This window comes from Manduca sexta, chromosome 15 (assembly GCF_014839805.1).
Source record: "Manduca sexta isolate Smith_Timp_Sample1 chromosome 15, JHU_Msex_v1.0, whole genome shotgun sequence".
NCBI classification, from domain to species: Eukaryota; Metazoa; Arthropoda; class Insecta; order Lepidoptera; family Sphingidae; genus Manduca; species Manduca sexta.
In genome coordinates, this window is record NC_051129.1 from 10,036,219 (window position 1) to 10,612,934 (window position 576,716).

Here is a 576,716-nt window from a genome sequence, read left to right on the forward strand (position 1 = left end):
CTAGTATATAATATATATTTTTTTATGTCGTATCGTCGTGTATAGTCGGTAAAACGACTATGAATATTTTTTATCTATCATGTATTTAAGATAAAATTCAGCTATAGGCATCGATTTAATTCCATTTCTAGTATATTGTTTAGAACACTATATACTAGAAATGGAATTGACTTCTTTTTTTGACATTTTTGGTGTACAAAAAAGTTTTAAATAAATAAATAAACACTTTCGTCTTATATTTATGTGTATGTACTCAGTGGAAGTGTTATCCGCAGTGGCGTCGCCCGAGGCGAGTGTGTCGGGCGGGCGCGGACGGCGCGCGTCGTTCACGCGTGCATGCGAAGCGCTGCACACGCCCAAGGGACGCCGCGCCTCCACAGACGCCAGGGTAACACATTTGTACTATTGACTTATTATAACAACACTAGGGTAACACATTTGTACTATTGACTTATAACGAAGCCTAGGGTAGCACATTTGTAGTATTGACTTATTATAACGAAGCCAGGGTAACATTTGCACTATACACTACATCATATAATGGTATTTGACCAAACACATTAAAATCTATAATTATAGAGCGGCAGCAGGGCCAAATTTATGCTCCAAAAGTTAAAATTTGGTAATAAGTCGTCGTCTTATTTAAAATGTCCGTGTGACAAGATGTCTGTATCCTTAGATATTAATACAAAAATAACATATATATAGAAAATATACTAATATGTGTTTTAAAAACGTGCATATCACGACATGGAAAAAGTATAAAGTATTTTACATTACTGTTTAGCTATTTCACGGTAGATTGAGTTATCATCGCATGAGCGCATGATTTTTATATGTCTAGCTACTCAATGTCCGCTCTATATAATCTAGAACTATTTGTGATTGTTCGTGAAATCAGAGCAAGTATTTCCTTTTATAAGCGTAAAACATTGTCAGTCTACTTTTTAGTTTAATATCAGAGAAATTATTGTTTGCTTATTAATATGAATAAATAATATGTACACAGAAGGGTGATGAGGAGAGCACTCCGGAGTCGCCGGCGCTATCCCCCGCGCCTTCTCCTGCGCGCCGCCCGCGCCGCGGCTCCACGCATTCCAACACCAGCAACACCAGTCTCACTAAGTTGGATACTAAGAGGTAAGTAAAAAGTATGCTGATTGATGCACCCCTAAATTAGATATTATATTTAACCATATGTTCGCTCGGTACACAATATACAAGGCGTCAAACTAACCAACTAGCCCTTGTAAGTGCATCGCGTTCCGGAATCAAACTGTATACCCGGTTCAAAACAGGCCGGCATAATTGCGTCGACTGGCAAAGGATTATCGTCTCGTTTCTTGATACTATCTGTAACATTATCATCAGGTGCTGTAGGTTCATTTTGTCGTGCCTATAAAATATATATTAATGTGGGATATGTATGTGGATATATTGCCGAGACAAAAAAACACTGTCTTCAAAATATTCACTTTAATTAAATCTAAGTTCAACTTAAACGACGTCTTATAAAAATCACCACGTCTTACTCCCCTCACTACGCACACGCCATCTTAATTTCCTACCCCTTTCCCCTTCTTTCCCATACATCCCTCTCACTCCCACAATCACGTTCCGTTTCCCACATTAATGTATCAGGGCCCTTATTCTGTATGATAGTGTAAACGCGTAACGCGGCCGTGTCATGTTATCTCCGAGAAATGTGCGTGGAATGGTATTCTGTAAGCCAAATTTCTATAGTCCTAAACATGACGCGTTGTGTTACGTGCTTGTTACGCACTGTTAAAATAACGTGCGGGATAGAGAATAAGGCCCCTGAACGATGTAAAAGGAAGGAACACACAGAACGCCTTGTTTTATGATGTTGTTTACATTCTGGTGACGTATTTCAGTAAAGGTTCTTAAAATTGAAATTAATGGACGATGTGACGCCATCGGTGGCGTAGTTGTATTGAATACGTGGCTCGGCACAGCTCTGGGCTTCAACCCTGTGTCGGGCAATTTTGTGATCTTGTTCCTTTGCTTATCTATCGGGGATAAAAACTATGTGTGTTCTAGGCCCCCAGAATTGTCAAATTAGTTGTAATATTTGTAATTTTTTAAAAAATATGTTCATATTTTTGTTTCAGGTCAAAGAAAATGCCCCCATTAGAGGAAGAAGATAAGGATAGCGAGAAAAAATAGTTTAAAAATTAAGTTATTATTTTATTTTTAATGTTATGGGTTGTATTTTTTTCTAATATAAAATGTGTACCAATAATGTGTTTTATTAATTTCATTTTATTTAAATCATTAATTTATTGGGGTTAGAGTTCATTAAGAAAAACAATATGTTAATTAAAATATATTTATTTTACACATAATCAGTCAACAAGTATTTCAATCACACTAATTTATATTACGTAGTATTTGAAATAGAGGTACAGTTAGCAGCATATCAATGTATACAAAAAGCAAACATTCCACATCATTTCCATAATTATTACACCCACGTTATAAAATAATCTATACTAATATATATATCTGAAAAGTTTGTTTGTTTGAAAGCGCTAATCTTGGGAACTAATGAATGAATACTTTCACTAATTGAAAGCTGCGTTACTCCTGAGTGCTTATAGGCGTTTTATTCAGGGAAAATATAAACCGGTAATTTTATTCCAGAAAAACTTTTGCACGCGAGCGGAGCCGCGAGCAAATGCTAATAATAAATAAAGAAGAAAACACTTGACACCAAATACATTTAAAACAGAAACTTAAATATTATTAACATATATCCCATATGTGTGATATTTTGAAACACTATTATCATGATCTATATTGGAGTATTATTATACCTACTATAAGTTCTAATAATGTAAAAAATACATTTATATTTTAGCCCTCTTGTAACCTTAGACGTACCCGACAGACAACACCTGTTGCTTACAATAATTTTGGAGTGCAATAAATTGAACTTTAAATAATTGCATTGTAATACAATTAGTCTTCATCCGCGTATACATTAATTTGGAGCTGACTGTACATTGAGATGATCTACTACACGTTACACAGAAGCCTCTGAAAGTTATACTGTAAAATATATTTCATAGAGAAAAAGATATACACAGAGAAAAGAATGGCTAGCACGCGGCGACTTCTTGCAGCGATGCCCAACTTCGGGACAGGGATCAATGTGAACTCAACAGTTGCAAGATGAATCCATCGTGACAACATTGTTAACGATGCCTTGTTGCTTGTTTGTGGGTTTTTGTATTAATACAACAATAGTAGCAATCTTTCATGCGTTTGTATAATTGCAAACGCAAACTCGCGGTAGTAGCAATACAGAAGCGAAACGCGTGACAACATCGATGCAAAAATTCGCAATGGACGCTATATCCTTACGTTCAAGCTTCAACTTCTAATTGCAAAAATAATAAGGATTAACCCAAATTACAAAGATTGTAAAGCTAACTATAAAAATACAATGTTGCTATATAAAATGTAAATAAGGTCATTATTTCACGGGTCATAGCTTTGGTGGGGGCTAGCGAATTATGATTGATTGTGATCAAATTTAATGGGCAACTATGATGTGAAAACAAGTAATGGAAATAAATTAGTTAACGGTCTACTAAACTCAACTATAAAACATTGCCCCAAAGGATTTATTTGAAAAATAAACCTAATAAATGCATATGTGATTTGACCAAAAAATTTAATAGTATTATTTTTACCAACTGGCGAAATTACATGATAATAAATAGGTAATTAATGAAAAAGAGAATACTTCTTGAATGATTTCAAATAATTAATGCCGTAAGTAAACTCGCACACATTAAACGTCTAACCGCGTGACCGATGGCTGCCATTTTCTATGTTCTTCGGTGATTTACAACTGACAATAGCGGTTATTTATATTTAAAATACCCACGATGATGATATAAATCCATCTATACAGCAGTGACGAAGAGTGAAATTTTTCAAAAGGTAACCCGAGGCAAAAATTTGCCTTAGTTAATATCGCGGGCAATTTAACAAAAAATAAAAACGAAGCCAAACATCCATAAACCTAAAAGGGAAGCCGGTAGGAATCGGATTGTATGGACGCCTCGCCACTGCTATACAAATACTACATGATTTATTGTCTAACATGTACGAATTACCTTTCTACGCACGCAAATAAAATTGACAAAAACGATTAAATTAGTCCACTCCATAAAAGTTTAATACTACATACAATGGAGTATTCAATGTGATGACGTTTCGTAATAAATTAACTTAAAAATTGCTCACACTGATACGATCTTAATTTTTTAAGCTATTATCAAAACTATACATATCTTAACACATAAAATTCTATGCAAATGCGTTAAAGTTTTATGTCTTATTCTATATCTTATTCCATGACTTATATACTGAGGTAGTATTCAATCAAATAAGATCATTTTATCTCATACACATTTCTATGCGAAATGGTATGAATAAAAAAATAGACCCAGCAATGCGAATTATAGAAATAAGGTTAGAAAATTGCCTTGTGAAATATACATTCTTCGCGATTCCATCTATACAAGTGTAAGCAATTTCTAGGAAACTTCACAAAAATGCACAAAAATATACCAAACATTTTTTTATCTCTTCTTATCCATTTCGTTGTACATCTTTAGAGATCTGACAATGTGATGCATTAGACTCGGGTCAACTGGTTGTCTTTTTAATGCGCCGTTAAAGTCCACTGGCGGTAATATATCTTCAGAATTCTTTAATTTATTGTCAATCACGTTCCTATAAATTTCTTTGACTTTAACCTTTTTCGGACAATCTTCTATGTCTCTCTTTTGCCTGGAGTGTAAATCGTTCTGAACATTTGGTTGAATATTACCACCGATATTGGCATTCGAATCTGGTTTATTTTTCGCACTTGCTTCTGGCTTTTTCAGAATCTTTCCATTCTGAACCTCATTCCTAACATTTATATCGTTATTAACTGGCGGTAAAACCAAATTTTGAAGACTGGGTTTACTGTCTATTTTCTGCGAGTCTTCACCTTGTTTGTACGACTGTGGTTCGTCAGGGGAATGCGAATGAGCCTTTACGCTTGGCTGATTTAATAATTTTGGTTTTTTGTTTATGACATTATTATTTTGTATGTCCTTATCGATTCTTGCATCTTGTTGTAAATCCGCAATGGCATGCTTTTCTATATTAGGATGCAGGCCACTCAATGATTTAGTTTTAACCGGTTTATTCATATTTAAATTTTGTTGTTGAACATTATGTGTTTTGCTTTCAACATCGCCATTAATTTCGGCTCTGTTTTGAGTATCTAATTGTTTTATATTAACAGCAGCCTGTTCCTTTTTATTAGGCATTGTTTCACTTTGTTTTAAGTTAGAATTAGATCCAAGTTCAGGCTTTACTTCAGAAGCTTCGATGTCATGCTTTTCGGCTTTCATAATCTCTAAATTAATTTCTTGTTCTACAGAAGGTACTCGATTTTGTTCGTTAGCGATAACGTCTTGTAATTTTGGATTTATATTTTCTTCTTTTATTTGGGACTCTGCAATATTTGGTACTGGATCATCTTTTATAACGTCGCCATTTTCTACATTTCCTTGACTGTTCATGGAATTTTGTATAATATTTAAAATAGGTATTTCGTTGATAGGATTACCGGGACCTTTAGCTGGATTGGCAGCTGGATCACTGCGTTTGTCCTCAATTTCCTGTATAGCTTCTGCTGCCTTTTTAGCTATTTCGAGTACTGCATTGTTTGTTAATTTTCCTAACCCTTCTGATTTTTGAACCTCTTCAGCTGGGCCATCTGGTTTTTCTGACACACCACCGATACTCTTTATAGCCATGTTAGCAATCTGCTTAATGCTCTCCACCGCTATCTTTTTAGCTTCGGCGCTGCCAACCTCATCCCTATTTTCTTGTAGCTCTTTCTTGGTTTTAAGAATTTCGTCTACAATTTCTTTCTTTTCTTTTATTAATTCCTGTTGTTCTTCGCCGTGTTGTTTGATTTTTTCTATAAGCTCCTGTTGTTTTAACATGTGGATTTTATCATCATTAGGAGGTTTAGCATTATTGACTTCTTTAGGTTTTTCTTCCTTATTTTCTTCGTGACTATTACCGTTCTGCAATAGCGCTTCATTCAATTTTGCTTTCACATCTTTCGGGTGTAATTCTGATAATTTCTCGGCACTTGTTTTTATAACTTCATGTTTTTCTTTGAGTTCTTTAATAGGATTGTTCGGCACTTTTTCGTTTGACATATCCGGCGGAACTGGATTTGGCGGCTGGACTTCTGAATCTTTTATTATATTATTGTCTATAATGATTGGATCTGGTGGATTTGGTACACTTTCTGCCAAAGGCTTCACTTTGATTTCTGAAATTAATATCAAAATTTTAATACATTTCCCAACATGCCAATAAAGAAACAATAAGTTATAAAATAAATCAATACTTATACCTAGAGCATTCATTAAATCAGAATCATTAATATAACAATTATTTAAAGCCAGGGAACATCGCATACCTTCCAATTTCCCTCGTTTCTCAAAGAAATCTTCAACGATCTTGTCGATCCGTTCTTGCGTTATGTATTTATCGTCGTATCTGTCTAGCTGCGTCTCAGCGGCTTGTAAATTAGCGTACGTGCCGAGAACCATTATAATTAGACCCAGCAGGAGTATAGCCTGAAAGCAAATGATAGATCTATAGTCGGTTGCTAGTTCGACAGTAGGTACTGTTGTCTCACAAAATGGGTGTGAAGTCGGTTATCTGTAACACTGGCTAGTCGAGATTATGGGATATCTATGAAACAGCTCAGGGTCCAAATTCAAGAATTTTGCTAAAAAGTATCTAAATTCTTGCTCATAACTTTGAGTAAATAACATAAAATTTACTTATTTTTACTTATTATTTATTTTTTACTCAGCTTAGCCCTTAGCCAAACTAAGCAAAAAAAATTACCTTCGCCAAAACTCTTTCGTTGGTATTCTTGAACGTGACGTTGACGAAGCAAGCCGCTGGGAACACCACGCAAATGAGCACTCCTATAGTGGACCCCACCAGGCCGAGTACCAGTTCTATGTTGGGAATCAGCAGACTGATGAACAGGGCCACTGCAATGATAGCCACCGTGATACAGCGGAATGACCTCTCCGGTATCGAATGGTTCACCATGTGATCGTGGTGGGACGAGTGTACCTGGAATGGTGAAGTCATTGACGTATATTCTATAGACACGAACGTCCATATAAACTATTTGTTCAAAATCTGAACTAAAATGGCAACCAAAACGTCACTGTTATAACCTATTTATTCACTTGAACTACAAATAATTTTACTTATTTGACTAATATTTTTTATTCACATCCAGGTTTACACTTAGACTCGAGTTCTCGAGTCTCTCTCGAGTAGACACTCCGCACACGACCATAAGCTGTCAATATTGACACCATAGTTGTACGGATTGCAGTTCAATTCAGTTCGACACAGTGATTGTTCAGATCGCCAATTCTAGTACGTAGTACATAATATATTATATCGATGAGTGAAGTATAATCAAGTTATACGCCATCACTTTGGAGAGGTATGCGGAAGTTTTATAATAACAAGTATAACATTTTGGAAGGTTTGTAAATAAGACGAATGTCTTGAAAGCCAAAATTGTTGCTAGGAGTTTTGATTTTGTATAAATATCTTTTTCAAAGTATTAGAAGATAGGTAAGAAAAAAGAAGCTATTAGAAGATATTTTTATTATAGAATAGCAGCCATTTACAGATTACTTTTCTTACTTTTTTTTTCATTGGTACTTAAATTTAAAAAAAAATATTTGCGTAGTTTTATAAAAATAGACTTTTTTACAAACAAGTATTAAAAATATTTAAAACATCAATCTTACCTTTTTATAGAGGAAAGAATAAAGACTCGCTCTGCAGGGGAAGATGATGAGCGGAAAACTGAACGCCAGAGACATCACGAAACCCAGTTTGATGACGTCACTGGTCATAGTAGGACTGAGACTCATGAGAATATTGCCTAAAAGTATAATTTTTTTTTAGCATTACATAATCATTACTTATTTTTTCTTCGACTTCGCCCGGCTAGAGGTCCTTTTTCTCAGTATAAAAAGTTCACTATGCACTTTTCCCACACCAAAAACACCCACGCACTTTTCGCCATATGTATTCAGTCCCGTGATGTGATGGAATGAGTATGGACACGTCAGAAAATTCCAGATTCCAGGCTGTTACTAAGAAGACAAAATCATAAATAAGTAGTCACACTGCGCACGAAATACAACTACGCCACCGAATAAGTCATTCATATAATAATTGAGCTGATTCCGATTTATATTGTTATGTCAAAACTTTGATTTAAATCTTGTTAGTATCACCTGGACCTAAGAGTATTTATGAAACAATTTTCTGAATCTGAGCTGTAATTCCAGATACTAACTACCACCACCTTTAATAAAAATTAAAAAAAAAAAACAACTTTATAATATTAGTGTAGTAAATCAATTACCAGATATCTCTTGTGAACAGAATGCGATGTATCCGAACAGGCCGAGTGTGAAATATACACCCGTACATATATTTATTGCGTTTTTAGTGACCAGGTTCATTTTTTCCAAAGACAATGATGGGAGAGATTCGAAAATTTCAAATAGTTGTCTGAAACAGAAATAATCAATATTGTGTTTAAACTATAAAAAATCGGTAGAATTAAATCAAATAATTAACAGATAATACTAAGAAATAAAATATTTTACTGAACATCCTGCTCGAAGGACCAAAATAACCAATAACCACAAAGTAGTAACTTTAACGCCTCGAAGCCTGGTAAGCATGCAGTTTATCGTTAAAACTAAGCTAAATCCTTTTTGTAACATGTTTAAAACAAGTATTTCACGAATCTCAAATTATACTGGGATGCAAAGAGTTGCTACTCTTTATAAGCGTGGCAACTATAATCGAAGGCTCGTCTCATTAATAAATACTAGACGTGTAAGTGCACGTTAGTTGCCCTGGCCGACATTGTTATTGTACACATTATGACAACTATACTAATACTATTTGTGTTTGCACCTAAATCAATATTTGTTTAACACGAGTTAAGTTTAAAAACACCGTAACATATTCTATTTACATTTAAATTTATAAAAAAGGTGAGGACGTCCACATTATCTAAGACATTTTATGAAGATTGAATTGGTCGGTCATAAACACTAAACCACATTGTTTGCACAAACATAATAAAAAAAGGTGACGTGAACACCACAATGAAGTGGGATAAGGGCTGGTGGAAAAAGAAATATTTTTATAATATAAATAATAATAATATATAATAGAGAAGACGTTTTCACTAAACTACACTAAGTCTAAATTTACGATCTACGCCGAGAATAAATCACTCAAAATAAGTCATCTATAAGCATGTCAATGTTTTTTTCGCCATGGATCAAAAAAGCGAATGGGATCGTTTATTAAAATCGTCGGTAAGTTATTTTGCGCTGGGCTGAATCCCTTAGAGGGCAAGAGTTAAGCAGCGGGTGAGTCGTAAAAAGCGATCCAAATTGTTAATACAACATGCTTGTAGAAAAGTGTTGTTCTAAACCTGTAGTGTATTCAGATAGGGCCTGGTGAAAAACGAAAAATTTTATAACACCCCTATTTTATTTAAAAATTGTTTATCACTCACGTTTGACAAAACAACGCCATAGAGAAGATAGGCACGCATTGCAGGAAACCTGACGGCTTCCACATCTCCATACGAGTGTGCCACTCGCCGGTTAATAGCTGTGATGCTGCCTCGGCTATAACCTATCGTACATTCGCTGTGTTTAATGGCATGATCACTTTTTTCTATTACTAGAGTTTTAGAAAAGAAGTGTTATCTTTCATAGAACAAATATATTTAAATATTTTTTTTATTAATGTTGATATAATCTCATCTCAATTCAACATTGTACACAACAAAATATTCTATATTTATTGATCTTAACATACCCAATCCCATCCCATTTAATAAAATTAAATAATAATGATTTGGAAAAAGGATAACATATATTTATTAAATTTTGATTTAAAAAAAATATTATTTTGTTGATTATATTTTAAACTAACCTTCATAACAAGACAGAAATAGAAACCAATAGTGGCTGCACTGACATTGCTCAAACTGTCTACATTTCTGAGCAAACCCAGTGGCAGCACACAAACTAGTGAAACTATAACCATTATTGATGTCCTGAAATAAAAATACCAATTATAATCTGACAATGATATAATTTTTATAGAAAATACTAGGCGACTCTTTTATTTGAATACTGTTAGCATTTGTATTTTGCTGTTTCCATTTGATTTATAGCCAATCTTCTTAATTAATTTGCATGTATAATAGCAAATATCTTTATTTTTATTTAGATTTAATTTAGCTTGATATTACACTGAATCGAATATTAAAGACATTGCAATTCTCAAATTGTTTCAAGGCAATCTGGTGTACAAAAAATATGCTGTCCAAAACTCACCTCAAAATATCACTTTGGTTGATATTCAGCATTTTGGCTATGATCTGTGGACCCAGATCACCCACCACCACAAAGTAAGCAATACATGTGCCCATCAGAAACCCAATTATACCCACTTCTACTGCCATTTTACCAGCAGGGCCAAATACATGGAATGCTGAAAACATTACCACAAGATATAATATATAAAAAAGTTTTAAAAAAATCAGTAATGATATAATTTGTATGGTAGATAAATATGTATATTTTTTCATGGTATATTAAACTACTTTAACATTTCAAACTAATTTAATATTTCAAAATTTAAATATTTTAATAACATTATTATATTTATTTGATTTGATGGATAATCACTCTCTCGTCTTGATATGTTAATGCACTGGTATCAACTTATATGTACAAAATAATTGAAAAATCATACCCAAAAACTCAAAATTCCTTCTCCTGGCTAGAAGTGCTGATTTGAGTAAAAAATAACAGCACAATCTTGATACTAATCCCATTGATAAAAGAATTAATGTAGCTAGCACCACACCACACTGAAAACATCATAGTTAGGTTAAAATTATTTATTTTTCCAGGGAAAAATAGTTAATAATGTGATCACCATCCATGTAAATTACAAAAAAATTATTCCCTTTTAAATTTGTGTGATAGATAATAAGAAAAACGTAAAAATAATTAATAATCATGGATATTTCTGCCTTTAAAATTTCGTCATATTAAATTTTAAAGGCCGAAATATCCATGATTATTAATTATTTTTACGTTTTTCTTTCAACTGCGAGAACTAATCACTAACTAGACGTGAATTTAAATTCTTTACTTGCCAATACTTGTTTAGTTACCCAGATTAAAGGTGAAACAAAATATATGAAAATGGACCTTGAGGTATCGCCTTAAGTATAAAAAAATACATTAATTCAAATTAGTAGAAATTGATTATAGGTAGGCCTAGTAAATTAAGACATCAAATTGATATTCAATTTTTATTAGTGCTCTATATCATTGGGTATATTAATTGCACCATTCAAATTCAAAATAATGCTTATGTTCATAGTGATAAGGTATAAGTCCACATGGCACGTAAACATATCGGTAATGAACATATCAGTGGGGGGATTAAGAAAAGTAAAGTCCATGCAAATTGAGATAATAAATGTCACAAGAGTATTTTCATAAATACTTATATGATAACTGAATATATGTAAAAGGTAATGTCTATAGTAACTCTATTCCTGAACTAGGAATTCAGATTTTTTTGGAACTCTGAGAGCATTAAGTTCATGAACATAACTAAGGAGGGGCAGCCTCGAAAAGCCCTTGCGCTTACAAGGGGGTGCGCCTATATGTCTTTCATTGTATTTAGTAATCATTTTTCCTTCCTCCCACCAACTGCCCTACCTAGAGAAAATCCTACACCATGAATAAATTGTTTATTACCCATTATGAAATTATGTTGTTTAGCGCATTGTGAAATTAATTGATAGAAATATAGGTATGTCTCGAATACATCAATTCTCTTTAGGTTAAAGTGTTGTAAATACTATGACTTGCATGCCAACTCATGGCAATTGTTAATGTTCAAATGACATTTGTTTAGCATCCTTAGTATTGTATATCTTGGTTATAATATATTATTATATTTTACACAATGGTCAGTGTTGAGTATTTACAATTGGTTTACGTAGCACTATTGAAGTCAACTTTGACGATTTAGCCATTAGTAAGTTTTCATTTTAATATTTTAATTTAACTATTTTATAACCAAAAAGGGGGCAGATAATAAATATAAAATATGTATGTTTTAGTAAAAGTCTATGAATCTGGTTGAGTAGGTCTAGAGTATATTAAAACAAATGCTACGAATGTTCAACTAAAAAGGAATGGTACCAGTTTTTCAATAAATAGAAAGTAGGTAAACTGTACTTACTTTTTGGAAACAAAAAGGCATAGCCAGAATTCCCACGCCGATAATACTATTGGCCAGCGTGATGGACTGACCGGCAGTCCCCATTTTGGTGAAGAAAACGCAACACTTATTTCTAATGTAACTCTTTTTAAACAAATTTATTACACCTCAAGTCTTCGTCCACCTCATACGTTGTTTTGTTTTATGTTCATATTTTTCTAAAGAATGTCAACTAAGTTGAAAGTGAGATGGCATGATACTGTGCAATATATGTGTGACAAGAAGCAACAAACATAGATGCTTGATTTTCACTTGAATGTGTCACGGAACATTTCAGGCCCTGGTTTGACGTTGTCATGTGTCAATGTTGTCACAAGAGCAGTGTTGCCAGAAGGTTACATTTCTTACATTTTTCGTTACTTTTGACTCCCTCGCGTAACATGTAAGTAATTTTTATATTTAAGGCAATTTTCGTAACTTTTGAGAACAACGATATTTGTAATACAAAATTTTTATTGTAAACAGGTTTAGGAACGCATTTCTATTCAACGCATCCAAATTGAACGCACCTAAAACTGGCGGGTCTAAAAAGTATTTCACTCCATACAGGGTCGTAGCTAGACTTGAATTTTAAGGTAAGGCAGCTGTAATTACAAGCAGGGCGGAAATAAAAATGTTACTAAATCTGATCTGCTCAATCGATTTTTGGTTTCCTTGACTCCGGTAACGTGAGCAAAAAACAGTTTAATGCTTAAGTAATTGTTAAGGTAATATACAGATTTAGACAAAATTCCCATAAATCTCGAAGGAGACTTATTTCACCCATCAATACGAATAACTATTACTATGGGACCAACTTCCAAATCGTAAAATAAAAAAACCGCTGCTCCATATATTTTCATTCAGTAGTAATGTACAATTTTGTTAATTATTAAGGTCGGGCATTACTATTTTAAGGTAGGACATTAGTATTTTAAGGTAGGGCATTGCCCCACAATGCCCACCCCTAGCTACGGCCCTGACTCCATTTCACACTTAGAGATGGCTCGCCATGACAAAATGGAACGTATATTGCATATATTAAAACTTGATTTTGCTTGAGTGCGCGTGCGCACATTTCCTACTTCGCGAGTCCCCGCGGTTTCGTAGCTACAGAAACGCTTGCCCAAAAACGCGTAAATAAAAAAAAAATGTAACTTTTGCAGCAAAAATGTAACATTTCAGGAAACGAAACGTAACTTACGACTCAAGGGCCCTGGCAACACTGCACAAGAGCTCTGAAAAAGTTATACGTGTACAAATACGTAAAGATTACAAGTCTTTTTGCCATCGATTTGCTTTTTATTTTAGCACTGGGTCATCTCAATATTTTACTTCTCTAATTACATACCAATAGCATAATTCTTTTTTTAAAACATAACTAAGGGCACCAAAGACATGTAGGTATGTATATTTTGTGGGTACTGCTGGATCGACGAACTATTTCCTGCCCATGATGTTATCGTGATAGGAAATAAAGACATAAATTCTATTAACCTACATATATTTTATATAACAAAATATCATGCTCTTTTACTGTGAAAGGGTGCAGTATCTGCACTCTTGAGGCAGGATACTGTTGACATCCAGCTTGTCAACTGCAGAGGTCGGTAAGAGTAAGTTGAAAAATCAAGTGAAAAGGAGGAAAGAAGTTTCTCAGGAGGGGACGAAAGTATAAATAATGTTCAACGCACTCTTTCATATGTGAATAAATACTATGAGATCTAGATATTCTACCCTAGCTTGTATAAAATGGTCACTCGTGCACGAGTGCGTGCAATGTGCATTCGTTCGCTGTGGGACCGAGCTAGCAAAAATCACTTCGGAAATGGAAATTGTAATGTTCTCTAATAAAATTTTTTTTTACGCCCTTTTGAAGATCTGATGAAAGATCACATCTGTACCAGTATCCCTAGCAAGAATTTATGCATTATAGTAAACACTTAATGAAACCATTACGTTAACGATACTATAACGCATAAAATCGTGCTAGGTGTATAAGTAAATAGACAGTATAAAAAGACTTTCGTCAGTCTAAACCTTCTGCTGATGAGAATCATATCGTATGCAGTATATTAACTTCGAGTCCCATTAAATTAAACAACAAAAATAGACGAAATATTTTATTAATTGAATTTATTCTTTGGTACTTCCGGCCAGTATTTGAACAGCAATAATTTAATACAATACCAATTTAAGCAGCTAGAATAATCAAATACTGACCTTAAGTTAAATACACACGTTACATTTAATTATAATCTAAGGTGGGGTATGGTTATCTTCGGTTTAGTAGCCACTAGACACACTAGTTACAATTTGGTGTAGAAAAAATATATTTTTCTAGGAACATAATGACAACTCCACCACGATAATTTAATAAAAGAAAATATTTTAATATACCTTACTTATTAAAATATGAGGTCGATGTCTTTTTAGTAATTTTGTATCATACTCACATGAATCAACAATTAATGGCACAATGGTTTATTAGAATGGAATCTGAATTTTAAGACATGGAATTAGGTATATCGTTTTTTATCATCATAAATATTAAAAACATACAACCAAATATGCGATACGTAATAATTTTGAAACAAAATTATGGTATTTTAAGTTTTTATATCTATGATAAAAAAAATGTTCACATAAATCTTCTAAAGAGAAAATTTTACAAAAATCTAAAAAGATATAACGTGCACAGCACCCGTAATAAACTGAAGAATTGCGTTCCATCGTATGATCAGTCGAACATACATACTTATAATGATATGTGAAAATTCAAATCCAAAAACTTACATAACAATAAAATAATAATTATTACAATAAAAATAAAACAACCAAACAACCGAATGGCACATTCATTCTGAATATATCGGAATGCGAATATATTACTATTATTTCCTAATATATAATCTAACATAAATAAATTATTGTAAAATGCAATGTGTTACAACTATTCTCTTTGGCCTAATCACTTTTGAATTTAATGGCAAGTTTCGGTCCATATTATAATAAGTTGTTGCAGATTCCCTTTGCTCGAAAAATTGCGCGTATTATTGACACACAGAACGGAATAAGTCATTACAAATTGTCCGCTTTGTACAAAGAGACAATGAGACCGCGCGGCCAATACCCTATATCTTTTCTATAAGTCTGGCATTCGTTTATTTAAAATGTGGCTAATATTTACCAATACATGCGAAAATTACACTTAAGATGCCGATATAGCCGTATGTTACGGCGTCTGAAAATATTATCATTTAAAAAATTAAACTTTTACTGTTAAGTTGGTTCCTCTCAGAGGGCAAGAAATCTGCAACACACCCATATTGTAATTTTAATAATTATGACACCTTAACTATTTTTTATTATAAAAATAGCAACAATGAACAATACTCTTGATTTTTAATAATTTTGTACGCACAACAAACCGACCAACAGTTTTTTAAACATTACAATATGTTTGTTAATTTGTATGACAATGTTTGTTTCACAACTTGTGAATTCACTAAATGACTTATTCTAATTGTAAATCTACATTATGATTTTTGGACAACCTTCACATATTGTATTCAAAACACTTAAATATTATATATTTTCAATGACACTAAACACTTGTCTACATTAATAACTCATAGATGAAACTAGATACCTTCAAATCCCGCACTCAATCTTTTTTAAGCTATGGGATTATGATGATCAGGCTAAAGCATGAAAAGTATTCAGCCTATACAGTAATATCTTTTTGGTAAATTACGACTAAACGGGAATTAATTAGGTACAGTGCTGTATAAAGACCTTAAGACTCATTAGAGGCGTAGGTATTGGCCTAGAAAATAAAATTTATAACCATTCTATTTTTTTATGCAGTTTCGTAAAAAAATTTGTACACATTTATAAAGTGCCAGGTTTCTCTTACGTGTATCACCACATTGTCTATGTTATGCAGGAAAACCGCAGTATGCAAGCATTATCTTCCGGTATGAAGGACAATGTGGCCAGTATAATTACTACAACATCGAATGTCACAGAATGAGCGCAGTGCGGTAACTTTGTGGCGCAAGCCATTAGCGGAATGACTTGTTATCTCTTTATTAAATAAAGCCTCATTTACACCAGGCAGTTATTGCTAGCAATAGTGGTTTTGTGAATATCTGCCAAGACTCGTATAAGTCAACGCGGGTGAGAATTGATCGTGTTCAGACGGGGTAATGTTTAAAGCAATAACTGGGTAATATCATCAATAGTAATAAATGATCTCAGTCTTCTTGATTCTCGGAATCGGATTGAAGATGAATTTCAATCTTCGATCCGATTCTGAAAATGAACTAATCAAAATAACTCATTTGTAAGCATGTCAAAAAATACTGCTCTGATTGGTCCATTTTTGAGATAGTACGAAAAAAAAGATTGGCATCGTTTATTATAAATGGCGGTAAATGAATCTTAAAAAAATGTCCATCGATTTTAATACAGTAAGAAGAAAGCTGTCAGTTAAGTAAGTTTAGAAAAATATATGGTAGAAAATTTAATTGAATGCATGGAAAACAATAACAACGCGACTGAATTACTGTCCTCAGTTAAACGTTTCATAGATAATTTATAATCACGAACGGAATACCTGATTAGCGATTTTATCATTTAATGAATGTCATAAAAATTTATGTTATTGGTGTTGCATTAAAAGGTAAAGAAAAAAATAGTTCAGATACAGATATGGACAAATACAGCCTGTTTTCATAAGTCTCAACAATCGCAATATATCCTCGTACAATTATTCCTAATTTTAATTATCTATAGAGCGGTTGAAGGCGCTAAGGCATTAAAATCATTCATCCAACACAAGACCAGCATAAATTGATAATTTACCGCATTGCGCTACTATTATGACGTTATCTGATACTCGTGTAGACAATAGACATTACTACAAAGTTTGTATTTATTCATGCGAATAATAAAATAAATAAAACATTCGCTTCTATAAATTGATTCAAAATAACTTCTACTTTTTTTTTATTGATTTAAATGACGAGACGAGCTTGCCGTTCGCCTGATGGTAAGCGATACGACCGCCCATAAACAGTAGAAACACCAACACCTTGAATTACAAAGTATTGTTTGGTATCCACTACACTCGCCATCCTAAGATACAAGATGTCCAGTAGTTACATCGGCTACAATGTCAGATAATCGCATTTTAGAATGACACAATGTTTGCGAATGTTTATCAAACGTGTTCAAATATTCTTGAACGTATTAGGTTATATACGCCTACAACGATGATGCATTGTCGACAAAGATATAGCTTATCGTTATAAACGTAGTTCCTAGAAAAACGTGATTATAAATTTATCTCGTAATTGGTTGGGTTTATGATATAGTATTAAATCGGAATCAGAGGCCTTGGAGCGTTTTAAAACTAAGCAAAGTTTGAGATTGGCAAGTCAATAATTTCGCATGCAATTTTTAGTATGTAAACAATCACGAAAAGCCGACTTTTGCCTTTAAAGCTTGCAGAATCTGCGGCAAGTCGCATATGTATCGATCTATTGTGTAACTAATATTGCTAGTGTAAACTCATCTGGAAGTTGTCGCGCAATATATTGCCGCGAGAATTAGCTAGTCTAAACTGAGCAATAAAATTTACGATACACTGATTATGTAGCTTGTATACTTTAATTGAATTCAAATAAATAGAGGAGGTTCTCAATTCGATGTGTAGTTTTTTTAAGTTTACTCGGAACTCATTCATTCTTTAGATAGGTAGGCAATGAGTCCATCAACGCCTACATAAACAGAAGTATACCTTATCGAACTTTGCAGAGGAAACAACCTACAACCTCGCAGTGTACAGCCCAGTAATGAAAACGCAATATAATAATGATTTCCTCAAATATTTCACACCGATTTCGCATAAAAACTATTTGCGTACATGAAAATTAAACGAATTTTCACAATTCTCGTGTAAATAATCATCAGAAGGTTTATCTAGTTACGCCTAGGAATTATTTTTTTTAAGCTACGGTGTCCCGGAGTTTACCAATATTCAGCATCCTATAGCCGACAATATACAGTATTGTTATTTACTTGCATACAGTGGCGGCCCTAACCGATACGAGGTCCCAGGCAAAAGAAAAAAAAGCGACGCGAAGCCCCGGAGAAAAGGTACCCGGTTTAAATAGTTTCGTCAGTAAAATCATAAACAAAGGTTCTCCAAACAGCCCCGAACGTTTGCCTGATTTGTCTCGCTAAGTCAGCCTCTGCTTGCATAGTAAACGAATTGTCGATATCTGTAAATTAACATACACACTATGCCTTTATTTCCAAAGGGGAAGGCAGAGCTGCAACTAACGCGCCCACTTTTCCCCGATAGTTATATCCCAATGTAATAAGGGCGAGCCTATAACATATCGGACACAATTTCTTCGAGTCACTACTGAGATAACCGAATATCAAATTTCTCGACCCGGGATTCGAAGAGATCTCAGAACGGAACCTCGTACTGAGCAAAACATTGTGCCACTGTAACAGTCATAAATCTAAATTTACAAGATTTTAAATTGACAATATCAGTTCAGTGTAATAGGTGCATGATATTTTATGCAAGTGTAACTTAATAATATAGGCTAACTAGCTTTTGCTCGCGGCTTCCTTCCTTTCTTCCCAAGTTATTAAACTTTCATAGCAAATTTCATAGAAATGCGTTCAGTAGATTTTGAGAAAATCGATAACATACAAATAGAAAAGGGAACTTTGAATTATAATATGTATAGATATCTTTGACAGAAAATAATAAACTGCGCAGACGCACCGAATATTATTGAATGCGGCATAAAATAAACTACGATATATTTCAATGGTGGAGTATTATACCGTGTTTTCGACCATCATTAGTGGTCATTACCTGGTATGGCACAAAATATATCAGGGACTTCCTCCACCACCAAAAACTATACCTAGTACCAACAGATCTCCGAGACACCAGCTACAACTACCAAAATGAGAATCTACGAATAAATAGGTTCACTACGCTTAAACTAAACAACTTTTATAACTTACAATACCATACCAGCCTCACGACAGCCGGTTTACTTTTTATCGTCGTTCTTCTTATCATCCGTCAAGAGTTCCAGCACTTCTTCAGTCGTCTTATTCTCCTTCTTAAACATTTCGTATTGTTCCTTTGGTACGGTGCAGTTCAACAACTTGTCGATGTTGGCTTGTAGTCGTTTGTAAGGCGAGAGGGACATGTCCACACACGGGATTTGAGCCATCGCTTCCAACGACTCCGTCAGTACGTCATCAATCAGACGCTTGTTGAAACCTGACAAAAAACACCTCTATTTACATATATACATGACACAAAATACCTATATACAAGCTGCAAGGATTTATAATTAAATCAACCGCCACCCTAATACTCAAAAAGGTACCTAAACGTTAAAACTATAAAGACCATTAACCATAAACCGCGTCCACCTTCACCGGCCCAACACCAAAAATAATTAACAACACAATGGCAAATGAACTCACTCATTACAATACCCATGTACTCTCGATGGTTCGGCTCTCGACACAATGACATATGTTCGCTAGAATAAAAACCGTGATGTAAGCTATGCGATGACACCGTGCGAGACAGACACACACACAGCACTCGTTTCGCAAGCCAGTGAAAATATCAGTTGTGCTTTGTAATGTTCGATTCGATCGCACTTGCATTTTCAATGGCACACTCAGCGTTACAATGGATACGACCTTGTTATTCCGATTAAGTCTCGGCCTTACGTAATGTTGACAGAGCAAACCCGTTGATGTCTATTGTACGGGGAAATATATTTTTTATTTGCTATTGTACACATTATAACAATTGTAATTATAAATGATCGGTATATGTAATCGCTTTTCGTGACAACCCGTTACTGGCAAACACACACTAAGCATGTACACCACGCTCGAAAACAGTGCCGAGTTGTGAGCGGTGCTACAGAATGCATGGATACGCACCTAGGTACTTGAGTTTCTCTTTGCTGGCGATCATGGTGAAGAGCAGCGCGAGCAGGAACCTCATGCGCGGCAGCGGCATCGGCGGCTCCACCTCCACCTCGTCGGCCTGCACCGATGCCTGGATCTTCTCCTCGAAGGACAGCTCTTTCACGCCGACCTTGCATACTTTATCGTGGTTCTCAATGTGGGCCTTTAACTTGAAAAACTCATTACACTTGAGACATTTGTAAGGGTTCTCGCGTTTGTGAATTTTGCGCATGTGAGCTTTCATGTGCGGCAGTTGGGAGAATGCCAGGGGGCACACTGCGCAGGGGAATGGCTTCTCCCCAGTGTGTCTGCGAATGTGCAGCATCAGGGCATTGGAGTGGGAGAAACGTCTGTCACATATTCTGCAGTGGTATGGACGGTCCCCTGTCTCATTGAGTTTAAACGGAGAAAATCTTTTCCACAGAATTGGCATATGTAATCTTTGATGTTCAGGTGACTTCTGACATGATTTGTGAGCCGGTTACGGCATTCATAAGTCATTGGGCATAGCTGCACAATGATACCTTCCATTAATCAAATGTTCTTTCTCATGAGTGCTGAGAAGCAGCTGATGTGAAAACTGTTTTGCACAGTATATGCATTTGTATACAATGTCATTGTTTATATGACAGCTGATATGCACTCCTAAATCTTCTTTTGTCTTAAATATTTTGTCACATATATGGCATATGTGCGACTCTTCAACTAGGCTTGCATGTAATTTTTTCATATGTTTCTTCATGTTTAAATAGTGACAAAACTTCTTTTGACAAAGTGGACATGTATATGGTTTCAAGCCCAAGTGGATGTACATGTGCCTGCGTATTGATGATTTTGAACTGAACATTTTGTGACATATATCACATTCATGTTCTGAGACAGTCAACACTACACCGTTGCTCAAAGTTAACTGCTTCCGGGTTTGGTTGGGTCTTTACCATTTTGTACATTTTTGGTTGTGTTTGTAGCATCCTCAGAGTTTGTGCCCGATGCTCCCAGATCAGCATCATTTTGATTAGTTATCTCCATATCATTGTTGTTGTTGGAGCTTGTATTTTTGTCATTTGGATTATTCTTATTTTTCTTATTCTTGTCACCATTCAGTTCAATCAATAGTTCACTTTTTAGGATATTATCCATAAGTTTTAAATCACTTTTGCTCTTCTTTACAATTCTTCCACTTTTAGTTATTAATCTGTCCCTCACAGAGGGTTGGGTTTTTACTTCTGCAATGACCTTTGGTGAGGGAGGCAGTGGCTTCTTTGGTAGTTTGGGTACAGTTTTGAGTACAAACTTATCCTTGAGCTGGGGTCCGTTCTCCAGCAATAATTGCACTTTATCATCAGTGGAGAGCACCGTCACATTATCAGTGAGTCTCCGTATGATTGCCTCATTGTTGTTATTATTTTTGGCCGCCTCCTTCCGACCTGCCAACGACTTGGTCTTACCAACTTTCTTTTTGTTAGCTGCACTTTTGGGTGCATTTAGTCTACTCTTGGCGTTAGCCATGGCTAGACGATTAGTAAGCTTACTATTTTTACAGCAAGCGATAGAAACCCGCCACCATTTGTGAAGTTAGTAACGTCGCTGCGCAGAAAATACCAGCGGAATATTTACTTACATGCAGTATATATAAATAATATTAGCGTATACAATAATCACCTCTAACAGTACGGGGCGTGCAGATAAGAGGCTTGTTTGCACAACGGTGCTCTAATAATGTGTGAAGGACGTTTCTTTTGTCTTTAATAATAACGATAATATTCTATTACCTTAGCGTAACACTGAACGCTAGAACTATATCCATTATGGTATTACACTTTGCACACTTGGTTCAACATATTTGCAATGAAACAATTCCTTTATTTATTTTATTATTTGAAATACGATGCAAATTAGAACTTGATTCGATCGACTATGAAAAAAATACATTCGGTCCGGTGACTTCATGTAGAATGACAAGGATAGACAATGTCTAAATTGCTGTCATAATATGGCGTTACTAGCGACATCTAGCGTATATTATTATCAACCATGACAAGTTAAGAATTTAAATTAGATGCGCATGAATAAATGAATACGTATAAAAGGTGTTACATTATTTTATGTAAGATTCATGCTTATCTAGAATGATGCGGTAAGTATTTAAAGAGATAAATTAATTTTTAGACGGCACATTAACGCTATCTCTGGGCAAATCTACCAAACTAATATTTTAAATAAAAATACACATATATTCATCTACATATATGCAACGGGTGGAGTACGGACTACACCCAAAGAGCAAAGTGAGGAAAAGACCCTCCCTTCCCGGGAGGTATAACGAAAATAATATTTCGTTATTCGCGACCACCAATCACAACACACGTTATTTATAGACGAGTCGCAAGTCGAACTGAGTCGCTCGATGTCGATCCCATTAGCTAACTGAGGATGTTATGAGACCTTCGCACTATTTTTACGATTCATTTGTTTGTTTTTTACATTGGTCGCCTGTAAAATAAGGATTATATGTAAAGTATTAGCGTGTGTTGCGACAAATATTTATTTGGTTTATTGTAAATGCTTTTCATGACTTTACTAGGCTTGTGGTAATGCGTTGATGTCTTTCATACTCGTAGGAGATTATTAGTGGAAAGATTTCAACGACTATCTTAACCAGTTTTTAGTTATTTTTTCTTGAAGATATCGGTGATTTTCCTGTCATCTATAGATGTAAATAGGAATCATTTTACACATATTAAATTATTCAATACTTGCTAAGCTTTTCTTAGCATGGCGTTAGGCTCAATGCGTTGTAATGAGCAGACTCTTTAATAGTTATTTAATTGGAGCAAAAACTAGACACGTGGGGACTTGAATGCATAAAAACTGTCGTAATTACCTTGTAGAAGTGTACCATGGTAAAAAGTACGGAATCCTAGGTTGAAACCACCAAGTCGGTTACACGATTAATACTAGTACCTACAGTAGCAAATTACTTATGTACAAATAAATAATAATATCGTTGAGTAGTTGATTATTTTAATAATTGTAAAAGTATTAATTTGTTAAATTACAACTTGTAATAAATAAATAAAAAAATATAAGCTACGGCTAACGTAATTGGCCAACATAGTGGTTGCAAACGATGATGTACTAAGAGGTATTAACTATGCCATTACCAGGGACTAAAGAATATGTATTTACAAAAAAATATTTTCAATTTGAGAAGTATTGTATACTTATAGGCACATCTAAGATGGTACCTGCGAAGTAAGCATGTATTCTCAATTCAAAATAATAATGCGATCGAATTTCGTCACAGGGGCACGACCCGGTCCCGTTCTCTAAAGAACGGAAACACTTCAGGATCATTGACCTCACTATCAAGGATGACAGACCTAGTGAAGGAATTAACTGGCACAAATTATTAAGATTCATAAGATAAATTAAAACACATTCATATACAGTTTCTACGTTTATTAATTATTTTTTTGATGTTGATGTTGATTCTTTTTATTAGGATCTATCCATATAAACACCATTCAAATTATACTTATAAGGACTAAATTATAATTCATATGATTTACAAATCATAATAATACTGGCCCTGTATTATATGCTGTCCCACTGTTGGGCACATGTCTCCTCTACTAATGAGAGGGAATTACTAATTTACGAATCATGTCTGGCATAAATAAAAATAAAATATGAGTAAATCAATTTTATTTCTCTGTATGTTATAAAGTATTTAACAATCTATTCTAATAATACAATATTATTACTAACTAAGTATTATACAATAGACAGATTGCTAGGTGAGAGTGTAAGCATGCTTGTCAATATCCTATACTTATACCTATTATTATATACATTTAAATTTGTTTAAAGTTCTACGTTTAGGTATTGATCTACTTTAACTTTTATTCAAAATGCATAATTGGATAATTAATGGTTATCTACAATATTGTCAAACAAGTTCTGGCGACATGAAAATTCACAATAAACTGATAGTGGATAAATTACATATTTATGTTCATGATAATTAAATGAACACACAAACTGTTGCGTAGGTATTGCGCTTATTTGCATTGTTTACGTAATATTGTATACTAATGACAATATGCTCGTTTTAAAAATTATGTACACGACGATTCGACGTACCTAAATTATGGAAAATCGTTCTAAAGTTGGAGCCATGAACGTTGCGGAGAAATGATGTTAAATATTGCGAGAGTACTTATTCATTCGGATCGCACCCTACCTAATAACGGATAAAATAATTACTACTTATATTTATTAACAGTGAATCAGCGTTTAGCTTCGTCATTAATTTATTTATTATTTATACATATCGACGCGTGAAAAGCAGTCTCATAAGCAATTAATGTACCGAAAATGAGTTATATAATTGTTTGGATTTGCCAGATTTTTCTGTGTTGTTTGATCTATGTTTTGTAGCTATAAAATAATTTCAATATCATTAGATATTTTTTGTTATAAAGTAAATAGTTTATTATGAATTTTCTTATTAATATGAAAACTTTAAACCGTTATACTTCAAATTTTACTGATTGTCGCTTAGATATGATTGCCTTTCAGTATCGATTTATAACACTATATCAGGCACAAAGGCAATCAGGCACTAATATGATTAATGCCTTAGTGCTTCGGTTAACAGTTCAAGTTCAACATGTAAATAAATACATACATATAAACGTAATCAAGCCTACGTTTATGTTAGCATATATGTAATGAATTAAATAATTTATTCGAACCCGTAAAATATTTATTCGATGTAGACTGTTTATATCGGTTCCTTCCTATATATTATTAAAAATACCTACATTCAAATTAATAATCACGTTATATACTATTTAATATATTTTATTTTAGTAATATTTAGTAATTAATAAATTATAAAACTGATGGACTTCTAAGTACAACAGCAACTAGACAAAATTTTAGCGTCTTTAGTTTTCCAATATGAAACTGTTGAGTTTAATGTTAAAAGCACTTAGAGCTAGTTCGGCTTTGCATAAACTAAGCACAAATCTCGGACTATTTTGTGGCCTCTATAATATTATAGGTGGACGCGGCTTTCTCCATTGTCCGCTCACAATGCCCCACAGTTTGCACCACAAACGGACGGTCTTGCTCAACAAACAGACAATGACATTGTTTATACGCCGTGTAGACAAAATTTTGACAAAAAACTTCCCGCAGGTGTCTATGACCTAATGTATGACTGACAATAAATAAAATTTTATAATACAAGCGAGTTAATTTTTGGAAAATGAGCATTACCACCGAGACATACGAATAGTTACATTGGCATAAGTATCTAATGTAAGTTTGTCAATCTTAAACTAATGAACGGACCACGGACTGAGGCCCAGCAGTGAGATTTCTGATACATTTCTTCGTACACAGGCTGTGGCGTAACAGGGTGATAGGATGGGAAAAATGTCAGGGCCCATTATAACCACGAAGCCACTCTCGATAACATGCAAATCCTGACTGGTGACGGATGCTAGTACATGTGTCAGATCACCGAGCTAAACGGTCGACCATCTCCCCCCTTCTTTCCAGGAACTAGAAGGATCTCTGTTAGCTCGATGTCAATCGCAGTAAAAAAGTTCCATCCGATTTGTCACGGGCCTCAACGACATATTTAAGCCATTGTACCTTGGTACTTATCTATAGCGTGCTTCTTGCCCCTATGATAATGAAAACAATTTATCCTTGGCAAAATATTTATTTTCAACTTGCATGGATAAGAATTTTTGGATGAGACATCAATGATTTATTTGGTCTCAAATAAGACTTTACTGCTTCAAGCTTGTTGATAATAGATCCATCGTTCAAGCCGGCAGATATATCTCTAGAAAAAATTGCAGCATAGCTCTACGGTCTACCTCACATCCCGTCACAGTATATTTTATCACAAATGCAACATCTTATGACAAACATAATTTAGACCAAGGTGCAGCCTGACTTGCGCAAAATTTCAACTATTTCATGGAATACTCTACACAATAGATTGCTGTTACACCGACTACACTTTTTTGGGACAAAGATGATTGACTTGTAACAATGGGTGGCATAGATTTTATCTGTCTGACAAAATTTTATTTTGTTTAATTTTGCACCCGCAGGCATTTACTATGATCATTATAGTATAAATGTTTCTTGTTATTATTGACAAAATATTTACATATCGTGTTAAAAGATGTTTCGTTTTAGTAATAAGCCGCTTTTTGATCTAATAATTAAAAACAAATCAATCATGGTCAAAGTTATAAAAAAATATTTAAGTAAAATATACCGAATATACCAAACTACTCTAGGAGTCATATACAACGTAAATACCAGTCTAAATATTCTAGATGCTCTCATAATTATCTAGTAGATACTAAGTATTCCAGGCCAATAATGAAACCATTTAAAGCCTCTTGAGCAATCTCATGAAATTCCAAAGGGCATTGTAAACCAAGCCTACGCTTACGTGATAACGGATGCATTCTAATCTCAGATAACATATACAAGGAAAGAGGTCAACAAACTGCACTACTTGGTCAACAAACGCACCGCCCTAATTTCCTATTATAATAACGTCACACTCTAGTAACCGGCTTCTGTTCGATGTCAACGTAGATAAAAAATAATAGGTGCGATGTACTCACGTCTTTGTTATTTAGGTGTCTGAGCTTTCACTGTTCAGCGGAAAAAAAACTGTCTCGTCTCATCATACAAAGCATTAAAAAGAAACCCTATTGCCATTTTCCCTGGTGCAGCGGATACAAATCCAATGAATGACACGCAGGTTCGATTCTTGCGCTAAGAAAATGGTGATGCGCAAATATTTGACTCGCATCTGGGTGTTGTAGGATTAAAAATTCTTTATTTATGGTATGGTGGTAAGATGGCGCAATATCGAGGAATGTCACGCGCAGGGCTGAGGTTTTTTTTTTTATAATTATGTATTCGTTTTTCTAAGGCAATGTCATACCTGCAAGGGCTGAACTGAGCAGTCTTAATTCGAATCCTGGGTCAACTAAGGAACTAGATCCCCAGAGGGACATCAGACAAGCGACCCGTCGTAAAACTACAACAATAAAAATTTTAAACATAAAAAGTAACTTATCTAACATAAATTCAATATTGTGTCAATAATGGACACCCCCATTCAGGTCCTTATTGCAATATAGTTCAACCGACAGTGCAGATGACATTTTGATTTGATTTAATATAAGTACCTACTTCATAATATATTTACTATCACACGACGGTCACATCGTGGGGACATCTCGCGTCTTCATTTCTCGCTCTAATTGTCTCCTCTCGCCAAGCCTACGCCAAGCATTTGTGGCAAAATATACCCCGCCGTACTAAGCGGGGATTGTTTTCCAAAGATGCGGTTCTTATTGTCTTTCTTTATTCTACGGCAACGTCTCGCAGCGGTTGCAAGTATTTGCAGACCGTTTTATTATTGCTCGCGACGCCAAAAATTCGCGGTCGATTCTTTTCATCGGATTTTTTAAAAATCTGGTTTCGTGTTTTATTGTGGTTAAAGAAATGAGATTCTGGTGGATGTTTGTATTATTTGCAAAAACAGCTTCGGCAAGTGATAATGAGTTGCCAACTGCAGATGGTGAAAAAGGTAATCAACAATAGTGTTCGTTACGTTTGAAATTTATGACTACAAAAATATGCTGTAGATGAAATACTTTAGTGTGTAATTTAGGAAATTTAAATTGTGCCTACAAAGACACATTTTAGAAGCGTGAATTTGGAATAGCCGACAAATATCTTTTTAATACTTGTAAGTTTATCGATTTAACTGTTTTACAATGTCCGGGTTTTGTATAATTTTAATGTTTATTGTTACTTAATCCTTTCCATTTGTAATTACAACACCAAATATGTAATTAGCACATTTCCCACGATTTCTTTTTATAATAACAATGACTAATTCCGTATTGTTTAAACTGTAAGGAAACTGACACTATATATTATATGTATATATGGTACGCAATTTAACTTCAATTATTTCCACGCGCTTGCACATCGAACAATAGAGGAGAAAACAAAGTAGTCTCCATAGAAAATTCTTAATTACAAGTTAACTTTCGATTTTATCTAGATGCGGTATTTGGACCGGACTCTAGTAATTTTTATTTTTATCTTGAGCACATTGCATATTAAAAAGCAGTGCTTGATTTCGATTCCCTTGACTGGATACTGGTCAATGTTCGTATGACAAATACTTTTCCGGGACATGAGTTTTGTTGCTGAAATTACCTATTTAATACCAAACGTGCGACACGACGTGTTTTGCTATAAGATCTAATATAGAACCTACAAAAACTAATGTAATGAAATAGGTACCATAGTTTACCTTACCATTCTTTTAGGAATATCTTGTACATATCTAATTTTTTCTGCGCAAGTTACAGATATTTAAATTTCCATTAAATTCTCGTTTTCAGAGTCACGCTTTCTGCCCCTTTTTGAAGTCAAACGATTCGACGATAGACCGGTTAGCTACGGGCCGGGCTTACCTCCCCTGACGACCGTGCCCATCGCTGGAGAACGATGCTCGGCTAGGCTGGAATCGGCTTTAGATCAACTGAAGAGGAGGAAACGGACTCAACCAAAAAATCTTGATATGCCACTGGTTAGTTGTAGATGAATAAATACGAAATATATTTCATGTACAGCCTGGATTTAAGGGGTTGATTACCTATGATCAAGTATAACTTGTTTTGCTGCTCACAGGAGCATTACGGATTTATATTTTGAAATTGTTTATCTTTTTACTTATTTGTTTGAATATGGAATGGTTTCTGTTGCTTAGTATAAAAATCACTAATGTTTCTTGTACCGTCGAAACAAATTTGAATTATCCCAGAAAAAAAAATTGGTTCAAAGGTTTGAAAATGTTACTTATTTCTTACTTTTTTCAGAGCCAAAGCTTCGAGCTAAATGGATACAGTCTGTATCAGCAAATGCGGTCTGCACCCATGGACATGTACGTGACCCGCATGCGCGTTCGCCTTCCGCAGAACTCCAACTGGGTCCGCGTAGAAAAGTGCTACTTCGACCCTCGAAATGTCTCCTTAGACACCATGCTTTTATTTCACGACTTGACCATAAGCGGCAACGTAGATTTGTATGACGCCAATGAACTTGATAGGAACTCCGCAAACAAAAGGCGTAGGAGACATTTTGCAGAATCTAGAGCACTTGACAACCATCCTGACGATCTGTACAGACTTCGCGGTAACGGCTGCAATATGATACTGAGATTGAGGAAGGCCGGTATAGGCTTTCATACAAGACCTTTGAACCAACAACCGGGCAAGTTCAACGTCAAAACTGATTCAGAATTCGTGGAGCCAGGCTTCATCAGCGTCTACGCATATGGTTGCGAGAAGTATATCAACAGATATTCAGTTAGGAACAAGGATAACTTACCTCTTCGCCGAAGAAGGAGATCTGATGAATTGACTTTCAACCTTCGACTTGATACTGCCTCGGCACCAGACAGTCGCTCCGCCGACAATACTTGGGACGTGGTCTACGAACCTCGCAATAGAATAAACTATGAACGAAGTAAGCTATTTCGGCCTGACGACGATTTGGATGAAGTCGAAGATATATCCAGAGAAATGGAGGACATATTTACCAAAGGTATAAGGACACTGCTCACAACTTACATGAAGAAAGAACTGCAGCCTGCTATCAAGGATACACTTATGAGAAATATGGGTTATGTGATATCATATGGATAGGCAGAAATAATTGCCATGATGCACAAGATCAGTTAATATTACGATTTAGAAACACTATGTAATGTTGATAGAAATTAAATAATGGCAATTAATACTACAAAGTTTTTGGGGTTGAAACTGGCAGTGTTATATTTTAATTCATTTTATAAATATATCATTAAATATATGAAGCCAGTTTCTGATTATTTTGTAATTAAAAATCTGTAAAAATTAAACATATTCAACTGTGCAAAATTTTGCTAATGAATTAGCAAGTGATCATTGGAGGTTGTTTAAATTTTGCACCTAGTTTTTATATTTCATTAACAAAATGCAGCATAAAACATTCTGAATATATAAATTTCTAACATTAAGCGATGAATCTGCAAAAGCTATGGAGAATATATAGCTGAAGCACTGAAATATGTTAAAACCTATTATGTTTGAACCTTTTCGCCACAAATTGTAATAACTCAAATGTATAAGAATAAATTTTAATAAACAATAAAATAATGATATACAAGAACACATTTAAGCATGTTAATCTTAAGAACTAACAGTGTTATCTAATATCACAGAAATTTTTTGATAACAATGCTTTTCGTAATCATCAGTAAACAGTCTCAATGATGTGCTACTTCCCATCATATTCAATTTGCTATTACAGTATTGCAAAAAAAACAACAAAAATTTGTGAACTATTCTATACAAATACAGCCCCACGAAAATAACAATTATTTGTAAATGCATAAGGTTAAATATTCCACTAAATAATGTGATATAATTATGAAGGTATCTTCAATAAAAGTACCTTCAAAGCATAAAAATTGCTAATGGCGTACAGATAATACTCAGATATCCTGCAAATTCAACATAGTGCTACAAACCATTGGACTAAGATCATTCATCATACTTACAAACAAACAGAACTTTTTGGCATTACAACAATTTAGATATAGTTTAGCTAAAAGTCATTCCACAGTCTCAATTTAAATTTGACTTAAGTCTTACAATGATTACCAATAGTACATTTATTATTCTTACATAGACATCAGTCGACATAGTTCCTGCCTTATAAAATTTATAGAATCCTAGCTCTTTTAATCAATTGGTTATTAGACCAAAAATATATCTAAACATAACCATTGGCTGATCAGAAATATTCTGTTGTGGATTTGATCCTTTTCCCTAAACTACATCTTCATTGTAACAAAACTTAGACTTAAAACATAAAATGAGCAACATTAGTTAGGAAGTTTAGATGTTATAAATTATCAATACATGCAATATTAAATTGCATTCAGATCATTCCCACCGCAAGGTCATTTGATATTCAACGCTGCATCTTCAACATTAAATGTTTAATTTCATCATACACCGCAAAATGTAATGCTGAGACTAAAACTGCTTTCAACATACTTGGCCCGTACCCTTTATAGAGTGCCAGAAATCCTTCCTCTGTTATTGTCAACTTGATACAATGTAATAAGCCATTGCAATACATTTGCTTGCCAAAGTTCTGTCTGTGCTGTTGGAAGCCTTGTATCTGTAACCTCTTCTTTACCAAGTCAAACGGATATATCATTGTTTTAGCGACAACCCCAGCTATTGAACCAGCTATCAAATTTGCCATTAATGAACATTCGGATGTACCTATTGTGTCTCTTTGGAAGTATTCTATTTGCCTTAATAAGTTGTCTGTGAACAGTTTATATACAGCAAATTGTATTCCTGCATGTGGTGCAATCTGCCCCAATGTTGGAACCAGACCTTTGAACAATGCAGATGGGCCTTCTCTTTTGGCCATAGTAGAAAATGCATGTATAAATCCCTTGTATGCTTTCCGAGTTTTCTCTTCAGCTATTAACCTTGTGCGGACTGTATCGAAAGGGAATGACGCTATTGTGGCTATGGTGGCTGCGATGGCGCCATTATTAAAATTTATCCAGTGACTGTGTGCAATGTAAAAGTCATGATCAGATTTCTGACAAAGTTGTGTTAATTTTTCAAAAGTAGAAAATTGCAGGATACCGTATGATATTGATAAAAGCTGAGCGGGCACATGACCGCTCCAAAGCGTGCAAAATCCTTCATCTTTGACAATTGCGACAATTGCCTGCATCATTGAGCTGTATTTTGACCCTTTCTTTGAGCTGATAGGTTCTATTTGAAGTTGAAACCTTATTTTTAAGACGTCCAGGGGCTGCGCCACTGCACGTGTGAAGGCTCCAGCCAAACCACCGGCAAACGCAGATTGCCATACAGATATTTTCGAATCAGAGTATTGAACTAACTGCACCATATTAATTTCTATAGAAGAACACCTCAAACATTACTCTTTCTCAAGATACTCTAAAAATTTAATGCTTTATTACGTAATTTAAAGAAAATATAGAAAAAGTAAATAATGCTGCATCCAAATATCACTGTAACGTCAAAATCCAATATTTAAAATGTCAATTATTGTCAATTATTATTAGTTTTGAAGGGAAACCAGAGTAACAATTATTGTCAATATTATTTCTTGTTACAGTTCGGAAAACTATCTCAGGCAAAACTTTTAAAAATTATAATGAAACTCTTACAAATAGGTACATATTTAATCTTGTATTTATTCGTGAAATTTGTAATAATCGTAAATAAAACAAAATCAATGATATTATAAAATAAACAAAAATCGATTTAACAGTCACAAATAGCATTTGACAAAAGCGGTAAGTAGCAACGTAACATCTTTTTTCTATCCCCTTCTTTCGTAAAAATGCCTCATCTGTTTTATTTTTTAGGCCTTTCGTTCGGTCTACATCGTTCAAAATTGACATGTATATAAAAATGTCAAGCTGCTTTCAAGTTGACAAATGACATAAGAAAATTTGCCTTCATCATTCGTTCAATAAATTGTTTGTAGGTCGTAGGTTTGTCGTCGATTTGCTGTAAATATATTTTTCAAAATGTCTTCACCCCTTGAAAATCTTGAAACTCAACTAGAAATGTTCATTGAAAATGTGCGACAGATAAGAATCATTGTCAGCGACTTTCAGCCGCAAGGTCAAAGTGTACTGAACCAAAAAATGTAAGAATTTGATGTATTTATCTATCTTCTGTATTGTAGGATGTATCATAATAATTAACATAACAATAATTTGTAAACGTTTTGCATATTTCAGCCAATCACTTGTTACTGGACTACAAGAAATAGATAAACTGAGATCGCAAGTACACGATATTCATGTTCCTACAGAGGTTTTTGAGTAAGTATTGACAAAGTTTTAATGCCATCTATTATTGTGGGGGCTCCGCCTGCAATAATCTCAATCTCTGAAGTCAGTCTCTTAACACTGGGGACTGTAGGCTACATACTGGGGAATAATGTAGCTCTTTATTAGGGACAGAATTTTCAATACCTTGGTGCATGGATGTGTTGTAACAAAATTTATAAGTTTATTTAATGGAATATACATAATATATTGTTTGTACTTATTTCAGACAAATTGTTAAGCTTGTTTTGATATGGCAGCTTTCTATTTGAAAATGTCCATGCTTCCATTTGTCTAGTAAAATCATTTGTAAAATTAACACCACAGTGCTCCACAGGGCTGAGATCAAGTTCAGTACTATTTCAACATCAAGATTCCTTCCATTTTAATATTATAGGGACAGTTAGCTGTTCTGTTTTATAGCAATTTGTCCATATGCAAACCTACTAAAACTGGTTGATAAGCTTTTCTGTAACATGACATACATACTATTTTCCTTTCTCTTAAAATATATTGCATATTGAGTTTACAAATTGTAGAATTAATAAACCATTTTTTTTTTCAGCTACATTGATCAAGGACGTAACCCACAGCTCTACACAAAAGATTGCATAGACAAGGCCCTAGCAAAGAATGAAGAGGTCAAAGGAAAAATAGATTCTTACAAGAGATTCAAAAGCCATTTACAGTCTGAATTGTCCAAAACCTTCCCCAACGAGATAGCCAAGTATAAAGCTATAAGGGGAGGTGAATAATCTATTAGTTTTATTCCAATTATTAATATAAGTAATATGTAATTGAGATTTTTTTTTAATACAGTGTGAAGCAAATAGATGTAAATTTTTATTCAAACACATATTTCTAAGACTAAATGGAATATTAACATTAATAAATTCTGTATAAGATCTTTGTTTCCAACATTTTGTTCTAAATTTAAATTTATTGGTGGTTAATTGTTTATTGAAAACAGTTGTTCTTCATAAGTCACTCTGTAGCATTATAATTATATTGTACAAGAACATAAATATCCATTTTATTTAGTAAAGCTAACATTTTCTTAGCTGGGCCAAGCCTTTTGAATTGATCTCCATTTTGTATGCCTAGAAAATTAAATCTGTAAAACCTTTTTTTAAATATTTGATCTTCAGACGTTATATAATTTATAGTATAGTATTTTTTTAAATAAGTTTTTAATAATCTGTCCTTGTATATCAATGAATTTAATAAAACAAAATTGAGAATCATTAAAAAATTTCCTTTTATTATAGAAATATTAATAAACATATAATTTCATTCAGTAAATATTAAATTTCAAAGCTGACCACATAAGCTGTTAATTTAGTAAAAAGAAAGCAATTGGAGAATATAAAAGATCAATAATTATGAAAATATAGAATTAAGAAACACTCTCATTTTCAAAAGCAGTTTCATAAATTGAGAATTTAGATTTATAGATTTCCAAGAAAATAGAAATTAAACATTGGCAATAGTCAGCCTTTCCATAAACACGGGTAATAAAAATGTTATAAAACTACAAATTATTATAAGGGCGTCTATACAATTTAAAAGGTAAATAAATAAACACAATAAGGGCATGTTTCTGACAATAAAACATTTGTAACATTCAATTAAAATACGAAAAATAATTTTAAAAGAATCAAAACACGGCCTTAAAATTCACATCTATACTAATTGTAAAAGAAACGTTTCGAGAGATATTTGTATGTTATTAACTATACAGTTAACGAAACAGTACCTCTCTAGTCGGACAAAATGTCATAAAATTTTTAAACTATTACAATTTACATGATTTACATGATATAGACCTCAGGCGTGCCAGTATCATGAAGAATCGTTTCCGATTTCGTTTGGTCCTCTATATTTTGGTTATTTTCTGTATCGCACAGTACATTTTCGTTGTCTTTGTCATTTACATGCCCTAAATCGCGTAAACATTCATCCCACATTTGATAAAATTCTTTTTTAATTGGATCTACTAATTGAGATTTGTTGGTGATGTAAACATAGTTCCAGTGGTCTGAGGAACGATCGTTGCCCCAGTTTAGTGTGCCTGTCATCAGAACTCGATCGTCAACTAAACAGAATTTGTGTTGCATCTTGAATGGCTCTGTGATTTTGTATTTTATTTCAGCTCCTAGAACAAGTTTGTCATATTTTAAGATACCAATATAACACGATTCTGATAAACTTTAAATGAACTGTTATAGTCGCGTGTATCCAACAGAACGAACTTGGAATTCCCAGTTTTTAAAGGGTTTGAAAATTATTCATTTCTGACGAAGACAGTGTTTGTAAATTTTTTCCTGCATAAAAAAAATTTAAATACAAATACTTAAATCTATACTTATCGTAAAGTCCTTACCCGCTTCCTTAAGTTCCTTTATAAAGAACTCGTTCGACTCGTTGCATCTATGCTGGTCGACTATGATGCGAATTGTGATATTTTTCTTCTTTAATATATTAATCAATCGTCCCTGAATTGCCGCGTTGTGGATACCAGGCATGCACACGTTAACGTTTGATTTAGCTGATTCTACGTAACTCATTAATTTATCAAAACAGTTGTGTGCATTATATTGCAGTTTACAAAATACCATGACTTCGTTTATTGCAGTATTCCGACTCTTGTAATAATAAGCCGCGGCGTACACAACACAAGTTATTGCAAACGCTGCCACTGACGATAGAATACGTGGATTTAATCTCATTTTAGGTGATTGAAAACATATATATTTCCGGAGACGCACTAAGACCGATCTAATAATTTTATACTTTGAAATAAAATATAGAGGTCAGTGCGTGGTGGCACCATCACCAACAGTAGTTTTTGTGTATGTTTTCCGACTACCCTCAATACGCTAAACACCTGTTAACTTGAGCATCGTAGTTAGTACATTTTAGCAATATTTCTAAATAGGTGCTAGGGCCTAGGGCCTATTTCGGAGAAAAAAATTGCGCGTAAGATTAAAAATAGATTGTAAAAATATTCTTCATAGTATGTCCTGTGAATACAATGTGTCTATGAATGAGAAATAAGTACCTATATAAGTTACTATTTCCATAACATATTTAACAACATCCATGTAGAACCACAGGAAAATAATAATTTATCATAGTGAGACTGGAATGTCCCGTCACCCGTCACCAGTGAGGTATTGTTTGGAAAACAATTTATTGTTGAGATCCGCTCAGTTACTGCAAATCTTAGCTTGTCCCGCGCTATATAGTAAAAATACTGAAAAGAACAGAGATGTACTAAGCAATTTATGAAAATAATAACTAATATTGGGCAAAATAATGGATTTAACAATAGACTTGGTCCCGAACTGAAAATTAAAAAAAAATGAAGAAATTAAAATGAAAACTTAGATTTGATCTATTTTATTACTAAGCATGGAAATAATATGAAGACTTGGCTTAGGCATAACGTATTGAATTTCATTGCAAACACTATTTTAATGACGAGGCTGTATAGGCTATAACTCTTTGCCTTCCCAATAAAAAGGGAAAATTAAAAAAAAACAATAGTTATGGCGCGAAAACAGAGAAACCATGGACAGATGTTTTTGTGGTTGTGTTTAGACCAATTTAATTTCATTATTTAAAATAATCACTGATGACGGGATTTATTAATGGTGAATAAAATTTTATTGTATTATTTAAAATAAATCTGATATAATCATGGGTATCACGGGTTTGATACCGTTTTTAGAAAAGGCATCAAGACAAGCAACTATTAGTGAATTTAGTGGTTGTACTGTAGCAATTGATTCATATTGTTGGCTACATAAGGGTGCTTTTGGATGTGCAGATAAGTTAGTGCGTGGAGAAGAAACTAACGGGTAAAGTTTACATATAAATGAGCTTCATAGTAATTCTAAGACAAAAGTATATTATCAAATATTATGTTATAAATAATACCAATTTTTTTAGGCACGTAACATATTGTTTGAAATATGTGAATATGCTTTTATCATATAATATTAAACCAATATTAGTATTTGACGGAAGGCATCTCCCTGCAAAGGCAATGACTGAATCCAAAGAAGAGAGTAAGTTATTATAATATTTATTTTTGGAATGTAATTATCTGTGAGCCTAAATATAGTGGACAATCTCAATGGAGAGCAGCCATATAAACAGCAGATGTTATATTGCACAGGAGTTTGTGTCCAAGATGCATTCTCTGTTCCTTCATTGTTATGTCTGGGGACACAGTTCAACATGGGCAAAGAGAGATCAAGCTTAGAATTGCTTTACATGCTTACCAAGGCACGGGGGTATCATACCACCAACTTTCACACCCAGAGCTGCGATTGTGTAATTTTTAAGATAGAAAAATCCTGTCGCAATTTTTTTCCCCGACCTGGGATTCAAAGCCAGGACCTCAGTGATGTCATACTCATACTATGTATTATAATTACACCACCAAGGCAGTCAAATTAGTCTTTAGATAGTATGTGGGCTTGTGTGCGGTGGTAAAATGATAATGGGGCAACCAAACACTACCCTCTTCTAGCAATTGGGCAAAGATCTCAGCAAATATGTCTCCGAAAACCTAGCATAAGTTAAAGTCACTACTGGTTGTCAGGAGATATGTGATGTCATCCTGAGTTCGATTCCTACATTAGACTTTCCTTGCAGACAGGCAAGTGATATTATCAATTTGAGATTCTAAATGTACTAAGAAAATAATACTTCAATTTAAACTCCACTAATATGACATTGTTTTATGGTACCTCCATTAATTATTAGCTAAGACAGGACATAATATAAAAACTTTAATATGCATAAATATTGTGGAATAAAGAAGCAATTAATGTAATTTTTTTCTTAATGTCTTTACAGGTCTCGTAATGGGGCAAAAAAACGTGCTGCAGAATTGTTAAGTCTTGGAAAAGTTAGTATCACTGTTACACATAAAATACATAAGTACCATAATTCCACAGTTTTTAAATATATAGTACAAGAACATTTAAACTGTATGTGTCTAGTTTTTAATTATTTCATATTTCCAAACTTAATTTATAAATATTTATAATATGCTATTTCCAGTAACTGCCTCGGTGGCGTAGTTGTACTGCATGCGCGGTACGGCAGCGCTCTGAGGTCCTGGGTTCGAATCCCAGGTCGGGCAAAAGTGATATTTGGGTTTTTCTGCACAGTATTAGCCCGGAGTCTGGAATTTGTGCCCGATATGGCGATAGGCTCGCCCCCTATCACATCATGGGACGGAACACACTTGGCGAAAAGTGGGTGCTATAGTTGCGCCTCTGCATACCCCTTCGGGGATAAAATGCGTGATGTTGTGTGCTATTTCCAGATAAGCGAAGCTCAATCATTAATAAGACGTAGCATAGATATCACTCATGCTATGGCTCTGGCACTCATCAAAGAATGTAGAAACATGAATGTCGACTGCATAGTAGCACCTTATGAAGCGGATGCACAACTTGCCTACCTCAACATCAAGAATATTGCTCAACTAGTCATTACGAAGACTCTGACTTGATATTATTTGGATGCAATAAAGTGAGTTGTTTAATCAACTTGGTTTAAAAATCTGAGGATGTGTTAGAAAAATGAAGTATAACTAAGTGAACTAATGGCCAATTTAAATAAATAAACCCAACTTTGAATGATTCCCAAGAAAAACCCAATCAAAATCTATAAACATGTCAAGTTTGCAGTATTCTGATCAGTCATATTTGCTATACATCTGAAGGTAAAATGAGGTATTATTTGAAAGTGGTTGTAATTAATTACACAAAAGAAACTCAAAAAATGTAATTTTCAGGTATTTTTCAAAATGGACCTTGAAGGCAGAGGCACACTTGTCGACACTATAAAGCTGCCATTAGTAATGAAGTGTCCAATAGAACACTACACATTTGACAAGTTTAGGAGGATGTGTATCATGTCAGGATGCGATTATTTGGCTTCTTTGCCAGGCATAGGACTTGCTAAGGCGCGTCAGTTTGTCACCACCACGCAAGATCCCAGCTTTGCCAATGTAAGTATGAAATACCATTCACATACTCTTGATATTTCAACAATAAAAAAGTCTTGTATTGTTCATTTCTCTATCTGGACCCTACACCCCACTTTATTTATCATTGCAATGAGGTCACTGACATATCCCTATAAAAAAATATAAAAAGCCATGAGAGACTAATTTTCCCAACATGCAAAGCCTATGTTTTGGTATTTCAGGCCCTTAGGAAAGTTCCCAGTTTCTTCAAGCGACCATCCCTAATAGTTACAGATGATTACCGAGAGAGTTTCTTGAAAGCAGAAGCTACATTCAAACACCAGTATGTTTACGACCCAATAGATAGAGCTATGGTGAGATTGACAGACCCTGACGATGAAGGTAATCTAGTAAAATTGGTGTCTAAAGATCTTTAAATACTTATGTGATTAAGAAATGCATTTCATCTTACTTCATATAAAAAAAATCTATTTCATTTCCACAAATTTTATTTCATATAATACATTTGAATTGTAAGATCTATGATCATACTGACAGTCTCAAATTTTCCTAATCTCCATCATCGGCTACCATCAATATAAAGTTTTCCCTAAAATGAGCAAATTTTACCTGTTAGACTATATTTTACTGACTAATATATATTTTTGCAGACATTGAAAAAGCATTATGTGTTAATGCTGGTGAATTATTAGACCCAGATATCGCTTTTCAATTGGCGTTGGGAAATTTGGACCCCTTTACCTTGGAGAAAATGGATGACTGGCATCCAGACCATCGAAGTGTGGATGTGAGTTGAATATACTATTTATTGTAGTTTACATATGAGTTAAGAAGTTAACTGGTAGGATATTGACTTTTGTGATGTTGGTATCCTCATAAGTACAAGAATATATGGTAGAAAGTTAAGCCTTTGTCTACTTGGTCAGAGTAATATTTTAATCGAAATTAGGCTTATCGTTAACAGTATATTCAAAAATTATCAGATTTATACATAATATTTATAAATTAATAATTATTATGCCTCTTATTTGTTATACACTTCTTACTAGAAATACGTTAAGTTACATTATATTTTTAAGTGTTGTTGCTGTGCCTAGGTCTCCTGGAATTACATTGTATTGTCCATTTTTAACCTAATTTATTTTTTATGTTTGTATTTTTGCATTCTGTGTTTGCTTGTGGAACTTATCCTTACCTAGCGTGTAAGTTTTATATTTTTTGTATAATTGTTACAACTGTAAGCAAACCTAAATAAATAAATAAATAATTTATCATCTTATGTAAAAAGATATGCACATAGGATGCAAAATAAAGCATTTTGTTACTACGCCAATAATTTATATTCATATTTACAGACACAATCCATAAAGACTGGCAGTTGGAAACAGAAGCTATCCAAACATCCAAGTATATGGTCAACAGAATATAGAACATATCTCGACAATCACTGCCCATGGAAGAAGAAAGTAAAGAAGCTTGAGCCGATTATAGCGAAACCCCAGACGAGGCCGCGGCAAAATGTCCATCTAGTGAGTAGGAATGTGCCGGAAACGCAGGACGAGAGGTAAATAAGGCAAACCAAATGTATCCTTGGGTTTCTATTAGAAATTTGACAGAAAGTATTATGTGGAAAAAATTGAGTGTTACCGTTTTGTAAACGGATGAAAGGCGTTCTGTTATTAACGTGCACTTCCAAATGATGGTGCTGTATTACACAGTTTTTGCAAATAATTCCATGCTATCTTTTCCTTGTACCGGAAACAGTTCCCAAGTTCCATTCAGTTAAATACAAATAGTTAAGCAGTCAGTAAAAAAGACGAATCTTATTTTTTTTTTATAGAACTTTTATGTAGAATCAACCGTTTTCCTTATGACGGCAGTAAGGCGTTGTAGGACGCCGTGTCTTTTTTATGGGCGCGGCAAAAAGATTCAATTACTCCTGATGGTAACCGTAGTGGGGTCCACTAACTCTTAGCGGGCATATACATGTAAAATATAATTATAAAGTTCCATTATTAAATTTACAACACGATTTTTGTGTGAAACAAATTATTTTTCTTCTTGTTTTTTTAGTTTATCAGTAGAAGCTTTGAGCCAAATGTACATGATACCTGCTAGCAAAAGGCAAAAACTTGATCTGAATGACGAGAATGGTATGACCCAAACAGATGACGAAATGTTACAAGAAATAACACAAAAGGAAAAATCACCGATACTTGAAAACAAGCAGAGGTCCTTTAAGAAATTTATGAGTAATGGCCTTGAAAAACGCCTTAGTAAATTCCTAAAACAATAATAGGTAATAATGTAGTTGAGAGTAAATTTTTCAACAATTCTGATAGCGGAATAGTTATCATGGAGAGCGAAGATATAGAAGATACTAGAACAACCAGAAATCCATTCAAAATAAAAATTGAATCTCAAAGTTCTGGTTTTGATACACAATGTTCCGAAATACCAGATTCGCAATTTTCTGATATGCCTGAATCTCAATTACCATTATCTCAAAAGGAAAACATAGACAATAGCCCAACAAAAAGGCCAATAAGTCCAATATTGGACCCAAGTCCACATCGCAATCCATTTAAAACATTGACAAAAATGCCCACATTTGATGTAAATACTCAGGATTCTGTGATTGAAGACACTTTTTCTGTGGGCTGTTTGGATGCTCCTATAGATTCACAGGTTGGTATGAATATAATAGATTCAAATAATTTGCATGCTAGGTAAATATTAAAGATAAAATGCTTTATGCTTATAATAATATCTATATCTCTTCAAAGAGGGGAGCGTGTCTTCCTAGAACCGCGTGACCATGTAAAGGGGATTGTTAATGTAGGTTTTGCCAATCGATTTCTATCACTCGAGAGCAGTTATTTTTGTTTGTATGAAAGGAACCATATATCCTTCTGTATTCCTGACAATCAATATACAAAATTATATGATCACCGTCTTGAGTAGTAAAAGCGTTACAAATAAACAAACTAATTTTTATATTATTAGGATACAGTGGCGAAGCGTCCATACAAGCCGATTCCTACCGGGTTACCTTTTGTAAATTAATTAAAAATAATAAAAGAAAAACATAACAGTATAACTAGAATAAAACTAGTATATTAAACAAGTCATCTTATACTTATTCCATTAAATCAATACTTCAACGATAATGGTACATAGTTCATATTATCAATTCGTTAAATCGTAACTCGTGCGCAATGCTTGCGCCTTATAGTGTTCGAAGTGAACCCGGCCGCGCATAGCTTCCTTCGCGATATTGTTGTCTCTTTCACACGCAGCGCGGTGTCTTTGTCTAATCTTTTGGAAGTGACGTAAAAATACATGTGTGCGTGCGTGTCTGTGTACTTCAGGGTAACCCGAGAATTTGCGGCTTCATGTTGAGCTATTGGCGCGAAATATATTTAATAATTTAGAATGTATAATTAGTGTTTGTGCGTTATTAATTCTTGTTGGACTCTTTTAGGTACCTATGTTCAAAATATATGATTATTTTGTAAATTCAGAGACTAGACATATATGTTAGGAGGAAATTATTAAGTATTATGATATTTTACTGATTTTAATTTATTGTGAACAGCGTATTATTATATTATGTTAACTGTAGAAAAAAATATTTTTTGAGGTTCCCTTTTGAAAATGTTCACCCTTCGCCACTGTTAGGATACTTGGTAATTCCCCTGACTTCCTCTTCCTTGCATTGAAGAGAAGGGAAGTATGAGGATTTTTACTTTACACTGCAAAGTGGTATGACAAAATATATTGGCACCCCCGATCTATATCATAAACCGGCCTTTATATATATTTTTTTTATTCGGTTCGGAAAAGTGACCCCACTGCATCTGATGGTAAGTGGAATGTCTACTCAGATGATTACCCCTCGGTAGTCGACACAATTATGACGGCCTGTTGGAACCGGATATACAGGCTGATCCCGGAACGCGACACACTTACGTGGGCCGCTATGGCGGGTTTTAACACGTTGTGTACGGTGTTTGCTATCCGAGCGGATATATAATATATCTACCAACAAATATTTACGAATACGTGATGAAAATATAAAGGACATTGTCGAAAACGGCCCCAGAACCAACAAAGGTGTGACTAGCACCATAATTATTTATGTATTTTTTTATATTATTTGCAAATATGTGTATAAAACGGACAAGCTGCTAGCTACATCCAAAATGAATATATAAAAGTATTGTAACGACTTAAAGTCAAAGTCGCCGACATGTTTACAACTAATTGTGTATAGAGATGTACCGGTTTGACAAAACGATAAATCTAATTACCGACAATTAATTATTGAAACATTTTAATATATTCGATTTGTGAGGCGATATGTTCTTTAATTATTATAATAATATTTAATCGAGCAGTGGATGCGTCTCAAATAATTAAGTAGTTAGTTTTAGGACTAAATTGATTATAGATCAAGTCGTCTATGAAAAAAGTTTTTTTTTAGTTTTTAATTCATATTGATTTACTTTGTTTATTTGGATTCTATATTAGCGACCCGCCCTGGCTTCGTACAGATAGCAGACCATAATATATTATGCGAACATTTATTTTTCTGTCGTACAAAATATTTATGAATTATACATATAAAAAGTAGTGTTCTTCTCTCTCCCTCCATCCGGGGCCTCAAACTCTCTCCATATTAAATTACTATCGGATCCGCCCGTGTGAAAGATTTTCCGGGATAAGGGTCCCGCTAAATATTTTTCCGAATAAAAATAACCCTATGTTGAATAAAATCGATTTTTGTATAAATGATCGATATAATCGATCCAGAATCTAGTCGAGTAGTATCCCTAATTCTTACTTCATTTTTCAATTAAAATTAATGTCACTCACACTTCACTCATCAGAGGCAAATAAACTAGACTCTCACTTTCCATATAATATATTATAATTCTCTGACTCTCACTATATCATTGACGATTCGGCTATTATAAAGACTCTGTGCGATTGATTACGATATCGACATACACTGGCTGTGATTTTGGACTTTGTGAACTGATGTAACAATTTACCTGGCATTGATAACGGATACGAAATGGAAATTGCTTTTTGCATTAATTGTGGCTCTGCTGGCGGATCCATGGTGTTGGAGAACGAGCAGATTCGCCATTGTATACAACAATGGACAGCGCCTCGTTTGGTACGCACATTTTCTTTAATCGTACAAGTTTAACTGCCGCCAAACTTCTAGTTCGCTCCTCAGTTCCTGTTCTTGGTAACTACGTTGAGACAGCAAACAGAGTCTGTATACTACCTACTACACACTTTAGCATGTGGCTGTGGCAACTTAAGAGCAAACTAGCAAGTATATTGTTGATTAAAAATGTGTGTCATATGCTTGAAGGTTTCTTACATTTAATTCAGCTGGATGATTTGTATACATAAATCTGCTTTCCGTGTGACACAATATTAATATATTGCCATTCTAATTTGAGCATAATGTGTTTGTTTTTTTTTTCAGGTTGTAGCCCTTGATCTTATATGTACAGCATGTTAGACCACGGCCCAAGAGCCTATACATACTTCAGCTGTAACAATGTTAGTAGAAGCTGCGTGCTCTGTAATAGAATGTTGGAACTCCGGACTCCGGTGATTGTGATTGGCAAAACTGAATTGATAAATAATACCATAACAACAACCCTCTTGCACAATACTCAGATAATATTTTATAAAACAATGTAGGTGATGATGAAATAAATAATATGAACTAAAAATATTTTTTTATTTGTTTAATTTAATCCTACATGCCCTAAAAGTCTACCAAAAGTGTGTAAAATATGCCATGCTTCTGATGAAGCGTGAATGCTCAACAGTGCGCCTCTGTCTGTCTTTTTTTCGGGGGAATACGTACGACGTACGTATATATAGAAAATACATAAAATCTGAAGGGTACTCTTAGAGGATGTAAATACTATAACTACATAATTAGGTACCTTTTTAACTTATAAAAAATTATATGAATCAAGTCTTAAAATAGCCTGATTTAAGTAAAAAATAACACCGGTCAACACGATTTTTGAGTCTGGTTCCTGAATGTGAAATTTTGGTTTCTCCTATGTTACAAATAAATAAAAAAATAACTGTTCCGATCAAAGTTTGCTTTTGTAGAACTAAAGCAATTTTACTGAGTTTCAAAAAACACATACAATTTTTTATACTTTCTCTGTAATTTTATTTAAAATAACGATAAAAAAAAGTTTTTATTGAACATCAAAGTCTTTTTTATACAAGAATTATGACTAATAATAGCAAACAAATAGAAAATAACAAAAAATCATGGTCAAAAATGTTTTTTTTTAATGGATCTTTTATGTTTGTGTGCGTATTAATCCCCAAATGTAATCTCCCATCATACTCTCGTTGTACTGCCCTTGGTAATGTCGTTTAAACTCCATCACATCTTGGTAAAAACGTTCTCCCTGCTCCTCTGAATAGGCACCTATATAATCTTTAAATTTGTCCAGGAGAGCATGTAGCATATGGAGTTTATCGGACATTCCGCAGTCCATCAATTTAAAACTTTCAAGCATAGTTTCAATGAACTCTTCATAATTGTCGACTCTGTGATTTCCAAAAAAACAATGGACTACTGCTTTCAGACGCTTCCAGGATTATTTTTCATGAGCAATAAGGAATTTTGTGAAATCATCGCTGCTCATTATTTGTTTTATTTGTAGTCCAACGAAAATACGAGTTTTAACTTTAGCTTCAGATAATTTGGGAAAAAATCTCTTTAAATATTCAATAGCTTCAGAATTATGATCTAGAGCTTACACAAATTGTTTCATTAGCCCTAACTTTATATGTAACGGTAGCATCAATATTTATTTAGGCTCTACTATTGGTGTCACTTTCACATTATATTTTCCAATTTGAAATTAACACAAGCACCGTGAGGCACCCATTTCTTATCTTGATTCCGTATTTTGAGGTTATAATAAGCGTCATAGGCTTCGCAATGCTTCAAAATCGTTGCCAAAGCAATTTTTTTGCTTCTTACTTTAATAAATTGACCGCAAATAAAACAGAATTAATCAACATCCTATTTACACTTTCTTGGTGCCATTTTCTAACCAAGCACGACATAAAAGTCGGTTGTTACAACTCGAATATACTTTATTTTAAATAGTAATAGACTAGTAAACACTAACTACTGCCGTTCAGACATAATTCACAATTTACAATTAAAATGATCAAAATGCTGCCGCCTGTGCTCATGAGAATCAATTAAAATCTTCAAAACGTACTTATCAACATAAATCAGACAAAAGCAAACTTTAAGAGTTAAAATGGATATCCGAGTATTTTTCGATGTTTGGAATCAGAATTCAAGCATTAGAACAGAAACACAAAAAAAAATTTTTTTTTGTCGACTTGTGTAATCAGACACCTACATTGTGATTAATCTTTAGGGCTTATATATATTAGATAGGTAGTTATATCAATAAAAAGCATATTTAAAGCGTAAATGATAGGACTATAAATCTACCTTGAACATTGAAAAGGTTTCAATGTTTACTATCAATTATAACCTCAAAGTCTCATCGTTTTTTTGGATTGATGCGATATCCCAGCTTGTCCGTTTTATAAATAATATGTCATGAGAATTTATTAATGATTCTAAATATTACAAACATTTTTCCATTGCTGTTGGTTCCAGGGCGAATTATGTATGGGCACAGAACAATGTCCTTTCTAATCCCAGCCACAAAATTGTATATGAATATTTTACATACATACATAACATCACGCATTTTATCCCCGAAGGGGTATGCAGAGGCGCAACTAGGGCACCCACTTTTCGCCAAGTATGTCCCATGATGTGATAGGGGGCGAGCCTATCGCCATATCGGGCACAAATTCCAGACTCCGGGCTGATACTGAGCAGAAAAACCCAAATATCACTTGGCCCGACCCGGGATTCGAACCCAGGTCCTCAGAGCGCTATTGTACCGGACGTGCAATACAACTACGCCACCGAGGCAGTGAATATTTTAAATAAAGATTATTATGTAAGAGCAAAAATTCGTATTACAAAATTATTCTTTTCATGGATATTCAAGTAGATTAACGCAGCTTAAATATGTAAAGCGTATTTTGCTAATAATTAAAACAAGTATGAGTATTATAATCATGAAAAAAATCTTATACAAGCATACAGGAGAGACACTGCGAGTAGACAATGGATATTAACGTGGTAAAATTTACCTTTATTATTTCAGACGACCTTCTGCGAATCTCCCGTAAAAAGTAGTCAAGCGACGACTAGTCAGAAATCGCCGCCTATATTTAATAGTCAACCCGCCAAATTCGGCGCCAAAACGAATGGTCTTAGAAAAACACCATTAAAAAAGACTGTATCTTTGCCGAGCAATCAACCCACATTGTTGAGCAAGTTTGGATTCCAGAAGAAGTGAGTAACCTTTACTAGACCTATACAGGGTCATTTTGACATTGCGTTACTAAATGAGACCATATACTTTAAAATTAAGTATATTACTGCTGTCTAGTGGTAGATCATCCATATTTGAGAGTCCGCCTGGATAGATATCACCGCAATGTCTATTTCTGCCTCCAAGCAGCAGTGTGTAGTCACTGTTGAGTTCTGGTTTGAAGGACATTCTAGCCAGTGTAACGACTGGACATAATGAGACTTAACATCTCACGTCTCAGGATAGCGAGCGCAGTGGAATAACAAACAATACTTTGTAATTCAAGGTTTTGGTGTTTCTACTGTTTATGGTCGGTCGTATCGCTTACCATCAGGCGAACGGCAAGCTCGTCTCGTCATACAAAGCAATAAAAAAATAAATATATAGATAATAAGATCTATCTTTGTAAATGAAAGAAAAGATTACAGCGCCTTCTTAGCTTTTTTAGATATCTTTATATTAAAAATATCAAAGAATATCATTGTTTTTTATTGTATAAAACTGAATTATAAAAGTTATTTTTTTATTTTCAGACCTGTGTTAAGAAAAAGTTGAAGAATTTTACAACGATAAAGAAGTGTGCATTATTTAAGTTTTAAGCATTTGAAGAGTACATTTATTTATATTTAATGACTAAGTAAACCATACTTGGTAATGTGTTATAATTATGATTGAATTTGTGATAGAAATAATGATGTGATATATTTTTAATGTGTTTGTTTTATTTTATTGAGGGAACTTCTAGAAAGTAGAATGCTCAGCAATGGCTCAGTATATGTTTAATACACGACCAATATTATTATTTATTAATTTATTTATTTGAACAGCCAACAAAACATACATCTTACATAGTTTTTTTTTAACTATATAACTAACTTTTATTATACTACAAATTAACTTTATTATAAATACCAAGAAGATTGGAAAATTTCAAATTATTATTCGATGGATTACTCGACGTTTATAGAAACTAGGGTGTACCTAGGGCCTTCTTAGCGGAAGCGGATGTAGAAGCGAAACTCTTCGCCTAGGCTGGGGTGGGAAGGTCAACGGACACGGAGGCGAAGGTCTAATTAGAAGTGTAAAAAGTATAAATTCATAGATTTATTAAGGTAATAGGTAGTCAAAAAGGTTTATTTCAAATACATGTAAGTTCTTATATGTATAGTACACAGCATAGCTTGCCATAGACAGGCCCTATATCTAAATTTGTTGGGGCTTCGGGCCAGTGCGAACTTTTGGGCGCCTGCTTAGTTAAATGTAGGTGCCCATACCGAGAGGGGGCCCCAAAACTCGGGGGCCCCGTATCACTGATACGGCGGTAGCTATGCCCCTGATGGTACACTTAAAGAAACTAGTAATCACTCGTAATCAAAATAAGTTATTAGTAATAAAAATTCAGAAGTCGGAATGGGCAGCATCTACCTCATATGTAAAAGTCGAACGCTATGCAGGGCTTCCATTTTTATTATTTGTTCATACAACCACTTTTAGATATGAGATATATTCTTATATTCTTGAAATACGTACTTATTTAAAATTCAATCTAAAAGAATATGAAACAAACAACAACGTCGCCCCAAGCTTCTTGTTATCAGATCGGTATCAGAACCTGTCTTTCACAACCGAGTATTCAATTTGATTCTATTCTACGAAATTGTTTAACGTAATTATTAAAATGATAATGTTGCTAGATACATATGAATTCTATCATACCTAGGTAAGTACTTGTTTTTGTGTTTTAAACCAAAAATTGCAGATAATTACGCTATTATACAAGTTAGTGTTTTTTTAAATTGAAACCGACACTTAAAACAAACAATAACTTTCTTTATATACATATTCTAAAACCGTAATGGCAAATATTACAGCTAACTATAACCATTAGTTAAAATTGTTAACTTGTAATCGAAGCTCCGTCAATATGGATCTGATTCAGAAATAGCATAGTTTTAATTTATTTACTTAAAGTTACAATTTTCATAAAACTTCAGTTTTACTTTTTCTCCTTTACGAAGTTAAAGCATTTCCATCGAGATTTCTGATTCATTCCTCCTTTAATAGCTGGTTATAACAAAGTTACAAGACACGTACACAAATTACACACATTAAAACGTCAGCGTATGCGTGTTATCGCAACATAAACCAATTTAAAATTAATCTGATAAACCGACGTCCAATAATGCGTTTTAACAAGGGTACAACATTTCTTATTGCGGGGTTATTTGTAACAAAAGATCAAGCGATAACTGCACACTTGATTACTGAATTATAATTTTAAACATTACATACAATATTGGCTGTGATTACATCTGTTATTAGATTTTTGGATAGTGATGATTTTCGTAATAAAAACAAATTGGTAGAGATAAGTCATCTTTTTATTTGAGGATGTAATTTTTTTTCTATTATTTCGTTTTGTTACAGGGTTTCACTGACCGAATGCTGGCTAAGTTGAAATTAAAGTAGAGTCTTAAAATTACAATATTATTAGTTATAATTTGATACATTTATTATTCAGAGCGCACATGACATTTCAAGCTGAAGTTAAACTAAACAGTCAGTTACATCATTAAATTGATTTTGATTGGCTATAAAAGCATTCCACATATTCAATTCCGCCATGTCCCTGCGGCACGAGCGTTCCAAGACGTCGCTAATTTAATAAAAGGACATTGTCGAAAACGGCCCCAGAACCAACAAAGGTGTGACTAGCACCATAATTATTTATGTATTTTTATACTATTTGCAAATATGTGTATAAAACGGACAAGCTGCTAGCTACATCCAAAATGAATATATAAAAGTATTGTAACGACTTAAAGTCAAAGTCGCCGACATGTTTACAACTAATTGTGTATAGAGATGTACCGGTTTGACAAAACGATAAATCTAATTACCGACAATTAATTATTGAAACATTTTAATATATTCGATTTGTGAGGCGATATGTTCTTTAATTATTATAATAATATTTAATCGAGCAGTGGATGCGTCTCAAATAATTAAGTAGTTAGTTTTAGGACTAAATTGATTATAGATCAAGTCGTCTATGAAAAAGTTTTTTTAGTTTTTAATTCATATTGATTTACTTTGTTTATTTGGATTCTATATTAGCGACCCGCCCTGGCTTCGTACAGATAGCAGACCATAATATATTATGCGAACATTTATTTTTCTGTCGTACAAAATATTTATGAATTATACATATAAAAAGTAGTGTTCTTCTCTCTCCCTCCATCCGGGGGCCTCAAACTCTCTCCATATTAAATTACTATCGGATCCGCCCGTGTGAAAGATTTTCCGGGATAAGGGTCCCGCTAAATATTTTTCCGAATAAAAATAACCCTATGTTGAATAAAATCGATTTTTGTATAAATGATCGATATAATCGATCCAGAATCTAGTCGAGTAGTATCCCTAATTCTTACTTCATTTTTCAATTCAAATTAATGTCACTCACACTTCACTCATCAGAGGCAAATAAACTAGACTCTCACTTTCCATATAATATATTATAATTCTCTGACTCTCACTATATCATTGACGATTCGGCTATTATAAAGACTCTGTGCGATTGATTACGATATCGACATACACTGGCTGTGATTTTTTGGACTTTTGTGAACTGATATAACAATTTACCTGGCATTGATAACGGATACGAAATGGAAATTGCTTTTTGCATTAATTGTGGCTCTGCTGGCGGATCCATGGTGTTGGAGAACGAGCAGATTCGCCATTGTATACAACAATGGACAGCGCCTCGTTTGGTACGCACATTTTTCTTTAATCGTACAAGTTTAACTGCCGCCAAACTTAAAAGATTGCGTCGTCGATATATTTGTTTTAGCTGTCATTAATTTATTGTTGGATCGGACGGACGTTCACAATCTTTTCGCTAGCTATTTTTGTGTTCTTGATTATTTGTTAATTTGATTCAAATTATTCTCTTTTGTAAATAAGTACAGTTTTTGTTATAAGTAATAATGACTATTTTAGTTTATGTTAATTTTTCTAATAAATAAATGTAAAAACCCTAAATTCAGAAGTGGGATTGTGCCACATTCTGACGCCATTTTCTAAGACGTGTATAAAATTAAAATTCTTTGTTTTTAATCCCTACTTTCTTGTTTGTTCGCCATGCCGAAGATTAAAATTAAAAGTGGAGCTAGGAATCGTGAACGTTCTTCCGTTTCGAGAATTGAGCAACAGCTTGAATCTGTAATTTCTAGAATAAATGCGTTTGAACAAAATGATTCCAGGATTCACAATGCAGATAAAACTAGCGTGTGCTCAGGTGACTTCGCGTGCACTGCAGCTACCCGCGTGACAAACCGCACGCTCGCTTACACCACCGATGCCGTGCGAGCCTGGAGGACCTGAAGCTGGAGGTTCACTACCAGCACCACCTTGCAATGTATCCCGCGCATGTAGCGTGGATGCGTGTATGCCGTTTTCCACCACCGAAAGTGTTATGAATGAGGTGACAAATAAGCTAGTAACAGTTATCAAGGCGCTTAACCCGGTAAGATCCAACCAAATATTTGTTTCGAATTTTGAGCCATCCTTACATGATTTTAATGTGTGGTGTAATGAGGTAGAAAATCTGCAAAATATTAACCGATGGGACGACCGTGAATGTTTAGCGCGTATAGGTCATTGTCTAAAGGGTGATGCTCGTGTCTGGCTTAATGAGTGGACAACTAATGATCGCTCTTGGTCGAATTTCAAGCGAAGTCGAAGTTGCAATCATTATGCTCGCGTCGAGTAGATATTGCAAATATTCTTTTCGATGTTCTAAAAACTGACTCAGATCAGTATTCCACATATGCCGAATATGCTAGACCTTCGTTACTACGTTTAAGATTTGTTTGGGGTTTAAGTGAGGAACTAATTTCTGCGATTATAGTGCGTGGCATAACTGAGCCTCAAATCCGGTCAGCTGTTATGAATAGGAATTTGTTACCTAGTGATATAGTTAACTTTTTATCAGTTTATATGAAACCTTATTCGAAGGCACAGATCAAAGCACGTTATAATAATAATCCTAACAATAAAAACTATTCGCACAAAAGAGATTATTCAGGTGCTAAGTCAAAATGTTTTATTTGTGGGGAGTTTGAACATAAACAGACCACTTGCTCTAAACGTTTTAAACAAATGACGAATTTGATAAAAATCAGTTGTCAACTTTGAAGCGGTTTTATACAGATAGCTCAGTATCAAGGTCTGAACCGTGTGGTTTTTGCAAAAAGATAGGTCATAAGGTCATATTGAATCACGCGGACAATCTAATGTTATTTTTATCGCGAAGCTGTAAATGAATACAAGTTTAATGATATTGCAACTGCAATGATTCAAGGGGTTCCTGTAGATATTCTTATAGACAATGGTTCTCAAATCTCTTTAATAGCGGAATCGGTAACCAAACATTTTCAGTGTACCCAAACCACTCCTTTTTGTACATTGCGTGGTATTGGAAGTGAACATATTGAGTCTAGCTTTTCTACATTTACATTAACTGTTGAATTTCCTGAGATTACACTTGATGTAGATTTCCATATGGTGCCCGATCGATATTTGAGTATTCCTGTAATACTGGTACCGATGTACTTAATAGAGAGGGTGTGGTCTATACCCGAATGCGAGGTGCTCAAAGTTTAACGCGATCCAAGACAGTTTTTGATGTACAATTGAGTGTGTATCAATTCAACATTAATACTGCTGTTATTGGTATTGAGAGAGAGCATTTGCTTTCTGTAATTAATGAATTTTCTAATTTTCTCATTACTGGTACGACCATTACTACCGTTATCACTGGATCAATGCATATTCGATTGCACAATAAAACACCCACAGTTTTTATAGACCATACAAAATGTCCTATCATGAGAAAGTACGAGTCCGAGAGATAGTTAAAGATTTGCTCGACAAAGGATAATTAGAGAACTGGAATCTGAGTTCTCTAGTCCCATTCTTCTTGTGAAGTTGATAGACGGTAGTGACAGAACGTGTGTGGACTTCCGTGAATTAAATGCAAATACTGTTAGAGATCGCTATGCGCTACCACTTATTAAAGACCGTATAGATCGTTTGGATAAGGCCGTCTATTTTACGAGCCTTATTGACATGGCTACAGGCTTTCATCAAATTAAAATGAATAGCGAATCAATTCAATATACGGGCTTCGTAACGCCTGAACGGCATTGCGAGTATCTTAAAGTGCCGTATGGACTTGCCAACGCCCCTGTCGTATACCAACGTATTATAAGTAATACTCTACGACCTAATGATTTCTTATGTTTACGCAGAATGAGCTCACAGTGTCTTGCAAGTCTAGCAGCCGGTCTTTTGGGTCCCGATTTAATTAAATGTAGAACTGGATCCCAGGCTTGTGCAAGCTTCTAACCATCTTCCCTATGGAATTCTACGACCTCTTATTGAATCTGGCAAGGTGCTTGTACATATCAATGATGTATTAGTACCAAGCATGACGGTCGAGGAAGGTTTGCAAACTCTCAGAGAGGTATTAAGGACTTTGATTACTGCAGGTTTTTCCAATAAATCTTAAGAAGTGTACTTTTATTACGAAGGAGATGGAATATTTGAGTTGTACAATAAGTTTCGGTCAGGTAAAGCCGAGCGCGTATAAAATCGAAGCTCTAGTTAAATCTTGTATACCTAACAATGTTAAGAAGGTGAGACAATTTTTAGGTCTTGCTGGAGATAAGTACATACCTGGATATTCATTGCGAACGGGAGGTATCGCTAATCTATTCCGCAAAGGTGTGCAATTGTAATGGAGGTGGAAACTGCCCATTTAACAAACACTTATATGTTTTAGGTATCATCGACAGCCCCCTTTGCAGGGAATGTCTGTCGGATGACGAAACAGCCTCCCATGTTATCCTGGAATGCGGAGGAGTAGCTGCACAGCGGGCTGAAATCCTCGCCACACCGGGGTCACTCCGAGAAGCCTGTGGAGGAACCATGAAGATCCTGCGCTTCTGGAAGGAGTGGGGCTGGCTAGACCCAGAGCCGGCATTCTGCGCACAACGGCCCGATCTACTATGCGCTAAGTGTATTTCGAGTATCCCGAGGGCTCTACTCATAGTGTAATGCATCCTGAGGGCTCTGCATTTGTGGTACGCTCCGCACCCAAGGGGCGGCGGATGTAGTACTGATAACGCACCCTGAGGGCTCTGCGTTCGTTGGGTGTACATCCCGAGGGCTCTGTACATCCATATTTACTAGTAACCTGAGGGCTCTGCTAGTGTAGTTCTGAGATATCCTGAGGGCTCTGTCTCTTACTTTGCGTTTCTTGAATTGTATATCCCGAGGGCTCTGTACATTCATACTATCTAGTAACCTGAGGGCTCTGCTAGTGTAGTTCTGAGATATCCTGAGGGCTCTGTCTCTTACTTTGCGTTTCTTGAATTGTATATCCTGAGGGCTCTGTACATTCATACTATCTAGTAACCTGAGGGCTCTGCTAGTTTAGTTCTGAGATATCCTGAGGGCTCTGTCTCTTACTTTTTAACCATTTATTAAGTGACTTTTCTAATATATAAAAATGTGTTTTAAAGGTGATGAGGATGAGATCGAAGATCACAGAACGAGTGGAAGCAACGTTGAAAGTTCGTTGCAAGAAGTTGGGTTCATGTTGACAAGTTGCAGCGGTCATCCAGCCCAAGCCACAATACGGGCGAGGACGCACCTTCTTCAGGAGAGGCCGAGTTAGCAAATTCTTCTAGAAGACCGGGAGGCGTAGTTTAGCTGCAACTATAACGTAGGATTATATCCTCTTTGGTTTAAAATGGCCAGCTCGCGCGGACCATTGCGTCGTCGATATATTTGTTTTAGCTGTCATTAATTTATTGTTGGATCGGACGGACGTTCACAATCTTTTCGCTAGCTATTTTTGTGTTCTTGATTATTTGTTAATTTGATTCAAATTATTCTCTTTTGTAAATAAGTACAGTTTTTGTTATAAGTAATAATGACTATTTTAGTTTATGTTAATTTTTCTAATAAATAAATGTAAAAACCCTAAATATATTATAATTCTCTGACTCTCACTATATCATTGACGATTCGGCTATTATAAAGACTCTGTGCGATTGATTACGATATCGACATACACTGGCTGTGATTTTTGGACTTTGTGAACTGATGTAACAATTTACCTGGCATTGATAACGGATACGAAATGGAAATTGCTTTTTGCATTAATTGTGGCTCTGCTGGCGGATCCATGGTGTTGGAGAACGAGCAGATTCGCCATTGTATACAACAATGGACAGCGCCTCGTTTGGTACGCACATTTTTCTTTAATCGTACAAGTTTAACTGCCGCCAAACTTCTAGTTCGCTCCTCAGTTCCTGTTCTTGGTAACTACGTTGAGACAGCAAACAGAGTCTGTATACTACCTACTACACACTTTAGCATGTGGCTGTGGCAACTTAAGAGCAAACTAGCAAGTATATTGTTGATTAAAAAATGTGTGTCATATGCTTGAAGGTTTCTTACATTTAATTCAGCTGGATGATTTGTATACATAAATCTGCTTTCCGTGTGACACAATATTAATATATTGCCATTCTAATTTGAGCATAATGTGTTTGTTTGTTTTTTTTTTCAGGTTGTAGCCCTTGATCTTATATGTACAGCATGTTAGACCACGGCCCAAGAGCCTATACATACTTCAGCTGTAACAATGTTAGTAGAAGCTGCGTGCTCTGTAATAGAATGTTGGAACTCCGGACTCGGTGATTGTGATTGGCAAAACTGAATTGATAAATAATACCATAACAACAACCCTCTTGCACAATACTCAGATAATATTTTATAAAACAATGTAGGTGATGATGAAATAAATAATATGAACTAAAAATATTTTTTTATTTGTTTAATTTAATCCTACATGCCCTAAAAGTCTACCAAAAGTGTGTAAAATATGCCATGCTTCTGATGAAGCGTGAATGCTCAACAGTGCGCCTCTGTCTGTCTTTTTTCGGGGAATACGTACGACGTACGTATATATAGAAAAATACATAAAATCTGAAGGGTACTCTTAGAGGATGTAAATACTATAACTACATAATTAGGTACCTTTTAACTTATAAAAATTATATGAATCAAGTCTTAAAATAGCCTGATTTAAGTAAAAAATAACACCGGTCAACACGATTTTTGAGTCTGGTTCCTGAATGTGAAATTTTGGTTTCTCCTATGTTACAAATAAATAAAAAATAACTGTTCCGATCAAAGTTTGCTTTTGTAGAACTAAAGCAATTTTACTGAGTTTCAAAAACACATACAATTTTTATACTTTCTCTGTAATTTTATTTAAAATAACGATAAAAAAGTTTTTATTGAACATCAAAGTCTTTTTATACAAGAATTATGACTAATAATAGCAAACAAATAGAAAATAACAAAAAATCATGGTCAAAAATGTTTTTTTTTTTAATGGATCTTTTATGTTTGTGTGCGTATTAATCCCCAAATGTAATCTCCCATCATACTCTCGTTGTACTGCCCTTGGTAATGTCGTTTAAACTCCATCACATCTTGGTAAAAACGTTCTCCCTGCTCCTCTGAATAGGCACCTATATAATCTTTAAATTTGTCCAGGAGAGCATGTAGCATATGGAGTTTATCGGACATTCCGCAGTCCATCAATTTAAAACTTTCAAGCATAGTTTCAATGAACTCTTCATAATTGTCGACTCTGTGATTTCCAAAAAAACAATGGACTACTGCTTTCAGACGCTTCCAGGATTATTTTTCATGAGCAATAAGGAATTTTGTGAAATCATCGCTGCTCATTATTTGTTTTATTTGTAGTCCAACGAAAATACGAGTTTTAACTTTAGCTTCAGATAATTTGGGAAAAAATCTCTTTAAATATTCAATAGCTTCAGAATTATGATCTAGAGCTTACACAAATTGTTTCATTAGCCCTAACTTTATATGTAACGGTAGCATCAATATTTATTTAGGCTCTACTATTGGTGTCACTTTCACATTATATTTTCCAATTTGAAATTAACACAAGCACCGTGAGGCACCCATTTCTTATCTTGATTCCGTATTTTGAGGTTATAATAAGCGTCATAGGCTTCGCAATGCTTCAAAATCGTTGCCAAAGCAATTTTTTTGCTTCTTACTTTAATAAATTGACCGCAAATAAAACAGAATTAATCAACATCCTATTTACACTTTCTTGGTGCCATTTTCTAACCAAGCACGACATAAAAGTCGCTTGTTACAACTCGAAGATACTTTTATTTTTAAATAGTAATAGACTAGTAAACACTAACTACTGCCGTTCAGACATAATTCACAATTTACAATTAAAATGATCAAAATGCTGCCGCCTGTGCTCATGAGAATCAATTAAAATCTTCAAAACGTACTTATCAACATAAATCAGACAAAAGCAAACTTTAAGAGTTAAAAATGGATATCCGAGTATTTTTCGATGTTTGGAATCAGAATTCAAGCATTAGAACAGAAACACAAAAAAAAAATTTTTTGTCGACTTGTGTAATCAGACACCTACATTGTGATTAATCTTTAGGGCTTATATATATTAGATAGGTAGTTATATCAATAAAAAGCATATTTAAAGCGTAAATGATAGGACTATAAATCTACCTTGAACATTGAAAAGGTTTCAATGTTTACTATCAATTATAACCTCAAAGTCTCATCGTTTTTTTGGATTGATGCGATATCCCAGCTTGTCCGTTTTATAAATAATATGTCATGAGAATTTATTAATGATTCTAAATATTACAAACATTTTTCCATTGCTGTTGGTTCCAGGGCGAATTATGTATGGGCACAGAACAATGTCCTTTCTAATCCCAGCCACAAAATTGTATATGAATATTTTACATACATACATAACATCACGCATTTTATCCCCGAAGGGGGTATGCAGAAGCGCAACTAGGGCACCCACTTTTCGCCAAGTATGTCCCATGATGTGATAGGGGCGAGCCTATCGCCATATCGGGCACAAATTCCAGACTCCGGGCTGATACTGAGCAGAAAAACCCAAATATCACTTGGCCCGACCCGGGATTCGAACCCAGGTCCTCAGAGCGCTATTGTACCGGACGTGCAATACAACTACGCCACCGAGGCAGTGAATATTTTAAATAAAGATTATTATGTAAGAGCAAAAATTCGTATTACAAAATTATTCTTTTCATGGATATTCAAGTAGATTAACGCAGCTTAAATATGTAAAGCGTATTTTGCTAATAATTAAAACAAGTATGAGTATTATAATCATGAAAAAAATCTTATACAAGCATACAGGAGAGACACTGCGAGTAGACAATGGATATTAACGTGGTAAAATTTACCTTTATTATTTCAGACGACCTTCTGCGAATCTCCCGTAAAAAGTAGTCAAGCGACGACTAGTCAGAAATCGCCGCCTATATTTAATAGTCAACCCGCCAAATTCGGCGCCAAAACGAATGGTCTTAGAAAAACACCATTAAAAAAGACTGTATCTTTGCCGAGCAATCAACCCACATTGTTGAGCAAGTTTGGATTCCAGAAGAAGTGAGTAACCTTTACTAGACCTATACAGGGTCATTTTGACATTGCGTTACTAAATGAGACCATATACTTTAAAATTAAGTATATTACTGCTGTCTAGTGGTAGATCATCCATATTTGAGAGTCCGCCTGGATAGATATCACCGCAATGTCTATTTCTGCCTCCAAGCAGCAGTGTGTAGTCACTGTTGAGTTCTGGTTTGAAGGACATTCTAGCCAGTGTAACGACTGGACATAATGAGACTTAACATCTCACGTCTCAGGATAGCGAGCGCAGTGGAATAACAAACAATACTTTGTAATTCAAGGTTTTGGTGTTTCTACTGTTTATGGTCGGTCGTATCGCTTACCATCAGGCGAACGGCAAGCTCGTCTCGTCATACAAAGCAATAAAAAAATAAATATATAGATAATAAGATCTATCTTTGTAAATGAAAGAAAAGATTACAGCGCCTTCTTAGCTTTTTTAGATATCTTTATATTAAAAATATCAAAGAATATCATTGTTTTTTTTTTATTGTATAAAACTGAATTATAAAAGTTATTTTTTTATTTTCAGACCTGTGTTAAGAAAAAGTTGAAGAATTTTACAACGATAAAGAAGTGTGCATTATTTAAGTTTTAAGCATTTGAAGAGTACATTTATTTATATTTAATGACTAAGTAAACCATACTTGGTAATGTGTTATAATTATGATTGAATTTGTGATAGAAATAATGATGTGATATATTTTTAATGTGTTTGTTTTATTTTATTGAGGGAACTTCTAGAAAGTAGAATGCTCAGCAATGGCTCAGTATATGTTTAATACACGACCAATATTATTATTTATTAATTTATTTATTTGAACAGCCAACAAAACATACATCTTACATAGTTTTTTTTTAACTATATAACTAACTTTTATTATACTACAAATTAACTTTATTATAAATACCAAGAAGATTGGAAAATTTCAAATTATTATTCGATGGATTACTCGACGTTTATAGAAACTAGGGTGTACCTAGGGCCTTCTTAGCGGAAGCGGATGTAGAAGCGAAACTCTTCGCCTAGGCTGGGGTGGGAAGGTCAACGGACACGGAGGCGAAGGTCTAATTAGAAGTGTAAAAGTATAAATTCATAGATTTATTAAGGTAATAGGTAGTCAAAAAGGTTTATTTCAAATACATGTAAGTTCTTATATGTATAGTACACAGCATAGCTTGCCATAGACAGGCCCTATATCTAAATTTGTTGGGGCTTCGGGCCAGTGCGAACTTTTGGGCGCCTGCTTAGTTAAATGTAGGTGCCCATACCGAGAGGGGCCCCAAAACTCGGGGGCCCCGTATCACTGATACGGCGGTAGCTATGCCCCTGATGGTACACTTAAAGAAACTAGTAATCACTCGTAATCAAAATAAGTTATTAGTAATAAAAATTCAGAAGTCGGAATGGGCAGCATCTACCTCATATGTAAAAGTCGAACGCTATGCAGGGCTTCCATTTTTATTATTTGTTCATACAACCACTTTTAGATATGAGATATATTCTTATATTCTTGAAATACGTACTTATTTAAAATTCAATCTAAAAGAATATGAAACAAACAACAACGTCGCCCCAAGCTTCTTGTTATCAGATCGGTATCAGAACCTGTCTTTCACAACCGAGTATTCAATTTGATTCTATTCTACGAAATTGTTTAACGTAATTATTAAAATGATAATGTTGCTAGATACATATGAATTCTATCATACCTAGGTAAGTACTTGTTTTTGTGTTTTAAACCAAAAATTGCAGATAATTACGCTATTATACAAGTTAGTGTTTTTTTAAATTGAAACCGACACTTAAAACAAACAATAACTTTCTTTATATACATATTCTAAAACCGTAATGGCAAATATTACAGCTAACTATAACCATTAGTTAAAATTGTTAACTTGTAATCGAAGCTCCGTCAATATGGATCTGATTCAGAAATAGCATAGTTTTAATTTATTTACTTAAAGTTACAATTTTCATAAAACTTCAGTTTTACTTTTTCTCCTTTACGAAGTTAAAGCATTTCCATCGAGATTTCTGATTCATTCCTCCTTTAATAGCTGGTTATAACAAAGTTACAAGACACGTACACAAATTACACACATTAAAACGTCAGCGTATGCGTGTTATCGCAACATAAACCAATTTAAAATTAATCTGATAAACCGACGTCCAATAATGCGTTTTTAACAAGGGTACAACATTTCTTATTGCGGGGTTATTTGTAACAAAAGATCAAGCGATAACTGCACACTTGATTACTGAATTATAATTTTAAACATTACATACAATATTGGCTGTGATTACATCTGTTATTAGATTTTTGGATAGTGATGATTTTCGTAATAAAAACAAATTGGTAGAGATAAGTCATCTTTTTATTTGAGGATGTAATTTTTTTTCTATTATTTCGTTTTGTTACAGGGTTTCACTGACCGAATGCTGGCTAAGTTGAAATTAAAGTAGAGTCTTAAAATTACAATATTATTAGTTATAATTTGATACATTTATTATTCAGAGCGCACATGACATTTCAAGCTGAAGTTAAACTAAACAGTCAGTTACATCATTAAATTGATTTTGATTGGCTATAAAAGCATTCCACATATTCAATTCCGCCATGTCCCTGCGGCACGAGCGTTCCAAGACGTCGCTAATTTAATAAAAGGACATTGTCGAAAACGGCCCCAGAACCAACAAAGGTGTGACTAGCACCATAATTATTTATGTATTTTTTTATATTATTTGCAAATATGTGTATAAAACGGACAAGCTGCTAGCTACATCCAAAATGAATATATAAAAGTATTGTAACGACTTAAAGTCAAAGTCGCCGACATGTTTACAACTAATTGTGTATAGAGATGTACCGGTTTGACAAAACGATAAATCTAATTACCGACAATTAATTATTGAAACATTTTAATATATTCGATTTGTGAGGCGATATGTTCTTTAATTATTATAATAATATTTAATCGAGCAGTGGATGCGTCTCAAATAATTAAGTAGTTAGTTTTAGGACTAAATTGATTATAGATCAAGTCGTCTATGAAAAAGTTTTTTTAGTTTTTAATTCATATTGATTTACTTTTGTTTATTTGGATTCTATATTAGCGACCCGCCCTGGCTTCGTACAGATAGCAGACCATAATATATTATGCGAACATTTATTTTTCTGTCGTACAAAATATTTATGAATTATACATATAAAAAGTAGTGTTCTTCTCTCTCCCTCCATCCGGGGCCTCAAACTCTCTCCATATTAAATTACTATCGGATCCGCCCGTGTGAAAGATTTTCCGGGATAAGGGTCCCGCTAAATATTTTTCCGAATAAAAATAACCCTATGTTGAATAAAATCGATTTTTGTATAAATGATCGATATAATCGATCCAGAATCTAGTCGAGTAGTATCCCTAATTCTTACTTCATTTTTCAATTCAAATTAATGTCACTCACACTTCACTCATCAGAGGCAAATAAACTAGACTCTCACTTTCCATATAATATATTATAATTCTCTGACTCTCACTATATCATTGACGATTCGGCTATTATAAAGACTCTGTGCGATTGATTACGATATCGACATACACTGGCTGTGATTTTTGGACTTTGTGAACTGATGTAACAATTTACCTGGCATTGATAACGGATACGAAATGGAAATTGCTTTTTGCATTAATTGTGGCTCTGCTGGCGGATCCATGGTGTTGGAGAACGAGCAGATTCGCCATTGTATACAACAATGGACAGCGCCTCGTTTGGTACGCACATTTTTCTTTAATCGTACAAGTTTAACTGCCGCCAAACTTCTAGTTCGCTCCTCAGTTCCTGTTCTTGGTAACTACGTTGAGACAGCAAACAGAGTCTGTATACTACCTACTACACACTTTAGCATGTGGCTGTGGCAACTTAAGAGCAAACTAGCAAGTATATTGTTGATTAAAATTGTGTGTCATATGCTTGAAGGTTTCTTACATTTAATTCAGCTGGATGATTTGTATACATAAATCTGCTTTCCGTGTGACACAATATTAATATATTGCCATTCTAATTTGAGCATAATGTGTTTGTTTTTTTTTTTTCAGGTTGTAGCCCTTGATCTTATATGTACAGCATGTTAGACCACGGCCCAAGAGCCTATACATACTTCAGCTGTAACAATGTTAGTAGAAGCTGCGTGCTCTGTAATAGAATGTTGGAACTCCGGACTCGGTGATTGTGATTGGCAAAACTGAATTGATAAATAATACCATAACAACAACCCTCTTGCACAATACTCAGATAATATTTTATAAAACAATGTAGGTGATGATGAAATAAATAATATGAACTAAAAATATTTTTTTATTTGTTTAATTTAATCCTACATGCCCTAAAAGTCTACCAAAAGTGTGTAAAATATGCCATGCTTCTGATGAAGCGTGAATGCTCAACAGTGCGCCTCTGTCTGTCTTTTCGGGGAATACGTACGACGTACGTATATATAGAAAATACATAAAATCTGAAGGGTACTCTTAGAGGATGTAAATACTATAACTACATAATTAGGTACCTTTTTAACTTATAAAAAATTATATGAATCAAGTCTTAAAATAGCCTGATTTAAGTAAAAAATAACACCGGTCAACACGATTTTTGAGTCTGGTTCCTGAATGTGAAATTTTGGTTTCTCCTATGTTACAAATAAATAAAAAAATAACTGTTCCGATCAAAGTTTGCTTTTGTAGAACTAAAGCAATTTTACTGAGTTTCAAAAAACACATACAATTTTTTATACTTTCTCTGTAATTTTTATTTTAAAAATAACGATAAAAAAGTTTTTATTGAACATCAAAAGTCTTTTTTTATACAAGAATTATGACTAATAATAGCAAACAAATAGAAAATAACAAAAAATCATGGTAAAAAATGTTTTTTTAATGGATCTTTTATGTTTGTGTGCGTATTAATCCCCAAATGTAATCTCCCATCATACTCTCGTTGTACTGCCCTTGGTAATGTCGTTTAAACTCCATCACATCTTGGTAAAAACGTTCTCCCTGCTCCTCTGAATAGGCACCTATATAATCTTTAAATTTGTCCAGGAGAGCATGTAGCATATGGAGTTTATCGGACATTCCGCAGTCCATCAATTTAAAACTTTCAAGCATAGTTTCAATGAACTCTTCATAATTGTCGACTCTGTGATTTCCAAAAAAACAATGGACTACTGCTTTCAGACGCTTCCAGGATTATTTTTCATGAGCAATAAGGAATTTTGTGAAATCATCGCTGCTCATTATTTGTTTTATTTGTAGTCCAACGAAAATACGAGTTTTAACTTTAGCTTCAGATAATTTGGGAAAAATCTCTTTAAATATTCAATAGCTTCAGAATTATGATCTAGAGCTTACACAAATTGTTTCATTAGCCCTAACTTTTATATGTAACGGTAGCATCAATATTTATTTAGGCTCTACTATTGGTGTCACTTTCACATTATATTTTCCAATTTGAAATTAACACAAGCACCGTGAGGCACCCATTTCTTATCTTGATTCCGTATTTTGAGGTTATAATAAGCGTCATAGGCTTCGCAATGCTTCAAAATCGTTGCCAAAGCAATTTTTTTGCTTCTTACTTTAATAAATTGACCGCAAATAAAACAGAATTAATCAACATCCTATTTACACTTTCTTGGTGCCATTTTCTAACCAAGCACGACATAAAAGTCGGTTGTTACAACTCGAATATACTTTATTTTTAAATAGTAATAGACTAGTAAACACTAACTACTGCCGTTCAGACATAATTCACAATTTACAATTAAAATGATCAAAATGCTGCCGCCTGTGCTCATGAGAATCAATTAAAAATCTTCAAAACGTACTTATCAACATAAATCAGACAAAAGCAAACTTTAAGAGTTAAAAATGGATATCCGAGTATTTTTCGATGTTTGGAATCAGAATTCAAGCATTAGAACAGAAACACAAAAAAAAAATTTTTTTTTGTCGACTTGTGTAATCAGACACCTACATTGTGATTAATCTTTAGGGCTTATATATATTAGATAGGTAGTTATATCAATAAAAAGCATATTTAAAGCGTAAATGATAGGACTATAAATCTACCTTGAACATTGAAAAGGTTTCAATGTTTACTATCAATTATAACCTCAAAGTCTCATCGTTTTTTTGGATTGATGCGATATCCCAGCTTGTCCGTTTTATAAATAATATGTCATGAGAATTTATTAATGATTCTAAATATTACAAACATTTTTCCATTGCTGTTGGTTCCAGGGCGAATTATGTATGGGCACAGAACAATGTCCTTTTGATGGGTATTCGGCAGGCAACCTGAGTTTGGTGCGCGCGCCAAATTAATCAATATAGGGTTTCGTTAAAACTCGTGGGTATAAAATTTTAATTATACGCCAAGTGGAAAATATTCAAATTAACCCGGAGACTAAACAATGGCAACATCCATTTGAAACCAATTCAGGGGCTCGCATGAACTCGGATTACATTTGTACAGTAAAATAAAGTGCCTATTACTTATGTAAATAAGCCTGGAAAATCGGTATCTATCTACTATCTACTACTTAGTGTCCGTACGTCACCTGGGTCATAGAAAATTAGCGCTGCAGTATCTGTCGTGCTGGTACTAGAACAAGGTGTTGAATGAGGGTGGTACCCATTACTAGTACAATGGGTATAATTTTGTTATATTACTTAATGATTTCTTCGAGACTGCCTCGGTGGCGTAGTTGTATTGCATGTCCGGTACAATAGCGCTCTGAGGTCCTGGGTTCGAATCCCGGGTCGGGCAAAGTGATATTTGGGTTTTTCTGCTCAGTATCAGCCCGGAGTCTGGAATTTGTGCCCGATATGGCGATAGGCTCGCCCCCTATCACATCATGGGACGGAACATACTTGGCGAAAAGTGGGTGCCCTAGTTGCTTGCGCCTATGCATACCCCTTCGGGGATAAATGTGTGGTGTTATGTATGTATGTATGATTTCTTCTATACTTACTTACTTATTAAGTATATTATTTTCAGTATATTACATACTCGTAATTAGTTTATCGAGAATCAGTAACACAATCTATTGCATTAAATTTACCATATTTTATCCCAAAAACATATTAAAATTTCGTCAATCTGGTTACCTTTTGTATTAACAAAAATTCGGCCCGTGTCGCTTACTGATACCTACTACCAGAGTCGACCGTTACAAGTGGTTACAAGCACTCCCTTTCCCACCCCGCGGCCCCGCACACGTCCCGCTCGTTCCCTGCGGCGGCGCGGGCGGTGTGCTTGATTTATCAATTCTAGAACACGTCCTAACAAATTAAATTCATGTTAAGGTCGGATACTTTTGTAGACACTTGAAGAATTCCCCAGCAACGGTTCCACGAGTATTTTGTATTCTCTACGTGATGGAGTTGCGTGAAAAATAATAAAAACCGTCGGAGTTGTCGAGATGTCAAGATGAAATGCGTCACAGATTAAACTACGGTATGTGACTCAATATTATTCCTGATTTCTTGGATATTAAAAAAGTCATCGAAGAGTCCTGGGTCAGCTTTCTATTAAGTTTTTAATTTTTAAGTGGGTGAAAATAATCGTCGGTCTAATACAACAATTCATGCCTTTTTATCCCAGAAAAGGTAGGCAGGGGCGTAACTAGGGCACCCACTTTTCGCACATGTCGGTACAAGTAATGTTTCATAATTAATTCTACACTTAGATATTGGATAATTTTTTTCACAGGTCTGGAAACCGTTTTTGAGCACGCTCAATTTTAAAATAAAATATATAATATCGACTATGTTTAATATATTATGTTCGTATCCAATTATAGAGAAAAAAAACGGTTATTTAAGTTTTATCAGCAGTTTTAATGACTTTTAGCATTTTTTTAAATAATCCAAGATTAATTGTAACAATAATGTCTATAATGACTACCATCGTACGGCCTTTGAATCACGTCTATAGTGTTTCAAATATGGCGTAAAATTATTGTTCCATTTCTCTCAGAAATATAATAAATCACAATTGAAAAGTTCGCATCGAGCGTTATACTTCTCAATTTCGATACCGACTCCGGGCCATTAATAATTGATAAATGGGAGTGAAAAAAGTTAGAGAGCATGATGGGTAACACGATATTTTCTCGGGGAGAGGCATCTAGTATTACTAGAGATAAGGGTACAGAATGATGTAGACAAGTAAATTTTATTCAGAATAAACAATAGGGTGTTTTGTTTTAACGAGTTATTTTGTGATGTTTTGTTTGAAGTTTTACTAATTTAATTTCTTTGGATATATTTCACCATTTATTAATGACTAGGAGTTGCTCGGGGCTTCGCCCGAACATAACGCCTTTTCCACCACAAAAGTTCTTAAGACAGAAACGATTTCTAGCGTCATCTGTACGATCAAAGCGTCACGTAGTTAAAAAATCAGATTAATCCCATTATTTCTCATGGGAATAAATTATCGGGATAAAAATTGCCTATATGTCATGGTAGGACATGGTCTATCCGTGTGCCAAATCTCATCCAAATCCGTTCAGCTGTTTCTGCGTTTATTAATCACAAACATCCAAACACTTTCGCATTTATAATATAAGTGACATATGTTATACGATATCGTCAATGGACGGGCTTCGTTTATACAAAAGTCAAAAATTCAAACCAGTGATTCAAGTGTTAAAAATTACTACTTACTTCCAATTAAATACATATGTTCGGAGAAAAGATACCTATATATTTTAGTCAAAAGTTCGTGGCCTTCGCACTTCGCTGACACACTATTCCAAAGATTTATGTTATATTTGATACGAAAATTGAATTATAAATATCAGATAATTCTAAGTATTTTTCAGTGAATATCTCCAATAATCCCGAAAGATAAGTAAATGTAAAACCATGAAGTTTTTTCAAATTTTTACCAACATGATTTTTTTTATCTCATATTTGCAATAAATTAAAAATAACTTTAAAATGAACCTATTTTTAGGATCAGCAAACTAGTTTTATTTTAATGTCTAACATTAGCGTAAACATAAAAAAATATTATAAAAAATAACTTCTTCGATGGATCTTGTAATAGGGAGCTACAAAGCTGTTAATAAGTTATGTCATGTATAGAAATATAAATTGAGGATTTTCAAGGTTTAGTCTTTCATATTAGAGATTATTGCGAGATTTTCTATTTAAAAACATGACTTGCCTAGGCTCAGAGTTTCGATATTACGGTCCACTCGCGCCATATTTAAATTGATTTTGGAGCTTTGTTACGTATCAACAGCACATTCTATATTTTCTTCAGCTGAATTTCAAACAGCGTCGAATAACCTTAGTTGATGGGCAGATACGTAACGAAGGGAGAACGAAATATAATGTTTTTGGGCTTCTTTTTAATTATACTTATATGTATATAAAGCTGAAGAGTTTGTTTATTTGAATGCAGTAATCTCAGGAACTACTAAACTGATTTTTAATTCTTCACAAATAGGAAGCTACATTTCTCTTGAGAGGAACTTTGTATACCGGAAAATATAAAGCTGTACTTTTATCCCAGAAAAAACAGTTTACGGGGCGGAGAAGCAAGCAAGCAAAAGCTAGTAGTCAGATAAAGTAAGTAGTTATTAAAATAAAATAACCTGATTGAAAATTAAAAATGAGACAATTTTTATTTATTTAATTTTTCTTTTTTAAATATTGTTCGTGTTACTTATACTTTATATCACGAATAACTCAGAAATTATTGATATCGTTTTATCTATTTTAATTAGACGTATTCACTACTAGCAAATGATTTTGTTCTTACAGGACTAGTAAACAGCCCCTGTGACCTTAGGAAATGTTTCTTTAAATTTAGTGAAATTTTTGAAGTGACTATGCTGGACTAGCCTCTATATACGGCTTGTAAAAACACATCACGCCTTTATCCTCGTCAACCACGCTAGTTTAGTGCGAATTGGTAGATTGCACTCGCTCTTAAAATTCCTATAGAGAACTACTTAGGTATGCAGGTTTTCACTCGATGTTTGCCTTCACCGTTAAAGCAAGCGATCATTCACAATGAATACACATATTTTTTTAGAAAAGTTAGAGGTGTGTGCCTTTGAACTTGCGGACATTCGTCTCAGCAGTCCGTTCCACACCCAACTAGGCTATCACCACTATATGTGTAAATAGAATTTATTTATTTATTTTCCCGTACGTGGGTTTACTTACATAAATTTTGTGACGTCACACACAACCAGGTGAAGACATACTGATGAACGTTTATAAGAGTTCCGTAATACGGCCCACGCGCCCTTCTCAATAAAAATAAGGCGGTTCAATTTCATTTACATATGGCATGAGGGATCGGGACTAAATTAATTTCAAGTTCCACCCTCTCACTTTTAACACGAGCTCTGTTCGTAGAATATAGAAAGGAACCGGATTTACGTTGATTCTATTTTTTTCATTCGTGAAAAAGACATGTAGGCGTTGTGATTTGCCGTTTAATATGGAAATAATCATAGTATAATTTTGTAAAGAACAACATAAAAAAATCTATGTTATTCGCTGATGAAACTGATGGAGTTGCGTGCAAAAATTTACGTAATCTAATAGTAGTAAAGGTGAAATTTTCCGAAAGGGAGACCCGACACCACCTACAGGTTATACGCATGACTGCGGTCTGTAAATCGTTCTCATGATAATTAGATTCTACATAAAGGCAAGCCGACAGGAATCGGGTTATACGGGCCCTTAGCCACTGCAATCTAATAACTATAATAATTCAAGTATCTAGGCATATTTGAATGTCTTTGTGTAGGGCTTAATCTACGGAGCCAATACAGATTCCGTGTTTAATACTACGACGCTTTTTGTGTATCTTCAGCATTTGCTTTTGGAGATTTTGTATGTGAACAGTGAAACACGATTTCCTAGATAGTTTTAGTTCCTTTTCAAGCGTGTAGTCGGTGACAATATAATATGGCTTCTGCGATTATACAAACCTTTAGGATTTTAATATTTTGTATTCATTATATTTGTCCATTATAATGATCTCGATGGACTGCACAGCGTGTTTAGATACCCTTATTACATCTAAGAGAATCAAAATATGATTAGTCAGTGAAGTGCCCTCTTTGACGTCGCATCGCTTGGGGTGTGATTAATATTGTGGGAAAATATCTAGCGACCTACAACGAACTAAATCCTACGCAGTAGTTTATAATTCTTGCTATTTGAGATGCTTACATTTACTCTATTTTGCCACAATGTATATGTCATTTTGACATTGCGTACACAAATGAAACCATCTGTATAAGTTATAAATAATACTTAAGCAAGAGATTTTTGTAACGAACGTCAACTTATGAATTATGTTATTAGACTAAATATACTGGTGGTATGTCTCTCATGTGAGTCCCCCTGGGTAGGTACCACCGCAATGTCTATTTCTACCGCCAAGTAGCAGTGTGTAGTTACTGTTGAGTTCCGATTTGAAGGACATTGTAGCCAGTGTAACTACTAGATATAATGAGACTTAACATCTCACGTCACAGGATGGCGGGCGCAGTGGATTACCAATCAATAATTTGTAATTCATGGTGTTGGATGGTGTTTCTGCTGTTTATGGGCGGTCGTTTGTCTCGTCATTCAAAGAAATAAAAAAAAAGAGTGTTATTTTTTCTTTTTTGATTTGGTCGAGAAATCGTTTAGTCATCGCTTAAACCATAGAAAATAATATATTGAATGTAATAGGAAGTATCGCATCCGTATAAATTCAAAATTGTACCCTTTAAAAACTCTTATAAAAATATATTATCAATTAATCAGCCTGTTGCCGTCCACTGCTGAATGTAGGCGTCCTCAAATGAAGCCAACCATCCCGGTCTACATTATATTACACCTAATGGCAATTAATTAATTTTACCTTTTTAAAAATTAAGTCTCACATAAAAGATAATTATCCCTTGAGGCCTTGGAAATTAATTAATTTGTTAATGCCATTTGTCTAGCCGCTAAGTAGTGTATCTTTAACGTATAAAATAAAATTGATACAATATTAGATTTTTCATTGAACATTACTTAAATATATTTGGACAAAATGAGGAGATACGAGGAATGAGTTATAGAATGTAAAATAATATTATTTTAATTTTTTGTCTATTGGTTTTTCTGTTAGTTCAAATGCTGGTTGGTGTATTACCTATGCCAATACCACTCGGTGGATTCGAACTCTAATAACTGAAAAACATGAAGGATTGTTTTGTGTAATGGTATTTACAGTATTAAAATCGACCAGATGAGATAGATCTAAGTCCATACAGACGAAGTTGTGTGCATAGACTGTTTTAAATTAATATGCTGGAGGCGTTACTTGGTTAAACTATTTTAAGTAAAATCAAAATAAATATACGTAGATTTTTAAAATATCAAGTGGCATGATTTTATCATTCTCGGCTAATAATTTAACGTTTTACATCTTTTACGGGAATAGACCCTGGTGTCTGTTTACTACTTTGCTTAAGTGTACCTACGTAATAAAATAATAGGTAGGCAGATATTAAATTTGTTTCCTTGTTTCTCATTACGTCACTTCATACAAATATTCATTGGTCTTTTACTGGGTTTATAAAGCCACTTGCAAACGTTGCAAACCTAATTAAGAAAAGTGAATAAATGTAATTGCCGCGGAGACACCGGCAGAAGCATTTACAGCAGCCATTATTTATTTACCTCAGCAAGGAGTTTAATAAGCACCCCAGTCTGCCAAGATGATATTGTTTATTATAAACGAAGTCATTAATCTGTCTACATTCACCAGCCAAATGAATTGGACCACTTAATAAAGATCTCTGTCGCGAGGGTGTCTGAGTTCACTAATAAATAATTTATGACTGTATTACGGCTCTCGATTTTAAGTTTTTGGTTGAGTCATGGGTATTTACTGGGCAATACAGTGTGTAATATCGTTGCTTAAGCATTAAATGTATGTGAGATTGTGTGCGTATCCAAACTGAATGAGTGACTGAGGTGAACGAATGAGGAATGAAAGAACGCGACGGCATGCGACCTTACATATAGGTAGGACGGACAGGTGTCGTTAAACGCAGAGTTTTAATGTTAAAAAATATAGAAAAGAATACACGTGTTCAATAATAAAAGAGTTCTATTTTATTCCACATGCATTTGTTAGTGTTAAATGTTTCTTGGCTTATTGATGACTACCTAAAACGAATCGACATGTGGGGGCAGTAGGTTAAGCACGTGCCTTTCTCGATATACTTAACATATGTATTTATGGAATAAGTTATCTTGTAACCATAAAGGATCTATAGAACGATTTAACTTCTTTGATTTAAACTGAATTGAGTCAACTGAGTGTAGGTCCAACAACGTTACGATAAAGTAGAACTAAAGAATAAGCCCATAACAAGCCATTTGGTTGGTAGATTATCAGTCCTTTACAACATTTACTAAGGCGAATGTGTTATGGAACTGCACGACCCAATTCCCCCATCTAATCATGGGTTAACCAGACGTACTTTATTCCCCTGTCATGTAGTGGATAAGTTTTGCGTCAGCTTTTGTTATGGACACTGGTGTAGTCTTCTAGTTTTTAAAAATGCGAATAAATAGGTTTTGTATAGTATCCTTAATGGTGTGCTGTAATTATAGAGATTATTTTCGTCCTCGTACTCGTAATTAAGAAGCAATTTATCGATTTAGTAATAGAATGTTATTAATATATAGCATGTCTATGAGCTTCTCCTAATTTATTTAAACTAAATATGAGCACATAATATATTCTTGTTATGAAAATATTTTGCATTAAGTATACAAAGTAAAGTCATTTTACGGTCTCAAAATGTTCTTGCTTTTAACAAGTCTAAATACCTAAATCACTTCTTTTTATACCATAGAGAAACGACAGTCGGTTATTTATGGCGGGATTAATACGCGGGAACGGCTTCTGGCCAATATGGCGGCCTGTCATGGCTTAGCCAATGATTTAAATACATGATGTCGAATAGCGTAAAAGCAAAACGAAATTAGTCATATTTTTAGACGATTTTGCAAATAAATTGTTCAATTTTATCATGGATTTGGGCCGGAACTAAAATTTTATATACATGTAGAGTTAAATAGAGTCTATGATATTGTCATTTAGCAACTAACTTTTATTCCAACTCCAACTTTTATCCATGCCAGTAAATAAGTTCCCAGCATACTCTATCCACTTATATTGTCTCTTTAAACAACGCGAAATAGGTAAAACTTAAAACACTTATAATTGCAAATAAATATGTATGAAATTCATTTGAATTGTTCAATTATCTAGAAATTATACACAGTACGAATCAATACATACCATAAAACCAAATGGATAAGCTAGTTGCACAACAGCATAGCAAATGACGGGCATTGGCATGTAACGTACTAGCAGGCATATGTCAAAGGTTTGATCCAACATCGATATTTGACCGGCCCGAGCAAATACCAATTGATATTCAAAATCGTCTGACTAATGGTATCAACCGAGTTGCATACTGAGCTCGACACTCAAAGGATCCAAATGTCTCGGCATCCAATACGCTTTACAATAGATCAACACGAATTCAACAAAACTAGATGTGCCTTTACTTAAATTTACGTACAATATTTATTTAATGAGAATAGTGAATATGAATAAAATCGTTTAAGCCAGTCTGTATTTGATGACGATTTTATAATCCTCGTAATTACACAGATACACCACAGTTTCATTTCCAAAGAGGTAGGGAGAGAAGTATCTGGTGCACCCATTTTCCACCGTGTGTATTCCGTCCCATGAGGTGATAGGGCGTGAGCCTTTCGTCATATCTGGCACATATGCTAGAATCCTGGGTGATACTGAGTAGAAAAATCCAATATCACTGCCCGATCCGGTGATGAACGCGAGACCTCTAGACCGAGAGCACTGCAGTTGTATAAATTTTTAGAATGTGTGTCTACGTTTTTCAGTGTATAAATTATCCTTACAAACTTACATAAATTATTAACGGAATTTCAAAATGAGTATCTAACTGCAAAACTCGCATCTTGTCACATCAAACTACGCTTCCAACTTCAAAGTATTACGGAGCGTAGTGACTCACCGTAATGTGATGCAGTACCCGTTCCAGCTATTTTAACCCGATGTTCCTAAGGCTTCCTCCACAATGGAGAGGCAATCTCACGGGGCACGTGCCTCAGATATTATAATTAACGTTCAGCAATACGTATTCATTGTGCCCATTTGCGGCCTACACAATATTTGGATAAAGGGATTAACGAACTGAAACTGTAACAATGAATGAATAGGAATGTGTTCTCGTGATTTCTTGCAGTTACGTTATTTAGTTTTACAAATTTGTTACTGCAGTTTTCGAAACGTCGGGAAAAAAATATAAAAACCGTGATAAAATCCGAAAAATAGTTTTATTTTAATGTCTAACATTCGCGTAAACATAAGAAATCATTTAAAAAATTGTTTTACACTTTGGAATATCATTAAAAAACTACAGGCATTTTATTATTTTATAAATCCACAAAAATATTTTGATGTTAATTGTTTATACATTATTTTAGGTATGAGTGAGATTACAAATATCTTATTAAATGTACTTGTTAAAATATAGTAGTGATGAAGACGGATGATTTTTGTTTTTTGATATTTAAAAATGGAAAATAATGAATTTAAAGGATCTAAGCAACAGTTGGGATGTGGAATTTTAGTATTTATTATGATATCGATTGCTTTTATCGGATTTCCGCGTCCTTACAAACTCTTCTATCGTGGTGTCGAGTTCTATAGTTTACCAATACGGTGGTTGTGAATAACTCTATAGTCTCTTAATATTGGTATTTACAGTGACAGGGTGAGGTTCTTAACAGTTTGCATATACTATAATAAAACTGTATTTAATAATCCATCTTTTCACCTTCAGTTCGCATGAGATTAAATAAAATAAATGATTATTTAGCTTTTAAAGTATATAATAATAATATCAGTTCTGTGTCATATACTGTCCCAATGCTGGGCTCGGGCTTTCTCTACTACTGAGAGGGATTAGATCTTAGTCCTTATAAAGTATATTGTAAAGTGTAATTTTAAAATATGTAGGATATTTAACAATCATATGATTGTTAATTTTCTAAGTCAAGCACAGGTCACATTACTCAAATCTTTCTTCATGGAGGCAACGAGAGAAGTATGTCAGAATCGTGCAAAGTGACAACCATAGTCTCTACCCCTATAGGATAAATACCTGATACTATGTATGTATGTATGTATGTATGTAGATAAGTGCTAGGTTTTCTCAAAGCTCATTATAAGAATAAAACGCCCAAATATGGTCTCACATAAATTTATTTCTTCATATACATATGTATAATTTGCGAATCCACTGTGCCCGAGACGCAGCGCGGGTATTTTACAAAATAAACATGATCTACCAACCTCTAGGTACACTGACGAGTCTCCCCGCCAGCCATCTTGCGTGCGCCATTTTATTTGCACTAACACATTCTTTAAAGCTACGGCCTTACACATAATGCCAATTCGTTCAAAAATGCAAATTATTTTATGATCAAAAAAGTATTTTTCGGATGGCGTACCTTTTTTTTGCATTATTACACGCTAAATGGCGTTTTATTTTGTTCATAATAAATGCTAAATTTGTTCGGTCGTGGAGTTTATATCCGTCTCGTTTGGGAAGTCTTTGAATTTCATAAAAAATCTATTTCATTTTGTGTAAAAACAATTGCTTTATATTAATTTATTGCTATTTTCAAAAATAAATTTTCTTCATTCATTTATTTGGTTGCGTCCAAAGAGTTCCCAAACAAACGGTGCGTTTCACAAAAAAATATGTAAATTACAATTAAAACTACAAACACATAATTATAGGATTACAACAAATATTACAACACATTGTTCATTCATTTATTACAATTACACAAATTTCAAATTAATTAAAAAACACATCGAAATTATTGTAAATCAGTCTTTCTTGTACGAAACGAAATTCCATGATCATAAAACGAAACATTGATTGTAGATTTAAACAACACGGTACTAACAAAACAGAACGAAGCACCTCGTTATGGCATGACAATGTTAATTACTATTGGAAACAAAACTAAAATAAATCACCTTCGATACTGGTTACGGCGTCTTTACCATTATTTATGAACGAATTAAATGAGTTTTTGAACACTCTGTATTATTATATTTTGTACTGACTGCTATTTGTACAATCGACTGATTATGGGTATACAATGGCATGATTATTATACATATAGGAATTGGGATTAAAAAAAATATTCAATAATTTAAAGATGTATTTTTATCATATAAAAACCAAAACAGCCATTTGGCCAAAATTATAAAGTACAATAGGAATATAGTTAGCTGTTTGTAGGAAAACACAATATAGGGTGTCCTTTTTATGCGAAAAATATATTTTTACATTCAGCGGCAAATTCTGCGGTTTTATAGGATAGGATAGAGGATATAAAATACAATATGGTAATGTAAGTTCGCTGTAAACAGTTCGAAAGTTAAACCTAAACCTATTACGAGTAACTGTATCAATAACTGTACAAGAGAGATCTCAGTGTGCGTTCAATATATTATTCTACACATTGGTATTCATTCCATTGCTCGGATTATTTGAACTTTAAAATGAGGGATTAGAATACCTTTTTAGTTGAATATTACAACGTCTGAAAACTTTTTTGTATTTGTATTTGATTTTTAAATAAATCGCGGGTCACAAATCGGAGGAAATCTCGAAAAAAAAAATGTAATTCATGGAATTTAATTCAATTATTTCGATAATATATTTATAACACATTAAAAAATCATAACAAGCGGCAAGACAAAATAAAACATGTAGGAATGATGTATGTTTAAAGCTTGATGTGATACACTGGCTGTTAACAAAACAAAGCTGTCCACTATCATGTATTTGCTCCTCGACAAACATGATTTATCAACGAGTATTAAATTTTCACTATAACCTCATTTTAACAATTACTCTCATTAAAATCTACGTACGTTTCGTATTATTGTTAGTAATTATTTTTTTGATTTTTTTTCAAAAGCTTCACTCGCTTGGCAGTTCGTGCGTTCCGGTCGTACGACGCGACCGAAACGAGACGCACACACAATTATAACTCTCTCTCACAAATGAGTAGTATTTAAATTGTTCGCATATCTACATGAAGACCGCGTTACACCGTATTATTCCCTAAATTTACATACAAGCTCAAAGTTTAACTTATACGTAAAAAGATTGATATAAGTTACAGGGTATATTGTATAAAACGAGTGAAAAACCTAAACTCTTATACATTCACTATGCAAGGGGTTACTGTTAAGATTAAATAACATACTACACTTAATGATAGCTTAATATAGTGTGGTAGATTCGTGGCAGTGACGTTCACATATTATAAGGAAAATATATTGTTTCGATCCGTCACAGAAGCGATAAATAGTGAACTAATAAAAAATGGCTTCCGTCAAAACACCGTTCCAGGTAACGTCTGTTTACATTTCTAACATGACACGTTAGAGTTGCGCGATTCGTCAAAATCAGTCGAATCGTTAATTGTATAATTCATTTAAAACATTACCACATCAATGAAAACATTTACTTCTACCTACACATTAGATATGTCATCGAATCACGATCATCACCTAAGCAAGCGTTGACATTACAAATTAACATACAACTAACGAAAAAAAAACTACACAAAAAAGCATTTACATTGTCTTTTTTTTGTATTGCAATTCAGATTGTCACTTGACGGCCAAGTCTTTATAACTGGCTGGTTCACAGGGCAAGACTAAAAAAACAGGGCGCTGGCAAACTAAACGTACTTCTTTAAAAAAATAAACAGTTATTTACACAACATTACCTACTACGCACAGGACTGACACAAACACACGACACAGCCGATTCGTCTAAAGAGTTTCTTTATCATATATTGCATAATGAAACGTGTTACCACAATTTACACTACTTAAACGTATATTCTTCTTTAACACCCGATATGAAAAATAAACTTCTAATTACAGCTGCAATAACTATTTATACATTTTACAATATCATGTTTGTATATATTGTATGTGACGATCAGAATTGAATAATATAACGCGTATAGTTAAGTCTCTAAGCGCACTGTTTTCATTCACTAAGTTACGTTTTGAGGAACAACTGACGTTACGAACGAACGAACGAACGAACGATCGATCGTACGAACGATTGATCATACGAACGAACGATCGGAGGAACGCTAACGCACTCGTTCGTTCGTTAAAGTGGCCGTAATGTGAATTGTACCTCCGTGCAAATCATAAACGTCGGCATAATCATTATATTGCCCGTAATATACTTCTCATAATCCTGTCGTAATATAATATTTAAATGCATCTATAAACTGTTTATATGGACTTCAACATTTCATACTGTTCCGTTTTAGATTAAAAATAGCGCGAACCACCGCCTTTTTAGTTTATATCATAAGTTAGACATAAGGATAATATTTAATTACGTTTATTACCCTTCCGACTCACAATCATGATTTTAAAAGTGGTCACATTCGTAAATATACATCATAAGTAGCTTTCTTAGGCACTCATACATGTAATAGCCTCAAATTAACATGTTTTTTACTTTCAGTCGACGTGGGCAGTACATCACTAGGGCAGGCCCCGGTTCACACCGGAACCGCACTGACTTACAACAGGGTAGGGACAACAAAACATTTCGACGTTGGGACGGTTGTTCGTTGCTTTTAAAAGCATTGAATGTTTAATATTTATGTATATTTTTTTTTGATGTTGTTAACTTTTTTTCGGTGATTTATATATTTGATTTATTTTTATAGAATTTTTGAAAATATATTATACAAATAATTATATAACGGTAAAAAAATCGTTCCATGTCTGTCTGATTTTGAACGAAAAATATTTTTTAATGAACATTATTTGTTTGCAGGACTTGTATTCGAGAATTTCTGATGCTTACACCATGTATTGGGTCTCTACAAAACATCTGCAACGAGAAATTGCACACCACACCACAAATATGATTGGCAAATATTTATTTCCTATTTTTGGTCTAGAAATGCCAGAGTAATTGTTGATATCCAGCCATATTATCATAATATCTTACTGTGAGATTTTAAATTAATTATGTAGTTTATAAGTATATCACATTTTCCACTGAAGATTTAGCCTATAGGAACGTTGTACATTGTTTTTATTTCAGATATTGCATTCGTCTAATAATGGTAGTGGTTTGCCAAATACAAGACCGCTTATTTCTTGGCTTCAGTTCAAGATATTTCGGATTGTATTGGACTATATTATTATAATACTTTGTTTTTGCTTGTTTCCATCGTCACAGAGATATTTGTTCACTATAATCTTCAAACTGAATGTTGATGTTGAATTTGTACTACGTGCAGAGAAAATTACGTTTTTTTGAACGTTCGTTCTATTTGTTCGATCGTTCGAAAATTATTCACTTCGATCATTTAAAATACAAAATGTCATAAGGATTTACGTATAATCGAGTAACAAAAAGTATAATATCTTTATATTCTTGTCACACGAACAAAACGGAAGCACACAAATATGTCCAGTCCTCGTAAAACACAAACCAACAACCGTCCCAAATCGTTATAGTGTACATACATAGTGTTAAGTACGTGCGTGCGCGTGCGCATGCGCTCAGACGAGCACGTCTCAGCGTCAGTTGGCGTAGTGGTCGAACGAGCCGAGGTACTCCAGCGCAGCGCGGTAGCAGAACTCGTATTGATCCTGCACAAATATGATAATTAATTAATATTATTTGTCATCAGTAAAATTGGTAAAAAAAAAGTATAAAATCTCTTGGTTGTAAAGTAAGCAATTGTAGGTGTATCTCATAATTGAACAGAATAGTAAAATTTGCATGTGTAACAATGATATAGATAATATTCAAATTTACAACATATCGAAGGTTGAGACTTTTAGATTGTGTATTGTATTTACGACTTTCATATCATTAATTATCATCAGCTATTGGAAGTCCACTGCTGAACATAGACCTCCCCTAAACTGCCCCTGAACCTGTAGACTGCTTCGGTGGCGTGCTGAAGTCCTGAACTGGAGGTTCGGGATCAGGTCAAAATAATTGTGACTGGGTTATTCCATCTTAAAACATTACGCAGTCGTAGCTCGGAGTCAGGAAGTTGGCTGTGTGATACCCCCTTGCTTTGGAAAGCACGTAAAGCCGTTGGTCCTGCGCCTGATCTATCTCCGGTCAGCTCGGATTGCCATCTCACCGGACTATGAAAGTGAAGGAAAAAAAAAGAGAGTGCACCTATGTATTACGCACACACTTGTGCACTATAATATGTCCTGCGTACTTGGCCGATTTCCGTCGAGATTGGCCGCCATGGCCGGAGTCTGGAACACGTCCACCACGCCTTCGTGCTGCATGCGCATGCGCTCCAGCACCGTCGACAGCAGTAGTTGTAGCTAATGTAATGTAGTTAGTGGAAGAGTATGTGAGCGCGGTGCGTACCTCGGTCTGCACCATGGCGGGGCGCTGCGTGCGGAGCGTGCGCACGGTCTGGAACACGTCCACCACGCCCTCGTACTGCATGCGCTCCAGCACCGTCGACAGCAGTAGTTGTAGCTAATGTAATGTAGTTAGTGGAAGAGTATGTGAGCGCGGTGCGTACCTCGGTCTGCACCATGGCGGGGCGCTGCGTGCGGAGCGTGCGCACGGTCTGGAACACGTCCACCACGCCCTCGTACTGCATGCGCTCCAGCACCGTCGACAGCAGTAGTTGTAGCTAATGTAATGTAGTTAGTGGAAGAGTATGTGAGCGCGGTGCGTACCTCGGTCTGCACCATGGCGGGGCGCTGCGTGCGGAGCGTGCGCACGGTCTGGAACACGTCCACCACGCCCTCGTACTGCATGCGCTCCAGCACCGTCGACAGCAGTAGTTGTAGCTAATGTAATGTAGTTAGTGGAAGAGTATGTGAGCGCGGTGCGTACCTCGGTCTGCACCATGGCGGGGCGCTGCGTGCGGAGCGTGCGCACGGTCTGGAACACGTCCACCACGCCCTCGTACTGCATGCGCTCCAGCACCGTCGACAGCAGTAGTTGTAGCTAATGTAATGTAGTTAGTGGAAGAGTATGTGAGCGCGGTGCGTACCTCGGTCTGCACCATGGCGGGGCGCTGCGTGCGGAGCGTGCGCACGGTCTGGAACACGTCCACCACGCCCTCGTACTGCATGCGCTCCAGCACCGTCGACAGCGTGATGAACACGCCCGTGCGACCCACGCCGGCGCTGCACAACATCAACATCATCATCATCACATATCTACCTGAACTGATATGTCAAAATCACTTCTTCAATTTTACTTTTTTAACAATTATGTCATTTAGAAAAGAAGGTAAGATGTGTACGACCTGATAAAAGGATATCAATAATTTGAAAATATGTAATGGGATACAATGACTGTTAATTAAAAAAAAATCTTAGTAAATAGAATAAAATATAAAAATGTTAAAGTCATTATAACCGAGAAGGGAAACGAACAAATGGGTCAGCTGATTGTAAACAATATAGTACCTGCAATGTACAGTGATGGGTCCGTCCTGTCCAAACTGTTCCTTGGTCTTGTGCACCTGGCCGAGGAAGTCGATGAAGCCCTCGCCGCTCTTGGGCACGCCCTGCTCCGGCCAATCCGTGAACTGGAACTGACGCACCGTCCGAGACGCGCCGTCGCGCGCGTCCGTTACCTACCGAATGGGGATACATTATACTCGTGTTTTTTAAAAGGTAGAAGTCACTTCTTCAATTTTGGTTTGTACAGGTGGTTATTTATACCACGGTTTGAGCGTATCGCAATGATGTTAATTTCAGTGTCGGGCAACCAAAATCTGAATGTACGACCTTAGTTCAAAGTCAAAGCGCGTTGCGAATATATTAATTCAATGATTTGGTCCTGGGCAGGAATGTTTTTCTACTGAGAGTTTACCCTCGTATTTTATTATCACTAAGGATGTTAACAGGATCTTATATTTAATTAGTTATGTGGTAAGTTACCTTGAATTCCCTCAAGATGTACTGAGGCATATTGTATTCAGCGATGGGGTCGACCACGAAGCATTGGTAGCGAACAGAACGATCCGACGGCCAATACTGATGACATTTTTCCTGCAAAGAAACCTACGTATTAAAACCAATTCCCATTTACAAAAACAATTTCAAAAGCAAAATCCACTCACCCTGCCCATCTCCTTGAGCTTGGTGAGCATCACGATGATGGTGGAGTTGTGCTCCCACAGCATGCGCCAGAAGTCATCAGTGGTGTCGGGCAGCGGGCCCTGCGTGGCGATGTACGCGGCGCGGTAGCGGTACCCGTCCACGAACGACGCGTTGATGTAGTCCGAGCCGTCACGCGGCGTGAGGCACACGCGGGTCGACTCGTACGGCAAGATGTGCACCAGCCTGTTCTTGTGTTTGTTGCACGGAAGACTGGCCGACACGAAACGGCTCGAATCCGCCTTCATGTTCGCCAACTTTTTAAACTCCAATTCCATTCCTGTTATGTTCTCGATCGAATCGATGCGCATTAGCTTTTGAATGTGCGCGTGGAGGTTGCGCGCCGGCACCTCAGTGTCGCCACAGACGACCGCCTCCAGCAACGCGTCGTGGATGAATATGTATTGATCTTCGGTTTGTACCATGTAGTTGCGTTGGGCTCGCAAACATGTCACGTGGCCGTAAATGTCGACAGTACGCTCGTGTCGTGCTCTCTCAAGCATAGAGTCGATAACGATGAAGCAGCCAGTACGACCGACGCCCGCCGAGCAATGCACTACCAAAGGACCTGCGTCAGGGGGATTCAGAGCTCGCACTCGTCTCAAGAATTGCAGGAATGGCGCTGGATGGTCCGGTACACCGTGGTCAGGCCAAGCCGTGAACTGCAATTGTTTGATTTCCCGACGTTCCGCGCCACCGTTTCTCGTCACTTGGAATGTGCGAATACAATAAGTAGAAAGCTCCTGAACCTCCGCAATGGTCACAGTCATCATGCCGTACGTTTCGCTACCGCGACTAGGCCAGTACTGGTCACACTTGATACGTGTTCTTTCCTCTAATTTAGTCATCATTACTATCGTAGACGTGCGCAGTTCCCAACACATTCTCCAGAAATCGGCGAATGTTTCCTGCAACGGACCTTGCGTCGCGACGTAAGCATTGTGTTTTCGATAGCCATCACAGTAATTTGCGTTAATATAGTCACTGCCAAGAATTCCATCAATAGGTTGCAGTATTACGCGACTGTGGTCGTAAGCAATCACATTTGCATATCGATTTTTCGGTTTGTTAACGTCCATGTTCGAATGGTCCCACGTGAATTGCTGTCCGGGTTCAATACTTTCGTATTCCTGAGAGAATTTCAAATTGTCGTTTGCTTTTAGCCTTTCGATGTGGTCACCGAGTTCGGATATAGGAATAGGAGGATGAGATATCATGGCTGGTGTTTGAAAGTTAAGTCGTCTCATTTCTACTGGATCGGATGGAGCGCCGAATCCAACATCAGCTGACATTAACGGCCGTGTCACAGCGGCCTGGTCAGGTGTCTTGCAAGGTTGTCTTCTTCTCTTCATTATAAACATTACTATTAGACACAAAGATAGCATTAAAGCGGCTATGATCGGTCCTATTACCCAAAGCATGCCAGCTTCCTTTCTATTTTCTTCGATTCGTATTTCGGGGTCTCCATTTATGTCTTTCGGATCAGGTCTGCTGGGTTCTTCACCAGGTGGTGCCTCGCGCATGTCTAAAGATAAATATTCCGAGAACGGACTGGACGTATAGAGATGCTTTTGAGGAGTATCCACGACAGCCCTCACGAACACTCGGTACCTTTTATTCAGATTCAATTTTCGATTCAAAAATCCTTCATACATTTCGTCGTTACCAAGATGGAAAGTGTATAATATATTTCTTTGTAAAAACTTCGCAGCAATATAAGGTGCATTTTCATCATCTGTTCTCATATTATTCTTTATCAAATCATCTGTTAGGAACTGATCAGGATTCTTATGATTATGAGCTTTATCATCAGGTACTACAACTAAATAATAATGCGATATGGGTCCATATTCTTCCGAAGCTTGAGGTAGAATGACGAGTATTTCGTTTTCAACAACACCGTAAAAATCAGGCTTCACCATTGGCTTCGGCGCAGCCATTTGTGTAGTGACAGTGATTTTTGTTGGCGGTCTATACGAATCGTCATTTGGTATGGCACTTACATTAACATTGTACGTTGTGAATGGCGATAGATCATTGATAGAATACGACGTCCTATCATGTTTTACTACTATTTCTCTTCTTGGAATTTCCTGCGTTTGGGTCATTCCAAGAGAATCAACAAACTCTTTTATTGCGTTATAAGATATCTTATAATTAACGGGATTTAAGCGTAATGGTGGGGACCATGACAATGTCATAGAATGCGTGGATACATCTTGGGCTCTAAGATGTAAAGGCACTTCATCGGGCTTAACTTTCACTGTGACTTTCTCCGATAACCTGCCGAGGCCATCGGCCGTCTTAGCCGCAACCGCAACTGCATACTCTGCAAACTTTTCTAAATTTTCCAAATCAGCAGAATGCGTTACGTGAACACTCTTTTGAAGCCATTCATCTAAATCTTCTACAGGTGTCATCGTATAGAAAATTACGTAGCCAATAATCTTCTTTCTGGAACGGAATGTTTCCCACCAAACTTCTACACTAGATTCCGAGGTAGCGACGGCTTTCACTGCCATGGGGGCCCTGCCTATGTCCCTTTCAGTGTGCGCCGTGAGGTCTTTGCTGTAGGGCCCGGCTCCTTGCTCCGTATACGCGCGAACTTTGAACACATAATGAGCATCTTCTTCCAACCCAGTGAATACAGCTTTTGTTAATTCTGTAGTCTTTTCTACTATTGAAGACTGATCACCCCTCTTATAAAACTGGACGTCATATTTCTTTATTTGGCCGCTTCTGTCCGCCCTGATCGGGGCTTCCCATGTAACACTAATGATATCTGGGGTTTGGAAGTGATACGTGACATTCGTAGGTGGTCCCTTCGGCGCCCCCTCTGGCGTTAACCAGTATTTAATTGACTCTTGACCGATACCGATATGATTTTTCCCTGCCACTCGGAATTCATACTGTACACCTCTCTCCAAATCATTTATCCTATGTGATGAAACTTTGGTTCCAGGGAAATTAACTTCTTCTAGCGGTTGATCTTTTATACCATATCTTAAACGGTATCCAAGCAAATCGCCGTACGTTTGGGTGGGTTTAAGCCATTCTAGTTCTATTGATACTATGGGATCTCGTTCCAAAACCCTAAAACAATATTTTTAAGAATGAGAGACTGCTTTAATGACTAAACTTTTTTGGTCTCCAATTGTTTATGCATAATCAATTTTAAATATATTCAATGCAAAATCACTTACTTGAGGTTAACATTTGGCCTATTAGGCACGCCGCCAGGCGTCTTCACCGAGACAGGGGGACTGCGGTCACCGTCCCCTTTCCTGGTGAGCGCGGCGACTTGCACGCTGTACCTGGTGTCCGGCTGGAGTCCTGACACGTTCAGCTCGAGTGTTGTGTCGTCCATCACGTTAAAGCGCATCGGGTCGTTGAGGAGACCTTTGCCCTGATAATTAAGGTATTGCTTTGTTTGAATTGAGGAGCGTGAAAAATATGTGTTGTCCATTATAGTAATCAACGTATGATATTGTTCATAGTATAATAAATCGGTTTCACCTATCGCGGTACAACACCGTTCTGAAGATCAGGGTTTTAATTCCGGGTCGGGCAATAATATTAGATTTTTCTATACATATATTATATGCTATGTATCAGCCCGGAGCCTAGAATTTGTGCCCGAGATGGCGATAGGTTTGACCCTATCAAATCATGGAACTGAAAATACTTGGCGAAAAGTCGGTGCCCTGATTGTAGCTCTGTCTATTCTTATGAGGATACAACCGGGTTTCGTTTGTATTTTTAAATCCAGTTTATGTCCAATTAACATTAACGTTACCTCTTCTCTGATCTCCTGCACGTGCACATGATAGCCTCGTATGATGCCGTTCTTTTCTTTCTCCTGCGGCGGCTTCCACGTGACGTGTATGGACGTCGAGTTGATCGCAGTCACCTTGACGTCCTGCGGCTCGCCGGGCACTGTGAGCACACACACCACGTCAAAAGCCGAGCCGGACATCGTCTTCTCGAGACCTAAATGCCCTATCAGCATCTACGGGAGCGTGCTATTTAACTACCTAAAGCGATTCTTAAAAGGGGGAGTCTAATTCGGAAGCGTCGGCGTCATAGGCTTTTCGGGAAGCACTTGTAACGAACACTGTGCGGTCGGTAGTACGCGCCGTCGGCGATGCTGATAGGGCACTCCAGTCGCAGGCGTCTGTACGCCTCTCAGCATCACGATCGGGCATTTGAATACCAACACACACTGAGTATCATATACCTTTCACATCACCATAACCAATTAAAATCCATTACCTTCCAATCCACATCGTATAGAACAACTAAAATCGTCAAGCATTTTTACAAAGAACAATTCAACACTTTAGTTCATTTAACAAATTCACCTAATGTGTCCAAAAGCAGCATTACTAAAACTATGTTCGTTATTCGACACACTGCAAGGGGTTCATGCTTCGGGGACGTCGGAGTTGCGAGTTTGTACGTTGCGGACCGGGACGAGCCAAGTATGCAGAAACTCGTCAATTCGTCGTCTACGAAGTAATACTTTACATAACGTTATAAAGTTACCGCTTGCAGTTTGTTTTATCAGGTTAGATTAATTAAAGTGCTAGGAAGACTCGGTCTACACAAAGCTTAGGCACAAGCACAAACGCACACATATACAAGCACTATAGTAATTTGTACTCACTCCTTATGGCTGTACGGGTTACCAGCGGCCCATACAAAGTCAGTGACGAGAGAAAAAAAGAGAAAAACGCATTCAAATACATTTAAGACAAATTGTGCGAACATTGCAGGGCGAACGGAACTACTAAGTGAGAGATTACGAGTAGAACGCTTGTCGGCGAAATGGGGGGCACTCTTATTTTACTTCCTCGTATATTTCGAGCTCTTTAGGAGGCGCATTCGGTTTAAGCCGCTTGGGACGCGGGCCTCGTCTAGGTCGCGTGCATTGCCTTTTTCTGTTGAGCGCGCGGAACAAAACCGACGTCAAAATTTTATTTCTTGAATACAGTGAAAATGTGCGGTGGTTTGCATGAAGATTCGTTTACGGATGAGTTAAACGATCCGATTGCACAGAAAAAGGCAAAAATGCGTCCTTTGTAGCCGTATTTGTCCCTCGGTGCAGAGAAGTCACTCACACGCACATGTATTGATTAACGCGACGGCGCCAGTGTGTGTGAGTCGCTGTGTGAGTCCGGAGTATGTGCGCTGGCGATGCCTCTGTATGTGTGGTGACTGGTGGCCGGTGTCGGCAGTCGGTAGTCAGGCGGGTCGGTGGATCAATGGTTCAGTGGTTCGGTGGCTCGTACCTTGTGTGCGCCGCTGTGATGTTAGTGACAGTGTCAGAGTGTCCGTAGTGTCCAGAGAGTCGAGTGCCTGCGTTGCTGTGCTCCTCTAGTGTGCAGTATCGGTGTACCCGCGACTCGCTAACAGGATTGAGCCGTGCCGGTAGGTCGCGTTGCGTTCATCGAACCCCGTCCCGTTCTTTGTTAACGGCGATGCGAACGTTAGCCATAATAGTATTCTGTATATGTCACAATATCTAGTGTGCATGCACGACGAAAGTCTGATAGAGATTACAGAAGAAGGAAGATAGGCGAGAGTGAAGTGGCTACTGGCAAGAAGTTGTAGCGGAGAGCGAGTGAGAAGAAGAGATAGATGTAAAGAGAGTAGCGCGTAGTCTAGCGACCGAGCGAGCGTCGGGCTACCAGGCGGGTGTGTCGGTGGCGCGGTCCCTTCGATCCCGAATGGCCAATCATGTTCAAGTGGAATTTGGCGGATCGTGGGGAGTTCGCCTCGGCCCGGTGTTCCCGCTAATAGTATACAGTAGTCAGACAGTACGACAGTACAGTGAGTAGAGAAGTAGTTGTGAGTAGTTTAGTAGCATGCGCGCGTGTCGTGTGGGGACGGTATTGGTATTCAAATGCGGCGCTCGGGCCGTGGTGCGTGTCGGGCTTTACAACCGAGCGGCGAACGGTCGAGCGGTCGAGCAGTCGAGCGGTCGAGCGGTCGAGCGGTCGAGCGGCCGAACGATCTGCGATCGAACGCTCCAGCGAGCTCGCTCTCTCACCTCGTGGCGTCGCTAGTTGTGCTGAGTGCTTCCTAAAAGTGCAGTCCGTGCCTAACGCAACGAGCGGAGTACTGCGCCATTGCGTACGGCAAGACGTGAACCTAACTTGTGCTCAGTGAAATTAACTGAACGAAAAACGGTGCTGTGTCGGTAAATAAAGCATGCAAAATTGTGTCCATCGCTAAATACTGAACAACTGTGCGCCAAAATCAATATAACGGTGCCGTCGACACTATACCAGGTGCATATAAACTTTGCATTTCAGTGAGTGCCATCTTAGCGAGTTGACAATAACACGTATCGATGAGACGCGTCATCGGAACAAATCATTACATGTGACAGTGAGTGGAAATATAGACTATATGCCGCCGTAAATAGCGGCGTCATTACTGTGACAACCAAATGTGACAATCGGTGACATGATTATAGATATACATGTAATGTTTATCGGCAAGCATAGTAAAATTTTGTTACGATATTAAACCTCCTGTTTAGTATCCTGCTATATGCTCATGAGAAAGGAACAAAAGAAAAAAATGACATTAGTATCTTGGTATTAAACGTAGTGTAGATTCATTTTCGATAGCTAACCGTCGTGGCATCTATTATATTCATTAGTATACCCACCACCAATGGTTCTATAGCATGTGTGACCAAAACAGGGACATTTCATTTAAAATTGTCAGCCCAAAATGTTTCGTACATAAAACCATTCAATAAATCATTAACTTTGTGCAGATGAGTGTATTTTCAATATATCTTGAATCTTGTGAACTGAGATTGAACATTTATTGAATGATTTTATAAATGAATAGAGATGGTATTTCATATAAAAATTTGTTAGTAACCTTTCCCATATTAAATATGTTATGTAACGAACAACTGTAATATCAGAGGATCGTGTAATATTTTCAAACAACCCGACGTTTCGGTAAAATACAAAATTAATTTGAGTTTATTTTAAAATTGCTCGTGCTTCGAACCTTTGATATTACGTAGCCAAAGAACTTTGTTAATTTGCAAGATAATTAAATTATTGATCAAATGTATAAGAAATAAGATGTTTCTTTGGCTCGGCAACGCTCCGTTCCATCGTTCCACATTTACACATCGAAAAAAATATTTGTTAAATATAAAACATTAATCTGACTTTTTTACTAAATGCGTGAAACGGAACGCGGGAACGTAGTGTCAGTGGAAGACAGGGACAGTGTGGAGGTCCAATAAGTGAGTAGACACGTACCGTCTTCGTGCGTACGCACGGTGACCGGGTAGGAGGCGGGCCCGTCGCCCACGCTGGTGCCCGCGAGCACCCACACGCGGTACTCCGTCCACCGTCTTAACTCGTCCAGAACGAACGACGTCTGGTTTAGTTTGACGACGGTCGCCTCCGAATCTCCCCTCCCGGATTCGACGCATAGCAGCTTGTAGTAAGCGATACGGCCGTTGGCTCGCTCCGCTGGCGGCGGTTGCCACGACACGCGGATGGCGGTCGGCGATATCGGCACGGCGGTCACATTCATCGGAGGGGCGCCGGGAACTAAACAAGCTCAGCGGTAAGAACACGACGGAACCGACCGGCACTACCGGACCGTTCCGACAACCTGCAACTTAACAACTCAACCGCACGCGGCGACACGTCTCCGTGCACCGACAACCAACCCTGGCCGATGCAATCACTGAATGCCATTGATGAAATGAAAACACCGTGCTCAGAACATAAATAAAATATACATAATACAATAAATAGGTAATGCGACGATCGTGTCGCCAAAAATAAATGATCGAGCATGCACATATCCCCGTTGTTTGTGTGGTGTCAATGTAGGATCCGCTCGCCCATACATCGTTATGTCTCATCTGTCACACTTTCTCCTGTTGGAACAAAACTGGGATGATTATCGTGCGCTTACGACGCGAACAATTATTTATCTTCGCGTCGCAAGCGCAAAACAAAAGAGTCCGCCGTGGCGGGGCTCGTGTTCAACTGACCTACGAACAACATAAAGCCACTACTAAGGTACTGTGTACGCACACACGTCTCGACGACGACTCGCGTTTACTTGAACGTTAGTGAGGTGTGAGCGAGTGCGGTGAGTGGCGCGACTATCGCGTACACTTTACCGTTTCGACAATTTTACAATTACAAAACACATATTGTGATATATAAAACGTGGTGCTTGTGCTTGAATTACTGGCAGCGTGCCGGGCAGGTGCTTTATGTGAAATATTACATTAGGAGTTTACCTGGAATACTCACAACAGGATTCAGTCACTCTCACATCTCCTCAAAACTCAAGGTAGGAAAGAGATTCCTTGTTCGCAAATCTCAAAGTTAATTTAAAACAAAAGAAACCGGCCGGTGATGTTTCAAACTTGAATTGAAAATTCAAATTACTTAAAACATTTCTACAAAATTGTTTTATGAATATTTTGTTACGCTAGAAGGTTCAAAGAGTCAATTTTATCTGTTCTACTTAGAAAGTTATGGTGCCAAAATACCCAAGGGATTGCATTAATAAATGATTTATGTTACTGAGTAAATATTATCTCTTTAATTTTTAAAGACCAATAAGTATGACTTTTAGCCTGATAATATTTAATTTCTATTATTTTTACAGGAACTAAAGTTGCGTCTAAGATTAAGGCGTATCATACTTCAATCATAAAATTAAAATAAAACATAAACCCTCATCACATTGGCCCCTCACTGCAAAAACTTTCAAACTATTGCCAACATTTACAAGTACTGAATCTCGTTCCTATCGCGAGTATACTACAACCACTCACAAACGAAGACGTCGTCCTAACCGGCATCGCTCGCACGAGCGTACGACGCGAATATGCGCAATTAACCACCTTACACAAAATTCTAATTCAACATCAATTAATTCACTGAACATCGTAAGTTCGTACATTCAATCGCGAGTTCGTACGTTTGTAAGTTCGTACATTTGTAAGTTCATACGTTCGATTGCGTTCGTGCGTTTCGTGCGAACGTTTGCTTTGTTGTTGGACGAAGGGCCGGTGGTAGGGGTGGCGCGCGGCCGCATACCGTATTGTTTTGTTCTGATGGCGATGGGCGGCGTTGTGGCGCCCTCGCCGCGCTGCGACCGCGCCGCTAGCCAGATGTAGTACAACGTGTTCGGGTACAGCCCGTTCAGCGTGTACGTCTCCGTGATTGGGATGCGCCTGAGCAACGAATAGGGGATTTTTTTTTTATGTATAATACGGTTGATATTTTTACACAACACACACACACACACACACACACACACAACATCACGCATTTTATCCCCGAAGGGGTATGCAGAGGCGCAACCATGGCACCCACTTTTCGCCAAGTGTGTTCCGTCCCATGATGTGATAGGGGGCGAGCCTATCGCCATATCGGGCACAAATACCAGACTCCGGGCTGATACTGAGCAGAAAAACCCAAATATCACGTTGCCCGACCTGGGATTCGAACCCAGGACCTCAGAGCGCTGCCGTACCGCGCATGCAGTACAACTACGCCACCGAGGCAGTTGATATTTTTTATGGTTGTAATTTGATTAGCGACACAACACTGCTTCTAAATTTATTGGAATCTATACAAAAGAATTATGAGGTAATCGAAGATTTCCTAAATCAGTAAGATATCAGTAATGTAATCACACGAATCATAGAGAGTATTCTCTATGGTTCGTGTGATTACATTACCGATACCTAATACCGACCTTTTTTTAAATTTAATTAAAAAACATAAATATTAGTTTTCTTTTTTCCTTGTTTGATTAATCAATCACACTACTAACATTAAACCCACTGTTGTGTATAGGTATGTTTACCCATTTTCTTGACACTTAAAAAGTGTGACTGAAGCTGGTAGAAAAAATGTCCCCGCCACTGTCAGCTACGACGCTGAATAAACGTATTCATCTACCGAAATATTGTGTTTCCTTAAACATAACATACTAATCCACTTACTTCTTATGATGCTCCTTGGCGTACGTGTCGTTCCAGTACAGTTCGTATGAGACGATGTTGTCGCCCGCGTGCGCCGGCCTGCGCCACGAGAGCGTCACCGACGTCTCTCCCGCCTCCACTGCCATCAGGTTCGACGGTTGGGAAGGCACTCCTGATCAAGGAACGGAATAATAATATTGTTAGGATATAAATATTTTTGTGAGGGTATTTGTGATATCTTTTGCTATAAAAACATAAAGCGTTTGACAGACCGAGGCAGTCGTCAGTCAGCAGCGAACAACTGTTCATTACCAGTCGTACCGATTGTTCGGTTTGTGTAGTATTTGTGAAAGTATATCTGTAGTCAGTGATATTTCTTTTTATTTTTAATAAAAATCGCTTCAGTTCCTAACAATATATTAATACGTGAAGGGAAATTTCAGATTCCTTTCCAAGAATAATTCGCCCGTGGGGCGGTGGGAGATTTGACACTGTTTTAGTTTTATATGGAGAAGTACAGAAAGCTACCGCGGAACTGCATTTTATAATACATGTGTAATTATTGTATCGTAAAGCGCGCTTATTTAATTACGTTTGTAAGTTTGATTTATCTAATTTTAACTTAACTAACTTACGTGAACGTTAATTGGCAAGAAATAAGGTCTGTTATTGTGATCTGATTATGAAGTTGTTTACGATAGCAAAATTGTCGGAAGAAACTCACGTAAATAACTTACGCATGTAAAACTTACAAATATAACGTCGGCCTAAGAAAGACACACACATTTATTCTTTTTACGTTCGACAGGACAGTCAAACAAATTCCTTTAAGAGGATAAACATTAATAGACAAATCATTCTTTGCAAGTGATTAAATTTAATTGTATGTAAATGAACATGGACGGAACTATGAGAAAAACGCTAGTATGCGATACAATTCTACACACAATTAACTTCAAAATTATATAATTAACGAGTATTATTTCACATGCAAAGTTAATTTAAAGGCGCAGAGATTTCAAGATAAAATTATGAAATGTGTCCCTTATTCCCCGAGGACTTGTGTAAGATACGAAACTGATATTACTTAATTAATCATTTCATCTTTCATGATATCAGATCTCAGCACATAAATTTCAAAAATTATAAACTTCAGCTTTATGAATTAGATTTTTAGGAGCAGCGTTAAAAAAATTAAAAAATTTTGACAATTATTTTGTACTAGCTTCCGCACGCAGCTTCGCCCGCGTGGATTTCGACTTCAAAAATGGAGGAGGTGCTCAATTTGTCGGGATGTTTTTTTAATGTATGGTGGTATGCAGGTGGTCCGATTGTCCGGTCAGGGTCTGATGATGGGATCCTGGTGTAATCGAAGGAAGCTTATAGCATGATTCAGTATTCACGCGTGATGGTTTATTATTAGCGTATTTCATGTATAACTTTGGTGTTTCTATACCGATTTCTATGATTCTTTTTTATGGAATATTTAATAATGTTAACTATTTTAATTAGAGATGACTGAGAGTGTTATAAACGTAAGAGTAGACAAATATAAAGAGAAAGCTTCGAACTGCTAAGCTATCGGGAGTTACACGTGTTATTGTGAGTCAACCATAAAAGATAGACATATGCTGTCGTGGGATATTTTTTACATAATTTTAAGGAGAACATTTCCATCATACATGATTTCTGCGTAGCTTTAACCATTAAGGTTGCACACGCGACGGAATCTTAAAAAATGGAGTAACTTCTCCCGTTTTCCCAACATTTCCCTTCACTGCTCTGCTCCTATTAATTGTAGCGTGATGAAAAGTACACTATAACCAGCACAGGAGTATGACAAATAATTGTACCAAGTTTCGTTGAAATCCGTCGAGTAGTTTTTGTTTCTATAACGGTTATACAGACAGACAGACAGACAGACAGACAGACAAAAATTTTACTAATTGCATTTTTGGCATCAGTATCGATCCCTAATCACTCCCTGATAGTTATTTTGGAAATATATTTCATGTACAGAATTGACCTCTCTACAGATTTATTATAAGTATAGATAAATAAATGATGGAACGAGCAAGTCATTCGCTTGATGGTAAGCAGCAAAACTGTCAAAGTAACAAGACAATTTTACCTGAATCCTGATTTATAAAGCACTGCGTCGTATTGGGCTGGTTCTCTCTAGAAATTTGATGTTAAGTCACACAATGGCTCAATAGGTACTAACCTACCTGTAATGTTCTTCAAACTGGACCACAATTTTCATCATTATTTGTGGTCATGGCTTGTTCCGTTAACTATTTACTAATTTATTTATAAACTGAATGAAAGTTTACAGCACTTGGCCAAAACACTTACATCTAACAAAATAATCTATAATCTAACTCTAAATTGAATAATATTAAGACAACAATAACAATAAAATAAAATTCAAACAAATAACTAAAATTGTTTCCAATACTTAACTTTCTAAGGAACATTTTAAAGCGTTTCTAGAAACAACTTAATACTATTGTAAACATGATATGGTTTGTTATAAAATATAATCAGATCTGTTTGATGAGCGAGTATAGTTTGTTCAGAAAGCGAACCGTCGTGGCCGAAAAGTGAACTAACTTTCGAATTTTACATAGCAACCCTACCCCGCCAATTACCTTTTACTGTTATTTACCCAATGTAAATGTTAAACTCATTTGTCATATCGTATTGCCTTGTTATAAACTATCTTGCTTGTTGTTTATAACGTTTTTTGTATAGAAACATATTAGAATTGAACAAAAGAGGTAATTAACAGTAGCGACCTCAAATCCCACGACGGTTCTCGTTCTGACCAGACTATACGGCTCTTAGGCACCGTTCATCGAGGCTTACGAGAGTTGCGGTGGAAGCTGTGGGAGAGAGACAGATTCTACAAAGAATGCGTACCTTGCTGCGTCTTGACCTGCACGGGCGCCGAGATGGGCCCCGGGCCGACGGACGTGAACGCCTGAACTCGTATGGTGTACACCGTGTGCGGCGTCAGCTCGCTGATCGTCGTCAGGTGGTTGTTGTCCATCTAGACGAAACAGTTTTATTGATATCTAAAGTTAATGAGTAGCGCGAATAACATTGCGAATCAGTTTTGCATTTTTAAAAATATATATATTTCTTGCTTAGAATGACGAGACTAGCTTGCCGTTCGCTTGATGGTAAGCGATACGACCGCCCATAAACAAATGAAACCCCTTCCAACACCTTGAATTACAAAGTATTGCTTGGTATTCCACTGCAAAGGCATTTCAGTAAAGGCATGCCGGTGTAGGGCGTATTTAGTAGAGACTTGGTCTCACTCGATGTCTACCAGGTTCTTCTTAGACGGGGGCTTTTTGCAGAGTGGTCGTGGTGCTGATACACAGAAAGTTGTTGTCGTTAGTCTTCTCAGCGATGTTTGCAGGTGTGCTAATGCTTCGCCATTTTTGCCGGTTAGCATAGTTTGTTTTATCGACTTACCATTTGCGAATGCCATGATTGAAGACCCTGCGACGGATCCGTGGTGTAGTACACTTTGTAGCCCTATAAAAAAATTATACCGTTATTCAGAATTCACAGATTCTATAAAATGCGACAATTAATCAGGTCAATATTATATCATTATATATTTTTTTAGTTCTTCGGTAAACAAAGAACGAAGATAAATTGCCAGAATGTGATTTGATGGTTATCGTGGGGCTATAGAGGAAATGTGGGCTATAGAGGGCTACTTTCTTTATAATCTATACTAATATTATAAAGCTGAAGAGTTTGTTTGTTTGAATGCGCTAATCTCAGGAACTACTAAACCAATAATTTTTATTTTCACGAGGAAGCTACATTACTCCTGGGTGCTATAGGTCGTTATCCCGAGAAAATATAAAGCGAGACATTTTTTTTTTTCCCGGAAAAACTTTTACGCGGACATAGTTGCGCGCAAAAGAAAGTGTACTATAAAGTTTTAATATATATATTTTTTATTGCTTTGAATGTCGAGACGAGCTTGCTTGCTTGTATTCCACTGCGCTCGTTATCCCGAGACGTGAGATGTTAAGTCTCATTATGTCCAGTACTTACACTGGCTACAATGTACTTCAAACTGTAACACAACAGCGACTACACACTGCTGCTTGGCGGCAGAAATAGACAATGCGGTGGTACCTACCCAAGCACTCTCACATATGAGACACCTACCACCAGTAAATATAATATAAATAAAAATAATTCGTATTAACATTGTTAACTCACAGTCACTTGACCATTAGGAGTCTCGGGTTCGTCCCACTGTATAACCATAGTGCTTGAGCTGAGCGGCCGTACTTGCACGTTCCTCGGGGCTGATCCGGGTTCTAGAAACAAAACGATGACGTCACGTGATGTTCTGTAGTAATATGTAAGATGGAACATGCACGTGAATTGGGGCTTAGACAATTTATTTTCCCCGATGTATTTTTATAGAGCGCAGGTATAGTTCCATTAATAGTGTATAATATTTATGATTCATTATTATAGCACCAAGCCTTTTTTTTTTCTCTTCAATGGTAGGGAAAGGTGATGTCACAACCACATTTCTATCTATCTAAACTATTAAATCGATATTAAAATATATTGGACTAAAAGTGTCCAGTCTAGAGAGAAACTGAAGACCCTATTTGAAAGTGACCAGCATTCATGATGTGATGTAGTATTAAATTGCATATTGATCATTAATCCAATCAATACCAAGCATATGATAAGAAAATTCCCAATATGTTGTGTCCCATCCGAGTAATGAAGCCTGGCCATCGCTTATTACGTCTCGAAAGCTATTCAAATATTGTACACTATTATTGATAAAGTTATTTACATTTTTTTTTACATATTCTGTTAGCACATAGACCATGAATATTGGAATATGAATTTGGGAATATAAGTGTGGAAAATGTAATAATAATATCAGCCCTGTATTATATACTGTCCCACTGCTGGGCACGGGCCTTCTCTACTACTAAGAGGGATTAGGCTTTAGTCCACCACGCTGGCCTAGTGCGAACTGGTAGACTTCACACACCCTCAAAATTCTTTTAGAGAACTTCTCAAGTATTCAGGTTTCATCACAATGTTTTCCTTCACAATTAAAGCAAGGGATAATTCACAAAGAATACACACATATTTTAGAAAAGTCAGAGGTGTGTGCCCTTGGGTTTTGAACCAGCGGACATTGATCTCGGCAGTCCGTTGCACAACCAACTAGGCTATCGCCACTTTTTTATATGTAAAAATGGTAAATGAAAATTATATTGCATCAATTCTAGTTGCCAATAGACACTTAAGTACTCGAATTATACCATACAAACTATGTGAAATATTATCTACAATTAGCACCATTAAACATTATCTACAATGAAAAAGGCTTTCTACTACTCCTTCCCCAAATATACCTTAGTACTGATTTTTCAAACATGTAAGATAGAGTACAACACAAACGAATGAAAAATATCAGTTGTAAGTATAAAGTTATCAATTCATTTCACATATATTTAGTCTGGTTATAATTTATTTGACGGATTGCTCATACAACTTCCGACATTGCTAAAAATAGTAAGAAACCAATATTCAAATATATATTAAGTGAAATACCGTTTTTTTTTGTTTGATTCGACTGTGTTGTTCATATACGAGTATGACTGTGTTATATGTTTTAAAGGCAATATTCGATACTAAACTACCCAATAAGAATATAATAATATTAACGCGTAATATAACAATGTTTAGACCGTGGTAACAAACCTTATTCTAACAGTCTTACTTATTAGAGGTAATATAGAAAAAAATTACTCTAACAGTCTTACTCATAAACTTGTTTTAGGGTTAAGAGGTGGTTAAGAATTGCTTAAATAGCTGTCAAAAACATCACCGGTTCCTAGTTTAAACCTTATTAAGAGGCAAGATGGCGGGTTTTGACTTACAGCTGATCGAGTAAATTTGTGTTTTAACTAAGCATAGCTTTGCAAATATTTTATAAGTAATACTGTAATAGCCTTACTACCCCTAATGCAAGGTAATAAAAATACTGTTCCTAACTATAAATAACGTTTAAGTGCGTAGAAGATAATTTTAGAAAATGAAAATCCGATTACGAAACTTCTTACGCAAATAGAACACTACATTATCGACCTCCTTGTAAGCTTTTGTACTGGGAAACGGACTTTTAAGTGGATGTGGAGGGCGTAAAAATTAGCCTCTAATATACTTGGAATCTTCTCGAGCAAACGGCCTTGAATACGGGCGGGTATACGGAAATATTTACGAATAAGTTCTTCGAAAAATCAATTTGGAATGTTTCTGTGATTTTAAACTATCCAAATGTTCCTTATTGTTGTGTATATAATAGTGTTGATTGCGATTTAAATGATTTGTAGTTTGGGAGATGCTAGGAAATAACAATTTTAGTGTTTATAATATTAAGGAAACATTATCTGCATTATAGAAGTTTTTAAATAATTAAACTAAAAATAATTTAATGCGAAAATATTATATAGTATTTTTTTTATATTATGTATTATACATTTTGAACAAATAATTTCTAAAAGTACGGTTAGCGCGCGGTTTTGCTTTGGGTCAGGTCTTAATAGAGAGGAACGAAATAACCTTGTTGAATCATATCGGATTCAGAGAATCTTTATACGTTTCGGTTGTACCGGGATTACATATATGGCAATACTGGATATTTAATACACGATAAGCTCAGTCTTCTATCTAAATATTGGACCGTTATCGACGTTACACGATGCTAAAATTATGTACAAATATCAATATCATGTTATAACAGTTACAATATGTTAACAGTCAAAACATTGTAAATTGTTATAAATTACCAAAATTACATTTAAAAACGACAAAAGTATAAGCCGTCAAATTAAAAACGACAAAGTTTCCTCCGTGAATAAATTATATTGCTCTTTTCATAAACCAATCATGAAAATGAATAAGGATCTCAAGTCAGCCGGGATCAAACGGCGCGAATATAAAAACTCTTTGTTGTGACATCCATTCAAACGCCCATTAGCATGAAAGTAATACGAAAACATTGCGATATCAAATTAAGCAACGGGCCGGGCTCATTTCAATTATGTACGAAATGAAAATAAAAATAATGGCCCTGGCGGCACCGACGCGAACCCCGGCCGTCTTAATAGGATTTGTAATCCTCCCGCTCTAATACGAAAAAGGGGCGTCACTCAATGAAAAATCTCCATTCTGTTTATAATGCCGACAAAGAGCAAAACAATAAAAAGTTTTCTCGCGGGGCGGTCCGATATTAAAACGTCATAATCTCGTTTGGGACAAGAGCACGGGTCGCCGGCGACACAAACTTTCCTTTATTACAAATGTAAAGGAGACGCACAGAAGCTGTGTACACATTTTCGCAGAGACGTTTTCATTACAGACTCATCAGATTTTTTCTACTCGGCAGGCGTACTGCGACGCGCCGTCAGTAATTTCGGAGGCGGGCGGCTTACCGACTCACAATTTGATAATATTACATTTTACGGGAAATTAGATGTTATAGCTTTGACATTATGTTGTGAGGAAGGAATGCGTGTGAAGAGATGAAATTCCACCTTAAACCAATTACTTTGTCATACATATATGAGTAGTACATACACGTATAAACTGTTTGGGGGAAGAGTTATATGTGAAAAGTATCCCAATGATTCCTGTATTAATGATACACAATAGATTGACCATCCATGCAAAAACCTAGCAGGAACATGCTGTATTAATGCCCAATCGTTAAGAAATCCATCTATTCGTACGATAAAAATGTGTAAAATTATTTTGTATACTTACTGGCACCTGCGTATAATGAATCCACTGCAAGCGAGCACGGAAAAAAACATATGATTAGTCGGTCAGTACAAAACGGCGCGTACACACAATATCACAAGATACAGGGCAGAAAAACGTGTGTGAGGAATCCAAAAACACATCAACAACGATATTTATACGTCGTAAGGCATACGAATCCGACGTCGATAAAAAAAATGGTGCATGAGAAAATAAACTGAATCGATCACGCACTACGTCTACATTCTACAAACGAAGATAAATGTGCAAATGAAACAAAAATAAAAATAGAACACAAGCGAACTTACATGAAGCGGCGGCGATTGTCGTACGTCGCGTTTACGCGGAGGACATGTAAAGACGATCAAAGGAAATACCTTAAAACTGAGAGCACAGCGCAACAAACGGAACGCGAACAAAAATCTTCCTCCCATTCCAATCCAAGCGAGGTAAATTAACTTCACAAATCGCATAATTTAAAGCGAGACAAGAGAAATGAAAAGAAAATAAGCGTATGGGTAAATGCGTACAAATGATTTTCTGTATTTGTATTTTAACATTCCGTACTTCGGCGTGGCATCATGTTAACTTCTTATCGCTTGGTATTCGTCTGTTTGTATGTTCGGTCAAGACCCTGAAGATTCATTGTCTCAGATATTACTTAAGATTTCCCATTACACTAATAAAACATTGATGTTCACATTATTTACGAATATAAATAAAATTTTAGTTAACTCAATTAAAAGATATGCCACTTTTAAGGTCATTTCAAATGATTGCAAAACCTATCTGTTTTTAACAGAGATCTGCATACTCCCGAAAGGCGTTGAAAAAAGCTGTTTTTTCCAAATTCAGTATATTACTAGAAAACTTACATTTGTGCTTTTTCTCTAAGAAACATCGAGGTATCAAATTAACAATATAATACAATGTTTTATTACGCGAATGCTCACAGAATAATTATCATGTATCACAAACAATATGAAATACATTACACGGCATGTAACCTTACAATTGTTTGTAACCTTTCAAAGCCGAAATTTCTACTCGCTCTTGACCGGCATTTCTTCTTTATTTCAATACCGTTGGGTTCAGTTTTACGATTAAACGTAAATATTTTGTTAGCCATCCACCTTGATTGAAAGAACAATTTTATATGCCAACGCGTGTATATTTAAGGGTCGGTCAGTATAGTATGTATCTGAAAGCTTTTGAATTGTTGTTATTCCGCCTTTCTCTTATCTAATTACAAACATTCTAAAATCATTACCTCACTCTCACTCATGAAGTTAGATGTGCTATCTACTGCGTTATATGCTATCCTTGTCACTCTATCTACGTGGTGGTACGAGTGAAAGAGACGGCTACATACCAGTTTCTCCTGTGGTGATGACGGCGGGAGTAGAAGGTGGTCCGCGTCCTATGTTGTTGACAGCTATGACGTACATTTCGTACTCCGTGTATGGCGAGAGATTCGTCACAGCATAGAACTGAGTGACTACTCCTGATATTTCACTAAAGGCCTGTAGGAAATATAAGTTAATTTAGGTTTTGAGCAGATGTTAGCGTCTGTAGAAATAAAATTAATGCAAAGTCGCGCTCGAAGGACCAATTATAAAATATACACAAAATATAGTAATGTTCTTAAGATTTTTTCATGGACTAGCGATCGGCCCCGGCTTCCCCGGCTTCGGACGCGTGGCATATCTTATCTATCGCCAGATGACTCCGATGTTCCGATCGCTAGCTAACTTTACAGGATTACCCGCTAGACCTTGCTGAAGATTACCTAAAAAATAAAATCGCTTCAACCGTTTTCGAGTCTATTGGGAACATAAATACACAGTACATACATTTCTTTTTTTATATATTTGGTTTGCACATACCTGATTAGCGTATTTAGGTTTATATTGTATGACGTAGTACTGGGGTTCCTCGGGGCCGTTGTACGTCCAAGTGAGTCGGACTGTGGTCGCAGTGATCTCCGACGGCCTGACTTCCGTGGGCGGACCGGGAAGCGCTATTAGAAATAATAAAAAAATGGTTTTAATATGAGACTTAGTATAATAATGAAGAAATTGCAAAACTGTTGGAAAAAGTTAAAAAAAACTATAAGTCTCGTCAGATAAGTCGTTTGAGGTCCTGTTTAACATGTCGCTTAGATCTTTATATTTCATCAAAATTTTCAATTACTAATAAGAATACTTTGTATTAGATTTATTTTTAATCTTAATGGATTTCAGATATATTACTTTAAAAGATCCTATCATGTAAAATTAATCGAATATCTAATAAATCATTCCTTCTACATAACTAGACACGCGAGAGGCAATTATTAGAGTAGACGGAACTGTTAATAGGACTTTAATACCCTCCTAATCTAGATCAGCATCAAATTTAACGCCGGGAACTGATCTCATCGAGTTCAAGGTCAACCCTAATTGCTGCGAGTCCGGGGAATTTAATCAAAACCCTCGATGAACATGTCCATCGGAACGCACATCGATAACTAAATTCCCAAAATTAAATTGCGCAAACATTACCTCCGCGCCGAACTAGAAATAACAATAATTAATCATTAATCAAGCTGACATTCGTTTGTCTCCAGGGTACCGAACAACTTTCCAACCCTTTCAATTATAAATTATAACACTAATTCATAATGGATGTTGCTCGACTTGCCGCAATTTATCAAATTGATTTTCGTAAATCCTTCTTTCCACCTCGGCAAAGTTATTACCATAAATTTGCAACAGTTATCCCAAGAAATTATGAGTGTAATTTGATTCAGTCAGTCTTGTGAGCGGTTTGCGCTGAGCGTGCGCGGGTTCGGATTAATTAGGGAATACCGACTGCCGCGAGAGGGTTAACTGGTGTACGCGGTCATCAATTGTCCGACGTATTAAAGTACGTTTGCAGGGTTATATTGGTAGGAATTGGACGGGACGCTGATGGATGGAAAGGTCGGTGGTAGTTTTTCATCGGATACGTCATTTTGGCGTAAGCAATATTAAGCGCAGGGAGCAGTGATGTGAGACTTATTTTTTTTTAATATAAAATTTGGTTCTCGGTTTTGATGTAACACGTAACTGAACAGATAGTCATAAGACACGAAGAGCAATAACTGTTTGGAAGGAGTTGTAGGCTGAAGATCTTCGGACCAATTCAGAAATCAATATAGTCCGAACTAGCGGTACTCATGGTTCCAATTGTCCCAAAATAAATTTCTGTTAGAAACTTTCCTATCCAACACACGAGTATTTTCCCCTGCCTAATAATTATACACCACTCACATTGCACTTTCACCTCTGCGGTAGCTTCTATGACTCCGAGCACGCTGGCCGCCTCGCATGTGTAGTTCGCAGACTCCCTAATATCTTCCAGTTTGAGATTGTTCAGTCCTAGCGGCGGATTGTCTTCGGGCGTCAGCCATTTTGTCAAGCCTGTCAAACAAAATGGCGGTTATTTTAAATGTCAAATATGATATTTATACTTAAAATTTATAATTATTTGTTTGATAGTGATTGAAGTTTGACGAATACATCGTTAATTAAGGTTTTATTTGTTCCAGTTGCTATGACGATTTTCATTAAAACTTTTCTTATTTCAATTGGAAACATTGGTGGTGGTACTCACCTTTTCTCCATTTGACGGTGGGCATCGGCGCACCGAAGGCAACGCATTTGAGGGTCAGGTTACCACCGAGCATCACTTCTGAGCGGGGAGGTGGGGGTATCGAGAACTGCGGCGCCACTCTCCTCACTGTCATCAAAAAATGTGATGAAATAAAAATAAATACTTATAAAAATTAAAAAGGATATAATAATTAACTCTTTAGTAGGGATGAATCTTTCTCCTATACAAATGTTGGTTCAACACAAAATGTTTTTCATTCGAATATAATATTAAATACAAATAGCTATAAAAACGATATAACTGATTGCCTGTTTTCGGGCAGTTAAATTTCTGTGAATTTGTCACTGGAGGAAATTAGGTGATTTGTCTCAGGCTGGATTTTGAGTCTGGTTGTTTTATTATGCTTGCTGTATTACATTATTGGAAGGGGATTCCCCGAAACGTGGTACAACAGTATTGTATGTATAAAATTCACATGGATACGACCGTAATTATATTCTATGCAAATTCATGTGCACATGACCGAAATATATATTTACACGGTATTCAAGTTCTATGAAAAAATACGCAATGTTCATGAATTTAACACCTAAATAAATAAATTCCAGCCTGTTTCATAAGCTTCAGTTGCAATGGCGCACGGCATACCATAATTAACCAAATTAAATTCAACTCACATATTTTCAAAAGTGTAAAGAATAGGGGATTTAAAAATATCCAACCAACTAAAATATATTTTAATTTGTATACATGCCTTTGTTTGCCAAAATATAGCATTTTAAAGTAGAGATAAAATGAGTTAAAAAAAAGAAAATGTTTGTGTTTCCATTACGTTAATTAATGTGAAAAGAGATCTTTATTATCGTCATTCGCTTTTACCAGTCCGTTTAGGGACGTCACAGCGTTCAAATATTTTTTAATATATTTGAATATTTTTAGAATATTTTTCTGATAGTACTTGGAGAAGCGACTAGAGAGCCCGGCACAATTTTATTATTATCAAGAGGTCAATAACTTTCTTTAATCAATTTTTTTCATGGCACTCCAGTACACTGCACTTACTATTACGGATCAGGTGACTATAACTTTAAAAAAAATATTTAGCACCTAATCAGGAACTAAGAAAAGTTCTGATTCGAATAAAATTGAGAGTTAAGTATTTTAGAAAGATGATATTGTATATCGAACCCTAGTTTTTAATAGTAAAAGCATCATGAAATGATAAATTACATAACGAAAGTCAATTTAAAAAAAAAATATAACTTTTCTCCAAATGCTGAATAAATATTGTCGTGGACATGTAATATTTTCATGCACGTAAACCAAGCTCAGTTGCCCCGCAACCAGACGTAATAATAATTTTTCATGTGTCCCGTCATTACTCACAACCCTAAAAGTGTAGTCACATGAACACATTAGGGTTGCAAGAACCTAGTTTTCTATACTAAGATAAAAATGTACTGGAGTTACGCGAGGGGATTCATTACAGTTCATTTGTGTCAGATTTTTTTTTTTTTGCATAAAATCACAATTCGACGAGAGTACATATAAATATTAATGAACTCGTGATATTTGTGTAAATGTGAACTAAACCGACTTGCTTGACGTCCATACATGGTAATATTTTTTCATTGTGTCCATCATATCTCACAACGCTCTTCAGACTACAGTAGGGTTGTGCAACGGCGGAAAATCTTGCTTCAGATTTTATTTGCTTGATTGCTTGCATTTCTTCTCATTTCTATAGTATTACTAAAGAAAAATGTAGACCACGTTAAGTAAGCGTTTGGCTTTGTTTTAAAAATATCCGTTTGCCTAAAATCAATATTATTATTAAATGGGATGTATTTGATTGCATGTAACAGACTTTTTGTAGAGATGTGGCCTTATTGTATGAACCTACTGTGACCTTAGAAATTAGCAAAGTAGAAAAGAAATATTAAAACTATTTTAAAAAAATCTACTTTATTTGAATAAAAAGATTTTACAGGACACATATTCAAATATTTTTGTTTGGAAATCTAGACGACCAAGAATTTGGATAGACCTTTTTAAAAGTCCCTACGAGACGAAAGACGTTTCAGACTAAAGAAAAATCTTAGAACGTACGAATGCCGAAGATGTAGCCGTAATACCTCGAAATATTATGATACAACATCACGTAAGCAGCAAAATTTAATAAAAATATATTGATGGTTTTTAATCAAATTGATTTAAGCAATATTTTGTTTTTCGAAAATTAAACTATATACAACTGACGCAAAAAATGCACTGATTCTTTATATGTATTATACAACTAATTAATATCGTTTATATCAATTAGCTTTTCAACTATTGATATATAACTGATATTATCTATATATATATAAAAATGAATCCCTATTTCCCTTGGTCACGCCATCACGCGTGAACGGCTAGACCAATTTCACTATTATTTTTTTTGTTGTGTTTGTTATTGTCAGGAGAAGGATCATATGAAAGAAAAATTCAATAAATTGCGCGGAAAATTAGGAAATTTAAGAAAACTTAACGAAAATATTAATTTTATATAACTGTCAATTGTTTGAAATAACTGTCAGCGAATGACAGAATGCGCGCTGCAAAATCATAGTTAATACGGGACGTCTGTCGGGTCAACTAGTTTAATATAAAACATGTATTCAACAGCAGGTAACCCTAATTAAAGCATACATTAGGGTCATACGATGGACATTCAGACGTCACATTATTCAGTACGCATTTATTGCTTTAATTGCCTTTGTTTTACAAAACATATTGTTCATAGGTACTTGTCGTGAAACAAAAGGTTTCACTAATGGCCATAATGTATTACACTTTTTGATATTGTTTTGAGTACGTACTCATACTGAAGTTTTTTTCACCTTGTTTAGTAGATTTGTACGTTTTATTTTAACCAGTTATCACAATATAGATAAGTACGAAATCAACATGGATTTCTAGTATAGTACCTAATAACTTTTGTTATTATTGCTCGCTGATTGCATTGTTATGATGAAATTAATTTTCATTACGCTCTGTCTACTATTATAAAATTTGTATCTATAATGATTACTTGTTTTATTACGTTCGATTTTTTAGTTGTCTTTTACTGGGCAGTGAAGGAATTTATGAAACAGAAAATTAATAAAAAACCTTTCAGTCACCATATTTTTAGTCTGGAATTAAATATCAAAGCAAGTTAATTGTATTTCATCGATTTTTGAACTATGATTGAATCTTCAAGTTAATTTTAAGAAGTTTATTAAAATGTACTAACCGACAGACGGACAAGAAAATTTAAATAAAAAGGTGTTAAAAACAGGGCGATCTTATTAAAGCCAAAACAAATTCTAGTCATGTAGTAAACAAGATTAAATTTTCCTAGGCGTAAATAAGTGGTGTTCCCACTTTCATTATGGCACGTAAATACATTTCAGGATGGCGGACGAAAAAAAAAATAAAGAGTCTTAAGCAACAAGGGCGGTTGGCCTCTTTAATTAAGGTGAGACACGTCCGAAAGAGAGTCGTCTTCGTGGGCCTTCGGACGATCTGCGGTGGCCATCCTTCACTGACACGTTTATTTGACTCGGGCTTAAGTTAGAGAAGGTATATTGGACCCGTACGAAGGTGTCGCTTATGTTTGAACGGGATTTTGTTGAAGAATTCATAAGAATAAATTTATTTTTAGCAAGATAATGGATTGGTTGGACTGAGTGAATCAGTGGCGTAGCTAGAAAACCAAGTGCCCAGGTGTAAAACAATCAATGTGAACTCCGGGCCAATTTCTCAAAAAAAAAGGACCTTGTTTTTAATTTTTTGCTTGAAATGCTTTCTTAATCTTTACATGGTGGTAATAGTGGTGACATTAGAAAAACATCTTGGAGCTAACTCCGCGGAGTTCCTTAGGCTTGGGGGCCCATTGCACTACGCCGCCTATCCCACTCTCCCATTACCATCACCCTGAGACCTCAAACGTCAGGTGTCACAACCGCCTATAATATAAACCGCCTAAGCGCCTTACTCTAGACACGGCCCAGCTACGGGCGAAATTATTCTTCCTTTATTCAAAACGTTTCCGGGACACGCTCGGCTACTCTGTTTTTACGATTAATTAAAATTAGTTGAACCGAGTGATGCTTTTTGGCTTCGCTTTATTTTTTAATATGTAGACGGATGTAACGCAATTGGTCCGTTTTAAGTGTGACCGGTGCGGCGATCCATTTTAATTATGCCCCGACAATAGAAAAGGCAAATGAAACTTGCTCTTTTATGGATAGAAAATATATATTTTAATTACTTTCCACGTCGGTTGGTCACGTCGAGATATTTAAATGCATTTGTTTTTTTTCTTGGTTCAGCTGGGATCATTGTGAAGATGGTATACTTCGAACATGAGCCCTTAGTTCTTGATTCATATAGTGTACGATAAAGTTGACAGTAAAAATTTAACACTTTTAAATGGTTACTCATGTAGAGAAACAAGTTCTCATAGAAATATGGCAGCAGAGTTATTATTATTAAAGCCACGAAAAAAAAAATACTGAACCAATAATTTGAGAAAGTCTTGACTAAAAAGGTGTTTATGATAAAAATAAAAATTTATTACAGAACAAAATTTTGAACGATATATAAACAGTAAAACATTAGTGAATCAACGTTTACCAATGGCGGTCTTTTGCAAAAGTTTTTACAACATAAATAAATGATCGTTTACATTGCTCAAGTTCGCAACTGAAGCACAAACTAACAAACTCTTTCGAGAAACATTTAAACGTTCCCCCGCACTTTGCATTTATAGTTCAACTGTTTATAGGTAAATGAGGAAAAGTATGCCAGAGAATTTATTTTCACCATTTTTTTTCTATAGCAAAATGCGTCCTATGTCAAATCCAGTACTTAGCGAGACCTAACAATCCCACAATGAGTCTGTATAATTGCGTCATACAAAAGTCAAGAGTAAAGAGGAATTAAAACGAATCATTTCTCAACACACAAGAGGAACAATAACACAGGCTGGATAAGCAAACGGTATGTGAAAAATATATTAAAAACGTTTAAGTGAGAATGGTAGGTAAAACAAAGAGAATGGCACTGTAAAACGACTTAAAATGTATTCACCGGCTTCGTACCAAAATTATAATAGCTTTGGCTCGCGGCTTCGTCCGCGTGAATTTTTTGTCCCAGATAAAAATCCCGCTTTATAATTTCCCAGGATAAAAAGTAGTCTATAAAACTCAGGAGGTAATGTAGCTTCCTATTAGTAAAAAAATCAAAATCAGTTCTATAATATTAGTATTACTCTTCAGCTTTATAATATTAGTATGCATAATATATACTTTTATACCCATTTTGTGTGTGTTCTGTGCGATTTTGTTTAAGCTGAAGTATGACATATTTTTCTTGGGTGTAATTTTGTGATTACCGTGACTTTAGTGTACTAAACAAAGAAAAAGAAAATTGTTATAATATTATAAAAAAAGATATACATCGGCTATATCGTTTTTATTAATCTCAATGTTGGTGTCTGGACATACAAACGTAGGGTACTTTGAAATAATAATGCACATCAGTCGAGGTGTCAAAATGCTGGTATAAATAGGGTGCCTTCTCATTGCAGTCTTAATTCAGACGTGGTGCAGTTCGGATCAGTGTTTATCTCGCCACAGAGCAAGGCTAGTCTAGTTCATTTAACTGTTAAGCGGTTGCAATGTTAGTTATGGGTTAGCTTTCAAGGTAATAAGTTACAAGGGAGTTTCTAATGAATCCTTACATAATGATTGTGCTTGGAACATTCGACTACGTAATGAGAGACCAATAAACTGGAATTCTAAGGTTACGTTCATCGTTTATTTTATAAATGTAACGTATACATGTCACAACATTTTGCGCCGATGTATATTTATATGTAGGGCTTCTTTTGTGGGGGCACAAAAATCTTAGAAAATTGCCATTAAAAATACAAGAAGGAGGGAAGTACCAAAAATTACGGACTTACAGCTTTCGAGAATTAACGTGCCCACACAAAAGAAGTGATAAAATAAAGCCTGTTTATATGTATAACCAATCGTTGCAAACATACATGTCGCTCGAACAACAAACTCTATATACGGTGGTCTCATTTATCTAAGACCTTGTTTAATTGTGTCATTTTGCCTTACGGGAAAGAAAAAGACTAACCCCAAAAATGAATTTGACAAGTAGACATTTATTTACATTTCTGACACAAGATTATTGAGTGTACTACAGTGGTGAAAGGTCCATATAACTCGATTTCTGTCGGCTTCCCTCAGTCCCGGATCTAGAGGGGGCAAGCGGGGGCCCATGTCCCGGACGGCAAATTCAAACTTGGCAGACGCATACACCACTCATCATTAAGGCAACTTTGGCTAGTGAGACGTCCAATACATTAAACAAGTAAATTATTTTCCGCGGGGCGAGAAAAGACGATGACAACAAAGGTAAAAATATAGGTGGCAATTACCAGATTTTGCCCCACCTTGAAGAAATTCAAGATTCGGGGCTGGTTTCCCTATATATAGAACCTTATTATCATTAGCAATATTTTCAAACCGCATTCATGCATACAAGTACCTATATTGTGTCGAGTTTCCTTACGGAAAACTTCACCTTTCACACTACCGCACTACACAAACATACGACGTTTAACATCAGCGTCACCGAACACTGACTCGCGGAGAGCAGTCTCGTGTAGTTTGCGTACTCTCGTGAAATGTAGTGGAGACGTCGCTCGTTGTAAAACTAGTGGAACTAGGATGCAGGGACCGAACTTCGAGTGTATATCGTTAGACGCTACGGGATATTCGGCTAGATAACTCGGCTCAGTGTGGAATGCCTTTGTTGTACTGGGAGGAAAAAATACCATGCCTTGTTAGCACGTAGGTAAAGTTTGTCAAGTTTATGATTGTAATAATAAATAAAGGTACTAATGTATACTCAATCGATCTTGGAACATTCTTGGCTGACTTTTCAGTGTCTTACGTTTTTTGGGTTTTCTGATTCTATAAAACACACGTAGGGTTGGCTAAGATTAGAATTATTGTGGTGAAATGATTGCCTCCATAACTTGATGAGATGGGAAGACACGCTGCGAAATGTGTGTGTGCAAAGGTGTGAGTGTATGTTAATTATCCAGATGCGTGTATTATTTGCGCCGAGTCGGTAATTATATGCGAGAAGCAATGCAATTGTAATGACACGGTAAAAATGATAAAAGAACCCATTAGCCACACTTTTTTCCGTTCAACTAGCCGTATACAAAAGGACGCCGCGGACACCGAATCATCGCTGTAAAACATTACAGATAAAGATTGACCTTTACGAGAGTATTTCACTGCAAATTGCAATCGAACGTCATAATGTGCTAACCACATCAAACAGACGCATTAATTAAAATCAATTTACAAATGAATTCGAAATTCAAAAAATGTGAACACCATTTTTTTTATATCTATAACATAGGTAACATAATCCGGTTCATATGTAAAGGAGCGCGAATGTACAGCCATTCGTGACAGTGACAGAGGTCCGGCACCAATATCCTAAAAAAGAGGACGTTCTGGCCTCAAAGAGACATCACGTATGTAACGTATGGAGCCTCCTGTGCGGGCGGATTAACTTTGTTAAATAAATCACGCTTTTTATACTTCTCGCATGCGCTTGTGTGTGTGTTTAATTTATAAAAGTGAACTGTTTGTGCCAGTTTCATTTTTCTTAACTTTTTTTAATTAAAGAAATATGTTACTTTCCCGCTTAGTTTGTATTGATTTGCGAATGTTTTGCTGAGCTGAAGCGAAATTTAAACTCGGAAGGGGATTATACATTGGTCAAGTTTGCGGCTCAGGACCCTGATGGTTGTAGTTACCTATTCAAAGGACTTCAGTCATTAGAACTTCACTATGAAGCCAATCGAATGTTCTGTAAACCAACGAAACCAAGCGAAATTCCATAAACAAATATTTGTTCAGTAATAACTAAACTACGCAAGTCTACCTTCAATGCTTTGGCTTTCATTATAGCCGCCGGGTTCATACTATTGTGTCAATATTTGACAACATCGTTTGTCAAAGTATCGGGCGCCTTATCGCTCGGCGTTCAGTGTCCACCGTCAAATTGTTACCGGATTTACAGATGAACTAATTAGCTCGTGTAATGAACAATCTATCTTCTTACTTGGAGATTAAGTTGAATGTTAATTTAAATTTTCTGCCAATAATACTTTAGCTATAATTTTTGGTTTGATCAAATAATTTTAGAAAAGACTTTTATACAAAGAAAACAAAACACAAACAATTGAAACATTCTAAATTTAAATCTAAAAATGCCGCTTCGAACTCATTCGTAAAATAGTAACTGGCATTTAATAAAACGCAGTTGAGGTTGCGGTGGGGTTTTATAAAAAGAAAACACAGGGTAAAAATGAGCGTGTCGGCGGGTGTGGCGCGGCGTACCCGTTCCACAGATGAAAATAATCCCGCGCCGTCCTTTTTGTCAAGTTGGAAACTAATTCAATAAGACTCAGTCACTACTACTGTAAGTTTTCAAGTTTTCTTATTCGAGCGTTTGGTTCGCGCCAGGAACTTACGCGGTTATGATTACTGTTATTTTTCATGGAGGAAAGAATTAAAATATGTCACCTCTCAAATTCCTTTATGCGTGACACTTATAATTTTGCATTTTGTTACTTTATGGACAACACCTGATGGCTGGAATTAGTTTTGGAAGGTTGTGTACCTACCGGATAATCTTATCGTATGTAATTTCAATACGAGTCGAAATTATCACGTAAGAATTGCTAGAGGATAAATATATTGGGTTCACCTATTTATGGCTTTAATACCGTACACCTGAGAGTTCATTTTCGCGAATTTAATATCACAAAGTTGTGAACGTCTACAAACTCGATACTTCGCGTGGACGCATCGGAACATTATTCCCTTTTTAAGACCAAGTAGACATAAACCACACCCAAATTTAGTCCCCAATAAGGTCTCATATATTAGGCGACGAGTCAATTTTCATTTTCTCTATACAATTATAAACTTCGGTATATTAAGCATTAGGATACCAACCGTCAAATATAATAGTCCAGTCTATGGTATTTTCTCTAAACAATTCCCAACTCTGGTTTACTAAGCATCAGCATACAAAAACTTAACTTTACACGAAGCATCGAACCCGAACACAGCAATCGCCGCTCGTAATAACGCCACTGATTTATAGGGAATATTGATCAATTAATTTCAACCAACGCCCCGAGCCCGCTAGTTCGCACACTCGCGTCACTTGCAACGCTTGCCTGTAAGCAGAACTACAACGCGGCACGTTTCGACAATTGTTCCTATTGTTTAAAATTCACTATGCATCTGATGCCGGAGAACTTAGCAACTCCTGTGTTGTCTTACAATAAAGGGTGGACGTTTTGTGACGAAATAAATTGTGCTAATTTGAAGAACAGGTTCTCTTATTGCGTAGTCTACTTTTACTGAGGAATTTTAAATAGGCGATTAATTTTTATTTTTTATTTACCGTTTTGTTAGGATAATCATAATCTTCAATTACTGGTGACATTTGCACTAGGCTCGCAGGCCTGTGTCGCAATGACCTATGAGTAGTTACATTTGAGAATTTTTTATTTCTAATAAAATTTTAGCTACATGATATACAGGATGTCCCAGAAAGTAGTGTCAAGCGAAGGTCCAGAGATAGAGCATCCGTGATTCCGTGATTTTTCATAGTTTTCGAGTTATGAATATTTTTCTAAAATTTTGAGAATTTTTGATTTAAACGATTCAATGTTTTCTTTTTAAAAAAGTAGAAGAGTTTTTCGAGATTTTTTTATTGCAACTAAATTTTCATTAGTTGTACTTTTTCGCTAAAAACAATCAGCTTCGTAACTTTAATAAAAATTATAAAAATGTTGGTGTAAAGTGAAAAACTTACGTTCCATGAATTATAATAAAAATTTTCTTCTTTAAATTAATAAAACTAAACAGGTGACTTCGTGGTTCTAAGGTAGGTCAAAAACTTCTCCAGACTCTCAACTTACACATACATTAAAAAACATGGTCCTTCATGGGGGCTATTTTGGCTAAAATCAGCTTTAAAAGATAGCAAGGTGGAAAATTCTTAAAATTTGCCGTTAGATGATAGTTTTTTTTTTTACTTCTCATCACTCCTAAGGTTAAATAGTTTGTAAACTAAGCGAAAATGACTGCAAGAAAGCTATAAGTTAAACATTTGGCATATTTTTGTGTTGAGGTTCAATTAAATTTGCATGATTCGTTCTCGTGGTTTAAAGTTAAGTACAACGGCCCGACCTACTATGGGCTAAGTGCAGAAAAAGAAGCACCTCAACATAGAACATGGAACATAGCATTTTTTAATACAATACAAACTTAATTTTAAGACAATAAATATAATACTCTAGTAACAACATTCAAAGCGAGCCCAATCGCTCTAGATCGTATCTGTACGTTCATAAGTTGCTCGTTGTCTGCGTCGGGACGGCCACCGACGCCCGACGTTATCTACGACGCGTATATATTGTTAATATTATTGTCCGTCGGTATGCATACGGTAACCTACTAACGTTCCCTCTGTTAGCATAGATAAATGTAATATCCAATGGTTGTTATGGCAGATGGTTGCGTGTTTTCATTCCTTTTATACTGTAATTTTAAGACTAGTTTTTCTTCGCGTCTCTGTCTACGTTGAACATTTCCATAGATACAATTGAGTCTATATCGTAAGTTAGACCTCTAACAATACATTGGTGAAAACTGTATTCCATTCCATGCATTCGTTTTTGCGCGATGTGCGTTTAAAAATCCAGACAATCAAAAATTCTAAAAACTATTTTTTTGGCTTCCATTGCTTTAATAAAGACCCCTTATATAATTTTTCTTCTATAACAATATGAACGGACGTTGTCCTGTTACAATTTTATTGTATATGTAAAGATTTCGCTATTTTCGTCTTTGATATTTATTTTATATGGCGTTGGCCTAGCTTTTGATTTGTATGACTGGATACTCTCCAGAAATAAATTGGTCATTATCTTCATGAAAACAATACAATCAGCCCTGTATTACATACTGCCCACTGCTGCGCACAGGGCCTTTTTTTACTGAGAGGATTCAAGTCTTACTCCTTCGCGCTAGTCTAGGGCGTGTTGGATATAACGACTTTCTATTTCTGCCTACAAAAAGCAACAAGTATTGATATAGCCCGGCATACTAAGGGTGATGTACTGGCGAGTGTCCCTTTTTGCACAGTCGCCTTGCACGCTTAAAATGTCCTAAAAACGCAACTCGTAAGTCAATGTAAAATTTTGATCATTGCGATTGATCGAGAGACCAATGCTTCAGTTATATGTTACGTCTTTCAGTCTGATTGTCTAGCATACAGAATATCATTCCACGATAATTTCACCAAGATAACACGGCCGTGTCACTTTACAATATAGAGAATGAGGACCCAGGGCCGCGTGCGGTTGTAAATAGATGATCATTAAGTAATTACACCGCAGTTTCGTCAGAGTTGCGGTCGGTCGTTGTGCTATTGGCGCTTTGATGCGGTCGGCCTGCCCATGGTTATGGTTGCAACATTCATAATACTGATGATACGAATGTTAGGGAATACGTGTTTGTGTTATGTACTATGGTTGCAGTCCTTTTCTATCACGTGAAATGAGTTGCAATTGGTATTTTTTTTATATAGGTACGTGCACAGCAAATTGATCGCACTGCATCTGATGGTAAGTGGAGTGCGGTCCGATAGAATATCGACTTATGTGAGATGGTTATCCCTCGGCAGTCAATGCAATTATGCCGGTCTATTGGAATCGGATATACACACTACACAGGCTGATTTCGGAACGCGACTCACTACGTGGGCCACTACGGCGAGTTTTAACACCTTGTGTACAGTGGTCGCTATTCGGGCGGATATAAAATATTATATATCCTACCACCAGAAAAAAGTGGTTAGTCTTGTATTACGATTATCGATAGATCGTGCGATGCAAGGTGCTAATTTTGTGCTGATCAGCCTTGATAATTATGCACAATCCGACTATGAAATTGAGAATGCAGTTTACCATCACGTCATCTCTCTGAAAGTTAATCTGCCTTAGTTGTAATAAACATGACTGCCATCGATGGAAAATAGTGAGAGCGTCATTGAAGAGACCACCTAATCTAGACGCTATAACAAATAATCGTTATAAACGAAACACTTTTTACTACATGTATTTCTCAGATCCTTGCCATTTAAATGTTAAAAATGATGTCTCTATAACAGGTTTCTACTGTCATTATAATTCATTCATATTAAATAGTTCAAAGCACTCACCTTTTACATACAGCACGGTCGGTTTGGAGAATTCCGTGCCGATAGAGTTTTCCGCAACACATTCGAACTTGCCGTTGTCTTCCTCTTCGCTCTTGACTATTTGCAACGTGCCTAGAAAGAGACAGAACATGTTATTAACCGACCGAGTGTGCTAGCATTATTCTTAACTTCGGCCTAATGAAAATTAATCGGCGGAACGGTAATCCTGAATGCGTTTGTCTGAGGATTCATTTCGTCGGCTGTATAGTTTGTTTAGTAAGGTAATTTTCCTTACTTAAGCCAACGGTTTATGCGGTGATAAAAATGTGGATTTGTTTGTACATTCGTGATTATTTAACGAAAATTATTGTTTAAGAATTATTTAGTGATGTTGTTTTTTTTTATTAGCCCGGTGTCTGGAATTTGTGCCCGATGTGGCCCTAGGCTCTCCCCATCACATCATGGGACGGAATACACGGTGACAAAGTGGTTGCACAAGTGACGTCAAAGTCTACCTCTTCGGGTATAAAAGGCCTGAGATTGTGTGTTATGAAACCTTACAAATAATATACACACTATATCGCACAGTTAATTAACAGTTTCAATGTTTATAAGAAAACTAATTACGAACGTTGCCAGTTTTTATTTTCACGAGCATTGCAAAAACCAGATTCGTCCTTTGTAACGTGTTCATCCACATGTCGGCACGGGAAACCGCGCGGCTCGATGCGACCGTCGAAAAAGTGCGAGTTGCGACCGCGAGGGTTGGCAACTTTTAAAATTGTTACAGTAAGCTTTGAGAGGCTACGAAGTTATTGCTTCAGTAGTGTCGGGTCGATGTGAATGTCGTGTTAACTTTATGCCGGTCAAATTTTGCGAAACGTTTTTTTTGAACGGTGTATCATATATGGACAAAAACAATTCTAGCACTGATCTTGCGCAGCCGTGTAGAATAGTTTTGTTCAACAATCTTTTTCAAAAAAATAAATAATTCAGAACATAGATCTCCATTAAAATTTATCTTATTAAAAATTCTGGCACTTAGAACCTATATTTTTTCTTTCTAAACATATTTTATTAGTCATTTTAGTAACTCCAGCGAAGTTCGAGGATTTAAAGAAATTACGTAAAATATAGTCTACATTATTAAGAGAAAGGGGTATCTCAATTATAATCAATTCAGAAACTTCTAACGATGATTTACCTTCTACAAACTAAAACGTTTTATTTATTTCTAATATTAATTCGGAAGTGTAGTCTCGCCTTATTCGAATACATATACTACATTTCATTTCGACTAAATATGCATAAATTTTGATCAATTGGCAACCCTAACAACGAGATACCAGACTGGTCGTAGTTAGGCGATGGTCGTGAAAAGAACAACGTCGAAAGCGAACCGGTCGACTCACAAAGAAAACGTTGTTAGCGTACAACGTGCCGGGCCAACTTCACGCTGCAAGTACACAGTAATTGGAATAGGCGCGGCGGTACGTACGTACAAAATTGAGTGGACACTGTCCAAACGAAAGTCAATTGGGCGCGGTGATCGTTCTGTTCCTTGAAATTTTCTTCTCTTTATTTATTCCCGTTTGATAGTCCATGTTTTTAGGTGAAGTTTGTTTGGCAGTTGTTCTGTTTTGAAATGCGGTGTAACTGAGCATGAAGTATTTTTGTTTTGAACTTAAAGAAATTCAAAGTTTAAATAGATTCAAGATAGTCTTCGAAAACGATACGAAGAATTCTATGCAATATGAAACCGATTGAACACGAAAAAATGTGCCTGATAGTCATTTAACGTCGGATTATACATTAAAATTAGAAAGTGTTTAGAGACAATCCTGACTTGACGAAAGAAGGGAAATCATAACAGCGGCTGTCATTCCCACGTTAGCCGGCAGAACTAGCAAAGCCCCCGAGTTCGGGGTAATCAAATAAAAATGGCGGCCGTACGTGGAGGGATCTGGGGATTTTGTGACAGCCGACGATTGGGCGGAACTATGACGAAGGTCCTGCGTCAGAACGGAGACTGCCATTTCGGATTACGGCTAGTGCTTTTTATATTAGTTGGGGATCACTCGCTTGTAACTAAAAGTTTCGACTGGATTGCGGCTTAAATATTTTTTTTTCTAAAATTTTGTATATTATTTATAACGGATGTCAAAGGATCTCTTTTAAATTTCGAATCATTTCAAATAATCTTAGTTTTGCCACGGTAAAAGACACCTACTCGTAATAGTTGTGTTTATTATTTTACTTTGGGCTAACATTTTCAACTTGTAGATCAATGGGTCTCTAGTTCACGCTTTATTTTAGCTGCTACTTTTTTCAACGCTAATGTTTATCTTTTATAGTATAATAAAAATTTAAGTAAGTTTTTCTAGCATCCATGATCGCCGTTTTGGGTACAATTTTGTCTAGAACTATAAAAAGCTGTACAGCCTCGTTATCCTCTTTTTACTTAATTTTCGCTTTACTTGCATAGAATATTAAGTAAGCAGATTATGGAAATGAAGTATAATTAACTAAAAATTCAAGGTTTCGAAAAAAAATCGTTGTGGTCTGACAAGAATTTTATTTTGATTGTACCTATCCCGTTTATTTTGTAAGTAAAATTGACTACAGCGCGTCTTTTCGTTTTAACGCAATATTGTTACGAAGTTTTTAGTGTCGTCTGCCTTTTTTTTGCTTGATTGAAGACATTCGTTCTATCAAATAATATATAGAAGGAATTTATAAGACAATAAAAAAAACAGATGAGCCAAAAAATCGTAATAACCTACGTACGTACGTTTTTAAATCGTTACGTACATATATTTCGAGAAATAATCTTGTGTAAATCGAAAAAGACCTTTACCACAGCTTGTGATGTCGTCCAAACATATTACCAAGACAATATCGCCAGCCACGAGGATATTTCGCTAACGAAACTTCAATTCATGCATTATGGACCGTCAATCCGTCTGTCAATTAAGAGTTTGTTAGCCAATACGAGAGCCTTTGTTTCACCCCACCCCTCGGCTTTCCAGCCCCCCCCCTTTTTACCTGCAGACAAAGTCAGAATAGAGACGGTAACAAAAATAAATTCACCGGCCGTTTGTATAAATCACTAGGATTTTGACATACTTGAAATTCTATGGAGCTCGCTGCGGCGGCAAGTTTTACCCAACTCACGGCAGATTTGAAATAATACCCGTCGCCTGGACTGCGAATAGGCCGGGGTCGGCTTACCTCTGGGCCGTATTTGGGTATTGTTTAACACCTGGACTAATGTGACAATGGATAAGTAGTAGTGTTAAGTTGAAGTTGTGTAATTTCATTTTTTAAAGGTCTTGTGTGTGCGAGCATGAATAGGAACTAAGGTATCAAAAGTGCAATCCGCAATAAATGTATAAACAGGTTTTTATTGCTTTAAATGATGAGACGAGGTTGCCGTTCGCCTAATGCTAAGTGATACGCACGCTCATGAACAGTAAAATACCATCCAACACCTTAAATTACAAAATATTGTTTGGTATTCCAGTTCGCTCGCCACTCTGAGACATGAGATGTTAACTCTTATTATGTCCAGTAGTTATATTGGCTACAAGGTTTTTCAAAACGAAACACAACAGTGACTACACATTGCTGCTTGGCGGCAGAAATAGACATTGCGGTGGAACTACCCAGGCGCACTCTCACATATGAGAAACCAATCATCAGTGAATATTTCCAGGTAAATTGTGTGTGTTAGTAGAGGGTAATTTTTGGAGCAATTGAATGGATAAAAAGTCTTTCACAAAAAAGCATCGTCCCTGACTAAGAAAAGCAAATTTTATTTTGACTTAATTATTTAGGTTCAAGATCTAGGCGAGCTGTGCAGTAAATAAAACCCAGTACTCACTAACCCCAAATTTCTTCGAAACAACAAGATTTTCTGCGTACGTTCATGGACTTTAACCTGAGCTTGTGAATACGCCCCTGGATTACCTAGGCTCAGTTTATAGGCGCCGTGTAGGTGACGTGACCGTGGTCTTAATGCGCCACTACATGCCTGTCGGCTTTCTACACCGTATTATTTTTATATTTAACAACCGCTATGTTCGTACTGCGCAAATTAGAGTAACACCTTTAAGGGTTTAAATTTGAATTTTAGATTCGATTCGTTGCGAAGGAAACCGTCGCTTCGTGTTAGTAGTTTCTTGAAAAATTAAATATAACAATATGAAAATTGTAATTATATTGCCTTTAATATTCGCGTATTAATTGCATGTTTGGTATAATTTATTTTTACGAAACCTTTGTTGGTAACTAAACTATTTTTTTTTACATCATTTCCAATGTTTAAATTAATCTTAATCAACAACCGCTATGTCCTGTAGGTAACGACGCGACCCGCCGACGAAATTCCATTTGCCGCCTGCCGCCCATAAAATAGCCAAAGCGATAGATAGCCCACATAGTGACGACAAAGCGCGTCGACGCCGCGAGGGGAGATCGGGGAGGGGTGGACACGTAATTAAAAGAAAAATAAGCGCCATTCATAAATGTCCGACGGAATGGCGGGGTCGACTGGTGTTACACAACCACCACCTACACTTGACCCGTGCGATGCCGTCCTCTACATTGCATCTGGACAGTTGATAGTGATTTCCACGGGTCATGCTGCGATGGCCAAATAAGCTTTATCGCGAGGTTCGTTTAATCTGGCTCTTAGGACGGCAATGGTTTAGTTTACCGCCCAGCAGACGTTGATTAAACGATATGAGGTGATCATATCCGCGCGCGACACTTATGAGATCATCTTGCGCTGTTAATTAATGGCTCGTTAAGACTATTCATTTCAAATAATGGTACAGTCTAGAGATTGTCGTTTTAGGGATCCGTACCTCTAAAGGAACCCCTATAGGATTAGTTTATTGTCTGTCTGTGATTGTGACAAGACCCTGGTTCTTGGAAACGCGTAAACGTATCAAGTGTGGTGTATTTTTGTTACGTATATCTTCGTTACAACCTAAACGTCTGCTTTGTGAGAATAACCTACCTGCCATGATCAGAGTATACTGTTGTAAGGAATTAGCTTTATCTGATTTGCGGTCATTGAGATGGCCGGCAGTCTACCATTTCAATAACCCCGCTATTTGTAAAAATTCAAAATAACCACAGTTCTAGACGTTAACGCGTCACTTACGAAGTAATTTGCTTCATCGTATCTGTCGCTCGATGGCAAGCGGCTCAAGAAATTGATATCAACTGGTACATACGGCTATATGTGCTCTCCGAAGAACGGACATATCTGGTATGATAGGGATTGAACCTTGTCAGGGTTCCAAACGATAGTATAAACTTTTTAGTGGAAGAACATATTTGATCCTAGCTCAAATCATACTGCATTCAACGCGTGAATAAAACTATAAAAGATAAAATTTTGAACAAATATAAACCAATCTCTTAGTCAAACACTTGTTGGTAAATATGGAAGCAATAATTTCTTTAAATAGTTTGTAGTGAAAAGTTCAGAAATAGTCCAAAAGTGAAGCACGCCAACAAATCCCATCGCACAAAACAGAAAGTTACGAACGCGCCGCGACGTTCAAACACAAACAACACAAGATTAACAGAAAACTTCAACCGCTGACGTATTAACTTAACGTTCAGAAACTCGGAAACGCATATTTCACGACGACGCGACGTTGTAAGACGTCCGCGGCCGAGTGTGTACCGTAAAGAGATTTGCACATGTGCATACAGAGTAATCTCGTATATTGTACGGTCGGCAAAGTTGCAACAATAAAGTGGATTTCTAGTTTCTACGGGCGTGCATCTGCCCGATACGGTACGCAAGTTTTGAGGAAACGTGAAGACAGCCGCGTGGCACGTCGTGAGATTTTAATGATTTTTTAAATAATTTACTCTTTTTTTTAGATATAATATGATGTGATAAATATCATTGCCCCTTATCCCCTGTGTCCCCAAGTTCAATTGAACATTTACATAAATGTACGGCCCACAACATTACCTACGGTTTATTATAAAGGGAACAACAAATTGCCGTAAGTTAATACTCAAATCAAAAAAGAAAAGAAACATAAGTATTCATAAACAAAATAATACATAATATGAGTAGATATTAACAAAAACAACAAATGCTTAATTCATAATTGAATGTTCATTTGCTCCTAATTTAGTTATTGTACGTTATATTACATTATGTAATATAATCGCATCACGTGTGACTATTCGTCACATAAATGTATTGTGTACAATAACCTAATTCGATTCCAAAATACAATACGCCCAAAACACCAGGTAACCGTACACAATGTGTTAAAACCCGCCATAGTCGCCCACGTACGTGTGTCGCGTTCCGGGATGAGCCTGTGTATATCCGGTTACAACAGGCCGGCATTACTGTGTCGACTGTCGACGAGTAATCATCTCTCGTTAGTCGTCAATCCATTGGACCCTATTTCACTTACGATTAGGTCCAGTGGGGTCACTTTGCTGTGTTCGTATAAAAAAACACATCCTAATAGACAAAAATACGTATAACTAGAAGCACCAGACGTACGTCGAGACAGACAAGCGACAAAATCACCTTAATATACCCCGACCGCCATTATTGTTGTTCGAATTAAGCCACGCTTTTTGCTAGAACAACAGTCAACCATAGCGTCCCATTCAAAGTTGGAAGGTCCCAGGCATTTGTATGTAAATGAAACGTAATCTCGGCTGGTGGGTCGCAATCATGCCGTGTATCTGGGTCCTTTAAGGGCGTCACAGGGGCGTGTGAGAGGCGCGAGGAGCAGGGGGGAGGTGTGCGTACTCCGAGAGGGGATCAAAGAGATAATGACGCTAGAAAGGGTGTTAAACAATGATTCCGTATGCGGCAACTTTTTCCGCGGAATTTGGTACTTGACATCGTACGGCTTCAAAATATTCGGGGGCTTTGTGATGTTCTAAATATTGAAGTCTCAATGATATATTCTTCCTTGAAGCTTACCATTGGAAATGAGGAGGATGGCAAACCGCTTGATTTAGTACATTTATATTTGAAATATCTTATTTGTCACGTACCACAACATCTCAATACGAATGTACGAATCGTAAGACATCATGCGTTACTAGAAAAAGTGACTTCACCAGATACTGGTACATATAACCCAATTCTTGCCGCCTTCCTTTTCCTAATTTATGTAAAATCTAATTATCATTAGAACGATTGACAGACCGCATTCATACATAGAAGTATATATGTTGTATCGGGTTCCCTTTCGGAGAATTTCATCCTTCGCTACTGATATCCATTCAAAACTGCTGAACGTACTAACGTAGATTATTGTGTTACACAATAAGCACAGGTTAAACTGCAACCTATTTATAAGTCGGAAGCAACAAATCCAATTACAATACCAAGTATTTTTGTAAACACGCCGGCCGGTGCGACGCGCAACTTATTGTCGAAACAAACTGTTGGGAGACAACTAAATTGGTTTTTTATTAATATCGCTCGCGCCCACTACGATCTTTATGTTTAATATCGTTCAGTTTCTCCGTACGCCGCGGTATTTCCATATTTTGAACATTATTATAATTTCCACATTTAGTAACAGCATATTTTTCGGTGGCTGCCGCGGTATAAACGATGCCTTTTGATACTATCATTTCGCGTTTGTATAACACTCGTGTAGCTTTATCAAATTTATATAAATTTATATTGGAATATTTTGAGTTTTCTTTTATGATATGGACTAGCGGCCCTGATGGACGTTATACTACCGTAACTGAGCGGTACACACAGCGCCACCTAGCTTGTCCAATTGGATGAATCTTATCCAAAAGCACAAAAATCATCAAAATAGGTCTAATGGTTTTCAGGAGTTTTAGTGATATACACACGTAAAGAAGGATTGTATTTTTTATTACATTATATTTATCTAATATAAATATAAAAATTGTCTGTTAAATTTGCATTCGTCAAACGTGAAAATAGTCGTTAAGTTTTCCGAAATTTTCCAAATTTCTTAATTTTTATTTCCGTAAGAACCAATTAAAGTAGCATTTATAGTATTTAAAAAAAAAGACGAATGAAATCGGTTAAGTCGTTCTCAAGTCATGGCGTGACCAGGATAAATAGTGATTTATTATTATATAACCAACTATAAATGGTAACATAATTATTTGTTTTAAGAAATTAATGTGTATATAAGTAGTCTAAAATCATTTTATATCGAAATATATTATTAAATTAGGTACTGCTATGTAAATAATATCATCAAATAACAATCCAAAAACTTCCTTGTAAACTAACACCTACACATAAAATCAATGCATGAATATATTACTATATAAATTAAAATGACAACAAATCATCCAGCCAACTGCGATTCCTTGTACGTCATAAGGTATAGCCGGCAGGTAACTTGCGCAGTTAATTTTACTGCGCTAAAGGATCATAACCGTCTTTGTTAGCGTAATTAAAACCTTCACTGTTATATTAAAAAGATTATTTGCCAATAAAACGGATGAGAAAATTTAACGTTCAATAAAGCTAAACAATCTACGCTCTAGCTCGGGAAAATTTTATGTGTTCGAGAGCGAAATAGAGGGAATCTCTTTCGTTGGCTTAGTTTATATTTTATAGGTTCAATATTCGCCGGTTGTCGGTGATTCGCGACGATTTGTCCCCGTCTATGCCGATGGCATTCCGTGAGATCGACTTGTAACTTGATTACATCGCCGGAATTAGATTCGTCCGTGGAATTCGTTCAATTATAACTGGTTTATTATGTATTTATTGGCTGTCGTACTGGTTCTTGCGGTAGCAATAGTATTTGTTTGCTTTGTATAAATGTAAAGTCTATACTGTAGATGTTTTAATGGCGATAAGAGCTTGCCGTTCGCTTGATGGTACGCCTACTGTTTATGGGCGGTCGTATCGCCATACGACCGCTCATAAACAGTAAAAGCACTACTCTCAAACTACATAGAACGTTGTGAGTGTTACCTAACAACACATGCTAATTATAAAATTAGCATTGGTCATAAGATATTTAAAATACATGTCAGTTCTCCATTAGGGGTATAGTTGCCATTTATCGTTAAACTGAATCGCTGGGCTTCCTCTCTATTTCATCCACATATAATGTAAGGCACAGAGGTGATAATGCATGTGTACATAGCGCGTTTGGTGTTTATCGATATGTCAATGTACTGCTCAGAAAATGGTGCGTATTGGAAATGTCATGTGGGGAGATTAAATAATCTACACTTCTATACTATTATATAAAGCTGAAGAGTTTGTTTGTTTGTTTGTTTGAACGCGCTAATCTCAGGAACTACAGGGTCAAACTGAAAAATTCTTTTTGTGTTGGATAGCCCTGTGTTCGTGGAGTGCTATAGGCTATATATCATCACGCTATGTCCAATAGGAGCGGAGCAGTAATGGCTAATCTCAGGAACTACCGGGCCAAACTGAAAAATTATTTTTGTGTTGGATAGCCCTTTGTTCCTGGAGTGCTATAGGTTATATATCATGACGCTATACCTAATAGGAGCGAAGCAGTAATGGCTGATCTCAGGAACTACCAGGTCAAACTGAAAAATTATTTTTGTGTTGGATAGCCCTTTGTTCCTGGAGTGCTATAGGTTATATATCATCACGCTATGACCAATAGGAGCGGAGCAGTAATGGCTAATCTCAGGAACTACCGGTTTGAACACAAAAATTCTTTTTGTGGTGAATAGCCCTTTGTTTGTGGAGTGCTATAGGCTATATATCATCACGCTATTACCAATAGGAGCGGAGCAGTAATGAAACATTTTGCAAAGACGGGGAAAATTTATTAGTTTTGAGAGCTTCCGTTGCGTGCGCTACGTAAACGGTTAAAGTTATGCAACAATGATGTATGACGGGATTGTTCCTCTTAAAAAGTTCTACAAAAATATATTATAAAAGAAAGTTGCATCTGTCTGCCTGAACGTATTAAACTCAAAAACTACCCAACGTATTAAGATGAAATTTGGTATGGAGACAGTTTGAGACCCTGGGAAGATCATAGGCTCCCGGGAAAATATATAGCGTGACTTTTATATAGGAAAACTTTAGCCCGAAAAACTTTATAACGCGGGCGGAGCCGCGGGCAAAAGCTAGTCATAGATAAACAATACTATACAATTATTATTTTAGCGGAAAAGCTCCAGAATACCTAAGTTACGCGGGCATTAGTCAGTAACTAATGACGATACCGCGTCACAAAGAGTACAAGTTTTCTTTTATGTCAAATCAGTGAATATTTTATTGAGTATTGTCCGCATTGACGTTATTATAAATTGACAACGAAGTAATTAAGCTGAATACACACTCAATCGAACCTTCCCACGATTATTAAATATCAATTACTCGTTGGTCACAACTCCTACGCGAACATCGGGGGGGCTAATTACCCCCCTCGAGAGCGGACTAAGTCCGCGCCTGTCCAACAGTTTAGTTAGCAGATCCCGTGTCATAGCCGGGATTATCAGCAACGTGCAAAAGCCGCGCATTGACGTTTGTGAATGATTAATTGAAAACGTTTAGAGCGTTTGATAAATCGGAGCGGGAGCGTTGCCACTAACGCGATTCGTAGTGAAATTGTATTTATGAATTTTGTTAAATAGATTTATTACTATCTGTGAAATTTGTTAAATTTATTTATGGGTTGTGTCTGCGCAATTTGTTAAATAAATTTATAAAATGTTATGATTGAATCGGTTTGTTGATTTAGTAGTAGCGAATTGGAACTATGAAGTAGACCGGGGAAATATGGCCTTCGAGGCTTATAACAGGCGATAAAAAATCCTTTAATTTTATAAATACACAACGGATACAGACGTGCGAAAAGCTCAACATTATCAGATATATTAAAATAATATGACATCTCAAGGTATCAGCCGTGGGACAATGAAAGTCGGTGCTTTCTAAATTGGTTCTGGCCAGTGCTGTTTGGAAGCACTCAAAGTGCTTTTTTTTAATCATTATTTAAGAAGCTCGGTCGTTATTTCACGACTATGTCGCTCCGTACATCCACTTTTGTGCTTTCAATTACGCAAGCAATTTACCCCAATCAGTTTATTCGTAGAAAAATATTAGAAATCTTAAACACAATTTAGACCTAATAATTACAAAACAATAAAATCTATTACGGCAAAACAAAGCATTCAAGATGTCAAAAAGATAAATAAATGTCACCATTGTCGCGGAGCACCGAAACATCGGACGCGTCGAACGATAAATAATCCGTTGGAATAAATTAAAATTAATGAGATTATAAAGAGGCCGGGCAAAGTCGCCCGCGAGCCTTGCCGAACGAATTTCAATTACTTTCCCACCTTGCGGATTCCGTAATGCTATTAAAATGTATATAATTAACGCTTAACAATAACGATTTTGATTTGTTTCGTTATCGGTTTACGGCTGTGTGTTTTGAATGGAAAATTCATTAGAAAGTATAATACGATGAGAGTGGTTTTAATTTTACGTGATTCTGATTTAAGTCTTGCACTTCGACCTCGAAAACCAAATTTTCATTATCGCCTTTACCACCCGTAGGTGAACGTCCAACGCTACGTTTGCACTGCTACTTGGCAAAAAAATTGTATAAAAGTATGGTTCAAAAGTAGGTAGAATAAATATGATTTATTCATGTGTACCGAATTTTATCCAAATCCGTTCAGCCATTTCTGTGCGTACTTCCAATAAACATATTTGCGTCCTATCGCATTTATTATACTATATGTCGCCGCAGCACTGGTGAATTTCCGGAGCGATAGTGGCGCCATCTATTATTACATCGAGGAAGTATTAGAAAAGGAGGGAGGTCGACGGTTGCCAATATAAGGACCGGCCGAACGACGAGAGCTCAGTCTTGTACCAGCCTTGTAGCAGTATTGTAGTAGTCTTCAGCAGTCTTGTTTCACGCTCGAATCGAACACATTGTGTATTCCGCTAGTGTTGCTATGCAGTAAATTGTTATTGAAGTAAAGAAGTGTTTCAATAATTGAATAACTGTCTGGAAAATAAATATAGACCGGTGAAACTTTACCGGTCATGTAAAAAAATAACCAAGTAAACAGTTTCACTCCGACATATATATTATATAAAACTGTTGCGTGTCCAACGCTGTCTTGCCACTCATTTGATATAATTAACAATTCGAAGCTCCAGTCGACTTATCGCATCGTGGACAACCGAAGTAGGCCACGAGTCGCGACTTAAACTTTCCACAAAGATTTTGCAAATTAAATTCGTCTCCGCGGGGGTGGTTTTAATAATGAGGAATATTTTACTTAATTAAACTTAATTACAGGTTGACGTTAAGCGTTGCACCGACGCGTTCTAAGTAATGCTTAATGAAAAATGAGTTTACAATGGTTATTTTAATATCATTCGAGCGGCACCGGCGCGCCGTGCATACCTGCGCAATTATTTTTAACATTCTGATAATCATATTTCATGGAAAGGTTGATTGCTTTTTTATTTCATGTAAGCGTATGTTTAATTTATGTAATTGTTCAACGGTGGAAAAATAGAGTGATTACTTTTTGTGTGTAGCGTAAATTATGCTATATTGCAATACAATACAATAACTTTTTATTACACACAAAATGATTAATTTCATTATCGTTTCAAACATTGAAAGAGATCATTGACATCCGAATTTTATTCTGGGATTACACTAACATCAAATATCTTTAATTATAATCGCAACAGTCGAAACGAAGCGTTTATTGCAACAATCTGATAGTTGCAAAGTATTTTTTATATCATATTCTCCGATAATTATGAGCGTTGATATGAAGTTTAGGGTCATCAGAGATGCAACTCAAATTTGCTCTCAAGGGCGATATCAGTTGAGATGCTGTCAAACATCAGCTTGTTAAGATTGTCGCCATTTCATAAGCAGATATTAACAGCATCTCAAGTGATATCTCAAGTCGCAGCAGGACAGATTTTTACAGTTGAGTTTTGTTTAATCAACAGCGCCGATTCAGCTGAGCCCAAGCTCCTAAATTACTGCTTAAGCTTGACTAAATAGTTCAATACATTAAATGTCTACTTGAGATCCTACTCAAGTTTGAGTATAATTTATTAATATAGCCTTTAGTACGCCGCAAACATTAAAAGCTAGAATATTTTTCGCATAAAGATTACCTTTTCATTAAATCATATACATTACATAATTAATTACTTTTTTACAACTACAGCTTCTTTTCATACACCTCACAAACTTTGCTCACAAAACCCACCCAACATATTAATTAATAACATAATTAACTATACATACGTTTGCGTAACTTTCACCTACAATATCTAAAGTTTAACATTACATTATGCCCGTTTGTGTATACAATTCACGTAAGTTCGTGAAACAATATTATTGTGTTTGCGTTAAGTTATCGAGCGGCGGTCCAATATCACGGGCAAAAACTAAGTTTCTCATCAAGCGCATAGATCCACTGTTTATGGATGCGGCATTGTTGTCGAACGGAGTTTGTTTTGTTTGGGCGATGTTAATTGGACTGACTTTTTAAACATTTGTGCATTGTTATTTGTTACAGCTGGATTTTTTATGTATGAAAAAAAATGATTGGTTTTCACAGATAATTTCTTGTTTGATATATTTATATCAGCAGAACACTAAAGTCTCACATTTAGATTAATTGCGTGGTAAATATTAATAACTTAGTCTTGAATAAATTGTTGGTTGGTACATATTGACATAAGTGAGTCCAATTACTTATTTATTAAAACATGGTTCTCAAACTGACTTAAAATGCATGGTATTAATATAAGTAATTACAGTAAGTAGTAAGTATTATAATTAAATTATTCATACTAAACATTGAATAAACGTGACAGCAGTTTAAAATATTTTTAAGAAATTATAAATATTCACAAATTATAAAGAGACACCTCATTTCGTCCCATGACCATGAAGACTGGAAAGTCTTCGAAACGTAGGGAAAAAACATAATGTAAAAACCGCGAAAATATCCGGAAAATAGTTTTATTAAAATGTCTAACATTCGCGTAAACATAAGAAATCATTAAATGAATTTATTTTCAGGGTAAATGCATGAAACTCGAAATTCTATTTGAGTTTACATTTACTGTGATTGGAATACTTCTACAAAATTACGGAAAGCTGATATATTTGGGTGATATTTTACTTTTTAGATTTATTAATTATTTGTTATTAATTATAATTTCTGTGCTAATCTGTTCGTAGTCAAACTTTCCGAGATTTCTATTAGGCTAAACCCTTGCAATTAGGGGTGCGATCGTTCGTTTAGTTCTTAGTTTTGATTCGAATTCAGATGTTTTGAGAGGGGTTGGCGGTGGAAGGGGTAGACTAGACAGGATTTAAAGAAACTAATGCAATAGTTTGTTAATTCCCTGTGTTCATTCATAAATATTTCTCATTAATAAAATTACGTGTGCCACTTCCAGACGTCAATATCACATTGTAGAGAACTCTGGGCAGGGATCTTAGCGGTATCGTCTATAACTACTGATAATCCGCAACTTCCTCCAACTAATGCAATAATTACTATTGAATTGTTTACTATCTCTGGCTTTTGTGCTGTGACATACTTTGAGCATATTACACAATACAGAATATCAAGGGCTAGTAGTATGTTGTCTGTTTGTGTGTGATATTATATTATTAAAATAAGGACTTTCAATTTGAAAGTGAATCGCTTGTATATTGAGAAAAAACGTATCGCACGTTGAAAAAAATGTGGCATTATACGAATTTTGACGGTGTAGAGTTAGAGCGACATTTGAAATCGCAATAGGTCACTTGGGGTATCACTAGACGTCACAAGTGTCTCTTCATACTTTTAAGTTTTGTGTTTGTTCGTTTAAACATAAACTCACCCTAGTCCAGTTCGTGTCCAGTCATCAGCGACAATTAATGTCGCTCTAACTGTATACCGTCAAATTTCGTATAATGCCACTTTTGTATTTAACGTGCTATATTTATTTGCCGCCCTTTCAGGCTTTGGAAGAGCTTTCCCGGACGCGTGTTCCCTCCTTTTTATAATCCTGGGTCCTTTCGCAGTTGCGTAATGAAGCATCGTAGTAGGCTGATGTGATAGTGTCAAATGGGATGAGATAAAAAAAAATATTTAGGACAGTAACAAGTATACAATATTGGACTATAGTAACCATAATAACTGCATTAGTATAAACTGTGTCGCAGTTATTAGGCCCACCACAAGACTTAATTATAAAAATAAATTTACTTGTACATAGTTCAGTTGACATAATAGCCAAAAGAGAAATAAGAATAAATACTTAAATACATAAATAGATAAAAACAAACAATGAGTCATTAAGTGGAATTTCAATAGATAATCATGTGTTACCATTCGACACTCTATCTGGACGGCTTCACGTTTACCATCAGGTGCAGTGCAGTCACTTTGTCGCGATCGTTACAAAAAAAATATATTTTAAACGAGCTAAAAATAGTTTTAATGTAGTTGGCATAAAAATGCAAGTTGAACACAAATCGGATTACGTGCCGTGATCTAGTGTCCGTGGTAGCGATACGTTTAAAAATTATATAAAAATGGGTATTGGGGACATGTAACTTTAATATTGCGTTTTTTTTTAATAATGGCTGCATAAATTAATGGAGTTCGCTTTTTTTTGCAATATAAAATGAGGAAAAAAATATATATTTGGGATTGAGATGGTGTTGTGGTAGCCCACAGTTTACGAGAAGAGCTAGAATTTTATTGCGGTTTTAATATTTTACTTTTCTCCCGACGTTCCGAAGACTTTGCAGCCTTCATGGTCACGGGGGGGACTGCATGAAGGCTGCAAAGTCTTAAAACCGCGATAAAATTCGTAAAGTAGTTTAATTTAAATGTCTAACATTCGCGTAAACTTGAGAAATCAGCGAGATAGAAGTTGACTATACATTCTGCAGCCACCATAATATGTTGTAACAAAAAGGATAAAGAATTATACCTATCGATATTTCTTTCCTCAAATAAAGTAGTTAACGTGTGATAAAAATATGCATTGCTTTTTACAAAATAAAAACATATCACGCCTTTATCCCATAAGGGTAGCTATAGGTGTAACCATGACACCAACTTTTCACCATGTTTGTTCTATCCGATGATGTAGCGGACGAGTCTATCGCCATTAGATCTATCTATAAGTACTAATGTTATAACGAGGAAAAGTTTGTAACTCTGTGTATTTGTAGGGCCTAATCTCTGGAACTACTGAACCAAATTAGAAATTTCTCTCACTTATAGGAAGCTATATTAGTCATGAGTGCTATATGCTACTTTTCATTCTAGAAAAAATGTTAAGGCTTTTTATACCGGAAAAAACGCGGGCCATAGCTAGAATTTATAAAAATATAAAACTCACCATGCATTTTGTCGTTGAGCAGTGCGTATCTGGGATTTGAAGCGACATCCAGCGGCAGCGAGTTCCAGAGCCAGCGGATCTTGGGCGAGGGAGTCCCGCTCGCCTGGCAGGGCAGTGTGGCCGTGTGCCCAACTTCCACCACCATCATCGTGGGCGGCGGCGCGATGTTCGGGAATCCGGGGGGCACTTTGTCAGCTGTGGGAAAAAATAATACATATATATGAGTACATGAGAATTTATATACTTTATTTCCAAGAGGGTATGCAGAGGTGCAACTAGCGCACCGACAAACTGCCATTTGTATTCATGGTCATCGCCAAATTTGACACAAATTCCAGAATCCGGGCTGATACTGAGCAGAAAAAATTAATATCGCTTTTCCCGACCAGGGATTCGAACACGAGACATCAGAGCGACAGTCGTACCGCACGCGCAGTACAATAAGTCCACCGAGGTATCATAAGCACATAATATAGAAAGCTAAGAAACTATTACGACTCATGGCAAAGTAGGGAATGAAGTTATTTTGGTTTTAAGCCTGGGCCTAGGTAACTTATGCTACAAAAATAATATATTGATCTGTTGAAAGATTAATTTGTGACATATCGAGTATGATTTCATTTAATTGTGTTTTGGGGCAAAATTTTGCAATCGTCAGATAAAATTTATCCATCAAATAAACTATAAATTGACTGTATAAAGTGAGAGAAATTGACAACTTTATACATACAACTGTCATTTTTAATTCATCTATGTCGTACTTCTATCTATCCTATGAATTATATTTTTATGATTGAAAAATCAGCCCTTAGTCAATTTATAATTAAAATATCGTATTTAGTATCATATTTTACACAATTCTCGAATAACAAATTAAAATAAAGTCACGTAAAATACATTCCCCATAAATCAATTGTCTATAAAATGGATAACGGAACGTAATAGAGAAGTAATCTTGTTTAATTTAATTCCGGCGAAATATACCGGACTAATCCAGGCGTCGGTGGATCGGAAAAAGCAATAATTCGCGCAAATCTCAAAGGCGGCTGTAAAATTTCAAATAGTGGGAAGATGTTAATTCACCAAATTAAATTGCGCCCCGCCCCGCGGTCCGACTGAACGAAATTTGATTAAGTTACAAGACTCACAGCTTCTGACATTATTCCTCCGGGTTATTGAACGGGGATGGATTTCGGTATTTTTGCTGGGGGGTATTTTGTTGTGGAAACTATAAATCTTTTATGGCGAATAAAGTGCGTTCCCAACATAATATATTGTGAACTCATCACACTGACATCTTTATCTATGCAGAACCGGAGCTATAGCACTAAAATTGTTGCGTCTATAATGTAATGTAAGGTGGGTTAGTGGGTTAGGAGTAAGCTCGTCCTCATATGGGACTCAAATTCAAATCCGAGTAATAATACACTGTGTGTACTGGTGGTAGGTCTCTCATATGTGAGAATCCGCCTGGGTAGGTTTCACCGCAATATCTATTTCTACCACGAGGCAGCAGTGTGTAGTTACTGTTGTGTTCCGGTTTGATGGACATCGTAGCTAGTGTAACTACTGGACATAATAAGACTTAACATCTCTTGTCTAAAATGGCGAGCGCAGTGAAATACCAAATAATACTTTGTGATTCAAGATGTCGGATGGTGTTTCTATTGATTATGGGCGGTCGTATGGCTTACCATCAGGCGAACGGCTAGCTCGTCTCTAAAGTACAACGATCGATTCAATAAACAATACAGCTTTAGCATTTGTAACTTTTTTAACGTGGTATTTTATTTTCAATCAATCTGTCAATCTGGCTTACTAATTAAATAATATACACAGCATTTAACATTAATCTATCCAAAAAATATATGTCCATTAAATAAATGCCAAGTACGGTCCTGGCTCAAAATCTCGTCTGAAAGAGTACACGAGAGATAGGAATGAAGTAGATTTGGCAAGATTGCTTTGTGAACTTTAAAACGTGGACGAAACTCATTGTCTGGTAATATTTCGGTCGATTAATAAGATAAACAGGAAGGTTCGTTAGAATTTGAAATTAAATACTGCTTTACATATAACCGAGCAAGTATTTTAGTAACAGGGCGTATGGATAATTCGGTACAGTAAATGTTTATTACTCATCGTTATATTGTTATGTTTTCTTCTTCTTTAAATATCGTCGCCTGATCTGTTGGGTTTTGGAAAGGTTACATATTTGTATAATATAATGTTTGATCTTACAGCTGTAATTGTTTAGTATAAACAAAATACTAATAATAGCTATTTTCTTTTTAGATACATAATTATTATTTGTTTTGTATTCTAAATACTGGCAACACGTACATAGTTTAGCTATGTAAAGATAATTACGTGTATTTGTCAACGTTATTTTTTTTATCGTGCATGGCACAGTGACTCCACTACACTTGGTGGTAAGTGGAGTGGGGTCCGATAGAATGTCGATTAACCCTCGACAGTCGAAATAATCATGCCGGCCTTCTAGAACCGGATAATACAATTAAAACCAAAATCCAGCAGAATCGTACCATTGAATCACTAACTCCAATCATCTCTATTAATAGACTAAATATCATCAGTATGTACTACGTTCATGCACCACCCCGTGGAGACTATCGCTTACCGCGAACATTAATTATAATTACCATGCCGAGCCGACACAAGTTCCGCGCAGATACTAACATAATTCACGGGCCTACCGGGTGTCGTAAGGCTATCGCACGGCGCATCGTTGCGACGCTTTTGGCTCGTTCGGTTCCGGATAATGGATATTGATTGGTTTTGTTTCAAACTGTTTGTATGTGGAGATTTGTTTTAATATATCGCACAATGTACACAAATCTTAAAGTTTTATTTTTCAAATTTGGAATGTCATATTATTATTTTTTAAAAAATACAATTAAAGTAATTAACACGTCATTTATACGATAGAAGTATTTAATTAATATAATTCACGTAAGTCTTGAAAAATGTTACGCCTGTGAGACATCGCCCCCACACACACCCAAATCCGCCCCTGCTAAGGCAACAGACCAAGTTACACTTGTTAAAGACATGATTTCCGACATGGAACCCATAGTGATTATTTAAATATATGCCAAAGTTACATGCTCACGGCCGCCATTTGCATAATGTTGAGTGGAGTGAAAACGATTTTATGAGCATAATTCTTTACGAATTTAATTATTTAGGGCTGCCATTTTGCGTTTTGCTCTATTCCAAGTTAATTTTTGTTAATTTTGATTTCATTTCGTGACAAAGTTGTACAATCGTATAGGTGAAAACAATATTGTTTGTTTTATATGCGTATATAAGAGACTGGTACAAATACCCGATAAAAAAAATAATTGGATTGTTTTAATTAGGTAGGACTTTTTGTATGAAATATATTTACCACCGCTTCTGGTTCTAAAATCCAATTGTGGCAGGTATAAGCGGAGCCGTGTTTGAGCCGTGACACCTGCGAACTTTTACGTTCAATCACAAAGTAGAACAATAAAGAATCTATGCGATTTTTTTAATTTTAAAATCTCACAAGTTCCACAGCTAAGGAGTCTGTATCTAATATATAGACGCAACCCCACTTTATATAACTGTTCTAAATTAGCATTGCAAACGGTGGACGCACTAATGTAATTCTGCCTAACCCCAAGACAGTGGCGTCATCCTTATAACTCTTTATTGAATCTTGAACATAATTTAATGTACGTCACAATGCCAATATTACAGAAGATTTCTCAACATTTTTTTTCCAAGTAAGACGTAAGGCCATCCTTACACGGCACATTACACGGCGTATCAATTACTTTCCCCCAGACAGGTTAACAAGGGACTACATTGTAATTAATTAACTCCTGCCGTGTGCCCAGTGTTCAGTTTAATGTCAGAATTTTCAAGCCTAAGGTAAGGTTTCCGACTCGGTGTACAAACTACATTTGTTTGTTTTCTGTTCTTTCGTTACAAAATGTATTAAAAACAAACGCTAAGTCATAAACGTGGTGTAATTTATATTGTTATTTTGTGAAATAGCTCATTTAACCATAGAAAATATTTTTCTTAAAAATTAATTCTGTCGTAGTACAGTGCCCGACAAGTTGCTGTAGCGATCGACGGTATTGCTACAGCGTAGCCTCGTAGCCGTTTCTGAAGCGTTGTGCAGTGGAATTAAAGTGGGCGTAGAAGTAGTTAGGCAAGCGCTACGGTGAATGTATCTAAGTATGACGTTTGTATTCACTACAATAAGGAAACCTGCATGACATTGTTTGGGGATATATGATGTTCTTGTGGTAGATACTACGAGTACTGTATACAGAAGCGGGGCATAGTCGAGTGCGCGCGGCCGATTTTATCGCGCAACCAATCCGATTATCGTAGATTGTTTTTGTTAGGTACAGCCAACCGCACTGCTCTAGTAACGTGTTTGGGACAAGGTGTGAGCATCGAGAGTGCTAATGACGGTGGTTTTTTAAATAAATTCCAACTATCATTTTAATTACCTTAAAAATATATTTTTTGTATTTGGATGAAATTTGGAACACAAATATGACAAGTTCTGGATGAAAATATGGAAAAAATTTAATAACAAAATCGAGCATTGAACGATTTCATATTCATTTAAAAAATATAGTATGTTATCGGTCTTAAAAATTCTCAAACCTATCAATTGTTAGTTGAACATATCTTATTTTGGGGGCTTTCAACCCCTAAAACACCGCATCTGGCTACACCCATATACATAATATACTGTGTAATGTTTTCGATGTCAGGAATCACAAAGAATATTTTCTTTTCAAACAATTCGCTCTCTATATGACACTTATGGCACGCATTGATTCGATTTCGCGGCGTGTTTCAAGACAGTGTGTCCATGCCTTATGACAAGAAGTTGTTTGCATGGCATCGTAACCTCTATGATTCCGGTTGTTTTCGTCATAAAGTCCTGTCGCCAAGCAGTATTGGCATTGTAGCCAGTATGATATTGAGCATTATGAGTCTTAACGTCTAATGTTTAAGAGTGAGCGCAGTGCAGCGGTACACAGTACTTTGTATTTTAAAGTCTTGGGTCGTGTTGCTACTGTATTTTTTTGTTATGATACCTTTAAATAGTAGATGTTACAAACAAAACTAAAAACACAATACTAGAAAAAATCCATGGAAAGTCCCACTTCAAATCTTCAAATTTAAAGTAAGGGATTAAAAATTCTCGGTTAAAAATACAGGTAACCTTCAAAAGCCGCTTGTCAGTTATTATAAAGTTCACATGTGAATTTATTTATTAAAAGATATCCTGTCGGAACTTGATTTACCCGTTTCATATAAAATTGTGCTTATTTTAAATTTTTGGCTTTCATCGTTTATTTTTTCCACACTCATAGCACTTTCCCCCACTCTATAAATCTTATCAAACAATCACACTATTATACCGATGACACACCCTGCTCGATAAATCATCGTCTGTCATTAAAAATATTTTATTATAAAAGTCCATATTTCACGGCTAATACTTCGCGCACCTTTGCATTCCACATATTTTAAAAAGTTATTCGATTCTTTCCGCCTTATTGAAAATGAACTTTATATTCAAATTTTCTTAAGGTTGAAAGTAGAACGATGTGATTTTCTGTTGTGGAAAGGATAGATTCGATATTGATTGAGTGGAGAGCAAACTACTTGTTCAGATCTTATTATGTAATTGAAGTTATTGCGGTAGTGATTTTCTTTTCCATTCATAATAATTGTGTTTCGACTATTCTGCCATAAACCATCATTTCTATAAATTGGTTTTGGAAAGAGTTTGACTTTATTGCCTGGTTTTCTATAGAGATAAATTGAAATACAAACTTGTCTTCAAACTGGTAAAAGAGTTAATACTGAGTCTAAAAAAAAAAACACCTTTTTAGATCGGTTAAAATATTCAATCATTGGAACCACATAGATTCTTGGATTAAATAGCACTAAACTGCACTATAGTCGTTCTGCTACAGGACTTCTAAAGCCTGGAGAAGAAGAAAGTTATAAGTTCGAGTCGAGCCACAGACCGCAGGCTGCAAGCGAATCTTCTGGTTTCTATAAATTTATATGAAAAATATTTTGAGCAACGTGACATTGTGGCGCGCAGCCATGGCGCGTGGCTTCGGTCGACTTTAAACGTTATTTCGAAATATCACATAAAAAAAAAAAATGATGAATTGCTAATGTAACCCACGTAATGCGAAAACCCTCGGAAACGAGTGAAATCTGCAGCCGTGGTGGCATGCAATCTATCTCAGAATAGAAAAGGCCGCGATCGTATGCAACAATGCGGTCGATCATAGCCGCACACTACAGTGCAGCCTGCTGCTGCAGTCTCAGACTTGTACCTTGAGAATAGTAACCCCATTTTACAATCCCATATCTGCAAACATAATATTAAATAGTAAATTTTCACAACGACCAGTTACAAAATTGGCTACAACCTTGAAACCGGTACACGGCGTTACTCGTAAGAAGAAATTCTTTCACACAAACAAAGTGAAACTTTACGTAAACGTTAACTCAGTTTCCGATTAGCCCGCAAGCCCGGCCGAAAATAAATACCGACCGCTAATGACTTTACGGTGTCGAACATCGCCGTGCGGCTTGTCAGGGAGCCGATGGAACGAAGTTATCCCGATTTCCGCCGGTACGGAGCGCTCGAAGGGAATCGCTTTTCGGTCAAGTTTCCGCCAACTTACGCCCCGCGTCCCCCCTCGACCATAACTTCGTTTTGTTTACTTCGATGTACGCGGAATGTTGATGTGTTCGACGCTTTCGTGATATCTATAAAATATACTTGGGGATAGCTTCAAAGAATTACTGAACCTGGGCCTCTTTACCTTCGCTTAGAGTATTTCTGCGTGGGACGGTATCGTTTCATTTACTGCTGTTATAATCAACTAACTAGTAGACAACAAGCTTCGGTAACGTAGATGAGTGCTTATCTCTTCGGGGATAAAGGCATGATATTTCTTTTTTTTTAAACAGTAAGTATAGAGTTCAGTTCAATCAGAATTTATTTATGGCATATTTTTTTCATCGGCACACCGGTACATTGAAGTTATTGGCAAAGAATTCATTATTCGGTGCTGGCTTGTACTCGGTACTGAATAAAAGCCTTTCAATTGCGGGCACTATTATAACAACATTAAATAAACGATAGTGTATACTTGTACATGCAACTTAAATTAATGAGTAGTTTTATATAATATTCACATAGCAGAGGACTTGTGGCTACTTCAATAATATAAGCAGACGTCGATGCCACCTCGACAGCGAGATTCCGGTCAGTGCAGTTCTCGGCTCTTCCATCTTAAATCTTCAGCAATCGCATTCCTCGCGGAGACAGTTGCCGGATTTTACCACAGAACTGCCGTTTTTTTCAACAACAGTGACAATCGTATTGCACCTAATCCTATGGCTATATAGAAACGTTCACACACGAAGCCGACACAAAAACGTCGGCGTTTGATATTAATACGGTCGGATTTAATTGCTTCCACCTATAAAGGAGAACGTTCATCTTTAATTAAAATTTCCAAAGCACTTTTCGACGTCGGAACAAAATTTCCCCGCGCCCAATGTTAACAATGTGAATATTATTTATGTACGCAAATTGCTTTCAATTTCGGGGCCCGGCTTAATTAATCCGTTTAATGGAATAAATAGAGTTTGATTTTTTCCTTTTTGCCGCGTGTAATAGAGCGCTCCGTCTGTTTTGTTGCTTCGTGATTGACGAGGAGTTAATTTCTTTGTGTAAAACGTACTTGGTATTGGTTATTATATTTGTGTGTCGACGTTAATATATTGTTCGTGTAATGTTGTACTGTTACAAGTCTTATGTCGTGGGTATTAAGAACTACCGAAGTTTTTATGGACCTATAATGGATACGAAAAAATATTGCAATCCACTACATTTGTATCAGTGTGTTAACTGTTAATTATATTCCCTTGGTCTTACTTTACAACCCATCCGTTGCGTTAAGTATATTGTACAACAGGAATATCAATCAAATTAGTCTTTCTCCATCCACTCCTGGGAACAGGCCTCCTCTCTATTACGTCATTCTTTTTGACTCTGTGCAAGCCTCATCCACTGCTTGCCAGCACGCATCGCGATATCATCTCACAATGGGCTGGTGGTGATGTACGAAATAATTAATAATATGCAGAAATAATTACAAGTAATATAACGTTCAAACACGCATACTTGTTGCTTGCCATGTTGCAGTAATTCAAGCTGAGATGGGACCCGACCCCTTTCGGACTCACACAGCTGTTCAATAGGTACGGTACACATTTTATGTTATACCTGGCTTTTAGTGTCTTATTGTTTTTTTTAATTACTTTATTAGGTATAAGTTTTGTTTATACTTACAATTTATGTTTAGTGTGTGTTACCGCAATAAACTTATTTACTTTCTTCTTATCTTTCGTTCTTACATACGTTTCTTATCATATCTTATTACTTTATCTATCACAGTATTTAACCTTGAAATGACTTCTTACGCCCTTAAATAAACACCTTCATTAATCTGACATCCTAACAGCTTACCTAAATGAATTATCTGAAGATTTAGTCCTTTCAAATCTGGCATCAAAAGGGTTCGTATAACGGATCGGCGCGTTGATTCTTCTCGGGTTAGGCTCGAGCGTAGAATTGTTAGGGGGTATATTTGACACTAGGGTAATGCTTTTAATCGAATTTGTAGGGCTAAGTATGCGGGTGTTTTGATAACTTATTATTTTTAAGATAATAATGAGGTATAATACAAGCGGCGATAGCCTAGTTGGGTGTGGAACGGACTGCGAAGACGAATGTCCGCAGGTTCAAATCCCAAGGGCACACACCTCTGACTTTTCTAAAATCATGTGTGTATTCTTTGTGAATTTATCGTTCTCTTTAACGGTGAAGGAAAAACATCGTGAGGAAACCTGCACATCTGAGAAGTTCTCTATAGGAATTTCGAAGGTGTGTGAAGTCTACCAATCCGCACTAGGCCAGCGTGGTGGACTAAGGCCTAATCCCTCTCAGTAGTAGAGGAGGCCCGTGCTCAGCAGTGGGCGAGTATATAATACAGGGCTGATATTATTATTATTATTATATATAATGACATACGTGAAAATTGAACTTAAATGGAGTTTGACACTAAACGGCTGAAGTGAAATGTAAACTATACTTTTTATTTGCGATGTATAGAATTATTTCGCAATTTTGCAGTAATGTGTTGACTACTCCACTAGTTTTCGGTTGGTAATGAGTTCTTATTAACTCACATAAAATACAAGCATAATTAGATTTCAAAAACAATGTTACTCCATTCAAACTCGCACAAATCCTAGCCGCGAGCCAAATGAAACTATGGCCCAGTAGCGCGGATCCACACTGAAAACGCTCGGCCAATTCCTCTGTAAAAGCCATCAGAAGCAAAGGCCGATCCTCAAAAAACAACAATTTACAACAGCACGAGCGGCACAAAAGCGCCCTCTGGTGATCCCGGGCTTGTTAACATTTGCCCGGACAAAAGAAACGTGTATCACAAATGCGACTCACCGCCGCGGCCATTACGACCCGCGCAGGGGGGGGAGGGTGCCCAAAAACGGCCGGGGCATATGTAACCCACCGTTGGAATCCTACCATTTGTTACTTATACTACTTATGCTGTGTTTGGAGAGGACATGTCGCTTGCTTGCTAGTTGGGATTGTGATTTTATAATTGTATACTGTTTGAGATTATGTTTGTTAATTATTAAATATATGACTAGGCGTTTAATAATTATTTCAGTTAAAAATATCACAAAATTTATAAACATTTTAAATATTATAGGATCTAATTAAAAATCGGTCTCATACAGATTATCCGCAGAATATTATTTGTAAACAGTGATAGCAAATGCGTATTTTTGTAATAAAACATCATCAGTAACCTAAAATAACATATCCATAAATCTTACTAATAACAGATACATAGAGATCACTTTATTAATTAATAAAAACGTCTTTTTAAACAGTACAGTGTATAAAATAGTAAAAATAAATAGCTTGGAACCTCAATCATCAATTTAATATCCACCTAAATCCATTACTAGCTTGACTCTTCATAAATTCTCATGTGTAACATCCGTCTAAACGGGTCACAATAGTAAGTAGTCGGAGGTCATTCCGCACAATGGGCACTGTGTAGTTCAAATCTCGACAATAACCTCGCGCTACGTGGAGAGCAATTTTCGGCTTCTTGTCAACTCAGGATTACAACCGGTGACGAATTTACACACTTAGCGTCGACCCGGAGGGATTTCACCTTCAAATATTACTTGTTTTTAGAGTGTTACTTAAGACGGGTTTTAGTTGGACTGTAGTGATAAAAAGTTTATAAAAGCAAACGTAAGTAATTATTGTTATGAAGCGTTGACCAGTTCGGAGTCAGATACTGATAGATAATTACTTTCAACATATAGTAACGTTTTAATGGTAAAGCTTAATATAGGCATAGTATACACACGCTGAACTGGAGTTACATCACGGTTTCACCGAAAACAACTGTGAATTAACAGATTATTGCGTTTCCTATGACGAGTAAAATTGCTCGAGGCTCAAACAAACCTATCAAACCCACTTGCTTGTTTATTTAAAAAGATAAGTCATGTAATTTTCCTACTTTAAATCATGATAATATTTGTCCAAACGCATCAGCAAAGTTCAACAATTTAATTATAAATTTATAAATTCAACACTAAATAAACACACGAGGCAATCTGTGGATCCAGTGTGTGGCAGTGGCGCTTGTTTCACGCACGCAAAATACGTAATTAAGTTTATATTAGCATACAAGACGCGCGTGAGCAGACGCCGCATAACAAAACGTGTACAGAAGGATCACTTTTGATGTAAATTGTGCGATTCAAATTACGCGCGAAATCATACTTAATTCGAGCATTATGAATGAACATAAATTATATACTTATAGTGCATTACAATGTTTAGGATTGAGTGTGTAATGAAGGCAGTTTGTTATGGATCGTAAAATTATGTCGAGCCAGCTTGTATCGTTACATAAACCATAGCATCACTAGTAATCACCAACTTCTTGAAATGTGTTGTTATTCCAGTAGTACGTAATATGAAATTCAAAAGATGATTATTCATGCTATAAACAAAACTATTTCCAGCATTCAGTTATATTGTAATAAAGAACATAGAAAATAACTTATGATTGGAAAAAAAAATAGACTTGGTAACTATAAAAACCTTCGTAAACGAATGACATTATATAAAGAATTCTCATATTGTAGGAAAACACGCTTTTTTCCCAAATATATAATAATTCGAAATGGATCAATATTAACGGACACTCTGTATTCTTTTATTTTGTGTCACATCGCACAGTATATGAACAAGATTCCTTCGAGATTAGATGGGATACGGCGATGGTTTTGTGTATGTCGTTACGTTTTCATATTACGCGTAAATACGACACTTTTACCGAAGATTCGCGCGAAGAAGCCGAAATAATAACGCCACGTGAATGCACGAAAGATTTTCGGCTTAACTGTTGAGATGAAAGCGTATTTGCCTCGTTATAATTAATTTTAACGGCGATGAGTGTAAATAAAAGATTATTATTATTATCAGTGGTTAAGATTTGATGTTTTGGTGTTGGCGCGTGGTTTACTTGAACTTTGTTACGTAGGTGATATGATTTTATGTTAGCAAGATAAGTGTTAGATCTCTTACATACATACTCTAGATTTCTGTTTGTGCCGTAAAGAGGCACTCTTCAAATAGGACGAGGACATTGTAATCTGTGTGTGAGATTTAACCTCTGAGCTAGAAGGAGTTGGATTACTCTGTAATTCATAGTTTTGTGTTCTGTTGATACTATTTATATGCTGGCGTTGCGCTCACCAGCGAGATACTTGCTCGTCTAACCATTTAGCTATATAAGAAATCCCAAAGATACTTTCTTCAGCAAGTTTATGTGACTTGAGTATCTAAAAATATTGAATCCAAAAGTAACTATGTCAAAGTGTCTTTGTACGAGTAAATGGGACAGTACATTAAGCCTCTGAAGAGCAAACGACAATGTCTACTCACTCATGTCCTTATTTCATTACAGCAAGACCAAGACAGTAACTGACACGGTGTCCTTTGAAAAGTACAAACAAATAAACAAAAAGACAAAACCAAAGATCCTAACAAGATTGCCGTCTCACACAGATTGACGTAGAAATACGTTTACACTCGTTTGTCATATCGTAAAAGGAAATATATTTAGGCGTCCGGAATGTTTTGTTACAAGGCGAAAGTAATTCAATTCTTTGAGGGCACCGATAGAGCGTCTCGTTGTCTTTGTACGTATCAAGCGGAACAAATTGGATAATGTTTCTTATAAGTTTATCTGTGCACTCGCGCCATTGGTTTAGTTTGGGCGTAGTTTGGCTGTAAAACCGAATGGGGTTGGGCGGTTCAAGCTTCAGGTGAGGTGTGACTTGTGATTAGTCTCTATGTTTGTTAGGAACCGATAAGGCGAGAGATTTGTGTAATAAAAAACACGGCTATACAAGTATTTTTTTTTATTTGCCGCAAAATGCCGCTTACTGTAACTGATGGTAAGTGGGGTGAGGTCTAATAGAATGTTGACGAACGAGAGATGATTACCTCACGATAGTCGACACAATTATGCCGGCCTTTTCGCACTGGATATAAACAGGCTTATCCTGAAACGCGACACACTTACGTGGACCAATATGGCGGGTTTTAACACCTTGTGTACCGTGGTCGCTATCCAGGCGGATATAAAATATATCCTACCACCAGTGTCCGTTATGAATAACGGTTTATTAAATAGCGACTATCTTAAGATGCTGACCTTGACCTGACAGCCTCTCAACTGATACCGCCCTTCAGAGAAAAACTGAATGATATCCATTAATACGGTTTTCAGTATTTTGATGAGCAGTAATGTGCAATTACTTGTGTGCTTGTTTTAAAGACCGTCTAGCCAGTATAATTAAACACCATAAGAAAACTTATCATGCAATACTTAAGTTGATAAGCGTGGAGTACGATGAAATGATGAGGCATTCTTTTGTATTTCAAAGATGTTATTAGAGGTGCTTCAATTTGTAATTGTGGGGTTTATTATAAAGCTAAATTTCTCATCTCATTATAAAAAAAAAAAAACCAATGATTTCGAGTGATGTGTACATTTTCGGATTATAAATCTGTTCACGTATGTGTGAGCGAGTGTTGGCTCGAGCTTTGTGGGTCGACAATTAGCCGAATATTTTTGCATTCTGACTTCGCGCAGCGCTGTCAAATTGTCACGGGACTTTGTCATTCAGATATACGGCGTTCTGTGCGGGCATTTTTTTAAATTCCGCGGGAAAACGTGTGCAATGCACTGGTAGCAAGTACAGTTAGGACCACATACCTAATATGACAGCAACGAGACATGTTATTCTTTCGATTTGTAATTATGTCCGCCTATACTGTATGTAACATAATTGACATGAAATAAAATAGCAATTAATAAAATCATTAGATGCTAATTATAGGCATTAGATTGAAACCTATGCTGATTGTAGTCTTCACGCGACTTCCATATGTTCGCTTTCATTCGAAATATTTCTTCGAACAGAAGTCTAAAACGGCCAACACAACAAAAAGGTTTATTGACACCATTCCACACGCGTAAGTAATTCCCATGTTATCCCACGCGCAGATCTTATTCGCGTAATGAAATTTTCTAAGGTGGCAAGACAACTCCCGATAGACTCGGGCGGTCGCATTGAAAGCGTATGTATGTACGCAAACAGGCTTAGCATTACCCGTCCATTTACAAAGAGATACGGGTAAAATTCGCGTACAAGTCAAAACGTATTCCAAATCTCAGATTTCACAGCGATTCAAGTATTATTGCGTGCGACGCGGCGTCTCGTTTTTGGAAAGCGTCAGCGAGGAACGTACGTCGTCTCAAGGTCTTGACGTAATCATGTTTTCTTATTTCATGGCTCCTGCTAGTTTACGTGTATTACCTAAGCGAGCAGTGTTACTATGCGCCGAGCTCGTCTTAGTACAACTTTGTAACAGAAATGACCTGAACAACATGCCTATAGTCAAATGTTATGCTAAAATATATATATTTTTTAATGGTTTAATAAATTTGTATTCATAAAACTAGACTGCGTGAAAATATCAAAGGCTTAAATAAAATATGGAGATAGATAATTAGCGAAACAAAAATGACCAAAGGCAAGGAAAATACTTGTGTTATATCAAAATAATATACATGAAAAGAAACAATCCGAAGCAGCCAATCAGCCTTTGTACGAGTGTCCAAAGGTAACAACCGTGTAAGAAGCTGGCAAAGGTTTTATGCAAACTAAACAAGAACCTAATTACAGACACAAAACATCCACAAAGGTTTGCCATCGACAAAAAAAAATACCTCGCAACAGTACGGTAGATTTTGAATTTCTCAAGATTTCCCCATAGTATTTAATTTTTTTGTTCTTTTTTTAAAAGGAAACTAAAGCAGGAAGGTAATACAAGCTTTTCTGTTATACGGAGGACACTTCCTTTCATTACCCCGGAGAGTCTTCGGCAGAGCGGTGGATGAGTACTGTCGAGCGCACAATTGTTGTTGTAAAAGCTCATTTCGATTCATAAATAATAATAGAATCGTACGGTATTGTTGGCAATATGTATGAGCCATGGATTGCTAAAGATTAATTTCACTTTTATATTATGAGAAATTCATTTATATGAAATACATATGCAGTGGAGATTATGTGGCTGATATTAATAATCATGATTACACGATAAAAATATTCCATTAGTTAATCGTCTGTTGTTAATATTGAGCCACATTACCATGACTGCCTAGGTGACGTAGTTGTATTAGTACAGTGCTAAGGTCGACCTCCGGATAGGCAAAGAGATTGAGTTTTTCTACTTAGTATCAGTCCGAAGACTGTAATTTGTGCCCGAAAAACTTGACACACAGGACGGAAAGTGGGTGCACCAGTGGCGCCTGGAAGTACTTCTTCACGGATAAAAGGCGTGAGTATATGTATTTCCGTGACTATAAAAATATCTCCACAAAACAAAATATCTACAAACTCGATCACCATAAACAAAAACAAAATAAACGGTTACATGTTGTGGCTATTCCGTCTACAGAACTAAGTCTAAATAAACGACACCCGCCTGGTTGTTCCTATGTAAAATTTATGTAATCATTCAGAGCTAGCTTAGGAAGTCCGCTGGCTCCTTGTTGTTTCAGGCTGCGTTTTCAGAAGGAATATTAATTACTCGCAAACGTTATGCAGGTTTGAACTTGAAGAGTGTGAGTTAGTTGCACTTCTGATGGTTGCTTTAGATATTTGACACGTGTCCTACAAACTTTTCGTTAGGATTGGCAAAGTAATCATTGTCATACATTAACAGTTTAAATATATTAATTTATATGTTGTTAAGATATGGAAACAACCATATAACAATCTTATTAGCAAATGCTTTCAGAATGTCATGTCATGAAAATAATACAAGTTTACAAACAAATTTTAACAACACAAAATACTACGACATAAAATTGAGAGCATTCAATGAATGCTATTTAAAATTTCACAATCCCCAAAAAAACCGTTCCAACACATACAGTTTAATACAAGAAGCGATTTAACGCGACGGTACCACGTCTGTTCCGCAAGATAGTGTTAACTAACCGGGTCTCAGACGTTCTTTTTTACAAAAATATAAAAAACGTCTACACGATTGCACCCGACTGTACTTTTCTTCAAGATAGACGGCGAATTAATTTAGAATGTTGTGTTAATTTTTAGCTGTTGTTGTTTAATTTAAAGTTGGGACAGAAATATCCATTTTAATTTTTACGATGAAGGAAAATTGGCGAAGCGTTCAGTAACAGTCTTCGTTTCTCTGCTTTTGTTCCGGGTATCTTGGTGACATCTTAAGACACTATTATTTTTTTTATACGTGCAATGCAATGTGACCTCACTGCACTTGATGGTAAGTGGAGTGGAGTCCAATAGAATGTCGACTGACGAGAGACGATTACCCATCGGCAGTCAATATGTCGGTCTGTTGGAACAGGATATACACAGGCTAATCCCGGAACGCGATACGCTTACATGGGCCACTATGGCGGGTCTTAACACCTTGTGTACGGTGGTCGCTATCCGGTTGGACATAAACTATATTCTACCACCAGCAAAAATGGATACATGTTCAGTGATGATATTTCGGATATCGAGTGCTTTTCTTTTCATACTATATAAAGTACATTTATATTCAATAAAGAATACAAATTTCGCCCTACAAGTCCCTTCTGTGGTAACAAGATACAATCTTACCTATTAATATTGTATACTAACAGTAAAAGTTTTTGAATATATTTGTATGTTTATTAAGTGCAGAAACCGCTTACCGGATTGGGATGAAATTTGTCAAACGGTAGACCAAATATTAGATTACCATAATATCGTTTTTATCCCGGTAATTTGCTCCTGTAGAAAAAATTTAAATTGTTTAAAATACATGGCACTCATTGTCAGATGGCGCTATGGATGGCTACTATAATTTGGGCAAATGCTTGTCACGCAGGCGTAACCGCGTGCAATACCGTGTATTAATGAAGTATTAAACTTCATGCAATAATTGTTATAAAACGAATACTACAATAGTATTTCTGATAAGCCAAAACATGTCCGAGAGGCCATCTGCCGTCGTCGTCTTGAAATAAAAAGGACAAGCTATTGTTTCGTTTATGTTTTCAGCGTGCATTAAAAGTTTGCCTTTTGTGCGCTAACCTTTTCAAAATATCAAAGTACAGAGCGGCGCGTCCATTGTCCGTATTTTTCTTGCACCGCATTAAATTCGACGCCTCCGACGGATTGTACGGGACTTTTGAAAAGAGCTATTATATTGTTTATTACGTTGGTAATACAGTTAGTTATTAAATGTCTTGTTATTTTTAAAAGTAGTTGATGAGAAATTGCAGACTGTTATCTTTTCGGTCTTCAGTGTAATTAGTTGGCATCGTGTCTTTATTATATAGTGACAAACGCACTGAAATGTTAAACAGTGCTCAGTAATTATTAGTTTCGGGTAATTTTACAAGTCTTAATAAGGACAAAAATATAGACTACCGTTTCAGACAATTTTGGAAGTGTGACGAGGTCGTGTACCAGCTTCCGATATAAAACAGTTGCACCACGATAGAATATGTTCATCGTCATTGCAAAATTAACAGCATCACTGGCCGCAAAATAATTCAATTCGTGACAAACTCAATTTGTGTGAAAGTTCAAAAACTCACGAAAAAACCCGTATTATTTATATAGACCGGTGTGTGCAAGGGCACACGCACCCGCGGGTTGGAGTGTTTGTAGGAGCGAGCTCATCGCGAGAGTCGAGACTGGCAGCCGAGGGCGCTCGAGAGTGCTCCACGGTGTCAATGCAGGATCGAGCTGTGTTCGCGCCAAGTAATTTGGACAAGGGTGGATTCACGCCTAGGGAAACGCGTTTTTACGGTCATGCGCTTTTGTTTTTTTTTTAATTAACAATTTTTTTATTCATGAGATATGTTATTAAAATTATAAACTATTCAAATTATTTAGGGACGAAATTCTGTCGACCTAAAACATTTTATGAGTTGTGTAAAACTTGGCATCGATGTTGTTATCATTTGAAACTAAAAAAAATATTACAGAAAAATGAATATACCAAACTGCAATTCGATTTCTTTCCTAAAATTAATTGAAAGTGTTATTCTAATGGGAGGTTATCGATGGCGGTGACATATTGTTCGTTTGGTGACTACAAAAAAAAATAGTACAAATTTATACACGTTCGTTAATTATTGATATTTCAAATTAAAATGGTAATAAAAAAACAATAATTGGACAACCCTAATTGTTTTTTTTTAATAATACGATTCGAAGGTAAATTTGTAATAAAATAATTTTATTCACCGTTAGGGCCTTCACCTTTTTGATTGAATGAGGAATTTATGCGTTAAAGATTGCTTTAAGGAGGCCATGATGAGATGCATAAAGACTCGACATTTTAAAAGTAGGGAATCCAAATTGTTAGCTTTATTTCTTTATTAAATTGAAGGGGTCTATATCACAGGCGTAAAGTGTCTTGGGTGCATCTCTGCCCATCTCTCCACGGATAAAGGCGTGATGTGTTTTTTGTGTATCACAAGTGAAAAAATATTTCTTAATTTTTAGTTATATGTACCTATTGTAGACTCACACGCAAACACACTCACTCCTTCACATGTATTAAATTTACTGTAATTGACAGGGGCTGACATAGGTATTAATTGAAAATCGTATGATTCTGTAGTTAAAATATATATAGACATTTAAATCAGTTTTAATTAATTTGTTAATAAATTATATAGTTACCCTTGTTAATGTATTACATTCGTGAAGCGAACAGCTTATGTCGACCTTTGTCTTGTACTCAGTTATTAACTGTAATATAATTAACAATTCTAAATACTGGGTAAGGTACAGTGTTTCTAAACTTTGAACTTTAAACTATAGGCCATATGGTCGCTAGTGTGGTTAGTAACAATCCCCAAGAGTATGCAAAAAAATGGTCAACAACGCGACACACAAATAAAACAGACGAAATTCGAACTAAAATACCTTCTTGATCCCGTTACACGGTGTACAACTGATCTATTTGCAATGAGACAAGCGCATTGGGGTGATTGAAGAACAGTCCCAGAGGTGTCTTGCAAGTCAATTGCATTCGCCAGGACATACTGCCCCCGCGGGACCGAAAATGTCACGGCGCAGTCACGCTCAGAGTTAAAAAATATAGAGGAACAACGATTCAAGCGGGACCACGAATTTTAGAATGCAAGACGGTCAATTATTTACTGGGCAACTGTAGGTGAAACTAGTACATAATTAAGAATTCTGTAGATATGACTATTTCATTATTAATGTTTCATACGTGAATTTCAAATACTTTTAGTACAAAACTGGATACATAATATAATTAAAGTATGACAAGGTTCTATGTTATATATATTTTTTTGCATAATTTGAGTTATACTATTCTATGTCGTTTTTATTGAAAAAAAAAACCGAATCTCCAATAATCCCGAAGAATAAATAAATGGGAGGCCTACAATTATTGTCTTCTAATTCTTAACAATGTGAAAATTTTAAATCTCATTTTTGCAACATAAAAAACATAGGACCTTGTAATAGTGAGTCAGCGAAAAGCACTAAAGTATACAACAATTAATTTATTAAGTACGCTCTCAATTAACGACCAAAGTACTTAGTAAAGAAGTGTCATACTAGACATCGTTATTAGGAATTTTACGTATCAACAAGAACAAAAACAAAATTGAAATAAGCCAAAATGGCGTACGAATATAAAGGGCGAACACAATTGAAAGCGATAAAGGTTAAAACGACACAGAAATTAAGAAGGCGTAAGTTATAACAAGAAACAAACAGCGAAGGATGCGGTCCCACTGAAGCGTAAGACATACGCTCGTGAACATATGAAGACTTCTTCGAAGCGAAGAAGTAGTATTGGAACAAAATTATAGGTCTTTTCATAGACATGGCGTATCCAATATCTCGAGCTTCTAGCTGAATTAGGCCTGAATCTATGTCGCTGTAGTAAAGCGGAGAAGATACTTATAATAAATTATTCTTTCTCGACATTTCTTCTTAAAATCGCTACGTTCTCTATTGAACATGCACCTTAAGTCAGCAATACTGATAGCGAATGAAATTACACCTCGCGCTCACTCTCGACAGAAACTGCTGTAATCACAAACAAATTCAAAGCGTAGAAGATTGCTGTGAATCGCGATATTGTAAAGGTCACGGTCGATGTGACGAGCGTGGAGCGGTTTTTATGAAATCTCTATTTTTAGGTGTTAATTTTTTTATTCTTTTATAACATTTAAGACAATTTCACTGACCAGTTTTGAAAACAGATGACGCAATAAATCATATTTATATCAGCGTTCGCTGACCTTAGATATTTCACTTAATGCAAACCTAAATCAAGACATAATGGCGAAATCAGAATGTCGAGTAGGTATCGAAGCGTAGCGGATCATTAATAATGTAATTTATTTTTTAATTTATTACATTAATTAATTTAACTGAATATCATATATTATGAAACAACTAGTCAGAATGTATGAATGAGAATGATATATGTAAACATCTTAAATTACTTCTATTTCAGTACGTTATTACTCCATTGTTTCTAATGAGAAACGCAATTTATGTTTCGCTTGTTTATTTTGATAAAACAAAAAGCAAACTTCAACTTGTGCAGTTACTCATAAACCGTGAAATCGCGACCGTCGACCGCTCATCACTTACAACATTTAACAGCTTATAAGCAAAAGCAGGGAGCACTTTAAGTGAAAATACAGATTGTGAGTTAACAAAACATGTATATTGTATACTCTGTTATACTTGGAATTCAAATGTGTCGATTATATTGCCCGAGGCGGGCCCGCTCCGTCGCGTTCCAACTTTCTTCCAATTCCAATCCCAAAGTTCATATGAAACGGTAATGCAAGGGCTCTTAATAATTAATTTATGCGAATTTGACGCATTGTTATTGGAATCGCAATCGTAATTGTATTATCGCTGAAGAATTAGTTTTAATTATCTTAAAATCAAATCATGGTATGATACGTTTATTTGATTGTGTATATATAATATATTGTATATAATTATTTGAATTTTGTTGTTATGTCAATATCGAAGACCAAAGCGGCATTCTAGCAAACACACTAATTAGCACAAACAAGTATCCATCAAAGTGATTCGGACTATTAATCAGATGACAACATTAATATTACTATTTACTGTATCGAGCTAAACTTAATTCGTATTAATTAACAATGCATATTGAACTTAATTTATTTAATATAAAATATATTTTTGAAACCGGCATACCTGAGACGTTCTTTATAAGAATTTTAAGGGTATGTGAAGTCTGCCAATGAATACTAGACCAGCGTGGTGGAACTAAGGCCTAATTCTCTCTCCACAGTAAAGGACGTCCGTGCCCAGCAGTGGGACAGTATTTGATACAGGGCCGATATTATTATTGTATAAACATTTGATAGTAAGGATTTTCCTTAATAATATGCTCAAATAAACTAAGGCAACGTACACAAACTTGTTTCATACTTTACTACGTTAGAAATTCATGCGCGCCGACCCTATGCACTTATTGTAGAGCCCAACGCGGCTCTACATTGCAGTTTTCAACAAATCGAATTTACATGTCCGCCAACACATAAACATGGTTACGATACACTTTTGCGGAATAGCATTTTCACTATTACAAATGCACCATTTATATGCGACGTAAAAATGTCCAATTGAAATATAATATCATTTTCGATTTTCCGCAAAGTGAACGTTTACGTTTTCCAATTGACGTTTTTATCTGTACAGTGTAGTGTCAGTGTATTGTGAATTATATCCGGTAAGGATTCTATTAGAGTTCTATGTACATAAGTATTTATTTATTTATGCACTTTATACATATATATTATGTATATCGGCGGACTTAATGCCATAAGCATTCTCTCTCAGTTAACCTAAGGGTGGTGTAAATAAATAAGGTAAGGCCATCAAGATTACCTGATATTTAAAGATACGAATAATCATAAATAAAAGCAAATATAGCAAATAGTAATAAAACCTATATTAAATACAAACATAAGTAATTAAACATTTAAATAAATAAAATACAAAGTATGAATACATAAATATATAAGTATGTACCAATAATATATTTTGTGAATTAAAGTGGCGACTCTTCTGCTTCGTTTAACAATGGAGAATTTAAGGCAAACTGAGAGGTGGCCGACTGATTTCGACGGGGAGTGAATATTATAAAACAATATCCATTTGATTGCATTTATAACTTAATACATCTCATGACCTTTATTTCACATCATTGAAACTTAATTATTACGTAAAATTTTAAATATTAAATAGCAACCTTAATGAAAACGAATGAATAATTAATTTCAATTTAATCCACGAAAAAACAAATACGAAAAACACATATCCTACATTCAATACGCCCAAACACCTCATTATTCACGTTGTATATTGACCGCATCGCTCGCATACTCGACCGAGTGTAAACCTTTACCCCAAAAAAAAAAAAAACTACCCTCTTGGTTCCGCACCGGCGGTCTCAAAACGAGAACGTAACGTGTCACAAAATATGTTAAGTGTTCGACAATTTGAAACAAAGTTTACCGAGGCTCAGTTGCCGATCGATAGTTGATTCCGTTCGCACACAGCGTGCCGTATCCCGCTGCCTCTACAAAGGGTTAAACTCTATCCGAGACGCTCCGGCGATCGTAGTTACGTAGTTTCACTTTGTGGATTGATTGAGCTGTGGTATTCGATAACGTTATTAATAAATACGTTACCGAAGTCGGATTCGAATCCTGGACGTGCCGGGACCGGTTTTAATGGCTGCAATCTCGGTGTACAAGTTTCGGAGTGGATGTAAAGGTATTACCAATATCTGATTACAGGATTAGTTAACTCAAGAGACTAGTTAGAGAACAATTCTAAACGATAACTAGAAAATCTCTGTTTTGTGTTAGAAGACTTTGACGAGGAATTTGGACACAGATTGTTGATAGTGTTAGATAGATAGATAATAAAATTTATTTTGGCTACAATTAACTCATAGTGTAACTTAAAATATGCATAGACAATAGAAAAGTAGATATCCATTTGTGAGATATTGCATCCGCAATCAGGCCCTAGCTCAGCAATGTTAGGGTCTGTTTGACAACTTCTGAGTAAATAATACTCGTCACATAAATATATACACCGATATATATGTAAGACGTTTTAGATCTGGCGTTCCGTACACTAATTGTGTTCGACTCAACTGTATTGCAATCCGTACACCTGACTTTAGTATGATTTCAACATTGACAGCGTGTGGTTGTGTACGGAGTGACGTTCATAATATAAGAACTCTTAGAGTAAACCTTAAATAAGTAAAATTATTTGTTGTTCAAATTAATAAATAGGCTATAACGGTGACGTTTCGGTTGCCATTTTAGTTCAAATTTTGAACAAATAGTTTATAAGGACGTTCGAGTCTATAGATATACGTCACTTGCTACTCCGTTCACACCCAGAAGCTGTCAATATTGACAATACTAAAGTTAGTTTGAATGGATTGCAGGTCAATTCAGTTGAACACAGTGAATGTACGGAACGCCAAATCTAGTACGTAGTACATATATCGATGCTATGCTCGTATGTTGAGTCAGGTTCCTTTTCGCAGAATAGGGGACCGGCCTATGTTTGATTTTGTACATTATTCTATATTTAATGGCTTAATAATACGAAAAAGAAGCACTCCTGCGAAAACTGCATAAAAATTGGTTAAAAAATGAGCGAGTAATTCATATTTAAAATATTGTAATGTGCAGAAGTGGGCGCGATGTGGGGATATCGCTTCATCTCTTTCTTTCGCACGCGTCTTAATTCCCGAGGACGTCACAAGTGGGTATTCGTCTCTTCTGTTTCTTGTTAATTACCCCTTCCATCGAAATTCAAAGACTTATAACTTGTTGATTTTTTAACGGATTTTAATAATTCCTTCTGTGTTATAATTTATATTATGTAAATATTTGATAATAGTAAAGAACAAAAATTAGTCCGGTACCCTATTCCAGCTTTCGCCACTGCAATACATACCCAATGGAGCGCAATGACAACGTTTCATTTAGATAACACTGAAACACTAGTTTTCTGTAGCTTAAAAACAATGTAGTTAAGGTATAAATTACTTAAATTTAAAAATGAAATGCTAATAATGACGTCATTAAATATAACTGTAACCGATATTGCGTAATTCGTATTCATTTCCAATGAAAGGTTTACAGAGAGTAATGTTTTTATATCGCACACAACGTATTTCTGACCGAAAATGGATTAATGCGCGGTAATGTTAAGGTTTCTGTGTCACTTAAAATTTATTTTAATAGAATGACAAGTTGAAGTGGTTTGGGAAACTGACAGGAAATATTATAGGGCTTGATGCGGAGTTAAGTGACGGAAAATTCCCACCTAAAATGGCGGCAACGTATCTCTAAGCCTCCTGGTTTTGCGAATATTCATGGGCGGCGGTGACCACTTACCTTCAGCTGAACCTTATGCTCGTTTGCCTCTATATATAAGCAAGCCTATATAAAAAGCTGCGAGTTTTGTTGCTTATCTCGGTACAATAACGATAATTAAAAAATATTGAATAAAATTTTCAAACAATAATAATTTCTACGTAACAAAATAATATTGGCTTAATTTAAGTTTTCAAACAGAACAAATTTAAGATTACGGTATTATTACTTTCTGCATGATTTAAAATTTAAAATATTACCAATACACAACTCAAACTTTACAGTATGGTAAATCTCAATATAAGCCTTTTTCACAGGCGCCAAAACCACAATGAATGAAAATAATTTGAAAAATATTGTAATTTGGCCGAATTTTACGGCGTGGCATATCGCTGTGCATTGAGGATAATCACAGTATCCAAAAACCATTCCGATGCGGCGTGTAACTCCGAATTTAGTGGCGTTTTCCACAAAAAGCTACCGGGCAAAAATATGGCACCGTTTGAGCGCGCATTACAGCGGCTCAGCGGGATATACTCCGTGCAAGCTGTGCGAGCACGGCGGAATTTTAAGTCATACTTCTACGAACCAAAATTGTATAATGTGATAACACTTTTCGAATACTAACATGTCGTTTTGAATAATGTATTATTATTATTGTGAGACGAAATGATTTTATACGAAAGGATTCAGTGACTATGCGGGGAAGTGATTACAGATTGATTTGCGGTAATCCTAGTAATTTATAAAATATACATATAGTAAATTTGCACTTATGTATACATGGAAAGCTGGGCAGTATAGGTAATTTACAAATTTGATTGCGTATTTAAATGAATTATACATTTTATTCATTTAAATAGAGTTTAATATTAAATCATAGCTCGGTACATACTACAATATCATTTAAATAAAATTAATAAAATATACCATACCCGCCATATCTCCCAACTCAAGCCACACACCAAGGCTTTGTTTCAAGTGGTCGCATTTATTCTCCCCATGTCCGAGTCCTCTTTAATTATGGATAATTTATATTGAGATTAAAGCCGGCAGGTGGGCGGGTGGCGCTGGATTCCTACCGCGCGCTCTATTGTGAGAGCGTTCACTTCGCGCCGCTGTAGATCGGTCGCGGCCGTTTATAGTTTTAACTCGTGACACTTTAATCGTTGACGTGCTATGTACGGTGTGAAATCTTTCGAATTAGGCCGGCGGTTTAAATATAGTTTGTATGTTATGAGCTGCTGAGCTGTCAGTTAACGATGTCGCCTTATGTGCCAGTAGCTGGAAAGTATTTAGCTTATTGCTATATGAGTATTAGTTACAAATCGAGTGCTTTGGTACAGGAAGAGAGAGGACGAGTAGAAAATGAAGAGAAAAAGAAATCACAACTTTAATTAATCGAATATAAATTTTAATATACCTACTTGTAATACTTGTATGAGAATAAATAAATATAAAGTAAGTATAGCTACTCTTCCGCTTACTTGTCCCGCTAGCCAGGTTTTAATGTAGCCCAAAATACGAGTAAAATAATTAAACCTTTCTATATTAAATGTTCCGAGTGTCTGGCTATTTGTATCATCCCATTTCATTACATGTCACAGCTGAAAATATTTGTTGAACGTGCCAATCGTGTTTAAGTAGCTATTTGGCAAAATAAGTAATAAAACACAAATTTACCTTTTAACTATTCCGCACTGTTGCGGAGAGATAACATAGAGATGCTTAAGCTATTTTATTATAATGACCTTTTATATTTCAGATTGCCTTAGTAGGCAAACGAGCAAGCGGTCCGCCTGATGGTGAGCGACATTCGCCGTCCATGGACTTTGCAATGCCAGGGGCACAGCCAAGCCGTTGCCTACCAGGTTTGTTTTAATTTTTCTATAGGATTTATATAGTCTGGCATATTTTAACATACTGCGTGAACGTCTCCAAATTATATTTTGCTTGATTCGCTGCGCTTAAGTCACTTTTAGTTTAAATTATGTGCATGTTGACTTTTCCTAACTTGGGCTTACATTATAGCTATTAGTTATATTTAAAATATTGTTATCGTAGTGTTAAGTCTGCTGGAAAACCTAATAAATAAATAAATAAATAAATTATATATACCGTATTTAAGAATGTCGTATTTAAGAAATGTATGAATTACCAAGTAGGAGGTTTATTTTTTATCTAGTTTGATTATATTATCATAATATTAGCCCTTTATTATATACTGTCCGACTGTTGGGCACGAGCCTCCTCTACTACTGAGAGGGATTAGGCCTTAGTCCACCACGCTGGCCTAGTGCGGATTGGTAGTCTTCACACACCCTCGAAATTCCTATGGAGAACTTCTCAGGCAAGCAGGTTTCCTCACGATGTTTTCCTTCACCGTTAAAGCCAGCGAAAATTCACAAATAAAACACACATAACTTTAGAAAAGTCAGAGGTGTTGTGCCCTTGGGATTTGAACTTGCGGACATGCGTCTCGGCAGTCCCTTCCACAACCAACTAGGCTATCGCTGCTATTGAGTTTGATCTACCATTAAAAGATTATTACGATTTGGTTCGAAAGGAAATGCAGTAAAATTATTCAGTATAAAAGGCCATAAGTAAAAATTTTAATGCACGTAGCATAGTGCGGAACTGTGAAGTACTTTGTAATTCTACGCTCTCGTCTGTGTTAACAGTCGCGGCGTTCACTATCAGACGAGCTAATTGCTAGTCGCGTTATTTTGTTATAAATCAAATAATAAACAATACCAGTATCACGTGACATTAATTAGTGTCTCCCATTTGTATATTCACATGATAATCAATTTTAAAAACCACTAGATAGACAAATGAGATAAAAAACAATATTTTCAAAACATACCATATTAATACAAAATTGAACATCAAATCAAACAGTAGTGACGTTTACCCATTAATATCAAAATATGTACATGAAGGCGAAAAGAGTTAGGGCAAGTACACCAGTGGTATGACCTGATTCCTGCCGGCATCCCTTTTCTAATAGATAAAGCAAATTATAAAATAAAATATATTTTAATAAATAAATAATAAATATTTATAGGATAGTGCGCTATAATCTAATTATAATTAGTATTGGTACAATTAGTAATAGAACCTATATTTGGTGTCGGCTTCACTTTTGGAAAATTTCACACTTCGCCACTGAAGCACATAGTAATAAAACTCAAAAGCTATCGACTTAACATACGCAACGCATAAACCAGATTCGCAATCGGTCTCGTCTGCATTCATCCGATATTCGTAATCATAATTTACAACAATGGCGGCCATAGTTTCGGATATCGATATATTAAGGTATCTAATCCTCGGCAGACTGTCGTAGTGAACTAATGAAGTTAACGCTTGGTTTATACCATTCGGGTGATTCTAGTTTGGAAACTGTACGCCACTTTTGGAATTGGAGATATTGCGAATGAGGTCACACGTTTGCCTGCTACTGTTATCGTGTCGGCAGCACACTGGCTTATTCTAATTTGTTGCCTTAACACCCGATGACATGGTACGGCCATATTCTTATATTGATGTCGAAATTATGCGAGAGTTTAGTGTAAATTAAGAAAGCGGTCAATCTACGGAGTACATCCGAATGTTTTAATAATGATAGTGCGACTTTTGATAAAAATCCGCATAGATGTAGTGTTGAATATTGTTAGGAAATAAATTGTTTATTAGAAGTTTTAAGTATAAATTGCCTCTGTGTTCGATTACATAAATTAAAAACAAAAGTGTTTTTCACTCTGTCAGTAGAGTCGGTGTTTTGTTGTTCTCTCTGTGTAATCTTATGTAACGAACGTACTGATTTCACTCCACTAATAAAATTCATAGAAATCTTACTCAATCATAATTTATTTGAAACCGTAACCCAATAAATATTATGTATTTAATGATATTACATTTGTTTTATTTTATTTATTTAAAAACTGTATAATAATAAGTACCGATTAATGCAAGGCGTAACTATCAATCTATTATAATCGTACGCTAACACTGTAGCCAATAATCGCTTAAGCGTAGTCCTTTATTCGTTTTGCCGTAGCAAATGCAACCGAAGCTTGAGCCTACGTAATAACACGTTGTGCGTAGCAGGCTAACTCTGTAGCACTAATCGTTCGTAGCCGATAAATGCTTTAATTTCGACACGGCTATTTCGTAGCATTGTAGCTTTTAACGTAGCTGAAAACAAAATGATGTATTTGTACAGTTTGCAGCATTCACTGGAATATGCTGATACCGAGTTTTATTTATTTATACCGTATCTCTAAAAGGACAAAAGAGAGAACCGTGCCCCTGTTTAATTATGCATACCTTCCTTACTTAATGCGCGTTCATTATTTATTTAATTTAATTAAGATACGCCAACAGCCAACAGAGCGGAGCGAGGACAAAAATTCGGGATGTAATGCACGGTTGCAACAGGATACTAAATAACTTTTACATGTTCAGACAAAAATTATGCATCACGTTTAGCGAGTGCAACATGTTTTATACATTAAGCTATTCACAATTTTTTTTTTTTTTTATTTGTGCCAGTGATTTGATAAAAAATCATCACTCCAGCCAACAGCGTTACGAAGACGCTGGATGCCGGAAACTTTCTCTCGTTCGTCGGCCCAGCGCAGGGTTGGCTCCATTAGTATGGCACCGACGATTGTCATTATAACTTGGCCGATAATCCGGATTAGAGCGAGTTGACGTGATCGCACCCAATCAAAACTTGTAGGCGTTGCACTTCTTGCGTACGTGATCTACAGCCGAGATGTTTCGGTTCTATATTGTGAAAGTTATTTATGCCGCAGGCGAATGCTTTAATGGCGCCGCGTCTTATGGCTCCCGATTCGAAACGCACTGGATTGTGTAACGTTATGGCTGGTGTTTTATTTTGTTTGTTTTAGTTAACGAGTTTTACGGGGTTTTGTTGGATACTTGGATATGTTATTCGAGTTGTTATTTAACTGTGTTTTTCTGTTTTTGTTACTTCTAGAATCTGTTTGTAAAAAAATAAATATGTGTACATTATGAACTTCAAAATGTCTGCAGCAATTTTAATGAATTTTTAGGTACTCTTCAGATTACTCAACAGAACATTCTTCGAATTTTGAAAGCATCGGGACCAGTAGAAGTCATCTGGGTACAGCAGTGGCGAAAGGTGAAGTTTTCCGAAAGGGATCCCAACGCAAGATATAGATACTGTTATACACATATGCGGTCTGTAAACCGTTCTAATGATACCTAGATTCTACATAAACTGGAGCGAGCAAAAATTGGGTTATATGAACCCTTTGCCACTAGGGTAGATAAATTAGTACTACCCTACCACTAGTTGTGCGAATAAATGGAAACTAGGTCGTAAACGTATTGAGAATGATAATATTGTATTTTGTGAATCGACGTGATTTCACGTTTACATTACAATAAAATTATTTCATTAATACCTACAACAATAAAACAATTGTAACATATTTGCTAAAATTAGAATACAATAGTAAGGTTTCTTTGTAAATGTCACAGTATACAAATAAATCAAAACCAATAAATACAAACTCCTCAACAACAAACTTTTATAATAGACGAAGCGAGCGTCGAACAAACCTAAAAATACATTTAGCGCAAAAAAACCGGCTAACCCGTAACGCGTAACAGAGTTGAGGCCGAGTTGTAGGTCGAGTTTTAAATTAAAACTTACATGACGTAAACAAACCTATGGGGGCCAAGTACGCGTGCACCGCGAGCCGTCGAGGCCGCAAACATCCGCCCAACACTGACGGGTTAACAACTTGGCGGTAGGCGGCCGGTAAACAAGGAAAGTATCGTATAACTTGTTCGACAAGTTTCAGTTTCAGGTGTGTAGTCGGGTCGCTTCCGAAAGGTCTTCAGTGTGCAAAGAATCAATTACCGTTTAATACTTGATATTCTATACGCATAATGTTATCTGAAGACGTATATGGACAGCGAAGCGTCGTGTATATCTTATGGCTTGTTTATTGAGCCGTATTATTGTTATACATAGAAGCTATAATAATTTAACTGAAAGACTAGTACCTAAATCAATAGCTTGAACTTGAGGTACGTACTGGCTGATTTCGAAAAAATAACTGAAATATTAGTAGAGCTTTAGTGTTAGTTACAAAGCTAGAAATAACAACCAGAATGACGTTGAGCGACCAACCATGCCATTTTCAAATCACAAGAATTCAAAAATAGATCATGTTCAAAAACCAATCACGGACATCGACATAACCAAGAAACAAATGGGTATATAAAAATATGAAACAGCAAGCCATCGGATCCAGTACTAGTATGTACGTACGTATGTATGTATGTATGTATGTGAACTGAAATTAATGAATGTTAAAGCCTTGCGCTAATGAATAATGAGACAGCTCAATGAAACGCCATTAAACGATATATTGTTTCAGATAACTGATAATAATGTATCGGCTCATTGGTTTACTGACAGCATAGTTGTGCTGTGACCTGGCGTGGTTCTGTGTTCAGTTCACAGTTCGAATAAATTAAATTTAATTCTTATATCTATGTGTTTTTTTGGATCGGAATTAGAGTTTTGTTGGTGTTAAGTTATATTTTATATCCGCTCTGATAGCGACCACCGTACACAAGGTATTAAAACTCGCCATAATGGACCATTTAAGTGTGTCGCGATTCGGGATCAGCCTATGTATATGTGGTTCCGATACGTCGGCATAACTGTGTCGACTGACGACGTGTAATCAGCTCTCGTCAGACGACATTCTATTGGACATCATTCCATTTACCATCAGGGCCCTTATTCTGTATGATAGTGTAAACGCGTAACGCGGCCGTGTCATGTTATCTTCGAGAAATGTGCGTGGAATGGTATTCTGTAAGCCAAATTTCTATAGTACTAAACATGATGCGTTGTGTTACGTGCTTGTTACGCATTGTCAAATAACGTGCGGGATAGAGAATAAGGGTGACTTTGCCGTGCTCGTGTGTAAAAAAGGGGCGATATAAAGATAGGAAAATATCGTGAAGAAATCTACATACCTGAGAGGTTCTAAGAATTTTAAATGTATCTATGGGAAGTCTACCAATCCGCACTAGGCCAGCTTGGTAAACTAAGGCACAATCCCTCTCAGTTTTAGAGAAGACTCGTGCCCAGCACTCGGATAGTATAGAATACGGGGCTGATAATATTATATTATATAAGAATAGGCTTAGCAAGCATGAGACACTGGTAGCACTTCGAGTACTCCTTCCAAGATATCAACGTCAACATATGTATGAAAATCAAAAATCGAGCTGATCCAAACCGCCTGAGTTATATTATAACCAACGTGTTAATTGCACGCAAAGCACTTTTCGAATCGTTTTTTAACTGATATTTTATAGGTCATGTGAGTCGGGAACGGCACGCGGTCACGGTAATGTCCCTACGCAATTTTACGTCGCCTCCTGAGGGACGCCGCGTGATCCGACAATCTGTTACGTGAGAGCACGGCCGCGGCATACCAACGCTGTATGGATTGATTTGAATTTTATTCAAATGTACAACAAGTTCGTGAAATGTGAAATGAAAATTCGTTTCATTTTTCAAAAATATATCTATAGTTTTGCATCGCGACATATGTAGCGGTTTGAGTAAAACTTTCCTCAATTATTTTTAGGGTGTATTGAGAAACGATCGACATTTGATAGGACCGGTCAGCTGGGTGGAGTACCGCAATAAGGACTAAAACTCTATACGTTTTTTTTATATATGAGTATTGCAATGTGACTCCATTACAATGGATGATAAGTGAAGTGGGGTCGAATAGAATGTCGACTGACGAGAGATGATTACCCCTCGGCAGTCGACACAATTATGCCAGCCTGTCAGAACAAGATGTACACAGGTTGATTCCCGAACGCGACACACTTACGGGCCACTATGGCGGGTTTTAACACCTTGTGTACTGTGGTCGCTATCTGGGCGGATATAAAATATATCCTACCACTAGCAAGTTTAACAGGTTATTTAGCATACATAAATACGTAGCGGTATCGCATACAAAATACATCCGATATTCTACTAAATCTGTTTAACAAACTGAACTAGGAACCCTAATTACACGAATACAAACGATAAAACGATTAGCGATGCGACCGGCGAACCGCATGCAAGCTTTACGCCTAATATAATAATGACATGATGGTTACAAGCGCCACGGTACTGACGACTGAGTTGAAATAAATAATACAAATTAATTTAATACGATTAAGATGGTTATTCTGAAAATACATGACAATGTATGCATATTCACACCATTATAATATTTATATAAAAATAGCTTTGGCCCGCGGCTTCACCCGCGTGATGAGTTTTTCCGGAACAAAAGTCCCGCTTCATATTTTCCCGAGATAAAAAGTAGCCTACAGCACTTACGAGTAATTTAACTTCCTATTAGTGAAAGAATTTTCAAAATCGGTTCAGTAGTTTCAGACACACACTTCTTTTATCCCCGAAGGGGTCGGCTGAGGCGCAACTTGTACACCCACTTTCAACCATGTGTATTCCCTCCCATGATTGTGATACAGGGCGAACCTATCGCTATATCGGGCACAAATTCCAGTCTCCGGGCTGATACAGAATTGAAAAATCCAATATCACTTTCCCGATCCGGGAATCGAACCCGAGACATCAGCACTGCAGTCATACCATAATATAACTACGCCACCGAAGTAGTCAACGTAAAAACACACTACTGATTGACAAAACGTGTGCTTTGCGCAAATTGTTGACGAAAAAAACATATGTCTATGGGAAATGTTTATGTTTGAAATGTTGTGATATTTTTAAAACCGACGCGTTTTTTTCTGTCCAATTACTCAGAGCGCGTGCTTGCACAGTATTGAGGGTGTTCCCGCGCGGTGCCTAAATATAAATAAACTTTGATATATTTAAAGTGAAATGTTTGATCATATTTGATTGAAGTGGCCGTTTTGGACGCCGCGCCGTTTAACGAATGAATATAAATACTTTGTAACCGTATTGTTTAATGAAAAATGTTTCGTATTGTATACGTGTTTATGTCGCTTTTCATCTGTCGTGATTGTTTTGTATACCTTCTTTATACAAATTCTATGTGATATCGATAAGTCTGTACTAACGTTAAAAAGGTTAAGTCAATGTTTTTTAATTTGTTCGGACGCGATAATCTCTCGATCTTGAGCACCTGTATTTAAGACGGTTTTCTAAAATCGTTGACGCTTATACACAACAGTAAAATGACGATAAATCTATCGCTAGTATATTTCATTCACATACATAACGTTAGCGTTAACGATTGTAAAAATGTCTTGGCTACTGTCCCTGCTCGTATTTTTAAGGTAATGGCAAGACAAGGTTCATTATGATTGAGCGATATATATGCGTGTGAAACCCGTCACAACATAAAGGTATATATATGCATAAATGCGGTCTGCAAATCGTTTTAATAATTATATTTTACGTAAATTATGAAATGAAAGCCAGCAGGAATCGGGCTATAAGGACCTTTCTGGTATATTTCATTCTGGGAACGTATTTGCCTATCCGCAAACTGAAGCCACATAATAACATAACGGTCACTCATAAAATACTGTTAAAAACAATAATAATTAAACAACGAAACCAACACAATGAAAGTCGTACGTATATACAAATAGAATTCAATTCGGATTTGCGGCCGGCAGCGCGGAGTCGGCCGCGGCTTACATCGCTGAAAAGTGTTACAGCAATTAAATTTGACCGCAGCTCAAGTGAGCGCCGCGGGCGTTGACTCCGAATTTCAACAGCCTCGCACATTGAAGGAGTCTGTCCATTGAACAGTGTTGGGACACACACACTTGTGCAGCTATGTAAGTGCACGTGCGTAGTTGTGCGAGAAAGCTGTGTCACACCATACTTCCCATGTAAAACCAACGTGCGCCTTCGTTTAGTTAGTAGGTCTTACGATTTGTTACTATTACCACCTAAGTACGCCGTTGTGTATTAAACGTACTCTGGAGTTTTAAAATACATAATATATTCAGTGCCATCTTTGGTATTTCGTTATAGCTAGAGTTGTGACTCCCATAAATTACGGACAACACACGATAAACTCTACATACAATGACCGTACTAGGAACGTGTCAGGCAAAAAAATCTTTGTATTGAAAAGTATGAGGCTGTAATAGATGACAGTGGAGACGGATCGATTTAACCCGATTCCCTTTCATAATTTATGTAAAATTTAATTATCATTAGAACAGTTGCAGATTATTTATGCATATTATAGAACCTATGAGTTGTGTCGGTTTCCCTTTCGGGAAATTTCAACTTTCGCCACTGGTGCACAATGACGGAACGGTCTAGTGGGTATAGTCCCATGTTTTTCAATACAAAACCCAAGCAGCAGTATGTAGGCACTGTTGTGTTCCGGTTTTAAGAGCATTGTGGCCAGTGTAACTATTGGACATAATGACACTTAACATCTAATATCTCAGGATGGCGAGCGCAGTGCAATACCAAAAATACTTTGTAATTCAAAGTGTTGGATGGTGTTTCTACTGTTTATGGGCGGTCGTATCGCTTATCATTAGGCGAATAGCAAGATCGTCTTGTCACAAAGCAGTAAAAAAATGTTTCTTGCTTCGTAGTGGGCCGACTTATTTAAGTGCCGCTTCCTACCGATGGCCGAGAAACTAAGGCGCAGTGAAGCGGAACAGTGTAGATTTCTATAAGTTGAAGAATGTAAGTAATTCAGTATTTCACTATCTGGTATGGCGTTCCTCAGCGGTACGATTTACAAGGAATTTTAATTTTCGTGCAAATGGTGGCAATACCCTTCGCTTACAATATTTACAATCTAATTGGATTAGTATTTGGGGAACATTAAGAAAACGATGTATTGCTGTCTCGAAGGCCGGGTACGCATCGCTGATTGCCTTGGAATTTAAATACACAAAGTAAAAAGATTTAACCCTTTTAGTTGTATAGATTTATTCCGATATGCGTATATAGTTGCGTCGATCCCACATTATAATGAAATAAGAGCAGAAGTATAAGAAGGATAATAACTTCCGAAGAAATGCGATACTTTCACCACCTTTAGTTTTGTACTATATTTCCCCACAAGGCTGTTCCCGCTCGCGTCCCGACAATGAAGCTTCTTGCCAGGACCAAGTTTAATGAAACTTCACGTAAATATACATGCAAATAAATAAATATACAATTAAACTTATACAAATATACAATTATTTATTATAAATATACAATTTAAATAGTATCATTACATATTAAGAATAGTTTTGAGAAAATGTTTATTAGATTTCAGAGGTAAGTTAATTTATAATAATTTTATAAATGCCCCACTTCACCTCACACAACAACAGAATTGACATGCCGATTTTTGCCTGTATGCTTTCTAATACAAAACATCATTCTTATAAAAATTCAACACACCATGTCTTAAAATCGGATTTGATTGTTTCTTTTTTCGCCGTGGTCTCGTAACTGGCAAGGTCCCACATAATCGTACACAAGGAAAAGACTTAATACCGAGCTGGTCACAGCTACTAGACAATAATTATATACAGTTTAACCAAAAGAATCCAATCCAAAATATACATAGTGTTATTTAATTCAGTTTTCCCGAAACATACGTAGTCAGTTAACGATAAAGAACACTATAGCATTTAGAATACATAATCAAAAAAGAATAGCAAGGCTTTCTGATATGAAACTTACTTTGGCGCCGTTTTTTCACTTTTTTTTTCTGTATTTATTGTGTCATTGATTGAGTAAATACTGCGGGAGAACAGTGAATTAAACTCCATTCTATATCTATTTTTCTATTTATATTTGTAGCCAAATAAGACATGGCTTAATTATATTAAGTGGATTTCTGAAACGCCGATGTAACTAAGTCCAACTCCACGACTTCGTAAGAGATACGGTAAGCAGCCAAGCTTAGTCCTTTGACAAGTTTGCGTATACAGGAACGTGTTCACTAATTAGCACATGTACTAATATTACTTTGGGGGAATTATTGAAATTCTATTTGTTTATTGCAAATCAGACTAATATAAAAGCTTCAAATTATACAAAAATATCTATACCTTAGTTTCTGCATCTCCTAAAGGTCGACTGGTAGAAAATGCCTTCGTCATTAAATCCGCCTTTATACTCTGCATATAAATTGTAATAAATAAAATTACTAGAAATTATTATAAACATCGCATCGTGAGTTAGACATGTGTAAGTCGCGTATACTTTTAATGGATATTTTATTTATAATTATTATTATTTATTTTCTCTTTACATTTTATTGGATACAATTATTGTGTATCCGTTATACTATATATAATATATTTTTAAATGGGGGATCTACTCAAACACATGGAGGTTTATGCGTACATGTAACTAACAAGAATATACACAAAAAAATCTCAAAACATATAAATTACAGAGTAAACCTCAAAAACAAATTTGTAAAATAGCTCCAAATCTGTGGGCACCCTTGTGCTCTAGCTATTCGTTTGATCTATCTTATTTAAGAAAATGTCTTTAAGGCGATACCTCAAGGTCCATTTTCATATATTTTGTTTCGGCTTTAATCTGGGTAACTAAACAAGTATTGGCAAGTAAAGAATTTAAATTCATGTCTAGTTAGTGATTAGTTCTCGCAGTTGAAAGAAAAACGTAAAAATAATTAATAATCATGGATATCCATGATTATTAATTATTTTTACAGATTAAAGCCGAAACAAAATGTATGAAAATGGACCTTGAGGTATCGCCTTAAGTATAAACCATTTTCCCTTAATACTTCAAACCTGTCTAAATATCTAGGTGCTAAAATTCCCGTAAAAATTATTCATAATATATTTAAATATAAGTACTTGACACGGGAATGTCCTTAAAGATTCTATACTGTTAAAATTTAATTTTTTCTTTAAGGTAATATATAAAAAATATCTCCTGCGATAAATAATTTCAATCGTTAAAACAGAAAATAAATAAACAAAAAAAGATATTACTTTTGTAAAAGACTAAATATTCATGGAACTAATGTCACCTTTATATGTCCCGTAGACACACTCAAAACTGAGCAAATGTACAAATTACTATCAAATCCTGATTCCATACCAAAGCGTATGTGAAGGTACGTAATTACGGGATCTGTGACGTTCATTAGAAGCCACAATGTGTGGCGCGAATAAATCGCGGACTTAAAATACCACCTCAATAACTCCTGGCTATTTACTTCGGAAATTGTCTTCGTATTACACCCTTAGTCCCAATTTAGATGGGGTCTTTGACATAGTATATGTTTCGGCAGCAACACAAGTCTTCGGATTAGGTGAGAATCTATTTGGTTTAGGATGTCACACTGAATTTTCGAGTGTAAAAATAGTATTAAGTAATCATATTTACTACTGATACTGAGAAAGTCTTGCAACGAACTTTATCATTAGGTATTTTTACATGAAACACACACACACACACACAAGACGCATTTATCCCCGAAAGGATATACAGAGGCGAAACCAAGTGTGTTCCGTCCCATGATATGATAGGGGGCGAGTCTATATCGGGCACAAATTCCATACCCCAGGCTGATATTGAGCTGAAAACCCCAAATATCACTTTGCCTGACCCTGGATTCGAACGCAGGACCTCAGAGCGCTACAGTAACGCGCATGCAGTACAAGTACAACGACGCCACCGAGGCAGTCATGAAACATGTAACACTATTATATTAATATAATATTCAAAGGACATTAGCGCATGAACTTCCGCATGGATTGAATAATTTATGGCGCGGCGGGCCAAAAGCTGCCTGTAAAATGAATGATCGCGAGTTCGACTCTCCCACTAATATCTACTTATGTTTCAGTGATAGATACACTGGACACGCATCGTTAATCAAAACATATTTCAAATTGCAAATAACTAATATTTCCTAATCAGTAACACCGAGTTGTCTAACTAAGTGCGTTTGAACTGTGCGCTCGTTATCGGTCGCGGACGTCGTGCGGCGGTTGGTTTTAATGCTTATTTATTGAAAGTCCAGTGTCTTGGCGAGTGGAGTAACACCCGGGCGGGATCATTGTGTCAGCGGTGGGCGGCGGGCCGGCCTTTATGTCCTCCGGGGCTAGCGCCGGACTAAGATATTCGGCCGCCCCGGGCGGAGTCTTTCTTCGGCGACCTTTTTTAAGTTCCAATTGTATTTTTGCGTTAAATAAAACATGTTGACGTTCTTGCAGCTAGGGCTTATTTACCAACCCTCCTCTCCCCAATCCTTAAACCCACAGCACCCTCCCTAAGACATGACGCTCCGGCCGGCCGAGATCCCCCCCGTCCCAAAGCCGGCACTGCCCGCAGCAGTTACGTTGAGCCCTAATGAGAACTCCCGCTTGGTGAAAAATGCATTGCCGTCTTACAGTCGAATCTTGCCTAGTTCGGAGCGAGCGGATCTATGCGGGTTATTTATTTTTTTGGCCCTGAGATTTAACCGAATCTTACTTTAATTTCAGGTTCGTTTACGACTCGTGTCGTTCAGATTTTAGTTAGTTTTAGACGGTTTTTAGTTACTGCCTTATTACTGAGTCAAAAATCAATTTAGGAAACGATGAAACTAGAGCTGAATGTTCCCTTTCTTTTTTAATAGAAACAACTTTCCGAGCTGGTGTTAGAGGACCAAAAATTTATCTATGAAACTAATCAAGACAGAAAAGTAAGGTGACAAAGAGAAGGTTCATACTCAGCAGTGGATGGATACTTGTTGATTAGACAGACGCAAATAATGTTTTATATTTATTGGTACAATAAATTTATTTTCGTTTCAAATTAAACACGCAATGTATGTATTGATTCATTAAAAAGTAACAATGTACGTCTGTCCCATTAATTATCCAACATAAATATCAGTTTATTAACACGCGCCGATACAGTTTAAATCAACGAATTAAATGTTAAATACCCCCGTCAGTTATTTACGTCGAAAGAAACAATTTCAACAGATATCATGAATCATATTCTGTCGTTTATTCATTTGTTATGCAAATTATTATTGAACAGTATCGCCGAAATCTACACAAATATTATTGTTGTTAAATTAACGATGATTAACAATCGTGTCGAGTGTCAACTGTGATTATTGCATATGTGATATTATTTTATCACTCTTTGGGTTTCAGAGAATATGATGTAATCGCAAAAAAGGCAGCAAATGCTGATGGTAGGATATATATTACATCTGCCCGGATAGCGACCACCGTACAGAACGTGGTAACACCCGCCATATCGGCTCACGTAAGTGTTCGAGATCAGCCTGTCTATATCTGGTTCTAACTGACCGGCGTAATTGTGTCGACATTCTAATTGACCCATTCCACTTACCATCAGGTACAGTGGAGTCACTTTGTCGTGGCTGTATATAAAAAGTACGACATACAAATAACTAAAAAAAACTTAATCTGTTCAGAAATGATTGCCATGAAAGTAAAATTCTATTTCAATACAACCATTGAGATTATCATTGGAGCAAAACTGTCGAACTGTACTCTGCATCTCCGCCCCACGCCTCCACCCTTACGTGACACAATAATAATATCAGCTCTGTATTATATAGGATTAGGCCTTAGTCCACCACGCTGGATTAGTGCGGATTGGTAGACTTCACACACCTTCGAAATTCCTATACAGAACTTCTCGGATGTGCAGGTTTCCTCACGATGTTTTCCTTCACCGTTAAAGCGAACGATAAATTCACAAAGAATACACACATGATTTTTTAGAAAAGTCAGAGGTGTGTGCCCTTGGGATTTGAACCTACGGACATTCGTCTTGGCAGACCGTTCCACGCCCAACTAGGCTATCGCCGCTTGACGTGACACAAGCGTTAAGATATGACTTACCTTCGAATACTGTGAGCGTTGCCACAGCCGTCACGGCGTCACCGACACCGTTCTCAGCAACACATTCGTAGGTCGCGTCGTCTCGTTGCACGCGCACGGGTTCGATTCTCAGGACGGCCCCGTTCGCGCCCGGCCCGGCGGTCGCCTCCATTCCCGACACTTGGTAGCGGGTTTGCATGCCTGTTGGGGAAAAATATGTATTTTTTTTATTTATTTAGATACGACAGAGTTATAGTATAAGTTATCTGGTGCATAGTGACGTAACCAGAGACGTTCCTTTTTTTTAATGATAGCCAGAATTATGTCGCCTATATTACGCTATTGTAACATCAGAAAACGATCAAACAGCTTTGTTTAATATGTTTATATATTCTGTCAGTTTATTTTTTATTCGGTGGCAATGTGATCACACTGCACCTTATGGTAAGTGGAGTGTGGTCCAATAGAATGTCGATTAATGAGACATGATTACCCTTCGACAGTCGACCTAATTATGCCGGCCTCTTGGAATCAGTAAGTAAGTGTAAAGTGTTAGTGTGTCGCGGTCCGGGATCACCATAGACTGACACACTTACGTTGGCCTCTATGGCGGGTTATAACACCCTGTGAACGGTGGTCGTTATCTGAGCGGATATAAAATATATCCAACCACCAGTAAATGAAATAGTTTTTTTAATTTTATTTGCCCATTTACACAATACTTCAAAGACGAAACAATCTAGTAATGTCTTAGTCAGCACTTAAACTCACAACCACAAACGCAACGGGAAAAACTTAAAAATAATTGATGTTAATGTTCCAACACTGCATCTTCGCACTTTGCATTTTTCTTGCTCAAGATTGTGGTGGTAAAACAAGTGTCCGTATACTCCGGCGAATACCAACCGTAAAGCCGAAGCGATAAGGTTTAAATCGCAAGTTTTTCGAGCCGGTCGCAAGTTAGAATATGGGTCGGTTCGTGGTGCGACAGAGCTAAATCGCCGCCAGTGGTAAGTGCCAAGAAAATGTATTCCACAACAAGTGAGAATAATCGTTGTCTTCCCGCCGTCGTAAGAGTTTAAAAGGATAAAGTTTTTTCGAGTGCACTTTACGCTCGGCGGAACAGAATCGCTCTGGTGTTGCGTCGCTTGTTAAACAAATATATGCAACTCGTTTGCGGAACGTTGACACAGTTGTAAGTGTCGCGGACGTAACAATATTGTAAATCAACCCGGTTTAGATGTTTACTGGTGCGGTTGCGTTAAAAACGTACGATGCATTTCCGTTGCTTAGATCTTTGTTTTTAAGTATAAACTGCTATGAGCTCTGTGCTCTGAGCAACTTGTGGTGTACATAATATGTGTCATTATTTGATTGGCATACAGCCATTTTCAATAAACGATTTCAATCTCAATGTTCAATCTGTATCCGAGAATGAACCAATTAAAATAACCCATTTGTAAGAAGGTAAAACAAAACGTTTATTCTAATAGTTAAATTTTTGAGATAGATTGAAAAAAGCGATTGCGAGCGTTTATTAAAAATGGCGGATTCGCTGTCAGACAATACATACTTGTATTTTTATAATTAACTAAACGACTTAGTATACTTTAATATGATATCTGAACAATAATATTTCTTAGGATTTGAATTTAATATTTGATCTGTGCCCGGCACAGATGCATATATGACGTATTTATTTATTTGCACTTCATATACTAAAAAATGTACATAGGCGGACGGTGTGCATTGTGCATATTATTTCAGGGCGTGAATCGAAGCTAACACAAATACACGTATTTGATTAAAGCTAAACACCAGTCCGCAGGCTCGAGGTTTAAGTTTGTAAGAAGTTGTGAGCATCTAAGTTGGTACCAAGTTTGTCTACACTAAACCGCTTTGAATAAAACCGAAAGTCTTAAGTCAGTGAGAGAACATTTTATGTATTTTATTATACATTTATTTTAAATATCTATTTTAATACATATTAAAATAGATAATAATAAAACTTAATTTCAAATATAGTTGAAAGTATACTTGATATTAAGGTTTGTTTGTGGTTCCGCTCGCTTAAATTCCTATTCAGGGATAAAAGATGCCCAGTACAATATTTTTGGATTAAAGTAACCTATATTATTTTAGACCAAGAATAATTGTATTTGTCTATCATAACGTTGCAACGGTTGTGTGCCATTTGCTTTTTTTTATTTTATAGCAAAGGCAGGCAATAACCGCGAGATTTAGAGACTAAAGAAAGAAGTAAGAAGTTTGGGCCATCGGAAATCTCACTCAAAATACTAAAGTCAACAGCATAATGTCAATCCACATTAATTTTCATTAACACAGAGATAAGGCCTAGTTCAGCCTACTTTCTAACACCCTATCGACTTTAGTTTTAACCAGATAAAAAACCCAATATCTTATAGATACGTAAAATAATACAGTAAACAAAATCACCCGTAGAAATCAAGCCCATAGATCGGGCTCACTCAATTTTCCAATGCTCGCAATAAAAACTGCGCCAACGGACTATGATTCATAAAAAGAAAAGCTAGCATTGAAAAAAACGACCAAGTCCTGCACAGTGTACAGTACAGTACCATGTCCGTTCATAAAAACAATTATAACCGGCGCGGCAGCCCTAGGAGGCGTGGGCCGGAGACGAGCGTCATCCATCACGGCGCGGTCGGCGGGTGCGGGCTGTAGGGGGCGCGGGAGGGGCCGCGGGGGACGGCGGCTTCAGGTCGACGCGGCGACGCGTCTACTGATTGTCAATCTAGCGTGCGACGCGACGCACTGACTTTGCACGGGTGTACGTTTTATTGCTCAGTTTGTTGGAAAGTTAGCTACGTTGGGAAATGTGAAAGGGCGTCTATTCCATTGAATTAGTTGTTGAAATGGCATAGCATGAGCGTGGGTGTTTACTCGGCAGTACGACTTTACAATCTACAGGCTGTAGATATTGATGATGATTTAGGAACTTCCTGTGAAATTACAGCTAAGCCAAGGCGCTGACAATATCACTATACTAATAACATGATAATGAAGTTACTGATACCAGAGATATATTTTGCCTTTTTTTTATGTCAGTTATGTTATCAGTTACTGCTCAGCACTAGCCCATCAATGAGAAGATGAATTATCAAGCAAGCGACTTCGTAGTCGTCATTCATAAAAAAACCTCATATAGAGTGTTAGGTTTAGAATCGCATTTTCTATCCATTCAGAGCGGTACCCAGTACCTCCCTCGAATTAATGTACGTCGAAAGCCTACGTCGCTTTCGTGATGGATCGCGAAAGCCGGCCCGCGGGACAAATCGAGAATAAGCCTGATAAGTCAGATGGAATATGAAAAGCCGTAAGTGTGATGGCGGCTATCGGTCTTTCATAGTCGACGCGCACGGCTCCGTTTCCGATGACGAATGACGCTATATTTCTCATCAGCCACCCATGAAACTATTAAGGGTCGGTTCACACGTGGCGAATTTATGTGTTGCGAGTGTATAATATCATCAAGTCTTGATTGAACGTGATCATTTTAACTTCGAATTACGTGTTTTAAAAACACACCAGTGTAAGTCACGATAAATCTATACTAATAGGTATATAAAGCTCAGGAGTTTGTTTGTTTGAACGCGCTAATCTCAGGAACTAAAACAGATTTTGATTTTTTTTCACTAATACGAAGGTACATTACACCTGAGTCCTTAGGTATATAATATAATAGGTTACTTTTTATCCCGAGGAAATATAAAACGATACTTAGATCCTAGAAAAACTAAAAGAATCCACGTGAGTAGACTTCACTAATAGTCCTAAATTTCCGCTCAACGTAAGTATGTGTATTACCTTACAGAATTTAATGCAAGCCAGGCTAAATGTGATTTAGTCTAAGTCTTAAAGAAAGACAACGGTATTGTCATCGGCTATCGGTCGCGGGGATGGGGGCTTCCCCGGGACTCTGTGTGTGCGAGTGTGCGCGCAAGGCGATCCGTTTTTCGTAGCTCATTGCCCCGCGGCTTATAGACGTCATTACCGGGCCCAGATATTTATGGCCTAAAAACGTCGGCTTTACATTTCAATCAAGAATAAAAATCGACTGCGTAACGTTCGTGCTGATTCTTGCGATTTACCAAAATATTATTTCGGGTCTCGCTGATCGACGGCGGGCACACACGATCGGTTCGCCTTTTGACGTATTTGGTAACATTTTATTACGCCGCGATGTTATACGTTTATTGTGTAAGTCGTAACTTTTATTTTGTTATGTATGTTATTTTATTGCTTATCCTGTAAGACGAAATATATTTCATCGCTAAGTTATAATAATATTTATTTACCGATTATTTGATTACTTTGTATATTTCTACTCCTAAATTCTTTTTCATCGTGTATAAACATTTGAAGAGGGGCGGTTCAAGTATTGCAAGAATTTTTGTATTTTTGATTGTGATCATACGTTTATGGATATAACCGGACCAGCAAAATAAAAAACCTACTTTGGGGTATCAAATTTTGCTTATTATAAAGTTAACATTTTCAGTATGTGAATTTATTTTCATATTTTACCACAAATCGAGGTTTTTTATTTCCGTGGTCAGGCTCTAACAATAAACATTTAGAAAACTGACCCAATGTTCAAATAACTGTCACAGCCAGGTAAAGAACTAGATAAATGTAAATAGTATTTACTTATTTATAACACTTTATCAGATGACAAAGTGACTTGTATTTTGTTGACGTATAATTGATGAATAGCATTTACAAAAACGTCGTGTAACAGGCGCTTAGGATAGTGAGGATAGCGATATTAACTTGGTATAACAAATATGCACTTACTGGAGACTTTCTTGCCGTTCTTGCGCCACTGTATGTTCGGGATCGGGTCGCCTCTCGCCGCGCAGTAGAAAGCAGCGATGCCGTTAGCACGCACTTGCATGTTTCGAGGTCGGATCGTTATCTCGGGAGGGTCTGTAACACACAAAAAAATACAAATTAGTTTTTATTCATTGTCATATAAAGTCGATTCCAATATAACATAGATAAGACTTGAGAACAAGTTGACATGTGTTAAAGAAAACTGAACACCTGATAAGTCCCGATCTTAATCAAAATGGACTGTCAAAACTTTACAGTGATGAATCCCTAATGAAACTTACGCTCAAAACTCTAGCCGGATATGCGCACTCCGTAACAGGTAAGTAATCCAATAAAAAAGTTATCCCTTCGTCCGGTATGCAAATGCGCGGTGTCCCTTACACAGCGAGTGTAACTAATACGGAACGGCCGGATAAAGTTGCTAATATGAATTATGTATGCATTAAGAGCGGCATCGGTCCACTTTTACGACCACTGGAGCATTTGTTACGGTTGTTACCGCACTCAGACCATCCGATCCGATGTTGAACTATGAATACATTACGCGGACGCAGTGGCCGAATACGGTAGCATCGCGCGCGCTAATCGGCGAATGTGAACTTAATTTCTTACCCGTGAGAGTGAAGTGGGCGGAAAAGCCGTCGAGGAAGTTTGCTGTTTCGCGTGACACACGGGGGGAATTCGGCGGAAGTGTTTTCCACCAAATTAAACAGACAGAGGACGGTGACGGCGACGCGGTACATTTTCATTACGCCACGTCGAGATTAATGGCATTATCTTGTGGAAAAATGCGCACAGCAACGAAACAATTATGCGTACGGTGCGCGAATTTCGGAGTCCGCTGCGCCACCGGCATAAACGATCCGCAACTGAAATATCTAAAGGGAACCGTTAAGAGGAGAACAGTGGACCCACGCCGCGGGAGCGTTTGATTCCTCAACTAGAAAATGAAATCCCATTTAGGTAGTTGGCGAGTGCGGACGAGCGCCGCCAGCCACCGGGGGTCAGATAGCAATCGAAGCCGCATTAATAAAAGAATTTCGCTAACGTATTTTGCCAGACTGTCACATAGGAGTTAAAATATTCATGAAACGGACACCGCTGGTCGGAGACCGGATTAGAGATACCTAAAAAAGGTAGATGGTTGATATGGGCGTCGGAAACGTGGCACAATTCATACAGCGCGGGGGATGGTATACTCCCGAGTGACAGCTTGGTTGTCACCAAGCTCGGGAGTATACCATGGTCGTGACGACCCATGATTGGGTGTCCCCAATCATGGGTCGTCACAAATAAAAACGCCATCTAAATTCGCTGGGGCACGATATCTGTTGCGGCGACTTAAAGACCGACCGCTCTATGTCTAATCACGTATTGATAGTTATCATGATAGCTACGCGGATAGTTGTTTCGAACACTCACATTCGAAATTCAAATAGAATGTAGCGTGTTAAAAAAAATATGACTGTAGGTTGATTCCCTATGCTACTCGCGATAACACACCGTAAACGCGTGTTGTCAAAACAAGCTCTAAACACAAACGCGTTTCATACACGCGCCACGATGTGTAATTGAAAAATAGGTATTGTGTATGCCATACGATAGGTTGTCTATGCTTAATATTTTTATATTACGATGTGTTAATGCGTTCAGAAATCTTTCATCCCCTCAAATCCGCAAGTATCTCTTATTTTGAAAAGGCAATTTTTTGTTTGTATTCGTGATATTAAATGATGTAACTCGAATAAATCACTGCCAAACTTTATTTAATCCCATTTTTGTATATACTTAAATGTAAGAAACATGAAAGGAATATAAAAATAATTTAAAGAAATTTCTGTAGATTGTGATTGTTTTCAAACGAAAAAATATAACTTCAAAATTATTGTCAAATGTCAATGTCATTGACTTATTTACTTGATTTGTTTACTAAAGCCACATTTTAAAAATTGAATTGAATTGATATATTGAATGCTACTGAAGATTTTACACGAATGCTGTTATATGAATAATAGTAAATGCTGTTGTGCTTATGCAGTTTATGTTAAATTGGCGCTAACAACGTATATTAATAGGAATTCTACGGACCTTCCATTATAAAATTTGTTGCAAAATCGACAAGGCATTAATTCAAATTCTTTTTTTTTTATTTAGTTAAATAATGTGACGAGGATGCCGTTTACCTGATGATAAGCGATACGACCGCCCATAAACAGTTACAATGCCATGCGGAACTTTGAATTGTAAAGCACTATGTGACGTTCCACAGTAGGTTTTCAGAATGAGACAAAGATTTTAGGTCTTATAAAGTAATTACGCTAGTAACAATTTCCTCTAAACTGGTACACATCAGTGCATGGACACAGTTTAACTTGGCTATAGAAATAGACATTGCCGTAGACACCTTATAACTATTAAGACAGACACTCACATATAACAGACTTACCAACAATAATTAAAATAAGTGTATATTGCCTATTAAACGTTATTTTTAAAAATTTATAGCTCTATTACCTAGTAACTTCTATTTGCCGCTCAACTGGCATTAATCTTTTTGGAATAAAAAGTACTCTATTCAATCCACAGCTCACTGTCTGAGTACCATATTTCATACACATTCATTTAGTTATTAAGGTGAAACTGATTAATTAACAAACATTCAAACTCATGTATAGAAATTTTACTTAAGTATATTATGTTATCTTAGACTGAACAACAAATAAAAAATAAAACAAAAATAATGTGTTGTTAAATCTGAGTATATTTTACTATTATTTATTTGGAATATCTTGCATTACATTCACTATCCTGTAAAAGAAATTATTTTATTATTACATTTGATATTATCAGTTTTGTTAACATTAGTATTCAATGTAAGATGCCTTTGGTCTCCTAAAATAAAAAGGAAGTGTTTGTACAAACAATTTTAGATTTAACATGATTACATACTTTTGTTTGTAATTGTGTAAAATTATTGGGATTACCTACATGAAATTTTTGTTTTGTTTCCCTGGATCGATATTCACATTTAGAAGATTTTGATATTTAATTTAAAGCTGGCTAAGCCCTTGATTAAGACCTCTACCAATTACTTATAACAACAATAATGTATAACTAGTAAAAATTTCTTCAATAATCTTTATTGTTATCAAACTTTATAGGTACAAAACTTTCACCACAAAGAAACTACATAGTATTAATTGTAATGTACATAATTAAGAAAACATTGTTTAAAAAGATACCTTCATTAGTGTTTTATATTTGTTTGGCCTATCTATTTACTAATAGAAATATTACATCGAAGTAATAAAAATAAACTTGATTGACCTCAATTGTTGTCAAAAGTCGGGTTGCCAGTAGTAAAGTAGCTTATTTTTCACCGCTGAGCCCATAACACAAATTTGACTATCAAGATACAAAAACATAGGTTTGAATATTAATTCGATCATTTAGGATTTATGTTTGTTTTGTTTCTGATAAGGTAGAATATTATATTTGAGTTTTCACGATGTAAAGAGGATACTATCGTCAATAGAAATTATACAGTCGTTGTATCTAAATAATTAATTTGTCTAAACGCGCATAGACGCGCTGGATTGCCGCACGTTATTTTGACAATTCGTAACATGCCCGTAAGGCGGATGTGTCACACCTCATCGTGTTCATGAAATGTCAAATTAGCATCCAGAATACTCTTACACAGTCATAACACGAAGTTAACGAAACACGCCGTGTTACAAGTTCGACATTGTCGTAGAGAATCATGCCCCTGATATGTTTATTCTTCAACGGACGCGTGGTGACCCGTCACGTTTTATGTGTACGCGGGATTGAAGCGGGTTTCGGAACGTGCCAACGCACGTACTCAACGGCAACCATTTTTTTTCAGTTCGTCATTCGCGTCAACCGCGTCGGATTAAATTACAAGCAGTCTAGACCCGGTATGTGGTTTTAAAAAATAATTTCGACTCTATTGAATGCGAGTTGAAAGCGGCACGCACGATTACTATCTCAAAGTGTTATTAATACTTTTAGTCTTATAGCATGGTTCTTATAATCAATAAGAGACGAGTGAAAATCATTTGTAAACTTGACAAGGTGATGTCGAACTGAAATAACGCCACGAAGCGAATTATAGCGATCAATTAATGTTGACTATTCATTAGTCAGCGGTGCGAAATCGTTTGGTGTCGAATCAACTGTTTCACAGTCAATGGTGTCGGCTTTGTATTTGCTATATCGGCTGTTAAATTCCAACAATAAATGAGAAATATTTACAAGTCTGTTCACACTGTTGAAAACAACAGATATTTCACGGGATCGTGAATCAATTTATCTTTGTACCTTATTGTCTGTTGAAAGAATAAATAGGCAGTTTTGTAAGAAGCTTTTTATAATTGAAAGCACTTCGAGCTTCTTACAAATGAGGAGTAAGAAAACTACATAACAAAAATACTATGTAGCGTGTCTAGTCTATTGATTACTTAGGTTAGTATAATCGAAGAAAACCCGGTTCCTAACAAGGCCCTCATGTATATTTTTGGTATTTTTGTGTTCTAGTACAAAAATATACTACGATTTTTGGTAGATATTTTATTTTAAAATTTCATAATATGCTGCAATTTAATCGAAGATTTTTTCGTGAAACAATTTTATATTTAAAAATTATTCCTTCATAATATATGAAAACGCCACTTACTAGTTTTAAACAATGCATCTGAAATTTGAACTTTGGTACATTAAAAATCTTCCGACAACTGAAACATGTGTATCAAACAATTTAGACCCTTCACACGCTCAATTAAGTTTGATAATCGATTTCCATTTTTCCCCACGAGTAGACAACGAATAACCTCTGGATATACATTTTTCATCCGATATTAATACATCCGATAATCGATTTATACAAACGTCGAATTTAATTTTATTGTTGGGGACACATTTCATTACGTTGTCCAATACAGTTAATCGAAATGTGCATACGCCGTTCGGACGTGCGCTCTATATCCGCATATCCGAATATCCGCGTATATATCCGTATAGACAATTTATGACAATAATCTGAACGTATTCGGCCGTAACCGGTTTTGTCCGCGCGCCGAATAGAAGTGTGTTGCTATTTAAACTGTACGAAATTTATTGTATCGGAAAGAGAATTTAATTTGCATAATACCGTCGGCAAATGTGGCGCGACCTAATCAGCGGGGAGCGGCGGATAAAAGGCTTTTTAATTTATTTTTGCGTATATTTACATATACGTTCAGGGATAGATTAAGACCTTTCGCTAAATTCCTGTATGTTTATTTTTGCCCGTTGCAAACGATTTAAAATGTATGAACAGTTCAAGCATTATACTGTATGGCCTATTGAAATAAATATGAACAAGTTTACATTTAAAATGTTCTTGAGTTAAATCAATGTCGCTTTAAAGTTAAGTAGCGGAGGAAATATGTAGACGTAGAATATTTGTGCACTAGAAAATGCCAGATCCACAACGAACAACAACCTGTGATACAATTACCTGGAACAGCCAAATCATCGCAACCTGCAACAGAACAACACACTGCAACTTACGTGTGAGATAACGTATGAATATGTGTCCGCTGTTATTCGCCGTAGGTTTCGCCTCCGTCACTACCTCCGGCATTTGAGGAACTTCGGAAAAATTAGGGATCTCCCCTATATCTGGTATCTCTTGTATCTCGGGTATCTCTTGCGTTTTTATGTCTGGCAGCTCCGAGAGTTCTGGCAACTCTGGCTCTTCTATTTCTGGTATCTCTGGCAGGCCAGGCACGTCTGGTATGTCAGATATGCCAGGAATGTCCGGTATCTGTGATATGTCTGGTATTTCTTGTATCTCTGGTGTGTCTGGAATCTCCGGAGGCGACTCGGTATCTTCTGTTTCTTCGTCTGATTGAAAAGAATTATCGTTTTGACGCGCGGCGGTTGTCGTATTTTTGTGTTTTTATTTTTATTGCGGTTGTGAAATGTTTGTTTTTAAAACAATATTATAAACAAATATATATAACGCTTATCCACATATACAATACACTTCACTAAAATAAAATTATAACTATTGTTTAGATTTTTTGATATACAATCGATGACAAAAGTATAAAGGCATATTCGTTCAAAATTATATACATTCAAATATGTGACTTATGTCACTTTAAAAATATTTTATTTCAAAACATTACAAATACAAGATAAAATTTAAACTATCGTCGACGGCTTAAAGCATGAAATAAGAATTATCGCATTTTCATATACTATCCGTATCGAGTAAGGTAACGTTTACGTATTTCTCGATTAGCATACATTTAAGTTTACCTTCACTATGGTTACGTTATTTACGATTCGAAGTTTACACTCGCAATGATTTTTTTTTTAATAATTATTAAAGTAGATTCGTCATACTTTTACGACAATGTGGATCCGTACACCTGCCTTTATAGGAGCTTACTCACTTTTCATGTTTTTAAAATATTTTTTAACAACACCATAACCTCTGCTGACGTAGGAGCCGACAACAAACTATTTACATTACCTACATTGATACCTAAAGTATGAGGTCCACTACGCACACAGCGTGCAATGTTCACACTGCCATAGTTCAGTTCTAAATACGCTCGCGTTGCGCTGTTCAAATTTCCATACAAAAATTTACTTAAACCATTACGTTAACGATACGATAACGCGTTAATTCGTACCGGGGGGTACAGAAATGACCAGAAGGTCGATTACATCCTAAAAAAACATGGCAAGTTAAATAAAAACGCGAAGTGCCACGTTTGCCTTCGAAAGATACAATACCTTTTATTGTATAACAGAGACGCTTGCAAATAAGGTACAGTCTTTTATTACGAGGAAACTTAAGACGTTGTCTCGGATTCCATTCCTCTCTTTCATTGTTGTGACTTCAAGACTTGTTCTGAATACAAAACTATAACAGTGTGATGTAGTTTTATTGGTTTTATGATGGCGCAGATTATAAAATCGTGAAGTATTTTATTAGATAACCAGTTTGGGAACTAAGCGAGTGTTTTGACTGAGGAAAATGTTTTGTTTGTGAGCTCTTATTATCCATATTAGGCTGAAATGGTTGGGTTTGTGTGTGGCGTGACCAAGTAGGAATTAAGTCAGCCCATTCCGCACTAAAATCCTCTGTGTGCCTCTGATATAGAAATTTCATATTCATGTTTTTCTCAAAATAAATAAAGTTCAAAATATTTACGTCTTTTTTTGTTTGTGTTAATATATTCATTCTGTCAAATAACATATAGAATTATGTATTAAGGCAAACAAAAAAAGTTTGATGGGACAAAAGTCGTATCTAAGTATATTTCGTAAAAACTATTTCGTCACGTACATTTATTTTGAGAAATACTTACTCATTTAAACTTCAATGGCAAAATGTAGTCAACCACACATCCCGTTGGAAGGTAGATATATCCGGCGTTGTTAGTGTGAGTTTTTATACGCGCCGGCTGTGGCAGTAATTATACGTTAATATTTTGCCGCTGGATATATTCTGCTTGTTACGCCACAATCACGTCAATACTGTGACGGACACGCGCGTGATGAGTTATTGTGGTTTTAAATTACTTATAATGACAGTTTTCTTCTGTTTTCGCGGGAAAGGAGGACTACTACTGACGCTCAGTGGCACGGGCTATGTCATGGTTACCTGTCTTATAACCAGCATTAAATTGCCCAGAGATGTAAAACATCCGACGAAGTCTCTAACACTATATGCGCCCTACACCGACATATTAGTTAATACTTGACTGCCTTGGTGGCTTAGTTGTAATGCGTACGCGGTACGAACACGACTATCGCGGTGAGGTTGGGACTGAATCTCGGGTCGGGGTAAAATTAATTGTGACTGTATTTTTCCATCTTAAAAATTACTCAATCGCAGCTCGAAGTCGTCGGTGTGATACCCCCGTGCCTCGAAAAGTACAGCCGTTGGTTCTGCGCTTGATCTTTGTCCAGTCATGTCGGATTACCTTCTCACTAGTCTATGAGAGTGAAAGGACAGACAGTGCCTGTGTATTGCGCACACACTTGTGAACTATAATATCTCCTACATACCTGGTTGATCTCCACTGAGATTGGCCGCTGCGGACAAAATTAGGCTAGAAGGGATTCACTAACGAAAAACCCGCAAAGTCCATTCATAAAACCTCGCCAGTCTTCAAATCTACTCCTCTAGTTTATTAAAAGTCACTCTGTATTACCAACAAACTTGCTGGTATGTACAACAAAATCCGCAGACGACATAAAAGTAGAAAAAAAGCCATTGGAAGATTAGCGAGCGAGCAATTTTCTGTTATTACACAGAAACTTAAGATCTCTTGGACGCACTTGGGCCTGTTATTGGTTTGTCTGTATTCAATGCTTATTTATGAAATAGCTTATTAAACAACAGTTATATATTTTATATGTGTTTTAAAGAACATATTAAGGTGTATGTTATGGTTGTGTTTAGCTATGGGTGGCGGACAAATGACTCGATAGCTCATTTCGACCCAGTTCTATGTGTAAAAAACACATTAATATTGTATTATGCAAGTATTAAGTGATATGATTCACTAGCAGCACATATCTAATACAAGGTTTCTTCCAAAAGAATTACCCACTACAATTGCATGTAATATTTTTTATTTGAACACACAAACAATTCTCATTATTTACATAAATCCCGTCAGCTCCTAAAATCGATTTCACATATCATTCGATATCCAACTTCGAGTAAATCGTAAAGAGATACCGTTCCGTCTCACTTCATCCGCCAACAATATGTACGATGCAATAAATCATCCACTGTTATTGCTGGCAAGAAAAAAAAATAGACGGGCCGATATCTCGATGCGGCCGGTATCGATACAATAAATAAACATCGATTATTGAAAGATTTATGTCTTAGGTCTGTCAGACGTGTGTAGTTCGGCCATTACTCATACAAAGTTATTGTGTACGCAGACACGATAAAATTGTACAATGGTTTTGTGCGTTTTTTTGTACGTATTGCTTCCGTCTGCTGCAAGGTGGGATTCCTTTTGAATTTTTATTGTAGTCCGCGCTCAAAGTGCCGTAATACGTCCATTATTCGCAGACAAGTCTCGTTTAAACTGTTACGCGAATACAGATGGGTATTTAACTGTTATATTTAAAAATGAACGTTAAAAATTTAATGGCAATACGCTTTTGACATTAGTCATTTGGTTAATGTTTTAAATGCTTTTAAGAATGAATAGTAATTATACGTAGTTATTATTCTATACTGTGGTAAAATGATTCATAATATAATAATACCACTATCGGCCCTGCATTATATGTAGCTACTGCTGGCCTCGGGCCTCCTCTAATATTAAGAGGGATTAGGCCTTAATCCACTATCTTGCTTAGAGCACATTGGCAGACTTCACATATCATAAAAATTTCTTATAGAGAACTTTTCAGGTATGTAAGTTTCATCAGGATATTCTTGTATAATTGGAAATTAAGCGATAATTCCCAAAGAATACCCACATAACTTTAGAAAAGTCAGAGGTGCGTTTGGACTTTAAACCTGCGGACATTCGCGACAGCAGTCCGTTCTACTCCCAACTAGGCTATCGCCGCCACAAAATGATTTTATGTTCATAAAATAAACAACATTATTATCTATTAAACTGCATCCCGATCTCTACAAACATCAGCACGCATCTTTCATAAAAAGTAAACCCAACTCTACCCCACGGCATACAAAAACTCTCTATAGACAAAATTTAAAGAAAACCACCTCATTCAGCCTCTAAGTCGCCTTTACAAGCGCATTTAAATGCAATCCGTCAGAGGAATAGAGCAACTTAAGACCGGCACGAGTGGCGCGGTAACCACTTACAATTTCACCCGGCGACACTCGCTTGAATGTCACTAATGAATGGCGGCGTTGCGGACAAAAAGGTTAAAAATAAACAAGGAACTTAAAAATGGGCACAAAACAAAGCTTGCTCGCTTCAAAAGAGACCGGTGTGGGAAAAAAAATAGAAAGGAAATACGAAAATCAGCCGCGCGGAGACGAAACGCAACAACACTGGATGCGGTTGTTAGCCTCTTGTTAAATGAACGGGATCGCGGGATTATACGGGATTGTAATCCCGAGATCGTAATGGGATGTATCCCATCTGGAGCGTCTAATGTCGCGTGCTGTTACTGACGGATTCATTTATGCAAATAAAACTTTTTAGATGTGCTCAGTTTTGGATTTGCCTTCTCCGTTTGTTCTTTAGTTTCATTGTTCAGATTGAAACCAATTAGTGACGGTGAGTGTTTCTTCTTAATAGTACATTTTAAAGACAAAACTCTTGTAATTAGATGGAATCCTTGCTACGTAAAAGAATATTAAAGGAATGAATTGAGTTTGCTCAATTGTAATAGTTTAATTTCGTTTTAACCCCTGTGCATTCTGCATGAAAGAATCATTATTTTACCAAAAATAATTCGAAATGAACAGAATATAGTACCTACAGTAGCCAATAAAACAATTGCATCAATAAATTATGGTGCGAAGAAAAATCTATAGGTACATAAGTACACACAGAGAGGAAAAATAACTAGTGGTATTTAGAAATAAAAAATAAACGCGTGCAAAATATGCATTATATAAAACTGATAATGCAAATTTCTAAATCACGCCTTATCACACCGTCTATAGAATATCAAAACAAAATTATACTTCCACATCACCTTCCATATTCAGGACATATTGTTACTAACCAAACCCAAAATGAGTAAAAATTCAACACGCGCACTTCAATTTACATATTAACATCCCTCACCCAAAGCCACTTGAGCGATACAATTAAAAAGATCGATGCATAATGCTTGACGTATCGCGCGCGAATAAAGCCGCGTTCACATCGACGTCAGATCGTCAGAGGAGCACGCGATAGCGATATTTCATTGAAACGTGCCGCAGCGATATGTGAATAAATCGCTTTTCTATCGCTCTTGGGAATTTATCGAGCGTTCGGCGGTTAATAGCTTACATTAAACATGATTCGCGCCCGCTCCCGCGAGCGTCATGTCTCGTTGTCTGCTTAATGCGTGAAATCACATTCGAAACACATTTGAAAAGGGTCGCATGTTTCCTTTGACCTTGAACGTAAAGAAAAAAGGTGAACTCGTAAAGTTTTGTTAAGTGTAATGAATTAGCCACTTACACGCATAAAATATACTAAACAAGGTCAATTTAAAGCATTAAAGTACAATAAAATGGTAGTTTCAAGTTTAGAAAAAAATCCGAAAGTATTGTTTTTTACTTTAAAATAATATAAAATAGGCTACAAAAAAAATGCTGTACATAAAGTGTTCTTACCTAAAACCCAAGGCAATGTTAATATGAACATTAGTTTCAAGAGCTCAAGCGAAAACCAAACACGATATATCATCCAACTCTAATACTTAGGAAAACAATAGAAACATAATATATTTTTCAATGTCCACCAGTGAAAGGAGAGCGGGGCCGAGTCGAATGGAAAAACCATCGTCGGCAGTTAATGGCCCCTAAGGAAGTCTCTATTAGTTTCATACTATCCCCAGATTTATGACTCAATCTTTCATCTCATGTATGAAACATGGCAGTTTATAGTATCCGGAATGGGATACGCTTTTCCTATACCGTACATTGTGAGCGGCTACTGAACATATTACCGCATACAATTTATATACTATGTCGACGGATATTGGCTGTATTGTAATACTATGCATAGATTGGAGATCAGTTTCAAGTAATATCGTTTTTGATTGGTGCGATATGTTAGCTTTTGATCGCGGCTTCGCTTGTGAAAAGTTATGATTCCTTGGGGTTAGCATGGAACATTCTCGTAGTAGTAATTCTAAGTACAAAAATAATATTCTCCAAAATTCCTACATTGCACATTAAAACTAACCAAATGTTTATAAAACGTTTCATCTTTCACATCTAAAATTGCGTCCACTAAATTTCTAGTTACGAACCTTTTAATTAAGGCTTACCAAAATAAATAAATGGCACACAAAAACCGCATCCACAAGCGCTAATTAAGGCATAAACGCAAGCCCGTGGATGTCTAACATTCGCCTCTCTTTGACTAAACTGCGCAGTGTACACCCGCCGTAACTACGCTACAATCTCTTAACTATTTACTGCAATTTCACTCTATCACGGTAATGATTTACTTTGAACATTCATAAAGTACGGAGCGCTCGAAAATTAACACAATATAGCGAAAGAGGAACTAACAAACTTCACTGGAAATCCTTTGATAGTTTAGTGGATAAAATGAAGGGAAAAAATGGGAACAAGCAAATGTTTATACACAACAGTGCAAAGTTAAAGAGTGAAGGTAGAATGTTGAAATTCAGTTCATTAAGTTTATAGCAGAAAGACCGAGGCTGCACTCCGGCCGAAGAGCACTCGGGGAGCGGTGGTTTTATGGGTTATAAACGTGGGTCGAGCGTGGGCCGCGTGCATTGCCACGTTAATGCACTTGCCCGTGTGATTTTGTGGGGAATTTTGATGACGTAACTCGTGAGCGCTCCGGCTCGAGAATGTTAGCACGTTATTAAAATTAAGTAAGACATGTCGGCGGCGCCCTCGCGCGATCACTGCGGACGGGAGCGTCTTTAGCATAGTTACGCAAGTTCCCCGAGAGAACTAAGTATTCGCCTATTACTCAACTTCACCTTATTTAACGTCTGAGTATACAAATGTAAGTATTTTATGCATTCTACTTCATAATGCAGAATACATTGTGCTCTCGCTTTATGAGACAGAGTTTGGATGGTAAGTAACCGCGTTAGTTTGACGTTTCTTCAGCGAAAATAATTTGCATTATAATAATAACATCGCGGCCAGGCAAGACCTTTAGATTACAACATCATATAACCTATGGGTTTATAATAATAACGTATATAAAATATTATAAATATCACATTTGACGAATATGCCTTCATTCAACCTTAACCTAAATTACACTTAAAATCTATACAATAGAAACCATCGAAACGGAACTGACGAATTCACATTTTCACGAAATATTTAACCGCCGAACGTGCGGGCAATATAACACAGTGAAAAATCTTTATGAACAAACATAAAACGTGTTTGGAAATAAATGAACGAAAGAAAAAAAACTGACTCCTTCAGGTATTCCGGTAACACATCCAACTAAAGGACTATGGCGGCAATAAAAACAATGTTATGTTCCCGAGACGAGTGATGGCGCATACAAGGTGCTCCCGCACTTTATAAACGTTACACACGGACGTGGTGGACGGACAATTGAACGACTGATTAAGAGTAGAGTCTCTTATAATTTTGAGAATTATATATAAAAACAAAGATCTCGTAAGTCAATAAAATTTATTACGAACATGCAGTTTGCTCGTTAATTAAAAATACAAGCCCTTGACCCACTTCAAAACAAGTATGGTTTCATAATTATTTTAATTTACTATATTATCAAAATGTTCATCCAAAATTACAATAATCATATCAATGTTAAATTTATTAAACATAGCTCCAATTCATTATGTCCCAAGCAAAATAAAACACATATCTATCATCTTAAAATACAATTAAAACCACGGAGAACATTTCATCCTTCAACCGTGCTAATAACATTATGTGACATCAGTACAACAGTACAAAACTTCCAAAACCGGAGACATTTAAGTTACCTTAAATATATCCAATTAGAAGTTTGGATAACCTTATTATTCCTCTCGCGGGAGTTTATTAATCATTCATTGTTCACGTAACGTTTCTGAAAAGTGTGACGTCATAATTAGAGTTGGCTCAGAAGTCGTCCAAACTTCTTACACGTGTGTATCGCGGTATGAAATTCTACGCGATATAGCACATAGACTATGAATATGCTGCACATAGCAGGCGTAAAGGCGTGACAAGATTTTCTTCTTAACATAAACAATATTACGGGGAAATCTTCTATTCAACGCGTACATTCAGAGAAAAAAGTCGCAAGTAATGATCGCGTGCGTACTCTCGGTGATTTTTAATGACACACTTATTTTTGTTATAGTACACACACCACCAGGGCAACCACTTTTCGCCAGGGTGTCCTGTACCATGATGTAATAGGGGTCGAGCTTAATGCATTGGACACAAATACAAGAAACCGGGCCGATGTTGAGTAGAATCTAATAACACAGCTAGACCGGGGTTTCGAACCCAGGACCTTACAGGGTTGTCGTACCGCGCACGGCATAAAACTCCGCCACCGATATAATATTAGGATAAATATAAAAAAAATGTGTCTGATTTTGTATATAGAGCCCTTGCTTTTGTGTATCTGTAACTCTAATAGTTATATACGTATGTCTTGTCTTTGTACCGTGACTAGATCTAGTGAAATAGGAGACAGGTGCTTTGACACTTTTCCGGTGCACGGAAACCAGGTTTCCGCTTGCAACACTGGCAGAGGGTATTTGTTGTCATATATATATACCTTTTAAAACAGCGTTTGAAAATAGAACGTGTATACTTTTATGTATGAATGTACCAAAACATTTGTACCTAATGAATAAATCTGTTAGATGTTATGGCCTTTATGTTACAAACTTCTAATTAAGTTGTTCTTATCTATATTAATATAATAAAGAAGTAAAGTTCGTGAGTTAGTTTCAGATTGTCTAGAAACCTACGCAAAATATTTTATTAGTTCATTCAATGGTATCTCTTTCACGTAGTTTGGGCCTTTATTTCTAAGAAGCTATTTCCATGCGAAAGGGTTGGAAAATCAGTCAAATACTATAGAATTTACAGCATTAAATTAGCGAAGGATATTTGATTATTGTTTCAGATTAGTATTAATCATACACTGTTCATCACGCCTTTTAACCCCCCCCCCCCCCTCCGCTAAACGGTAGGTATAGGTCCAAACACGCTGTTTACGTGTCGTGTTCCGTTCTCAAGGTGTGACAGGGAGTAAGCCTACGCCACGCCGGTGACGAATTTCAAACTTTGGACTGATGTTGAGCAGAAAAACCCAATATCATCTTGTCCGACCCGGGATCCGAACCTGGGCTTTCGGAGGGGTGTCATACCGAGTGAGGAGTAGAATTATATGGACAGTAATAGCTTTAGTACTGGTCTTTAGGTAACGTTCCAACTACATACAGCGAGTCAGTAGACTTGGCAGTTAACGTGCGGTTTATCCTTCTTGTGATTTTGGTTAAACTCAAATAAAAACCTACTTATTACACATATCACAGACGTCTCGCCTCTCTCCCCGAAAGAGTAGGCAGAGGTACCAGAGCACCCACCTTTCGCCATGTGTACTCCGACCTATGAGATGATAACGGGCGCAACCATCGTCACATCGAACACAAATGCCAGACTTACGCTTTTACAACAACTATCTAGAGTTTTACTTTCTATTCAAGACCGAATACTTATAGTATAAACGAAAATAGATTATAAAACCATTGCATAAACATTCCATCGCTTTTGCTTATGGTAATTGGGAGCAATAACAATATCCATCCATCGCTAAACAGCCTCTTGGTAAACAACACCGTTATACTTTCATAATACTTTCACAGAACTTAATACACACACATAATTATTTTCAATAAAACAAATGGTCCCACCTTTTAACCGTATTTACTGTTTAATTTAATTACACACAAAACAGGAATTAGAGTTGAATAACGGTAAAATTTTAATACTTCACATTAACCGTAATGAAATAGGCAGTTTGTTTTTATTATGATTAACCGAATTAAAACAGGGAAATGAGCTTTCCAAATCCGTATAAACGCTTATGGCATCTTGCGCAACATCACCCTGTATAACGAGATGGGATACAATTACTTGATCGATTGTTATACGTCTACGTAATAACGACCTTCCGAAGCCCACATACGGTATAAACAACGTGGGTCTTCTTACTTTAGTTTCCTTGGCCTTTTTTATAAAAAATGATGATGGAGAGCAAAGTGGGCGTAGGAGGGTGATTTGCGAATTAAGGGGGGAAAAGGCGTTCAGATGTGGACCGACTGTCTTCGTTGGATATTGCCATGCATATTGCATGCGCGGTAATAAAGTGGCAAAGTTGGAAAAGCGATGAAAATATGAGAGCTAGTATGACGGCAAAATTGCAACATGTCGACACTATTCGGATTGAATATGATCAGTTTATACTGGCTGCATTTATCATCTTTTTATCTATTTTCTAACATAGTATGGGCAGTATTGTATCGTATTTTGAAGATTGTAAACAATGATTCTTTTTTGATTACCAGAAGATAGGTAGAATAAAAGACTATCTTAGTGCTTATAGTATCTTTGTGTGAAAAAATAAAACTGTCTCGAACATAATACAGGCAATAACGTCATCTCAACTACAAAAACTTTCCCCTCGACACAATTAAGGCAGAAATTACAAAAGGGTTCACTTTCAACGTTCTACGCGAACAATTCATTTAATCACGCAATTAAACATAATAATTGTCAAACTTCCCGCCGCGCCGTCCGACACAATTCGCGAGCAATTCATCAACGAAACACCACACCGTGACGGCACTTACACGACATAAACATCCACAAACGGCGGGGTGACGGGTTCAAAACCGGCTCACTGCCGACGGGTGACAGCCACTTAACAACGCGTACTACGGCAAAAGTATCGCTTTCACACGGTCGCATTTACATAATAATATTACGTTATGAATGTTGCTCAGCTTGCCGGTCGGATCGGCGCTACATTGCTGCTCTCGCACCTGATGCCTCCAAGGTGTTTGCTTTGCGTCCGTGACGCCCGACCGAATCTAATTATGTACACGCTCCCCGGAGGGGAGGGGGAGGGGGGACGTGTGAGGGTCGTAAATCATATTTCATCATATTTCCAGACGAAGATGGTGCCATCGTTTACGCTACCACAAGGAGAAATTAGCTGGAAACTACGTTGACGGTGACGGTAGCAAACTTGGTTACGGCTTGTGGTGCATGTTGCATCAGTAACTTCAATAGAATTTGGTTGCGCTACTGAAATGTTTGAAATGACAGAATGTAAATACTAATGCGTACGATGATTGAATAAGTATTTGATATTATGAGGTAGTTGCGCGTGCATATGGGAATTCTAAATTTAAAATAGGTAATAAAGTGCCCTAAATCAAAAACTACCTCTTATTTTGTGTGTTTCTTACACTGTACCTTAGACTGATTTTGAAAAGAGCAACACTAGTCTTCGTTCTTCTTAAGGTGAGAACTGCTTTCCAAACTAGTGCTACTTGATAGAGTTAACAATAACAGAATCTAAATAAAGTTTCAACATTTTTATGGGTTCAAAATAAATGATTTAATTTGACTTGATTTCATTGCTAAGCGTAACCAGTTATATTAACTTCAACTTTTATATAGACATCTTTACTATATTACACTTAAATATGCAACCCGTAGTTTCATGATTTTATTAATATTGGATTATATGTGAAACGCAACGAATTTTAAAATTATTACATCAATAGAAAACTACACTCTGATCAATAAAGTTATAAATTATTCTGATTTAACTATCTTTTATATCACGAAAATGCTAACTCGCGTGTGATGTAAACGTACTTTGATATAAACCTGATTCAAGAATTTTTAGCGGTCCTTCGAGCCGGATACGATCGACTGACATCATACATATTGCATCGTAATAGAAACTTGTAACAGTATTGCAATATTTAATTTAATACAATCGAAGTTCAAGAGAGGGCGAGTGGCGATTCATAAAGTTTAAAAAAATGTGCATCATAAAGTTGTTGGAAAAATCTTTGATAAATTATTTAAAAAGAGTTCCATTCATCTTTAAGCAACTTTCCAAACAAGTTTCGTCTTTTTGGTAGTGAATTTTCCAAGAAAGAATCTCAAGATTTTCGCTTTCATAACTTTAACTGAAATCTGGTGCACGTTCATAATTCTGAAGTTTCTCTAATGAGGCATTAAGAGTGGCCGCAGTTTGTAACGTTATTTCTAAATAAATTAATGTTCATTGAGTATTGATTAAATTATCTCAATGCTATTAATTAATTAATGTAATTTCTTACTTATATTTATAATTTTTCATAACATTAACATGCTTATTATATATTATAAGTTGTATTTTAAACCATTATTTCATTGATTTTATAAAAAACGTTAATACGGAATTCGAACTGATGCGGTTTCATCCAAGCTTATTATGCAGAGATTTATTACCAATTAATTTAATTAATGAAGTTGAATTAATAATAAAATGAAAATGTAGTGTAAGATCATCGAATACCATGATAATACGCACTCACCATTGGGCTTTATAAATAATGAAAAATAATTAATCCAGACTATCCAACAAAATACAACGTTTCTCGTTCAACTATAAATTAAACCGCCATTAACCTGTTAAATAATGTATTCAGGGAAAAAATTTAATAGCAATCGTCCGAAACCGTTGTCGGTGGCATCAACGTATGCATAAGGCATCGATGCGCCACACAGAGAGCTGTATCGGGGTTAAATTTGAACAATAACGCGCGTAGCAGTGAGAGACCGGTGCGCCGAGGCTCCGCCGGTCAAAAGCAAAAGTGCGCGATGCAAAGTCGCCTCTTATTAATATTCAACGAGCGGGGACCTCGTCTAATGAAATTACCACAACAAAGCGTTCGCAAACCGTCGCCGCCGCGGCGCGGGATTGTTGTGCAAATATAAACATCGAATCTGCGATACCGCCACAGCCGTCGTGTAAACACCGACGCCTCAAAAATGTATAGACGATCGTATCGCGAGTGTACTGACTGTCCGAATAGACAAAACTGTAATGTATGGGCTCACGGGCTGAGTATAATGGCATACAATTGGAGGTGGACTGTTTTAGGACAAGGATTAATAAAACACATCGGTCGGCAGACAGTTCTTGCGTACTGGAGATTGAAAGTAAATCATAACTTTAATATGATGTTTATATGGAACAAGTTCCTAAAATATCAATAAACTTTCAGGGACTTTGTTTTACATTTCTTATAGTATCAATACAACGCAGACTTAATTATGAGCCGTGAAGGCATACTCTATCACTCTACCAGAATCAAGATGTCGATAGTCATGTCCACTGCATAGAATGCCGGACGGAAATAACACTATGAACCCATACACCCTTAGCGTAAAAAATACAAGACATCAGAAGATTGATAAAGCTAGATTAATGTAAGTTTAATTTTAAAGCATATTTACAAACTATTTTATACATTAACTTCGATACAACGGTGAGATGGATCCATGGTCAAGAGAATCTATCCAGGTTTCAGGTAGATTAAAGTGGAAGCACCGAGTTAGTTCTGTTGCACCCTTACATGTATAGCGCTGCGCACAATATTTTTGTTTTTTGTTCGTGTCACGTGGAAACATAAAGGTTGTGTGTACACTAAGAGCAAAACAAACAACAGCTGTATAAATATAATGTGGAAAAACTGTACAAACTTTTCTACTTTACTGTTATTCTGGAACATACGGCGCTGAACACTTTGTAGTGGATTTTCATTGTTTATCTAACGCGTATATTTCAATATTTGAACGAAACATATTCCTTTATTTACTCGAAAAATTAGACCTGGATAGTAAATTAAAAAAAAATTAACTCCAATATGACGACTTCCTATTATTTATAAAACCGATTAATCAAATAAAACATTACAATATAAAAAGCTTTCGATTTGCGTACAAAGAACCGAATACTGAAGGATAAGCTTTTGTTTAAAATCAAACGAAACGAGCCTAATGATTCGATTTTCAAGAGGGACTTGAGAAAAAAATCATTGTTTTGTAAAAAGGTCGGTTTACTTAAATATTTCGTCTAAAAACGTTTCGCGTGCCTCGGCAAGCTTCTCGATACTGACAACAAAGTGTTTCAATACGCAAATAGAAAGAACAAACGACTCGAGACAATTGAGTTCATCACGAAAAAGTTATAGACGATTTATAAAATATGCCTCGGAGGCACGTCTATTCAGGAAATATAACTGCGCCCCTCCGCTGGAATACTCAATGGAACATGGAGACGGCGCGAGAGCCCTCTAATAACACGGAAGCGTCTTCAATCAACGATAAAAATAAAGTATCCGTAGTAAAACCGGATCGAATTCGTATCACGCGCAGTTTTAATTCGAGTAAGTAAATTAAAATGTGGCCGGCCGGTAACCCGTCTGAATACAAATGGTTTATCGGAGCAAAACCGTTTCAATTCACCCCGGCTCCCCCTCTCAACTCATTAGACTGCGCTCTACCGCGCACGACTTATTTATCGACTGTGTTTTTTTTATTATCACACGGAAGGGTTTTTTTGATTGTACTCTGCGGAAGAGGACGTTGGGGAATACTGTCCGGCCACATTAATATTATATTTTTTCATATAAATCATTTTTATTCTCGCTAAACTTTTTTGCGTCTTATTTGACTCGTATTAATGTAATGTAATTTATGTTAAAGATTAATATAGGAATTGGGCTTGCATATAACAAATTCCCGAGTCAAGGCATTTATAACTTTATGCGGTAGTTTTTCAGTACAGAGTTTTCTAAACAAGTATTTTAATCCAAAGTTTTCTCCGTTTGGAACGGTTTGAAATCCGACTGTGAAAAGCTAAGTTTGAGACTCTCTACTTGCAAGTGAAGTAATTTGCATAACTACTTTTTCGCTTATAATCTAGATCTGCGATGTCGAACTATTGGCACGTGTGGTGCAAGTTGCACGTGTTTAAAATTCACGATATGGAATGCTGGAAATCCATTTATTTTTAATAAGTTACTTGTAATAAAGTATACTTCATATTTATATGAAAAATGATTTTTCAAGCTTTATATGTAATATAGACTGTTAATATAGAAGTGTTGCAGTTTTGATGCTATATAAAACTCTACTTATCTACTTTACTAGAATACTTGACAAGACTATACATTGGCCAAACCATTAAGGTTCAAAATCGATTGTACCTAGTCAGGTAGAAAATATATTACGTATCTTCCACGTTACATCAACTGAACTTAAATCAATATCCAACTAAAGAACTTTATGATATGAATTTTCAAATACGATCTTCATACAATGAACACACACACACTCACACACAGGTGAATGTACGTAATGGATGTACTACATACATACATAACGTTCTCATACGATATAACGTTACGAGCCATCTTATCGACAATGTACATGTATATTAAATATTCAGTAAGATCCCGGCATCATAATGCGCGAGAAACTTTCCACATATCCTTTGCGAAGCCTATTAACTTAACAAGCTTTTTTGTTTGTTTATTTTCTAGAGATATAAATACGTACTGTACAAAAGTATATGTGTGTATCTTAATGAAGCCATTTAGCTGCTTGAGTAATATAAAAGCGCTTAATGTGTTCAAGTTTCAACAAAAATGGGTATGTTTATATTATTAAAATGGGATTTCATCAGGTTTTTAATGATAGCTCTTGACGTCATTATGGTTTTTGAAGAAACTGTTCCAGTATATTAACTAGAATAGTATTTTTTTCTACAACAAAGAGGATATGCGCGGTAATTCTGTAAAGAAGAAATCAAGAAAACTATATCTATAAAAACACAGGTTGTTTTATCTGGCGGCTCTGCCCGCATCATAGTCTTTTCTCGGAATGTACATGGTGTTTGTTGGTCTATCAGTTTATATACGTCCATCCGAGTCAGCAAAGCGGTTTAAATGTAATAGGCTAGCAAATATCCAAAAATCTTCACATTTATAATGTTTTTAACTTAGGATTATTCCAATTATAATCTATTAGATCATGATAGATGGAAGATTTGTCTTAATCTGTATACAATTTAGATCTCTTTTATCACTTCGCTAGTATTTATTTTCGGGTGAAATCACATCAGAATTTACATCGCGATTGTTGGCCATTATCTATTAATTACTAAAGCCATACTGCCATATTAATTACTACTGACCGAACTGGCACAAATTCATCATTTAACAAAGACTTAATTTACCGACATTGGAACGTGATTATAATAATTTTCATTGTTGTCATGTTATTTAGTTTGAAAAGGTAACTTTGGATATTTTCTCACTGGGTTACCTTGTAGGGCGTCAGTGACGTCAAATAATGACGTGGCGTCACGTGATATCGTTATTTATTACTTATATCACGGCATGAATTAAAGCTTCCCTGGGGCACCATTAGGTAAGAAATAATTTTCTTACGGCAATAAAAAAAAGCGTCGCCGTTGAATTGGGCTACGTCTTTATCTAGTAATTACGTTGCCACATAATTTGTAGTGTAATTGCGTATATGAAATTTGGGGTTTTCAGTTCCAAAAATTACTCAGTTAACGGGGATGGAAATTTGTGGCTAATATAGTAATAGACTTGTCCCAATCGTTAAGTGGTCGTTTAGTTTTTCAATTGGTACGGTCATAAATATTGTTATTACATCTTATAAATAATCAATATAACCAAAGATTACATTTATGCTTGATGTCTTATTCCTATTATTTTTATCGCCAGCGACCGTACGAAAAAAAAATATCGCGGCACTTTTCTCCCCCATCTCCCCTATAATGTGACCTATTCACATAACCTCTTGATAGATGTCACGGCGAGTGACAAAATGGCGCCGCGACACCGACGCACGACACAAATGATAATGAGTTCATTCCCGGTTTATAGTTGGCAGCGAGATTGATTGGCCAATCTCATTCCGCTGGCTTATTCAATTTTTGACATATTATATGAAGGTTTTGGGGCGCGGGTGACGGGCGAAATTGCGTGCATTTTAATCAAATGCACTGATTTCATCGGTAATTTAATATTTAATAAGCTGCGTAACGGACGTGCTGATTTCTATCTGATTTAAGGACGTTAATTTTAGTAATCGAAAGTTATATAAACTTACATTTACGATATTAGTCAGAGATAGGCAGACAAGCTGGCATTGAACTTGACAAGTTCCTTACCACCATTAAGCAAACAGGCTACTGTCTGGTACATAAGTACTTATAATTATAATGTAGTATAGAAAGCAGTCGAGGGGAGTGCCACCAGGCCTGTTCTCGATCTAGCGTTCTAATAAAAATCAGTCGCGTTTTAGGTAAATTTCATTGCGCTCCATCTTACAAAATATCTTGTGAAGATATTTACGTATAAACCACTGTCAACTGATCTTGAACCTACCAACATGATGCCTCATAACTACTTCAGGACAATAAATGCACCGGGAAATAATCAAGGACAAATGAAAGAACAGCCACATCCGCACACCTGCAATCATCACACGGACCGCGACAACACCCTTGAATAAATTCGGCAAGTAAATTATCTCCGGGGGTTTAATTCCGCGGCGCCAGCGTACACCGACAATGGCGCACCCGTTTATCAAAGCCGGCAACCCTGATATTAAACTGGCGTCCATTTAGAAAAATTACTGTGTTGCCGGCAAAATTACTTGTTTGAGATGCCTTTAAAGAGCGTAAGTAACGACTGCCGTCGGTGTAATTGAAAATATGAGCATAAAAGAGTGGATGTCTAGCCTAAAAAATAAAAGTTTAAGGCGTCCAAAAGTCGAGCGTGAAGACGGAATAATGAATGTTGAATTAAAAGGTTAAAAGCAGTTGTTTGTTTACCTCCGGGGTAAATGAGAAATGTCATGTTTGCGTCGGAAGGTTTACGGAATAAATGTTTTGTTTATTTGACTTATGACCTCTATCGCGATGATCTTACGATAACTTTTCCTCTACGAGGCACAGAGCAATTTGGATCTCAGTTTCTCTCTAACTTTAAACATCTATCATGAAGACTCGTTGAAATGAAATAATAATTTCTATGTCAACGACGGAAACATGCGCTGCTCGGTCAAGAAAACGCCTTATTGTTACATAGTAGATAGATTCTTTGCCGTCAGTGTCAACTGTCAATTGACTTATTATTGTTAACAACTATGACTTCCTATAATTGCCACATTTTGAATTTTGTTCAACTACTTATATAAGTAGCTATACGTACCATGATGCATTTGTTTAGGTAGGATAGTGTAAATTTTAGATGCGACCAAACAGCACGTTAAAAATCATGGTTTAGCTATCGAACCGACTGTATATGTCAATAAGAATACATCTAATTAGATATATTAGCCAAAAACGAGGCTATTTTCTTTAAAACGATATCTACGAAATGAGCCAACTACTACAATAAATTGTAATACTGTGTGGCAAAAAAACCTCGCCGTTCTCAACGTGGGTCATTACAGAATTGCAGACTGCGCGTTCAGACACAAAATTATCGCTTGGTCTGCGAACAATTTAAAAGGTTTCGTCTGGCGATGGAACGCCGCTTTACACAAGCACTTTTTTAAAACTACGTGTTTCTTCAAATGGCAGCTCTAGAAGTCGTTTGCGAGCTAATGTGCCTTTCATCCTCGACTGCAGAAGCAATAAAAGACACATTATATTGGCATTCTGAGTGGGTAATGTTATTGAACGCAGTTTATTTTAGTTCGGCCGCTGGCCGTTCGTAATGGTCCGAGATAATCGTATGGCATTAAATGTGTATAATATACGTATATCTTAATTCAGTTCGCAAAGGTTTTTATATCTATCTATACGTGTAATAAAACAAAGTCCCCTTTTCGGTCTGTCTGTCATGGATTTTCTCAAAATGTGCTGCACGTATTTTTATGAAATTTGGTATGGAGATAGTTTAAGACTCCGGGAAGGTTATAAGGCTTTTCTATCCCGGGAAATTATGGCGGTACTTTTATCTTGGAAAACTCCTTCACGTAGGCGAAGCCGCGAGCTAAACCTTGTTCTGTATAAAATATATTTGCGAAGTGCTACTCGGCTATAAATTTTACCCATTCTTATTTCATTGATAGGGCTGTGGCTTTGACATCGATTCAAGCAAAAACATGACGACAATCCTTATTTTACATAATTGCTTCCATGAACAATTTGCACACAACCCTGCAAAAAAGTTTCACATATATAGAGTGAGTAATTTCGTCACACTAGATGTCGATAAAAATATTCCTCACGATACAGGTATCGATATACTCGTAAAAAGGTCTTAGTATATCTGTATTGGCGTAGTACGAGGGCAACCCGTTTATTTTTACTCGAAGCCTTTTGTTCGGTTACGTCGGTACACGCATCTGGGGCCCATGTATTGAGACGCAAATAGTGATTGACACAAGGTAAATTACGGCGGTTTGTTGAAATTAATTTATCGACTATCGATATATTATTTACTGATGGGATATAGGGAGCAGAAAAGTACATTGTTAATGATAAATTATTATATATTCTGTATAACGATTAAACTTAGAAATCTGTGTGTATTTTTATCAATATTCATCGAAATGGAACTTTAAAACTACACGAAAAATATTATTACGACGTCAATACATGAATAGTATAATGGAATGTACATTAAAACATATTTGAATAACTGAGGCATACAAAAACGAAATTGTATGGCTCATATCATACATGTCCTAGAGGGAGTACATTAAAATATATTAGTCTGAGAGGCCATTTAAAGAAATTACAATTATAATAACCGCTTAAATTTTTTATGCTTTTGATAAAATTTTATCGATAAGTAATGACCACAAGTAAGCATAAGTGAATAATTTCATAATAAATACGTGCATATTATATCGACATCGATACCAAACCTCTGAATGGTCGAGAAATGCCCATCACTAACGTGAAAGAGATAATACAAACACTAAAAAAGGGCCTTGCGTGCCCCACATGCGTCCCTAATGAAGTACGATCCGAATTCACGCTCCGACGGTTTCCTTTACACACTGTTTCATATCAGTTTTACGGTATCTTATGAATGTGCGCGTTGCTTTCATCGCATCGTTTTAAAAACATGCAAGTCAGATATGAATCGGTTTTTGATTGTACAAATATGACATTAGCTCACGCTTAATCGCTAAATTGCTAGGCAGAACTAGTACATCGAGATTTTTCCGAATATATGCCGTTTTGATTAAGTAATTCAAGGAGAATCTATCGACTTTTAGTCCTAATTCAAACCCCTAACAACTGTGTAATTTTAAAACATTTTTTTTGTTTGACCTAGCAATCTAACCTAGGTTTGTAGTCCAATTTCAATCAATGAATTTGTATTATACTATTTTTTGACTGAATTTAACACTTGAGTAACAGTATAAGGTAATATATTTTTCATAACATTCCATAATTTCAATAGAAAATCCAACATCCAAATTACGCGAATAAAATGAGCTCATCTATCAACGTCGGCGAGATATTAATTTAACGTAAAACAAACACGCTGTATTTGTATCTGTTTTTATAATCCTTTCATATGTTACACTACTTTGCCATTAGATGAGTGATTATTTTAATTTTCAGGGTGGAAGGTGTGGTGCGTTAATTCCTATGTAACTTTACCGTTCGTGCTCTATAATATAATATATCAAGGGTCGTAACATTGAAGTATGTCACTCACGCCAATCATATCAAGGGGCGAAAAACATTGACGCTATGGGGGTGAATTCGTTACCCTTTGCATGTTCATTCTCAGGAAATACGGACGGAAAAACGAGTAACTGTATCGCCTGGTGTTCACGGCTCCCACCCAGAAACTGTGAGCTCGTTTTGGATTTTCAAAGAAAATATTACGGTTTGAGAGGGATTCTTTAAGCCTTCGACAATCTCCGTCTTCTCTCATAAGTACATATTGTATAGAAAATTAATACACAAAATGTTATATAACAGTGAAATGATGAACCGAATAAAGCCTTAAAGTTCTATCAAAACGAAGTCCTACAAATCAATCTGTTACAATCAAATCTTTTCACTTCAATCTATCTACACATTAACGTAAAAGGTTTGAATCAGGGCTCTCTGCAAATCCAATACAGGCATCTCGCATTCCAATTTTCGCATGTATTCTGGAGCACTCGACCGCTCAGAGCTCGACGTAGATTATAAGAAGTTAGTATTTAGCCACATCAATCTTCCACGATTGTGACGACTGACGAGCTAGCGGCGGGGGTAGACGAAGGAAGCGGGTAGGTGCGGGGAGAGATGAAAAAATACTTATTATCGTTATTAGGACAGCGGCGCACGCCCTCAATCTGAATTTGAGCGGGGAAATTGGGCGTAATGTTCCGTGCGGATACGTGTGTCACTTTGTGATGTGCGTGTTGTTAGGTGCGACTAAACAGACCACCTGCGTCGCGTTTATTGCTGTGAACTGAACCAGTTCGCGAGGGTTATTTATTTGTATCTCATATATTGGTTATGTAAATTGTCAGTGCATCGCGTCTTAACGCGGGTAAAGAATAAATTTCGCAGCCATTGTACGTTGAACGTAAGCGACTAACCCATGCCGCGGTATAGATTCAATTTTGGAGGCCGATCGGAATATTTTCGTCATTGCACTAGATTGGATGTGCGTTGTACGTACTACGGCGGATACGCGAAATGAAATTTATCATACATTGCATTTGTTTCATATCGGCTGTGGCGTGTTCCATAAACGGTCACAGCTTTGCCCAGACTTGTTTATTTACTGGCAGACTACGTCGCTAAATTGTGAGTTATGTTCTGTTGAATGCATATTGCGTATGTGATGAATGATGGTGTTTAGAAACAGGTATGCCGCGGCGCAACAGTATACATGAACTAGATAGGAAAATAATGTGCAAACATAAAAACGGCATATTTTATTTAACATGAATTCTATTTAATATGCTGTATTTAATATTTATGATCATTTTGGAAATATTTTAATACATAATTTTATTCACAGTCACATCAAGACGTTAGCAAAGCGTTTATTTATCAAACAAAATAAAGATTTACATCAATCATAACCATAATACACCCGATACGTGAAACTGAAACAAAACTCTCCATTAACCAGTGAGAAACAATTAGGGGAGACCAGGAGGCGGTAATTCTGGCTTTTGAGAGTGAAAAATGGGATTCCAACGTGGTCGTTTTGTGGCACCGCGGCGCAGTCGTGTTCGCGATAAAAGCAATTTAAATTAGAACATAAAACACGTCAAGGGATTGTCAACGAAGAATGGAGTGAGCAAAGTCTGGGGACAATTCGTTTAAGACATTTAACTCCCGGTCGGACAAATGAAAAGGAAGTCTCGTAAAGGATTCCAAAATTGAAAAAAAAAACACTATCAGCTACGTGTTTTTTAAAGCTTTTTTTTTCCTTTATGCCAGTATTGTTAACGGTATGATTAAATCTGAACTCAGTTATTGTGCGGGTTTTACATGACTGACGGTAAATGTACGCTTATTTTGAGCAGAGAATTTAATACGTAGTCCCAAGGACAAAGAGACGGTTTTCCAGTAAAATGACACTAACTTATCATTTTTTAATACAAATTAAGTTTACTATTCTATTTCGAAACACTTTTTATTTTTAAATAGCTTTAGGTTAATTAAAAACAAAGAGAAAAGGCGCAAAGTTTAAAATTCTTCCTATAGTTTTGAATTAAGGTGCCTCCCCGAGCAACGGACTTGAACAGTTCAATTCATACTTGACGGCGCGCGGAAATGTATGGTTGGCCTAAATTAGGGGCCGTAGCCAAGATACGTTATAACAATCGTGAACACTAATAAAATGTATGGGAATGACATTACCTAACGACAAATCTATCGCTAATATTCCTTCCCATAAATTTTTTCGTTATGTTTTAGCGTTACCGATTGTAGAAAAGCGTCTTGTCTACGGCCTCTGGATTGGACGGTAGATCGAGACCATAATATGAAAGGATACATCTGTTCAAACTATAGTGAAAAAAAAAACAAGATTAAGTTCCTGCTACGCGCCATCCTAGACTAAAGAATACAAATAGCACCAAAACAATTGGTTCTAATTACCCGGCAGCCGCCTTAGTTTGACTTTTCACCGAAACAAATTATTTAAGACAACATCGGACAAAAAAGTAGCTCCCTCAACCGAGGCCAATAGGATCGGACGTTGATTAAAACTTGGCGATTAATGAGCGAGAGAATTAATTAGAGACATCCAAGTTTCGAGGAAAAACTTCTTTTTAAACTTTCTTGTAGGCTTTACGAGTAAATGTTGACAGCTGATTGTCGCCTAGCAAAACTCATCTTGTATGGGGACACATAAAATTTGACGTTAGCGTGCAATGTGTCGAACATGTTACATAATTATTTATTGTTCAAGGTAAAAAAAGAATTAAAAGGTAGAATAGAATTTGAAAATACGTGACAAGCAATCATTACGTAACTTGATAAAATAAAATCAATTTGTTTAATTCCGTTATATCACTCAATTAACGAGTGTTTATTTGTCTATTTCTATTAACTATATTCGTTATAGTCCATCGTCGGCACTCTCCAGATAGTCACGAATTCATTCGTCAAACTACCGAGCCGTGTGTCACGGCCCACTTCGTGTTAATAAATGGTAATGAGCTTCAACTTGTAATGAATAAACGGTTGATCGGAAATTTGTTATTCAGTACTCGCTTTGACCTTTTTGTTGACGGCTATTATCGAAATTAAGGTCGAAAGATCTGCCCGAGTTTGTATTCAATACGTTTAAAAGAAAATAACGCTTGACTTTAATGAAATTGTGCGGCTCGTCGTGAAGCTATGAGCTGTGTAGAACATTAAACATTGTTGTTTTTGTATATCGACTGATAAATATTTTCTTAACAAATGATTTTGAAAACTCTTCATATTAGGCTGAAGTGATGAAGTTTTAAGTCCGTTGGGAAATAGAAGATTATACTAACATCGGATTTAGTAAGGTGATGCAGTGTTATTGACCTCTAGCAAAATATTATTACATCATATTAAAGATGAATTCTGAACATATGGATACGGTACATAGTAGATGGCGATTATATAGATAAACAACATATTTTTAATTAGAACGGCTCTAACAAAGAATGTTTTATAACCTTTCTCAACACAGGCAATATTACTCACATAATAAAAGACTTAATAAAACCCCGGAATACATCACAATACAACCATTGAAAACGCAAAGAACGATGCGTACGTTAAGGTGTTTTCAATCAACACACATACATATATACATCCATACATACATTAATAACGCGGCGATATCGTGGGAGCGTACTCCTCGGCCCGTATTCCAAAGAGAGCCAAACAAGAAGAGCAGCGAAGCTTTTTGTACGCATTAAAACTTCCCCAGCTACTTGGCCGAGGGGCTTTTACAAACGTGAATAAAGAAAAACTTCGATAAATACGCACACAAACTAATACATAACAGCGAGCGAGAAGACCGACGTTGAAGGAAATATTCTTAGATATTCAAATAAAACGTTCATTCATTGAATGGTAAAATAAATATTTGTGGTATACGATGTAGTTTTTTAACAGTGTTAAAAAAAAGGAGGAGGTTCTCAATTCATCTACATTTTTTTTAAATATTTGTTACCTCAGAACTTTTGACTGGTTGAACCGATTTTGATGATTTTTTTTATTATTTTAGAGCTGGTGCTTCCCGTGTAGTCTCATATAAATTTTATTGTTGTTGGATCCTTGACTTCCGAGATACATTTGAGTTAGTCACCGACTCCAAAATTGGCAACCAGTATATAGGTAAATATGTTATTCTACATTATGACAGTTCCGGCTCGGGTGAGTTGATACTATTGTCTTATAACCAACGAATGGCAGCTTTGTTGTGTTTTATATGGTTAGTTATATAGTTTATAAGTACTAGGTACAGTCAACAGACAACATTTTAAACATTGGATAATGATATGCCATTATTGCGACGTTAAATTTATGCCGAGTAATGCCACAGTCATAAATTATAATCCACTGCAAAAGAATCACTCGTCAAAATTTTTTTGAACAACACAGGAGAAGTATCGTAATTTTTTATTGGTAACAAAAGGTACAGTCAGTAACAAAAGTCGAGTGCTCGAAAGTCGGAACGCTCGCGGCGCGGACGATACTTAACATGACTTTCAATTATTCCACAAAAGTAATCTCGAAGTAATAATTACAATGTGTATTTCGCAAAGTTGGTTTCCGGATGGTATTTTTGGATATTATGTATTCGACAATTTCTTCGTAGAAAGGCCAGGTTCAGCAACCATTCTTGTTGTTATAAAGTGAAAAAAAATGTTTTATGCTTGATAATAATATTTTTTCTATTTTTTATTTTATCGCACTTCATACAAATCATGTAAAGGCGGACTCAATGCTAGAGGCGTTCTCTACCCGTGACGACATGAGGTGGTGCAGAGATAAAAACATCGTAATAATAATTTAATTGTCCCACTGTTGGGAACTATATAGCAGTGGCGAAGGGTGAAATTTTTTAAAAGGTAACCCGGTGTGAAAAAATTTGCGTCAGTTAAGATATCGGGAGCAATTTATGGGAAAACAAAAACTAAGACAACGAATTAGTCTTGATTCGAAATCGACTAACGTTAACATACCTACTAAATTACCTATTATGCGTAAATAATTGAAACATTTATAAAATCGAACAATAAATGTAGATAATTCTCCTTCCATTAATCACAAATATAAGTACTTACCTATTAATTTGTTATAACAGCAACAAAAGTAAGTATTAAAATTATAACCACACTACCTCCAAATAAGTATCCGTATTTTTTTTTTCAAAATAAAACTTTAAATATAATTACCTCATATAGAAATAGGTATCACGATCGCCAAACAGACCAACAGTTTAAAGGTACTTACTTACATGATAAACGTATATAATTATCAATTTAAATAATCAAGAAAGGTTGTTCGTTAACTTTTGCTTGTATCGTTTTAAATTCAGTAAAATATAATAAGTAAGTATTTATTTTCTTCTAACACACATTTTGTGTCTAAAATCAAAAACTTTCAGATCTACTTTTAATATTTAACCATCTAAATACTAATATGTGAAATTACAGACTAATAATAAACTTACGTAAAGGTAGACATTAAACTGATCACAGGTAGTTAATTTCATTATAATACACATTTACTTGTAGTTTCTAAATAAACAAAGCGCTGGTAACTAAATATCACAAAACTATCAAAAAATAAAATGAATATGACAATTTACAAACACCGCAACTTGGTAGCATAATAAATTATGACGTTTAATGGACGTAAAAGTGACAACTATACAAAGTCGGTTAACGTGAAGCCGAAAATGCTCGGGTTCCCTTTGCCCATATCTTCCGCGCGATTCCGACAAACACTGGCATAGAAAGTCATACAAAGTGCTGCCATCTATATTAAAAACATACTACGATATTAAGCCGCTTGACAGCGGGTTACCTTAGGCCAGTGGCGTCACAATTTCACTTTGGTAACGGAATTTCTGGGGAACTAAATACAAGGTGCGCCATCTAACGTTATTTAAAATAGGTAATCGATATCGATTAAATTTACAAACAACGGGCTATTCGCCGATAGATGTCATTATTAAGTGATCATTAATTAATAAGTTAAGCTATTATAATTATTGTCCACTGTCTGGTATGTTGTAAATTTATATTTGCCTATTAAATGTTTTGTTTAGTATCACCGAAAACCTAAAAGGGAAGCCGGTGGGAATCGGCTTGTATGGACGCTTCGCCACTGCTATATAGGGTTAGTCCTTAGTCAAACGCACTGGTCTAGTGCGGGTTGGCGGACTTTATATACCTTCGAAAACTTAATGTAGAATTCTTAAGTATGTGGATTTTCTCACGATGATTTTCTTCACCGTTAAAGCCAACGATTTTATAATAAAATAAATAATACCATAAAATTGCGAAAAATCTGAGATGTGGCAGGTGGTAACGATTCTGGCATGGTGGTATTTATTGTGGTGATGACTTATTATCGGGTGACTCGATTACCGGTTTATCGCCTAGATTAAAAAAAAATCGTTAGTCATACAATTGACGTCGTTTCGACGAGATTGCGCTTGAGTGGTTGAAATGCTGATGAAGATAAAGTCTCTGATGGAATTTGTAAACTTTCCATAAAAATACCGAACTAAATATATCTACACCAACTGAAATACAATCCCTAAAGGCTCTAGGGTTCTCACGAAAAGTCGCACAACCTATAATCAAAATTCAATTACGCGGTTAATCAACGCGAAACTTACAAATAACTTTTCAACATGTGGTGTGGCAAACGGTTTTTTAATTGTTGCAACGAAAAAAAAAATCGAGAAGTGATGACCCTATTTTGTGTGAACTTCCAGTATGTAGGTTGGACCGCAGCAACCCACAATTATACTAATGAACAAACCCACTTAACAGTCTAATGTAATTGAAGTCAAAAACTTAGTGTTACTACGTACTTTGGGAAACCGTAATTATGGGTTATACGTGAAAATTGCGTTTCTTATAAAAGTTATTGGACAAGATGTCTCCTTTTAACAACAAACAGCCTTATTGATTGGTACGTAGGGTACATTTAAGATTGTCTATTTACTGAGTAATTCGGATATAAAAAGGGTCGTGGCAAAATCCGAGCCTAGAATTAACGCTGTACTGCTCAAAGTTAGCTAACGTATTCCCGATTCGCTTAATATTCCTCTTAATATACTTATTATCCAGTAACTCATTAGTACAACAAATGCCAAATATTCTGAAGATGTTCAGATGTGTGATAAAAGTAAAGAAACTACTAGCATTAAAGAAAATTATACAAATACACTGTATCCACGGGGAGGAATTAACCATTTATGAACTTTTATTTGCAACCTTTTGAGAGTAAAGTGTAGTATTACTGAGAACAATTTAAAACATAATAATTGGTACCACAAATCCTTACAAAAACAATAGAAGCTGGTGTGTCCTTTCAACGAAAAAGTAATAAAAAAGAAACAGGGTGAATAACTAAGAGAATCATAAATCAGCGATTTTAAGATTTATTTATGTCCGTTTTTCTGTTTATTTATCAGCGCACATCTCCATAACTAGGTACTTAAGGTCAGAGGTCCCTATTTCGTCTCTCGTCGAGGCTGTCCTTCGAATAGAAAGTCCGTAATTGAAAAAAGACAGACTCGTCCCTATAAACGGAAAAGGGCTCCCTGACTTTAACAGGTTCAAAGAAAAAGAAGTGCCCACTAAGCACTGGTACATGCGACAAAAGTTTAAATTTTGTTAACGTTTTATTTTACGCATTTTGCCAGTCCACTAAGTGTGCCGCCCGGTCCTTCACTACTGACCCGCGCGTACGAAGTCGCGAGCACAACTAATGAACAATAAAACTACCATAAAGAATCTCCACCTTAAATTAGTTCAAAAAGGCGATAAATCCTTTCTGAACTAATACACGTACGCGGCGGCGCGCGGCGGTGCGGTGCACGGCGACAATTCAACACGTAATGAGAGTTAGACAAAGGGTTCCGCACAACTATCCGATTTAATTAAACTACGAACGACGAACAGCCCCGCGCCGCAGATTTCAGAGTTTGTTCCGCCTGGCGCCCGATGTATATCCCCGTTTTATAACTACGTGCATTCGCGCAATCGCGTTACAATATTTCAGTGTTAACGCGGTGAAAATTTAATACAAGTAACAGCATACTCACAGTAACGGGGTGGATTAATTATGAACACTGAAAGCCGCAAGTTCTTAGTTATAACTTTGCTTTAAGTAAATAAGCGTTGGCAATTTACTTACAGTAAACGAATAATAATATTCATAAAGACTAACGCTTAGTTAATGGATTTATTAACTAAGGTTTCTAATTTTCCTTTATTTCTTTTGTACTTACCACGTCCTAAGGTAGTACGAGAATATTTACGTTGTTTTAACAGTATAATAAGCAAATGCTGCCCATCAAAGGCATTCAGCAATGTAATTTCTGAACATATCTTTTATTCCAACAACAGTAAAATAGGAAAAATAGAATTTAAAAATCATAAGTATCAATAACACATACAAAAGCAAATATGTTTATTTTAATTGTAATATAAAAAAAAATAACTACAGCCAACACGAACCAAAAAAAAAGCACAAGCCCTATCACATGAATGGAATGCTTTCACAAAATAAAGTGTCTACCAGTTTCGTTCCGCAAGACGGTAGAGCGAACGGTCCCGTAGCGCGAGTCGAGTGCGGAACGCGACAAATTCCACTAGTCACACAAAATACCTCCTTTATTTATGGTACAGTTTAAAATTAGTCGCCTTTCTAGAGCTCTGCGGCGAAATAAAATACACAGATAGTGTTAGATTTAAGCACTGAAACAATTTAGATTGTGCGCCGGTATAAAGCAATGCCGGTCATGAAAACAGAACCGTTCCTGCGCTGACGCTACAACAACAAAATGGGAATTATATTCATGAAATTTTTCGCTATTAAAAATAAAAAAACACTTGTAGTGACCATCACTAGAACACTGTTAAGTAGCGAACAGTAAAAAGTGTTATTTGTTCGAAAATAATATACGAACTAACGAGTTGTCCAAATAATAACGGAGATGAAATTTCGTATAAAGAATGTGACAAAATGATTTTCATTTTTCAACTGTATTGTGAAGTCAGTTTCGACGGATTTAATCTATTTGTTTTTATTTTGCAATCAGGCGACGACGACGGTCCGCAATTGTTTGTGGTGTTAATGCACTTTCGTGATGTTTTCATTTAATTAATTCCCTTTTCATTGTATTGTACTCGGATCATGGGATAAAATGAAATAACATCAAATTTAAGTTTATAAAACAAAGGATAACAGCGATGCATTTAAGAAGGTAAGCAACGTAATACATACTTTATTATACAGATTAATATAATTGATCGAATCTTTATTCATTTGCCAGAATTACCGCAGAACGATCTATAGAATATGTTCTCCAACGAAGAAATAAGTTTCGTGACTGGAATTGTTAACTGAACAATTAAGTAAATAAAGGAAAAAAGAAACCCGAATAAATTTATAAGAATACAAAAACACTATATCATTATATCCTCTTTCTACTGATTTTTCTCTAATTTATAACTTCACATATATACGGGTAAAAAGTAATAATCAATATTTATTTATAACTTTTTATCCATTAACTGACGAATGTGTACGAATCAAATGAAAACTAAATCGAAATGTGGCGGATAATAATTAAGTAATAATTTATGTCTGATGATTTTGTTATTTTATACCATCAACCATAAATTTCATACAATTCATTGACGAAGAAGCATTCAAGCGAATTAGAACTAAATCTAAGTGCAACGCTCACTGCAGATAAGCCACTGAATCGCAATAAAGTTAATGGCTAGAAGAAAAGTATATGCTACTTAAACATTATACGAAGACAAAGTGAACACATTATGGGCTTGGAACGGTCTCTGTACAGACGAATGGCATTGTTTTGGATATTTTATACGAATCTCCATATTTGTCTATACTTAAGATAGCTATTCTCTTAGATATATTCTTTTGATAGCTATCTTCATTGTAATGTGGTATCAAAATTAAGATGTTAATGTAAGAAGAAAGTACATAAAAATTACGATAGAATATTAAATTTATACTCACATTATACGCGCTGTACTTTAAAGGTTAGTTTAAGTCATAATCATTGTGATGATTATTCGCTTACTTATATGATTGCTAAGTTTGGGTTGATTTTTCAACACACTTATCTATTATAATTTAAGTCAATTTAGTTTATATTTGATGAACTACTAACACTATTCTACAAATTATTCCGAAGTTATATAAGTGATTTTAATTGAGTTTTTTTGGAAATAATTACAATTATTCTTATAAATTGTTTTGAGGTATCATAAGTGTAACTTTGTTCGCTTACGTGATAAGAAAAGTATTTCTTATTTACTCATTTTATTTATTCATATAACTACAGTTCAAGGATTGTATAATATTATTATGTCAAAACATTTCACTGTAAAAGGGAAACATATTAATTAATTAATGTTCTCGGTAATATCCTTCAATGAATCAGTAACAGAGTCCAACAGTTCATTAAAGCTTGTGAATGCCATGAATAAAACAACAATTTTGACCTTTACATAGGCCGTGTTTACATAAACAATACGTTTCGGAATGCGATTCCGTCACTCGGCAATGAATTCTGAGACGTTTGTCAGAACAGAACTAATCTGCGAATAAAGCTCAAAGGGTTTATTAATTAAACGTTGCGTCCGCAGTCGGCGACAGTGGGATTCCCTTTCACGTTCCCATTTCGGGAATTAGTTTACCTTTAATTTGTTTAAGTGTCGCCGCGACAAATAAACGCGACGACAAGTCGTTCCATTTCGCATTTGTATCTTTCACGATTTGACAAGGACGTCCCGTTCTCTTGGAATCGAGGTCGAACCGTTATCCGAAATCAGGTAATTCTTAAGGGTTGTTTTCATGATGAACGGGAAAAAATATAGCAAATATCGAGTTCGTAATATGTAAGTGAAACCACAAACCATTAACCAGTTCCCAGTGTACCTTACCTTATAACCAAAAAACATACCAAAACGAAGCGGTAATAATAAGGAAGGAAATATTTTCCGAGCTGCGAAACAGATATTCAGAGAGAATTGAAATATCGCCATAAACCCTACAAATCTGTGGAAGAACGAAAACAATCGTCACAATCTGATTGTAACACGAACATTAATTCAAGCGAGTAGTTAATATGTGCGACCGAACTTTAGATAGCAAAATATTACAGCAGTTATTCAACTCAATAAAACCTATCTATGTTCGAGTAATGCGATGTGTGCTTATCTTCGTGTGATATATTGCCGTACAGAGCCAGTGTGAGGGGCTACGTACATGGGATATGCTTTTATCAATATTATAAAGGAAACAGATTTTATTTGAGATATTCGCAGTCGACGAGGTCTATGCCCAGCTGTGGGACAATTCACGTGGCTGGTATTAACATTATTATTGTCCGGAGTTACGGTTAGCAGGAATAATTTTGCTAGCTATTAACGTGAATTCGAAAAGGACCCTTAAAACTGTCGAAAGTGAAATGAAACAATGGACTGATATTATATAAAATTATAACGCATAAAGTGCAAATTAAATACTGGCGATTATTTTAGTCTTGTAGAAGAAAAAAAAACAACACACAAAACGCAATGGAGGAGGCACATTAACCGCGCCAGTCAGAACAAGATGGCATTTCATTTCAATTACGCGAACTCGACTTTAGGAGCGAATTTAAATGGGGAACGAGATGGCATCGAGATGTACCCATTTACTTAATCCGCGTTTTTCTTTCTTCCCAATGTAATCCGTTTGGGAGAGACGAGCGGTATCAGATTGTCGGTGCGTAACTTCAAAGGAATCCGACGGGCGGTCGCGAATTAACCGTTTAAATAATAAATAAAGTAGCTGAAATTTTGAAAAGCGCATTTTTTGCCTCGCCCGCGTTTAATCTGTGCTCCAGTGTTTAGCTTATTCGAAGGGGATGATATTTTTTTGTGTTCGCGATATTATTGTGTTGTCGGGGAATGTTATGCCGAATTTATTTTGCTTGTAATTTTTTTGTTTTTTTTTTTTCGTTTCACAACACCATACGATTTATTAAATGTGTTTATGTTTAAAATGTTTGTCATTCGCGATACATTGTATATTGTTCATCATATTATTAGGTATTTGAGTTGGAGGTAAATTAACAAATTATCGCACATTCATTAAACCTCGACTTCCTTGAATTGACGTTACCGCGAAAGTGCGCGAATAATTAATTGTTCTCGTACTCCACAGAAAAATCTGTAAAACTCAATGCTACAATTTTTGGCAATTACAAAAATCAATAATTACTAAACGAAAGAATCGAACTTTCATAAGGGATGCATTGCCAGCAACAAAAAAAACCCACTCCATACGCGTGCGCCGTACAAAGCTTGAGGGAAATTACCTGGGCTTCCGCCCGCCGTGTTGGCTTGAATAATTAAGTAATAAATCTGCCAAAGTATAAAATCGCACAGCCAATTAGTAAACAGCGGTCCATCGGTCCATTACATGCGGTGTTGCCATGTTTTAAAATGAGAAAATTCTGCTGGAATGATAAAATTCGTTGCGAAAATAGAACGAGCTGTTTTCAACTTTATCAAATAGAAATACATACATACAGTATATAAAATCTGTATAATTTAAAACTACAAAAATAACAACATAACCACCAAACAATAGTGTTTATCATAACGAAAAATGGATCATTTATTTGGTACGGTTATAATATTGAAAAAATACAGTCGAATTGAGAACCTTCTCTTTTTTTAAAGTCGATTTAAAAAATTCGTACATGTAAAAGCGTTTAAATTTTATTTTAACATAACTAATTTATATTCAACTTCATTCCCTCAGCCATAATAAACTAGGTTATATGTACATAGTAGGTAGATATGTAGGGATCCTAATACAGGTTACCGTGTAGTAAAGTTTAGAGTTTAGTATTACGACCGGCCGCTTTCTTGACTTCTATCATGCAGTATGTGTCCTCGTACCTTAGCAGGCATTACGATCTATTAGTAGGTAGCTTTACCTACGTAAATTACTTTCATTTAGCAATAGAAACTGTAACAATGTCCGTTAATATAAAAAATATACTAAAAATAAAGGAATGAAATTTTAAAATCTATAAAAACCGGTAATATCCCACACCTGGCAACACTAATTACAGTTTACAGTTTTCCTTTACGCCCGTAGACACCATTAGGCAACCCTTTATCTTCATTAGGGCTGCAACGGTTGATCTAAAAAACCTTTTACCTGGACGCGTCAAAGTGTACACCGAATAATACATAAATTCTGGGCGGCCGTTAGCGCGGGAGAGTCGGCCACTGGGCTCTCTACCCTATTAATGCGTAACAGAGACGAGTTTCGTACAAATCTACGATGTGTGTGTGTTGTGTTTATTTCATCTTAATCGGTTGTTGGGTTAAGAAAATTTTACATTTCACAATAATGCATTTTCATCTTTCATAATCATTGCAAATTATTAAAGTTGAGCGGACGTTTCCATCGCTTTAGAATACAAATCAGAATCGATAAAAATATTTTAGACCCTAAACATATATTTATCATGGATGTATGCGCAACATGTAAGAAATCAAAACAAAACCTCCTGGACCTAAAACTAGGTTAGTCTACAACTACCTTAGAGCAACAAAAGCTAAATATACCAACAAAATAAAACAAACCGAACATGCAAAACGGCCTCAACGCAGATCACAAATCTATCGATCCAACAAGAACGGCAAAAGTCCTGGCCCAGTTCTATTTAACATTATTTACGCTTGACGAGCAATTGAAAATTTTCTGGCGATCCCCGTGGGTGCGCCAGGATCGGGCCCAGCCAGGTCGCCTTAACGAGACCGGTGGTCCTTTGGGATCGCGTTTTGAAACCAAGTAATTACGCTAATAGCCCTAACTGAGCCAGCCGTGGCACCTGAGCTCCTGTATAGTGTCAATATATACGTAGGCGTGTGTGCCATCTTGCGATTAGCTAGCCCCTACTTACATTTCTGTGGTAAGGACATGTTTCACGAAATGACTTTTTAATTATCTTGTTGATTAAGGCGAGGTTTACTTGGTAATGTAATTACGAAAGGTCGACCGGTGTGTTGTTTAAACTACGCCTCTGCGGAACTGTTTATACAAAATGTTATTCAAAATAAACTCACAAGACATTTATACCATTCATTTTGATATAATACTACCACTATAAGCAAAATAATGAGGAAAGAGACAATTGTGTGTATAATCGCGGCAAAGAAACACAGCGACATGAATAATCATTGTGAACGATTTAATTTCAATTCACGTATAATATGGGGTTATTAATTAGTTGGGCTCGCGATTACACGGTATTAATTGGGTAATCCGATGCGAATTGAACGGTGTGCGCGCCGACGAGTGCGGGCCACCGAATGCTCGATCGAACGTGAAACCGTCGCGCCGCGGCCGCCGACGGCTTTGTTTTAATAAGTTTTAATTGTATTTGTTTATGTGAAAAATTAACCACTTGTTCGGTAATATATTAGACTTTTCAGAAATGTTCGTTTTAAGTGATGGGATGACTGTATGCGAAGCTAGTGGTTATTGATAATTTCGCTTTTCTTAAAATCAAACGTAAAGTTCAACACATAAAAAACAAGGATTAGTTTCATGATCACGACTCGACAGATCAGCTGATGTGACTATATGTTTTAGAGAAAGTTCCAATAATGCCTAATCTTTTGTCATAATTCTTAAGACAATGCATGACTCCAACCAAATAGAATCAAACATATTATTATGCGGGATGAATTTTCATATTTCATCACGTACGCGGAAAATCTCTTTAGTCTTCGAACATCAAACCTCTGCGGGATTTACCACTTTTCTTCACGGAGACAACAAATTCTGAGACTGCAGCCGGATTCTTTAACTATTTAACACACAACACAGTTTTGTCTCCTCCGATATTCAACTTTAAAATAAAATCATAAGGTTCAATATGGGCTGATTGTATAGAGGATGTTCCATGTCGCCTCGCATCTTGAATATTGAGCGCGTACTCGTGGGAGTTCGGAAGTGTCACCGAGTCAAGAGTATACATTGTCACACATTGAGCATACCAAAATAGTCTTTACCTTGTACGTGAGAGTTTGCGTTCGCGACTTGCGCTGCTGCATTATATTCACTGTTTACTGTTCAGTACATGAAACGTGACGTACAAAATGAACCGGTTTGTTATAGAAACCTTAGAAATTTTTCTAAAGGGAGTAGTCGTCTTGTCGCGGCATATAAGCTTTAATTTATGGGGTTCGTTTCTCAGTAATACTATTTTCAGTTTTGGGATTAAAGAAAGTTTGTATACGAGAGTTATCACTCAGTGGAGCTCCGTAACAAAAACGCATGTCAGTACAGGTGTACTGAAATGTGTTTTTACTTAAATAGGTAGGTACTTATTTACAACCTTTGAAATTTACAATTAGCTAATGGCGAAATACTACGCTAAAAATCTGCCAAAAATTAGCTAATGGCGAAATACTACGCTAAAAATATTTAAAAGTATTGTTTACGTTAAAACAAACATATCACATAAACAATGTATTTTAAAAGCTGCTGAACATTGCACCGCAATAACAATAAATACTCCGGCCTCAGTTCTGTTAACATTGTAGGACAACAACTAGTTTTTTTAAACTAAACGTTGAATTGTGTACATCCGGTTCCAACAGGCCGGCATAATTATGTCGACTATCGAAGGGTAATCATCTCTCGTCAGTCGTCATTCTATGGGAACCTACTCCAGCTACCAACAGGTGCAGGGGGTCACTTTACCGTGCGCGTATAAAAAAAAGAATTCACTTCTTCTTCTTCTTCTTCAGCCTTCATCTACCCAATGCTGAGTAAAGGCCTCTTCCATATTTCGCCAACTAGCGCGGTCTTGGGCTTTCCGCATCCAGTCTTTCCCGGCCGTCCGAATGATGTCGTCGGTCCATCTTCGCGGCTGCCTCCCCACGTTCCTGTGCCCAGTTCTTGGCCTCCATTCTAGTACCTTCCTCCCCTATCGGCCATCTGATGTGCCATTCATGCCAAGAATTCACTACAAGTGCGCAACTTAACGGACGTACATATTTCTTTAGCGAACATTAAATAAATCTTTGTATATGGAACTATTCTTTTTTATATTTACTTTGTAGAGTTACTTGGGGCTGTCCTAATGTGATGATAAAAGCACTTAAGGAGAAACAGGGTGAATTATACTTTTGATGCGTTTCTCATGATTAGTCAAATTGCCGACGACACAACAATTACATAAGTAATGATTTCTTATGTTTACGCGAATGTTAGACATTGAAATAAAACTATTTTCCCAGATAATTTCGCAGTTTTTTATAATAATTTTTTCCCGACATTTTGAAGATTAAGTTTTCATGGTCACGGGGGGACTAAGGTGTTGGCCGTCCAAAAAGTCAAAGTTTGAATATTTACTTACAATTATTTGCACATAAATGTTGGTAATGCTGAATGCACGCAATTTTTTATAATATGGATTTTTTAATAGTCCTGATTACTTGGTGCCTATTAAATTGTTCTATATGACTGACAGTTTTAGTCCTGCCCGAAAAAAGGAGAAGTCAGTGCGTTTGCCATCAATAAGTTTACATCAAATTATCTCATATAAAAGTAGTTGGAAGTGGAACAGATTGTAAAGACGAATATCCGCAAGTTCAAAGCCCAAAGGCACGCACTTTTGATTCTTCTAAAGTTATGTGAGTATTCTTTATGAATTATGGCTTGCTTTTACGGTTAAGGAAAACATTGTGCGGAAATCATAATACTAATGCTAGTACTATAATCATAATACATAAGTACAGGCCCGATATATTAATCTCATATTTAACATGAACTATCAGTATGTCATCGTCAGCATCATCCTCATACACAGCATGTCCACTACAGAACAAATAAGCCTTTCAAAGATTTCTAGACCCAATTGTTGAAAGCAGTGTACAGTGCCTGATAATAAAATATTTAGTGGATTTCTTACACAAGTCTCTCAAAATCTATCCACTGTAACGGTAACATACAACAAGAATACATAGATAAAAGGCCGCTGGTATTCCAAGGCGAACGTCCAACGGCCTAAAACGGCCCATTCCGAATATGTATGGGTGGAATAGACTGTATTTCAATTGGTAATGTAAACAAAATGAGCACTTTTGTAAGTGATAGGACCGTGTTGGAAGCCCTTTTTTCATAAATGGACCATCTTTATTGCGTTTGTATGTTACACTACCATGGAAAAACTGGTTTGGCTCTTACAGATTGGAGCCGGTAAGAATTTTTTGCTATCGAGTGCCACCAGTGGTAAGTAGTTACCATTACCCTGGAGATCGGCAACAACAGGAGCGCAGTTAAGCCGAACGCATTGATCCTCATTGAAGACTTTCAAAGTTATTTTTCTTTACTTGCCCAGTATTCCTTTGCTATAAATCGGCCACGCACTGAAAATTCTTCTGGCATTATGGATATTTCAATGATGATGAACAGGAATACATACTACCAGGAAGGCGAGCTACGTACAAAATAGCAGACCCCCCCCCTCCTGCCAACACACCACTTGTTGAAAAGCATAAGCGTTTTTTTTTTTTTTTGCAAAAGTTTTTTTTTGCAATACATTAAACTTTTATTGAAAATTAATAAAAATATAATCTCCATAGACCAACCTGATACTTCCTTAGTATTCCGCTATAAAACATAATATTTAAACAACACATTATTCCGGTAACCAAATAAACTCAGACGTACTAGAATATTAAAAAGCATGTTTTATGTCAATGTAGCACTAACTTATGTAATAGCGAACATTTCCACGATATGTACCAGTATTAAAGCTACATCCCCACACTCTAAACTAAATAATTCAAAGATTCCGAACGCATTTTGCCGTCAGTGGGATGTGTGGATACACCGCGAGTCAGGTAAAGGCGCGCATTCGGCAAATATTTAGATAAACCCACTACGAATATCACATCGAGAGCTCGCTTGTGACGAGTTCTTAACGTACGAATTACAAGTGTTCGCCGTCGGCGTCATGTGGCTGATCAAATGTATTTATCCTCAACGAAATATGTATGGAATGTCATACAATATCAGGAAAAGATCCCACCTTTCCATTGATATCTCACGTATTATAGTTATTAAGTAATTTAGCATAAAAAAATCTTATAATTTCATTCGTGTTCATAATCAAACGCTTACAAATAAATAAATAATCTTATTAATTCCTACTTTTTAGCAGCGAAAGAAAAGAACCCAAAAATACTCGTTGAATAAATAAAAAAATTAAACTAATTAATTTCGCGGGGGCAACGGAAGCCTGTGTATCAGCTCACAAAATTAATTAATTATTTGGATTTGGTTAATGACCACGCTTGCGATACAGCCCGCCGGTAATTATTAGGCGTTTCCCGTGATACAATTAACAATATCTGCAAATAATTTTACCGATTACGCGCACAATTCGCGTTTAATGGCGACCTATGTCGATAATTATCAAACATTTCATGATACCGGGATTATCAAATAATTTTAATGGAGGATAGAAGCAAAGCATCCATATTTTATGTAAGTATATCGAGTAGGCTATAAATCAGATCGACACGTGCGCACGGCACCGGGGCTAGATGGCAAGTGACGTGAAGCGCGCGGGGGCGGGGGACGGGGCAAAAACTAAACGACCCAGAAACAAACTTTCTTTTTTTTACGTCTATACATTACGCCTCTTTCGCGCTAAGTTACGCGAAAGCCGAGAACGATGACTACTGCAACTTGTTGGTATTTAAAAAGCGATTATGTGTGTTGGATTTGGATGTAATTTGTCACACCAATTATAGACAGTTTTAAATTAACAGATAGAGAAAATCATTGCCTTTTTTACTGGAAAAATGTACAGTGGGACTTTTTTCCAAAAAAATAGATTTATACGGGCGAAGCCGCGAGTAAAAGAAAATATAATATAAACTAAATTGAACTTTGAGACACGGAGTCAGTGTAAGAACGAAGAAAATTTTCCGCGTTATTTATTAGAGTGACGGCGTGTATCGGGACCTTTTGTGCGGCATGTGCAGCATTATGGGCACGAGCCCGACGGGTCTCTCGGTATCAATAACAGAAGCAGAGGATGTAAAAGTTGAACGTTGGTCAGTTGAAACTTTGTTACGGTCGGCCATCGCGCAGATTGTCAATAAAAGTTTTCAAAGTAATTTTATCTTGGGACCATCTTGTACGTTTCTTTTTTATAAACTTGGGGTGGCGCGTCAAGAGTTTTATTGCGTTTGACATTCGAAATGAAAACGTTTAACGCAACGCAATTTCGATATCGCAGTGAAGACACCACGCGCGGCAAATCGGGGATAGTCGATCGCAAACTCCAGAGTTTGCAAACTAACGATAACAAACACCCCGCAAATCCGCCATGAAACCGCTGGAATTGGTTGAAAAATATGCTACCGCATAAGCCTGAGCTCGGCAACAAAGTAAATCGAGAATTTAGCGCGGCCACAGTGGGATTAGTCGATGAAAAGTTTCGCGAGAGCCCTGCCGGTAAACTTCTCATCTCTTGTTGATGTTGGAAAATAATAAAAAATAGCGCACTAGGGGAGAGAGGGAGACAGATATAGATAGGAAGGTACAGCCGCAAGAGACGGGGGATTAGCGCACAGAGCCGGTGGACGTGACGCAATGAATAATCGAGGTCCGCGCGAGACGATTAAAATTAATACTTTCTGAAGGTAATGTATTGCGCGAGGGACGACCGATGTCCGCAGGAAATTGGCGCGGTGCAGCTTAATAATTTTAATGCTGTCGCTCGCTTTATACATGAACGAGATGAGCAGTTTTATCACGTTGTAAAGTTTTATTTCATATTGTTTTCTATGTGATACTAACTCCTACTCACGATTTACTTTGCCTGAAATAATTTTAAGTACATTCCAAAAGATTGTTTAAGTTGTGCGTGAAAATATCGTCAGCCGTTAATTTTGCCAGTAATTTCTATAGAAGTTCATGTCATATTAAAAATTAGATATCCCTGAGTAGATAACACAGTCTAAATATGCTACACATATACATTTTCGCCATCATTCATAATCTATCTATCTTCTATCTTCTATACTTCTATACTTATAATAAATCTGTAGAGAGGTCAATTCTGTACATGAAATATATTTCCAAAATAACTATCAGGGGGTGATTAGAGATCGATACTGATGCCAAAAATGCAATTAGTAAAATTTTTGTCTGTCTGTCTGTCTGTCTGTCTTTCTGTCTGTCTGTCTGTCTGTCTGTCTGTCTGTCTGTCTGTCTGTCTGTCTGTATAACCGTTATAGAAACAAAAACGACTCGACGGATTTTAACGAAACTTGGTACAATTATTTGTCATACTCCTGTGCTGGTTATAGTATACTTTTCATCACGCTACAATTAATAGGAGCAGAGCAGTGAAGGGAAATGTTGGGAAAACGGGAGAAGTTACTCCATTTTTAAGCTTCCGTCGCGTGTGCAACCTTAATGGTTAAAGCTACGCAGAAATCATGTATGACGAAAATGTTCTCCTTAAAATTATGTAAAAATATCCCACGACAGCATATGTCTATCTTTTATGGTTGACTCACAATAACACGTGTAACTCCCGATAGCTTAGCAGTTCGAAGCTTTCTCATTATATTTGTCTACTCTTACGTTTATAACACTCTCAGTCATCCCTAATTAAAAAAAATAACATTATTAAATATTCCATAAAAAAGAATCATAGAAATCGATATAGAAACACCAAAGTTATACATGAAATACGCTAATAATAAGCCACCACGCGTGAATACTGAATCATGCTATAAGCTTCCTTCGATTTCACCAGGATCCCATCATCAGACCCTGACAGGACAATCGGACCACCTGCATACCACCATACTTAAAAAAACATCCCGACAAATTGAGCACCTCCTCCATTTTTGAAGTCCGAAATCCACGCGGGCGAAGCTGCGAGCGGAAGCTAGTAGCCAATAAAAAGCTTATTCAACTAGCCAATAAATGAAAAACAAACACAGGCAAGGAACAGCTATCAAACAGCAATTCCACTTGAAGAAGTTGCAAGTGAAACAGACGTACAGTTCGCGGAAATAGCTGTCAGCGTGGAGTATGAAGCAATAAGCGACTGTTCAACAACACTTTGCTGTACAACGAATCTGCAAAAACAAGTCCGCGCTGTATGCAAATGGCATTGGTGACTGCCGCGGCATTAAGCTTGGTGGTACACAGCTGCGCGAGATCCCTGCCGCGGTCGCACTGTGAGTTGTTATAAAACATACAAAAAACTGAGTACGTATTCACTCGCTTACTAATGAATGTTTAATCAGTGTCACCAACCACTGCATTCCATTTTCTTCTTTATGCGATATAATAACTAGAGACAAAATACTTACTGAGATTAATTAGTGATTAAAGTGACGGTTTATATCTGAAATCACTGCAATGGCCGATTTTTTGGTAATGTGAATGCATTGTACGAGCCTGCCACGTCCCGGACACTGCGCGTCAGCCTGTGCACCGCGGCTTATAGTTTTCGTTGTACAATACGCCTGGTGCTCGCCAAATAATGAGAATCCTTTTATGCGGCACTCGAATTGTGCAATTACTATGGTTCGTTTTGCATCCGCTTGTGTTTTTATGTTTATTCCTTTTATCCAAGTTTGTTTTTTTAAAGTTCGTTACGCGATGATTTGCGTTTTTCGACAGGGTGATTTTTTGTCCTGGCAAGTTAAATGATATAACCTAATGGTTAATAGAGTTTAGTTAGAAAATGTATAATATTGACTAGTGTACGATGTTTTGTCTTACTCCGACAGTTTTATTGTATGTAGGTACACCAGCTGACACCAGAATGACCCATTATTTCGGCCAAATGCCGGCAAACTGCCACGATGGCGTAGTTATATTACGGTACGAATGCTATGCTGAGGTCTTGGGTTCGAGCACAGATATGGTAAAAGTCTATTATTGGGTTTTTCTGCTCAGTATTAGCGCGGAGTCAGGAATTTGCCTCCGATATGGTTTTTTTCTTGCTTCCTATAGCTAGTGGGACTGAATATACACAGCGACAAATGGGTAGCCTAGTTACGCCTCTGTCTAACTCTTCGGGGAAAGAAATTTGTGAGTGTGGAACGTGGGTGTGTAAAGGCTGGAAAACAGGTAAGTTGTCATTTGATGTCGTGTGATGTATACTGAGTGTAACTTTTCACCATGTTTAAGGAATGAGACGGGAAAGATCAGTGTATTTATTTAAATACAAATCAAGAATTTCCATTTGCTTCGTAACAGCTTCCAAGTTGAAATAAATATTTACTCAATTTATTACTTGTAATTGTAAATCCCAGGTGAATTAAAATTCCTGGAATCTGTAAAAAAAAGACGCTTGTTCGAACAAGATTCTACGAACTACGTTAAAACTTTAAAAAAATACTAGTAGTTTGTGGAATATAGATTATTTTTTTACAGTCCTCTACGTATTTTAAACGTGAAAAAATAATGTAAAATATAATTTTAACTTGTATTATAAATTTGTAAATTAATTAAATATCTTTATAAATAGTTCTGCAAGCGCCTCCGTGAAAACCAGTTCCTGATATAAAAGTCCACGGTACGGATTATCAATATGTTTACCTATTTACTTAATATTGATGCATTTATACTTATACTGATCATATACGGTTGTAAAATGGTTTCTGAAATTGAACCGAATGCTACACATTGAAATAAAACTGTATTAAAGGATTTTGTGTCAATGAAATTTTGAGTCTCGACGTTTCGATAGCTTTTGAACCTACAGGATCATGGGCCGGTCTGGGTTGTTTGTCGTCTGAAAAATTACATTTAATACCATAGTTTTATTTTATACTAGCTTTTGCTCGCGACTTCCCCCGCGTGAAGGAGTTTTCAGGGATAAAAGTCTCGCTATATAATTTTCCGGGATAGAAAGTATTACGTACCCAGCGTCTCAAACTGTCTCCATACCAAATTTTATAAAAATCTGTTCAGTAGATTTTGAGAAAATCGATAACATACAGCTGTCTGTAACATGTAGCTCTCTGTCTGTACAGAAAAGGGAACTTTGTTTCATTTTTATGTTTGTAAAAGTTCATCTGTATGTACGCTACCCAACTCCAAACCCGCAACCCATTTACCATCCAAGTCTCAAACGGGGCAACCACCGAGCAACGCCGGAGACGCCGTACGAAAATTTGATTTATACTTGGCAGTGTGTCAAGTGGCTTATTCAGTTCGCGAATGCGGAATATTGGGGTGATAATAAAGCTTTATTTGGCTTATATTGAGCGTGCGCCCTCTTCAGTGTATGGGCGATGTTTCAACGCGGACGTCGATTATGACTTAACTTGAGTTGCTCTTTTTTAATTGTAAATTGTTATGGAATATCAACAAAAAATTTGGATTTTTTTATTTTTATTTATTTATTTACACTTTGTACAAGTGCTATACAGGCGGACTTTTTTTTATTTATTTACACTTTGTACAAGTGCTATACAGGCGGACTTTTTTTTATTTATTTACACTTTGTACAAGTGCTATACAGGCGGCCTTGTTTTTTATTTATTGACACTTTGGTCAAGTGCTATACAGGCGGACTTTTTTATTTATTTACACTTTGTACAAGTGCTATACAGGCGGACTTTTTTTATTTATTTACACTTTGTACAAGTGCTATACAGGCGGACTTTTTTTATTTATTTACACTTTGTACAAGTGCTATACAGGCGGACTTTTTTTATTTATTTACACTTTGTACAAGTGCTATACAGGCGGACTTTTTTTATTTATTTACACTTTGTACAAGTGCTATACAGGCGGACCTTTTTTTTATTTATTTACACTTTGTACAAGTGCTATACAGGCGGACTTTTTTATTTATTTACACTTTGTACAAGTGCTATACAGGCGGACTTTTTTTTATTTATTTACACTTTGTACAAGTGCTATACAGGCGGACTTTTTTTTATTTATTTACACTTTGTACAAGTGATATACAGGCGGACTTTTTTTTTATTTATTTACACTTTGTACAAGTGCTATACAGGCGGACTTTTTTTTTATTTATTTACACTTTGTACAAGTGCTATACAGGCGGACTTTTTTTTATTTATTTACACTTTGTACAAGTGCTATACAGGCGGACTTTTTTTTATTTATTTACACTTTGTACAAGTGATATACAGGCGGACTTTTTTATTTATTTACACTTTGTACAAGTGCTATACAGGCGGACTTTTTTATTTATTTACACTTTGTACAAGTGCTATACAGGCTGACTTTTTTATTTATTTACACTTTGTACAAGTGCTATACAGGCGGACTTTTTTTTATTTATTTACACTTTGTACAAGTGCTATACAGGCGGACTTTTTTTTATTTATTTACACTTTGTACAAGTGCTATACAGGCGGACTTTTTTTTATTTATTTACACTTTGTACAAGTGCTATACAGGCGGACTTTTTTTTATTTATTTACACTTTGTACAAGTGCTATACAGGCGGACTTTTTTTATTTATTTACACTTTGTACAAGTGCTATACAGGCGGACTTTTTTTATTTATTTACACTTTGTACAAGTGCTATACAGGCGGACCTTTTTTTTATTTATTTACACTTTGTACAAGTGCTATACAGGCGGACTTAATGCCATAGGCATTCTTTCTCAGTCAATCTTGGGATAGTGTAAAAAAGACGGAGGCATGTGCACAATAAAAAAGAAGAAAAACACATAATAAGAGAAATATTCAAACAAATGTATGAAATTAGATTTAGTTTTACAGAAACAAAATACAAGTTTAAGAGGTAAAGTTATGATTGGTGAATTTAAAAAAGTGTATTCTTATTTGTTTATTCTGGAAGTGATAATAAACTTTACACAAGTATTGTGTATTATACAGATCCACTCCTTTTGAAGTAACTGACTTATGCTTTTATTTCATCGATCACATAGTTTTCATTATTTTCGTTATAGTAAATAAAGTTAATTCAATATCAAACAACATCTATCCTCTAGAAATCAACAATATAACGATATGAATTCAATTAATATAAGGCTAATTACACACTAACACAAATTACAAACCTCCGGGTCGAGCGTAAAGAATTTAAACCAGAGAAAAAAAGTGCGCACAAACTTTTATCTTTTGATATACGCCGCACAGCCAACCGACGGCGAACCGTGAAAAAATAAAATTAAAACGTGTTCTAATTAGCTTAATAACAAACATTTTTTTTTTCGCGGTCGCACAATTATTCCGTCGGGAACCAAATGAGATTGTTTCAACAGTTAATTAAAAAGATATAAAATGGCACTCGTACAATCACGTATATTCTGTTACAAGCTTGGAGCGTGAGTGAGAGTTTCTAACAAGCAAGCTGGGGCCTTATTCTCTATCCCGCACGTTATTTTAACAGTGCGTAACATGCACGTAACACAACGCATCATGTTTAGGACTATAGAAATTTGGCTTACAGAATACCATTCCACGCACATTTCTCGAAGATAACATGACACGGCCGCGTTACGCGTTTACACTATCATACAGAATAAGGGCCCTGGTTTGCTATAGAGCGTGTTCACATTACGTCATTTGAACGAGCTGACGCGCAGCATACGCGATGCAGTCGAGGGTTGTACAGTTACATTTTCGTAATATTATCGTCCTGCTAAGTTAAGTTTAAACCAGCAAGTTTTCGCAGCAATATGTGCAAAAACTTCTAGATGCATTCACATTATTGGTAATATTTCAATAATTTGCAACATATATGCCTCCAAATTTTCAAAAGTCGACTTCTCGTGACTATTTACGCGATTAAATCGTATGCAGTAGATAACTTATGTGAGTTTTCTTGTTAATGTAACCCCCGCTTAAAGAAGAAGAAGCTAATCCGCGTAGAAAGCGCGCAAAACTCCATGAAAAAAGGTCGTGTGTATGTGACTTTAGATTATTATATCCCTGTTTAGGGAAAAGAATCATGTGATGTTGACTTACCGGAAAAATAAGACGAATACTTTGGATGTAGCATAATTTTGATACAACCATTTATGTGAGTTTAATCAACATTTCTTTTGCAAACAATGAAACTCTTACACAAATGTGAAATGTCCTTCATTACTCCTAAAAAGGAGGTACGGTTATAAAAAAATAAATTAGAGGTATGGCGGAAATTAAAATTAATTCTTTTGTATTTTAGAAATATCATAATGAACGAAACGGTATTGGTTAAGTATGTTTTATGTTACATCTTCCCCGTTAACCCCGCTATTTTTATAAATATAATAATCAGTTGGCAACAAAATTAATCCTCATTTTGTGCGATATGGTAGTTCGTCATATTTTTATAGATTCTTCGAACTAAAAGAGTCATGCAACTTTCAGAAATTTCAAGGAAACTATTTTTTATCATCGGTGTCGATTTTAGATAAAACGCACTCTTTGTAACCGAATGACTTTATTGATGACGATTTTAAAACTTGTGTTTTCAATTTCATGTCACAAGTTTAAAAACCGTCATAATATATTATTAATTCTGTTAATATAAATGACAATGTGTCTATCTGACTGTCATACTTTCACAACTAAACTGCTGAACCTATTTTGATAAAATTTGACACGAAAGAAGTCAGAACCAAGAAAGTATAGCCAGCATCAAAAGTACCAGAATAAATTTAAAATTGACTTTAAACTTTCGTAACCGTATCAACAATCGTTTTTTCTTCACCAAAATAAACTTCAAAGACTTTACTTAATTTTATATAATAAAAAGAATATTTCGATTGAAGTTAATATGTAGACGCGTTTTGAATTTGTTCAGCTACATTTGTGCCTGATTGTAGGTACATACTATACCTAGATATATTTTGATACATACTGATTTCGAACCGCGACCAAAAGCAAGTATTGAATGTATTGTTTACACAATGTCGAAAAGCAGCGAAGACAGACGAAGGTAAGATATACCGCGGGCGTCTGACGTGAGTTAAGAATGCGAATAAAGGAGTCATGACGGCATCATAAGTAGTGCTCCGCGGGGAATGAGCCGGGACGCTTGCCGTCCTACGTCAAAACGAGTTATGAATTCCGGAGTGGCGTGAAAAATAACGCCACGCCGCGGCGCGCATTCGTTCCTGACAACCACTGAGGGTTACCAGTGTCGAGGAACTGCCTTATTTACTGTAGTAACTTATAAACTTGGTAAATAGATGATAGAGCTATAAAATCTGGCCATCGATTTGATTAATACAGCATATAGGTAAATGGCTATGTAATTGTATTTTAATTACGAAATAAGAAACGAAAACGTGATTTGTTTCGCTAACAAAAAAATAACATTAAACTTGATTTAAATTAGTGTAATGCTGTAACGGACATAGCTCGGAAAATAAGCAAGCTGAAGTGGCAGTGGGCTGGCCATATCTGTCGTAGGACCGATGGCCGCTGGAGCAGACGAGTCCTAGAGTGGAGACCGCGTCTCGGTAAGCGTAGCGTAAGACGACCTCCGACCCGCTGGTCCGACGATATTCGTAGGATCGCCGGTGGACGCTGGATGAGGAGAGCGGAGGACCGAACAGCGTGGCGCGCTTTAGGGGAGGCCTATGTTCAGCAGTGGACAGCTGTAGGCTGATGATGATGATAATGAAAAATGCTGTAAAGTGGAATTCTTTAACTACATTTATCTCGACGGCTCTGTAATACATCCTGCTGTCCCACCGCCCACGTTGTTCCCTCTTTGACAAAACCGTTATACCAACGGCTACTACACCTCATTAAAAATGGAATAATTTTAAATTTCGAACTGTGAAGAAACAAAATTGTCCACAACCCTGGTAACTCCTGCGACGACAGCCCTATTAGCCAGCCGAAGCTGAAATGTGTGCAGGCCGTGTCAAACCGCGGGGCCATTGAAAGCGGAAATATTTCTTTGATACGGCGAGTGTTATTCATAGAGAACTGTCTGAGCGTGCGCCTTCGTGTTTCCTCACTCTGTTCACACCTATACTGACGTAACTGTTTCTTTATTATTTATTTATAAAAATATATAAAAATAATTATTTCACTTATATTTTTGTATTAAAAATGGTATTTCGCAAACTATCAACATAATCCAACATGACTTATTTCTAAGCACAAAAAACAATTCTGAAAAGACGAAGAAAAAAATGTTTATTTTTAATAAGTATAACGTATCCAGGCTAATGTCGTGAAGTTCTCAATACGCAATTTTTGTGTAACAATAAACCCAAGAGACATCTAGACGAAATTCTATGTAATACACATTGACATCATAATAAGGTTATTCTATTTAAGCATAAAATATACTAACGGACACACATATCTAATCTCCTGAGGTTCCTTTTAAATACGTCTACGTAGCCCAACTATTAGCTACATTGAAATCCCTTACAAAAACGTCAGTAACTGATTTAAATAACAATTCTTAATTTCAAAAATTATAATCTGACATGAACATATTATCACTTCTTTACCTGAATGGTACCTAATCAGCGCTACTTCTCTTAATTTATTCACATAGAAGATTATCCACATATGCCGTTTATATGACCACTAAGGTCTGCGATCGACCGTGTGATCGCATCTTTACATGCTCATTACTTTGTCCCGGCTATTTGTTGGTGTTGGAATATTTGCATCCGCCCGGATAGCGACCACTGCACACAAGGCGTAATGCCCGCCATAGTGGCTGACGTATTTATCGCGTTCCGGGATCTGCCTGTGTAGGTATATCCGGTTCCAAACAGGCCCGCATAATTATGCCGATTGGTGAGAGGTAATCATTTCTCGTCAATCAACACTATATGGACGCCTTAATTAATAATTTTAATATTAAATATTTAATAAATAAATTACCCCGATGCGCCTGATCGTAAGTGGACACTTACCATTAGGCGCAGTGGGATAATTTCCCCGAGACCGAATAAAAAAAAAATTCTCATTCTGATATCAACATTAAAACAATAGGCATCAGACTCAGTTTAAACTGTAAACAATAATATATACCGACAAAGTAATTTCATGTAATGCCTATAAAAATATAACGAGCGGCTCGTAAATGTTAAAATCGTGCCTCCTCTATCGATGTAAAGGGCCGCGTATAAACTCGTCGAACTGAGAGCCCCCAGCTTAAGCTTAGTTTAATTTTGTGAACCCATTTTTTGGACCATTACGCGAACCGTAACGGGACGGGCACTGCTTTTTAAACGACTGCCAAATCTGATGGTTTAATAAAGTTTCGTTGCTTTATTTGGAGGCCGCTAATCATAATCTTTTGAACTGTTATTGAGCCTAAAAGGATTATACGCGGGAGCGTGTTGTTACGCGACAGACCTTCGCGTTCGCTTTTGCGAGATTTCCCTTAGGTGTGGCCGTTGAGGTGATATTGCTTTTCGGGTATTTCGGGTGTATTTACATAATGATTATTTAAAAAAGCAATAACCTTAAAGTGTTGGTGCTTCAGATACATGGTTATTACTTAAGAAATTATGTAAAATTACATTCCGTTTTAGTTTATTTCGAGGGTAAACGATATTATGTTTTAAATAAAAGTTAACTTTAATATTAAACGAGCTAGAACAGCAGCACCGTTTTACAAAGGCAACGCCATAGAATTTGCGCGAAAGGCCAGAAAATCACGAATTCATACTGTTTGTTTATTACGAAGACAGTAAATCTCACCGCGCCGCCGACTCCAGAATGTAAATGCGCGAAATAAAAGCAGTTATAACCGTGAACCGGCTCGTATAAATATCTGCGTTCGGTAGGAGACTGGTCATCCATCCGGCGAAAGAATAAAAAGAAGAAATTTTATCGTTTCGTACCGACGATCGCCGGGAATTTTTATGTTTCTCATGCGGCCCGCGTAGTGCTCCGCTATGAACAGATTCGTCGCTCCGCAAACTGTCGTAAATCCCTAACATTGTTCTGATCCGCTCTCTATAGTTTAATAAAAAAAATATACACACACAAGGAAGGATATACGAGTGTTGCTTGAGACGTGATCCTTTTCAATCGTCCAGTCCCGCGTGTGTTTCTTTAACGTCTTTCGTCTGCGACAAACGGCAACGTTGTTATCAAGTTAGGTCAATAAAAATGTATTGTACATATGAAAGTGTTTTCGGGTTATGGCTGCGAGTTTATTTTTATGGTGAACGCAGTTCAGTTCAATAATTGAAAGTATTACCTGATTGATACCACAATGACTAAACAGCGTTAAGTTGTTTTAAAAAAGGGGATGTTTTGACTTATTTCATAAAACACAGTTTTTATTTATCAGAAATAATTTATTTAATAACCAACAAGCAAGCCGTAACAAACAGATCAAGTAATTAAAGTAGGACTTACAAGTCAATACACACACCATTGAAATATGAAGGGAATATATTCATTACCCATAACAAAAAAGGTTTCATTCATAACAGAAAAATACCAAACGACCCTCTCAAAACATAAGTCAAATGCGGAGCAAAAGTTTGCCAATCAATACGTCACGAGGCGACCTCGGCCGATCAGATTCACGAAACATTAGAAAAACTCACAACCCAAGCGAATGCGGCTTTAAAATCCTCCTCGCAAAGCATATTCGAAACGAACGCTCCTTAAATGAGTCCACGTACCGTCAATTCACGTCACACTGGGCTTTATAAAACAAAGATGCGAATTAATGGCTCTCATTCGGAAAGGTCTATTGTGAGAGAACGTCCCCGGGGTGTACCCTTCCATTTGGGAGAATTGGACGTGCACTAGACCAACGCAGCTTGACACACTCGTGTCTCCGGCAAATCATATTGATAAACGCTAACGAGGGCGCGCCCGCCGCCTTTCGGGGCTCACCGTACATTGGCCGCGTACCAACAAACGGAATAGATACGGCCGCCGTTTATTAGATTCGTCGCTTTCTTTCTTTACCTTTGACTGCGAGGTTAGTATTGTCTTTTCGGGCCGTACGCTTTGACGCCTACTTACCGTTTCGCGATATTGCCAATTGATCTGATAATCGAATATCGCTTCGCGTGACTTTATTGCGTTTCGATATAATGACGCATGTACACGTGTGCTCGCGAATGAGATGTTACGCGGTTGCGAAAAATGAGCCATAATGCGTAAGGGCAGGGAGGAAAGTGGCGCGCGTATGGCAAACTAATGCCGTCAAGTCGTAACGTAGAAACGCGATCGCATAAAAGCCGATCGAATGAAGTCGACCCGCGCATACCGTCTGTGTGACAGGAACACACGTCTGACACATATCGCGAGGGGGTTTACGATTTAACATAAAATATTACAATCGCTCGTAAAACGTTAAAATTCGTCCGGAATACGGTATTAGTTTGGCAAATCGTGCGTTTAAATTGCCCTCAAACGTTTCTGTATTGGTCTTTGTGTACAAAAATTGCGTAACGTAACAACTGAATTTGATTAACCGATGAAAATTCCGTGTTGCTCCATGAAATGTTGTAAAAATACGAGCAGTTTTATGTTTTATGTACTCCTAAAATGTTCAGTACATTTCTGTTGAACTTGACTGTGTAAACAAACTTAACTTGATGTTTCATTGTGAGTTTGGTTTGAATAGATTTCTATTCTTAAAAAGTGCTTATATAGTAGTCCGTCTAGCGCGTAGGCGTTAACTGCATCTAAATTAATCCGAGTACTAATATAAACAAGGTGTTTATTTGCGTAGCAGGATGCGCGTAGGTAGGCGTGTATTGTTGTTTGCAATGCATGTACTCTAGTGCCGTGGTACACAATGTTTGAACTCAACAAAGTAAACCGCAACGCGCCCGACCGCCATTCATTAGGATAATTGGCAGTCAAACGCATGCATTAACTGTCACGAATCAAGATTATTTCGTTCCGGGATTATAATAAAACATGCTGTCTGTAGCGCTATAAGCGACGATAGTCTAGTTAGGTGTGGATCGCGCTGCCGAGACGAACATCCGTAGGTTTAAAACCCAAAGGCACACATCTTTCACTTTGTTTTTAAATTATGTGTGAATATTTGTGAATTATAGCTTGCTCTAACGGTGAAGAAAAAAGACGTGAGGAACCTTGCACACCTGAGAAGTTCTCTATAGGAATTTGGTGGGATTTAAAATAAAGAATTTTAAAAGGGAAGCCGTTTGGAATCATGTTGTATGGACGCTTCGCTACTGTTGGATACAAAAAAATCTGTATTAAACCAATAAAAACATTGCAATCCGTCATAACAAAACAATTCACGGGAGCAATAATTAAACGTGACAAAAGAGAATCAAACTTTACACCGACAATTTAATTTGAAACGCCGCGTGACATCTCCGACGGGGCGTGTCTTTTTTTGAACTAACGAAGTCTCTTTGTCGTGAGCCATCAGATCTTATAAATGGGGAAATTTCACAAACATTCAATAAATAAATATCCTGTGCCCATAAACACATTTGAGCCAATACTCATCAGAAGGCACGCGGAAAGCGAAACTCGACTCGGCGCCCGTTACAGAAGACCACTCGGCAAAACCTTTTACGTCCGTAATGGATGATCTTTCAAAAACAAAAAGGGAAGTCAAATGGATATAAAACTTGATAGAACATTACTGTATAAAGTACCTAATGGATTTGAAAGGGAACAAACGTCCCATGGGCATATCTTTCTTTTAACGTAAATTGATTGGACTTGTGTCGACGGCGGGCGTTGCTTTCCCGATGTATTGTTACATATGTTGTACGAGTCGGGCCAGAATAAACAATGCGTTTAAGTGCTGTTGTGAGAATAAATTACTGTTTAAGTTATACTCAACCCTTCATCTCCCACTCCCCACGGCAATTTTTGTGCGCTCAGTTTTGCACAGAATGCACGACGCCAATGCATGGAGGATGCATGGACATTAGTCGTGGGCCGAGGTACACAGTGTAGTGCCCATACCTCGTGGTTGTATAACATGTGTAAGCCTAAAAGGGCCCGTAAATGGTTACCCTCCGCCTATCTTAGAAACTTCCCATCTTTCTCCCATTTTCTTTCCCACTCTCTATCGGGTTGCGGTTGTAAGTTGATCCTTTGCATACCATTCGCATGGTAACACCGTCAATAAGAGCAGGTTCCACCCAAAAATAAGAACTTACTCATAATCTTTTCAAGTGTCCTGCCTGTAAACAAATAAAATAATTGGACACACCTGTGTAAAATGCATTCGAAAAAACTGTTGGACTTGGACAACGTAAATACGACGTTATGCCTACAACCTACGGTCCAATTTCAGGGATTTACCATTTTTTTATTACAATTGAACACACGAACAAATGCTAATCCTACGGTAAATGCCCATTGCTATAAACACATACAACGCGATGCATATCGGATGTGTTAGCGTTCTCTGTAAACGGGAACCACTGCGACTATGGGATTTGATATGCATTGGGATTTAGTCGGGATATGCCACATACACCATGCCCTGGATTAACATATACGCAATTTTACTCCTTTGTAAATACACAACAGGACAATTTTTATTGAACAGTTTTCAAGCAGGTCGGACAGTGATCAAACCAGAACTTAAATACGAAATTATAAAGATTCATTCAAAACTATTCCCTTAGTTCTGCTATTATTAAGTATTAATCATTAAATGAAATAAATAAAATAAAATTCCATTTTCACTCTTTGCGTGCCGCGCCTAATCTGCACGTTCAATTAGCAACGTTTAGTTTCATATTACTAGAGACACATCACGCCTTCATTTCCGAAGGAATAGGCAGAGTTGTAATCAGGGTACCAACTTTTCGGCATGTGTGTTCCGTGATGTGACCGGTGAAACCTATCGCCATATCGGGAACTAATTCCAAACTCCAGACTGATATTGGACAGAAAAACCCAATCTGAGATTCGAACCCGGGACCTTCAAATGGTGTCGTACCGTGCACAAAATACAACAACGCCACCGAATCAATTCATATTTGATATTACTAACATAAATTATATTATATTTTTAATGAATGCTTTTGAAATAATATTCAATTAATAGCCAATTGATTATTATTTACTGAGCGGCCGCAATTTGTATACATGTTAAATAAATGAAATTTTGGTTTATTATCAGGATATCAATATTTTATTGAAGAAATTTTACGAAACACGTATTATATTTCCGTTTCAGTTGATACAAAATTATAAACATTTATACGCAGTTTATTAACTTTTTTTCATGTTTAATTATAATATTAGTTGGCTAATTAGATTGTTCAAACTATTAAAAAAAAATTGCGAATCTCAAACCTATGGCCGTGAAAAGTGTGTAGTACATGAGAATTGAGTTCCAGGGCCTATAATTACATACCTTTAGGTCTTAAATGTTCGTTTTATAAGTTTTTCTTTATTACATTCCCATGCAGTTATCGCTCCAACTCGTGTAAAATTGCATCTTGTACATAGTTAGAATTCTTGATTTTTGCATACACATGCCTTTTATTTCCAAGGGATAGGCAGAGGCGCAACTCATGCACCTACTTTCCGCTTTGTGTATTCCGTCCCATGATGTGATAGGGTGCGAGCCTATCGCCATATCGGACACGATTCCAGACTCCGCGCTTATACTGAGTAGGTAAATAATTTTTAATAACATTTTTTTTTATAAATATTTATATTTTTTTGTGTTAAACATAATATTACTTTGTTCGACCCGAGGTTGGTACCCGAGGCTTCGTCACTTCAGTCGCATCGTAATGTAACTAGCTACATTAAAGAAACAGTCTTAATTTTTAATGGATTGAAAAGTCTTATTTTCTCATAAATTTACTGTTTTCGCTGATTAAAATCTTAACTGCGATCGTCTTAACAACTCTTTGCTGTTTAATGCGTATTAAATTAATTCTTGAATTAATAAATATTCCATACCATAATTACGCGAATTTTGAATTCCCGGCACACTATTTCCATGAAATAATATCATCTATATTTTTATACAATTTTAATACTAATTAATATTTAATTTTATGCCATTACTGTTAGGTAAATGTACGATAGCAACTAACGACTGCGCAAATAAACGATGCCTACAAATATTTGGCACTGGCACGCGATACAATAGTTAGAAAATCAATTGCGTACGACCAGGTGAACTAGTATTTACGTATGGAAATGTAAACAAACCGCTTGATGAAGGTCGGAGGACCACGATTGGGTCGGCCAAGACAACATTTAATTTCTCATACATTTTTAATTGCCACCATAACAGAGAGGGTGTAAATTGTAGAATTAATCGTTTGGTTGCATACAGGAATAAATTGTCCTATAGTTGAAACCAATTAAATATTAACTTATAAGCCAACAATGCAATTTCACTGATAGTATTTATTCTTATAAGTTCGTACGAGACTTCTTTGTATTTTTCTGGTTTCTTACCCTTCATAGTCGAATATTTTATTAAATATGTGGTAATGCAAAAAATAATATTGATGGGGATTAAAAAAGGCAACGACGATGCTTAAGATTACAGAGTCTAAAACTCCTTTATATTTGTTTTTGTGTTCAGGATCGAATATTAATCCACATTATAAGTAACTTTTGCATGTGGCTCCGCCCGTATGAAAGAGTTTGTCGTGGATAAATATTTTCCCCAGATAAATAGTATAGTATTTAAGAATATGTAGCTTCCTATTAATAAATAAAATTATTAAAATCGGTTCACAAGTTCCTAAGATTAGCGCGTTCAAACAAACGAACTCTTAATCTTTGTAATATTAGTAAAGATTAATACGCCCAAATTTCTTCTCACGCAAAATATCTTCTCAAATACGATTGAAACAACTGCACGACACCGTATGTATCAACATGACGCCCGCAATCCGACCGGCATAGCTTCATTCCGCAGTTACATCGGATTCATTGGAAGTCTGTAAGGTAACATCGACCGGCCATTCGGCCGTCCATTCCGTTTATGGCCGGCAGTAATGTGCCACTGTGAGGAGAAAAAAAATCTCACGTATAGTCGGAGCCAGAATGAACCGTAATGGCGGCTTGGGGCTGTTTCATTAAAAACGGGAAAGAGTAAAATTGTCGAACAAATAGCTGAATTAAGTAGTGCTAAGTGGGTTGTATTTCCTTTGAGTTTGTGTGGACCGTAATGGTGAGTGTCGTCTCGTGTTTTTTTTATTTATTTATAATTTATTAATGTTTGAACAACTAATTAAAAAATATGAAAGTATTTTTAAAATAAACTACATCGTATTCATACTTGGAAGTTTATTTAATTCTAAGAAAATAATTATATTTCGAATGTCCTAAATCTTTGTACAGAGACGTAGCAGCGATAGAAATTATTTTATTTTACACATGGAAAATTAAGAAAAAAAAAATACTAACACCTTTAATAAAAATCACATTTCCTGTAATCTCACCATTTTGAAAATTTTAAAAAGGAACCCCATCTGAGTACACATATAATCGTCGTTAAGCCGCTTCATGCCACGGTTCAAACTACAGCCCCAATGCAATCGTCGATTCAAAAACGAAAACTTTGACATTCACGATTTCCCAACAGAATCAAACAGGCGAGCAACGGAGTCGGACACTGGGCCAGTATTCAGGCGAACTGACGGGGGGATACGAGACACACCTTGAACAGATTGTTAAGTGGGCCTCATTTATAAAACCGCTTTGTAATTTTTATATTTAAATTCTATAGTCTCAAGAGTTGATGAAACTTTCAACTAAATATTATCGTTAAAGGTACGGATTAAGCGAAACAAAAAAATATACTTATGAAATGTAATAAAAACATAATATTTAAAGATGTGTTAAATCTAAAGGTAAATGTGTTTCTCTATTTAGATTATTATTTAATGTTTAATTAATTTTATTCTACCTAAGAGTGTTTAAATTACAATACCAAAGAGTAAGAATTTATTTATTTGAACGCATTAATATTGTGTTTTAACAAGCCACTGGCTACCGTATAAAACGTAAACACTTCAAATCCATTCAGATAATATTAATAACCATATATGTATCCTCATTACCGTAACCTCCGAAATACGAAATGATTTAAATTCCCCATAAATACGTTCTGATTACGCGCCTGTCCTCCTAGTTGGCGTCTATTGACCAGTCGTTCGCTTTTATAGCCGATCGTAAAGGGCATCGAGATCCGAAAAAAAATCAACCCCTCAACGCTGAAGCTCAACATATGTTAATTCAATTGACCATAAGAGATTTCGGAGGAAAAATAAGCCGTAAAGCGCGATATGTTTGTAATTTCATATACGGTGAAATTAATTTGACATTTTTAAAAATTAAAATTTATTTAGATATGCAATAAAATTTTAATAGACTCATGTCTGAACTTTATAGATATTGCAGAAAAACAATATGGAAGTTCTTTGAAACTATGCAGTTTATTTTATTAAAAAAAAAATATTATTCATACGGACACAAAAGTCTTAATTCGATTTGAAATTTGAATTTTTTTTAGCTACTTTAGTGGCTGACTGTATAATATTGCTTGTTACAATAATTAAACAAAGCTGGGGTACCCCTAGTATATCGCCTACGATCGACTTCCCATCTACTACAACATATTCCCTTTTTCAACAGGCAATCAAAAGCAACGTACATTTAATTCGCATCTTATTCACTGCACGCTCTGTCCAACACAAAATACCGTACCCGAAATATAATTAAACATGAATGTCGAATCGAAAATTAAGCGAAATACCTCGCCCGTAGCGCCATCAACATGCCGATACATATTTATTTTCTCGAAAAAATAATTCTCAAACGAGAACATATTCGTTCGGATGACTGTAATTCGCCCATTAAAGGCACAATAAACGCGAATCGACGTCCGGCTGACGGCTGGCCAGTGGCTTTATAAATCTTTTATGCAATTATCCTTCGCACGATCGTCGACTTTTAGTAATTTCGTTCCGTATAATGGCCATACAATTTGCTTGTAATTGACGGGCGTTAATATGGAAAGCCGATAGATAGGGTTATGTCGCTTGTTTCGATTGATTAGAATTTTATGTTTGTTTTTTATCGTACTTATTATAATATTATACATGTTGATTGTTTTATGTGTTTCTGGTTAATTGGTGTATGGATTTGTGGAATCACATAAATACTGATTGATATTTATTCGAGCTCGTTGGTTTTACGAAGAACCGTGTCGGTGAAAATTGTTTGCACGGTATTGTATAAAAAAGACAATGTATTTATTGTATTTCACGTTCTAACACATAAGTTAAAATACTGGCGAATTGTTTGAACAAAATTACATCAATTGCATTCATTAATACCGATAAGCTAGTGTATTTATATATGCTTTGTAAAAAACCGACACAATAAATAAATAGATCATAAACATGACATTTGCCAATCGGTATTTTGTCCCTTTCACTCTGCAGCCAATTTATGTAGGTAAGAAAGTGACTTAAACCTATTAAAGATGTTTATAAGGGGGGTTAGTTTGCTTGCCGTTAAATATGACTAACTAGGCTTTATTAAAGACTGCAATCCGTGCGTAAAATATCGCATACAACACGCGAACCAAAGCCGCACGATAGAAAAGTCTCGCCAAGAAAGTCTGAAACAGCACCGAATACGTCACTGACCTATTTTTTACAAGCATATGAATTTATTTCACATCAAAACCAGTATCATAAGTCAATTTGACGTGATAGATCGACCATTTTTATGTCACGATATGAAAATACATTTTATATGGTAGAAATTTTCGTCTTGACTGAGTGCCCACTATATCCATCAGATAAAAATTGTATATAAAACGGCAACGAATCCATGACTGAAAATTGACCAATTCAACTGAGCCCCGACAATAACAATAACCATGAGGAAGCGTTACTAATAATGGTAATATAGTAACAGTAAAATGAACCGTACCCAATGGGTATCATAAAGAGATAGAACAAAACTACCTATCATAACAAACGTAAGCATGAAATGTTAATTCGCGCGGTAATCACACGGATGGTATAACATAAAAATAACATGAATGGCGCGATAAGGGCGGCCCGAACTATTGAAACCACACCACTCCATGGCAACAATAACAAAGGCGAAACGTTACACGAATTCCAGTCACGATCCACTAATCTACGATTGTTACAGATTATTAAGCAACTGTTGGCCGTACAGTACGGTAACAAAGGTAACAAAGCTCGACTAAAACCGACATGGTAACAAACAATTATACTTTTGGGAATACGCGTTCGGTTTCATGCGGCGGTCGATGTGATCGGAACAAGGGAACTATGACGCTTAATATAAACAGTATTATTAACGGGTTTGTAAACTCGATTCCGTTGTGGGTTATTGCAGTGTAAGGGTTGGCGCGCATTGTCGACTTTTAATCATTTAGAGAATTTATCATCTGCTTAAATAGTATTCGTACGTGTAATTAACACAATTTAAAAGATAGCTTTATGAAGTCTAGACAAATAGCTACCGCATTGTGCAGTTAGTGTCCTCTCAGTCAGCATTCTGTTCTATAGGAATTCTAAATGCCTTATTTAAACTATGGCTAATAGTTCGCCGAATAACTTGGCGAAAAAATATGACTATGAATTATGAACAATGAATAAACCCAAATAAGATGTTTACGCATTCGTATTCATGACTATTCTTCTGTACTCGGCAAGTATTTAAATCAGAGATAGTTATAAGTGAGTTTATAAACTCTACCTTACTCTGAAAAAAATAATGCCCAAAAATATCCATTTTCAATTCTCAACTCTTCGGAAACACGACAAATCACAACCGACGAAATTTTATTTTTCATTACCACAAACGAAACTCTTTAATTCGAAAGCCAACTCGCACTCCGCTGGCTTTATGTAATTTTTTTACGAGACAAAAAACACGCGACGGATCGGCCGCTGGTAAATATATATACGTTTGGCCACAGCTGTACACTGATATTAATTTCGAATCACGTCCTAGGTTATGAATATTTTTTGCGCGTGCCTTTGATGTTACAGTTCCTGGAAGTTATAGGGTTATTGTAGTTTCATTCTGGAATATTCGGGACGCGCATGAAGAAAATCCTCTTTTGTTAGTACCCTTTTTTAATAACTTGGATATTTTACGAAATTATTTTGTGTAAGGTAAAATCCTTTTAAAAATATAGGATGGTAAATATCAATTTGTCGACATTAAAAGGTCGCAGCTTATTTCTATTTCAAATAAAATAAAATTTGCTGAAGTTCAGAACAGATGAAAGACCATGTTCGGTCTTAATACTGAGCAAAATCATCAAATAATAACCGAATATTTTTAATCAAGACATATTTAATCACGAATTCAATTCTGTGTTTATCAATAATCATTTCTACCACAATAACCAAAGGAAAAACACAAAGAAAACAGTAACAAACTGAAATACATTAATCAGACACTCGAGTACCACTCAATGACAAAGCACACTACAACCAAGGGACCGATGCAAATCAACACGATGGCTGTATAAAATCCTTCTTCCATTCATACATGAGCGTGCCGCACGGACGTGTAACTGTTGCCTCTTTCATGTATCATCCGGGCCCCTCAATTGGTCCGGAACTTCAGACAATTAGACCCTCATTTGTAAGCGGCCCGTGTACACTCGTCTCCAGAAATCGGACACGGATGCCTCAAAACGTGTGCCGTGTTTATTCGGCAAACAAATAAACCCGAGTGTATTGGGGCTTAGTGTACAACGTTCGTAACGTCTAGAATTTGTAATTTGTGTGTAATTAAGTTCAGAACGGGGGTGAAATAATGATGAAGACGATGCTCGTGTAGCGTTGTGTTTTATTTGCGGAATGATTGGTGTATAATTTGAGTTGTTATTGTTTTACGATGTACTGACTTCGTATGAAATGCACTGCTTGTTGGTAAAGCAATTTTACATGTTTGTTAAAAATGTTTTAAGGGAAATAGAATTGATATTTTTAATACAAATTCCTTTGGCTAGATGCATATTATGTTTCATGTGAATTTCAATTTTCGCTGCATGTATATAACAACACTGAAGAGAATAAAATATAAGGACAGCAAATTGGATATAAGGATGTAGTACGGCATGTACGCAATATATTCACGAATAATGAGTGAAGCCACGAAACACGACATTCCAGAACATTCCCGGTCGTTACCCGCGCACATTACTGTACAAGAAAGCACTCAGCCAAATTGTATGCACGGAACCACGCAACTGATTTTCGCAACACCGCATGCGCTGGTTTAAAAATATTAGCATTTTGACATTTAAACTACGTCTTTTAGAATGGCTTCCATCTACTTCCCACATGAATGAGCAATAAAAAAGATTAAAGCAAGATTATATTCTGATAAAGAAAATGAAAAACCATACTAATAGTTAATGTAAAAAGTAGAAACGATGATAAGCTAAAGCAATTGTTTTGTCTTAGCGTAGCGTCACTTCTGCTTTTTGAATTTAAATCCAGGAAAGACTGTTCGTGCAGGCGTAGCGCTAAGCAGTACTTAGTTACAAATCTTACAAAATGCAGAAGTTTGGGAAATATTTGAATGTTTATAACAAGCAAACGCAGAAACAACTGAGCGCATTTGGACGAAATTTGGCACACGGGTTGAATATGTCCTGCATTAACACATCGACCACTTTCTATCCCGGTAATTTACTCTCATGGGAACTCTTGACTTTTTTAATAGCTGGCGCTAGCATCGTTCTTTATTTTAAGAACTTTTGTAACGAGAAAGACTTCTGACGCGGGTGAAGCCGCGAGCAAAACCTTGTATTTAATACACATTTGCTTTCACCTATTACTTTAATCATCCAACGTGATGCGGACGCGAAAGACGACGTCTCCCACGTCTGTGCACGTAATATACTGTACACCGTACAATATAAAGTTAATTATAACCTCCTCTATTGCATGGAACAAGACTCAGGAGGAAGCTTTGAAGTGTGTTATTAGTACGTTGTCTCTGTTTGTTTTTACTGACAATTTAAGTATTATTGTAAAAACAGTATGAGTTATATTAGTTGATATAACTCTAATTCGCTCTTAAGAGCGATATTGAGTCAGACACTGTCAAAATAAAGTCAGCATCTTAAGATTGTATTCAATATGATCTAATTCTCAGCATATGACACAGCGAATTTTGACAATTAAGTTTTTTTTATTAAACAAGGCCCAATCAGCTGTGAGCAAGCTCTTACATAAATGACAAGTTAAGCTTTGTTTATTAAATAGTTCAATACATCAAATGTCTACTTGAGATCCTACTCAATGTTGAGATTAATTTATGAATACGGCCCTAATTGCTGATTGTTGGGGCTTACAGTTGCGGCTTTAGCTAGATTGAGCGCGCTCGACTGTGTTGGTACGATTGTCACAGAAAATCCGGACTCAGAATTTTAGTCATTGATTACCAAACAATACTTTAATTGGCGGTCGTATCGCTTACCCTCAGGCGAACGGCAAGCTCGTCTCGTCATTCAAAACTAAAAAAAAACCTATGTCAGTTCCTGGCTTCCATTAGCTTTATTTATTGTAGTGAACTTAAAACGAGCAAATCCCAATATTCACTCACTATTGCAGAAAAGTGGCTCTACTCTAATTTCAATATCCAAACCAACTAACATCAAAACATAAATGGCTCCTTTGTAGTCACTACATGTTCGGATTGGGTCAGTACGGAAACAGAACATATTAATATACTTCCTTGAGATACCGAGGCAAGGTAAATTAAAAGCAAGCTGAGCGTTGAAAAGGTTTCGAAACACAATGCCGGGGATGATTAAGCGAATGTATTTTAAAGGTATGCAAACGGGGGGCTCGAATCATTCAATACAACAAATGTGTGTTAAGGAGTATACACGTAGTGATCAACACGGGAATATAACGTTATTTATTATTATTATTGTAACTTTTCTGTGGAGAATGACGGCACGAAAGTCGGCCTGTATGGAAGGCTTGCGTGGAGATACAGATCCAACACGATTATAATTAATATTCATATTTATTGTTTGTAATTCTTCCTGTTTGGAGGTATATTTAGCACGGGCTTAGTGCGATTTAATGTTATGACATGAATAGAAATTTTCTGACTATGTCGCAATTACTTATAATATTACAGCTTTTTGCAATAGGATGAAGATGTATTTCTGGATGTTGCCTGTGTTTTATTATCATGTAATTGAAATGTTACCTGTATTGCGGTGAAGTCACAGTACTACGAAATTATTACATATCATTTTTGACTAATCAAAATTCTATTTTGTGGTTTTATCTATTTTCTTCGTACATTTTTATCATTTTATATTCATACATTACGGATTATTAATAACTGTACGTTATAAAACTCGAAGAAAATCCATATTTACGAGTAATAATAGTAGAGAATTTAGCAATAAAAATAAAGTACGATTTATTAACATTTCGTATTAAGTTTAATAAGTACCAGTTTTAACCATTACCCTTATTTTAATAATTAAATTAATTCAAACAATTTTTATACTCATCTTCATTAGTTCGTCGTGTTACGTGAAACCTCGCATTCATTCAGACTTTAACATATTCACAAATAAAACGAACCTCACACTGGCCCTTAAATAAACAGAACGTGAAATGTTCGTACTATAATGAGCTGTAAGGCATTTGTATTCGTATGAATAAAGGCCGACATTTTCGATTCGTACAAAACAACGTATGATAAATTTGAACAGAATTTCACTTATACAAACTTTGCGTTGATAGGTTGCAAATTCGGCATTTATAAAATTGAATGTTGTTTCTGATATTCATTTATTTGGATATACGATTGCAAATTCCTTTTGAAATATACGATATTTTGTAATCAAATTCACGTGCGATATTAATCAATTGGAATCGTAAAGGCGATTGCCATGGTTAAATAATTTCATAAAAAATGATTATAGTTTTTAATACAAATTGTCGTCAAAGTGTAAAATACAAACTAGATCTTTACTAATAAAAAACTAGATCTTTACGTTTAATGATAAGGAGAATAACTTCGGTAGTTTTACCATAAAAAAAGCAATTGTTAACTATATCAAAATCACGCATGTGTTAAAGGAAATTAATTTTAATCGCTATAATAATAAAGTTAATAATATTATTCGAACGGGTAACCGCCGTTTGAACACTAAGACTGCGAGCATTGCAGACCAAGTTTAAACTATTACCACAATTTGGCGCCAAGTGGCAAAAGTTGTCGACTCATAGCGAACGCCAAAATGTGGCCTTAAATTTGCAAACTGCCGATAGACTTAAGCCGAGTCTCCTGCAAGCATATTTCTATCAAACATACACTAATATCTATTTCGATAGGATTTGCGCGTAATGTAAAACTGGCGTGTTATTTTGACAATTTAATGTTGGTTATTAAGTTAGGATGCAATGGCTAAGGGTCACATTATCCGAAAGAAGACCCGACACAACTACGGATAATATAGGCACTACTAATGTGCATAAATGCGCTCCGTAAATCGGATCAATGACAATTTGATTTTATATAAATCACGAAAGGGAAGCCGGCAAGAATTAGGTTATATGGACCATTCACAGTAGTGAATGGTCCATATAACCTAATTCTTGCCGGTACAACAGTAGTTACATAGTCTAAATTTCAAAGAAAGTAGACAAATTTGACAGAAAATACACATAGATAATATAACTCTTTTGATTAAGTATACAATTTTGCAATTAAAACTTGAAATAAATGGTAACTTAATTTTTTTATAAACCCGTTCTTTCTATCTCTGTCGACATAATTTTAGCGACCATCGATTAAAGCATTCTCTCATTGGTCGATAGTAGACGCTATATTTTAACGTCGACTAACGAGACATTCTGTATTCATCAGCAGTGTCAATATATTATTTGTACCTTTACAGCAGAAAATAGCAGTATTTATTGCAGAAACAAAACAAACCAAAACTCATCACTTTTGGGTTAAAAATTACACTATACGTATGATACTAAAACCTAAATGTACTACTCATTTCTTTCATCAAACCCTATGAGAAATAAATAAGATACGCATTATATACAGGTCAATAAATATAAATGATACGAGCACTTACACATATTAAACTTGTGATCAAGTTGAAAATATAATAAAAGAACATAGAACGAAGCCGGCGGCGGCGGTATCAGGCTTGAGTTGCGTAATGGAATACTGTTTTTGTAGCGAAAAATCTTGCAAGTGGGTTATTGGATGGTAGGTTAGTAAATCTGTGGTGTAGTACTCCATCTGGCTGGTTGCATTGCCTATTTCTGTCGCCAAGCAGCAGCGTATACATATTGTTGTCATTTAGTTGGATAGACCAAGCCAGTGAGACTACTGGGTCTCATGAGAAAATAGTTAATAACGACTATAAATATACCAGTATGTACGTATAATATACGAGTCTGGAGTATTTTAAGTTGTATTCTATATTGTGTTCAGATCTGTCAATAACACGGCTTTCAGAGATAATGGAAAAGGCGGGAGGGATGATATATCTACATTTTAGCTGGTGGTAGGAAATATTTAATATTCATCCGGATTGCGACTACCCTACACTAGGTGTAAACACCCGCCATAGTGGGTTCCGGGATCAGCCTGTGTATATTAGCCGGCCGGCATAATTGTGTCGACTGCCGAAAGGTAATCACCTCTCGTCAGTAGACATACTACTAGACCCCACTCCACGTACCATCAGGTGCAGTAGAGCCATTTAACCGTGGTCTTATAAAAAAATCCTCGAATACTGTCCAAGATTTTATATCTTTATAACACATTGCAGCGAATCTTGCTCCACCAGACTCAACAAGTTAATAGTAAGATTGCACTAAACGTTTCCTCAGATTATATGAAAACAGCTGGAGCGTGAAACTTAAATAAACCTCGTTGAATAAGTTAGACTAAAGCTTCTACTACACACATTGTTAAAAGTATCTTTGCGCTAAAAGATCTTAACGATGAATTATGATGCAGTGAACATTTCCTCGCGGCTCTGCGCGTGCTGATGAACTATCTCGGAATAAAAGTTCCGCTGGAAACTTTTCCAGGGAAAAAAGTAATTTAGCGCTTTATGCATTCAAAACTTATTAATATAAGTATTTTCACAACGTTTTACATGGGTGAATCATTAGAGATCAGAAATGAAAACAAATTTAGATAGCGGCAATGGATGCAAATAGCTTGTATGAAGTTGGTTTGAAAATTTGTAGGGGAGGCCTATGTTCTGCAGCGGACTTCCACAGACTAAACTAGAAAAAGAATACACTTATTGGAAATCACAAATGGAAACGTTAAAGATCGACAACTCATCGACGCTACGCCTATTATTAAAGATGTGTATGCACCGCAATGATTACCTATCATCAAATACTTACTTATCACCCCCTTATAAACACATAAGTTGTAATCACTATGCCGGCCTGCAAATATATAATGTCCTCACACTAAAGTACCAGGGGATGAGAACCGGCCGAAGCTATGTATCGCGCGTGACTTGCGCGAATAGTGCGCCGTCCACACCGGTGCAATTATGGACCGGCACGTTGCTCAGAGCAGCGCGCCTGTGTAAACACCACCCGAAGCGCGCTCCGAATGCACCAATGAATCAATTAATGCGAATCTAATGGATCAGAGCAAAAGCTACAGCGCCATAACGTACTTGACTATGTTTGAATGAGCAAATATTGTTAGTGTTTCAGTGCGTTTCCAATTGTATACAAATTGGAGAGTCTGTACTATAATTAACGTAGATACTTGTCTGCTATAAATTAGTTTAGGTTACTTAAAGGATTTTCATGTTCCACCAAGCTTTATTATATTTTCAATGAACAGTGTAAAATACGAATTATGAAACCATTAAATGCTGAAAGATATTCACAGTAATGAACACTAAACATTGAACTAACTAAGTAATAATCACGAAAATACGCCAAAATAATTTCCTGACGAAATAATTACGATGAAAGTTGATGTTTTTGAGCGGAGCACGGGGCGGCGTAGTCAACTCAATTTTCCCGCACATTTCTACATAAAACCCGGTTATCCGTGCAGATTCAACAACGCGCGACGTGCTAGAGCGAAGTTTGGCCCAGAAAGTACTGTGACAGTGTAGGGCTGCCACGCGGAGTCGTGAACCGGAACGCGTCGAGTTTATAATGTTACGTCTCGCTCGGTCGCACGACTGCATTCTTTATTCCAGGTTTGAATATTTCATTGTCTGCGAGACCGGTAAGTGCTGTTTTTCTTTTTATAGTTGTGTACAATCATGACTCGGGAGTAGGTTCAACTTGCAGTCACGACAGTGAATTTTTATTGTAGAAATAAATAAATTTATCTATTTAAGTTTCATTAATAAAGACAAATAACTCTAGCTTAAATTTTAATAATGAATACTAGAAAGTTCATAAATAGCTATATCATGAATCCCAGGGCTGTTAATTAGAATACATCGCGAAGTCTCGTCGACGGTGGTGGCGGTGGGTTGACATCTGACAGCCCTGTGATAGAGGCGAGAGCTCACAGACTCACGAGCTCGCGAACTATGCACCGTACATATACATGCGCGAGTAATATCGTTCCCAACTGTTTATGTTGTGGAGAATTGTTTTCAAAGTTATATCTCGGTGGGCAGTCACCATAGTCATAATTACTGTTCGATTAATATCGTATTAGTGATAGGTTCTTCGTACCAGAAGTCTAGGAAATTAGCACATTCAATGTTAAATAAGATAAGGTTTACAATGATTGCTGGTGCCATTTGTATGTAAAAAATAGTTTTACGATTTCGTTTTATATGATTATATATTTTTTTTTCATATTTTTAGACAGATGCGTCCCAAACCAAGCTATTAAGTTAATAGGACAAATGACAACCCTAAGTAGGCGCATTAAATACCAAAACAAGTTTATCAAATAACCTTTATATAAATATCTACTGCCGATCCTACGAGTGTCGTATACATACGTGATATATACGTGAGTGATACCTCGAGTATGTATAAATGTTTAATGAACCAAATTCACTGGTCGGATTACAAGTCGTAAATTTTTGTCTAGTTCAATTTGAATTCGATTTTCAATTGGTTTTCCAATTCTAAATCCGGTGCACGTTAACCTAATCTAACATTTACGTTACTTCATCTTTAACTTGAACAAGAGCCATGGAACGAACAAACAAAATTGTTTTCTTACAATATAAAAATCAAACAAAACCTATAGACGTCTCTATACCACGATTATAAGAAACATATTCCATCAAAACACTTGAAAACATATATCAGTATTCTTCATACACTGCAACGGATGCGAGCGTAATGAAAAATGAAACTCACACATACACGACGCGCTGCTCTCAACCGGTCGCGTCGGGGGCGTGGTATAATAATTCGGAAAAATTGTAAACTATCTCGATATAAACTGCTCGAGCGTGTTTAGTATGTCGATGTATCGATATATCGATTTATCGTGCTCGCCTCCGTTAAGTTAGTTCGCTGGGTAATGCGACGCGGTTACCTTGCGGCCTGGTTTAACCGAATATACGTTGCGACTCGCCGTACGTACGTGTCTGTCGGTGCATGCTTATGTGTGCCAGTTTAAATTGATTTATAGCTAAAGGCCTTAATAATAAAGATTGTATAATATGTCTGTTGCAATTGTACAATTTTATTGTTTTCCTCTGACGTCAAACGTTACTTGATATAGAAGATATACGAACACAAAACGCTGCATAAGTAAAATATAGTAATAAAATTATTTTTCGCATCATATCGCGGTTTTTATATTGTGATCTTCGTAACGTCGGGAGAAGTATCTTCACGATTACTAGGGTAGGTGGAGGGAGGGGGGGGGGGGGCGGTGTTGTGCTGGTCAGTTGTATATGAAATAGGAAATCTTGTTTTACACACCGTACCAAAACATTCGCATTGATTTTCTACACACCTACTACAACAGTAAGTAACTTATCCGGCCAATTCGAAAATCAAATAAAATAATTCACATCACTAACAACCGTCACGGTCGACGCACACCAGAGAAAAAAAAAACAATAAGGAAACTTCATACTCGACCTATTTCACTGTATCGCAAATCCGTAAATCGGGATAACGTCTTTCTCATGAATGTTTAACGTTAAACCGTCGCGGGACGGACAGTTCGTTCTTTGTCTTATAAATTGATACGTCAGGGAGGGCACAATCTCGCTGCTCGTACATCTATCAACCCTTCGAGGGGTAATGATTGATGACAACGATACCGCTGACCGATCCGTGGACGCGGCACTCTACGAGAATCCTGTTGAGAGACGTACGAATTGTGTTTCTCTCGTGATAGATGTGTTAATGAGCTTTTAGATCAGTGTGACGATAATTTTAAGGCCGGTAAATAAATAACTTGATGTTAAGCGATCTCTAAAATAAAGACAAATACTAGGTGAACAAGTAAGCCTCTTATAATTAACTAGCTTTTGCTTGCGGCTTCGCCCGCGTGTAGGAGTTTTCCGGGATAAAAGTCCACTGTATGATAAAAGTCTTGGTACATATTTTCCCGGTACTGATAGGTTCAAACTAATTTTATCCCCGTGGGAGTTGAACTTATCAAAATGCTTTCTTAGGGGATGCCTACGTCATAGTAGCTTTATGCATGCAAAGTCTCAGCCCAATTCGTCCAGTGGTTTAGGCTGTGCATTCATAGGTCACTATGTCAGTCAGTCACCTTTGAGTTATATATATTTAGATAATATATTTGTAAAGTTTTCAAATTTAAACTCTTGTAATATGCTTATATGGTGTAAATTAATAGAGCTGATTTAAAAAGATAAACTTTCGCAGCGGTTCATGCTAAAAATTTATTCGTTATTATAGAATATAATATTTCAGAGGTCCGCGGGTTTTACAAGCAGAGTACGTAATTCCATTTATTCAAATTATTTAATCCAACAAGGACCTAAATTAAAATATAAATTAATATTAAACAATATTATGACAAAAGAAAGCCGGAGTGGATTAGCGGAGACAATAAATAAAACAATATAAGAGCAAAGAAGCATTGACGTTGCGCGAAATAATTTATATTTTAAAATGAGACGAGAACCAACACAGGTCTACGGACCGGGGGAGAAATTAAGCTAAAATGGAATGCAAATTAAGAAAATTTATTATTATCCTGCGGTCAAAAGATGAGAAATCCCGAGAGGCGAAAACAGGACGTGATTAATACGCGGGGCACGGAAAATTTTGATATACCAGATTTTTATATTTTTAATTAAAATAAACGCCTTCACTCTGCTTACTTGTAGAGGAAGCGTGTAATTACTATAAATGAAACGTTATTACTTTAAAATAACGTATAATGATGTCGATTCACAACAGGCATCCAGAAACACTTCACTAACACCCGGTCTAGTGAAATCATTTTGCCGGCCTGTTAATAAGAAAAAATGTAAATGATAGCGTGCAGCTCGTTCAAGCGGTTAGTTTCCTCCTTTATTGGGCCGCATAACAACGCCAAGTCATTGTATAGTGTGACACTTGCCTAATTTACAAAATAACAAGCGCATTGGAAGTCGGCCAGCGATAAACACAACGGAATCAACTTTATTGCACGCTTTATATAAGAAAATAATACACTGCGGTTTTTCACCGTTAAAATGTTCATTATTTTAATGCAATTTTTTAGTATGAGGATCATGGTTATACTTTATTTTAGCAATATCCGTTTAATATACATTGAAATGTAAAGAATGTAATCCACTATAGCGCAACTTTTGTTTCACACCTAAAATATAATCAAATTAAAACTACATTATTATTCTATAATCATTCATAACGAAACAATTCAGCTGACATTTGGAATAATTTCCAACCCTAGATTCCGGTCCGCAAATGTCACAGAAAAGGCGCATACCGAACATCGAGAACGCACCGCCTAAAATGTAACAGATGAAAAACTACAATTGAATACGCATCAAAAAATATGATACTGTGCGCCGAAGCGTGCTGCCGGTAAAACACTGAGGGTTGATCAAATACCGACATAGGTATATGTTCATGTATATGCGATATTGGTTACAAAAAAAAAACAACATATTTTCGCTCCGAGTACCGATTCGACAAATTTTCGTGTTTGGTATTTTCGTCGCGCGCACACACACACACACACACATGCAAATTTTTCTGTGCGGTATTTTTTTTATTTTACATTTATTTGGAACATGAGATAGTGCGCGTCGTGTTTTCCTTTCAGTTCGTACATTTTGCTAATAATTCGGTTGGAAACGGAATTGGATTTCAGAAATGTGAGAACGATACAAGAATCTCTAGAAAGTGATATGTGGAGATCTACATTTCATGCAATTTAAATTTATTACTTGTATGGTGCGTTGTTGTTGACTTTGACAAAATGGGCCTGAAGATTTTTGTAATGCTATTTTGTACACATTTTTGTTATAAAAATAATATTATTTCACTGTAAGTGTTATCGAAACGATAGTTTTCCAACAATAAACAGACTCTTATCATCTATTCATGAATACAATTAAATGTTTTAACAATAGACTGAATTATTTGTAAATTTTTAATGTCAATATTATAATAGAATTTAAATATTATAATATTATGTAATATTGTAAGGTCCTATTTCGAAAGTACGCACACATTTGATGGACAATTGGAATTGTTCACACATCCGCCATATAAATGATCTCACTGGACGGAAAACCATTGTCAAAATATTCCACCGCACCTTAACATATATCTGATCTTGATGGTGTATAACAAGTTACCTATTTGTAAAAATATTATAAAGAGAAAAAGTTTTTGAGTTTGTTAGTAGGTTTGAAGGAGCCAATCCTTGGAACTACTTAACTGATTTTGAAAATTATTTTACTAATAGGAAGCTATATTACTCCTGAGTTCTATATTTTTACTCGGGGAATATATTTATCACGGAAAAACCTTCTAACGCGGGCGGAGGCCCGAGCTAAACCTATTTATATGTTGAACTGATCAATACGTTATGATCCATATCACATCCAAATACATAAGCCACGAATAAAAACCGTACGAGTTCCAAGTGTTTATCCTAAACCCGGGCAGCATGACCACTGGTGCAACACACAGACTCTGTTATAACAAGTTTACTTTATTTTGCCAGAGCCGGTTATCCGGGCACAAATTATCGAACGTTGGCTCCAGGTAATTTAATAACCGAACTTATGCCGCGTGCCCTAAGATACGCGAGCGAGTAACTTATTTTGATTACCGGGCTCCTAGCTATTTATTTTATTACCGCGAACATAAATTAGTTTGCAACATTACGAACGACTTCGGTATTCGCAAGAGTCTGCTTCGGATGTTTTCATTTGCGAAACGGTTAGAGTAGAAAAATTGTACTAATTAAACTTGGAAAAAAATATTTGTTGTGCATTTCTGTTATAACGGTAAAACTATGATTGCATCAAGTTTAAAACGGCGCTTTGGAATGTTTAATTAACATTATTTAGATGGTGGAAGGTTCGTCTTGTCCGTGCAGCCATTTGGATAGTTACCTTATCTTCGTCCTTAACAATCGCTAAGCAGTAGCAAACTAGAATATTTGGTACTGTCTGTGATTCCTAATCGACGGGTGAAATGCTAATTGACTTAAGCGACATTTTTGCGACACTCAGTTTCATACATATTTAACATCAGCACTATTTTCTATGTTTCTTTAAACTAGTTAAATATTTTCGAAAAAAAAATCGTCAATAACTTTTTAATAGTCGTAATGCAGGTTGCAGGCCAGCGTGGTGGACTAAGGCCTAATCCCTCTCAGTAGTAGAGGAGGCCCGTGCCCAACAGTGAGACAGTATATAATACAGGGTTGATATTATTATAGACTACAGGTTTGGTATTTATCAAAGACACAGCTGTTTTGGTACACTGTAGATATATGTCATATAATATTACTAAAGGCCCGTTATTTGTGCGTGTCGTAGTAATGTTTTATAGCTCATAAAGCAACATTAGCCTTGTGTCGAGCAGTTGGCAGTAATACGGTTGAAGCGTCCCTATTTCGCTTTATCCAAAAATAATACATACATATATAAATAAAGGCCGTCGAGTACCTATATTTAATCGATTAGCGCTGGCCCGCTGTTTGCAACTCGGTACTTAGAAGTTAATAGAAAATTTACGTATACCTATAGATGTTGAACTATAGCAAATGCCTACCTAAGATGAATAGTAAAAATATAAAATTACAAGTAAATTTATATCTTATAAAATTAATTAAGGAACGCGCGTTACGCGTGAACCATCAATAAAGATACAAGATTGATAGCGGCCACCAATCATCGCTTAATTAATTAACTAATTACTCGGCTCAATCTGAACGCTGTAATTAATTAGTATATTTTGACGTGACCGTCGATTAAAAAATATAAACTGAACAAATCCGAATAATTAATGTTCGCCGTGTGCGGGGCACGCGTTCCGGTAATTTTGTTGAAAAATCCGCGGCGCGACGTCCTCGGTCTAATTGGGACACGATTAAATATTAACGGAACGTTTTAAAATAGATTTATTGATCCTTTATTCATGAGGAACACAGTCGGATAAAACGTGTTACAAAAACTGTTTGAACAAATATTTGAAACGATTCCATCCTAATCCAAAACCGCTATACCGAAGGTGCAATAAAGCATCTAAACAGTAATACCAACTATTCAACGCAGTAGTATTAGAAACCGCATTCTACGGATTTTACGGCGCGGCAGAACATTCCGTATGACTTGTAAACCGCATCCAGGCAAGTTTTAACAATAGGTACCTAAGGTAGTGTCGCCGGCGTCTCGGAACTAAGGTTACCATTTATAAATGGTACTGTGCCTATGTAGGGTGCCTAACATGATTTTTCAAAACGCCTGTAAGAAGTAAAAAGCTCTAGGTCATAAGTAAAATACAACAGGTAATATTAAAGATAATAATTTTTTTTTTAATTGTTTTATTTTGAGACAAGGAGTGATATTTTTCATAAGTCATAATTGTTTAAATTGTTTTGTCTCATACCAACGCCGGCCGCACGCCTATAAATGCCTATCAAATGTCCTCCTGTCATATAGTTCGTTGCTACGCGGTAAAAACTCTTACCATGCGTGAGTTCGACTGAGAGAATAAATAGAACGTTTGCTAATTATAGTTCATAAGATCAGATTAGTCTGCATACGTCTAGACTGAATGCGGTGCGGATTTCGAATTAATTAATCGGATTTTAGATGCACTCTCTCTTGTTTTCGTTTGATTACTGATCAGTTATGAGTGTTATTTAAGCTATTTCTAATGCATATGTAACATAGCATCGTAGATGTTTTTGTAAATCAAGTTGGTAGAACATTTTCACATGATATTAATGATCCCAATTCTTTCTTACCTCTCTGTTGTGCAAAATCCAACCAACCCTCCTTTATCGTCATTACCAGCGGTAAAGATAAAGCTACTATCTCCCGTGAAAAAAAAAAACAACACGTGCATGTGACAGTTCAATACTATTATTATTTATTATGTACCGCGTCAGCCAGTGTTAAATAGGGCTAACGATTTGATGATGTACAATATTTAAAGTAAGTACTTGCCTAGTTACATGAATACATCCATATCAGATTTATTCCTTTTCTAATGTCACAGCGATGTTAGTGTGTTCACACTACACGCGATGTCGAGTTGGTTCGTTCGCATGTAACGTTTTTTCCGTCCCTTCGTGTATTTCCGAGCCGGGGGTGTTCGCGTCCCACTTGCGTAAAGTTCAAGTACGTCCGCCTTCAACGTGTTGCGAACAGCCGGCCGTTTTCGCGTGCCACGTGGCATACTAAAGTTTTTGTGCAACCTAAATTACAATATCAAAGCCGCTGTGGATTAACACGCTAAAAACTTTAGTGGGTTATTTTCAAATTGATTTTAAATCGTGAAACCTTTCACGACAAGTAATTGTAAAAAGAAACGTAAAAATAAAATAAATTCTTAAAGTAAAAGCTATCATTATTACTCCGGACCCTTATAAATCCAAACTATGAATAAAATTTGGCTGATGTTTGGTAAATTTAAAATGGTTTGGAAGGAAAGAATTTTAATAGAGTGCATCTTTTATAACACCTTTTTATACAGATCATATTCAACAACGATTATTTTCTATCACTTGCCTTACATAACAACACATAATTATAATGTCAGCAAATTGTCTTCAAGTAAGCCATACAAAACCTTTCTAGGCGGTACTAAGACGCCACGATTTACATTTATATTTCACTAGCTCACTATTACAAGGTTTACTTATTTATTGCACTTCATACATATATTATCGTGTAATGGCGGACGTAATGCCACAGGTATTCTATACCAGTCAACATGCGGTTGTTCTAGGAGAGGTTCTGTGTTATATTTGATGTGCAAAATGAATTAAAAATATTATTCTTCCAGTGAAAATAAAAAAAATAAATACAATAATCATAAATTATTCTCCTTTTTTTACCGTCATTTAAATTTTTAATCTCTGTTTTGCAACCCAAGTAAAAATTAACATGATGAACATTTCGTTACATCGTAAATAGTTATCACACATGTTAAACAGAGCGTATAACTTTACATCTCCCAGATAACTTGTAATGACACAGGAACGTTTGATAAACACTGGTACACTCCTGAGGGACTTCACCGAGTGCCTTTAGCATAATAACATGTCTGATGTTTAATGACGAACCCTCTACGGTTGAATATTTAGTTGATATGCGGAAATGGCATAATTGAAAAAGCGGCGATAGCCTAGTTGAGTGTGGAACGGACTGCCAAGACGAATGTCCGCAGGTACAAAACCCAAGGGCACACACCTCTGACTTTTCTAAAAAATCATGTGTGTATTCTTTGTGAATTTATCGTTCGCTTTAACGGTGAAGGAAAACATCGTGAGGAAACCTGCACATCTGAGAAGTTCTCTATAGGAATTCCGAAGTGTGAAGTCTACCAATCCGCACTAGGCCAGCGTGGTGGACTAAGGCCTAATCCCTCTCAGTAGTAGAGGAGGCCCGTGCTCAGCAGTGGGACAGTATATAATACAGGGCTGATATTATTATTATTATGCGGAAATGGAGATTTAGCCTGTTGCGAGTTGACAGACCTAACATGATTTATGATTACATTCTAATCATTGATATAATTCACTCTATGAGTTATTATAAGAAAAAAAAAATAGACTGCATCTCCATATGTAAAATTCTACAAATAAAGCTGCGGGACGTATCGACACAAGACTTCATCCCACTCGATATTAATTAATAATAAATTAATGCTTATTTAACTACTCCGAGATATAAATGTAAATGGAACCTTGGCATCTAAACTAGGCTACCCTGCGTTTCAGATGGCAATGTTTAAGTAACCAATGCAACAACTGATAATGCTAATAGCATTCCTACAGCCCGTATGATAGCACTGCAACAGCTTAAACGGACAAAAATGTTATTGATTCATCAATCAACATTCACACATTTCGTGAATCTTTTACAGTTCAACGAAAACGGCAAACAAATTTTCTCGGTTCCGCCGAATGAAATTTCAATTATTAAACAATTTCTCATTTGCGGCGGGTTGAGCGCAATTGTTCGCCGCAAACGGAGCGCGCGCGGGGGCGGCGCGGGAGCGGCGCGGGAGCGGTGCCGCGCCGCCGTGGCGACATCCTCGCGTAATTACATACATCGGTGTCACCCCGCTGCCGGCAATCACGGCAAGTACACTCTTCGCTGAGAATATGAATAAAGATGAAAATTCGTTAACAGACTCCTAAAAAAACATGCCGTACAAGATATACATATAGGTATATCCCTCGTGGCGTAGATTGCAACGGGTCTTTGTAGCCGTAGAGAACGAATTTGATTCTATATCTATCTATTCTTGGAAAATATATTCACATTAGAATGTGTTATTGGCGTATTTGTCTTAATATAACAATAGAGTAAACAAGGCTCTTAAAGAGTTCCTGAAATCGATCACGCCGGTTATTTGTGGAATATAATATGTTGTATGAATATTATATTTGTTGTTACTCATGTTATGGTGTGTGTGTTTAACAAATTATTCTAGAAATATAATCATAGAGAGTACCTGTATAGTTAATTTTAAATTAATAATGCACACTGATCCGATATCGAATACCACGCGTTACCCACTCCCGAAACTAATAACATGCATATTGTTTTCGAACACGTAAATTATAGTAATTAAACGTCTCCGCTTTCCCGCTCGGTGATTTCGGGTCGGCGCTGATCTAAAGAAGGCTCTGTGCAATTACGAATTACATTTTGAGCCTTATGCGTAATATAGTTGGGAGTATATTCAAGAAGCAATTATGCCAGTATATAAAGCCTAGACCAATTACATGCAGACCAGACCAATTAGCATGACAATATTGACAAACATACCTTATACATATTTAAAATATTATTCGCAAATTGTAATTATAATTTTTTTTATAATAAATGAATCGCTTTCAGCTGGATTCTGACCATGACAGTCAATCTCAATGGAGATCAACCAGGTACGCAGGAACTGTTTATTACGCACAAGTGTGTGTGCAATACACAGTTTCACTTTCTATTCCTTTACTCTCATGATCCGGTGAGACGGCAATCCGACATGACCGCACAGAGAAAACGCAACACCAACGGCTTTACTTGTTCTCCAAGGCACGGGGATTTCACACCACCATCTTGTCTCCGAGCTACAATTGAGTATCTAATATTTAAGATGGAAAAACTCAATCGCAACTACTTTTGGCGCGACCTGGGATTCGAATTCAGGACCACAGCGCGATAGTCGTGCTCATACCGCGTACGCATAAAAACTACGCAAACAAGGCAGTCGTTTGTACAATATACACATAAACAATGTGAAGAATCGCAGTTAAATAGTAAAATAAGAAGCATTTGCCGGTGGAACAATATTTGTATCCAAACGGATAGCATACGTAACTCTGTCTCTCGCGTTCTGGGATCAGTTGACTGTTGACTGGTTAGAGGTAATCATCAATCACCAGTCGACAACCTATTTGGACTCCACTCAGGGGCACAGAGGTGTCTTTGCGTGTGTATATAAAAAAAAAAAAAATACGCCAGATGCGCGCTGACCCTACAGCGACGCAGTTCCGAAGCCACGATTACGGCACTTTATTTGCGACACAGTCCGAGAGCAAATATCGTGTTTGTGATTCATATGAGCGTATTTGCTCTTATTTGTCATTTCAATGTTGATTGTATTCGGATTCCTCTTTGATTACGTTAGTTTGGTATGTATTTGTTTTGTTTTGTTTAAAATACATTAAAAACATTTTCTATAATGTCAATTTACAACGGTATGAAGACATTTTGGGATTATTTTAAATCTAGGTATATTTAATTATTATAAATATTAAAATCAGCCTTAAGTTATTCTAAAAACAAGCAGATCGGTGCTGCAAATAAAAAAAACTGTTGCCAAAACGAATTTCAATCTAATAAAAATATTGCAAAACACAACGTACAAAATCAATAGCAACCCCACAAAATAAACACCATTACAAATCGTTTGGCGCACAAACAAAAACATAAAGTTAAAAACAACACGCGCACTTGATCGTTTGTTTCATAAAACACCAAAAAAACTTACTATTTATTCCGCTGCGTGGAGCATGCGTATAAAATAAACCCAAAATCTATACAAAGATTAGCTAATGAATAAACTCTCACTCACACATAAGCTATTGTACAATACGTCATAGAAGATGTATCATAAATGACGTAGCTAATTGCTTGATCATTTCCCACCGAATGTTTGGGCCTATAAGCCATCGCAAACCGCAACAGCAAAGTTTTTTTTTGGTGGTCTGGTGTCACCAACGAAGTGATGTTAACAATATTCTAATTAATAAATTATTTATACGGTACTTATACTGCGTTTGGCTTTCAAAAACTGTGCATTATCGCCCACATAGATATTTTATTACTATCATAACAACTACAATATAACACGTTAAAGTCGAAGAGTATATAATCATCTTCAGTAGTATCATAAGGGACATTTTATTGAACATTCGTTTGACGACAAACTTCATCCGATGCTTACGCGAAACTAGGGCGGATTGTGGTAATTATGTAGCTCAATTTTAGCTTGCCACTAGAAGTCTGTTCATAACGGATCTACACCTTTTTATTAAAAAACAATTATGTGATGTAGACAAAAATAATTTGAAGCTGCCGCATAAAAATACTCCATGCTATAAGAACTCTACTAATTCTTTTTAAAAATAAATTTTCACGATTATCTGCGGTCTCTAAAAATACTTTTCTATGAACGTATTTTTAAAAATATCACATCTGACGCAAAGTTATTTTGTGTAATTTATATACTATAAATCATGCGGCGAAATAATGACGTCATTGGAACGTCATATGGCGAGGCTCTAAAGTCAGCGGCAGCCTTAGACAAACTAGGGTTCGTAAAATATATAATATAGGAAATGTTCATAGGTCAGCCTACTTTATTTAGATTCAAAGTTTTAAGAAGAAGAAAATGATTCTGACATTTTTTCTGACGATTTGATGCATAGTATATGTAAACATATTATGTATTATATATATATATATATATATGTATATATATATATATATATATATATATATATATATATATATATATATATGTATTTGTCTAACGTTATTTAAAGTATAATATTGTCTCAATTTAATAAATATATGATTCCTATTATGTTATTAAATATGTAATTAAGAATACAGTTACTAATTGTAGTGTTACAATGTTCTCAGTGATTTCTTTCCTGAACTTGCAATAAAATTAATCCTTATTACCAACATCACAAAAGACATCAAACGCATCGATATATAAACGGTCGAAATATAAAAATTCCAAAATTATAAAATATTTAAATTTTATGTGTAGCATATATTTTCAGCTGGACAAAAAAAATGTCGTGTTTCGCAAAAAAGGCAACGTCCGAGTAAAATTATTTCATAATTAAAGCCGGCACACACCTGCTTCTCTTACCGTCATGGAGTTAACGCGGCAGTGGGTGAAATTGCAGATATTAACTTTCATTTCGTATCATGGAAAGGACCGATTTGGAGCAAATTCTTTAATAAAAAGAAATTATCGAAAATTGTTTTCGTGTTCACTTGTTTATATCGACGGTTAAAAGGTTAATTCATTTAAGCGACATTCTTTGCGACACTAAAATTCATACATTTATATTTAAAATCAGCACTTTTTTCTATATCTTTTTAATTTAGTTCAAATTTTTCTGAAAAGCAATGTCGCTTACGTCAGTCTTTCAACCGTCGGTATATAAAAGACAGTAGTCAAAAATGTATTGAAAAGTTTTTATTGAGTATACGATATTAAAAACATATTTTTTTATATGTTCTTAATTTAAAAAATATGTACATACATCATAAAATATTAATTTGACGACAGTTTTAAACCCTTTTCACTTTTGTCGAAAACGCGATAAAAACGTTATAAAAGGGTGCAACATTAATGCTTTACGTTCATTAACACAACACCATAAACTAATAAAGTAGAAATTCAAGGAAACGGTTTTACTTTTATCACCAAAAAAACCAGCGCGTATACATACCAAAGGGTTACCGAAGTGTATATCTGCATTAGATCTAAAGCAGCAAGCTTCAAACGACAATTTGTCGCACATCCATAAATAAAGCACGAACAATTTAACAATCGACTACGATTGTTTTTCTCGAAACAAACGCCATTTTAAATGGCGTACCCTTGACCCGATGAATAATGCCTTCCACCGGCAATCCATTAATATTATATCTGTGACGTGTACACAGCTATGCTTAAGTCACGCGCGTTGGCATTTTTTTTCCTAATCTCCCCTGCTCCTCGTAAAAATAATAAAGCTTTATATACAATAATAAAAAAAAAAGCGTGCGATAAAAATATTCGCGTGGCACTCGCGATACATGCGTACACACCTAGATACAGTAAAAGAGGAGCTCGAATCGCCCGAACATTTTTCGCAACAATACGTTATTTTTTTCAATGAGTTGGGAGGGAAAATATTTATCGGGGAAAATTATACGTTTCATTGTTACGAGTGTTGTGTTCCCCTCGGGTGGAGATTGAGATGTGGAGTGAACACGAGGTCGGCATTTATTACATTCACACAAATACTTATTGATTTGTGTGTAGTATGTTAAATTGTATACAATATGACGCAGTACTGCCGATTTAGTGTACGTGTGGATTTTTCTAAATTTTGAATACGTGGATGTACATAACCTGCGGGAAGTCGCAGAAGTGACCCACAAATATATTGAAACCAACAAATAAAAGGTCACGAGATTCTATTTACGCGTAGGAACAAAGTTTTGTTTTTATAATAAAATACAGTTTCTCGTTATTCCAATTTATCATAAGCAAACGCATTTCATTCATGCGCCTGAACCCAAAACGTCATGGCGCTGCCTGGAATTAAAACTAAAAGAACTTTGCATCTCAAAAACTTAAGACGAAAAAGTAACAAATAAATAAAATTTCACAAGAAAACCACTTACAAATATCACAAACATTCAGTAGTATAACTGGTGTGGGTCATTTCCAAACTTGCGATGCATACCCGACCACGCCACACCGGGGGGCATCTGGGGGGTCCGGTGCGCAAACATCACACACCGCGACATAAATAATTACACGGCCGGTGAGCACAGGATGCGAGTTGTTGTCCCCCGACCCCCGGCGCCGACTCGGGGGCTCTTCAAAGTGGTCGTGTAAAGTTTGGTGTGCGGTGCGGATTCAACACTGTTGTGGTGTGTTTACATGTGATGTGAGAGCATGTCGTGACTTGTTGACGGTACGTGTCGTGGGATTTTGCGGATGAAGCTTGTTACCTAGGTGATAAGATAAATTGTTGGTTTGTTTGGTTTTTATTTTATATATTTCACACATAATAGATTATAATCTGGCACACATACACATAATTGCTGGTGGATGTAGGTATTTTATATCCGCCCGGATAGCGACCACAGCACATAAGGTGTTAAAACCCGCCATAGTGGCCTACGTAAGTGTACCGCGTTCCGGGATCGGCCTGTATATATTCGTATAAGGCGGCATAATTATCATCATCTCTGGTCAGTCGACATTCTATTGGACCCAACTCCACATACCATCATGCTCGTAAAAAAAAGCTTGACGTTTTTTAACATGTAGATCCCAAAAACTAATATTAAATTACATTACATTTCTCTAAGTATCTTTTAAAACAATTACCGTGTAAATGTCTATGGAGTACGACCGTTCTATAGGATTAGAGAAAATAATTACATTATTTGTCAATAAAGAAAAATAAATTATAACTTTGAACACATATATCACGTCCGAAGGTTTGTAAAAAAAATAAACACGTACAGCAATAAAACTGCCAATTGTATTTCTGATTTTTCTTAGCTTAGATTTATTTTGTATTGTAAGACAACCTACTTTTGAAGTGTAAATAAACAAATACGGGTTATTTGCTCGTTAACTGTGTCGGTTCAAATCGTTCATATCACACCTGACCTAGATGCATTCCAATATAATATTATTTTAATAAGACAGTTACAGTTTTAATTAAAATAATTATGTAAAATTATTTAATTCCTCTGTTGCTCGTGTTGTTGGTTGTTTACAAAAATATAAACTTTTATTTTTGCATCAATAGGAATTTGAAAAAGCTTAACTGACCAAGTTACATTACACAGATATTAAAGTTATTTTTTCTCTCGTATATCGCTTCATTTGGTGGAAAAAAAAAAACACAATTCTATACCCGACATATAACTGATTTCACAGCAAATATTTGACATTAAATCTTCACCGCATACAAACAACCATAAGGCTAAAAGAATCTTAAATACGTTTCCGACCTCAGGAAAGAAATGGGCATTAGTATTAAAGATTAATGTTTTTGGACTTCCCGCAATTAAAATCAAAAAAATAAGAAGGAATCCTCATTCTGATAATCTCCAGTGCATTTTGAAATCCATTTCAACGTCAAACCATCGCTTCAAAATACAAACATCACTCGTGACGTAACCGAAAACAGCCATGCGAGATATTTACTAAATTAACATCCACTGGGATACGTTTAGTTAGTTAATTCAGCTCGACTTAAATTCAAATTACATTTTCATAGAAACACATAGCTATAAGGGTTACATTCGCACGGTAATGTCCGTCTGTCGGAGTTTTAATAAACTGAATGGTGCGAAATTATCAACGGCAGGTCGCTGAAGATAACGTGTTGGCTGTCGAGTATGACGTAATTCTGGTAAAATCACCCCAACGGGCTCATTCGCCGTGACGTCAGTTAGCACGAAACAGTAAACACTTGTGAGCTTGTCGCGTCTACTTTGTACTGTGGAAGATGAATTCGTTTTGCTTTATGTGTTGCCTGTTTTGGTTTCGATGCAAATATCTAGAGATTGTGTATGTGTGATATGAATAATGTCAATGAGGTTAAGTGTAGTAAGGCCAATAGCTTATTTTGCATAAAATAAATTTCTTTAAAACTGACACACTGAACTGAGTAGTCTCATTTTATATGCGAAGTGCGTACCCGCCTATGTTATTAAAAAAGAAAATTATAATATGAAAAACTGCCCTAATCCGACGCATAATATCATGGACATTATTGACTTAAATCACGCGTACGTTTTGGCAAAAATCGCGTGCAAGTCTTTAGACATTGCGTAGAAAAAACACATAAAAAAACACTAAAATGTACAAACATTTTATGCAACATTTCCATTCACCCCGTACACACCTCAAGACAAATCGCGGACCCTAATTTGTCGTGAAATTGCAAACAATGACGACATCAAAGGGAACTTAACCAAAACTTAAACTCAATCCGCACATGAAAGGCCCGGTCCCCACACTCGAACATAAAATATAACCCCCCGACGGGTACAGGAAGTGCGTTCGGACCGAACAGAAAATTGACCGACATAAATGACCGAATGAACGGTGACCGGCGGTTACGGTCACACTATATATGCGACTTAATAAAAAAAAACCGCATGCCCGCACGGTTCAGAATCGACGGAGGCAGTTTGCGAGGTCGGTTATTGATAAAGTCGACGGTTAGATCCTTTTTCGGGGTGATTACGTTCCTAATGTTCATTGTTTTTGTTTGGCTTGGATGGAGTGAAAGGAGGGATTGTAATTGACATAATGATCGAATGGACAGTGATAGATATAATGTGGATCTGTTCATTTTTAAATACTTAGAGCTAAGTAATAAATGCTGTATACATATCATGTCATACTTATATAGTGTTTTGTCTCGGTACCTCTGACGTGAACTGCCATTCAACATGAAAAGACAACACACTACAATACCTATTATAGATGTATTCAACGTTTATTAGTTAGACCATGAAGCTAGGAATGAGCAATAGCCAGCTACATTAGGGATGAGCAATGGATTATTCCAAATTAATATACCCTTCTATCATAAAAATATAGATCTATTATATATTTTTTTTAAAACTGGTTTCCACTCCACTAATACACTAACAGCTAATCCATCCATATGATGCAGTACCAACACAACAAACTTTTTGTTAATTAATAAAACGTATTCACACAAGGATAGTCATTAAAAGCGAATCAAAAATGAAATTGAGTTTTTACGACAAAACGGAGGGGACCGCTAACCAACTGCAATTACGATCGAAGGAAGGGAGCCTCGTGGTTTTATGAACACACATAAAACACACGGCGGCACATAAGGTTAATGGAATGATTAATATTTTTCATGTCATCGTCGTACACCTGACGAGACATTGTTTGCATAATATAAAATTGATACAGAGATAACAATTGTTAATTATTTTTTTTGCAGCCGGAGGTGAAATTGTTTTTAAATGGGCTGGCATGCATATATCGTTGGCAACGTTTATTGCAGCGGCAGTTACTTTCAAATAAGGACAAATTATAATGTATTTTATAAAAAATCTTACTTATAGTCCATTGAAAAGTTACATTTGGGGTTGCGTTTTTTAGAGGACGCAATTTTATTTTTTAGAAGTGTAGGGGGGGTCAGTGTAAAGCTACAGCCAAGTTTGTGGGGTCGCCACCCTTGTCCCACGGCCGCCATCTTGGGTTGAAATGGTTTTACGATGTATCTCTTAAACTATTTATCTGATAAAAAATTATAAACATTTTTGTTGCAAATTAAATTCTCTACAACTTTGGTCCAGTAACTTTTGTCGTAGAACTATAAATAAAAAGTTATAAGCAAAATGTTAAGCAATTGCTTCATCTGTCCCAAAGCGATTCAGGATCCAAGTAATTCGCGTACAAGCCGACAACCGCGGGTTTGTGTTGTACGTATTATGAACCTTATAAACACACGTTTTGATGACGTTGCAATGGACATTGCTTAACATTGAATTTTTAACATTTTCGCTTATAACTTTTTATTTATAGTTCTACGACAAAAGTTACTAGACCAAAGTTGTACACAAATTAATTTGCAACAAAAAATGTTTATATTTTTTTTGTCAGATAAATAGTTTAAGAGATACATCGTAAAACCATTTCAAACCAAGATGGCGGCCGTGGGACAAGGGTGGCGACCCCACAAACTTGGTTTTAGCTTAACACTGACCCCCCCTACACTTCTAAAAAATAAAATTGCGTCCTCTAAAAAACGCAAGGTAAGGCCTAAAAAATGTAACATTTCAATGGACTATTAAGACTGTCGCACAAAGCACAGATCATGCTTAAACCGATAGCTCTAAAATGATGAAATTTAGCAGAAGAATTATTTTTTTAACAAAAGTGCGCCTTAAGAATTTTTGCGAATTCAACAACTAAAAAATAAATCACACAATCATAAAAACAGAGCTTAAAATGATAATATCGTAGTAAGACTCATATTCCCATATTTCCATTTTGGAAAAAAACTATATCACTTGCAAGCTACATTAATTAATGTCTTTTCATTTCGTATCGTTAAAACACCCCACCTCAATTTTGAAAAATTAAACGCAGTTTCCCTTTTACGGGCGCTATTCACACATTCGTGCTGAACACACACGCGTTGTGTACACGAAACAAAAACGCTTTTTAAACTCCACATGCATATGCATGTATTCATGCGACAAACACACCGGAGAACTCTTAAACGTTTGCGATAAGACAGCCGCTTTCAACCACTCCCCTTCCAAGTTCCATTAACTTTGGCAAGCAAACGCGACGTCTAAACTATGCAAGTATCGTGTGTACATCTCTTTTCATCGCTCGCTGCCCACGCCTCACACTAGTTAACATTCTGTCTACAACGACGTAAAGGAATGAAAAAGTCCGCTCAAAGGGTACCGGTTTACCGACAACACTCGAGATGCCATCTTTAAAGTGGCCGCGAATTCGATCTCTTTTACATTCATTGTTTTTTAAAACCTTTTCATACTGACTCTCTTTATGTAGCTGGTTTTAAACGCGCAGGTAAAAAAAAAACTAAAAATTGAATTAAATATGACAGGAGGTATCGTGAAATACGTCAGGAGCGTCCAAATTCCAAATGCCGTTTTATAATTTAAAAATAGAACTAAATTTTAAAAGAAAATTAATCATCATCTCAATAGAATGCCTTCAGAGATAGGGTTGCTATCGTCCATTAGTTAGTGGCGGGTTAATAAGGTTCTTTGTCGGCGGCACTCGACGCTTTTACAATTTCGCCTTGAATGCACCTTATCTCCGGGTTTGTTTGCTTACATCGTCCGTAAAAGACTCGCCACACAACGCTCGCCAATTTTTCTAGCGTTAGTTAGAAATTATGAACGCACGACATACCGCCCCTTGTGACAAATTTACCTCTTGTTTCACAGAAATTGTTTTCTGATGGCATCTCGTCAAGACTTTAACATCGTGAAACGGCGAACGGTTCGTCAGGTTCAAATATCAAAATTGACTTTGGGGATCCGCCGAAAGTAATTTATCAACGGTGGAGCGCGAAAGGCTTGTAAAAAATGTATAACTTAGTAATCGATTATTCACTCGACATAACACTAACTTATCGAAAATTTTGTCGTTCAAAATTCGCCGATTGAGCCTCTCAATAGTCGATTTAGGCGGAAAATGGAAAATTAATGGTACGGAAGTGAAATTCTTCGGATAAACCGAGAGACAATAGACTTTAGCGGTCGTTTTGGAGCTCAACTAAAGACATTTGGAAGCATTACTAACGCCGAAAATGTTCCGTGCGGATGTTAAAATTTTATGGTGTGAGCGAAAGAGAGCATTGGCTCTGAGGAGCCGCCTCCAAACTACTCCATATCAAGGGTAGACCTTCGGCCCTCGGACGTGCTTTATTTTAGCCTTTACGATAATGATAATCTTGTACAATCTGCCGTTTACGGTATACGTGATACTAATTTATATGTTGAAGATAAATCAGTACATTCAATTCGTGTAGTAGTAGTTTTAAAAATTTGAATATTAATATTGTTGCCCAATTGAATTTGTCAACGAATGAAATGAATTCAGACACAAAAATGTCAATGTAGGATAACCAATTATATTTTTTCGCCAACATTTCACCAGAGCGAATAAAGCCTTATACGTTTAGTTTTCCAATATCTAAAGCGCGATAAGTGCAAAAACTTCCCTCAGAACACTGCGTAACTTTTATTTTTCCATTAGGATTTCTTTCACCGTTTAAACTCAACTTGCCGCCGTTTCTTTAAGTATAAATGAGGTGCAGCGCGAAACAACAATAAAAGTGCAAACGTCTGGAACAATTTTTAAAACTACAAATAAAACTTCATCGTGTGTTGTTCAAAATCTCAAACAATGCGCGCAAGCCGAGCTGAGAAGCCGCGGCGCGCGACGGGTGTTTGAAAGTGGGCGGTCTGACTGGTCAGTGCACGCGCCGTCTCTACACAACGAGCAGTCAACAGCGGGACGCATTACGTTATTAAACTTAAATAAGGCCATCCAACGATGCAGAAACTTCCTATTACTGGCGGATCGAAAGAAAATCTCTTATCAAAAGCGATCATTGGGCCGGGATTAATATCTAACGGTGCGCCGACGAGTGGAGAAATGGGATTTTTACGCGATAAAGCTTTTGTGCTTTGCGGGATACATTCTTTTGTTTTTTGTTTGTCTCTTTTATTGGCGCAATCGGGCCGTCGAAATGTTGGATGAGTTTATATTTTTCTATATTAATTAAACTACGTGCTCTTTTCTGAATTGGAAAAAAAAGTGTCTGTTGTGCGCAGCTGTACTTATCTAATAAGGTTTTGGTTTATTTTTATATAAGTATTTCTTAAGAAAAATATCATTCCATGTGTTAGGATATAATAAGCAAGCACTGGAGTTCGATATAATAATTAAGTGCTTCTTGTCAGCCAGTATTATGTCTGACTTACAAGATGAACTCCAATAGATTTTTCACGATATTACGAACGCTGCTCGAGTATAAATATATTAACAAAGTTCTGTAAGTAATGGTACTTCCTATTATTATGTTTTAGATTTTAGTTCAATATGTTGTTAGTGGTAAATACTGTGTTCACCTATTAGTAGCACATATCAGATGCTGTACCTTATTATAATAATATATTGTTAAAACAATAATTTAAAACAATAACAATATTGTTTTTATAATATTGATTGATGTAATATGTAGTGCTGTTGGTGTATCTTATTCGAAATAAATAAATAAATGGTATTTTTGGGTTTATTTTGATCAAGTTTTTCCAAAAAAACACACAAAACTGTCACTACAGATTGCAACAGTTGTGTCACCTCGGTCTGCTATTAGATACACTATACCACACTCCTAAACGTTCCTCATGTTCCATAATAATCCATCAAACATGTACGCATAGGTTTGTTTAAATAAATTTCACATCATGTGATGCCCCCGCTCACCAAGGCATTATATCGACGAAATCAATATCGTCGGCAAAAATTCCATTACAATGGAAATTCAATTCAACGGCCGGCGGATATGATGAAAACAACATTAACGTTTGAGAACTCCACGAAAAACTCCCGTTTACGTAAGTGCGCTAGAGTATTTTCGCGGTACGGTATATTGGTTCGATTCCAATTTGTAAACGGATGTTTTTTTTTGCTATTTTCAAATCAAACTTGTACTTTGGTAATGAATTCTGGTAGTCATTTTCGCCCTTAGCCAATCACCAATACATTTCCTGCAAAATTGGCCATTCACCCGCGAATGCTTAGACGGATTTATAGTTGTGTTTACAATGGAAGCATTAGCCATTGATCATTTTGCATCATGAATATAGTATCATTAATTCATGACCTTCATACTTGGTGTACCTATTAAGGTATCGCAAACTTTCTTCTCTTTAAATACCTGCAGATAATACTCCACATCAATCCTCTTTCAAGTACAACAATCGTCTTCAAGTACAAGCGTCTAAACGCCAGTAAATAACTGACAAATCGATAGCAACAGTCGTACACAAAATAACAATATCTGTTATCTGTTAGAACTGTAGTTATGGCTCATTCATATTCATAAGACGGGAAATGTATAGCCGCCGGCGTTACAGTCTCGAGGCCCTTTATATATTTTATAGCACGAATTAGTCTTCTGTGTGGACTAATAAAAGATGATGCTGTAATTTTTATTAATGTTTAACGGTAACAAGTACATGCGAAACGTGATATTAAATGTTACGGGTCACGTATGCGAACGTCTTTGATGTCACACGAGTATACTATTGGGAGGTTATGTGGGAATCTGCGCCTTCTGTCAACGTGGCTGGTACTGTTGTAATTTTTTTATTCTATGTGCCGTGTTCCGATTTCTTAATAATCTCCTGCTTAATGCAATTGCAAATGTACCGGTATTATTGATGGTAATAGTGATTTAAGCAGCTTATCTGATGATTTATACTCACGCGCCTATTTAACATTCATGCCTTTTTATCCCTGAAAGGGTAGGCAGAGGTGCAACTAGACCGTTCGTTCTCCTTTAGCTAAGTTAACTTACATTCAAATCACAATCTCACATCCCATCTCATTAAAATACCACACTAAGAACTTCGAGACAATTAAGGATTACCACAACACCGTCGATGTGATTCATAACACCGCAAAAGGATTATACAGTAAATCATATAGCCCGCACAAGTCAATATGAACGAGTGAAACTTCAGCCGATGCGGAGTAAATGCCGCGTCAAAATACCGCCCCGTACCGTGGTTGCACTGACGCAGATATATTAGCATTTAGATTATATCCTCGGGTGCTGGGAGACACGTGGCGGCGTCGTTTGCGGCCCGGGCTCCCTGTGATTTGTTCCCAACCGTCCAAATGGATGAACCCGGAGTGTTTAATGAGAGAGGAATTCAGAATAGAGGTTCTCAGCCGGGTATAAAACAAGGCTACCCTGTAATAGGGCATGTAATCAAGCACGGAGTTTATAAATACGGGCCGGCCATGTTAATGTGCACCAGTGTTTTGGTGCAGGTGAGCAATTTAGAATTTTAGTTACGACGATGCATGGGATGGATACTGCGGGCAAATTGTTTTATGACAAACACATTTTAGGCAAGCAATTAAAGTGAAATATGGATGGACAGATATTTCGTTATCGGTTTTATGGCGTAAAACTGTGCTAGTTTCACTTCCACAAAGAATATAAATTAGATCGAATTGCTGTTTGTGGCAGGGTCAAAATACAAAATAGATATTTATGCTGAATGAAATCTAGAATATAATAATATTATTGGCATTTATGTCAAGAAATGTGGGCAGTGGAGATTTGGTTTCGAGAAAAGAGTTCGACGCAGATGGAAATGAGACCAAATTATAGTATATCACAGATAAAAATTCCACTAAGACCTTGCCATCACCAAACCAACACCACGCTACATTAATCCGAAGAACGCACGTTGCTCCCGTTGATATCAACATTAAACATAAATAAAAGGTGTTGAAGAGAGCTCTCTCCTGCGCGGCCTCGATACGTCAACTCTCATGGAGCATCGATTGTTTCAGCGTTTGAGAGCACGTCACACTCCGTGCGCCGGTGTTTACTGCACAATGCGGCTGCAGCGCGATGCATTTACTGTAACTGGCCGATATACATTCGCGGCCTATTCAAATATTGGACATTTCGGTGAGAGTACCATAAAGTTTCATTTTTTAATCAACTGCCAAAAAAGGAGGGTTCACTTTGTATGTTTGTATTTTTCTAAATCATCTTCCAGCAACTTGTTCGATAATGGCACAGAATCTTATATAATTCACTGAATTTATTGAGATAGGGGATGAGTCTATCGCCACACCGTGCACAAATACCAGACTCCGCGCTGATACTGAGCAAAAAACCACAAGTCATTTTGCCCGATCCGGGATTCGAACAGGGTATCTCAGAGCAGTGTCGTATCGCGCACGCAGTACAACTACGCCACCAAGACATTTTTTTTCAAAACTCTATTGTACATATTAAGGATATAAAAGAAGAATATACATACATAAAAATAAAAGATATAATAATTTTTGAAATTCTACTAAAAGATAAATAAATAATTTATTCCACGTAAGGGAGCTCCAGTGATCCAGAAATTAAAAGTCGCCGCGGGGAATTCCCTCGAGCCAATATAACGTCATGTCTTCAAGAGTGAAGTTGGCCATCCGTAAAGGGTCTATAGTTTTCTGTTCAGTTCGAGAGGCCTTTGGGAGTATCGGAAAGGGTCTTAAAAGGAATGCAGATTCGACACAATAAAGTATTACAAATGTAGACGAAGTAAATCATAGAATGGAAATGTATCACTGGAAATACTTTTCTTAATGTTTCGAAGTCAAGAAAGATAGAATAAATTACACTTATATTACGCATTTATCCCCGAATGGGTATGCATTTAGGCGCAACCAAGGCACCCAATTTTTGCCAAGTGTGCTCCGTCCCATGATGTGATAGGGGGCGAGCCTATCGCCATATCGAGCACAAATTCGATATGTCATTAATTTAATAGATTGATGTTTATCTATCTATTATTATTATCGTACTAGCTTTTGCTCGCGGCTTCGCCCGCGTGAAGGTGTTTTCCAGGATAAAATTCCACTGTTTGATAAAAGTCTTGCTACATATTTTCCCGGTACTTATAGGTTCAAACTAATTTTATCCCCAATCTATAATTTCAGTTCAATCAGTCGAAAATCTAAGAACATTTATACAAACTTTCATCCCCTATTTTATCCCCTTAAGGGTAGAATTTATCAAAATCCTTTCTTAGGGGATGCCTACGTCATAGTAGCTTTATGCATGTAAAGTCTTAGCCCGATCCGTCCAATGGTTTGGGCTGTTCCTTGATATATCACTGTCAGTCACCTTTGAGTTATATATTATATTAACAACTGAAGTTAGCTAAAATTGAGTTTCTCGAAGCCGACCACTATTTATGTACTATGTATTTTGAGACTATGCAATTTTGTCGCGTTCGCGATTCACTTTCACTTTTGTTGAGTTTCAGAACGCGATATTAGATCCTCCAACGCGCACGCGAATTTGAACTTTATGCAGCGGTAATAAATTACAAATTGACTCTCCATTTTATTTAGAAAACGTTTGTATGGGAAATAGAAAAATGCTGTTTTGAGGATTTTCCCGGCAATTATTCGAATTTTTCTCACCTTTTAAATCTTCCCTAGACCTCCACGAATAATTCAAGACCAAGATAAGATAAATCCGTTCAGCCGTTCTCGAGTTTTAGCGAGACTAACGAACAGCAATTCATTTTTATATATATAGATTTATCGTTTGATAAACGCATTTGCTAATTATGAAAGCTATGTCAGTCGATCAAACCAATAAGTGACATATTCAACGGATTTTAAGTATTTTTCACACATTTATAGTTTACATAATCCGAGCTTTCCAAAAGCAAAAAAAAAACTACGTTCAATATTGACACGTACATATCTATATATTTACATCACCAACAAATAAATGCCTTATGCTGTTTAGAATTTGAACGCTTCGTAAAAAAAATCCCAATTCTTCCGAACAACGAATCAATTTCAGCACACGTCTACTTGCATGATCACTTTGCACAATATGACAGGTTCGTTTCAGAGTTGTCCCCTCTGTGCATATTAAAATGCAAATCAAGCCGGCTGCCTGGCGTCGACGATTTTTTTCGGATTCCGTAAGTCAAATCGGTGTGGACCTCTTTTATGTTTGGATTTTTTTCGTATTCTTTTTTTATTTTTTATCTGTGGAACGAGGTACAATGCACGATAATGAAAGGAAAGTACACGAGTTGCGTTTTTAAATGTAGAATACAAGTGTTATTTCGAATGAATGAGGATTTTTTAAAAATTTTGCCACATTGTTACATGTTTGGATTAATGAAAGTTTTGCTATTATACTTTTTTGTTTTGTTACCATTAATATCACTTATTACATTAATAATTAATATGCATGATTATAACGTTAGAAAACATATTATCACATTATGAATTTCAGTCTTCTTGAGAATTCGTTCAGATAACGTGATGGAACCACTTATTTCAATGTAAATAGGCTATTAAGCATTACAAGGGCATAATTTAAATTAGTGTACTAGTTGCGGTCATTAAACATCGAGCCTTAACTTGCTAGTGCGGGACCGTCGTACCCCAAACCGTTCGGCCTTACCCGATTTTTTCATCGAATCGATCCGCCAGACGCAATCGAGATCGACAGATAGTCACGTATGTAATATATTTTCTGGCTGCCGTAAAGACATCTAATAAGAAATCTTTTTTACTTATTCCAACATGTCCGGACGTAAACCGGCTCTCGTTTTTTTACGATGACTGTCAATATCTTAATCGAAAACTAATATTGTTCAAATTACATGAGGTAAGATGTCAAATCGGTTATAACGCGTGTGACCTTTATACATCTTTAGGTATAGGTACGTTTAGTAACGAAGCAAGGAGCTCAATCACGTCGATTGAATTATCGTTTTTATCAATATTGGGCGTAAAATGATTGATAGTCTAGTCTGTTATTTATTTATTTATAAGGTCCTTCACAAAGGGCAATTGAAACATAATAAAAATTAAAAATGATACAGTACGCCAATTACGAAGTACACATTATTATACAAATTATTTTTCAAAAGTAGACAAACAAACAAAAACGCAACAAACATCTGATTTTATGAGGTGTGATGTATCAAGATCTTAATTGCATTTATTTATTTTTATTATATTTTATGCAGGCTGATTAGGTTAATTTTAATTGGCCAAATACAGCCGCTTCCAATAGGTCGATCTGTAAATCTTTGTGGGAGGCCCATGTTCAGCAGTGGACATCGTGCGGCTGATGATGATGAATTGGGTAAAAGGCTGCTGATGATGATGAATTGGGTAAAAGGCTTAACGCTTTGACCGTAAACTCAATCACCGAATGGTTTGATCGACATAATATATGCCGCAACATCCACCAAAATATCTTTGCATTTTCCACTTCTTAAAATCCGACATCTAAATCACAAAAATATACCAAAACACACTCAATTAACTTACAAAAACTTTTTATTTTCAAACAAGGACGACTGAAGGGTTAAAGAAAACGCAATTCCGGCCAGCCTGTATCATTGGGGTTCATTAATTGCGTTCATAAGTTCGACGTGGGTGGTTTTATCGACGTCGCAGCCGCGCCGCTCGCCGCGGACGGCGCCGACGCCTCCCAACCCGCCCAGTTATGCAAATAGAGCGCGCCGAGTGTCAGTAATGTCGACATTATAACAATTTAAGAAGTAAAACAACAATAAGTGTATCTAATATCTCTATACAGCCCGAAAAGCCCGGCGAAATCCTTACGATACCGACCGTTGTATAAATTAATGTGGACGGTATTACAGTTTTAGTACGGCGTTTGGCGTCAGATATTAAGTTTGAGCGTAATAAACATGTTCTATATGGCACAGAACATAAATTTAAAAAAAAATAATAACATGCATCGTCAGCGTTACATTGGCAACTTTGTAATTGTCCGTTGTAAAGATTTTTTTACCATCTGTTAGTTAGCACTCAACAATCCAAATTATTTCATAACCTATTTGAAATTTTGTTTGAAGAATAAACAAACATAAAAGCGGCTATTATCATCTAACATTACACTAGCCCAGCCTCTGTTAATATTAAATTCAAAATCAATCGCCCTATTACGCCAGTAGCCGCCAAAGCCGATTTCACAACTGAGCAGTCAAAATAAAAGCCGCAATAAAAAAGCCGTTAGTTATTAAACGTTTCATATGGCGTCTAAGTTAACGCACGATTAAACATTATGCAGCGATCAGCGATCGGCGCCGTTGAACCGCGTTAAACACTTGAATTCTATTAGCAATACTTGCATCTGCGCGGGACACGCAATTGTCTCGCTTTATAAAGCCCTGTTTACCCTCTACTCATAAAATTTTCATATTCCCTGGCGTGGGTGAAGAGCTGGCCGTAAGATACTGCGGGGTCGATCGAAGGTATATATTTTGTGTGATCTGAAAATGTTTGATTCCTACATTCGGCATTTTGGTACTGTCTTATATAATAAAAAGTGACAAACAAGTTCGTATATTGTTTTAGGTTACCATTAATTTTGTTTTGTTTTCTGTTGCCTTTATTTTTCCTTTCATCCTAAGTCTCAGTTTAGTTAAGTCTGTCGCTGGTAGTCCAAAATACAGGCTTTGCCTAGTTGGGGTACCCCTGGAAATTTCTTCTAGTTTTAAGGATCTCATACTTTTATATAAATTTATTTTAAGTAGAATTAAGTCTCTGTTAGTCTGTTTTTCAATAAACGATTTCATTTCATTTATAGAGAAAAGTACGTGTACATGTTTATACGCTGACTTTATACCAACAAGTCTTGTGTTTTAGCTGAATTTCTTGTTTTCTTTCTTGTATTATATTAATACATTTTGAGGTCTACAGACTTGTACTCAAGTTTTTTGAAGATCGGCAAGGGGCAATCTTAGAAAATTTTTCGAAATTGTTTTACCCGATCAAGGAATCAAATGTACTTCTAATATATTATTATACATCCAACATATATTATCATCTTTTATGTTACGCAGAAAATGTTTGTTACAGTTTTCATTCTCAATAACCTTTCTATTTTTATATTATGATATAGCTTAAAGACTGTCATTGTTTCCTATATGTAAAGCATTTAATACACTTCAATGAATATTTACTATTCTGTGCCATCACTACAGATGGATTTAGTTAAAAGCTTTTTTATTTCGCACCATTGATTCTGTCATATTCGCTTCAATGAAATATGATAAAAATATTCTCTTTCCAACGACAATATAATAGTTAAAATATATTAAACGCACTCAATCAGTTATATTAGAATCCATCTTAGAATCGACAGGTCCGTTGTTGACCTAGTTTCTGCCTGTACACTTTCGCAATTCATTGAATCTCATCTGGAAGTCAACGTTTTTATACAGAAGATTCTATATTTTCAAGTCAATAAATATTTATAATGACTTTTCTCTGTTATGCTTCATTATACGTGAGACAATCCTATTAGTGTAGGTAATAAGAAATGATTATTAAATTTAACTTATTGTTCTAAACAATCAGATTTTTATTTTTTGATAAAAAATGTGAAATATAGCTTTTAACATTTTGAGAATATTATCTACACACTTTTCGTTACTTTCTGAAATACCAATGACAATGTTAAATAAAGTTTTTTTTTTATTTAAAATTATACGATGTAGCCCATAGTGATTTTACAGCACTTCTTTTACAGGCTAACCTCTTTGTTTTATATTCCGACAGCACGAGCACATATTGCATGTCTTACATAAAACAACGACACATAAACATCAACAGAATCCTAGCGGGGACAAAGTTTAAAATACATCTCGCGTGACACAAACAAACTGAAAACATCGCGTCGCAGACGAGCACATGGCCTGAATAGCACAGTTCATGTTATGCTCGTTCCGTTTGGGGACATGTGACCGTTTTACGTCTCATTTTAATAAAGCAACGGCACATAATTATTCGGGAAGGGTTGGCCGGCCTGCTGGATGCGATTTCTGGTTTCACTTTTATGTTAATGCCAAGCCGGGCTCCTAATATGCTAATGAATGAACGTGAGAGTGCGGTATTCATAAGCGGCGGACGCAAGTTTGACTGGCACAATAAGGGCCCTCACACCGGCGCCCCTTGCGGTGAAAATTGCCTCAAACATTGTAGTGCCGCGGAGTGGTTGTTTTTGAATAAGTAAATATGACACGAGCGCGTATATTTATGCACGAATGAATATACACGTTCGTATGGAACTTTTGATGGAGTAACGAGAGTTTGGATTTGGGTAAAATAACATGTACCTACTTATATTACAAGTTCTACTGGTGGTATTTCATATGTGAGAGTCCGCCTGGGTAGATACTACCGCAATGTCTATTTCTGCCACGAAGCAACAGTGTGTAGTTACTGTTGTGTTCCGGTTTGAAGGACATTATAGCCAGTGTAACTACTGGACGTAACAAGACTTAATATCTCATGTCTCAAGATGGCAAGCGCAATGAAATACCAAACAATACCTTATAATTCAAGGTTTGATGGTGTTTCTTCTGTTTATGGGCGGTCGTATCGCTTACCATCAGGCGAACGGCAAGCTTGTCTCGATTTTGATATCAATAAAAAAAAAATGCGAAATGCAAAAATTATTTTCGGTGCAAAATTTTAGAAAGATCTTAAAACCACTCTACGACAGATATACAAAGAATATTTGAAGACCAACAAAAAAACCTTTAAGAGGGTCAACGATAGTCGGACGCAGACGTATTGATAAAAACAATCAACTTTCCTTTCATATTCATAGGCTGCCGAGACTCTACCGCCCATTTCGATTCCATTGAAGATCCGCGGGCACGACATATCCAATATTCATTGAAAGGGATACATTTGGCACACAGTAAATTGTAAACATTCATCAACTCGCGCGGAATCAATGCGGTCGTGTTTGGTTTTCGTTTATATTATTTACACAAAAAGTTTGGACTCAATTTGTAACACATCTTTACACCTGATTATGAAAATAAAAATGTATATTTGATTATTAGCAAATGTTTATTTATAAACGATTCAATTATTATTATTCAACATTTTAAATGAAAGGTATTATGTGATATAAGTATTGAACTATGCGATTATACATTTATTGTATGTATAGAAATTTCCTTATATCGCCCTAGAAACATCAGACCGTCCATTGTGCCAACTGGTAATTACATCTTTTATTATGATTGCTTGTAAGTGAACAATAAAGAACTTGATAACTTTATCTAAGCAGGTTATGGCTGGACGACACACTTACGGATTCAATCTAAATTAGAATTATATCTATTAGATACAATTATCGTGTATAAATAATAATTAAATAATTTACAGGCAAAATTCCTTGTAAATCAATAATAAAGGATTGGGCAAGTAAATGTTTCTGTTTTTCCATACTTACTGGTATTTCACGTCTAGAGATTTTTTAATTGTTATATTGCCAATCGTGAAACACATAATTACGCCTATTTTATTTCAAATTGTGAGTAGTTATTGATGGGTGACGATCGGATAGTACGAATTATTAATAATTTTCAAATAACACGTAATTAAAATTTCGAAATAATCACTTGTACACTTTTCTTTTTAACCATCTTCAATTATTGAATTGAAAGTTTATCTTTATGCGTAATTAAAACTCGACGGTTTGTCGTAAAAACGTCCGTAGAAATCAGAATAGGAGTAATGGCCTCGCGACATTTGTGCCTTTTCCACGAAATACAATTCGACTTTAAGTAATTACAGCGTGACCTTACCTTGCTACTGTTATTATTTTAATGTCGTTAATTCGTCAGTTCCGTTTTTACATCATGTTATTAAACTATGTCTTAGTTCACTTAGAATATCATGCAACGTGTGAGGCTCCCGTTTACTACGATTTTTGATACATTTATCCGACTGCTAAAAATACAGTACCAGCCAGCACAAATATGCTTTAAATTTTATTTCCATCGCCTGTTAGTCAGTCGTTAATTGCTTTACAGCATACTGATGGTGGCAGAAACGAGAGCCTGCATACGTAAAACAGCAACATGTACTCACCAGCAGCGTCGACTTGACAGTTGAGGAAGAGGAGGCAGGCAAACAGCAGAGCGACGGTGCGATGTAGCGCGCGACGTCGCTCTCGCATTTTACCGGCGCCGGGCCGCGCCTGTGCCAAACACTACGTCAGAACACCCCTCTACGGACAACATCGGCGCGGCGTGCGCGCATCCAACACCCAACAGCTACTTAGCCTCTACTTACGATACTGCTTACAAACTATACACATCACAACCGAGTTTTGCCACTTAAAAGATTTGTTTTATTCGTAACTATTATAATTTAATAATTGGATTCTTTTATCACAAAAATACGACAACCGCTTCGATGATTAAAAAATTCGAAATATATTATTATCCCTAATAAAAACACGTAGACAACGACGAAAACTTTTTGTTAGTTTAAAATTTTAAATTTCTATAATATTTAGGTAAAACGATTTATTTATAATGTTCTATGCATTTGGAATTTGTTTAATAGTTTAGTGTGCACGCGTATGTTTCACTGCGCTATATCATTTTATAAAGCACAGTCTCGAAGTCAATGCGAATGCATCTCATCCATATTCCATTGTTATATGTCACTGTTTCGTTCCTCTCAACTGCACACTCCGAGGGGCACACTGCACTGACACGTTCGCCCTTCACAATAAACACTACAATTTTTCCCAATCAAACACATTTTTTATTGTTTGCCGCCAAAATCATCAGCTCCGCTCGACTGTCTTCGCACCTGTAACCATAACGGAACGAATGTTCTAAATCGGCACGAAATATTTAAAATCATACCAATTTAAAACATTGAACACGCCAAACGGAATTGGAATGCGCACGTATTGAAACCTGAGCTCAATTGATTTGCACCAATGAAAATACGTTGACGTTAAAAGCAATTTAAATGGAGACAGTCTGGCGATACATTGACAAGGTAATCATTACAAGCGTACCGAAATATCTAGAATACTATACCTAGATGGATTCCAAAACTTGTCCTCGACACGATCGAAGAAAAGAGGGGCAGATAATATAACTTAAAAGTGGGCATTCCCGAATTTCAATAACTTAAGATGAATTCGCTACTACGTGAAAAGAACGAGACGGAAATACAAGGAACTCAATTCATGAGAGTAGGACAGACAAAGCCGAAACTAAATTTGGAATGATATAGAGGCAAACGTAGCGTGCAGCAGTTTGCACAACTTATAACTTCAATAAGACCGGACCAGGTGTGACCGTTGATGCTCCGAATAAAGCTATTTGCATGAAGCCAGCTAGAATTGGTTTCGGCGATGTAACTAACTGTTATTATAACTTATCTACACGTAAAGCAAGAACTTCGAACTGAAGACCAATATTGAATGAGTTTCTCATATTAAATGAGAACTAGAATTTATAGTTTAAAATGTGCATATTAAAATAATATTTAAGATCAAACACATTGTAAAAATTATTGTCCAACGTTTTTATAGCAGAAGAAAGCAGAAATGGAATGGGTACAACATCTGATGATTGTTAAACACCCTAATCCTTAACACACAAAGCTCAAAATGAATCCTGAAAGTGTTGGATGTATTTTAGCAATGTCAAGGAGACTGAGCCTTTGAGGTTCCGACAGTATCACCGGTCGAAGTAAACACAACAAACGCTTTGCCTCGTGTATATTCTGTGCATCAATGGTACTGCTTCGACCTATCCTTCCCCTACGTGATGTGAACTAACCTGTTATTTTATTAAGCTAAGTAAATAATTTTATCATGAACATGTCATGTCATACGTAACACAATTCCTAAAGTACATACTAACATAAATTTCTACCTAAAACGTGTCTATCATCACAAAATGATAGTAACTCTTTCATATTCTACCAACATTTTTGTTCATAATACACTCATGTAAGCGATGATCAAACACTTTACTTTTACATCCTCGTAAATATATGTTTATCGACATCGATAAACCGAAATAACGTTACCGGGCCACTTCACTCGCAATGTCAATATTAGACGCGAATTATGAAAATGGCGAACTCAATCATCCTACTTTCAAAACATTTCAAACTTCAAGTATTTAAAGCTCACTCTACTGGACTAAATATTTAACTGCAGTCAAATTTAACTATGACAAAGTTGGAAGCTTAAACGTCAGCCACTCAAAGTGACCGTCAAATTAATTTGATGTTACTGGGGCCGTTGTACATACTTCGAGCGGCCATTTTGAAGCGTAAACCAAAATTTTAGTACGTGCCGAGTACTGGTGTACTTTATCTTTGATTATTACAATAGTTTAAAAGCTTTACAGTTTCTTGAGAGACGTTGTCATTACGGCATGTTTGCTAGATAGCAAACATACCGTAGCTAGCTAGATAGCTGATCAGTGTCAAAATACCACAATAAAAATTGACAAAAATAAAAGCCCAAATTATAACACGGGTTAATTAAACACGTTTAATGATAACTACGAAATAATTTTACAAAGCAAATACTCTCCTAATCTTACGTAGACGCATAACTTAATCCTTAGAAATATGTAAAGTAAAATAATTTATATTTAATTAGTTTTCTGTGCTGGAAATACTTGTGACTTTTACAGAATCTTGCGCACATTTTACTAAGCGTCGAGTTCAGCAAACTACACAACTTAAACGACACAGTAAAGTCGGTCGCGAAGTGCAATAATCATCTATCATGTCAGCACTAGGAAATGTTTAATCAAGTCTCAATCTTAATTAACTCACTAACGATCTTATTTGCAAACTCGCTGTCTACATCCGGCGACTCCTATTTTTAACTTTTAATGGGATTTGTGACGTTTGCTTAATAACTTGATAATCTTCATGACTTATGAGAGCGTAGCGTTACGAATTGCAAGGATTTTAGTGGAAATAGAATCATGTGAAGTTTTCTTTTTATTGTAATGCCATGCGATTTTTTTTATATAATTCTAATTTCATTTTATGCAAACTTTATTAGTTTCCTACTCCTCATCCTACTTGGGGGTGTTTTGAGCCCACGTAGTACTTCGCGTATGTAAATAAAAAAGTAAATTTGGTAGTTTCTAACCTATATGGCCTACAAACCTCGTTTATAGAATGTAATAAAATAGGGATTAGACTCTTTGCTTGCGTAAGTGTACTAGCCTACTTAAATATACGAATATATAAATAACACAGCATTTCTCATCATTCTATATAAGCTCGTCGACGCGAATGACGTGGCCTTATCAACGCGCTGCGAATATGCCACACTGTTTAATCTGCCGCCTTACCGACGTGTCTAAATCGTGACTTATACTGACGTGCGAATTTATCTCAATATCTCATGAGGTAAAATAATAATATTATGATAAACTAAACCTATTTTTTTTATAATTATTTACAACACATTTTTATATATTTTGTTTGTGGTAGGTTATTTTTTTATATCTGTCTACTCTGGATAGTGATCACCATACACGAGGTGTTAAAATCCGCCATAGTGGCCCATGTAAGTATGTCACGTTGAGGGATTGGCCTGTGTACCTATATATCCGGTTCCAACAGGCCGGCATAATTTTTTCGACTGCCGAGGGGTAATCATCTCTCGTCAGTCGACATTATACTGGACACCACTCCACTTACCATCAGGTGCAGTGGGATCGGTTTGCCTTGCAAGTATAAAAACATATATTTCCGGATTTTCGGTCTCCGGGAATCTAATCCAGGCTAGAAGAGTTATGTCTACATGAAACGGCAATACCGGTGACATCATGACGGAGAAATCTCTATCCGTGACGTCATAGTATCCTTGTTTGAATCGCAACTTGCAAACCGCCAGGTAGACACCTAAAATTAGAAATTGAACCTTCTCATTTAGAAATCTTAGGTACAATTTTAGCTGAATAAAACTCTTATGTATTGCCTATTAATCAAGCTTTTCCTTCTATTAATAACACTATTCGACCCTCAAACCGATCACGTTAAATCGACGACCCCGTCTTACATAACATAGCTTACAGACAACCATCAATTCAGTCTATAGTAATAACCCATTAATGATTTTAGAGAGTTCAGTTTGATGGCCGTTTAATGGTTGTTTAGGAGAGAGTGGCACTCATTTGCGTCAAGCATATAAACACTAACTCTAGCGCGCGTTAACTGTTTATGACATTGCGTATTATGTACTATATAAAGGGTTTGTGATTAAATATTCATTTGAGTAATCACGTCACTTTACTTGTGTGTGTAATCACATTGAATTGTTCGTGGCGTAAAGAGCCGAATTGGATGAGAAACGACAGGTAGTTAATTCGATTCAAGATAAATGTTTGATCTATAAATATTTCCTTTGTATCTGGGCGTCATGAAATCGAAAGATCTTTGTTCCTGCAATACAATATAGAGTTGCAACAAATTTCGTAAGTCTATCTATGTGTGTATATGATATGAAGGACATTAGGGCAAGTAGGCGTAGTTGCTTTCATAGCGACCGACTTTGTCCTTGAATGTTTAGAAGCGGTTCGTGTAATATTGAAAAATAGAGTTGTCTGTTCGGTATATTTCGCTTTTAATATTCATCAGTTCGGTATTTTAATTGTCGGCTATGTTGCTAAAGGCCTATATTTTGATATTTACTTCAGGTATTTCTCAATACAATACGCATACAATGTACAAAGCTTAGTACTTTACAAGGCTTAGTACAATCCGCGTGGATTATAACCATGGTTGATATACTTCGGTTTATATTAAAAAAAAAAACAGCAAAATATGCATATTTACACTATTTGTAACTTTAAACGAAATACGCTCCATATATATTTTATGTGAAGGTATCGATGCTTCATTTAAACAGAATTCTAAAATAAAATCGGTACCATACTGTTATGAGTTTTAGGATCAAAAAGCTTTCATTTCGCGTACAATATCTATTAGACTATACAATATTAGACTATATTCTATACAATATCTAGATAAGTATATATAACACAGCTATATTTATTTCTTGTTTAATACTTTTGCATATTTTATATCTGATATTTTCTTATTAAAAAGCAATATGCCCATGGCTGGCACATGAGTCATACTCGTGAAAGGGTGATGCTTGTGTGGACTGGTCTGCCTAGTTTGCAAATAATATCTCAAGTACTAATAATTAATGGAACATTGAATAAAATATATACCATAAAATAATTTCATGATTCATGAGAGGGTTGTACATTCGTATGGGAATTGAAATTTTATTATTTTGCGAGTAAATTAATGGACTGCGCTAAACTTAATTATAAACTTTTTTTTTATCATATATTATACCTGCATTCTACTTTTTAACACACACACACAACTTCACGCATTTATCCCCGAAGGGGTATGCAGAGGCGCAACCAAGGCACCTACTTTTCGCCAAGTGTGTTCCGTCCCATGATGTGATAAGGTGCGAGCCTATCGCCATATCGGGCACATATTCCAGACTCCGGGCTTATACTGAGCAGAAAAACCCAAATATCAGTTTGCCCTACCCGGGATTCGAACCCAGGACCTCAGAGCGCTGTTGTACCGCGCATGCAGTACAACTACGCCACCGAGGCAGTCTACTTTTTAAGTCATTTCATAAAGAGCACACCTACTTACTCGCCCATTCTTCTGTCGTGGAAACAGGTTTCCGAACTGATGGTAGTGTGAAAATTTGACTGAATCTTAATAAAGTTTAACATTTTATGATTCAAATAAATTATTTCATTCAAACAAATTAAATTTTAAGCCTCTTTTTCATAAAAATATGAAATATATAACTAATTATTCTTATAACTGTGTTGTATTACACTTCTCTTTGATCCCAAACGTTTTGAACTACACGTCATATTTTTTTTTTAGAAGCAGATATTTGTTTCACTCAAATAGGTAGCGAAATGGACTGTGTATTTAATAAATCATACTTAAAAACTGAAAACGTTCAGTAAACCAAATAAAATATAACTAAAATGTAACTCGTTACTCAGGATTTAAATTCGATATTACTTTACATAATATTGAATCAAACAAATATTTCATATAACCTTTTGACTACGATTTTACTTAGTTACGAATGTTATCACTTTATTGTTGTAATGGTTTTTATATTTAGTTTGAACTGATAGGTCTTGGGTTCAATTCCGGAATAAATCAAATCGAAAATTAATCACAAACTAACTGAAGCGCATTAAGCTAACATAGCAGATGAGTGATCCAAACCTCCACTTAAAATTCACACATAAATAACAAAAGACGAACCTTTTCCCATTATTATGATAATAAATAAACTGGATGTCTTGTCGTCTTAAAGCTCATTTTAGTAGTCATATATTCTATACCAAAATATCAATACAAAACAAACATGGCACAAAAAAAGCGACTCAATCATACGGTTCAATTACATCTCCACAATGGAGGCAGACATAACGTGAAAACATTGACAAGTGTCCGTGACGAAGATGAGAGAATAACATAAAAATAATGACATATTACATCCATCATACACTTCTTACACAAATATATGTAATATGGTGTTCTCGTTAAGGAGAATCTACGCAAGCCGGCATAATTATAATGATCAGTGGGGGGGGGGGGGGGGTATGGCTTCGTGTAACACCAAGTTAAGTTTCTTTATCGTGGCACATATAAACGAAATAAATAAAAAATGTCGCTTATACAATCAATTGATGCAATTTAAACAGAACACAATCGTTACCGTAGAAACTCAATCGTCAAACTCGGACAAAACATTTACACAGTCAACAATCGCAGACATGGTAATTGGCAATTATCAAATACGAAGGTAACAATTGGCGTGCAAATCGAGTGGTAATCAAAATGTCGACTTGATTCAAAACAAATATACGCACGCACACGGCCGTGCGCGTAAATCGCGACATGTAGAGGCGACGCAGCACTTTTGCGCCGGTACACAGCGCGGGATGATTTGATGACCGAGCGTGATCACGCCGCGCCACCCGAATAAGCGATTGATTTACGTACAACATCCATTTAGCGGGAGTTGTGTGCGCGTGCACTATTGTCGACGGGATACGCGGTACTTAGTTTATACAACTGAATAAAATTGAACACGTTAAATATCAGTAAATGAACTGAATATATAAAAATGTAGAATTACGGCCTCAAATAAACACAACAAATAAGTATCAAGAACTAATTCACAGTTTAAATCTATAGAAAATATAGTATATGATTTATAACAAAGGCAACATCACCCACATAATTGACTTACGGAACAATTCAAATTAAAACACAGAAAAACTTGCTCAACAACTCTCCAGTTGAACAACGACGCTTCTTTTTTAAAATTTCGAATAACTTAAGTCCAAGTATTTTATAAAACTCGCGTTATTTTTAAAGTTAAAACAATAGCCGGGCCAGATTTAAATCCGTGTTAATTATAATTTAAATTATATTTATATGAGTGAAAAAAAACACACGGTTGGCTTTCCAGCGAAACCGTGGAAAAAACAAACACTGCGCAAATGCATTATTGCGCGCGCGAAGTAAACAAAATGGAAAGATTTATTTATTTTAATCGCGAAATGGAAATCAACAGAAACTAAATAACTATTAAAAATAATTACAAAATAGATTAAAAAATCCGAATGAATTCCAGTGCAATTACCGGGGCTTAACAATGCTGGAGTTTTTCACTAAGCGTTCATAGAATTCAGTGTAGATTCGTTTTAGATTTACGCTAGGTTGAGTCGAGGGTGCCACATTGATACTGCGCGCGGAGGCTGGGTCAGGTCTTCATGAGAGAATTCTCCGCGATTATTTTTCCGCAATACGCTTTCTATATAACGTGAATATAATTTATTTGTGAGTCGGTAAAAAGTTCTCCATAATAATTTTATGTTATGTTCCGGAAGAAAACAAATATTGTCGTGAACGGACGGTGACATAAACATCGGTATACATCGTAAGAGATTCAATCGCATATTTTCACGCTGGACGACTTATAATAACTTTTTAATGTATAAGATAAATTTATAATTTGCACACAAATTGTCATAAATAAAGTCTGAATTTCCGACACAAAAATGTAGCAGATCGTAGGACGTAATATTGAACTACATAATTTTAACAACTATTCATACGCGTACTTTAACTAAGTTATTATTTTAATTTTGTAACTCATGAACTAGTTTTGATCTAAAGAAAACTGTGTGGATCACTAAAGTCATGATATTTTTTCGTGATCATAAAATTTTTGTGCAATATGTTTCTCAGTTATAGCAAAAAAGATATTGTTAAAACGCACACAAAAGTTTAAATGTGATTAAAAATGTTGAATTTGTTCAGCTACTTTTATGGTTGACTGTACTCAGTCAACGACATATAATAAACCTACAAAATAAAATACGAAAAAAGAACAAATAACAACATGATTTATGAAGGAATGAATTTAACATCTAAGAAAGAGTCTGACTTATTTGATTGTTGTCATTTTAATTTTGTTTCCTAAATTTGTTTAAGGTTATAGCTTAAGGTCCATTTTTCATACATTTTGTTTCACCTTTAATCTGGGTAACTAAACAAGTATTGACAAGTAAAGAATTTAAATTAATTTAAAATTTCGTCGTATTAAATTTTAAACGCCGAATTAATTATTTTTACGTTTTTCTTTCAACTGCGAGAACTAATCACTAACTAGACGTGAATTTAAATTCTTTACTTGTCAATACTTGTTTAGTTACCCAGATTAAAGGTGAAACAAAATGTATGAAAATGGACTTTAAGCTATAACCTTAATATCATTTACTATGTTTCGGAAAACAGTGAGTTAAATTATACTGTCAACTGTGTATATTTTAAAAATATGCTTCGCTGTGATTTTTCATATTTTTAATTGCTACATACATGCTAAATTTAAAACTCGATTCCAATCACTCTAAATACACGAACAACAATTTGTCACAGTGGAAATATTAATAAAATATTTTACGATGCTCCAAATATTTTTCGAGTTTATGCTTGATCTCTGTGGAAATTTACCAGTATCATTCTAAAGTACAGTACACAGAGTAACTACAGAATATTTCAAACACAAAATAATGTTGACTGGCGTGGCAGGTGATGGACAAACAGAAAACTGCATCGAATCAATTATTGCATATGCTGTGCACCCGTCGAAACAGAGCACTAATAATTTTGGAATCTATTATCGTGGCCATCATCGATTTTCAACCGTTCATAATGTGTACCGAACAGAGACTGCTCGAACATGTTTTGAAATTTAAATGGCTGCGTAGATATTGAGTTTGATCATTCATCATAAATGAGCCTTTTTTGAAGTTAGCATTTTAGATGCCCTTTTGTAGACATGAGATGTGCGAGTAATTATTTTTATTTTTCAGAAAATTATATTCTTCGGCTATTCCATATGCATTGTACCAAAATATGTCCGTGTGTAATGTATCAATTACTTCAAACTCTTTAAGTTAATGGCACAAGATTGAAGAGTAATTGACGAAACGCAATAATAAGGGCGCCCCTAAATTTTTCGCGCTATGTACGAGCGGCACTTAGTGCCAAATCTGAAGGCGCCCTAAGGCTGCTACTACACGTCAGTTTTCGTGGTCATTATCACACATTCACTCATGCTATGACTACAGATTGATTCCGTATTACATAAAAATCTGTACATTGTTTATATTAAAACAAAAACAATATCCACCTCTTATTCGCGCATTCGAAACTGGCACGCTATCGCTAATTAACATTATTAAAAATGTACAATAAAATTTTAACACTACACATAAAAGTTTATTACTTCTCGATACGCAGCAGTATCGGACTAATATACATTAAAAGCGAAACAGTGCTCGAAATTAATGTGTAATGTACGAATTAAATTATAATGTTTTACTGATAACCGTTGTGGTTCTATAGTCGAGGATATTATGCGGCGTTCGTGTTGCAATTCCTTTATTAGCATCTACGGCCGAGCTAAATTTGGTCAAGACACGTATAATGTGTACCGCGGAGCTGGACATTTTTATTTGAACGTGTAATACCTGGAGAACTTTTTAAATACTGTGCACTGTTTTGTTTGATTGATATCTCTACGTTATGATAAAAAAATAATAATTTCATGAGAATGGTACAACTTTGCGATTGTTTTATACTGCTCGTAAATGAATTTATCACATCATACTTCACATGGATCATAAAGCAATGAAACGGGATTAGAGCCAACAAAAACGCGCACAAAATTTCCACCACAAATCTGAATGTTCGTAGCAAATGAATATAAAGTTTAAATCTCGTTAACTATGCGTCGTAAAATTACTCCGCGAGCCAGGTGGTTAGATAGTGCGATATTCTCTGTTTTATGACCGATTAGAACTAAAATCGTGGCTTTATTGGAGAGTAATTTTACTGGTCCCTGGACGTAACGAGTATATACTTATAAAACCCCATTGCTAGTTAGTTTCACTTTGTCTTAACGATCGTTAAGGCAAAAAGATGAAAAGCTACTATTTATGCAGGGTCATTATGCCATTGCAACAAGTATGTGGCTTCATTCAATAACGCAATATCAAAATATTTGTACTTTATTAAAGAATGAATGAAGTTGTATAAATTTACCAGATGATAACTGAAGCCGTTAACAAATTTGGAAATATCAGCGCATAAAATTGCTAGATAATGTTGGTAGCGAGACATTCTGTTTATTCCTCACAAATTGTCACTTACTATCAATAAAAGTTATCGCTCAACATTCTCGCCTGAAATGTTAAACAACGAACCACGCATCAATTATTACCTCGACATAAAAATCTTAACTCAAACAACCACTGTCCATACAAATACATTTAGACGCGCTCAAATCGCACTAAACGACCCGATACGCGTTTAAATCGGTCGATGCATTCATTTCCTCCCGTACAAACGTGCCCATTCTCAATGCACGTATAAATAATAAAAATACGACTTGCAACAAATGAACGGTATGAAAATTCAATATCCGCTCAAGAGACCGGTTAAATACAGTGTAAATACAACGCGACAGATCGTCATTTTACATTGTGAATGGAAAAATATTGTTTACATTGTGATTGTTATTAGTTGGGTTTGTAAACGACGCGTAATCTAATTTGTTTAGAATGTGTCTTATCGTTTCGATTGTGTTTTTTGGTTTTATACAAGCAGGTACTTTTGTCTTGATTTCTTTTCGATTTCATTGTAAAGACGTAACAAGAGTTGATTTATTAAATACATAATTAAATAATAGTTATCAATATAAGAGCGTAATTTAGTCCACGTTTATTATGAAGACATTATTATCAATTAGTTTGGCCCGAAGTAAATTTGTGATAACATATACTAATTTCAATGTAACTAATAATTTGTATTTCGCGAAAACCGTCCCTACCACAACTACACAACAAACAACAAGACCATTACGCAAACAGATTACAAACAACGTAATAGAGAATAACGTTAACGTTACGGCAAAGCCGGTCTCTCAACGCAAACCGTACTATTCGCATGCAATAATTCGAAATTAACGTTTAAACAGCTTCACGTAAATGCACTTTAGTTTCGTTCGGCACAACTCGGCGTGGCAGTGCGCCCGTGGGACCTCGTGCGATCATTGTACGACCGATGCGGATAAAACCATCATAATATCGCGTAAACGGGGGCTCTGTTTTAAACGGCATGTATTAACGTATTAGTTGGCAGTTTGCGAATTAGTTTATTGCTTGTGGTGTGTATGGCTGGTAGATTAGGCGAGAAATGATTTATAAGTTGGCACTAACATTACCAACAAATACAAGCTCTTTGTTTCCTGACTGTTGGGGCAGATGCGAGACGTAAGTGGTGTAATCATGGTTCACTGACTTTTCTTCATTGTACAATAATGAAAAAAATCCTTCGTGTGAATTTGACAGTAAATCCGAGTCATGAATATCTACTTTTATGAATGCTTACTATAGTGCTCGTAGTACTTATAATATTTTCTGTTATAAGTACTAAATTCTGTTAACATGACTGCATCATCGTTTATGCACCATTAAGTTACGCTCTAGGCAACCAATGTCTCAAGATAATATAAAAATTGCATTTCAAACATCTCGGGCTAAAGAAACTGATCAATAAAAGTACGAAGTCCGAGTATTATCCGACTCATAATATTTTCTCTGAAAACAGGAACAAATCAAGGCCCGTTCCGGTGGACGCTGGCAATCGACTTTGAGAAATATCGAAATGCAATTTCTACTCTGGTCTGGATGTAGAGTATATTTTAGCGAATCGGTCAAATTTCTGAAACGTTTCTGAACTCCGAAATGCGCACCGAAAGCGCAGTTGAGTATCGTCAATCCGAAAATGCGATACTGGCTTATGTTGCATAAATAACGGGGGAGTGCAATTTACATGTTTGATTAAGATTTGTTTTAACAAAATTTGGCGTGTTCGTAATAAGAAATGGCTGTGACATTTTTAATAAACTATCTTTGAATTAGTACGACTGTAATGCAATGCCATACTTTACTATTTGTATATAAATATAACCCTTAACTTTCGAGGTACCATCGACGTAGGGTCCATATAACCCGATTCCTCCCAGACTCTTTTTATGTAAAATTTATGTAAAATCTAATTTTCATCAAAACGATTTGCAGACCGCATTTGTGCATATTAGTACCTATATGTCGTGTCACGTTCCTTTTGCGAAAATGTTACCTTTCGCCATTGCGAAGTAACTTCTCATTCGACATTCAGATGTGTTAGTTATATCATTCAAAAATACAAACCATACCGATGTAGGACAAATATTCTCTACACGTTTATAGCTGAGTAATTACCGATATTGAAAAACACTAGATTCCATCATGAACGCACTCGTTTCAGTAACTACGCGCACTGGAGAGGGCCCTCCCGCCACAGCGCAAATTAAAAAAAATGGGTCGATGATGGATGTAAATATAATACTTGTGTTAGTAAATTGAGCTGAAAATATTAAGTGTGTTTACAGTTTCCAGCTAATTAGGATTTTCAAACAGTACTTTACAAGGCCCCGACAAAAAAACTGTTTACACAAAAAAATAAAAGCTTTGAGAATATAAATTCATTCAATATGGTTATTCAATAAGACGTGTGTATGTATAAGTAAATTTAAAAATATAATAATTGGATGACATATCTGGGGCATCGAATATTTCTTAATAACTTTAGTATACAAAAATGTACGATATACCTAAAGCAAGGTTCACACTAAACGAGTGTCACGCATGACTTATAGTCGCTATCATTCGTTCCTGAACAGGCTGGGCGTGGTTGTTCCTTGAACAAAGTTTAATCCCACATAACTCCTAAGCATCTGCCAGCTCGAAGGATTTTACGAGCTTTAGCGCTACAGAGAGCTATTGCTGCTGCAACGTGATCTAAGATAAATTTAAAATTGAAGTAAGCATTATTAATAGGCACAACGAGGTTTGACATTTAATGTATCATTGTGCGCAGAGCTTTTTAATGTAAAATAGTACCACTACTTTTTTGGGCGATTGTGATGCTCCCCACCAAGCGAGCTATTTACTCGTCCCGTCGATCATTAAAAAAATATCCAAACTCTGATACATACATAACAGAACATAAAGCAACCCATTGAACATCGCACAATTATCTACATAATTCGAAGCAAGCGTACCGATGTTTTGGTTAAATTAAAGGGCTTTTTAACCGTCGCCCGCTCATCGGCACAATTCCATCCATCCGACATAAACTCCACACCACAAGTCGAAGCAGAATAATTTAACTATTCCATCTGGATGTAAATTCGCCAACAAAGTTGCCTGAACGGCGGATGTTAATCAGTAAACACAATGATTAATTAAGTCTGCCGTAGACGAGATCTTTGTCATTGTAATGAGCGTCTCTCATTCATACGCAAACGTCTTATGTTTTAGTTTGATTTTGTTTGAAGGGCGCGTTTGTGAGTTTCCGTTGTTGTCTCTTTTTTTCTTCATTTCCTCTTTTCCTGATATTCTTTAGAAAATTGCGCAAGCATTATAATATTTTTTAATTCAGTCGTCAAAGGAAAAAATCGGATAAAAATCTACACTTGGAATCATCAAATCAAAAATCTACAATGGGAATGACAAAACTACCATTAATATCAGATTGGACATAAAGCGTTATTCATAGATATGTCTTGTCTTATAGAAAAAATATTTTCTTACCCAGAAGCTACATTAAATTATCACTAAGTCCATGCTACTTTTTTTCTAGAAACGGATATCAACGCGAGCGTAACGCTGAATCAAAATTGAATTTACAACACTAATAACATCTAACAATAGCAAATAAAACACCATATGTGAAGTCAAGTATGCGGATTCATTTTATCGTTAGAACTAGTGTACATGAACTTGAAACTAATTTAAGTTGGCGCAGTTCGGCGGTAAGTTTTTAAAGTTAAAAGCCGTAGTAACAAAACCGTAATTAGACCCGTGTGCGATTATGGAGACTAGAGGTCGCCCTTGATATTTTCCTTTCCAAGTGTCTTGGGTTAACAAACACTACAAAAAGAGGTACTCTTGTAAAGATCTTTTCCTTAACCGCAGTGTAATTAACGCATACATTACAACTTTGATGAAAATACTAAGAATACAGGTACGTATACGGTTCAATGTAAAAACTTTTTGTCATATGTAAACTTCAGTTCGAAAAGTTTAATTTTGTTCGTAAGGCTTTAAATAAACACAGATTTGACCTGAAAGGTGTAAATTTAGGCTACGTAACAGTTTCCCAACGGGAATCCGCGAAGGTTGTACACGAAACGGAATATTTAATGCTACCGAATCGGTAATAACAACTGTAAATAACATTTTCGATGTGGATCTTCGGGGAATAAAAATAACATAATATTATTTCTTTTTGCAAAACTTTACAAATAAAACGATGTCAGTATTTAAAAACACATTCGAATGAAACCCTAAACGCGCTATTTTATATAACACTCGACGAATGCTTTTAGTCATACATTTTGACTAAACGCATTCGTCGAGAGCTACATAACAAACAAAGCAAATTTTGACGCACCACCACCACCTGTCACAGAAAATGTTCCTAAAATGAAATGGTTAAATTAAATAACACTGCAATATTGGATTTTCGTCAAATATTTGTCATTCACTTACAGTATCGAGTAAAATCATTTCAATGAAATCAATATATTGTATGGGCGTTGAGTTTACTTATAACGCACTAGACCTCGTTCATCCCGTCGAGAAACAAATAGTGGGAAAAGTTAGGAAATCAGAACCTTGGCTTCATCCATTTTCTTGTAACACAAATCACATTGTTGTACTGATCAAATACCGTTTAACAGAACAGAATAGTGACCTTACAAATGGTTTACATTACAATAATATTTTAATTCAATTTATACAACTAATACTTAACAAGTTTAATTAGATTATGACGAAAAAATGATTAGATTTTTTTTGCGAGTGAGTAGATTGGACAAAATCGGCCATTACAAAAAAAAGGTGCATTAAAGTAATGATTTTTAAAAATATTACATATTACAACTAAATTTTAATAAATTACTGTGGAATAAGTTACAATTGCAACATGTTTGTTGACAGTTTCGTTAGTATATACGTAATGTGTATCGGGGTCGTATGAGCAGACCGCCCTCGACTCTCAGCGCTCAACTCTCAACTACGTTACTTATTACAATTTGTGCTTCACACGTTATGAGTGTAGTTAAATGTATTATACTTAATAATATTTCTATATATAGAAATATTCAATATACTTATATTTATATCGAAATAAAACTAGTTTCCGGATTGCGTTGCGTTTTTTTTTTGTATTTTGAAGGATCGCCTGTTAGTCCGACCCGTAACCATAAAAGCTGTAAAAGTCTTCGAAAGGTCAGGAGAAAATTAAAATCCAAAAAGAAAACGAAAACTCTTTTTATTTTGATGTCTAACATTCACGTAAATATAAGAAATTAATATTTCTACATTCAAGGCTTTAGAGCTATTTAGATCGTTAATAGTTAAAAAGTATAATAACACAAATGATTGGTAAAAACGCTGATATTGATTTAAATTTTTTCACAGTTCATTCCGCATGCGTCACAGGTTTAATTGAAAAACATTTAAGAATAGACTTTACTATTTCGCAACGTCTCCATCGACGGTGAAGGAACTCGCTTCGACTGCGCCCATTCTCCTCCGAGATAATGAGTTTAACAGAGCTATTTCTACTAATTATTCATTCTTAAAAACACAGTTTGTATAATGAATTCCGATGTCTTTAAGTGGAAGCGAACTCCGTACACTTCCTAAGCTGAATGATCATTAGCATAGTTCGGTAATAGACTAGAAGTCGGCCAGTTTCAAACAGGATTCCAGCTGTCATTACTGGAACGATCTTGAGTGTTGTTTTAATGTCTTTCACATAATGCTATTAATTCTTGTCAATAAAGTACTATAAGCGATATCCAACGTATTTCATTCATTACTTAAAAAACACTACTGTAATGAAATAAATTTTGTATTTTGATTTGTACAGTACACACTTCGTTTAAAATTGGACATTATTTCATTGATATAGGACTAAAAATAACATAGAATATCACAAACGAATGACTACAATGAGGATTGCAATCACTCATATCCTCTCCGTCGACTTAGATTCTCAACTGAATAAAAGACGAGCGAGGAGTCGCTAAAAAAACACTATAAAAACACCAACTTTCCGTCGAGAGAACTCGCAAAAATGTTTTTGCGAGCCCTTTTTATACGAAGGTGATAATTCATGAGAATTGAGGTCGACGATGCGCAGATTTCAACATAACATTTTCCTTCATCTTGGAAACGTCTTACTGAAGTGTGAGTGACGCAAGAGTTACAGCACTATATCATAGTTCTAATCTGACACCGACTTTCTGCTTTATATTCGCGAAATCGAACGTCATATTTCCTCAAACGGTACTGATTCAAGATAAATATGGAGTTTAGAAAGCGGATTAGGTCGTGTCGTATTACGCCGGAATAGTTTGTGAACGTTAAAAATACATTATCTTTAATAATTCCTTAAAAGCGGCACACAAAATGAATTAAACTTATACCTTATTGAAAGTTAATTGATTCCGGATAAATCCAGCGGCGAAGAATAAGAAAACAGGAGAAGGATCGCGCCATTCACTTCAACAAATGAGAGAATTGAGGCATTTAAAATAAACGAACGAATGGATTGATCGTTAGCTAATGAATGATGAGATTACGCCTATCTAGCGTGCATTAGCACAGACGCAGGAACGCAATTCGCTCTCTGAATTAGCACTTCGTATTAATAGGTCGGTAGTCATCCGGACCAATGAGCGTTCAACATTCCATTACCGTTTACATAAATTAACATCAATAACTTCGCCCTTATCTATGTAAATATGATAAAATATTACCACGGACGCCGAGAAGTTGCCTCCCTTTAAATCGTTATCAGTCTTTATGCGATGTAATAAAAATCAAAACCAGTTTTAATATTGTTATGTCATAAACAGACAAACGAGTAAAAATTGGAATAATTTAGCTGTATTCGTGATTTAATGAATAAAAAAATAAGGTAAGCAATGATACAGGCTCTCTAGAATGTGGCAAAATAAACACATCACGAACGTGCGCGTCGTTCGATTGTAATTGGCCGAGAGACCAGCGCGTGAGTCACGTGTCAGCCTCTCGACCAATCGCAATCGAACGACACGGACGTTAACATCATATTTGATGCCACATTTAAAGGGTGCTGGTCGGTCTTAATCCAGTGCCTACGAAATAAGCGAAGTAAAAAAAATTGAGTAAAAATGTAACCCCTGGTTGTTACCATCCAACAACCGCTCAACGTAGGCAAAAGGAAAGCAGAACATCATAACCATTAACAATATATTTGTTTAATAAATGCATCAAAATTACGATATAGAACATGATACCGCAATAAGTTTACCAACTATATCAGTTCGCAAATACACATTCATTATAGAATCAATATGAATAGTTTATGATATTTATGTATCTGTAATGACACTCCCGCCTCTGTAATACGTACAAGATTTATTTCCAATACAAATGGTGTTTCTTCGCGGGCACACGCGATAATTCACGCAACTTATTCAACACACGCTAGATATCGACGCCGGTCGCCCGGGGACCAGTTTCACAACTTTCACAATTAATGGGAAGGCAACTAGCGCGAGTTTTGACTGCGAATAACTCGGTAGGATTTTAACTTGCGACACTGGGTTATTGGATTTAAACTACATTACATCTATAAATAGTACCGAATCAGTAACAATTTTAGCCAAATCATGAGGTCGTAATCTTAACACCTCGGTTTCTTACTTTTTTATCAGTAAGGACCATCTTTTCGTGGAAAGTTTGATTTATTAACTGTATCATATACTATCTCCACATGTCATATAACATTTCGTTAAATGTTTTCATATCTTAAACAACTAACATCAGCTTCACTTACGCTCGGCGGTGTGACTTATATTTATTTTAAAACTTCGACCACGAAGCACATACGTTACAGTGCAACAGTGAGGCGGGTGGGCCGGGTGCGTTCTAACGCGAAGCTACTAAATTACAATAGTAAGGACATTCTAATTCTGCCGCAGTATAAATCAAAAACTGTGCAGATTGCAACTACGTGCCTCAGCGGGCGGTTGCCAACTGATTTACTAACATACGTGCCTTGTCTGTTTGTTCGTTAATTTAGTATTAGTGTATTCTATACCACTGCGATAACAGGCGCGTACAAATGTACCAAGTTGGGCAGTGAGCTACCGAGGACGAGACGTGTTCGCGGGATTCACCACTGGTTGAATCTATTCAATTGGACCGTACAACTCTCCAGTACTTTTAGATTTACTCATAGTACTTACGTGTGAATGTTTTAAGTAAATGAATGAATAGCCGAAAGAAAAGCAAAATGTAAGCTCATTTAATATCATCCACATAAAAGAATGAAATATCATTTTTATTCCGTTCAAATACACTATTTATTTACCGTTTAATCAACCAATTCCGAACCCGAGTTTCATAGATTTTTCCGATAGCACACTTAAAATGCTAGCGAGCGCTGGCATAATTTTACTTAGCCACACGTGACCCTCGTACGAAATTGGAGAAATCAATGAAAGGTCAAATGGAAACCATCAAAGTTTCCCATCGAACCGGCTTTGGGTTAAAATTCCATTAATACTCCAAACATCCGCACGATCCGGCAAAAACTGATACAAAACACATTAGCAAACAAAACCAAGCGAACTATAATTGAATTACAGGTAAAACTTGGTGGTGTTTCCACTCTTTCAGTTGGCGGAATTAATTGGCAACAACAAAGAGATTTTAATTAAGTTGCAACTATACGTTTTGAACTTGCATGACCTGTATGACCTGTTTTGCCACTGGGTAAATTTTAACGCTCGACAGCACGATTTGTTTCTTGCGCGTCCTCTTTGGATTAAACTCGTTACGAGTGCCGGCTGTCAGAAGCCGGTGCCGGTGCCGCGTGACTATGTTTGCACGGGGGTTAAAAGGATCAAACGACCGGGACATCCGATGTTTACGGCTTGTCATCTTAACAACGCACCTGATATCACAAACACTTTATAAAATCAACAAAGAGAGAATTTGTGAAAATTTTGGAATTATTTATACTCGGGAACAGGTAAACAAAACGTTTAGGGAAAGTGGATGAAAAACAGTGTTTATGAATATATCAGTGAACCCTTCGCAGGCGATGCGAATACAATAAAAATTTTAACGAAATTCTAAGATGATAATGCAGGATGCGGATATAACGGACAAAGGAACCGCAAGATCATAACAGTGCACACGATGCAACGACTTGCGAGTTCACAAAACGCACAACAGCGCGAAATTAAATTCAGCCGGCATTCTTCAGGTACTCATTACTTGCATAAAGCCATAACACTCAAAGCATTCGGTGGTGTGGATACGAGCCAAATTTCAACAGCGGCGCGGTTAACGCCACGCGACTATTTGTCGAGATGAAACGCTTCAGTGGCTTTATGGACGGTGGTGAGTGAAGTTTTTCATATTTGTTTTTCGATTGTTGATTCACGTTTGTTGCTGAGAATTTTCGGAATTTCGAAATTTGTGGTAATAATATTAAATAATAAAACTATTGACTAGGACATGAAAACAATCTCCGATTATTGTTGGTGAAATTATGAAGACTTCAGTTGAATAGAGCACGGTTAAAGTAAGTTTATTGTTCAATAAAAACATAAAACGGACAATTAAACAACCTTGTTTACAAGTCTTTCTAACGAATGTGAAAACATTAATCATTACAAAGGAATTATCTATCTATAATTTAGATCACCGATCATTCCGTCGATTAATGGGTAAATATATAAAAAAAAAAAAAAAAAAACAAAAGTTAATCTGATATATTTTCATAAACAAGTTTTACTACCAGTGTACCTGAGTATAATATTTTGTAATTTCAAAACATATCACCTAGACACACGGCCAATTTAAACTTATTCTTGTTGTTTGAATTCTATAGTTGTGGTGAGTTTTCAGAGCACATAATTTAAATCGTAATCATAACAAGAGGTTTTAATAATTACATAAGATTTATATTATGGCATGATTATTGTGTTATAGGTTAATGTCGAAACAAGGGAAATCATAGACGTGTCAACCTAACTATAATCGGTCTGCTATTCTATCACATCTATGCTGGTGGTAGGATATTTTTAGGTGCCCTGTTAGCGACCATTTTAAACTAGGGAAACTCGCAATGGATGCCTATGTGTGTCGCATTCTCGGAAAACCCTATATATATATATATATATCCAGTTTCAGACAGGTCGGTATAATTGTGCCACCTGGTGAAGTGCGCTCGTCTCTCATCACTCGATACTATCTAGAATCTACCTCACTTACCAACAGGTGTGCGGTCACTTTGCCGCACCTAAAAAAAAAGTCGATCTCCTTACCTTGTATATATTATTACAAGATAAATATCCCATAGGCAAAGATTTTTATTAATCGATTATACTTACTTACACAAATCAATTATATACAACGTGCAGACTAGATACAAATAGTGACGTCCATCACTAATGACATGGGGGATGACGTCACAGTCCACGTGACCTTACACACAACACCATACGCTAGTACAACTTTTATACCACAGTAATTCACTAGCGTATATAATATTCATGAACAAAGTAGTCGTGATTATTTACAACGTAGCGGTGTGTTATTTATGAATGTACCGACACGAAGCACGGACGCACTCCACCTACCGTTGCTTAAAGATGTATAATCAAATGCCTTTATATCGCTTAGATTACGAATACAAAATATGAGTTGTTCGTTATAATGGAACTGTTCTTTTTTTTAAATAAGGAGTTTAAAAGCCAGTCTCCTGATAGCATTTGATCATCGCTGCCTAATACACAATACCAAAAGATTTATCGATGCGTCGTCGGCGCAGACTGATCTTGTCCTGTAGGTGTCAAATCGTTATGATCTAGATATACCATTAGGAAAACATTATTCTAATAAGTGGACGAAAGTATATTATTCTTGTTCCGGTAAAGATTCGGCCTAAAGGCGGTATATTTTCGAGTATTGGCGGCACAGTTGCAATCGAGGACGTTTTTGCTCCCGTAAAGGAGGCATAAGGACGCAGGACATGCGCGGGGGGGGGGGATATACAGATAACGAATAAATCTAGCACTTGATAATTTAAATGTAGAAGCAGGCCACTGCTGACAGGTCCGTCTGGAAATCTGTAGGATAGGTCAGCAGTGGACTTCATGTGGCTGATGATAATTATGATGAAGTTAAATGTCTAGAATGCCTTACTGCAAATCGAGTTTAATATCTGATGTTTATAACGTATGGCTGAACGTTAAGTAATCTCCATACGTCACACAACTGTCTAATTATGACGAGATTATCTTGATTAGGGATTATTGACTGATATATGAGATAGCGTCGGTTTGTGCAATTAAATATCAACATTAATATGATAAACCACACTTCAAGCAGCTGTAAAAGAGACGAAGGCACATTTCTTTTATAAATTTATCAATAAATTTATGAAATCCTAAATACCACATTTCTAGAAAATAATACTTGGTAAAGAATACCATTCACGAAAAGCAGAAACATAGTGATTTCAAACATAGAAGCAATATATTTCATCGAGCCACTAGACGTATCATTTAATTAGTTCTTTACAGATGCGACCAACTTACTATCTGTCCAATCGCCATATTATCCATTCGAGACTTAACAACATTGTAAACTAAAGGAGTAAAATCGATCTCAATCGAGACGTACGAGAGGCAAACTACATCCGTCTCCATAAAGAATAAAGAAATACACAAACGAACTTACACGCGAGTGCATTTCAAGCAATAGCACAAACAGACCAGATGCACTACAGCAAATAGTATTAAAAGTTATTTCAAAAAGTTGCTGCCGCTTGCGAATGGAGTAGGACTCCCGCACACTATCGCCTTTGCATCAGATTGACTCAAATCCGAGTATTGAAATATGTACTTACATTGTGTGGCATACAATGCATTTTTTATTTTTTATTATGATGATTCGACAATCCGGTAACAATTAACGTATGCTAAAAGCGGACGACACGATAAAGAAGATAAAAGAGATATAAATTATAATGAATCAGTTATCATCATTATTGTATCCGATGTTAGCCGTCATACGTTGGAATTTCACCCTAATAACTTACTGATGCAAAATCTGTACGGAAATACCTATAAAGCACATAAACGATCACCAATATGAAGAAAACTGATAACCAAGGTAGCTCTTTTCATAAAAATCGAATATTGAAACGTATTGCAGGGATACATCGCGAAGAGCACACACTCAGACGGAGAAACTTGAGGCCCGTGTTTACAATAGATAAGAGTCGCGACAGAAAATGTAAAATACCAACGCTAACGTTCGAAAAGACAAACATATTACCGAACTTAAGTATCTGCAATTCAAATCGAGTGGTAAAAACCATGGCGCGTTTTGCGGAAAAGTAATGGAAGCGAAACGAATTTAAAATTCTTCGCGGGTCGCATCTATAAATCCAGGAGTTGGCCGAAGTTGTACAGGCGCCGGCGCGACTTGCCCTGAACTGAGAAATAAAAGTGGATCGCTTCAGGATTGAGATCTCCAACAATCCGTTAGCTCGATACATGATTCAAAACTACTCGGGACTTATTTACGCCGGAACTGTTTACGGGGATTTATTGTTTCCGTTCAATTGCTATTTTTGTATTTCGAACTCGATAATAGTATAATACTTAGCGGTAGATTTTTAAATGTGTTGTTCTTTATGAAACTAATACCTACAATTGTACTTGTTTTTAAAATTTCCGTCATCTTACTAAAATCAGTAAGTCCATACAACAGGCCTACGTTCAGAATCGTCACAATTATAACTTTCTCCATCAGATTATCCCTCTCTTCCTTACTTCACAGTTAAGCCACGCAACTAACTTCATCTAACCATAAAATAAATACCCAAATATCCAGTCCACTCTCAATGCGATTCCTTACATCCAGATATAGAAACCACACGGACTATTACTTATAGATATAACCAATATAAATAAAATACAGCGGGCGGCAACAGCACAGAGTAATACGGCACGATTCACGACTCGGATGTAGGTAGTACATTAAACACACGACGGGATCGTCCGAGACCGGCCGACCACTTCGCGCTCAAGGGCCCTGCGCTAGATTGGCCTCGTGTTTCTAATTACCACTGGCCGATTTTTATTTTTCTTATAAATCTTGAAAGGATATTTATTGCGCGTCTATAGGACATAAGAGCCTATAAATATATCTTAAGTTTTTCTTTTACGATTTAAAATTTTGGGTTATGTGGCGTCTGTTAGTATGAAACAAATTATAAAATGAATCCTTCATACAGTGCAATTATACCGCAAAAAAATCACAAAAATTAAACATAACACGACGCCAACGCAAAACAACACATTTTGTGAGACACGCGAAAACTTTTATGAATTGACAGCGCGGTGTAAGAGCGGCCGGGAGGCGAGAATTATAAATGTCCTCATAATTAAATTAAAACATAAGTTATGGAGTTTAAAAAGAAATTGCTATTCCGGCTCAGCGAGCAGAGTGCTTGTCACGGGCGAAACTTGAAGAAGAGAATTTAATTACGGGTATATACCGGACGAGTAGGCGACTACATCCCGACGCCTAGGGCGCGAGATTAAGAAACGCGTGGTCGACACGGATGTGGAGTTTCGAGTCTGTTTCTCCCGCTCCTTTTTAAGTCTTTTCATTTCGGTTGCTTGTATCGTGTAAACAAATACATGCATTCTCGTGATAATTGTATAAGAGAAAGAATATTACATTTATAGGTGTGTTCACTATTATATGTTATCTACCTCGTATTTATTTCGTTTCGTTAACATAGCTCGTCAAAGGATCTCGTTAAGTATACATCCCTAAAGTCATGCATAAAAACTAATCATTGCGTTATCAAAAACCAGCGAAAGAATGAATTAAGAAGCAACTAACTACGGATCCCGGCTCTGGGAAGATTTTATTAATCCAATTTAGGCCTTCGTAATAATGGGTTTAATTATTCACGATTGAGAAAGCTTTTAGGTCGGAGTTTATGGAAACTTTTGTATGGGACCGGTAATGAAAACGCCTAATGTGCTCGGGAGCCGGCGAGCGGACATCGCGTTACATTTTGATGGATATGTCTGGACTTCTTAATTGAGGACGACTCAACGACGGGATTATTCAGTATATAGTAGAGGAGAACTTCTACAATATTAGTTATTGTTTAAATTTGTATGCCCAATCGCCTAGGTCGACATCTCGCGCTGGCAAACTACACGCTGAGCTGTCAGCGCGAATGTACAGCGTGATTAAAACCAGCCATAGATAAAATTTAATACGACAAAAAATCTTGTCCCACATTTGACATCACAATTACCCACATTTTACCCCATTAAATTTATCCACACTAACACAAACACAATGGCATTTAAAAACCGCAACCAGCACCGCTCACCCGAACAAATAAAATAGTGTATCCGTCATTAACGTTGTGTAGTAACACATGTGGAGACGTACATCGGCCGTGTTTGCGCAAACTGTTTATTCGGTCAGATCTTTGTTTAAACAGCGAGTCGCCGTCACGTATCGACCTAATCTCCTAATGCACTCGGCCCGTATATACTCGTCTTTATGATTATACACACGTGTTCCGTACACCGCTAGCACATAAATTTCAATTACATTTATGGTGGCGAAATAGTGATATATAATGATATTCAAGTGTACTTTGTCGTAATTGGAAAGCATGCGTATGGATTTATTATGCAAGTGTGCCCGCAATTCGTAATTATTGCGATTGCATTCAAATATCGTGTATGATTTCGCGGAAAAGGGTGAAAATAACAAAATGGCCGCTGTTCAAATGAAATATAAAATATATATATTAATTTATACGTCTGATTGAGTTTGAAAAGGTAGTTTTTATCCTTAATGAATTATAGCTGCCTGAAAACAGAAATTATCACCCGCGAGAGACCGGTGTAATTAACAATTTATCTTATAGTGAAAACAAACTCCATCGTTCCGCATAAAACTATTTACAGATTAAAAAAGTCCGCGCTCGTCGGTACACATTTTTTTTTTACTGTAGCCAGATTATTTTACTGATAAAAACTGCAGTATTTCGTTATGTTTCCCGTTTTGAATTTAGAAATGTCGATTCTAACAATAGTATAAATCAAAACAACGACGGACATCGAACGCGAAACGAGTACTATCAATGTAAATATTCGACGTTATCAATATGTAGATAAAACTTTTTGTAGAAGTTTTTTTTTCATCAGACGTACAGAAGGCGCGTGATTGTAAGGAATCACTATTTCATTTATGAATTTCCATTATTTGTTTTCAGATTTTATGTACTACATTCAACAACTTCACCTACGAGAATCTGTGGTCAACAATGTTAAACTATTTATATTTATTCTTATATTAAACATACTTGTGAGACTGTCCATTGATCCCTAAAAAAACTTAATATTTATTTGCTAAGCTCTAATATCGGGATAACCTTTCTATATTATTGAAATAGAATATCACTATATCACGAAAATTCTTTTAAACATCAACGTCGCATTACACGACGTCGTTACATTTTCTAACCTCGGTAATTCAAACTTCAATACTTTGATATGAAAATATAAACATTCATTTCACACAACACATCACCAGATAAATAGTTATAGTTTTACATTAAGAGTCAATGTAATTAAAACTTGGAATTACTTAAGTTTTAATTGGGTCGAAAGTATCCCTTCAAAGTGATATAAAAGGGACTTCATTTCGGCCAACATTTGGATTCCATTTACATGATAATGAATATTAAAAATGTAGATGTGGCGTCCGATCGCGTAATCACAATAACCGAGTGAGTATAACGTACGCGAAAGTTTAACGATAAAACAATATTCTATTAGAAAACCGACAGTGTACGTCCAATAATTGATATTTGCCATTTGAATTCAAGCTGTGTGTGGGGTTGCGGCTTCCAGGGGAGGTTGGAGCGAATCGGGCCCGCGCGTCGGTGCGGCACGCTAAGGACCGCTCACAAAGAGCGATTCAATCGACCTCAGACTGTGTATCTTATGGCACTGACGTGAGAGTAAATATTTGCAATTGTGCGGGACACGTATCCTGCGGGACACTTACTTCGTCTGTTTGCTTCGCGTATTTATTAAGTGCTTACCTTATATACGAGTTGGTTATATCCGAAGCGAATTACCTGTGTATATTTTACTTCGTATCCACATTTAAGACTTTAAAGAATTTATTATTTGACTTCATTAGTACATTAATAGTAACAATTTACAGTATTAAATTCGATATTGTGTCACCTAGGAGGGGTTATCCCCTAGGTTTTCATTTTAGTGAAAATATAGCACATTTTAAGTTCTAATCAAAAGCCAAATTAATCATTGCACGCGTTGAAGCTAATTTCGGGAATAATTAATATAAAAGCAAGCCAGTTATATTTCCGAGTTAGCTGGGCGGCCACATTTTGGCACACTATCACGCGTCCTTCCCAATTCTATTCACATAGCCTATAAATACAGTAACGGGGGAGCCCCGGGGCGGCACCGGTACATATACGTTGTCGGGTTTAACCCACCCGCCGCTCCTCTAGTAATTGAAACTAAGAAATTCAACACGGTTTTGTACAGTGGGTTGGCAAGTCTCCTCTTCTGGTTTGAAAGCTTTATTTAGATACTAACGCGGTGCGCTGCACACTTGAGCACTTTACTTCTTACATTATTTTATTTAACCAAAGAAAGTACCTCTTTCAGATAAAATTGTATGTTAATATAAATTCAAGAGTAACTAATACTCACCACACATCTGTATATTCTAATGGGTTTAGCAAAAGGAAATGTTTGCCTGATAGGCAGTTACCATCGTCGCCTATAGACCCACCAAAGTAATTATAATTGCGTAGAATAAAATAGGGAATGACCTTCAGAAACCACAAGAAGGTCACTTCACGTCAGTTTTCGATGAGACAGTTGCACTATTATAGTCAAGCCCGTCTACATTTGTTGAAGATAACATTATCTCCAACTATAATTTTGAAAAGCACAACTATTATACAAACAGAGAATTACAATAATAATAAACATTTGGTGTGTCGGTCGACGATTCAAATCGACAAAGCGGCTAATACGAAGGAAATTACTATTGATAATACGAACAAAGAGCCCCGGGCTTTAGAACTGAGAGCTGAGCACATAATGAGATATTGATGAAACTGGATAGGAACCGCGAACGAATGTAGATATCGTGAACTAAAGCTAAATATATTTGCGTACGTGTACAATATCCTAGAACTATCCTTAATCTTGATAATAAAGGTAAGTTTACACTAACGTTATAGTCGAGACAGCTCTTTAGATAACCTTTCACGTTTTAAATAGGGTACATTAGGTAAATAAAGTTTTACAGTAAGGATATTCCCTTTGCCAACGCCCACATAGTGCCTTCCTCTATAATTTGATGTTATTGTTGAATTCATTTACATAGAACAGATTGAAATAATTTCCTTGCAGGATATTTCAGTTTACTTATAATTTATGGGCTGTTACATACACGGCAGAAGAAAAGCATCTACTATCAGTTGTACTCATTAAGATATTTTGCCATTTATTAGAAAGCACTATATTAGAAAGCATAGAGAAGAAAAAAATCGGCAAGAAGAGCCATGACTCAAGCTACCTTTCGACAAAATATAATGTTCATCCATGTCTTTGTTTCTCTCTGTGCAAAATTTATAATACCTTTCAGCATTTACGTGTTTATTTCTAAAACTCCACAATCTTCACATTTAGTAGGACTTAACTCTATTTAGCTTAACGTGTCCACAACCTGTCCGCAACTTAGTAATGTCGTTGACCCACCACGCGATCGCAACTTCGAAAGCAAAACCTAATTTAAGTTTATTGCAAGGCAGTTATTTGCGGAAAACAGGAAAATATGCAGTAATTACAGGCTATAAAATACGTTATTTATTTGCAAAAAGATGCTAACAGCGGTAGAAAAGCTATTATTAACAATGTCATTAAAGATTTTTATTCGTCTTCAAATGACTTACACTGCTTTGTAAAATGACTGGATAATTAAGTCAAAGGATTCAACAACCGTATATGATTTGGCCTATATATCTATATTTAGTCACATATACATATTTATATCCCGGAATGTGAGTTGGTGGACGTTCGTTCACCAACATGTATAAAGTATAAATCAAATGTAAGAGAACCAACGTGTCCTGAAGTCATTACACAACCAAACAAAAAACAATTTTATTGTGTGGCGGTACAGTTAGTGCATATACCGCCATCATGTCAACATCGCCGGAACTGCAAGAGGATCGATGCAGTGACACAACTGGAGTGATAATCACACAGCAATCACGATATATGGCGACATCGATCCAGAATCACGCTTGCACAATTTGCGCGACGTGCAGCATATATACCACCTCCGAATAGGAACTGTCGGAGGGGCCGCGGCCGGTCAGACGCAACATCTGCCTGACTAGGAATCTTCCCCTTCCATAGAGGAACGCAACCATCTGTTCCTCTACAGCGGTGTTTACCTTTACGCCGCTAAAATTGTGATAAAAATTATAAAAATAAAGGAACAAAATGCCGAAGTATAATAGTGTGTATTTATTTTTTGACATGTCAAGGCGATTCCAAGTTTAATGGGAACCTAAGGTCGTGAACTTGTTCATACATCGATACGATCAGTAATTTCGTTGTGATTCGGCAATATTTACATCCGCAGTGTTAAACGAACACCCTTCGTGGACGTCGTCGACTTAATAAACAAATTCATTTAATAAAGTATTGTAAAATTGTATTTGCCGTCAAAAATTTAATGTCAGTTAGAGTCTATACAACACTTGGACAATATGTACCTGTATTCAATTATAATTTGAAGACTACTATATAGATGAAATTGTCGCAGGGGCGGCTGTGGAAGTAGACTTAGACATTTCCGTCAGAGGAAGCTCACAGTCGTCCCTAATGCGCCGAAGAGGGCCACCGCGGAGTTTTAGTTGGTATGCCGTGCGTTGTATATAGGTTAGAGACTCGGCCCGGTGGTCGCCTGAAGGTCGACATCAAATCCGGGCGGCGCAATGCCGGGTCGTAAGGCACGGTGACCCCAACATAACCGCTCAGTCGCCCCCCACGAGGGCTGAGCGGTAGTCATAAGACACTTTCTCCGCGAAAACAAAAAAAAAAAAAAAGGTGTAATTGCGACTAAAATTAGTTGTTGTAGAGTTAAGTGTACAAGCTAAAATAGTTGATGAAAATCTGCCATAAATTACAAGCTATCCCGAAAAGGGCAGACAGACAGAATGGAATATTTCCGGGGTGATCCCACGCATCGAGGAAGGGATGACCTCACTTAAAGAAAAGGCCCTTTACTATTCCGTGAGCGAGATGGTTAATCTAATAAATTAAGGTTTTCTTATGCTTTTGTTTCTTTAGCTGACACTCGTGCGCCTGTTTATTAACTCGGTCCGGTTATTTAGGACGCGACTGGAAGTTGGTTTATTAGTTCTAATGAATTTCACAGTCGGCCGACTATTCGTTTCTCTTGTATTTACTTAGGTAATAGAATTTCACTAAACAATGCCCCGCTTTTAGTTCCCGACTTCCTTTTGTCCCTTGTTAAATTATAAGATCGTTATTTTTGCGCATCGTAAGTGCTAGCTGGGCTCTTCAAATAAATTATATAGCCTCCGTGATTTGTAAAAACGTCGCGTACTTTTTTAATTGCTCAAACATAATTTAACAACTTACTAAAAATATTTTTTTAAAACCTTTATATTTTATTACTACTTATTATTATTACGTCATGATTTCTTAATTGTTAATTTGCACAACAGTATGACGAGAGTGCACACTGCTTACTTGATAAACACTTCGACCACACAAACAGTAATAAAACTACCCAGAAATTTTAATAACACAAGTGTGTGCTATAGGACTGCGCTCATTATTCTGAGGTATTATATGGCAAATCTAAAAAGGCCATTGGGCCTAGTTTAAAGTAAATTCTGGTACGTGTAAGTACTCGTGTAAATCGACACTTACACTTCAAACAACTGAGTTTTTCATTACCGGCAGAAACAGACAAGACGGTGGTACATACGCAAACACACCCTCTCAAGCAATTGACCTTACGCTGAGTAATGACACCAAACACTAGCATCTCAAGAGTTAGGAAAGTATATTTAAATAAAACAACTAACATTCATGACACCTTTACGAAAAATGAAAAAAAAACACTTAAGTTAGCGTCATGATATCAGCTACTCAGCATATTTGCTTTCACCTTTCCACGTTCGGCCGGGAGCGTCATTGTTCCGTGTGTAACGTATCACAAAAGAATACAACATTTAACATTCATAAAGCTATTATACACGTTATGCATTCAAGTTACGCAGTACTATAATGTTGATGAAACGCGCGCGCAATGAGATACGCTCAACAGTGTAATTGTGTTAAACAAACGTACAACTTCGTCAGCCAGTTTAACATGTGTATTTATAATTAAAACGTTACAATACGAACGTTTTGTGAGCGTTTATACGTCACGAGTTTTTAATTTAGATTCAGCTCTACTGTGTCACTTTACAAACGCATAGTTCCCCGTTGAGTAGGTTTTATGTGTATGAGAAGACCAAAGGAAGTTTTTTAAATTACGGGAATAGGTGTGGAAAGCATTGAGGCTAATACTGTTTTAGAATGTGTCATGCTATGTAGGAGACGGAACCCTATAAACTTTTAAGAACATAAAATCTGAGAACTTAAAAGTATTTATACAATATCATACACTCCGACAGGCTTCCCCGAAGAAATAAGCAGAAGTGCAAGTTGTCCTCTTATATTACGTTGAGTTATATTATTACAATAATATTATACATTGGGGGCAAATTTATCGCAATATTGGATGCTAGGGAACTTGTGTGTCGCCTTTTAAGTCTAAAACTTTACATTAGACTGACTTCCCGAGTTTAGAATAGGACTCAGAATCAACATTCATAGAGGCGACAATCAAATAATTACATTATAAAAATCATCCGTCAATCACGTGGCTTTTTCATAAATTCATTTTTCGACATATTGATGACGCCATAATCCGCCACCACCAAAAAAAAGTTTTAAACACCGACATCAATTAAATCCGACGCGTTGTCAATCGCGGGGCGCGAGTCGGTGTCGTTGTTGGTTGAAACGGTTGAATAATATCGCCATGCGTCAGCCGTTGACGTGACGCGGCGCTATCTCGCGTCAGCCGGCCCTCGCGATTTATACCCGCCGAAGATTTCGCGACGCGACACCGATACGTCGCGTCGGTAGCACGCGTTTGTTTTTGATTAGCGCGGATGTGCGGATTTTTTCGCGATTGCGGTCAGGTACAGTCAAGATTTATATAGGTAATATATATGCTGGTGATATGTCATACATTATAGCCACTCGGATAGCGACCACCGAACATAAGGTGTTAAAACCCGCCACAGCGGCCCACGTAAGTGTGTCGCGTTCTGGGATCAGCCTGTGTATATACGGTTCCAACAGGCCGGCATTATTGTGACGACTACCAAGGGGTAACCATCTCTTGTCAGTCGAAATTCTATTGGAGCTCATTCCACTTATAATCAGATGTAGTGGGGTCACTTTGCCGTGTACGTACAAAGGTATGTATAAGCTATACAAAATAATATATGGTGCAGGTTTCCACACTAAACCTCTATGTCTGTAGATTAATTTGAAATATGTACATATGTATACTCATATTATGAAAAGCAGCAGATAAAAAGATTATCTGTTTATTATTCTATGCTTTATATACATATGACTATGGGCGGATTTCATGTGCGTTTTTCTGATGTGTCAATACCGACTAATTAAATATTACTCGAAATTTAAACAAGCGGCATCATATTTCCAATAATCCAAAATTAACGATTCATGGTAAACATAAATAGCATTCAAATGATTACATAATAAAATAGTTTTAAAGCGTCTCCCTGTCTCACTTTAGGTACTATTTTATATACATATATTTATTTTAAAATAGTTGTAAGCCCCGAGCGTTCTTAGTTTAGCTTGTGAATAAGCCGGCAAATGGTCGGGGTGAAATTGCTCGAGGCAAAAAAAGAAAACAAGAATTCAAACATTTTAGGTCCCTCGTACGCGAAGATCCGTCTGTTGTGTATTTTGTTTCTGACTGAAATATAAAACTATAGTCTCGTATCCTTGTCGTGTGTATAACATACAATATTTTACGTAGAATTATGTTCGTTGAGCCACGAGCCCATGGTACGTCAACTTATAAAGACCTTCGAACTTTGAAATCCGTAAAGTCTTGCAAGTAACTTTCTAATCTCGATAATTTAAAAATAGAACATTTTAAAAAAGGCACTACTCTATATTAATCCGATAAAACCTATTGCATTTAATTGCATCGACACGCTTCGACGAAAATGTGATTTCACGAACAAAGGTCTTGGATAAGATTTCGTTTGCCCATGTCGCGCTTATATTTTTCAGACGATGCAGGGGAATCGATCTAGTCAAAATGAGAGCGTGGAACACTTATTGTACGTCTTACATTGTATGAGTCGCAGTGTTTGCGTGGTTTTGGATGTTACAATGTATGAAGCACACAAAATGGCAAACCGAGAGGACAATATATCCCTAGCATTTGCGTATCGACAATGTGTACAATGTAGCATATTTGGAAATAGGAAAACGGGTTAAATCTAAAAACAGGGAAGCGCAAGGTACATTTAACTTAACATTAATTTGTTGTTCTTTAGTTTATTGATTATATGTCAATTTTAGGCTTTCTCTTTAAAAGAGGATAGCAGAAAGAGACGTGGACGCGATTACAGTCCAAAGCGGTTTTCTTAAAACAGTGTGATAAGACCAATTTCTAATAGTCAAGATTTTCCGAACCGTACACACAATATATGTAAGGAAAGTCGGCAGTAATTAACGCTAGTTCAAGCCTAGAACTATCATCTACGTCTCATAATCCGATATTAGAACAACTAAAATACTATAAGTTCAAAATAAACATGTCGCTCGGCACGTTACGCTGCGTCATGATAAAGTTTTTGCATTTTGAAACTAATTTACAATACAAGAGACAGCCCGCAGCCCGGGAACTGCACTAAAACATCAGTTTAATACCCTCCGATCTACGGCGTTTAATCTAACTTCACTGTGAGAGAGCTCTCCGTCGCGACAACTTGCCCCACGGACGTCTTGCATTAATTTATTAGTGGAATAGTTGCCGCTCTTCGGCTATAAGCATTGACAGGGCCCTTATTCTGTAAGATAGTGTAAACGCGTAACGCGGCCGTGTCATGTTATCTTCGAGAAATGTGCGTGGAATGGTATTCTGTAAGTAAAATTTCTATAGTCCTAAACATGATGCGTTGTGTTAAGTGCTTGTTACGCACTGTCAAAATAACGTGCGGGATAGAGAATAAGGCCCCTGATGCGCTTAAGCCACGTTCGCGTTTCCGAACTGCGTCCGACCGGGTTAACGTTCAAAAACTACCATTTATATAGTACATGTTTGGTTTGTTTGGGATGGGTTTGTAGCTGTCTATACAACTAAAACAAACCGGAGGTTAAATTTAAATGGTTTTATTTTTTATTTTGCGAAAAGTGTGTGATGCGTAAAAGATAGGCGTAAAAAAATATGTAGGTAGGTACACTTGTGAATTAATAAATGCTTATGATTCTAAATTTGAGCATTATTACAATAAATAAATATACACATTAAGTATAAACGTAATTTACCTACTCTAAACATTATCTTAAGAAAGTACTAGGTACCTATTAAAAGTTTAAAATTAACACCAAACGAACCGACAACGTGGTGTATTAAATTTTGAAATATTTCACTGTACCCACCTAATTAATTAGTTTCTAAAACTCGAAGCCGAGTGTTAACGATGATCTGGGCAATATCCAAGTTTGTGAGTTTTCAGTCCCCCCACTTCGCAGCCTAACGGATAAGTTCAGACAAATTCACTAGAAAATCCTCTACTTATACTGGTGAAACTTTCGCTAGCAGTTGTACGGTTTGTGTACACGGTAAGTAAAATTAGCAACCATTCGTCTGCCGGTAACTGATTCTCGCACATTTAATATTTATGCGCCGGCCCGCTTTGGACTCGGCACATTAGTCCAAATGGAACGTTGTTTAAAAATAAACACGAGTGTTTTTAACGCCGCTTTAAATAGTTTAAAACTGAAGAAACAGTGTCTCTCCGGAGCTAGTGTTTCAATGGCGAAGGGTGAAATTTTCCGAAAGGGAACACGACACAACATATGCGTTCTAATAATAAGCATAAATGGGGTCTGTGAATTGTTTAAATGATAATTAAATTTTACATAAATTACGAAAGGAAAGCCGACAGGACTCGGCTTATACCTTTTGACACTGTAGTGTTCTAAATTTTAAAACATACCATTATTGCATCAGTGAATATTATAAATATAATTATATTTTCTAAACCCGGAAATAATAGATGTGTTGTATCTGCGATATCCGCTGACAGGGCAGCAATATGGCTCGTAGTATATTTTATTATATAGCTGGTAGCAGCCACATGCTATTACAACACTTGGCCCCACAGCCTTGTCTTCTACTGATGTGGCGACTGCCTTGAGTAGCCCGTGTACTCCGCCACTTCCTAGCAAAATAAACACTAACAACAACAAAAAATCTACAGTGAGTACATATTTTATGAGATTATTAAAAAACCCAACCCCCGTTTCGGCTACATGCACTGGCGGATATAATCAAAATCTTGGGGGAAGTTTTGGCGAACTTTTTCAGATGTTCATGAATAACTTATGGGGTGCGACACGCCCCACTTGTTACGTTTAAAAACTTTATTTTGCCGGCCATTAAAAAGCGCGCCAGCTGACGATTTGGCGACGTCCTCGATGAATAATTACCGAGTATTTCTTGCCTGTCACGTGCTTAATGAATTTTAGAGTAAAGTGAAAAAAAACTCGGTCAAACGAGAGATTGCTTTTATGACGCAAGATCTGGTGTGATTCTTTTGGGTTTTGATTTAAAATTTGTCTTCGTGGTGTATTGTGAGTATAGCTGACTGCGATCGAGAAGCCGTAGCTTCAATTTCTGCATTGAGACAAGTAGTTATTGAATAAGTAAGTTTTTACTGTGGTAATAAATTCAGTTGGTGAATCAAACTGAATTTATTACCACAGTAAAAATAATAACAAATACTACAGAATCATTAAACATATCCGCGCAAATCCACACCCGAACTCCATCAACCAATAACAAAACAAAAAAGCAATACAAGAAAATCAACGCTAGTTTGTCCAGTAGAAATTCCGTTAATTACGCGCCCTTCAGAGATAAATAAGTCACTAAGCGCAAATTTGTCCATCCATCGTGTTTTTGTTTCGCGCCCACCCCGCCGAGTTACTTATATATTGGGCCATTTTTTTCTGCGGCACGACTACAGAGTGATTTATATCGAGCGGCTGTGTGCGTGAATACGACTGGAATAGTCCATTTTATGCTCTTTTGTGGATTGTTAAGCAGTTTTGCCAACATAAACAATGCTTCTAAATAATAACGACAGAGTTTTTGTGAACAACAGGTCCTTTTTTACGACGATGAATGATATAGACGTTTGGCCGTAAGTGCTTACGTTTAACAATGTACGCATCGGGTTGATATTAGCTGTAAATTTCTTTTCATAGTGCAACAAATTGCTTTGATCTTAAAAGATACTTTATAGGACAGATATTCTTAGAAGGAAATTGATATCTTATGTACGTTTCTATCCTTTATAGAATGTAAACTTGAGTTAAATTGGGTTTTACCAACCAAACATTCTAAAAAAGTTACCTATAAATGTATGCGTATTTTCATTGTGTTTTCCACTACTCACAACTACAATACATTGTAAAAGTTCAAATCCCCGTATATCCATTCGTGGAGGAGCGTAGATTGACGAAGATCCATTGATATGTCACCGGACAATGGCATGCAAAGGCGACCCGCTGCGCCCACGTGGCGCGTGTTATGAAAACATTGCCTCCGCACGTCATGGAAGGCAAAATGTAAGGTTTACCAGAACTATGTAAGTAAGTACCCGACATGATTTGATTCGGTGTTTGCTATCCTTTCGATGTTTACGACTGCGCTTGGTGGACCCTACTCTTATTCTTATTTCGACTTTGTTTTCTTCATTTGATTAGTATGTCGTGTTATATACGAGTGCTATGTATTTATCTGTGATAAGAAGTTTGTTATTTGAGATTATCCTATTTTAATTATGTTCAAAATAACGCTCCCGATATTGAGTCGTTGTAAATATTTTTAAATGAAATGAAAAATGAATTTTACATATAATACAGATTAATATTATTAGCAGCTTATTCAAACATCTCATAAAAACTAATCTAAACGTGTTTTTATTAAAAAATGAACTAAGTAAATCCGATATTACGATATTGTTTCGAATGCAAAACAAAATCTGATAAAAACTTCCCTTGCTATTTTAAGTATAAACTATATAAAATCACAAGCTAATTAAAGCTAATAAAACAAACATCGAAATCCACCCCGAATTATCTTATAAACCGTATGCATCGATTCAATCATATCGGACCCCGTAAATATTCCACGTATTGTTATTAAACGGCCCTCAGGCCGGTAGTTTGCCTGTGAATGGACAAGGTAACCTATATTCATCATAATAAGCTTACACGGCGGTTCGTTATAACCGCACCACTGAATATAACACTCGACATGCCTATACTATTAATGGAGTCATGAACAATGCCGTTCTTGTGTTTTTATTATTTAGACCGCGAGTGGGAGGCTCGCGTTTATCTTGATCAATATAAATAAAAATATATTCATCGTGATTAATATACGATTGAATATCGTCGATGGCACTTACTTCTGTTAACAGATAAGCAGAAACGGAACGATGTCGGTATAACTACCGTTATGAAATAAATCTCGGTGAAGATTTTTTTTAATATCTGAAATGAATAAGGACTTCTTGTCCAGTATGTATTAATAACCACCAAAATAAATCATGTATCTACTCAAAACCCAAAACTACAACCTATTATCTTTCTTATTCTAGGCAATATAAGAACCTACATTCTGGGTACTTACATAAAAGAGAGGATTCCAATAAGACGGGGTCGTGTAAGGCCAATGTTATGAAGAAGTTCGCGTACGTCACACGGACTTGACCAACGAAACAATAACGTAAAGAAATCCCTTCGTCTGGACCCTCGTTCAATTTATTCTGTGACCCACTGATCGGTATTTTTCCCCTATGTTAAGCCTTGGTCTAAGGTATGGTCTTATTACCTTTATATGAAGTCTAATAATAATCATTTCAATTATACCATACTTATACAATTAATTATAATAATTATGACAAAATATAACAATAGATAAAAAAATTACAGAATATTAAAATATAACTTTAAAATCATATTCACTCAATTTAACAAAGGTATAAGAGTTTTATAGAATTTCAATGTAAAGCCAGCCTTCAATCTACCATTCGTAAACGCGGGTAAAGTATACAATGCAGCTATTCTTTTAATTGTTAAAGCAGATCTGTTTTAAGAATAGACTGGAGTCCTAGTTCGTATTCACACAACGCAACCTCAATGGCAAAAAAACAGTTTTTGGACTCGAAAAACAACAGAAATATAGGTCAAGTAAAAAATACATACAGACATTACATTCGCCGAAATTCCATTCAAAAACGTCAACAATCGGATACACGCTCACAGTCCATGAGTCGCACCAATCCCACAAGTTCGTGTCCCCCTTTTGTCGTATTTCAACCGGGGCTGCGTAAGTAATGAAAACAACATTGTCGTTGGTTGACAAACCGCGGAGTTTTTACAAAAGCAAACAATGTAGCCCCGCTGTGTTCCGATCGGATGACATTCATCCAATGCCGCAAATAATCACGTAGTCAAGATATTTTGTTTGTGTCCGATTGTGTTACGCTACCTTTTCTCTCGGGTAATTTAAATGTATTGTACATTGTTCTGACTTGTAACGCGTTAATTTCGAATATCGTGGGCGGGCAGCCGATTCCCTTAATAAAATCAATGTATATGTTTATCTGGATGATGTTAATAGTATTATCAATACGGTAGAATTAAAAGACCCATGATGTATTCATTTTCAGTTGTATCACAGATGTTGCTATAGGGTATTATTATTTTGGCCACAGCCCACACACTACCTTACGACATATTGAACATCAACGACAACATAATAGTTATAAGGAAAAACAGATCAAGAACGGTTATAATCTTTACTAATATCGAAGCTTCACAGAATATTGTTTTCCGTAAATACACAAAAACATTATTTGTTAACTATACCACGCCTTAAGCCAAGCTACGACCGTAAAAGATATGAAATAAGAATATATGTAACATTTTATATTTGATCTTATTGGCTTCTCATATTAATATATGAATATCCGTGTGAATAATATTGTAAAGCATTTTCTTATTTTTTGCTATATTTCCGTGGAATCATCGTCTATTTACACTATCTTGCTATAAACGTTATTTTATGTGGATTGTTTGGAACTAGGAACAAACTTTTTATCGACTTGGACCTGTACAGTGTACGTCTGTATGTAGATGATTTTACTTAAACATTATTGATCTGATTTGGATGGAGTTTGCGCTCGCGTTTTAGTATATAATATATTCATAAAAATAGCAAACAAAAATTGTAAATACATATATAAATATTAAATATGTTCAAAAATTAAAACCGACTTTAAAAACCAAAAGATAATTTCACTGTATATCGTATAATAAAAATATATTGGTAGGCGGTGCCTAATTAAAATTGCTAGCTAAGCCTAGTAAAGAAACGAACAAATGGTTCGTTTCTTTACTAGGCTACGATAATAATATTCTATTTAAATTAGGCATTGACTCCAATAATAAAGTATACATACGTACCTATAAAGTTAAATATATATTTTTTTTGGTTTGGTTTATAAGTCAATTGCTTTTTTGGTTCAAAAGTTATTTCATGATTAACAAAGTTTAAGCTAATTACAAGATATAATAACATAATATTATATTTTGTTGATACGGCCGTGCGCCTCGATCTCTTCTTTATTTATCAATCTAACAGTGCCGAAAGGAAAGCCATATAGAAGAACCCATAAAAAATACAACATAATATAGGTACTACATAATATATGCATAAATGCGGTCAGCAAATCGTTCTAATGATAAATAGATTTTATATAAATGAATATATGGATGGGTTATATGGACCATTCGCCAGACTGCAGGTCTACCTATCACTGCGGCGTTAGAATCACTTAGATGGATACAATTGTAACTAATATTTATACTTCCAATATGTACTATTTAGTATCACATTTGTCAGACCCCAAAAAGGATTGACAGAGCACACACCGAGGACGTTAACAAGCGCACAAATCCGAACCAGTTCGCACAAAGTACTTATGCAATTGCTTCCATACTCGTGCACGGGGAACCATATTCCAGTATATTTCAGGGAGAAAAATCCCGCGGCGTACCCCGGGAACATCATTTGGGATTGGCTTAGCTCACTTTAGAACCTTTTCTGCACTCAGCTCCGCTCCGGTTGGTTCGGATGTGCTTCGGTAACATCTAAACGCGAGCGTACCGCGTCGCGTGGATTTTATGTCGTCCCGCCATGCGAATGCCTTGTTTTTAAAACTGTGTATTCTTTTCCAAGTAGAATTTGAAGTGGTGCTCTATCTTGTGTTTAAATTTGAAGAATTTGTGCTGATGAATTAATTTAAAATATAAATGTGGATTGAAATGTATATCTGATTTTTTAATTAAAATAACATGTGTAATAATTTTGTATCTGGCAGCTGTGTTAGCTTTGTCTTTCTCATTGGTAAATCGTACGTAGAATTCGCATGCAGCCTATTACACAGTTCTAATAGACCCGTTTCTCAAGTCCCCTGCGTATTCAGCACCTCATTATACATTGTTCACTGTATTACCATTAATACAGTGAAACAGCCGTTTCATCGCAAATTACTTGCAAACAGATCCACGTCAATCCGAAAGCCAGCATTGAACATCCTATTAAGCACGACACAGCTTCTAATTTGCCCGTAACAAGCGCTCAAACAAAAACCAATCCGAAATCGTCGCCGAAACTAAACACATCATTACTGTGTAAATTACTAAGACGGCTTTACAATTCGGGTTATTCGATCACTTTGATTCGATTTTCGAGTGTTGAAAACTTGAGATAATAAAGTGATATCAATATATATTTGAATACTTTTGGAAATGTGGACGTATCGAGCCGTGAAATCCCTCACGAGACGCGGCAACGTTGGCTCGCCGATAAATACTTCAAAAGCTGCTTTATTGCTATCGGAAACTCGCTCCATATGAAATTATACGGAGGAGAAATCGTTACTCTCATTTCCCTGTTGGATTACTTGTTTTTGCAAACACGTGAATCTCTACAAGTGCCCTGTTTCCTTGGAATTAAAACATTTCTATAACTTCACAATGCTTGGGGCTCAAAACACTTTTAAAACAAACATTATTTTACCTACTTTTGCGACTATATTGTTTACCAACTTATGTACTTATTTTCTTTTAGTAAATGAACAATAATAAATCAGTTTCAGTCATAAACAAAATAAAAAGCTCCAAGGAAACAGAGTCGCACAGAAGCAAGTACAAAACTTATCGATATAACAGTAGTATGTTGTAAAATTACTCGATATTATTCCATAGCTAATCGATTACACGCAGTATTGTTAAATTCCTTCGAAAATTACGCATAGATCCCATCGCGTTATTATCGGTAATCGTGTGCGGATCGTGAAGTGAGGCGGCCGGAGCCACGTCGACTAACCCTTCATTAGTGGCGCGGGTCTTTTTACCAGGGCCTATTTGAAAGCACCGTCCTTGAGACGGATCTAATTTGTTTCTTTTCAAGTGCGGGCTCGTTTCGTTTCGTGGCTGATTGCGGCGGGGGTTACGCGCTCATACAACAACCCTTGTCTACAATTTGTTTGCGTAAGACACGACAGGGTTTGATGATCTCCACTCCAAACTGTAGGTATGCAAGCGTTTGTTCGTCAACGTTTCGAAGAAAAACAATTGTAGCATTTTAAGCGTAATCTCATTTGCATTTTGGTCGCGGCAGCTGTTAAAGCCTCATTAAAAAGGCAAAGCGGTTTTATTACTTTGCAATTCCGTGTGTAGGGACATCTCGTCAGTCCACGCCGGGAGTATCCACCGACACGACCCGCCTTTGTTTCACAAAATGTGTCTAACGAGACTCTTTGCACTCCACGTGAGAAATAAAGGGTTGTACGCTCCGCATCTTGTTCCTATTTACTCAGTAATAGGAACAGAAGACTGGTTAGAAATTTACAACCGCATTCTGCATCCGTTATGCAAATTATACAGTCGGCTTTCGCATATTATATGAGAGATTGGTTACTACGTTTTCTCCGCTATTAACTTTGGACATTTTTCCATTTAAATTCATAGTTAATAGGTTTTTTTGGAACATCGTACCACAGCCACGAAATTTTGCATTCCGGCATTAATTTGCATTTTTGTTTACTCTTTTGAACTAAATAAATATTTTACGTTATACTTACCACTACTACTTACTATAAAGCCTTTAATTTAATGGATATTTGTTTTAAATGGAACCTTCATAATTATGTATTACAATAATGTATTACTTACGAAGCTAAACAAATTTACAAATCGACTACACGCGATTTACAACATAGAAAAATAGCGTTACAGGTTATTTCCCTTTAATCCATCACGCGCAACATTAATATTTTTCCACCGGTCAATCTAAACGACCCGACGACCTGATTCGTTCAAAATTTTGAAAATAACACATTCCATAAAGAAATTTTTATGGCACTAGTAAAAGCTGAAGTGGCACTTATGTAAAAATACTTATGGTCCATCTGTTTTAGTGATGCTAGAAGCTATCGCGACTCGGATCCATCGCGAGCGCATAAAGCGAAAACAGCGCTTTTACGACACATTCGTACAACAATTCGGTCGTAACGCTGTCCGTGTCGTTATCACTCAAGCGGAATAAAGTTAAGCACTCGGTGTCGCAATTCATTTTTCTGTTTCTTTACGTGCTTATCCGGAGGGATATCGTGTTTCTCGCTTAAGCGCTGCAGGTGACTTTCAAACGGGAAAACACATTTGGACTCCCCGACTACGGCTTTATGAATCAACTACGTATATTTACAATTGAATTTACTCGCTCGCCGGATTTTACTTGGATTTTTATGAAATGTTATCACATTTAAGATCTTGTCCCTTTTTGTAGGGAAAGTCAAACCTTTGGTTTTCAGTCCGCGATGTTATCAGGCCACAGGGGCTGTTGAAACGGATTCAGAAAAATCATTGGTGACTTTAAGCTTGTTACTAACCGGTCAACGTAGGTACAAATCGCAGTACCTCATAAATTGAACCTAATTACAGGGCCAAGCGTTGCATGTGAATAATGTGCTTACAAAACAGGTTCGCAAGAAACAGGTCGTAACACAGTAAGATTTGTTCGCACGTCATCATTTAAGCAAGCCAATGGCTTATCTGGGAGCTAAACTACCGGGACCTGCCCACAATGGGAGCACTATAACATATTTGGGTCACAGCGGGAATAAACCATGTTTACTGCGCAATAACGCTTGTTGCTTACCTACACTCGTTACAGTTTTAAAGACCGCAACTTGCTGGATTTTATCGTCTCTCGTCGTGAACTTTGACTGTCGATTTCGTATTACTCTTTCAACAGAATGTTAAGGTTATCGGTTGTCTATGTGTTGAATTTTCTTTTATTTATCTTTTAAGTCTACGAGCCGTTATTTACTCTTTAAATTAAGAATTTGATTTAAAAGCGAAACATATGTTTAAATTTGTATGAATAAAAAGCATCAAAAATGTAATTCGCTATCAAAGGCGAATCACAAATTCCATTACGAAAATGAATAAACACGGACACTAAGGTTTTAAATAAAGGCTTTCATTCATTTAAAATCTACCGCTGAGAGGTACAGCTAGTCACTTATTGCAATTTCTCAAGGCAGCCACCACTAAGGCTTTATATTTAATTTTTTAAATTGAATCAAACTGTACTTCAAAATACTTTTTCCAAAGCACTTTTTATGTAAAGATTTATAAAATATACACGTTCATAGTACGTGCTATGATCACTCTAGTAAATTATACCTTTAACGTACATTTTTAAGAAGCTTAGCGGAATAATTGTTTAGCTTTTTAATGTGATGTAAATTGAAAAGTGTGCACCCTTAGTGATTTCCCCACCTGGAATTAATTGACACGACATCACCGTGCAAAGATATGTAAATTGAGACACCATTAAGGTCCGATCGATTTTTCAAAGACATTATACAAGCAAACAGAGGTGCGGGCGACGGCCGGGCGCGTACCTAACTCCGAGTTAATTATTCAACATTGTACCCATCGGACCATTATCGCAAACTCTTCGCGGACAAGGCACGACATGCCGAAATCAATTAGCCTCCGTACACACGGACCGGTCCGAACAATTTATATGTATGCACAGTTGATGTGTGTGCAAAAGTGATTGTGTGTGAGCGCACACCGCTGTTGACAATACAGATTTTACAGCACGAATTTGCACTTTACGCTGTTTAAAAACAACATGATAGCAGAAAATGATGGTTGTTTGGTCCGCGAGGGCCGCGTAATTTATGACAACGCCTTCATTCAGTACACATGAGAAGGCTGATGGACGCAGCACTCTTGTGTTTTCGGTGTGACGTGTGTATGCTCCATATGTTGTTACTTATTTGTATGTTTTGCGCTTTTTTGCCGTAAGCCATATTGCATTATAATGTTGCTATAAACATGTATGTTTATGTGTTTGTTGTTTTCATATTTTATGACACGGATACCGGCGGGTACGCCATATTTCTCTCATTCATTTCGGGAGGATTAACGTTTCAGGACCAGACTAAGGAAAAAATACGTCACAATTCTTCAATATTCATTCTTTTTTAATCATCACTTATCATTCGATAGCTTGCTAGTTTGTCATCTACCATACAACGGCTCGGTGTCATAAATTGCAGGCCTAGCTTACAGGAGTTGTAGTGGTGGGTGTGAGGGCGGCAAAATCACACACACCATCGCGCATTTATCTCCGAAGGGGTATGCAGAGGTGCAAAACCAGGGCACTCACTTTTCGCCGAGTGACTTCTGTACCAGAATGTGATAGGGGCGAGCCTATCGCCATAGCGGGAAAATCTCTACCATACAATTAAATATTTTGATAGGGGTTATGTCAATCATAATAATTAGTACGTGACAGTAGGCCTAGAAAAGTCATAAGAGCACAACGACATTGATGTCTCGAAAAGCCAAATGTTTGATTAAGGCAAAGACGCCTTTGACGTATTTTCTCATTACGTATTCTGTCTGTCAAAGAAACTTTGAGCATGGTCTCCCTAACAACTTTAAACTCGCGCTGGCACCGCGCTCAGTAATATTCACCCTCTTTGAGAATTAGACACGATGAATAAAAGCCTAGAGGCTACATTTTAGCCCATGTGCGACTTAATCCTGTTCATTCATGCCTCCACGCAGGCTAAGAATGAATGATGTACGTTGTTACAAACTTATTACAGAATCCTTCATTGTTCTAATTGATTGTTTGAATTTCGAAGAAGTTTTGTAATTGACCGTGCTTGAGTTATTTTCCTCTGCATACGTGCTCGTCGACTGCCTGATGGCGAGCACAAAGATCGCACATAAAAACTAGCAACTCTTAAAATTTTAATAACTAATCTCTGATTCTGGGTAGTAGCGATTCCTTCTTAGAAGAATTTCGACCACAGCAGCTAATCTCAACGGAGATCAGCCAGGTACGCCGGAGAATTTTATGAAACGCAATATATTATATAGCCAACCTGATAATGGGAGAATTTTAGTCGAAGTTAGTAAAAAATCTCATACAAAATAAAACATATTTTGATTTTAGAGGGAGTATAAAAGGGATATTTATTTAGATTCTATCAAACAATTGGTTTTTTTAATGAGTGGTGCTAGCGATTTTTATTGTTTTGACTACTTTTGGAGCGGATAAGGTCTAAGCCGCGAACATTAATAAATAAAATATAATAAATTAACCATTTTTCCTTCAGACAATCATCACCCTTAACCACTGGCACTTAGTTTATTATTATTAGAGTATTAGCTCAACGCTAGTGTCAGCCAAACAAACATCTGTTAATGTTTCCTCACTCGAAAGAATAGTACGAGACCAATTAGCTAAAGAGCACCTGAATAAAGTGGCGTCGTGATAACATTATCCCGTCGTTGGCACCGCAAGAAAATGTTTTATTACGAGTATCTATAAGCCTAGTTTACTATAAAGCCACATAATTAATAATTATGAGTGAAGGGGTAAGCAGAGATGCAACTACTGGAACACTGTCTCATTTTTTTTATAATTTCATTTTCCTATGACACAAGCATGTCTTTGTATATAGCAATAAAATAAGCTCCAAATATTGCCTTAACTACTCTCTCACAATAAACATCGTTTCTAATACGCTACGCATACAAATTTCACAAAAGCGCCATCCAGTAATCCATGTAAGCGGACCCGAAAAAGGAAAGTTCAATAACGTCATTGTACGGTCCTCGGCGAATGGTTATTGAAATCGATTTATAAAGGCGCGAGTGAGTAAAATAATACGTAGAGGGTCGATAAAGAGGATTTACCATCGACCTACGAATATACACCAGATGTTTAAATCGTGTGAATAATATTTAAAGAAGGTTACGAATTATGAAGTTTTATAAAGGAAACATGCAATTTGCGACGTTATTTATTTGCTCTTGGGATGTTTAAACTTGTTTTATATCGGTGTTTAGGAAGCATGTGTTTATTTTTGTACATCGTATACACCTATTTGTAAATAAAGTCAGGTAGCTGTGATACTATGCTAACAGCAATTGTTCATGTAATTTAAATATATTTTTAAATATTGTATTGTGTATATTTCCGTAGAAGAGCAAGGAATATCAAACGTATACAGTTTTATATAGAATTAGAAACTGATAACTCAATCAATATTATTTGCAGAACACATTTAAAATTTGATTGCATCCTACCACTAATTAGATAACAAAGCCACGTACAAACGAAGCCACGGCCGCAAATCACGTTAATAACGTGATAGACAACAATCAGCCGATTGGAACGGGGCAAATTTTCCAAACGGGGGCAAATTCGCATTGTAACGTTATCCAATCCCAAAACACGGTGACAAAGTTATAGACAAATCAATGAAAGGTCCGACAAACGCCACAAAGCTTTGCCCGACGTCCGTCAGTGGGTGAACAAAGCTCGGTGATTTATTAAGAGAGTGCTCAAAGAGCCGTGATGTTGCCGGCGTAGGCCCGTCTCGCGCGAGTGATGTTTATCTCGCGGTCGCGGTTACACCTGTCCCTTCATGACGCGACGCGTGTGCGAACAGCCTTATTAACATAGCCACCAATGAGCCTGTTAAGCCCTTACTGCGCAATATCTGTGGGCGGCCTGGTGCGTCGTACACCAAAATTGAATGTGCTTTAATACCCATCCCATGATCAAAAGTATTAAGGGAAATGTGAACCTAACCGCGTAATAATAAATATATAGCATATTCAACACTTAGAATTAATGGGAATTGCGATGATGTATCGCATAAAACTTTTTATTATTTTTATTCTTCACGGCAAGTATATTTCGCTTGCCTTTTGAGAGCGAATATTTGATCACACCAAATAAAAAAAAGATGATCAAATAAATATAGAAATAGATAGAGATTCAAACGGTAAAGTATTATTAAAATTAGTCACATTAAATATAATATAAAACATGCCTTTGAGGAAATTATATCAACCTGAAAAGAAGATAAGAACATTAAATTTTAATGTTAAATAGCAACAGCGCGAGACATGTTTTACATTAACAAAAATGTTCAAAACAGGAAATGGGAAATAAAGCGATAATAAGACAATTTAAAAAAGGTTTCATCCGATTTCTCATATTTACCTACAGGCAAAATACCACAAGTAGCTTTGACAGAAATCTTTTGAAACGATTCCTTTATTTTTTGTCTAATATAATAATTCATAATACCGACACAGCGTCACTTGCGGTGATTTATTTCATAATCAATTTCAGAATAAGCACAATATATTTATTATGCTGAGATGAGATCTTGGCTTTCTTTGTTGCTTGAACTGTGCTAGAATTCTTACCCAAAAAAGCCAGAGTCTAGGTTTAATTTGAACTTTTCATCACTATCAACCAATCTGTACATCCATCGTAATCTCCCAAATGAGACGGATTTTTTTTTACCCGACCTATTTGAACTTAAACCCGGTATATTTTGTATGAGCGTAATTGCTTCTCAACCATCAATCTGGTGTGCGTCCCTCCCGTATCTCGCGTACGTCTATTAGCGCGCCCTAGAAACATTCGGGGGCACTTACCCCGTCTAATTGACGATAACAGAGCCCCGATACACATTTCCGATTGCGATTCCATTGGGGATTTTTTTTTCTTGTTAGCTAACGGAATAAATGAGGGTTAATTGTTTAATGTACCTGGGATCCGTGACTCAAGGGACTGCAGGGGAATCGGGAAGGGTATAGAATTTTAAAGAGATATCTTATATGGGATTATTGCCTTTGAAATTTCTGTACATGGGGACTTGTTATATAATTTGAATCGTAACATGTGCTGGCTGTTTCTTCACTTATTGTATGCCAAATTGGAGTCAGCGGTATCCAATGTATTTCCAGTTGAAATAATATGACGATATTAAGTTCATATCCCATATCCATCGCCGGCTGGTAGTAAAAACCAAGCCAATTTTGCAACATGTGTAACATTGCGATTATTGACCATTGAAATGAAATAAGTAATACCTATGACAATTATAAAATCGTGTGACGAATATAAATAAATCAAGAAATTCCATAACATAAATATAAATTTCTATACAAAATTATGACTATTTCTACAATAAAGCACATTATATCGTGTGTCGTCTTCGTGCATACAAACGTAAACGACTGTTTTGCGAAAGTTGGAAAACAAACTGAACATTTTGAATCTACTAATCACAAAAATTCCGATTAAAATATATTTTCATGTGCGTTAATAGTAATAATATTGCGTTAATACTTCTTTCATCATCATCAGCATCAGCCGCAAGAAGTCTACTGCTGAACACAGACCTCCTCTAAATATTTCCAGATGGACCTATCAAAAGCGCCCTGCATCCAGCGTGTTCTTGTTAACTTTATCAAGTAGGCTGTCCACCATCCAGGTGGACGTCCAGTGCTGCGCTTGGCGGTACGAGGCCTCCACGTGATCTTTTTTAATACTTTTATGCTTAAAATGCGTTTCCTGATACGTATTCTCTACCTGATTTTTTTTTAATAATTATTTTATGCATTATATAATTGTTTAAACTTCAAACATCACGAACATCTATGTCGACTAAAATCTCCCGGTCCCGAGCTCGAAGTCGGGTTGTGGGATTCGAGAGCGGGAACACATTTGCACCAGAGTCACGCGCTATCCGCGGCCGACAAAGGCCTGGGACAAAGCCGGTGTCCGCGCCGCTCCTGCCTTGTGAACAGGCACGCGACTCTTCCCCTTTGCACAACAGTTTGTCTATTATTGATGACCCAATTGGATTTGTAAGGAAATTTGTGCATTAAAATTATTACTATTAGGTCGTAATTTATTGTTCGGCTGTGCGAAATACTGTTGTATCTTCTACTCAAGGAGATGCGAAAGAATTCTGTATTTGTTCTCTATTATTATATTAATTGCAACGTACAATATACAAACAAACATCGTGATTTAAAATATATACGATGATGTTTATCATTAATCCATGTTTAACCAAACGATATGTTTACTTACACCTTTGCATAATCACATTTCATATGCAAGTAACAGGAGTTTAAAGAAACGGGTTATACTATGATTTACAATAAAAACATAAATTCAACAACAATCCAAAACGTAATACGCAATCCAACTACAATTCAAAATAAAGATAAAACTTAAAAACAGATAAAACGAAACCGGCCGACGTCGCCGCGACGAGCATCCGACCGACGCGACGGCCACACGAGCAATGCTCTCAGTGTTTTAGGAAATATATTCTATAAAACAAGTCGCCTCAAGTTTGCTTTAATTAAATTAATTGTAGTACATGTATAATACAGAGCTAGATTTCCCGCGAGGCTAAATTTTCTCCGCACGAAATGCGGTCGGCAGCGGAACCTTGGTACACTACTGCTGGGTGTAAAGTAATTAAAACAAAACGTTTATAATGTTTGTTATAATTCACAAATCACCATAATGATAGCTTTAATGCGGCGATGTAAATCAACATCCATAATACAATTTTATAATTATCTATAATCAATAATATAATCAGTAAATCGAGACTGGTGTAAGAGTACATTTATTTTAGTAAATAAATCGTATCAGGTACGTCATAAGGCTCAACTTCACATCTACGTATATTGTCTGTATAACAAGTCAATAGAGAAATAAATCATAACAAAACCCTACGTCACAAGGACATTGTCCGCTGCATTATCGTAATTGTCAGCGCATCCTACGGGAACGTCCATCCGATAACTATAGACGCTAAACCGCGCTATTAGTGTAATGGTAACAATGGTTAATTAACATTTACTACGGCCGTGAGGATTTAGACAAACGAACGGCGCCCGCCCGCGACCGCCGCGCGACCTAATCTCCCGTTTGTGGAATCAGGCCAGTTGTGGAAACGTGGCGCGACTGATCAACACCACGCCGTGTATTTTTTGGTATGTTGGTCTTATTTATTGAAAAATAAGATGGAACTCGAATTTCCCGTCGAAGCCACAACGTCAGAGTAGGTTTGCTTTAGGAGTCACTGCGACACTCATCATCAAATAGCACTGATTAAACAGAAGATGATGTTTTGATTGTTACCTTTAAGGTCCTATACCTTACTGATACATTCGTGTCCGTCACGCAGCACACAGCGAGTGGCCTTGATTGCTATTTATACATCTACTTATTCGCACCACAATCCGTTCATACATAATTCTCATTTTTTCCCAATAATATATACTAAATAACCTTTAAATTTTTGAAATATTGTGGTAGAAAACTCGAAATAATTTCTATGGAAAAATCCCAACACTAGTAATCAATCCGGTGTCACTATTTAACATCAATCAACAGTATCATCAGTTGAAACGAAATGGTACTGACGGGCGTCTAACTAATTTGCAGGCTTGTATAAATACTGATGTTTACATAACGGAAAATTTACTTTCCATTCGTTTAACTTAGCGTTATTTGAACGCTGAGAGAGCGGCGGGTATTGTTTCATAACAGAATAGTTTTCACGCTCAACTGGTTCGCTTTAAAATTTAAAATAATTAATTGAAAATGGAACCGATTTTACTGCATAATTAGAACAAGCCGTAAACTATTGTGAAGAATGGTGCTTTCATTCTTTTACTCACATTGACGCAGTGTTGAATTCAATTAAGTTAATATCGATCTATACAAAAATGTATTTAAAACATTGGTAGTCATATTCAGGTAAGGAATGTTCAGAATAAACTTACAATGGCGATACTTTTAAGTTTGAACAAGATCTTTACGTTAAACGTATTTTAAAATTTAGTTGGCATTGAACAATTTTTTACAATCCAGATTCATTAAAACACTTGCGGCCTTTATTCAAATACCGGATTTAACTTAATCGAATTCCGACAAAGAAATAAAATTGCTGTAAAAATAAATCACAAATTAGTTTGACTAGAATTTTATCTTAAACAATCTTAATGAAAACACAATAGTATACAAAGGTATACTATTATATTATGTATTTTGTTTTCTTGTATTCGATGTGTTTTTTGGATAAACATAACTAAGATTTCTGTTTACAACTTCAGCCTATTTATCAATGCTTGATGAAGATACAAAAACAAAAAGCATTTTAACATATGTTATAAAGGGAAATAGATGGCTCATACTTCATCAGAAGATATTAAATTTTTCTATACTCATCGGGGGTAAAATGTTAATCCCCATCAAATTCCCAACTATTAATAAATTTACAGATTCCATATAACAAGCTACACAAATACAAAATAAACTTACCGCACGGAAAACATAAAGACGGCCATTATAAAAATTGAAAACAAATATCGTTTGTACAGACAGAATAAATCTTGCACGCGCACACACAGACACGGCCCCGCGCGGGACTATCGGCAACACAAAAATATATTTCACAGAATTTACACTAAATCGAACTTGAAGCGAGAGCGAGCAAATTGAAAACAGTCGACTTTGGCTCGTTATGGAGCCGACTCCACCATTTATCTTCATTCGGTCTTTCAATAGAATTGTCGGCGACGTTCCCCGCAACTCAAACGGTGGAACTACTTATTATTTCGAACAGTTCGAGCTTAACGATTTGGCCTAAACCCGAGTGCACCTGTCCTGCATGCAGGGCTGAGCGTACAAATACAACATACAATTATATACACAATTGTATTGTTTTGTTGGTAAGTACAGATATGATCCACTTAACTCTCTGAAGCCCAACGTTCTCGCTTCTAGAAATACAATTATTTGTTCTAATATAGGAATGTGTACATCCATATATAAATATAACAATGACTGCATAATAAAATTTACCTTGCTTTATGTTTTTATTACATTTATCATTAGACTACGTACTTATGGCAAAGGATCCATATAATCCGACTCTTGCCTACTTCCCTTTCATATTTAATGTAAAATCGAATTATCTTTAGAACTATTTGCAGTACGCATTTATGCATATTATATACCAATATGTTATGTCAAGTTCCCTTTCGGAAATTTTCACCGTCCGCCACTACTGCGTCCGATTAAAAATATCAAAAACGCGCGTCACGAGGTTTAACACATAAAAACATGATTTTCGATCTAAAACACAATCAACTAAAAATTACCTGTACGAAGTTCCTAGTAACTCAACAGCTTAGCCAAAATTCTATTAGGCACGGGTCGATAGTAAAAGCCCGAGTAACCTGGCGCAGACTAAGGGAATTAATAGCCATCTTGGCGGCAGGCTAGTTACTTATGCACGGCGGCCCCACAGCAGATTCACTTGAGTCACTCTCATACATAAATATAATTATTATAATTGCAAGCATTCAGTAACTCAACAACTCTATAACATGAGACAAATATTGTAAAGGGCAATTTATTGCGTTAATAAATGAAACAACTTCTGTTTTTTTCATAATTTTATAGTTAAGTGCATGTTTGTGGGTGTATTTCTGAATTAAAGTATGATGTTGACACTGCAGCGAATTCCTTTAAGGGGTAGTAGTAGTAGTAGTAGCAATAGGTCGTGTAAATTAAATTATTATTTATTTTGTTCGAAACCTACAGCATTTTTATTTATACACAGTAATTTAAAGTGTTCTTGTCAAGAAGTATGTATGTGGTTCTATTTGGTAACGCAATTGCATTATGACCTTGTATAACAAAGCCGGCCCAGGCTAACTGAATTCATAACCATCTTTGTTACAGATTAGTTACTTATGCATGGCAACCCTGCGTAAGCGGATTTGACGTCACATCACTTGGCACAAAGAATATATTTAGGAACATAAACAGAAACTTTACATAAAGTGGAGACGTGTTTCTCGACGAAATGAATTGATTGCTTCGGTGGCGTACTTGTATTGTGTGCGCTAAACGACAGCGCGTAAGTCCCGGGTTCGAATCCCAGGATGAGCAAAGTGATAGTGGGTTTTTCTGCTTAGTATCAGCCCGGAGTGTAGAATATGTATCTGATATGGATATAGGCTCGTCCTCTATCACATCACGGGACGGAAAACATATGCCAAAAGTGGATGCCCTGGTTACACATCTGCCTTACCCGTAGAGGGTAGTCGTGAGATGAGCTTTTGTTTTTTTTTAACGAGCCAGCTCGTCCGTGTTACCACAACAATCACACACAGAACCGTAGTAAGACAATTTTCTGTTACGTTTCGTATGGCGAGTAAGATTTCAAGAAACAATCATTTATATTTTGTGGGCCGTGAAGAACACTTACCAGGAAGCAGCCATACATATTTTTTTTTCATTTCTTAGCTTTATTGTACACCAAAAACGAAAACATTGTACTTAAGAATAAAATAGAGAAAAGGACTTATCGATCGAGGTAACCTCTTACAGACAATATTATATTGCTCATTTCCTGAATATTGCTATAAAAAAGCAGGACACATATTTCCAGGACTCTGTCTATGAATATTGCTGCCAAATCTACTTTTGGTATGTACAATATCAAGCCCAATCTCACGGAGTTCTACAAGCTGCGTAGGAAAGCGGATTTCTCTTTCTAGTGCAGAATATTCTATAATATAAATCGGATACAGTATATCGGGAAGCCAGTAAGTCAATAGGTCTATCAAAGGAATTATAGATTTGTGTGCAGTAAACGTCTGTACCAAGTCCACATAGAATTTATTAATGCTCTATGGATAGTTATTACTTATTGCATAAGGGTCTTACGTCGCTAAGGGCACGTGCAATGTGTACGTATGATGTAAGCCGCCGCATGATTAAGTATTCTCTTATTAATTATTGACTAACATCGATATCGATTTTAAATATTAGCAACCTTGATTAAAGGACAGGATCTACCAAAACTTTATATAAAACGCACTTGAAAATATTAAACGGTCCAACCATTCAACTATATCTACTGCTTTATAAAATTCTTATTATAGACTGTAACTTCATAACGTCAATTAAATTTACTTTGCTCGCAGCCTGGTCATACCCAAAATAAATAAATAAATATACGTCACGTTCTCCAGTCTCATGGCGTCCCAGTATGTAAACATCATAAGGAAAAAGCAACTCAGGTGTAAAAACCAAGCCATAAAAACACAGACAAACTGCTCCTGCGAGACTGAGTATTCGTTTCCCTTAGAGCAACCTCAAAATATCTTCCCATGCTTAAATGTAATGCGCAATTTGAATAATTCATGCCGTTTGATAATAATACATGCCACTTATTTATTCAGTCTCGTACCACTGACGGATGTCGCTAATGACGTGTTTTATATGCACATGTGTTATTTATATTCGGATTTTGAGATATTTATTTTGATTTTGTTATTGTGTGAAGACGTAAATATCGCATAACAAGTGGGCACCCGCTGTCTGTCATCGAGTTTAAGCGCGCAGTGCACACCAATCTAGTATACGCGTATTTATAGCTTAACTGGCGGTCTATAAGCGAGTCAATTTAAATATAGAAAAATCTTTCTAAATTGTTTTTCATACAACTGTATACAATTCTCGGTTCACGCAAGAATGCACAAAAGAATGTCATGCCGCGGTCGCACAATTTGGTCAGTCCACGACGCACAACCACGTTCATCGGATAGGCGCTATTTTAATTAACTTACTCTGTGTTCCGGGTGTTTTTTTTTTCTATCGTTTCTATATAAACTAGTATCTTCAGTGTAATTTCCAAAAGTAAAACATTTTCGTGATATTTACCTCTTGACGGACATACAATACGCCTTTAAATAATTGTAAATAAGTCAAAAAAGGAACCAAGACTGAAAGTAAATAAAAAACGGAAATCAAATCACGACTCATCATCTCTCGCAACCGACACCCTTTGTCACCCACACGAATAGAACAAAGGACGAAAACGTCGTAAAAACCTAATACAAAATTGACAAAGAAATTACCGCGCGGACGGCGACACAAATCCAGCTAGGACGCGTTCGTACGTGAAATTAACTTACTCTTTAAAATTATTACCTCATTATAACCACATTTACGGCCAGGAATCTGTTATTGACGCAGGACCGTACTTAGGGGTTAGCGGGTATAACTATAAAACATGGCGTGTGACATATAATGTTAAATTCTTTATACAAATTGGAATTTCGTAAGTACTAAAATTGGACAATATTGTTTTTATATTATCATCGCAAAATTTATTGCAATATAGTACTTAAGAGCATTATTTAAGTTCTGGTTGAAAGCATGTTTAAAGTTATAATTTTTATTCTTATCGCTAGTCGCCCAGCAGCGACAAAGATGCCAACTACCGCAAACTGTGTGGAAAGGCAAGCCGGCACGACCAGCGCTCTCACAAAGTTTAACACGACGTCTCCGAGTACGGGCCTATTTATCGAAAGGTCCCGAATTTCTACCGAGCGGCGGCCGGCGCAATCTGGCCGATTAATGAACTGAAAAAGATCTTGGCGAATTGAGTAATTTCTCCTTTCGAGGGCTCGCTTTGAATCCATTTTTTAAATGAGAAATGATAATGTCATTGATTCCCAACCGGTCCGCGGCGAGCACTGTTAATTTATCGAGGGGTGGACAGTTAGGGGAATATTTTTAATTGGAATGGAGCAAAAAAAGAAATTGATAATGATTTGTGATTTACGCAAACTGCTGCGGCGAATAAAGAAAAAAATATTGATGTTTCAACTGTTTTAAAAGGGTTAAGTGGCGGTTGGATATTATAACTGCTGAGGTTTTGGAACATTTGTAGCTAATTACTGTTTAGTGGCTAATTAATGCTTTGCAATCGACTTTATTTAGCTCTAGCAATAAACAGCCGTAACCGAGGACGTCACATTAAACTATATGAACGTTTTTATACACAATCAACTACCGTTTTTTATTTTAAATCGAGATCGTGAGCTTTGTAGGCGTCATCGTGACAATTATACGTATTTAGTGATTATAATGATGACACTGTCCACATACTTTACATTACAGACCGTGTGTTATTTGTTATAATGACAAAGCATATTCTAGCGTGATGTTTTCTATAGCGTGAATAATTTACATGCGGTAAACGACTAGCGTATTCTCATCGTATAAAACGAGGTATCGTGGAAATTTCATCACGGCCAGCGTTAATTTTACGGTTGAATAGATAAATATCAGTGTCGGAGGGTAAAATTATCCCAAAGGTAATCCGACACAACATACAGGTACTAAAATGCATGAATGCGATCTGGAAATCGTACTAATAATAATTAGATTCTAAATAAATTCTAATGGGACGCCGGCAAAGTCAATCTAGTAACAGGATTCTCAAACTCAGTTCGATGACTGCTGTCTATACTACATCTATGTATGTATACTGACTAAACAAACAGATTTTCTGTTAGGTTTTTTACGGTCTATCAGATTGCTGGAGAAGTTTGAGGAAACCGTTTCTCTATTCTCTAAATAATAGACAACACGATCAAACTTCTCAGTCGCTTGTGACGATCAAAGAAAATTGCTGCAATATTAAAAGGAAGCATGTCTTTTGCAATAAAAAAATAAGCCTGCAGATCTCTAGATTAGGCTACCATTAAGAAAAACCATTTCAAAAATCAAAAGTACATTATTCAAACATAAAATGAAGTAATTTTTCTACCAAAATTAGTGCGGATTAATCTAAAACCTAGAACATAAACGCTTATCTAGTTAAAGACTAAAAAAATCGGCCTTTCACTCAGTTAGACGTTCTCGTAAACCAAACTTTTAATATAAAAAGTCAACCTTAGTAAATTACATTATATTAAAACACAGGTCAAAGGCGATGTTTAAAAGTATATATTGCGTAATTAAGTTATTTCAGCATATTAATTTGCATCAATTAAAAACTTTTGTCCGCCTGACGTTCGAGTAGTGGCAATATTTTATAACTTTATTTTGCTAGCCGCCGTGGAAAGTAATATAAGTGAATGAACATTAAACTGTTGAATCGCTTTCATTAATATAATTATAACAATCGTTTAATTTTCAATGTTATTTATAGTGTCATTTTCAGCCATGTCCAATGTCCATAATAGTGTATTAATACAAAATAGAAATACTTTTAGAATGTACAATTTCTAATGCCAATTATTTTTTTAAATAGAAAAGGTATTTTTACTAATACGTTGTTAAAATAAAATGCAAAATTATAAAAACTAATTATAAGTTTCCTCTATTGATATAAATATTACATAATATTTTAATTAGACCGTATAGAAACGGCTACCTTTTTTTTTTTGGTTTCGCGGAGAAAGTCCCTTATTACTACCGCCCAGCCTTCGTGGGGGGCGACTGAGAGGTTATGCTGGGGTAACCGTGCCTTACGGCCCGGCGTTGAGCCGCCCGGATTTGATGACGACCTTCGGGCGACCGCCGGGCCGAGTCCCTAACCCTATATACAACTTAAACCTATGCACGGCCTACCAGCTAAAACTCCGCGGTGGCCCTCTTCGGCGCATTAGGGACGGCTGCGGGCTTCCTCTGACGTTGAAGTGTCTAGTCTGCGACCGCAGCCGTCCCTGCGCGGTGCCGCCTTGCGGCCCGTCTCCTATGGGGGCTCAGAAGCCGCACCCGCGCACCTAAGGACGCCCTCGGCGTCTACGGCAACCTGAGGCCAACTACACACACTGCCGTCCAACCCGGGGTTAACCGACAAATGTGCAAAGATGCACAGAAATGCACTAGGGCGGACAGCCCCCTGCTGCCCGCTGACGACCCCCTTCGTGGCCCCTATTAGTCGCCTCTTACGACAGGCAGGGGATACCGTGGTGGAATTCTCCAAACGCCCCCATTCCACAGGGCGGATAGAAACGGCTACCTACTAATACAAATAAATATAGTTTAGTTAGAGTGTTTTTTATTTTCAGTGGCCGCGAATTTCGATATTCTAAATTAAAGCGAAATAGTTGTTGCTTGCGGCATCACCCGTAATCGGTTTGCGACCGCAGAATTGATTTTGATGAATTTTGGTTTAGTGATAGTTACAATCTTGGAAGTCAGGCCTCCTTTTTGTCGTAAAAATAAAACATTTGTATTTATAAATACAAAATACGTCCAAATAAATACTTCAAATACAATATAAAATGCTATTTTAGAAACAGTATTTAAATACTAAATAGAAACAGTTATTTTGTATCTTAAATATGTCACATTTACCTTTGATAATTAAATGTAAGCTATATTTTATATTTTTTACTTTAAAATGTGCAATCGAAAACTACCCATGTATTTATTTTTTTAGATGCTTGTAGGCTATAATCACGTACAATCTGAATCATTAAAAAAAATGTATTGTAACCCTGCAGCCTTCGGAACGTCGGTAAAAGCTCATAATATAAAAAACCACAATAAAATCCGAAGAAAAGATTTATTTCAAAAAACAATCTGGTTTAGAGAAGCAGTAGAAAAGTAACAACCAAAAAACTTCGTTACGTATCAAAGGTGAATTAAATAGAAAGTCGATATATACAAGAAACAAATAGAATGCTTTGAAATAAAATAGTGAGAAAAAGTTAATGCAAGTAGAATTGTACGAAAACTGTTATCTAACGAGGTGATTTTCTGGGAATTTTCGATGGCTTTGTTAGCTTTAATATTGTTTAAACTGTACCAACAACTATATATGTAATTATCATTTTCGCACATGACATATTACATATAAACTTGTATTTATTAGACAAATAATTACACTCGACGTGGCTCTTGGGAGCGATTACACTTCATAAAATTAGTTTATTGTTTTGTCGTACAGTAATTGTAACACTTTTTAGATAGAGTACAATTGCAAGCACTTTATTCCATTACACATACTGACTATTGACTTTAGTAAAAACAAATTTAATTTACCTACGTCATATCCGTATGGCTCAACAAAACAAAGTAGCTTGCACCGTAAATGAAAATTGGTAAAATCCAGAAAAGCAAATAAGAAGGTAACAATAAAGCGATCTCTCCACTTCGAAACCTTAACAAATAAGCCTGCTCATTAAAATACATACTTTATCTCTCATTATATTTGCACTGGAAATGAAACATGGTCTAAACTTTAAGCCGGAGTTAAAAATTTTAGTACTGACGGATCTCAACGGTAAATATATTTTTGCAGCCTTTTGTTTGGTTAGGACCGGTTTGAAATAGGCCTTCCGCCTTAGCAAATAGGACGCGGCTAATGCCTGCGTAACACTAATGCGGAGTAACAAGTGAACCATTACCGGACTCTAGGAAGCATTGTGCTTACAAGAAACTATCGAACAATTTGTGGAAATAACTGTAAAATTTAATCGGAAACTTTGAACAGTTTTAGTTGTGTCACATTTTTGTGTATTTTAAATATTTTAAAAACATTGTATATACTTATTTAGATTTAGATTATATTTTGTTATAAGCAACACGTATATTTACTACAGTCTTACCTCCAATCTACTACTTATTTGTTTTAAAGAACGCACAAAACTAACAAAAGCATACAATAATATTTTTAAAAGTATTATCAAAACATTAAATCTACATCAACCATTTCGTACCGTAACATTCTTTAACATAAAGAAAATGATAAAACACAGTGGTAATGTTTAAACAAAAATTCTAGCCTCGCGTTTCCACAGCTTATCGACGATCAAACGGAAATATTTATAGACCATATGATGGTATGATTCGTGTAATTTTATCGTAAAAAATTATGGCTAAAGTAATCGGGATGTGGTTGGGGGCGTGAAAACGGTGTACAGCACGCGAGTTTGGAAGAAACACTACACACTTTGGTTTTCCAACTATCCGAATCTGACACCGTCTTGGATTCTCAGGAATAGTATACATATTTTCATTTTGGAAAGATATAACGACGCAGCTAACACTGCGTTATATTAGTCTTTGTCGTGTTCTAAGGACGTGGAAATAGTTTACAAAGCATTTTATTTTACTTTTTTTTATCTATATATATACTGAGGCATTCGATATAACGAATATAACATACACCGAAAATCGTGTAATACAATTTATCACAACGTAACGAAAGAAAAATGACAAATGCGGACGGTGAGAGTATTGATGGCTTTTATTCTAGGTTTCTTTTTTTTCAGGCGCGTAGATAAAAGCATACAGGGAAATTATTTAAACATCGAAAAGCACTGGAAGCCAGTTGCGTCAGGTCTGAGTACTTTTTTTGACAAACCGAAATACGAGATAACGGTAAAATACAGGCGTGTACATTTTGGTTATCTACACATACAGTTTTTATGGAAAAAAAGATGAGAAATGTTTTTTGAGGAATTCCTGAAAGGTTATTTTGGAGTTATATCTCTCAGATCTCACCTATTTAATAATTTTTCTACGTCATATTTGATAGTAAATGTTACTTGATTTATTTCACATATTTAAAGTCTTACGATTAATTTCGTTATAATATATGAATCGTTTTAAACAATATTTTTGTTTTTATTTAGTTGTATCGATAAAAGATTTTGTATAATTTTTCGACAAGACATGAATATACTACCTACAAACAAAATGATTTCTTAATATTAATAAACTGCACCGTTACTAACCTATAATACAATTATTTTAAATTCGACCTACCACGAACCGCGTCACATTACGCGTTATACAAAGTTTGCAACTTCATCGTTTCTCAGTACTGAGAACAATCATGCTTATTATATTTCAACCACGTAGAATAATGATTATCTATATTTTAAATCATATTCGAACACAATGCAATAAAAAATGATGTCTGAAACCGAAATCAACTAGACCAATAAACATTGCCCAATACAAAACACGCTATGTTACTCCACCATGGTTACTGAGTTTAGTAAAAATAGTAGTTGAATAAAAAAAGGATTAAACAACTTTCCTTAGGATTTACAGCGGATGGTTTCGAGGTTCGCGTGTTAGAGCCGTATCGACCCCGCAGTGCCACTAGCTCATTTTCGCTCTAAAAATTATCGTCCGTCCCTATCTGTGAGGTCGAGTTGGACGAGGCCGAGTGATAACCGCAAAACGATGAATATCTGATTGTTCAGTAACACTAACATCAATGTCATCTTTGCTATCAAATATACGTCGCTCAGGACCTGCGATATATTTGTTTAGCTGCGATGTAATATTTTGTCATTTTACGCACACAAATTTCGTGAATAGATAAATCCCATGAATAGATTAAAAATGGTTAAAAAAAACCTCTCACAAATTTAATACTAATTTGAATTAAACGTAATCCGTTTCAATTCAAATTTTCATACATCAAACCATATTCCAGAGATTATTCATGAACAATAGTTACAATTTCGTTCAAATGTAAACCAACGAATATGTTTTACACAAACAAGTATCAACACACTTGTGGAGCGCACAAATATTTGTGTTCGTACAAGAACGAAATTTGCACCTCTTACTTTGAAATCTATTCACATATAACCTAAGATTGAAATTCTGAGAATTTATTACTATCACGTTTAACGACCCGTGTGTTTACGTTTATAATGAATGAATGATCATGAGTTTTCCGCAGTTTCAGTTTGTAGACGCGATATATTTTGTAATTTTATAAGTGAAATTATTTATAGAACAACAATATATTTAGAATAAATATGAAAAAGTACAATATAAAAGAGTTAGGCACGATTTATAGACCATTATGGAAAATTATTAGTGTAAAATTGGGGTGCAAATATTTTATAATTTACATACGTTTAAAAAAACTATCAGCCCGGAGGGTGGAATATGTGCCCAAAATGGCAATAGGCTCGCCCTCTGTCACTTTATGAGCTGGAACACATGAAAAGTGGGTACCCTGGTTACACCTCTACCTGCCCCATCCATAAAGACGTGATTTGAATGTAGGTGTGTTTAAAAAAGAATTAGCTAGGTACTACACGAATTTAATAATAGTAAAATATTGGTAACTAGGATTCTTACAAATTTCAGTAGCTTGTTTTTTTTAAAGGATTTACACATACACTAAAATCAGGTAAAATCAGGGCATATTACTCGATTCCAAAAAGAAGTGATACAGAACCAGGAAATATTAATATTGTATAATTTCTATCACACTATTTTTATCTGCAATAAACAAGACTTGGCCAAATATCATCAAGAGTAAGCGGCTTTTTACATTTTATTCCTAAATTCCCGCCTTCCTTGTAATAAATGCATAATATTACTTTAATGAACGCAAAGAATTCAGTCATCGCCTGTGAAACATTTTCAAAGGGACTGGAATGACAAGACTATTCCAAGGATATATTTAAAAGTCTTCCACTTTGCGGAGCTTGAAGAATCTTTCTGTGCCGACTTATTTCTTAGTTTCTTGCCCTCTCTTCCAAGAAACGTTCACTTCTGATAGTACAGTTTATGATAAAAGCTTGGATACTTTATTGAAAATATTTCTCGGGATCATCTTTTAGTTTTGAAGTCCATAGTCAAATAAAGACTTCGAACAAATACTACGTAAATTTTAGTCTATTTTATCTTCCGGAGAGATTTGTCGGGAGAGATAATTATAAAAGCCGATTATCAAGAGGTTTTATAGCTCTCATCCACTTGTCACTTTTAATGGAGGCAGACTACTAAGAGCACAATAGAAATTAATAGACTGTTAAAGAAATAAATCCGACGAAAAATCTTTAAGGATCATTAATTAATTTAATGATCCGGGACGATATCAAGTGAGATGTGATCACTCGTAATGGTGCTTCAAATTATTGGAGTCGATCGCAAATTATGAAACGCGATAGGTGCCTCATTGCTTTAATTATTAATTAAACATTCACTATTTGAAAAATTTCAAGACTTTTTAATCGTAAACTGAACACGATACAAAAATATGTAATTGCTTTAATGTGCCTGTCGAAATTGTAATACTTGTAATGAGAAATGTTAAAAGATTGAAACGCCATTTTCCGAACAGATGAATGGAAACGAATGATTCATATCTGTGTGACTGAGCATTGACATCTTTATGATCAAATTTGTTTATATTCCTGCCTTCACGTTTACATTTAAATATATTACAATGTTTAATGAATGGCTGGTACATGATGACTGTTGATACAGCATTTTATTACACGTAAATGAATACTTTAAAATTCATAAATAAACCATAATTTAATTTGCATGGTCCAATACAATTAAAATTAACTCTATAAATATTAAATGAGATATTCTACACTACCAATGTCCGATGAAAAATAATATATGCCTATTAATTACAGCGGCGACAAAAAACGTATATGTGCGGCTCTTAAAAACCTCCAGTTCTTCTAGTTCATTGGTGCAATACATGAATATTTTTTCCGGAGCCTACACATAAAAATTACCACTGAATGCGCATTCCAACTCCGTTACGACACATCACAATACAACACTATATTATGAAATTACATGTATGGACACGTCTCACAACACAGTGCACCTCGTAACCGTGCGCTACGGCGTAGCCCGGCAGGAGCTACGCGGCCCTACGCGCGGGCGGTCTACGCGGCGAGCGTCGTAGCACTGGCGCGGCAATGGCAGCGCGGGCGGTCATAGTACCTACGCGCACCACGATTTGGCCAAGTCGGCCGCGGGTAGGTTCGCGTTGTTTCAATTAACTGCTTTGTTGCTCTTCCGTTACGATGGACACTTACTTTTATTTTACGCACTCGATTTTATTGTCTTTCTTATTTATTCTTCATGCGTTTCAAGCCTACCTCTTGTGCATTATCAAGTTTAAAGACCTCTTTTTGGATGCGTTTAGAATGTTCTACATGTACAAATCTTTTATATTCGCTTCTTTATTAAACTTGAAACGAATGCTTTTTAGTATTTAATACTAAAAAGTCTCGTCTAGACTACAAGCGTTTAAGATGGAACAATCTTTTTTAATTAACTAAAAAAACATTATTCCTATTACACGCAAATTAATGCTTTGCTGTATATTAAAAAAGATGCATTTACCTCTTACCGTAAGAAAATGGACAAAAAACTTTAATGAATATCGCCTTTTAATTTTCCATTCAACAAGACACCCACGCAAACATTTGAATTTAACAAAATAAAACAATCACAAACTGTTAACAGAGCGCCGCAACGAAGCAGAGGGTGCTTAAACTGTCCAAAATGAAATATCTCCGGAGACAAGTTAAGAACACTCGCCGGACGAACAAAGAAACGGAGCGAGAAAAATTTATCAATAAATAGATAAATTTCGCACTCTTTAGGACCTGACGACTTAATCTGCGTGTCAATTACGCCGGTCCTGAGGAAATTCAATGCGATATCTTTACTTCAAACCGCAATAGCGAGTAATCGTAAGCAAAAAATAAACCTGCTAATTACATTGAATGACTTCACCCCAGGTCTATCAGTCCCATGAACAAGATCGATTAGAGTGGTATGACGTTCACAGTAAACTGTCAAGAAGAACATCTTTTTAGTAGTGTCATAAATTATATTTTATATGTTACTAAAGGTCCAAAAATAGCAATACCAAATATTTGCTTGAAATGTTGATAACGCACTGTAAATAATAACTATAAACGAACCCACTATCGATCATCTAAATAAAAAAACAAGATTTCTTTCTACGCTTGAATTCCGAATACTATATAGTATACTACATACTTTGACTAGTACTACGATACTACATATTCTCAAATGTGTGTTACCCAAAATTTCAATATGAATACTGCTTTTTGACCGTAAAATTCAAAGTAATCGGTAAAATTAAATGTGTAATAATGCGTACAAGTGTGCTATCTCCACCGGTCTCGTTCGGCGTTGTTAGAAAAAACACATTTTGTAAAATACCTGTGCAATTTATGCAAACTATTTCAGACCGCTGCGGTTTAGGTAATATTGGATAAATAAAAAGGTTTCAATAACAAAGCGAGGAGCTTTAAGGTTAAAGGTTCCAAATCGATGTGATCTCAATATTTTAAAATGAGAGCGTTTTCATCGAGGTAATTTAGCTTTGTATTTACATAGTATGTGAACGTAAAAAACACAAATATACATTTACATTTTTTTGAAAAATATGCTTCTTAAAATAAAACTACTATTTTTTGTCTTATCTTAATATTTACACTCCAGTAAAACCCAGGTTATAAAACATTTTGATATTGCTATACATATTTACATAATATATACTTTCTTTGTGTCATTTATTGTTACATGTCGTATTTATATACTTTTTAAAATCACTGATTGACAGAGAACATAGATCAATGCCACTAAAAACCTGAATGTTTGTAGAGTTCAATATTTCTCACATTACTGAGTAGGTACATACATACATACATAACATCACGCATTTATCCCCGAAGGGGTATGCAGAGGCGCAACTAGGGCACCCACTTTTCGCCAAGTATGTTCCGTCCCATGATGTGATAGGGGGCGAGCCTATCGCCATATCGGGCACAAATTCCAGACTCCGGGCTGATACTGAGCAGAAAAACCCAAATATCACTTTGCCCGACCCGGGATTCGAACCCAGGACCTCAGAGCGCTATTGCACCGGACGTGCAATACAACTACGCCACCGAGGCAGTCTTAGGCAGCTTTATTACCTACTGAGTAGATAATAAAGTATTTTTGCAAAGTCGTCTTTTTCTAAAAATGTATCTAAATTTTATGACGCGGGTTTGAATGCAGACAACTTTCTCTCGATGTTTCTAGTGTTGAGCTTTAAACGAAAACCGATGCTATAAACCGATACCTGAGCGTGCGCTCTTAACCTTTTTACTTCGCATCTCAGAGACATCCATCGCTTCACAAATAGTGGCACGAAATATAAAACTTAATCACTAACAGTCACCTTCAATAAACGATCGTAATCGTTTTTTTTTTATATATCTCAAAAATGTACCAATCAGAATATTATTTTATAAATTCATATAAATAATTCACTTAGATTGGTTCATTCTCGAGATCAGATAGAAGATTGGAATTGTTAATTGAAAACGACTGTAAAACAAAACAGCGCAGATTTTATTGCAACATTCTAAAACACTGTGACATTCTAATTACAGCGGATGTTACACAAATAAATGGCGAGACGTCGGAAAAATTGGATCGCTTTAAAACAATATTGTTTTTATTAATGATATATAAGAGGGAGATCAGTTACGTCACGGGGTTTTCCTTCTTTTTTCACCGAACGGTAGATTTGGCCTTAAAGCCGCTTTGCAAAAACAGATACAAGGAAACGCAGAGACAAATAAGACTCGCCGGCGAACCGTGAATTTTTTTTGGCCGCGCAAAATCCGGATGAATATTAAAAGAGGCGTTCCTTTTTCATGACCCCTCATTATTATTAGGATCTATATTAAATTAGCGAAATAATTGCCGGCACACAACTGGGCGGGAATTATTGCTGGGTTTTATGTCTTAGACTGTTATGTACTTTTATTTTTACCATTCATTCAAAATGAATGACTTAATTTCGAGATACAATTTAATTAGACAAAACCAATTTTTTACTTAAACTGTGTCAAATATTTCAAATAGTTTGAAAATAACTTATGCAGGACTTATTCATTATAAGCAAAAATTTGGTGTCGGTACAATGTACATGATAATAAATAAGGAAACGGGTGCATTTAATAAAATAAATCTACCAAAACGAGCAAAGTAAATTAATTTTGAGGGAAATTATTAATTTCGAAATCACGTTTAAGCCAAGTGTAATTTGACAATTTAATCATAATCATAACAACGTTACACAAATATGCGGTGATGAGAGTGGATGCCTCGTTTGAATCATTGCGATGAACTCTCAATTTGCCCAGTTAAATGTTTCAGTTGCATGCGCACTCACGTCCATTCATGCATAAGCATATTATAGATGATGATTATATATTTCAACTGTTAACAGACCCATATTATATTTCATAAAACACAATCCATCAATTACATCAGTTAAAACTTAAAAGCCAATAAAAATCTCACTATTAAACAAATTAAACAGTGGAGTACAACTGGCTTGCCCAAGCGCACGCCGACTCGCTCGTACAGCAGCCTTAGTCAAACAACGCACAAACTCCAGATAGGCGAATTCGTTGAACATATAATATATAGCGGCCATTTATAATTAGCCGGACCCGGTGTTGCAATTAATACGGTACAGGTGTGCGAGCTCCCGTCTCGCACTCCGCAAACGTTGGAGATCGTCTTGATTGACGAAGGCAGTCTTAAAAACCCGGTTTCGCGCGAACGCCATTTGTTTCGCAGACACGGGCGATGCATTTGTGCTAGTCGAGTTTTTGGAAACGTGAAATTTCGTACGCTTTTGTTTTGACTGTGTGAATATGGCGAGTGGAATTTTTGTTAATGTTCGTATGTTTGATATGACAGTTATTGGGTAAAAAAGACGAAACGCCGAGTAAAATATCACATAAAACCCTTATTTCTAAGAACACAAACTAAGTATACCTTAGAAAAATCTCAGCCGAGTAAGAAGTCATAATAATATTTATGAAGATGGATATTTTTTTTCATTGAGGTAATTAGATAATTACACGTACTATGTACATTACGCGTAACGTTTTAATCAAAAGACACACACGAGTCCATTTATCATTGTCCGCCGGCGGGCTCGCACAATAGGAAGACTTACGCACTCCGTTGTGATTACCATCTGTAATAAGTATGTGGCCGTCACACCGGAATCTTAATTAGCAACACTCGCCTCGTATCGTTGTGTGTAACGAGTTCAATTTTTGCGTTTTATTGTTGGCCATTATCTCCATCTTTTAGATTCAAGTATCTTAATTGGTTGTCTCACAATTAACATTAAAAGCAATGTGTTCAGAATTATGATACCTATGTTTGGACAATAGACGTTGTAATATTTAATATTATTATCAATCTATTGGGGACTGAAACTATTATAGCGAGAGCAATTCGATTATCTAATTTCATAATCGATTTTTTTTGAACCCCTACTGTATTCGATTACAGTCGATATAATTACCTTGGTAATCAGTGTGGATATGGAATAAACCCTACTGGTTGCTAGCTAATAAAAAGTAACACACAAAGTTACCGGCAACATAACACAATAAAGTTTCAATTCAAAAACGGAACTACATTTCCGTTCGAAAAGTTTAAAGCTAGCGCATCTGCCTCTAACGCCGCTAAATTCGACGGCAATAATTGATCAGCAAATCGAAGTAAACAGCCACCTGGCCGACGCTCATGATTGCCTTCAATAATGCATTGTTCGCAGCACGAAACGTATTATACGGCTGTGTGAAGGAGCCCAGAGGCTCAGTGTTAACCACTGGAGCGGCAGGACTGTTCAATTTCGCCGGTTACCACGGCATTCATAATAAGCGTGCTGGCACATAGACGGGGCAAACAAGGCTTGACTGCACACGCCATTAAGATATTCAAAGCTGATAGGGATGGCCATTGACTTGACATACTGTATTTTTTAATTATGTTTCATGTTTCACCGCGTTTTATTGGTGCACTATCTGTTATTTACAAAACAATAGTTATAGATCGTAGATAAGTTATGGTATATTTTATATTTATTATGATGGTCGTTTATTTTTACAGCAACCACCTAAAATGTTCGACCTGTACTATGCTCGACGCTTATCTTTTTTACCTATCTGTTCATGTTTTGGGCATTCAAGCGAAATTAAATTTACCGTTCACAAAATGGATTTTCATTATCTGAAGTCAGAAATCTATAGATATTTAGTTTGACAATGAAAAATGATAATCACCACGGTGCTTTATTCATTTCGACGTATTATAGTGTTTTTCAATTATCCGTTGGCAAAATGTAAAAGCTTTTAATTTATCGCTAGGGTTCGAGGCAACCTGTTCAATTAAATATTTATTAATGTTTGTGTAGATACATTAATACACATATAATTGTTTGTGATTAAATATCACGAATTCTACAAATATTTAACATTACTCCTTCGTTATATTATTATTTAAGATGATTGTTCACATTTTCAATATACTAGATGTCACTAATGGAATGATATACTTGCATATTTATCACATTATATTACTTTAATGTTTCGAGTTATTTATTAAAGTGAGTAATCGTTTTATTCACTCACTAGCTCTCGGACGCAACGTCCGCGTTGAAAAGCTGTAATCAATTACTGTATTTTGACTTGCATATTTTAAAGAAACAATTTAATTTAAAATGTCATTCTTAAATTGTAATTCTATAAGCAGTGGGCAAAGTTAAGGTGGTAGCTCAAGGTCCATTTTCATACATTTTGTTTCGGCTTTAATCTGGGTAACTAAACAAGTATTGGCAAGTAAAGAATTTAAATTCACGTCTAGTTAGTGATTAGTTCTCGCAGTTGAAAGAAAAACGTAAAAATAATTAATAATCATGGATATTTCGGCCTTTAAAATTTAATATGACGAAATTTTAAAGGCAGAAATATCCATGATTATTAATTATTTTTACATTTTTCTTTCAACTGCGAGAACTAATCACTAACTAGACGTGAATTTAAATTCTTTACTTGCCAATACTTGTTTAATTACCCAGATTAAAGCCGAAACAAAATGTATGAAAATGGACCTTGAGCTACCACCTTAAATAAAACAAAACAACGACGTCCAAAAACAAATCTTAAGTCGTCGCAAATGTTATCGTAACATGAAACTAGACAAATGAAAAACAATATACAAGTTCAGTTGCGATATTAACTAAAACTATATAAGATACGCTACATACGGCGCAGACGCAAAAATATCCGAAACATTTGAGCGAGGTGAAGTTTCGTAAAGTTGTAATGAACTATATTGAAAACGGTACTCCGTGAAGGTCTATCGTATGGCTGGATATAAAAAGGAATGCGATACTGAGAACTATTTGATTAGCTCTATAGTTCGTTCAATTATTTTTTGGGGTTAGTATTGTCATGTAGTTTTAAACACCGCGGTTATTATTTTACTTATTCGACACAGTGTTTAATGTACAAAATAATTAATATAAAACAATAATGCAAATTATTCATAAAGTTTTAAGTTAAGTCGTTTACGATTTTGCATCTCATTGAAAACTAGCGATATTGCAAAGGTTGTACTTTGGCATTTAACTGAACGGGAGGCCCATTGTTGGTGGAATAATTGCTTTTATTAAGTAATATAAGATTTGTGTTTTTGTTACCCGAATGCATTATTGTTCCAGCAACAAACATCTTTCTTTCTATAAGATAATTTATGTTTGTGGTTCATTTACTTCGAAAATTGTTTGCAAAATTTTATATCAAGTTATGATAAAAAAAATCCTTTGCACATTCAAAGTAACTTTTAAACTTAAAAACATTGAGACACAGTAACTCAATAGTTCATAGATTGTCTCAATTCAGAACACTTTCACAGTGTACATAGAACTGATCAAAAGGGTTCACGTTTCCCGGAACATCACTACTCGAGATCGCACGGACAGACAGAACGTTTTCATTCACCGGCCGACGTTTAATTGAAGATTTAATTCAGAAGGCAAACTTCTCGCCGCCACTTCCGATTTGACTTGCGGTAATAACACCATCATATTCTCTAACTAGGCAATGTGAGCGGAACTTCGACGTATATATTGAAAAGGTCGTGTTGATGGAACTTTGTTCAAGTAATGTTGTATACTACTGGTGAAATGTAAACATGAGGTTTACAAACATTTGGGAATATTATGTTGGGTACCCACCCAAACTGGTACTACCACCCGGTAGTAATAAGGTGCTTTCCCCGCGAAACCAAAAAAAGGTAGCAAAAACATGGCTACACGTGTCACCTTCAATAATCAATTCCATACGACCTCAAAGACGTGTTCAACTTCAAACACCCCCGTTTACAGCTAATAAAAACCCGACACCGCCAAACGAGTACATATCGAATCACCCATCAACGTGTCGTCAATACTAACGTCGTGTACCGGCTTGTCAAATCTTTGATGAGCCGTCAACGTTAATACATTCCATACACGTCGTGGATCTCGTAATAATTGACGAGCGAGTTAGTCTTGCTGTCACAATGACGCGGCCGGGAGCAAATTGTTTGGCTCCGATAGCTGATATCGCATAATCTACGGAGCTAAGTGGTGCTTATCGCCGTTCTGTGAGCACTCAGTTTAATGGCACAGTCTAGCGTCTTGTTACACGTTATGCCTTTTAATGTTCGTTGAAAAAACCTCTTTCATTAAACGAGTCTGCAATGAGAGCCGTGGGCGGCAGCAGTTATAAATGTATTTATATTAATTGACATTCTGCTGCTTTGTTGAACACTAACCAAACACAGATTTAACGTGGGCGAATACCTATTAAGAAAGTAATGAATCAGTGTCCAAATATGGAACATTACATATTTTCTTATCGCCGCTGGCTTTCGTTTATATTTACTAATAGATTTTATGCCGATATTTATTTCGTGATCTATACTAATATTATAAATCTTAAGAGTTTGTTTAAACGCCCTAATCTCGGGAATTACTACATCGACTTTGAAACATTTTGTACACTAATATGAAGCTACATTACTCCTGAGTGATATAGGCTGTGTTTATCTCAGGAAAATATCCAGGAAAGACTTTTTCACGTTGGCGGATCCGTAGGAAACAACTAGTGATCTTATGAACAGTAGATTTTGTAATAACATTGTAAGCATAGACCCACAGCACCTAAACGCTCAATAAGTTTCCTGCATACAAATATTGTCAGGAAGACGATACCTCACAAAAGCACTCAAAACGTAAGTCACAGTCGAACAACCAGCACGACACGAGCCATAAAGACGTTTCGACGTTATGTTGTTTATCGTTTCCGAAGTGAGCCGGCCGCGCCGTGACGAATGAGATTTGCACACAAAACCGACTATTACACGTCTTCAACATATTCCTGTTGTGCCATTTTACAGGTTATTACATTTCATACACAATGTGTAATGTAAATGGCTAGTTTCTCACACAAATATACAAACACATAAACAATGTTTTATATTTATTTTGCCATTTGAAATTGCAGCATTAATTGGCAAAGTAAAACGGGGTTTTAATTTAGTAAAAACCGTTACGAAATAGGGCTTTTCTTTAGTACTGTCAACGAGATTAAAAAAGGGCGGATAATATATTACGTTTTTTAAAATTAATACATATAGTTTATTTTACTGTCTGTGATTAGGTCCAGCGCAATAATGAGCACCACCAACGAGGGTGAAAGGGGTTTAAGTGGTAAAGTAAGGTTTCCTATTGAATTAATTCCACAGTTAAACTCACATTACTTTTATCTGATTAATAAATAAATTGCATAAAATAATATAATAGTAATAACAATTGGGTCGATTCATGTGTAATAATCATGAGACTAGTTTCATCCATATTCAGCATTACTATGGCATACCGTCATTCTTAAAGCAAAGTTGTAACATTTGAGACCAATAGACGACGCATAACTTTTATTAAAAATAAGGCCCTCAAAAGCGCAATAATAGGATCCGAGTGCCGTCTGCTTGGCAGACACAAGGCGTGGATGCACCACCATCGCGGTACATTATATTAATGTTGTATTGCCTGCAGTCTGCGGGGAGCGCAGGCGGCCGCGGCTCCGTTAATACCTAATGAGAGGTAATGGAACGCGAACGGCGCACCGACGTCGCTTTATTCGCTATGAGCGATTTATTGCTCCATAAACCTATATAATTGATGCGCAACTGTGAAATGTGATGTGATCGTTTTGATGCCGGTTTAGTTGCTATTAAAGCGGTTATAATCATAATGGCAATGTTTTGTTAATTTGGACTTATAATAAACTAATAGATTAAAGACCTGTTTAACAACTTTTGAGAACATGCTACTCTTCACATAAATGTATAAGCTGAGCAAATACAAAACGAATAGATGAGGCGATGACTTGCCATTAATCAACGTTAGACCAATTGGTACAGTGTAATGACGTCCTTACCTCCCTATTAAAATGGGGAAAGCCATCGTCCAGCAGGGAAAAAGCGGTTGTTAAACGCAAGAACAAATATCATCCAACAACCTAAAATCAATAACATACTAATATAAACAATCGCTCTTAATATTAAACGTATGTTACCAACTAGCAAAAACATTAGCCCTAAATCCATAACATACACGAAACACACTAAACAAACCCGAATATAATAAAAAAATAACACGGACCCCATAAGAACATGGCATAATGAATCGTGAACAAATAATTCGCGGTTTGAATGGGTTCATTATTACAAGATGGGTCATCCATAATGGATAGAGTTCAGCGGCGCTCCAACTCTGGGGGTAACTAAGTTGCACACCAATTAAACGTGGACTTATATCAGCGGAACACGGAGCGTGAATCGAGATATCATTTGGAGTAGGCAACCGGGGCACTCGTTAGCGTCTTTTATGTCGAACAAATGCACCTGGACGGTTACATACCGTGACAGAGTGCAGCTGATAAAATTCACTTCTTCTCCCGACTTGCAAATGCGAGATATCGAAACGTATTACTGGATTTAACTTTTATTAATACAGTTCTACTTATATTGTTACGAAAGATATCTGAATTGTAATAAAGCCTGTTTGTTTTTTACTTTTGCGTTTCGTCCAGATATTATATTATACAATAGTTTTTTTTTTTTTTGTTAAAATAGTTCGATAATTAATGTTACGGGATGCCTTGTGTGGGTTGAAATTTTGCATATATTATTCCACTACATGAATAATGTCAGGAAGTTTTCAAATCAAAAAAAGGCTAAATGAGTCATATATTATAAAAATTGTATTTTTAAGACAAAATTTCCTCTCAATCTCTCTTTCTTACACAGAATGTCAACTACGCATCAGTGTTCTTCTATTGGGTTTTTATAAGCAACAGTGACCGACCGTAAAATGACTTGCTCACTACCCTTTTCTTCTAAAAAGTAAAACGAACATTACGCTTTTATAGCTGAAGAGGTAAGCAGAGGCCCAACCAGGTCGCCTACGGTTCGCCATGTACGTTCCATAATAAATTTGGAATCCGCATTGAGTAGAGAAACCTAAAATCAATTTGGGCGACCCGGGACCCCAAGGTACCGCCGTACTACACGCTATACAACTACCCCACCATGGCAGTGGTATACTAACAAAAAATACTTACTGAAAACAAACAAAGTTCTCGCATCGGAGGGCGTGGCGCCGACATGCCGAATCCGGATTATTGCTCGCAAACGTCAACGGTGGATTATGGCGCGGATTTACGTTTCGCTAAACTAGCGACATGTCTGGATTTGATTTTTTCCGTCTATCAGTTTATTAAATGCCTATTTTGATTGGCGGTTATACGATATTTTTAAACAATTGACAACCCATTGTTTCACATCATACTACGGTTCATCTACACCGTTATTCCTGTTTATAGTTTTGCAAAACTAATCCTTAATAGTAATAGATAAAAAACAACAACCGGTATACATTTTCATAGATCGACGCAACAGCCACATATGAGCAATAGGGATATCAAAGTTTCGTTCACGTACTCTGTTCGAATATAAGTACGCAATTACAACGCTTCATACATCCGTGTAGGTCGGCTAATGATATATACGAACGCCGGCGGTTTGTCTGCTACAAACTTTCTCCCGTCGATTCCCACAATTCGTTTCTCGTCTATTCATCGCATTGATTTCGTATCCGCTGCGGGCTCTTAATGTTGGAGCCATTAAACTGTCGATGTATGCAAATTAATTCTACACAGTATACAACTGTCGATTAAAATATATTCATGCAAACATTATTTACTGTCCACATTTGTATACATACACGTACACACCTATTATCATATCGGGCGCAAATTCCAAACAACATGGTAGAAAAGCCCTTGCAAAGATTGTTCAAACAGGAAATCGAACGTAGGTACTCCCACTCGACAAAAGAAGTAATAGGAACCATATTGCAATACAAAAATATATATATAAAGACTTCTTAACTGTAAAAATCTAGGATTAAATTAATCGCGACTGAACAACGATATAATTAACTTGAAAAAACTAACTAAAACCCAAAAACATTTTTTTTTTCACACAAACGTTTTCACACGCTCGCTCCGTAGCCCCAATGGAGAGGAGTAAGGAGTGCCAGCACTAACTCAATTACAGACATCCGCCTTCGTAAGGACCAATTCACCGACTCCCAGCATTTTTCTTTTGATGTATGAAATACCACGTTTATATACATGGCGGGTCTGAATGTTTATTATTACCGTATTAATTAAACGTACTTTTAGATATTTCCTTGATTCTATTTGATATGAATAATATTAAATCATAAGTTATTAACTTGGAAAAAAGGTATCAGATAATAATATATATTAGAGCTGTGATTTTAAAACCATTGAATATCTAAAAACTCTTTACAACTACTTTTTTTTTACCTTTTTAAATGATATTCTATGAAATAAGATATTATTATTTTTCAAAAAAATAAATATTTGCTTTAGGCGGGAAAATTAAAAATAGTAAAAATTAAATCTAGTCGGACATATCTCTGTAACACCCTGTAGTTCTAAGATTTGTTATGTTATCGACAAACGAATACCGTCCCTATCATATCAGTATTCTGGCACGTATATCTTAAAAGAGATACACTGAAAAACAGTAATTGAAGCTTTATTATTCCAATAATTATTTTTATTTTTCCCAATAAAACATTGTTTATGCTGTATATAGGCCATTGGCATAGTTTTTACCATCCCGCCATGAACAAACAGTGCGCACAGTGACAAATTCCCACTACGGAATAGTTTATGAAGTGGAAATTCGATAGTGTTGAAATTTCACTGTGCAAATAGCACGGCGAGTCGTCGTTTTAACGTGTTGCTGCTCATACTTGCGATACACACGGTCGTCACGTGACGACAAATGTTTCGCGAACAATTTGACAAGCTAATCCTACCTCACAACAAGAAATTAAAATAAATTTAACACGAGAATTGTATACAACATTAAATGGTAGCGTTTATTAAAAAAATATTGAAGTCACTTTGTTTCAATAAAAAAATAAATATACCGCGACTCATTGGCACTTGCAGCGTCCAATTATTTTGTTCACTGTAATTTTAACAGAGGCATTTTTGTTCATCCGTAATCCTTACAACTCGGGACAGACGAATACTTAACCAGTACTATGATATCAATATTCGATAACAATTAAATACTTTGTATAAACTGTTTAAATCACATAAATAATGAATAGACAATTCTTACGTAGAATGTCAACAACCGATACGTTTTGTATCAGACTAAAATATCTCAATATAAACATTACCACAATTGTTAAATGCCTTTGTGATATGAAAACGTTATATCCGTGTGTATAAAAGGCAGGACATTCTCCCCACGTGAACTTGAAAGCTAACACAAGAAGCGCGTGTAGGGACAAAGTTTGCGCGACAATATTTATAGTAAGTGAATTTGATCCGTCTGGGTTTAACTCTAAAGCAAACAGGATGTGAGCCGGATACCAATCCTTTGAAAGGGAGCCGCGTTTTAGGAAATATTTTTTTTTTTATAACATATTTTGCGATAAGTGGAATTGGTATTCCGAACAAAATAAAATATGTATTTACTATTGTCTACATCAAAAAAAATATTTACGAAATGATTACATCAACACTTACTTTGTTTATCATATATAAACTATATTTAAACAATTTAAAACAACTTCAAAGAGAGCTTCATCAGATCACGGGCGTTAAACATAAAAGAAACACTCACCACAACCGCGTTAAAACACGTAATTCCGGTCTCAAAATAGTTGCGAACGCATAAAGCATTTCCGCAAATAAAATTTGTATTATATTCAGTTGCGAAATGTTTCAACTGTCACTAAGCAAAGCAGGACGTCGCGAAAGCAATTACGTAGTGGAAACTTTTTTGCCGTGTTGCCATGCAGTCATAAAAGCATTGTGCACACTCGAGTTTAAGAAAAAACCCATAATTACAAACAAAAGCGCGAGAGACTCGCTGTCCGCGAGCCGGCGACGTCCGTGCCTGCATTATATGCGTTTCACTCCTTTCATATCGCCCAGTTTACACTTTTAAATGTCGGCTGTTCATATTTTACGCTGCGACTGACAATTTGTACGCGACAATGAAATGTAATATTAAATTTAATGAATTATTATTAAATATACAAAAAACTGCGCGACTGAATGACACAATTAGTATTCAATGGACATCATCCTCTCTTCACTATCAGGTCACATACACATCCAAATAATAAAGTATGTTCAACATTCGAACACCAATCCGTGTTAAGCTGTGTGAATCGTTTCGTTTAATGGAAAAAGGATTACAAAATGAAATCTGATATTTTCATTGCTGCGATTCAATTTTAAACACCTCCGGCTCTTCGCCTTTAGAAAAGACTGTGAATTCGATTTACATATAAAAACGTTCACATCCGGCCGCTAGAGGGCGCTCTCCGGCAAAATATCAGACGCCGTAACACGATCTTATTTAAAAGTCACACCCGGTGCGATTTTATAAAAGAATAAAGTCAACGTGAGGAAGTTTTCACGCCCGTCGGGCCACAGAAAAAGTGTGATACAAGCTTAGCTCTTTTGTTTTTAAATTACGTTTGCATCGTGCGCCGGGTTACCTTTTTTGATGGTTTATAGTGGTTTGTATGCATTTTTACAAAACGCATAACGTAGCAGTCCCGCGATGATAAACGGCATGATGAATAATAGATGTAATCTGCTTAATTAAAAATGACAAAAGGTCTCTTTAGTGAAAACTGTTGCGTATTTATTTATGACGTAACCAACACAACCCGTTTTGAAATAAATAACTGCAAGTCTGGAGCTGTAACTGAATGAAACAGAAATTTAAAACGTAAACGAACTGAAGTAGCTGTGAGAAATGGATATAACGAACTTAGCAAGATTTCAAAAAATAAATTGAAATGGAACCATTAAACCTTATGAAAACTAGTGCAAACGAAGAAAGCATTTTAGTAATAAAATGCCGGATATTTGATAATACTACATTCTAAGAGCGACATCAACGCGCGATTAACTGGTTCTTTAAGTAAAGCATTGATAGATACCTATGAACATAATGTTTTAGGCAATATGGAAAATGTATGAAATATTTTTTAAAAGGCGGGAGAAACCAGATCATAAGATAATAATAATGAAAAATAGAAAATCTATTTTTTTTTTTACCTACCATAACTACATTTATCGGCGCGTACTTAAGGTATGAAATGGTAAAAAGGGAAACCATATTTCATCAAATATAATCAGCCCAATGAAGTTTTAGTAACGATCAATTCAGAGTCAATTTCAGAAAAAAAGACACGAATCATGATCATACCTAGTTAAATCAACCTTAATCAATAGCTAAAGTCTGTATTTTGTAAAATATTTGAAAGAAAGAAATGCAATTTGTCACCGATAGACACGCAGAGGTACAAACATTTGGAAAAAAAAACATAATTATATTTAAATTAAAACAAATGAATATATCTTAGACAGCACGCAGTCATGCATGTCAAGGGCCGTGACTTGTAGGTGAAAACTGACAGCTTAGCATGATGCTGTGTTGTAACGGGTCGCGGCACAAGCCCGGTTTTAAGTATTTGATCAACAGTGTCGGCGTTGGTGGTATCTTTTCACCTCGACATTAAGACGATGAGCAGGTGCTTAGGTTGTCATTTCGCGCGTGGGGTCGACTCTCGTGTAATCCGCCTAATGCCCCGCCAGTACGACTGGCTCCTTTGATCGTTAAAACGATAGCGCAGTCCGACAAATCGGTACATAGGGACGTTTCGAGACGATTGTTATCTTACGTGAGAAATATTTCCCGGTTTATACTTTAGTAAAGTAAAAAGTAAACCTTTTATATACAATAAAGCTATCGTTTATAAAGCAGAACAGTTTTCTTATTTCTGTGAACGCGCTATACTCGGAAACTATGAATCCGATTCTAAGAATTCTTTGAATTACAAGAAATTACATTATCCTTGAGATAATCCAACCATGTTTTGTTGCGGCAATGGCCATTAAAGCGCGTTCAGTTACGAAATAATATGAATTTATATTTAAGAATATTCAAACGCAACTCTATGTTAGAATGAACATATAACGTACTGCAATATAAAATTAATTAACACTACAATAAGTGAATTGTTAGTTAAACCGGACCGCGAACCAATGGTAAGGATGCAGATACATCAGTGGACGTAGTTTAAGGCTTTGTGCAAACCAAAATGGGAAATTGCTCTTCGTAGTTAATGCCAGAGTGCTGGAGAGTGGATTTTAAACATTGTGTTTTATGACGCATCCGCTGCTACGCAACTCGCTTAGCACACGTTGTGTTAGGAGTCGGAACATTCGCACTTAGACATTATCTGTTGTTGGATGTTTTGTATTTTACATAATTTTTAATATTCAGGAGAATCTGGAAGTGATCATGATTTGTTATATTTTAGGGAACGATTCAAATAATTATTATACTGCATTTGTTATAGTTACCATAGGATATGATAAGAAATGCAAGCTCATGACTTGCCCTAAAAATTATATATAATTTCATTTGTACACTAACATATTATGTATCATTTTATTCACTCTTCTATTAATCAAAACTTTACAATTAAAATAAAACCTAAAACGCAAGTCATAAGACCGCAAGTCTAATGCATTAGTACACACACTCTACCGCTGTACAATTACAGACACGTTTTTGCACCAGACGTACTCTTATAGTCACGAATTGAACGTAAAAATCTCCTTACTTTTTAAGACACAGTCGTAAGTTGTGAAAAGTTCCGCGAGTAGCTCGAGTGAAAAGCTTGTGTAATATTGAAATTGTTAATGTTCGAGCGGCGAGAGTTCGTGTGGGATGGCGGTATTTTTCTCGCGGCATTATTTACGAGTGACGTCATTATACCGCCATTATGCGAATGGATGTTGATGGCTTAATACTTGATGCAGAGATGTTGTTTTGATTTCATAAATCTTTAATAATGGTACATTTAACTTTGTCGATTGGTACATAATTTATATTTTTTTAACATATGATAGAACAATTCAAAATATTGCATTTACATAACCCCTACACATAATAAATACGTATATTACTCCACTCTAAATTTCCAATTTAAGCAAACCTCTTTAAGATAGGAGGAACTGTAATGGTTTTTATTTCCGAGCTCGTTCGCCACCACCGCCCTCCGTATCGGAGTGCAACGCGATCACAAAATTAGCCGTCAATCCGATACTCAGCGGTGCGCACCGCGATCCCGACTCACCTCGCTACAGCTGTTCAAACAGATAAAAACTTACAACTTAATGCATCATTAATAACGTTCACACTCTATACGAGGTTCATTTATATATTTAAAGCTTTGTAAAGTCGATAATAGCGTGTATTATTGACGGTTAAGTATTAAATTGTTATTCGAAAGCCATTGGAACATCTGGGTGTAGAATATGAATGTAATAAGCGGACAATATATCTTTTCTTATCTTTTCATCTATACCTTTGAGTAATAAGTTAAAAAAGACAATAATTTTGTGCATATTTAAACTCTTATAAGTTGTTGATTTTTCATAAAAAATAATATTTGGGCTATAATATATATATTTTTACTGCTTTTGAATGATTAGATGAGCATGTCGCTCGCATGATGGTAATGGATACGACCGCCCATAAACAGTAGCAACAGCATGCATGACTTTTAATGACAAAGTACTGCTGGCCATTCCACTGCGCTCGTTACTCCGACACATAAGATAATAAGTCTCATGATGCCCAGTAATTACACTGGTACAATGTCCTTCAAACCGAAACACAACAGTGCATGGATATTGGACACTGCTACTGTCAGTAGAAACAGATACTAACAATAAAGTTACTAGAAATAGATAATAACAGCTATTGCACCTTTTTTTTTACGAGCGCGGAAAGTGACCGCTATACATCTGATGGTAAGTAGAGCGGGGTCCAATCAAATCTCAACTGAAGAGAGAGACGACTCGTCAGTCGACACAACTATGCCGGCCTATTGGAACCGGATATACACAGGCTGATCCCGGGACACGACACATTTACGTGGAGCATTATGCCTAGTTTGAACACCTTGTTTACGGTGGTCTTTATCCGGGCGATATAAAATATATCTCACCAGCAAAAGTACTACCCAGCCAATCCCTCACATACGACAGATCTACCAGTAAGCTTTTAGATATTAAACACATTTGTGTCAGCACTCACAAAGTGAAGCATATGAAACTCAGTGAGACTAGCGAGATTAGGATCGGTAACCATCCGGTATCTGAAATCGCGATCGCGTCTCGCGCGAGTTTTCTCGCTCGCGGGTTGCATTTCGACACAATAAATCGACGTCTAATCTTACCGACGCAATTTCCAAATTGTAATAATATTATAAACGTAAAATTGGATTACATCTGACTGGATTTGTACTGAATTCGGCACTTAATGGACAAATTGGGACGTACAAGTCCTATTACCATTCAAGCTACTTTGTATCCCGGTGTACAGTAGGATTTTAGCACTAAAAAAAGTCTTGGACGCAAAACGTAGTTTGTAATTTGGTGTAAATTGTTTTACAGTCATCACATTAAATGCAATCAAAACTGAGAGGAAACAATTTTCCCTATTACTATTACATTAAAATGTAATTTAGAAACAAAACCGTGAAAACAAACCTTCAAACATACGATCAAAAACAATTAAAACAATCAGGTTAATGAAGCAAGCAACAGCTCGCCGTGTGTACCCCACACAACAGTAAGGTAACAATCACAGCGGCGCGCCGTGGCGTTTTCCGCGGTCCACTGTGCCTTTAAGTGGGCTTGTGACACAACTGTAATTATGAACAAAATTACACACGGGTGTCGCTCCTTACTCAACCGGCCCGGGATTAAATATTGTTTAATTACGAAGTAATTATTTGAACTAGCGTAAATAATTAATTTCACGGTAGAGCACACCATTTCCAAATAACTGACGACTAAATTAATTTAATTGTTGTATGACGTGCAAATTCTGCTCTTCTGTTGTGCTATTTTCGTTCGTGTTCAAATTTAGAAACATTGTTGTGTTTTTTTAGCTTAGTCGATACATTCACCCTCGTTTTACAACTTGACACTTTTTGGGTTATATCCAATGATGGATTTGTAAGGGATTATTTTTATACTTCTTGTGATCACTTTCTACTATATTTTTAAATATTCATAGCACATGTCTTGAAACTTGTATTAATAATAACAATACACAACTATAAACTATATGGTATTGCCCTCGTGCCCTTTGTTGGTTGGTAAACGAAAAATGTATCTAAATTTATTGAAATTGAATCAATTTGTTTACAAACGCAATAAACTCACAAGTCACTTTATTTGATCGGGAATGATGGCAATTCATCATAGTTCGTAGATATTAAAATTCACAATACACCTGCGGCGAAATAACGCAACATAACGAAATATTGTGTTACGACTTGCCAGGTCACGACGGGTCGCGTCATTGAGATTTTGACTCGTCGACTCGAATAAATTGTATACATACATACAAATATAGATTATAAATATGTATCGTTGCAGTCGTCAGTGTCAGCCGCGCCCATTCAATACTGAACTCATGTTTTTATATTGTGTAACGAACATAATTCAAAAAAAAAATCATTCAGGTAAAAAGCCAAATATACTGTATGTGTGAATACGTTCAAACATAATTTAAAACGTCGTATGGGTGTCATGTCAAGTGTACACTTGCCTATCAAAGGTATTATTTTATATGATGACGTATCAAAAAGATACCCTACGCCAAAATTATATAAAAATAATTTACTTTTCTGTTGATAAACCCACATATCAAATTACTACATATAATAATATCTAATAAGGATTACGACTTTTTGCACAACGAAATAAATAAAATGATATTTTTTTTCCTACTTTGTATGTGTAGTGTGTGTGTTACTTAATCAGTTAAAACAATCTCAACACTAGACCTTACAATAGCTATGCACTTTGTATCTAAAAGGGTCTAAAATAACCTCGCTAATCATGCGACCAAAATTATAACCATTGCAGAATTAACTTAATAAAATACAAAACTGATACTAAAATAAACTTCGCTAGACTGAAGTCCAAATAACTCCCAATAACGGCGTCAAACCGGCATCTCATACAAAATGCACCGATCAAAATAGTCACTCCAGACAGTGGACTTATATCCGCTCAGACTCGCAAATAGTAGAGTCTGGTCGATAACGAGTGCCTCTATTTTGAGAACGGCACTCGGCTTCATTCATTAGTACAGTAGTCTAATATAGTAACCGATTTATTCAACGTGTAGCGAACGACGCTTTATTACCTAGGGCGAATATAAACATAACAGACATTTTTATATAGAGCTTAAAATTAGACATGTCATAGCAGGAAACATAAATAAAGAATTTCAAATAAATAGAATTCTCAATTTTACTTCATCGAAAAACTACACATTAAATAAACGTTACACAATATAATTTAAAACGTTGTTTACATCACACCGTAACACAATGCGAGTTAATTTACCGATGGCCAAGTGGTTTGCGGTGCGCAATCGCGTCACACGCGACACGAGCGGAATATTCAATAGCGACAATATATCGGCGTTTATATGAGCCATAGACGCGCTGTATCACCGATGGAAGCCATCCAAGACAAAGGAGATGGTGTGCTTGTAACTGGATATCGTGTGTTAGATTTGGTCGCCGGCCCGCCAGCCGGTCGCTCTATGTCGTCTACAGTACGTATGGAAACGACGCAGTCTGTATGGTAATCAAGACGAGCTATTTATTACACCGACGATAAAGATTAAGATCGACGTTATTATATAAATCAAACCCAACTTAAAGCTTACACCATCGACTTTGCCTGCATTTCCAAAATCTTGGACAGGTGAATTAATAACCTATACTAGTGTCGAAGTAAAATCATTTCGAACGAGTACACTAACAAAACTTAATTTGTGTTATATCGATTTTGACTTCGTTATGTTTCCATATTGAAATAGACTTATATTAATTATAGTGTATTTAAATTTACGTTTGCTATAAAAATAGTATTTTAAAACAAATCACCACATAATAGTTTTTAAGGGGAAACCAAACATTCAAATTTCACCTCTAGACTGCTGACATACCTACTAAAAAACTTTCAGCATAAAATTCATACTCTTCCCGTACTCAATTAGTTACCATCCTAACGCCTGCCTGGTCTATCAAATCGCACTTTTAGCTTTAACTCAATTTTCCTAATTTTTGTACACCCAAAATATAGACAGCTCATGCGCATCGCGGCTGTACAGTGGGGCCGGTGGCAGTGTTGCGGAATCGATCGCCTGGGGCCGCGGTTATTTCGGCCGCGGCCGCTGCACGGCTGCAGACGGAATCAATGTCAGCCTTAATTGGAATACACGGCCGGAGACATTTTTGTTCCAGATCGATAGAATGCCTAAATCGGGAACGCGGTTGGTTTTGCTTTCCGTGCGTCGTGTGGTCGTTTGTGAATCGACGCTTTATCGGTGCATACGGCGCGCGTATCGAACGTTGCAAATTTTACATGTGATTTAAACAATATTGTAACACAATATATTAATCCCGTAGTAATTCTTTAATATTTTCAGCGGCTGGACCTACAACCGCTTAGGATTTCCTGGTCGTGTTTTGTCTTAGAGAAGCAATTTGTTGTGATTTGGCACTACTCGTCCTCAGTCAAGATCAGTCATGAACCTCCCCCAAAGATTTCCAGAGCGACCAATTGAAAGCAACTTGCATCCAATAATTTAAGTTGTTGTAATCAAGATATTTAACTAAAATTCCGTGCCAAAATCAAAAAAAAATCTTACCAAGAATACACAATACCATTTTTCAGTACAAAAATGTAGGCGCACATGTTGCGAAATAACAAAAACTATACCAATGAGCTTTAAAATCTCCCATCGCGCTTACAGGTGAAAAACCTTGCAAAATACCTGCACGAGTGTTTTAAACAAAAACCGTTTGGGTGAGAAACAGCGGAAGCAGCAAATGTTTTTAACCAACTATTGTATACATACATAGGTATTTTTTTTAAAAATATATGTATCTTCGACGCGGTCATTTGCATATCGGCAATGCCATTATTGTGTACGACATCTCGTACCGTGTGAAAGGCAACGCGTTACATTTGATAGCGGGAATTCGCAAATTTATTTCGCGTTCGGAAAAATGTAGTGATTTTTGCTCACAATTTCCTCTGTACCGATCACGAACTAACATCTACAATAACCGTTACACATTTAAATGTGTAAGCTAAATCGAAACCGTCTTTGGTACGTTTAGATCGGCATCAGTTTCAATAACAGAACTTGCCTGGTGTGCTAACTCTACGCTAAATAAAATAATATAACTTGTATTGCAAGTTTAGTAGAACTTGAGGCACGTGGCTTGTCTCCATAGCATGAACGGGCTGCCCGATCGTGGCGGTGTAAGAGCCGTATCAATAACACAATGTCATCATTGAACAAAAACTGAATTAGATATTTAAAACATTGAAATATGTTAATAAACCAAGCTTAAGCTGTTATTTAAGAGCTCGTTTTCAGCTAAGTCGGAGCCTTTTATAAGCGAAACTTAGCTATCAAAACCCGTCACGTTATTATTTCAACGTATTAGCTGATATAGCACTTCAAAGCGAAAGTGAGTTGCATTTATCAAAACAGACATAAGAAATCGAACGGGCACACACAGCTCTGGGGTGGCTTCTTAAGTGAAGATCATTCGACGCACACTATAATTTTCACAGATCTGCTACATACCATATAAACTGATTTTTTACACTCATAAATACACACACCAAAACAATGTCACACCTATCACTGCCACATAACGTACACGTAATATTCATCATTCTAAGTCATACGGATTGGAATGTTATCTCCGCGGTGGGATGTTGCGGTGTGAGTATGCAATCTGCATTCTGCTGAACAATCGTATTTACAATGAAAAGCTTTTGAATAAGAAGTGAACGTAGGAGTATATAGAACTCGGTCAGCGTTGTGTATTTGAGAGTTCATTTATACAAAAGGCGAAATAATCATAACATTGATAAAGTCGGTTATTGAAGTATATATATTTTTCGAATCTTTATTTAATATATTAATTTGGTATATATTTTATACCTTTTGCAGCAAGAGTGTAGAAGTAACGGCTATCTTCTTAGATGAAATTGTAATTCGATTATTATTAAGTTATTTTTTTCTTGCTGATCATGACTGACTATCGTAACTTTAAAACTTTCGGAGCATATATATCGTGATTCTCCGCAGTCATACAATGATAGCAACATATTTTGACGCTGACTACAACAATTTTGCAATGGCTTGATACATCCCCAAAAACAAACAATAATACTTTAACAAAATATCATTGTTAAAAAGCACTACTGGCTCACATTGTACTGTTTGTAGCGAAGATTTTGTCTCGGGCGTCGAGGAATCAAACATCACGCGGCGTATCGCAGTGTTCCGTCAGCGGAGACGAAAGCGCGGCACGGTGCAATCCTTCACAATGCATATAGATTGAACAGATAGAACACGCTCTATATTAAATACATTTTGTTGAGCTTGTGTTTTGTTTAGCTGAATACATAGAATACATACAAGTAACGTACACACTCATAATCCCACTCGTGTCGTGGTATCGGGAATTAGGGGGGATTTTCGGTTACACGATTACTAAATCCAAATAAAATATTTGTGGGACATATAAACATATTTTGATTCATTGTTAACGAACCGAAGATTTAGTATTTCGTGAGAGTAGCATGTTCAAACTCTTCAGTTTTATAATATTAGTATAGAAAATAAGAATAAATCTACTAAGCTAAGCTCTATTTAGCATAAAATATAGCAACAATAGAAACATAAACATTTCCCTATATATTTTATTGTAGAAATGAGCAATTTGAAACGACATAGCTTCTACATGATAAATAACATTTTTACACAAAACATTACGTATATACGAACACATTTAACTTCCTGCATTCGCCATCAATCTGTTCGCACAGCGCCGCCTGTTGCGAGTGTGTTCTACCAACACATAACATTAAACAAAATATATATATAACAAGGCCCACACGAGACAAGATAAAACTGCTATACTTTCCCCAGATACTTTCATCTCTTACATAGAATAAAGTACGGAAGCAAACACAGAAAGAAAACTTTCACGTCCCATCTTGCGTTATTGACTAAACGATCCGTAAACCGACTCTGAAAACTCACATTACTTTGTACATGGGTTCCTCGAAGGATTTATATCGGCTGGATGTGCCTTAATCACTCACTTGTTGTAGCAACTAGCAAATACTTCAAATACCAAGCGCACACAATCTGAGCATACTTTCAAACTAATTTATAGAGTAGTTGCCTATGACTTAAAAGCTAATTTATTTAAAATTATACAAAATATAATATTAAATAATTTTAATTGGAAATGCTGAAAAACAATACTAACAAACTAGTATATTTTAGTTTAACAAATCATAATGTTGATCAAAAAATAATTTGATTATGCACGTTTCAAGCGAACCATAAATATTAATACTGTTTGTATGAATACGATTTTATAATCTATCAAATTATTTATTATTAACTTCATTCGAAACCACATGCATAAAATAACACAACACTCACATTATTTACATTTAAATGGGCACCTGTACTTCACTACATTCATTTGCGAATTAATCGTATTTGGTCTATGTAATTGACCATTCCTGTGTGCCGAGCCGCTTCCAGTCAAATCTCTACATCGATTTCGGTAGAAGTTGGTAATTTTTCAGCTGCGAGGCCGGGCGTTGGCACCTAATTTATGGCCCCGCGGCCACCGGGAAGGAAGTGAAATTACCATACGACGTCCGCGTCTAACAAAGAAAACGAAGGGAGCTGCTCGCTTCTCAGCCAATACCACGATGACGCGGGCTGACGAGAGACGACATCGCACGAAGCAATAATTCCCCACGATTATTGGTTTAGGAGTATTCGCTTTGAGGGGAACTCAGGTAAGAGAAGTGACTCACTAGCTATAAAATATTAGACGACATAATCTTAAGGCTCACTGTCACAAGGTACTATGTTCCTTTAATTTATACTGGAAAAATGAGATTAAAAATTTGCTGGTGGTAGGATATACTTTATATCCGCCCTGATGGCGATAACCATACACAAGACGTTAAGACCCGCCATAGTGGCCCACTTAAGTGTATTGCGTTCCGGGATCTGTATATATCCGGTTCCAGGAGGCCTGCATAATTGCGTCGACTGTTGAAGGGTAATCATCTCCGTCAGTCGACATTCTATTGGACCCTACCCCACTGACCATCACTTGCAGTGGGCTCATATTGTCGTGTACATATAAAAAATATATATACTAAAAAATATATATCATTATGTGATACACATTTTATATGTATATTATAATTCAACTGGGCAAAAAATATTACATAGAACGTCGTAATAGTAAGCCAATAATATGCGTTCGAATTTTACAAAATTATGAGACAAATTCCACGAAAAATAATATTATAACTATAATACACGGACTGAAGTAATATTGTTTTCACTCATTAATACGTTATATATTTGTTACTTATTTAAATGTAAGTTTTAAATAAATGTATTATGTTCATGACATCATTTCCTCCGAAAGTAAAAAAATATGGCAACATATTAAATAAAATATATTTATTCATACTAACATGACAAACGAAACACAATACTAACATATTTGTTTTCACTTACACGACGACAAATATGCACGTCCCACAATTGCCGTCAGACAAGAGAGAAAAGTGCCAAATAAAACGGCAATTTTCATGAAGTAATGTCATTCCTTTCGCCCACTGCGCTCGAATGCAATAAACGGGCTCCGTACAGAAGCGCTGTTGCTAACTTCTTACTTCAAATTACAAGCTCACTACTGCGGCACAATTCCATATGTGCCACCTACGTGAATGTTACCTACTCTATGACTATAAAGTAAACAATTTATTTGGGAATTTAATAGGTTGGTGGCGTTGTGGCAAATAGCTAAGGTTACTTCGCTAGTGCCACTCGGCTTTGGCCCCCGGACGGGCAGTGGACATTTAGTGGTTGAAACCTAGAGTTTATGCTTGGGCGAGCACGTTAAACTGTCGCTTTCGATTGTTGTCAAATTGAGTTAATAGTTTAAACAATGTGGTTACTGTTTTGAAACTTGAGTGGTAAATTATGAACCTAAAAATTACATTTCACTGTATTGAAATAAATTACACGTACATTTTTATTTATTGTGCCCAATATGGCAAAGCTAGCCCCCTATCATATTGTGGAACGAGACGTACACAGTGAAAATTGGGTGACCCGGTTTGCACCTCTGCCTATACCTTCGAGATAAAGGCTTGACGTTTTATATAGCATGATGTATATGCTGTTTTTTAATCTTTCATGCATGTAATTATCTTTCACCTACCCCCGTTCATTAAGTCGTTTTATCCCAGCATCGAGAAAACAGAAATCATACATTGTGTTCAGTGTAAAACACAAATCAATTTTGAAACGCAAAAACCAAACGCAAGTTACATCGTCGTTATGTAAACCACAATTTGATCAAAACCTATATCAATAGATCAACAAAATGGTCACCATAATTATTGCAGTGCACCGCAGAAGTGCTCAAAGTATTACACCACATATAAATATTAATAAAGAATGATATTGCTCTGTGAAAACAGGGTGAAGCCATGAATCCAATATTTTCCAGCATAAATTTCAAATAATATTATTATAGATAAATCGAAAATATGTGGAATCAATATCGGCATTTAAGATAGTTCTATCTCTACGATTCCTAATCTAATAGATTGCCATCAATTATTAGCTAACCCGACATTTTGTAAAGAAACTGTAAATACAATAGCACGCGAACAGAATTACTACGATGCTAAACTCAATTCACCATACTTATTCAAAGGGTAGTAACGGCAAGGAAAACATCCCAAAGCCCCGATATATCTCACGTTCATAAGAATTCGCAACTTGCGAACAAAAAAAAATCATACGCCAAAAGACTAAGGCGGTACTTTATAAACATGGAATAAAAAAGGTATCCGGTTCCTTCGTCTTTTAAACTATGAAATATTGCACGTATAAAGCTCTTAGGGAACACTTCCCTGCCGAGTTTCCATAGCGAAGTTTAGTACAGTGCGTCGGCACTTTGAGCTGTATATATTTTTTAATATTCTCACTTTTATAAGCTTGTCTATAATGTATGGATTGATGGAATAGTTAACGACTCGCGTAAAGTTTCAGTGCCGCGTGCGGGACGATGGTTTTAAAACAATAACGACACTTGTCTCTAGCATCTTATTTAGGTTGTTTTAAGTATTGCACTTGTAGAGCGTGGTAGGAAAATATACGGGTGGTTAAACTTTTTATTTTCTCAGCTGATTTTTTAACATATATTGAAAACATAAACTTGAATTAATGCTGTCATTAACTCTGAGTAACATGTTTATGTAATTTCTATTTTTAGAAGAAATAGCTACATTTAATATAACTATACTCAGGAGAAAAAAATACCAATTATTATATCCTATTAAGAAAATTCCACCGCACATGATCACGTAGAGTGTAGACCTACATGAAAAATAAAGAGAAAAGAAAACACAGTTGAAATACCCACGCACGATGAAGACCTCTCGTACAAACGACAATATTATTTCAGTTAAAAGTTTCACGCTTATCCGATCCATTTCCCTCGCTCTAGAGATATTCAAATAAGATATTTTTCACCGCACTTGGCAATACCGACCGGCCTTTTATCAACTGTATTCCCGTAGACATAGGGATGATGATGCGTTCCGCGCGAGATCTTGGCAGACAGGCACGTATCTTAGTATTTGTGATTGGATTTTAAAAATAAACCCCTCTAGCACAGGCCACTTCGGAAGGCACATTGCGGAATAAATAAAAATGCGAGGTTTGTGAACAAGTTTCACGCGGAATTCAAAGGATTCATTGAATTTTATCTCAATATTGTTGTAAAATATTGGCGGAGCGACTTTATTTTTTTTGTTTTATAACTATCAATATATAATATATATCCAGATTATATATTACACATAAATTATAAGTAGTATTACATACAATTTAAGGAAGTTAAGATAAAGTACAATATCTATTGCCGGTCCGTAAGTTTCAGGTCTTTAATAAGGTTACGCTGTCAGACTAATTGAGATAGTGGAGGATTACAGAGGGTGACACTGACCCCCACAATCCCTCGTTAAATACCTGTCTGTACAAAACTTATTGTTGTTTTGCCTACGATAGGTATCTACTCCGGCTTTCTGCTATAATTACAGTTACATAATATTATGTCAACATTAGACTTCGTAAGTACTACGCATTTTATCTTGATGTCTAATTTATATTACTTTGATAAAATTAGTTAAGTTTATTATATTTGTTCCACCAATATAGTCGCGGTAGGTATTCAGATGAACATTTAGCAAAAAATGGTTTGGCACACGAAAATGGTCTACCATATAATAATAATTTAAAATGTTAAACATCTGCTCCCACGTGTAAGTGAACAGTATGTCACAACTAAATTTAAACTATCAAAGTACTTACATAATATCGCATAAATCTCCATGAACAAAATACAAAATGGCTCCCAAAACCTATAGCCAACTCTACACAGCCGCAACACCCGACAAATTACAATTAAATTGTCAACATTAAAATTTATGGTCCCTTTAAACTATTCAAGAAACGCCCTCCGGCCCCGAACAGACCAATTGTTCAGCGCATTGGCCCAGGGACAAAGCGTCGTATTTAAGTCTCGGGTAAGCCAAGGGGTAATGTTTGCGTAGAAGGCAATAATGGAGCATGTCACTAGTGACATTTGACTGGGCAAACTCTGCTCTGCTGGGCAAAGATTCAAGTTTAAATCTTACGCCATTCAATCCGCACGTGAAATGTGTGAACAGTGCCGGTTGAGCAATTTCATATTCAGAACATTCTACGTTATATTGGTTCCGTAAGGAGTTTTAATATTACGTTAGAGACACGGTCAGTTTCTTCTGTGTTACAAGAATAGAACGTTTTTACTGATTTTTCTTGTAATCCTCTCTTATAACACTTATAGAGGCTTTCAATAATGCAATAACCTTTAACCTTAGCAGACAACAAATCACAACATTTCAAGTTTACAAACACAAAGCGCGCAACATATCAAAAACCTTGCGATTTACAAACAATAATATAGTACAATTGATATACATAACCAAAAGTTATTGCTAAACTACGCAAACACCAATTAAACGCCGATCGGGCCATATACATTCCGACAATACAATTGGCCCAGTATTTTGCGTTTATCTAAAGTTCCATTCGTACAAGAACAACAAAACCGCGGCCGGCGCACAGAGCAGTTCTCAATGGTGTGGATTGTTTAGTTTTGTTCTTACTTGCAGCGTTTTAAAATGCTTAATATTTTATATGAAAACTGTTGAAACGTTTGATGATGTGATTATGGAAAAATATTTGTTAGTATTATTCATTAATATTTCTCTTTATTCCATCAATGCATATAAAATATTTAAAAAGATCACCTTCGTGGCGAGGCACAAGACCCAAAACACCGGTGACTAGGTTAGGTTAGGTTAGTTTGAACCAAAGGCCAATTGTGAGCTTCGAGAGATGTTAATGAATGTAAAAAATATTATTAACTACATATTTATCACTTATTTATCCCAGCAAGTTATTCCACTCGTCCCCTCACTTATACAAGTTATTAACATAACTTTGATGTCACCTTTGCATATCAAACATCTGTCTGCTTGATTCATCGCACCGTAATATCTTGTTAAGCCTCGTAGTCGTTTCGAACAAGTCCACAATAGATATAAAACGAATTCATTACCCTTGAAAACTCACACGACAGATGTAAATGAACTCAGCTCACATGTGTAATACATCGAATAGAAATGAAATATTAAGGCTAAAACAATTCGTACCGTTTAATAATTACGCGGTACTTCGTATTTCCAAATCCCTAAGCCTAGGTATTGTGTACGTGAATGTGTGTTCAAATATTTATAGTTTCGGATCCGCGACTTAACAAATTTCGTCCCTTATCAACATACGAGATTAAGGGCTTACATGTTTCAATTTATAATTGTAATCCATTTTTAAATATGTAAAATGGTTACGTATTGGACTTGTGCGTTGGGAAGTTGAATCGAAATTGTTTTGAGTATAAACAATAATATGGAGTCAGCAGTAGCGAAGAGTGAAGTTTTTCGAAAGTGAACCTGACACAACATATAAGGACTAATAATATACATAAATGCAGTCTGCAAATCGTTCTGATACTTAGATCTTACATCGACTACGAAAGGGAAGCCGGTAGTAATCTGGTAATATGGACCCTTAGCCACTGATAGAGCGCGCCATAAAATTTATAAACAAGCACTTGAATAACTACAGAGCGATCTACTTTATTAAAAAAAAACAATACATTCTTTCTCTACTTACCCTCTGTTTTAGCTGCACAAAGTGATCTCGGATTATCACATAACATTATAAAAACAAGCAGCGAGCCAAATGTGTCTACGGGGAGATGTTAAACTAATTCCGGGCCGTGACTATGATTCCCGTTCAACTGACACTAACTTTTAATTAAAACTAAAGATATTTCACGCAAAAAACCGTTAGCATAGTTAAACTCTTCGACCAACCGGAAAAGTACTTCGGCATTTAAAAGAAACTCGAAATTAGTTTTTACACGGTATATTTAAAAGCTGAGAACTTTTATCTCAATTTATTTCTTAATGATTTTTGTAATACATGTGTATGTATTACAAAAGTCAATCAAAATGACCCTGTATAAGTATGTACTTATACAGGGTCATTTTGACATTGCGTTACTAAATGAAACCACATACTCATCTTCACCTTTGCTCACATTGTGCCAAAAATCATCCATTAATAACGAATATTTTCACCAAAAATCCTGGTTTTAGTTTTCTAATTTAGGTATATTTCTGACTGAAAGTATGATGTTGCCATTGCAACAAATTCTCTTACAGAAGTTGTAGTGGCTTTAGGGCGCGTAAAATTAAAATTACTTTTTATTAATATTTATTTTGTTCGAAACTTACATTTTTTTATTTTAAACATACGGCTCAAGTAACTTATTGTAATGTGTTATTTCCAAGTAGATAAGTATGTGGTTTCATTTGGTAACGCGATGTCAAAATGATCCTGTATATACTTTTTCGTAACATAAATTCAATATTCCATACGCGATTACCAGTAACGGCAATTTATAAAACCGGAGGCCTAGGTAACAGAGCTATCAAAATGATTACAGGGATACAATATATAATCCTAAAACTACCTTTTTATGTTGTCGTAAAATAAAAACTAAAAAGACAAATATATCTCTATCGGATCCACATAAATGTCAAACGCAGAACTCGTTGAATTTTTTATCTTTTATCAAAGGCTACCTTTTTTCAGCCATTGGGACGCGAATAATAAGACATTACTTTTTCACATTTCTAAGAAACGGATACTGCAAAATTTATCAGTGTACGGTAAGCGTCTCATGGACCTTTATCAATATTGTCACAGCCATTTGGACTTTGGGAAATATTAACATTACGCAACATTTATACTTAACTATTTCCAGTTCGGACACAAAAGTAAGATCAATAATTTACTAAACACAGAAACGATATGGAACCGTTCGTACTTGGCAGTTGGCAGTACATTAGGCCTAAAATCGTAGACACTACGCAGTTACAATTCGCAAGCTATACGCTCTCCACGATCAAACATATCTATATTTGAGCAAATAACAAAAAGAAACGAAGCAAGCTCGTGTTAATTTTTACTCAATACTCGGCCCGAACACATTACGTTAATCCGTTTGCGGGCTCGTGCACCCAACAAACTTCGTCGTTCAAACTCACAGGTGATTATTTGCAGTGGTCTATTTTTCTAAGGCTCCTCCCGCTTCGGGCACACTTAAATAACTTGTGTATGTTTATTTTTCTAGGCAATTTACATGAAAACATTCTAAGTAATTCTACTGTTTGTCTGGATCGTGCAATATCATCTTTTCCTATCTATTACGCTACATATAATCTCTAATATAAAGATAAAGAAATATATCAAAAAATATCTAAAGCATCAAGTGTACTAAACTTAATAATAACTGCACAAAGGGATATCAAAACAGAAACATCCGTGATCACGTCAAACAAGAGGCGCCTGTAGACCGCAGACATTTAAAGTAAATAAGTGTACATTAACTTTTAACGCTTTAAACGTGGTAACGTTTCATGAAATTTTATGTGAGGTGTTGCAATTTTATTATTACAGAACGAGAACAATTCAGAGCGGGGGCCGACGGTCGGCGGCCCGACGCGCCCGATGAACGTTCCAAGTCGGTTAAACCAAGAAGTTCCCTCATAATGGATACGGTTCCTGCATTAAAAACTTCTCACTTTCTGCGTGTGTGTGTGTGTGTGTTACGTGTTTTTATATAGCTAATGCTTTGAAACATTCAAACCAAAGTTTTGCTGGATGATTCTCTGAAAAAATATGCGCACGTTTTCATATTTCGTCTTTATGTTGTTTATTCGTAAAGTTTAATTGTCCTTTTTGAAGTTGGCTGTTATTTATTTTTATTCTTTGTATTCACTAAATTACATTCTTACCTATTGTTCCTATGTTGATAAATAAATCTTTTGTACTTTCGGCTGACATATAAATAGGTATTTGAGCTCTATGCCTGATTGTATAAAGTCGAATATGTAACGTTTGTTTTGTGTGGGCTGTGTAACAACTTTGAAATTTATATGAATTTATTAAACTCAAGGCGGGTTTTATAGTATCTGTATAATACGATTTACATCATGATAATATGATCCCTTGTAAATTTGCTTATTAGCAAATGTAATGAAATATAAAAACCATAACATTTAAACATTGTTTAGTAAATACATATATACATTATACAAGAACATACAAACCTATAGAATATTCATTACTCAAATATTTCACTTTAAACAAAACAACACACTGTATTACAATATTAATTTGCCTTATCCCACATCGGCGGTTGTTTTTTCTACAATGTACACTCGCGCACGTAAACCTCCCTGCATCTACAGCGATATTAACAGAGTTCCGTTTACTCATAAACGTTCGCTATTTTCTTTCCGACTAAAGCCGGGCTATAGCCTCGAGGTGCGTTCACCCGGATTACCCGGTGTTAGACCAAAGAGCCTTGTTTAATGTTCCGTGCGGTTATTATACATTCGATGATAATTAGCATGCGGAATATTAAACAAAAAATATTTTTATACACATATTTATTCTGCATTTTTTAAAACTTTTAATCAAAATTGTATTCATGTACAGTGCAAAACAGCTCGGAATAAAACAACTTCAAAAGCGCGCTGATAAAAGAGTTTACAGTAACGCGAGTTGTCTCCAAAGAGCAGAAAGGCCTCCGCCCGCCTTTCATAAAACTAGGTTAAAATTCAAAAGACACTTAAATAAAGGAATAGTTTTACCAACGCTGGACCATTATCTATGAAATATCTTGTATTATACGCAGCTTACATCGCGCTCGCGGTGATTTTATTAGAAACGCTTCCGCGCGTCTAGACGCTTATTTCTTTTAAAAGTGCCCAAGCCTTTATCTTCTATATCGTGTGTGAATTTAAATAAAACCTGAGGGTATTTTGGCGAAACTCCGGGTGTTTACATCGAGGATTTGGTGCAGAAAAGTGGGCTCATATGGCGGCTGGCTGGAGCTTCAACTATAGGCGCTGAGACCGGCTTAAATCTCGCTACATCTCAATATGTTATATGATGTCAAAGTTAAAAAGGGAACGGAAACCGAAGCTCCACAAATAGACTAAATAGAGGCTTTCGGTGAGTCTACTCGCATGAATGCAACTTAAATACATCTACGCGACTTTAACGTTTATTTTTCTTAAAAACTGCTAGTAATCTAATTAGGGCCTGCGAATACTTTAAAAGTTACTTTAGTCTCATAAAATAAATAGAACGAAAATTAAACTTTTAAACAAAATTGAAAATAGGCTGGCAATTTTCAGATGTATAAGTATTATGCCCTTATTGTCGTATAACCATTGCTTTTAACTTTATATATAGTACTCGTAAACCACAAAGGATAATCTGAATACACTCGAAAGACGAAGCTCATCTCGCGTATAACAATTTAGACTCACACGCACATGACTCGGCTGTAATAATAATAAAGGTGACACGACAAAATGTACGTACCGTCGACTCGAACGCGCCTCATAAAAAGGACGGTGACGACGACCTAATGCCGTTTATAAATGACCTTCCACTTGATTGATGATGATTAAGTAACACCTAACCAGGACACATAACATTCGAGAAAGCGAATGCTTCCGCATTTAAAATCGGAAGGGTTAACTAAGTCAATTTCCTGCATGTATACGTAGTTGAGAATTAGCCCTCGCAATAGAGATTAATTATATTTATATGACTCGCTATCCCGAGCTGTAGTCCATAATTTGCATCTTCTTTAATTTTTTCGTATAGTTTAAGATTTTCAAATAAAAATGTTACACAATATTTAGAGCTTAAAAATGGTAGTAACATTAATCAATCTTTTGTTAAACAGTATAAAATATACAACCGAAGCGTTCAAAGAAACTGTAGTCAGACATGAAACCTTAGAATTTATATAACCAAGATGCAAACCGAACAAAACTTTAACGATATTGGATTGCATAGAATGTATAAACTGAAAACATAGGTAAGTAAACACTAATGTATATTTTAAGGGGAGATAAATATCGAATAGCAGTAAAAGTCACGAGCGAACACGGCACAGACAGTGTCGAATATCCATTTTAGATATTGGCTGGGCGAAGTGTGAGTCGCACCCACACTACTTCATAATAACGTCAAATATTGTAACGGATTATATTCTACATTCGCTATGAGGAAACTATGTTGTTGGGAATATTATTAATATTACAAATGTGATGGTTTCGTATGTTTAGATGTTTTGTAGAAGTAAATGTATAAAGTACTAGACGAATTTGGGTTATTTCGGACAAACAAAAATGTCCCAGATTAATATCAGTATAGGCTACTCTTTAACCAAGTAAAAGTCCCCAGAGCCGCGAGCTACACGTTTAATAAAATAACTCTAATTGAATACTACACAAGATTCACGAAAGTGAATCACAATTAAATAATACAAAAAACACGTAGAAAAATCTATTTTGAGGCCGCGCTAAAACGCTAGTCATTTAACTTTCCGCATTTGCCGAGTAGTCAAATTAGAACCGAAGCGGATTATTCTAATTTGTTAAAACTCCAAAATTTTGCATTTTGATGGAATATTAAACGGAGTTTTGTGTGATGATTTTTAATTAGGGGCGTTATTAATCGTTATTTTCATTCATTGCTTTGCCAAAGAAAGCAGCTTATAAAATGGTACTTAACTTCGACTTTAATTAGCTTAATGTTACGATGGTAATAATAAATCGCGATAAGTCGTTTGTTGTTGAATCCAAGTCAATAAAAAATACTATTTAAATTAATCGTCAAATATTGTTCAAAACATTAGTTCCATTAAAATCCACGGTAATAAAAAAAAGTAAAAAGGCACACATCGGGTTAATAATAAACCATTCCAATTTCACTCAGTACCTTTTTATACTCGAATGGAAAAAAATAAACTTTTCGTCTCCGGGAATCGGTAATGTCTGAGTAGCACACGATAATTTGATCAGAACAAAACGAGACATGTTGAAAAAGTTCCTAATGCAATTACCTCTACATACTCCATTACCCGAAGGTCTCCGGCCGCCTTAATGTTCCCTTCCGTGTTTAAGTTAATCGTCCACTGATGTTATACTGCAGAAATTATAAAAAAAAATACTCTAATATTTGTGCAATGAAATTATTTATTTTACCTTAATCATGCATAATGTAAGCAATAAACTATTGCTCTGGTTTCATCTACATTTGAAGAAAAATATGACAAAACTGATGAATAAAATATACACGTCATATTTTGTATTCGTTCCTGCATACTTATAGTTAGAAAATATATATTTTTTATTCATAGTTGTGTTGCGGCGAGCGCAAAGTTTCAGAGAAAGTTTCCTCTGTCCGGACTACACTTTAGAATTTTTATAAGGCGCTTTGCGGATCAATCTTTTCCTGTTTAGTCGACCTAAATTGGTCAACTGCCATGGTGAAAGGAAAGTTCGAGCAGAAGGATTTTTTATCACTGTTTTTTCTTATTTGTTTATTGCCTTTTATCGTGCGACAAACTGAAAATTATGAACCAATTAGCAGCCTTAAGTTTCTTAATCTTGGCCCTGTAATGTAAGGAACTAGAACTTCATTTGAAAATAAAACAAATGACTTGGCGCTTATATTATTTATTCTATAGTCACACCCCCTTATTCATAGACGTCATTTATCTAAGGACGGAGCATCGCTGTGATATCAAGTCTGTTTCTCAGCATTGTTTATTTGACAGCCAACTAGATTCAAGTTGTATCTCAATATTAGCCAATCACAGCGGCCCTTACGCACTGCGAAGGCTGCCATGCTGTCAGCACAGAGAAACAGACTTGTTATTGCAGCAATGCTCCGTCCTTAGATAAATAACGTCTATGAATAAGGGAGATAAATTAGTAATAATTGTTTAAAAGTAACTTAATCCTTAATCCCTCAAACATTACACAAACAACAATTCCTTAACGATACCAATGCCATTCTATCTCTAATGTTATCGCACCGTATCGTAAGCACTATCGCTGGTCGTTGAGCCTTAATCTTAACCGGCGTACAATACATTAAGGTCATGTCCGCGCTGTAGATCGGAAGCGCAGGTGCCCCATGGATGTTGCATTTAACGTGGCGCGTCCCGGCGGCCGAAACACGTGTGCCCCATCGGCTAAATTGTTGCCGCATGAACATAATGAGCGTCGCGCGACTAACATAATAATTAGGATAATCGTATAAATATTGGATAGTTTGAATTTTAATATTCACATTTTAATATAAACATGATCAATGAACTATAAAAGTTCATTGATCATGTTTATAGTAGAGTTTAAAATCTAGGATCGAAGTCAAGATGCTTTTCTATAATCTTCAACGCTAATAATAATATCAGCCCTGTATTATATTATATACCGTCCTGTTGCTGGACACGGGCCTCCTCTACTACTGAGAGGGATTAGGCTTTAGTCCACCACGCTCACTTAGTCCTAATAGAAAACCGAAAAAATGTATGGTAATGACATATCCTATAGATAAGTCTCTCGCTAGGATATTGTCATTCTATAGTACATAAAGATGGCGAAAACAATTGCAGAAAAGCAAATGCTTAAGAATAAAAATCAAATTTTTAAACGCGATTTCAAATAATTCCATTAATTAGGTAATCGCGTTCACATCACATTAATCGAAAATACAAAATAAAATCCATTCAATCTCGAACTTCTAAAATTTACAAAACAAAAACAACGCACGGAAACAATCTCACTCGAAACTGGGACAACCTTTGTCATTCGAAACCAATTTATTTATCTAATAATCGAAACAAAGAGACGCGAAAGGGAGAAACAATTACACGGGACAAAGTATTATTCAACCAATAAAGTGCGAGAAGTTCACAGATCGTATCGGGCCGAGCCCCATAGAACGAGGTGTTTTATTGGACAACGGGCCGAAGCTGGGTGTCGACGCCATCCAAAACGCTCTCGAAAGGTCCAGGTGAAAGTAAATGGGACGATAAATTAAATGGCTCATAATAAAGATTTCGTTGGTTTATTTTCATATTATTGATGGGCCGGCCACAGGTAAGTGCGGGCATCCGGTTATTTATGTGCCAAAAGGTTAATTCTTATGATATTTCGATGGAAATAAAATATTTATTGGTTAGAATATTACGCTATAAATATAAAATATACACTCTACACAAGTGTAACTAGAAATCATTAATTTATAGTAACTGAACAAGGTTTCAAAAACATTACAAATTTAAAAAATGCTACAATAATAGTTCTACTTAATTAAAAATCTATGGTGCGCCGACAAACAGAATAACATAGATCTTAAGTAGATTACCGGGTCTCTAAGTGAGAAAGGAAATAGTAACAAGGAAGGCTCGGCGCCGTCCGCACCGACTGTTTAGTTTCACTCAGACATAATTGGAATTGAAAGATTCTACCGTTCTTCATCCAGCCCTACTCGTGTTGAAACAACAGCGTGAGATTTTACACGATTATTAAATCTAGAAAAATCGTTAATAGATCTTTACATTAAACATTTCAATAAACACTTCCAAAAAATAATCAGTAAAATTATTTTTCATAATATAAAACTAAATGTATTACAGTGACAAAGGGTAACTAACATATTCAGAAAGGGAACATGACACAACATATAGCTACTGTTTGCATAAATAATGCGGTTTGCAAATCATTCCAATGATAATTAGATTTTACATAAGTTACAAAAGAGAAGCCGGCAGGAATCGGGTCACATGGACCCTTCTCCACTGATGTACTAACATCGAAAACATCTCTAGCACCGAGTATACGATTACCGCTGACATAATCTATACGTATAGATATAGTAACTTGTGAACTGTGGATACAAATCATCATAACTTGCAATTACCGCACGGCGAGAAGACGCCGTAAATACCCGCTGCCGTTATTAGTTGCATAGTTGCAAGGAGTGCATCATCCTTATACGTTCTTATGTCCGTTACTTTTAAATTGCAGTTTGCGAAAAATAGATTTTAAATGATTCTCGGTTTGAAAACTTGCTGAAACTGCGGTAGTGTTATGATTGAATTTCAATTGTTTTTATTAACTATAGCTGTTTTATAAATATCAGAGTATTGGATTCGTGTAATTTGATTGAAATTAAGACAAAGTAAACAGTAACATGTTTACAAAATGATTTCTTATATTTACGCGAATGTTAGACATTGAAATTAAATTAATTTTTCGGATTCAAGACACTGTGAGCTCATTCTGCGTAGATCGGACCACCAACAGCTAAAAATTTAAAAAAGTTGTATAATTGTAAAATGTAGGTAGATATTGTAACTTTGACTTTGCGGATGAACAACACCTCAGTCCCCCCCGTGACCATGAAGGCTGCAAAGTCTTCGAAACGTCGGGAGAAAAATAAAAAACAAAAAACCGCGATAGAATCCGAAAAATTAGTTTAATTTCAAAATAACATGTTTAGTTTAATTCATTAAACGTTATAAAAATTTTTGGATCAAAAAATTTCTACACATCACGGGTTGATCGGTATTTTTTCTAAGGATCACCGAACTAGTGTATATTCAAAACTAATCAACCCTATAGTGGCAATTATGAATATAAATACAAATAAACGTTATTTTATTTACATCACCTCATTAACATCACGCAATGATTTTATATTAGAAGAAAAACACCGTACGTGTACACTTCCATTTATTTCACGAGGAAATTGTGTGCAAAAATGTGTGTCGTACGTGTCGCGGTGTGAGGTAAACGAATAAATTCACTAAATCTAATAGCGAGGGTGTTGTGCGAGTGTCGGGTAAATATCTGGCGGAATTAACTAACAACAACTTTGTCACATCAGGGCCCTTATTCTGTATGATAGTGTAAACGCGTAACGCGGCCGTGTCATGTTATCTTCGAGAAATTTGCGTGGAATGGTATTCTGTAAGCCTGATTTCTATAGTCCTAAACATGATGTGTTGTGTTACGTGCTTGTTACGCACTGTTAAAATAACGTGCGGGATAGAGAATAAGGCCCCAGCAGGTTACACTGTGTTTGTGTTCAGTTGCCACAACAATCAGCACGGTTATGAAGTGCTGTTGCCTTTTTTAAACGAGCAGGGAAAACTACCCCACTGCATGTGACGGTAAGTCGAGTGGGGTCCAATAGAATGTCGATTGACGAGAAATGATTATCCCTCGGCAGTCGACACAATTATGTCTGCCTGTTGAAGCCGGATAATTTTCTTAATAATAGATATTCGTCATAAGAAAAAGTATTACAACTTTGTGGCTTCTATGCGTCATAAAATCGGTACCTACGCATGAAAAAGTTTTAATGTTATACTTAAGTTTTCAAAAGAACGTCGCGATGTCACTTCAGTAGCCATGTTTACATGATCCGTACTTCACGACAGTACATTAAGCAGTAGTTACATTTTTAAGGAAAAAATTTAAAGCATGCGAATAATATTAAATAAAACGTCCACAAACTGAACGCAAGAAGCGCGGTGCGAAATGGTGAATTAAAGGCGACAGTGGCGCCGCCGACCGGACGGTAAATTGCGGCGATGTTCGGAACTACCCCCGTCCGGTGTAGTCAAAATGCAGAACGCCCCGTTTCTTCCGCACCCACTAATTTGCTTCTTGACAAACTTTCGCGTCTTGTTGGAATGACCGAATTTAGTTTGGAACTTGCCTTTGTTGTAGTTACATTACCAAATCTCTGTATAGAATGTAACTGGGCGTACAAAAACTTACGTGGACGCAACTATTTACCGTCTTTCTTGTTTAATTTGACCAGATTGTTACAAAACTTTCTTGGAATTCGTTAACTTTGCATAAAACTGATTTTATAATAATAAATACGGGCCCGTGTCGCAAGTTTCAAGAATATTTTATTTAACTAAGAGTTATCGTGTTAATAGCTAATGAAGATCGTATTTATTTTATTACCATTTATTTGGGAGCATAGATTAGAGTGTGACTTTTATATTTAGTTGGATTATACATTAATGTGACGAGTAGGAATTACTCAAACTTGTCAAACAAGGCCTTAAATATTTTCTAGGCTCTGATGTCTTCTTTTAATTATGAATTATCCACCTAGTCCCAAATTCTTCAAAAGCTAGAAAAACCTCAGCCACCTCGAAGATGACACAGCGCTATAATGTATTTGACAAAACCTGTAGATTTGAGAGTCATCCAGTGGCAGCAAGTTAAGATTAGCTCTCGGAAGAAAACGACCACTATTTATCAGTCGGCAGCAGTAATTTGGAGCGGCGTCACGTCGCCGCTGCGGTTGTCGCCTACACATATTGCGCCACGTACCACGTAGCGCCCCGGTAGCGCGCCGCACTCGCTGTTCAACCTTACGGATGTTTAAAGATTAGTATTCGTATTTATTTCAGTGTATATTTATAATTATAATTATCTTTTATTTAAGATCATATTTTCTCACATTACATCTACATATAATATTATCGTTTAGATGTTCATTTTTAATTTTAGGCTTTATCATTTCACTAGAACAAAAATATGTCTTGCAAATCACAAAGAAAATTAATTGCTAAACTGTTGATGTATTTGAATACAAAATATACTTTCTATTTGAACATTATTATACAACAGCTTTTTCTGATCAACTTATTTTTAGATAGGCTTCACTTCACATAAAATCAAGTGCAATGAAGTTTCTTTGTCGTACTATAATGATAAAAACGAGGTACAGAAAGACAATAATTGGTAAATATTTCGGTACAAATAATTATTTACCATAATGTATTTCGTAAAATATTTTTAAACCAAATCGTAAGTAAGTGTCCCAAAATGCTTGGACAAATATTTGGAAGTTTCTTATTCCTGACTGAATAATGGAAAACATAAATCTAAGAGACAAATTAGTGTCTGTACAGACCGAAGCTTCGTATACAACGCTTTCGTGGCTCTTGACAATGCTTTGCTAGTACACTTCCACCATCTAAGTTAAGGCATTTAAAACCAAGGCATAAAGTTCAAATTGGCTTATACGTGGCAAAGATTAATTTGCCTAAATAACAAATTATAAAACAAAATTAATTCGTGCACTTTGAAGAACTCCGTGTGTAAGTTATTAAAGATATTTTTTACTTAAATAAACAGTAAACGTAACACGGTTCAGCCACAACAGTCCGAGTTAATTCCGCACCGGTCACGTTTCGTTTCCTACGTTGGACAAAACGGATGGAGTGACGTAGAAAACGTCGTCCACATTGCTTCTTCAGTTTTTTGTTTATTTGTGTAACTTGTAGAATTATTCGCAACACTTGCGAAGGAAAATTAATATTTTGAGTATATATATGAGTTACAATTCGTAAGGCATAACAGTACAACGTCTACGTAACCTAGTCCGAGTCCTGAGTCATCAAAACTTCCACGTAAGCGTTTATTGTACTTTGAATATTTTAAATTATTCCACTTTCTTGACGATGAGTATCTACATTTGCCAAATTCACTATTGATGTTCAAAAACTTGAACGGTACATTTCAATTGAATAATGGCGAATTAAATGATTATGATGAACAAAGAATGAAATCTAGTTATTCGTGAATAAAGTAGCATTTCAAATAATGTCTGCGTCGTGGAGTTCTCCTGTCCAGGTTCGTTACCAAAGTTTCTATTACTTCGCTGTCCAGGTCAAGCGACGGTAACGTAAACGGCTTTCACGAATCATTTATAAACCTCAAGAAAGAATAATAGACAGCCAATGGAAACGGCAATCATGAAATTTGCAATATAATTTAACATAGCACAATAAAAATAATCAATTGGTTTTAAAGTATACTCAAACATAATAAATTAAATGTAAACATAATAAAACACACTGTAATTACAAAACATTCACAGAAAACAACGCTCGCCGGTTGAATACAAAAATAATGGCATTAAATACATTTAAATGAAGAAACCCTCAATTACGCTCAGTAACGTTTAACCAGAGTAACCGTGGCACGTACTCGAGACACACAAATCGAGACCAAACGCGACCGCAGGGTGTCCGCTTATTTGCAAACTCATTAACTTGTATAGATTAGACACATAAAGAGCCGGGACAACAAGTCGACAGTGCCGCCGCTCCCGCCGCTGCCGAAGCCCGAGCCCTTCGAGCTCTGCCGTCTACTCGTTAAGCCGCTAAGTTTACGGCTTTTGTTTAAATTAAACCCGTGCCTATACAGTAAAACGCGGAATGTTTATTATCCAAATTGAATTTTCCCTCTCGACAGTACCATTAAATTGATAATAAATCAGGAATAGCCGTGGTTGTTTCACCTTTTGTAAGGGTGTGTGTTTTGTTATCGATATAATGAGTGGTATTGAACATTTAAAACCGTCGAACAGGGTCGGTGTGACATTAACTTATTTTGATAATGTGCACCCAAAATATTGCAGTATTAGTTTTAATTATTTTAATATGAAGAGGTTACTATTATATAATCAAATATTCATCTTAAAATGCCTAACCAGTAATTTCATGTTATAATCTGCACAAACGTGCGCGGTATATTTTAAGAATTTTCTTATTATGAAATATCTGAGATAGCACATATTTGGACGACAGATTTTTTGAGTTAAATATTTTCACTTTGATACCCGAAATATGTTCACATGTCATTTTTTTATTGAGTTGCCTTGCGCAATTGAAATGTTACATATTCGATCACTGGTGCTGGTGAACGCTACAATAGAAACAGTAACGACAATATAATTACATATTCTTCGAACTTAATTTCGATGATTATTAAATCTAATAAAATACATATCTCCTTGAATTATACTTTGAACATTTAAAGAAACACTGTTGAATCCAAGTTGGACGATCCAACTGCAATATATATAAACAAACCGAAAAATGGAAAGGATCCTCTCAAACTGTCCGCTCAAAGAGTGAAAATAAGAAAAGAACAAAAGTATCAGATCCAATCTTTTAACTGAAAGAGAAAGTTCTCGAAAGAAAACACAAGCTAACGTTCTTCAGCAAACTGTTCAAAGTGTTGTTTTTACAAATGTTAATGCGAAACGAAGTTGGAAATGGAGTTTTAAACACAGAAATGTTGTTTAATATTTGAAAAATTATAGAAATATGTAAAGGTACAATATTTTCAATTCGACAAAGCCATCTTATGCAGCACGTATAAGCTCATCCAACCGGGGTGGCACTACGATACAAATAATCAATGTTACTGATGCGTCCTCCTACCTATACGCCAATGCATTCATAAATACAACAAGATTTCCATGGGCCGTGGTAACCACTCATCTCTGAATGACCCGCTCCGTCTACTCTTTCATCTTCTTAACTACTACTATGGAATATCAAAACAGAGACAATAATAATTGCGTAGTCTACAGACTCCACACGTCGCCGTACTGTTCGACTTAATGATGCCTGCACCACACGCCAGAGTATAACAATTGACACTCTATCGACACGGCCGGCAGGAACTACGGGAACGACAGGTCAATCTAACGGATGGCCGAGTCGAAATTTTATTTTTTTTGTGTTAGCGTCCGGTGTATGAGATTCTGTATTGTATGAGTGCTTGGATTTTAAAATAACGCATTTCTTTATAGGCATGGCAAAGTAATCCACTGCACCTGGCACCTGGTAGTATATGGAATGTGGTCTAGATAGTGTTATCTCTCGCCAATCACGACAATCAGATTTAGGATTCTAATTTATTTTTAAACATTTGGCACTAGATGCATGCCTGCCGTCTCTTCCAAATACACAGACTTCATCCTTTATAAATGAAATGAAATGAAATGATTTATTTGAATCTGTAAAATGTTATACATTATTTAGATTCCGTCAATATTAACTCTATCACCAGTTCGGAAAGCAGTTTTCACCAGAGAAGAACGGGCAAGAAACTCTGGTGTTGCTCTTTTCAATCAGTTTAGGGTAAAGACTACAGTACATGATAAAGTAAGAAGAAAAAAAAAACAAAAAAAGTTTAGAGCAGTTCATTTATAGGCTCGTGAAATAAGGAATAAATTAATTAAAATTTTTATATGACTGCACAACCCTCTCAGGAATCATGAAATTTCTCTATTATCCTTATAATTATTTATTAACTTATAACTTTTATGTTTAACTCGTAGAAAGCCACTTAGATAAGTGCGCACATCCCTCTATGATTAGTATTGTTAATTTGATGTGCAGTGAAACTGGGCGTATGACACCTCCGCTCCGGCAGGATGTGTTGTGGCAATTAGCCGCTCCCAGGTGGCGACTCAAACACAACTAGCTCGAATTATCTGCTTAAGGTTTTACAACACGTACGTACGATTATATGGAAGAGCCGGTGTGCTTTGACTATGTGTTCTTATTGAATATATACAATTCAGGTATGAATTTATTTTTAAACATACACAATCATTATGTAAACTATGAATTTAAAAAATACATGCATAATTAAGATCACCTTAAACTGCTAGCCAGAAAAATGGTACCCGATACAATACATTGGTTGAACTAATATGCGACCACGGTACTCTTAGTGGAAGAACGGCATATGTTACATCTCATTCTGACCGGTCACGTTTTGGAGTCAACCGGTGTACATCCAGTAAGACACGCTAGCATAATTCTTGCAACTGTCAACGTTACCTACATATGGATTGCATCATACTTACCAACAGCTCTAGTGTTATGATTCTTCCGTTGATAACATACCACCATAATTGTTTCTACTGGCGAGGAGTAACCACCTCTCGTCAGTCAGCAATCTATACTGGACTCTACTCCACTTACTATATGGTTAGATTCACTTTGCCTTTTAGTTATAGTATCTAATCTAGCAGAACATTCACTGCCCTATGGAGATTTCACTCGACCAACACATTCAACGGCGCCATTCAAACACCACCGCGTCGTACATCAATCCAGTCGGGGGCCATCGCGCGTTCGATACTGCAATGTTTGCTCCGCAAATAAAAACATTTGCCCCGTGTAGCGCTCCGCTTTCGCGAGCTATCTGTCCTGGCCGTGCCACTTCGTTTTGTTAAGCTTTTGATTCAAATATTACTGTCAGGTGTGGTTCACTACCTCGGTTTATAGAAAGCATTGGAAAGTTAAATGGACGCGGCAGTCTGGTAAAAAAATCCTAATGTGTCGCTGTTAATAATTGTAGATAAAGGTTGTTGAGATGGTGCGATCAATTGTCTCTCAACCGAAGAGCGTATCCAAACCTCCTCTCATACACACTGCACACTTATGCCAAATTAATCTTCGACATCATGTACCTTTGGGTCCATGATACACGACGGACTTTGGTCCGTTAAGCAAAATCAGCGCTTACCTCATCTAGTTGATCTGTAAGTCGCCAATTTTATGTGCTCCTCCCGTAAGTGGTCCCCGGCCGGGGCGCAGTAAACATCCACGGCTAAAGTTTAAACGTCAACCCTTGCGCGCCAGACGCCCGGCCCAAGTTATTAGGGTGCCCCTGGCCCGCGTAACGGTTGACACTTGTTTTTTATCATAACAATTCTGCGTTACTTATTCACGAGGCCACCTATATTTATTTTTGTCAGCCGTATTTGCGACAACATTTGCATAATGTGTCGTTGTTTTTTGGATATTTATAAAAACCAGACTAACTTACTTGTATTATTGGGTGATCGTAAAGGAATATTGTTTCTGTGAAAAAAGCTTATTTAAAAAAAATACTGATAACATTATAAATTAGGTAATTCCCACTTTACGAAAGTGCAAAACAACAACAGTACCACCATCATTAATTTTATAACATTCACAAAACCTGGAAATTTCATTTTAATAGGCTGGTAAATTATTCCCCCAAGGTTGTTTGTGTATGTTGCTCGTCATTGTTGCTTACAATGTCACGTGCTATAATTACAATATTGTGGGCGTCAATGGTGTTATTACATTCACACTCACATTATGTACCACCATTTATTGTTGATTACATACTACACGCAAAATACCAATGTCGATAATTAAGTTTTTAATCCCGCCATCTGTCTAGCTCAAGGTTTGGACATTTTAATATTTCAAGTCCCTTCAGACAAATTATTTCATATTACCATGAAAACGGCTACGTGCTCGGCATTTTAAAGCACGCATAGTTTCTAGATTTCCAGTTTTATCAAATACTAATAGATGAAAACATTTCATTTTGAAAACTAAACAGTTCTTGTAGACATTTACTTCCTTAAACAATAGCTGTGTGGACATAAAAAAGTACTACAATGCCTAACCCTTGTTGGGTCTTTACGAATACAAAAGACAGCTGCGTGACATACACCTCATTAGACTGCAACAAACAGTCACCATATGAACGATGATTCAATCTGTCCGTTCAATTCAGTTCAAGTGAATAAAACTTATTACCTACTCAATGGAGACGCGATTCGGAATGCAAAGCTTTTTATAGTCTTAACAAGCAGAAGAGTTTAGTGACTAGCCTAGCCACTGTACTTTATAAACATTGGCAATGCTAGACGCACAAGCAAGATGCTGGCTACTAAATCGAGCTCTCAAACAATGTTTAAGTTGTAGAACAAGTCATAGCGCTCGGGAAACAACGACGCAAGTTATTCTAGAGTTTGCGTGTACGTGACAAAAATAGACGCTAGAACGCACAGTAGCTACAGACTGGATTCCCAGGTTTTACAGATGATTTCTACTGCCATGGGTTAATTGCACTCTAAAAATCGTATAAAGCGTATAAAAATTGTGAAGCGGTATACGTACTTACATAGATTGTATCCAAACCATGTATTTACAGAAATTGCATGCGACCATGTGATAAATATCGTACAATAAACGTCGCGTTACATAATGCTCGCATGGGCCCGTCACGCGGCACTATTGTATACGAGCAATGGTCACTAATTGACCTATAAATGCATAATTGCAATTGATATTGTCATTGTTGCGGCGTGCTTATCAATAGTATGATGTGGGAAACAAATGGTATTTATAGTCAACGCGATTGGAAACTTTGATATTTGGTTATAACTTATATTTAATTTTACATTAGGTATATTATTGGGTACACATGTTGAAAAACATTTTTTTACACACGACTCCCTTACAGTGCAGACTAGAACTATTTTTTTTAAAATACCATCAATAGCTTTAAATTCCACCGGACACACGGCTACTCAACTGCAAAAGGTATCAAAGAAACAAATAATATTAAGTATTTCCTACACTACACCTAAAATTTTGAAAAATGGCATAAAAGCCAGTTCGACTCACACGCGCAACGAACACTAGCCAATACACCACTAGTGGGAGCATTGGAAACCATCGGTGTCGCCCTCGGCCAAACATGTTGAGTGAATACTCATTCACAATTGTACCGCACTGTGGTGTGGGGATTATAGCTCCTTTGTTACCCGCATCTATTTAGCATCACATTTAAATTTAGAACACTTATTTGAACCAGAATTATTTGTTACAGCCAGTTTCATAGTGTTATTAAATGATAGGTCTCTCTTATAGGAGAGTCTGCACGTGCTGCGTGATTACCTACCACGATTTAATCAAATTCTGCCGCCAATTCGTACCTAATATGTACGTGCTGTTTGTGTTCTAGATTGAAGGATCTAGCCAGTGTAATTGTAAGGCATTATGAATCATAACATCTGATCCATGACCGCGTCAACGGTATCATGCAGAGTTGCGTGATTCAAATATTTGGGTAATATTAGTAAAATATAGAGGCTAATTCCTGGCTCATACAACTAGGGAAGCGATTTCCTTCATACTATAAAAAAAATAAGCTTACTAAAAAAAAGTGGCCCATTACCAGCAATCAAAAACTCGTGTCAAAACGAAGCCTGTTACGAATCCTTTCAAGATTTCCCACGTGTCCAGCGGTCACATTTGGGTTCGCACCACTCGCGGCTATTTTGGTGGACGTGTGGGCAATGTTAACTATGAGTGACGTGCAACAACAAATGTCAGCGGCACCGTGGGCGCGCTCACACACGAATGTATTAATGGAACTCAACACCTAACATTACATTGTTATCACGCTATCCAATGTAAAATAGGATAGCGTGATAACAATGTAATGCATTTTTTTGTTTTTAAGAAAGACTTACATCAAAATAAATTTCACAATTGCTATACAATATTAGACCTCAACATAGAATATCCAGTGGTCATATTAAATAAAGCATATAATTCTGGCAACCCACGACCGCACCCACCCCGCGACATGGGGTATAAAAATTGAATATTCTCTAAATCGGGGCAGTCCCGACGGAGGGTTGCCAACCGGCGGAATTTCCGAAACACTGTACTCCGCGATCCTATTGGAATTCGAAGCCGTATATTATTGTTTCCCGCTTGAATTAATTTTTATTGTTACGGTATATTGCTTTATGTTTTCACTCTTTTATTTCTTTGTTGACAAAAGTGTTTTGATGTCAATTTACATTGGGTTTCATTCGGTGAATCTTAAGGTGATACAAATGATATTTCATAAAAAAGGTCCACCACATGAAAACATATATAGCTAAGTACACATACCCAACGAAAGCTCACACGTCACCCATTATCCATGGCTAATATATAATCACGTACACATGTAAGCGGTCGCTGCAGATCCTGCGCGTTATAAATCGGCAGCCCTAGTCATGACGCATTAGCGAACAGGGATGATCCGACGCGGGCCGGATTTGGGCGCGCGTCCGGAAAATTGCACACCGAAATGATCGATGGCGGGCCAGATGTCGTGTTCCGTGATTACATATGGACGCGAACGTTTGCCCACTTTGCCTATGAACACGCCCGTTTCATTCGCACCGAACCGGTTCCGTTACGTCCCTTGGGAGCGCAGGATACGCCCGGCGAAGGTCGCTCCCGAATTAGGTTACTTGAAAATAATTTTGACGGTACTTTTTATTATACACATTCGTGTTATCGTACGAGATTATATTCTATGTTGTACGCTAAATTAAGAAACAATAAAAATACTTAACAATTCTTTCAACTAAATTGAAACTCTTGTCTACAAACTTGGTAATAAATATCGAACGTATCAATACCAATAAACTTTCAAACAAACAATAAGCAAATAATACCAGTTAAGAATAAAAAAAATAGCCTCACAGCAGACAAATAGGAACAAAAGACCGCCATTGTGGCTCCCCTTTTGAGACAAAAGGGGCCGCCCAGTCCGGGACGAGTATTATTGCGTTTTGTAAAAACATTCCCGTTCGGCGGACGTTTGAAAGAGAAAATATAAAAAGTCAGTTGAACACTACAACGATTGTCCCGCGTGCATCTCAGCACAAAAAGATACAAATACTTTAACACTCGAGAACTAGAAGCACAATGTGAACGTTTATAACTTTTTGCGTCTCGTCAGTGCAAAGTTTCTGCGTGCAACTCTATTTACACAGTGCCACCGGCATTTGTCTGCTGACTTGTTTAAACATAACTGACTACTATTAAGTGTTTTAATTAAGGCGTTATTCGTATTCCCGAAGCATAAGGTGACTTTACGTTAAAGATAAATACGAAGTTACATACACAGAAATTTGTTTTGCAACGTCATAATTGTGGAAATATTATTTGGTGGGCCTGTATGAATACCCGCTATATCTTAAAATTCATCGTCTCATTTCCTGACTCGATATTATAGGTTCCACCTAGTTTCTAGCAGAGAATTGAATTGCATTTCTTAGAATGCTTACTCGGGTTTATGTTTCCCTAAAAATAAAAATGACCAGACAACATAAGATAGGATACATACATACCTACCTAGTAAAATGTGTATTTGAAGATTAAAATGTCAAAATGTCTAAGAAGATATTTCAGAGGTAATTACAATGTTACTTGTATTTGTTGTGAAAATAACGAAAAAAAAAGCTTGTAAAAACAATGGCAACTTCTGAAAGATGGAATTTAGGAGCAGGTTCCTAAAGAAAAGATTGCGCGGCCTTCCCACGCAACTGGTAAGAAAACAGCGGTTTGAGTTTTCCTAATTAAATTAAAAAGTTAGTTCCAAAAGTTTTCCTTATTCGTAAAATGTTGGAAAATTAAAATAAATTAGACAAGCATTGTTATTTTTGTAATTGACATAAAATCATCAGTTACATTTATACGAATATATCTCAATAAATGCTATATATACTGACCATCTTAGATTTTAGCCAAATGTATTAAAGATAAAGATAAAGATATTTATTTTGTAAAACATGAGTGTGTAAATAAAATTATACATGATCTTCAGTTTTTTTTTAAGTAGCTACATGTTTTGCCTTTTACGGCGTACAAAATTTATATTTAGCGCATAGGCGCATAGCTTATAATTACCATAAAACGTGCTAATACAATATAGTTATTATAATAGTTCAGAAACATTTTGTAGATATTATGGTTAGAAGAAACATCGTGATTTTAATTTATTTAAATATTATTTTATACAAAATTGTGTTTGTAGGGTTTAATTCTCATCATATAAAAATTCTGATAGGCTGTAATAACATTTATGTAGAAGGTATTTTTTAAGGGCGAATTTATATTGTATGGTCGGTAGTTGTTTAATAGTGTTAGGGACTTTATTATAAATTATTGGTGCCAAACAAAATATACTTTTATGCTTTAATGCCGTGTTTGATTTTACAGTACATAGTCTATTTTTGTCGCGAAGATTTCTTATTGTGACATCTGATAATTTCATAAATAATTTTGAATTGCTGTGGACGAAACTAGCTACTTCATATATAAAAGGGAAGGCAGACTTAAAATGTTATACTCAATGAAGTACGATTTGCAGCTTTCAGTTGTTTTCAGGCCGAACATAGCTCTAATACACCTTTTTTGTGATTTAAAAATCATCTCTTTATTGGTAGAATTACCCCAAAAAATTATGCCAAATCTTAGGACAGAGCCAACAATACCGTGATATGCAGTGATGAGTGCATTAGTACTGATTATAGGTGCCAGTTTATGCAGGGCATAAGCAGAGGAACAAATTTTTTTGTTTAGTTCTTCTGTGTGTGCTTTCCAATTCAGTTTTTATCAATTGTTACACCTAGAAATTTGGTTGTATCTACTTTATTAATAATTGTTCCTTGGTAATTAATATTAATGGGCGGTTCTGCTAAACGTTGACTAAAGAACATAATTTTTGTTTTTCTAAATTAATTTTTAAATTATTGTTATTTAACCAATTAATTATTGATTTGATCGTATTATTAATTTCATTGTCATAGGTGTTAATATCGGTGGAGTGTATGGTAACCGTACTATCATCAGCGAAAAGAGATATTGGATATTTTGATATTTTTGGTAGATCATTTATATACATAATGAACAACAGCGGGCCCAAAACACTTCCTTGCGGGACACCATATTTAACAATACGTTTCTTAGATTTGAATACTTGTTCTTTTTTTGTATTAAAGTTTATATTAGAAATTTCTGTATATTGTTTGCGATTCTTGAGATATGATTCTAATAGCTTTAAAATGTTTCCTCTTATACCATAAGCAGCTAATTTATTAAGTAAAATATCATGCTCAACATAATCAAATGCCTGGGTCATATCGCAGTAAATAGCGCACACAGGTATCTTTTTGTCTACATTATCCATAACTTTACGTAAGAAATCGAAAATTGCCATATTTATAGATTTGTTTTTGCGAAAACCTTTTTGATAATCGGTAAGTATGATTTTTTTCTAAATAATCGTATATTTGGGAATAAATATATTTTTCAAAAACTTTAGAAAATATAGGAATAAGTGCGATAGGCCTATAACAGTTCATACTTTGTTTATTGTCTTTTTTGAATAATGGCTTTACAATAGAGATTTTTAGACTTTCGGGGTATGTTCCGCTACTTATGCTTAAATTAATGATATGACTTAAATGATCACAAATGTGGTAGGCTACATATTTTACAATTTTAGTGGCGATCCCATCATATCCAACACTTGACGTATTTTTAAGGATCTGATAATTTTAGTATTTCGTAGGGTGTACTTGGTGCCATAAACATTGACTGGGTTGGTTTGGTTATATTTGAAGTAACCTGTCTACCAGAGCCTGAGATTGGTTGTATTTTATCCATAAAAGTTGTTAAAGGCGTTAGCAATTTGCTGTTGCCTAGTTATAGCTTTATTGCCAATGCATATGGTAGTAATCATGTCTCTTGGCATATTCATTTTGGATTTATTTATGATTGCCCAAGTAGCTTTGGATTTGTTATTTGCTGACATTATCTTATGATTATTTTGTGCTCGTTGAGTTAATTGAATAATTTTTTTAAATAACTTTGCATACTTTTTAAAGGTAATTTTATTTACATCATTTTTATTCAGCCTATATTTCCACAAAAGCTCCCTTTTTTACTGCATATTTTTATTCCACGCGATAGCCACTGGGATTTTACTTTGGATTTAATAGTAATTCTTTTAAAAGGGAAGCATAAATTATATAATAATTTGAAAGTATCTATGAAAGTATTGTAAGCTATATCTGAGTTATCAGTGTTATAAATTTCAGAAAAGGTAACACTTCTTAAGTAGTCTTTAAATTTTTTCATGTTTTCTACACTATAGTCACGTCTTTGAATTTGCCAATTGTTGATTAGGACTGTTTTTTCCACTGGTACATTTAAAATTTGTGCTGTGTGGTCTGATAAGCCAAAATCGATTACCTGAGATTTGGTTTTTATCCCTAGATTGTGTGCAAAGTTGTCAATGCATGTCCCACTTATGAGTCGTGTTGGCTGCTTCACTTGTAATTTTAAATTAAAACTTAAGAGCAATGATTCTAACTCTAAGAAAATATTATTACGTTTAAGAGAGTCAATATTAAAGTGACCTGCAATCACGATATTTCTGCTTATTTTCTTTTTACATATAATTTTTAATATTTTTTCGAGTTGTTCATAGAACACACTTAACGCATTAGTTATAGGTACTCTATATATACATACAATAGTCGTTTTATGTTTAATTAATTCAATGGCGCAACATTCGAATATGCCATGAATAGATAGTTGAGCTATATCACGAAGTTCATTATATTGATGTCCTTTTTTAGTAAGAATGCATGTTCCTCCTCTTCGACTAGTTTTTCTAGAATAATATGCAGCCAGGGTATAGTTGGGAAGACATAATAAATATTCATTACCCTCAATCATGAAGTGTTCTGATAGGCAAATTACGTCCATTTCTATTCCTTTATCTGACATCTCTTCTACACTAATAGTAAGCTCATTACTTTTATTTATTAAGCCTGCGATGTTTTGGTGAAGTATATTTATATGTCTATTATAGAAAAAACTGCTCTGTTATTTGTGTATTTTTAAGATTTTTAGTTTGTTGGTATTCTGTATTTTCTGGGCATTTTTGGTTTTGATAATGTATTTTACAAATTCATCTACATCTTCGAAAATAATTTGCATGCCATGGTTATTAAGAGATCCTATATTCTTTTGTACATTTTGTAATCCCATGTTAGGTTCTTGTTAGAGTCAATATAGTAGGCATGTTCATAGGTTAAAATATCCTGGTAAAGTAACTTGTTGAAATGTTCTACTCTCCAGTTGTACATTGTTGTAGTTTTACACACTTTTTGTATGTAGGCATACAAACAATGACATTTGTGTGCTGAGCCTTTGCAAGTATTTTCCTTATATTAATAATTATATCAGAATAATCTTCTGTTGTTTTAAAGTCGGTTTCACCAATTAAAATAATGCAAAAATCATCTAAAGTAAATTTTTTTATCTTGGATTCCAAGTTACTTAACATATTATTTATGCCAGAATTTGGTGTTAAGTAATGGCATAATTCACAGTGTTGAAACTTTTTGTCTGCAATTGCATATATTTTATTGTATTTATTTTCACTCAAAATACATATTTTTCTTTTTGGTTTTCTAGACTTTCAATTTCATTTTTCGAGCTGTGAATTGTTAATTTCTCTGTAGAATTTATTTTATTTAGTGTTTTGTTATCTGATTTAGTTTGTGTACTTTTATTATGTATCTTTGCATCTGACGGTAATGTCTGTGTTTGTTTGCTTCGTGAGACTTCTTTTGTTTTGTGCAAGAGCGTGGAGAAGATTGTTTAGAATTAGACTTTTTACAGGAGTATAAGCAATGTTTTTGTACAGTTCATTTTTCTTCATTAACTCCTTATTCGACCGCTTGAGTGTGTTGTTTTCTAAACTAAGTAACTCAATTTCCTCCCTCTGCACCACATAATTGAATAGTCAACTTCTCGATTTTATTTTTAAGTTCACTGATTATTTCTTGATTACATTTATCATCATAGCTCACATCAGGGAGGCTAGTGCCAGTGTTATTCATTGTTTGGTTTAATAACTCATTGAGTTCATTGACATTACTTTGTGAGTCTGATTTAGTACGAGTACGATTCTTATTGTGTCGGAATGTAATATTTTCAAAACTCATCGTTGGTAATTATTATTATATTATTTGACTGTGTTAAGCGCCCTCTATCTGAATTGTAATGAACGATGCGGAGCAATGTATTTTGCTAGGCATTAATTGAAGTTTTCAGCATTTAAATAATAGATGGCAGGTCCGAAAACGAAAATATTAAATATCTCACAAAACTTGAAAAAATCTCTTGCGCATCATATTATGAGTCTTGGTCTCGAACCCACGCCCAGCTGCGCAGTCATAGAAAGTCACAAGTTACGTTCGGCTAATTGCACAATACGATACAAGCCGAAGTAAGATACCACTTTGTAGTTTATAACTAGTCAATGAAATTTGGATTTGAATTTATAACAGTTTTTTTTTTGTGGTTAGAATTTAGTTAGATGAATGTTTTTGTGACTTTTTAACTCAATTCACTTTATCTGTCACACGCACAATGAGTCTAGGGTCTCATTAATTGTTGATAATCACTGTTTCAACTAGATATTAGCAGTTTATTTCACTTATTAGTCACCACTTTTGTACTGTCTCATTACTATGCAACCGATGTACAGTATGTTTAGATAACATTTACACACACTTATTGTTGGTTGTTATTGCACAATTAACACTTTTTACTTTATAACGAACGATAAAACTATTTTTTTATGAAATATTTATACGGAGTAGAATAATTACTGGTACAGCGCCACCTACGTTTTTAAAAACGTTGTATTGAGCGGGGCATATCGATGATTTTAATATAACAATACTTTTCTTAATAAAATCGCCTCTCACTAACGCCTTATATTCGGGGCGTGACACTGAAATCGCTCCCGGACGACCGTAATTTAATAAACAACCATCACAAACTTTCACAGAACAATTTACATCGCGTCCTTGCAAATGGCAAAGAAACAAACGGCTCTCAGTCTAACATTCGCAATGGGAGAGCGACATCAACAAATTTAAGAAGGGTGCACACTCGTACGTCTTGACCTGAGTAAACCGCTTCCGTGGTAAGAAATAAACTCAGTTGTGTGCAATATTTAATGAATAGTGTTTATGTTGTGATAAAAAGTATCAAATGTACCACATTTCCGTTGTAAACGGCATTTTGGACTTTATCCTGCATCGCTGAAAGACCATGTTCGCGCACGTATTTCAAGTAAATGTGTACAATATTTTTTGCTTCCGCCGATGGCCGGTTAACCAGGTATTATTATGAACCTTCTATAGCTTGTTTATAATGCTCTGCTACAATATTACGGCTATTATTTACAGTTAAGTTACAAGTGCTGGCGGTGCACAAAAGGAAAATACAAAAACGAAAATACTTTATTGGCTCGATATTGGAAATAAAATCAGTTTGCAATAACGTCCTGGCCATTACAGGGATATAGATTGATGATAAGATGATAGCACGTAGTTAATGATTGTAAAACTCCTAGATGTTACAGCTAAAGTTTATGTAGAATGTTAAGGACGAGGGCGGTAAAAACAACGTAACACAGCGACTGGGTGATGAAACATTCGGCCGTTGAAAAGTTTCGAGATTAATGCTGTTTTGGGATTGTTTATGGGAATGGCCGACGGAAAGATACGCGGCTTGACCTTTACGTAGTCGTTTTACGTCTTCATGAAACTAAGTTCAAACTTAACGGGACTGTTGACTTACTGTTTTGTTGAGTTTTTGTGCAGCCATATTTTAATCTAGTAGTTTCATTCTATTTTTGTTAAATTTTTATGTTTAGTATTGTGAAAAGATTACAGTTAATTTTTATTATACTTTTTATTCCACCAAACAGAAAAATAATTCAAATAAGAAAATAAAGACAAAAGTCACATGTACAAATGGCGGTCTTATCACTCTAGTTCTTAATTGTGCAACAAAGTTTTATATTAAGAAATGCATAGCGTGATTTGTACCAACACAGTATATTGTAGTTTTTGATGTCGGTAAGGTTGAAGTATTAGTACAATGTTCATATACTACAAAGTCTGGTAGAAGCGGTCGGTAGGTGAACTTCGTTTGCAGCCATAATGGACCCGAGTAATTTTATTAGTGTCCCATCAAAAGTTGATGCGCACCGTCGTACAAGTACACAATAGAAGACCGTAAAATATGTTTGAGGCAACTAAGGTAAAGTTTCGGACGCATGCAATGGGTACTTGGCAAATAATACAAAGACCCTTTTGTTCACTATATCCACATAGGCTATCTAGTTATTATCAACTTAATTTTTTTAAAGGTAAAGTTGTCTTTAGATGAAAAATAGTATTTATATGGTATATACGCGGCAAGAGAGGTTATTTTCAATATACGCCAGGATGTGTACACCGGCGAGTCTTCTGTATATTATTGACTGCGGTTGATCCGGTTTTTTTTTATTGCCTTAGAAGACAAACGAGCGAGCGGTCCGCCTAATGTTAAGCAGCATCCAACGCCCATGGACTAAAACAATGCCAGCGACACAGCCAAGCCGTTGCCTACCGGGAGGTGAGTACTCTTTTTAAACCTCGTCTAAACAAGGACAAGTCATAGCGCTCGAAAAACACCGATGCAGGGAGTTCATTCCAAAGTTTGCACGTGCGCGGCAGAAAGGATTATATTCTGCAAAGCATGTTTAAGTAAATCAAACATCCACAGACAGAGAAATTCTATAAAACCGTACTTATAAACGCTTAAACACATAATCTCCTCTTTTGTTTAATATCTAAATTATCATAGTCTTGAGTAACTACGGACAGCTGAGACGTTCAGTGCAACCACTTCAAAGACAATTGAGCGTTGTATTATAAGATTAACTATAAACAAGCTACGTAAACCTTCATCCAAGTTATAAAGTTTATGCCTTCATTGCTGTTATTACGCTTTATAAAGAATTACAAGATTACTGAGATGTCGATGTGCACATATTTTTATTAGTATAAATTGCAATTTAATTAATTTTTTTCTAAAGTCCAGATCAATGACGTTAAACGCACTCTACGTACATATAAATACATAAATATCCCGCCATTAAAATTGGTACTATGATCTCAAGAACCGAACCTACATTACACGAGCCTAGCGAACGCACTCGCCACTTGTTCCCTAATCGTTTCCCGATGAGTGAAATAAAAACCTGTTACAAGCACAATATACAAATTTTTCACACGATAACTCCTCAATATTTTGTTACACAGCTCCGGCGGCATTCGTAAACGTAATAATTTCTGCTCGATTACTTTCACAACGCGGAAAAAAAATATAATACCGAAAAAATCAACGCAAATATTGTGTAAGCGCCTCTCAAATATGAATAAGTGGCTATGAAATGTGTGCTTAGACGAAATACGTGCCCGTGTTTGCGCTCCGTGTTTGTAAAATATATACCGAGAACTATAATATTGTGAATAACACGACTTTATTGTATTTATGCGACATGCGATACACAGGGTGAATGTGCGGTATAAAACTAAATTTAAAAAACAATGTCACATATGGGTATTTTAGTGTGATTGTTATTGCGGAATCACCTTTTTAATTGTCCTGTAAAGAAATCATAGGAGTGATGTTGTATTCCTTTACGCAAAACAAATACTTTAAAATTATATTTAACTGGTAACAATTTAATTTTCAAATTTATCGAGTTTACATTACACAGAACACTAGCATATATCACGAAACATAAATCTTTTAAATCAAAACGCGAACAAAATATGCACAAACTTTATAATCAACGGACGTACGCACACAAGTGTGAAACACACACGTACCGGCGCGCCTCAACAACTCTTACGCCTACACTCGGCACGTTCGAGCTAATAAAAAAGGGGGAGGAAATGGGAAAACAAAACGCAGATCGAATGATTTAGCACTTACGTTCAAGCACCGACATACGCTCGCTGCTCCATTAATAAAGTACACATATTACGAAGGAGGTCAATATTATTGAAGGGGTGAGACGGGGCGGGGACACCGCCGACTCGATAGGGGAAGTTATTTTAATAAAATATCGATAACGCGCTCCAGTATACCTTTCGATGGCTGTAAATCTGTGGATTAAGTTTCGGAGTCAGGGTCAAGACACAGCTCGTTCTGCGTAGATCGAGCCATCAATAAGCTAAACAATTTAAATTTTTGTGTAATTGTAAAATGTAGGTATATTTTGTAACTGACTTTTCGGACGACCAAGACTTCAGTCGCTGCCGTGACCATGAAGGCTGCAGTCTTTGAAACGTCGTGGGATAATTATAATATAAAAGACGTCGATAAAATCCCGAAAAATAGTTTTATTACGTACCCAATATCACTTTACCTGACACGGGATTCCAACGCGCGATAGTTGTACCGCGTACGCAATATAACTACGCCACCGAGATAATCGCAATTATATTATTGGCCACAATAAATATAAAACAACTCATCGCCGGCCGCGCACAGTGTAGTAAAAAGATAGTTGGCTCTCGTTAGCGATAGTAAAGAATTAATCAAAACCATTTATATGGCCACGCGGCGGCTCAATGAGGGCTGCACAAATACTAGTGTGATTTCGGAGCGTGTAACTTGCTCCCCGGCTGTACAATGTGGCTGTTTCACCGGCTTTTGTTCGTTCATCGCGCAATGGATGTTAACTTCGTATCCGAAGTGGATACGGTGATGAGTTTGCGAATAAATTATGAATTGTCCGTATTGTGCTTGCAAGCGCTCTCCATTTGTATGGCGCTCGCTTCTAGATCAAATCTCGGATGCTGAACGATCAAAAGATTCCTATCATTTCCGTGTACCAATCCTGATCGAATACATTTTAAAATCGCTCCAATTTGCTATCATAAATTGCTTTTATATACATTTTCTTCCGTAATACGCATAAAAACAATCCCCCAAAAATTAAACGGATAAAAAATTCAACAACATTAACGTATAATAGAAAAAGCCCTCTATCACATTAAAAATGGATATTAAAAATAAATTACCTATTCCATTATCGCGGATCTGGTAAAATTTAGCACGAGCCGGGCCCTGTGCAAACTCTGTCCGTAAATTAAAAGTAAGCATAGGCCATTGGTACGGCCCTCGCCGTATAATAAGCGGGATAAAACGCAAATATCGATAGTTACTTACATAATTCACTGGCGGAACACAAATTTTACTCACAATATGAAAAATGTTTACGCTTACACAATTTATTCACAGACTTAACTATATTTATTGTAGTATTTCAGGAAATGGTAAATATTGTTCTTCCTTAACGAATTTAAAAGCGGCATAATAGGTTTTTTGCTTGTTTCTTATTCAACTAGTTAAAACCCCAGTAGTCGCTTTATTAAATGTTTAATTATAAATATGATGAGGCATATATCTTTATTATACATGTTATACTTATGTATGTCGAGGCGTGAAATCAGTAGACTGATCATAAGCGCACGACTGCCCGCAAACAGTGTAACACTACCTAAACCTTTTATTTATAAACCTCTTCAAGACACTGAAAAGTACTCGTCACTCTTAGACATCAGGCAACTCTTACAATATCTAGTATTTCAAATTGTTCTACATTCCCTAACTTCACAATACATTTACAAAGCCTTTTGACCAATACCTACACCACGATCCTGGTGTTTTAGCTCAATTGTCTACGGATCATTAGAGAGAAAAAGAAAATAAAATAGTACCTCGGCAATTTCCCGCCAACGCGGTCGGCCGTGCGTTATCAATTTCAACCGGGAAGGGCAAAAAGTGTGTTTAGCACCTGTATCGCAGGCGCCCACTCCGCCGCCAAACAAAAAACGAGTCGAGAAGGCTCATTCAACGTAGACATTGCCGTACACATCGCCTCGTAAATTAATATGACACTTGAGCATGTATATAAGATTTTAAGATGCCCTCAAAATAATTAACAAAGAAACGTGACTTGCGTGAAAGCAACCTTTGCGTAATTTTTTCCACTAATACGGATTTTCGCAGACGTTTTATTAAAGAGTATAGTGGATCGGCTATTAGTTTCGTGCAAAATGTGGTTTTTTAATCTCATAAATATTGATTATTTATATTTCAATTTATACATCGATAATTCAGTGTAATTGTCGAGTGCGCCATCTGTACTCGTTAGTTCGTACCTGGTATCGGCCATTCCAGCGGCCGTTCGCAATACTATAATAAATCAGATAAATATATCTCATTGTTGACTCTGTACAATGCTGTTTACTGTTTACCGCTCATAAAATTTATATTGTGATGAAAATTACCCCATTAATTTAATAGCTGTGCTAATAAAATTAAACATTTATAGTGAGTTTTGACTGTACGGTTTTACAAGTGCCGTTTAGTTTATGGAATATATTACGAAATAACTTTTGCTATAGCTTTTAATATAGATTTTAATTTTTTTTAAATCATAAAAAATTCATAAAACCTGTTTATAATACAACTGTATATCACGATTTGGCTGCGGGTAGAACGCTTTCTTTCATTTTAACCGACTTCTAAAAAACTAAGAGGTTCACATTTCGGCAGATTTTTTTTAATATTTGTTACCTCAGAACTCTTGACTGGGTGAGCTGATTTTAATGATTCTTTTTTTATTTGAAAGCTGGTGCTTGCCTTGTAGTTCCATATAAATTTCATTGTTGTCGGACCCTTGACTACGAAGATAGATCGGAATACTCTTAAAATTAACATAAGTCATTAAAATTGCTAGATAAGCTAGATAAATACGTGAACAAATATACGAAATGAATAATTAATTTTTTTAGGCACCGACTCCAAAATTGGTAACCACTATATAGGTAATGATAAGTTATTTTTTGTTTTTTAGTGGTTTTTGAAGGCGTTATAATTTTTTGTTATTGCAATTGCAAGTAAGTTAGTCAGCGAACCAGTGTCGAATTTGCAATTCTGAATTCACTTTTAATATATTAAATCTACATCTAGGACGATTCCAGTTTCGTGTACATATAATATTCCATGAAGGAATGATTTTAAGTATTGACCCTAAAAGGTCCTTTAACCTTTTTAATATTAAAATACTTCATAAGTATTCAAAAACATTATCACAACTTTTACGGCCTAAGTCAACCTAAATTTATTCGCCTTATTGAGATAAAAAAATGGTTACACACCAAATTTGCGAATAAATTCTTAGGACAAATTTATTATTTACTTTATAATTATCATAGTATATGTTTTAAAGGCCATATTAATAAAATATAATAAATATCTTACGAATTTCAATCGTTTACTTTGAAAGTATCGTTAATCTTACCTCACTTAACAGATTTTCATTCGGTTCGATGTTTTATTTACAGAACACTCAACAAGTGGGAATGACAGAGGGCGCCACACGGGCACCGCAGACAGACGACCGTGTCGGAGAAGGAATGTCGTCGAATACCAAACGCCGGCGGATTGTACACATTCTCATACGGACACACGTCCTTATAAAAATATATATATAATACTAGTGGTCATCTAATGGTCGAGATTCGTTCGTTAATTTAATATATTTGTAATATGTATAAAACATTCATTTTATTTTTTTGCACTCCTGTATAGGAAGTATTAAGTATTCTATCTCATATAAAAAAAGGATTTTCTGTATATATTAATACTAGCTTTTGCCCGCGGCTCCGCCCGCGTTATACAGTTTTTCAGGCTAAAGTTTTCCGTTATAAAAGTAGTAGTTTCCCGGGAGCCTCTCAAACTGTCTCCATACCAAATTTCATCTTAATACGTTGGGTAGTTTTTGAGTTTAACACGTTCAGGCAGACAGATGCAGCGGGGGACTTTGTTTTTATAATATATTTTTTAGAACTTTTTAAGAGGAATAATCCCGTCATACATCATTGTTGCATAACTTTAACCGTTTACGCAGCGCACGCAACGGAAGCTCTCAAAACTAATAATTTTTCCCCGTTTTTGCAACATGTTTCATTACTGCTCCGCTCCCATTGGTCATAGCGTGATGATATATAGCCTATAGCACTCCAGGAATAAAGGGCTATCCAACACAAAAAGATTTTTTTCAGTTCAAACACGGTAGTTCCTGAGATTAGCCATTACTGCTCCGCTCCTATTAGTCATAGCGTGATGATATATAGCCTATAGCACTCCAGGAACAAAGTGCTATCCAACACAAAAATATTTTTTCAGATCGATCTGATAGTTCCTGAGATTAGCCATTACTGCTCCGCTCCTATTGGTCATAGCGTGATGATATATACCCCATAGTACTCCACGAACAAAGAACTATCCAACACAAAAATATTTTTTCAGTTTGAACCGGTAGTTCCTGAGATTAGCCATTACTGCTCCGCTCCTATTGGTCATAGCGTGATGATATATAGCCTATAGCACTACACTAATAAAGAGCTATCCAAAACAAAAATAATTTTTCAGTTCGAACCGGTAGTTCCTGAGATTAGTCATTACTGCTCCGCTCCTATTGGTCATAGCGTGATGATATATAGCCTATAGCACTCCACGAATAAAGGGCTATCCAACACAAAAAGAATTTTTCAGTTTGGACCGGTAGTTCCTGAGATTAGCCATTACTGCCCCGCTCCTATTGGGTATAGCGTGATGATATATAGCCTATAGCACTCCACGAACAAAGGGCTATCCAACGCAAAAAGAATTTTTCAATTTGGACTGGTAGTTCCTGAGATTAGCGCGTTCAAACAAACAAACAAACAAACAAACTCTTCAGCTTTATATAATAGTATAGATTAAATACATAATATCAAGATATTGTAACGTTACCAATTATACTTACATATATACTCTGTTAACGTTACTATTTTCTTTCTAAATAGTCTGTGGTTATAATGTGAATGATTAACGCCCTCGCAATTAGAACTACCAATGAGCATCATCGTTGCAATGAATTGTCATTGCACTGACGTACGTCCGAATGGCGCCTGCATAAATAGGCGTGCAACGCGACCCGGCCTTTTTGAGCCATTATCTTTGGCCGTGGCACTACATATTGTCACACACGTCGTTGTTCCCGCTAGGGTTCTTCTTCTTATACGGCGTGCCTTCTTCTTCTACGGTGTGCTTGCACGGTGCACTATCACGGACAGCAGACGGACGGGAGAGCTGCCTCCCGACCACGTCCAGCTGCGCACCACCATCGTCGGGTGTGCTGACCCCGACCGACTGCAGGCGAGCTGCCGCCGGAGCCGACCACGTGCACACCACCAACGTCACGGGAGCTGACCCCGACCACGTGCACACCCTGCTCACCCACGTGGCCTTCCAACTGCCCGGCGAGCTGCCGCCGGAGCCAGCCACGTGCAACATCTACGTGCCGTTCGCCTGGATCGGAGTTCCCCAGGCCAGTGACTCTTGTTGCATAACACCAGCAACCAGTACCGAGTGTAACGCGGAGTTGTAAAAATAAAGCTCGTACCACGTAATTACCCTGAGTTTTCAATTGTCTCCCAACTAACTATCTGCGGGCAGGCCCTCAACCGCCGCAATATGGTTTATTATTTTAGAATAATAAAGTTTGTCTGGAAGACATTGCTGATGTCTATGGGATATGCTTACCCATATTTGTCTAGTAACGTACGGCAGTAATATTTTCGACCAAATTACATTTGGTCGTTTGAATTAGTCATTGTTATACTATGTAAAAGTTAATAACGCCCAGTATTTATATAAATCAAAAGAAATAAGAACTCACACAAAACCTATAATGAAAAAAAAAAAAAAAACAATTAAATTTATTAGTTACATTCAATACAAAACGAATGAGTTCTCATTAGAGAAAATGTATTTATAAACTGTAGGTGTAAAGAGTTAAAGTATAATTACACAGCAACTAAGTACATTAAGTAAAATAACATTTACAGTAAGATGAAAGAGCGGGTCAGACTTCACACATCCAGCTGAGTGAAAGCCCTTTCATCTCGAACTTGGCCGCGGGCTATTTGTCCCTACCCCGAGATAAGCTTTGATACTGTGTCCATTGTCAATGTGTCGTTCGCAATATAAGAAATATTCAATGTCGAACAGAATATATTAATCCTTTTTCGTAGGAGGAAGTCATGTTACTTTGCTCTGTATATAATGCGTACAAGGAACAGTTGTTAAAATCACCTGTATGAATATTAAAGTAACCGATATTTCGTCATCAAGTTCTACGTTCAGAAAACAGCAAAGATTTGTCTACTTGACTAACAAACAAGGATTGCTCATTGCTGTCCGCCCAACCATAGCCAAAATCGTTACTATAACTAGTGAACAGCTAACACGTTAATTCAATAAATGCCTTGCATATTTAAATAGCTTATGCAGTAATCTATTATTACCAAAGCCCAAATCGAGATGATTACATCCAATAACAAAACAACAACAGTACTTTGGCGCATCACGAAACATATCGGGCGGCAACAATTAATTTAGAGCACCAATTAATTAAGGTTATGAACTAAAACGCAATCATGTTCCGACGATCGCGCCAATGATCCGGTAGCGATGGGCCTCTGTAATGGATTGCCTGGTTAAATTTAGTTTCAGCAACAAATTGGAAGATACGCCTTCGGTTGGCGCCCACCGCGGTGTTTCTTGTACGCGGCGCCATTGCGCTGCCAATTACCAGTACAAGCGAAATTCAACGCAAGCAAAGCTTAAATGCGTAATTCCTACTAATCGCCGCTTTATGTGATGTACTTGTTCATTAATTGAATTGAAACGGTTTTGCGTCGGTCAGATGAGTACGCCAGACTCGTATAGATAATACATTTATCGTTATTGCTTAATTTAAAAAATATATATATCTTATTGTAGGTATACCGTAATCATCACATTATAAATTAAAACATTATATTCTAAAATAGATCCCAGATCATTGCACAAGGAGTAATTCTTGCCATGCCACACTTGTTGAGTATATGTCGCTACTTTATGTACGACCTATAAATGAAAACCAAAATTAGAGCTGCTTTGGCATTCAACTTCTCATAACTGGCCAGGTATAGTCTATTAAAACGTATTCTATTAATAGTCAAAATCCAAAGCATTTGAGGCAGTTCCAGTTTTATTACAAATTTTTAAAATTAATATGTCTGCACTAGTAAGACCAATAAATAACATTATATTACTTCATGACAGTTTTAATGCAGTACTATTAAAACATCGACCACAGATAGCAATTATTACCATCCTAATTTCTAAATAAACCTCGACTGACACCGGTCCTAGAGTTCACTTTGCGGACAACGAGGTCAAGATAGAGTCCTTTATAAATTAGTCTAAGTCCGAGTTATTTGTCAGAGGAGTACTCCCAACAAAGTTTTAAGCGTGATCGATACAAGCTCTTATAGATGAAGTACTTATTTATATCCTAAATTTATTGTTATTGAGCGGCAACAACCCACTGGAGAATAAACAGATCTTTGTTTTTCTCTTGTTTTATTATTGTTTTTGTTTCACATAATTAATGTGTTGAAAATATTTATTTAAATAAATAAAATGCTTTGTTGCTGCTAAATAAAGAAAAGATATGTATTTTAACCTCTCAATTTTCCAGTAAATTTTTTCTCTTGACACTCGCATCCAGAGGTTTCCAGCATTTTTTTATATCATCCTCATAGAGATCAATTCTCTTTCTCTATTTCATTCTCTCCCACGCGTATACAATTCGGAGTCATTTTTTGACAACTTTTTTACTCCTCTCATTATGTGTCCAGCCCATCTCTATTCTAGTATTTACATAGTTCACAATTATTTCTAAAATATTTTAGCATAACAGACTCCGTGATTTGTCATTGCGTTTATTTTCGGTATTGCTATAACGTCATTTTAATATTTTAACGAATCACGAAGTAGGACTGGGTGTAACCTCATTCGGTAGTAAATTATAATTTTAAATGAGCTGCTTGCGAAGTCAGACAGCATCGTGTATACATTTCATACAAGTTGGAAACACACGCTGAAATACCACTTGCCAATTGCCGATTAGTTATTAAAGGCTGTATTTATTTGCAGTTTTTTATTACATAATTATAAAGATACAATTACGCATTTTTCAGCTATACATGTTAATATACATTGAGCCTTGTGTTAGAAAAATAAAAAAAGTTAACTAAAATTAAATTATTTACGATAATCACAACCGAAATGAAATGATAATTAGTTGCAATTCTTTATAAGTATCGGATTCATTTCAAACGCAATCGATAATGTTACTTCATTTATCTCCACTAATTAAAGTAACATTATCATCAGTAAAAGTTTATACTAAAGGTTTCTAAACTTCATAACTAAATTTCATTACGCAAGCTAAACAGCCATGTTAAATTAGTATAACAGTTATGTCAAACCGTCACTAAGCCTTTAGTGCAGTGTTAAATCTAACGCATAATTAGTCCATTATTATTATGATGTAGGTAATAGCCGCACCTAAATGTAATGGTAAATTGACTGAGCCAATCATAACCGACTAAATTATACGATCATCATACAAATTCTGCGCGACCCGTTTTTGATATACATTATGTGACCCGAACCCTCATGAACCCTTAACTTTTTCTCAAGCATATTTCCATTGAACTTTTGGGTCGGAACATTGTCAAATGTATAAAACTGTATTTTCCGTGTGAAAAAATTGAATTATATAAACAACCCGATAAAAATGTGGAACAATTGTTTATTAAAACAGTAGGTTTGGCTCGCAGCTTCACGCGCTTGAAAGACTTCTTGAAATAATAGCCAAGCTCCATTATTTCGGATTTAAAAGTAGCCTATATCGAACCTTTTCAAGAAGAACATCGTAACCAACATTTTACACATTTTTAAAGAATCGTTATATTTGTAATTAAATGTACAATAAAAAAACGTTTAAGTCAAAACTGCGAAATGTCGTCACCATTCGATATATTGAACCCAGGACGTGATCTATTTGCCGTTGTTTAGCGGTTGTTGCTTTTCAACAATCATCTTTCACATTTACATTAATAGTAGAATGAACTTATTTGGTATTGAGATGATTGTATTCTCGTAACGTGTTACATCCTCTCCAATTTCCGAAAACATGCTGCGTGGACCAGTGTAAATAACGTTTGCTGCAACTTTAGCCACAATTCCCATCGCGACTAAATATTCATGCTCTAAATGAATTTATTTGCATCTTATAAACTGACTCAACTTCATACAATTGGCTCTGCGCATGTCACTTGATAGTGGATAATTGTCCTTTCCTTAATCCAATGTTATGTGGTCACAGAAACAATATGGCTTAATTTTTGCGGACAACCCACCTCAAGAGATTCAATCCTGGAAAAATACTTTTATAAAAACCTCCTTATACAAAATTAAGCAACGCGATATTCGAACCCAGGACCTACGACTACAAGCAATACACGCTAGCGCTAAACCCAAAAACGATAACTGGACACCCCATACATCATAAAAACCCAAACGACACGATCATTAAATAAATATCCACGTGATAAATCCTAACCCTCGAGCGCGAGTCACGTAGTGTTCTCATTCGAATTGACAGATATCAACCGGCCAGACGAGGGGCCCATCAAAATAATGAGTATCGGAATCGAAACGATTCACCAATGTAATAACCATATACGTACGCTAACCGTGGCTTTTATGGCGAGTGCAGTACGCCGTGGCCATTAATATTTTACCGCTTTATAGTTGAGTGGTCGAGTTGCTTGGTTTATTGTTTTAAAAGCTGGACGGCGGGATATTTTATAGCGTCAATATTGGATTTAATATTTTGATAGTTATCTATATTGTGTTAAAACTCGTGCGGCTTGCATGAGTATAATTAACAGTTAGAAATATTACAATAAAACACTGCTTTAATTACATTTATATTATTGCACGCTTAAAATAAATACCCAGTAATATTTTTTTGTTTTATTCTATTAACTTCATTGAATTCATTAGTGCAGTGAAATGCGCCGTGGGGAGTTGACGTCAAAAGCCAGGCGTTTGTATTAAGCTAAATCGTATCTATAATATTTATGAAGAAGTTATTTGCATCAATTCTACTTTGAAGGGTAATAAAGGAAAACGTTTTTATTAATCTGAGGTGCGTGTTTAAGCTTGTAAAACTGATCAATAATCGTTAGGTTAGGTTAGGTTAAAGTATGTGTTTAAAAATACATCCCGTATTTTTTTAAACACATACTTTATTTATCTTCAGCATCTGGAATTTATACCAACTACACATATTTGTGGTAGGCTAATTCAAACATTGTGAGGAATAGAAATATACTCGAGCCGTGCATACACTGGCTGCTCATCTCTTCATATAGATCGTATCCTTATATATAAATTTTACAAACATTATTCAGAATAGTGCTTATACGGACGAGTTTAAACTAAGACAGATAGTATGGTAAGAGCAAAACCATTTAGTAACAAATGCACAGAATAGATCGTCGAAGACTAATTCTAGCTCACTATGCATCGTGTAACCAGCGCAATATCAGGCATTATGAGACTAAATATGTAATGTCTCGAGATGAGCGCATTGTAATGCTATATAGAGCGTTGCACTTTAAAGGTCTATGAAGTCTTGTTGGAGTTGCTATTACAATCAATGTGATTTGATTTTGTGTACTTATTAACATACAACCTTGTATAAAAAGGTAGATTGCTGATGGTAGGATATTTGTGTCCGCCCGGATAGCGTGTGTGGTGGCCGCTATCCGGGATCCTGCGAAATATGTCGCGTTCCGGAGTCAACCTGAGTATATTCGGTTCTAAATACGCCGACATAATTGTGTCGACTGGCAAGAGGAATTTATCTCGTCAGACACTCTATCTGGATCCAACGCCGTTAACAATAGTATAGTAGTGTCAGTCTGCCGTATTTGAATAAAAATATATATTAAAAGTGAATTGTTCAGAGTCGAGACATTAGCTAGCACTCATATTACATCACATCAGTGGGACACTTGTGCATAATAATACCCCTTACACAACTACAACAAGTTTTAATAGCAATAAATAACATTAAATGTACAAACGTAACAAACATACATCACAATATTCGCCGCTGTTGTATTACCTTGTAATTTCCAATATCTTTAGGTCAAAAGCAGTTTCGGTACAATGCGACGCAGTTCGCTAATTAACAAACGACGCAGTGGTATATTTCCAACAGACTGCACGCTTTACGTATAACTCTCTATGTGTTGAAAACGTATTTGTATACATTTGTGTATTTTGATTAAATCTAAATGAAATAAAGAACAGCCATGTCTTTTTTTAGCCAGGCGTACGTTATTCTAAGAAAATAAATTATAGCCATATTAAAATTTTTGAATTACCAAGTTCATATACCTCCCTATTTCATTGCTTGCTAAAGTTAACTGCACCTTTTGAAGCGCGACTTCGCTTATAGTCTAAATCTTTTTGCTATTTGATATAAAGAAACTATATTAAACAAATGTTATTCTTAGTTATAGTGTCATGAGAAAAATACTCATTTAACTAAACTAAAAGTTGATGTAACCTATATTTACGTCGGCTCTAAGTGTTGTAGTAACGACAGATTTTTGTTTGCACTGATGTCCACTAATCAATATTAAATGTGATTGTAGTATGCATTTATTATAGTAATATTAGCGACATGGTCTGCTGGCTTGTGATGAATGTATATCAAAAACATATTATATTGTTATTCATTCATTAATATTGCAACACGCGTTGCAGCGTAAAGATACGAACCACACATGTTTATTAATCACCAAAGCACTAAATAAGTAACCATTACTATAATTAAATCGATTGACACAACCATTTTGCTAAGGCAATAATCAAATTGATTGACAATAATGGATTAGTTGAACCACTACAGCGTGTGTGGCGACGGCAAGTGCTAATAATGTCGAGCGCACACGACCGATTCTAATCTCGTCACCGACTTTCAAACATAAGTCATTTTATGCAATGACTCATAGTTCTTAGTCATTCACATTAGCGTGCTTGGTTGCATGTTCTATACTTTAAAACTAGATATTGAGTTTGTCAGTTTCTGTATGCGTTTATGTATTGTTGATGTGAACTATATTTCGTAATAAATCGTAAACACGGTCGTCTGCGTTCACCGTAAGTTCGTTACGTGAGTCAATTCACTCAAATGACATTTGCCAGTCACAATAATGACATAACGAATGTTTCCTTTGTGCAGCGGTTCTTGATTGCTTTTACGATAATTTCATAATTTGATTCAGAATAATCGATGTGATGTTACTTAAAGATGTTATCTTGTTAGTGTCGTGGAATTTGTTAACTAAATAAATCATATTATTGAACTATATTAGTAGCAGAGCTCCCATTATTAAATTTGTGGCTGATTGTGTAACGAACACCGCACGTAAGCACAGGGGTATTGACAGTTTTGTTCTGATTTTAAGGACATTATAGTTAAACTTATTATTATTATTATTACTCATACTCCTAACTAACTCATTGCATTAATGTGTTAGGTAATAAAAGGTTCGTGTGACAGAAGTGATACTAAGTGAGTGAGGTGTAAAACGTTTTGCTTGTTTCGTCTTTTAATACTATTGATAGATAGACTGTGGTCAACAATTACCTTTGATAGTGTTAATTACCTTTTCATTAAAACTCGACTAAGTTTTACAGTTTCAACAATAAAAATGTGATTATATCATATTTGTTTATGAAGAATTGATTTCCCTAACTTCCACCATTTCGAAGTCGGTTAAAAGTACACACCTACATAAATTGCGGACTGAAAGTATAACAAGTTCAGCAAACAAAGCACCGTTCAGTAATGTTCAGTTATTGGAGCTAGACGGTTCCAGGAATGTCTCAATTAGAAAGAGTGTTCAGCTGACATCATTATTGGAACATTCGGTGATAACTCAGCGAGTATATGAGCCAAAGTAAACTTAGGCCTAATTGATGTGATGACATCTTACTTAGGATATGTGCTGTATAGCTCCCATGATCGACCTACGGAACGGCTAAATAATAAATTATGTATTTTAAGATCAAAGACTGTTAATTAGGTTCAGAATTCATGTCATATTTATAAAAACAAATGGTCGCCGAGTGGTCAAAAATCGATCGCATTGTATTAATTTTCTTTAGGGATTTTACATTATGAAGATTCTGCTGCATTATTTCTCTATGTGAACTTTAATTATAGCAAATCAAAAACATTAGGTATAAAGGATTTTCTTCACATAAGGAAAAACTTTGTACACAAAAATTGGTGCAACTTTTTATACACGTATATAAATATATAGTTTATTAAAATAACAAAAATACTTGACGAATTATATATAATAATTATATAGATGGTTGAAACTCTCTAAGCAATTATTTGGTCCCGTCAATTAATACTTAAAAATCTCGCACTCTTTACATAACTGTAGGGCGTAATTACGCATCGTACTATTACGCAGTGTTGACACATGTAGACGGGCAGGTACGTGCAATCCACTCACAGCCAATTACACCAATTGCGTGGGATATTTGACGGGACAATTTGACACCATGCCCGAAGCGTGTGACGGGTATAGGCGACAGCTCGCACGACGGCTATCGATTGGCCCTTGACTTCTTGAATTATAGAATGTCCGGGACAACCTCGAATTAACCATTCACACGTTAGGAGCTATGAGTTTAACGATAAATAAATTAATGCGTCATATATTTTATTGATTTTAATTATTTACATAGACATGTGACATATTTTGCAATGACTTTTATAAAAGTAACTACAAATGAATTATGTCAACATAAAATGTAGCTAAACTCGTTCAATCTCACAAAAGCTAATAAAAATATAAAACAAATTTGTAGCTGCAGGCACATTATTTTCACAAATACAAATAAATTGATTCTAGGAAATACAATAACTAAAACGGGACGCGTTATGAATTTTGCACCGGATTAGTCAGTTTTAAACATCAAACACATGCGGTGGGCTTTAAATGTTATAAATTTATTGTTTTGACTGATTTTTATTTGAATTAACCAACTAGAAACTGAAGGGATTTATTTTGTTCACTCATTTAAAAATGCAAATTTAAATAACAAAGCCAAGCAACTTCATTCGGCGAAATTAAATGTGAAAAAAAAATACGCTTAGCTCCAAGCGGCTATATTAAATGGAATCATTCCATTATTTTTCTTATTTCTATAATATTATTTTTAAAAAGTAGTTATATTACAATCACAAAATAAAGCCGTCAAAAGTCACACACTCATCATCGCACAAATTAAGAGCGACACGAAAAAGACGTGTCGTGTTTAAATGTCACCTCATCACGCGACGCAACCGCAAGAGTTATTAAGCCCATTTACCAAATGATATTTATTCGATTTCAACTAACAAGTACAGTCAGCAAAAACAATAGTCTGGCCGCCTTTCCAATTAACAACGTGGAACGTGCACGGTCAGCGAAAAAACCCAGACGCGTCAGTCGGTTGACTTTTCTAATTCATACCACAACATTTATCATGCTGACATTGTGGTACGGATGATATTACTTGAGACCATGTTGAAGCTTTTAAAGAAATGTATACAGAATAAAATTGAATTTTGCATGAAAGGTATAGTGATATTGCATTTAGTGCTCAGTATCGGGAATTTGTGCCCGTTATAGCGATAGGCTTGCCCTCCGTCATATCATGGAAAGGAATACACAGGCGGTGGGTAACCTGGTTGTACATCTGTCTACCCCTTCGGAGATAAAGGCGTGTGTGTATGTTTGTTTTTGAACTTGATATCCTTAGTCTATGTCTAAATCTGTCTAAGACCTATTTGGTCCAGTGTTCGTACAATGGGCGAAAATCGACCGTTAAATTTAATACATATTATACATAATTCTTTTTCCTGCCCTTCTGTATTTTAACTTTAATCATGTCAAATCTCGCTTCACTCAGCGGACAATGTGCTTAAAAAGGAGTACATTACATAATTATGTAAAAATATGAGCTTCCTGCACGTCTCCACATAAACTTTAACTGCGTCTAATTTCATACTCCTTCATCGGCGTAATTTTCATAAAAATAAATACAAGGTTTTTGCATTACGTATAAAGATATAGATAAGATAGATCTTGTATTTAAAGTTTGAATAAAAAAGAAATCCTAGAAATGATCTATGGACAACTGATGTATTGTTGAATCAAGGCTGCTGCCAAAACCCAACAAACACTTCACTTCCCCTCCATTCGTCAAAGAACAACAAAGACACCACGATTCTGTGATGATTGTCGATCTTTATGCCGCATACATAAATAAATCTACCAAAAACGTGTTCAATTGCATGTTTACTTTTAATTTCTACAGAACACCACAACAAAAAAAATCAAAGTGAAAAAAAAGAATCGCAAACTCATTTCAAAGTAACCGGCGGTCTTTCTGGATGTCAAATTGAAATTTCTCTGCGTAAAACATAAACGCTTACAATAAACAAAGCGAAATCTTAATAAGATGAAAAAACTTACGATTGTACGTAGCTCGGAGGAATGCTAGAAAAAAATAAATACAAGCAGGTCAAACGAAGACGACTGAAATGACGCTTTTTCTTAAACGAAAAGCAACGACAAAGTATTTTCCAACTTTTAACACTACCCTCGCTTTTGTCGTGGTATCAGCTTGATTCAGATCTTGACAAGTACGTTAATTTTGAACATTTCGTGGTGATATTAATATCAGGGAATAATAATGAAATATGTATTTAATAAAACAATAATTCGAAAAGGCTTTCACTGTATGATTGTTACATAAACGCAGTAACTGCAGAACATTTATGATACTATATGCACCCAATGGCAAACATAGCGTGGGACGCCCTCTGGTCAGATGGGGGGACGACATACACAAGAGGATCGGAAGCGACTGGATGCATAAAGCAGCAGACCGGGCTCTGTGACGTATCTTGGGAGAGGCCTATGTCCAGGTGTGGACTGCAACGGGCTGATGATAATGATGATGCACCCAATGAGTTCGGCTCCGAACTAATCAGTCGTTGAGATTCCCTAGAACGTAGATATTTGTATTCCCATCCCTTTAACTCGACATAAAACTTATGCAGCTGTAGCTTCATGTTCATAATAAACCCTATTACAACGGAAACATTTACAGCAAGTTTATAATTTTGTAGAAACTATAGTATTAACAAAACTTCTTATTATGCGCGGAATTGATTTTCATTTGATTTATACATACAAACAAAAATAGTTTTTACAAATAACATCAAAGTAATTATAAGTAATTTTTAATTAAATGTTTGAAAACGAATGGAATTAATGTTCATTTATTAAAATTATAAATAATGTTACATTATCCTATTTATTTTGCTTTAAAAAAAGATATTTTCCGAAGTACAGAGTCAAGTGTTTATTGTCTTGAATCCAAGTCGTTCGGTTCCTATTACTGATATAATATTAAATACTACTTATGCGATTTTCTACTAGTCTTATAAAAATGTTTGAACGTATTCAAATAAAACTCACACAAAAAACATAAACTTACGCTACTTTTTTTTCAAGAGGAATAAAATCCTTCTTCGTTATACTTGGATAATGCTGTAATTAATTAATTAATTAAATGTTATTAACATGTCAGCGTATACATGGTACATATCATATAACATCTCTGGATTCGGAATGTATATTTGGTCAGCACAAAAAATATAAAAATGCGCAAAAAAAATAATTTACGGGTGCAGCATTGTAGGTTATAACTCACGTATACTCCTGACAGGTGTCAAATTAATTTGACACAGTGGTGCGCGTATTATTTACGTTTGGGATACGGCTTGTAAAATGTAAGAATTTATGTCATCGGGCCGCAGGTCGACGACGAGCCCATCCATCTTGCATCACATCGTATAAATCACATATAAAATATTGCGTACACTCGATATAGCGCTCCAGCTGCTGATATAAGTAATGTATTTTTAAATGCCACTGAAAAACAATGCGATATGATTTATCATATTAATATTGCGACACATATTCTAAATATTATTTATTTTGTTTAGTTCAGAAAAACGAATTCAATAAAAACATACTTGAAAATGTACTATTATATAGTATAACATATAAATAGCTTCTCCTTTTTAAATATTTGTGGTTTTTTTCTTTGTATAGAACCAAAAACTGATCCGGTGGTAATGTTATTATAAAATGTTCGGTATTTTTATTCCCTTCTAAATGATTTCACCATAAAACCAACACACGGTTTCAACTTAATCAACCGTATATAAACAATTCAAAAAATATTCACGCATAGTTGTTTTCGCACACAGAAACTGCGCTGCGATAAAAATGCTTTAATCCCAATAGAAAGCCTTCAAATCCCTTCCGATCCCCGAAAAAAAACAACCTTTGTGTGTTAAATATTAAAAGCAACGTATCAAACTGAGTGCAATTTATGAAAGCAACATGGATACGGAGCGACGCGGCGCCTCACGCAGCGTGTGCACATCACTGTTTTGTTATTCCATTATAATTTCCATATAATACGTTACAAAGGTGTAAAACACTTGGCTGATCAGCTGCGCGTGCTCCACGTATGATCAACCGCGATGAGTAACGAACTCATAGCGCCATAGTGACTATTGAAATAATCTCGATGGCTGGTCTCAACTTATCTATTGGTTATGTTTTAATTATGACGATAAAATAGATAATAACTAGCAGAAAGATAAACAGTTTAAATATCGAACCACCAATAGAACAAAAAAGCAATAATGTATAGTTTGGCGGGTATTTAAATAAATTTCTCGTATGATCCAGTTTTCTATTAACCAAAGTATACTCGACATGAAACATTATCGAAGACCCTTAATAATGCGAGAAAAGGTGAGCTCTCCACTGCATTGTAGATTAATAATGTATATAAATGGAAAAGGTGTACACCAAGCATCCCTTATATCGGCGAAACGTTGATATTAAAAGTAAACAATGCTCGCGGCATTTCAGTTTCACATTTATAAAAGCCAGATTCTATCTATAAAGTTGATGAAAGTAAAGTGAACGCTCCGAAAATCACTTTCGCTATAAATATAAAAACAATATTATGTTAACTATTTTAGGTCGAGTATAATGTTGTGATTTTAGGTACCGGGCACGTCATCGGAGATAGGGGTTTTCATCACAAAATAAATGAACTACTAGAACCTTGCACATTGGTCATTTAAATTATAATGTTAATAGTAAACATTTCTATTCCATTGTAACTAATCGTCTGCATGAAGTTAGAGATGAATAATTAAACAAACACCCGAAAGAACACAAAGAAAAACGACAAAATACAAAGGCGATTAAAGCTCTTAACACTATACGCATAACCATCTCTTTATTTATCTACCCTCTACGCTCGCTTGTGGTCGTTTTAAACTACGATGCAAACGTCTACGAGAACTTCTGAGATATATTTCATAAACAAATGTATCGTAAAAGTTTATCATGTTGATACAAACATCGACCTCGCGGGATCTCGCACAATAATAAAGTAATACGAATGATATATTTGATATTATTAAAACTTGCATAAGTTATTAAAGAAACACTCGGGGGAGACATGCGTCATGTTACATCGCAAATAAATTATATATTGTGAAGTAAATTAGTTTTGACCTGCGCTTAATAAGGTGAAAATGTGAATTTCATATATTGTAACTTGAGAAATAAGAATGAGTAAGACGTTACGGTATTATTCGGTATATTATCTGTAATATCATTTGGTAGAAGAAAATTCAAAGGTTTCAGTATGAAAAAGATTACATGCGATATCGTAGTACTTTGCAAATCATCGTATGAAATTACAAATAATTATATTGCGATAGTAATATATTTTCAAGCAAAAATCTCATTTTTTTCATATTCGAGTTTGACAACCCAGTGTGAGGTATTTTCATATCACACATACAACTATATAATTCCATATCATAATCCAGCTTTTAGTACATCTACAAATTACGAATGACCTCAAAAAACTAGACAATATCCTATGCCCTATTTACACATACACACTCATACGTATGAATGACGAGCTTGAACGCTGACGGCCAGAGGCCAACAACAGATCAGCGTCATCCACCTCGCAGCGGTGGTGACATAAATCCGAGGTGCCGCTGCCGACGGAAATAGAGAATATCCGACCATCTATATGACTGTTTGTCACCGTGATGGCACTACCGCGTTAGGTTTTGGCCCCAGTGGGCCGTTGCGTCGAGAGTATGTCATTTTACATTAAATCTGACATCTCTGGACCCGCTCGTATATTATATATGAATTTTCCTAAGAGCTCGATTCTGTCACCACCCGGTCTCGGTAAAATGCATTTATTAGTAAATAAGTAAAATAGTGTATACTTATTACTAACATATGAAATGACACGTTTTTTTCATTCACAGTTGGAGTATAATTTTTACATCGTCTAAAAACACAGGAAAGCATTTTATTTATAAAAATATAAAAACTTGGTAAGCCGATTAGCCGCAACAGTGGTTGGAGGTTGACTAAGTGAATGTCGGGCAGCATTGAGCTCGGACATCGTATCTATGTAATAAAAACATCTTAGGTCGCAGCACTTCCTGTGTTCAAAGCTTTATTCCCCAATCAACACCTGTATCACGATCGCTAATGTTATTAGCACGATTCAAACTATCCAGGATTGATTTGTCCCCAAACTAAGGCCAGTAATTAGATTAAACAGGACAACGGCGCGGCATCCGCCTAATAACATAAATTAGGAGGCTCTCTGGTACCGCTAACTCCGGAATTCGGATAAAGATAGTTCCCTAAAATAGGTATCGAAATTAAATTACTCATGAATTGACGATATTTCATTATTCTCATCAAAATACTTGATAAAGCTTATAAGCTACAAAAACATCGTGACAATAAAGGCCCAAGATTAATAGTATTTACAAGGAATTCAGTGAGAATACTTCAGCTTGTTACCGAAAGAAACTAATAGTGAAATATTATACACTCCAACAACATAAAACTCGCAAGATATATAAATAACAATAATCACGGCATCATTCGCAACGAAACCGCAGAAACATCTATAATTTAATTTGCCGCTTAATTACTTTTCACCACAACATTTATGATGGGAGTTAAAACTCGTTACTCGACTGAGAAACTGCTCTTATTAAACAATCCTCAGTCTAGAATCAGAGTCTGACAACGACAGCACGGAATTAGACTCACGCGTTCTGCTGTTAATAAATTCTTACTTATTCCACACCTACATTTTGTTTATTTAATAAACGTAGAGGTACTGCGAAAACCATTTTCGTACGTTAAAACAGGAGACAAATACATGCAGACGAAACTGTGAGAGATAGTTTTCTTCCTGGAGTACAACATACATTCTAGTTTAATAAGATCTAGAGTACGAAGTCTTCGTATTTAACAGCATTGTTTGATGTACGGGGAGTGCATCGGAACTCATAAGTACTAGTTATATTATTACCAGTGAATGGCTGTTGTTACACTAAGACTTATGTATATAAAATTATGTTAATATTTAAGAGTATTAAAAGCAAATCCAGTCCACATTACCCAACCTTTAGCTCCATCCATAACAAAAGCGTATAACAAATCAGCGAGGAGATACGCGCGGCCAAAGAAAGGTGCTCTGCAACGGACGCGGCGGCCGACGCGATGATATGATTAGCCGGGCCGCTGTCGCGCGCGGTTCATTAATCAACACGTGATTTATTATCAACTGGGCGTGTTACTATTGTCTATAGAACCGGGGACCAGTCAGTGAAAAACCGTGTGGTCAAACCGGCGAGTAAACGTTACGAGGTTAAAATAACGAACAAAAACGCAGTTACGTTTCATTGTTTAACTATTTTGATGTATAATGTAAGCCGCGTTCTCGTAAAGAAGATCTAAGTAAAGGACTATGCCAATATATTATTAAAAGTAAACTACGATTAAACAGAAACGTAATATTTTATGCCATAACGGCGTCATTAAAGAATTTTGTGCAGCCACACGTATGCAAATCATGGCAAAAATTTCGTAACACATTTATTACAAAATTGAATATTAAACAGCAAAACAAAATTGGTAATAACGAATATAGTTAAGTGTTTATGCAAACGACTGAATTACCGCACGCCGCTGTAATTTATGAACAAAATATTACAACCGCCCGCCTGCTCTCCTGTTTAATAAACTCGCGCGGTTTTCAAAATGTTTAAGTGCTGCAAGTTAAACTGTACATGTGACCCATTAGACTTTATTGTATAAATAAATGTTCATATATTAAAACTAGCATATGAACGGGAACGCCGCAGAATTCTCTAGGTATGCTTGAAACTACAAACTCAAGTTTGAATTCATTGACAACCGCAATTCATTTTTATTAGAAAAAAATTATATTGGCGTCCGTGATCAATTGGTAAATTTAAATTTTAAATGTTGCTACTGTTTACAAGCAAGTAGGTTGCTAACTCACGCAATCTCGACAAAAAATCACTTTTAAAATACGTATAAGAATCATCTCCACCGGAATTCATTAAACGATTAAGGTGCAGGCAATCGTTAATCGCCATAAAACAAGCATTCACAACAAACAAATGTAAAGCCAAGCGTCTTGGTAGCGCGCGCTATGTTTTGCGGCCGCCGCGACCGCACAGTTGGTCTGACACCGTCAGTCCGGGCACGCCCATTCCTAATAAAGTTTTTGCCAGGCTCTGCCCGATGAATGCTCTTGTTTACTGTTTATTCTGTTTGTGGAGCAGTTAAGATAAGCTTTGATATTATATTATGTGTGGAGTAATCTCGTTTAATTAGCTGCCGATGTATTGTGCTTAAGTGGCGAGTAAACAATTCATTTTTGAAACACTGGTTCGAGTTGCCACATACTGTTATTGTTTGTTTTAAAACATACGAGCAAGGTGCTCATTTAATGGTGAGTGATCACAATCACCCTTCAGCAATTCAATTCCACACATAAAAACATTACATAGTGCGTTGCCGATCTTTAATGAAATTAATGGTTATTTATTTACGGTACAAAATTAATCTTTAGTAAAAGTATGAATATAACTTTATAATAAGGAATATTTGGTAATTCTATTTCGAAATATTGTAAACATAAACCAAAAATCAACTTCACTATAAACTTAAAATATATATTAAACATAAAACATGTTTCCGATTAATATTCCACAAATATATACAGACGTTTAATCTCATAAATGGAAGGTCGAATATTCCATCCCGATGTATAATAAATGTATTAGGTACGTAAGCACTGTTCTATTTACCTTTCACTTGATCTGGTCCGGTGTAAATCGATCGTAAAACAGATTAGAGGGTTTGACGAAGGCCGCTTTACATAGCAAATACGCGTCAAAAATTAATTAAGTCCGTCAAGGGTTAAACGTGTGTAGGTGTGCCTTTGGGCTGTCCACATTACACACCTCGGCGTTGGACACGAGCGGGAGACAGCCTCCGCTAATCGCATTAGGTATGTTTAAAAAGTGTTCTCTTAAATAAAGTTGACTCGAAATAACATAAAAACAAATCATAATCGGCTTTACGTTTCACTTAGTTCTAGATAAAGTAATTGATGTGCTTAAATGTGTTTTAGGGGTATAATTCATTGTAAAATATTCGCAAAGTCTATACCACTAAAATCACCTTTTTAACACTATATCCTATGTATCAAAAACTTACCTTAGATTTTCCTATGTTTATTAACAACTATTGTTTCAATTTCGCACCTTATTTAATATATTTGCATGCTGTACTCAATCTTTATACACATTCAAATTCAAAATAATGCATTATTACCACGTCGAGCTGAATAATATAACATAATAATAATTAATTAATACACAACGTACATCAAGATACGAGTAGAGAGGCAAACAATAATTTGATACACCGATAACATACAAACATAATATGCAATATCCTGTTCACGCGGACCTTTTCTGTTATTTTCCGTTATATATTTTTATTAAACAAACCGTTTGCACATAGCCTTAAATCAGATATTCCGTCGAATCGACTCGTCCGTGTAAAATGTACCGGTCGACATTTTAATTGGATATTTTTAATCATTTCAAAATTGAGTACCACCCAGTACTTGGAACAGATTAATTAATTAAATGTCTTTTTCACATTTAGACATAAAAACGAATTGGATATGTCCCTTGGAAAAAAAATAATGAAATCCATTAAAAATACACAACACGACGGAAGAACTGGCGACGAATTTCACATCTATTAAATAAATTTATTTCATGGAGCTACGTGAGTGAATTTTTGTACAAAATTAACTTTCGCGACAAGTTCTCCGGCGCCGAGATTAAGAATTAATAAGTAATTTTAAGACCAGGAAATACTTTAGATCCGCGTAGACGATGTCACTGAGGCGTTTTAATGCCACATTCTCCTAGAGGTCACCACCCGCCGACATTAATGCTATTAAATTTATCATGCTTTGTACAGAGAAGCAGTAAGACTATTGCAGGTATGAATTATATTAAATTCTTTATGAAGACAAAACAATAATATTTTCTCTTGAAATATTTCCAATTGTTTTCCTGGAGCTTGAAAGTCATACATTATTTAATTTCTCAATAGTTTCCGTGCACCGGCAAACCGGGTAAGTACAGATTACAAATTCAATAACCACAAAGGGATACAATGCTTGTGTTCACCAATGTTTATTCTATTCTACTAAAGAGCAACACTGGAGCTCCTAGCCCGTTCTTCACCGATGGAATCTGCTTTAAGAACTGGCTGGAAAGCAAACATTTACAGAGTCTAAATACATGATGTATAACATTTTATGGGTTGGAATAATTTATTTTATTTTAAGCTTAAGCAGCTTTAAGCTGCGAAACAGTTTTTCAGCCTACGTTTCCCTCTTCCTACAACTTGGAGTCTTTCAAGCGGAGCGAGCGTGAAGAAACAATCAAGAAAGCATAACTGTGCCGACCGTCCGGGGATATTTAGCTTTAGCTGGTCGACTTGTTTTTGGGCATAGCTCCACTTACCATCTGGTGCAGTGAGGACACATTAACATGATGTCCATTAAAAATAATTTCACGTATATCGCTTTAGTGGTAATTCCCAATGACCACAACAAAGCGATTCTTAACTTTTATATCTTCTATAAACACGTGGTGCTTTATACCCACATTTAAACGTAATAATAACCATACATATTGCACGTGCCTTGACCTTTATACACATAAACACTTTATAATAGCATTTATATCCTAAAGTTTATCTTCTAACTACAAAAAAATCTAAAAATATAATATCCTTTGACGATCGTCCGAACGTTCGCCTTCGTAATAAAACACGTGTGATACATATTGTCCTCCGGCCGGTATCATGCGGCAGTCCACTAAAGTAAAATTTTTCATAACTCAACAGTACATTACCGGTATCCCTGAAACTTTGCCAAGCGGCCGCGGCCGTATGTCACACGCTGCATTTATAATACACATTTTGGGAGCACCGTAAATCTAAAATAAGGCGCAACTTCGGTCATCTGTGGCGGTAAGATTGGTATTTTATTTTATGGTGTAAGTTGTGATCCTAAGTATAAACGTGAACGGTTTTGTTAACACACTATTATGATTGTTATATTCAAATTACGAACGGAGTTTATGCATGATAAAATTGACGGACAATCATACAAAAATGAAACGCAAATAGCTCACAGGAATATGAAATATTGTATGTAGACCAAATTATGTTCTAACTACTTAGCTTTAAACAATTAGCTCAAGATAAATATCATAGCAACACACAGAGAAATAAGACCTGTTAACTATGAAACCACTTATACTAAACCCAATCCAACAGTATTTTTACAATTATTACTAAAACTGCCACCTCCTGATTACACGGTCATCTGATTGCCAAAACAACTTCATCCTCAAAATACCACACACAAGACAGACAAACGCGCACACAACACGGACACACATAAAGCGAAGTCTGACGCGAAAGTCGCTAGGAAGTTAGTTAATTATGTAAATTGCGGCGTGTAGTCTGAAATATGGGTTGGATTCACTCAACCCGGCGCGGCGGCAAGATAAAACCCCGCCGGTCCGGCGTAACTTATTGCCAGCTCGACACACTTGCGCGGTTAGAAATCGGATTTAAATTTGAATTGGCCGTTTCTAAGTCTTACTTTTGCAACGAACTGGCTTTCATAGGAATCTTAAGGTGATCCTTTAACTCCTTGATCGTGCACGAGTCAGGCTGTACATGATAGTATTGAGTGTCTAAAAATTTAAAGTCACATTTGATAAAGTTTGGTAAATAGTATAAATTAAAATCCACATTTGCTATATGTTTCTTAAGAGAAACCCTTAAGAGAAATAACGGGTTAAGACCCACGTAAAAATTGCATAAAACTGGAAATTCTAATTTACAATAATAAAGTTGAAAACATACTTTAATGAACCTTTAGTTATTAAAGTAAGCGCGTGGTCGCACCAAAAACTAGTGCCTCATAAATAGATCGAAGACTACATTTTAGAACGCCAGTAAAGTTTCAACAGGAGAGTGCTAACACCACGAGCATATTACAGCGCAAAAGCTTTATGACTGGACTATTAAGTTTACCTACTTGTCAACAGCTGACATCTTTAATAGCATACAGTGAACACGGCAAACTAGTATTAATGCCTTATTCACATGCAAATAAGTACATATATCGTACTTCATATTTAACACAAAAATAACACAAATTTGGTTTTATAGCTCCATGTGTGACATGAGTCTTATTTTTCACTGTCATAAAGCACACAATTAGTTAAAAAGCCACCTAACTAACCAATTAAGAACATATACACAAAGAAGCCTAACTAATGATCCATCCAAACTGTCTCAACGATTCGTCGAAGAAAATAGTAATGGGAGACGATTAAGCTAAGGCGAGTTATCAGCCGATCCGATGCGATACCAAGCGAATGTGTCTAATCCCTAACAACACTCGCTCCGACGTACAAATACGCAATAAATCCGCAAACTTTTAGCAAGCAATTTCCTTTGGTTTACGAGAACAAGATTCATGGTGGCCCCGCCGCCGGTCCGCGCTGCGCGAAACACGAAGCGATTCTACAGTTTTAAACTATGGACGCTTTTAAATTGTTGCGACGGATTAAATATTCTATTAAAAGAAGATGCCCAAGTTGTAGAGTTTCATTTTGAACTTACTTTAAATTGGCTTCTTGTTCTGTAAGTTTTGAAGTAAAACAAATATGCTGTCTGGTCTGTTTGTAAACATTAACACAAAGGTTACTGCCTAATTAAAAAGAATTTAACTACGACCAATAATTGTAGTTGACCTATATTTTGACGGTTATCGATTTTAGGAGATTAAACATTTCCTACAGGCCAAAAAGCGAGCAATACCTACAGGTATGGATACAGTTATTTCTGAAGACACAACTAACACCTACAATCTCCATCAGTCATACATTCGCAATACCAAAGAACATGAGTATAAAAATTGACGATGTCTGAAACTCTGGCGGCACATTCAGACGCGCCGTGATGGCATCATGAAGGCACTATCACGTATGATTAATGCGAACGCAGCGGAGCGCGCCGCGTTTATTCATATTCCTAGAAGCACATCGCCGGCTCCTCAAACGCACTCACTTTAATGCTCCGCACTCTGTGCACTCAGACAATTTAAAATATACCACCGTTCTCGCGATGAGATTGGAAAATTTTAAAATGTTAACGTGTTACAGTGTCATTATGGTAAATTTATTAGTAACGGCCGTTTATCTTTATAATTTAAGCTTCGTTTACGACTACATTTATTTATAAAATGCGTACATAACTATTAGATCCTAAAATTGACAGCCGTGACTTGAGTAAAATGCGAGTTCGAATTAAGCACCCATGTTAGTATAAGCGATGAATATTTGCTTTAATTTTTAGAAATAAACACAAGTTACTATTCTATTAAAACTAAAAGGTTCTGAAAACCAATATATCAGAAGGATTTCCATGTTCAGCTAGCAACAAATAATTTTCTAAATGTTGAAATTAATTCTACTAAGGGGCCTTTCCCAAAATTAATGAATTCTCTTTACATAAACAACAGACGTACCGCATACGGGCAAGTCCATTTTCCACATAACATTTAAATGTAAAAGATTATTCGTAACATTTTTACATTTCACAAAAACACGTCCAATTATTAAAACATCTTCAAAAAAATGCGATGTCGAAAACCTTTCATCTTTTCACAGCGTATCTTAAAGGAAATCTGCAATTGAAAGGTGAACGACCGCCGGTGAATATTTCAGGTAGTTCAACCACGATCGGATTATTCGAATATCTTAGTGTCATCATGAGTTTCCGATGTTACAAAATGGAAAATATTTTCTACGACGCTTTCATTTGATATTTCATACTTATTAGTCTAAAGGAACCATCGAAACCTACGGCTAAAAATATGTGTTTTCACCGATGAAAAAATGTTGCTAATAACAATTGAAATATTTATTTACTTATTATGAAAATATTATTACGCCCCTCATGTTAGGTAACTAACATGCAGACAGCGCATAATTTTGGTTATCAAACCAGATTTGATTTTGGGCTTTCAGAAAATGTGAAACAAGGCGGCCTGATACGTCATTAAACTGAAGGACGAGTACACATCAAGCAGTGAGTCCATCAGACATGACCCACAAACACTGACAACGGACATTACAATGCAGCGACAATCTCAATACCGGGTGTCACGGCACACGTCATAATCATTAGGCGAGCGTCACGCCGCCATCAGGCCCACTAGCCGCACGTCACTTACCGCCGTGACACTAACCGTCTAACGCGCGGGGTGACGGCGCGCAGATAACGTTGTTTACGGCCCATTCGACCCATCCGAGGGAGGGGGGGTCAACATCGGCCACCGGCCACGCCGTAAACGGGCGGGGCTGGTGAGCCGTCTTGAGTGCCTCGTTTGATATTCATTACACTGACGTACGAGTCGGTCATGTCTTGTATGTACAACGTGATTATCACAGTTGAGATTTGTTTGTATCGTGCACAGGGAATGTTATGAATCCAAAAGCACGTAATTTACTTGTTCGATAAACATGTAACAGAGTCTAGAAATAAATCTAAACATAATGAACTATGAAGTTAATTGAGTTTGCAGCATATTCAATTTTAAACAATGCATACAATTTTGCAGCCGAAATTTCCTGCCATAAATTAGCAGCAACAAAAAGCTCTACAGCTGGCACCCCTCGATAACAACATACAAAACACCGTCAGGTCATTATTAATATAACTACCAAATTTACATAATAACATCGTAACTTGAAAAATAAGTTTGAAATATTCGAAAAGAAAATTGCTCCTTAACTCACAAGACGTTTTCAAAATGAGTTACTTCCACATGAATTTGTGAAATCGCAAACATAGTTCGAGAGGGTCCCTGCCCCCTCCGCCCCTGTCCCTGCCCATTGCCAGTGAAGCCTGGTCGCCCGAGGTGGTCAGAGCGAAATAACGTTGAATGTAACACGATTTACCACGTGTTTGCGTGTGTAGTAACAATTAAATGACATTTCACTCGGTTGATTGCCAACGGTAAGGATTACTCGACAATGTCCTGTTCTAGAAACCTTGGTAAACTCGAACTTTGCATACATTGAGTAACAACTTTCAAGGTAATTACGTATTAAGAAAAAAATACATAATAGACGTTAATATGACATAGGATACCGAAAAAACGCACGTTCTGATGAGTGTTTTTTAAAACGTGCGCTTGTGATGGACTTAATACAAACTATATACCAAAATGTTCATCAATAAATCATACGAAAATGAGTATCAATACCAAACACTATTAACTTACATCAAACGTGCCAATAAACGTCACACGACCGAACACAACCGTCCCATAACATAATAAAACAAAACGTAACATGACGATTGATAAATCGGAAACAATAGTAATTTCCGTTCAATTTCGCGATCGCATTAATCTTGAATCGAAAGTCATTTGTCAACGTACGAGCACTACATAATGGTATCGATGTTAATTAAGCGCACACCGAACGATGTGACTTGAGAACTTGGGTTCAAGTAGGTGGCGCCTGTCTATAGTCAAAAATGTATTTTTAATGTTATTGCAGCAATAGTCATTATTACTTATAACACATAATACTAATCAAATCCGGTGATTAATCTGTTAGGAAAATTTCCGTAAATAAATTTATGAAAGCAAATATTTTATTTTGACATCTTCCAGCGCATGATATCTCAATACAGTAAGAAATTCGTTACAATTATATGCAATTCGAAAAAAAATCGAACTCTTCTTAAATCCTAATAAATGTCGCATTGTCACCTTGTCACCATACTCGTTAGCGTGCTTGTTGGTATCCCGAGTGCGTCTTAATGATGTCGTCAAGATATTTCGGATGAGAGCTTAGTGAGAGAGAAGTCTTCTGCTAACGTGTATCATGCTTACTAAAATGATTTTTACACCATTTGACCTGAATAAGTTTCTATATAATTAAACTATTTATATATTATTATAGTATAGATATTTTCTTTGGTATTGTGGATCCGAAATCCTTGTAGTTCCTGGTAATCCAAGCATTGTAATATTTTCTATTTCTGTGCAATCAAGACTGTATGTGCAGCTGCTGGGTGTAATCATAATAATATTATGTACCGAATCTGGCCACACTGTTTTACCGAATAACTCTAAATGAAAACTATTTTATTACTCGTGAACTTTTTAATCGTTTTATTATCCTATATATTCCCAAGTGTAACATTATTGTTTATTTATAACTCAAGTTTATGAAGCAATAACATCACATGAAAACGTACTTACCTAAAGTTTTGAACAGTTACGGATTATACGATATGCATTTACAATTGCGAGCTGAAAATCAAATTCCTAAGCCCGCATACATAATTTAAACACCGTAAGCCATTACGCCCAATATCTTTGGATTTAAGCCAACGTCATTTGATTGGCGAGATCAGTTACCACCTCCGCATAATGCCTCGTAAAATGGAAAAATTAAGTGGAAGCCGGCGCGAGGGGGAAACCCCCACTTGTCAAATAAAAAGCTGCCAAGTTTTAGTCCCCTTAATGGGATTGTTCACAAATGTTATTCTCGCAGATCAAAATTCATTATGATTCATATACACGAGAGTATCCTTACTTATATAATAAATGCGAAAGTTTGTTAATTTGTCCATTTTCATAGATCAACGGATATGAAGCATGTTATGCCTGGAAGTAATTTATCGGCCGAAAGAATATGGCATACATTTATTTCCAGAAAAATCAATTGTTTCTACGATTATTTTATTTTATTGCAGCCAAGAAAGAGACTCTATAATACAGAGGTGAAGGGTGACGTTTTCCGAAAAGTAATCCGACACAACATATAGATACTAATGTGCATAAATGCGGTCTGCAAGTCGTAATAATTATAATTAAATTTTACATAAATTACGAAGGAAAGCCGGCAGGAATCTGGTTATATGGATCCGTCGCCACTGGTATACTTAATGTACACAAATAAATTAATAAAAAATACTTAACACATAATATCAAAAAAGTTTCCAACCTCTAAAAACAACAGTTATTATTTCTATCGTGAAATAATGATCAACACAAATGAATATTTATTACATTCAAATACTCCACAGCATTTAGTTTTTTCCTCGAAAGAGACTTTTACGAGAGTGATACGTGACAAAATCTAGTAATTACTATGTTTTAACCGCTGTGAAGTGAAAACTTTAAGTAAAAATACAGTGAAGCCTTTGTATCCCAAATATTCCTATGTAAAACATGAATAATCAGGCACAGTTGAATGTCGTCGAAATTAAAAAACATACCAACTGTAAACAAAAAACCAACACCAACTTATATCCCTTAACAATAAATGAGCATGAAATTGATTAGGCTAATGATGCAAAAAAAGTCAATATCCAATATGGGAATCATAAAAAAAAGTCCAACACTTCGCGTAAAATCTAACAGGCGTATTTAAATCGAATTGTCCCCATAAGCGAATGCGATGTACGTAAAACTGCCAATCCAGTCCGCTCCAGTCGACACAGCGCAATGTACCTTAATTTGCCGCTCGAAGAAGCTCCGTGTTTACTCCACTACACTGATCTATATGTCTTAACAACGAACGATAACATTACGTGTGTCTTCTCACGTCTCTTGCGGTAATTTTACCATAAATGCTTTATTGAGTGTCCGTAATAACCCGGAAATAAAACAGTAATGGTATATATTTCGTTGAACGTGTTGGAACGTACATGAAATATTACATTGCCATGATATGATCAGAATATTTATGTGTCGCTACTAATGTTTCATAGAACGGTGGACCATATTGGTTGATAAATTTTTTTTTACTGCTAGTGGTAGAACGATGTTCAAGATTTTCCAATAAATACCTTTTTAACATTGTATAACCACATTTTGCCAAAGTGTTACCATACCATTATGCTATGGTAGATATCGTATTAAGAAAAGTGTGATAACGAGTTTCATACGAGATCATCCAAATAGAATACGATACGAAGAATATTTAGTACGAAGTTTAAGATCTGTAATTTTCAGGAACATTTTTCTTTGTATTACTTAGGCTGGACCTAATGGCAAATGAAATGGAGTGCAGATGTAAATTAGATCTATATTAAATCATACTTAAGCAATCCACGTTAGTACATTACGCATACTTATGCTTTCAAGTAGAGCATATTGATCGCGCGTAGGCCTAGAGTGGCCGAGCGTAACCAACAAACTGAACAAGTGGATAACAATGTTACGCACTTCGTACGCGACCAGCCATAAGTTGGGATAGTTGCAGAGCGCTTCTCTGCACACAGTATTATATATCTAGTTATATACGAAACTAGATTCCATTATAGTCTACAATTAAGATATTATGTCTCGTTTTGTCAATGTCAAAACAATTTATTCCCCTCACTCTATCATCAAAAAACCGCTTTTATCTTTTTAAATATCAACCTATTTCAGTGATAGACGTTATTGTTTACTTCTATAATATAGGTAGAATAATCGATATATTGTTCATAACTTATATATACATAGAATCGATATTAGGTGTAGATATTATTTTAAATTATAAAAGTTCCGCTATAAAATCGGGATGCAAAAATTTTGACGTTCAGAGTAAAGCCGAACGTTATACCGTCCTACACGATGTTACAAAAAAGCCCCCACTTACAGACATGTACGTGAACGAAGGCCGCATTCACAGCGGTGTCATCTCGCCTGACCGAGAGTCGAGCGCGGGACTCGCCGCACCCGGGTGGGGTTTAAGTCAATTATCCGAACAAAACATGTCGACTGAACATAAACATACAAAGGCTACAGTCATGGATCGTCTCACTGAAAACTACCTAATGACTTCCCTTGTGTTCGCGATGAATACTCGATAAAATTCACATTGTATTCGAAATATCTTATACTACTCCTTTGGTTTACGACCATTACTTATGGCTTACGTTTCCTCGCTTTAAAGACCGAACAGCTTTTAAATTCACAGTTTATTTTTCTTTCTATAACATTTAATTCCTTGAAATATATTTCTAAATGATTTACTTTCGATACACCGATTTCTATTCCTTGCGCCGCGTCGCCTGCGCCAAATACGTGTTCGTTCGACGTGGCAAATAGCTTTGCACCTAACAAATGTTACAGATTAATCCGACGCAGTTAAAAAAGAAAAACAAAAATATATATAAACGGCACGCGGCACACGACAGCACACTTTTTATGTAGTAACGTGAATGGAATGCGTCTCATCACGATAATGGACACTTCAATACAAACATTGCAGGCAGTTTCAGACCGCGTCGCTGCTCCGGGCTCGCATTATTAAAGTAAAAAACTCGATTGTGTAACTGCATCATGCGAAATATTCTCAATTGTTTCAACACGCGCTGTTGATATTATTTTTTCGGTACGCGTATAAATAAACGGTACGATTGCTAAATTCTCCCGCATATTGCATCGCAACGTTGCTCTCGTGTTCAGGTACACGTAATTCGATGCAAATAATCCTATACTGAAACGTAATGGTGGCTATTAGGGGTTTAAGTGTAATTGCTTGTGCATCTTATGCATGGGCTCGGAGCTCAGTTGGTAATATACAATGTTTGGAGCTCTGTTTAATGGTGAAAAACAAGTTTTAATTTATATATTTTTTGGTAATATATATTAGGATAACAGTCACGCGTTAGATAAACCAGTTACCAAAGTACGTAACATCGTACGCACTAGCTCTGATTATGCATTACTCAATAACATCCAAGAAAATACATACACCGTTGATAACCATCCAATTCTTCCACGGAAACCGACTAGACGGCCCATAGTCAATATTTTTAATGCCTATCAATATACAGTTTATCAAAGAGTTGAAATATAAAATACTACTTTATTTGTACAAAAACATGATAAATTGTTTTTAGTATCAGTCCGATAAATAATTCAATTGGAAAATATCTAATTTAGATTCGGCAGTCAGCCAAATCGGCTTTAGTTGCAAATGTGTACGCAACAAATAAATATTGGGCATCGTTTTATACGGTCGATGAAATGAAATAATAAAAAAACGAAATAAAAGCGCGCCGCGCTAACTATAAGCTGAAATGTCATTCGCGTGCTACACCGCAGTTTGTTTGACCGCCGGCGTTAATTAAACGATTTTGATAAACAAAAACACAGCCCTTCCCCGTATTTCCATAACAATTGGCGTTAAGCTGTCTCTGCTAACTTCTGGACGCGTACACTGAGCCGCTATTTTTTGTGAAATTTCATAACGAAAACAAAGAAAAATATTTTAAATCATTCTTTGCCAAATTGTTTTAACGTCGTTTTATAAGTTATGAAACTGAACGTTACATCAGCTGGGGTAAATGAATCATTGTAATCTAGACAATTATTTCCGGTATTTGTTTGTTAGAAAAATACGTCAATAAAACGTATAAATTCGAACATCATCCGCCACCTTTATTCTCGTCACATATAAATTAAAATACATCCATCGAATTATGTCAAATAAAAATTCTATACAAAAAAGCATTGAAAGTTTCTGCGACCCTCGGTGAGATTAATGGGGTTACTGTCGAAACGCCATTGAGATTATCCCAATCCAATTTCGATTCAAGTGCACCACTCGAACCGTCGAGAGAGCCAATCGGAAATGATTATAAAGGGACAGATGCCTAGTTGTAAATTCCGACTCTAGGGTTCACTTTTATCTTATTTATTTACTTATTAGCTTTTGTCTCCGAGACTCAATTTGAAATTTTAATGCCAAATTAGTTTGTCAAAACGTTGAATTTTAAGCAGGGTTTAAGCGCTTTAAGAGACGAGACGTCTTTAACTATTAACTCGGTTTAGTATAAAAATAAATTATAACTGTTTTAACTTATAAACACGAAACAGTATGAGAATGTATTAATAATTAAATAAATTATTCTATTTTGAATTTCTCTATGTTAATTTCTAGGTTTAACGTAAAAAAGAAGGACATTTGATTAAAGAAAAAAAAAGTAAGAGTTAACATTGTTTCATAACCAGAGTTAGTCATATATTTAATTCCAGCCACACATATAACAATTAAAAATAATTATTTAATGACAATAAATGCCCATTACCAATTTAAACGTTAAAACTTCGATAAAAGGTCAATCAAAAACGAGACAATTATAACTAAAGGGCCCTTAATCACTTTACTTGATCCTTGAAAGCGATTATTACGAAAGAAAAGATATAATTGATTTCCTAAAATAGCCGGCACGAGTACAATTTCTAACCCCCACAGCTCGAATCTCATAGTTTTATTTAGGTATATAATATCAACATTCCAAATTTATTTTTGTCAGACAAAAAAGGTACTTACTTATCATAAATAGATTTTCTATTTCTTCGCACATCGACCTTTATATAAGCTCAATTTTCGAACATATCTAACACGAACGATTCCATTAAACAAATTCGTTCGAATAATGACGCTATTCCATTAACAAAGGTGCATTTAAAAATTGAATGCGATCGTCCAAACGTCGCGGACAGCGGTTGACAACGAGCGACAAACCGTCGCGTGCCCACCGACACTTGATGCCTACACTGCATTAATTAATTAAAGTTTTCCTTTCACGTGCCGCGACTTTTTGTTAATTGCACTTTCTGTTGCAGGATTATCTACGTAATTTTTTTTTCAACAGCCTGTGCTAATGGCTGTTCATGATAAGACAAATTGTTATTCGTTTTAGAATAATATTGTAACTTGATTGACGTTAATGGTGTCGTAGGGAGTGTCGTGACAGTCCTAGTTGCACCACTGTCTACGCCTTCAGTACACAGGTATAGTTTATTTAAGTAGTTGAATTGAATACGAAAACAATAATATATTTAATACTTTACAATATAAAATGCAAATATGTGCAAAAATCGTAATCTAAGCCCAACATAACTTCGACACGAAATAAAAATTAAAATATATACATATATGTACACTAGATTATATTGTATCGAGAACTTCGAAGTTAATTTAAAACACTCAATTAACAACCCATCGGAGTATCCGGTTCAATCAAAGTTCCTTGTAAAGTTAAACCAACCCTCGGATAAATATTCAAAGGTGTACACGGATACTGACTCCTGATAGTTCTAAGAATTAATTAAAATAACTAAAAAGATAATATGGAAAATTTAGCACGTTAATTATATTAGCGATATTACGAATACCTGGCAAGCTGAACTTGTTTTCTAAACTTTGGGTAAGCAGAGACTTGACTAGTGCATTTACTGTTCGCAGTTTATTAAAGTCTCATGTGATCCAATCTACAAAATTACTTAACTACTTGACTTTATGAACGAAACAACAAACATGATTTACACCCCTCGCATGCTAAGAAAAGGCCAAAAGCCACGAATAAAATCATACATCCATTCGAAAAGACAATTTCGAACAGATTAATAAAAGCATAGACAATACACCAAAATCACATCTTAAATATGCATATGGACCACAGAGAATATAGTATTTAAGCGTTCCACAAAAAGCAATCAGGGCGTGTACAGGCATTAAGGGATTTAGTGCATACTCTGTAAGTGCTAGGGGATTCATGGCGCCGGTCAAAGCGTACGACATGAATTGAAGATGGTATTCTGAAAACCCGACGGCAGGGATGACACGGTAAACCGTGACGCGTGAATCTGAACGTCTCGGCTCTTTCACAGATTGATGCCTTGACGTTAAGCAAGTGTTTTTAACGAAAATGTGTTACCTTTTAGTGGCCAGTTATTTAAACAGTTTTAATACGCGTGAGCCATGCTATTACAACAATTAGTTTTCTTATTTAGTTAATTAATAATAAGAATTAATTCGTGAGATTAGAAGTACGTTTAGTAAAGGTTACGTTACTTATAAAAACACAACTCCAATAAACTTAACATTTAAGTGCCAAAATTGAGCGCGTATTTTTAGCGTAAAACAATCAAATTCGACTCGTTCGCGACCCAGTTCCATGCGTAACTTTAAACATACTACATAAATTCAACGACTTATTTAGTAACAGAAAGGTCTGACGGGCGTTAATTTCCAAAGCAATTCCTTCATTGAAACGTAAGCCCACCAAAACAATATTTACCTAAGGCAGTGCCAAGGGAGAACGTCGGCTGCCGTATAATTTTATGCTGAACTTATTAAACCCTCTTGAATTTCTTCAAGTTTGTAATTTTAATCGATGGCGTGATGCCAAGTTTTGTATTAACTCCACGGGTTACCGTTTTGCCAATCTGTGAATGTATTTAAAAATTTCGGATATTTAGTGATGTATTAAAATTGAAGGGATTTCACAAAGCTACAGCTGTAATCGATATACTGCCTTATACGATAATTAGGCATATATTACATAGCACCCTGATATTCGATTGACTAAATCCGCATTAGTTTTTATTGAATGTATGAGGTAGAACTTAAGTGTCAACACTTGTATTTCCATTTAGTGTAGCTGGATAGTGGCGGGTAACATAATAATTTTTTTAAATATAAATATCAAATGTAGACTCTTAACGCTGTTATTTTGAATAGGGTTCTTGGCTGTGAGAGTGTTATTATTCAAGGAGCATTATATTAGATGCCAATAATAAATGTTAATTTTATTGAATTGAATTGATCCACTTTCACAAAATAAAAAAAAATGTGTTGCTTAAGGCTACCCAAGTCCCCATAACAAAAACCATTTGAAAATTTTAAGTCAATCATGTCGGCCTGCGATTACGTTCCAATAGTGTCTACCCTATCGGTATTTTTGTCATGGGAAATAGTTAATGTTGGTAAACTCATAAATAATATATTATTCAGTTCATTATCAATCTTTTCAAAATAATCTACATTACCGTTTCCATAAAATTCCTGTAAGACTTTAGATTAACAGTATAATTTAAATTACCCAAGTAAAATAGGGAAGAGTAACTAAGTTACTAAGAGAAGTTGCACACAATGGGGTGCAGGTATAAATTACAAAGCGGAAATAACCGTTAATGAATTTCGTTTGTCTGATATTACATAAACGCTTACTTTATGCTTAGTTAACATTAAATACATTAGAGGAACCACGGTAAAAATAACGCGTTTATTTATCACAACTAATCCAATGTCAAATTAAATGAAATTGTTTAAAAATTAAATAAATTCAAATCAAAAAGCTATCACCAGTCGTAGCAATGGATAAGCGTAGCACGTTTGTAGCAGACTACGACAAGTTCGTAGCACGGCTACATTGCTACAACCATTATACAGATTTAAAAGTGAAATATAACGGAGAAAAAGTACATTAATTTTGTGGTCCCATTTGTCTTTACACAAATTATACCATTCGGCTACCATCTGGCACAGAACGACCGCAACATTTGCATACAAATTTTTAATTTCGTTTGACCGTAACAACGAACTAATCTGAGTCTATGATTCAAACATAATATCAACTGGATAATTTAATTAAAAAGTTAGTAGTAAACTGTGCACCAACGGCCAACAGCCCGCGACGGCGATAAATAAAATTATTTCACGAGGAACAAACAACAAAAAAAGGGAAATCTGACCGCGTGCAATTCAGTACAATGTGTAAGAGAAACAACATTCGTCTTTATTGGTACAGGAACGATTTCACTGCAATTTACATTTATACCGGTGCTATATTACCTACATTTTTGAAATTTTCAATAACATCGCATAAGTAGTAGTAAGCATTTCATATTTTATTCAATTACTAGTTCGTTACCTAAATTAATTTGAACGAACGTGGATTAAAGCACCAACTACATTTTCCAATCACGCTTAGTTCAGTGAAAAGTTTCGATCATTTATCTTTTATGTAATCAAACTACAGTCAATAAACAACATGAAATTGCAAACCACATTGATACAGTGAGTGTTACACCGAGAGCTAGTTATACAAGTTGCATTTATTTATTGAGTATATAATATGAAACAGGGCAGTCAGAAAATGGACCGTATTTTCAATTTAGTGTACAAATCCATCAATTAATCAGTTTTAATGGACATAACATTACTGCATTTGTTTATAATGGACTTTAATCGTGTGGTATGGGATTACGCTACAGAATATCATGGAGAAATACTATCGATATAGATTTCCAAATGTAGGTATCAATCGGGGAAACACAAGTTAATTTACAAATCCCGTCTGCTCTGATTTATATTGAAAGCAAAACGCCTTGCTTTTTTGAACTTTTGCTTACTACATTATCTAATATATAAGTGCGAATGTAAAAATAATAGTAAAAACGTTTATACAAAGCTAAATAAAAGTTTTTGCAACACTATTCAATGCTGAACAATACTTCAACAGTACGAAAAACTTGAGAGCAAATCTTAGACAGCGGCCTTTAAGTTTCTATTCAACACAATACAATAATTCTGATATGAACAAAAGTTAAAAGATATCTAAACACTTACAAAGATTCCACTTTTTTCTACTGTGAACCGTGTTTATCACTTTACAAAGGTCGAAATCACGTTTAATTTTTTTTCTTAACATTTCTATTTAAATAGCCGCAATAAAATGTTCCTTACAAACATAAACCAAAATGTACTGATGTTCTACATTACTAACTTATGCAATCGTCCCACAAGCGCGACAATCCCTTGCACATTTTTGCGGAAAATTGCAACAATAAATGAAATCGTTTGCTCAACTGGTTCTCTCGTAACAGTACAAACGTCCATAAGCATTGTAGCCGAGCGCGGTAACCGCAGTCGTATCCTGCAAGCGTCCGCTGCAAGTGAGCCAGCAGATGCAGGCGACAAAAGGCGCAATTAATAGTAAACAAGCGTAGAACAGAACGGCGCGGCGCGGTAAGGTCCGTCCATTAGCAAACCGAGTAAAAACCCGTTTAAAACTCCATGCGAACAAGCGGAATCATTTCACGGTAAACCCGGCCTGTATTAGGGTTGTCGCTCTTCTTTGTTATACATGCTGGCGCGAAGGGGAATTAATTCCAAACGTGGCAACTGAAATTTAAAAAGTTTACTATAGTTCTTTTGTTGCATTTAATCACTGTCAGTTTGCACGTAAAACATTGTTAAGTGTTTATGTTGCTTTACAAGGGAAATAATATATAACACTACCAAAAAACATAAGAAAAAGCTGATCTGTACTATAATCAATATCAACACTGAACAATACATAATATAAATGATTGTAGTATGTCACACGTCTGTTCGTAAAAGTGTCCTAAAATTACTGTTTTCCCGCACTACGTAGGTATATTATAAAATGTAAAAATAATAGATAGTACATTAAAGCAGGGCCTGAACCGCGCCGCCCAGGCGAACGTGTTAACACGTCTGATTCATTTTTCCGCAACTGACACAAATAGTAAAGTGAGAATATTCTAACGCGTTCACTGTTGCGATAACTTGATTTCGTGGCCCGATTCACTCGGTGAAGCTGAAATTGAAAAGTTTATTTAGTGTTGAACGATTTTATTACGTTTTTTGTTAAGATTCCAGCCTGATAGGAAGGAAGAACGAGGTTTTAGTACGCTTAACTGCAGCATTTTGTAAATGATTTCCATACAAAATATAGAGAATTTGTCGACATTTTTCACCGCCATAGAAACATAAAAAAAAATTGGTGACGTATGTATTTCTACCAACAATATTTGTACTAGTTCACTAAGAAAACTAATACGAATTTACTTGAAACACGTTTTGACGGGACATTTTGATGTCATTTTGTAAAGCTTAGACCTTTGGGTCTAAGCTTTAACCAACACTAGCTATTTACACTTTAAAATTAGCATTTGAATATCCCTCTTAGGCGCCACAACTGCATAAAATAATCTTTAAAAGTCCACGTATTACAGTTAAATGCAAATATAAAAGTGGTATCACGATAAGTATAGAATAAGGGTTCAGTCATACAAGACACTATAATTAAAAAATATATATATATCCAGCTATAATTAAAGTACTCATTGTTATAGAATACATAATATAATAAGGTCTATAGCCCCGAAAGGATAGACAAACGCACAACTATGCTCATGATTCATCCATTTAAACTTAATAATGGAACCCAAGGCCCTCATCCTTTTCACAGTCAAGTACCACGAATTCAAATAGGCGAACCACATATTAAGAAATTTCTAACGACTTCCTATCAGTTGCGAAGAGTCCATATAACCATCTTCATTTCAGAGCTTATGTTGAATCTAATTATCATTAGAACAATTAACAGACCGCATTTATGCATATTAGTTCTATATATAGTGTTGGGTTCCCTTTTGGAAAATTTCACCTATTCCACTGCTTCCTATCAACTGAATGATACACTAATTATAAATAACATATGGAATTAAGCAAAAAATATCAGGTCACCAACACAAAAAGCAATATTTTAACGTTTATAAATGACATAGTGTTGTGTTATTACAAAGCATGTAATGTTAATGATAGGAAACTGTTTTTCGAAATTAATTGCTCTAGTGTCAACGCCGCTCATGTTTGTACACTGTTTGCAGTATGATTTATGTGATGGAAGATAATATTTTAAAATTCTAATTACACTACACAATATATTTGTTGGAATTTGACCTGACATCCCTCGTTTAAATACATGGACAATGTTATATACTTAATTGATATATGCATAGGCCAGAAAATATAGTATTTTAAACATTAATTATATTATTTTAATATTATATTATGAGAACTAAAAGACATTAGAAAATTGTGAGCGTAAAGTCAACCACAACTGGTTAGTATGAGTAGACCCTTAGATTTAAGAGCCCGAGGGCACTCCACACGTCTCGTACGCCAGACGTTATTTATTCCCAGACTCGCTGGACCTCTGGCCATAATTTAATTCGAACATATATTTAATGGACATTTCAGATCCTACATGAATATTAGATATAAGTACTCCAGATTGCTAAGTGTTTAAAAGCAAGTTTAAACATAATCAATTAGTTCCTTACTAGGTGCCTGCTCGCGGCTTCACACGAGCAAAAATTCTTTTACCATTGAAATGAAATGAAATGATTTATTTGAATCTGTAAAATGTTATACATTATTTAGATTCCGTAAATATTAACTCTACCACCAGTTCGGAAAGCAGTTTTCACCAGAGAAGAACGGGCAAGAAACTCTGGTGTTGCTCTTTTCAATCAGTGTAGGGTAAAGACTACAGTACATGATAAAGTAAGAAGAAAAAAAAACACAATAAAAGTTTAGAGCAGTTCATTTATAGGCTCGTGAAATAAGGAATAAATTAATTTAATTTTTTATATGACTGCACAACCCTCTCAGGAATCATGAAATTTCTCTATTATCCTTATAATTCTTTCCTCCCAGTACCTCTAGCAATTAGAAATTAGAAATGTAAGCGAAATGGGCAGAACAGTCCACACAAGCAGCACCCGTTCACGAGTATGACGCATGTGCCAGCCATCGGCCTCCTCAACCATATTGTAGGGAAGTGTTATTACAAATACATTATATACATATACATTACAAAAGTTCCTAAAACACTGTCATCATCGTCATGTTCTATCTATTTAAAAATCTGATTAAATATTCTTTTATTGCCTAAGACATCAAATTAGTGGGATAAAATATATCCTATGTGTTAGTATAGCTCGCACTCCATCCGAGTGCCAAAATACTTCTAAAACCGTTCGTTTTTTTGCGTTTACTTTTAAAAAATAAAACAATCATCTGACATCTGAACAATAAAACATTTTCACAAACTTTCGTATTTATAAGTAAGATGAGAGATAAGTAAGTTTTCATGTTAAAACATATTAAGGAGCATTTTTTTAACGTTTACTGTTTTCTAAAGACAGGGGAAAGGGTTGTTTGGACTTCCGAAAATCACAATCACAAACAACGAGCTGTCGCATCGCGTTGTTATACGTGACGTAGTGATAACAGCCCTGTCATATCGCAGTATACGTGCTGTAGGCAAATACATAACTAAAGCGTTTCTGATCCATTTATCGATAATGGTTTTTAATTAAATCTAAAACTCAGAACATCATTGAGAATGTTAAACCAAAGAGAACAGATAGATGTGGATAAAATCCAAAAAGACGGTCCTTTTGCGCGAGAACGAACTATTTTTTTTAAGTCTATGTCCGCCCATTCGGTGGTGTTAAACTGATTTATAGCACTTTATAATTTGTCCCATAAAAATTCCTCAGTGAACTCACCAGGCTTTCAACGTGGCGTTCGGCCAATTTTATGAGCTCGCTACGTTTGTACCGCGAATTCGCCCGGTATGGTTGCTAAATGCGGCATATAGTTTCAGGTTTAAGGAAAATTACGCGAGTTATATCTGATTATCTTATCGTATCTTAATTAACATAAAGTATGGCGTGTAATATTTTTTAATGTTACTCGCGATGACAAATAGATTTCAAGTAATAATATTGATAAACATAATTTATTTATTAAGATATCTGTAACAATATAGGCTACAACCCAAGTCGCGCGCTAAGAAACTTGTGTCACTCATTTCAAATACACATGAGAAATTACAATAATTTACCAGACTCTAGTTATTTATTATCATTATAATTATTAACATTAATCTTCAACCTTATATGTATTGATTTAAGATCATTTTTTAAATCCGTAAAAGAATAATTGTTTAGCCTATGTTGACTGATCGCCAATGCAACGGAATGGTAGAACAAATGATCAATTTACATACAATAGCATAAAGAAATACTTACCCTAAACGAAGAATTCCACTTCCATGACAATTATTACTCTCAAAAACACTCACGCAAACTAACTTTTTTTTTTGACACGGTTTAAAAAATTTATATAAATTATTGTCAACAGCCGAAAATGACGGGCGGTCGCATGTTCATCATCATTGTTTATATCCATTTTGTGTCCATTACTATATTTCATGTTATTATTCGTCGTGTAAATCAAACAGATAGGACGGTGCGCCCGCGTTAAATCTGTAACTGGTTCCGTTATGAAAAGTTAACTCACGTTAACGTTGTTATTAAGTTTAACAAACTGTGCTGTTTAACTAACTGTGAACTGAATGGAGAACGCATCGATGAATTTGTAAAACAATATAACATTACAAAATGTTGTTACTGTTGTTTGCGCGGTTAACTATATATGTTAAAGGAAAATAATTCAATAATTTGTGAAACAATATGGGGCTTAGCTTAATAATTTTATTAGCTCTCAGGCTTTTCTTTTATCTTCTTTCGCAATTCAAAGGTCTGGGTGATTTTGAAATTTTTTTGGGCTGTTAATAAGCTTTAGGCGAAGAATTATTATTAGCGAAAGGAATATTCATAAAGTATATTAGTGTGTTCTGTATTTCTTACGTTTACGCGTATGTTACACATCGAAATACAACTATGACTGAGTCTGCCCCGTGACCATGAAGGCTGCAAAGTTTTCGAAACATGGGGAGAAAATCATATATACTTAGTCCAATAATCCGACCATAATCCGAAACTTAATTTTATTTCGATAGTATGCGCTTTCCACTAACTGATTCCACACTATTCATCACTAAACGTGATTATAATTGTAGTAAGTAACTCAAAGATTCCGTAGGTTTTATTATTATTCATTTTACACATAAACGTAAAGCAGTTTATTGAAACTAATAACAGGTATAGGGTAGATTGTAGAATAGAGAATCGAATTGCATACATTAATCCATTCATCTATATCAACATCCCGAGTATTTGTGAATGAATGAGCTGATAAAACAAGAAGAAAACTATATATGATTTCACTATTTGTACAGCCTTTAACGTTAATTACCCGACCGGGTCGGACATCACGTACTAAACACTAAACACCGCACAACGACCCGTATCATAACAAACGTTTGTCAATCGATGTACTGCCAGCTTTATGTAAAATATAGGCACGCAGGCAGCTGGTTTAAATCCAATGTGAGAATATTTATAGATTAAATAAAATAAAATAAAATAAAATAAAAATAAAAATAAAAAAGCCTTTTATTCCATGCAATAATTAAAAAATAAATAAGTAACTACATATTATGTTTGTTTCTTGGTTTTACATGGACCCCCCTCAGGTGAAGGCCTCCTCCAAAGTTTTCCATTTGTCTCTATTTTTGCGACTTCTATCCAACGTGTTCCAGCGATCTTTTTTATATCGTCTTCCCATCGTGTGTATTGCCTGCCTACTCGTCGTTTGCCAACGGGGCCCTTCCATGTAGTAGTCTCGTATGTCCACCTGTTGTCGTTCAATCTCGCTACATGGCCAGCCCACCTGAACTTTAGCTTTTGGGCATAACTCACCGCATCTATTGTTTTGGTGACGTTTCTTATTTTTGAGTGTCTGACCTTTTGAGATTTTTGATTTTTAGCATACTGCGCTCCATGCCTCGCTGACAAGTCACTACCCTGTTCTTTATTTTTTTAGTAAATTTCCATGTTTGGCAGGCGTATGTTAGGCATGGAATGATGCAGGAGTCCATGATTTTCCTTTTAAGCTGTACTGACATGTTACTCTTCATGATTTCCTTATAATTCCAGAACTTATTCCAGGCATTTCTTGTTCTCCTCTGGACCTCGAGTTCGTTATTGCTGTTATCTAATCCGATCTGCTTCCCCAGGTAGACATATTGATCAACGTACTCTATCGATTCGTTTTCTATGGTGATGTTGTTTCTGAAGCTATTTGTCATTATTTTTGTTTTCGATAAGTTTATTTCTAGGCCTACTTGCTGGCTGGCTGTGTTGAGAGATTTCATCATTTGTTGTAGCTTATCACTGGTTTCGGATAGAAGGACTATGTCATCTGCAAATCTTAGATGGTTTAGGTGTTTCCCTTTTATTTTTAGACCATAGTCTTTCCAATCTAGTTTACTTAGGACTATTTCTAGTACTGCTATAAATATTTTCGGCGATAATGGGTCGCCTTGCCTTGCATTTATAGATTTTATTATTATAGATTAATCACCCATAATTCCTGCAATTAACTAACTTAACCAATAACAAATGAACGAGATTAACTGGCAGCACTATTGTCAATAACGAAATATGACCCTAATTAACCCGTTTCCCAGTTGAAACCGCATTGAATACCGAATAACGGATGATCCGCTAAGGAGCAAACCTGTACAAAAAAAATGAACACCGTGATTCCGCCGATACAAATGAAGACCATCCGACACACTTTTAGTAGGCTGACAAGGGTCACCGACCATCATTCCCGACAATTTACGGAAATAAAATATATATAGAAAGGTGGACCGATCGAATCGGATGTCGGCTCGCAACGTTATTCCATTATGGGGGGGTGGACGTGGAATATCAAATGAGAGTTGACCCTTACATCTCACGAGCCGGCCGCCGCGCCACGTCGCCACGCAAGTGTGAGATAATTGGACAATGAATACTTCCATTTGCCGCTTTCCTAGTTGAAATGAATATGAATTACCGGCGAGCTAAGCTCTGTCCACATAATAAACGGCCCCACGTTAGCGGAAGCGGAGGGCAAAAAATATTGTTCACTGAGAATATTATTTTCATAAAGCTTAAAACAGCGGCTAATAGGCACTACGTTTACAAAGCATACATTAAAATGAACATTTGTGTACAATTAATTCATTAGCCTGACATCTCCTAATCTAGATTTTATTATAAAATTGTACGTGCTATATGGTACATACCTAATGAAAATAAAGCAAGTATGTATGACAAAGCAATCGTATTCAGTAATTCGTATAATAACTAGTCCACACGAAATCGCATTAACAATGTTTCAAGACTGCGTTTGTGAACAATACCAGCATTGTGATTTAATTTAAGTTAATGAATTAAAACACAAGGACAAAAAACACAAGGGTCGTTACTTACACTGCTGAGTTCACATGCAATGCTGTGGTTACAGTCGTATTAAGATTTTACAGAGCAATTAAGCGAATGGCAATTAAATTGGCGGCACCATTAGCGGCGCAAATGGTATTCCGACGGGCTTCGGCGGGCGCGGGCGGGTTGCCGAGCACCAAATGAATGAAGCCAATTCTACTAAATATATCCACCAGCCGACGACACATCGCGCCACAACCGACACGCGCCACGCACGTGGTGAACTCTCCACAAATCAGACTAAACGGGTGCGTTCATAGCACCTCTCGTTTAAAATATCATGGTAGAGTACAGTACACGTATTTGTACACAATATGAATGTGCCGGGTCGACCGGAGTAAGACTACTCGCAGAAAACTGGCATGACGTGATAGCTTTGCGTTTTGTATAAGCGAGATATCCGAAAGGCAAAATAAACATCTGTACTTCTCTAATCGTTATTTCATTTTTTGTTAAGCCCATAACGCATCCATTATACTTTTGTAATTGTAGATTTATGGGTACTAGATAACGCAATTAAAATCAGGTGATGCATCTGCTGGTTCACCCTCTTAGGAATTTAACAAAATATTTTCTTTACTAAATCAGTTTTAATTAACTATGATAATATGACCGAAACAAGATATTGTGTCTAAAGTAAACATGATGTCTGAAACCTATATTCTTATTGCAACCTGTAATGCCCACAAAAATTATAAATCAGACCCTTTGTCGACGCTTTTTTTGTTCAACACAGTTCTTGGCAAAGAGAGACCGGATTCCTAGTATGTTTCCAGTTTCCTTTGAAAGCATTACCTATAGTCATATGGCAAAATCAAAAAGAAGTGTCGCCTTCTACAGTAACCTAGTATGTGTGTAAAATGTGCATCTGTACTCTGTCAAAGACCTTACGGTTTTTATATAAAAGTAGTAAAGGTCATGAGATATGAATTTGTCATAAATAATTGGTATAATATTAAAGTTGGTCAAAACATGCTAGATGTTTAATTCGGATATACACCCATCGCCATCTCATTTAGCTCACCACATAATTGCATTCGCCAAGATTGTTCAGATAGATAGATAATTTAATACTCAATATTCAGCCTAGTATGCGGCGAAGTAAATCCGCGAACGACACCACTGCACGCAATCGTAAACGTCTTACCGACGCGTTATTCGCTCAAACACTTCTATCATTACCCGAGTTACCCACTTTAATGAATGTCATCGCCTGTTAAATTAAACGCTGTGAAGCTTAACGGTATCGCGAATGGAACTGTTTATGATTTAAGCTTTATGTCAAGCGAAATACGGTTTATAGTTAGCTTTCTGTCCAAAGAATCTTTAACAAATGAAGTATAAAAATATGTTCTTTTACTTCACAATTTATTTATTTGTGTTTTGAATCAAGAATAGCTGTTTGCCACTGATCTTCGGCATTACTAGTTTAAAATTCTTCGACCAGAACACGAAGTATCCTATAACCGTACAGAATATCAATTTGTTGTAACTAGCTTATTGATATTCTGCGAGTTAACCCTTTACAATACCTTCTCATTCACCACTACTGAACCTTTTACGAGCAATGTTTACAACATTCAACAGCAATCCGTTTAACTGACACCAAATGAAGTTTCAACCCGCTAATGCCAGAGTTCCGTTTACACTAATACCCAACACTTAATCAGCAGCGGCGCATCTTTTGGCCGCGTCCAGCAGTAATCCTAGCCCAGACTCAGGTGTGCGGTCGTGCCTATTTGAAATCGGACGATTCGGCATAATCTTCGCAGGTATATTAGACCAGTAGCGTTATACGTATATTCGAATGCTCGAACGATTACAGGGTTAATAACCCGTTAGGCAGGCTTATTTATAGATAAATAAATACATTGTTAAGTTTTAAGCCGTTCATATTTTTCATTGCAACAAGTTGTAAAATTTTACCGTATTTTTAGGCCCTTAAATAAAAGTTCTAGATCTTGGTCTGTGTGATCCGCAACAATAAACTAAGTTTATTGTAACTTGTAATAAATAGCCAACATCAGGTCCATTGTTTTTTCACAATTACTATCCTAATGAACGAAACTTTGGCGTCAAGTCGCATTGTCTCTGGTGTGTGCGTCGGCTGACAAATGCACGGAAACACTCAGCACCTAATGAATGGGGTGTGGCACGCACACTGCCATATACCCACTGCGCATTTGGAAAAATGCAATTGGCTGGAGCTTCGCGGACAATAAATATACAAGGCGCTTAGTTTACCGAACCTTGCAAAACTTTAATACAATTTGTAATTATTCAGCTGGTAATAATCATAATGTGTGGCATCACAACATAATAATTTGGAATTAATACGTGTAAATTCCACGAAAAGCGTTCACTATCGCAAAATTAATTCTAACCTGGCAATATGTAATCGCAGCAATGGTGGTGTATAATAAAAATAAAAATAAAATAAATAATAAAGCGCTGATATTTACGATTTTCACGCTATCACCACCGCAAATAGTGCTACATCTGATGAAAGCGCCGCGCGCACCGTGAATCCTGTACGCGATACGGGAAACTGGGAATATTTCATCATGTATTGGTTTCATTTAGCCACTCGGTTTGTGTATGTTTCATGCCGATTTGTATACTTTATACCACTCCGCCATACAATTGATCGTCTGAGTTATAGTGTGGGTAAGTATGTACGACAGTCGATTCTCCAAGTAGATGAAGGTTGAAACAACTATCGGATTCAGTAGTAGTAGTACCTTAGGCACGAAAATGCAAAGCGATTTCGCGGGCACAACACTTGCACCACGCTCCCATTCCGTTCGGGCAGACGACGGGGCCAATTCATTTCCCTGATGGCCACCCATTACGCTGGTCAAGATGGATGGATAACAAACCGGCAATTACACTATAAACGCAATGACAATCGAATGTTTTCACTAATTGAAAACGCCACACGTTGGCCGATACGTTTGAGAGCACTATATGAAATGAAAGTCCGACTGTGGCGTGCTGTGACGTGACCGTTGATATATTAACTCCACTGGCTTTACGAGCTAAAACGACGTTTATTAATCTACTGCCGTCACATGTTATGATTGTATTATGCTGTACTACCCTACGCTAATGTTACATAAACAATTCGGACGTAGCTTCGCCACACTGGGACATCAATTGCTGAGATTGAAATAGTGTACACAGCATATGCATTACACAAAATAACGGAGAAGTATTTTTTAAAAGTCAAAGTATTCAGAGTGCGATTCTAGGAGATAAAATGGGTTCTCTTTGCAAAAAGCCAAGAAAAAATTAAGTTCCTTGGTATTTAATTGCTACTAAAATCGCTGCTAAAGCTAAAAAGTGGTATGCATTTATCAACCTCTTATTTAAAGACGAGCATCATATCCGAACAAAAACAAGGAAAGAACCGACTGCAATTTATTAAAAGCGACATGAAAGGAGAAATAACAAAAACTGTTATAAAACCCTCACGAGTGACTAAAACTAAAACGATAATGGAGGAATTAGCGAGTCCGCGTCACTTGGCAAAGAATCCTAATCATAATAACTCAAGATCGTATCGCGAGTAGAAGGCGATGAACAAAAGGCGTCGGAGCAACAATGGCGCCCAACGCGGGGCCGAGAGAGGCGCGCTAACAAATTACCAGCCCGCAGATAACTAAGCAATATTAAATCATAGTAATTTGTGGTTGCAAGACGCAGCCCCTTTCCCGTAGAGTTATCTTCTTGTGGCGCTCTCGGGATATTTTTGATATTTTTCTAGAGAAATACGATGATAAGCTCGGATGAACCGCCATTAGCCAGTAAGTTACTCGTTTAGTAGCCGCACATTCCGCTTCAAATGATCATGTTATAAGAAAATAACTATATTCTCATACGAAGTCACACTACATAAAACGTGTACTAAAATGGAAACATGATGTTAAACTTTATGCATTGATTTAAATTTATCAACAAGTTGTAGAGATTGCTACACAAAAAAATGTAGTTCGAATGCTTTTACATAGTTTATGATAAATAATTCTCAACCAAATTTCTACCCATTACCAATAAATATTTCGAAAATGTCGACGTACTCCACGTTTAAAGTGAGAAGTGAACCGTTACAGAGATCACGAGTGACCACGTGAAACAATAACCCTTAATATCCACTTTCAATATGACGTCTGTTTTCGTTAGTTGAAACAGCGGCTCACAGTAGCGGTATATTGAAACGAAATATTCAGAATCTAACCGCTATAAATTTCGCACACGAACAATTCGAAAACAGTCTGCGGCTATTGTGTTGTGTGATGCGGCAACCGGATATAGTTTATTAATGAACCTATATGGAACAATATCGAGGGTGATAGGCCTTCTATAAAATCGATTATATGGCCGGCTGACAATGAACGTTCGCCGAGGTGAACCGCTCAATATGCAGTATATATTTTTTCTAATATTAAAAACGAAAACCCGTGCCAGAATGTGTTAATTCGTCCTTTATGTAACACGTAGCGAGCGCGTCGGGAAATTGCGCGCGAAATGTACCGTTCGCTGTCCATATCTAGCATTAAATTAAGCTTACGTACGGGAGAGCGAGTGGGGTGAGATTTTTAAAAAACATAACGCGGACTAGCTTTCAGCCAGGTGTTATTAAACGAGCTGCATGACCGGAATGCACCATTCGGATAAGGAGAATCTACTAACGCGTAATGGACTCCAGCGTTAGACAGGAAATAGACTAGAGCCTGGTTTTAATAAAAACAAAGCTATCTCATATCCCTATTACCCAGTTTAAGCGAGAAATTCATTCATGTACTTTCGTATTCTTGACAAAATTATTTATTACTATGGGCAAATATCGGTATTCAGTAAAAATTGTTATGTATTTAAAGGTTTAAAGTTTACTTTAAACATTGTGCTAAAATATTATTTAGCACGTACTAAATGTATAACGAAACAGCGACATCTAACGAGTCGTAACAGAACCATTGGGGAAGGATGGGAACTAGCTTTTATCAAAAAGGTTCTACTGGCTGCAATGCACTATGGTAGAACGAGCGCCATCTGACAGCATAGCGACAAATTATGTTTAAAAACAGCGCCATCTCTCCGTAAACAATTTAATCTCAGAAGTGAACCCTATCTCCCGGTTTCCAGTGGGAACTCGAGCAGTTGTCGCAAGCGGGCGCCAATAGATGGCGCTAATATAAATTCATCGAAAACTAGGTTGTGATGTAAAAAAATATATTATTTTTATTACTTCATATAAAACTTACTGCTATGTACTTACGGGTGTGGGTTCGGCTTCCATCTCAGGATAACCTCGGTCTGGAACTAAATTGTCTGGAAAAGAAATAGTCCAATCTGTATTAAATCACGTCAGTCAGGCAATTGGTGGTCGATATAAAAGGCAATGACCTCAGTACCTAAAGAAATTGACGGCCACGGTACCGCAGACTTATTTTTATGAGAAAGTTTGATGTTAACATTAGACTTTACTGTATCGACTAAGTTACCAGACTTGGCACGTTTGCCAAATAGTCAAAAGTGTTACATTTAGCAAAGGAGATTAAATATTTTTCAACTATTGATAAATGGGAATATGTCAATGATCACTGTACCTATAAAAGATTTTTCTATTTGTGTAACATGAAATCAAATTGTAGAGCAAAACTAATGCAAGTCGAACGCACTTATAGATTTCAAAATATATAAGTGTTTTAGAATTAAAAACCTTCCAACAAAACAGAAAACCACCTAATGTAAAAATGTGGAAAAACAATATACTTATTATTTGTTATTAATAAAATCCATATTTCCTTCCATTTAAAATTTAATTTAAAACTAAATTAATAAAAAGTGTTGTTCAATATTAATAAGTGTGTATGTGAATTTTTCTTTTACATATTAACTGGTATAAAATGAGTTATTATTTATCTTAGTAGTTCAATACGGAACATTTCTAAGACGTATAAACCAATTTGAATTATTAACTACGCCGGCGTAATATCACGGCACTAATAAACATCTAGTAGGTACGTTTTGTGTTATTAGGTGCCCTATATTTGATAACTTGTGTCGTTGGCGAGGAATAGTTAGGTTTAGAATAGTCTAAATTATATATTATTATGTAGATTCTATACATACAAACAAGAATGTGTATGTATTGCCTCGTATATTACATCTGCTAAGTGGAAAAGCATTTAGACAGGGCAGCATTTCTTTTTCACGAGCATGACAATGTGACGTCACTGTACTTTATAGTAAATCGGGTAGGCTGCAGTAAAATGTCGATTGACGAGAGATTATAACCCCTTGACAGTCTATATAATTATGCTAGCCTGTTTGAACCGGATATACACAGGCTGCTAGTTTTCTTTAACATTGTGGCGTCAAGCTGAACTGACCCGTGATTTCTCTAATCCTTTAACCCTCAGTTTATCGTGTAATAGTAGATATTTGATATCACAGATATCTTGAAGAACTGACGTCGTGCAGGGTCATAAAAACGATAAGCGATGCGCTCTTATCGCACGAAGTAAGCATGATGCACCGAACTCGCTTAGAGGTATAGCATCATGGAGATGAATGTGAGCTATATTGGTAAATGTTCGTTCATGCAGAATTATCCTGTGCATAAGTGAATAAGTAAACAACTACAGGGAGCTAGCTACATTACCAAATATATGTTTTTATTTTTTTAATTCTTTGAATGACGAGACGATCTTGCCGTTCTTCTGATGGTAAGCGATACGACCACCCATAAACAGCAGAAACACCATCCAACACCTTGAATCACAAAGTATTGTTGGTATTCCATTGCGCTCGCCATCCTGAGATAGAGATGTTAAGTATTATTATGTCCACTGTCCAGTAGTTACACTGGCTACAATGTATTGTATATAGTTATAATGTCTATTCAACATGAAAACCAATGTCAAGTTTTATTACAATTTAATACGTTTTTACAAATTACTTTAAAATATTTTAATGGTAATTATTTTTTACTGTTTTTGTAATCTTATCATAACGTTAGCAGTCGTCACGTCACTAGTTGTCGTAATTTAACTGAGAAATAATGACACAGGTCGGTAATAAATACCTAACAAATAAACAGGTACAAAAAAAATCTCCGATAGAGAATCACATGAAATAGAAAAATAAAAAATGTGGCCTTGTTTTTTCTGACAGACGTGTCTAAAGATTAGGAAATGGTATAGCCATTCTTTATTCACACTGTTTAGTCTCTGCTGATGCTGACCGTTCATGACACTGTTAACATGAAAAAGATAAAACTGCGAAATGTAACTCCTAGACATGAGACGACATTATCTTATCACGAACATTACACAAACAAGTACGTTCTCTGGACACGTTCACTATAGCGACTTAGTTTTACTCCTGCTTGTTTGCTGTTTTAAGATGATTTTGACGTTGAAGTCTGGATTTAGCCGTAGATTAGTGTATTGTCTGTTTTTTTGCTTTATATAAAATATTTAGAAAATTTTGTAAATTATGTTAATAACCGTTATTAACGGTGAAGGAAAACATCGTGAGGAAACCTGCACATCTGAGAAGTTCTCTATAGGAATTTCGAAGGTGTGTGAAGTCTACCAATCCGCACTAGGCCAGCGTGGTGGACTAAGGCCTAATCCCTCTCAGTAGTAGAGGAGGCCCGTGCTCAGCAGTGGGCAAGTATATAATACAGGGCTGATATTATTATTATTATTATTATATTTTGTAAAATATAAACTGCCACCTCTCAAAATAAAGCGACTTGAAATTAACACCTCAGTATCAAAAACAATTAACTAAATCCCGTTACCGCGGCCGTGTTCACCAGAGCATTTAAAATAAACAAAACATTTATAACACATAAGTAGAAATAATAACTTATTATACAGAGTACATACAATATCGGTCCATAAATACATCGTTAATCACTTAGGATATACGGTAGTAAATTAATTGTTAACATATGAAGTATTTATGTAATAATTATATTAAAAGTAACACACTTAAAATTTGCCATATCATCTACGTATCATATAAACTAAATTACACGAAAATATTCAATTGTACAAACTAGAAACAGAACCGAAAATTAAAGCAGCATGTCGACTATGTTCATGCACAAAAATCTCATTACCAAATAACAGTAAAATCATTTCACAATAGAAAACAATACCTCACCGGGCAAATAATTTTCCAGCAAACACAAGTTGTGGCACCGAATTTACAGTGGAAGCGTAACAGGCCCGCAACAAGGAACGAATGCCAGTTTAATAAGCTCTCATAATAATTGGGTTAAAATGCATTGTACACGGCAACTTTACGCTAAGGGAGCACAATAGCGGCGTTCTGCCATAATTTCACGTGAGCCAAGATTAAACTGCACAATGTGCGCTCACCTTTATAATCATATTTTCCCGCTACATGAGTGCTGGCTTTATAATTAAACATTGGATAGTTTTCAGAAAGAGCTCAGTCGGCCGGAATCGTTGATATAATTCACTCGGAAACCGATCGGTCCGTGTTAATGGAGCAAATAAAATTATTGTATGAGTGATGATATGACGTAATCGGCCTATTTATTTGTATTCAATGGTTTCCTTATCTATATTATATAGGCTTTTGACAAGCAACTATACATGGAATTCTTAAGCCTGGAAATATGATCGATCCAGTTGTCTAAAGCAGCGGCACCTAACAAGAAGTATCTGGATACGTGTTTATAAATCAATACAGCTTCCAGACTGTGCAAATAAACTTACGTGTTATTTTTATGTATTGGCTTGGATTTGTGTACATTTTACAATAAATTTGCGAATAAAGGATTTTCATATCCAAGGTCAGACAAGTCAAAGTCAATGTGAAATATTGAAATGTTTACAATATCTATGAAATAATCTGAACGATATTCTAATATAAGTCACTGCTTTCGTTAATCTATTTCACATTGCGAGATAAAGTATCGAAAAATCCAAATATTTCCTTTTCCATAAATTAATACGAAAGGTTTTCCGAGAGTATAAACGACAGAATCACATGTTTCTTACTAAAAATAAAAAAATATTGCTATCTACCGATCAATCCCGATATAAAACAATAAAAATAAGCTATATGTAAGCTATAACCGTGTCAAACAAAGTTTAGTTTGATTGGTCCATTTTCTTACCGATCGAAAGACAGCGATTGGGATCGTTTACTGATTACGGCCATTAGTCGTACAAGAGACTATCCTTTTGTGAATTGGATTTTCACAACACTTAATAATCTTTCACTGTCTCGGTGACGTAGTTGTACTGCATGCGCGGTACGGCAGCGCTCTGAGGTCATGGATTCGTATCCCGGGTCTAGCAAAGTGATATTTCGGGTTTTCTGCTCAGTATCAGCCCGGAGTCTAAAATTTGTGCGCGATTTGGCGACAGGCTCGCTCCCTAACACATCACGGGCACCACAAATGGCGAAAAATGGGTGCCCTGGTGACACCTCTGCATACCCCTTCGGGGATAAATACGCGATGTGGTTTGTGTAAAAAAACATATACTTAAATACTAACTTCAAATTACATCTTAACCTAGATGCCACTCTCAGTATAAAGTAAATCTCATAATTAATTAATACGGCTCCCCTACTCTCATTCTGTTCATTCATTTAGGGCTAACCGTAGTTCCTTTATATCGCAAGATTTCGCCTGAACACCGCTCTATTTTTGCCTCCAAGCAGGAGTGTGCAAGCACTTTAGTAGTTCACAATTCAATGTTAGAGTGATACTGCTAATGTTTAAGGGCAAGCGACTTCATGTGTAATTAATTTATGTACTATAATTTATATTTTTAAGTATAAAAACAGGCCAAACGTAAACCGGTACTGCTGTACCACGTAGCAAACTAACATAAGTATAAATCTAAAACCAAAAAAAACAAAACGTGTTTCCAACACAAAAGGAAGTAGCCAAAAAATATTAAATATAATTTCGCATTCAATGCTAATTCAAATAAAATAATGTTAATTTTATCATACATTGTGCGAAAATATTATTTGCATTCTATAACCCACTCGAAATAAACAATATGCGTGTCGAATACCCGAGCACCTTGTACTTAAACTTTTGTAAAGTTTATTAAAATTTAATAAGACATAAACTAGTTGTTGTTATTTAACCTCATATAAACTTTAACAATAGATACAAGAGGAAGTGACATGCCATCACAGGACACATGGAAACCGGAAGTCAAACGCGGAAGGGAGATGCAGATAAATCTAATAACCACAGCGTCTAGCATCCTATGAATAAACCAGAAAGGATGTGTACGCCTAAACAAATATTACGTAATATAAGAACGCAAAATCCATAATCCCAGAGTGTATTTAATATACATGTACTACATTTCCGCTGCTTTGCAAATGGGCTAATTCTGGAAATAAATATATACTCAAAAATATTATACATTTATCAGGAACTACAAAGCTTTTGATATCGCAAAACTTAAACCCGAAAAAAAGTAGAGATCACATATGGTCTCCCGATGCGAGGGATTTTAAGATTTAAAGAAATGGTTACATACACTAGCTTTTAAAAACTTTGTATATTAACATATTTTGCACGAGTTAGATATCTCAAGAGTTGAAGTCAGGCTAAGGGCATAACAACGAACCCATATCGCCTTTGCAACAAGTTTCTCTGTATATCGGCCATTCAGTATGTTATAATAAAATAACAAAGATCATCCTGTCATAGCAGCAGGCTATGGCAGAATGACTACTCACGGAAATTAGTGGTGAAGCAATAAAGTACCTACTAGGAAAACCATAAACAATTAGATAGGCAACATTTTTTTTTTAAATTATGAATCTTATTACAACAGAGTAGACAGTTACATAATTTGTATTTAATAAAATACAATACTTTAATAACATAAATAAAAAATGTGTAACAAACAACGTTATCCTCAAATTCGTTTTAGACAAATTTAGATGATTATTAACTGAAGAAGTTGCAAACGGTATTCACAGAAACATAAAATCAAATGATGTCTTATCATGATTTTAATGTAGTTAAAATTCAAAATAGTGCAGACTATTTGAGTTTAATGTGGTGAGTTATTCAGTATTTCTTTGATAGAGCATTTAAAATTATACGTATCATCTACAATGTATAAAATGATTATCTTATATTTAGATCAATATTCTGATCATACGATCAGCATTCAGCAGATGATCATTATTATAACCAGTATGTAAATTACTTAGGCTGGGGTTGAAACCACGTTCAGTAGTCCGAACCCAAGGATCTGATTGATGGGTCAGTGACTGCAACTAAGCCTCCAATCTATTCCCCAGGGGTGGAGACGCATCATAATTATATTACCTCATGTAACAAGCATTGTACTTAAGCTTGGAAAATAGCAACATGTTTGTAAGCTGTAGCTTTCGGTGATGCCCCTTTAAATGAACCAGTCCTATTCTTTGAAAAACAAACGTAATTTAGAACCGTAGGATCGGCAGTTTTGAAAAAATTGTATCAATAACGATCAATCTAAGGAAAAAGCGAACAAACTATTACTCACACGGGAAACCCACTTTTAATGTTATGACTTATCCGGTGCCAACTGCATGAATAAAATTAATTTATTATTTAAACATCCGTTTGTCTTCGCCCAACCATGATGGCTTAACTAGGTGAGTGCCTAAGCCACTACAAGCAGAATTTAATATAGAGCAGAGAGAAGCTCCGCGCAAAGTCCAACCTCCTTTGACTAGACGTACTGGCCGACTTCAAGAGAATAAATTTACTTAGACGAAAATTAAAAATAGAATAAACTCTAGGCGGGGAATTTAAACACGTAGCCTTGAAAATGTAAAGGAAGAAAGTAGAGTCGAATGTGAATTCTAGGATAATGATCATATTTTAGTCTAAGCCGCTTTTTGATACATCATTCGTTTATGTACAATTTCTAATAACACAATGATCAAGAACAGGAAATATGTGATTTAAATATTACGAATATTGGACAAAGTAATTAATGAGGTAAGCATACAATATGACAGCAGGAGCATATGTTAATATAGTTAAATCTGATCCCCTCACACCACAAACTAAAACTTATATATCTTCGCGGTTCTTATTTCATACCAAACACGAAAAAAGGATATAATTATCTTCCTAATTTGATAATAAATACATTAAACCAAATCATAACATTGGATCTCTGTCAAAATTATAGAAATGTGCTGCACCATTGACATCAGACTATCAGTCTAACATCCAATTAACGACAATCGGCAGCCAGTTATCTATACAGCGGACCAATTAGTTCCGTGTGGACATGCACCCCGATTACTCACCACCGACCCAAAACTATGTAATTACAGGTACAAATTACACACCGTTACAGACGGGACATATAATTTTTTCTGTGTTGCCCTCCAGCTGTTAATTATTAAGGTTGGAATGATGTTTGAGCTGTGCAATACTTTTTGTTATAATAAATATGTTACTGGTGAAAGAGTAAGTAATATTGTCTTTCCAAAAAAATATATAAATCATACAATTCATCATCATCATCATTAGCCGTAGGATGAACATGGGCCTCCCCCAAAGATTTCCAGATCGTCCTATTGGAAGCTGTTCGCATCCAAAGCATCCGCGACTTTTATGAAGTCATCTGTCCACCTCATGGATGATCATACAATTATTCTTCTTTTTTATTCTGCAAAACTTTTGTTACTTGTAGTTTTTATTGGTAATGTATGAATAAATTCACCGAAGTGGAGACCACCAGCACTACCAGTAGACACAAAAAAGTTATCGAAATGTCATATAAAAACATTAAAAATCCCCATACAATTACTATAAAATATCAAAATGAATATAAAACTTTATATCTAAAAGAAACCCAACAGCCGAAATTAAAAACGATTTTGATCTTTATCTCTAATCGATCACGGAAATTGACCCATCAGAAAAAAGTTCAATCGCAACGCATACGTAATAAGTATAATATGATACTACTTATTTTGATTGGTGTATTTACGGGGTTGTTCTGAGGATATCTTTTACCATTTGGAATATTTATGAATTTCCGTCGAAATACATTCTTTAAACCGCCATAACAACATAATTCAAGTCGTTATCACAAAGTGGGGAAAGCATGCGTAATTAGGTAAAAACATCGAAGGCTGAATTGTGTACTCGATCAAAAGTTAAGCTGAGATGAAGTTGGAGTATTTCCCGAACAGACGTTACCACACAAAAGTCCCGCGGCCTTGTAAACGACAGCGTTTGAATTCTTACAAAAAACATTATAAAAACGCGGATTGATGTTTAAAATTCCATGTAAAAAATATATCTTTGTTTAATCTCTAAAACAATATTTCATTCAATAAATCTAGGACACTCTAAAAATATTTTCTTACATAGAGCTTTAATAAGAGCTACAAACATTGAAACGTAATTTTATAATTTACAACATCATTTTATCCTCCTGTCGGCAAGCATTGCTACAAACTTTTAATAGGCACGCTGTTAATTATTTGCGAAAAAATACGAGCAATAATTAAAGGTCGCCAACGCGAGCAAGATTATTAAAAATATTACAAGTTACAGAGACGTAATGAAAAATTTATTTGACAATCTCAACATTTTGAAGGTTTCTTTTAGGTGAAATACGTAACACTTGATATATGCGAGGAATATATTACATATGATACAATTTATTCTGGTGAATGTAGAATAAGACTCTTCTCACGCGATTCCTTTACCGGGTAGTTCAAACCGGGTACCCGGTCGTAGTATAACAGTATTGAGTTTTACTACGCACCAGCTGTTTTATATTATAGTATAATACGTCGCAACCGGGTACCTGGCAACCGGAATGTGTGAAACGGCACAAGTCTACGCAGACTACATTAGATTTAAGCGTTGCCACGTCGTGAATCGAGGACGCTAAATTGAATACTCGTGAGCATTTTATGTTATAAGTGGGTTACGTAATATACATCATTATGACGAATACTTTCTATTAGGTTCAACGAAATAACTTCTCGGAATCTTATCTCCGTAGTGAGTTAAACGAAATAACGTAATAGTTTATCAATTTTTATTTAGATAGATAAACGAGCAGAGGTTTAGTGCTATTCCATGGGTCGTCGTCCATGTAATTAAACCTATAATTATAATGCCACAGGATTTGGGGGCGCAACGATGTCACGTGATGTCCCGCATTAGAAAAATAATAAACCTTCAGAGAAGAACTAATCTGCGATACTGTAATTAAATGCGTACAGCACACAACGAACGGTCTACCTCGGTCCATTCACGAGCACTATATACACTTGATCTTGTCCCCTTAGTGTCCAAAACCGTTACAACGCTACTTGTGACTAAGGCCTTTAAATTGTGTCAAATGGGTGTCTTTTAATATAGATTTACCTTGCGCTGAAAACGCAACGCTGCTGCCGCGCGAATTATTTGATGACGCCCTAACTAAATACGGGACATAAAATGTATCCACAACTAATACTAAAAATGCGTCTTATAAAACTCTGCGCAGAATTGTTTAATGTTATCCGCAAGAAACTGTTGAAAGCTATAAAAATCATTACATCGAGGTAAAATCAATCGTGACAACATTAGTGAAGTAGTTTCAAACTGTTCGCGTCGATAACGCTAGACCACATTAGTCGTACAACTAATAGAAAATTTTCTAGAATGTTCCTGTGTCAAGTTTGTATCATGCAAACTAATAATGACCGTAGTGGTATTAAGTGTATTTTTTCGAATTAGCTTTTGTCAATTCAAATGCTAGAATACTTGAAAAGAACTCTAAATCTCGGAGTGGCCATCTCTCACAAAAATGTACTTATTGTCTCAGTAAATATATTCAAATAGAAATCAATAATAAGTTAAATGGAAATAGTTACCACCTAACGTCCGTCTATAATCCTAGTTTTATTTATATGTATTGTATATATGTTAATATTCTTCGAGAATGATTTTATTAACTTTGAAGATATCTAGTTAAAAATTTCTATAAAATATTTACCCAACGAACATCCTAATTAATCGAAATGCTGAATAATTAACATCCATTAAAGGGTTTCTGTTCAACCCGTAGATATAACATAGAAGGATTACTATGCTTTTATAGTCTATCTATATATACTATTAGACTACTTTCTGCAACAATAACAAATTGCTTGTTATAAAACATAAATTCAAGAGGACAGATTAATTATGAACCGTGTCCTATTTGCATAATTACTTAATTAGATACGTAAATAAGAGGTTGATATTATCTGCATTTACAAGCGCCACGGGGGGGCCAATACGTAGTCCGTAACGTGGCGAGAACTGTTTAATGAGAGCCGAAAAAAAAACTACACAACTCGGATATCTCTCGACTGAACTGAATAATGACGGACAAAAATACCTTCCAGTTATTGTGAAGTAGTCAGTACATAGATCGGAATAAATTCTTACAAAAGGAGTAACGAAAGTAGCTCACGCTAGTTACCGATAAGGACAAACTTTTCAAATCAAGTACATAAATCTCGTCGCGAAAAATTCCCGTAGACTTTATCCTATTAGGAAAGTTACTTCAGCGATTCGTATCTACATAATTATTTTACTTTTATAAACAAATTATATTTTAACTTATTCTGTATCTTTGATATTGATAAAATTAAGTACAAGAATAAAATCTAAACAATCGCGTAAATCATAATAAAATAGTAACTAACTAAACAAAATACAATTTAAACAGCACATTTATAATTTTTATTTAACACAAATAACATATAATATTCTGTTTACGGGGGCATATCCGTCTTTTAGCAACTACGGGTGTTTTAATCAAATGACAACTTTTATAGCCATACGGGTAAAAAGAGTCAAAAAAGTCCCTATTTATCTACACAGCTATCACAGCTAACCTTTTGGATAAGAACGCCCGTAATTATGAAAATACGGATTAGCCCCCGTAAACAGAATAAGGCCCCCTGACTCTACTATTTTTTATTACAAGACAATTATAAAAATCAAAGAAACAAATGTCAGCAAATTCTCGTGTGAACCCCAAACTCATATTGTAAAGATACACAACTAAACATGGTAACGAGCATGGCAATGTCATTAGTCACAAAACTACAATCGTACGTTACCAAGACGTGACCTAGTTTTAAAAGATACCCATTATTTGTGGTAAGTCATTTCAGATGAGTTCAATACAGATAAACATTGAATGGTATAATAAAAGCGCGACTTTAATGCCATTCAAAGGGTGTATACCCGTTGTCGATTGTGAAAACGACCCAACTGGCTGATGTATTTACGGTGTAATGTCTTAGTGAATCAGCACAATTGTGCCTCCTTTCAATACGAAAAATATTTGGGAAAGATCGCATTTAAATATCTTTTTTTGTAAACGTAATGCTCGGCAAAGTGACCACACTGCACCTGATGGTAAGTGGAGTGGGATCCAAAAGAATGTCGACTGACGAGAGATGATTACCCCTCGGCAATTGACACATTTATGCCGGCCTGTAGATATCGGATATACGCAGGCTGGTCCCGGAACGCGACACACTAACAAGAGACACTATGACGGGTTTTAACACCTTGAGTACGGTGGTCGCTATCCAGGCGGAAATAAAATATATCCTACCACCAGCAATTTGAATATGTAATACGTAACTACTTGCCTGTTTTGTGAATTCGGGTGTTAATAGTATCAATTTATGTAATATATCAATTCATTATATCTCAGTTTAGCAATATTGTACACAATGGCGTGTTTTAGCAATAATTCTAACTGGAGACAATAAATTCAAATCCAGCTAATAAATCACGTAACAACTGGCAACGCAAAAACAAATGCACATTTATAAGACGGAGGGAAAATCTTTAGTTTATCTTATTTTACATTCCGAGAATCAGAAGACAAGCCATAAAATTTTCTGATATATGATTGTGCATAATCCAATCGACACTAATGTAAACAAACCGCACTTTTCTAATAACATCCCAGAACGATTTGTTTCTCTATAACATTACGTATGCTATTAGTGTGAGTATACATTAGGATTTATTTGTAGGATGTATGCAGGATTTATTTGTTCCGTTAGCGAAAACAATTTTCCAGGATAGAAGTCCCGCCATATATTTTTGGAATAAAAAGTAGCATATGTCATTCCCAGGGTCTCAAACAATATCCATAGCAAATTTCATAGAAATCTGTTCAGTAGTTCAAGCGTAAAAGCGTATCACATACAATGACTTTCGCATTTATAAGTATCGATTGAAGACAGAACCCTGAATTTACAATTACTGACTATATACCTATATATAGTTAACAAGGCGTAATAATGGTCAGCCAGTGTAGATTTAAAAAAATATAATACTGCTAAACATCGCAGACACCATCTTTGGTAGATTTAATTCGTTCTTAGTCTCTAAACACTATAATTAAATATTTAGCGTCATACTCAATATTCAGTTTCTCAAAGGACGGTAATGAAAAGGTTAATATTTTGATTTAAACGCTTGAATGTCGACTGACGCGAGATGAATGATACAAAACTTTATTAAGTAAGAGGTACAACACAAAACACGAACAACTGCAACCCAAAAATATCTAATCGATCGCGACAGACATCGTCCATCGCGTCGTACCTTTGAATGCTTAAATCTCGGTTTCGTACGTACTTGTGGGCAGAATGGACGAGATTCACTCTTTAATGCGACTCATTAAATTACCGCACCTTAATAGAATTGGGGAGAGGCTAAAAATAGATTACTGCTATCTTAGGGCAACGACAGCTCGATTAGTGAGTCGTCCGTCTGACGGAGCAAACGGCGCTATGGAGTCCACACTTTGTGAGATTCAAACAGAATATTCCGTCTGAGATTTTGTGAGAAAAGTTCGTCTAAAAAATATTTGCCATGCTGATAGGCTTGTCAGCAGTCAAATATAGTTCTTTTTATTATGCATTACAGAAATAGTTAGAAAATCCATAGCTACATTATTTTTAAAACTGGCGCTCAACTACCAAGTGATTTTAGTATTTGAAGTCAGTTACATACAGAGCCATTTGGACACTACGTTAATAAATGAAATGAAATACTCGTCTTTAACATTGTACCATAAATCATCCATGATCCTGGTTTTACTTAAAACATTTTTTTATCATTTTGTGAAAATATGGCGTAGGCACGGACGTATTTTTGACTGAAAGTGTAATGTTACTGCGTCAAATTCTCTTATAGAGTAGTAGTAGTATTAGGGCGTATAAAGGTACTTTTTACTGATAGTTATTTTGTTCGAAACTTTTTATTTGACATTTAATTTTAGTAAATTATTGTAATTTTGTAGTAACACAATTTCAAAACGACCTTATATAAATTTTAAAATATTATTAAATGAAAAAGAAAGACAAAGCAAAATTACGGTTGCTTCAAAACCATTGTTTATTATAAGATCTACTTAAAAAGGTCACAGCGAACTACAGATATTTATATTATAATGAAAAATGTTTTACAATGAGGAATCGTTAATATAACTGATATCACTTAATGTATATTGTACATGTCATAATACGTAGTTGAAACAGGTTTCTTTATAAACAATGGTGATTAACGCGCACTATACACAACAATATTATTATATAGAATGGAAGATATGGAAAAACATACCTACCTAAACATGTGGATGCCGCAAACGCGGTAAACCGTAAATATGTAGTGATATAAAAAGCTATTTGCATTTGTCATCTTGTTATTAAACAACATTTAAAATAAACATACATGCAATAGTTTTTCCATGCGTATCATTCTTACTCATCGAATGAAACAAAACGAACAGATTCAAGGTCCTACAATGTGAATGTAAATATCAACACAACTCTATGAAAAACAAACTGAATTTCATTGTGTCATAAAGAAAACTGGTCGTAATTTCCACCACAGATGATTTAAAACTTAAAAGAATTACGTTTACGTATTAATTATAATGAGAAATCATCTTCAAACACCCCATATCCAGTCAATCCAAACTGCTGCAGTAATAAGAAATAAGGAAATTCGATTTATTTTGTTTGATAAGGAAATAGCCAGCGTTCCGATACGATTGCCGGCTGACCTTTCCAAACTAAGGAAAGCTCAGTGGGCCTCGAGTCAATTAATTAGCGTGCCTCGCGACATGCGAGCAAACTTACCCTTAAGACTTAAGGCTGAACTCCACTACACTAACGTTCGGCTAAGTAAATAATTTTGTTAATAAACTTCTCAAAAGGGCTACCTCGCTCCTCAGTTGTAAGTACCTGCGGTTTTAATATTTTTGTCTCGTTAAAACTTTCGAACTCATTTACTTCATCTTGTAAATCTTTTCAGCGCACATTAACTCAACTCGTCTGTATAAATTAGTTATACAATCTCAGCGGTTACGTTCGTACTTATTACATATATTATGCTGTATAATCTCTATAGGTAAAAACAAGATGTTGATGTTATTAACGGACTCCGAAGGTGAGAGGTTATCTATCCATCTTATTTTCGTGTCGAATAGCTTTAAAATGTTCCCATTTTAATTGCATTGGTCTAGGATCTGTGATGCAGAGGGAACTCCTCAAAATCGAATTGAATTTTGATTATTTGTGTAGGGTTCAGCATAGCTCAAACGACCACTTTATTTAAAATATTCTGTTTTAATTAAACTGTCTATTAGCGAAAAATATATCAAAATCTTTTGAGTAGTTCCTAAGATTAGCGCGTTCAAACAGAGAAACGAATTCAGAGGTATTAGTAGAGATTCATTTTTTTTTTGGGGTCGGTGCTTAATTTAAATTGACAGCTAAGCTAAGTAACAAACAAAAATGCAAAAACAACGTATCATTTCAAATAGACACCGACTCCGAAAAAATATTATATGTGCATGTAAATATAAAAAAAAAATATTGGAAAGACTAAATGACTTGATTTAAGTAATTGCTTAGTAAAGCAAATATAAAGCTCAATTCTTTTTTGGATTTTATTGGTTTTTGGAGTCGTTTTTTTATTTGTATTGTTTATCATCTAATAAACATGTCATAACCTGCTTTTTAGTAAAATAACAACGAACGAACGATTTACGTTTTTATTATGACGTAATTACACGAATTATTCAAAGCGAGCTTGTACGAGACGACCTTTTCAATTTTTTACAAAATAAAAAATAAGCTTTTCAAACATTCGCACACGTAGCACGAGGGACTTAAACAATTCAAGCAACGGTTATAATACGGGCTTTTATTTTACTACTACTTTCGCTCGAATTGTTCAACAAATTGCGTTGTTTACTTTTTATTTTTATTCTTATTGACGACAGCCAACACGTTCACTGTGTGCGCAATCATTGCCGCAATCGTTTACGGGCTGATGACTGTCGACAAATATGATTCGAGCGTACGCAAAATCAAGGTTATGGAAAAAAAAAAAACGTTACACGCTAACATGCCACCATCAGAAGATAACGCGAGATCGGGTCAACGACACGGCCCGCTGATTTGATTACATGCCAAAGATTAGATAAAAAAACTTTATCGTAGGTATTGTGGGCATGTGAAACGCTAGAGTGCTTTTGTGTAACGATGATATCAACCGTACTTATAATGATATTGATTTTTCTACATCGCCAATACATTATAATGTGTTATGCGTAACTGATGTAAATTAAGAGTCTAATGAAATTAATTTTGTTTTTATTATATTCATATGAATTTAGAGGATTTAGTCCTGCTGTGTAAAAGGTAGATCTAACTTAATGCAACATTATAATAATTATATTCAAAACATTCAAATTTACACAGACAGACATGATAGGCATGGATTATCTGCATAATCCTATTGGGCTAAAATTAAAAAATCGTTATGCAGACAAATTGGAATGCCAATGTATATAAAAATATTTCACCAGGTGACCAATTAACTAAAATAGATTTATTTTAAATAACATGACGATATCATAAATGGAATCACCAATTATATTTCAAATTTATGCTTGTCTTTTGTAGAACTGTATTACCCATAATTTAAATCAAAAAGTTTCAGTTCAATTGTTTTTCTTTCTTTGACAATATGCCTATACAAAGTGTCTTAAAATATAAGTTTGAATGAAAACAATTTTCACCTGGGATTCATTCATTTACAATTTTGCACATTTTTAATGTATTGTGATTATTTTTTCATCTTCAGTTTATAATAACTTTAAATAATGTGACATTTTTAAATACAAAAGCTTTTTGAAAAACTTTAGCAAGTAGTATTTCATTATTACGGTCATTTAAAAGAGGTTTTTAAAAATGAAAATGATAAATAGTGCATGTTTATAGATTTCTATTATAGTCAAAGAATGTAATGTAAATATAGCACGTTTCCTTTACTATGGTTTCCCAAGATAAAAACATTCTCCATAAAAAATTTCATCAAAATCTGTTCAGTTGTATTTAAGTTTATTATGTTAAGACAGATGTGGCGGGTGACTTTGGTTGGTAATATATATGTAAGAATAAGTTTACAAAGAAAGTAAGGCGTAACATGGATTCAGTGGCAAACTATTAAACTGATACCTAACCAGAATGACTATAATTTTAAATGATGCATGAATAATAATATGTATTTCATCTAGTCTTTTCATATTTGTGCCTTTCCAAGGAACAGAGTTATACCTAAAACATAGTTTTGTATAATACTGGTGAAAACAAATTACTTAATTTTAAGGCCCAGATTAATTAACAGGTATGATGAACCTAATTTACTGTTAATACTGATCCAAACTTAACAATTAAATATTAATGGAAGCTTTTAACATCTTTACTTAGATGTATATTACCTTATAACATAAATAATATGATTTAAAAATAACTGTAATAATGTATTAAAAAACCATATTACATTTGTAAAAATATTACAGAATTATATAATATCAAAAAGATACTGATGATAGTGTAATATTGAAAATAATGTATACACTTTACGTTAGCTTCTTTGAACTACCTATATAATAAAAGATTTATTTTGGAAACATACCTTGTCTAGGCACTAGTCCCCTCTAAAACTAATATACATAAAATTAAGACTATCATACACAATCTTATAGTTGCATTACAATTATATTTTACATTCCCGAACTATAAAATAGATATGGTTCCTCTAATCAGTACACTCAAGTGAACAAATATTTTTTTATATATCACTAATATAACTGCTAGTTTGTAACTTCACTTAGTTTTAATTACAAATAAAATTTTATGAATCATATGATTATGTATTCAAAGTTTATCTCTAATGCCTACAACTATGAAATATGTAATAGAATCCATTACTTATATTACATTATTATCAAAAATAGAGAAAAATATAAATAAACTCAAACATTTATTACTTTGTACTAAGGCAATGATTAGGACCAAAGGTTCATAGTAAATGAACTCTTGTTGATAAGAATATTATTATTCAGAGATTATTTAACATCTTGATAACTTGATAGGGTAATGCAATTAAAGTAATGAATGTACATTTTAGTGCATTCATTAATGTTTAAGTAATAAAAGTAATATTAATTGGCCCAATTAAATAAGTCTATAAAAATATAATTTATATCGCAACTTTTTTTATTCATAAAATCTTGACATTAATGTTTCTGTTTGATATTTTAGAAAGTAATGTCATCCTTTAAATCAAGGAAGGCAGTTGGCACACATGTCTTATGAATCATGGGTTCAAGATATCATAACACATGTGCCCAATTTATAAACACAATATGCTGCCCATACTGCAACAAGACTAACAAGCTATTCCATAAATAATTATCTTGTAAGTATTCTATGTTTATTTTTTTTTCTGTCCAGCCAGCAATCTTTTCAAACAGGAACATTTAATTGGGGAACTTTCGTTAAACCAATCATAAAGATCGAAATAACATAATAAAGTACTGGTGATAGATACACACAGACATTTATATATTTGAAATTTATTTGCTTACTTTAAATTCCTGCTTAGATATTGCACATTTGATATAACTTTCACATAACAATAAGTGGTGCACCAAACGATCACTTTGCTTCACTTCACAGTTTAGTTATTTTAACTTAGAACTTGCAACGTGAATGGGGTTAAATATTTTAACATTCAATGCGACAATAGTTGGATAAGTGCGAGTACTATTTGCGAACTAACATAATTTACATGTTACTTTGAAGGAGCTTTATGATATATTGCAAAAAGTTATCATCTGGCGATAACCTATAGAGAGGAATCAATTCGACTCGCAACTATCTTTGGGAACAACGTTTTTTATTAAATAGCACAAAACCAAAACACTGCATTGTACTACAATTATTAGTATGACTATTTACTTAAATGACCGTACTCTTATCCTCGTATAAGGGTATAAATCCTATAATATAACGAGAAACATAAAATAAATACGTACCCGTATAACTACACCGAGCGTATCAATTTATCCAAAAGTTCAACGATGAAAACCATTATCATAAAAATAACACACAATTCACAGATTCCACAAACACATAATTAATCAAAAAATGTTTCATCCACACCCGCGCAAATGTTAAAAATCAGTTTCTTATTGACATAAACACAAACTGAGCGTCCGCCATATGCAGGTACGTTCCGTAGACAGACTGTTAAAAAATTTATAGGCGTAGATAACTCGACCTAATTTTTACCTGTCTGTTTGACAGATAATTTCCATAAATTTTAATCCTTATCATTTCTTTTTAAAATATAACTACTATGCAGCATAAAATTAATATTATTAAAACTTTCTAGGCTTGAAATGATATATAAAAATGTTAGAAATTGTAATATCTTGCGCACCCTATCACTATCATTGCTACTATGTTCGGAACGCGCCGAAATATGTCTTTCACTTCACTCTGATATGAGAAACGTACGAACTTCAATGCGCTCAAATCCCGACGAGCTTTGATTTCGATTTACGGAAGAGTATAGATGCACGATAGAAAAGGACAGACAATATCGTAGTCAACGGCCTCCGTGAACTGTGAAGACACTGCATGAAACGAGCTTTTCAGTAAACTGTGGCATTTTCGCTCAGGTCTGTGGGGTAGTTAGTCGAAAATGAAACTTTATAAGTTTATAACTAGAGATTTTAATTGCAAAAACTAAAGTAATATTAACGTATACATAACTATTTCACAATTCCTATTAAAGTTTTTGACAGTTGAATATAGTTTACTTTTTTGTAAAATTTCAATTCACTTTGATGACAATTATTTACAAATACCTACCTAAGTAAATAAATAAAATGCGCACATCGTTACATATTATTATCTATTTAGGTTTCTTAACTTATTTATTACTCTATTATAATCATCAACTAAATCTTTATAAATTATTAAGTAACAAAACTATTTTCATAAAATATTAAATTACTTAACTGCAAAAGATAGGACCAGTAGCCGATAAAATACATATAAGATGACACAAAGGATTAGCGTTACATTTGAGTTTGCGTATTATAATAAATAAGGAGCTACTTTCGTTGACTACCTATATTGCTTAACTAAGAAAGGAACACTATTATTACAACTTTGGGATTAATTTGGCGTGTAATGATATTGTTTAGACTGTAATTTATTTATTTACTGAGAAAATATATATTATCATACTGCCGCCTTTATTTTCGGCCACCCTTTGCAAGTCCTTATGCTTTTTATGGTTATTTAAGTTCTTGATAGGAAAGTTCTAATTGTAAAAACGGAAGGAATGAATCGTTATTTTCGGTTCATTTAAATGTGCAGGTTTATGAGGTTTTCACACTTATCCATTTCAGCCACTTTTAAGCAAGTTTCGGTTACTTACCAATCTATATTAAAGCAGCATTGTGGATCTTTTCCCGATATTACAATACTCTTAATTATAGACTTTAGCCCAATGATAAGACATGTAATACCAGTGAAAACAAATCAACTGTTCCATGAGTGAGTTTGGATTTATAAATTTGATGTAAATGTTATATTTGCAACAGTGACATATTAACCTCACGTATGCGTCTTGGATTTACGGATTTTACTTACGCATTATCAACTTCATAAAACTGCATGGCTGACGCACCCCGTCCGTCTAAATTGGCTCTGGTGTTTATAGTGCCCTCGGGAAATAAACACCAAGGCGACCGCCATGTCTGACTGAATGGTAGGCTGTGTAAATCGATGTGGCTGGTTCGAATCCCGCGGGGAGATCGGATCATATCACTTACAAGGCGTCGGAAGAAATATAGACAGATACGTAAAATTAACGTTATGTTTAATAACTATACTGATAAATAAATTCTAATACAGTTTGTATTTTATTAGTGCGTAAATAATTAAAATAATATTTTTATTATCGCTCTGTTAATAATAAGTTAATCACTATATCGACTGATTTTCCTGTTAAAAGTGAGTACTTTGTTATTAATTGTTTACATGTAGACATTCCTGTTGTATCCTATAATCAAGGATCTATATAGAAACATGAGAAAGAGAATAACAACATAAATATAACATTTATTACCAAAAAGTTTTTATTGACCAAACGCGTTGACGGCTAAAAACCCGCCACGTCATGTGTTCCATAACATTTTATAAGTTCACATGAAAGAGCACAGACGGGGCGCGTCCCGATTGTCCCGGGGGTGTGCCGGGCGTCACACTGCTTCATAATTGCATTCGAAGCCCTCTCCTGCCAATATTGGTTGCACTGTACACTGCACTCAGATGTACGCTACTATAGCTATTTATAAATGGTTGAGTTTTTAATACTGTGTTGGTGAATTGTTGAGGATTGGTGGTCGATAAATTCCAAATACAGCAAGAGCATGGAATGTACTTAGTTAAACATTAATAAACAGCAAATTATAAATTAGTTATTAATATTTTCTAAAGGAAAAAGAACAGTTCGATAAAGTATGTATTACTTTGAAAGTAAGCAAACTCGTAGCTGTACATAATATTCAGGGATCGCATAAAGAAATCCCATTGTGGGAATCACACCTAATAGTTCAATAATATTCATGATTCATAATTCTTGATCACATGCGTAAAGGAATCTCTTGAATTCACGCAGTTCAACTCTATACTGTTATCTCTATGGACGCTCTACTGAGTCTTAAACTTTGTCTTGCGGCATTATGGCTGACGTCAAATAAGATTGCCAAGTTAAATCGAATAGAATCGCATTAATTGTATTTACATAATATGAAACGATACACCGCCCCGTTCCGCTTTTGTAACAGACCCAAACAAACGCGCCTCGACGCAACGAAGAAATGCGATTCAATTCGGTTCTTTTCTAATCGACGCCCACCTTTAGGCGTCGTGCGGACATTGTCACTTGTTGCCTAGAAAGACCAAATTTCTATGGCACTTACATTATCTTGCTTTAAGGCAACTGTCTAATCAGTTATGCATTGTTTCTTAACAAATTTAAAACATCTACGGGACCCTTTAAACACCACCCCACGGAGTCCTATTAACATTTAGAATCTACTCATTACATTAAACCCAAAAATAGGCCAGAAAACTCCGGTGAAGTGAAAGAAGGTGTTCTCGGTCTCTAGTTCTTTGACGACAAAAACTACGTGACAATACGTAGGTACCGGCGAGATGTGAATGGTTTGATGGCCGCTGCGCTGTTGTGCATCCAGCTTGCAAAAGCGGTAAATGGAGCGTGACATGTGGGATAAACGTTTATTTTATTTTGTAAATAAAACGTGAATCATGTTCCGCTACATCATTCTACTTACCTGTGGTGTGCCACATTATTGCGAACGTGGAAAGAGATAATCTCACTCGCCGGTTTCAATAAGTTGCGTGCTGTCGCGCTTATTAGTTCTGAGTTATGACTAAACTTTCATACTACTGCTTTATATATTTGATGGGTTTTTGTCGGTTTTTAAAGTTAAGAATTTAAAAAAATCACTTTTATAAAAAGATAGTAGAGCCAGTAGACAAATTAATAAATATAAAGCAGGAATCAATCGACCCGGCAGGATCTTACAGATCGAATCTTATAGAATATATCTTTCATAAAACTGACGTAAATGGAGAGGCTAATAACACCAACTTTACCTCCTTGGCCCTTGCTCTATATTCTCTCCTATGAAGACCGACGACAATGCATCCAAAATCTTAGGCAGGATATCACATTGCCGTCCTATGCTATAAAAACCTTAATAGATTTATCAATAAATAAAAATATTTTTTCGACTTATCATCAGCAAAAACTTTTCCATTAAAATATTAATATATTCCTCCTTACGGTTTTCATCGCTGGCCGAAACGTTCACCTAAAAAGGAAAAAAAAATAAAGTAATTAAGCACACCGCAGCCGATAAGGCGGCTTGATGAAAAACTTGAAAGAATCCTTATTAAGATACGTCGCCAACATTCAGTCCTTGCCGTGACGTTCGGCGGGGCAAATCGATTTTCATCTCGCCAATCTTGTTGTGTTATTCACAAATTCCTTTTGGGTCACTAAGCAAAGTTATATATCAATACTTCGTATCACATTTTAATTATTAAAACGTAATCGGCTTTTAAACCCAAAAAAAATTATTACTGTCTGATTGAAATATTTGTATAAATTCCTCCAAATAACATTTAGAAATAAGCTCTTAAATTTTAATAATATTTACAATCCATACTTCTACTTATAGATACTATTACAAAAAACTAAAGAGTTTGATAATATCTTTCTTTGAACGCACTAATCTCAGGAACTACTGATTCTAATTGAATTATTTTAAACTTGAAACTTTTCGAAATATTTTAGTGTTGGATTTTGAAATATTTTAGCTCATTTATCGAGCCTATATAGGCTATATAACATCACGCTATGACCAATAGGAGCGGAGCACTAATGAAAAATGTTGTCAAAACGGGAAAAATGTATGCCTTTTCAAAATTTCCGTTGCGTCTGCTGCGTAAAAGTTTCAAGTTACGCAACAATCATGTATGACGAAATTGTTTCTTTCATATAGTTTTAAAAAATATATTATTAAATAAGTCCCCCCGTCGTGACTGTCTGTTTGTCTAAACATTACAAAATCAAAAACTACCCAACGAATTTCCAAGAATTGTAAAATATAAAGAGCGAAACATAAAGTCATTGTAGATATCGACTTGATATTATAATTTTTGCTCATTTATTATGATTGTTTGCAAATTGTATCATAATGTTTTTAACTTCGCTTGTATTAACAACGTCTAAGACAATATAATAATTTTATTAACCGTTAAAGCACACTTTACAACGACAGTCACACGGAGGCGGCGTTTTGGTAATGTCAACAATTTAAAACAATTACATTATATTATGATAACATTGCGCCTGTTTAACATTGTATCATTTCTTAAGTACTTTATAATCTTATCGCTAAACGACTTAAAATAACATTACACTTTATAACTGAATTTCTTGCCTGTTTAAACTTAACTAGATCGATGAAAATTGTCACAATTTTAAAAATAATATTTATTTTATAGCTACAATATCAAATGGGTTACATGCAAACTCATAGCTAGTAGCTCTTTATTATGAAAATATAATAATAACAATCTCAGCCAAATATCAAACTTAAAATAAAAAGTTATTGAATTAAAACCCAAAATTAACACTATAATAAATTATTATAAATATATGAGTGGCACAACTGAGGTAGCATGGCGTACCGCAAACGGATGAATTAAACTGTTGCCCGCAATAGCTGACGGCCGAGTATCCGAGTTAACGCGGATTTACAAACAAACATTTCCACTAATCCACAGATACAATTAGTCGTTAAATAAACCACTTAACACAAACGGGATTTAAACCAAACTATTTAATGTAGTGGCTCCTAAACTTTTACTTCTTTGATTAAATGTTTCCGATATTTTTACGAGACAAGATAAAATAGTGTAATTACAGCTCTATGAAAACTCTACATTAAGAGTTAATGTAAAATTATAATTTGTTCTTATTTATCTCAAGTTTGAAACTTTTATTAGCACTTTTGCATAGTGAATTTTTTTTAGTAAATAATTACTTTTGTAATGTTAGTTGTTATAGTACAATAATTATCATATTACGTACTATTATAATAGTTAGCCTAAGCTCTTCCTTTAATGCTGTAAACTTTTCTGGCTGTGTTAAATGAATGATATCTGACAAGGTTTTGCATTTTAAGAATCAAAGCAAGAATGTTCCCTTTTCATATTAATTATTTGTTTTGTCACATTATACTCGTAAAATTAAATAATCTCTTAACGCTTCATAATTCTATCGTAAAGCAAAGGTTAGTAATTACTGATTAGCAACAGAAATATGCATAAAAGTTAAATGAAAGGGTATCCTATTATCATGGCATCGTCATACAACTGTCATCGTTATACATAATTATAATTTATAAATAGTTTAAGCCGCATGTAAAATAACTAAATGTACTTATAACAATATAACAACAACTCCATGTAGTTCAAGTAGACTATAAAAACCACACAGATGAGTTTCATTAGTGGTGAGCACAATTTTAAATACATGTCAAAATGCCCGCCAAACCGCGTAGGAAACAAAATGGCGGTATGACACCGGCCGATGCTTTCACATTTCCCGCCAAATGTGCACACAATGCGAACATTTATGGCGACCCCATTTGCGTACCAGAGGACCGACTGATTTGCAGCGATTTCATAAAAATACGTTCGGTACGAATATTGTGTAGATAAAATTAAATGCGAATAATACACTTTTAATTTACTCATAAACCAAGTGCATCTATGTATAACTTACATAACTGAATTCTTTTGTATTGGGATTCAAACTGTCATTTGCCGAAACAAGCACCAAACGTAACTTTATTAATAGTTACGATCTCCAAAAAAATTAAGACGCCCTCATATACTTCATATGCATTAGTTCTCGTGTTAATGAATGTGTGTGAAGTCAGTTAGAGTCGTCAATGTGACAGAGCGAGCCCAGTCGCAACGTGCTCCATAATTGATTCACGGTACAAGTGTGATGGAACAATGCGGATGCGTTTTGCTACAGATTCCTTGTCCTTTGTTTGATGACAATAGCATATGAGTCTACATTTGATTCTTTTGCACTGAGTTTTAATTAACCTTTTATATTTGAATGACACTGTACTGTAGGACCGAGGGATTTGAAAGTGTTATTAACACACGTAGGTAGATACCTATTTGAGTTATGTAAATATAGACCAGACTAATTTAGTATAATCTACACCCTCAAATAAGACTTCTCAGAATGTTATTAGCCACCGTTTTGCATTTTAAGCCTATTTATAAAGAATTAATACGATTTTCCACAGTCAATTACTTATTGAAGTTTTTATAACAACTTCAAATTGAATTTATTTAAGTCTAGACATGATTGTAAGAACTGATGAGCTCAAAACTTTCTGAAGTATTTAAATCTGGTTTAGAAATTTAATTCAATTATAATTTAAAATTAACAATGTTTATATGGATTGAGATTTGATTCAAATATGTGCTATAGCCCACTAAAGGTCAAGAACCAAGGAGGGATCCTGGAATTCAAACGCAAATTGGCAATAAAATTTAAAACAAAATGTAACTACGGTAAATATCTAATCTGTAGCAGGCTGCTACAATACGGGTCTAATATATATTAATAGGTATAATGCATCGGGTACGGATTCAAGGTGACATCGGTGCGGCGCGGCGGCGGCGGTCTCATGACAGCAGACAGCCCGATCGCATCACGTCCCTGGGATGCGCAATGACAGACGAAAGTTTATTTCTGTATATACTCTGTGTTTTTTCATCAAATTTTCGATTTGTCCCTAAATCAAACGGATGATGATAATATATCATTCAATTCTGATCTTAACATTAGAATAAGCAACCTGTCTAAAGTAATTTTATTACACAGTAATAAAACCTGAGCTAAAACATTATTTCAAGCCCAACTTAAATACTTCACTATACAAAAATACCTATGCTATTTGTAACCGGAAAGATACATATGGAAACTGTTCTGCAAACCTACGCTCGTGTGGTTAATCAAAAATGTATAAATCTGGGATTGTACAAAATTAACCTTGCCCATGATTCACCCTCTGCCCAACAACGTATTCTCAGAATAACGTCTCTATCTTTAACAATAATGAGTTTATAATTCAATACCCACCGAGGTGTTGGGTTAGCCACACTCTTAAATAAACATATCCATAAATATACATAATATTCGACCTAAACATGTCATTAAGGGTCTTACAGAAACATGTTTGTACTTTTAAATTTATAGATATTAATTATAGAAAATAAGGAAAATATAATTTAAATGAGTTGCCTATGTATTATTATATGCAAATGTGTCTCTTCGTGCAATTATTAATAAAAAAAATATGAAAACTAGAAAATCTATCTACTAAAAATAAATTGAGACTACTTGTCAAAAGAAGAATTAAGGTAGAGACTAGGATAATATTATCTTAAGATACCTTTATTACTAACTTGCAAAGAAACTTTTCCTATTATTACCTGCAAGAAAGCAGTTTGCTGCAAACTTTTAAGTAATCTTACTTCCACCCCATTATCGGTACGATGCAGCGGATTCCAGTATGTCACTTCAAATCTTTTATTTACTTACTGACCTCAGTTTTATATATGTAATTACATATGTTTTTAAATGAAAAATTGTTACAGTGTATTTTTTAATATTTTTTAAATGATACGTATGTTTCGCTTTACAAATAAAACACTTTATTAAAATAAACATTATATCTCTCCTAAACATATTGATGGTCACCCTATCTACGGACTGATGTGTCATATCACAAGCTGTATGACAAAACAGAATGTCCCGGAAGGAACGCCGTAGAGGCTTTTAGGGCACCCTCGGGCCTGTGACATCGGTGTATCGCTACATTATTACATCACAAACTGTTATATTTAATTTTGCCGGTGCCTGCGTAATGGAGTTCCATATTATGGAATGCTTTTACAACTTGTATATAGAGTTTGAGAGTGGCTTTATTGGTTTCGTAATTATCAAAGTGAAAATTTTGTTCATACGCTACCGATACGATGCAGTTTGACTAAACTAGTAGTTTGATAATTATCTCCTGTTGTATTATTAATTGCATTTGCAGTCATACTTACTATGAATGTGCAATTTTAATTGAATCTGTTTAATACAATAAATATGATATCTACTGCTGTTTTAATATCTTTCTATTTTATCATAAGTGTTGTATACGTATATATGTATACCTCAACTAACAGGTACAGTAGTTCCATCACACTCCATTAAAATGGTCGAGTGTAAATGATCTATTGTAAATGTTAGGGTTAGTTTGCCACAAATCAAATCATGCACTTTCAAATAATCGAACCCAGAAAATCATCACTAAAAATATAGAACAGAATATCAACAGTATCGAAAACATTTGTCAGGATTTAAAAACAATTTATGCGACGAATAAAATCCTAAACGAGAGAATTTTCTCAGCGAGAATCCTCTTATCGGTGAAACATTCAAATTAAATATCCACTCTAATGAGCTTTCAATCTCGGTGGGAGACGTCGACGGAACTCTTAATAACATTAAATCGGCAGACAATAACACCCTTGAATCATTTCTGCCGCCGAAGCCGAGTAAATTACATGTCAAACGGATACGAATCCAGAAATATTCGATCGAACACAACATAAGACAAACAGACTACTCATAATGTTACAATTTGCTATCCTTCTAAATTCAAAGTTAAAATGACGTATATTTTATAGACACGAACGTCCATATAAACTATTTGTTCCAAATCTGAATTAAAATGGCAACCAAAACGTCACTGTTATAACCTATTTATCCACTTGAACAACAAATAATTTTACTTATTTGACTAATATTTTTTATTCACATTCATGTTTGCACTTACACTCGAGTTCTTATATATGAGCGTCACTCCGTATATAACCACACGCTGTCAATGATGAAATCATACTAAAGTCAGGTGTACGGATTGCAGTACACTTGAGTCGAACAAAATTAGTGTACGAAACACCAGATCTAGTACGTAGTACATATATATTGATGTAAATATCGTTATTTGTAAAATATTTCTTACTAGTTTGTACAAAAACTTAAGATCTTCTTATTACTTCACGTTGCCTGTTCCACTAAGCTCCAATCTATTGCTCGCCATCTCATTATCATGATCGGATAAACTAGAAAATAAATATTCCTCTCCTTGCATTATTTTATACTTTATTACTCTAGAGGGCAGTAAATTGTAATTTTGTTCATCCCTTATTTAGGTTTTTGTTTTGACCTATTTTAATATGTATAAATAAAATAAGCATTTGAGTAATATACTTATAGTTTGAGTAATATACTATAGTTTACTAGTCATCGGCTAGATGGAATATATTATACATACATTATATATTTGTGTACTCCTTCTTTATATGAACTAATGCCAAATCTCACACTCCTTGGAGCGCGCAATGTGCATCAAAAGTATAAAGATTTTTTTACGTATTAATAAAGGTATGAATTTACTATAATTAGATTGTCCTTATTCGTTATGTGTGTCAAGTCAAATAATTTTAGTTGTTTTCTCTTCCATCCTTTTGCACATGTTATATTGTGGCGGTGATCTCTGAAGCGTCGTCGGACTCTACACCCGCGCCCTCTCGTGACCCCGATGACGGGGATATCTAAATGTCATTATAAGTTTGAGTGAGGCTTGTAGAATTCTAAGATGCTGGCTGATTCCTACGAAATCCTTGTTAATACTATTTGTTACACCGGTTCTAAAAACTAACAACTTGGCCTTTGTAGTTATTTATCGTCAAGAGTGGAATATGGGATATATATCCATTTGCAATACTGGAGGCACATGTATTTAATGAAGGTTCTTAGCCGACTTCAAAAATGGAGCAAGTTCTAAATTCGACCGTATTTTTTTTGTCATTAGAAAAAGTCATGATTTTTTAATCTGCTTATAAATGACATCCAAAACGTTATTATTAGATTACTACTAAAGATGAAACTACTGAAACGATAAACATTTCATAACAGTTCTTCGATAAAAATAAATATACAAATAGAACCACTCCAAGTTTAATAGCGTACGAGGAAAAATATAGAGTAGGTAATACTGTTTACATATAAAATGAGTCTGTGTTTGTGCATGACAGCCAAGCTACAATAGCCGAGTGGCGCACCCGCCACTACGAGTAGACATAAAAACATCACAGTTTATTTTCATTACGCTGATAGATATCATTTCAAGATCCAATAAAATTATATTCTAATCCAACTCGGTGTAGCAACTCAGAAGGTTATGATAACAAAAGAAAGAACAACGAAGTTTACGTTAAAATATCATTCGTTTATTTTGTTTGAGAAATGTTTAAAACAACACTTATAATCTTAAAATAATATATAGAACGACGCACAGTATTTTTCTTTTGCAACAAACGAACGCATCTATTCACGGACATGTGAAGTCTCACTGAGGCTAAAGAAAAATGCAGAATGAGTGTGTAAAGTAGCGCTGCAGCTCACGTCTCGAACCATTTATTCAAATTTATACAGCCCCACAATTTCTGGCGGGCTTTCATTGAACGATCTCAGAGCAATTTGTAAATGGATCGTGGCTTTCACGAGAGAATGATTTACCACACCACGTCGTTATTACTGACTACCTTGGTACCCCTCCGTTTATACCTTTGTATTAAAACTCCAAAGGGATTGTCCCTTTGTTTAACAGATCCGTACGCATCGCGGAAGTATTCAAAATGCTAACAGTGCTAGACGAATCGATTGAGTGCACTCCCTGTTGCACTTACAATACGCTTTACAGTCATTTACAATAGCTGTTAGTAACATTTTCAATTTCGTTGCACTATTATATAATGCTATAGGAATGATTTCAGCAAATTGAATATACATTAAAATAATGCTGGTATGGGTTTGAGTTTCTGTTTATAGGTAGAAAATTTTATTAAAATTCCTCGTTATTTTCGCTGCGATAAAAACACTGATGTTATCCGTATATATTATGTGAAGTAATCTAGTATTAATCCAGATATGAAAATATAACTACTGAAGTACATGTTATATACGCTTTCGCAATATATAGGTCTCCAGCCCTACATTTGAAAAACGAGACACGGCGACTATTGACATTAAACAAAAGAACAAAGCCATCGTATACATAGATCCCTATGTTTCTTTAAATACATTCATTACGAGTAACAATGCCGTCGGATATGAACAAGATGATCATTTTACGAGACAATATTCTTGTCCGTGATTAAACGGATCATGCTCGGGATCACACAAGCTGGCCGTAAATATATCTCAGCATGCGACCTCCATTTCATAAATTCATGTCGCTCATATATCGTGTGCCAAGCTGTGTACATAATTGGTTTTGGATTCTATGGGTCGACAACATATGGGGCGAGCCGACCCACTAAGATGTACACAGTGCCTTTATTGTATATATAAATATATATATTTCATTCGTTTAAAACTCATACGTAATTTATTACATGTTCATCAAAATGTAACTACTCAAAGGCATAGAATAATGAAACAGCCGCGGTAAAAACTGTTAATTGAACACAAAACTTTCAGCAATATGCGTTTTGCTGCGTCCTTCTACACTTTGTATATTTACTGACTTTTACGTAAAAAAAATGTATTTTTGAAGATACCATAGATATATACGCAGTCAATACTTAAATTGGATCATTTACTTTAAATATACTTAGATACAACTATTCATATTTTAACTGTAAAGAATTTTGAATCATAGATTAAGGGCTTGCTTCACGACTTCAGTTTAAAACTACTCGTCGCATAAATGTATAAACTAAACAAATACAAAAGTCATACTAATCTATGCTCTCAAATAAATGGTAATAATATAAGTACTGCCGAAATGAGCTGTCTAATATGATAACTGAAAAAAAAATTTACACGAAACTTGTAAATCAAGCCCAAAGTATTTTTAACAATTCTAAGAATTCGCGCATAAAGAACTATAAATATATCTAGTCTACTAGAATATTCAGAATTTTATTTCTGTCGTCATTCGAAATTTAAAATGAAACGTGAAGATCAAATCAAAGCGAAATTAATTCGGCAGCACGGGCAGGTGTTTCGAACAACTTCGATGTTATTTGTTTAAAAGCTTTCGAAGTTTGAATAAATATTATTTATCAAATACATCCCGCTCCAAAGTTATCTAAAGGTTGCGAAATTTATCTAACTAAATATTATAATGAGTTTTTATGTTATTAAAACTTAAGATTTTCATAACTACCTCGACTATGATTCGCAGATCTTAGTGCAATTTGTCCAGATGGCAGTAAGTGTTTCTGAGAGAGTTTTCTTATTTAAGAGAACTCCCTGAGAAACACGTATATTGTAGGTTGGTCTATTTAGACCAACATACAATAATTATTTTTCATTTATTAATCTTGAGTAATTTTTCGTCACCTTTACAACAAATATTTAGTATACTTAGTTCAAAAGAATTTTAGTATTAGTTTTGTAATGTATAGTTGCTCCCTACGCCTTTGGGATTTGGACATGATAAATTATAATTAATATGTTCCGATTTAAACTCTCTCATAAAACTAAAGATTTCAGAAAATGTCTTACTCATCTACGTTTACTTTTAGACCCAGTTTTACTATTATAATTCAACACTCTTTTAATAAAACGATAAAAATTAAGAAAATTACAGCGTAACGTGTATCCTAATAAATAAAAGTATAGCTGTCATTTATGTCAAGACAATTCCAATAGCCACATTAATTCATTAAATACCTTTATTCAGTATATCACTGAAACATTCTTACACCAATGAAGTGCAAAGCTAGACAAAAACTAGCTACATTATTCAAGCAACAATAATGGTTAAACGAAACGATTGGTTTGGACACGTAATAGAACGTGGGTCAAGAGACAGAGCGTCTGAGCGCAGAGCGGGGTCAAACAGCATCGGGTCACGACTGGCGAGGACAGCCGCTTATTGTTCGACGGGGACATGTTAAACGAAAAATATGATTATGATAAACATGAATGCAGTCCTGTTTCCATTGAGTGCAATTACAACTCTTATTCCGCCCGTCCAAAGTATATAAATTTAACTTCACAGTCTCCATTATTTGCAGACAGTTTATTTCAGTTCTTTTCATAAACACGTGTAATACTTCAATGATTACTTTTACACGTTAATAATCTTTAATATTCGGTGTATTGAGCACGTAGACAATAAATCATATCGTTTGCAGTCTTACATTTTTGTCGGGGTCATTCTCGGGTCGATTAACCGAGTGGTCGTAATAGGGCGAATTCCGAGCACGTTGGACCATGACGTAAGGATTCCTGTGACGAGCCGACGACTTACAAGCTCCTTGTCTATGAAATAAGATGGCTGTTGCATGATTCACAGGACGTTTAAACGTATTTTAATTGGACTTGTGAAAATAATTTATATTTAATTTAGTTTTTTTAACGGTGTTTATATTTATTTTTAAGTTTTTTTTTATTTACCTTGTGCAAGAATGAGTTGAGCTAATATTTTCTGTGTTATAATTAAAAATATCTATCTATTTGAAATAATTTTGATTATAATGTTTTATAGATTTATGCACATAATATAATTCGATGTGTACAGATTGAGAACTTATGGCATTACTTTGATTCACGCTTGACCAAATAAGTAAGAAGCTTTACTATTTTATTGAATTAAGGAATTAACCGGCACGCACTATTTGGAACGATATAAAAGTGTTCGGCCACGCAACGTCCATCACAAGTGAGAAGCGACTTGAAGTCGGACTACTCACTTCGTCATAAAACATCATTTTGTTTTTTTACATCACGATTTGTAACAACTTGTAAATTAATGAAGCTGTAGCAAGTACATGAATTTACCTCCGTCGGCCATTTTGTTAACAACACACGCACAAAATGGCGACCAATTTCACGCAGGAACTTTACGAGATCGGACCGATGGCCTACCCGCTGAAGATGTAAGTTATTAGTCGACACGGCACATATATTACCACGACATAATATTTATATAAATACATCTAATCCCGTTAAGCCATTTCAAATAAAACCCATGTGATTTTCGCCACAGGATATCAAAGGATGTCGCGGAGCACATGCTGGGTTGGAACATTCCAGAAGAACATCAAGACTTGGTCCACGACCACTGGCGAAACTTCCCCGCGGTCAGCAAGTACTGGCATTATGTCCTAGCGCTGATCTACACCATGCTCATGGTCACGTCGCTCACCGGCAATGGAATTGTCATTTGGATATTTAGCACGTGAGTTCATTTTTACTAAAGTTATTGGTCCCGTCAAATATTTTTTCCTTACCTACTTTTTAAATATTATTATAATTTCATTCTCATCTCAAATCAGCTATAATTAGGCACTAAGTTGCAAGACACCTAAGTGGATGATATTAGCATTTTAATAAACTAATTCCAGATACATTAAGTGTTTTGCTCTTTAAAAATGGGAGCGTATATTTTACTACGCCGAAGTTAATAACGTGGAACAATTTGACGATCGGATCGAGTGCTCTTGACTGCCGTCACTTGTCGGTGATTTAATTAAGTTTCTAAACGTACCGAGATGGGACGAGGCCTCAGCGCCGTCGAGCGCTGAAACTCTCAACGTGACAAACAAGTTGGAAATTAACTTAAACTTACAATTTGATCAGACCGTAACCCATTTGCGACATGCAATTAAATGTGTAATAAGAATACATACCGTGCCACGTTTGATATATGGAGTTTCAAATTGAAAATGTATCGCTCAGTTCACACCGGGTAATTTGTGACTTTACTCTTTGAATGGCCCAGTATTTTAAATTAGAATTGGACGTGGCCTAATTAATATCCCTTTGTCATTGTCGTCAGAAGTTTCAATCAAACGACCGACCACGTTCAAATATGTTCAATTTAACTCAAAGCAGATGAGTATACTTAACTTACACACAAGATCTTTAAGTTCATTATTATAATTTCTCAGCAATGCTAACCGAGTAAATCGTTTTTATGATAAAAACAAAAAATAATCGTCAAGATGAGCACTCTGACGTAGCTATTCACCGCTCTCTCATTTCCTTACGAGTGCATTGAAATCGCGGCCGCTGAATCAAACTTAAATGATGTTGGTAACAAAAAAATCCTTCGTACATCCACGTCGGGATTCTGGAGCGGGTGTCAGGCGCAAAGTTGTAAACCGCTCGGCGCGGGCGGCCGGCGGGCGGTTGGCGGGCGAGGCGCCTCCCAGCAAGCGCGCCCCGCCGCACGGAAAACGTTTTCGATGTTCACCAACTGCGTTTTTGTGGAAAATTTTATTTATATTCTTCGTTTTGTCCGCGCTATCTGTGTCACGAGGACTCACGACGCTAGTTGTTATGTATTTCAAAATTATATCCGCGTTACGATCCATCATGTTCAGGGGTTTATTTACGGCTATGTAAGTGGTCCTTTTGAATATTTAAACAAATCACGGGTCAATCTTAACTTACATGTTACTTACTTTTCAATCAAAATTACCTCATCTAAGCATTAATATAAAGTCATTTTATAAGAAAAAAAAGATCTATTCTAATCCATCAAAACTCTTTATTCTCTTTGCAAACATTATTTGTATACTTTATATTTCATAATAATTCCGAGATGCAGTTACCTATGACTCAACAGCATGAATGGGCCAAAACCAATATTATGTTTGTCGTCATAATAAATAATCACTATACCTATACAAATTTACGATACACACTATACCTACATAATATAATAAAATAGTAAAACCTGGGGTATCTGTAAAAAAAATTGATAAAAATTAAGACGCTGACCAAAGTAGAGTAATAGAACACAAATGAAATTTTTTAGAATTATTTTCTGTCTGTTTGTTTGTTAGCACCAATCTCCGAAACTACTGAACGGACTCTCATCTAAATTTCACAAATGGACACAGAAATTGAGAACAAAATATAGGATTTATTTCAATAAAATCGGATATCGAAAAAAATACCCACGTGTACGTAGTTTATTCTTCCCAAACTTTAGATAAAAACACACGAATTGATTGCATATGTACCAGGATAGCATAAAACTTCAACAGTGTCAACTAGAGTAAACTATTAAGAAATAAAAATGTGAAGTCAAGAACTGGAACATGTGTTAGGCATTGATTGTATGAAATTGTTGCAAGTTGTTCGCGTTCGAATGTGGAATTTTATACCGCACTTATCATTCGCACGGCGCGAATACCATCCCTCGCGGAGTACAATGGAACTTTACAATTTAGAAAATGTTTCGTCAGATGTTAAATTTACACGGTATATACAAACCATGGTACAATTCCGTCTGAATTAAAGAATAGAACTTCGCTTTCAAACAAAAGTATATTGCGGTGTGGACAGTTTTAAAAGGTTCTTTTGTAAGTTTATCAAAGGATGCTTAATGTTTGTGTACGAGCTTTACAAATAATTGTAGAACTAAATATTCGCGCTCTCGATAGGTTTGCCAGTGAAATAGTATCTTGGAACTATATACTCGTTTGTTCCATATGAATTCAATTGGTATTTTAAAATTTGATTTATAAGATATTTATTAAAATAACAATATGGAACAGGAAGCATCTAATTCGTCCACGGTTACCGAAATTTATTTCTGTCATATGATATTAAAGTGAAAAGCCATGTCGGACACAAGGCAATGTTAAACTCGAGCTAACCATAGACAATTTATTGAAATTACCGTCAACGCCACTGCCGGGACAAAACTCATTACGACTTCTTTAACCAATTGCAATTTCAAGTCGCCTTTATTAAACGACTTCGCGACCTTTATCTCTCCATCTGCCCATTAAATGAAAATTATTGGGATAATTTCAAATAATTAATAGGATTCCCCTTTTCACTTCAACTTACGAAGGTCAAATGGCATTAGACTCATATATAATTCTAAGCAAGTGCTATCCTCATAAGATTTATATTTTAATATGTAGTAGTTCTTGGCATCGACTGAAATAAGCAAGGGGAAATGGGGACGAAGTTGTTTGGAAGTATGAACTTACGTAATATTTCTTATGAATCTAAGGATACAAATACATGGAATTATGTATACACTTTTGGGAAGAATACTTATAATAACACGTAACTTGTGATAAGTATTTAGTAACCGGATAATGTGAATAAATATTCAGTGCTAAAATTAAACAAATACCAATGTTTATTTACTTTAAATCATTGTTCCACTTGCTTCTATTAATCAAAGAATCAGTGAGTTCCTTGTTTCAAACCCCAATTCGGCCCATGAACTTATGTGAGGATTTTGATTAGAGCATACGTGAGTTGATCGGGGGGGACTCAAGGCGGGCGGACCATGGGTGCACAAGTTGCATTTTATGTACCTCTTAAATCAATGTACTACGCAGTAGTTTATGTTTTTTATTATCTTTGTATTTTATAACCCCGAACATTGATTTCAACGTAGCCATCATTTCCATCAGATTTTATATAATTTCCTAAAAGTAACAGTTACATAAGTACTTAAGGATGTACTTTTTGACAGAGTGTGTTTAATTATATATTTATACTGATATAAAATTAGAAAAATAAAGTAGATTGGAAGAAAACTGAAACTCAAATAAAATTCCAAATCACAAAAAACAAGCTACATTTCTTCAAACAGCGTCGAGTATTCGCAAGATAATTACAAGTAAATACTCACGTACTATAAGAATTTCGTCGAAGTGTCAGTTCAGTCTCATTGTGAAAATACATCCACTTTCGTAATATACGTGAGTTGTCGCGTAGAACTAAGTACTTATATCCCATGACATACGAGGACCGGCGCGAAGGAAATGTGCTTAAGTTGAAGGAGGTTTCTTGACCTTTTTACTGCCGTGACCCCGAGAGATGAAAATAAAGTAAACCACTCACTGCTCTCCTTATTAATGGTGCTTAAAGCTTATTTTGCAGTAACAAAAGGTTTTTTGTAAAATCGAACTACAAATTTTATTTACCAATTTAATCAGCTTATTTTTTTAAAAAAATTGCCTTTGTTGCTGATTTTAAACACGAGTCATTGACGATAGCTTAAAAATGCGTTTGATTTCTGGGTATCCCTGCTTAATGCAGGAATGGTCCCTACTCGCCTAGCATCACTGCCAGGACAGGAAACAATGCCATGCCCAAAGAAAGAAAAACGCTGAATGAGTTTCTTTTATAAATTTTAAAAGCGCACTTGATTACTTTCAAATTACTTCGTTATTGTTTTCTTTTTAAAGAAAAACCGGTAATACTTAGGTAAAATTATTCTTGTTTATACTTTCTTAATCTCAAGCAATTTTTGGTTTATATTTAATAAGATTGTAAGAGCAACAAAATCTTTCATAAATTTACTAACACTTCAATCTATCTTCTATTTAATTTACAGCAAAGCAACAAGTAACTGACGCAGCCTATGAATAGTTTCTGATCAGTGTAATGACATGAAGTCTCTTGATTACCTAGCCACACCTGAAACTATCACGTCTACGTAACATTGACCTTGTGCCCCTGTCTTTTCAGTTCAAAATCCCTGCGCAGCGCGAGCAACATGTTCGTGATAAACTTAGCGGTGTTCGATCTGATGATGATGCTGGAGATGCCGCTGCTAATCATGAATTCGTTCTACCAGCGTCTCGTGGGGTACCAGCTCGGCTGCGATGTGTACGCGGTACTCGGCTCTCTCTCTGGAATTGGAGGGGCCATCACTAATGCTGTCATTGCTTTTGATCGATACAAGTAAGTATGATTAAATATCGATTCAAATTATTACTTTATAAAGAGTTTTTGATACACTTAAATGTTTAGTTAATAAAAAAACAATACAGAAAACTATTATAAAATTATAAAATGTAAGTGTAGTCTTGAAATAATAAAAGTGAAAGTTGATATGAATGATATTATTTTTAATGTTTATATTAAGTACAATTTTATTAATTCCATTACACAAAATGGAAAGGACAAAATGTATATTATCACTATAATTACAGACAGAAGACTAGACGGAGTTAATATTCATATCTCAGGTCGTCGCTCGTGGATCCGACATTGTTACAATAAAACCTATGGAGTACAGGCATATTCGACTCCTTTCACTATTTTATCTAACATAGAAATACAAATGTTTTCCACCCACATGCTGAGGTATCTATAATAAATACCGACATGAATTTATTCTACAACGCAAACATTTTTATTTTAACAGTTTCATTTGTACTTAGAATCTAAAAATCCTTTCAGTCCACAGAATATAGTTATTAAAAACAAGATTAGAACCCTTCGCTTAAATATTTTTTAAAGTTTGTTCAAGTACTAAGTACTTATAAATTTTATGTTCTACTCACTAATGATCCTAAAACGAATCGAGTTTGCCCTAACGCATGTAGTACTAACTCACATAGCGCTCGTTACTATTTATGTATGTAACGCAAGTGTCGGTTCTTTTCAGATCGATCTTGGTTCTCAACTAAGACGTCTTGAGATGTTTTCAACTTTTAACAGCACTCCGCTCGTACTAAATTACTTATTTCTGAGTAGTTGAAATTGTGTTATTGTTAAAGTTTAATATTCAAATTTCAACATCGAAGACAATCAAATAGCCGCCTTTAGTTCTCAATTGAGCTGTGGGATAGTTCCATTTAATTTAAATTTAAATTTGTATTGATGTTGAGAACAATAGGATTTTTTTTATATATATATATATATAAATAGGTATAGATACATAAATCTTTACTTTACACAACTTACATATAAAGGAAATAACTTACATATAAAATAAAACAAATGTATTAATAACTCGATATAGCTAGTTTAACTGTATGCGATAAATATTACACGTAATCAACAAAAAATGTAAATAAATATCGAAAATATGATTGTAAAAGATTAAATATTCATTCGTAAACTCTACGTTGAGCATGACATCATAATATTTTTCACGAGAGGAAAATGTTAATTCTTACTTAGTAAATTAAATGGACATTTTGGACGTAAGGGACGATTTTAATTGAATCAATTTTTTAAAAAAATTAAATGTCAAATATGAAGTAGGTACTCATAAATTCGATTACGGTGAACATCCCTCTTATAATGCTTTCTCCAGACATCGTCTTTATCTCAGGGCGGATGGGGTTGAGGCGACATATATTTACCCAGGCAAAATATATCGTGCTTTCTATATGACCTTTGTTACGTCATCATTTTCTGGGAATGTCCAATCAATATTATCATCGGTGCTCTTACAAATAAATTGTTTATAGAACAATTTCGTCGCCACTTGATGGAAGAATAAACACAGTACAAGCGGGTCTGCTGATCGCCTTCACCTGGTTCTGGGCGTTGCCGTTCACTATCCTGCCGGCGTTCAGGATATGGGGGAGATTTGTTCCCGGTAAGATGCTTTTTAACTAGTGATACAGACTTAATCAAATGTTCGCGATGATTACCAAGGTCTTCTGATCATCAGAAATATAGAGAGGCTTTTACGTTTGAGGTGGTTTGAGCTAATATGTCCCAAATTAAACATCTGATTTAACATTTTAAATTATAACGAGACGAGATGATTCTTTTCACATAAAACTCTTTTAGTCTCCCGCTGCCATAACATATAAATGGATTTCCACATTAGCATAGCAAGTTGTTACTATATTAACAAATCAATCTACTCTAGATATGAATTTAGTCGATGCCGGATATAAAAATTTGCTCTTAAGTACCTTAAATAACTATACACCACTTAGTTAATGACATAGCACGAACGTAATACACGCGTAATGAGTTCGTACATATTTATTGAACACAGAGCAATTTCTCATATCGTATGATATCGGCTTTATGAAGCTGTTAATAGCTTCGTGGACAAGATTTCTCTCATCGACGTATATATCAATTTAGAGGTAATTGCTTTATACGGTAAACTCGCAACAAAACAGAATTGCTTGTTTTGCCACAAAAGCTACCAACCTATTTATAATTACTTTTTTACAACATAGGCTATCAAACATGTAAGTCGATCACTTCATGTAACTTGTTATGTGATATTTGCACCTCAAGGCCTTGGGACAAGGATTTGGAGTAGGCAAGGGCAAGTGTTAGAGTGTTTCGACTTAATCATGTTACTTAAATTAATATTCGAAAGTTTCCGAAACGCACCTAGTAATAAAAAATCTTATGAAAAATTTTATTACGGCAGCATAAGCCTAGCACGCAAACTTTCCAGTGTCTAGTACACTGCGTATCTCACTGGAAGCAGACGTGTTACTAAGTACCGAAATATGCACGTAAAATCTCACAAATTACATGATAATTACCTTTTAATTAACAATCACGGTGAATAACCCAATTAAGTCGCTGAACATATCCAAATTACGTCGCATTACGTCCACTAGCGAAGACAATGGGGGTAATCTCCTGTTTACAACGGATGCAAACAATTTGTGTCACAAATGATGCACTTAATCAGACAATTATGCGTCCAGCTGCGAGTGCAAAACGTTTCCCATCTCCACAATACATGGATGATTTATTTAGACATTTCGTGCAATTGTACGTCTTTATTTCAATAAATTGTGTTCTATAAATAACATCTGGTTAATGAGATGAGAGCTCCACTACAATAGCGGGAGAGTGGCAATTAGGGGCTTCAGGGTAGTGTTTTCGTTCCCTACCGCTATGTTCCTTCGGCAAATTATATTTTTAGAACATGCGACGATAGGACTACAATATATTTTGGGTGGGAAATAACTATATGTAAACATAATGGCTTAACAGTTTAAATCTTTATTAAGAATTCTCAATTGCAAGTAATTATAAGAAATATCATAGGTATAGTTATTTGAAATCAGTTTTAATATTTCTTTGGTTGAGTTATTCTTCCATATAGATTATTTACTGTATAAATTCTAAGTGATGATAGATTATGTGATTTTTTTAAAGACGACCGTAACGCAGTGGACTTCCAAAGGCCGAAAATTATGATGATAGTACTATGTTTATTTATATTGTTTATCAGAGGGCTTCCTGACGACGTGCTCGTTCGACTATTTCACGGAGGACCAGGATACGAAGGTATTTGTCGCGTGCATCTTCGTGTGGAGCTACTGCATACCGATGGCGCTCATCTGTTACTTCTACTCTCAACTATTCGGTGCTGTAAGTACAGATATTATCGTACAATACTAGATGTACTAATGTTCGAACGATTTAACTTAAAACTTATATAGTCCCACACGTCCTCACAGTTAACAACTCTTAGAATTCCAGTGAATATAGAATGCGAAAATAGAAAAACTCTAAAGACCTTTGGTACCATGTTATTTATCAATTCTACCAATAGACCATTGCAAATTGTATTTATAAAAATAGTCATCGCAATAATTTACCTTCATAGTCCATATATTAGTAAAACACTTTCTTACCAATCAATCTCTATCTTACACAACATTGCTATGTAAATTAAATCAAAATAAAACGCTAAGAATGTCCAGTCCAAAATTCGAACAATAATGTTACAATTGAATAATTTCCTTCCGCATGCCGCCTTGTGACGGAGTATTTTCCGTTTGGCAATTGTTCGTGGAAGTGAAAGGGTCGGTTCCGTCCTATTTAATTCGTTCGGGACTGACCTTATTGCCCACAGAGGTGTTGATTATTACCTTAATAGTTCTACGTCATACAATATTCAATTATATTTACTAAGGAAATCTAGAAAACTGTATTTCAATCAGTTCTAATATATCATACTGTCGTGTTATAATACGATTTTTTATACATAAGACGTATCTTAATTATAATACTGATCTTACATAGGGCCACTGCCATAAAATTCCCTTGCAATACTTCTAGAAATTTCTACTTTCAACAATGGTGATTAATTCTGTCATCCACTTCACTGTTTACCAATAAGTAACCCACCAAAGCCAGACTTCAAAAACGAACGATTTTTAACAAAACGACCCAAGGGGAAGAAAATATTGTCCCCTTTGATAAAATTCGTTCAAACGTGGAGTCATTGACTTTTTAGTTTCCTACAGGCTTGAGTTCCAGCGCTTAATTTTTGCATTTTATACGCCGGTTTCTTCCCTATATTATGCTAAACGTGTCCCATCTGTATCGTGAAATAGGAACAGTCAGCCAGAGGCAAGCAACAAATAGAAACTGACGTCATAAACAAATATTAATATTCTCAGTTTTGTATTCGTGACATCGTTTGTTGATTATATAAATTAAATGTTCCGAAATATTGACTGGAGTGTCAATAGCGTTCTTCATTAAAGTGTAAATGAAGAATGTGGATTGATTTATGAAACATAAATCTTTTCTTCGTTGATTATAAAATGAACTCATTAAAGTTAAAGAACAAATTTATACGCACACTCATAGTAAACGTATTAATTTAACACCACAACTTGTTCCGCGGCTTTATTAAATTAACAGCCAACGTTAAAGTTCTTCGACGTTAAGAAACAGTTTTCCGGATAATCTACTTGTTAGCCTCCCTCCTACACCTTTCAACGGGGATTAGTAGTTCTTAACTCATTAATTTGACTCGGTATTTATCGTATTTTCGTTACACAATTTTGTTTTAAGATTCATTTAACATTATACAATAGGCAGTACACGTAAGTGTAATTTAACAACTCTCCATATTTGACTACGTTAATAAAGCGCGGTCAACAAAATACAAGATAATTAATACAAGTTTGTAGTCACATGTTTAACTCTGTGTTAATGCACAGTTTCAATCCAATTTAGACCCTTCAAAGAACAAGAGACTACTTAAAAACTATGCGTCAAATGAGGCAAACGAATTTAAGTCTAAACACTCTGTAATTAAGACTCTTGATGTATCTTGTCCTTAATGGCATACAATGCTAAGATATTTAAGATTCGTTTGATATACATAAACGCCGGGTTCTGCTGTTTTAATATTTAGGTGATTATTAGTATTTCCAGTGGGTATGTATAACGTACCATGACGCCTGTATACACGAATAACCTCTGTTAATCAAATATTCAGCGGTTAAATTTGGCCAATACTAATCATAGTATACTAATTTATTTTTGGACTACATTCTTAGTCACGCAATTTATGAAAATGGAATAATTTATGTAGGACCCTATCCGGGTTTGTTTATTAATGTATAGGAAATCAAAATATTTGGAAGCAACAGATACAGACGGATAAAGGAAATAGTATCCGGACCAAATTAATGTTTTTTCTCAGAGTGAAATCGGCGACGCCTCACGAAGGCGATTTAACGGGGGCGATAATTAAAACTCTGATTGGTGAGACGTTTTTCCCTTTTTCCTTAACCCAAAATTGGACGGCCACGTTTTGCCCTGGCCGAAATTGTAAATTTAACACTGATTAATTTCGCTTTTGTTTTTTACTGCAATAAAACCAAGCCTCAAATTACTTTTAAACATCTTTTCACTGGCGTATTGGGTTTTCAATTAATTATCTCGTGATTAATGAATGTAGACAACTTACAAAACAAGTTTACCTACATTGAAGTCGCTTCGGAACGGTATTAAAAGTAATTATTGTTTAAACCCACTTAACAAACTTCCACTATTACATTTGACTTCTTTAGAATTTGAATGAAACTTCCAAAGCGTTTCAATACAAGGAAAATTTTTCCGTGAATCAAGTTAAGCGAGGAAAATCAGAAGTTTCCGTTCAAAAACCTTCGTTATTTGTGTTGAGTGAATGCACAAATTCTCGATGTACGGAATGTTATAAAAGCAGGGGGTGGCCGCCCCTTTCAGGTACTGTATTAACCGCTTCACAACTACACAAAGCACAGTAGCTATACATAACATATATTGATAATGTAACATTGATTTATCTAATGTTGGGTGTTGTACCACTATACCTATCGATAATCAAAGGCGTTTTTGATCTTATACAATTCGGATGAAGGTATAAGTTCTATTATTATGTGAAAGTTTGTGTAGAATTTTGAATGTTTGTTAGAAGTAAATTATGTCCTGGACTACCACACAGGCTGCTTTTTATCTCGGTAAACTGTTCGCATGGGAAATAACGGAATTTCTTAATCAGATTTTTAAATAGATGATGCAGTTATTTTACAGGTAGTGCTATGAACAGTGTTTTAGGGACTTTTGTAACGGGAAAGCTTTTTCATGGAGATGAAGCCGCGAACAACGCCTACTAATAATATAAATTATGAAACTTATTTTGAAAACTCATAGACACTTGCACGTCGCAATCAGATAATTATTGATTTTTGTTGCTTCCACTAGCAACCGTTGGTAACGTTATCCTCAAAAGCAGCAATGGCTAACCGTTCTTGCTGGCTTTAAGAGCTACCACATACAACTCCTTACCGTAGTCAAATGACCGTTGCACCGTACTCTTTGAGAGCGTTAGTGCTCTAAAACCCTTTTAACACGAGTAGAAGCTGTTCGTGTAACTCCACTGAGAGAAATTGCGGATACGCGGATAAAATGAGCATCAAAATTGCACTATCTCGAAAAGCCCACAAATGTTTAAGTATGATAATTTATTTAAACTACAACATATATTTAAAGTTAGGCTTCCTACTACCATATATTTTTAAAAAGGGGTGTATTAAATGAAATGATTGTATTTTTATACCTATTTGCTGTGTGCTGTTAGATTTTGGTAAAGGAAACTCGGCTTTAACGTTGCAAAACGAAACAGTAGCTGTCTTTAGTATTTTCTAAGAGATTTACCGTCACGGATCCGAACTATAGGGAGATAATCCGCCTGGAAATACTGCAGCAGTAAGATATATTGTATAAATATACCAACGAGAATGTAGCCGCTGCTTGCAGTTGAATTTTGAGACATGTTATTGTAATGCTAATGTTTTTCAGTCTACACTAATTAATAAAGCTATAGGTTTGACCGAGTTAGAGGTGATTTAAAAATACAAACTGATATAACATTAAAAAAGGATTATTTTAAAGAATTTTTATAACATAGTGGGTTCTAGTCCGTAGAGTGAACGGGTCACCTTGTAATATGGGGTCTTCACCACATAAAAACCTACAATTATTATAGAATCATAGAAGTCAGTCTTTAAGGAAAAAAAATTAGGAGGAGAATGCGGTTTTTGCTATTCGAAAATCTCAATCACCAATCAAAACAAGACAAGCTCTACTACTTCAATAAGGGCTGTAAAAACTGTAATGACTTAAAAAACGAATGTTATTTCATTTTACCAGCACTAATAGCACGGAAATACAAACAACATTTCACTTAAATAAGGCTACTGTCAAAAGCAGAAAATATAAAATATCTATTATACTACACGAGAATGTGTTTAAGCCGTTCTACACTAGAGGGTCTCATAAGTGCAATTGACGTGTGAACTTGCGAAGTTAGCGGAGTGTTCAATAATACATGTGTCCTGTAACGCGAAAACTTCCACCGTCCGCATTGTTTTACGTTAACACCTAGTTGAGCAAAGACTCATTAATACCACTAAAGTAGGTTAATATTGAACAAGATAATATTCTATCGACAAGGAGATTAAATAAGTATAGAAACTTATTTATTCGTAAGCGTTTTAAAGATTGTTAATAGGAATTGGGTAACAATGTTGTCCATTATTCTCAACTGAAGATGACTAAATCGTTGTGGTTGAATTTCTTTTCTGCCCGCCGGCTATTCGGATCGGATTCGGACGCTAACAAGGAATCAATCAATGATTTCTTATGTTTACGCGAATGTTAGACATTGAAATAAAACTATTTTTCCGAATTTTCTATTATAATTTGAGCTAAACAAAATTAAAATTGTATAATTGTAAAATGTATGTAAATATTGTAGCTTTGACTTTTCGGACAATCACGGACAATACCTCAATTAATCATTTTAAAACTTATAATACAAAATTAAATAATTCAATATCTGCAAAGAACAAAAGTTCTTCGTTGATAATGTCTGCTAATTATATTACAATAAATCTTCCAAAATTGAAAATAGAACCATTTTAGCAAACAAAAATTCATACACATTGTAACACAACTATCTATTATAGCCACATGTATTTTTGTTTTTAGTAAACAATACCGACGTATTGTATAATGTATTTTTTTATATAAAATAATTAGGTATAAGCGTCGTTTTTTTTTTTTCATATTCTATCTCTTCATTATACAACGCCATATATTTTTCATTATTTTCTGTCCATCCAAAGATCGTCTGGAAGAAATCGCTTTTAGCGATAATACCTTCCATTGTATAACCATATCTTGTACTTTGTTTCTTTTATGTCGATTTTTTGTTTTTTTGATTATACAAATAGAATTCAATTATTATTAAGCATAATCATAAACCCAAGACTTTTATCAAGATATAAATGTAACATTTACAAACTCACAGGTCCGCCTCCATGAACGCATGCTACAAGAACAAGCCAAGAAGATGAACGTGAAATCATTAGCATCAAACAAGGAAGACAACAGCCGCAGCGTAGAGATCAGGATAGCTAAAGTGGCGTTCACTATTTTCTTCCTGTTCATCTGTGCGTGGACTCCTTACGCTTTCGTCACCATGACAGGCGCATTTGGCGACAGGTGGGTCGAAGGAAACGGATATTTAAATTTAGAACTAGATTTTTTTTTTTTTTGGTATGATAGATTTATTGATATTTAGAATATATTTCATTAATTTGGATCAAGGATTTATTACAAAATATCATTGATGTGGATAATAATCTATCTTCCTGCTGATATTGTAAATGCCAAAGTTAGAATGTTTCTCAGAAGTAAACCAATAAACCGTCGAATATATTTTGACGAATTCCACACAACCCGCCTATACATCTAGGCCTCTTTTAATTTTGGGAAAGTGTCATTTAGGTAGGCGAAACTACAAGCAAAAGCTAGTATAGTATATAATTCAGAAGAATCTATCAACGTGATTACGGTTGATTTCAGGACCCTACTAACTCCGATAGCAACGATGATCCCAGCCGTGTGCTGTAAAGTAGTCTCGTGCATAGACCCATGGGTGTACGCCATCAACCATCCGAGATACAGGTAGGTGTCTAAATAATAATTAAGTAGTTTTAAAAAATATATTACCCAGATTAAATAATAGATTCATTGCTCCAATGGAAATTTACCAAAATAAACTATATCACAGCAGACAAAATACGAAGAAACTATAACTAATTAAACATGGTTATAAATAGTATTCCAATATTTACTAGCAACTTTGAAATATTGATTGAAGAAGGTCCAACCCTTTCTCCTCACAGCCGCCACCTTTCCATAAAGATCGACAACAATAACAAGACACCTTTCATAGATAGTGATATATTCCCGAGCCCCACATTCCAAATATTAATATTTTCTGTACCATTAGGGCGGAGTTGCAGAAGCGTCTGCCATGGATGGGCGTCCGCGAGCAAGACCCTGACGCGGTATCTACCACCACCAGCGTCGCCACCGCTGGTTCTCAACCACCAGCCGCGGAGGCCTAGACAGACAAACTGATTCATAATTACTGAGGAAAATCATGTTAAAGCTTAAGCAATAATTTAAAACTCCATTAAGCATAGAAAATTCTCAAATAGCTATTATTAAATATCTTCATTACTAAGGCATTGTTAATGCGGAGATTACTTAAACAGAGATTTAAAATTAAACTTCTGTCCAACGCGCGGCGTTAGGTTGAAATTAAAATGCTCGCACGATAATCAGCTTTATATTTCAAAAACGTTATATATTACCGTTACCGAAAAACATTGTTATTAGGAATCAAACAAATCCGTCATTTTATGTGTAACAAGACAAGATAAAGACAGAATAACTCGGGGCGCCGTTCAAGAAATCCTTTTATGTTTCGCGAAGGACTTGCAAAGGGATTGTTTACGTTGTTTATGCCTTTAAATAAACTTAGGAAGGAGACCATCTAGGATACACTACGCGAGTTTTTCGTATAAAAAAGATAATAAATTTAAATAAAAGTAGTGTGCTGTTTACTCGTATTTGAGTTTCCAGAACTATTATGTTAACTTGACCTAATAATGCTGCCTTAATGACCTACTTCGTCCAAAATTTGACCTATAGATAATAATCTATTGATAACGTTCAAAATTTGTGGATGGACCGAAGTCACAATGTGATTTATTTTATAACAAAATTATTTAACAAAACAATTATAAATCCGATGGCTTAAATGAGATGATTTTCTTTAGTAATTGATCCAAATAAAGGACTTTGTACATTTCTTAGCGTGAATGACATGGAGCGTGTTAACCGGATTCTGATGATGCTACTAAATTTTTTAATCAAGCAATAAAAAACAAAAAAAAATCGACTGATCCCGACGACACTGGCATTTTTGTTTATTTATGAGCAAATAAATATTATGTTGCAACAACTATGGTGTATTATTTAATTTATAACTATTATACAGCTGCTACGTTCCTACTATTCTCTTTTTCTTCTGCCTATTGTTCCATTTTTAGTTATAAAATGTGATAGAAAAGAATATATAAATTCCATTCAAATGTAGGTCGAACATCAATACTGCCGAGGCTTAGGAACAGTCGTATGGAACCTAAAGATATTTTTTTTTCGTTTGTAATTTAAACTTTCATAAACTTCGTTACTTGATACGCGCACAATATCATTATTTTTTTATTACATATTATCTTTTACCAATGCCTAGTTTGGACATGCCTACTATTTAATTTAGATTCTATTCTTACCATCGCCCGGGTTAATGAGACCTTACGCCCCAGTTTAATAGTGTAACATCTAAGCTATTTGTTGTAAGCGGGACGCTATATTTACATAAAAAATAAAACGCTAGCAGGCTAATGAGGCACGCAGTAAAGAAGCTTACTAGAAGCCGCTTTATAGGGTCCGATCGCGCAGTAATGAACACTGAAGGTACTTACAAAATAGATATTTTATGACATCTAATTTTAGTTAACAATCGGATGACGTAAATAACAAAACCAACGAATATCGCCGGAAAAGTACGACTGCGGCCAAAGTAATCCGCACAGATCAGATTAAACGGATGCTTGCTCAAACGTATGAACCGATTACGGATGTTTCAGGCGACATTTTGTCGGAATAGAGACGAAATTAATTATTTTGAAGTATGCTCGTGCATTCGTGGTTTTAATGGGTTATGGTAATCAGGGATTAAATGTTTTAGGATTAAATTACTTTATGTAATGATTACTTTACGTAATGTTGAATAACAGTAACTGAAAAATTTTGTAGCTGACGATTACCAATTATCCTTTTTTTTAATTAACACTATATCCATACATTTATTTACATCGTGGTGCATTACTTAGATTTGTCGTATTTCAGGTAGACGACATAAATATACCATAATTTTTAGGTACATTAATTTGCCGTTTGTTGGAAAATACAAATTGTTTATAAGTTATACATGCGAGAATGGCTATTCTCAGATTAATACGTATTTTCTTCCCTTTGATTAGGTTATTAATTAAACCACCCGCATAGATTTGAATCTAATAATGGATTTCAGTGTAAACACATTAGAACACACAACGCGTTAAACATCCTTCATTACAATATGCGTGTAGGAATCTATATTGTATTACCAACTATTATGCGTAAGTCATTTTCAATCATTTTAGGAACAAATTATTTAAATATGATATTAATACCTTATGTGTACGCGAATGTTAGACACTAAAATATTCCTTATAAAATTGAGTGTGAATTATGTTTGTTGCAAATTAAAACGGTTCTAGTAAATGGTAATTTTAGTAGAATGTTTATTATAAAGACAATATCCACATTATAAAAAAATTAAACAACCAATGTAAAATTAACACATTGCAGAAATTATTTTAAATAATATAGTTAGTTAGCCCACCGGTTTTGTGTAGAGCCTTAACGATGAGTTACAACAAAGATAAAGCGAGAACAGAATCATTGGTAAATTTTAGCAAAAACAAAAGTACCTACATTATGTGTATTAGAGCGCCAAAAAAATTACAGCTATTGCAAGTAATTTATCAACAGCCGAAGCCTACTATTATTTTTTATCATTTAAAAATAATATCCACAGCACGAATAAGTAGCTACCTTACAAAGTTAAGCTCATAAAGTAATCCATTTTAATACTGCGGTTTCTTTACAATATCCCAAACGCGTGTTAGCCCTTCGTCAAAGTTATAATTAGGCCTGTAAAACAAATTGATACTTGATTGACGTCACTATAATAACTAAGCGCCGTCTAAAATACCTAAGCCAAGTGAGAAACGTGCGCTAATTATCGTGAACATTACGTAAAACTCTCAAAACGTCTGCCACACATCAAAATTTCACGAACAAAAAGTTGCTTTGTAATCTTCTTGTTGTTCGAAACGGGAACTCCAAACTCATTAGGTGCCGTAACTTGTGTGTAAGCCCCAAGCGCGGCCTGCTACATAAATACATCTCGCTCTGTACTGAGATACTTTGTTTGACATACGACCGTAGTAGACGTTATGAATTCCTCAAATACACTGAAGCGACACAAGATATGAAGTAGCGCGTAATACAGTTGTATTATTATGCGCGCCTCTTGAGTGCTGCGACTTGGGAGACACTCGCTTGATAATTTGAAACTATTTTGTACATGTCTACGAAAGACCACATACGAGGGCTTAAGTATGTTGCTGTTTGTTTCTCAGTAATGTTTATTACGTTCCTGTGTCTAACGATGATTTAACGAAATTTGTCTCATGTAGAATTAAAGCAAAGGTTCGGCTTTAATATTACAATGATCAGCTAATGTTTCGCTAAAATAAAAATAAAGTAAGAACATTGAAATATAACTGTTTTACGGATTTTATCGCGGTTTTTTATGTTATCATTTTCTCCCGACGTTTCGAAGACTGCAGCCATCGTGGTCACGGGGTGGGCTGAGATTGTGGTCATGCGAAAAGTCAAACTTACAATATTTACCTACATTTTACTATTATATATTTTTTTTATATTTAGCTGTTGACAGTCCGATCTACGCAGAATGAGCTCACAGTGTCTTGAAATCTGGCAACCGTCTTTAGGATTCCGATTTAATTAAACGTAGAGCAGGATCCCAGGCTTGTGCAAGCTTCCAACCATCTTCTCTACTGAAATTCGGGTGTCTGTTAATTTCAATAACCTCGCGTATCAGCCTAGTTAGAAATCGTTGTTCTTGGGCAAGGATTTGTGGCTTGTCTGGTTACAGATAAGATTGGAGCCTTCTTCAGTGGTCAGCAACTGCAGACTCCGTAGAACGGCGGTGTTTAAGCCAGCTGTATGTTTTTTTAAGCGGGTCTCTATATACATCGACGGCTGAAAGGCTAATTGATTTACGCGACATTTTTTCGTAAATTTTTAACTAGGTTAAAGAAAATAGAAGAAACTGCTGATTTTAAATACTTATATATGAAACTTAGTGTCGGGGAAAAATGTCGCTTAAGTCAATTAGCCTTTCATTCGTAGATATAATTATTGAAGAAAGGAAAACTTATGATACGGTACGAGATAAACCTAAAGTATAATAATAATAATATCAGCCCTGTATTATATAGTCGCCCACTGCTGAGCACGGGCCTCCTCTACTACTGAGAGGGATTAGGCCATGGTCCACCACGCTGGCCTAGTGCGGATTGATAGACTTCACACACCTTCGAAAATCCTATACAGAACTACTTAGATGTGCAGGTTTCCTCACGATGTTTTCCTTTACCTTAAAGCGAACGATAAATTCACAAAGAATACACACATGATTTTAGAAAAGTCAGAGGTGTGTGCCCTTGGGATTTGAACCTGCGGACATTCGTCTTGGCAGTCCGTTCCACACCCAACTAGGCTATCGCCGCTTTTGCAACCTAAAGTATGCAAGTCGCTAATTAATAATAAAACATTTATTCAATAGCAATGTTACACGAGTACAACTCACTGCAATCCTTTTATCTTGCAGGCATTACTATCACCAAACGCGATTGTTTGTGGATCGGACTGCAGAGACGAATGGCCGCAGGTTCAAAACCCAAGGCACACACCTCTGACTTTTCTAAAATGATGTGTGTATTCATTGAGAATTATCGTTTGCTTTAACGATGAAGAAAAACATCGTGAGGAAACCTGCATACCTGAGAAGTTCTCTATAGACATTTTAAGGGTGTATGAAGTCTACCAATCCCCACTAGACCAGCGTGGTGGACTTAAGCCTAATCCCTCTCAGTAGTAGAGGCGCATATGCCCAGGCAGCAGGACAATAAATTATAATCATTATTTGATATTTGGTACATACTAAATAGGGCCTTTTCTTTTTTGTTTAAACTATTGAATGACGAGACGAACAAACCACTCCTTTGTTAAAATTCTATTGCAGCTTCCAAAGGATCGAGCTGATAGTAAGTAGTCAGTCACTCATGGACCTAGGCAATGCCTGACAGCCAAATCATAGCCTACGTGAAAAAGCTTAGTAAAGTTTTGACTAGCGATAAACACATAAACTTATGAAGGCCACTTACACGATACATCTTATGCATAAATATTCGAAAGTATTTAGGTTATTTTTCGAACCTTCTAAAATAGTTTGCGGTTTACTTACCTTGCGTATCACACTACTCCTCCATTCCTAATGTTAACTGATAAGTAGAAATTCATTCTTGTAGAAATATATTTTGTGTAGTCCTCGATGGGAGAACGCTAGTACGAAGAACTCATGATATATTCTCCAGAAAGTCACAGGTATTAATATACGACGATATTGTAGGTGTTCATAGAATGTGTCATTTAAAAGTACAATCAATTAACCTACTAGCTCATTAAACGGTCTAATGATGCAAAAGAATTAAATCATTAGTACTTGACCTTCTTATTATACCAGTGTTTATCAAATGTATTACATATTCACATACAATATATATACGACATATGTAACAAAGATATTTTTAAAAGTAAGAATAAATTTTTATACAATTGTTATAAAGAGGAAACTAGTGTCGATATATTATCATTTGAATAAACGATAAAATCATAACACCATTAGAGGAAAAATATGTTGCAAATAATGATCAAATAAAGGTTTAAAGGAAAATGCCTTTATTGTAAAAATGTTATTATTCAAATCCATTATCTGGCAGCACTGTATCGCTTAAAACGTATTTACAATAGTTTCAATCGCTAAGTACAGGCATAATGTTATATTGGAATGTAACTTTACATGAATCAGCGAATGTTCATATACAACACGCGCTGTTTAATTTGGTTTTACATAAATTTACCAACAGTTCCTATTCTCGGGCAGAGGGCGCCACCTACAAGCATTATTAACAAGTCATGATTAAAACATTTCTAGCCGATCCTAATTCGTCAATCACACTAAGTACTCTTATAATTACAAATAAAAATATTAAATTCACACTAACTTATTTACATTCCCTAATGAACTCGTACATATTTGAAAACATCATATTTCAAAATAACGGTTCCCTACCTCATGTCAACTATAGTTATTGCTCTGTGGAACGGTTGGAGCCGGCCGCGTGGCGGGTCCGCACCTCTAACGTGTTTATAATCTTCACAACACATACTTTACAAATTATACATTAAGGCGTACACTTCATTCTTTGTAACAATCTCAATTAATAATTTCACTATTGTTCTCACAATTGACGTATTTATTACTATTATTTCCATAAATCACATGATAAAACAGAACATAGTTAATACAACAGAGTCAAAAGTACTCTTAGATAACAAGATTTTCTGATAGCGCATCTTAAGTACAAGTTCACATAACGAAGGGAAACCGATGTCAGTAAAATTAAACTTTTACCGTTTTACCGGGTGACATCTAAGTCCCGCTGTATTTGTGTAGATATATGAGAAACAATTTGAAAACTGTCACTAACTAACAATATCACTCATTATATGAGAAAAAAAATGTTGTCAAATATTTAATGAAACATCAAAATGGTAACAAAAGAAAATAATCACTGAAGGTATAGCGGTATCTATTCGAAGTGCACTTGGAAAATGATTTAACAGATAGCGGCGCACGGCAGGTCAACTTCGCTGCAATGTAGCACGAACCACGACACGAACGTCCGTATCGCTTGCTTGTCATTGGTCGAGAAACCGACACGTGACTCGAATACTAGTCACTCGACCAATCACAGTTCAACGACACGGATAATCGTGTCATGTTTCTTATGCCACATTTTAAGAGTTTGATAAAATAAATATATAGTCTTCAGTATTATTGTTTTCCTCTATAATATTATTTGTAGTGCCTTAAAAGCCAGCGGGGCTATAAAGCCTGGGCTTAAAGGTGCACTATAAAGTATCAGTAATTCAAGTAACCTGGACTAAGGTCGAGCACTAAGGCCACAATACAAGCATTTCCGATATCCAAGTATAAGATGTATATTTTTTATCTATTTTACACAAAGCATAATGTAATTTTATTAATCAACATATCGATAAGGACATATACCACTATTAGGGCTGTTTCTAAGATGAACGAGTGCGTGGGACAAATGCATACATTTGCCTCCACTTTTTATAGCCTCGCTGACAAATCTTTGGCACTACTTTAGCAGTCTGAGATAACCACGAAACGTCGAAGCGCCGCCATGTACTACCAGCTATCGTAAACATCAAAATCGGCCACGTAAATGCTCTATTCGAGTACAAGCGAAATTATACCAACGCTACATGTAAATAGCCTTCATTTGAATATTTCATTGTTTGTTTAAAATGTAAATACCTATACTATACAGATTAATATACGTGTAAATTAATAACTTGTAAAGACTAAAATTTGTGTTAAAATTTATTTCGTGACAAAACAATTTATACCGTTGTATTACAGCTAGTATAGTAAATCATTGAAACATGTTCTATTGTCTTATATTATTTGAGCTACAAACGTGACTATCATGCTAGTAATCAGATATAACAATGTCTAATAATAATTTGTTTATAAACGTTGTGTGAAGCCGTACCTTCAGTGAGTAGTTTGCAAGCGACCAGAATATATTGAGACGCAGTGAGAGTTCTAAGAGCGGTGCTTGTTGCGGTTTATGGTTTGGATGAGGCGGCGGCCCCACCACTCGTCCAGGTTGAACGGTCTGAAGTTGGCGAGGTGGCGCGGCGCGACCACTTCCTGGTAGTACTTCGCGTCGTCGCTGCCGCGCTCCAGCTCGCGTGTCACCTGCAATCATACTCAAGTATATTAACACTACATTTCAACTGCCTCGGTGGCGTTGTATTAAGTGCGCGATATGACACGGCGAGGTCCCAGGTTCAAACGTCGGGGTCGAACAATGCCCGGAATTTGTGCCCGATATAGCGATAGGCTAACCCTCTATTACATCATAGGCAAGAACACGAATGGCGAAAAGAGGGTGCCCCGATTTCACCTCCTACAACTTCAGGGTCATCCCTGAAGCTGTAAGAGGAGTGTATTTATAGAGTAAATAGAGAGAGAAAGTGTGTATTTGTATTTTTACAACACACATCTCTGTTTTATAAGCGAGGTGTGTTTGTCTTTTTTTATATATTTCAAATGAGACTTGTCACCAGGCTAGGATCCTCTATCCATACTCCTACTAAAAGATCGTAACTGTTTTCTTTTAGGTAGGTACCTATAAGCGAATTTTGGAATACAACTTCTCTTCAAGGTCGTTTTGTTAGGACTGCACTGTATTTACTATCTGGTGCAATGTTAATATTGCCCCGGAAAATTTATAATTAGCAGTATTCGTTGAATTTCATACGACTTTTAATCTCAAATATATCTACTGCCTTCATCGCATTCATTTTATCTATTAGATAATCTTGATAACCTTCAAACTTTCTGTATACATTACTGTCAACATAATTAATCATTTCGTTGTTTGGCGTTAAATAATAAATAAAGTTACATGTAATATGTTACATAAATGTGACTTTTATGATTGAACAATTAAGGCACATTTATAAAACAAACAATGATTTAGTCATTAATTAAAAATAAATGACATAGACCATACCTTATTCCAGGAGTCATAAATATAATTGATGATGTCGTCGTGCTGTCCGTTCTGGGTGTTGTTATTGTTGTTGTTATTATTGTGTTGGTGTTGGTTGTTGGGCGCTCCCTGTGCCGGCGGACTCAGTCTGGCGCCATTGTGCCCGCTGTGGTTTCCGCCGTGGTTGCCGCCATGATTGCCACCGTGGTTCCCGTGGTTGCTGTGGTTGCCGTTGTGACCGTTGCCGTTATGCCGCTTGCCGCTCATGTGTGGTAAAGAGCGCGGACCGCTGTTCACATAACTTGATCTGGAGAACAACATGTGTTTTTTTTAAATTTATGTTATTTATTTACAGACAACATTCATGAACAATCACAATGGGTATGTTCTGAACGATTCTGAGATTAAACCAAAAATCAGTCATCAGTAAGTAGGTATGTCTTTATTTTAAGGATCAGGTGCAAAAGGTGTAGAATCCACAACCCTAAGTAAATCTACCATCTATAAACATCCATAATACAAGGGGAATCACAGATTTTTTCATTTTTATAACAATTGTATCCCTGATATTGTCACAACATTCTGTTGGCAAAGTATATTTTGAATGGATTTATGTAATAATATTAATAAATATATTAGATATATTAGATTGTAGGTATATCATATGATGAAATTAGAATAAAGCTGAAGAATTTGTTTGTTTGAATGCGCTAATCTTAAGAACAATTAAACCAAAATAATATGAAGATATATTAGTGCTGAGTTTTTTATTTCAGAATAACTTTTTTGAGCAAAAGCTAATAGAAAACATAACACTTGAAGTTTGGTTTCTCTCATTGTATTTCTCTTTATTCTACAGGAATATTTGGAACTGTTGTTTTACATAAACCCATTTATGGAATAAAGCAAAAACTTCCACAGCTATATACTATATAATACACCCTTATTTTTAGTTTTAGTGACATGAAGGCAATTCAAACTACAATAAACATTTAGTCATTTATGTACATAGGTGTTAACAAATGTAAATTTAGTATCTCACACCACATTAAATTAAATTAACATATTGAAAATGTAAAGTTTATTCAACTTTACCTACAGTATTTGACAGTAGTTGGATGATAGTAGTTATAGGAGAGATAATTTACTTTTATTATCACAGAGAATATTAACTCTGCAATGTTACAATAATATGTATGTATACATATAATACTGTTTTAGTAATTCATTTCATAAATTGCAATATGTGTGGGGTTTTCGTCAAGGGTATAAGTCATATCTTAAAAGGGTTTAATAGAAGTATAACTATTATGCTACAATAAACTTCACTCCTGAATCAGACCGATTGTGATCGTGTATGTAGCTGTTGCTAATACATCAAAATGGATTATACCTAATGGATACCAATCTTGCAACAGTCATGACTTTATCAATTGTTACGGAAAAAAAAGTGAATGCTGCAAATGTGTTTATGGCATAACCTGGTAACTAAACAGGTGAGCCACATTATTCAGTTATCACCACTTGTAACCTCTCAAAATTATGAGGGAATCATAATTGTTGTATAAGCCTTACAGGAAAAGGTTGCAGATTGCCAAAGAAACAGAAGTTACTTGAGCTTCCTTTTTGCATAATCTTATCATGTTTCTTACCTTACTAATATTATAAATGTGAAAGTTTGTAGGAATTAAAGAACATGTTATTTTTTTTTTTTTAATTTCAATATAGCAAAATGTTATAACATAATAGTGAGGGTTTTATTTTCCCTTTCCTAAAGTATATAAATATGCTAATATAGTTTAAGCATAGGTAAAGGAATGTAAATGTAAAATTTTCAAGGTAATATTTATAACAATAAAAACAACCATCCACCCGCTATCAAACAATCAAGGTTTGTAGATAACAGTGGACTCTGATTTTAATAACCACACTTACAAGTGCCTAATCAAGCTGACAAAATGCATCCTTATAATCTATAAATATTAATAATTTCCTACAAAATATGCCAACCAGGCAATGTTTATTGATAAACGAGCATATTTTTATACAAGTATATGACTATCAACAGCTACTTTGTGTAATAGTTTATAAACTTGTGATAACAGTGTGCGCGTGGCAGATAATAATATAAATATCACGCACACAACTCTGTATAATAGCACGGTCTTTGTGTTTACTGTGAACAAACCAGCTGCTAAGTATTAACACGAGCGGCCGACGTGCGAGGCAAATCTAAACGCTCGTTTTAGTCACATGAACGGCAAAACAACATTTACGAAAGCTGTATCTATGTACTTATACATAACATCCTCCGCCAAAGAAAGTAAGAGCACGCGCATACGTCGGGCCTTCCTTTGTTAACAACAAAATATCGACGTTTTGTAAACGTGAAAGTAAGCTTAGATGCAAGCGAAAGGAGATTCTCACCTCATATTGTTACGATCCATGTTTCCAAACAAAGATGTCTTGAATTACACGCTAAAACTACTGATAAACACTAAGTATCGCTAAACTAAGCTAAACTTATACTCTAATACATTTCTAAATAGAGGATCGAGTAAAAAATATGTAAATAATAATAAATTTCTAAAGATAAATAGACGGGACGCCACACGACACGACACACATCTGTCAAAAATAATTGCTATCAGCTGCACTTCCGTACAATGAACTCGCGTTGTGATTGGTCGTCATCCGTTCGTTCATAGTTTTAACCAATCCCGAGTGAATTTGTTGATTGCGCAAAATCATTAGATCCAATAACGCGGGAAAGTGCAGAGTGAACTATAGGCGTTTACGAAGTCTGTTTAAGTAATGATTTGGCTAAGAAGAAAAATCAATAATATAAATTAGCAGATATTTCGAAATATAACATGTAGGTTTTTTTTTTTTTAAATATTCACTTAGAAAAAACTCAGGTCTAAACTATTAATATTACCTAGATATTAAATAAATAAAAAAATAAGAAATCAATACATTTTATTTACTGCTCAGAGTATTTATAAGCTTAGCATTCATTATGATATGACGAGCCGAAGCAAGCAGCCCACTGGGAATTGACTCGCTACGTTGATCCGCAACGCTGTAATGCTTTTCTAGTAGACGCACTATTATGCACTACACCCTAGACTACGAGGCGGATTTTTGCGTTGCGATGACGGGCGGCGGCGCAGCGCGGGGCGGCGATTCCAGTTGTAAATAAAAATCTTGCATTGCGACCATCAGCCGATGAGTGGACGTTATTAAAATTGTTAGTTAAATATTTTTTATTAGAATAATAAACGTCATAATTCTATATAGTTCATCACTTTGAGGGATATCTAAAAAAAATATGACCCTGAATTACATTTCATATTATAAAACAATTTTAGTAATCGATTACTAATAACTAATATTCCTTGGAGTTAGCCATCACTAGCTTATAAAAATGTCAAACTAATGCAATTTTTTTTACATGTAGCTGTGGTCCGAATTTGCTAGCGTCTTTTTGTTTTTTGTCGGTTTTTACTTTAATTACTGTGAAATAAGTTTATATTGAATTAAAGAAATGCGTAAATAAATAAAAACTGCCTCCTAAAACTACAAGAATGACCGACAAATTGGGTTTCGAAGACCTACGGGCTAAATATAAAGTAAATATGAATTCTAACCTTATCTATAATAAACAAGTACACGTACAATATATTTTTAATTTTTTTGTGTTTTCAGGATGTGCTCACTAAAGCTTTTACAACTAATAACATTGACTTGATTGATTCTTTTTCTAAAAATATAAATGAGACCGACAGAAAGGCAGCAATGGATCAGGCGTTCCGAGATAAACTTTTGGATCTGCTTATAGAAGATTCAAACACTCTGGAAAAATTCGTAACATTTTGCATAGAGTCCTGTAGAAGGCAAATGGTAACTCCTACAATGCCTGTAGTTTTACTTGGGGATATTTTCGACGCTTTAACACTTAACAAATGCGAGAAAATGTTCAGTTATGTTGAGAATGGAGTAAACATTTGGAAAGAGGAATTGTTTTTCGTGGCGTGCAAGAACAATCTGCTCAGAATGTGTAATGATCTATTACGGAGACTATCTCGATCACAAAACACTGTATTTTGTGGTCGTATTCTGTTATTCTTGGCAAAATTTTTCCCATTTTCTGAACGGTCTGGACTTAACATTGTATCAGAGTTCAACCTTGAGAATATTACGGAGTTTGGTGGAGATAATACGAGTACACTAAAAGATGTTTTGGAGGAAGAGATAGTCATTGATAATGATAAGAACAAGCTGACCATTGATTATAACCTGTACTGCAGGTTTTGGAGTCTTCAAGATTTCTTCCGTAATCCAAATTCTTGTTACAATAAACTGCAATGGAAGACTTTTGTTGCGGTAAGTTTTTTAAACATTGCATTGGGTATCAACTAAAATGTATGGTTCAGTAGTTAATTTGGCTGCTTTCTCATAAAGATAAAAATAATTCAATATAGCATTACTCAACAACATACTCTACATCCTTTAACTGATATAAATGAACAAAAATGATTATATTTAGTAATAACAAAATTAGAGTAGTTGTTCCAACTTTTATCTTTTTTATAAAGAAAAAAAAACTTTATTACGGATTGTATTGTAGCACTCCGGCAGTGTACTGTCAGCATTCTCATCGTACAAGTTGGAAGCTGTGGAGCTGCAGAAGTCGAAACTGAACCGTGTGAAAGCCGTCACCTCTGATGTGGAGATGCAAGGCTCTGGAAAGGAACAACACTATTTTGCCAAGTTCCTCACCAATCAGAAACTTCTGGAATTGCAACTGTCGGACTCAAACTTCAGAAGATGTGTGCTCATACAGTTTCTGATACTGTTCCAATATTTAACGTCCACAGTTAAGTTTAAAATGTGCGTGCCTACTTATATGTTTAATGGATGAGTAGTAATGTAAACACAACTCACATAAAAAGTTTTTAACTGGTTTTAGATATGAAAATTATTATTACACCTGAATATATTGTAGTGTTGATTGTACCCGCAAGGACTTACACTCACAGCTAACTTTACAATTGCCAAGAGAATAAAATTGAACTGTATCCTTCTGTGTATTTTGTATACATGTTTGTTAGAAATTATTTGATGAAGTAGTTATTGTGTTCCACTGTGCACTTCGAATGTAGATATGATTTATTATTCTCTAAATAAATTCAGCACTGTGTTAAAATTTTTAGGGAAGCTCAAGAATTAAAATCAGAACAAGTTGACTGGGTAAAAGAGACTACAACACTCATATACCGTTTGTTGACTGAGACTCCACCAAATGGAAAACGATTTGCGGAATGTGTAAAAGATATTCTTAAAAGAGAAGAACACTGGAACAGTTGGAAAAATGATGGATGTCCAGGTAATTATCTGAAATTCGCTTGTTTAGTACAGAAATTTAAGCAACATAATATATTATTATGTAGTGGCAACTTCATAGTATTTTGTTTTATTAAACCTAGCTTTTAAAAAAACAATTTTTTTTCTTATTGCCATAGTAGGCAAACAAGCCAGCTGTCTGCCTGATGGTAAGCAGCATTCGCCGTGGACTAAAGCAATGCCAGAGGCACAGCCAAATCATTGCCTACCAAAATGTGCTATTAATAAATATAATTTTAAGTGAATAGAGGGAATTCTCACTCAATATCTGGAAGTTCTATTGAAGAATTGTATACGAAATTGGGAATATCTTGCGTAAATCTAATAAAACCTCAGTACTAACAAAATGTATACATGAATTTTGAAATATTTCGTATTTTTTTTTAGAATTCCAGAGGCCTAAGCCCCCAGTGCAAGTTGATACTGCAGATGAAGTAAAAAAGTCGAGGAAACGACGGCCAGTTGGCGATATTATAAGGGAACATGAGATTCAGAAAAAATCTTACATGGGCAAGTAAGTGATTTATTTTATCCTGTTTTATTGCTACATCATGTGGGAAGAAGTAAATAGTGGATCTACTAGCTATGCCTCTGATTACCGTTTTAAGGATAAAAGGTGTAAGTGTATGTATGTTTGCTTTAAGAGTTTACCCAGACTTATAATAACAAACCAGATTTCAAATATCAATTGTAATATTGTTAACTGTATGTGTGTGTGTTTTTTTTTTGTTGTTTTTATGTGTATGTAGAAAAATAAATAGTTAAAATGATTTTCAATGGTAAATGTAAGAAACAAGCACACAACAGTAATGTGTCATACATTATCATATATTTTTTTGGCATTTGGTATTTATAATTATGCTAATTTATTGTGTCCATGCTATATATTATCTGGGATATAGCAAATTTAAAATAAGCCCATATTATAGTAAGCCATAATACAAGATCTATTTTTCAATTTTGTTTTCAGAGGTTTAGAAATTTTTATAATTCACCACGTATTATATGTTTTCAGTAATGATTTGACGAAGCTATGGAATCTGTGCCCAGACAATTTGACGGCGTGTCGCTCCAAGGAAAGGGACTTTATGCCTTCCTTAGGTAAGCTTAGTTTATAATAATATGTAATAACAAACTAAAAATATTCTCATCATATTTTAGATAGCTAGGAATATTGATAACTAGTAATTTTTTTTTACTATGCAGGTGTCAACAAAAACAAAAAACATATTTATACCATAAAAAATGGTTTATAAATATTTGTTTCTCCATTTAGATTGTTTAGACTTTATACCACCGGATTATCGTCATCACTGGTAGGACACACGCATTTAAGGGCTAGCTGAATAGCTACCATCATAATATGTCTATTTCTACCGCTAGGCAGCAGAGCATGCACCGTTGTGTTTCGCGTGCAGTAAAGTGCCACGCAGTACTTCGTAATTCAAAATTTTGTATACTGTTGGTACTGTTTATGTGCGTTCATATCGCTTACCATCAGGTGAGCGGCATGTTAGTCTCGTCATTTACGACAGTAAAAAAGTGAAATAATAATAATATCAGCCCTGTATTATATACTTGCCCACTGCTGAGCACGGGCCTCCTCTACTACTGAGAGGGATTAGGCCTTAGTCCACCATGCTGGCCTAGTGCGGATTGGTAGACTTCACACACCTTCGAAATTCCTATAGAGAACTTCTCAGATGTGCAGGTTTCCTCACGATGTTTTCCTTCACCGTTAAAGCGAACGATAAATACACAAAGAATACACACATGATTTTTTAGAAAAGTCAGAGGTGTGTGCCCTTGGGATTTGAACCTGCGGACATTCGTCTTGGCAGTCCGTTCCACACCCAAGTAGGCTATCGCCGCTTCTAAAAAAGTGAAATGCTCGCTGATTATCCCTGAACGTGCCTGTATAAAAAAAGTGTTAATCTAGTGTTATGAATTAAGCCACTGTAGACCTTTTTTAATCTTATTATATGACATGGCCTTTAGCAGCAAATATACGCTGTAGAGTTTTACTCGCTGCGATTTCCTCCAGAGTCGTACATGACGAGCGGCGACGCCGGCGGTGGTGGCGCGGGCAGCCGCGGCGCGGGGTGGGGCTGGCGAGCTCTGCGGCTGCTGGCGCGGAGGAGTCCGCACTTCTTCGTGCACACCAACAATCCCATCGGACGCCTGCCCGACTACCTCGACGCCATGGTACGCACCAACATAAACTATACTCTATTTAATAATTAAGGTCTGGGGGCCTTTTCCGTCCACGGGGGTATATCCGTCTATTGCAGTTTCGGGAGTTGTGTTCGAAGGATAGCTTTAATAGCCGTTTACGTAAATAGCCCTTCGAACATAACCCTCGTAATTGTAAAAAGACGGATTAACCCCTATAGGCGGAATAGGGCCCCCTAACCTCATAAAAAAAAATACAAGTGTTGTCGTCCTTAAAATTAAACAAGGTCTATATGTTATTGCACAGGTGGAGCGCGTGACTCGTGACATGGCGGCCAACGCCGCCGCCACCACCAACGGGGAAGCGTCCAAGACTAACGAGAAAATTAAACAGGTCCCATATATTTTCTTTCTACTTAGCGTAATACCGAAAAATCGTAAGACTATATTGTTGGAGTTAGGGTTTTTATATCCGCCTGAGCCGTGACCACAGGTATAAAACCGGCCATTGTGATTATAAAACCGGCCGGTAATTGCTTCATGTTCCGTGATTAGTCCGGTTTAAACAGGCTGGCATTATTGTGGCGACTAGCGAGAGATAATTAGCTCTCATCAATCGATACTCTGGACCTCACTCCACTCCGTATAAAAAAAAAGTCCGCCATCCAAGTCTATTCCTCATCGGTCATTCAACAAGCTCCAGTGAGATCATTGATGTCTTGACGCGTGACGTTGAGCCAGCGTTTTTGGACAATCCGTGGGAACGTCAACCTGGTTCTATCTGCGAGCAATTGCGACGACATGCTCGTCATAATGATGCATCACAAAGAGATATATTTTTCAGGAAGCTCCTGAAGAGGACGGAAACGAGATAGAAACTGATATCATTAAGGAGGGAGACGCTAATGATATAGAACAGGTATGGTTATGTTTTTATAATTATAATTGATAAATTAAGGTACGAATCGTACCAAACATGAACGCTGCGGCGCACGCGACGCCATCTGGTACTATGAGCTTGAACAGAATACCTTTTGTATATTTCCTTTACTCACTCTATTACATACATTTCTTCCTAAATCGTTTATATTTCATTTGTGGCGAAAATATGCTTGATACATACTTGGTTGATAACACTCTTTTTTTCTTATTGCTTTGAATGACGCGATGAGTTTGCCATTCGCCTGGTGGGAAACAATACGACCTCCCATAAACAGTAGAAATACCATCCAACATCTAGAATTACAAAGTATTGTTTGGTATTCCATTGCGCTCGCCATCCTGAGACGAGACGTTAAATCTTATTATGTCCATTATATACACTGTTGAAAACGGTACCTTAATTTTCAGAATATATTTTTACAAATGATTTTGATAGGTACCGGACTCCACCCATGCGGGCGAGGAAGACTACGACAAAACATCGCGTTCAAGAGTCACCATGATCTCTCCAGCACAACTTGACGCTGTGTCAGCCAAGCTCACCGATTGGAAGAAACTCGCCGCCAAACTAGGGTATAAGTCTGACGAAATTCAGTATTTTGAGACAGAGAATCCCACCGACACAGCCAGAGCTAAAATAATGTTGCAGTTGTGGTTCGATGACGACGAAGATGCGTCAGTCGAGAACCTTCTGTACGTCATGGAGGGATTAAAGATGGCGGACGCCTGCGACGCGCTTAGAAATGTCAAATGACATTCGTGTAAACGTAGATTTAAGCAAATAAAGTTTTAATGAAAAGTTGTTTCGTTTTCTTTGTGTCCAGAGACAATGCTAATAATATGATATGTAACAATATGCAGAAAGTTATTAATAATAATAAGGAATTAATTGAATATTTTTTTATAGTAATATAGTAGGGTATATTTATGAAATAAACTTCTTTGATAAAAGTGGTACCTAGTTTTTAGGATACCTATCCACAAGTCCTATCTGCCGCGTAAAATTTACCGTGCATACAAAATCTAGTGTGGCTATACTATCATTGGATACTCGGTACCGGGACGTGTGAAAAGGTATTAATAACTGATAATGTATCATAATTTGTATTGTGAAAATAACATCTAAATCTGCGTAATAAAGCTGATATTCTATTGTGAGTGTTAAGTTTTTATTATTAGTGACATACCATAACCCAGAGTAAAATGCAAAGTACTTAGAGGCGCAATGTTTTTTTCTCGTTTTTCCAGATTCTGAAAGACTGGATAGATTTACTAGATTCTGAAATAGAGTAGCACGATTTTGCGACAAGTCTGAACTACCTAACCTACATAGTAGGTACAACTATAATTCCTACGTGCTGACAATCCGTGAAACGGAAGAATAAGATAATATACATTACCTACTTGCAATTGAAATTAATACAAATTGTATGTCATACTTCCGACATATAATGTGTCTTTTGCTACTTACGAGCAATATATCTCCGTATTGCTCGTCGCTGCACGCGGTAGTTGGAAGATCTTCTCAGATGTGCAGGTTTTCACATGCTGTTTTCGTTTACCGTTAAAGCAAGTGATAATTCACAAAGAATACACACATAATTTTAAAAAAGTCAGATGTGTGCCCAGGGGTCTTGAACCTGCAGGTATTCGTCTCGACAGTCCATTCCACACCCAACTAGGCTATCGCCTCGTCGCATAAACACTGTATGTATAAAAATGTATCTGAATTTATTTCACAGAATTTTTGTGTAGGTGAGTATTTCCTTTTGACAACTAGGAATATTTGCTACGCTTAACTGATGGTGTCAGCAAAAATTTCAACCTCACGCGGCCAGAATCAGTATGGCGATAATTTGAAGTTTATAGAAATAAATATGTTTATAATATGTTTACTACATCATTGAGATAAAGTCAAGATACATTAATAGAACATAATATTAATAATAATAATATCAGCCCTGTATTGTATACTTGCCCACTGCTGAGCACGGGCCTCCTCTACTACTGAGAGGGATTAGGCCTTAGTCCACCACGCTGGCCTAGTGCGGATTGGTAGACTTCACACACCTTCGAAATTCCTATAGAGAACTTCTCAGATGTGCAGGTTTCCTCACGATGTTTTCCTTCACCGTTAAAGCGAACGATAAATTCACAAAGAATACACACATGATTTTTTTACAAAACTCAGAGGTGTGTGCCCTTGGGATTTGAACCTGCGGACATTCCTCTCGGCAGTCCGTTCCACACCCAACTAGCCTATCGCCGCTGTCAACATAACATAATATCATATTCAACGTAATAATAGATTAATTTTTCTAACCTAATTAAATAGTTTGTTCCCTGATTTATCATTCAGGAATCATGACATAATTACTGCTACAATTGATTCTGAGAGTTTTTAGGAATACTTCTATAATACATTTTTTTTAAAGTCGGTCTGTCTTTGACCTCCAGATGGTTCCATTACCGTAATTTTTTTTTATTTATTCCGCCAGTATGTTTTATAACATCTAATTTACTATTGACACTCACAGTTTGTAGTAGTGAATTAACTAAAAATATTAAGTTCGTAGCAAAATTCCGGATATTTAAATTTCGCCACGTCAACACCCAATGTAGATTTTTGTTAATTTCCTGAACCATTTTTCATACAAATTAAATCTGAAATCAAAGAGAGTGTTGCCACCCACAGTACATACATTTTCTCCGACTCTGCATCCCGAAAATACTTATAAATCTTATAAAAAAACCATTCAACAATGTCGGCCATTCCGAAATTATAACTTGCACACATTTCCTCATCCCGGCTGACTCATGGTGTGCCCAAAACAGAGCTTATTGCCTACAAATTTAGGACCCTTTTCTTATTAAATGAATAAGGCCCCTACTGCGTTCTGATAGAGTCTATATTGATCGCACATGTAGAGTGGTAAGAATATAAAGTGTCCATCATACGTCGACCTTTTTCGTCTCCCTCCCCTGGACGTGCGTGAGGTGAAAATGAAGATTTTCGCAATTACGAGATGGGTCAAGAGTTCCTGGTGCCGTTTCACCACCGCCGCCTGTGTTTACAGAATCGCGGAATAGTCGCTGCACCGAAATTAGTTCGAAACGAATGCGTCAATGGGCAGACGGGACGTGCTTCGCGTTGCGCGCGCGGTCTATCCTAACATATTTATATTTTTATGATTCGATACGCGAAGCGAGATTTTTATATTAAAAATATAACGGGGTAGAGTCGGGCGGCGCTGTGACGTGCGTGCGCGCAAGGGTAGCGCTTTCCTCCTCAAAGGATTGTGTGATTTGTTACCATTTACCGTAAGTACAATGTGTTGTGTTGTCTTGTGTTTTGTCAGTTTAGATATTGAGCGAACGATGTCCATATTGTACAAAATAAATCTATTACCTATTATAATTCGCAAAAAAAACACCAAAAAATTACAAATCAAGTTCAATTGAATTTAAAGTTGTATGTTGTAGGACTCAGTACATCACATTAACTGTAAAAACGATAATATTTAAGTAAATTCATTTATTTAAAACCTATTAAATAAATTGAAGTCTATTCTCAGTTCTAATATTACACTGGTTCAATGTATTCCGCAAAAGTAGGTATTTTTCTACTCCCTGATAAATATAAGGAATTGAATCGTGTATGAATTTTGACCATTTCAGCATCGTGTTCGGGGTGTCTGTATTGTCAAGCTATAAACTTTTATTACTGCATGACCTCGTTATATTAAGCTAAATGTATCTTTGTTATATTTAAAAAATTGTATATTTAATATTATACTTCCAAATATTTAAAGATTTTTATAAAGTGCTTAAATGGTAAGTCAAGATTTAAATGTATGTAGATAATAAAAAATCACGTATGCAAACTTTGCAGCCTGTGTTATTAAACTGAAAAAAAAATAGATTGACTATGAAAATAAAAAAAATATTAAAAATTTTGTAGGTATTTTGTAGTCATCGATAACTATAAGACCAATATAACATATATTTACGAACGTAAAGAATTTATTTTATAACATATTTAAATATTTAAGTATAACATGACATATGAGAAAAAAGCAATTTTTACAATTTCCGTAGTTACTTCTCGAAGATATAAATTATAAACTCCCGCTCGAAAGTTGACGGATTGAACAAGGAACCTGTTTCATTATGAACATTATGGTAGAGTTTTGCTACAATATATTTCCCTTTTTCACAAATTATTCATCAGTAATTGTTGAGTAACACACACGTTTTATGTGTAGCTCACGATCCGGTCATAAACTGAAAGGCGATACACACATCAGCAGATAACTTCCAGTGTCGACGTTTTAACATAAACTTATTTTACATTGCGTTGTAAACCTAAAAACGAAGGAACGAACCAATATACCATTTTATGCTCTACAGCTTGACCAGGAAAACAAAAGACATGCTATGGAGGCGCCAATTTCCCTTTTTCGTAGTAAACGTTGTGAATATAAGACATTATTTCTAGATTTTACTACAGCATGGCGGGGTTTCTTGCTCCCCACGAAGGCTGAGTGGTAGTAATAACGTACTATCTCCGCAAAACCAAAAAAAGGTAAACAAGGTATGCATTTAAAATAATTTTATAGTCACTTCTTGATACACTTGGTGCATGAGAAGTTCATGAACTGCGTAGCGTGGATGTTCAGTTGCAGAGCAGTTTTCTAAAAGTCAAAGCCAGTAAGCAATGTAGATTATAACCAAAAAAAAGTATTCTAATAGAATTAAAGATAGCAATTTATTATAGTTATACGTCAATTAGAGTAAAGTCGGAGTGAGAGGCATTCTCTACCAGATTATTACAGGAGATTAAACATGAACTTTAAAGAAATTTAATTAACCAATAACTAGGTGTCGCTTCTTGTTTCGCCCGCGATAAAAGCCTCTCACGCTACAATAGTCCCTAAAACAGTGTACGACACCAAACGCCAAATACGTCAAATGTTATTGCCTTTATTTCCAACAAACATCCAATTTTTTTACAAAATTTCGCATGTATAATATTAGTAAGAAAGAAGATATTACGTTTTAGACGAAAAACATGAAGAAAACATCTACATCTATTAGTAAAAACGTTTTATTTTTAGAAAAAATTCATTATTTAATCAGTTTAGTCTACGATAGTTAAATAGATGTTTGTAAAAGCGATAGCTCATTTTAACAAGCGCGCGCGATCTGAATTACAAAAATATTTCATGCTCGCATTAAACCGACAACAGGCGGTTGTAAACCTGGTTCCCTGTATCTATTGGGGAAACGCGCATACCAACACTTCAAAGAGGTAGTTCCTATTCTAATTGAAGCATTATGAAACGTTCATGCGGGTTTAGTGTTCGTTGGACAAAGTAACGAGCGTGTCTTTCAACTCGTTTCACGTGTTTCTTATATCATAGATTTCTGTACATCATAGTCTCATCTGTGTACCTTATATTCTAAAATTATTTACCAAGCAGTAAATATAACTTTAGTTAATTAACTACTAGATACCTTTTGACTTATTAAAATATAGTATTATCTATTCAACGAAATCACTTATGCTGGCTGGCACAATGCTTACAATAAACCCGTGGCTCCAGAAGAAAAATAAGATGTTGGAATTGTATCTCTTAAGGTGGTTAAAATATTGATCGGATCCCAACGAACACACAGCCAACTGCAACATAAAGCTATGAATGAGTACCTACGGGTGCATACATTGTTTCATACAGAATTTACGTTATTATTTAATATTCTAGTTGTATGCGTACCGGTGCATTCCTTTACATAGGCAACTACCTATACGTAGCTACATATTATTTCAAATCTCAGTCTCAATTAAATTCGCAATCAAACATATACGCAACTTTAATTAAAAAAAAAATAATTGTAAGAAAATACTTACGAGCTTCCTGTTGAAATCCACAATCAATGTAGTTAAAATTCCCTTGGTGAGCTCAATGCTTCTAATCTTCATAGACATATTGATGTAATACCACAGTGATCATAATTTATAAAATATGTATTAAGTACCTACACTATGGACTGGAATGAGTTACAAATTAGTAGTCATTTTACCAACTTTACACTAAGTTTAGGTACTAAACATTGAAGAGATAAAATATTAATATTATAATATCTATTTAATACTGGTAAAGAAAGTGGTACAGCCTAGTTATAGACATATTTGCGTAGAGCATGGTAGGGGAGATTCAATTCGTTGAACTTTATTGGATGAGATATAGGTATATCCGAAACACAAATATTCACCATCCTTATCTCTTTCCTATCAATGTAACCGTTAGTGTTCTGGTACCATAATAAATACAAAAGTCTTATTCCGTGTAATGTGAACAACGTTGTTGAATACGAAGCTTTTTGTCAATCGATTACTTATTAGCATACTTTGCTAAGCTGAACTGTGTCGGTGGACTTGTAGCCCTTAGACGGTTTTACCTATATATCTTACGAACTTGAGAAATAAATAGATTTGGTAGCTATGCTCGTCACAGTTACATGTCTGTAATTAAAAAATAAGTAATAGTTGTTTACGGTAGGCAGCGGCTTGTTTGTGCCCCTAACTGCCGATGTCCATAAGCAAAACTTACCATCAGGTGGGGCGTTGTTTTTGTTTTTAATGATTACAGTATTAGTGACAAGAAGTTATTTATGAACTAAATTAACCCTTAGAAAATTATTTCAATCCTCGGTAGCGGAAAGGGGCGAGATTCAGGTGGGCCGTTAGCTCGTTTCCTTTCGGAGGCAATAAAAACGTATTAACCGCTACTTGGAACTTATATTCTAGTAAAGATCTTTAACGGGGAAAAACTGCGAGCAACCTAGTTTTAATAAACTAAAGCAACAGATAACCTCACCTTACCATGAGAATGAACACCACAGTAACTTGTGTCAATATCTGTTACTTATTTAAATCACCTAGTGTTTCCATATGTAAATAGCGCTGACCGATCCTCGCTGACGTGGCTTCCATGTCTATTTGGCAACAGCAACACCTTGTCGATTACTGTGTCGAATGGTTAACTGGATGTGTGCCAAACCGGACCTTAACTGACGAACCCTGAAAGAATAAGTACTCTATATTGATATTTCCTTAAACAAAAGAAAAAGAGGAAGAATAGAAGATTAACATGGATGAACTACGGTTATTTGTGCTGCATTAATGAGCCAGTCCGACTGGAGTACACTTATGAAAACTAAGGTGGCAGTCACTGGCAGTATCGTTGAAGCGATTAATACGGTCAATGAAATGGCATAGGCTCAAAAATGAGTTGATAAGAGCTAACTAATTTTAAACAAATTTCAGATTAAAATGCGTAGATACTTAGTAAAACTCAATATCTCCGTTATTTCCTCGATATTCTTGGCGATCTTTCGATAAATTTTTCGACTGACTTCTTTCTTTATACATTGATTTACTAGGCACGGTTTTACGCGTCGCTATTCTAGTAAATTTAAAAACAAATTCAGAAGGTACCTACAGCTCACAGTTTAGGAGTACATAAATATTTAAATGTATCAGAACCGACAGAGTTAAATAGTTAACATCAGTAAATCTGCCCGTTCGCATACATTTGCCACAGCTCGTATCAAAAGTAGTCCACTGACACGAGTATCTCACACGCATGATGAAAGAAGATAAACAGTAAGGATTCGCCATTCCCGATATGAAAAAATAAACACACTAGCTTCATCGCCCACTAAAACGAACATCGTATTGAAGTTTTAAAGAAATCTAGGGCGTATTATCGATACGGTACGTGAAAAAGTAATATAAAGCCGTGTACATATTTCTTTTAATCCATACACAAACATCCGTCATTGGGGCGCGGGCGGCGCGGCGGTCGGCGGTCTACGGGCGGGCATGGCGGCTTGCTCACTGGATTTCAGCAGCCCATTTTTCAGATCATTTTCAAGACGTATATTTTCGTAATGTAGAACGGCCGCCGTGCGAGGTTGTAAACATTCTCGATGTGTGCTTTTGTGCATAAATCTGTGTACACCGAAGCACCGATGCTTTATGAAGAGTTTACATTTTATAAATAGCAATCGGAGTACTCTCGAATAATCTCGCATTCGCGGTGGCCTCCTTGCAAATACTCACACTTTCGTTTATGATTTTTGTCTGCTAATAATGTACTGTACCTATTATTAAAATAATGTATGTCAAGTGAAATAGTGCATATAATATGTTGCTCTAGATGTAAAATTACATTACGTAGCAACATTATTTATTAGATAAATAGGTATACTTTTCTAGGGATCTGTACCTCAGAAGGACACTTTATAGGCTTGTCTGTCTGGCATGTTCCTTTTTCTCAGAAACAAGTTTATTACCTACTAAGTTAAATTTATATCAATAACTCGGGTCTGAAGTTTCTTTGAGCTGTGAAAAAATCAAACTTATAAATGAAAGCGATCAAAAGATATGATCGTTTTGTGTCGCATATTGTCACATGTTTTACAATTTCACAAGGGAATCAAAACCTACAGGTGTGGGCCTATAGACTTAGATTCATGAAATATGCCAAGATTTTTTAAAGCACATTTAAAGGAAAAATATGAAAACCGTAAATATCTACTTTAATAACAAAGAAAGCGAATTTACTATTTCAAAACTATGTCTAGGGACCGAAACGCAAGTAGTCCGTGTCTGTACTTACATACTTTAGCTACAAGTTTGTGCGGAGCCCGCGATACCCGAGTCCAACTTGCACTTGTCCGGTTTTTTGCGGGAAAAGTGTATTATCGTTGAGTCCACACTTGAGACGCACAGAGGGATGAAAATATAGGACGAGCGCCTATTCCTTAACACTAAACACAACCGACACCGGCGTGCCAATCATAATCCACGTGAAACTATCTTCGGCGCAATAGAGACGACCATGGTCTCTACTAGCAAGAATGCCTACTTAACCAAAGCACACAATCACGCCACTCCTGTGTCAAATTCTTACAGAAGTACGAATCAAAAGAACTGAATCTAGTCGACAAACTCTTACCCCCTTATTCATAGACGTTTTTTTCTAACGACCGAGTAAGGCTGTGATAACAAGTCTGTTTCTCAGTGCTGACGGCATGGCAGTCTTCGCAGTGCGTAGACGTAGGGCCGTTGTGATTGGCTAATATTGAAATACAACAATAATAACCAATCACAACGGCCCTATGTATTTCTCAGTGCCGTTGGGCACTGAGAAACAGGCTTGCTATCACAGCTTTACTCCGTCCTTAGATAAAAAACGTTTATGAATAAGGGGGTAACTCGTTAATTTGAATACAGAAAAATACTTTTCCCTACATTTGAAACATGCGGCTTGGAGTTCAATGTTTCAATAATAATATTGTCCACGTTTATAGTATTTCTTTTGAAATAGATTTTGCCAATACGTGGGCAGACATCCCACTACGTCTGTTCTACGTAAATAGCATGGAGACAAAAATAAACATTAATTAACTATTTCTGTAAGCCTGGATACGATTTCTCTTCGAAGACAAGAACAATCGACTCATAATTCATATCTGCCTTTATTATTGGATTGTGAGCCAAGATTTGTTGTTTAACATTAATCCTGTGGAATTAAACGACCGGATTAAAGAGACAGACGGTTCTAGTTTTAACTTCTGGATCTCAGGATGTATGGTTCCTTGATTTTGATTTATCCATGCGCTTTCATAAAATGTTCCTTCAAATTCTAAGATACTTTATTCGGTTTAGGTTTGTTTGTATCTTAATGAACCTAATTATTAATTATATAGATAGCTGTGTATTACTTGTATAATATAACCATAGTAGGAATATATCTCTATGTGTGTCTTAAATTGGTAAATTATAAGAATGCGAAACAGCTGATATAAATCACTTATTATACTTTCTTAATCAATAGTAAAATACGTGTTCCATTATTAAATATATTGATTTGTTTGTGAGTGTGTGCAATAACTTTTAACGCCGCCGCATAATACATTAGTTGTAAGCTAGAAATACATTCGAATTAAGTATATCAATATCAACATGGTAAACCTATAATTGTAAACAGGAAAATAATTATATTAAGCTTATTATTTCCTAAAGTACTAGAAAATCTTAAAAGTCAAGCATAGTCGTTTATTATGGATCGCACAAAAGATCATCATTATATTATAAGTATTACGAAAATTACCTATCTATTTGTTTCCCACTCATCAATAATCTATTACTATCGACTAATTTGGCGTAGAACGACTCCCGGTTCAAACCACTATACTGTTTTATTAGCATTTAAAAAACCGTGCGTCATTATAATATGGCACAGTGATTGATTTGTTAAAAATATATTGTACATACGGTAGGTACTAATCTTTATTCGGAACACCATCAACATTTTTGACAATAAAGCAACGGGCAGCCTGCCAGAGCCGCAAGTAGAGATGGTTCTACTGCTACAGTATGTTGCATAAAGCATCAGCATCAAATGTTTAATACCTTTCAATATTTTATAATGCTTGATCATTGTTATTATAACTAATACATAAATATGTATTTCGAGGTATAAACTTTAAAAGGCGGCCCGGAATGCTGTCTGACAAAACATTAAAAGATAAATCACTAAGTAGACGTCAAAAAAAGAGATAGAGTCAATTTATTGTAAACAAAGAAGAACTCAATGTTAGAAAGAAGACGGTTAACAAATTAATTCAAATAACGAATGAAAATAACATAACATTACGTAACTAACAAATGGTCATTTACACAAAAATGTATACATTGTGGTGTAATTTTCATTGAGTTTCAAGCAAAGTTTTCACAAGACTGTCCGCGCAGTAACATACGAGTCGATATCAACGTGTTGATGGTCCATTAATGTCACCCACCGACTGAAATAATAGTAAAAACATAAACCACTCCACAAAAATGTCACTGTCATCATCAAAATGACGCCTGGAGTGGGAATGAGTACGATAAAATGGATATTTTACGAGATCACTGGTTTGTACCGACGGCCGCCGTCGCCGAGTCGGAATCGTAATAATATCGAAACGATGATTCATATATGAAAATTCGAATTGGCGATCTCGTTTTGAATCGGGTCACGCCGATATGTAAAGAAAATGGACGAGATGTAACTGTTTATAGCAGAACGGGCAAGTGGGTCACGTGGTTCTAAGTGATCAACTTGTCTGAAGAAGCGTCTGGAAAGTAATGGGGATGGAATGGGTAAATATTTTTTTGGGCCTCTCATTGACAGAACAAAAATAATATATTAGTACCATAATTTATGATATTATGGACATAACTGGCGCTGCTCTACCATATTCAGAAACAATTGTTTTAAATGAATTCTCATTATACGAATCATTGCATTTAGAAAGTCCTAAGTGATTGATCTTCGAATTGTGGTAACAAAAAAAATATATACTTAGACAATAAAAAAAAAACATGGTTTTGTTTTAGTTTATCTTATTGTTCTTAATTAAGAAGTTTCAACTCCCTATAAAAACAGTCTAAAGAATTTAAATATATATTATAATAAACAGTAAATACATAGCCAACCAGTAAACATATCTAAAATTTTAAACTACATTGATTGATATTTTAAATCGCGCCACATTCTCTAAACGAATGTGTTACAAATTCCGAGTCGACACATAAATAAACAGTGTAATCCACTAAGATTTTTACTTCTATAACTCAGTCTATTTTAGCGGTAGATAGATGTTGGCTGATAGTACTGTATCTACCTCCAAAATATCCATTACAGTCAATCATCAACACTTGCGGCGCATAACTCTCGTCCTTACGAATCAACATGTGGCACCACATAACAAAGCCCTAGTGACACCTGGTGTGCTATAATCTGACGCTTTAATTATTCAAGCGATAGGTAGAGTCAGAATTATTTGCTGTAGGTTAGCTATAATTGTACCGCTTGCTATACGATACGATTTTACCGCCATATTAGACACAAATTCTAATCCGCGATCTATATTTTTATTGCCCGTTTTAGAAATTAAACGTTCAATGTTGCACAGAAGTTTGCTTCCAATAAAACGACTCACGCTACAGGTTAAAAGTACAATAATATTTATAATGGGCTCAAAGGGCAAACATTCTTGTCTGGGAATAGTTTCCGGTAAAAAGAGAACATAGCGCCGCCCTCGAGTTCTCAGAATTTGATAGTTTTAAAATAAGGGCGTTAGCCTTACGCGGCCTGAATTAGAATAGTGCGATGTTTCCTCGTTTATTTAACAGATACAGCGTTTATTGGGCCGCGATGAAATGCTTTGGTAACGCGTTCCGTCAGAACCAACTGTGAGTGGAAACATTAAAGAACATTTATTTTACTATAACAAGTTTATTTAAACAATGTAGCTCTTTAAACTTACAAGAAGATTACATTAAAAATAATAGCCAGGAAAGATAACGTTAAATCTTGAGGTATTTGAATTTGTTTCATTATAGCCGTTTGCTATTTTACCCATAGAATATAATTTCTTTCTCATAGCCCCAGCAACTGAGAACAAAACTAATTACTCATAACATTTCGGCCGCAAAGAAACAAAGTTATATGTAACTTTCCGAGAATCATGAGTTCAATAATATAAATCTGAACGCTGAACGTTGGTGAATGAATGTCATCCCGGGACGTTAATAAATAGTGTCCGAGTCATTAGAGGTGTATTTCGAGATTGCACATGCGTTCATTCATAATATCGCACATGTTAACTTTAAATACATCTAATTATGTGGGTAAATGTCGAGGAAATGCCGCCGATACCGTACGTTATTGATTTTACGATCGCACACTTTGTGTCTTGTAGCATATCATTAAAATGTTCATGAATAGTGTTTTGAGTTATGTGCGATGTTACTTTTCGTTATGATCACTACATCATATTCGTATCAAATAGTTCTATTCGAATTGGATGTTTATTGAGTTGATGGAGATGAAATGTGAAAACTTTTAGTAGTGTTTGAATTATGTATAGATGATGTAAATAATACGAAAATATATTCACAGTTTAAAAATCTTGTTTGAATACTCCATTTTTTTTCTTATAATTATTTATCACTTACCTATACTATGTATGGTATTTTAGTAATATTTAGGAATTTAAACTAAAATCAACTACATAAAGGTCGTTAGTCTTTGTGGGTACAGTCAATATGCTGGTGAGGTGCGATTCGCCAACTTCATTTGACTATCACTAGCCAATCAATTAGTGGAAACTAAACCGAGGAATTCGCGTAGTTCTTTGGGTCCTTTATTGGATTTATAGTTACTTTTTTAAAAACAGGTAATTTGAAAGATGTATATTGGTGAGCCTGCTTAAAAAACCAAATAAATAAATAATAATTAGATCCGAGTTCTCTAAATTCTTTTGTCCCCGCGTATGATCACGAAAGCGAAGACCCATATATGTCACTGGCAAATTCGCTACATATTTATTATTAGTAGCAACTTTCTGCCTACACGACCCAGTATTTCCTACCGACTGCCTACGCTAGGCTGTTTTTCACACCGCCCGCCCTGTCTACGTTACACGTGTCCATTGAACAATAGTTTCATTGCGTAACACTTAATAATATCTCTTTGCGTTAGTTTCCCCATTTAGTCGCCTCATCATTGTTAAATATTTTGCGGAATTTGTACGTTTATAAATGTAACAATAATGTAATGTGTTGGTTGAGGATTAAAAAAACTAATAATGTTGTTTGAATATTGTTTCTGTGATCAATTTAATCAAGAAATCAATATGTGGTCATTTCAATCAATCATATTATAAGACTATTTATTGCCTAATTTCTCAGGATAACGAACGCAATACCACCACTGTATTGTAAATAACATAAACTAACATTTTGTACAAAAAATATTTATAGCAAGTCTCTGCTCAAAATACGTGCTAGAAGGTTATGAACACCAAATACAAACAATCAAACCATAATATTCCAAAAGAGACCCCAGTACAAGCGCCAGTTGAGCCTTAATAAAGACCTATCAAAATAAAACTAATATCTTAACACCAAAATTATTTTTGAGCCACCCAAATTAGTTTTAAAACTTAGCATAAACATATTTATTCGCCTAGCAACCACCCGCCCAGCTCTAGCCACCGTAAAGGCGTTCATGAGTCAATAACTGTGATAACAACGTTACAAATGCTTGCCAATCCCTTATATTTGAAATATAACAGACTTATAACCGATTAGTTTCCAGAGTTTTTCATTAGCATGGATGGTTTAGCTTTGCACTTATATCAAATTGACTTTGGTTGCTTGGCAACTACTTATAGGTCGCATTCGGACATTTTTTTGGACAAAATTCAGCAATATTTAAATCGTCATACTTGAAACAAAAAAAACGGTATTTTGATAATTTTAAACCCGTAATTAAATTAAATTTAAGTTCATATGTCCAAAACCCCATCTTCAATATAAAAAAGATATATAAGTAGAAGTTGTTCGTATTTCGCATTTTGTAATATTACATTATGTAAAATATTTTCACCCTGCGTTCTCTCTGAATGAAGAATACCATAACATCTTGGAACTGTATACTGCCCACTGCTGGGCACAGGTCTTCTCTACTATTAAGAGAGTTTTAGGCCTTAATCCGCTACGCTAGTCTAGTGCCGGTTAGCAGACTTTGCATACCTTGAAAGTTCTTATGAAGAATTCTCAGGTAGGTAGATCTCCTTACGATGTTTTCTTTCACCGTTAAAGTAAACTATAGTAAAACTCAGAACTGTAGTAAAATATATTATTAAGTCGTCACTAACGCATCATACACACACACGCACATATCATCACGCATTTATCCCCGAAGGGGTATGCAGAGGCGCAACCAGAGCACCTAATTTTGGCAAAGTGTGTTCCGTCCCATGATGTGATAGGAGCCTATCGCCATATCGGACTCAAATTCCAAACTTCGCGCTGATACTGAGCAGAGGCAGTCTAAGGCATCAGATAGACAATATTTCAGCCACACGTTATATTTTTACAGTTAATACAACATGGAAGATGGGGTGGATGACACTTACATTTAAAAATACACAAGGTCGGTCTCGGTTGACGCAAAACTTATCGTCGGATCACACAGTTTCCAGTAGAGTTCATTTCCGCACGCGTAGTTAAAAAGATCGTATAAAAATTTAATATATTTAATTCAGTTTACGGTATATACGCCCGGATAGCGACCACCGTACAAGGTGTTAAAACCCGCCATAGTAGGTGACGTAAGTGCGTCCCGTTCCGGGAAGCCAACGTATATCCAGTATATCCGATTCCAACAGGCTGAAATAATTGTGACGACTGTCGAGAAGTAGGTAATCAGTCGACATTTGATTGGACCCCACTTAACTTACACACCTGATAGTAAGTTAAGTGGGGTCACTTTGCCGTGGACATGTAAAAAAAACTTTAGCTTGCCCTAACGCGATCCGGTACCTAACAAATTGTGTTATAATGGCCCTAGCCGTACTCCATCCGAAATTGTGTCAATATCGGTTTCGTGTTTTACTCTCCTTCCTTGGGGTGTAAGTTTAAATTTCAACAAAATCTGTATAAATTTAACCATTTCAACACAACAAGCAGATATTCAAAGTTGTATTATAACATATCAGTATAAATTCTGCGGGTATTAACGCAAAGTACCTACCTATTAACGCAAAGCAAAATAATTATGTTTATCGTTTATCAGTCGACTCTCAAGGCTTCTTTAAATATGTAATAGAGCTTCGGGATTTCTATAAGCTTGATTCCATTCATTATAGCCATCGTCTATGAACAAGAGTAATGAAATACGAGTATCGTATGCCCGTCTTAACAAAACAAATAGTGGTTATACTTTCAAATTAAGCGGTGATAACCTAGTCGGGAATAAAACAGACTACCAAGACGAATATCCGCAGGTTCAAACCTAAGAGCACGTTCTTTTGACTTTTTCAAAGTTATGTGTGTATTCTTTGTGACATATCGCTTGCTTAAACGGTTAAAGAAAACATCGTGAGAAAACCTGAGAAGTTTAAGTTTTTAAAGTCGGTTAAAAACGTGCTGATAGTAGTATATAGCTCATAGTAGCAGACTGGCTAAAATGCCACGTCTCCCCCTTTTCTTTCCCTATGCGATTGTAATCCAGAATAATGGAGTAGTTAGAAAGGTCAGTCGGTCACCCGTTGAAAGTAAAATGATCTTGCTTGGAACGCAGACAAACGCCAGACAAAAAGATCCAGCGGCGACTTGCCAAGTCTCAATGGCACAGCTGGACACTAGAAGACAGATTTCTTTCAAACCATTTCTCATAAAAATTAATAAGGTTTTCGAAATAAATAGCAGCGATGCAGGGGTGACATTCACAGACATTGCTGCTTGTTCTACTATATAATTAGGTAATCATGAGAAATGTTTGCGCGCTTTATCATAAACAAATTTCTTGGACTGTAAATTAACATTTTTGAAATATTTTCCATTGTTAACAAAAAGTGTTTTAATTCGTCTTAGCGATCAGACATATACAAAGAATATTTAAACTATCTTTGACGTAAGTACAAAGTTTAAGAATATAAGAGATTGTGCAACAGTTTGACTGATATAACTATTTCACTACTGACATCGCAAATTAACATGGTAGCCTACATCTATAAAAATATTACGAATAATATTGGAAATATGAAAATACGGAATTCCAAAAACGTTTGAATTTTGTTTAACATGTTTAACAAATTTGTTCTGACACTTGTCAGAGTTCTGAGGATATCGGTTACAAACCAAGACGTGAAGAGATTGAAGACAGAAGTGTTGAAGTAAAATGATTATAATCTCAACATTTTTTACGATGTCTGACTATTATTTGGAATGTACACAAATGCCAATAAAATATATTTAATATTAACAAGTTATGGAATAGACTCGATGAAATATAAAGAATCATAAACTGGCTTAAAAAATGCATAGAGATGTCCGCGCAGTAAGATATAACGATGCGAAAAATAAATTCTATTTAGAGGCCGGTGCCAAAGTCTTCATTTACCTATCAAACGGAAACATAAAACTGTTAGATGGAAACCACAACATATAAATTTTAATAAAATAACATAACATCTATTTTCAAGTTTCGTCAGGAAACCGGGTGTCGAAATGAAGAAATGATCCACAACAAACCATTACGCCCTCAGTTAAAAAAAATCTTTGTTAAATATTTTTGATATTAATACAGCATCGTGTCTGCCATATCACATCGTATGTCCTTGAAGTTTTTATATGGATGCATTAAAGGTCGGGCTATTTGGGCGTTGTAATAATTTTTATTGGATTTAGAGCTTGCTCAAGCGTAATCTCGAATCATCCATTGGTTTGGTATCGTTGTAAAAAATATTTTTTCACTATCAAAGAAGTTTAAATGTTGCACATTTTTTAATTTACTTCAAAAAAATCCCTAAACACCAGAGATGTGAAATATTAATGAATTAAATTATGAATAATTAAATTTAGTATTCGTATGATTAAGTGTCTCATAAGTTACGGTATAGGTAAATACTTTTGGAGTCCACGTTTGATCGAAATTTTCTAAATCGAATAAATGCTCTGCAACTCTATCACCTCTACAAGATTATTATTTTTTATATTTCAGTAAGTCTTGATCTCTTTTTTTTTAAACCAGGCTATGATAAAATACAGAAATCATTTACTTAATATAAACCCAACATAAAAATCATTTAATGTAAAGTCATCTCCATGGATATTGGACGGTTTTAAGACAACCCGCAACTCCATTAATTGTAAGTTGTTTGGTTTTTTTTTTTTCAAATGGTCACCTGTAAAATTTTGGCTATGAACCAGTGGCGAAGCGTCCATACAAGCCGATTCCCACCGGCTTCCCTTTTAGGTTTTCGGTGATACTAAACTAAATATTTAATAGTCAAATTTAAATTTACATCATATCAGATAACAGACAATAATTATAATAGCTTAACTTATTAATTAATGATCACTTAATAATGACATCTATCGGCCAGTAGCCCGTTGTTTATTAAATTGAATCGATACCGATTACTTATTTTAAATAACATTAGATGGCGCACCTTGTATTTAGTTCCCCAGAAATTCCGTTACCAAAGTGAAATAGTGACGCCACAGGCGCAAGGTAACCCGCTGTCAAGCGGCTTAATGTCGTAGTATGTTTTTTAATATAGATGGCAGCACTTTCTATGACTTTCTATGCCAGTGTTTGTCGAAATCACGCGGAAGATATGGGCAAAGGTAAGCCGAGCTAGTTCGACTTCACGTTAACCGACTTTGTACAATTGTCGCTTTTTTACGTCCTTCTAACGTCATAATTTATTATGCTACTAAGTTGCGGTGTTTGTAAATTGTCATATTCATTTTATTTTTTGATAGTTCTGTGATATTTAGTTACCAGCGCTTTGCTTATTTAGAAACTACAAATAAAAGTGTATTATAATGGAAATAACTAACTACTTTGTGATCAGTTAATGTCTACCTTTACGTAAGTATATTATTAGTATATGATTTCACATAATAGTATTTAGATGGTTAAATATTTGAAGTACTTAGATCTGAAAGTTTTTGATTTCAGACACAAAATGTTTGTTAGAAGAAAATAAATATTATATTTTACGAAATTTAAAATATCACCACGATACAAGCAAAAATTAACGAATAACCTTTCTTGATTATTTAAATTGATAATTATATAAGTTTATCATGTAGGTGCATTTAAACTGTTGGTCTGTTTGGCGATTGTGATACCTATTTCTATAAGGAGAAATTACATTTACTTACAGTTTATTTTGAAAATAAATAGATAATCATAGGTAAGTAGTGTGGTTATAATTTGAATACTTACTTTTGTTTGCTATTTTAACAAATTAATACGTAAGTACTTATATTTGTGATTAATGGAAGGAGAATTATCTACCTTTATTGTTCGATTTTATGGATGTTTCAATTATTTACGCATAATAGGTAATTTTGTAGGCATGTCAATGTTTGTCGATTTCGATTCAAGACTAATTCGTTGTTTTCGTTTTTGTTTTCCAATAAATCGCCCCCAATATCTTAACTGACGCCAATTTTTTTTACACCGGGTTACCTTTTGAAAAATTTCACCCTTCGCCACTGCTATGAACTGCTAATATAAATAAGGCCCTTAAAAAAATAATGCTTGCTTAAAAAGTAGAAAATCGAGTTAATCTTAGCGTAGGCGGTTGACAAATTATCAAACATCACTCACAATTAAAACAGTAGCCGATAACACTTATAGCATTAGCCGACGAATCCAATCGCTCGATACGCATTCTCTAAAGTACAGAAATCACCAAAAATATCCGAACTATTTATAACATTGCATGAAGCAAAGTTTGCGTCATTTCAGTTTCCGTTGCAGACATGCCAAAAGTGCCGAAACGGGGAGCGTAGAACACAACGGCAGAGTGCGATAGTAAATCAGAAAAGTATAATAGTTATTAATAATTATCATTTGCTATAAAAGCGTCTTAAAAGATACCTATTCATTAAGTTACAATCTGGCGAAAAATAGCGCTAGTGGCTGAAGGTCAATCTGAACCACTGCAAGATCCACGTTACCATTAAAAATAATATCACTGTTCTAAATAACAAATAAAACATATATATTTTAAAATAAAGAATATAATTTTTAAAACGCTCAATTACCTACTAAAAAACGTTAACACTATATTTACAGCACGAAACACCAAGGTACAGTCGAGACAAACGCCAGCCACCATAACATCTCACACGTTCAATGACTCCTTAAATTCCAAAGGAAAAATATATCAGAAAGATTTGTAGGCGGCGTGGGCAGTGACGCCGCCCGCCAACGAGCCATTTCAATTACGTCGCTATAGACAGCTAGGAAAACATTTTTTTACTTTTCTATAAATGTCCCACTGATGGGCAAAGGTCTTCATGCCTTTGGAAGCTAATTCCAACAGAACCCACTATATAAGTCTAAAGAAGGTTCATATATCCTCTAAAGTCTGTTTTGTAAACCAGCAGGCGAGCTTGGTCTTTTGCTAGATAAGATAATTAGGGTTCCTTAGATATTAGTGGGACACTCAGGAAGTATTTAAATAAAAATACAATAATGTAACTTTATCATTTTTTATATTAATTTATAACATGCTTCCATCGGTAGATTACTGGTATTAAAATCTGTCCATGCCTAAATTATTGGAAGATTTAGAACATGATGATTCAAGTTATGGCTATAACTACTGATAGTATGTTCATTGAGTTATATATTAGCTTGTAAGTAGGAATAGAAATAACAATATTTTTATTATGAAGGTTATTTACTTTATGCATATACATACTTTCCTCCGTATTTTTTTTATTTTCTTTTTTTTCTTTTCGATTTTCAGCTTAGGTACAAGCTAGCGTAGAGGTAGATATACTGTTATGCTGTTTGTCTGTTTGTTTTTGTCTTTACAACAATACAGCATATTGTTATTTACTATCAAAATTGTTGTTCTCAATTTAAAAATAAACTACTACAACCGAATAGCCCACAAAAAGAATTTATTTTTCTACATTTTGCCACGCTTCGAGGAATTCTTTGTGTAAACAATGAAAGTGCGATCTAGGATTTAATGGATTTACGTCATAATTCTTTAGTAGTTGTTGCAATGTAGGCGGACCGTAATGTTATGATCTTTCATCGGTGTGCCAAACAAATGTTCAGAGATCGAATCAATTAAGAGAGCTTATTCTGTCATTGATTTACTGAATTTGCACGCTATTGATTAATGCAAAACTCTAAAATTCTGGGTATTCGGACATTTGCGTGATTTACAAGTCGTGTGTAGCATTAGATTCGTTGAAATTTATTTCGATTTCATAACCTCTTTTCTTACTCGTTTCGCAACACGCAGATACAGTTTGTTTACATGTTTTAACTTCTTATGAAACTAATATTTTTAAAATATGGTTCAAATAAATACATTTAAATGTTCCACTTAAAAGATTTATCTTTAATGTTATGTTTCCCAGTCTACGGTTTAACCCAATTCATTAGATTTGGCACAAGTATAAAAATGTTAGCTCTAAATTGTTTTCATATTGAATGGAATAATATTTAACATTAATAATCATTTATAACCACTAAAAATATTAGCAGTTGAAAGATTTTTTGTAGCGTCTACTAAATTACACATATTCCTTCAGATTCGAAAACTTTGAAGTTTGTTAAGAATTTGTTCGTGAGTCACTTTAATCGGACGCCGTTTGGAATTTTGTGTCATAAATCAAGTCAGTATTTTTAATTTATATAACGTCATTCACACACACTTTTAGGAATTCGTAGTGTGCGCAAAAGTGAGTTTATATATTTCTGGTCGGGCGTTCAAAACCTACGCTTTACTTCGTATCTGTTGATTATTTGGAGATCAACCTTGTACTATTTTAATTCTCGATCAGGCAGACAGTGTAAAAATAAAATTTAAAATGTACGAATAAAACAGTCAAATTGAGCACACCTGGATCTGTAGCGGTGTTGGAAAGACGCCAGTTTGATAACGTCCGAACTACAACGAATACATTATCTTATATGAATAATAAAAGCTATTTTATTTATGGAAAGAATCATTTATCACCATTGAAACGATCTCTCGGTCACCCGCGCGTAATATTTTGATGACAGATCTAGAGTCGGTTTACCGCGCTTGTGTATTACCCAGTTGAGGAACGAGCTTCGCCACGGTACGAGACGAACATCTGGTTTGCTCGAACATGTTTATCTAATACCCACACGCAATGCAGTAGGTTATGTCGAATGCTTCATTATTATTAGAGGCTAATAGAAACAGACTTCACACGGCGGTTGCCAATAAAAAAAACTTGCTATTTCCTGTTTCAAAATCACGTTACCCACAATTTCAAATATTCCGCTTTGATCCTATTCTTGTATTCAATGTGGTGAAAAATGCATAATCTCTGTACGTTACAATTGCCAGCTACTACATCTCGTTGAAATTCTTCAAATTGTCCGCCATTGCCAACGACTGTTTTGCACGAAAAACAAACTCGATCCATTTATATTATATTTTAAACACTGTAACACTTTTCTTTCGATATTCTGAAGACGTATGGCATCATTAATCGAAATAAATAGGTCGTGAAGCGTCATGAAAGTCGATGTTAATCTTTATAATGCCAGAGGACATCCGTTTCACGCGAGACATATTGTTTTGGCGGTCCATTCAAACAATATATTTGTTTTTGTTTCTTTTAATTAGGTTAAAGATTAAGTATTATACATTTGCAAGGTATTTACAAAGATTTCTTGTACGTTTTGTCATCGAAACTGACCTAATACAATTATAATACGCTTATGTCATAAGTTGGCACTAACGTACGAACGAAATTGTTGATGCTTTCTCTATTATTGGTCCATAGGTAATACGTGGAAAAATAAATTAATAACCTTTTAATTTTAAAAATAAGCAAAATAAGTTAAATAAAACTGATGATATAATACTACCACGGGTTTATTGGCAACGGTAAGTAATAATGAATTTAAAGCTGAATGATATTTTTCCTGACTTTGGTCTACTATTAGGTAAATATTACCAGAAAACTAAAAGTCATTGTATTAATGCAACTAAATAATTTCAATTAAACTTAACATAGCAATCGTGCAGGAAGCGTTAAAATCCACATAGCAACTGCGCGTCAATTGCCAGATGAAAAAACTAGACTGCAGACTGGAAAGTGCTAAAAAGATATCCATGAGCATCTAGAAAATTCCATAACGTTAAACAAGTCGGCTGCGAGTCGGCCTTCGGTTTCCATACCCGACTGGCTCCCACCGATGTATTTAAACAAACATGAATTTTGTTTACATTCTCCATGAAATGATATACAAAACTCTATATTTAGAATGCAAGATTGCCGCGAACTATTTCGCAATGTGTTGCTTTAGATTTTTTACAGAATTCTGTTGCTGTTCGTTTGCTGCATATGTTTTCTTAATGATATCCGTCAGTATGATTAGAAATTTCCATTTAACTATGTCATAATAACTATCACCTCCTGCAATCAATAAACGAAAATGAATAAAATATCGCTTAATTTTCAGATATTGTTTCAGTAGAAGAGAAAAGAAGATTCCGAAGAAACAAAATGAATTGGAGAAAAGAAGCGAAAGTTCTGCATAAAATTGTCTTTTTCCGCTTTGCTGCTGATAATTATAAACATGTCAACAGCAAAGTGAAAAGGTCTCCTTTATGAGAACTTGCACCGAAGCATCGAGGCGCTGGCACCACGAACAAAGAATCAAAGAAACGCAAAAGAAGAACATGACATTTTTTTTTTATTTTCCTTTTTATTGTACAATATTACGCTTGGTGATTTTTTTAAAACAATAAATTTTGTGTATGTGCATATGTTGCATGGCATTTGACTATAATAAAGTAGGAAAAGTATAAAAAACATCATCGATAACTGCAATTTCAAATGGTCATAATAAGATTTCAATATATCAAATCCTTAACCGACAGTTGCCAATGAGATTCCAGTGTAAAAATATAAAAGGAACTGAATGGTAAGCGCCTTCTATCTCGGTCTCAGAACGGCTCGCGTATTGTGCTATATCCGAGAATAATTTACGACGTTACTCCCGCCCAGGGATAAATTAAACGAGATAATTTATACTAGAAATGTGCTTTTAATTAGCGTGCTGTACTCTCCAGTGCCGACTGACGTACTTGTTCCAAATATAATTATTAAGAATATTCCACAAAACTATACTGTATATTTCGGTACCGCCAGATAGCTAACAAACTTAGAAACATATAAACAAACTAAACTTATGTGAAAATATATTAATTATTCACGTTATATCACATGTCTAACTCGTTCATATTCATGTTAGAATAGACTCACTGAAAAAGAGTAATGTGCTGAGTATCCGAAAACTATAAGCAGAACGTGAAATCTTCTCTGTTTGAAATTGCGCAATAAATGAATGTAAACTTCAAGATGTTTACACAGAATAAGTTGGATGGATAAGACAGCTATTTACTACCTAAGGCACGGCTACCCCAAGATAACCGCAGTCGCCCCCCACGAAGGTTGAGCGGCAGTAATAAGGTAGAGTTTCCGCGAAGCCAAAGAAACGCTATCGATTACCTTTCTTTAGCATTTTTTTAAGCTAAAAGCTTTATCAACAACACAACTTTCAGTCAATTGCAAAATAGATCCTTAACTATTTCGAAAATTTTATTTAAACTAGCATAGTCTGAGACACCTGTCAGTTGTTTATCAGATGAATAAAAGACACATTACCCGACGAATAGATGACACAAAGAAATGGCAAAGAAGTATATCGGATCGTGAAGATTCACGGCTCATGAAATTTCGTTTTTTTATTAAAATTCATTATGTTTCCATATATTATAAGCCTCTATGTAATAACTGCTTATTATAATTCTCTTTGTCATTCTGGCTTATGCGTGCGGCACTGATCGCTTTATACCAGTCCCTATTCTTAAGATGTGCAGTGTGTTATCTATGGTACCCATTTTGTATGAAAATTCCTAGGCAAGGGGCATTAAATGTTAATTTCAAAGAACTGGAATATTACCTTGTTATGAAAGACCCACCTAATATCATGGGGACTAAAACAAATTTTAGTGTACGTGTAAATACCTAGAAGTTTGATTTATCGACTGCAGGAAAATAAATCTATCAGCTGCAGGTACGGTATCTAGGAATATTTACAGCTTTGTTAATAATAATATATTGTGAGAATATTATATTTTAAACAAAACCAATATAATAAATGGCTTAATTTTTTCCCCAGATAAATGCCTGATGTTCATATGTTTACATTCGTACAATGATTGCATGTTTTCGTCGACAGGAATCTATGAAAAATACCTATCGAATGGCATAGAAACAGTCCAGAGTAGCGTTAACATGATTTTATTTAGCTCTTTTAAAGAGTTATAGCGCATTCACGATTTATATTTTACTAAAATCACTTTCTAAGAAATACTTTGAACTTGCGATACCGATTTTAGAACGCGATGTTGACGTCATAAGAACGCAAAATATAGAATGAAGTAAACAAAGTAGTTGGATGGCTAAAACCATCGGGATTTGTTGTGTATTGATGGGCTACTTACGATCGAACTGCCGTTTACACACCAATCCTTCCACCGCTTCTGAACCAACACCAATTTATTGACGCACAGTTAAATTTAAACAGGTTTGTTACAGCTTCTACCGTACTAACTACTGCTACTTACCTAGTACCGTGTCATGTTTTAAAATTAAATATAGGTATGTATCTAATAATAATAATCTTGGGACAGTACGTGTACACAGGTGTTTTTTTTTTTTCCGCAGGGTAAAACGAATTCTCGCTACCACCATACGGGGGGTAGTAGAACTGTTTTGTTGGTTTCACCGGTCTTACGGCGCAATGTCGACACTCGGGAGTATAGCATCATCCGAGCCGGGTTTGGACCGAGTCCCTATCCCTATATACGCCCTACACCAGCATACCAACCAAAACCCGCGGTGGCTTCATCGGCGCATACGACCCTGGGGTATCTTGTTGCACTGAGATAGCTGCGCGGAACCGTCCCTGCGCTATACCGCATTACGGCACTTCTGTAATTGTGGGGGCTAAGATGCCCCCGAACGCTGAAGGACGCTTTTGGCGTCTGTAACATCGGGAGACCGATGTTGTCGTCCACCTCGGAGTCGCTGTATTCGAGCGAACAGCCCCCTCCTACTGCCCCAATTAGTCGCTTCTTACGACAGGTATGGGATGCCGTGGCGGAATTCTTTAGATGCCCCCGAACCACAGGGCACATACACAGGTGTCCCTCAGGAAAAAGGGTCGTGAATGCATCCGAATTCGCCAGATCTTCTTCAAAAATCTAGCAAAATGCACAATGTTATGCATCTGTTTCTTCTTTCAGTCATGATACCACAATTCATCCACTCGTCGCGGCACGAACTGCTTCTGAAAAAACAATTTTAAAACATTTTACGTTGCGGAATTAACTTCGGTTAAAACATAAAACTTTAATGGCTGTCCTCGAAATATGATTTAAACACGATGAAGACATTCAACCTCTATTCATCTTATAACGTGTAAACCAAGTGATTTTCCACTGGTCGACCAGCGCGATTAATTGTATTTCGTCTATAGTTTTAGATCAGAGGACTTTATAACCCATAATTTTATATAGGGAGATGATTTACACGCCTTGTCTACTCACTTGTTTGATGTAATATATAATTTTTTGTGTTTTATGAACGTGGAAACGGCTGCAGCGTTGAGTGATTATGAACTGCTACAACATAATAGTAGGGCCGCTTATTTAAAAATCGTAGGCATTGGAGGCATGTATAAATATTTATGAGATCAGTTTGACTGGTGTATTTTATTTTTATGCTGGTATTTGAACACGAATTCTTTTTTCTTTATTATGTTAAACGCTTTGAAACGTTTAACTCATCAAATACTTTCTGTTTTATAAAGCGAGATTACAGCGGATGCTTTCGCATATAAAATTCATATTGTGACGCAATTTAAAAAATGTGAAATTTTCAGATTTCAGTAGCATTGGTAGAGAATGCCCATGACAGGCCTACATACCTACCTACTCACAATTATGAAAACAGTTAATGTATTTTGCACAGACATATAAGATAAAGGTCATTTCAAACTTTTTAAATACGTAATGGAACTATTTCAAACGTAGTCTTAACTTTGTGATTTGGATCACAGTACTAAAATTACATGCGAATGCCTCATTATATTACCCCAGTAGTGTTAATTTCCGTCAGTGTCTCTCCTATACACGGTACAAATAACTGTTATTTTCCAATTTGAAACACATTTTATTGCCACTTTATTAATGTTTTAACGTCCGACATATTGGGTGACGAGAACACTGCATTGTAGATTGCTATAAACTCCTAAATACTTACTAGCTTTTGTTGCTATTGTTTATCAGAAGGCGTGGCGCTATCTACCCTCAATGGAGTATATCTGATCCTAAAATTTTAAAAAAGAAAACACATAAATGGTATATTGTCAGCATAGCTAATTCTATCACAATTAAATCACATGCCCCAACAGGATGGAATTGGCCGGTGCGGCGCACCGAGCGTTGTCTCTGGCCGGTTCACTTGGCGTATTACCGGACCATAAACTAAGGGATTTGGGCCAACATCCGGCAGAGCTTACTAAACGTTCACGTAACGTATGCAAACGTGTACGGAATCATCTTACCCGATGATTAATGTGAAGAGATTAAATAAGTAGTAACTACCAGTTCAACATAAATAAACGTGAAATCTTAGCATTCAATTTTTTTTTATGACGGCATTATAATGCCTACATAATGAAGGAAGCTACAGAGTAGTATAGTATATACATACAATGTAATATGTACGTGGAGGTAATATATCGTACCTACATAATTCCATAAACACAAGATATAACGTCGACGAGTAAGAAACTGCGTCTCTTAACCGCCGCCACACCAATGCTGGCTTGTCTTATTGGATAATGGATGTAAGTACATTGTCTGAGCCCGGAATGCGGATTTTCTCGACAATTTTTACTATATTTAATGTTGTAAAATATTGTATAAATTTGTTAAGATTAGCAGAGAAAGATACCAGACGTACAGTATTATGTACTTAATACCAATATTATGGCCAATAGTGAATTGTTTGTCGTAAACAATGTGAATGTATCGCTGGCTCACTATAACAAGGTTCTATGTTATATTTGATGCACAAATTGAATAATATAATCATATGATTCTTTGTTTTTAAGCGAAAAGCTAAATAAAGGCGGTACCAAAATTATTGTCTTTTCTTATTTTTACCAACATGAAAATGTTTACCCTCATTTTTGCAACAAAGTAATTAACATAGGACCTTGTAATAGTTACCCAGCGGTATATATATATATATATATGTATTGATAATATACTGTGGAGATATGTAGTCGGCAATATTTTAATTTAGTACACAATAATTATGTAAATAAAAATTATCTTGATTTACCATCGCCATCAATATTACTATTAACAATAATCACGGATGGTATGTTTCCCGATTGTAACCATATTCACTTAACATAAAATTTATTGTTAAACCTAATTTGTTGAGTCTGGGCAAAGGTGATCAGATTAATGTTCCTATTAATCTTTTTAACGGTCTAAATTACCCCACTACTATCAAAATAACGACCTGGGCTTTAACATACGACAATAAAAAACCTTATACAGTGATAGATGTTTATTCTGTATAGTTCTCGCTCGCTTTGAAGATATATAAATTATACAAATGTTAATTAAATAATATAAAAATAGTCTCTAGTTTACAAATTTGGGGAATACAGTTCACAACATTTTGAAACACTTGGACAGAAGAAATATCCAAAATAATGAACAATTTTTAACCAGACACGAATCCAGGAGGTCGTTTGGGGTTAATGACCCCCTATTAAAATATATATTTTTAAAATACATATATTAGAGCTCACTTCAATTTCATACAAAATTGTTGTTCGTGCCAAGAAGAAATATTCCATAACTGATGCGAATCTTATATAAATCAACATCTTTAGTGTCTCTTTATTCGTTAAATTAAAACTAGAGCCGTGTCTGGTCGATAATATTAATTAATTAACAGACAGTATAATGCATCACACAGCCATCCTTTTTACTCTTATTGCTTATTATATAGCTGTCTCATTCGCATTGAACATTTAGAATAGGACGGTATTATCAATGTTCGTCGAGATGCGCGTACACTCTCCTGAGTTTTTCTCTTTTGTTTTTGTTTGCATGTTTTTTCTCCAATTTCCAAGGTTTACCTAAAGGTTTTTCTGCTGGCTGAGCTGCTGTCATACTGTAAAAAATATGAATAATTCACATATAAAAATATGGATTATAATTACAAACATTTGAATTTGTAATTATGTAAACAGGTTTGTATTCACATTAATAGAAAAAAAATAACCATATAAAAAATATTGGTAGTATCATGTTCTCGAGTAAATTTATTTTCGCAGATATTGAAAAATAATGGCTCGACACTCAATTGCTTTTTCAACTTCAGTATTTCATAAGTAGAGTGTAGACCGTACGGAGAAACATTAAAACTTTTTCTACCGACAAAATCTTTTATTAGTATTTTACAAAATAGGAACTTACAATATAAACACATGTGTAAAGACATTTGAAAACTATAAAAATAGTTTAGATTATGGGATCAGTATTTAATAATCATACTGATATTATATATACGAAAGTTTATGAGGATGGATGGATGTATGTATGTTTGTTCCTCTTTCACGAAAAATCTACTGAACGGATTTGGATGAAACTTTACAGTTGTATGGTTTATACATCAGAATAACACATATGCTACAATTTACAATGATTTTGTGTAATTTGTTCATAATATAATTATACATATCAAGTCGGATTTTTTTTTCCCCGGAAAACACCTTCACGCGGGCGAAGCCGCGAGCAAAGCTAGTTTATTACAAGAGTACACCTAACAAATCATAAACTAGGAAGCAGGCAGTTCGTTCCGGCACGCGCGAGTCACGCTCAAGCTTTCACGAGGACATTTCGACATGTCCTTATTTAAACCGGAGCGATTTTGACGATCGTTAACGCGGTCCGCTCGTAAAGCGACGCTGGAACTTTATGAATTAACATTTGGCCGCCATCCAGTGTGGGCATTCCGTCTTCGCGCTGTTTATTTAGGTTTCCCTTTGGCTCTAATTGATAATAACTATATCTTTCATTTCAGACGGACAGTGTTTATTTTTGTATTGCATTTTTGGAGGTTGAAAAAGTCAGGCGGATTCCGTTGTTGTCAAGTCACAATGTCATGAAGACGATATGAAATGTTCATATTTTTACTATTGTTATTTTTATGCCGGTTTCTAAAAGAATTATGTATATGGATAATACTGATTACCGAAAGTTGACAAGAATTTGTTACAAACAACTGTTGAACTGAAACTAAATCCATATTTGAGAATAAGGTACTAAATGAAGATAAATATAAAACATACCCGCTGCTAATAAGTTGCGTTCCTTTAACATGCGCCGTACTCTTTTGCATCGCGAAGAACGCGCTGTCGATTTCAGATGCTTTGTTCAACCAACCCTGTGTAATAAAATCATTTTTTTTTTTGTATACATATTCTCAATAGACATCATAAATTTCTACGTGCTGATAGGATACTGGTACCAAACTGTATGGTAAAAACATATTTTTATATTTAAAACTAACAGTAATGGCTCGATTCGAGGAAGCAAGTTATCCAGAGCACCAACTAGAGTACTGTTGAAAAACAGTGTAATTACTTTACTATGATTTTAACTTCTTTAGGGATTCCTTGTGTAGCGGTGGAATACTAAAGATAAAGAAATTTTGTTTTTTTAAACAAAAACACCTAAAATCGCACACCTCAACCATCCTAGCCTCCCTGGGCGTAGGCTTCCGCTTCTCGTTCCTCTTGTCTTCCAGCAGCAGGTCGAGGGGCGGGGGGCTGCAGCCGGGCGGCAGCTGTCCCCAGCGCAGGCGGCCGCTCGCCGCGTCCTTGAGCAGGAGTCTCGCCGAGCGCGACTGGTCGGGCTGCCCCGCCGCCGTCATGAACCCTCTGTTGACTGCAACAGGGGCGGATTTAGAAAACAATCTGGGGGTATTTTCTGTTTTTGTGACGTGTATTTTATTTGTTTGTGTAGACGTTATTTAACATAATACGTTAGTGTTTTCTAGATAGCATACAGACATAACATAATTAACATATAAATACCAATGCAGTTAATACAAGAATCAGTAAAGAGATTTGATAACCTTACTCCCTCTCATATAATAATAATATCAGCCCTGTATTATATACTGTCCCACTGCTGAGCACGGGCCTCCTCTACCACTGAGAGGGATTAGGCCTTAGTCCACCACGCTGGTCTAGTGTGGGTTGGTAGACTTCACACACCTTCGAAATTCCTATAGAGAACTTCTCAGATGTGCAGGTTTCCTCATGATGTTTTCCTTCACCGTTATAGCGAACGATAAATTCACAAAGAATACACACATGATTTTTTTTTAGAAAAGTCAGACGTGTGTGCCCTTGGGGTTTGAACCTGCGGACATTCGTCTTGGCAGTCCGTTTCACTCCCAACTAGGCTATCGCCGCTTTTTGCCGCCGCCCTCACATATAATTCTTTATAATTCAGTATTTTAACCAATGTTTTGTCACTTCATTTGCACCCCAAATTATAATTTGAGAATGTGAAAAACAAAATATTAATTATTTATATAAATCCCAGACAAATATTTTTCTCAGTAATACACAATGTAGTCCACAACTTACAGGCATGAGCGGTGAGTATCTGCTTGTAATCTAATTCCTTCGCAGCATTATCCTGCGGGAGTAGAAGACCGTATTTCTCTTCGAACACGTGTTTGCCGACCAGTTGGCACAGACGCGCCATCGCAGCGTCGTGGGCTCGCATCTAAAATAAATACAGTTATTATATTTACAGGCATGTTTTTTAGTGTTCCTCATGTTCACACGTATAATGGGATCACGCTAACATGATAAGTATTCTATCGTAGTTGAGGGAAATTTCCAAGGGATTGTCTATCACACAACCCACACAAATCAAACATTTAATATCGGGAGCGCGCTTCAAAACCGTGCATTTATTCAGTGCCGTAAGGCCCGTGCCAGCGGTGCCCAGGAACAAAGCGTAGACCCTGGAGAGGCGCAGAAATGACTAGACTAGGAATAAGATTTTGATCATGCTTGGGCGCAGTTATAGATACTCGCATAATAAGCAAGAACTGGTACTAAATTAATGTTAAAGTATACAACTTCGGTCAACTTTTGCTGTTAAATACCGAAAGAAGAAAGAATATTTTGTGAAATAAAATTGTGGGTTCCACTGTATAACATATTCTGTTTGAAAAATATTGTTTTTATTACTATTCCATACCTGGTCGATTGGCAACACTGCTGTCAATAATAAATCAGGCGCCACCGCATACGCTGGCAACACCAACCCAGGGCAGTCCAACAACTCTATATCGTCGTCTAAAATGAGCGACTGAATATGTCGAGTGTGCCCAGGCATCGAACTTACGCTCACCTGAAGATAAATTGTCATTAACGTATTAAATAAAATAAATAAATTAAGAAAAAAATAGAAATTTATTATTGATTAAAATCCAGAAAAGAACACATTAAGGGCATTATAATATTTTTTCGCCGATTTTTGCAGACAAACAAGCAAGCAATCCTCCTGCCCATAGACTATAATGTCAGGAGCACATCTCAGCAGTTGCATACTAACAAAAGACTTTTATACAGTGTGGAAAGTAAAGTATTTCAAAAAGAAAAAAACTCATTAGTACATACCTTTTTAGTTTGCATCAGTACATTCACAGTACTAGATTTACCAACATTAGGATACCCAATCATACCAACACTCAGTCTTGGTGGATTTTTCAATTTTGGAACTTTGATACTCTTTAATACTTCTAATAACTTATTGCGATCATAAATTTCATGGGAATTTTGCACTTTCTCAGTATCTTCTGAAACATTAACTACCTCTTTAACACTGGGTTCAATTTCTAAAGTTTGACTTTCAAAGAAGTCAATAGGTCTCCCAAGTCGTAAGTTTTCGACAACTTTATCTAAAGCATCTTGGATTCTGTCTAGTCTGTCTGCTGTATTTGACACTGCTTTGTCAATTTCACTCAATTGCCTTTTAAATAATTCAATATCTTCTTCAGTACTCTTTAATGCATTTTCGTCAGATTCTAGATCTATATTTTCATCACTCTCTGCATCAGAAGGTACAGAATCTTCTTCCTCATCATCTTTTGTGTCAGGAGTATCTCCACTAGCTTCAGATATTTTACGTTCGTTTATTGTCTTTGCCGCAGAGAAAAACATAATAGGAACATTCTGAAAGGTGAAATTAGTGTGTGAATATGCAATCATCGCATATTCTTCTACCCTTATGGTTAGAATTTTTATTCAACTTTCGGAGTATACCCTTATCCATTAAAAAAATAATTATCAAAATTGGTTGACTCTGTAAAAAGTTATGCATGGTTGAACATAATAAAATGTTATATATGTATTGAATTAAGAACCTTCTCTGTTTTTTTTGTCAGTTAAAAAATAAAAGCCATTGATGTTCAAAACTCTATAAAAAATATGTCAGTGTTTTCTCATATTTATGTGCACAATGTTTTCCATTCCTGGTCCGACATGGTGCAAAATCACCCAGAATTGGACAATACTATGCAACACTATTAAAAATTATACACTGTTCATATGCAGTAGTGTTCAAGTGTTTTTTTTTTAGTAAATATGATTAAAAATATGTACCTCTTTTGTAAAATATTCAGCCCAACTTTTCCTTTCATGTTCACTTGTGAGGTCAGCTTTGTTCAACAGTAATATTGACTTGCATTTTTGTTCTGAAGCATACTGTTCCAAATCTGCACACCTGTGAAGAAAGCATATTATGAATCTTTAAATAAAATATTTACCACATGTTTATACATGATTTATTCCAAAATAACTAAATCAAATATGTAATACAAACTATAAAAAAATATTAAGGTTATAGCTTAAGGTCCATTTTCTTTAAAATTTCGTCGTATTAAATTTTAAAGGCCGAAATATCCATGCATATTAATTATTTTTACGTTTTTCTTTCAACTGCGAGAACTAATCACTAACTAGACGTGAATTTAAATTCTTTACTTGCCAATACTTGTTTAGTTACCCAGATTAAAGGTGAAACAAAATGTATGAAAAATGGACCTTAAGCTATAACCTTAATACAAGCAATATTGTGAAGTCACCAAAAAACTACTTGTTTAGTGTGAATAGTCTTAATTTTATTCAAAATCATAAACATTACCTAAACAATAGTGGATTTCTTGCATCAAGAAGTATCAGAACAACATCAGACTTTTCTAAAGTCCTCCACAACTGTTTCCATAGTTCCAAATTCCTTTCATATGGTGTGAGTGCTGCCCCTAGTTTAGCCTGTAATTCATTTAGATTCCGACGCCAATCCAAAAACGCATCTCTTTCACGAATTAACTGTTCCTCTGTCTGATATACCTGGGGTCCATTGTGGCCTGAAAATAGAATATAAACTTCAGAAACTGGTGGTAGGATAATATTTCGAATCAAATCTGCAAAATGCAATTTTCGATACTATATGTAGGGACCGTCGATTTATATGCGCCCAGATAGCGATCATCATACACAAAGTGTTTAAACTCGCCATAATGGTCCGAATGAGTGTGTCGCGTTCCAGGATCAGCCTGTGTATATACGGTTTCAACAGGCAGGCGTAATGTGTCGATTTTGGAAGGTTTATCATCTCTCATCAGTCAACAGTACTTTCTCTTATTTTAACTTTATAATGATAATTTTATGGATAATTTTACAAAAAGCACTAAAAAAGTCTCAAATATTATCTTGATTATGAAAAGAAATTAATCACAATAAAATTTTGTTGAGATGCTTAAAGATTACTGATTAATTCTCAGATGATTGGTTTATTCTTGTTTGCAGTCTAAAAATTGTGATTACAATTGTTTATCGTTTTGTATATACAATCAATTAATTAAATAAAATACAAGATCATACAAAAACTCCAATATTGGTATTCTTATACCTTCTTGGCACAGTTAAAGGCTCATCGAAATCAGGCTGAGATGTAACCACGGGCACCTCCATTGGCACCGATTTGACATATTTTAAATTCATTTTTTCTGCAGTAAACTCTTTTTGAGCTAACTCAGCTGTAGACAGGAACTCTTGGAGAGAAGATTCTGCAGTCACTGATTGTAAGTTTAGGCGTCCCCAGTCATAACCATCATTGACTTCTGTTGTATGTAACTAGAAATATTAGTTGATGTCATTATTAGGGTATGTTGGCATTGTACGTCAACATTAAATCATAAGATGTTAGGTCTTAGAATGGGCAATTTATTTTCGGATTTTTTTAACAAGTGGTAGATATAAAATTGGTCATAAAAATTATAATCTGGATAATTTGTGACATCTTTATATCATACAAGTCTGGTTAGAAGTTTTAGTATTAGATTGCAATTGACGCTTCATAAATAAATAATGAAATATTACCCACATATCCTTTTTATATAGGAATAAAAGTTCTAAAAGAAGGCAAAATTTAGACCATTATAATAAGGTGTTTTTAATTTATTTTACATGGGAAATATTAAATAAATAATTGTTATGCCATCTTACATTATTAAGTGTTAAATATTAAATAAAATGTGATGACATTGCATAATAACTTGAAATATTTTACTACAATAAAAAGTAAACATTGTATACCATGGTGTTATCTTCTACATGACGGCGGTGTCGATTTTTAGAGAACCTATCCTTAATAAGCGACCTCCCTAGAGAGTCCTTGTTTTTCTTTCCCATTTTGTACTACTTTTTTAAAGATAACACTTTAACTTCTATTGAAGTAAATAAGTTGTAAGTAAAATGCCTCAAATAAAACGTGCGTTTTACAGGTATTTGTCAAACTGTCACAACTGACACCTCAAAAGCAGTATTGCCAGATGGATGGTATAGACTAGTAATACACTATGAAAGTCCAATCACTGACGTCATCTCGAAGTAGCAGTAATAGGGGACCGGACAGGTATTACCAAAAAATCTGAAATTCAGTTTAAAGTAAAGTTTGCAATATTAAAAATATTATCTCATATTTGTTTTTGTAAAAGAGTTGTGATTTGTATTTTTAAATCAATAAATAAAATATAATAATTATAATATTTTTAGTCTATTCTTTACGGCAAATGAAACACCAATCACGGCGCATGACGTCACACGTGGGTAAAATGTAAACAAACAGACGTCATCTGGATGTCATACCGCGTTGTGTTATGCTTTAAAGGTGTTTTTTGACACAGAACTGCTCTAATAATTAATATTAATTTATACGGGACGTTGTTACTATCTTCCAGCTTAACGTTTACAGATTGTTTAATCGTTAATCATAATGGACCGCAAAAAATATCGTTGGTGCGTCGTACCTGAATGTAATAATACTTCGATATCTTTACCAAACAAATTATTTATTGATGTACCACGAAAAGCAGATATACGAATAAAGTGGTTGCAGTTAGCAAGACGAACCTACGACGGAATGTCTGCAGACTCACCGATTTAGTTCTGTGAGGATCACTTTGATGTAAGTAAATAAAAATAGTGTTTCGGTTTAAAATAAATCGATGAATATTTCAATTAATTAAATCATTTGTACTTCCAGGGAGGTTATGGTTATGAGATGTATTTATTTATGTTTTAGCTGCCACATGATATGGAATAGAATATTTATTTATATAGAATTCTGGTTGTTACACAGTAACCTGAGATTGCCTGAGTCTATGCAGTGTTGCCAGATCATAATTTCTCTTTACCCCAGGATTATTTGGAATTTAAAATTTTACCCAACCAATCATAAATAATTCGGTACTTGATTTTCTATATCCTTATCTATGCAGACGCCACTTCTTTCTTCACTTCCACTTCAATAATTATTAATTTAATTATCTCATTTTATTAGGAACAACTAGCTGTACACGAAAATTGTATTGAATAAAAAATTATAATTATTTCATGGCCTACAATTTTTGTAGGAAACATCTTTCTCTAAGCTCAATATTTATTACAATACCGTGAAACAATAGCTTTAATACCTTAACTCGTAGAATTACCCCAAAAATTACCATTAAAAAAATTACCCTGCAGATTCAGTTTTACCCTAAATCTAGGGTAAATAACCCTAATCTGGCATTATTGAATCACTGTTCAAATGACAAGACTTGTCAAGTTGCTTTATCCACGTATGACGTCACACGAGACGAAATGACATAATGTAGCGTTTGCGCGGGAATTATAGCTATTTAACATTTAGGCTTGGTTTTATGTACTTTTTAAGCTTTATTTGTGGAAAATACTATTTTTCTTGGCTATTTATATCCACAATGATCAATTTAAAACACCTTCTGAAAATTTGTCCGGTCCCCTATTTGTAGTAATAATAGTCGTCTAAATCAAATCAAATCAAATCAAATCTTTATTGTGTGATTCTTGGTACAGTAGTTGGTATCATTATAATTTAGATCTACAAAAATCGACCCCCACGGGTGTACACAATTATTCCATACACACAAAGTGACAAAGGTATTACACATGCCCAAAATAGGACAATTTTATGTAACACTATATAATATCTACATTAGTGCTACAACTACACCGTGTTATAATAATGAAATTTTACAATAATATTATTCATTTCAAATGTAATTAGTATTAATTATTTTGCCTTAAAGTTGTCAGCAAGGAATTCGTCAATTGTATAGTAGCACTTGTTTAATAATAAATTATGCAATTGTCTTTTGAATTGTATTATATTTAATTTTTTATGTTATATGGTAATTTATTATAAATCTTTGGAGCCATGCAGAAGACGCTTTTATGCAACAGAGCAGTTTTAGACTCTCTTAAAGGAAAATTATATTGATAATTGGATCTTTGACTTATTTGACGTTGTTCTGATGCTTTTTTAAACATGTTGCTGTTTTTCTTTATAAACAGTGCGGTCTCATATATGTAAAGACAAGGTAAAGTTAATATTTTAAGCGATTTAAAGTATGGTGTACATGTTTCGGTTGATTTAAGTCCACATATGCTTCGAACGCACCTTTTTTGAGCTTTAAAGATGGATTCTTTTTCACACGAGTTAGCCCAGAAAATAACTCCATAGCGCAGTATTGAGTCAACATACCCATAATAGGCAGTAACTACGGCGGCTTGGTTGACTACTTTATTAAGTTTGTAAAGAGCAAAAGAAAATTTATTTAGTTTCTTGATTAAGTTTAACGAATGGTCTTTCCAGGTTAATTTATTGTCTATTGTTAAGCCAAGAAATTTTGTACATGAGACTTCTTCAATAATTTCATCATTAAATGTCAAATTGATGCCAGGGAAATAATTCTTTGTTTAAATGACATGATTTTAGTTTTAGAAATATTTAACATTAAATTATTTTTGTTAAGCCATTCCACAGATTCGTTCAAAGCATTTTTCAAGTCATCTTCGTACTTTAAATTTTTTCGCGTCTTATGATAACAGTACTGTCGTCAGCGAAAAGAACCGCAGGATAAGACAGGTGTTTCGGAAAATCATTGATATAGACCAAAAATAAAAGAGGTCCTAGTACGCTGCCTTGTGGAACACCATGTGCGATATTACGAGATTCTGAAATATATTTGAGTTCTTTTTTACTACTTTTAGAAATTCGCTTTATTTCTGTGCATTGCGTCCTATTGCTGAGATGAGACTTTATAAGCGATAATACATTTCCTCTGATACCATATATGTACAATTTCTGCAATAAAATGTTATGATCAACCAAATCAAAAGCTTTAGTCATATCCATAAAGATAGCACTAGTTTGAATTTTTTCATTCATATCTGACAGTATTAAATTAAGGAAGTCGTAGATAGCCATATTAATGGAACAATTTTTTCTGAAACCTTTCTGTTCGTTAACTAAAATATTATGTTTGCATAGAAAAGAGTACAAAGATGTATAAATAATGTTTTCAAATATTTTGGAGATTACAGGAATAAGAGCGATCGGTCTGTAATTACAAATATCGGCTCGGTCATGTTTTTAAATAAAGGTTTGATAATGGTTGGTTTCAATTTCTGTGGGTAAGTTCCAGAGGAGATGCTTAAGTTGATTATGTGACTTATTGGGCCTGATATAACTTCAGAAGCGAATTTTATAACTTTGGTCGAGATGCCGTCATAACCTACACTTGTCTTATTTTTTAAATTTTGTATGACTCTATAAACATCCTTTGGAATAGTTGGGGCTAGAAACATAGAATGATTTAACATATTGTTCGCACCCATGGAATATATGGATGGAAGGGGTTTAGAAAGTAATTCTACTTGGTTAATAAAGTAATCATTAAATGCGTTTGCTATATCCGTAGGATCTGTTTTTGTCGTACTATTGCAGTTGATTTCCATTATGTATTCATGAGGTAAACAGTATCTATTTTCTTTTATGATATTCCATGTATCTCTACACTTGTTTTTGAATTTATTATCTTGTAGTTATTTTTTGATTTTTGTGTTAATTTGATAATCTTCTTGAGTCTCAATGAATAGTCTTTTAGTTTTATAAGATTTGATGGGTTCGGGTTTACTCTATATTGCCAAAGAAGAAGTCTTTTGGCTTTGCTACAGCGTCTTATGCCATATGTCAACCAAAGTGGTTTCCCTCTTGACGTTTTTTTAACATTAATTACTGGAAAGCACAAGTTGTAAAAAAGCTGGAATATTTCGTAAAATAAATTATATGCCTTGTTTGCATCATCAGATAAATAAATGTCAGAAAATGTTAGAGAACTTAAGCAGGATTTAAATTTGACCAAGTTTTCATAGCTATAATCGCGTACTTCTGTATTCCAATTGTTAATTACATGAGTTTTTCTTACAGGGATATTAATAATTTGTGCTGTGTGGTCAGAAAGGTTAAAGTCGATCACCTTGGTAAAACATTTTTCCGAGAAATTAATTGCAAAATTATCAATACATGTGTCACTTTGCAGTCGTGTAGGTTGGTCTATTTGTAATATAAGATTATAATTAAGTAAATAGTTTTTAAATTCGATAGAAGTTTTATCTTTTTTTGCAATATTGATATTAAAGTCACCACATAAAACGACTTTTTTGCGTGTTTTATAACATATTGTCGGCAATATAATATCTAATTTGGCGTAGAAAATATCTAGATTACTGATTATCGGTACTCTATAAATACATAAAATGACGAGGTTATGTTGCGTTATTTCAATTGCACAGCATTCAACAGCTCCTTGAGTTGACATATCTGTTATGTTCTTCAGCTCTTTGTACTGATGGCCTTCTTTTATTAGTATGCAGGCTCCTCCTCGTTTTGTATCTCTAGAAAAATATGCTGCCAATTTATAACCAGGTATATTGAGAAGATCTTCTTGTCCGTTTTCCATAAAATGTTCTGTAATACAGATGACGTCTATACCCGTTGCCTGAAGCTCAAATATCTCATGCAGATGTAAAATTAATTGATCGGACTTATTTATCAATCCCGCAATATTTTGATGCATAATTGTCAAATGCTCATAGAAAAAACTTATTCGAAGCTTCAGTAACAGTGTTCTTTCCTTTGGTTTTATTTTGTGCTATTGTGCTTTTAATATTCCTAAAAAGAGTTTTCATTCCCGAATTATTTAGGCGTCCTTGTCGACCCCGTCTAGTGTATTGAACAGGTGAGCAACTAAATTACTTAGGCGTCCTTGTCGACCCCGTCTAGTGTATTGAACAGGTGAGCAACTAAATTACTCCATTTGTCGGTTTTGAAAGGTACTCTAAAAGCTAAAGATGACCTTCAAAAACAGGGAATATTATGCGAACATTTCTAAATAGCCCAAATAACGTAAAATGGTCTAATTTGAAAACACTGCTCAAAAGTATTATACAGTACAAGTAATCCTATTGAAAAGCAGTCTATGATTAAATTTTTTTTAATTGAACAAAATTCTATAAATTAGCTTTACTTTATTGTTAGAGATCTTTGTAGTTGTGTATCCAAACGTAAATTGGCTACGTTTCTATACACGCAAATTGTAATCATTTTTAACAATACTTAAAGGTAAGTTTGAAACTAAGATAAAAATGTTAAACGGAAAGCCACACATCTCGCGTCATTCGATCTTCGATTTTTGGGTTTGAATTGGTTAGGTTTGTAAAATAATGAAAATGTGAAAGAAACATTATTAAATTTACTTGTATTTACGTTATACATATTGTATCTGGTCTGTATGTGAATAAATAGTGACAACAAATCCATAACAATGTCGGAATATTACGATCATTACCATCGTTGGGAGCCTCTTGCTGAATTTCATTTCAACATAGACAGTGAGAATGAAGATGAATACGACGAAGATAATTTCCTATACTGTATATGTAGCAGAGCATTCATCAGGTGAGTTCTGTTCTTTTTTATCTAATAGTAAAGGGAACTAAATTTCAAAACACACCCTCCACTGATTTAAAAGAATAAAACAAGAAAATTGTAAGTTGTGTTGGAATTTTATAGACATAAGCTATTTATTGGAATTAAATACTGGTGTTTTACTTTAGAATATGATACATTATATATTTAAAGGCTTTAAATATTTTTACTACACATATTTGGACTGACAATCCACCACAGTGGATAAAAGTGCCTAAATAAAAATAGACAAAACAAAATTACTTTGCTTTCCTTTTCTATAAATTAATATAACGGACATAAAACGGTTAACTTTTGGTGGGAGTATACTTACCAACGAGTGATAAGTGATCCAAGTGATTGTTTTCTATGAAATATATACATTTTTTCAATAAATAAAAAGCCCACTGTTACGCAGGGACACTGTAAAAACATATAATGCCGAGAAAGAGTATGCCAGTGAGAGTGACATAGAGGTTCTTCAGGACTCACAGTCTCAAGAGGGAGAGGATCAGTCACATGTACACTTTTCCCTGGACACCTCCTATAAGGTCAAATGTGAGGTAAGTACATATAAACATTACAATGCTATTCCAATTTTTATTACAGGCCTAGTGGCAGAATATTTTATAATGATGTGTAAAGTTTTATGTACAATATGTAGGTGTTTTAGTGTTATGAAAAATAAAACACTTTACACAAATCACATAATATCTAGTTTCAAACAGATCAGCATAATTATGTTGACTGGTGAGAGAAAATCAATTCTCGTCAACACTTTGTACGGACCCCACACTTACCATCAGGTGTAGAGGGTTACTCATCTCCTCCATACTTAAGAAACATGTGAATTGTTCAGGGTTGGATTTTGGGTCCGATAATGTTGAAGGCTAAGTGTAACATTTTAGGAGGAATATTATCCCATCAAACTACAAACACATGAGTTGTTGTCCTCTGAAGAATTAGAGATATAGTATTTACAAATACCTATTTATGTAAAATAAGTTGTCCAAAGTATTTGTTAAAATTTTTATACTTTGTCTTAATATTCATCAGCTGAAATATTTGTTATTAACAATAAGTATGCTGTGCATTGTCATAATTAAAATTTTATTAAACAAATCTAATTCTTATTTGTTTTATAAAATGCCCTTGATAACCGTACAGTCAAAGGGATTCCTGGAGTCAGTAAGTGCAAGTGACTACTTGAATCAGGTGGGCCATATGCTTATGCTTTTCTCCATTTATCTTCAGTAACTATCATTTGCTTTCTGTAGAATTGAAATATTTATTTCTTTACTACAGTTGCAAAATTTACATTCTCTTTCAATTACAATTTGAATATTTTTTGAACAGAAAGATGATGTTGCAAGCTGTTACTGCAGCGCATCGCACACAGAAAACTGTTGCTCAACCGATGAACATGATGCTGTACAAATCCATGGCACGTCCCATGCCTTGCAACCAAGTGACAGTGGTGCAGACCTTACATATCAAGACTACCATTCTGACTACACCACACATGACAAGCTGGAGAGAATGGACCAAGATTTTCAAGGTATTATTGGAGATGAAGATTACCTCTCAGAAGAGACTTGGGACAAATTCTGGGCTATCAATGGGGAAAGGCTTATTTGGGCGTCATGGATTAAGAAATACAGTGACTACATTAATCCTGCATACTTGAATGACAACAATGATTTGATCATGGATGAAAATGGCATACCAAAACAACATTCAGTTGATGAAATATACAAAGAAGCTGCTCAAAAAAATGATGAGGATGGTATGAGGGAGAGAAAGTTTTCTTATGATTCTAAAGTCAATCCTTATAAGAAAACAAATGTGTGTGTCCATGTTGAGAAAAATGAAAAGTTGAGCGGACCAAATAAAGATGAACAGTGGCTGCCTATAGCCAGAAGGCGGTCATGCTCTGAACACGACAGAATACTAAGTCCCAGGACTGTAGCTGGCACAGATTCGATGACAAATGTCACTAAGCTTACTCTATCAAGCTACGATGTCACATCAAGCCACGTCACTTCGGAATCGACGCCCACAGACGATTACAGCGTGTCTTCATCGTCAGACGATCAGTCGAATGACCAAACAAGAATAGCGAATATAGATGATGGACTAGATCAAGTTCCTGTTGAGGAAATGGACACAGAACAGTACTGGCAGTTTCTATGGAAAAAACATTTTGGAGAGCAATACGCGCTACATTATGCCAACTACATACATATACAGAGTCTAAATAAAGATGCTATCAATGTAGTGAAAGCAGAATTCAAAGATAAACTTGAGGAAAAAGTGTTTGAGATCGAGTGTGAAAATAGCGAAGGTAATTCACAAGAAATGCCAACAGTAATAGAAGTACAGACACAGGTACAGCAGATACAACTTGAAGATAAACCTACCAAAACCCGAAAGCGGAACAAGAAACCTAGCAGCAAATATTTGGATTCTGTAGGAGTTTTGCTTCAAACTCTTTTAAAAGAGGAGCAAAAGAAGTGTGATGAGATTAATGAAGTAACAGATGTGGCTGTGGCCGAGGATGTAAATAACAAAACAGACACACAATCAGTGACTGCTAATGACGACGGTGCTGAGGCGACAAGCGTGTCGCAGTCAGTGAGCAACAACAATTTCACGTCTTATAGCTATGACGACGGAGATGACGATCCTCCTGAAGACACGCCCGTCACATTAAAAAGGAGGTAAATGTTTTATACTCTCTTTGTTATCAGATGACTGCTTTATAATACCCCTAAACTGACTTAATTAAAGCATTTCAAGAAAAATCCCCCTCTAAAATAAAATTATGAACCAAGAATTTATTTCTTTTTTTAGTTCATTGTGTGATCGGCGATAAACTGATCTATGTGCGGGAGTTCCCCGCAGATTGCAGCCAAATTATTGGCTGCGGTAATTTTGTTTAACTTGCACTTGACGGCTGTCAAGGTTATTTTAAGCATCCGGGTTATAATGTTTGCATCCTCTATAGGTTTAATGGAATATGCATTTAAATCTTCGCTGTTAATATACTGAGCTTATAAATAACTAACAAATTTATTTTAGTCATGAAATCGACGACGAAGAAGTGGCGTCTGAGAAGATAAGGTCAACGTTCGAGACTATGGGCTTCTGTTTACACACAGACAAAATGCCTAAGGGATTGTTAGTGTACAGAAAACGTATTGGGAGGCTGCGCCCGCCCAGGTACAAGAAGATCGGCGGTGGAAAAAAAACATACTTTGATGATGACGGGAACGCCTACCAAGTTGATCAGGTATGTAGTCTTACTATTTTTTCCAAATTATTTTTTTTCCATATACGAAAGTTTTTTCCTAACATACTTTATATTGTTTTTAAACGATACCGTCTGGTTATGTCATTAAACTAGTAGGTCTTTACTTAAAAACTGATGTGATCTAGGATTCGCTGCCAATTTTATCTCAAGCAAATACATGAGTTGCTGTGGATAGGAATTTATATTTGATATGGTTAGGGCTCAGTCACTACATATTATATGACATATAAATCATCTCGGTGAATTAAGTAGTTTACATATGGTTTACAGGGGCAATTGCCCCCCTTTTTTGGTTTCACGATGAAAATACCTTATTACTACTGCTTATACTTCATGGATTGAGCGGTTATATTGGGGTCGCCCTGCCTAACGACCCAATGTTGAGTCGCCCAGATTTGATGATAACCTTCAGAAGGGGTAATTGCCGCTGCTAATCACCTCATGTGTAAAGTCTTGAGTAAAATAACCAAATTCTGTGCCAAAAAATAGTTCAATACACCCTTCAACATAGTAATTGTAGACTTATTTACAGACAAAAGACTCACAATATGAGAGGGAAATGCAAACAGATGAGGAAGCGGCACCAGTTAAATCTGATACTGAGAATAAATCAGAAACAAATTGCACTATGAATTTAGAACCGCAAAAAGAAGTTTCAAGCACAATGGATAGAGATTCAGCTGCAGAGACTTTAAATACATTGTTACCTCTCGACTCGGATCTGCTAAGTGATGCTCCAGATGGTAGCGATAGGCAGAAATCTGACGAATATGATAATACAGGTATTCATTACAAAATATATTCAAGTTTTGAAACTATTGGTTTGTATTATTAAGATGATCATAGGTCATAACAGTGTTAAAATGGTTGCTATAGAAGTAATATGACTTAATTTGTACTTTGTGATTGCCCTGGGGGCGTAGTCTTGTGTAGGTTGTATGAGTACAGCTACTGCGCTGAGGCCCTGGGTTCGAATCCCGGGTCAGGTCAAAAAAAAATTGTCACCAGGCTTTTCCATTTTTAAATTAATTCAGTTGCAACCCAGTCAGAGAGTTTGTGGTATCATACCCATGTGCCTTGGAAAGCATGTAAAGTCTTTGGTGCTACATCTGTTCTCCAGACCAGACCATCAAACATACAATCATAATATCCCACCTCTATTCTTAAAGGATAGGCAGAAGCTATAGATCATTAACATAATTACTTTTTTATAAACCATTGTAATTATAATAAGCACTTCAAAAGACCCTAAATGCTTCCCCTAACATGATTCAGCATTCATTATGATTTGCTAATTACTTACATTTAAATTCTCTTAATGAACTTTCCTCATCATAAAATGGATTGTAATTATCCTTTTCATTCATTTACACACAAACCTCCATAAGAGACACAATGAAATTAAAACTGAGTGAGTTAATATCGCACATTTGGGATACAGTGAGCCAGCAAGGGACGACCAAGCGCAGGAGACGACAGAAACGCTACGCTAAGCTGGAGGAAGATGACCACGATGCGAGTGACTTGCCGCCAGAGTTGAGAGACGATCCTAAAATGTTGAAGTATTGGAAAAAGCGGCACTCCCTGTTTCATAGGTAATGAGGCTGTAATATTATGATTTGTAGTTGCATTGATTGAAACATTTGGTTGACATATGTATTAGACATATGTAGGCAGGCGGACGAAATTGGAGTACCTATACTAGACTAAACTTCATTTCACTAACACCATAGTTGTATTTCAAGACAGTGTTAAATTTATACTTTTCTTCTAGTATACACCACTTTCGCGGCTACGCGCAATCATTGCTGAATCGAAGCCTGTGCTAGATTCGCGACTCTTTGATCCAATTAGTCGCCCCTTACGACAGGTAGGGGATGCCGTGGCGGAATTCTCTAGATGCCTCTGAGCAATAGACCCACCACTACAATCCTAACCTCCGCTCACTAAGCCACTGTCGCGCCTGGGCCGCAGCTTATAAGGCCTATTGACAAATCCAGCATTGGATCAAAGGGACATTTGTTCTGCAAGATAATAGTAAATCCTTGTGAAGCTGACAAATTCGTACGAGCAACCAGCACGGCTATACTGTATATTGTTCCTTGTGTTGCAGGTTTGACGAGGGCGTGAAGCTGGACCTGGAGAGCTGGTTCAGTGTGACGCCGGAGAATGTAGCGCGCCACATCGCCACCAAGTGTGGCGCCGCCTCCGCCACGGTACTCGACGCCTTCTGCGGCGCCGGCGGGAACACCATACAGTTCGCGCTCACCTGCCATAAAGGTACAAAGACTAAGTACACACTGTACACAATGTAGTACATTAGTTAGTTACTACAAATCGCTTGTAAGTCTACCAGATAAATTCCACTGAACATTTTTTATGTGCAAAACATTTTCGAGCACAACTCTTAGTGGTTACCAATAAAAAAATGCGACCCTCCACAATACCAGGAAAAGTGCCTGCCAGAAATCGCATATCAAAAATAATTATAAGCATTTATAATTCTTTGATTTTATGGGAGCAGGGAACCACGAGCAAAACGTTGCATACTTATAATATGATGTATTGCAGTAATCGCGGTGGACATAGACCCGGCCAAGATCGAGATGGCGCGCCACAACGCGACCGTTTATGGCGTCGCGGACCGCATCGAGTTCATAGTGGGGGATTTCTTCGAACTCGCGCCCGAACTCAAGGCGGACCTGGTGTTCCTGAGCCCACCGTGGGGTGGGCCTGATTATACTAAGGTAAGACAAATATATTTTTTAATGATAAATTTCTACAGTAACTCTCCGAACTGCAATAGGTTCGGAGATTTACTGTAGAAAGCCCTACTGCACGATGAATTGATTTCTTGAAAAAGGCAGCAGGTAGCAAAACTTGGGGTTTAAAACCCTTAGTGTGCGTGTTATTTTGAGATTTTTAGTGTCTACGGTTGTTTTCAGACCCGTGAGTACGATATAGAGACGATGCTGGAGCCGCGGCCCGCGTCGGAACTGATGAACGTGGCGCGGACGATATCTTCCTCTATAGCACTGTACCTACCAAGGAACTCGCGATCTGATCAGGTACCCAAATAATAATTATTAATTTTTTAATGTCATCTGTGAAACGAGTTGTTTGCTTGACTATGTGTGCATGAAGGTTGTCACACATTTTAAATGACTTCTGGCGAACTAAGTGGAAAATAATTTACGGGATTATAGCAGGAGCGTTGCTAACGCCGTATTAATGGAATAGAGACCGAGGTCTAGGGGTCCCTCTTATTCTATACGTTAAAATGAAGTCTATAGTCTATACGCTCAACAAATTTTAACATAAGGCCTCCTTTGTGGCGATTCACTTCACTGGATTCTAGGGTTGGGATCAATCCATCAAACCCCTCTTGTGCTTCTGCGTAATTGCCACCATTACACAATTAATTGTATACAATGAAATTATTTAGGTTGATACACGAATAATTTATGATATTTTTAGATAATGATTAGTGTTATAAATTTTATTTTTTCTTATAAATGTTTTGCTTATTTCCAGATATTATCGCTGGCCAAAGAAACTGGTGGTTCAGTGGAAGTGGAACAAAGTTTCCTCGATAAAAGATTTGTTGCAATCACTGCATATTATTATTAATGTTGAAAATAAACTAATGCGGTAATAATTAAAAATGGATGGCTATAGTGCTCTAACACTGGAGGATGGCCGTGAGGGCATTTGGAGAGGTAGAAATGTACACGAAGTATTACGTAACTAGTAATGATGTTTTATTCTTCACTTGTTGGTAATGTGTGTATTTCTTTATTTTAATGTTTAACAAAATGGCGATTTGATTACCAGATTTTTAGAAATCGAAAAATTGCAATTAGCCAGGCATTTAAAAATATTTCTAACGGAATTATTGGTACCTCGGCTTGCGTTTACTGTGTTACTAGTTAAGGACTTTTATAATTCAAGATTTCTCAATGTTATTGAAGGTGTTTAATTGTCCCAGTAACATTTTATGTAACGGACTAATTCTTGGTTTATATCCAGGACATATACTTCATTGATTTATATTCATTGTAAAATACAAACTAAGCTACTTTAAAGGATGAAGTATCATTCTCGTTAAAATTTATGGTGAATCTACATTCACCCAATTATCTTGATGTCTATTGCTAGTGACGACAGCCTAACTATAAGCGTAAGTGATGTAATAATTAAATGAATGTTGGCCAGTGTCAAATCACGGCTTATTAGAAAATTATTGTTCGAGTGATCAAGTTAATGATAGTTTCACATTTTCGGCTTATTGTGGACATCGTATCTTTAAAAGCATTTGACAGATGTTTCGAATATAGAAATTTTTTTTCATTGATTTTTTTTTAACCTTTGTGTTATCAATTCGGTTGAATGTTTTTTTTATTGTCATCAATTTCCCGCGTCGCCATTAAAGCGTTTTTTTGTGTTCACTAGGATATAAAATATCATCAGATTTGATTTAAGCCAGCATCACTATTATTATTCGGAAAAATATTTTACTGCCTTCAAAAAGGGATTTTAAAAACATATTCTATTTTTGTATCCAAACCAATATGTTGTGTTCACAGGCATATTTTTTGTAGCATTTATTTTGATAGTCCAATAATGGACACAGCTCAAAATATTTATTTTAAGATTTACTTATTTATCTGAATATACAATTAGATGTATATACAGTAGGATTTTACAATATTTTTCTCCATATTATGCTATGCAACTGTTCAAATATAGAGCTTTGTTTACTTCAGTTCATGTTAACTTCAAATAACAACACCTGATCTTATTTTATACACACTCACTGTGATACAAAGATAATTTGGAAAATATTTTGTCTGAACATTATATTGTTTATGTTACCATTTGATTAACATATCGATTTGTAGATTTTTCGTAAAACAAAAAGAAACTTGAAAAAAAAAGTAAATTATTGAATGGAAAGAAAAGTTAACACATAGATGTTAATTATAACTATTTTATTCTTAATGGTACACCAACATTATTTTAAGATGATATATTTGTAACGGCAATTCTCAGCTCCTAACATTGTAATGTTTATCTGAAATTAAATCATCATAATGACTGATTTTTCTTGTTTAATTTGAAAGTTAGATATTAATCAACCTTATGCTATCTTCAGGTCGATCCAGAAAAAAAAACAGTTATATGACAGTCTTGAAATAAAATTAGATTTTGATTGGGCTCTTTCAATGATGAATTTTGAAATATTAATTCACTATTATCAGCTGTTATAAGCTCAAAAAATTAACACAATATGATAGAATTGCTATAAAATGTACTGAATGGCTGGTTTGAAGTTATTCTTCAATCTTATATTTATATTTCGTAAAATAGAGCTATTCTAAATATCGCAACTGGTGCCTAATTTCAGGTAGGCTAGTCCATTAGCTTTACCTATATTAAAATTGCGGTGAACGAAATGATTACGACATGATCAATTGTCTAATGGTCAACGTAACGCCTCTAATGGAGTCCTTACATTTCAGTGCAGATACAGAATGCATTATGCATATATATTACCTATCCTACCTTACTGATACAAATTTACTAATAATGCTATAATAGCGAAAACTTGGTGAAAATATGTGGATGTTTGTTAGATGTAAACTCAGAAACTGATGCAACAATTTCGATGACATTTGATGCACATATACATCATATTGTCATGGACATGGGCTAATATTTATCCAGGTATCTCACTCCTGTAGGTATTTTTTTTAATAGATGGCGCTGGTATCGTGCTGATGGCGCTTGAGATCAATACAGTATTTTAGAGTATTGTGGCGGGAAATGGTATTATCGCGTGTGAAGCCGCAAGCAAAACAAAGTTCGAAATACATCACAGTGCTCAGTATTTATAAGGCTAAAAACCAGAACAAACTGCTTGAATTGCTTGCACATTGCAGCTCGACATGAAGACAGTAATTTTTGAATGAAACAAAATGTTTACTTCAAATTAGTCTTATTATCTAGTGCTGAATATCTCCCGTACACTTCTAATCCATACAATGTACAAAACTTATAAAGCTCCCATAAATGGTTATCTGTTGCAGTTCTTCTAGTGGCTAGAATAGTTATAATATTATCATATTTTAAACGTAAAACAGTCATTATATCTTGTTTTAATTATGATATTACTCCAGTGTGCACTTATAATATAAATATTTAAAAAATAAAACTTGGATAAGTTTTCACTGATATTTTCTATACCATATGACAGTTCTTTACCATTTGAAGAGATATATAGCCAGCATTAAAGTATATTCATAGGACAAAATATTAAATCACTAAAATGCTATCATTAAACACTTATAAATAATGACCTGATCTCTTATCACCATATTACTTATACTAAAATGACAATTTAAGGACAGTTACAATAATTTTGCCACAATGTTGACATAAGTAAAATGTAATTTCTTGCATATACACTGGGTTAGTCAAAAATATTTTACACAACTGTGAATTTTGCACATTAATAATGAATGTAAAAAGTTTGTATTGAGAATTATGAATTCTCAGTTCAGGATTGATTGAATCAATCCAGGTTATCCACTCCTATAACTAGGAGACTAAGCCTGATGCTATTCTTTCATCTCCCCCTCCTCATCTTCTTCCTCTGCCCCTCGGACATACAGCACATTGTTACACCTAATTAGAACTTCACCGAGATTACCTGGAATTTACAAATTATTAACAATGATATTGTATCAACGGATGCAATTAGACTACTATTGTACATATTCAATCACTGATTAATTACAAAACGAAATAATAAATTTAGTGAGTGCAAATAAATGTCATGCCATGGGTTGGTGAACACAGGGGAATATCAAATAATACTTTGTAATCCGAGTTGTTCGATAGTGTTTATACTGTTTTTGGGCGGTCGTATGGCTTACTATCAGGCAAACGGCAAGCTCGTCTCGTCATGCAAAGCAATAAAACAAACTATTGGTTTTACATATTATAGTATTGTTGGTATAAAATATAATTATTGAATTTACTCATATATAATTATGGTTCGTTTACCCAGAACCAATCATTAAATATAATTCAGTCGTATTTTGTGTTTTATAGGCTTGTTTACAGACAAATTCCGCACTAACCTGTGCAGTTCCCGTCGACGATTTCCTCGGTGTTTGCTAGTTGTAAATTCATGTAACCGTCTGCTGATACCAGCAGTCCCTTATATTCGTGGCCCCATTTTAGTTTTACTAAAACTGATTTACCCGTTAGACTGTTTAGGAAAGGTTTCGGGTTGATTGGCATAGCCGCCGCCATTTTTTTGTTTTGTATCTAAAACACAAGTAAATATTACTTTTCGAAGATAAAAAACTGACTTACAACAAGAAAATAATACATACCTGCAACTGTACAATAAAACCAATGGAAATCCCAAATAATTTTTCGTATTTATAACCTAAAATACTAAGCCGCCAGATCGGAAATTCAAAGAACGCCAAACTCCAAAGCAAAGGCAACCAACCACAGATTCATAAAACCTAACTATAGACTAAAGAGGCAACTTACAATCTGTGGCAACTATTACGATATGCATTATACATGAAGACCCTTATTCACCATCCATGTTGCTATAAGTCTCGCCCCACGATCCGTTTGGCATCCAGTGTTAATCTCCAGGAAAGCATCTGCTCTTCCAAGTGATCTTCAATTATGTATTATATGTGATGGAGCAATAATTAATTGTCTGGACATCGTTAGGACTTAGGAATTATTAATAAATATAAAGCCCATTTAACATAGAACATTAATCTAGTCCCAGTGCGTGTGCGTATTATACGTCTGCACGTATATAGTATATTAAATCCAGTATGGTGTTTTTGGCAATATGTATTAAGTCGGAATGTGAATAAGGACCTTTATTGCAAACACAGAATATACCTATCAAGTAGTTATATTGTCTTTGATACCTGTTGAATGAATACATTCTTCCGTACCTACACGTCAAATGTGTTGAGGTCACAATTTTTTTTTATATAAAATAAATATTAAATGGGCTACATAAAAAAGTAAATTATTACTTAATGAAAATGTCTACATTTACGGGTTTCAGTGAAGAAGATTTGAAGCGAATAAAATCCGGAGAAACCGGCAATGAGAACAATGGTGAGATTTTGTCGACGTTTTTAATTTTTTTTCGGATATTGATCAATAAAAAAAATATTTACTTATAGCATGAACGAGCCACATATATTTATTTCATGCCTCGGTGTGGGTGTTATGATGATTTTTAGATTTCTTTATGAACATATCGTAACTAGAGGACCTCATGGTTTGGACTTATTGGTTTAGTTTTAGTTTTATCAAAAGCTATCAATCTTCCAACCCCTCACACTTGTTATTCTTTAGCTCCAATATGAACAAGATAACTACATAAAAACGGTTGACTCGACATAATGTAATAAGCATCTCACGGCTGCTACTAATAGCAGACGATGGTAGGTGGTGGTAAGTCACCTATTTCAGTAATTTATTCTTACCTTTTCCCAAATTAACCCTTAATAATAAATAAATGCACACCATAAACCTGACTTAACACTACCACTTTCGATGCAAGTGATTGTTTGTGAGATTCCTAAAATACAAAGTACTTTTGTTCCACATTGCAGGCCTGTGTACATACAAAATATGTTCCCTACAATAAGATAATCAATTTATGATTTATACCATCATACATTATGCTACAAAGCCTTCATTACCGACAAATTTTAAATAGAGTTATTCCAGTTGAGGTCCGGCTAATTTGCTGGTGGTAGAATATATTTTATATCCACATGGGTAGCAACCACCTCACACAAGGTGTTAAAATCTGCCATAGTGGCCCATATAAGTTTGTCACGTTCCGGGATCAGCCTGTGTATATTCGGTTCCAACAGGCAGGCATAATTGGTTTAACTGTCATGGGGTAATCATCTCTCGTCAGTCGACATTCTATTGGACCCCACTTCACTTACCATCAGGTGCAGTGCACATATAAAAAATAAAAAATATTATTAAGTAAATACTTGTTGGTTCGGTAGGAAAAACAATTTGTCCTTATTAACTTTGGGCTG

The 576,716-nt window shown here is 35.6% G+C and overlaps 16 protein-coding genes, 2 long non-coding RNA genes and 1 pseudogene across 28 annotated transcripts in view; 10 read left to right on the forward strand and 9 right to left on the reverse strand.

Annotated features, from left to right (window-relative positions):
- The window catches only part of LOC119189423 (serine/arginine repetitive matrix protein 2-like), a 19,649-nt gene extending 17,389 nt beyond the window's left edge, over nt 1–2,260 (forward strand). The window contains 3 exon segments of the mRNA XM_037438978.1: nt 276–388; nt 1,010–1,140; nt 2,133–2,260. Of these exon segments, the coding sequence (XP_037294875.1) occupies nt 276–388; nt 1,010–1,140; nt 2,133–2,187 (299 nt within the window). The 3' untranslated portion in view covers nt 2,188–2,260.
- Nucleotides 2,261–2,336: 76 nt separating this feature from the next.
- LOC115446722 (putative sodium-coupled neutral amino acid transporter 10) lies at nt 2,337–12,670 on the reverse strand. Its single transcript, XM_037438887.1, has 10 exons — nt 12,469–12,670; nt 10,957–11,074; nt 10,536–10,692; nt 10,129–10,252; nt 9,704–9,825; nt 8,528–8,676; nt 7,902–8,038; nt 6,967–7,203; nt 6,530–6,689; nt 2,337–6,379 (listed from the first exon to the last, which is right to left on the reverse strand). Exons 1-10 carry the CDS (start codon nt 12,550–12,552, stop codon nt 4,617–4,619), a joined length of 3,051 nt encoding a protein of 1,016 aa, XP_037294784.1. The 5' UTR covers nt 12,553–12,670; the 3' UTR covers nt 2,337–4,616.
- Nucleotides 12,671–16,921: 4,251 nt separating this feature from the next.
- LOC119189424 (zinc finger protein 596-like) lies at nt 16,922–21,436 on the reverse strand (the record flags this gene model as incomplete). Its single annotated transcript, XM_037438979.1, is given in 4 exon segments — nt 16,922–19,810; nt 20,494–20,910; nt 20,913–21,030; nt 21,032–21,436. Coding segments are annotated over 4 exon segments (1,176 nt in total), but the record flags the coding sequence as incomplete, so codon positions are not given.
- Nucleotides 21,437–21,438: 2 nt separating this feature from the next.
- Nucleotides 21,439–22,730, reverse strand: LOC119189425 (putative mediator of RNA polymerase II transcription subunit 7; the record flags this gene model as incomplete). The annotated part of the gene is made up of 1 exon (XM_037438980.1): nt 21,439–22,730. A coding segment is annotated over exon 1 (591 nt), but the record flags the coding sequence as incomplete, so codon positions are not given.
- A 5,045-nt stretch (nt 22,731–27,775) lies between these two features.
- Nucleotides 27,776–30,465, forward strand: LOC115446725. The gene is made up of 3 exons (XM_030173498.2): nt 27,776–28,165; nt 28,995–29,182; nt 29,472–30,465. Exons 1-3 carry the CDS (start codon nt 28,081–28,083, stop codon nt 30,297–30,299), a joined length of 1,101 nt encoding a protein of 366 aa, XP_030029358.1. The 5' UTR covers nt 27,776–28,080; the 3' UTR covers nt 30,300–30,465.
- Nucleotides 30,466–30,758: 293 nt separating this feature from the next.
- LOC115446727 (mitochondrial thiamine pyrophosphate carrier-like) lies at nt 30,759–32,754 on the reverse strand. Its single transcript, XM_030173499.2, has one exon. The coding sequence runs from the start codon at nt 32,578–32,580 to the stop codon at nt 31,612–31,614; it is 969 nt and encodes a 322-aa protein (XP_030029359.1). The 5' UTR covers nt 32,581–32,754; the 3' UTR covers nt 30,759–31,611.
- Nucleotides 32,755–33,097: 343 nt separating this feature from the next.
- Nucleotides 33,098–34,619, forward strand: LOC115446729 (mediator of RNA polymerase II transcription subunit 10). Its single transcript, XM_030173501.2, has 3 exons — nt 33,098–33,351; nt 33,446–33,529; nt 34,101–34,619. Exons 1-3 carry the CDS (start codon nt 33,230–33,232, stop codon nt 34,288–34,290), a joined length of 396 nt encoding a protein of 131 aa, XP_030029361.1. The 5' UTR covers nt 33,098–33,229; the 3' UTR covers nt 34,291–34,619.
- A 581-nt stretch (nt 34,620–35,200) lies between these two features.
- Nucleotides 35,201–36,588, reverse strand: LOC115446728 (mitochondrial cardiolipin hydrolase). The gene is made up of 2 exons (XM_030173500.2): nt 35,919–36,588; nt 35,201–35,690 (listed from the first exon to the last, which is right to left on the reverse strand). The coding sequence occupies exons 1-2, from the start codon at nt 36,262–36,264 to the stop codon at nt 35,347–35,349; spliced, it is 690 nt and encodes a 229-aa protein (XP_030029360.2). The 5' UTR covers nt 36,265–36,588; the 3' UTR covers nt 35,201–35,346.
- A 1,192-nt stretch (nt 36,589–37,780) lies between these two features.
- LOC119189426 lies at nt 37,781–48,736 on the forward strand (annotated as a pseudogene).
- Nucleotides 48,737–51,696: 2,960 nt separating this feature from the next.
- On the forward strand, nt 51,697–60,348 carry LOC119189401. Its single transcript, XR_005112402.1, has 4 exons — nt 51,697–51,798; nt 52,291–55,817; nt 59,424–59,614; nt 60,171–60,348. It is a non-coding gene; the product is annotated as an uncharacterized LOC119189401 (long non-coding RNA).
- Nucleotides 60,349–76,022: 15,674 nt separating this feature from the next.
- Nucleotides 76,023–477,359, reverse strand: LOC115446720 (tyrosine-protein phosphatase Lar). 9 transcript variants are annotated; one of them, XR_005112397.1, is made up of 26 exons: nt 476,924–477,359; nt 458,743–458,795; nt 284,043–284,151; nt 178,237–178,368; nt 173,419–173,598; nt 133,253–133,447; nt 116,857–116,967; nt 104,485–104,610; nt 104,142–104,291; nt 102,735–102,868; nt 102,221–102,371; nt 100,852–100,875; nt 97,267–97,367; nt 96,499–96,561; nt 95,935–96,064; nt 93,034–93,184; nt 92,120–92,256; nt 90,308–90,604; nt 86,809–86,948; nt 86,216–86,418; nt 82,976–86,105; nt 82,794–82,904; nt 82,317–82,486; nt 81,959–82,031; nt 81,256–81,798; nt 76,023–80,507 (listed from the first exon to the last, which is right to left on the reverse strand). XR_005112397.1 is itself a non-coding variant. In XM_037438902.1 (25 exons), the coding sequence occupies exons 2-25, from the start codon at nt 458,761–458,763 to the stop codon at nt 80,439–80,441; spliced, it is 6,171 nt and encodes a 2,056-aa protein (XP_037294799.1). In that variant the 5' UTR covers nt 458,764–458,795; nt 476,924–477,357; the 3' UTR covers nt 76,023–80,438. The 9 variants fall into 9 exon arrangements, 4 of the variants coding, with proteins under 4 accessions (XP_037294799.1, XP_037294802.1, XP_037294800.1 ...); XR_005112399.1 differs by having other exon boundaries at nt 100,852–100,857; nt 476,924–477,358; XR_005112398.1 differs by lacking the exon at nt 476,924–477,359 and adding an exon at nt 476,474–476,712.
- Nucleotides 477,360–491,307: 13,948 nt separating this feature from the next.
- Nucleotides 491,308–506,977, forward strand: LOC115446731 (opsin-3-like). Its single transcript, XM_030173504.2, has 8 exons — nt 491,308–491,543; nt 491,654–491,845; nt 496,117–496,332; nt 497,853–497,983; nt 499,604–499,743; nt 504,971–505,164; nt 505,528–505,629; nt 505,958–506,977. Exons 1-8 carry the CDS (start codon nt 491,482–491,484, stop codon nt 506,073–506,075), a joined length of 1,155 nt encoding a protein of 384 aa, XP_030029364.1. The 5' UTR covers nt 491,308–491,481; the 3' UTR covers nt 506,076–506,977.
- A 4,674-nt stretch (nt 506,978–511,651) lies between these two features.
- LOC115446724 (putative uncharacterized protein DDB_G0283431) lies at nt 511,652–517,241 on the reverse strand. The gene is made up of 3 exons (XM_030173497.2): nt 517,017–517,241; nt 514,611–514,896; nt 511,652–513,790 (listed from the first exon to the last, which is right to left on the reverse strand). The coding sequence occupies exons 1-3, from the start codon at nt 517,034–517,036 to the stop codon at nt 513,635–513,637; spliced, it is 462 nt and encodes a 153-aa protein (XP_030029357.1). The 5' UTR covers nt 517,037–517,241; the 3' UTR covers nt 511,652–513,634.
- A 772-nt stretch (nt 517,242–518,013) lies between these two features.
- On the forward strand, nt 518,014–523,908 carry LOC115446732 (THO complex subunit 1). The gene is made up of 10 exons (XM_030173505.2): nt 518,014–518,221; nt 518,298–518,975; nt 519,220–519,482; nt 519,806–519,978; nt 520,383–520,509; nt 521,011–521,096; nt 522,040–522,200; nt 522,475–522,561; nt 523,012–523,086; nt 523,546–523,908. The coding sequence occupies exons 1-10, from the start codon at nt 518,177–518,179 to the stop codon at nt 523,861–523,863; spliced, it is 2,013 nt and encodes a 670-aa protein (XP_030029365.1). The 5' UTR covers nt 518,014–518,176; the 3' UTR covers nt 523,864–523,908.
- A 2,328-nt stretch (nt 523,909–526,236) lies between these two features.
- On the forward strand, nt 526,237–546,442 carry LOC119189381. Its single transcript, XR_005112380.1, has 2 exons — nt 526,237–526,430; nt 546,230–546,442. It is a non-coding gene; the product is annotated as an uncharacterized LOC119189381 (long non-coding RNA).
- Nucleotides 546,443–551,409: 4,967 nt separating this feature from the next.
- Nucleotides 551,410–558,787, reverse strand: LOC115446730 (large subunit GTPase 1 homolog). Its single transcript, XM_030173503.2, is given in 11 exon segments — nt 551,410–552,039; nt 553,220–553,314; nt 553,618–553,817; nt 554,528–554,669; nt 555,153–555,305; nt 555,575–556,129; nt 556,559–556,679; nt 557,100–557,296; nt 557,298–557,322; nt 557,868–558,091; nt 558,554–558,787. Coding segments are annotated over 11 exon segments (1,932 nt in total). The 5' UTR covers nt 558,650–558,787; the 3' UTR covers nt 551,410–551,915.
- A 5,194-nt stretch (nt 558,788–563,981) lies between these two features.
- LOC115451251 (trimethylguanosine synthase) lies at nt 563,982–572,705 on the forward strand. 3 transcript variants are annotated; one of them, XM_037438725.1, is made up of 10 exons: nt 563,982–564,281; nt 564,709–564,853; nt 565,647–567,010; nt 567,372–567,582; nt 568,124–568,385; nt 569,045–569,198; nt 569,717–569,883; nt 570,175–570,350; nt 570,549–570,671; nt 571,138–572,705. In XM_037438725.1, the coding sequence occupies exons 1-10, from the start codon at nt 564,148–564,150 to the stop codon at nt 571,231–571,233; spliced, it is 2,832 nt and encodes a 943-aa protein (XP_037294622.1). In that variant the 5' UTR covers nt 563,982–564,147; the 3' UTR covers nt 571,234–572,705. The 3 variants fall into 3 exon arrangements, with proteins under 3 accessions (XP_037294622.1, XP_030035343.1, XP_037294623.1); XM_030179483.2 differs by having other exon boundaries at nt 563,984–564,281; nt 568,136–568,385; XM_037438726.1 differs by lacking the exons at nt 563,982–564,281; nt 564,709–564,853 and adding an exon at nt 564,969–565,505.
- Nucleotides 572,706–573,584: 879 nt separating this feature from the next.
- On the reverse strand, nt 573,585–575,237 carry LOC115451252 (small nuclear ribonucleoprotein F). Its single transcript, XM_030179484.2, has 3 exons — nt 575,007–575,237; nt 574,749–574,938; nt 573,585–574,315 (listed from the first exon to the last, which is right to left on the reverse strand). The coding sequence occupies exons 2-3, from the start codon at nt 574,921–574,923 to the stop codon at nt 574,224–574,226; spliced, it is 267 nt and encodes an 88-aa protein (XP_030035344.1). The 5' UTR covers nt 574,924–574,938; nt 575,007–575,237; the 3' UTR covers nt 573,585–574,223.
- A 316-nt stretch (nt 575,238–575,553) lies between these two features.
- Nucleotides 575,554–576,716, forward strand: part of LOC115451255 (RAB6-interacting golgin) — a 4,746-nt gene continuing 3,583 nt past the window's right edge. The window contains exon 1 of the mRNA XM_030179490.2: nt 575,554–575,769. Within this exon, the coding sequence (XP_030035350.1) occupies nt 575,688–575,769 (82 nt within the window). The 5' untranslated portion in view covers nt 575,554–575,687. The remainder of the gene's footprint in view (nt 575,770–576,716) is intronic.

What these genes read in the sequence shown, in the direction of transcription:
- LOC115446720 (XM_037438902.1), bottom strand. Translation starts at nt 458,763, where the DNA reads ATGGAAGCCGAACCCACACCC. An exon ending in CACCGTCAAATGGAGAAAAG is followed by an intron (nt 104,292 to 104,484) that starts GTGAGTACCACC and finishes TTTGTTTGACAG; the next exon opens with GCTTGACAAAATGGCTGACG. An exon ending in CCGCCATGGTGCAGACCGAG is followed by an intron (nt 80,508 to 81,895) that starts GTACGCACCGCG and finishes ATATTTGTGCAG; the next exon opens with GATCAATACGAGTTCTGCTA.
- LOC115446725 (XM_030173498.2), top strand. Translation starts at nt 28,081, where the DNA reads ATGAGATTCTGGTGGATGTTTGTATTATTTGCAAAAACAGCTTCGGCA. An exon ending in AACTGCAGATGGTGAAAAAG is followed by an intron (nt 28,166 to 28,994) that starts GTAATCAACAAT and finishes TCTCGTTTTCAG; the next exon opens with AGTCACGCTTTCTGCCCCTT. An exon ending in AAAATCTTGATATGCCACTG is followed by an intron (nt 29,183 to 29,471) that starts GTTAGTTGTAGA and finishes TACTTTTTTCAG; the next exon opens with AGCCAAAGCTTCGAGCTAAA.
- LOC115446732 (XM_030173505.2), top strand. Translation starts at nt 518,177, where the DNA reads ATGACCGACAAATTGGGTTTCGAAGACCTACGGGCTAAATATAAA. An exon ending in AATGGAAGACTTTTGTTGCG is followed by an intron (nt 518,976 to 519,219) that starts GTAAGTTTTTTA and finishes ATTGTATTGTAG; the next exon opens with CACTCCGGCAGTGTACTGTC. An exon ending in AAAAAATCTTACATGGGCAA is followed by an intron (nt 520,510 to 521,010) that starts GTAAGTGATTTA and finishes ATATGTTTTCAG; the next exon opens with TAATGATTTGACGAAGCTAT.
- LOC115446722 (XM_037438887.1), bottom strand. Translation starts at nt 12,552, where the DNA reads ATGGGGACTGCCGGTCAGTCCATCACGCTGGCCAATAGTATTATCGGC. An exon ending in AACCAAAGTGATATTTTGAG is followed by an intron (nt 10,253 to 10,535) that starts GTGAGTTTTGGA and finishes TTTTTATTTCAG; the next exon opens with GACATCAATAATGGTTATAG. An exon ending in ACGAAAGAGTTTTGGCGAAG is followed by an intron (nt 6,690 to 6,966) that starts GTAATTTTTTTT and finishes ATTTGCTTTCAG; the next exon opens with GCTATACTCCTGCTGGGTCT.
- LOC115446729 (XM_030173501.2), top strand. Translation starts at nt 33,230, where the DNA reads ATGTCTTCACCCCTTGAAAATCTTGAAACTCAACTAGAAATGTTCATT. An exon ending in AGTGTACTGAACCAAAAAAT is followed by an intron (nt 33,352 to 33,445) that starts GTAAGAATTTGA and finishes TGCATATTTCAG; the next exon opens with CCAATCACTTGTTACTGGAC. An exon ending in GTTCCTACAGAGGTTTTTGA is followed by an intron (nt 33,530 to 34,100) that starts GTAAGTATTGAC and finishes TTTTTTTTTCAG; the next exon opens with CTACATTGATCAAGGACGTA.
- LOC115451252 (XM_030179484.2), bottom strand. Translation starts at nt 574,923, where the DNA reads ATGGCGGCGGCTATGCCAATCAACCCGAAACCTTTCCTAAACAGTCTA. An exon ending in CGTCGACGGGAACTGCACAG is followed by an intron (nt 574,316 to 574,748) that starts GTTAGTGCGGAA and finishes TGTAAATTCCAG; the next exon opens with GTAATCTCGGTGAAGTTCTA.
- LOC115446728 (XM_030173500.2), bottom strand. Translation starts at nt 36,264, where the DNA reads ATGAGATTAAATCCACGTATTCTATCGTCAGTGGCAGCGTTTGCAATA. An exon ending in AAAGGAACTTAAGGAAGCGG is followed by an intron (nt 35,691 to 35,918) that starts GTAAGGACTTTA and finishes AACTTGTTCTAG; the next exon opens with GAGCTGAAATAAAATACAAA.
- LOC115446731 (XM_030173504.2), top strand. Translation starts at nt 491,482, where the DNA reads ATGGCGACCAATTTCACGCAGGAACTTTACGAGATCGGACCGATGGCC. An exon ending in ATTGCTTTTGATCGATACAA is followed by an intron (nt 496,333 to 497,852) that starts GTAAGTATGATT and finishes AATTGTTTATAG; the next exon opens with AACAATTTCGTCGCCACTTG. An exon ending in ACTCTCAACTATTCGGTGCT is followed by an intron (nt 499,744 to 504,970) that starts GTAAGTACAGAT and finishes ACAAACTCACAG; the next exon opens with GTCCGCCTCCATGAACGCAT.
- LOC115451251 (XM_037438725.1), top strand. Translation starts at nt 564,148, where the DNA reads ATGTCGGAATATTACGATCATTACCATCGTTGGGAGCCTCTTGCTGAA. An exon ending in ACGCCTACCAAGTTGATCAG is followed by an intron (nt 567,583 to 568,123) that starts GTATGTAGTCTT and finishes TAGTAATTGTAG; the next exon opens with ACTTATTTACAGACAAAAGA. An exon ending in GTGGGCCTGATTATACTAAG is followed by an intron (nt 570,351 to 570,548) that starts GTAAGACAAATA and finishes GGTTGTTTTCAG; the next exon opens with ACCCGTGAGTACGATATAGA.
- LOC115446724 (XM_030173497.2), bottom strand. Translation starts at nt 517,036, where the DNA reads ATGGATCGTAACAATATGAG. An exon ending in ATGGATCGTAACAATATGAG is followed by an intron (nt 514,897 to 517,016) that starts GTGAGAATCTCC and finishes GTTGTTCTCCAG; the next exon opens with ATCAAGTTATGTGAACAGCG. An exon ending in TTTATGACTCCTGGAATAAG is followed by an intron (nt 513,791 to 514,610) that starts GTATGGTCTATG and finishes GTATGATTGCAG; the next exon opens with GTGACACGCGAGCTGGAGCG.
- LOC115446727 (XM_030173499.2), bottom strand. Translation starts at nt 32,580, where the DNA reads ATGGTGCAGTTAGTTCAATACTCTGATTCGAAAATATCTGTATGGCAA.